This window comes from Schistocerca americana, chromosome 4 (assembly GCF_021461395.2).
Source record: "Schistocerca americana isolate TAMUIC-IGC-003095 chromosome 4, iqSchAmer2.1, whole genome shotgun sequence".
In the NCBI taxonomy this organism is placed as follows: Eukaryota; Metazoa; Arthropoda; class Insecta; order Orthoptera; family Acrididae; genus Schistocerca; species Schistocerca americana.
Genome location: NC_060122.1, coordinates 390,241,790 through 390,669,938, shown reverse-complemented (window position 1 = coordinate 390,669,938; position 428,149 = coordinate 390,241,790). Strand labels below are relative to the sequence as shown.

The 428,149-nt window shown below is 41.1% G+C and overlaps 1 protein-coding gene across 7 annotated transcripts; it reads right to left on the bottom strand.

Annotated features, from left to right (window-relative positions):
• Positions 1 to 11,348: 11,348 nt before the first annotated feature.
• On the bottom strand, positions 11,349 to 293,644 carry LOC124612690 (proton-coupled amino acid transporter-like protein CG1139). 7 transcript variants are annotated; one of them, XM_047141026.1, is made up of 10 exons: positions 293,529 to 293,644; positions 80,506 to 80,600; positions 71,367 to 71,591; positions 61,289 to 61,439; positions 45,981 to 46,102; positions 44,088 to 44,172; positions 43,699 to 43,971; positions 30,869 to 31,047; positions 17,925 to 18,106; positions 11,349 to 12,338 (listed from the first exon to the last, which is right to left on the bottom strand). In XM_047141026.1, exons 2-10 carry the CDS (start codon positions 80,592 to 80,594, stop codon positions 12,097 to 12,099), a joined length of 1,548 nt encoding a protein of 515 aa, XP_046996982.1. In that variant the 5' UTR covers positions 80,595 to 80,600; positions 293,529 to 293,644; the 3' UTR covers positions 11,349 to 12,096. The 7 variants fall into 7 exon arrangements, with proteins under 7 accessions (XP_046996982.1, XP_046996986.1, XP_046996983.1 ...); XM_047141030.1 differs by having other exon boundaries at positions 71,367 to 71,573; XM_047141027.1 differs by lacking the exon at positions 293,529 to 293,644 and adding an exon at positions 126,996 to 127,112.
• Positions 293,645 to 428,149: the final 134,505 nt, after the last annotated feature.

The following is a 428,149-nucleotide window of genomic DNA, read 5'->3' as shown; positions in this document are numbered from 1 at the left end:
AGTCTGCTATCAAGACATTGCTTTTGTTCAATTACTTCATTTATGACTGAACGTTTCTAAAATTGAAGACACTCGTCCGAGCTCTGCACTGCAGTCGAGATCTGGCAACGTCGTTCTCTGTTCATTGGCTGACTGTGATTTGTGACGTCAAATGCGCAGAACGAACCTAAACTCAGCCGCCAAGATATATGACGCGCACCTTAGCTGACGACAGTTAAAAATCTCGAACGTTCGTAAAAGTCGATAGGTGTGTTAATCGACTAAAGCGTATATACGACATACGTCATAATGACGTCACAGCATATCCAGGTTGGGTGAACTTCGCATCCTCCCAGAAAACATTCATACAACAGCTGATCAGAGGGTTGTTGACACATTAGTTGTTATTATGCAACAGTTGTCTCTATTAGCCAAAGGCCAAGCGGAGGTAAAACGAGACTTATCCAATATACAAAATGAACTCCAAAATCAATTAGCCGAAAATCAAACAGAATTACAAAATCAGTTAAGAGCAACCTTTACCAAATTAGATCAGAGATTAAATACCCAGACACAGGAAATAAAAGAACAGGCAGAAAGAACCGAACAGAATCTTATTGCTCAAATTGAGCAGGTCCGCCAACAATGCCAAGAAAACAATAGTAAATGAAAAGCGGAACTAACCGAATATGTATCCATCAAAATTGACACGATACAAAACAAGTAGAACTGTCTCCTCAAGTAATACAAGCTCAAGAGCACATACAGTGTTCCGTAGCTATGATACCAGAAATTATAGAATCCCAAGATAATCTAAAGAAGCAATTTGACAAAGTGAAGGAAAAACAGGAGACAGTGGAACATAGAACGAATGTACTTGCGGGAAAGTTTTCAGAAATGACATTAGAGCGGCAAAATTTTCCTTCGGAAACCATAGAAGAAACTGAAAGTAGCTTTACAGTCAATTTCAGAGAGTTCCGAGGAGAATTTTTTCAACAAAGGGTTAAAGGAAGTTCGAGAACAACTTGGCGAAGAATTCTCGCGTTGGAAAGAAAATATCGAAAGATCACTAAATCTCTTGCAGGAGGATTTAGAAACAGCGAGAAGTAGGAAACAACATTCTCAATCTGCGCGTGAAATTCCGTCCACGTCAAGATCAGATGTAGACAGAACTGGAACGTCACAAGTTAGATTCGATATAACGGATAGCCACAGGGAAGAGTACGAACAGGATGATTTTTGGAATCGTAGTACCGTTGAGGAAAAGATGATTAAACAGAGACAATTTCAAATCTTTAACCCTGACAAAAAGAATGTTCATCCTGTAGTCTTTATTCGAAGTTTCAGAGGTCTATTTCCACGATCTTGGACAGAATGGCAAAAGATTAGTTTTGTATCTGGATATATCCAAGGGTCAGGAGTATTGTGGGCATCCAAACAAACATCTTCTTGTAAATGTTACAAAGAATTTGAGCAGGCTTCCCTAGCAAAATATTGGTAGGCTGGAGTACAAGAAAGACTTAGGCAGGAAGTATTATATCCTGAGCCTTTCTCATTTTCTAGAGGATCTCTAAAGAGATATTTTGAGAAATGCATTAATAAATCTTTGTGTTGGGATGTACCGATTCCTTTGCCGGATATACTTAGAATACTCAAGTCCAGACTACCCACCAGTATAAAGAATCAGCTGTTGTATATAAATGATAAGGATATAGATCGTATTGATATAATTGAGGAGGACAATAAAAGGGCAAGAGAAATGTCATATCAAAGAAGAGCAATAGAAGCGAATCCGAGCTGCAACTCGAGTGGGAATGGCAGTAATGGTAGCAGTAACAATAATCATAACCAACTACACTCTCTGAGGAGACTTAGCAATGGACAAAATGCAAACAATAATTGTTACCATAATGGAAACTTTAGTAATGGTGCAACGAGGGGCTATTTTAGGAACAGTAGGAATTTTAATCGCAGATGACCTAGAAATTGAAGAAATGTATGATGAAATAAAAGAAATTATTCAGATTGTGAAGGAAGACGAAAATTTAGTGGTCATGGGTGACTGGAATTCGAGTGTAGGAAAAGGGAGAGAAGGAAACATAGTAGGTGAATATGGATTGGGGCTAAGAAATGAAAGAGGAAGCCGCCTGGTAGAATTTTGCACAGAGCACAACATAATCATAACTAACACTTGGTTTAAGAATCATGAAAGAAGGTTGTATACATGGAGGAACCCTGGAGATACTAAAAGGTATCAGATAGATTATATAATGGTAAGACAGAGATTTAGGAACCAGGTTTTAAATTGTAAGACATTTCCAGGGGCAGATGTGGACTCTGACCACAATCTATTGGTTATGACCTGTAGATTAAAACTGAAGAAACTGCAAAAAGGTGGGAATTTAAGGAGATGGGACCTGGATAAACTGAAAGAACCAGAGGTTGTACAGAGTTTCAGGGAGAGCATAAGGGAACAATTGACAGGAATGGGGGAAAGAAATACAGTAGAAGAAGAATGGGTAGCTTTGAGGGACGAAGTAGCGAAGGCAGCAGAGGATCAAGTAGGTAAAAAGACGAGGGCTAGTAGAAATCCTTGGGTAACAGAAGAAATATTGAATTTAATTGATGAAAGGAGAAAATATAAAAATGCAGTAATTGAAGCAGGCAAAAAGGAATACAAACGTCTCAAAAATGAGATCGACAGGAAGTGCAAAATGGCTAAGCAGGGATGGCTAGAGGACAAATGTAAGGATGTAGAGGTCTATCTCACTAGGGGTAAGATAGATACTGCCTACAGGAAAATTAAAGAGACCTTTGGAGATAAGAGAACGACTTGTACCAATATCAAGAGCTCAGATGGAAACCCAGTTCTAAGCAAAGAAGGGAAAGCAGAAAGGTGGAAGGAGTATATAGAGGGTCTATACAAGGGCGATGTACTTGAGGACAATATTATGGAAATGGAAGAGGATGTAGATGAAGATGAAATGGGAGATATGATACTGCGTGAAGAGTTTGACAGAGCGCTGAAAGACCCGAGTCGAAACAAGGCCCCCAGAGTAGACAACATTCCATTGGAACTACTGACGGCCTTGGGAGAGCCAGTCCTGACAAAACTCTACCATCTGGTGAGCAAGATGTATGAAACAGGCGAAATACCCTCAGACTTCAAGAAGAATATAATAATTCCAATCCCAAAGAAAGCAGGTGTTGACAGATGTGAAAATTACCAAACTATCAGTTTAATAGGTCACAGCTGCAAAATACTAACACGAATTCTTTACAGACGAATGGAAAAACTAGTAGAAGCCAACCTCGGGGAAGAACAGTTTGGATTCCGTAGAAACACTGGAACACGTGAGGCAATACTGACCTTACGACTTATCTTAGAAGAAAGATTAAGGAAAGGCAAACCTACGTTTCTAGCATTTGTAGACTTAAGAGAAAGCTTTTGACAATGTTGACTGGAATACTCTCTTTCAAATTCTAAAGGTGGCAGGGGTAAAATACAGGGAGCAAAAGGCTATTTACAATTTTTACAGAAAGCAGATGGCAGTTATAAGAGTCGAGGGACATGAAAGGGAAGCAGTGGTTGGGAAGGGAGTAAGACAGGGTTGTAGCCTCTCCCCGATGTTATTCAATCTGTATATTGAGCAAGCAGTGAAGGAAACAAAAGAAAAATTCGGAGTAGGTATTAAAATTCATGGAGAAGAAATAAAAACTTTGAGGTTCGCCGATGACATTGTAATTCTGTCAGAGACTCAGAGAGAGCAAAGGACTTGGAAGAGCAGTTGAATGGAATGGACAGTGTCTTGAAAGGAGGATATAAGATGAACATCAACAAAAGCAAAACAAGGATAATGGAATGTAGTCTAATTAAGTCGGGTGATGCTGAGGGAATTAGATTAGGAAATGAGGCACTTAAAGTAGTAAAGGAGTTTTGCTATTTGGGGAGCAAAATACCTGATGATGGTCGAAGTAGAGAGGATATAAAATGTAGGCTGGCAATGGCAAGGAAAGCGTTTCTGAAGAAGAGAAATTTGTTAACATCCAGTATTGATTTGAGTGTCAGGAAGTCATTTCTGAAAGTATTCGTATGGAGTGTAGCCATGTATGGAAGTCAAACATGGACGATAAATAGTTTGGACAAGAAGAGAATAGAAGCTTTTGAAATGTGGTGCTACAGAAGAATGCTGAAGATTAGATGGGTAGATCACATAACTAATGAGGAAGTATTGAATAGGATTGGGGAGAAGAGAAGTTTGTGGCACAACTTGACCAGAAGAAGGGATCGGTTGGTAGGACATGTTCTGAGGCATCAAGGGATCACCAGTTTAGTATTGGAGGGCAGCGTGGAGGGTAAAAATTGTAGAGGGAGACCAAGAGATGAATACACTAAGCAGATTCAGAAGGATGTAAGTTGCAGTAGGTACTGGGAGATGAAAAAGCTTGCACAGGATAGAGTAGCATGGAGAGCTGCATCAAATGAGTCTCAGGACTGAAGACCACAACAACAACAACAATCCAATGTATGGCAACACAGGACAGTTCTACCAACACCAGCAGAACAACAACAATAATTACACAAATCAAGCAAGACAACATAGACAGAATTCACCACAACAACCGATAATCACTGAAGTAGCTGAAGAGTCAAATACCAACAATCAGTCAAACTAAACATGACCGCATCGTGCCCCGGAGGAGCGGTCAGGGGATCTGTTAGGGGCGAAACAGTAAAATTACAATTGTTAAGATATAATGATGGTGAGCTGTTGACTGAAGAGTTAACAAAGGATTTAATAACGTGTTATAATGACAGATCGAGTGTTCTGGTATCGGAAGTATTTGTTGAAATAGAGGAAGTTCCAACGAATGTGATATTAGACACCGCCGCTTCTGCCAATGTCATCTCAGGCGCTCTTTTTCGGAGAATTATTAGGAAGAAGAAGGTACCAATTTTGCCAGTACAGAACTGCAAAATCATCGGAGCTGTTGGAGCACGCTCTCCCAATGTCAAAATACAAACACAATTAGAGATGAAAATGGGAAATGTAGCAATAAAAAGCATGTTCCTTGTAGTGGAGAAGTTATTAGTGGACTGTATTATTGGTATTGGAAGTATGCAGGAGTACGATTGTCGGATTGATTTTTTGGAAGGAATAGTTAAATTTAGATTAAATGGAGAAGAGATAGCACTGGATTTAAATAGAAAGGAAACGGTGCATGAGAAATATTGTCGCGGTGCCATAATTCAATTAATTGACACTACAAACGGTCGTTGGAAGGAGCTTTCAAACAGGATACAACAGGAGGACTTTAACCAAACAACAATGAGAAAAGCTAGTGAATCAAATCAGCTTACCAGAGAACAAAGGCAGCAGCTTCATTATTTGTTAGAGGCATATGAAGAAATTTTTGATGAGAAACCAGGAATTATTAAAGGGTATATTTGTCACCTACAAGTGAAGCCACATCAGACTTACTGTTACACGCAGTATCCGATCCCCTGGCGTTTAAAACAATCCGTTCAAAGGGAGATAAATAGAATGTTAGAATGGAACTTGATTGAGCCATCAACTAGTCCATATTGTTCTCCGCTCTTAGTCGTCCCAAAACCTGGAGGTAACGTTAGATTAGTTCTGGATGCGAGAGAGATTAATAAAATAATAGTACCTGTAAGAACTCATCCGGAAAATATAGATGAATTAATTCAAAATTTCCAGGATGTTTCGTACTTAACTAGTGTCGATTTGAGAAGTTCGTACTGGCAGGTCCAAATGGATGAAGAATCTAGGAAATATACCGCATTTATCTATGCTGGGAGAAGTTACCAATTTAGAGTTGTCCCGTCCAGACTTAATATTAGTGCCGGAATATTTATTTCAGCGTTGGATTATGTTCTTGGTCCAGAATTGCGTAGTCATATAACTGTGTTTGTTGATGACTTATTAATAGCCACGAAAACATGGGAAGAGCATTTGCATATTTTGGAAAGGATTTTTGCTGTTTTCAAGAAAACCGGAATTACAGTAAACTTACAAAAGTCTCATTTTGCTTTACCACAAATTATGTTCTTAGGACATATGATAGATGCGAAAGGTATCCTGCCTACCGAGAAGAAGATAAGTGCAATTCGAAATTTTCCATCACCACGGAATAAAAGACAGCTGAAGGGATTTATAGGTATGGCATCATTCTTCCGTCATTTCATAAAGACTCAAGCCATGAATTCTGAGGCATTAAACGGCTTCTACGGAAGGATGTGCCATGGCAATGGACTGAAGAATGTGAACTAGCTTTTCGAGACATTAAAGACCAACTCGTTAACGCATCCTTATTATATCACCTTGATATGAACTGTGAGTTCTGTCTGTCCACGGATTCATCGGATGTTGGATTAGGTGCTTGTCTCTTCCAAATAAGGAAAATAAAAGGGGTACCAACATTCTGTCCGATAGCATTTGCTAGTCGAGTGTTATTGCCCTGTGAAAGAGCCTATACGACCACAGAACTTGAAGCACTTGCGGTTATCTGGGCATTCAAGAAGTTTAACTATTATTTATATGGTTTGAAAACAATTGTGTATTGTGACCATCAATCACTAACCTTTTTGCAAATATGTAAATTATTACATCCTAGACTGTCACGTTGGACAATGACACTACAACAGTACCAATTTAAAATTATTCATGTGTCTGGCAAAGAAAATATTATTGCGGATGCACTGTCAAGATCCCCAGAAGGTTTAACGCCGGAAATAGAATCAGTAAATACTTCGGATTTTCCAGTATTATTGTTGCAGGACAATATCTACAAGACTTATTATGTACATCTTTGTAGAGATATGGGAAATTTACAACGAAAAGACCCTCGATGGAAGAAGATAATTCAGCTAAAGGAACAACAAAATTCAAGGGCTAGTTTAGATCATTATAAAATAGTAAATGTAGTATTATTCTTCAGATGTGGGAAGGACAACAATCCACGGTGGTGTGTATGTATCCCGAAGGAATATGAGAAAAAATTAATTTGGTTTACCCATTTATCATGGGGACATTTTGGTGTAATTAAATGTGCTAATAAAATAGGAGCATACTATTATTTTCCGAATATTCGGAGAAAAGTGAACCAAACAATACAAAACTATTTCCTCTGTCAAAAGGCAAAACCGGATAATAGAGGTAGTAAGCATGTTCTGCATTCAATTATTCCACGAGAGCCAAGGGCGTTAATTTCGTGTGATATCTGCGGCCCTCTCCCACGATCAAGAGGAGGAGTCAAATTCATTGTTGGATTCTTTGACGTGTTTACAAAATATGTAAAACTATATCCATTAAAGTGTGCTACTGCCAGAGCTGTTGTAGTGAGATTGGTGCGTGACTATCTTCCGCATGTAGGTTTGCCGAGATCCATAATTACAGATAATGCCAGAATTTTTACTGGATTTAAATGGAAGCAAACATTAACACAACTTGGTATTCGACAAATTTTGACATCATGTTACCATCCACAAGGTAGTCCAATAGAACGAGTTTTCCGAGAATTAAACCGATTTATGCATACATACTGTCACAGTAAACAAACATCATGGGCTGATTATTTGTCAGAATTTGAACAAATATTTAATAATCTGACACATACCTCAACTAACTTTACTCCAACAGAGCTTGTGTTTAGTCAGATTGAAAAGAACTTCTGGATAAACCATCTGCCAAAGTATGAAGACCATCAATTTAAAATGGGAGGAAAAGATTCGACTCGCACTTGTCAATTTAACTAAAAAGGCAATACAACGGAAATTGACATATGATAAATGGATGCACCGGATTCAGACGTTTCATCTTGGAGAAAAGGTTTTATTGAGGTGACACATCCATTCCTCGAAACTGATGAAGAACATAAAGAAATGGAATCTTATTTATACCAGACCATATGTTATTGTAAATATACCAAATCCTGGATCATACTTGTTGGCATATCCCGATCGAAAAGAATAAAGGGATTATTCCCGCATAATGATATTAAGAAATTTTTTGAAGGATCGTAGATCTGTGATACCAAATATGGAGAAGAATTTAGAGTGGAATTTGACTATGAGCCGAATGTGTATATAAATATCAAGAAGTTTATGTTGTCTAGAGGTTAAGAGACAGTGAGATTACTCCTGTGATAGGTTAGGAGACAGTGAGATTACTCTTGTGATAGGTGAAAAGACAGTGAGATTACTCCTGTGATAGGTTAAGAGACAGTGAGATTACTCCTGTGATAGTTTAGCACAAAAATTTTAAGATGGGTAGAAGAATTTGTTAATTACTAGTGTTTGTAAGTGTGGACCAAGGGCAGAAGCCACAGTGATATACAATGAAAGTGCATCTACATTTCCTCAAGACACGGCACTTATGTGAGAATTGCGTGTGAAACTTGAACAGTGTGGGATATGTAGGCAAATACGCTGTGTGTATGATGTGCGCTGTTCACGCAAGAAAACATATGAACTGTGAAATGAAGCAACAGTCGATAATGTCACTGTTGCAAACAATTGAAGAAACACTCTGGTTGCGCGAGAGAAAATTATTATAATTTTTAGATTTTTCATTATGCCTTCTTTACCAGGAGAATTAATTTAAGAATTTTAATTAACATTTTAAGAATAGCAGTTTGTGTGTTTCATATTATGGACATAATTGTTGAAATATATTTCCATAAATGTTCATGAGAGGATGAAGAAGATTCTGCGAGTGGATGATTTGTTAAATGAACATACGTCATCATTAATGATATTTATTTGCAAGTGGATCTATAAATCAATTAATTATAAGAATAATGAAAATTTTTCAAACTATCCCTTTTGTGGAGTCAGTGTCATATGCCTATGTTTAAAATTTTTCATCAGGTGTAAACTTAAATTTTATCCATAATTTCGTAATTGAAAGCAAACCTCGGACAGATTCAATGCTCTACTTCCACCTGCACTATAACAAAACGAAGATTAGATTAAAAATTTTTTTGAGAGGAATACATTCGATATGAGCAACAACAAAATTTAAATGCCCACAGTCTATTTGGCAATGTTTTGGACAGTCAGCAGTTGTAATGCAAAACAACTTTGGTATTGAGGACTACAAAAAAATTCGCGATTGTCAGGACTGATGGATGTTCCAGTCTAGTACAGATGGAAGAATATAAGAATCCACTCCGATTTTGACTTCAACGATGGAATATGGACTTCGTTGCCTTAATCCACTCTCTTCCAGGGATTTATTCAGTCAAAACCTTTTCTTACTCCACTTTAAACCTGTTTCATGTTCACGTCCCTGACCATCTGATCCTGAGATCATCTTCCTGTTTCTACGGCACATTACCAGCTTCTATCCTGTACCATAAGCCATCGCCTGTCCTCCGTGCCGCCTCCACCAAACACTGTATGCCACCTACCCGGTGTCCGTACCCAGTGTTCCTGTTCCATCGACTTCACAACGAGATCGCCGGCTACATCGTCTAAAGAAGAATTTTGAAAATTTATTTTTGAGCAATATTGTAAAATTTTTTTTGGCTATGAGGCACTTTTCCTTCGATCTAATCTATGGAGCTTCTATATATTTCAAAATTACTGGATTTAGGCTTTCCTATCTTCTTTAATACCTGAGCTGGGGTCTATTCTTTCGGGGTTTCCAGGGTTTCCCTGTGAAGGCCAGTTCCCAAATGGGTAGACCTTTTTCGTAATTACACCAATCTACATCTTCCCTGGTTATGTACTCGGGATGCGGGTATACCCTGGTGCATGTAAAAGCTACAGCTTAGGTATTCTCATAACTTATTGTCTTAACATGTTACCCATACTCTCTATAGTAAAATTCTACTAATTCAAAATATTCCTCTTTTGAATAAACAACCCAACAAATTTTCTCTGTTAGCTCGCAAAGTGTATTATCATTAACTTTGCTTGCTGCGAGGGGCAATTGTAATATCTCTTTATATTCGATGAATTATTCAGATACAATTCTACCCTTGAGTGACGTTTACTAATTTTCTATCTTCATACTCGCAGAATCTATGCGAAAAGTAGTTCATACAATAGCTATGCCATGAGCGCATTAGTATTCTTTGTAGTACTCTCTCTGGGGGTTGTTAGAAAAAAAAATAAAGGGAGCTTCCGAGATTGTCTTCGTACCGATTAGCCTGAGCTTGGTTTGGAAGAACTGTAATCTGATTATTGAGATTTATCACAGAAGATAACTGATACGAACTGTACGATTAAAAAGGAAATATATAGATTGCTCCTTCATACAAAAGGTGTGTATTTGACATTTGAGAATTAATGGTATTTATCGATATATTGCTTAGTTGTTAATCAGAAGGGAACTTCCGAAAGACTGGATACGAACCTGCATTTAATAATCCAAGAGCTCCATTACTTCTTCGGAAGGTTAAACTTCATCAAAGCCAAATATCCGCTTGATCTGAGGTTTCCCGACTGATTATACAACACTCCCAAAATTATGAGGCATTTTATTTGTACAGATTAGCAGACTGCCGCAAAGCACGAGCCTGCAGAGACGAAGAATCATCGCCTGATTTCATTCTAACAAGTAAAATTTCAGAATCATTTTGAGTGACTGAGCTATGACTGTGTTTCCTATCATGAATGATTGATTGCTCGAACGAATTGAGAGCTACAGAATTACGTAGATAGGAGGAAAAATTACAAACCATCATGACATCTGCCCAATGTGGTTAGGGAAACCATCGTGTTTGAAAATCGAGATGACTTGAGTTACATTTGAATTAAATTTTTTGTAAATATGACTAGCATTATGCTTCTGCATCACCTTACACTTCCACATTCATTCAATCTGTTTTCAGTTACATGCTCATTATAGAATGGTAATAAAAAATATCTTAAGAAGTTACTGACATGTGAGTATTAGATTTCAACAGTTTTTGACTGTAAATTAATTATGTATTATACCACTTTTGCATTTATGTTGGTTAAAAAGGACCTTACTGATAACTCACAAAAGTATATTTACTAAAAAAACTGAGATCTCCCACAATCTTCATATTTAAAAATTTGGAAATTCATTTGTCTTCGTGTATTGAAAAGGAACGAAAACTGAGTTTTAAAAGTTCCTGCATCAATGGAAAACAGTGTTACGATTGTAGCTGGCCGTAATTTGTCAAATTTAGCTGTAAGCAAATGAAATTGAGATACATATTAACCCTGTAACTTAATCCTATAACTTAATACTTACATATCAACAGTGACTTTATTGCCATTCGAAACCAGAAACAAATTGAGACAAATGTGCACTACAGCACAGCATCAACATTTTAATTGATGAAATGGAAATAGAAGTGAAAAACAATTATTTACCATAGTTGTTCATTTTAATTTTAGCATATATTCTCTATTATTTTTTACAAGAAAATTGCCTAATAAAATAACTTTAGTTTCACAGGTGCGGGAATGTTTTAACAGCTGTTAGCTTCACTTAGGAAAAAAAACTGTGTTTTCCACTGGTCAAAATCACAGTTTCTCATCTTTTGTACTATATTATGCATAGCTTTATTAAAGCACATAATTCATTTAATGCCATGGTAGGCATAGTATATACATAGATCACTTGCCTTACTCATAATACGATCTGTACAGATCAATAACGTTTCACATGATTACAACGTAATCCCTAGTAGTAACAAAAGAATAGCAGTGCACACTGTGTTCAGGCAGTAATCAATGTGCTCTTTCCTGACATGAAACACCAGTTATCGTTGTTAAACTGGTAAATAGTCTCTATGCTGTTTAACTATGTGAACTGTAAAATAAGTAAGGTGGTATGTACAATACAAGTAAAAATTCTCGCATGAGTGTTTATAACAGCAATTTCCTCCACCTTGTAAAAGTATTATCCCATGACGAAACTTCAGCAGTGATGTTCTTTTGTGATAGTACGATCTATTTGCATGTCAGGAGAACATATTCCCAATAACACAGCTGTTCTTCAGTAACTTTCAGAAGGTACACATGCTTAGACATGCTCTGCTCTCTGTAAAGCAGTATCACTGAAAAAATCTCACAAGCGTACCACACTGTCTGTATACATCAATAGCAACACGTCACAGCATGGAAACGATAATGTCATTGAGACTTGTGTAGGTACCAATGACAAGTCCCAAAGTGCCAAAGATCATAAGGAGTATGTTTTTAATGAGGATCCATCTGCAGAAACCATAACCGATGGGCCACAAATAGCAGATCTCAACCAATGGTGGGAAAACAATGCCAACTGCTGCTAGACACAAGGCTCCAAATAGTGAAATAAATAATTCCAGTCGAGGTATTGCCACTGCGAGGAGAACTGTAAAGAAGACAACATTATTACATTGAGTAATAATTTCAAGAGAAATTACTATGAAAAATACTAAAATATTGTTCACAATAATAAAACAGAAATGACATACATGTGGCAATATTATCATTGTGAATCTAATAAAAAAATGTAAGTGATCATGACATAAAAATTTTGGTTTTAATCATGGTTATACACAATTATTAACAATTTCTGAAAATCATATGGACTTGTGAAACTAATTGTTACTAAACCTTTATGTATGTAGTTCCCTACGTATAGGTGTGGAGTGTATTAGCCATCTCCACCAAACATGCACATTTAATGATATAATCTCTGATGCTTATATATTATGGCTTGCTGTCATCTTTTTCCTTATAGAAGCCTATCTGTTATGACTCTTTACCTCTTCTTTTATCATGTCCTAACCAAATTCCATATCTGTCAGACTCTGGGTCCATGTTTGGTTTCTCTTTAATGAATTGTTTCTAACTTTTCCCTGGCTCTTGTATGCAAACGGAAATCTCAGTGTCCTCATCGCTGTTCAATCATTTTCTCATGAGAGTTTGTGTCCATTTTTTTCCAAACTGACGATTCTCATTATATCCAGATTTTTTTTCCCTTGATTGTTACCAGCTTGATGATAAACAAAGCATTCAAATAGTCTTGTCATGTACAGTCATCTTAATGACTGCACTGCACATCCGTGAACTCTGTTTTTGCCGTACTTATGTTCATTCCTCCATTTTCTACACACAATAAGTAACATGCAGGCTGCAACACTGTGCCCACACTAAAGTGTACACTTCAGATCAAATGTCTGTTCCAGATGGGCTTTAAATCCAGATCCTTATCTCAGAGACCACAAAATAACAGTCTTTAATGGATGCTTCATTTGCTCATAGATTGGTGCTGCTATCAAAATGTAAAGATTCAAGTCTGTTCCTCAGCCTGGCATAGTTTTCCACCTTCAGTCTTCTAATTATTTATGTGTGTCCTCGGGTTTCCACGTATTATTACATTAGTAGTAAACATCACTGACCACAGAAAATTCTTTGACAGATTAAACTGTGTGCGCGGCTTCTGCTTCTGCAAGCAGTGCCTAGACATCTCAGTTGGTAAAAATGTGGTGTCACCGCCAGACACCACACTTGCTAGGTGGTAGCCTTTAAATTGGCCGCGGTCCGGTAGTATACGTCGGACCCGCGTGTCGCCACTATCAGTGATTGCAGACCGAGTGCCACCACACGGTAGGTCTAGAGAGACTTCCTAGCACTCGCCCATGTTGTACAGCCGACTTTACTAGCGATGGTTCACTGCCTACTTATGTTCTCATTTGCCGAGACAATAGTTTAGCATAGCCTTCAGCTACGTCATTTGCTATGACCTAGCAAGGCACCATTATCAGTTACCATTGATATTGTGAATCACGTACGGTCAAAACTGACGTTCATCATTAATGGATTAAAGTTAAGTATTCCACCAGCTACGTCCATTTTTCTAAATTCTAATTTCCTTGTCATGTTCCAGACCTCTCGCCAGCCTGCGTGAGCTAAAACGCGTGCATTTCGGCCTCCTCTAGTAACACGGTGTTGGCCCTCCTGCCAACCACAACAAAAAACATCACATATAAAAAGTAAGTTTAATCTGTCCGGAAATTTCTTACCTGTGTGCACTCTGATCAGTGAAATATTTTTCCTATGTTTTGATTTATGAGTTAAATCATGGATTTACAAGTTTTTTTTTTTTTTTTTTTTTTTTGCTCTCACCTGATAATTTATATTATTGTGGAGTATACAGGGTGTCCCAGGAGGAAAGCTCAGTATTCAGGGACATGAAGGGGAACAATCATTCGAAGCAAAAATGTCTAGTAAACACAGGTACTGAAATTCATAGCTTAAGAACTATGAGCACTGCTTCATCTTCTCTTCTACCGCAAAGTTTTTGCTTTCCATATTTTGGGAGTAGGTAGTATGGGCCAAAATGAGAAAAAATGTCCAGTAAATGTGTGCTCTAAAACGAACACCAAAAGAGCTATGGGCATTTGTTCCGAAGTAGTGCTCATAGCTCTTAAGATACGAATTTTAGAGTCCATGGTTACTAGACTTCTTTGCTTTGAATGATTGTTCCTATCATATCCCTGAATACTGACCATTCCTCTAGGGATACTCTGGCAGAATGCCATTCTGGCCTGAGCTGCTACAGTTAGCAGTCATGTGTGACTGAAGTGTGCTTGTTTGTGTTAACTAATGGTGTGTGTTTCACTTTATTGTTCTGATGAAGGCTGTGGCTGAAAGCGTACATGTCAGTGTCTTTTAATTGTGCCTATCTGCAACTTTAAGGTGTCATCTTTACAGTAAGTAGCAATATATCTTTTCCTACCGTGTTATTATTAGGGCTCTTCTTTATGTTCAAATTCTGGATTTTTATTCTTCCTTTTTTCCAGTGTCATATCTTTCACAGTCTTGATTTCATGACAGTTTAAAAATAACAAACCTGTCTTTTTTAAAATTCCTACTGATTATGTTACTGAAATAACAAATATTTTCTTTATTTCTCTTCTTATCCTTCCTCTAATAAAGTAGCCAAATATTAATATTTTTCACTATTCATCTCTACACATAGATATGATTTCATTCTTTAGCATAATAGGCACCAACTAGCAAAAGCCAATGTTTCAAATGTCGATTATTCCGTACTACAACTGAAACATAAATTTTGGTTTCTACAGGATTAAGGAAACAAATATTGCCAATATTTTTTAAAAAAGCTGTTAATCACAAACTACATTGGAATTTCTTCTGTCGCTTAAAATTAGTTGCTGATTTAAATATGTTATTAAGTGCTTTCTTTTTTAATGTAAGCATTTATTTGTTACCAGAAATATTAGGTGAGATGCTGGTCATTTTATACACAGAAACTTAACTGTAACATTGGCATTGCATGTAAATAAAACATGCATGCAGTTGATTTATTTTTGAAAAGAAATAAAATATCATCACCTAAATAAGATACTTACACCTAAGGATTCATGAAACAAATAATAATTAAAAAAAGGGAAACATTAGTACTTTTTGCAACTATTTGAAATTGCTCTTGTTTACTGTTGTTGATAATTCTGATTATATGGCCGTGGTCCATGGAATTCTTCTATTCCTAACGTTTCGTCCAATACTACGTTGGGCATTCTCAGAGGTATGGCTGGTCCTGCTGAGTCGTGCCGACTGACGAGTTGGGTGTCGGAGAGTGGCCTAAATACCGAGGAAAGTGGGCGTGGTCTAGCTTGCACATAGTAGCAGAGAGAAAACTAGTCAAAGATAAAATGTAACTATTGATAATAGTCTGTCATTTGTGAGAACCGCAAAGGAGGCAATTACACTATTACTGCTACGCATGTACCAGTGGAAGAGATTATTGCGAATGTGGAAGCAGGGATTCGAACCCTCCCTAAGGCAACTGCTAATGCAATTCGTATTGAAATTACAAGGGTCTTATGGCATAATAGGCCATTGTAGAGTAACTTAACTAAGGGGGAGAGAAAGGCCCTCAGGGATTTAAATCCGGACGAAGGAATAGTTGTTCTTCCATCTGACAAAGGCAATGCCACTGTGGTGATGAACAAAGAGGACTATAGAAGTAAGATTTTGGATATATTAGTGGCAGGACATTACAATAAACTTAGAAGTGACCCAACAGCTGTTATTTTGAGGAAAACTAATACGTTGATAAAGTCTTCTACTTCTATTCCACTGAAGGATAAAAAAAGTTTTGCTAAGGAGTGAAGCTAAGTGTCCCAGACTTTATGGTTTACCTAAAGTTCACAAAATAAATCTCCCTCTAAGACCCATTGTTAGTGCGATTGATTCCCCTACTTATCAAATATCTAGGTATCTAGCTACTCTTCTACAACCATACATTGCTAAGACTGATTCTTATGTGAGGGATTCACATCATTTTATTGAGAAAATTTATGGTCTCACCTTGGCTCCTGAAGACATTCTGGTCAGTTTTGATATTGTATCTCTGTTTACTATGATTCCAGTCATTGAAGTTATGGTTTACATAACGTAAGTCTTCCCTGAAGATTTGACCACTTTGTTTAGACTCTGTCTCACATCTAGCCAGTTTCAGTGGGATGAGGAGTTTTATGAGCAAGTGGATGGTGTTGCCATGGGTAACCCGTTGAGCCCTGTGATTGCCATTTTTTACATGGAGAAATTTGAACAATTAGCATTGAATAAAGCAAATAAGAAAACATGTTGTTGGTATCGTTATGTAGACGACACATTCGTGGTCTGGACACACGGTAAATAAGCCTTAGACAAATTTTTGGTTATCTTAATAGCATAAACCCTAAAATTCAGTTTACCATTGAAGTGGAAAAAGACCAGGCTATTTCGTTTCTCGATGTGTTAGTCATGAGACAGACCTATGGCAGTCTAAAACATAAAGTGTTTCGGAAAAGCACACATACTGATAGATACTTACATAAGAACTCCAATCATCACCCACAACAAAAAAGAGGTGTAATCAAAAGTTTAGTGGACAGGGCAAAATGGAACATCTGGATACAGAACTGAATCATCTGAAACAGGCCTTCGAAATGAATGGGTACTCAAACAAAGAAATTAATAGAGTTTTAAGACCTAATTATAGCAGGCCAAAGGACAAGGATGGTACATAGCAATGGAAGAATACGGTGTCTTTACCTTTCATTAGTAAGGTTACAGATCGAATCGGCAAAATTTTGCTGAAACATAAAGTGAGACCGCTATTTAAACCTACCAGAAAAATAGGACAAGTACTACGTTCTGTTAAAGATAGAAGGCCACCATTATCATCTAGCGGTGCGTATAAAATTCCTTGTACTTGTGGCAAGGTCTATATTGGTACTACGAAAAGAAGTGTGAATATGAGGGTAAAGGAGCATAAAAGTCTTTGCCGACAGGGAAAAATAGATAAATTGGCTGTTGCGGAACATGCGCTTCAGTCAAGTGACCATGTAGTTAAGTTTTCTGAAACTACAGTTTTAAGTGCTGCCACGAATTATTATCCACGACTGTATAGGAAGGCTATTGAAATTTATAAACATGAAGATAATTTTAATAGAAAAGAAGACGCCTTGAAATTAAGCGAGATATGGACAGTGGCATTACAGAATCGATAGGTGATTTTCATCTATGATGGACTATTATCGATAGTTACATTTTATCTTTGACTAGTTTTCTCTCTGCTGCTATGTGCAAGCTAGACCATGCCCACTTTCCTCGGTATTTAGGCTGCTCTCCGACGCCCGACTCGTCAGTCGGCAGGACCCAGAAGGACCAGCCATACCTCAGAGGATGTCCAATGTAGTATTGGACGAAACGTTATGAATAGAAGAATTCCATGGACCACGGCCATATAATCTGGAAGAATTATCAACAACAGTACCATTCGGTCATGAAAGCCTTCATTGTATGCTCTTGTTTAGTCTAAATTTCTGTTAATGTCTGTATGATGACAGACTCTCTACTACTGATAATCAAAATGTGTTCAAGTCACTGATATTTGTAAACCGTTCTTTTCTTAAACATTTCAGAAATAATAACTTACATGTTGCAATTACAATCGCTGTTCGAACAACATATTCATAAAATAGTTGCTTTTTCTTTGAACACTTCTCAAAGCGTCGTTTTAGCCCTTTAAACCACAGAATCTCTAATGGCACATAACACTGCAGAGCATAAGTGATGAATATGGCAAATGCAAACATGATTTTTACACTTTGTGCAAGCCTGAAAGAGAAAGAAATTTCAATTAACATCAAATTAGTGATCTTTTAGAGGGTCAGTATGAGGCTTAAGCTTCATTTACAGTTATTATTCTATTTTCAGAGATATTTTGCACACTGTGTAACAACATACCGGAGACAGGTCATCATACTTGAGACAGGTGCTAATGAAATTGTTAGAAGTAAAATGTTAAAGGTGAAGTCTTAGAATTACAAGTACATGATAGCTATTTATACATCCATTAACCCAGATAACCCTGACGTCCTTCTGGAAGGACGGCGTCACTCACTGTTAAAATTATTTATTTTTGCGAATAACGCATTGTTGCAACGGACTGTGACGCATTCTTATATGAGGTAGGCCGAGTCAGTTGCGCACTGCAACAGTCAGTTTGACGCTGTCGTTCATAGTGAGTGAGAAACTGTGTCTTGAAAATAGGGCCTATTTTACCATGGACGAACTGACCGACCTTGTCATCGATGTGTATGTATATTTTTTTTCATATTGCATCAATAATTCTGAAACTTGTCATATAATATCTTCAAGAATTAACCTATATTATTTATGGCTTCATATTACGATTGAAAGTTTTCGTTAGTTGTAATTCAATACTGTTTTCAACCGTCCTTCCAGAAGGACATCAGGGTAATATGTTGTCATTTTGTATTCACAGAAAATGATGTACACTGATGGAACTTTTGGACATGTTAGAATCAAAAGATGAGGAAATAGCTAACGCTGGCACGTGTAGTAAGGATTATGAAACGAAAGGTATGGGGTATGGTGTGGTAATGACTTATGTTGACCAGTTATTTCCATATGTTCCATATCGAATATATTTTGATAACCTCTTTAGCAGCATTGAGCTACTACATGACCTAAAAGAGGGGGGCATGGAAGCAACAGGAACAATAAGAGGAAACAGCTAAGAATTGTACTCTAACATCTTTAGATAAAATGATAAAAGAAAATAGAGGATCATATGAAGTTTGTTCTGACTCAGCATCTGGGATTCCCATTGTACGTTGGAATGACAATAATGTTGTTACTGTAGCCACCAACTTTGACAGAGTGCAACCACTACGCTCTGTAGCAAGATTTTCCAGGGAACAAAAGAAAAGTATTAGCATGCCTCAACCTAACTTATTACACCCTTACAATATGCATATGGGAGGCATAGATCGAGCTGACCAAAATGCTCTATAAGAGGGAAAAAGTGGTATTTCCCGATCACTGCACATTTTATAGTTATTGCAGAGCAAAATGCCTAGGATCTTTACACGCACAACGAAGAACCCATAGATCATCTGACAATTCGTTGTCGAATTGTCACTGCAATTCTTGAAGTAACAGAAGAGTCACTACCAGCAGAGGACGTCCTAGTAAGAGGGCAAAACTAGTTTCTAGATTTGATGGAAGAGAACATTAGGTTGCTGAATTACCAACGGAAGAGATAACCAAAAAGAAGAAGCAGCTGAAATGTCGAAGTTGCCACAAAGAAACTACTACTATGTGCGTAAAATGTGACGAACCACTTCATGTTTGTTACTTTTTGTCTTTTTGTCTTTTTGTCTTATCATACTAGTGCATAAAATATGTGTATAGGTTATTTTCTTTGTTTTTTGTATTTATTAACTGTTTTAGCCCATAATTCAAATTTATTTGAAAGTATAAAAACCAAAACAAGTTAATTGTGCAATGTTATATACTTTAAAACATGTTCCCTTATTGTCCTGACGTCCTTCTGGAAGGACGTCCATTTTTGGAAATACTAAATAAAAATAAATACTCAAAATTGTTTTTACTTTCTTCCTTACAACCTTGTGAATCATTGTAGATGAGATATAAATCAATTTTGAAAAACAAATAATTCAGGACTATCTGGGTTAAGTAAACATTCACTGATTCATTCATACACTGTGTTCTGTAAATCCTATCATGAATGGGAGCCTTCAGGGATGTGGAATGAGTCAGCTTCCACAGGTTACTTTGTGACACATCTGTTGGATTCTTCCCATGTGTTATGTTTTGACTTCTGCTAATAACTAGGTCCTTTTTCCTTTCTTTGATTTTCTGCTATTCAATATTGTTATGTAAGTAATGTGCACCATGTTTAATGATACTTCTAATGTGTAATTAAGCTCTCCCCCCACTTAAATTTATTTTAGGTTATTCCTTCAGATTAGATTCCAGAAATGACATTAGTTTGACTATAGACCATGTTAATTAAAAGTTACAATTAATTAAAGTTAGCATTATAGTGTCATACTTGCAAAACTTTGTGAGATAATCAGCATAATTCTGTAGAATGACCGACATTAACAGAAAGGTAAGCATTCTGAGTTTCCAGGTATATTAAATTACCTAAAATTAATTGTCTTTTGAAATAATGAAACCTGAAAGTCTACAGTTTGTCCAGCAATATAGACATATCAACACAATCAAATGCTTTTTGTAAGTCTAGAAAGATGCCACATACATGTTCTTTACTGTCTATTGCTTGAGGGACACATTCGATTAAGTTGGATGCTGCCGTAATGGTGGATGACCCCTTGACAGACCTATACTGCCCCTTAGAAATCACTTTCTGGTTACCAGAAAATTCGAGATTCTTATGTATATTACTTTCTCAAAGACTTTGGACGTTATTGGAAGAACTGATATAGATCGAAAGTTTTCTACCAGATTTCTGTTTCCTTTTTAAAAAATAGGTGCAGCTCGAACAATTTTCAACTCATCTGGAAATAGACCATTTTCCATTTGAAAGTTAATAATTGCTGATAAAGGTGATGCAATTTTATGAATACATTTCTTGAGAGTGTTCAGACTAAGACCATCATATCCTGCTGTAAGAGAATTCTTCAAGCTATTCACTACTTTAATTATTTCTTCTTCACTGGTTGGTGTCAAAAATATACGTCCTGACACTGGTGTTCCTCTGAATTTGTATTTGTGATTTTTAAGCTGATTGTTTATGCTGGAGCCAACAGAGGAAAAGTATTTGTTAGATAGATCTGCTGCCTTATTCTGATCAGTTTCTATTGTGCCATTTATCAGCAAGTGATTTTCAGTTGTATGTTTCCGAGATTTACCTGTTTCTCTATTTAAACTTCCTGGCAGATTAATACTGTGTGCCCGACCGAGACTCGAACTCGGGACCTTTGCCTTTCGCGGGCAAGTGCTCTACCAACTGAGCTACCGAAGCACGACTCACGCCCGGTACTCACAGCTTTACTTCTGCCAGTACCTCGTCTCCTACCTTCCAAACTTAACAGAAGCAGGAGAGCTTCTGTTGTTTGGAAGGTAGGAGACGAGGTACTGGCAGAAGTAAAGCTGTGAGTACCGGGCGTGAGTCGTGCTTCGGTAGCTCAGCTGGTAGAGCACTTGCCCGCGAAAGGCAAAGGTCCCAAGTTTGAGTCTCGGTCGGGCACACAGTTTTAATCTGCCAGGAAGTTTCATATCAGCGCACACTCAGCTGCAGAGTGAAAATCTCATTCTGTTTCTCTATTTCCTTGTAACCATGATGTTTTGGAAATATTACTTGAGTTTTGAATGACACTTTCAAAACATTTCCATTTTTCAGAATTTAGGAGGTCTATATAGTATTTCTGATACTTTTTGAATTCTTCTTTTAATTTTTTATTGCTCAACTCATTTAACATAGCAAACTCATACCATCTTAGTTTTTCTCTAGCCTCAGTGACTGAACTTGGTATCCAGCTTTGGGTTACGGTGTGTGACAGATTTTTTTTTTTTTATTGATGGGCAGGCTTGGTTGAGAATGTAATATAGTTCACTTGAGTATTTACCATAACTGTAATGTGTTGCTAGAATACTGTTCCAATCCACATTGCTTAGTATGTTATTCAAATGAGTTATAGTTTGGCCTGTATTCATCCTAATATATCCATAGAAACTGTGTGCAGGAGCCTTTTCTATGTTCACACCTAATTCTACTGCATGGTGATCTGACAAAGCACTGATAACAGAAGATGGACAAAGCACTTATAACAGAAGATGTAAGATCATAAAGATGAATACCAGTGATTATGTAAGCTATTGCAGACTGGTATGTTTCAGTGTTCCTGGTTGCAGTGTTTATAAGGTATCTTAGATTATATTCCAGTAGAGTATACCTGAATATTCTAGTGTGTAACTTATCTGCTAATACATTTACGCTGAAATCTCCTATAATTACTAACTTATTCAGGTGTGACATCATGTCACAGAACTTTGTCAAGAAAACTTCAAAGTTTCCACTTAGGGTCTATATAAACACATAACATAAATTTCATCACTTTGTATCTTTATACATGCTGCACATAACTCAAATGTCCCTTCTAATGAATATTTACTTACATTTACAGAGTTAAAATCAAATGTACTTTTTACATACACTGACACACCCCCACTTCTGATGGAAGACCTGCAATACTTATTAGCTAGTACCATGTTTAGAGGTTTAAAATGTTCTAATTTGGCATCAGATTAGCAATGTTCACTAATAGCAAGCACATCAGGCATAGTCTCCACTTACAAACACATCTAATTGTTCACATTTATTGCTCAGGCCCTGCACATTCTGGTTGACTATTTTAAAGTTGTAAGTACTTTTTGTAGATTTCTCTGCTTTTCCAACTTAAATTTAAAATTGATCGCAGGCAGTTGGGTGTTTATTTTTCTATAAAGAAGTAGCAATGTAATTGTTGTGGAGATGAAGTATATTGTTGTTTACAAGATTATTTTCAAGGCAAAATACACATCTCAACAAAAGTTTGGAATATCATAGAGTTTGCTGTAATGACTTCTTATAGTGCACCCACTGATATTTGTACAATACAAAATAAACATAATTCCTTCTGGAAACAAGAACAGTTTTGGTTAGTTACAAAGCATCATTACAAATGAAGCAGGCTCTATCTTAAGTGTACATCATGAAAACAAAAACAGTGGAAATCTTTATCTCACGGTGATGATTATCAGTCTTTAGTTGCAAGTTCGTCCTCTCCACATATGGATGAGTCCTTCCACTGTACGCGGCATGCTCTGGATCATGATTACCTTGAGGTATGAAGTTCCACTCCTCAATGGCAGTTTCGGTGAGGTCTTGGAGATTGCCAGGTGGATTCAGACAGTGTGCAATGGCCACCTACAACATGTCCCATGCATGCTCAATTGCTTTCACATCTGGAGACTGTGCTGGCCAATGTATTCAGTTGATGTTGCATCTTTGAAGGTACCGAATCACTGCTAGAGTATGGTGTGGTCTTGCATTGTCACTGACTAGGATGAAATTGTCACCAACTTCACATCTGTAGTGTCTTACAATTGTTTGTAGGACCTTTTGGAGGTATCAGGGACCCATAAATTGCTATAGATGGGAATTACAGGGGTCTGCTGTCCCATCATTATTGCCACCCAGAACATTACGCTTCCACGTACAAACAGATGGACTTCCTGCTATCATCCACCACTTCTCCAAACTCTGTCTAGTGTCTGGTCACAAACCAATCCAGGTTTTGTCACCAAACGTGACATTACTCCATTCTGCAATGGTCCAATGTTGATATGCAAGAGCCCACATCCTTTTACTGCATCAGTTCAATTGGTTCAGTGCAAAACTTCTCATTGATCTTCTGGAATGAACACCACCATGATGCAGTCTTCCGTGCATTGTTTGGTCTGAGATACAAATCCCTGTTACCCAGGAGAAATCATTTCCAATATTTCTGGCAGCTGTTGTCGGGTGCCTGTGAGCTGACAGTTGGAGGAAATGATCCTGCATTGATGTTGTCATACAAGGACAACCACTGCAAGGTCTGTTGTTCATATTTCCCATTTCTCTGTACTTTCTCCACACCTGAGACATACCATTTTGAATTACATGTAACCAGTATGACCTACTGAAAAATAAACCTACTATCCTGACTCTATCAAAGTGTTGTGTGCCTCTGTGTGGCATGTTACTGCAGTGCTGAACACTGACTGAACCTGCTGTTTATACTGGACTGCTCATGGTGTGCCACTGCAGCAGAAGTATTTGTACACAAATGGAAAATGGCCAGAAAGCATGCCAGTAACACCATCCAGTATATGGTCTCTGACTGGGTAATGCATGAAGTGCCATGGTAAATGAGACATTTAATATCATAGACTACATTTTATGATAGTATCCCAAACTTTTGTTGAGCAGTGTATATACCGTAGAACTCCAAAGAAAATTGTTTTAAGATGGTTTAATAGCAGATGCCACCTGCATGATCCACACTGATTTGTAAAGATAATTACAGTTCTTCACAATTCAGTGTCTGAGCCAACACCCTCAACCCTGTAGAAGACGATGAAGCCATTATGTAATAATGTAAGAATTAGATTAGGAAATTATTAAATTGAACATATTCTCTTTAAATCTGCATTCAAATGACACAAATCTGAATGTTGAAAATTCATCACTGAAATATAAACTTTGGCTACTTGTTACATTATTTTAAGAGAAGTGTTAGATTATATTATATTAGATTAGATTAATACTTGTTCCATAGATCATAAATATGACACTTCGTAATGATGTGGAACGTGTCAGGTTAATAAAAGATGTCTGTACAAGATATTACATTACACAAAATATTGCATGACATTAATGTTTAAGTTGTTGTTTTTTTCCCTTAATTTATATCTAAAAATTCAGCCAGTGAGTAGAAGGAAGTGTCATCTAGAAATTCTTTTAATTTATTTTTAAATGTTAGTTGGCTATCTGTCAGGCTTTTGATGCTGTTTGGTAGGTGACCAAAGACTTTTGTGGCAGCATAATTTACCCCTTTCTGTGCCAAAGTCAGATTTAACCCTGCATAGTGAAGATCATCCTTTCTCCTGGTGTTATAGCTATGTACACTGCTATTACTTTTGAACTGGGTTGGATTATTAACAACAAATTTCATAAGTGAATATATATACTGTGAGGTTACTGTGAGGATCCCTAGATCCTTAAATAGATGTCTGCAGGATGACCGTGGATGGGCTCCAGCAATTATTCTGATTACACGTTTTTGAGCAATGAATACTTTTCTACTCAACAATGAATTACCCCAGAATATGATGCCATACGAAAGCAGTGAATGAAAGTAGGCATAGTAAGCTAATTTACTGAAATTCTTATCACCAAAATTTGCAAAACCCTTATAGCATACGTAGCTGAACTCAGACGATTCAGCAGACCATCAATGTGTTGCTTCCAGTTTAACCTCTCGTCAATGGACACACCTAAAAATTTTGAAAATTCTACCTTAGCTACAGACTTCTGTTCAAAGTCTATATTTATTACTGGAGTTGTGCCATTTACTGTACGGAACTGTATATACTGTTTTTTATCAAAATTTAAAGAGAGTCCATTTGCTGAGAACCACTTAATAATTTTGTGAAAAACATCATTTACTATTACATCACTTAGTTCTTGGTGTTTGGATGTTATTACTATACTTGTATCATCAGCAAAAAGAACTAACTTTTCATCTTCATCAGTGTGGAATGGTAAGTCATTAATGTATATCAAGAACAGTAAAGGACCTAAGACCGAACCCTGTGGGACCCTGTACTTGATAGCCCCCCAGTTTGAGGAATCAGCTGTTGTTTTAACATTACATGAACCACTTATTTCAACTTTCTGCATTCTTCCAGTTAAGTATGAATTAAACCATTTGTGCACTGCCCCACTCAAACCATAATGATTTAGCTTATCTAAAAGAATTCCATTATTTATAAGAATCACTGACAAATGTAGAAATAACACTGAGGAAAGTGTGTTGTGACTGTGTTCAAGTTTATATCAATGTCCTTGCAGTCAATATTACCAGTAATCTCAGTCTTTTCAGAAATGATAGTTATCTATAATAAAATACTTTGAAAATGAACAGCATAAATACTATCAGATCTTGATATAATTTCAAAGTGATATGGTGACTGAACATTTGCTTCAATTGTCTAGAAATGTAAAACTTCGTACTTCACAAAATGAAAAGCCAGAGTAACCTATGACTACAATATCAATGAATCACAGTCGAAATTGTACACTCACACATATAATGAGTGTAAATTTGTAAGGACGTGAAATGGAATGATCACATAGGCTCAGTTATATGTGAAGAAAGTAGCAGACTTTGGTTCATGGGTAGTATACTAGGGAAATACAGTTTGATCTACTAAGGAGATTGCTTACAAATTGCTCTTGCTTACAAAATCCTCAAGCAGCCCATTCAATAATATTGTTCAGAAGTGTGAGATCTGTACCAAATAGGACTAGCAGGGGATACTGAATGTATAAAAATGAGGGCAGCACAAATTGTCACAGGTTTGTTTCAGCCATGGACACTGTGTGCTAGCTTTTATGCAAAATCCTACTTACACAGTTTCAAGAACCGACTTTAGTTGAGCAAATCTAGACTGGGACATGTATGGATTCATTACAGATGATATGAGCAGACAGTTGAGATGTAGTTCTGAACATATTCTCCTAAAACTGCCTTGAGCAGCTAGTTCAACATTCCACATGCAATGGAAATATTTTACACCTGGTAGCTACAAAGAGGACCTTGCGACAGTGCCACTATAAAGATAGAGATTAGTGACTGTCATGTCATCATAGCAACAAAGATCACTTAAGTTAATAAATCCATCAAAGAGGCTAGGGGAGTTTTTTATGCTGGAAAGACCAGATAAGTAGTTGTTAGCATCCTACTTATACAATGAATGGACATTACTTAGTTCTGGTACAATGAAATTATAGAGGAGTTATGGGTGAAACTTAAACTGATTTTTAATCTCACTCTGAAAAAGTATGTGTTAAGTAAGCAGATTAAGGACAGAAAAGATTCACCAATTTTCAAGAAGAAAAAATTAATAGAAGTTTTTATTTCTATAAAAAGGTTGATGTGTGAAGATTATGACAACATCTGTCATATATTGGAGAAAGATCTTACCGAGAACCCAAGAAAATGCTGGCCCTACTAAGGAACTAGCAGGCTTCATTTTAGTGACTTGTCCATCAGTCTACTGTGGCAATAGAAAGGAGAAATATGAAAGCTGAAGTTTTAAATTCTGCAGTTAAAAAAAATCATTCATGTAAGAGGAACATACATACAATTCATTATTTGACCACCTCCCAAACTGCCATCCAGAGGGTATTGAAACAAGCATTCAGGGTCTTGAGAAGCAACTAAAAGGAACTGGAAACAGTGAGAAGCAACTAAAAGGAACTGAAAACAAATAAGTTGTCAGATCCATATGGAATTCCTATTCTGTTTCAAAGTAAATACTCTTTGCCATTGATCTCTTATCTAGCTTGCATTTACTGCAAAACTCCCAACCAGTGCAAAGTTCCATGCAACTGAAAAAAAAGTGCAGGTGACTCCCATACATAAGAAGGGTAAAAGAACAGACCTACAAAGCTAAAGGCATTATCCTTAATATTGATTTGCTGCAGAACTCTTGAGCATATTCAAAGTTCAAATATTATAAATTTCCTTGAGAGAGAAAAGCTTCTGTCAACAAATCAGCATTGATTTAGAAAGCATTGATGATGCATAACTGAGCTTGCCCCTTTTTCATATGATATCCTACAAACCAAGGGAACAGGAAAAGTCCATGGTCCCAGATTTCCAGAAAGTGTTTGACATAGTGCCCCCAGGCAGGTTCTTAACAAATATCCATGCATATGGAATAAGCCCTCAAGTTTGTGAGTAACATGAAGACTTTTCAAGTAGTAGAACTCTATATGCTGTCATAGATGGCAAGTGTTCATCAGAGACATAGTATCATAAGGAGTGCGTAAGTGAAGTGTTATAAGACCACTCTTGATCTCTATATACATATACAGTCTGATAGATGGAGTGAGCAGCAATGTCCATCTTTTTGCTGAGGATGGAAAATTGTTGTCTTTAAATGACTACGGGAGGATATTGGGTGACTCAGAATTCTTATTGGTGCAATGAATGACAGCTAAGTCCAAATGTAGGTCAATGTACATTGACACAGATGATTAAGAAAGAGAGTCTTGTAATGTTTGATTACTGTATTAGTCATGTGCTGCTTGGCAGTCATATAGATTAAATGTCTAGGCAGAGTCATATGGATTAAATGTCTAGACATAACACTGCAAAGCTATATGAAATTAAATGAATACATAATGCCATGAGCTGTGGCGCATGTAGTGTAGTGTTCTGGTTAGTGTCACTGCCCGGTGAGCTGTAGGTCATCAGTTCAGACTTAACCAACAGCAATTATTTGTTATTTGGCTGATATTTGTAATGAACATGCTTTCAATGATATGTGTTGTATTTCAAGTGATGAATCCTGCTTTCAGATTTGGACTTGATTCTGCTTATGCCGTGGCAGTAAGATCAGCAGTAGAGAAGGCAAATTGTTGACTTCACTGTAGCTCATCTACAAAGGAGACTGTGTATAGAACACTCGTGCAACCGACTCCTGAGTACTGGGTGTTTGAAATCCTCATCACTTTAACTTAAAGCAAGACACTGAAGCAATTCAGAGGTGTGCTGCTAAATTTGTTACTGGTAAGCTTGAATGAACTGAGATGAATGACCTGAGAGTATTATGGAAATGCTCTGTCAACTCAAATGGGAAACTCTGGAGGGAAGATTAGTCTTTCACAAAATGCTATTGAGAAAGTTTAGACAACTGGCATTTGCAACAGACTGTGGAACAAAAAATTCTACTGCCACCAATGTACATTTCATGTAAGGACTGCAGAGATGAGGTAAGAGAAATTAAGTGTCCCTATGGAGGCATACAGACAATGGTTCTTTCTTTGCTCCATTTGCAAGTAAAACAGGAAAGGGACTGCTAGTAATGGTATAAGGTACACTGTGCCACACAGTATATAGTACCTCACAGGGTATCTCTGTAGGTGTAGATGAATCTAGAAATATAGTATAACTTCCTACATGCTGTTCTGATAGCCATCACGATGGCAAGATAAGACTAGTCACTCTGCATAGAGGTGTTTAAGCAATCATTCTTCTCAATCTCTACATGTGAATGGAACAAGAGTAATGCCTTGGTAACTGGTACAATGGGATATGCCCTCTGCCATAAACATCACATTGTTTTCCCGAGTGTGGATGTAGATGTAGCTCTATTAGTGTCTGAAACATATTATTTTTGCTGAAGATTCTGAATTTAGTTACTTCTGAAATACATCAAACAATTCAGACCTGGTTTCAGAAACCATCCATGGGCATCAGAGTTTCAGCATGTAGCCTTAAAATGTAAGTTTGTCCCAAACTTGAAGGTTGCTTTTGATGCTATCATGCTTTCTTAGACACATTTCTGTTTGAGGTGGTGTGATCTTGCCTTTATCTGTTCTACTGACTTGCCCAGACAATTACAGCAGTACATATATGTTAACATTGTCTCTGAACCATGGTGCATCTTGGCATTTTTCACAGATATTAATAATTGTAAATGGTGAAGAAAAAGATAAGGGGTTGGGGTGGAGTGGAGGTGGGGGGAGAAGAGGACTGACTTTGCATCCTGGCCCATATGGCCTGATCAGGAATGACTAAACGTCATGTCAGCCTCCGTCAATGGCATCATTTTGATAGGATATGAAGGGGCAAAGAGTCATCACTCCGTTCTCCCAGTCACTGTCAACTTTCTTGAACTTGGAGCTGCTACTTCTCTTTTAAGTAGCTCCTCCACTGGCATCATGACACTGAGTGCACCGTCCTCTGCCTAGTAGCCAGCCTAGCTGACAACTGAGTTACAGAAGTGGACAAGCTGTATTGTGTCCCTACATCATGATGATGTGTTGAGTATCCAAGTAGTGAGAGGGTATACACAGTTACATGTAAGAAGTGGGCTTTGAGAAAACAGGAAGGTAAGTTTTAAGGAAGATAAGAACTTATGTTAGATTCTCAATATGTTCTGTGTTACCCTCACTTACAAGGTATCCCTTGTAAGACTCATCAGGCACACTTCTCTCCTTTGTTTCAGCAGATATCTGAAATTTTATTTTTCGTAGTCAGTCTGAACTAATACTGCTCATCACATATTTCAAGCAGTGCCTACTTCTGACACAAAGTATCTGTTTGCTTCCTATTGCAAACAATACTGTTTTTAAAGTAGAATTTCACATGACCATTCAATAGAGCAGTCCCACATTAGTCTAATGTGATATTCATTTTATTGATATGTGCTAACAGGGACAGTAAAACATGAAGAAAACCAGTACTCCATCAGCACAGCATCACCCTGACCCACACTCTGCTACAGCAGGACTGCTGCTCAGTCTCTGCTGGAGTACTGGCTATTCTTTGTATTTTACTGTTCCTGTTAATGCATGTCAATGAAACAAATATCACGCTGGACTAACTTGGGGCAACTCTATTGCATAAACACATAAAATTCTGCTTTAAAAATCAATTTGTTTTAGCGGAAAACAGATCAATACTTTCGACACCGATTGTCACATGAAAGAGGTAAAGAGCAGTATTTGGTTGGCCTGACTCCAGCAACACAGTGAAGAAACTGAATTGCAAATATTTGCCGAAACATAAAGAGAAAATGTGCCTGATGACTTAGGAGGGACACCAGGTATATGATGGGTAATACTTTGTTTGAAATTTTTATCATGCAAGTTTTATCATAGGAAGAAACAATCTAAGATAAACAGAAATGCTTCATTAAATATTTAAGAAGAAAATTATCTCCAAAGGAGACTCACAGTCAATCTGTGTATGTAAGTTTACTTACTTGCTGTGGGTATCTAGATTAAGCGTTACGCTGCCCAAAATGTTTTCACCATATTTAACATATCCTACAAAACCAACAATGACGTATAAGGCAACAACAACAGCCATGCCTCTGTTCAGGACACCGGTGTATCCACCAAATGCAACAGGGTTCTTCATGTTGCCTTCAACAGCAATTATCTGTGTACATAAAAAAACAGAGTGAATATAAGTCTGTTTCTTCAGTTAATGTTGAACCAAAATTTCTTCAGTTGATTTTATGTATAATTCAAAAAAATGAATTCCCACTTTTTTGTAGTCTTTTACATTAAGACAAATTTACAAGTATAATAACTCTACAAAATATGGAGTAACATTCAAAAAACTATTATGAATACTCCAAAGAATATGTGATACTTTACTTATTTACTGTCTGAAAATATGACCAAAATGAGAAATAAAAGTAAAGTACCTAAAATACTGTCACTTTTATGTTGCATCTTGCAGAAAGAAAAGCAAATTGGCAGTTCTGTAGTATTTAAGGAACAGTTTCTGAGTTCTTGTTAAGTGAATCAAAGTATTTGGTTTTAACATTAGATTTCACTGTGAAGTGTGAAACAGATATTTTGAGCAAGAGTAAAAATATCCCATCCCCCCCCCCCCCCCCACCAAAATACAATAAAAACTGACTACATTACAAAGTTTATACACAATGATGAGCTGTGGATTCCAATTTTGAGAAGATATTTTTTGTACCATCTAAGTTCTTGAACAGTCCATGGTGGCACTACATTGTGGTGTTGTCAGAATCCTCACTGGTCAGCTGAATGGTATTTTATGGTGCTTGACTGATGACGAGGATTCATATTTGCACTTATCTTTCTACTCATGCAGGGTCTGGGATTCTCACAAGCCAGTTTCTTAATGGTCCACTATGGAAACCTGCCTCTTGGAAAAACTGTTCCACTAGTGTCAGGTGCCATCATCAACATACAAATGATAACTGTCAGTTAGCAAGGCAAGGGTGATGTAGGAATTTTGTCTTGGCTATTTTGAAAGAAACATCCAAGCATTCACTTACAGTGAGAAACAAGTGATGTACAGACACTTTAATCTCACTCATCTTGAACAGGAGTCCAGAGTCATAATAACTTCAACATCTCACTTGGTGCCATCATTGCAAACACAAAATGTGACTGGTGAGGTGTGTTGTATATAGGTATGACTGAGTAGAAAGCAGGTTAGGTGGTGAACTACCTAGTAAGGCACATTTCACACTACTGGTGGTACACTTTTAAGAAAAATGTTTACACGAGATGAAATGGAACTTCTAGGACAATGTTCATTGTCCCTCAAGGCAATTAATACATGAATCCATAAGCAGGACATGTGCATTGTTATTTGCCCATAGCACCCTGCTGGAGACCTTAGCAAATATCATCCCCTCCCTCCCACGTTATGTAAGAGTAACATTCCATGGGTGTGAGGATACTTATTGTTTGCAGGCTTTCATGGCTATTGTCAGAGAAAGAAAAATCTTCCTTGTGATTAGGCCCTGACATCTTCTGCTTCTTCAACAATAACTCCCTGAAGGGATCTCTTGAGGAGTCTTCTGAAGTCTGTGTTAAAGGAACACCGGAAAGCCATGTCAGGTTCACATATAAAGTGTTATCTCACTTTTCTGGAAGGGAAAATTGTTTGGTAAAAGCTGCTCAGGCTCTCTCTGGTCAGCCATTGTTGTTGGTCAAATACTGATATGTTGTTAAATTCTATATACTTGCCATAGTATTCTCTGCACACCACTACCCTAGATTTCACACTTTACTTCAGAGTTGTTTGATGTTTATGCTATGTAACACATTCTTGTGTTGACCTAGTTTCATCTACGAACAGTTGGCACAGCCTCAGTCTCTTCATAAACTCCTGCAATGCTGTGTGTAAAAAATGTAGGTTCATGCAATTCCTCCAAAGAATTTTAATTATCCTGACCATTAGCCTGGAGACATCAAGTAGCCTTTCTGAGCAGGAAGAAGGCTCCTTTTTGTTATCTGATCTTTCTGCTCAGCCATTTTATCAAAATACCACGCATGCAGAAAACCTCCATGATTGATATTCTGATGATTTATGATGTGAAGGTATTATTTGTCAACACACTGGCACTGGATGCAATGGAGATCGCTGATTATAAAGTTGCTCCAGACTTTAGTGATGCAGTTGCATTCAGCCTTTGGTCAATTTATTTTATATGCCACGAGGAATTTTATGACAAAACTGACAGTGTTGCTATAGGATGACTTTCTTCATCAAATTCTGCTTATTATTTTATGGAGCCATTTCAAACAGCAGGTGTTAAGCAGCTGAAAGATAACTATCTTGTTGGCTCTATTATATAGATGACTTTTTTATTTTGTTGGTCACATATCATTAAAGAGGTACATAGATTTTACAAGTTCTTAGTCACTATCCACCCTAAAATCAACTTTTCCTAGGAGTTGAAGAGGGAGGTGGTCTCCCTTCTGGTTTACAGAAGTTCTGAGATTTCTCTGGCCCACTGAGCTTACTGGATGCCTAATAACATAATTAAATATTTAGACTCTGCTTCGCATTTCCATCTAGTTCAGAAGCAGGAAGTGTTGACTAAACTTGTCTCCACAGGCTTCCTGTGTTAGTGACAGCTTGAAACTGAAAATGGATCAATTAAGGGGGATAATAATGACAAATGAGTATGAGAGCATTTCTACAGATAATGCTTTAAAACCATCTTCTTTGAAAGTGCAAATAATGATGAAAAACCTTCTTCTCACTACGCAAGGCTGCTGTATATCTCCATGGTAATAAACTAGACAGGTAAAATTCTTTATAGAAATGGCTAAAAAACCATGTTTTTCAGTCAAAGACACTTCAGGAATTTGTGAAATGTTGCACTGTTGTGACAAGTTGTACATTGATGAAACTAGAAGAGCAATAAAAGAACATATGCAAGAGCATGAAAGTCACACACATTTGAAACAAAGAGTGAAGTTTGTGATAAGAGAACACAAAGAATACTGTTGCCAGCATATATATTGCAACAAAATGTAACGTCTATGGAAAATCTATCTCCTTAGTGATCTCTACTGAGAATGAATCTAACTTCAAAAGTGTTGAGGGACGCAGGCTTCCATGTTCATGACTGCCAGGCACCAAGAGTAGCTTGCAAACTATGACCTGTGGGCAGTATAAATAACTCTCAGAAGACACCTCAGTTGCGCGTTTTTGTTTTCTGATTTGTTTTGAAACATTACCCTATCAAGTACTGCCCATTACCAGTATTTAATCAATAAGGATGGACTTATTGAGAGCCTGCGGAAATCTTACCCAAAAATTCCTCTTCTGTCAACTGTGTAGAGAAACATCCTTTACATGTGAACACAAGAATGTTTCTTCACAGTGCTTCGTCACCTATGGACACCAGAAGGTTCCCAAAGACAATTCTCAGAAATTTATAGTTGCACAGAAAGCAGAGGATGGTGAGGCCTTATCACCCAAAAGATGAAGTTGAAATGAAGTGCATACCTTAGAAACTTATCAAAGCAATTTCTGAGATTTGGTGGCAAATGTGCAGCAATCATTAATCATTGAGGGACCCCAGTGCTTCTGATGTCTGGTATAATTGAAGCTGTATTGAGGCTACTAAGATGCTGGTTTTATTCAATTGTTCAACAGTGTAGCAAAAACATTATTACACATTTGATTTCCATGTGCATATTGCTCTGATGGAAAGATACCGAGAGACTGCATTGTTCTGAATATCATCAGAAGTTCCTTAATATGTTTAAATACTAAGTTAAACTTTATAAACATTTTAGCAATTATACTCTTGTCACATTTAGAGATGGTAGCCTCAGTCCTAGGAAACTTGTGAAATTGTGGTTGGTGCAAATTTATTTATTTTTAAGCATGAAATCTTCAGTTGATCCACTTAATCTGTAGCACATAATGTCAAAAGCAGCCTTTCTGAATGCAAAATGTAGAATGAGCAAGTTCAGGAGTCTCTCTCACCATTAGGATGAAACAGGAAGTGGGAAGCGGGAAACACACATAAGGAAAAGTGGATGTCTCTCTTCAGAGGAACTGAATGACATGGCACAATGGTTAGCCGTATTGGATTCACATTCAGGAGACGATAGTTCAAATCCATGTCTGACCATCTTGATTCACATTCATTTGAAAGGGCATGGCCAATTTCCTTCCCCACCCTTGAATCATTCTGAGCTAATGCTCAATGTCTAATGCTTTGATGTTGAAGGGAGGATAAACTCTGTATTTCCTTCCTTCTTTATTCGGAGTTTGTTGGACTAATGTACACTCGATCATGTCTGTAACTGCAGAAGTATGTGTATACATACAACAACAATGGAAATTCCTGGATGAACCAATATGAAAAATAAAGGAAAGGCAACCACTCAGTTGACTGTAACACTCAACAGAATACAGTATTCACATGTCCTTTTGAGCTCTTACTTTTTCTCTAGCAAAAGTACATTCACACTCAGACACACAGACACCAAAACACTCTCACCCACACCCACAGCCTTGGGTGTGAGCTTTTGGGTGTCTGTGTAGCTGAGTGTGAATGTGTGTACTTTTGCTAGAGAAAGAGCAAAAGTTTCAAAACTAATGTAAATACGGTATTCTGTGGACTGTTTTTATGTGGCACACATCACTCAGCTATAGGTGAGTGTTTACCTTTCCTTCATTTTGCACCAGATACACATACACACACGCACACACACACACACACACACACACACGCACACACACACACAGTGCTTGATTTGTAACAGAACGAATCAGTAACTCTGAGAAAAAAAAAATCAGGACTGAAGATTTTGAGATGTGGTATGGTAGAACTTTTGCTGCAGTTGAAGTGACCTAAAACTAAGAAGTTGAACTGCGAAGTTGAATGGACCATCACTGACTTATTTTGACCCTTCAAGATATGTGTAACCTCGGCTGCTACGTAGAAAGCACTCTGTTAAGGACACCAACTGCAGGGAAAGATGTAAAGGAGCAATATACAACAAAAATCTTTCAAAGCTTTGGACAGTTGTATGAACTGCAAGTTAAAAAATTTATTTATTTTTTCCTTTTTCAATATCTTATAGTTCAAATTTACTTGTATGTTTACCTTACTATAATTTATTTTTGTTGCAAATTGTAAATTGAGAAATAATAATTAACTTAATTAGGGTGTTTGGATTTTACCAAGTGCAAATGTTGTATTCACACTTTGAAACTTCTCAGAAGAGCATTAAAGTTAAATTTTAAGAAGTCTAAATTTCAAAAACACCTCAGAAGGTCACAGGACTGGAACTTTTTAAAATCAAGCACTGTATAAAATGAGTTCATCATCGAGACATGAAGGCACAATGGATGTCTACCAGCTGCCATGTTGTCCTCTGCATTGTGACATCATGTGGATGCAATATGGGGAGGCATATGATCACCTTACTGCTTTCCCAGCCTTTTTGCAGACTTCCCAGACCATGGAGCCACTACTATTTGGTCAAGCAGCTCCTCAGTTGAGCCTTGCTGCTATGGTCAACACCAGTTCCTGTAAGATCACCCATGTTAGGCACTGTCGGGCTGGGCTAGCACTTGGATGGGTGACCATCTGGTATGTCGAGCGCTGTTGACAAGCGGGGTGCACTCAGCCCTTGTGAGGCAAACTGAGGAGCTAGTTGATTAAGAAGTAGTGGCTCCAGTCTTGTAAACTGGCATATGACCAAGAGAGCAGGGTGCTGACCACATGCCCTTTCATGTCCACATACAGTGATGCCTGTGCATTGAGGATGAGAAGGCGGCCAGTCGGTACTGCTGGACCTTCATGGCCTGTTGGGGCAGAGTTCATTTTTTCAGTTCCCCAATTGGCATCATAAGGTTGAATGCACCCTTAATGGAGGATTATTTCAGAGGAATCCTTATGGAACAATAACAGTTGACAAACCCCCTTGCATTAATTCAAGGAGGGAAAGGAAGATAAATGGCGATGAGTACAACTTTATTTGGTGTAAAATTGGTTATGTCAACTGTATCATTACTTTGTCAGGTGGTGCAACATTGTATTACAGACAAGGTTCTCAGGAGATTAATTTTCTTTTTCTTTTTTTAAAAAAAGCACTTTGATCTTGCCAAAAGCAGAGAAGCTATTCTTCATGGTGTTGTAGCTCTCTGGGCTACCCTGAGGCAGTCTCTGGACTGTTGGAATTGCTGTGACAAGCAATCATCGTTGGCCTCTGAGCTGCATGAAACCGAAGTCACTAGTTTTATACGGCTGGCACATGCTACCTGCAGTTTCACTTCCTATGAAAAGTGCACTGCTTGAGCGACAGGGTATTTAAAGTGGTCAGAAGTTCCTCTCCATACCTATCTGGATCAGGGTAGCATGCTGTTATCGCTTATGGCAGGTGTTTGCTTTGGATCTGGCTTCCACTGCTCACGAGTTAGCAACACCAGGGTGATATTATAGAAGACGTACTTTCCTGTGAATGGGAGCTGAAAAGCTATTACAGTTGAGGCTGCTGATGCCCCAAGTAAAAAATAGATTATTGAAGGTTCCTATGTATTTAGAGGACGTCTTCCCAATTCCCCTGTTCTTGTAAGTGAAGTTTTCAGAGGTAGTTCTTGGATGACTGTAGCTATAGTGGCAGGTAGTCAGGCAGATTTTGATGGCCTTGAAGCATTTACAGATAAAGATAATATAGCACGGAAAACACTTGGGATATCAGAGACAAGAGGAGTATTTCAGAAGAATTCATATCGAAAAATCAGTGAGCAAACTGTTAACAACACATGTATGGAAACACTGTCTTATTCTCATATTCATGATAAGTACTGTTCAGTATTTGATAATGAACTTTATTGTGCAACCATAGAAAGGCAATGCACAGAAACTAAACAACAACTACAAATAACAACAGTAACTGTGGCAACAGGGGCAGAGACGCTTATCATCATCCATGATGATTTGTTCACTTATCGCAGCGAGTGTACTGTGGTGCTGCTCCTGTTGCATTTAACCTGTCTGGCTGTCCTCAAGAAAATGGTTGTTGCAGGTGAAGACTGCTCCTGATCTGAGGTAGACACTTAAGTGTCTTCTACCAGTCCTAACGTCTCTGATCCTCCTTGGGGTGTGACGATGTGATATGTGAAGGGGACATATCTTCATCAGTATATAGAGGCTTCAGTCACTTTTTGACACTGTCTCGTGTTTAGCATCTTTTTCAATCATGAAAGTATGGCCCCCATGCACGATTACTCTGTATGGTACTGAATATTATGAAACAGAGGTGGGCATAAAGCATTGTTCTTGAGTCACACATGGACCATTTTTGCTTTGCCTTTATGCAGAAACACCTGTCGGTCTCCATGTCTGATAGGAGTGGTATGATCAATGGATCTCATGCTGGAACTGAGCTGTTGTGCAAACTGGGTGCATAGCTCCAGAATGACTGGTTGAGCAGGTGATGGCAAGATCAGTTTTCCCAGAACCCTCAACTGTTCACGATAGACCATTTGTGCTGGTTACCACTGGATGTCCTTCACTGCCAATTTCAACCTGATTAGAACCAGTTGCAATGCTTCAGACCATTGTGATGAGCTGCACATTAAGTCCATTTTGAATGTACAGTGGAATCACTCTACCATTCCATTGCTCGCTGGATCCCTAGTTACATCTCTGGATCTGGAATTACATCTCGTGGTACACCAAACATAAAGAACCAACCATGCAGCAACACCTCTGTGTCTGACTCAGCAGATATATCTTTTATTGTGATGACCTCGGGCCACCTGGTGAAATAGATGATGATTGTTAGTAAATAACATTGTAATGGTAATGGCCCTGTGATGTCCAAATGTATCTGTGAAAATCTGATGGATGACATCGGGAAGTGTGCAACAGGTGTAAAGACATGCCTGTAAATCTTATAATGCTGGCAAGTCAGGAATGTACATGCCCATATGCGACAATTTTTCAGTGTTTCTGGCCATATGACTTTAACGGAGACCGTCACTCAGATTCCTAAGAGTGTTAAGTTTTGAAACCTGTTGAAAACTTCCTGGTGGTATTTCTATGGTATGTAGGGTCACTGCTTCCCTCTTGCTACATCACAGCAAATACTATCCGGCACATCCTGGGCTGACACATACTTGAGCTGCACTCCTGTTCACTGCTCCTGTATGAGACTGTGCAAAAGGAGATAGTCACATTGTTTTAACATTGTCTCAGCCCAATGAATTGATGCTGACATGATGAGTTGAGATCAATGTCATGCTAAAAAAATGGCTACCAGTGGCTGGTGATCAGTAAAAACTGCAAAATGTCTCCCTTAAATGGATGAGCTGAAATGTTTAATTGTTAAATAAATAGCAAGCAACTTTGTGGTCAGTTGCCCTCCATTTTGGCAGTTACCTAAGTGACTGCTTTTAGCCATTGACTCTTTGTTGCAGTGCTGCTCTCACTGCTGTTTGGCTTACATCTGCCATAAGTGCCAAGGGGGTGCTCAGTCTATGGTGACCCAGCATCATTACCTGTGCCAGATGTTTTTTGAGATCCTGGAAAGCTGTCTCGGTAACCACAGTCCATGGTACCTTACAATTCCCTGCAGCATTCTTGCCAATGAATAATGCTGCGACTGGCTCTTTGACAGCAGCTAAATGAGGTAGGTGCCACTGACACTAGTTCAGCATGCCTAAGAATCTGGAAACACTCTTGTAAGTTTTGGAAAGAGGCATCTGTCAACTACTTCCACCTGCTCTGGCAATGGTGGCTATGCTGCTGGGAGACAAAGTATTTCAGGAATTTCACCTTGAATTTTCCCAATACCCACCTTGATATGTTGATAATTATGCCATATTCTTGCATGTGGCTGAAAAGCTGTCACAGGTGTGCTGCATGCTATTCTACTGTATACATGCTATTCTATTGTATATGAAAATATTAGAATTTCATCCATGTAACAAAAAACAAACAGTAATTCTGTAATGATTTCGTGCTTGACTTGTTGCCAAGTATGTGTGGCATCCTGAAATGAAATGGCATAAGGTGATACTCATACAAGCCAAATGGTGAGTCTCTGACATTTTCTTAATGTCAGCTGGCGCCAGGGGAATTTGTGAATATGCCTTATTGTGTTTTCTTAATGTCAGCTGCCATGGGAATTTGTGAATATACCTTACTGCAGTCTACCACACCGAATATTTTTGTGTTACTAACAGTGTTGTTAAAATCAGCTACAACGGGTGCAGGGTAGTAGTATGGAATTATGGATCTGTTAAGTCCTTTATATTATCCTTTTTATGAACTGTGTAAATCAGGGAGGCCCACTGACTATCCAGTTTCGTCATGATACTTGCTTTCAGCAGCCAGTTGAATTCTGTGTGTGCTGCAAGTAGCCTCTCTGGATGCAGATGCCATGGGCAGACTTCAATGGGTTGAACGCTTTTTGTGTGGATGTGATGCTGAGCATTGTGTGAATGTTTTGTGGTGGTACAGAAGGGTTCGGCAATTGCTAGAAAGTCTAGGAGTAGATTATAAAATGGTGGCTTCTCAGATGACACCATGATTTTGCCTACCGTATGTGGGTCATGACTCCCAGTATTCTTCTTACATGATGCACATGTGTGCCACTCATGTTATTGCAGGTGCAAAAACAAATCAGTATACTCTGGTGCAGATGATGTGGTAAAAAAGCCAGACATATTCATGTGGAAAGCCATGAGCACATCACCCAATGTTTGATCTAGTGTGAAAGGCATGGAAGTGGTATCTGTTCTGTGGGTACTTGTACTGATCAAGCTGATAATGATATAAAAAGTCTGCCTCAATTATGTGATAAGGCACATCTGCAATCACAAAAATCCATGTTGTATAGCAGTTAGAATCCAGGTATAGCACCAAACATCAGTGTGTCATGAACACCTCTTGGACTAACACTGACTTTTGAACCTTTATCAATAAGAAACTTGTCACCAGATAATTGGTCCTGAATAAACAATTAATGTGACTATTTGACTGCTTCTAATGTGGTGTTTGTATATATTCTTCTTCCCACACTATGGTCTGGGCACTTGAGCTGTTGCAGATGGGCATTAGCACACTTTAGCACCTGTCTTTGAAATGGGTAAGTGCAAAGTTGAGTGAATTAAGGGTGAATTGCCAAAAAGCCTTTGATACATTTTCCAAACTGCTACCTCATAGTTGCTGTCAGTCTGTGGCTACATGCATATTTAGTTTTACCACTTGAGGGATCCATCTTAGGGCCATTGCTTTTTCTTGTGTACATTAATGATCTCTCATCAGTTACACTGCCAGAAGCAGAGTTCGTTTTGTTTGCAGATGACACAAGTATTGCAATAAATAGTACGTCAAGTGTAGTTCTAGAAAGATCTGCTAGTGGTATTTTCATGGATATTAATAAATGGTTTAAAGCCAACTCACTGACATTAAACTTCGAAAAGACTCACTATATGAAATTCAGAACCTGTAAGAGGTTTCCACCCAGCATATGCATAAAATACAAAGAAGAGCAGATAGAAGAGGTTGACAGTCTTAAATTCCTGGGATTACAACTTGATAATAAATTCAGTTGGGAAGAGCACACCACAGAACTGCAGAAACGCCTTAACAAATCTGTATTTGCAATTCGAGTGTTAGCAGACATAGGCGACATAAAAATGAAAAAGCTTGCATACTTTGCCTACTTTCATTCCATAATGTCATATGGTATAATATTTTGGGGTAACTCTTCAAGTCAAACAAAAGTTTTCAGAGTCCAAAAGCGTGTAATACGTATTATTTGTGGAGTAAATTCACGGGCGTCCTGTAGAAACCTCTTCAAAGAACTGGGTATACTAACTACTGCCTCTCAGTATATTTACTCATTAATGAAATTTGTTCTAAATAATATATCTCTTTTTCCAACAAACAGCTCAGTTCATACATACAATACCAGGAACAAAAATGATCTGCACAAGGATTTAAAAGCACTTACTTTAGTTCAAAAAGGGGTCCACTACTCAGGAACGCTCATCTTTAATAATTTGCCAGTAAACATAAAAAAATTAGTTACAAATAAAGATCAGTTTAAAAGGAGCCTGAAAGACTTACTATTGGCCAACGCCTTCTACTCCATTGACGAATTTTTTAATAGAAACAAATGATGTATTGTATATATTCATACTATTAGTATTGTTATTTCAGCTTAAAAAAAATTTACATGTTCCACATCCACGAGGATCTCCTCAGCACGGATCTATGGAACAAAAACTAATCTGATCTAATCTAATCTAAGTTGCTGGTTGCTCCATGGTGGGTTCATCTGATGTGTGCTGTTAGTGAGATGTATTTGTGCATGTTACAGGACCGGTGATGTGAGCTCCCACTTTCTCGCCCATTTCTGCATCCTTGTCTTCAGTGTTGCTGTTACTGTATAGTAACCTCACTGAAGTGGTTTGCAATGGTGTCTGTCTTCTCTGCTAAGTCTTGCAATAGCATGTGATGGTGTGGATGTTGCCTAGAAGTTTACAAGGCCATAATACGTGTCAAGACTGTTCATGTAGAAGTTCTGGGCCTTCTAATGTATGCAAAATTTTGAGCACTTGTGATAGAGTCTTATCGTCCGTGTAGTCACTGTTCTGGTGACAATGTTTAGTGCCATAAAATAGCTTCTTTTAGCGTAGTGTAACTTTGCTTTTGCAATATTTCTTCGCATTCTGCAATCACTTATAAATTCTGATGCAAAATCACAATATTATATACACCCATGTTATCAAACACCCCAAGCTGTTGAAATATGCCTTTATCTTGCATAACCCAAAGTGGAGGTCACATCGACCAGAATGCAGGAAGCTTACTATTTCCATTTTGCCCTTAATGGCTCCCTTATTGCATATTTACATGTGTTGTGTCATTTTGCGGTGAATTAAAAGTAATGTTTGGTGATCCATGGTTGGGCAGTTCCATTTCTGATTCCCTCTTCTGGTGCTTGTGTCAACAGATCTGTTGTTTCTGATGATACATTTCTCTGTTATCCTTTGCTTCTTTTCCTTTTTTGTGGTCACCATTATTGAAAACTATCTTATTCTCGTGTTCACAATAAATATCATTCAGTATTCAATAGTGAACTTTACTGTGCAAGCATAGAAAGGCAAAGATCAGAAACTAAACAAAAACTGTAAATAACAGCATAACTATGCTAACAGTGTCAAAAGTGCTTATTATCATCCCCATTGATTTCATTCACTTTTTGCGCCAAAGCATATTGTGGCGTTGCCACACATTCAAGGACAAAAAGAGAGATAAATGGTGAAGAGTATATTTTTATTTGGTGTTTGTGTGTGTGTGTGTGTGTGTGTGTGTGTGTGTGTGTGTGTGTGTGTGTAGTCCAAGACTGCTTCTCCCCTGAAAAGATGAGCCCTGTTTTCCTTATGCCTGTTTCTCACACTCCTGAACTTGCAACATTTTATATATTTTGCCTTCAATACACAGTCATCATTGCTATCAATATACAGTCATCATTGCTATTTATTCCTTTTATTCTTCTTTCCCATTATCCTATCCATTTCTTTCTTTATTTATTTTTATGTCTCTTCTCCACTTCATTAGTGAGCTATCTGTAGTAACTATAAGAAATAACATATAGACAATGAGCACTGCAGGTCACTATTACACAATAAAAAGTATTTATTTCCTCTCATGCAATTGTAAATTCTTAAAAGAAAACAGCCATGTTTCACTTGACAAGAAATCCTTGAAACCACAATGAACCACAAACTGATGTAACAGTTATTGGACTATGCATTACTTACCACACCAACAGCCTCAAGTGCAAACAATGTGGTGCCAATAAAAAGTGGAAAATTTCGAAGGTCTCCAACATAATTTCTTGTCGCTGGATTTGGAATGTCATCAAATAAGAAATATAAAACAATTCCAAGTCCCACGAATGTTACAACATTAGCAAGTGTGGAAAATGGGGCTAGCAGCTTGAGATTCCTGACCCAGTTCATCAGGATAAGAGGCAACAGAAGCATCAGCATGTATAACCTCACGCTTATCTCTTCAAAGTAGAGATCAACAACCTGAAAGAAAGTAAATGACTTTTTAACTCACAAGATCCAACAGACATTGTGTGTTTTACACTGGTACATTTTGTGTAATTACTTCTGCATAATTAACATTTTGTAATAGTACAAACCTGCTTGATATTGGATGCCACAAATACAATATAGACACAACATATGCCGAGCTGATATGTTGCCAAAAAGAAGTTTACAGCAAACCTGAAACAATAAATTTGATATCTTCATTGTGACTTTTAGTTTAAGTGAAAATTGAATTACTCCTGGATTTCAGTTTCTGTAGGTTATTTGAAGCATTAGGTCATTATTATTTCAGATATGTTTATGTAACAGTTAATGCTGGTCATTCTTCAGCATGATTAATTGTCTTCAAAAGAAATATTTTTCATCTAAGAGATTAGCCAGTCATGTCATTCTTCAGTTCTTCTGACACTAGTTTTATTGAAAATTACTATACTGCTGCATCTGCATTACAAAATTTAAAGTAAGGTAACACATTTTTCTGCATGATTTACTTGGCATAATTTAGTATGGTGTGGAAAGCAGTGTTTTCTCTTGCCAGTTACAAAGAATGCAAATCTCAATATCATTTTGAATGTTGCATGCAATGCAAACATAGTATGTAGTACTATTCTTCAAGCAGAAGTTCAGTTGGCAAAGTATTTGTGGTTTTGTTGTTATTACAATTATGATTTGTTAACTGATTTTCTCACTTGATCTGAGTCAAATTATTAAACACTGTGAATATTTCAGCTGTTTTATGTAATTGTAAAGCTGTGTAACAAAAATAAAAAAATCCCTCAAATTTTAATTCATGCAGTGTCAGTCCCTTTATTTTTATTTATTTATTTTTTTTTTTTTTTTGTCAAATATGAATACAGATTTAAGCTGGTGTAAATATGCTATCAAGTAAAAGATGTCTATCATTAGAGGAAAATGGTGAATTATATTGAATGAGCAGTGAAGAAATGAACTGCGTGATGACTATTTTCGTTAATACATTCTCATACCAATTAACTGATTTCACTGTAAGAGGGCTATTGGTAAACAGAGAGAAGTATTTTCAAATGTTTTTCTGTCCCTTTGATGTTGTACACAGCAAATAGCAGTATTTTACTGAACAGCCAAGAAATATCAAAAATTTTCCTACGCCAGGAAAACCTAAAATGACACAATATATTTACAGTTCTGGAAATATAGCCAGCTTCTATATCATACACATTGTACGCATTACTTCTAGAAAATACACATATTTTGCAGTTCTTGTTATGTATCCATCAACTGTGCAATACTTCTGCTGCACAATTATTAACATCATTTCATCATTTAATATAAAGTCAAATCATGTAATTCTGTTTCTTAAGTCGAATGTGTAGTGCACGTCCTTTTATCACACATCACACATTGTCTAGTAGCTATGTTACAATTCTCACTTGTCTCACTTGACAAAAAAAGTAGAAAAAGCACACACACACACGCACACACAAGTTCAGTACAATTACTTATAATTACTTACTGAAGAAACAAATTATATAACTGATGAAGTTGAAAGATTTTTGTGTAGAAAAGAAAATTCACTTGTGAAAGTTACAAAATTATAAGACAGTACTTACCTTCACCATCTGAAATTTCAGTACTGCTGGTACACACATATAAAAAGCACATACATATCCTAGCTTACAGAATAGATAGCTCCTTCCTTGGGGAAGAGAGAGAGTTAGGGTAGAACAGGTGAAAAGGAAAGGCAGTTCACTCAGACCCCAGGATGAAAGGGACTTATCATTATTGCATGCCCATTCTTTTTGACTTTCCCCAATGTATCCCTCTGTTCTCAGTGAGGCAGAAACTGTTAATTCCAAAAGCTAGGATAGTGTTTTCACTTTTATACATGTCTCTATGCAGTTTTGAAATTTCATGTACTGGAGGTATACTGGGTAGCAATTCTGTCTCATAATTTAGATGAAGCTGAGGGAGCTCGTAAAACCTTAGTGCTAGAGATGCAGACTGACCCTGCATAAGGAGCAGTCTTTCGGAGAAATGGCGGACCCTCTTCAAGAGCAAGCTTCATTGTCTTAGTGTAACTCAGTAGAGGCACCTTTCGTTGTCGGCACATCTGGTACTGTGTCCGGATCTGGGGAAGAAAAAAAATGAAATTGTGAATTCAGTTAATTTTTATTTGAATTCACTAAAACTCATAAGAATTTTTTTAACACTAAACATCCATCCTATTTCAACATGAATGTTTAATACACCTCTATAAAGTACAGTAATGGACATTAAATCTGTTTATGCAGATGGAATTTGTGTTCTCGACTTAAGATATTACTATAAAATATATGATCTACAATACCTAAATAATTCACCAAAATTGTGAAGTAATAATAACAAGTGCATTAACCTTGATAATGAAGATTTTGTAGCTGCTCTGAGTAATAATACATTTAGTTTTAGCTCCATGACTCATACTCCTTCACATAAGCATGTGTTCTGCAACAATACCTTTTTTATTATTTCAAAAGATCCATTGTTTGTGTTGCTGTAGTTATTATTCCATGTCTAAAAGGCTCAAGATGATTTTGTAAACAAATCTTTGTTGTTGCATACATGAACCATTTGGGTCGATTTTAAGAGAATATAGTGTCATACATTGTTTCTGGAGAAAGAAGGGATGATATCTTTAAGTATAAAGGCATTAGTGAAGGTTTTGATTTACCTGTAACATAGGGACTGCAAGCAACAGTATGGATGGAAGGGATTAGTGATTTGTCACAAAATGTGCTCTGTATACGATATTTCACATATTACAAGATTTTGAGAGTGTGTGGATTATGAATTCTTAGTTAACAAGACAGCCTTTGTCTGAAGGAAGAATCAGATCACTAATATTTGATCGATGTACACTCCACAAATTTTCATTTGTGATACCACAGACAGTAAGTACGTAACAACTGTAACATTTGGTGAAGGAAGTAAATATCCAAATATTCCCCAAATCCCTCAACATGCAAACTAACCTTATATCTGCAGAAAGAGCTGCAGTCCCCTACCTAAAAACTAATCCTGACCTTATAATCCTACCTGAGGACAAAGGCTCCACCACTATCATTTTGAATTGCGAGGATTACCTGGCAGAAGGACTCTATTAGCTGTCAGATACTTCCAAACCTTGCCACAGTGACCACATTCCAGAAATCCATCAGGATCTCCAGTCCCTCCTCAAATCCTTAGGCTCATCCCAGAACCTCTCCCCAGAGTCCATCTCTCTGCTCACCCCTACCACTCCCTGCACTCCTACCTTCTGGATGCTTCCTAAATCCATAAACCAAACCACCCCCAGGATGTCCTATTGTGGCTGGTTACTGTGCTCCCACTGAGAGAATCTCTGCTCTCATAGACCAACACCTTCAACCTATTACCTGGAACATATCCTCCAATATAAAAGGTACCAACCATTTTCTCCACTGACTCTCCATAGTTCCTATCCTTTTACCACCTGGTGCCCTGTGCATCACTATTGATGCCACCACCCTTTATACTAACATCCCTAATGCCAATGGCCTTACTGCTATTGAACACTACCTTTCCCAATGCCCAATGGATTCCAAACCAACAACCTCGTTCCTGGCTGCCACGACCCACTATATCCTCACCCACAATAACTTCTCCTTTGAAAGCATCACCTGCAAACAAATCTGGGTACGGCTATGGGCACCTGCATGGCACCATCCTATGCCAAGCTATTCATGGGCTATCTAGAGCAGTGGTTCCCAACAGGTGGTCCGCGGACCCCCAGGGGTCCGCGAGCTATGCCAGAGGGGTCCGCAAGATGCTATTAGAATAAAAAATATATTTCATATGATATCAGATTTTTTGTTTTGGCCGTTTCCTGCATGAGCAGAGCTTTAGCAAACACAAACTTCTACGTCTAGTGTCTTCCTAGAGCCAATAATACCGTTCAAAGACGAATTACTGATATGGCAGTGAACATCAAAGAAACATTGCTGGCTAGACTTTGCATGAGTGACATGTACACTCTACAATTGGATGAAAGCACAGACATATCAAAAAAAGCTATAATGTTGGTTTTCGCACGACTATTATGGGAGGACCAAGTGTTCAAAGATTTTCTTTTTCATGCGAACTACTGCATACAACAGCAGACAATATTTTCACTGCATTAAATAATTATCTCAATGAACACAATGTCACCTGGAAAAAATACGTACGCTTGTCGACGGATGGAGCAAAGTCAATGGCTGGCAAAAAACAAAAAAACAGGACTTCTAGCTTGCATCAAAGCAGTAGCCCCTGAGGTGAAATGGACTCACTGTTGTCTCCATTGTGAAGTCTTAGTAGCCAAAAGATTGGCTGAACCTTTGCAAAAGATACTTAATGAAGTAGTTCAAATCATACATAAAACTAAAATCTGCAATCCATATTATTTTCTTCGTTGTGTAAAGAGATCGGCAGTGAGCATGAGAAACTTCTTATTCATACTGAAGTAAGATGGCTTTCTCGAGATAGGATCTTGTCAAGATTTTTAAACTTAGAGACGAGGTTTGTGTCTTCCTTCTTGACACAAAGTAAGCGGATCTTCTCACTAACTTCTCTTGGCTTTGCACAGTTGCGTACTTAGCTAATGTGTTTGAACACTTGAATGTGTTAAACTTGAGTTTACAAGGAAAAAATGTAGACATGTTCAAAGTTGAGGATAAGATTAGTGCTATGGTCAAAAAGTGTCAGATCTGGGCGTCAAGGATAGAAAATGAGTCACAAACTAACTTTTCTACTTTAAAACAATTCTTGGAGTCATTAGAGGAGATTTTGCCTGACCAGAGCAAGATCAATGTAGCCGAGCATCTACGCAGCCTAGCCACCACTTTTAGAGAGTATTTCCCTGAACCTGACCCTGATGACAGATGGATTCGAAATCCCTTTAGCTGTGAAAAATAGACAAAATCCAAGGCCTCACTGAAGAAGAGTAAGATCAACTTGTGGATCTGTCCAGCTGTGGTATGATGAGAAACATTTTCATCACTGATAAAATTATAAACTTCTGGGCATCAGTACGCAAGGACTACAACAAACTTGGAGATAAGGCAATGAAAAATATCCTTCCATTTGCAACTACATATCGGTGTGAGCAAGCATTTTGTTCCATGTGTTTCATGAAAAACAAATATAGGAATCGGCTCGACATGCGGCCGGATTTCAGAGTGAAAGTTTCAAGTTTGGAACCTAATATTTCAGAAATAATGGACTCAAAGGTCAGATTGAACTGAAAATTAAAACTAACTGTATACTGATGGAGCACTTTCTTGTAACTGTACTTTTTCAAATAAATAATACCATGAATGAAATTAGTGTCTTCTTATTTTTCACATATGTCTTCTCAATGCCATCTCAAGTGTAGTACACTTGAAAGACCAATACACTCAGTTTTAACTGTTTCTTGTCATTTTCAGTTCATACTCAATTTTTATTTTTTTAAAGAGTTTGTTATACTAAACACCCAGATTTCAAGACAAAGAGTTTGAGCAATAATCAAAAATTTAACATTAACAATGATGGCTAAATTGAAAAAGTTTTAAGCGCAATATTTTTTCAATAATGGATTGTCAATGTTTTTTCTAAGTACTAAAAATAGAAAACGAATAAAAAGACCTTTAATTTGGCTTTTTAGGTACTTGATACTGTGATATGGCAAGGTACCAATCATGCTCGATGAGGGGGTCCTCGAGAAAATTTTGTTGGGAACACCTGATCTAGAGAAATCCTTCCTAAAAACTCAGAATCCTAAATCACTCATCTGGCTCAGGTTCATTGTTGACATGTTTGCAATCTGGATCAACAGTGTGGACACCCTATTCACTTTCCTCCAGAACCTCAACTACTTCTCCCCCATTTGCTTCCATGGCCCTACTCAACCCAACAAGCCACCTTCAAAGATGGCTATATCAGTACCTCCATCCATATCAAACCCACTAACCACCAGCAATATCTCCACTTTGACAGCAGCCACCCATTCCATACCAAGAAGTCCCTTCCGTTCAGCATAACTACCCATGGTCGTCACATCTACAGTGACAAATGGTCCCTCTCGAAATATACTGAGGCTGTCACTGAAGCCTTCACCGACTGTAATTATCCTCCCAACTTTGTACAAAAACAAATCTCCCATACTTTATCTTTCAAGTCTCCAGCCACCTCCCAACATCCCACCGTCTGGCTACAGAGGAGCATTTCCCTCATAACTCAGTAACACAGCATTTCCCTCGTAACTCAGTAACACCCAGCACTGGAGCAACTGAATTACATTCTCTACCAGGGTTTCAATAACCTCTCGTTGTGTCCTGAAATGAGAAATGTCCTGGCCACCATCTTTCCCACCCCTCCCACAGTGGTATTCCACCGTCTACCAAACTTACACAATATACTCATCCATCCCCACACAACCCCTGCTCCTAACCCATTACCTCATGGCTCATCCCCTGTAAAAGACCTAGATGCAAGATCTGTCCCATACATCCTTCCACCACCACTTACTCCAGGCCGGTCACAGACATTACATATCCCATCAAGGGCAGGGCTACCTGTAAAACCAGTGATGTGATCTGCAAGCTAAGCTGCAACCACTGTGCTGCATTCTATGTGAGTATGACAACCAACAAGCTGTCTGTCTGCGTGAATGACCATCAACAAACTGTGGCCAAGAAACAAGTGGACCACCCTGCTGCTCAGCATGCTACCAAACATGACATCCCTCATTCCAATGCCTGCATCACAGCCTGTGCCATGTGTATCCTTTCCACCAACACCAGATTTTCTGAATTGCGTAGGTGGGAACTTCCCTGCAATACGTCCTACATTCCTGTAAGCCTCCTGGCCTCAACCTTCATTAGTCACTGTCATCATCCATCCAGCCCCTTCCCTGTTCCTATCCCAGCATCACACATCCCTCATTCCACCATTGCACCCAATCTTTTTGCTGCTCTCCTTTTCCACTACTCCCCCCTGCCCTCAGTATAACCTGCAGCACTTCGATGTCTGCCACCCCCATCCTAGTACCCCTCCCTGCCCCAGGACCTTCCTTACACCCATCCAGTCACCACTGCCATCATGCACTTGTGCTGCTGCTCGAAGTGTACTGGCGCTGCTGCTCATAGTGTAGTTTCAGTCACCTGAGACTGCAGAGGTGTGTGTGAGTATATTGTCACATCCCATCCTGGATTTTCCATTGTTAAAAATTAAGAATTTGTAAAATTTTTGGCATCCTCCAATGCTTTATGATAGTGATAATTTTTGCTTATGTGCAGACTGCAGTGTGGTGATTCATCCAGATTAGTTTAAAGTCTAGCAACTTTTGTCTTCTTTCTTACGTATGTGTGGTACGTATGCTTTTAATTTCTCAAGTAGACTTGCTCCTCACATTCGTTAACCCCTAAAGTGTAAAGAATTGTTAAGAGATTTATAATTGGAAGTTAAATTTCAGGTATTAATGTCTCTTATATTATCATATTCTTCACAATTAGCAAACACAGTAGTGATACAAGGTCTAATGATTAGACAGTTTGATACTGATCAGGAAGCTTTTCAAGCACAAGTGACACTTCAAAGGTATCTGATCAATTCTGATAATGAAATACAAAGGCTAATAATGTTTGTAATTAATACTCAAGTCGGTCGAAAGCTTTGCCTTATTTTTGGACACACCTTCAGCTTTGATTTGGTGACTGTCAGTTATGGCTCTGAGAAGCACTGTTCCAATTTGGAATTTGCTTCTGGAAGACAAAAATCATGCATGTGATATCAGAGCTCTCACAGACCAGATTTTACAGTTTACATCTAAAAAACAGGGACACATCAAGGTAATAAAACATTAAATGGTGATAGTGTGAGTTATAAGCTTGTCTTGTTATGATACCAGGTGTTATCATGATGATGACAAACATTCACAGATGATACTGAAAGGAAAATGTATCAGTTCAAGATAGGAAATCCCAAAGCCATTCAAATTATATTGCCAGCAGTGAGGATTCTTTTCAGGAGGTCCTCTTCAGCTTCAGCAGGTGTCTCATACACATGACTGTTCCTATTACCCAACTAGAAAACATGAAATGAGGTCAGATGATGTGAATGAACTGGCCATAAAACATAACCTTTTTATTTTATTTTTGCCATCCACTTTTCAGAGAACATGTGATATAGGTGCTCATGAGTAATTTGTGGACAGTGAGCTGGGGTTTCATTATGTTTGAAAGGCAACCTCCTAACAACATGGGGAATATGTCTCTCAGAACAACAGTGTATGTTGGTGACTCCAAACCATAGTGCAACTTAGTATTATTCACGTAACTAACAACGCAAAACTTTGATCTTGAACACTCAGGAGTGCACGAAACCATGCTTAGACTAACACTTGATCATAATAACAACAGTGGTCTGTGTCATTTTCATGTAAAACTCCACACTTGTCTGCTAGTGTCATCAGACAATGGCATGTTGTAGCTGCACTAACAAGTGCTCAAGTTGTGTGAATCCTATAGCTGCAGTATGAATGTGCCCTTGGACTGATCACAAGTGGGTTACTGTGTAAACTGTGTACAGTGATATCATGAAGGCAATTAATCCTACAACGTGGTCCAAATATTGGGAACAAAGTTGCGACATGTTACATATAGGAATGAAATCTCCTCATTCCTTACCTTATCAGTCCACCTAATTTTCTTTAGCACCACATCTAAAATGCCGCGATTCTCTTCTTTTCTGGTTTTCCCACAGTCCATGTTCCACTACCATACAATCCTGTGATCAAAACGTACATTTTCAGAAATTGCTTCCTCAAATTAAGGCTTACGTTTAACCTCTGTTGATCAGGAATGCCTTTTTTGCCATTGCTAGTCTGCTTTTGCTGTCCTCCTTGCCCCATCTGCCATAGGTTATTTTGCTGCCTAGGTAGCAGAATTCCTTAACTTCATCTAATGCATGACCATCAATCCTAATGTTAACTTTTTTCCTGTTCTCATTTCTGCTTCTTCTTATTACTTTCATCTGTCTTCAATTTACTCTCAATCCGTATTCTGTACTCAGCAGTCTGTTCATTCCATTCATCAGATCTTGTAATTCTTCTTCACTTTCACTGAATGTAGCAATGTCATCAGAGAATCTTATCATTGGCATCCATTCATATTAAATTATAATTTCCATATAGCGGAGATCCTGAGTCACAAATGGACACAACAAAAATAGTTTCACAATGTTACATTCCATCCTGGATTTTCCATTGTTCGATCAAATTTTAATTCAACTGTTTAACCTTTGTTTTATTCCCATCATTGTTTCTTGGATGTATAAATTGAACAGTAGAGGCAAGAGACTACATCCTTGTCTTACACCCTTTTTAATCCAAGAACTTTCTGTTTGATGTACCACTCTTGTTATTCCCTGTTGGCTCTTGTACATGTTGTATATTGGCCCATCTTTCCCTATAGCTTACCCCTATTTTCCTCAGAATTTCGAACATCTCGCTCCATTTCACATTGTTGACTGCTTTTTCCAGTTTGTAGTATCCTATGAACATATCTTGATTTTTTTGTAGTCTTGCTTTCATTATCAGCTGTAATGTCAGAACTGCGCCTCTGGTACCTTTACCTTTCCTAATGCCAATGTGATCATCATCTAATATGTACTCAGTTCTCTTTTCCATTCTTCTGTATACTATTCTTGTCATCAACTTGGATGCATGAGCTGTTAAGCTGATTATGTGATAATTCTTGCACTTGTCAGCTCTTGCAGCCTTTGAAATTGTGTGGATGACATTTTTCCTAAAGTTAGATAGTATATTGCCCAACTCATACATTCTGCACACCAACATAAATAGTTGTTTTGTTGCCATTTCCCCCAGTGATTTTAGAAATTGTGATGGAATGTTATCTATCCCTTCTGCTCTTATTTCATCTTAAATCTTCCAATGTTCTTTTAAATTCTGATTCTAATACTGGATCCCCTATCTCTTCCCTATTGACTCCTGTTCTTCTTCAATCACACCACTCAACTTTTTTCCCCTAAAGAGGCCTTCAACATACTATTTCCATCTGTCTGCTCTTTCCTCTGTATTTAACAGTGGAATTCCCACTGCATTCTAAAATGTTACTACTCTAGCTTTTAATTTCATCTAAGGTTGTTTTGACATTTGTATATGCTGCATCTGTCATTCCAACAATTGTTTTTTGTTCGATTTCTATATGTTTTTAAACAGCTATTTCATCTTAGCTTCCCTGCACTTTCTATTTATTTCATCAAAGTGAGTTGTATTTTTTACTCCTGAATTTCCCTGAACAATTTTGTATTTCCTTCTTTTGTCAATCAACTGAAGGATTTCTTCTGTTAACCATGATTTCTTCGCACTTGTCTTCTTTGTAGCCATGTTTTTCTTTCCAACTTTTGTGATTTCCTGTTTTGGAGATGTCCATTCCTCTTCAGTTGAACTACCTATTGAGTTATTCCTTAGCACAGCATCTACAGCCATAGAGAACTTCAATTGTACTTCTTCATTCTTTACTACTTCCATATCCCACTTCTTTGCATATTGAGTCTTCCTGGATAGTCTCTTCAGCTTCAGCTAACACTTCATCACTACTATATTGTGATCTGAATCTATATCTGCTCCTGGGTATACCTTACAACCCAGTATCGGATTTCAGAATCTCTGCCTGACCATGTTATAACCTAACTTCCCATATCTCCCAGCCTCTTCCAAATATATCTCCCTCCCTTGTTATTCTTGAACAGAGTACTTGCTATTAACACACGCTTTCTGTTACACCTGCTATTCATAACAAATGCTACTCCCATTATACCATTCTCTTCTGTTGTTGATATTATCCAATACTCATCTGACCAGAAATCCTTGAGTTCTTTCCATTTCACTTCTCTGACCCCCATTATATCTAGACTGAGTCTTTGCATTTCAATCTTCAGATTTCCTAGCTTGCCTAGCACATTCAAACTTTGGACATTCCACACCTTGACTCCTTGAACTTCATTAATTCATTTGTTATTCAATCTTTTCCTCATGGTCACCTCCCCCTTGGCAGTGCCCTCAAGGAGATCTGAAGGGGGTCTATTCTGAAATATTTTGCCAATGGAGAGATCATCATGACACTTTTCAATTACAGGTCTTATGTCCTGTGGTTACAACATATGCCTTACTGCAGTGGTTTCCACTACCTTCTGCATCTTCATGCTGTTGATCATTGCTGATACTTCTGCCTTTAGGGGCTGTTTCCCACACCAAGGGCAAGAGAGTGCCCTGAACCTCTGTCCACTCCTCTGTCCTCTTTGACAAGGCCATTGGCAGAATGAGGGTGACTTATTTTACCAGAAGCTGATGATTTTTATTCAAAATTTAAGCAGTGGTGGTGTTAGAACCCAGAAACAAAGATGTTTTGATTACTAATCAAAGACACTACCCCTAGATCATGGCCTCAAGAGATAAGCCACTGCAAATGTGAAATGCTGGTACATTAATAACTGGTGTAACCACCAGAACACTGAATGCAAGCAAGAAAACGTGCGTGCACTGTGTTGTACAGCTGTTGGATGTCAGTTTCGGGGATGGAGTTCCATCTCAGTTGCATTTGATGGTCTATACAGGGGCAATTAAAGCTGGGTGTGGATGACACTGGAGTTGCCATCTGATGATGTCCCTTATGTGCTCAACTGAGGACAGATCTGGTGATCAAGCAAGCCTAGGCAACATGTCGACACCCTGTAGAGAATGTTGTGCTACAACAGTAGTATGTGAGCAAGCCTGTTGGAAAACATTCCCTGGAATACTATTCATGAATGGCAGCACAACAGGTCGAATCTTCAGATTAAGATACAAATTTGCAAACCGGGCGTGTCATGCAGGCACGTTGGTTGCATGCCCTCAACTGGCTTCCTTCTAACCAACACAAGGCCATCACTGGCACTGAGGCAGAACCACCTTTATTCAGAAAATTCAACAGACCCCCACCCTACCTTTCAATGAGCTCTTGCTTGACACCACTGAAATTGCAAACACTGGTTTGGGTTCAGTGGAAGAGCTGTCCTTGAAGTAACTGATTTGTAACAGTTCTTTGTGTCACTGTGCTGCCAACTGCTGTTCAAATTGCTGCCATAGCTGCAGTAAGATGCATCAGAGCCATACACAAAACAAATGGTCTTCCGTCTTGGTAGTGACACCTGGCCATGCGGCCATTCTCATGATCACCTCTGCCAGCAATCATGTTCACTGGCTACAATCCTGCCAAGTCTTTCTGCAGCATCATAGAAGGATCCTCCAGCTTCTCACAGCCCTATTACGGGACCTCATTCAAACTAAGTAGACCGAGCGAGGTGGCGCAGTGGTTAGACACTGGACTCGCATTCGGAAGGACGACGGTTCAATCCCGCGTCCGGCCATCCTGATTTAGGTTTTCCGTGATTTCCCTATATCACTCCAGGCAAATGCCGGGATGGTTCCTCTGAAAGGGCACGGCCGACTTCCTTCCCCATCCTTCCCTAATCCGATGAGACCGATGACCAAGCTGTCTGGTCTTCCCCAAACCAACCAACCAACCAACCAAAGTGAGGTGTTGATAATGGCATCTTTGTTGCCTTAAAGGCATTCTTGACTAATGTCAGCTCATTACTAGCACCACTCTGGAATTATGCAATGGATGTGAAATCTGAACAGACATCATCTTCCAGATGCCTACCTACTTTAATTCATTTTCGATAGCTCCTCCTTGATGTTATGATTTTTTTCTCTAAGTGTATCACAAAAACTGCTTTTCAGTGGTCTGTAGATGATTGTACAGAATTCATATTAATTTTGGAGATGAGTTGTGTGTAACTTTTGGGTGTAAGTTGTCTAACTTCAATATTAATGTAATCAGTTACATCTAAGGAATGAAACATTTACCTTGCCTGGAAATGCCATCATTTATGTGGGTGCTGCTCATGGTGAGAAGTACTGTATTTGTTAGTAGTACTTGTTTCCTATCTGACTGATTTTCTCTAACAAAGAAATTGTTCTTAAGTTCCAAAAACTCAGACTCCAATATTGGAGTTCTTACACTTCACTTCCTAGTATAGGTGCTCCTTAACTGTTTTTACCTCCTAGAGTAAGCTGTGAACTATGCTATCATAATACAAGACTCAGGAATAATTTTTATGGACTTTGCCTTTGTGTCTGCTGTTCAGAGTGTAGTTATGTATTATGGTACAAAAGTATTCAGTTCCTGTCAAACATAAAACAAGGAACTGAGAATCCCAGACCATTCAAAAAAAATTTAAAAGATATCTCATTACACACCCTTTTCATAAATTATCTGAATATCTAAATTCAAAGATTAAAAAGTGCTGGTAGCTACATGGCAACTATGGCAACTAGCAGTGTTCATTGTAAAGCTGCATGACAAATATTGGTAGTAATCTACTGTCAACTGAACTCTGTGTTTACAAAATCAGGTAATCATTTTCGTCTAAATAATTTGTATGTTATCAAGTAATTATTACGCTAAAAGAGCAGCTGTTAATGTAACAGAGAAAGGAACATCTTTTTTACTAGCAGTTTCTTTCTAATTATTTGGTTAAATTTTGCTGGCATCAGCAAGAATATCATTAAGCAAAATGGTGATACCTTATTGTTAAGAAAGAGAGTAGATTAAATATTTGTGATTTTCTTGTAGTTTTTAATGTCAGCTTTGACTCATTACAGAATCAGAATATTATTAACTCATTTTGTACATAAATAACTCAAATGTTCAAATGTGTGTGAAATCTTATGGGACTTAACTTCTAAGGTCATCAGTCCCTAAGCTTCCACACTACTTAACCTAAATTATCCTAATGACAAACACACACACCCATGCCTGAGGGAGGACTCAAACCTCTGCCAGGATCAGCGGCACAGTCCATGACTGCAGTGCCTTAGACCGCTCAGCTAATCCCGTGCGGCCATACATAACTAGTTGATTTAATGTACAGGAGACTTGTCAGTATAAGTAATATAACTGAGAGACATATAATGTGTCAAAGAAAATAGGAGGGCAGTTTGAACTGTTATCAGAACAAAACAGGAAAAGAAGTACTTACATCACTGAAACTTTTATTTTTTCAATGTAGTCTCCTTGTAGGTTAATGCGCTTGGTCCAGTGATGTTCCAGTGCCTTGATCCCATCTTGAAAATGAGTTTCCTCAAGGCCTGCAAAATAGTTGTCAACTTCGGCTATCAAGTCTTTGTTTGAAGTGAATATTTGTCCACCAAGAAAAATGTTCACTTTTGGGAAAAGATGGAAGTTTGACAGAGCCATATCAGGTGAATAAGGTGGGTGTGGCAGCAATTCATACCTTAGTTGGTGTAATTTTGCCATGGCGATGGCATGTGTGCATTGTCTTGATGGAAGATGACTTTCTTCATTGCTAAACCTGGCCTCTTTTTGCTTATCTTTTGTTACAATTTGTCCAGTTTTTGCCCAGTGGGGAGATAATCGACAAACAGAATCCCCTTCGCAACCCAGAACACTGATGCCATGACCATTCCCACCAAAGGAATTGTCTTTGCTTTCTCTGGTGGCAGAGAATCAGCATGTTTTCACCACTTTCGCTGTTGTTTTGTCTCTGGGTTATAGTAGTGCATCCAAGTTTCATTTGTGGTCACAAACCAGTGCAAAAAATCTTGTTCATTTCTCCTAAAATGGGTCAAACATTGTTCTGATATGACCATTCTCATGCGTTTCTGATCCAACATCAAGGAGTCGTGGCACCCATCTTTGCGGATAATTTTTTGTTTTCTAATTTTTCAGTTAAAATGTGATAAATCCTTCAAGATGACATCTGGCAAGCATGAGCAATTTCATGCATTTTCAATTGGCGATCCTCCATGACCATTTTGTGCACTTCTGCAATGATTTCTGGAGTAATGACACATCTTAGTCAACTATTGCACAGATAATAATCTAGGCTCTCCTGACCAAATTTTAATTCATTTGTCCACTTGGCAACAGTTGAATTTGAAGGTGCGGAGTCCCACAGTGTATTCTGGAAATTGAAATGAATATCCCTTGCTTTCATACTTTTCCTTATGAATCATTGCTTGAATCTCGATTTTTTAAAAATTTTTTTTTGTGCTAGTGCTGACCTCTCGTGGTGATTGTGAGAACTTTTCAAACCACCCTCATACTAAAATCAATCTTAATTTACAAGTATCTGTATAGGTTTATTACGTTATACTTCGCAAAGGAATCTTTATCCCACTTGAAAATTCAGTGACTGAATAATTACATTTTCTCACAGGAATAATGTAATTTTCTTTTCAGTAAACCTAGGTCCATACTGTGAAAGTTTTTCACTTTTAATATGTTATAAATTTCTATAGCCATGTACTGAGGAATCTGGAAAAACAGTTGTAATCTGTGGGATGGTAACACAAATTATCCTTGTATCTTGTTTTGAACATACCATGAAAATGGTTTTCTACAAATAATTCTGAATTTTCGTATAAAAATAAAGAGTTCATAAGTATAAATACATGGAACAGTCAAAAATGTAGATCCCTGAACAGTGTTTGCCATGTATCCCTAAGCTTAATATTACACATATTTCAAATAATACGTTTCTTGTAATAACATTAACCTATTTGCATTGCTTGTATTCTTCAAGAAGAATATTCCATATCTTAGAACAGATTCAAAGTAGCTGTGATAAACAACTTTTCTAGTGTCCATGTCTCTTTCTTAGGGCAATACCGTCATTACAAATGCAAGATTGTTTAACTAGTTTGCCGAGTAACTTACACAAGAATACCAGGGTATTTTTTTCCCTAAAAATGCCCCATGAATTTGACAAGTTCTTGATTTTTACAGGTTATTTGGAAGGTATTTGATTTTGAATTGTTAGTTTTATTCTGTGTTGATTGGGTGTTTGTCATGTTTAGTCCATTTAGATCAAACCCGTGTTTTGAGCTGTTTAGGGTGTCAATGGCTCTATCGGGAATTTGTCCTTCAATGAGTACAGATATGTCCTCTGCAAATAAAACTGAGTTGGATCTTATAATCAGAGGTAAATCATTTATATAAAATAAAAAGAGGATTGGGTGTAACATGGAACCTTTTGGGACTCCCTGTGAAATAATTTTTCAGTGTGAGAAACAATTTTCCCTGTACTTGAAATTACAACTACCCTTTGCTTTCTATCTGTTAAATATGATTCAATGTGCTTTGAACCATTTGTGTGTGTGTGTGTGTGTGTGTGTGTGTGTGTGTGTGTGTGTGTGTGTGTGTGTGTGTGTGTGTGTGTGTCTATTTTTGATGAAGGCCTTAACAGCCTAGATATGTAATTGTGAGAGTGTTTTTGTTGTGCCTATCTGTGACTCGGCATCTCCACTATATGGTGAGCAGCCACTTTCCTTCTCGTATCATTGTTACATTCCCTCCTGGATTTTCCATTGTTAGATTCTAATAAGGGATCTCTAAGTGCAAAATATACTTCAGTTGCTGGGAGTTAAGCACTACACTCTCTCGGCACAATAATCTTAAATTATAGATTGCATATTGTTGTAGTTGGGATCATGCAAACCTATGTCACGAATTATCCAACACTCAAAGAGTGTTCAATAGTACTCTGAGCAATCCGCTGTGAATCTTGTAAGCAGTGGAAGTATTAAATGTGATCATAGTGAATTTTTGTTCCATTTGTTGGGAGTTGTCATCACTGATAGCAGCGATAAAAAAAAAGTGACAAAGTTTACATAAGGGAATGAGACACACAATTTGCAGGATACACACTTCCTCCAAGAGCAAAGCACATATATGTACATACTGCAGCTGTCACCTGGAACTGGCAGCACTGCAATCCCCCCTATGCCTTGATCTACATGAACTGTCATCGCTCATGAATTCGACTATAGCATATACAGATGAAGCACTATTAATCAGTGTTGATGGAATGATCATCTGTTTAATCTTATCTTATGAACACTGAATTATGTGGCACAGTAGATGGTGATCTAACAGAGTGAAATTGTCATTGATGACCTGAAAACTGTTTTACTACAAATAAAAGCAATTAACAATGTTTATCATATTGTCTACTTCAATCTACATACAAATCAGTGAGCAGCAAACTGAAAGTTTCCAATTAGTTATTATTAACAGATTGCATGTGTGATTCAAATGAAATAAACAATGAAGGTCCAGAGATGAACCATGGTTTATCAGCGGTGCATAACTTAATGAAGCAGTACACTGGAATTGATAAGAGATTTGAAGCGATAAACATAGGTACTTACTAATACATGCAAACAGTATGTGCAGATTACGCCAACAATTACAGTTCCTACAGCCCCAACAATGAGTCCAGCATTGTGGAAGGCCATTGGCATGGCCAAGATGCCTGTACCGAGACTGCCTTTTAAGATGTGCACAAGGGTCTCCATATTCCTGCGAAAATATGTTGTCTGGTGGTCAGTAAAACAATTTATAGTAGAATTTTCAAATTCAGTTTTAGAATTATCATGTAAAAGATGTACAGAAATGTTTTGTTTCCTATTATAACAGCAATTACTGCAGAACAGTACTACATCTGTTTCAAAACCAACAATACATGGACTTGCTCCACTCATTTAACATTATAATGATGAATACATTTTGAAACAGTATCCACGTGAATATGGCTTTGTTACGTGTTTCTATGCTGCACACATCAATTTGTATAGGATGAGTGGTTGCCTTTCCCTATTTTTTGCATTTAAACATTCTTACATTCTTTTCATGCCATTAACAAAGGTGCAAATGAGTCCTTCAAACTGTTTGAAAGACTGTTAAATAAATAAAGGCGTGTGCCACAAAATAATAAAAATGTAATGGACTTCTGTGCTTGTAAACAATCTAAGCAAACAGCTGCTATCACCACCTTGGAAGGATTCAAATACATTTTATTTCTGGTACCAATATCAGCTACATAGCAGCCATCATTTGATGACCCAGTATGCTATATCAGGAGATGTATTTGTGATGATGCTGCCTGGTGTTGCAATTATGTCATTGCTAAAACTACTGTTTAGAAAGAAACTATAGAAAGAAAAATTGATAGTAATTTACAAAGCAGGTACTGCAGAACAAAAGACTGAATACTTCCTGGAGGGCTTCAAATCCTGTTTTTTCCCTGGAAGAAGATTAAGAAGAGATTAAACAGAGAGAGCTAAATGGATGGATAACAACTTGTATTAATGTATACTGAGTGAGGAAAAGAGGGCTCTACCTAATTCAGAGTGCAGGTTGTTACTAATAGCTGAAAACAAGCTACCACAGCTAGGGTAAAATTATTATTGTTATAAAAAATGCAAAACAGACACTATGCACAAAATGTAATACTCTCTTAAGAATAAAGCAAAAACAATCTGGGATCATTATTAAAAAAATAAAAACATTTACATGGAAGAAATTGAGTTCCTATGACAGAAATTAGGACACACTGAAGTCAGTGGTCACAAATTCAGCAATTAATTTCCAACAGTAGCAAAACAAATGGAACCCAATAATAATCAAGCAAATACAGATGCACTGGTTTACTCTGGCAGACTCTGTATATATTTGTACACTATGTGATTGAAAGTGTCCCGACTCCCCCAAAAACATACGTTTTTCATATTAGGTGCATTGTGCTACCACCTGCTGCCAGGTACTCCACATGAGCGTCCTCAGTAGTCATTAGGTATAATGAGAGAGCAGGGTCGGGCGCTCCACGGAAGTCACGGACTTTGAACGTGGTCAGGTGATTGGCTCTCACTTGTGTCATATGTCTGTACGCGAGATTATCACACTCCTAAACATCCCTAGGTCCTCTGTTTCCGATGTGATAGTGAAGTGGAAATACGAAGGAACATACACAGCACAAAAGCATAAAGGCTGACCTTGTCTGACTGACAGGTACTGCCAACAGCTGAAGAGGGTCGTAGTGTGTAATACGCAGACAACTATCCAGACAATCACACGGGAATTCCAAAGTGCACCAGGTTCCACTGTAAGTACTATGACAGTTAGGTGGAAGGTGAGAAAACTTGGATTTCATGTTCGAGCTGCTGCTCATAAGCCACACATCATGCCTGTAAATTACAAATGACGCCTCGCATGATGTAAGGTGCATAAACATTGGACAATTGAGCAGTGAAAAAACATTGTGTGGAGTGATGAATAATGGTACACGATGTGGTGATCCAATGGCAGGGTGTTGGTATGGTGAATGCCTGTTGAACATCATCTGCCAGCATGTGTAGAGCCAACAGTAAAATTTGGAGGCGGTGGTGTTACAGTGTGATTGTGTTTTTCATGTAGGGGGCTTGCACCCCTTGTTTTGCATAGCACTATCACAGCACAGGCCAACATTGATGTTTTAACCACTTTCTTGCTTCCCACTGTTTAAGAGTAATTCGGGGATGGCGACTGCATCTTTCAACACGATGGAGCACCTGTTCATAAAGCACGGCCTGTGGCGGAGTGGTTACATGACAATAACATCCCCGTAATGGACTGGCCTGCTTGGAGTCCTGACCTGAATCCTATAGAACACCTTTGGGATGTTTTGGAATGCTGACTTCATGCCAGGTCTCACTGAATGACATCGATACCTTTCCTCAGTGCAGCACTCCGTGAGGAATGGGCTGCCATTCCTCACGAAACCATCCAGCACCTGATTGAATGTATGCCTGGGAGAGTGGAAGTGAATAATCAAGGCTAAGGGTGGGGCAACACCATATTGAATTCCAGCTTTACCGATGGAGGGTGCCATGAACTTTTTAAGTCATTTTCAGCCAGGTGTCCAGATACTTTTGATCACATAGTGTACATTCATGTATTCATTCATTGTACATTCATTCATTCACATGTTATGTTCAGTAAAGCCTACCATGAATGAGAGCTTATAGTGATGAGAAATTAGTCAAGTTACATATTCACAGACAGAAGCAACCACTGTGGTGACTTCTGTAGTGTGCGTTGACAACACATTATGATTAATGACAAAGTTTTCACATTAATGATCATGCAAATCAAAGCCACTCCTCATCCACTGAGTTGCTATTTTATGTCTTTTACTTCATACTAAACATATGAATTTTCACTGATTTCTGTATACTGTAAAAGCCAACAACATGTGCACATAATCCAGTTAACATTCATTATACAAATCTTTATATTCTGATAACTGTTGAAGGAGTTGCATAAGGTTCTCTCTTACTTTGGTATTGAATGTCTGGGGATTTCCAATTTCCAGTATGATTTATTTATTTATTGGGCATATATTTGATCAAATCATTGATATAGGTTATGCTTATTTTGTACATTATTACAGTTTTAAATGCGTGTTATATTACAGTAAAGGTGACTACTGGCAGCTTGTTAAGGACTTTTGCACCAAATTACAAAAAACCATTCTAAACCCTAGACAAGGATGCACCAGTCTATGGCTATGAATAATATTCTTACTGCTTGCTTCTTACTTACAGTGAATAAATGCTTTTTTGAGCATAGATACATTGAGCCTGAAGACTACACCATGGAGAAGTAGTGAGCAAAAATATTCTAGCAGTCACATCAGCAGGTCAACAAAGTGAGAGAGACTTTTGAGTTTAACACACCAGAACTGAGGTTTTTGGTTAACTTATCCCATGTTGCTTTCACTTAATTTCATTATCCATCTCAGTACCTAGGAACACAAGCCATTTTATCTACTGTGTGCCCATTGATCTCAACATATAGGACACGTAGGTCATTTGTATGTATTTAAAATTGCTCAATATGAGGCTTTACAAGATTATGGGTTAAGATGTTTGCTATGAACCAGTCCTACCTGTAGCTGTGTTCTGCTAAGACACAAATGGTTGCTTGTGTGTATCACTATTGGGACTGTGTTTTAATGAAACCTATCAAAAGTAGATGATAGAGAACATTATAAATAGAGACAAGGGTTACCCTTTAAGCAAGATTTGGGACCCTGTTTTATCTCTGACATTAAAAAAACAACAGTCACTGATTCATCGGGCATAATATATTGACAGTAGTACTCAATGATGATTCTTCATTTTGTCTGTTTTTGCCACTAGGGCACTGTACCTTCACTTGCATCAGATGGCAGCAGCAATGATTTCTGGTGTAAGAGCTGTTGGTCTTTCATGCCCTTCACAGTAAGAATCAGTTCCAGCAAGATTAGCATACAGCATTCTCACCTGAAGAAAAGTGCCATACGGAAATCTCACCTGAAGACAGTTGTCATGTGGAAATATTGTATTCAGATGCTTGCATGATTCAGCTGTAGACCGGAGAATGATAACATCAGTTAATGTACCAGAAAAGCGCACAAAGTCACTTTTAACATTTTATTTTTGCTAGTATAAGTTTATGATCTACTCAAGTGAAGGCCTTGAAGCAATCATGGGAGATCAGTTTTTAACTTTTCGTGTTTATATCTATGTTTGGAATATCATATATTTCTTTCTCCTGTAGATAAGTCTTTCTGGAAGTCAACTTTATCTACTGTTAAAAGGTTACTGTCAGAAAAGTCATTCAGTATTCTGATAAAAGCTGCCTCTTCAAAATTTTTTAAGAACACAGGAAGGAGGCATGCTGGTCTACAGTTAGAGATTATTTGCATATTACACTTTTATAAGGGGTTTTACTACTGCATATTTAATTATTTCAAGCTTAATATGTCAACCCATTTACTTTGTGTGCATGTACAATTCTGTTTCTTCCCATTTGGAACCTTTTTTTTTTCTTTTCTGCATTCAATCAATTGGAAAGAAATACCATTGTATATTCACATAAAGTTTGTCATTTTGTATTTATGTAATGATTACTAGTGAAGAGTAATGAATATTTGGTTACATGTACATTGGTGAGACTTTATGATTACAGATACGTATAAGGCCATTGTTTGAAAATGGACCTGATGGTCCAATACTAGTCACCTCAAAAGAATGACTGTTATTGCAACTATGACAGATATTGGAAGAAAATTTAAAATAAAATTGGTATCTGAGTTGCTGGTCCTACCCTCCATCAGTATGTTGGAACTTCTCAAATTACTTTTTAAAATGTGAATGTTCCTCAGCTGACTTACATAGCTGCCAGTGACTAGTAACTGTTCCCTTATGGCTGAAAAGAATATGGACTGATAGATTAGTTGCTCTGAGAAAAACACAACACTGAATGAAAGTTGGGAATGTATTATATCAATATGGCAGCTATAGGACATTTTACTGAAGGTAAACACTCTTTTTTGAAAATGAAGATAAATGTCTATGTATCAAGTTTTAAAACAGTGATGGTGGAGTTGGGTTATGAAACACAAATGATAAAACAGATGTTGCTCCTCCAACTTTGTGTGCTGGTATCTCTTAAGCAATTTCTTTTCCTGAGGAATGTGACAGGAAAAGGTTAAAGACATTGGAGAGAAAAACTGCACATAATACATTGTAAGAGGAAAGATTTAACATCAGTACTCATCTGTGGACAGAACGGTTTTAGAAAGAATGGGTCAACTGAAACAATTGTACATCAGTTCTTGGAAAAGGTTCTAATAGTAGCTGATAAATATAAAATAAATTTTGGTTTATTTTTAGATCAAATGAAGATATCTGAGGAGTGGTCCATGGCTGGTTTAAGTCATTTTACACGATAGGTATCAAAGTGTCAAAATATCTCATGAAGCAGACAGTTATACTCGATTAATAAAAACTTCCGGGCTGAATTGCCGTGGTCCATATATAAAACTACTTCTCCTTCCTGACGTTTCGTTGCCGGCTGCGGGCAACATCTTCTGAGGTGAGTCAGCGACTGGCTGCTAGGCGCTGGTGGTCCCACTTATGTAGAGCGCTTAGATGGCGCCACCACTCGTCATGTGCTTTCGACTTCAAAACTATCTCTGGCTAGTGCCATCTCTCTCATTTATAGGTAATCGATTGTCATGTTATTGGTACAAAGTTGAACGCCATATCTTGTCTAGTTTTAATCCTTCTTCTTCTCTATTAAAATTATTTCCGTGCTTATAGATCTCTATAGCTTCTCTATACATGCGAGTGTAATAATGTGAGGTCCTAGCTATCACGTTTGTCTCACTAAATTTTATTTCATGATCACCGTCTTTGAAAACGTGTTCCGCTACAGCTGATTTTTCAATCTGTCCCAATCTACAGTTCCTTTTGTGTTCCGTTAGGCAGGTATTGTACCAATGACGTGACAATCAATTACCTGTAATCGAGAGAGATGGCACTAGGCAGAGACAGTTTTAAAGTCAAAAGCACATGACGAGTGGTGGCGCCATCTAAGCACTGTATATAAGTGGGACCACCAGCACCTAGCAGCCAGTCGCCGACTCACCTCAGAAGATGTTGCCCGCAGCCGGCAACGAAACGTCAGGAAGGAGAAGAAGTTTTATATATGGACCACGGCAATTCAGCCCGGAAGTTTTAATTAATGTAGACGGCGGCCGTGAAAGCTTACATGCTATGATTAGTTTTACTTGACATAGCATAATGTTAAGTAGAGTGTGCCCGAAGGTTCTATTTTGGAACTTCTGTTGTTCTTGGTCTTATTACATGATTTACCAAAAAATTTAGCAGGGGCAGAGACAACACTTTAGCAGATGACAAGTGTTTTTATCAAGGGATTTGGTGAAACAGATGTACAAAAACAAAGTTTAGGGTCAACTATTTAGTTGTAAATGAAAATAAAACCATATGGTTGAATGCCAAACACATAATAAATAAAGTAAAAAATAACATAAAAGTGAAGTAAGGGGACTGTATTATTGAATAAATATGTTCTACACAATTTTTTGGAGTATGGTTCTTGGCACTAAACACTGAAGTGACACCAGAAATAGGTACAATTCTCAAAGAGACAGTCAAGTGAAATGCTCGTACCAGAAAAGTGTACTGAATCTTCCACAAACTTTGTTCTGTGCTTTGCATTAAAAAAAAAAAAAAGGCTTGGTGTTACAGAAAGATTATGGAAGATGATGTTAACTCAAAGTTTCTATAGCATTGAGAAAGATTTTAATTACCAGCAGAGTTAAAGCTTGTGGAACAGGATTATTCCTGTAAGCTATTTATCCAGTATTCAAACTGAAACTCAACCTGCCCTGCCATAGGACACTTACAATTAGTGTAAAGATTCTAAATAATGGTACAAATGTATGAAGAGTATAGAACATTTATTTTGCTGCTTTCTGAATGTCACCGTGAAAAAAATTTATTAATTGCATCTGAAATTTAATATAAGTGGTATGTAAAGATTCAGTGAAATGATTATATTCTTAAAAATATCCGTAGCTACCAACAGTCAACAGTAAATTCTCCCTTTCTCTCTCCCTACAAATGGTAATTTCTGTATCATGTATGTGATGAAATCCAGTTCAATGAAATGAAATCATAGGACTCTCTCTGTATTAACAACAAATTATGTTAACATTTCTTGATAGAGCAAAGAAAAGACAAAGCTCAGGAGTAAGCTTAGTATTCAGATGGACACAAAGGACAACTGATAGAAGGAAAAAGTTATACAAGAAGGTCAAGAGTAGGAGGAGGTGCAAATGAATAAAGCAAAAACAATAAAACAAAAGTGTCAAAGCAATAAAAAGGTGAGATTACAGAGAAACTGATATCTGTTAAGCCTGTTTTAGTGAGTAAGGACACATACAAGTTGAAGATTGACTTCAAATCTGTACTGTCTGAAATGACTTGTGTTTTGGAAGTAATAGGGTCAGTACTCATGTTACAGATGTAAAATTCTCTTATAGGTTCAGCAACAGATACTGCATCAAACAATTCGGTGCCCATTTATTCTGACATGGAGCTTAGTATCAGTCAAGCAACTGCAAAGCAATAAAAAGGTGAGATTACAGAGAAACTGATATCTGTTAAGCCTGTTTTAGTGAGTAAGGACACATACAAGTTGAAGATTGACTTCAAATCTGTACTGTCTGAAATGACTTGTGTTTTGGAAGTAATAAGGTCAGTACTCATGTTACAGATGTAAAATTCTCTTATAGGTTCAGCAACAGATACTGCATCAAACAATTCGGTGCCCATTTATTCTGACTTGGAGCTTAGTATCAGTCAAGCAACTGCAGAAGGTACATGAAAAAAATCCAATTCAGCTGGTGCTTTCATAGGTCATCCCCCTTCCTGGATATTTCTGCTGTGGCAAAGTGAAAGGATATATGGTGCTGGTGAGTTGTGTATATCAGGTTTTAGACAGTTTGAAGAACAATAACCATATGAAAGAGATCTGCAGTTATTAGTGTCGGAGTTTGAAGTTTGTTACGATAGCTATGTGGTCAGCAGTGACGGTGATTGGGATTTTAGTGTTAAATTTACATCATTCTTATTTGTTATTGGTTTCTACTGTTAGCTACTGTCACCAGTTAAGTAGTTTCTTTATTTGACTGATAAGTGATGACCATACAGAACAATGATTCAAACGCAGCAACTAGAAAGCATATTTTGGGTAGTCTCCCCTTCCAAATAAAATACTGCTGATGTGGCATTTGTATAATAATCATGTGCTTCTTCTTAATCAAACATGAATTTAGCAGTGGGTAGCATAGGAGCAACAAAATGATTGAGCTGTTGCACCTGAAAAGAACACAATTAAGAGATGTCCTCTTTTAATTTAATCAATATGTGTAAAGAGAAGCTGTGTGTGGAGGGAGGGTGGCATGCTTGCATGTATGCAAGTGTTTTGGTGAGTTAACCACTCTGCACTAACACAAATACCAACAAAAGGAAATTTAGACATAACATGGTTCATTTATTCCACAGAGGAAAATAGGAGATACCAGTATTTACTATACAGCTGGCTCCAACATGTCATTATGGTATATTACCTGTTTGATTCCTGGACAAATAATTCTCAGCTATAAGTGCAAATCAGCATGTAAGACATTTTATTGATCACCATATTTGATCCGTGAACCTTCTTCTGCATATCTCATAACTGCTGTCGGGTGTCTGTCAAAAGGATGGTCCCATTTAGCTGTGACAAACTGATTCTCCTTCGGGAGAAATTCTCAGATCATTAAAATACTATCTAGTTGATATGTAACTGCTTCTCACAAACAATCATAATAATTTTACCACAACATCAATAACCTATGTGAAGTGAGTGCCTTCTTCAGAAAGAAACTTCATAATCTTGTCCTCAGTAAATATATCAGGAGCAACTGAATTAAAGACATTTGCTTAGAAGCAGGTATAGGTGGGCTACAGAACAGGAAATGGATGCATATAACTGGGCAGTAGGCTTCGGTATTGTTCGTGAATGAGAGATGATGGCAGATATACCACGGACCACATTTCACTCCCTCTGAACAGCTCAGATTTTTCTATGACAGAAAGGTGTGAAATGGGCCCTGCATGTCCAGTAGGCCATTTGAGAGGCTGCTTGATAAAATAAACAGTGATTGTCATGCACATTGCCGAAGTTGGATAATATAGAAATGCTTGCAGTCATATGACAGTTATTGCTTTATTTATTCCTCATACAAGTATGTTTTTACCAACTATCTGGACAGTACCATGTTGCAAGAGGGGTGCATTGGCCCATGTGGTTTTCAACTTGGCAGTTTAGATGCCTTTTATCAAGTTTTTGGGCATCTAATGGTGGTGTTCCTGTGGCCATGCTAATCTCTGTAGTTTGTGTTGAGCTACGGGCAGAGATACTGTAGTGGGACAGTGGTTCTGTAGACTAATGGAGAGGAGATTCAGGTTGGCATGTCTGCTCACCTTTTGTTGTTGTTCAGGAGTGAGCTGGCGAGTGATTCTGTGCACTGTGGTCTGACTAACCATATGGTCAATGGCAATTGTTAGTTAGGCATGAGACTCCATTCTGGCAGTGGCGGGTGACCACACGGTCACTGAAATGGAATATCCCACGCAGCGGGCATGGCAAGATCTGGCCATGATGAAATGCACTGAAACTGTGATTTTTGTTCATCCTGCACTCTAATGCCACACTAACAGCCAGTACAAGGACTGGTGAGTGCTAGTCATGTAATGCATTGAATTATTCTGTTTTTCATGCTTGCAGAAGGGCTCTTGCTCTCCAAAACAGCAGCTATCTCTAATTCAATTACCTACTCATGAATGTATGGCACAGAAGAGTAAATGACTTCCTGTTGTTATAAAATTAAAGTACTAGTTAAAGTATTATGTATCAATTTGTGAATTAAAAGGATATTAGTGTGCAACAAATGGATTATTTCAAATACCTATAAACTAACTAATTACATATTCTTCTGTTCTCCACACAAATGATCTACAGGAAAGAACAGGAGGAGTCTGTTAAAGTCACAGGTGTTCAAGTACTCACGTCGTAGGAGCATCAAGCTTTCGATGGTCATGAGGATCATACTCCTGGTGCTCAGCTACATCAGTCTTGACATGTGGTTGCTCTTTGGAGATGTTGTTCTGATGTCCACTTATTGTGAACACTCCATCTCGGCTGCTCGAGTCATCACTCGGTGAGCCCAATTCCACATCATGCATGGTGCTGTCGCCATTAGGTTGTCTAGGTGGCCTGGAAATGGACCATTCCCTGAAATTTAATATTTCACATAATCTTATGCGCAGTTCAACTACTATTAGTTCAACTACTATTGCAGAAACTAAGGATACGTAAAATGTTATGAAAAAAGAAAATATTGTTGCTATGTGAAGTATCCCTCGTATCATACCTGGATCGAATCTACATGACAGACTAACACCTGTTGGTCTGGCACATTGGCAAGATTGATTATGGCTTTCAGGCGACTTCTTGCGCTGGGTGGTTCCCAGTCTTCACATAAGAAATTATGATTCACAATCAGTTAACACACAGGACAAAATTTACAATTCACAGGCTGAAAGCACGCATGACTTTCCTTCCTTAGGTTAGTAAGCAACAGTGGTGGCAGGAAGGGCAACTGGCTACAAAACTAAATAAAATTAAATTTGGCAAATCTAAAAGCCATCAGACACTGTACATAGCAATAAATGTTAGAACAGAGGGATCGCAGTATCTCTTATGTATTTTGCTCCAGATATTGCTTTGATACATTTGACTCTTGTACCTATCTGTTATCAAAGAAACGAGACAGGGAACTGTAAAGACGAAGTGAGTTCACCAGATAGACTGTCTTCAGGCAGAAATGAAAAGTATCCTCTGTTTCACAGGGTACCCCCCAGCACCGGTTTGAGAACATTTTCCACACAAGTGATTTATCATTTGTGGAGCCTCCCTTCTGCCCACTTTTCCCTTATACACTTTCACTCATGCCAGTTTTCTCTACTAATTGTGATACACACTGTATACAAATCTTGCAATTAGGTGCCCTGTCACACCTCTCAGCTGTGTCTTAAACTGGCCCTTGAGTATGTCCCTATCTGAGGTTAAACAAATCTCAAATGAAAGTTAGAAGATGAATTCTCGAACACTGAAACTGGCGAAGATGCAATGGAAGAAGACAGGAAGCAAGTACACATAAGAATGTTGACACAGAGGAAATGAGGAAGCAAGAATACAGCAGATCGCTGAAGGAAGGTAGGCGTTAGGACCAGATGGATGCCAACGAGAAAGACAACTTACCTTTAGAGCAATGGTGATGTCAAATATTGGCACAGAAATAATATATGGACACACAAAGGGTATTCAGTTGACATTCGAAGCTCGTATGTACTCATCTAATGCATCTGACTACAGAAGATTTTGGTTGGTCACTTGCAATTTTTCGTATTTGTACGTGGGCTTATTCTTTTCCATTTGTAAGGGTGTCCGCCTCCAGTAGCTGAGTGGTCAGTGTGACGGAATGTCAATCCTAAGGGCCCAGGTTCGATTCCCGGCTGGGTCGGAGATTTTCTCCGCTCAGGGACTGGGTGTTGTGTTGTCCTAATCATCATCATTTCATCCCCATCGACGCGCAGGTTGCCGAAGTGGCGTCAACTTGAAAGACCCGCACCAGGCGAACGGTCTACCCGACGGGAGGCCCTAGCCACACTACATTTCATTTCATTTGTAAGGGTGCTAATATTGTTTACATACTTGTAGATGGGACATTTCTCTGAATTGATGCATTTACGCCACCCGGTACTTGTAGAATTACTGGTTTTTTTTTCCATTGAAAATGATGCTAACTGCTTTGGAACGAGCTTGCGAAACAAATTCATGTAGGAGCTGCAAAGTGATATTACTTTTCCTCATATAAAGTGAGAATCTTTACAAGAACTGTAGGTCGGACGAGACCATTGCTTTTTCTTGCCCTCAATTGCCTCCATTGTCCATTGGTGTTACATCCAGTTTATTTCGTTTACACCTTCGAAACACCCACTAAACTACGACAGTACTCGTAAAACAAACAAACCTTCTTATTGTCGTCAAAGTGTCTTTCGTGAGAAGCAGATACTACCAAGGAAACACGGTACAAGCAAAACACAACACCAGATTCACTTTCTTCAGATCAGTCGTCATCAAAAAGCGGGCCGCATGCGGCCTGAATGCAGTTTTCGTGCGGCCCGTGATTCTCACCCATATTTTATAATTATATGCGTGTAGCATCAAACAGCCGAATCCAAAAACGTCAACTAACGGTAAGAGCTTAGGAGTGTAATATTCCTCCTCAGGAACAAACAAAACCACAGAGTCAGTAATATTTCAAGAAGTGCTTAATTTTTGATGACTTTCTTGAATTCGACCTTGAGCTAAGTAAAGTTGGCCTCCTACCTCAGGGGCAGCGTGGTTGGAGGAAGTGAGAGGGGGGAATGTTTCATTGTTTGTACTTTGTCTTCAGTGCTGAGAACTCAACGTGTGTGCGCAACTTCTACCGCTTCGCTACTATGGTACTAAGTTTGATGCGGAAGCAACATGAATTCGTGAATGTGCATTATAGAAGCGGCCATTTGCAAGTGCGGCACTAAAAAAATCTTTGCAAACTAAGACGACGCTCGGCGCGGTGGCTGCTGGGAGCGACCGTAAAAAGAAATTTATATACAGCCGCTCCCATCAGCCATCACACCGAGTGTCACCTTAATTTGCACGGACTTGTTGGAGGGATTATGAAATTAAACTAAGGTGGTTGCAGAAAAATACAGTGAGCAGAAGAAAAATTACATTCAAAAGTACTGTGCCAGTCGGTGTGGCCGAACGGTTCTAGGCGCAACAGTCCTTAGGTTAGTTAGGTTTAAGTAGTTCTAAGTCCTATAGGATTGATGAGATGAAAAGTCCCCTAGTGCTCAGAGCCATTTGTTACATATACGGACACGATCCTAACTACACAGAAAATACAGAGTTTTCACTTTCCATAAGTGATCTTAGGATGGTTGCTTAGTCAACTAAACGAATCATCACATTCAAATATTTTACAATGTATACATTCTAGATAATTAAAAAATTTAAAAGATTTTTTTTAATTTTAAGAAATTTGTGAATGTGTCTCCTATTGCAAATGCATTAAAAATCAGTACAGTTACTGTTATTAATCATGCCATCATCCGCTCATAAAGATAACACAATATCACTTCGTCACCCAATAAGACTGCCACAACTTTGGGGTCGCTGAGGATGGCAGCAATAGGAAACAGAAGGGTCGACAAGATATATTGTGAATGGTGCAAACTTTAACGAGGCTGGCCACGGTGGGTTCAGGGAGTTTCACCTGCCTCAAGATGACTGGATATTTGTGTTTTCCTCATCATTTCATCATCATTCATGAAAGTGGCGATATTGGACTGAGCAAGGTTGGGAATTTGTACGGGCGCTGATAACCTCAGTTGAGCGCCCCACAAGCCAAACATCATCATCGAGGCCGGCAGCAAATTACTTACTGTAACTAGTCTATTGGGATCTCATAATATACTAATTTATGTAGGTTACCAATTACTAATAAAATCGGTGTATAGGGTGATTCACGAAGATATGCAAATTTTTTGTAATACGTTATTCTACAAGTAAAACTAAAGAAAAAGTTCATATAAACATAGGTCCGTAAATGTTGGATTACAGATTTACGGCTAATAAAAGATTTTGCCTTAAATTTAGGGACATCGGTAATACGAAGCCATCGCAAAACTGCACGAGATTAAAGTAAAGCACGATTTCCATTTATTTTCCTGTTATTGATCTGATGAATGTCCCAGACATGTATCTGCAGTAATTTTCCAGTTATGCTAAGTCGCTGCTGGGAATTGCGTAGCACTGTAGCATGTGGGTTTGCTTCAGACCACACGTGCTCGTTCAAATGGCTCTGAGCACTATGGGACTTAACTTCTAAGGTCATCAGTTTCTTGAACTTAGAACTACTAAACCTAACTGATCGAAGGGCATCACACACATCCATGCCCGCAGCAGGATTCGAACCTGCGGCCGTAGCGGTCGCGCGGTTCCAGACTGTCCTGGACGTAAATGATGCACTATTTGTTTATGGTAAGGATACATATTACTGTGTTTCAGTGTACACCACACCTTAGATTGTGAAATGCTTAATCGTGTACTAGTACCCGGGCTACGTTGAACAGCATCCACAATATCCTCATCATCGTCTTCATGTACAGAACGCTCGTACTGATTATGAACGCTAGGTGAAGAACCTGTCACCCGTAAAATTCGTAATACTCCTCTAACGGTTCGTGCATTCGGAAGCCTCCGAGTTCGATAAAGTACGCGGTTTTCCTTAACTGCAGCCGTAGCATTATCATCACATTTGCCATAAGTAAACACCACATCGGCGTATTCCTCTCCCGCAAATTTGAAAGGCATCTCTACTTCATAAATAATCTTGTAAACTACAATAGTTACTATGTAGTTTCACTTAAATACGCTGCTGTTATTACGATCTTTCACTGAACAATACAGAAAACTAACTCGTTTCATAAACGAGTGAAACAACTCACTAACGGTTGCCAACAATGACATAAACGTTTCAACATTCTTAATGGAAAGTAAACAAATGTATAATAACTTTGCTTCTGTGGGTGTTCTGGAAAACTACTGCAGATACATGTCTGGGACATGTTTTATTACATTCACCACACCAATAACAAAAAAATAAATGGAAATCGTGCTTTCCTTTAACCTGTAACTCCGTAACTAAGCATTTGCGGACCTATGTTTATATGGACTTTTTTCTTCAGTTTTACTTGTAGAATAACATATTAAAATATTTGCATATCTTCGTGTATCATCCTGTATGTGCGCCCCGATGAGTCGCTGCACTGTCAGTATTGGCTTTTGAGCAAAACAGTTTGACGACCACTGCTCTAGACCATTCAAAACTCACCCGAAATGTCCGCTGCAAGCGTCTTTATCCGCTCCCATATGCGAATTATCGCAGTACGTCATTTAATTCTGAAGAGTTCGTAATAGCAAATCCAGTGTCCACGTCCAGTGAATCTTTAGGATAGCATATGCATATTTACCGAGAAATTCCCTAAATCTACTGATACACTTGCACAATTTGTTACAGAAATACAGAAACTAGTACTACGCAAGCAGGTAAACTTCAGCATATGTCGTACAAGGCACTTTGAGACACGTAAACAGACAAACACACACATAGCCTTTTTTCTGGACGTTTTCCACGCACACACACACACACACATACTAGGCTAGCATATTATTTTCTGGAGGTTTCCCTTGGTTTTAACGCAAATGCAGGAACTGGTAGTTCGTTCGTTCGCCCCTTCATTCCTTCCTCTGTCTCGGATTAAATTTCACATTAATATGCTATCCGATTTATATTAGCAACTAACGGGAGTAAGCCGTCTCTCTATATGTCTCCCCCCCCCCCCCCCACACCCTGTCACTCACTCTCTCTCTCTCTCTCTCTCACACACACACACAAACACACACACACACACACAGCCGGCCGTTGTGGTCGAGCGGTTCTAGGCGCTACGGTCTGGAACCGCACGACTGCTACGTTCGCAGGTTCGAATCCTGCCTCGGGCATGGGCGTGTATGGTGTCCTATAGGTTAGTTACGTTTAAGTAGTTCTAAGTTCTAGGGGACTGATGATCTCAGAAGTTAAGTCCCATAGTGCTCAGAGCCATTTTTTGAACACACACACACACTAGGCAAGCATAATCTTATCTGGAGGTTTCCCTTGGTTTTAACGCAAATGAAGGAACAGGAAATTCCTTCCTAACATTCCAGATTGGAAACCCTTCAGCCTCAGCCCATGGTGTTCTGGATGCATCATAGATCTGAGGCTATCCTGCTATCTTCGACACGGAATGAGGACTGAAAAAAACTATGTTGTGCTGCTGGGTATCATCGTTTGTTTATAAAGTAATAGTAGCTTGATAACGTTGTATATTGAAATGGGACTACCTTCCCACTCCTATCTGAAATTCCTTCCTCATGTCAAAATCCTCTGAAGAGGCCATTTTAGCTCGAAATTTTAACTTTCTGAACTTTATACTGCTATGTCAATATCAAGTTCCAGGAGTAAACTGACCTTTAAAAAATTACTACTGATGAGTTTACTATCTCAGATTAAATTTCACATTAATGTGCTATCCGACTTATACACTCCTGGAAATGGAAAAAAGAACGCATTGACACCGGTGTATCAGACCCACCATACTTGCTCCGGACACTGCGAGAGGGCTGTACAAGCAATGATCACACGCACGGCACAGCGGACACACCAGGCCGTCGAATGGCGCTAGCTGCGCAGCATTTGTGCACCGCCGCCGTCAGTGTCAGCCAGTTTGCCGTGGCATACGGAGCTCCATCGCAGTCTTTAACACTGGTAGCATGCCGCGACAGCGTGGACGTGAACCGTATGTGCAGTTGACGGACTTTGAGCGAGGGCGTATAGTGGGCATGCGGGAGGCCGGGTGGACGTACCGCCGAATTGCTCAACACGTGGGGCGTGAGGTCTCCACAGTACATCGATGTTGTCGCCAGTGGTCGGCGGAAGGAGCACGTGCCCGTCGACCTGGGACCGGACCGCAGCGACGCACGGATGCACGCCAAGACCGTAGGATCCTACGCAGTGCCGTAGTGGACCGCACCGCCACTTCCCAGCAAATTAGGGACACTGTTGCTCCTGGGGTATTGGCGAGGACCATTCGCAACCGTCTCCATGAAGCTGGGCTACGGTCCCGCACACCGTTAGGCCGTCTTCCGCTCACGCCCCAACATCGTGCAGCCCGCCTCCAGTGGTGTCGCGACAGGCGTGAATGGAGGGACGAACGGAGACGTGTCGTCTTCAGCGATGAGAGTCGCTTCTGCCTTGGTGCCAATGATGGTCGTATGCGTGTTTGGCGCCGTGCAGGTGAGCGCCACAATCAGGACTGCATACGACCGAGGCACACAGGGCCAACACCGGCATCATGGTGTGGGGAGCGATCTCCTACACTGGCCGTATACCACTGGTGATCGTCGAGGGGACACTGAATAGTTTACGGTACATCCAAACCGTCATCGAACCCATCGTTCTACCATTCCTAGACCGGCAAGGGAACTTGCTGTTCCAACAGGACAATGCACGTCCGCATGTATCCCGTGCCACCCAACGTGCTCTAGAAGGTGTAAGTCAACTACCCTGGCCAGCAAGATCTCCGGATCAGTCCCCCATTGAGCATGTTTGGGACTGGATGAAGCGTCGTCTCACGCGGTCTGCACGTCCAGCACGAACGCTGGTCCAACTGAGGCGCCAGGTGGAAATGGCATGGCAAGCCGTTCCACAGGACTACATCCAGCATCTCTACGATCGTCTCCATGGGAGAATAGCAGCCTGCATTGCTGCGAAAGGTGGATATACACTGTACTAGTGCCGACATTGTGCATGCTCTGTTGCCTGTGTCTATGTGCCTGTGGTTCTGTCAGTGTGATCATGTGATGTATCTGACCCCAGGAATGTGTCAATAAAGTTTCCCCTTCCTGGGACAATGAATTCACGGTGTTCTTATTTCAATTTCCAGGAGTGTATTAGCAACTACGGGCTACGGGGAGTAACCTGTTTGTTAATAATCCAACTTTGAAATTTCGTTTTATAAATTATAGAGCACAGCGATCAGTCGTCCTTTTTTGCAGAGGGCGCCATACAGCCAATCGATATGTTCTCCACACAGCCTACCTTCATTATACAGTAGTATGCAAAGAACTATGACTGACATGCATTGAGGCTATAAAATAGTGGTATGTAATCTAATGTATAAGCCAAATGGGTTATGCCACGAGTTGTAACTTTTTATAGCATCGCCTGACCATGCACTTCTTGTATTTTTTAGCACTGATAATGGCTAGGCACTAGCCGAAATCTGGATTTGCCAAATAAAACCTGCGAAAAAGGACGGCTGAGTCGGTGGGTGCATCCATGTTCTTAGTGGAAGGTAAACAGTTCAACTATCTTGATATGAACTGTGGAGTCATGTTGCACAATATATTCTTGAAAATTTACCTCTCCCTTATTTCTGAAAAGCTACGATGTTCATTCATCATACCCATGTAAAATGATAGCTCTACTTGAGAGCAAACCGAAATACTATAAATAATATTTTATTCAAAGTGATTTGTTTATAATTAAATAAATGTAATTTAAATTGTTGTATTGTAAATTCATTGAAATTGTATATGAAATTAAGTAAACATTTCCAAATTGAATAGCAGAACACTAGACCAATATGTGGCCCATTTTTTGATGTATATAACCAAAATCATCTCATGACTTGCAATCGGTACTTTGTAAATCTTACATTCAACAATATATTCGATTGATTTGTTTTATATAAAAGGAAGTGGCGCATGAGTAACGAGGTGGATCTCTATTATTGTCTTTCGGGAGCTGTTTATGTGAGAGTCATTCCGAGGTTGTCAGACGGCCAATAATATTCCACATATGTAGTTGATAATCAGTCACAATGAATGACAAGAAAAGACGCGGTATTCAAGGACTTTCTGAGGATATCATAGGTGAGTATCTCATCGTATGGAGCAGCTAAGCTTTTATGTGAATATTCATTAACTGTGACTGAAATTTTCTAGTTTCACTCGCCTTCTTACTTGTGAAGAGTAGAGGCCCTGATTATTAAGTTGCTCCGATAGTATAATTGTGAATTCAATATTACCACTGTAAAACTATAGTTAGAACTTGAGAAACTGTATATTTTTTCTCACTCAGTATCAGTGGTAATTAAAATGCTTCCCTCCTCTCACATTTAAGGGTGGCATCTGAACGCGCGCGCGCACACACACACACACACACACACACACACACACACACACACACAAACACACAGGCTTTCTCTCACTATAGTGTGTATTCATCTACTTGTCTCTTAAAATATATTCTGTCTTATCTATACTGTGCGGCTGGTCCTGGCAGAGGTACGAGTCCTCCCTCGGGCATGGGTGTGTGTGTTTGTCCTTAGGATAATTTAAATTAAGTAGTGTGTGAGCTTAGGGACTGATGACCTTAGCAGTTAAGTCCCATAAGATTTCACACACATTTGAACTTTTTTTTTTGTCTTACCTATGATTATCAAAACCGAGATTAGTCAACCCCAGGCACTCGACATTGTTCTGCTCCTTCGTCAGGTTGGTTTTCTCTAGACGTGGCATCTTTATCTGAAACACAAAGAACAAACCGTGAGATAGGTTAACAACTTGTTCTGAGGATCGTGTTACATTGCCATTTGTAGATGTCACGGAAAATTGTGTTTTTTTTTAATGAAATGACATACTGAAATGCCAAGATCCGGGCTTATTATAACATCCGTAAGTCGTCTGAAACACGTTAAATGTAAGGATTTCTACAGAAAAGATGTCACACATGAAGAGTCCTCTAAATGATGAACTATACATTAAAATTATCTGAGGTGAAAATAATGATACTGCAGATTTCCTTTGAGAAGGTATTAGGGAATGATTACAGCACTTCTAGTCAGCGTAAAACGAACGCTTACTGACAAGGTGCAATACCTGTAACATTTAATAGTTTCGCAGTTCCATCACTACTATGTCGATAGCAAGTCATTTCTTTTTTTGTATGCACGTGTGTTGCGCAGTGAACATGACGCTGGAAGTTACTTGACGGAGGGTTCTTGTTGCCGTAGTTCCTAATCTTGTAGCCAGCTCTTTGACCTACTGGGACAGCGTTAAGGCACAAATCGCCTGCTTGCGACACGAGAACGCGAGCCGGGCGTAGTCGCATCTGCGCATCAAATTAACGAACACGGATTCAGTCGAAGCGTGATTGCCAGCTGATTTGCTATAAGCGTTCACGCGAATATTTTGCAGTTTTCCACTTTTGCCTTAAGTAACTTACACTTTATTAAACGGCAGGCAAAGGAACGAACACAGACATAATTAGAAACTCGTTACGAAAACACAGAGAGACCTGCAGGTAATCAGTGCCTGGTAGGACTTTGTTAGCTGGCCGTAAACGTGAATAAATTAGTAATTAATTACATTAGTAACGCGTGTAAATAGAGGAGAATCGTTTGACTATGCGATCGGCGATAAGTTACTGGAATTATTCACAATCTTGAGGTATGTGGGAGCCTCCTTGTGGATTGACTTGGGATGAAATGGCTACATTCGCTGCCTGACAAAAAAAAAAAAAAGCGAAACACCCAGAAGACATGGTCGGAAATCAACGTACGAGAGGCGTTTGAAAAGTCCGTGCAAAAATAAAAACTACTTACTTGTTTGGGGTAACCCTTTTTTATTTTTCGACAGTCTCCTTGTAGACTTATACACTTCGTCCAACGCTGTTCTAATTTGTTGATCCCTTCCGAATAATAGGAATTGTCCAAGTCTGCAAAATAGCTATTAGTTGCTGCAACCACCTCCTCGTTTGAATAAACTCTCTGTCCCACCAGCGATTTCTTCAAGTTGGGGAACAAATAGCAATCCGAGGGAGCCAAGTCTGGAGAATAGAGGGGATTTGAAACGAGTTGGAATCCTATTTCCAACAATTTTGCGACCACAACTGCTGAGGTGTGTGCTGTTGCATTATCGTGATGGAAAAGGACTTTTTCGCTGACCAATCGCCGGCGTTTTTCTTGCAGCTCAGTTTTCAGGCGGTCCAGTAACGATGAACAATATGCACGTGTAATAGTTTTACCCTTTTCCAGATAGTCGATGAGGATTATCCCTTGCGAATCCCAAAAGACAGTCGCCATAACCTTTCCAGCCGAAGGAATGTTAACACCACAAACGTAAACTGCCGAGTGTGGAATGGTGCCGTGACCAGGAAGCATGGACTGATGATGAATGGCGTCGAGTGGGGTTTAGCAATGACTTGCAGTTCTGCATTAACCAGGAAGGGCATCATCGGTGAGTATGTACTCGACCTTAGGAGGGACGTCCCATTCTTCCAATGTTACGAACAGATGTAGTGGTCTTACTCCTGTGATCAAGGTGTGGGAAGCCATCGCGTATTACTTCAGGTCACTGCATAGTGACAGAGGGAAATCTCATGGCACATGCCCTCTGCCCTCATGTGTTACCCCTGTGGTGACATTATTCAAGAAGGCAATGCTCTTCAACACATGGCACGTGTCTCCAAAAATGTCTGCGTGATGTTGAGGTACTTCCATGACCAGCAAGGTCTCCAGATCTGTCCCCAATAGAACATGTGTGGAACCAATTAGAATGTCAACCCTGTTCCAGAGTCAGTATCCAGGATATCTAGAGCCAGTTACAACAGTTGTGGACCAGATTGCCTCAGAAGAGGATGCAATAGCTTTATGATGCTCTTCCCATCCAAACCAGTGGATGCATGCAGACCAGACAGAATGCAACGTCATACTGATAAGTGGGGTTACAGTGGCAAGTTTTGACTCAATTTTGCATGCATTAAAATAACATCAGATACCCCGTCAACCTGTCAAGTTTCATTTCAGCAACGTACAAAAGCAGGTTACTGGTTATTGTTGTAGCTAAATGTTGACTATGACTTTCATTATCCAGTCAGTACCAGTACACGCTTTCGTGGTGACAATTATTGTGTGTCCACATTGATTGGAATACTTCTTTTTAATTGCTAAAAATAACAGTTGAAATTACGTACATACTGTACATTTTCTGTGCATGATACGTAAGGCTCTCTTTGATCCACATAAATATACAATGGCAAGCCAAAACGTTATGACCACTGCCTTCCACAAATCGCCTGGTGGCGTTGAGGGCACACCACGTGGTAAGGAAAATATGTAACCGGAGCAGAGAAGGATGGGGGACCGCCCTAGCCAAAACATGGGCTGCAAATGGGGAAATCCATTGAGATAAGCTACTGTGACAAAATGCGGATTATTATTATGCAGAGCCTGTGAACAAGTATCTCGAAAACGGTGAAGCTGGTCGAATGTTCACGTGCTGTCGTGAGAATCTACGGAAAGAGGTAGAAGGACGGTGCAACTACCGCTAGGTGTTAAATGGTTGGGATTTACATCAGGCGATACAGGTCGCCGAGACATCAAGTTGACTTCATTGTAACGCTCCTCAAACCACTGTAGCGTGGTTATGGCTTCGGGACACGGACAACTATGAAGTCAAGTTGATGTCTCGGCGACCAGATTCGCCTGATGTAAATCCCATGGAACCCATCTGGTTCTCTATCGGCCGCCATCACGGCATACGCAATTCAGCGGCCCGTTATTTACGTGAATTACATCACTTGTACGTTGACATCTAACGCCACATACCTCGACAAATCTATCAACAAGCTGTCGGATCCCTGATACGCAGAATCAGTGATGTATTTCGTTCCAGAGACGGACAAACAAGCTATTGAGCAGGTGATCATAATGATTTGGCTCGTCAGTGTAAACGAAACCAACACATCCAATATGTAAAGGATTTTTTTGTAATTACCGCTACCAGTGGTTTATGGTGTGGGTTCCTGTAGTCATGTCCTAGTTCATGAACCACGGGCAACGTATGAGTGGCCAAGTAAGTGGTCCCGACAGTTGGGATACCAGTTACTTTGGAATAAGGCTGGGCATCTCGGAAATATTCTGAGTCGTGGTCACCTTTGTGCTCATACGGCAAAGACTACCAAATCCACCGGTTAGTCCCTCAACCGTTAGGGGTAAAACCCAATGGGACTCGGGGCAAGTAAGGCTAGCAACCTGCTTCCCCGGTACTTTAAGTATGATGCTGGCAACAATCAGAGCAAAATGCCTCGGACCTTTGGAGGTGACGGAGTCCCACCTCTAACTGACAAACCAGGGACTCCTAAGATACGACTTGGCAAACAAATGGTAATGAGATGGGGAGCTATTAATATCAATGGGGGCTACTCTGGGAAGAAGGTAGAACTGGCAGAGGCTGCAAGTAAGATGGGGCTGGACGTTTTAGCTGTTAGTGACATTCGGGTAAGGGGTGAGAAAGAAGAGGAAGTGGGAGAATACAAGGTCTACCTGTCAGGAGTCAAAGCAGGAATAGCACAATGGGGTGTAGGGCTTTACATCAGGAAAGAAATGGAACCCAGCGTAGTTGCAATAAGGTATGTAAACGAACGACTGATGTGGATAGATTTGACAGTGTCTAGCAAGAAAATTAGGATTGTGTCAGTATATTCGCATTGTGAAGGGACTGATCAAGATAAGATGGATAGTTTTTATGAGTCACTCAGTGATGTAGTTGTTAGAGTAAAGGACAAGGACAGTGTTCTGCTCATGGGTGATTTTAACGCCAGGATTGGAAATCGAACAGAAGGGTATGAAAAGGTTATGGGTAAATTTGGAGAGGATATGGAGGCCAACAGGAACGGGAAAAAACTCTTGGATTTCTGTGCCAGTATGGGCTTAGTATTCACAAACTCATTTTTTAAACATAAGAACATTCACTGGTATACTTGGGAAGGCAGGGGAACCAGATCTGTCATTGACTATATAATAACAGATCAGGAATTCAGGAAGGCTGTGAGGGACACACGTGTATTCAGGGGATTCTTTGATGGGAGAAGCAAGGTTACCCAAGAGACTCATGGGTTCAGCAGTAGAGGGTAGGAGGAGTCGGGGCAGACCAAGGAGAAGGTACCTGGATTCGGTTAAGAATGATTTTGAAGTAATAGGTTTAACATCAGAAGAGGCACCAATGTTAGCACTGAATAGGGGATCGTGAAGGAAATTTATAAGGGGGCTATGCTCCAGACTGAACGCTAAAAGGCATAATCAGTCTTAAATGATGATGATGATGATGATGATTACCGCTGCTAGTCACAAACTTTGTCAACTATTGTATTATTTATTTATTTAGCGCCACGTTTTGAGGTAAACCTCATCTTCAGGCTAAATGGTATTACAAAAACAACTTTAAAATAAGGCCATACCCATGTTACATAGTCTTTTCGTAAAGTCTGTGGTCACCTTTTTACTTCTGGTGTGGCAGTCTCGTAGTGATGCGCTGGGGTGCCTCAATTTTCGTGCCTCTCCTGGTCACTGTTCACAAATTGTCGCTAACATAGCAGTAACTTGGAAACACGATCACAAACAGTTCTGTAGTGCAGTCGAAACATGTCGCTAAATAAATATGCAATACAATAGTTGACGAAGTTTGTAACTGGTAGCGGTAAATAAAAAAAAAAAAAAAAACCTTTACACAATTCTTGAGACAGTCACGCTCGAAGAATAGTCAAAATGGCTTCAACACATCCAAATTAAGGTTTTTCAGTTACACTCCTGGAAATTGAAATAAGAACACCGTGAATTCATTGTCCCAGGAAGGGGAAACTTTATTGACACATTCCTGGGGTCAGATACATCACATGATCACAATGACAGAACCACAGGCACATAGACACAGACAACAGAGCATGCACAATGTCGGTACTAGTACAGTGTATATCCACCTTTCGCAGCAATGCAGGCTGCTATTCTCCCATGGAGACGATCGTAGAGATGCTGGATGTAGTCCTGTGGAACGGCTTGCCATGCCATTTCCACCTGGCGCCTCAGTTGGACCAGCGTTCGTGCTGGACGTGCAGACCGCGTGAGACGACGCTTCATCCAGTCCCAAACATGCTCAATGGGGGACAGATCTGGAGATCTTGCTGGCCAGGGTAGTTGACTTACACCTTCTAGAGCACGTTGGGTGGCACGGGATACATGCGGACGTGCATTGTCCTGTTGGACGGACCGTGACTAGGCACCTAAGACCGCGCGGCCCCAAATGCAAGACCAGAGTGCTAACCACTGCGCCACCTGGCTGCGAGCATTAACGGAGAGAATAATGCGCAGTGCTGGAACGTCGTACTAGCTGATGAGTCATGTCACCTGTTGCTGATACTTTATTTCTCATGTTTTGACACTTACTTTGGACCGAAATACACTACAAAAATGTTGGATAATTCCATATTACTTTAAATGTGGAATGAGTAGTAGGATAACTGTTAGTAACTGTAACTAACAAAAGGAAATAAAAGAGGATTTCAGTCTGTAGACAAAAAGTTTTATGATATGTGCTGTTAATTATTGCTATATTTATTGATTAATAAAAAAGAGAGTAGATGTTTCTACATGTTGCCTTTTACGCCGTTCTAAATATTCATTTAAGATCGATATTGTACGATCTATTATTACTGTCTTTCGATATTTATAGGCCGATTATGAAATCTAAATCAGCATCGACGATTTGCCAACACTGCACATTCTTAGTGATAACTTTACAAGGAATACGTTGTGAATGACTGAGAGCTTTTGTAACTCTGAGAGTCCAAGATCAAAAACATGTGAGGAAAAACACTACTTTTGTGCAGTATGAGCTGACTCTCATCGCAGTGGTTGATGGGGGCGGCTGTAAATGGGTAATGTCTTTACGGTCGCTCTCGCATCATCCACCGGAACAAGCGCCAGCTTGGATTGTGCGAATATTGCTGCCTCAAATATATGTCTCCCATAATGGCCAAAACACAAAAATTAGAAAAATTTTGGCTCATACTGCAGGATACCAACAATTTATCTTCCTGTTTACCATCGGCGACTGGAATAGAATAGGGTGGAGAGATGTGGGGGGGCTGATAAGAAATTACACAGGTTGAATATGTACCCGCCGTGACATACAGTACGGTAGCTAGCGAAGTAGAGATGTAGATGTAGAATACACACTGTGTTTATTGTAAATGATGGCGTACACACAGCCTGCATAGGGAAGACCCAGTCAGCGTTCCCTTGAAACGCTATTTAAAACATACTTACTATAAGACTATGCCACAATGAGATGTTGCTAAACAAAAAAAGGAGCGATGGCACCGCGGGTACATGACGTCGCCGCTAATACTGTTCGCTGTAAAGCTTAGGTAAGATTGCGAACGATATTCGAAAAGAATTTTGCAGCAGATATAGAAATTTTACACATCTGTGCTTCAGATCATGAGACAGGCGGAGATTCAGACCCATATTTAATGCTTTAGAGTGTACAGCTGTCCTTTGCCTCAAATCTAGATCGACGGCGCACTATGGACACCAGATTCGTGTTCAAGAGACGCAGGTCCTCGTCGAGCCATCCAGATTTATGTCTTCAGCAATTTTTAGTAAGTCATTCTTGCGAATGCGAGTATGCTTCCTTCAGTGAAGTCGCAGCTGATTTCTTTCCCATTCTTTTTAAGTCCAGGAAGTGCTCCATATCTGACTGAAATGGAGGAGTGTTACACTACGAACACCTTTACCGAACACAACCAAACCAATACTCCAGTATTTCTATACCAATGCGGTACGTTCATTAAAATATCATCCTTATGTGAGCTTACTTTTAGCACAGGAAAAAACCATTCGTACAGATGAAGAAAGATGTGACGACACGAGAGCTATTGGGTACATGTAACGTTAGTGGAACTTTTCAGGTGGAGACCAGTAGCTATCACCATCTATTGGAGTTAGAGAAATGTTGAACCACCGGCGTGACCTAAAAAGACCTGATATTCGTCAGTTCAGAGCTAACAGATGGGCAAGGGAGTCTCAAGGTATAAACATTCACAATCCTAGCCTTTTCTGGAGAAAATACAGTCGAATCATGGGGCACACAATTGTGAAGAACTGGCCTTAATAGCAGACGATGGGAGCGTCGTAACGACAGTCCGCATACAGAGAGTTCGCTGCAGAACGAGGGACGACGAAATGGACTCAGCAGAAAAGCGTGGCATGAAGAATGGACATGGGTCGTTCCAGTAGGTTCACTCCATGACAAGATCGTAGGATTGTTCTACTGGCTCTGACGAACAGACGGATGACAACTGAAACTCGGATGGCCTTGTGTCGTTTACCGTTGACACCATACAACAGACATTAGACAATTATACGCTGTTAAGTCAGAGTTGACAGGAACGTTATGTGGCATTGTGAGGTCTTCAGCGAGTGTCCCTTATCTGTTTGTAGCTGTCAGGTCGACGTCAACGTCCGGAGGAGACCTGGGGATATGTTGCAGGAAACAACGATTATCGAAACCAGTTCCTCTCCAACTCCCAAAATCATGGTGAGGGAAGCTATCGGATATGACAACAGGACTTAATTTATGATTGTTGAAGAGAGATTGAGTGCTCGTCAGTATGTGGCAGAAATGATAAAACTCTGCTGTCATACCATTCATGGCCAGGGTACCAAATGGAATATTCCAGCAAAATAATTCAAGACCCCACACTGCATTTCACACCACAAACACCCGGATCCTTGACTATCCTCCCTTGTCTCCCGATATTTAACCAATAGAGCATTTCAGGGATGCGATGGGAAGAAGTATACTTCCATAGTAGCCTCTAGCTAGCAATTTTCATGAATTGACACTGCATGTGTTATGGGCATGGGAAGAAATTCCCCAAAATGAAATTCAGAGGCTGTTTATTCCCGTAAAACAACGAATACAAGAGCGTTTTCGTGCCCACTGGGGGCACAACCAGTGATGAAGAAGAAGAAGATGATGATGATGGACATCAGTGTTAATGGAACGAATGTTTAGTCAATTAATACGCATTATACGAAAACTATTTCCACAATTTAATTTGTCCATATTATGATGGCTTAGCCTCATGCTTGTGAATTGAAGTACTTGAAGAAATGCAGTAACCAGCCAATTTTGAAGTTTGACAAATATCGGACATTAAATCGCGTAATACCGCATAGAACTGGGAAGAAAAGAAATCTGTGGAACAATTTGACTGAAAGACGGGATCAACTGATAGGACACGTTCTGAGACATCAAAGGATCAGCAATTTAGTATTCCAGGGAAATGTGGGGGGGGTAAAAAAAGTAGAGGGAGTCCAAGAGATGAGTACCGTAAAAGGATTCAGAAGAATGTAGGTTGCAATAGTTACTCGGAGATGAGGAGGCTTGCACGGGATAGAGTAACATGGAGAATTGCATCAAATCAATCTATGAATTGAAGAGAACAAACGAGTGATTGTCGTTCAGAACTGGTTCAGAAATTGGAAATTTGTTGTAAGGTCTTATGGGACCAAACTGCTGAGGTCATCGGTCCCTAAGCCTACACACTACTTACGCTATGGACAACACACACACCCATGCCCTAGGGAGGACTCGAACCTTCGACGGGGCATAGCCTCATGGACCGTAACAATGTGCCCCAGACCGCGCGGCTATCTCGCGCGGCAACTGGATCGGGAGGTGCACTCTGGTGAATCTAAGTAAATGACTATATCTGTGGAAGTCAGCGATTTGTATTTTAATTCTGGACCATACAACATAAGGCAGTGGTTGGCCGACTGCTCTTTCGACCATTGTGATTAAGGTTTTCCAGGGTTCACCTAAAACACCTGAGACCCTTATTTAAATAAGGCCAGGGTTTGATTTCTTTCTTCACTGTCCCATCTGATCGTGTGTCATTTTACATCCATATACAGGTTGATACCTATCTGCACAGTTTCCCACCCAGAATTTAATATCTCACTGCCTTTTATGGCATCGTTTGTGATACAATGAATTCCAGCCCACTAATCGAGGTATGCTTTTTTTATATATTACACAATTATATGTATCTAATCATAGCATTGTTGGCTCTGCATATTTCTGATTTTCAATTTTTCGTAAGTTATATAAATAGCTCGAAACAATCATGACCATCTGTATTATCTAGCAGCTGTGACTGGATTAGTCAGTGAAATTTACAGCTTGTTGTATCCATCTAACACAATATGCCCCCAGTTGTTCACTGTCCAGTCTCATTAATGTGAGCCGGCCGCGGTGGCCGAGCGGTTCTAGGCGCTTCAGTCCGGAACCGCGCGACTGCTACGGTCACAGGTTCGAATCCTGCCTCGGGCATGGGTGTGTGTGATGTCCTTAGGTTACTTAGGTATAAGTAGTTCTAAGTTCTAGGGGACTGATGACCTCAGAAGTTAAGTCCCATAGTGCTCAGAGCCATTTGAACCATTCATTGCCGGCCGGGGTGGCCGTGCGGTTCTAGGCGCTACAGTCTGGAACCGCGGGACCGCTACGGTCGCAGGTTCGAATCCTGCCTCGGGCATGGATGTGTGTGATGTCCTTAGGTTAGTTAGGTTTAAGTAGTTCTAAGTTCTAGGGGACTGATGACCTCAGAAGTTAAGTCCCATAGTGCTCAGAGCCATTTTTTTAACCATTCATTAATGTGAGCACTTGTCAAAAGAGTGAATAACCACCTTTTGCGGCGCGGACCGTTGCGAAACGTGCAGGAAGAGGGTCAGTGAGGTTCTGAAAGGTACTGACAGGGATGTGGAGCCATGCCGACTCCCCTGCCGTGGCCACCTGCGCCAGGCTTCTCGATTGACGATCCACGGTGCGAACAGCCCAATCGACGTGATCCCACAGATTCTAGACTGGGTTCAAACTCCAGTTTGGTGTCCAGGGGAGTACGGTAGCCTCATCCCGCTGTTGTTCGAACCAAGCTCGTACACTGTGAGCTACGTGACACGTTGCATTGTCCAGCTGGTAGATGGCATTGTGTCGAGGAAAAAGAAACTGCACGTAGGTGTGGAGATGGTCCCCAAGGGTATATGCACACCTGTGTTGATCCACTGTTCTCCCAGAATAACGAGATCATTCAGTGAATACCACGAAAATATTCCTCGGACCATAACGCTCCCTCCCCTGTGCTGAACCTTCCGATAATCGTTGCCGGCTGTTACCTTTCTGTGTGATGGAGCATAAAACGTGATTCATCTGAAAAGACCGTCTGTCGTCACTCGTTGGAGGTCCTGTCCGCCCCGATAATGCCGGCACGGTAGCTCAGTGTGTTCGGTCAGAGGGTTAGCTGCCCTCTGTAATAAAAATAACTGGTGAACGGATCAACGATGAGCCTGAACGGATGTGAAGAGACGTCTGCCCAGAACAAATGCAACGAACAGGGAAAAAAAAGATAGCTGAATGGTCAGCGTGACGGACTGCCGTCCTAAGGGGCCCGGGTTCGATTCCCGGCTGGGTCGGGGATTTTCTCCGCTCAGGAACTGGATGTTGTGTTGTCTTCATCATCATATCATCCCCATCCGGCGCGCAGGTCGCCCAATGTGGTGTCGAATGTAGTAAGATCTGCACCAAGGAGGCCGGACCTGACCCGTAAGGGGCCTCCCGGCCAATGACGCCAAACGCTCATTTCCATTTCCCGTGGAGGTCCAGTCGCGGTACTAGCGTGCAAATCCCAGAATTCGTCGCCGGTGATTAACAGGCAGCATAGGTGCATGAACCAGGCGCATGCTGCGGAGGCCCACATGTGCAATCGTTGAGAGGACTCTGTTGGTAGCCCCTTGGTTCATCCGGGCAATCAGTTGCTCAACAATTGCACATCTATTCACCCGTAAACGTCTCCACAGTCTTCGTTTAGCCCCGTCGCCTATGGTCGGTGGTACACTACAGTTGTCTCGGCGCAGGTTTTGGATAGCGCCATTTTCTCATGCTCGGTATACCACAGCGGCACGCGAGGAATTAACAAACGTAGCCGTACCGGACACGTTTTCAGACTTGCCCTTTTGGGTGTCAGATAATTCGTTCCGTTTCTGCATTACGACAACGACTCCACTGAAACTTCCAGGCAGATTAAAGCTGTGTGCCGGACCGAGACTCGAACTCGGGACCTTTGCCTTTCGCCGGCTAGTGCTCTACAAACTGAGCTACCCAAGCACGACTCATGCCCCGTCCTCACAGCTTTACTTCTGCGAGTACGTCGCCTCCTACCTTCCATGGTTAAGCCATGTCTCCGCAATATCCTTTCTTTCAGGAGTGCTAGTTGTGCAAGGTTCGCAGGAGAGCTTCTGTAAAGTTTGGAAGGTAGGAGACGAGGCACTGGCAGAAGTAAAGCTGTTAGGACAGGGTGTGAGTCGTGCTTGGGTAACTCAGTTGGTAGAGCACTTGCCCGTGAAAAAAGGTCCCGAGTTCGAGTCTCGGTCCGGCACACAGTTTTAATCTCCCAGGAAGTTTCATATCAGAGCACACTCCACTGCAGAGTGAAAATCTCGTTCTGGAAACGACTGCACTGTTTTCTGCACCCCCCCCCCCCCCCAGCACGCTTTATATACCATTAACTGTTAATGGTGTCACTTGCCGTCTGTGAATGGTTACGGCACTTTGACGTCGAACATCGGCAGGTCCGTGTAATAAGTATGATTCTTCACAAAACTTTTCTCTAGTTATGTGAATGCAAGGGCGTATCCCAGGAAAAGATACAATCTTCGCAAACCGAACGTGCATTCTTCCACGGCAGACAAACGTACTACTCTGAATTAACCCAGGCTAGGTAATGGATACTGATTAGTAGCAAATGTACAGAGAGCCATTCGTCATGAAATCTCAAAATTATTTTACATCCCGCGGTTATTCTGTTTGTAATGTAATATGACAGTAGTTCTGGATTCTAAAATCTTCCAGTGGCATTGTACTTCCACATCAAGATGATTTTTCTCGTCTTATCATCCAATTTCTAAAATCATTAAATGGGGATATAGAAAGTATTCTCTTGTATCTGAACATGAAAATAATGTGTGTAAAACTTAAACAAGCTATTCTCTTTCAGTTACGTGCATTGTAAATAGTACCCATCATAAAGCGATAGCGTCGTATGTTGGCGATAGTTTAACATCGCTTTGAGATTTTGTAGTAATTTTGTTTTTCGTCTCTTCCGTCCATCTTCCATCCATAAACATCTCCCTCTCGCAGCCAGTTCTGATCACAGTAACACTCTTGTATGACAGACTGTAAATACTGTTACCAATTGAGCGTATTCTGTAGCTACAAACGAAATGGTTTACAACTGGTTCAAATTTCTCTGAGCACTATGGGATTTAACGTCTGTGGTCTTCAGTCCCCTAGAACTTAGAACTACTTAAACCTAACTAACCTAAGGACATCACACACATCCATGCCCGAGGCAGGATTCGAACCTGCGACCGTAGCAGTCGGTTTATTACTGTCCGTGTTTCATACAACATACCAAGTTTTGGTCTGCATTGAATAAATATATTTAAATTTTAACTAGTGCAGCCTGAATAAGGTGTGAATCGTGTAACGACCAGAAAGAAGTCGTACTGAAACGTTCTGGAACCAGTGAATGTTATTACAGATGCGACTACTCTTAATATCAAGCCACTTTGCTGCTTATTGCTAGAAGTAAATTTGCGATGCTCGTTTAATTATAAAGTAAATGTGGTAAAAGGTGGGCAAATGATGAAGGTAAAATGTCAAAACCGAATTATTTCCTTCACTTTCGATAGCGTAAAGATAATACTTGAAGTTTATACACTAAAAAGAGGTCCTCCAAATCTTTTAATACACATCGGTGAGCCGTTTGAAGCGTTATTGCGTAGAAATGAAAGAAAAAGATTATATGTCCTGTAAAATGACGCCAGACTGAACAACATTACAGATTACCCTCCTTTGAACGAGTTCATGATTGTCACTTAAGTTGCCTCCCCCCCCCCCCCCCCCCCCCCCCCGGCGAAGAAAAAGCGAAGAGAATGAAAACTGAATGTGGAGGCGGAACGGCTGATGCAACCGCCGGCTGGACGCAATAAAGGAAGCTGCCGCTAGCCCTTACTAAGAAGCGCCCTTGACAGCAACAATACTAACAAGTACTAAGTGCCGCACGCCGCTCAAAGAACATCCGCAACAGCTGCTTGTCTGTGCGGATAAAGAGTGTAAGCTGCCAGAGAGGAAACTGACTAAACTACACACTGCCAAAACAGGCTGTGAAGCATTTCCGGACGTATATCAAGTAGTTCGTAGGTACAACCGAGGATACGGTTTGCTGTCCTTTATCGATTTATGTCTCGATTTTACGCAAATGTTGGATCTTTCAGTTATGGATTCTTCTAAACTTTTTACCCATTCATAATTTGAGACGTAATTTACAGGTTTTACCGTCTAATCACCGTAACACACTTTACAGCGTGTGGTGGAAGGGTAATTCAGATACTTAAGCACGGATCACCTCTCTTCCTCCCCTCTCTGTCTTCCACCCCCCCCCCCCCCCCTTCCCCCGTCCAAAGAGATTCCTTACTGATTCAATCGCGAATAGTGCGTACGATGAGACCGTCGGTGCATCTCGATATGCACTCGAATTTCTCTTGTTCTACCACAATGGCCATTTCGCGAGATACACAGGCGGTGGACAGAAAAACGGGAACACAACACATTACCATGTTTAATGCGTTGCAGGCATCCAAAACAGCTTCCAGTCTTCTCGGAATGTATTAATACTGGCCCAGTATGAATTTCAAGGAAATCTTATACCATTCTTCCTGCAAAAAAGCGGCGATTTCAGGCAACGATGATGAAGGTGAATAGCGATTACGCACCATTCTCTCCAACGTGGCCACAAAGGCTCAATAATCGTGAGATCTGGTCACTGTAGTGGCCTGTGGAGGTGCGACAATGCACCTTCGATCTCACAAAACCAGTCGTGGATGATGCGAGCGAGCTGTGTGAACAAGGGGCTCGTCGTCTTAGAACACAGCATCACCATTGCGAAACTATTACTGTACGAGGGTAATTCCAAAAGTAAGGTCTCCTATTTTTTATACGTACATAGACCTGTTTATTTCTACAATGGTTTACATCAGTTTACAGCTTGAACATATCGCTATTTTTCGATATAATCACCATTTCTGTCGATGCATTTTTGTAGACGCTGTGGCAGTTTTTGTATGCCCATGTCATACGAGCTCGCTGCCATGCTATTCAGAAAGTTATGAACCTCTTCTTTCACCTCGTCGTCGGAGCTGAATCGCTTTCCTGCTAAATGTTCTTTTAACCTAAGGAACAGGTGATAGTCACAGGTCGCCAAGTCAGGACTATAGGGTAGGTGGGTGATTATGTTCCACTGAAGCTGTTGCAGGAGAGCAACGGTTTGCGGAGCGATGTGTGGGCGAGTGTTGTCGTGGAGAATGTGTACGCCCTTGCTCAAAATCCTCTTCTCCGGTTCTGAATTGCCTGTTTGAGTTTTTTCAGAATCTCACAGTACCTATCAGCTTTAATTGTGGTCCCAGTGGGCATAAAGTCGACCAACAATACCCCTTTCCGATCCCAAAAAACGGTTGTCATGACTTTACTGGTAGACTGTGTTTGTTTGAATTTCCGCGGCTATGGCGAAGAAGGATACCGCCACTGGCGTGATTGTTGCTTGGTCTCAGTTGTAAAGTGGTATGCCCAGGTTTCGTCACCCGTGACAATTGAGTCCAGAAAGTTGTCCTGTTCAGCTTCAAGGCGGTGAAGAAATGCGCGGGAAGCATCAACTCTTTACCGCATGTGATCCTCAGTCAGCATGCGTGGCACCCATCTTGCGCACAACACCTTCCGGTGGTTCAATATTTCCGTTAACATTCTGTGAGCGGTGCTTCGGGCAACCACGGGAACCAACGTGCAGAAATTCATCCAGGGTGATTCGCCGATATTCACGCATGCTTTGCTCAACCTTCAACACTGTCTCCTCAGAAATTGACGGTCTCCCGCTCCTTTGTTCGTCGTGAATTTCGGTCCGACCAGCTGCAAACTCTCTACACCACTTACGAACATTTTTGTCATCCACGCACTACTCACCGTACACTTCCGTCAATTGGCGATGGATTTCAATCAGCACAGCGCCCTTTGAGTTCAAAAGCCGAATAACTGCGCGCAATTCGCATTTGGCGGTAACATCCAACGGCAGCTCAATTCTCAACGGCTGCCAAGCCAAGATTGAGCGCCTCAGCGCGCGGCGTGCGCATATTTACACACAGCGTGTGAAGCACTCTTCATAACAGTATGACCAACTGCCACACATACAAAGTACTGTACTTATAAAAAAATAGGAGACCTTATTTTTGGGACTACCCTCGTACCATAGGACTGACCTGATTAGGCAGAAACCAGCACCATATGTCATCACTGGGACGTAGCCTCGTCTAGAAGCCGGAAACAGTGTGAAACAAGTCCCATCCGAGCAAATGACCTCCATCTATTGCTTCATAGTGCACGTTTTATGGTTTAGGTATCATGTTTCCCTGTTACGCGCATTTGTATCATTGACGGGCAGTTTTGGAATGACAGCTAGCACTGCAATTACCTGCTTATGGAACTGCCTTCGTGTTGTTTTGGTGCTGACAGGATTCGCGAATGCGATATTCAGTTCTGCTGTGACAGTTTCAGCTGTGGTCCTCTTATTTTTTGTCACAATCCCGTTCAATGACCGTCTGTCGTGATCACTCAGCACACACTTTCATCCGCTTTGTGACTTAGCGGAGATTTATTTTTTTCACTTTACCCGTAAATCTTCGACGCGATGCGCCTTGAAACACCAAACACTTCGGTTACCTCGCTTAGGGAAACACCCACCATACGAACGCCAATTTGCCCACGAGCAGCAAGCTGTATAAAATAAACAATCAAGTCAAATGCCAATCTGCACAGAAATGGTCAAACCGAAACGATTCCGTAGAATCAGTCAACTTTGATTTTAGCTCAGGTGTAAAAGTGTGAAAACATTTCTTGTTCTTGTCGTCTCTCGTAACACTTGGTTTGCAGCATGCACCTCGGTCGTCACAAAAGAGTGGCCTATATTAGTTATTACAAAAAAAGACAACAATGAAAATGTATACTAAATTATCACATTTAGGGAAAAGATTATTCTTTCTTGATGTGTAGTGTACCTGCGTATTACGCACATTTTTTCTAATCATTTAACCATTTTCACTCCTTTATTCGGCAACAACGTTAATTATCCAATAATCTGATGTGGTGCAGTAACGAACAGTCAATAACCAACTCAGTTTCAGGCGCAGGTTTATAGTTAATTAAGATGATATTTTTCGAACTTTACTTGCATAGTTTAAAATCTAATATTTTTCGTATTTATCTGCATACTTTCACAGACAAATGCCACCTTCTATAGTTAAGTACGAACATATAACTGGCATACAGAAAAGAAAGAAGATGCGAGAGTTAGAAAAAGAAACAAAGTGGTGAATGTAAGTATTTTTTTCTCTTCCTGGTGTGACAGTTTCAGCTGTGGTCCTCTTATTTTTTGTCACAATCCCGTTCAATGACCGTCTGTCGTGATCACTCAGCACACACTTTCATCCGCTTTGTGACTTAGCGGAGATTTATTTTTTTCACTTTACCCGTAAATCTTCGACGCGATGCGCCTTGAAACACCAAACACTTCGGTTACAGAAGTTAACAGTGTCACAAGTGAGAGCACTTCTGACGTGAAAAGCGATATCAGCAAATGCGAAAGCAAAAATGGAGGGTGTACAAAATTGCCATAAATTCAGTTAGGACTATTAATGTCGCATACAATTCAAATGGTCGTTCAGGTTATCAGTTAAATGTAGATGATGAAGCTAAAACGTTCTTTGTCAGTTAAAATTCTTATCAGCCAACGGGTCCATTGCTCAAAGGTGTTAAGCAGGAAATCAAGCCGTTCCCCACTAAATACTACAAAGGTTCGCATTGGCAGGAAAAAAGAACTTGGATAGAATGGTTGTGTCACTCATCTAAAAAATACTCTATTTACTCTAAACTGTGTTGGTTCATTGGAGGACAGGATTCGTCGTCAGCATAGAGGCACGGATGGTGGCAAAGGGGGGGGGGGGCTATTTGGGCTATAGGCTCCCCCCCCCCCCCCCCCTATGGAGTATCATATTACACTGGATACACTGGACTTCAGAAATCAGCGAATGTATTACTCCTACAGATTCAATCATTTATTTGAAAATTATGTAGCAAATATAGGTTGCAATGTATTTCAAACACATTTTAACAAAAGAATAAGAGCGGCAAATAGCTTACTATCTAAACCAATAAATATCATTAACTTAAAATGGGCGTCTTATTATTTGTTAATGCACATTTTTTGCCCTGAACTCCAAAACAGTTACCAGAAACTACTTTAAGCAACATCAAATTCTACCAATTTGTCGATGGAGAACCCCAACTCTCCCTTTGTTTAGCGATATTCCATTCTCCCAAACCCCCTCCCCCCTTACCCTCCCCCCCCCCCCCTGACCGACTTCTAGAATCACCCCTGTGTAGAGGGATGAGGTTCGAGAGGAAATGGCTAACCAAAAGAATAGTGCGGCACGAAACTAGCTATGCACGTTTGAACTCTCGTGTTGTTTGCAATTCGTGGCGTGAGAAAAACGTATATGAGGAGGAATCGATTCAAAACTAAAGAAAAGTGAGAACTTATGGAAACAGGTTCTTGATCGTTTTGTGAATGTGGCATTAGCGCGGCCATCCAATAATGTGGCTTTTCGGGGACATAAGGAGAAAACTCGAAAACTAAACAGCGGAATCCTTTTAGTAGTAACACAGGACATTACTAAAAGAGGTCATTTATCTCAGATATTTATATAGGTTACAATTTCAAATGATGTCATTGGGAAGCGTTGTGTCGTGAAGATAAATGAAAGATTTTTCGATTTTCGTGAAGCAAAAGATCGTAGTGCATTACGACAAGAAAAGGAAATACGAGGCATGTTTTTAAAGCAAATGTTGTTTTGAAACACCGCAGCTGCAGTGCCACAGTCGGCATCTGGCGCATGCGTTGTGTACCCCACTCTGTTAGCAAACCACAGACACCATTAGTAATTCGGCTTGTTTACTTTTGTTTGTTGTATTCGAAATTCTTCCTCCGATTGAGAATTCTGCAGACAATGAAACACGTTTTGTGATTCTTTTTCTTAGCGCTACAGGCGTAAAAGCTGCTGAAATTTATCGTAAGATCAGTGAAGTGTATGAATGATATCATGGTATAGTAATAGATGAGTGCTTTTAAGGATGGCCGAGAGAATGTACATGTTGAGGCACGAAATGGAATGAAAGGCGTGGACCACTTTCACTCATTACTGACGATTTGGTGCAGATCTGGCATAGTCAGGTTCTTCAAGTGTCAAAAACGTGCTTTATACAGTTACTACACAACGTTTAAATTACCGGAAGCTATGCTCACGCTGGTTACCGAAAATTCTAATAGAGGTGCACAGGAGCAAGCATTTAGCCAGGTGTTTGAATTTCCTAGTGCGGTACAGTGAAGAAGGTGAAGGGTTTTTAAGTCAAACTGTCACAGGCAGAAATTAATGCGTTTGTACACTAAGTGTTTGAAATAGTCATTCTACTAAATTTTGCTATAAAAAGGTATGTTTGCAGTAACTTAGTTTACACAAAACATGTCTATACTTTTTAGAACCATACTGTACATCTTACAGAATTGCAACTGTTAACTGTAAATGCATATATTCAATCATGTCAATAATGGTATGTGAAATAAACAGTGTTAGCTGTCATATATATATATATATATATATATATACAGGGTTAGTCACCTAACGTTACCGCTGTATATATTTCGTAAACCACATCAAATACTGACGAACCGATTCCACAGACCGAACTTGAGGAGGGGGGCTAGTGTAATTGTTTAATACAAACCATACAAAAATGCACAGAAGTATGTTTTTTAACACAAACCTACGTTTTTTTAAAATGGAACCACGTTGGTTTTGTTAGCACATCTGAACATATAAACAAATACGTAATCAGTGCCGTTTTTTGCAGTGTAAAATGTTAATTACATCCGGAGATATTGTAACCTAAAGTTAACGCTTGAAACCTCCGACGTTCAGTTGCGTGTTGTAACAAACACGGGCCACGGTCGGCGAGCAGCATCTGCAGGGACATGTTCACGATCACGACCGTGTTTACGAGTGTGGCTGTAGTGCACTGTTGTGGTTTGATCTAGCTGTCGCAGTGTCCGTATGTAGCGCTTGCTGCTATTGTTATTCTGCATTCGTCTCCGCACGCAGACCAACTGTAGTACACCGTGTTACCAGACGTCTGTGATAGTGTAGTGTTGTAGGAACTGTGACCATGGTGTATTCGAACTCTGAAAAGGCGGAGATGATACTCATCTATGGCGAGTGTCGACGAAATGCAGCTGAAGCCCTGCAGGTGTATGCAGAACGGTACCCGGACAGAGAGCATCCAACGTGCCGCACATTGCAAAACATCTACCGCCAACTGTATGCAACAGGTATGGTCGTAGCAAGCAAACGGGTCCGTAACAGGCCCGTCACAGGAGAAGCGGGTGCAGTTGGTGTGTTAGCTGCTGTTGCCATGAACCCACACATGAGTACACGGGACATTGCGAGAGCCGGTGGACTGAGTCAAAGTAGTGTCATGCGCATACTGCATCGTCACCGCTTTCACCCGTTTCATGTGTCGCTAAATCAGCAATTACATGGTGATGACTTCAATCATCGAGTGCAATTCTGTCAATGGGCATTATCAGAGAATGCGTTGCAGTTCTACCTGTTTACCGATGAAGCGGGTTTCACAAACCACGGGGCAGTGAATTTACGGAACATGTATTACTGGTCCGTGGACAATCCTCGCTGGCTCAGACAGGTAGAGCGACAGCGACCGTGGACTGTAAATGTATGGTGCGGAATCATTGGCGACCACCTCATTGGTCCTCACTCCATTGCAGGGGCCCAAACAGCTGCAACATACATCGCGTTTCTACAGAATGATCTGCCAACGTTGCTCGAAAATGTCCCACTGGGAACGCGTCGACGTATGTGGTATCAGCATGATGGAGCACCTGCACATTCCGCAATTAACACTAGGCTGACCCTTGACAGGATGTTCGACGGGTGTTTCATAGGACGTGGAGGACGCATAAATTGGCCAGCCCGTTCTCCTGATCTTACACCTCTGGACTTCTTTCTGTGGGGTACGTTACAGGAGAATGTGTACCGTGATGTGCCTACAACCCCAGAGGATATGAAACAACGTATTGTGGCAGCCTGCGGCGACATTACACCAGATGTACTGCCGCGTGTACGACATTCATTACGCCACAGATTGCAATTGTGAGCAGCAAATGATGGCCACCACATTGAACATCTATTGGCCTGACATGTCGGGACACACTCTATTCCACTCCGTAATTGAAAACGGAAACCACGTGTGTACGTGTACCTCACCCCTCATGGTAATGTACATGTGCGTCAGTGATAAAGACCAATAAAAAGGTGTTAGCATGTGGACGTAATGTGCTGTTCCAGTCTCTTCTGCACCTAAGGTCCATCACCGTTCCCTTTGGATCCCTACGTAATTCGGTGCTCTCCGATCCACACGATCGAACAGCGGAGGAGTGGTACTCAAGCGTCAATTTTAGGTTACAATATCTCCGGATGTAATTAACATTTTACAATGCAACAAACGGCACTGATTACGTATTTGTTTATATGTTCAGATGTGCTAACAAAACTAACGGGGTTCCATTTAAAAAAACGTAGGTTTGTGTTAAAAAACATACTTCCGTGCATTTTTTTATGGTTTGTATTAACCAATTACACTAGCCCCTCTCCTCACGTTCGGTCTGTGGAATCGGTTCGTCATTATTTGATGTGGTTTACGAAATTTATCCAGCGGTAACGTTAGGTGACTCATCCTATATATATATATATATATATATATGACAGCTAACATAAAATAAGTGATGTAGGTAAGTAATATGTAAAGATGGTACTTTTCGTATTCTTAGTCGCATTGACGATAGGAATTTATGAACCATATTACGACGGCTGGCGTAAGCTGCCTTCTGATGATTCGAACAGTGACGTTCAATCATATCGCCGCGTGGACTGCAACCGGATTGTCAGATGTTGTTGGTGTGGTGCCCTTATGTATAGTCTCATGGCGCCACTTACGCGATTTGATGCGCATTTGTTTGCCTATAGACGTGCTGTTTTTCCAGCTGTAACATTAGGCTACAAAACTGCCTCAAATATTCAAAATAAGATGTACCTTGAAGCTGGCTTCTAATAAGTTCACGAAGCATTTCTACAAAGTTCTGCGTAATCTTCAGCAGAATGTTACTTATCTTGTCCTTTATTGTGGTAGGGCTGATTATTAAAGTTATTACTTCACTACAGTTAATACAGATTTGGTTCATCACACGTATAGGAAATTGCACTCCAGTTAAATAACGAACGCATATTCTTTAGCTATCTTTATTGTATATTATTAATTCTCGTAAACGCATATATTTTGACAGACGGCTTACTGTGATGTACTGAAACAGAGACGAAAAAATTATTGCAAGTGGCCCACGAGGGTCTAGGCGCCCAGATATATATATATATATATATATATATATATATATATATATATATATATATGTTTATTTCACATACTATTATTCACATGATTGAATAAATGTATATACAGTTAACAGTTGCAATTCTGTAAGATGTACAGTATATATATATATATATATATATATATATATATATATATATATATATATATATATGGGCGCCTAGACCCTCGTGGGCCATTTGCAATAATTTTTTCGTCTCTGTTTCAGTACATCACAGTAAGCCAAGTCCGTCAAAATCCATGTGTTTTACGAGAATTAATGATATACAGCAAAGATAGATAAAGCATATGCGTTCGTTATTTAATTGGAGTGCAATTTCCAATTTCCTATACGTGCGGCGCCATGTCACGGATTGTGCGGCCCCTTACACCGGAGGTTCGAGTCCTCCCTCCTGCATGGGTGTGTGTGCTGTTCTTACAAGGGAACCTCCCCATCGCACCCCCCTCAGATTTAGTTACAAATTGGCACAGTGGATAGGCCTTGAAAAACTGAACTCAGATCATTCGAGAAAACAGGAAGAAGTTGTGTGGAACTACGAAAAAAATAAGCAAAATATACAAACTGAGTAGTCCATGCGCAAGATATACAACATCAAGGAGAGTGTGGGCTCAGGAGCCCCGTGTTCCCGTGGTTAGCGTGAGCAGCTGCGGAACGAGAGGTCCTTGGTTCAAGTCTTCCCTCTAGTGAAAAGTTTTCTTTCTTTATTTTCGCAAAGTTATGATCTGTCCGTTCGTTCATTGACGTCTCTCTTCACTGTAATAAGTTTAGTTTCTGTGTTTTGCGACAGCACCGCAAAACCGTGCGATTGGTAGACGAAAGGATGTGCCTCTCCAATTGGAACCGAAAACATTTGATCGCAAGGCCATAGGTCAACCGATTCCTCCACAGGAAAACACGTCTGATATATTCTATACGACACTGGTGACGGCATGTGCGTCGCATGACAGGTATATGTTGTCGACCCATCTAACTTGTACACTTGGCGAATGGGTAAAAAGATTCTTCTACCTTCCCGGATTTAGGTTTTCTTGTGGATGTGATAATCACTCCCAAAAAAGTGATGAAAACATAAGAGTTTGTCACATAAACTGCACCAAATCAATGCAACAGTTTCACAGTCGCACAGTTTTCCCTGTGCTCTGTCAAAACAGATGTTTTTAACGTTTTCAAATTTTTCCGTGCGTAGACCGTCAAATCCTGCATATGTCCAAGCAAATCTACATCTACATCTACATCTCAACATGTCCTGGAATTCTGGAGAGCGAAGTTGATTGTGTGTCCCCATACTACGGCGCAGTTAGCTCGCATCGGACGGACGGACAGATAATAATTGTCTGAAAATAAAAAATTAAACTTTTCACTCGAGGGAAGACTTGAACCAAGGACCTCTCGTTCCGCAGCTGCTCACGCTAACCACGGGACCACAACGGTCCTGAGATCACACGTTCCTTGATGTTGCCAATCTTGCAAATGTTTGTATATTTTGCTTATTTTTTTCATAGTTCCACACAACTTCTTCCTGTTTTCTCGATTGATCTGTGTTCAGTTTTTCAAGGCCTATCCACTGTGCCAACTTATAACTAAATCTGAGGGGGGTGCGATGGGGAGGTTACCTTGTTAGCATAAAGTTACTTTAAGTTATTTTAAGTAGTATGTAAGTCTAGACACCGATGATTTCAGCAGTTTGGTCCCTCAGGAATTCACACACACGTTTCCCGCCAGCGGTTTGTTTATAAAGGGCACTTAAGTGTTTAAAAAAGAAAGTGGTCTTAGGATCGCGTGATTTTGTTGGCAGATAGATTTTTTAAAAGATTAATAAGAAAATCTTATATTTCTCTGTTTTACGACCGATAGCTACGACATAAAGTGCAAAATGGCTAAGCAGGGATGGCTGGAGGAAAAATGTAGGGATGTAGAGGCTTGTCTCACTAGGGGTAAGATAGATACTGCCTACAGGAAAATTAAAGAGACCTTTGGAGAGAAGAGAACCACTTGTATGAGTATCAAGAGCTCAGATGGCAACCCAGTTCTAAGCAAAGAAGGGAAGGCAGAAAGGTGGAAGGAGTATATAGAGGGTTTATACAAGGGCGATGTACTTGAGGACAATATTATGGAAATGGAAGAGGATGTAGATGAAGACGAAATGGGAGATAAGATACTGCGTGAAGAGTTTAACAGAGCACTGAAAGACCTGAGTCGAAACAAGGCCCCGGAAGTAGACAACATTCCATTAGAACTACTGATGGCCTTGGGAGAGCCAGTCATGACATCTGCTGAGCAAGATGTATGAGACAGGCGAAATACCCTCAGACTTCAAGAAGAATATAATAATTCCAATCCCAAAGAAAGCAGGTGTTTACAGATGTGAAAATTACCGAACTATCAGTTTAATAAGTCACAGCTGCAAAATACTAACGCGAATTCGTTACAGACGAATGGAAAAACTGGTAGATGCGGACCTCGGGGAAGATCAGTTTGGATTCCGTAGAAATGTTGGAACACGTGAGGCAATACTAACCTTACGACTTATCTTAGAAGAAAGATTAAGAAAAGGCAAACCTACGTTTCTAGCATTTGTAGACTTAGAGAAAGCTTTTGACAATGTTAACTGGAATACTCTCTTTCAAATTCTGAAAGTGGCATGTATAAAATACAGGGAGCGAAAGGCTATTTACAATTTGTACAGAAATCAGATGGCAGTTATAAGCGTCGAGGGGCATGAAAGGGAAGCAGTGGTTGGGAAAGGAGTGAGACAGGGTTGTAGCCTCTCCCCGATGTTATTCAATCTGTATATTGAGCAAGCAGTAAAGGAAACAAAAGAAAAATTCGGAGTAGGTATTAAAATTCATGGAGAAGAAGTAAAAACTTTGAGGTTCGCCGATGACATTGTAATTCTGTCAGAGACAGCAAAGGACTTGGAAGAGCAGTTGAACGGAATGGACAGTGTCTTGAAAGGAGGATATAAGATGAACATCAACAAAAGCAAAACGAGGATAATGGAATGTAGTCAAATTAAATCGGGTAATGCTGAGGGAATTAGATTAGGAAATGAGACACTTAAAGTAGTAAAGGAGTTTTGCTATTTAGGAAGTAAAATAACTGATGATGGTCGAAGTAGAGAGGATATAAAATGTAGACTGGCAATGGCAAGGAAATCGTTTCTGATGAAGAGAAATTTGTTAACATCGAGTATAGATTTAAGTGTCAGGAAGTCGTTTCTGAAAGTATTTGTATGGAGTGTAGCCATGTATGGAAGTGAAACATGGACGATAACTAGTTTGGACAAGAAGAGAATAGAAGCTTTCGAAATGTGGTGCTACAGAAGAATGCTGAAAATTAGATGGGTAGATCACATAACTAATGAGGAGGTATTGAATAGGATTGGGGAGAAGAGAAGTTTGTGGCACAACTTGACTAGAAGAAGGGATCGGTTGGTAGGACATGTTTTGAGGCATCAGGGGATCACAAATTTAGCATTGGAGGGCACCGTGGAGGGTAAAAATCGTAGAGGGAGACCAAGAGATGAATACACTAAGCAGATTCAGAAGGACGTAGGTTGCAGTAGGTACTGGGAGATGAAGAATCTTGCACAGGATAGAGTAGCATGGGGAGCTGCATCAAACCAGTGTCAGGACTGAAGACCACAACAACAACAACAGCTACTTTAAACAAGTTGTTACGTGTTTCGCCACAGAGGTGTGTTAAATGTTGCGTAGCGACCAGCCAACTGCAACGACGCGACGTGTGACTCGGGCTCCCAAGTAAAGTTTAGCATGCAGAACAGGCTAATACGACGCATCATAGACAGTATTTTATTACAAAACAAGGAAAAAATTTCGTACATGTACAGGAAGACTACTTTTGCTGGTTTCGACGAGATCAGTCTCAAAACAATTACACATGCCGCTACGACATCTTTTGAAATTTGTACAGTTAAACACGTTTTGTGAACAAAGTGCTGGTGGGAAAAGTGCACAATTTGGAGGTGCCCTACGTTCGTGGTAGGGATGGCGGTTAACGCTGAAACAACCGGCTTTCTGTTATCCGTTATTTTCCACGCCTGTTAACGTCACTGTTGAAACCGCTCAAAATAACCGGTTTCTGCAATAACCGTTTTTTTGTTTTTTTATTCCTATTATTTCTTGCAATAATCGTAGAAGTCTAACAAATATCGAAAAATTTTGATTCCCTCAGTTTCAGTACGCATAGAACCAAAATATTAAATTAAATAGGTAAATAAAAGTAAACTTAGTCCGTCAACCGTTCGCTGCTTCCCTCAAAAAGTGATAAGTGGTAGAACACCACAAACAAAATCACCTCTGTTGTCCTACTGATTCTAATTTTTTTGGAACTCCAATGAAAAGTCGTGTTGTAATCGGGGCTTTACCATTATTTGGGCATTACGAATAGTCAGTGCTGAAGGGTGTAAACCGAAATTCAAGAACTGCTTTTCGCGTTAATTTGTTGGTTTTCAAAGGCTACAAGCAGGTGAAAAAATGGTTCAAATGGCTCTGAGCACTATGGGACTTAACAGCTGAGGTCATCAGTCCCATAGAACTTAGAACTACTTAAACCTAACTAACCTAAGGACACCACACACATCCATGCCCGAGGCAGGAATCAAACATGCGACCGTAGCGCTCGCGCGGTTCCAGACTGAAGCACCTAGAACCGCTCGACCACACAGGCCGGCACAAGCAGGTGAAGGCATATTTGTAGACACAGGGAGCAGATCAGCTACTTTCTAATTTTATTGTATACTATGAATGAATTGTTGTTAAGTTTTTACTTTATTACTGTTACCAAATTTCGTTCTTTTATTATTTCATGGGAATGGAGGACAAATTTTTAATCTTTTAAAACAAACGAAGCACAGTACTTCATTGCTATGTCACTTTGTAAAAATATTTCCAGACTAGGGTTGGTGCCTTTCTGGAATAGAACAGACGTCAGACAACGGGTCTAAAGGGTCTAAAGCACACCGCTGTCGATCCCACATTTAAGCGAATATCAGCAAACCAGAAATACAACTTTTCGTGAATTTTCGTATGTTCCATGAGGGCCTACAGCACAGATAAAACTGATTCACCATAAGATCAACAGATTTCAGAAGCATGAATAAATGCTACAATTTTACAGTCGACGGTGATTTGCTTTAGACCGTTATGATTCTCAGCACCTCAAATGGATTACTGCGTGATAAAATTCGTAACTTAAAGTACTACAACTCATTCAGAAACCCACAAAACATGTTTACTGTCAGTACAACTTTAACATGTACTAAAGCGCAATATAATTTTACTATAGTGTATAGTAAGTGAATTAGCATGTCTGAGGAGTGTGCTCTCATCTAGCGGGGTTCATGCCGAGCGAATAGAGACAAAAGTCTGCTGCAGTGTGCTACCACCTGGTGGCACTGACGTAAACTTATAGTTGATTGGCTAGGGCTAGTTGTGCACATCGTGAACCGTGTACATTGTTTATCAAATCCGTATGTATTTGGCTTGTACGGCAATAACTTCACGCGAGTTGCGCATGCGTAAAAGCTCCTTAAAACGTGCACAACTGGCGCGCGCTGGCTACCCCGATTCCACGTTTCACGGAGTCTAGAGGAGCAATAGCATGGTAGATTTAAGTGCCGTATCTTTCAGATTGCAGCATCTGTGTTACGTTTAACAGCATTAAAAAAAATCCGCAAGGTGTCGACAGTTAGGGTATTCACGTGCTCTTGTGATCTTACGCAGCAGCGGTCATTGCTTTTTACATGAAAATGTGATTAATTGTGCGTAACAAAGGCCAGTACACATTACTACATATTCTCCACTGCGAAAAGGAATATTCAGCTATGCTCAATAATAAAAAATTGCTTCACTCAAAACACATCGTCAGAAACTGATGAAATAATAGAAGGAAGGAACTGAAACTTTGATTGGCTGAGTTACATTTTATAATTCTACGCTGATGATGTTGTTGTTGTGGTCTTCAGTCCTGAGACTGGTTTGATGCAGCTCTCCATGCTACTCTATCCTGTGCAAGATTCTTCATCTCCCAGTACCTACTGCAACCTACATCCTTCTGAATCTGCTTAGTGTATTCATCTCTTGGTCTCCCTCTACGATTTTTACCCTCCACGGTGCCCTCCAATACTAAATTGGTGATCCCTTGATGCCTCAGAACATGTCCTACCAACCGATCCCTTCTTCTAGTCAAGTTGTGCCACAAACTTCTCTTCTCCCCAATCCTATTCAATACCTCCTCATTAGTTAGGTGATCTACCCACCTTATCTTCAGCATTCTTCTGCAGCACCACATTTCGAAAGCTTCTATTCTCTTCTTGTCCAAACTAGTTATCGTCCATGTTTCACTTCCATACATGGCTACGCTCCATACAAATACTTTCAGAAACGACTTCCTGACACTTAAATCTATACTCGATGTTAACAAATTTCTCTTCTTGAGAAACGCTTTCCTTGCCATTGCCAGTCTACATTTTATATCCTCTCTACTTCGACCATCATCAGTTATTTTACTCCCTAAATAGCAAAACTCCTTTACTACTTTAAGTGTCTCATTTCCTAATCTAATTCCCTCAGCATCACCCGACTTAATTTGACTACATGATGATACTGATGCTTAAAAACTTTGTTTCGTGTCGTAGTGAGCTCACGCTTTCATTGCTCCGTCAGATGGCGGGTCCCATCCTAAAAGACGAAGTAACTGCTAGTACAAGGTGCAGAGGAGGCAAACTGCACTAATCTAAGCAGACAGCAGATGTCTCTGCTTCTGGTGCTTTAGCTACGGACGTGCAGTCTGAATGAATTTTCTCGGTGTAGTGTCTTACAATACAATATAAAGACAATGAAGAGTCCGAGAAAATTAGTATACATTAGCTATGCGCGCTATTGTCTATGTCACAGAATAAAAGATGATCGCATCACACCCAATCTTAACAAAGACTCTCGAACACAGCCATGGAAACGAAGGGTTTTGCATTGCTGTACGCAATTAAAAGCCTTACAGAGCAAAACTTAAATGCTGAGCGGTGCAGTGTTCTGTATGATGGTGAATTCCTGGCAATGTCATCCGAACAGTGTATAGAGAAAAAAAAGGTGCTGCTTCTACGTTCTACCAACATCACTGTCGATAAGGCAGAGCCTGAACTCAGCTAGATAAGGATAGTAAGGAAATGCGCCACGTCTTTTTATGAAGGAACCATCCGGGTATTAGTCTGAACTGCTATTGAAAACCATGTAGCCTGTAAACCAGGAAGGCTGGGCGCTGGTTTGAATCTTGTTGCTCCTTAGATATGTACTATCATCGCTCGGTGCATAAATGAGGAGGTGACAACTGTGAGTATTGCAAAGCCAAAAAATAAGCATAGTAACAGTGTTTTGGATATACTTAACCAAACTGTAAGCGAGACCATGATCCTCAGTAGTGTACACTGGTGTTAGTTTGCAATAATCCTGAAAGTGCCCGGTCGAATTAAAGATATGTTGCAATTGAAAAAGATGTCACATGATATTATATTTATTTTCATTATCTTGTAGGGTCGGACTATTGTCTCCTTGCTCTTAAGAAAAGGAACTGTTTTAAATTTATCCACATTTAAGAAGTACTGTAGTGGCATTCCACTACGTCGATCAACATTTCCTTACAATCGGCTGTGATGTATCCTTCATGTTGACAATAGCATAATCAGTGTTCAATTGAAAAGTGGTGCTGATTGTCTGCAAAAGGGCTGTCTTTGTATTGAGTACATTAACGGTTCCACCACTCTTTGATTGGGTATACCGGATGCTACTTTTGACTCTGCTGAATATGTGCCATCCAGTACAATTCGCTGGGTTTTAGTAGTCTAAAATTATTTGAGACCATTATGTGTTTAAAAGGCTCCTCTATACAATCTGCAACTGTTATACAGTAAATTGTAGAAATGACATCATGCAACGCACTGAGCTGCTGCTCGAATTATTCTGTACTGGGTGACTGCTTTCGGTCGAAAACTATTATCCAGCACTGATTTCTGTTAACAACCAGAGTTACATACACATCAGAAACACAATGCAAAAGATGTAGTATTTATAAAGAAATGAAATGTGCGTGTGTCATATTTTGGATATGATTCCCCGTTATGTTAGGTCATGCAAACCTGCATGTATTTTGTGTGCGTGTATGTGTGTGTGTGTGTGTGTGTGTGTGTGTGTGTGTGTGTGTGTGTGTGTGTTTTTCCACAGTAGGTGTACTGGCGAATCGGCTATTCAGCAGCATAGCTGCATGTTTCTATTCTATGTATCCGATATCCGATACTCGCTCTCTCTCTCTCTCTCTCTCTCTCTCTCTCTCTCTCTCTGTGTGTGTGTGTGTGTGTGTGTGTGTGTGCGTGTGTGTGTGTGTGTGTGTGTGTGTGTGTGTGTGTTAGGTGCAAGTAAGATTTAATACAGTCGCTGAAGACAGCATAACACCCGTACTACATGTGAAACTGCGACTGAGGAAAAGAGATCTCAAAAACGAAAAACAACTTATATAATTATTGTTATTTTGTAGGGAATGTACAGCCCTTCATCGTAACTGAGGTTGCTAGCTTGCGACACATCTACCCACTTCGCGAAGGAAAGCTGTCATAGAGCTCTAAGGAAGCAGGAGCTTGCCAATTAGGCAGCTGAATCTACTTCTCGGACACTTGAGCCAATAATGCCATTCAACTTTAATAGAAATGTGCCCATGGTACTACTGAACGTCTTTTCTGTCACTGTTGGAATCACTGCGAAAGTTAAGTTGTACATCACAGTGTGTATCTACATTTTGTGAAAGCAGTCCATCAAATGTTGATCCCCTTTGAGAAATATTCACAGTAATAGTTTCAGGTCTGGGACGGCCAAGAATTCCACACGCGTGCAGTGCTCCCGCTCACGTGTGGCCTTGTGTCTACTGACTGCATACATCTCCAACTATCACATCACGCTGTCACGTCACGCTCTCTGAGTGGTAAGAGGGGGACATTGCGAGTGCGCTGCATTTGCGGCAGTGGAGTCGCACAAGGAACACTGAACGTCTTGTGTGTGGGTTGGTTCCGTATTTCTTAACAACATAGATCACAAACGAAAGCAGCCTCATTACGGAGACGTGGACACTCTTCCCGAAGAAATGTTCAAATGTGTGAGAATTTCTCAGAGACGAAACAGCTGAGGTCATCGGTCCCTAGACTTATACACTACTTAAACTAACTTATGCTAAGAACAACACACACACCCATACCCGAAGGAGGACTCGAACTTCCGGCGGGAGGGGCCGCACAATTCGTGACATAGTGCCCTAAACCACGCGGCCACTCCGCGCGGCCTGCCCGAAGAAAACAATGTAGAACTCCTGGACAGTTTTATGGAAATGAAGTCCCATGCTTCTTGACAGAGCGTAGGGAACGATGCGAGGCCTAATTGAGGTGGTTAGCCGTTGCCTTCCTCCGACCGTAATGGGATGAATGATGACGACACAACAACACCCAGTCACGTAGGGGCAGGTGAAAATCCCTGACCCCGCGGGGAATCGAACCCGGGTCCCCGTGCTCGGGAAACAAGAACGTTACCCTGAGACCACGAGCTGCGGATAATTTTATAGTAATCGTATTTGTGTTTTAAATGTGACTTGCGTAGCAGATCGATCGGTTACACCTGCACGTGTACACGGACACGTTCAACAGAAAAGGCAAAAAAAAATGGTTCAAATGGCTCTGAGCACTATGGGACTTAACTTCTGAGGTCATCAGTCCCCTAGAACTCAGAACTACTTAAACTTAACTAACCTAAGGACATCACACATCACACACATCCATGCCCGAGGCAGGATTCGAACCTGTGACCGTAGCAGTCGCGCGGTTCCGGACTGCGCGCCTAGAACCGCTAGACCACCGCGGCCGGCGAAAAGGCAAATGGGCTCAAAAACAGCTCAAAAACCGACGTAAGACGCCAGTGTCTTCAAAACTTTAAAAAACTATTCCCGTAATTCTTTCAACGCCACAATGAATTCTTCAAAATTCGTGATTTCTTTAATCCCAGCGAGTTCAGACAAACAGACGGTTCTCTTTGTCAGAGATCGCCCCTTCCATAGTGCGCTTTCATTTTTAAATGCATCCCCTCCAAATCAGATATAAGTTTTTTTTCTTACCTTGCGACGTCCTACTGTGGGTAGTGTGCAGTCAAGTCAACTTACGTGAGGGGTCTGCAAACAATTCTGGACGTTCTGATTTTCGTTCCTGCTTTCTTTTTGCTTTCAGAAACTCAACAGCATATCTTAAATCGAAAAATCGCCCAAGCATACCCCTTGAGCTAACCAAAGTTCTTCGCAGTAACATAACGTCTCCACGTTCTACGTCCAGCTCCATCAAACACGGTTGCAACTGACGATCTAACAATGCGTGCCGCTTCAGAAATTCACCAATCACCAATTTCATTACATGTTCCATGACTGATAAATTAGCACAAAGTACATCCTGATGTACTGAAAATGAATCCCATTTAAATCGTCTACCGATCGTTGTAATTTTATGCTTTTTCATCGTCAACTAAGTCTTTGAATTCTTTCTGTACTACGTTGTAATGCCGCTTCATAACAAACGTGCGGTGCCCTCGATTAAGCGACAGCACAGTAGATATTGAGAGTTCTCATCCTTCCCTTCTGTGATTCCCATTCGTCTTTAAAGATTGGGACCATGTATCGCTAGAGTTCCTCTTTTTGTGCAAACAATCACTGGACCTACGAGCTTCCTTTAGACCACTAACAAATAGAGAATGAGAAACAGCTTGACACCACGATTCTGCATAACTGAAGAAATTTGTGCCGATCGCAACACGCCGGATGAAACAGTGTCGCATCGCACTGCTAAATGAAACGTAACGCTGTACGAAGAAGGACCCAGCAAAGCTGAGATGTGACGAGAGAGGCCGAGCATCGGACCGCATGCCTGCAACACATCGTGTAGGCGCAAAGTTTTCACTCCGTCCCCGCCCCTGTTTTAGGTGATTCACACTGTATAACTACACACACACACACACACACACACACACACACACACACACACACACACAGTTCATATTATAGCGACCACGTGCTGAAGTCAGAGTAGCTATTTTTTTCCCGTACCATCTACGTAGCCGAAGTCGCTATCGCACCCCAGTGTGGTGGCATTCGGCTCGGACGTAAACCAGCTCTAAATCTGGTGATAGATGTAATTCCGCCGGCAAGGGGAGGAGAGGTGTTGGCGTGAAGCTCCTGATCTCCCAGCTTTATATCGATGTCCTGCATTAAAGTCAAAACCTCTTCGCAGTGTCTGATGAAGTTAGGGCATCCGTCCGTCGGATGGAGACGAGCTCGGCAGCGATATTCGAGAGGAGTGGACCAAGTGGTGGCATCCCTTCTCTCATCGACGTCATACAACACAAACATAACGCTGCACTATACACGCCTCCATTACACTCACCTACATTTTGGAAATACACAAACGATACAACTCTCACACATCCGCAAAGGAGAACACCTTTTCTTACAGTTGGATGAACCTACCGCGTGGGACATTCCAGTCAACAATATCATTCGAAATTTACATTTTACGATTTGCTGTACTCGTTTGACCCGATCAGATGTTGATAGATATTGACTGGTCGAAGGTCTGGCACTATGACGTGACAACTAGGCAGCGAAAAGGAAGTAAAGAGTGTTTTGTTTTCTGACAACAAACTCTTATTTTAGCACTATCATCGGTTTTCTAAATAATTTGAACTGTTGGCTCTACGCGTTTCAATAAATGTCTACACCAAACCTTAGTTTCGACATCACAGCGACGCGAACGACTTTGAGGAGTTCATACGTCCAAGCCTGCGATGAAACACCAATATTTCTCTCCAGAGGAGATTAATAGTTACCAACCAGCGATACTCCAGTTTCGATATTGTCGAGCAAATTCAAACTTTCGTGCGTCGATTCACATTATATGCATCACGATGCACATGAGTCTTACATTTAATATGAAATGCGACACTTAGAAATAATTATAACGTAACTATTTGAAACGGTAGTAGGTATAGCAGAAAAAAAATCTTGTTCGTTCGTGAAAAGTAGAACAACAAAGGCAAATTCCAGGCAGATAACTTTTGGGCGCAGGAAGCAATGAACGAGAGAGAGCGAGTAAGCGGAGGAGAGGGAGAGAAAGAGAAAAGTGACAGAAACACAATTAAAGAAGAAAGGGGGTGGTGGGGAGGGAGGACAAAAAGTGAAAAAGCAGTGTCGCCTGTGACTGACAGAGAAACGGTAAGAGAAAGAAGCGTAACTGGGTGAATATGGGGCTTTCGATTCGCCGTTCGACAGAGAGAAACTGGCCAAATACTTTAATTTTCCAGGGAAAAGTTAAGAGATTGGTGAAAGGAAGCGGTTCAGAATTTTTTAAAGGGAACGATGCTTTTAATAGTGAGGCAGCTTTCTCCAGAGGCAGAAATGGACAAGCAGATTACGAAAGCTTTAGTTTTATGAATCGGCACAAACAGCATTCAAGAGAATGGAGACCTTTGCGACTATTATGACGTGACGGGCACTTGATCTTCGATGTGAGACGCTAGGGTAGACTTTTGTTGCGACTGTTATGACGTGACGGGCACTTGGTCTTCGATGTGAGACGCTGGGGTGAGTGCACACAGAAATTGTTCAGCTAATGAAGAGGGTGGTAGTCACTAAACTTGTCTGACCACAACTTCGACTGCGCGAAACATTGACACGGTCAAGCAGTCTGATGTTCCAGATGTCTCGCACACAACGTTTCTTGGTTACTTCTAACCGTGTAAAATTTTCACTAATCACTGCCGTATTGGATTGGGATACCGTGTAGAAAATTATGAGACAACTGTTCGCAGAATTCAGTGGTCATTAAATTCTCAAGGGGCACTAAAATTACATTGTACTTTTTCACATTTTGTTTAAGTACTAAGTTTTGCTCACATGTCACCAATGAAGACAGAACATCATTCATCTGGATGATTGCAGTATTGACATCTTCATGTCTGGCACTCGGGTAAAGCATAGAAAGATTTTTACAGGAGGACAGAACCAACGAGATGCCATTGACATAAGAATAATAATAATGGGCCCAGGAATGACATTTGTCACACCCCACAGATACATCAACGTATACAGTGGCATTGCACGAACACCGAGAAAGCTTTACGTGTTGTGCTGCTATGAAAAACGCAGAGGCGTTACCCATATCTATAGCCCATCACTGACACCATAAACCATAATCGTAATTCCGTAGTGTATCAAGCTTAGCACCAATATGATTCTACGTCTCTGATGACTTTTAAGTCAACAATGAGCTATACTCCGAACTGGCTTCATTATTAAGAATGCATTCTTGTATCACGAACATTTTTCTCAATATTTAGCTCAAATGCCAACTTCATATTCCACACAACGTGTAGAACGTACCGAAGAGACAGGTATCTTGATGCAGCATAAGAAGAAGAATATTCCATGTTTGGAAGAGTTTGCCTGATGGGATTACGATACACAGACTGTGTGATACATACCGTTCAGATGATTGTAGATTTCCCAGTCAGACTTTGAACACAAGATGAATCTCCACGTTCTGGTCCAATTGACGGTTTTGAAGCCGGAGGCGGTGGTCGCAGGTGCTTCCGCCTTCAGGACAGCGAAGGGGCGTGACGACTGTGAAGTGGCGACTGTGTTCTTCGCTTGAGCTCTCTAATCGCATTACCTCGACTGAGCGGCACTCATTAAGACAGGGGCGTTAATCACTGCACGGCAGCTGTACCGGTCACTCACGTGGCACTGTTGTCCCAGACATCAGCTGCAAATGTACTTTCGCGACACCCGTCCCTCAGGGCACAAAAACAAGCAATGTGACACTCGCCGACTAGGTGCGAAATTACTACGTAATTAATTAGAGAGTTGTGCAGCGTGTTGTCTTTTGTGCGGCGCACAAGTTCCTATTTAAAAGCAGACCGTGCCAGGTAGCGCAGTGATTTAAGCCGTCGGCACACGGACCGTGCACCCGAACGTTGAGCGTTGAGCGTGCCGAGTTTCTGACGTCATAGCGTGGAATAGCACGTTCAGAAGTCTTTCCGAATGTGCAGAGCAGTATCTGGCATGTCAGATATTTTGAGCGTGCGTCTGAGCGTTGACCAATGACATGGCACAACGCCGTCTCCCTTCAGTGCAGAGTTGTGAGGCGCCATATTGGCATTCATTTCAAGCCTATATGTATATATGCCGTTTCTGAGAACGAGCAAATTGAGAATCACTGGAAAACCTGTTGTTAACTGTGTGATTCGTTCCAATAAAATAATGAGAAACATCATATTCGTGGCAAAAGAATTATTGTAACTTGCGTATTATGAGAGTAGGCTATTTGAAGGCAGCGACACACTGAATATACACCCAAAACGCATTGTTCTTGGTACAATTTGTTATAATTAAATTTCAATTAGTAACATATCTACGATTAAGGTTTTCAGCAAGGGGTAAAAATGGCTCTGAGCACTATGGGACTTAACATCTTAGGTCATCAGTCCCCTAGAACTTAGAACTAGTTAAACCTAACTAACCTAAGGACATCACACACATCCATGCCCGAGGCAGGATTCGAACCTGCGAGCGTAGCAGTCGCGCGGTTCCGGACTGCGCGCCTAGAACCGCGAGACCACCGCGGCCGGCTCAGCAAGGGGTAACATAATATGATTAGGAGTACAGCACGTGTTGTTGGTTTAGCGTAATGAGTAGCGTCAGTATTCTGAATTTAGTTGTTGGTTGGGGCGGTGGTTCGCGTCTTGTTTTTTTTCCTAACATTCGCGCTTTTATTAGATTCTGATACTTTATCATTATTTTATAATATTTGATGTTATGTAAATATAAGTTCACCTTTTTTTGAGAGGTGACTTTGTTCGATTGGCTTAATCTACAGGACAGCTTGTATAAAAAAAAATTTTGCTCCTTTTTTTTTACGATTCGTAATTCACATGTTGCAAAGATTCTGCTACTGGGTAGCAACAGTGATCAAGTAAGACTGACCTTCGGGTTTTACTAAAAAGTGGGAATGATGAAATAATGTTTATCTTATGCGCAGCAGTATTGCAAATTTGTACCGCACTGTTTGTAATGCAACTTTTATAAGCCTGTGTCCTTATTGATTGGACATGGTTCTTTCCTTTTGAGGGACGATAGAGGAAATGTACATTTTAATACAGCTAACGTGGGAATTTTACGCACGCCCGTTGAGTAAACAGTGTGATTTACGAACTAGAAACACTCCTGAACTGCCGCTGGAGTGCGTTGCGATAGCGTATACCATGTTGGGGCCCACGTACCGTGTGCACGAGTCGCATCGTTCCTGAGCGTTCAGCAGCACGTTGAACTTGGCACGCTCAACGTTAACGTTCGACAGCACTGTCCGTGTGCCGGCGGCTTTAGGCGCTGAAGTCGCCTTCGGGTAAGATAGGGTTCAAATCTCCGACCAGACGATCAGATATAGGTGTTTCCCTATATCTACTAAGGCAAATGCCGAGATAAATAATTGTCGTGTGACTAGGGCCCCCCTTCGGGTAGACCGTTCACCGGGTGCAAGTCTTTTCGATCTGACGCCACTTCGGCGACTTGCTCTTCAATGGGGATGAGATGATGATGCTTAGGAGAACACAACACCCAGTCCCTGAGCGGAGAAAATCTCCAACCCAGACGGGAATCGCACCCGGACCCTTAGGATTGACATTTTGTCGCGCTGACCACTCAGCTACCGGGGGCGGACAATGCTGAGATGCTTCCTCTGGAAAGGACTAGCTTCTTTGGTTCCCAAATTTACACGAGCTTGTACAGACATCATCGTCGACACCCTTGTATATATTTTTCGTTCTGGGTTTTTTGCCATTGCTTTCATTCCCTACTCATAAGAGGCTGTGAGTGGGACAAAAGGGAAATATTTAGGAGATTTTTAGTTCAAGCATTCGCCTGACAACTCGAAAACCTTAATTGGAATCCTGGACATTTTAAAGCGTTTCTGAGATAACGTTGGCCAGACATAGTAAAAAATATTTGTACGTGCGTGCACGAGCTCGCTCGCGCGCCCGAGTGTGTGTTTTAGTGTATCACCTTTTGTGACTGCTTACGCTTACAAGTTAGTTCCCTGCAGGGTACTTGTTACCCACGTACTCGTAGATTTGACGTTTCTCAATCTATTCAAGCAATGCCTTACATAATTCTGTACAGCCTATTCTTATAATTCCCTTCGGAATTATTTCTCATTCAAATAAACTGATAACCTTAAACGACTGTATCGAATCAATGAAACACAGAAACATACTGAAGCTGTCAGTTGAACTAAACTGAACAGTCCTTAGAAACTGGAGATTCTGTTAGGTAGCTACTACAAGTTCCTCTGATTTGCGTTATCTGTAAACACAGTTTAGAAATGGTTCAAATGACTCTGAGCGCTATGGGACTTAACTGCAGTGGTCATCAGTCCCCTAGAACTTAGAACTACTTATACCTAACTAACCTAAGGTTCAAATGGTTCAAATGGCTCTGAGCACTATGGGACTCAACATCTTAGGTCATAAGTCCCCTAGAACTTAGAACTACTTAAACCTAACTAACCTAAGGACCTCACACACATCCATGCCCGAAGCAGGATTCGAACCCGCGACCGTAGCGGTCGCGCAGCTCCAGACTGTAGCGCCTAGAACCGCTCGGCCACTCCGGCCGGCTCACAGTTTAGAAATCTAGATCATTTTCCAACAGCGCGAAAGGAGAACATTTCTTGCCTTGCAAATTTCAGATGTGTCATTAAGCAGAGTAATATTATTCATTTTTGTTTTATTCTTCTGGTTGAGAAGATTGAAGCACAGAATACTGATATCGGGCAGAAGCGTACAGAAATGGCTACAGACACAGTTAATCTAGAACAATGTATTGCAAGCATAGATCCTCGCTGACAGATCGGCCAACAGCTCCAAGAAAAAATAAATATAAGCATACCATAACACAAAAATGCTGTTTCGAGAGAGAATACCCATTAATGTTGTGGAAAGTAGATGCACAACTGAAGAACTGCAATGGGCTACAGGACGATAACTGATTAGGTAAGTACATCAGACTAGAGATAGGGCCACTCAGTAATGAAACTGATGTTTTTTTTCTATTTCACAAAATATTTTTACCCAGTTGTTCCCAGAAAAGCAAGGATCGCTCTAGCTAAAGGCATAGTATTGATAGCCGACACCCTAGGAGGGTAGAAATAATGGTTTGGGAAATATTTCGTATTGATTTCGGTTGTTGTTAGCAGTCCTTCAGTACCAAAAGTCAAAATAAACAAGAGTCTGGCAAATAGAGGGCTCGTTAGAAATGGTAGACTTCGTATTCCTGATTTTTGAAAATCTTTCAACTACACATCGTTCTGTCAGTCTATACCAAAGATAAAATTGTACAGAAGGCGAAGAGAAAACTTAATTTTGTTGGACTTTTTGGGAAAGTGCTACTTGTCTAGTAAGTAGATAAATTCAGTCGTTCAAAAAGTTGTAAGATCTTTGGCCGCAAAATGATGTTGATGATGCACTGTTTTAGATGGACTCACAGACAATCATATTATAAGAACCTCAAGGACGAAAAAGAAATTAATGTATGGGTGCACAGAAATAGATCTATCTCTCGTTAAACATGGAAATGAGCGATGAAAAGAAATGATTAATTGCAGCACAAAAGACACTCCACCACACGTGTGAATCGGCTTGGACAGTATTTGTATGGATCTGAATGCAAAGAAATAATGTAGTGACGTCTTTTACTTCAGATGCAAAAAAAATGTAACTCCTTACGAAATGACCGCATAAGGAACAAAAAAGTGGGGAAAGACCATCTGAAAGTTTGCTGGGCGCGGTTGTCACCATTTGATTGAAAAGGTACTTATTTGTACAACCCCCAAGTTTGTGGTAGTGAAAATTCAGTACGATAAATCTAAGGAAAACAGAGATGTATAAGGCTTATCGATGGAAACTGACAACACCACATTATTAGAATTGAATGTGTTTCAGATGTACTCACGTTGTAGCTAAATATACGAGTTCATACGGCAGGCAAATAGTCTACGAAAGAGATCATTCAGCTTAGCAAACGCGTCATTGATTTCAAGGCTTTCTAGCTGCCGATAGCTTGGCTACCTGCCCTAGGGCTATTTTAATTTTATTTGTCGACTGTGCTACCACGCAACAAGATCAACGAAGGTGAACACTTAGATACGAAAAAAGTACCTACCATGCTTTGACCACAAACAGTGTCTTTGAAGTTACAGATGCAATTAACAAAGCAGCTTCTGCCCTCCCACACATCCTAAAAGTATTCGTCGCTATACCCGTTGTATTTTTTGGAGATCCCTAGCGGGATTAGTGATTTGGTCTCTGATTCTTCACTAGCAGTGATCTGAGTAGAAAGTCATCAAGAGACACAGAACTATCTAAAAACGAAATTAAATCGTTATTGGAGAATTTACTGATGCTAATATACGAAACAGTTAAAAAATTTTTGTCGGGCGGAATTCGAACGCAGACGTTTGTCTCTTGCGACTGTCGCTCTCCCGAATTTCTAATCTGTTTTAGAGATTAAGATAAAATTATTTATCGCATATTTTTCAGCTCGCAGGAAATAGAGAAAAGCCGAATAACGTCAACTGGCTAACCTCTAGTACACTCGTATTGCGAAAATATATTCAAAATATTCAATAATAGATTGTTGCTTGACTACACAGGAATATCGTATAATTTCCTCACATTATTCATGTACAAATGTCAATGCAAGGTTTGCTCCGACAAATGTACGGCATGACTCCTTCCACGCTCCTTCTGAGATTAGAAAGGCAAAAATACTTAATATTACATGATAGAATGGAAAGTAGACTCTGAAATGTATCTCACAGAGATATGTAGGGTATTGGCTCATTTATAGGTAAATCGGTATGTTTAATACAGTTGGTAATCTCAGTTGCAGCCTCACTCTTTTATTAAGAAAATTCTCCTCATGACTTTTAGGGTTTATTTTCAACTGCGCTGGAAATATGCACTTTTTGAGCTCAAACTCTAGTATATTACAGCGTTTGTCATTACTGATCAGAACTTTAATTCCAATCTCTGTAACTTATCTTACAGCAGTTAAATTCAGAGAAGATATTCAATAGCATCATTTGCGACACCGTTTTCCTTTTTTATCCAAGATGCGATCTTTCTTGCTATTAAAATGATTTGTCTCTTATTTATTCCTGTATATGTTCAAACAGTACAAATCGCATACGCCATAAATTCTAGTTCAGAATCGTAACAAGTACAATAGAGCAAGAAGTGGAAAGAATATTTCTTATAATCTGTCGTGAGTATAATTGGTTATTGCTGGAAACGAGACCATAATGTAAAAAGTTTTAGATGGTGCTTGGCCACAGTCATACAATATTTTTTGACAGTGTCAGAAGCCTTTCCATAAAACTGAGGACTGCACCCTCAAACAAGTTACGAAACACATTCGCCAAGGTTGGCGGAAACGCCTCCCATCCATTCCCTTCCAGAGCTCCGCACATATCTTCCCTAAAAACGGGATCCAGGTAGTACAGAGAGTACTGATTCCACGTCGTCCGCCTTTCACCACTGCGTCTGCGTGTTATAAACATCTGCATGCTGATCTCTGGGGCATGACACTCATGAAGGCACTCACAAGACTGCACGTCTACTGGCCCAGCATTACACAAGAAGTCATGTTATCAACCCGCTCCTGAGAGATCTGCGCGTCAACCTAGTCAACACACTGCTTGGCCAACGCTGCTACGCTACGGTCGCAGGTTCGAATCCTGCCTCGGGCATGGATGTATATGATGTCCTTAGGTTAGTTAGGTTTAAGTAGTTCTAAGTCTAGGGGGCTGATGATGTCAGATGTTAAGTCCCATAGTACTTAGAGCCATTTGAACCAACCCTGCTGCGCTCGCGAGAGCACGTCCATGTGGGCTTCGCCAGCCCATTTTTCAGAGAGATGTGCCTCATCGTCTTACATTCATTTTCCATGTTTCCTTATGTCGTGCCGAAGTCAAATACCACGACAAGGGAGACAATATGTGCCTTGCAAAAAATATTTGCCATTAAAATGGCCCCAGAATCAATCGTTTCGGACATGGTCCTCAATTTTTATCCAGCATGCTTTAGGATTTCTGCTCCCAGAACGCCATAACGCATCTGACAACAGTGCCGTTCCATCCAGACTCCAGTGGTGAAGCCAAGCCTTTCATCCACACCTATCAGAAGCAGACATGGAAGATGTTGTCAGACACACCCAAGGCCGAGATCCAAAACAGTTCCTGGCATCTTATAGTACCATATCAATACAGGGGCGTACTCCAGGGGAACTGTTCCATGGCTACCAACATAGGACGCTCTGACATCTCCTAAGTCCCATAACACGACAACGGCACCCCAACCGTCACCTCCGCTACTTGCTGGGCACAGATGTTTGAGTGAGCACCTTCGGGATTTACCACGGTTGGCTATCAAATGTTATCAAAGCCGTTTGAGGTCTGAAAATGTTCATAATGGACTCCAATCGCATCATGCTGCTGGTACGACGCGCCAACAAGTGGAGCCGACACCTAGTAGTTTACACGTTGAGAGAACCAAACCTGCACCTGGGGCCAACTTGAAAAAACTTCAGACGTCTAATTGACTCACAACAGTCCGGATCTCGCACCAAGTGACTTCCATCTGTTTCCTCCTTTGAAGGAGACTCTCGGCGGAAGGCGCTTTGGGAGCAACGCTGACGTCAAACAAGCTTTTCAAAACTTCTTCCGTATGCAACGCCCTGATCTTTACCTGGAAGGCTTTTCGAAGCTTATAAAGCGGTATGAAAAATGTCTCAATGTACTTGGAAATTATGTACAAAAATAAAGATATGTCTTATCTTTAATGTCTCATTCTCTTTTTTTTTCCTTTCACACGCAACTCTGACCACAGTCGACAGGGGAAACTTATTTTTCACCTCCCCCATATATAAGGGGCTTGAACAGCGTCAGGTCTTGAGTGATCGTTGTGAACGAGACGGAGCTGTCGCGTACTCTTGTAAGACAGAGTTTGAATGTAGCCTCATTGTGCGGCTCCATTCGACGGGCTTGTCGAATTGTCCAATATCCAGATTTGTCGGGCAGTAGGATGTTGCAGTCGCCCAATGTGAAGGCAGACATGCTCGTTGTCAAGGTTGCGGACGACCATCTCTGACAACTACATGCGAGAATCGTCCTAGTGTGCACCAGGAGCACCGTCTCCCCTTCACATCTTCGCCCTGCCATCCGAGAGCTGGACTCCCTGCCACAATCCCTATCATTCCTAACCGTTGGTCAGAGACTGGCAGCAGCCGGCTAGGGAACTGTCGTCCAGACACAACACAAACGCCTGTGTGTGGAATGGTTCCGTGACCTGGAAGCGTGCACTGCTGACGAATGGCGTCGCATTCAGTTCAGCGATGAATGGCGGTTGTAAACTACCCCGGATGACAATTGTTGTCGAGTGTGGCGAGGACCTGGCAAGAAGTCTCATTCTTTCAGTGTTTTGGAAAGACGCATTGATGTTATTCCTGGTGTCGGGATGTGAGGAGCTATCGGATATCACTTCAGATCACGAGTGGTACTAATTGAGAGATAACTAAAGGCGTAACGGTACGTCATGGAGTTTCTGCATCGCTGTATGCTACTTCTCATGTGACAGTATCGTGGTGCCATCTTTCAACAGGACAACGCTTGTCCACACATGGCACGTGTCTCTATAAACTGTTTGTGTGATGATGAGGTACTTCCGTGGCCAGCAAGGTCCGTAGATCTGCCTCCGGTCGGACATATATGTAGGACGAACTAGGAGGCCAACTCCCAGTGCTAGTATGCGGGGTATTAAGAACTATTTACAACGGTTGTGAGTCAGCTTGCCTCAGGAGGGGATGCAACGGTTTTATGATGCCCTTCCCAACCGTATCAATGCACGCATCCAGGCCTAGTGGGTGTGACCTCATACTGCCAACTTTTTTATTAATTAGACTCGATTTTGTAATCACTACAATAATATCACCTACTGGCTCACTGGGTGAAATTGAGTTTATTTTTACGCCAACCCTTCTGTGTGTTTTACTATTTTTGTCTGGCAGTGGATTTGAGTTCAGCGTCTCGAAACGATAGGAAACGGAAACAATACACTTTGAAGTGCCAACGAAACTGGTATAGGCATGCGTATTCAAAAATGAGATACGTAAACAGGAAAAGCACGGCGCTACGGTCGCCAACGCCTATATAAGACAACAAGTGTCTGGCGCAGTTGTTAGATCGGTCACTGCTGCTACAATGGCAGATTATCAAGATTTAAGTGAGTTTGAACGTGGTGTTATAATCGGCGCACGAGCGATGGAACAAAGCATCTCCGATGTATCGTGAACATGAGGAATCTGGTAAAACATCAAATCTCCGACATCGCTGCGGCCGGAAAAAGATCCTGCAAGAAGGGGACCAACGGCGACTGAAGAGAATAGTTCGAGCCGGCCTCTGTAGCCGAGCGGTTCTAGGCGCTTCAGTCCGGAACCGCGCTGCTGCTACGGTCGCAGGTTCGGATCCTGCCTCGGGCATGGATGTGTGTGATGTCCTTAGGTTAGTTATGTTTAAGTAGTTCTAACTGTAGGGGACTGATGACCTCAGATGTTAAGTCCCATAGTGCTTAGAGCCATTTGAACCATTTGAAGAGAATTGTTCAACATGACTGAAGTGCAACCTTTCCGCAAACTGCGGCAGATTTCAATGCTGGGCCATCAGTAAGTGTCAGCGTGGTAACCATTCAACTAAACACCAACGATATGGGCTTTCGGAGCCGAAGGCCCACTCGTGTACCCTTGATGACTGTGCAACACAAAGGTTCACGCCTTGTCTGGGCCTGTCAACATCGACTTTGGACTGTTGATGATTGGAAACATGTTGCCTGCTTGGGCAAGTCTCGTTCCAGATTACATGGAGCGTATGGACGTGTACGGGTATGGAGACAACCTCATGAATCCACAGACCCTGCATGTCAGCATGGGACTGTTCAAGCTGGTGGAGCCTCTGTAATGGCGTGCAGCGTGTGCAGTTGGAGTGATATGGGACCCCTGGTACGTCTAGATACGACTTTGACAGGTGACGACACGTACGTAATCGTCCTGCCTGATCACCTGCATCCATTCATGTCCATTGTGCATTCCAACCGTCTTGGACTATTCCAGCAGGACAATGCGATACTGCACACGTCCACAATTGCTACAGAGTAGCATCAGGAACACTTCTGATTTTAAACACTTCCGCTGGCCACCAAACTCCCCAGACATGAACGTGCCACGTCATGTTGCGGCTCTTCTGCGTGATCGCGTGGGCCTTACACAATATGAGGCAGGTCTACCAGTTTCTTTGGCTCTTCCCTGAATGTGTTCTTAGTAACGACGGTGTTTAATTCGTTGCGAGAGTAATGGGAAGAAGCAGCCGCGGGAGACTGTATACAAGAACAGTGTGTGATCGTTTTTTGAGAACTGCTGGACATTTTGGAATCCAGGAGCAATGGAACTGGACGAATGAAATCACAGAAATGTTGGGACCGTAACGTGCAGTTACACGGAAGTTCTGCGGAAATGTAGTATGATACCATTAGATACCATTAGAAGTAAAAGCCTTTCTTCTCTTGGTATGTTTTAACGTACATTTAGAGGAACGATATACTAAATAGAAAGTGAAATATTTATATTTCCTCCAAGGATAGGATGAGAGAGATAGAGAGGCATTTGGAAGCATGCAGCTATCTTTCCCTCGCTTATTACGTGAACTGAATAGGACAAAGTGCCCTCCATAACCTGCTCCATGACGACATCCGACGGATGCTTTGTAAATTATAGATATGAGGGAAATAATATGACATTGGAAGTATACCAAGATTTTCAGAATACAAGAAGTAAAATTTTGAAATAAACATACGGTGTTCAAACAACTCGTACACGTGCAAGAAGCCGTCTGATTTGACGCCATTTTCATACGTCACTGATGCTCACCAATTGGTTTGACGAAGCTGAACGGCAGCACTCTACACGTCTATGTCACAATTGTGTAATGGGTGGCACCACATTGCCTTCATACTTTGACACAACAAGTGCTACGTTTAGAGGGAAAAAATGGGGAAGGAGATAATCAGATGGAGCCAACTGGTAAGGAAAACGCTCGGAGGACATTACTGCATAACGGCATACGGAGATGTGGCACGCTAGAAAAACAACAACTACACACTCTACACTCTCAAGTGCCACGGGGAAGCTACAAAAGAATATTACCTGCTCACCCATGAAGTTCTATTGAGGACACCATACGGTACAGCTGATTTTCCCGGTTGCCGTTCTTAGGCACAAGTTTCTCTTTCACATTGTCAGCCACCGACAGCTCAAAGAGAACTGGGCGGGAAGTGTTCCACGGGTGCGTTCCGACAATGACGGCCAAATACGAGTAATTTTAGCCGACGTGCACGTGACGCGCGCATGTATTTCGGAGCAGGTGGTGGCAGCGCGAATGCCTCCGGCCGCCTTGTGTAACCGCTGGCTGCCGGTCGGCCGACTATGTCGCAATTACCCGCAGTGTGCTCCCAATGTCAGGGACAATCTACAATAGCGCCAGCGCCGACAGCCAGCGGAAAAAACCCCACGGCACCATCGCCCAAGACGCGGGTCGCTGTCCGCTCTAGCGCACATCTTCGGGAACGCGAGGCGCGTGTCAGAAATGGGCTCCGGTTGGTTAGAAAATACGAATGTCTGCGCTTGCGCAGTAGCAGGCGCACTTCCTCTGTGAGCCAAAAGCCAAAGATCCTCATACAGTTATTGCATTCTCTTGGCGAACCGCAGTACAACGCACACAGTCGCGACACTCACTACTCTTGAAAAATGTTTCGTTTGACACCTGGAGTGACACTAGCGCTCCAAGTGGGGAGAAAGTAGGCCGTCCCTTAAAGTATTGCACGTACCGCACACGATAGGAATAATGTTTGTTTTCCATTCCTTTTCTACATGATTTCCGAAATATTTATTTGATTCTTATTTCACAAGCTTTAGTCTGAGATCAAGATATGTGGATAACCCCAAAATGCGCTACGCCTCAATAGAGAATCAAATGACGTAAGCTATAATGTAAGAAGTACCTGCGAAGTTGATTACATTTGAATCAGTCATTTTAGAAAGGACCTTACTCCAAAATCATCATTTTTCAGGAATCGAGAAAAATATTTAATCTTGTATGTGTAATAACTTGAACAGTTTTTAAAAGCACCAAAAATAAGTTGACAGTAGGCAACAATAAAGTTCTTTCTTGAGTGAAATAAGTTTCACCGTACAGTGACAGCTTTCTGCAGCATGCACGATCAATGCACAGTTATCCCTCACAGTACACTGTGCATAAGATCCACTCTCCTTACTACACGTTTTATCAGAGGAAAATCCTTGTCACAACCATTAAAAGAGTGGCCCATTATAGGAAAGAATTGTCACTTTCTGAAATTTCCCTGTATACACTAATCCAGCACACAACCTAAACATGCAATGATTCTTATTTTATCCAGTGCATCCATCTGAAAACAATCTCAACTAGTAATTAATACTGTTGGATGCATTTTCTTTTGTGTAGTTTAATAGGTTTTAACAAACCTCCTTTGCTGTTCCATCATGGTACGAGTACATTAGAGAAGTTTTCATATTTTTAACAAAAAAAACCATTAACCACAGTTGCCCGAGATAGAATACATTCTGGACATGAATGTGTGATAATGATTCGGCATAAAATCAAAACGCAGGTCTAACACGCTATTGTCTTTTTGGCACTATACTTGGGTTTCTTTCATTACAGAACAAAACATTTTGCTACGGCGTTGATGAGCCAGTAATTCAGCAACAGCCACTCGTTTTGCAACTTCACTAAGAGAAGAACTCATTATCTTCACTTTCAAAACTTCACATTTTACTCAAGTGTCCAACTGAGGATGGCCCAAGGCAAAACTGAAGTTTCCTCTGAAGTATTTAGCTTAATATGAGTACGTAATTCTCTAATCAGGATGTTTCTCCAGGAACATATCATGCTTAACTTTTATTGACAATCTAGCATCAAGACACTTGTATTCACATGGACTGTACTGAGAATGATGTACTGGAAAGGAGTCTGTGTGGTCACGTATTAGTTCCTGCCGTCCTGGAGACAAAGAGTGATTTTTATTTCCTATATCTCTGCTAAGACAAGCAGAAAATGGCAATACGTTTCTGAAGACAAAAAGATGCAGGAAGGTGCAGTCTTCTAAAAAGATGCAGACTGATGGACTTCAGTTAAAGTTAATGTCGGGGGCAGACCATACACTGATAGAAAGAGATGAAAGACAGTAGTAAACAAGTAAGATGTGATAATGGTAATAAAGAAATAAAACAGAAATAGAAAAATGCAAGTACGAACTTATTTGTTTGTGGTTGACAATCCCCGCAAGATGGTAGCAAGGCCAAAATCATATGATACTTATTATCACTTCTGAGTTTCCAGGGGTCACTCGAGGATGCGTCCCCTTTAACTTTTTGAATCGTCAGAGGGGAAGAAAAGCAAATTTTTAATTATATTCGAGGCCAGAAAAGTTATATATCAGTGGCATTAGTAACAAAAGCAGATAATGATACTAGATTTCTTTTACATCTGGGGCATTTGTAAATCTTGATATTCCTTTCAAGTGTCAGGGAAACCAGCCTGACAGACTTTTCGAAACGAGATTAGACTGTCCATCTGTACAATATTAATGAAATTGTTCTGCTTGTGAATGTTAAGAGCTTTCGTTCTTTTACTTCCGTATTTAGCGTTGAAGAGATTAAGGCAAACTGTTGAATTATATTAGAATTACAGAGTCGAAATGAATCGTAATATTACACAGCATTTCTCATCCCCAGCGAATAAAAAGAATGTGTTGGTTGAGGGCGATGATGAAAATGGCAGAGTTGATGAAAGTAAGGAAAAGAGTGGAAATAGGTTCGCTTGTGCTGAAAATACGCTATTTACGTGCGGGCCTACTTCTGTAAATAGACATCTAGCAACAGACAGGAAAATAAAGGAGCAAAAGCAGGAGAAATATGACAGTGATAATCTCATACCGATCTGGAACTTGCTTTAAACAACAAGATTCTGGAAGGTACCTCTTTTAACCTTAATTCTAGATATTGTTTACAAAGCTGATTTATTTGCTTACTGTAAGAGATACGTTGAAAGTACGTTATAATTTCTAACAGCAATAATTTCTAAACGTTAGACAGTGGCAACAGGTCACTCGGAGTATCACTTAATTTTTTTCCAGAAAATCGGGCTGCTTACATTAATAAAATAGTGCTGTTTAGAGGGAAAAAAGTACGATAAACGATGTCTTGTATTGTTATATTCCTAAAAGACTAGCGGAGCTACTGTTCTGGGAAACTAAGAGCAGATGTCATAAAATTTAAAGGAAAGCTTTGTGTTGACAACTGGACAGAAACATGCCAAACAGAATAATTTACAATATTAAATAGGAAACTTTTCCTGACTTTTGCAAAATTATGTTTATTTGGTCACGTACTATCTTTCGGCTCACTAGGCCGTCTATAAGTGACAACAGAATGTCTGAAACACAGATACAATGACGTGCGACGTACAAAGTTTTTATTTTTACAAAAATAATTAAATGTATAGTTTTTATATAGGAAAGTATTACAATTTTTGTAATTTGGAAGTAATTAAATGAACTAAAAAAAGGAAAGAAACCTTTTTGTGTAGGTTGTAAGAGGTATGCGCTGCCTGCGATATGCAAGGTATAAGAGAATCGCTGACCAGAGAGCAGTGTTGACTGAGTACGAACTGTGTAGCTGTAGCAGTTAGTTGTTGCTAGTCGCTAGTCTGCGGTTGTCTGCAGTGTGTGTCTGGTCTGGAGTCTGCTCTAGTCTGGTGTATCATGTTGGCTGGGCCTGGCGCGGTGCAGCGATGCCGGAGCCTGAGTATTATTGTATAAGGTAAAAAAAGAAGCAGCCTCTCGCATATCTAGTAATATTATGTAAACTCTCATGTATATCTTTTAAAAATGTCCTAATAATAACAAGCATTCATTTCAATTTAAAGAATTTAATTTTTTTTTTCTTCCAATGCGTGACCATTCCGATTGTTGCAAAAGAAAAATCATTTGCTTCCTTTCATAAATAACAAATGTATACGCCAGCATTGCACAGAGCTGTGCCGAAAAATTTTAGGTAAGAGCAGATATATTCGCCGTTTGTACTGAGGTAAGAATTTTTGCTTTTTTATTCAGAATGATCTTACAGGGCCATGACGCAGCACTGCTGTTGTCTTAAAATTTACCAGGTTACTGAAGTTATTTTTTTTATTTCGAGGTTTAGGAATTTTTCTGTTTCGGGCTTGCATTGAGTGAGAGGAGAGTTTTGTGGGTGCATTAAATGGAACGAGTTTTGTTCTGAGGTTACACTAAAATTAGAATTTCATTCACTATTCATATTTAATTTATTTCAGAATATCGTGTGGGGAGGTTACACTTGGCGACATCCGGCCAGGATCGTATTTCTTTGTGAATCTCTGAGAAGTAGTCATATATCTGCTCTTATTTACTTAAATGTAGTTTGAATCTGGCGCAACGCATTTACTAATTTGTCACTTTTTCAATCACAGATCATCGGCAATTTATTGCTCTTTGTCGTAATTGTGTTTGTTCTATTTTTCCTTCGTCTTTGTTTCATTTTGTGCTTAACTTTTATTTGTGAAAAATGCCGCGAAAAACCGTTAACAGTACATCGCGATGTGCAGTGAGTGAAATAGCCGACTCGAATAGCTTGACCGATAATATTTGCGACACTCAGTGTAATAGTGATATTCCCCTAATTACAGATAATCAGTGCTTACCGACCACTAATATTGATTTTGATCCTAATGATGAGCAAACAAATCCAATTATGTCCAGAGTAAATGTAACAATTGATGACGCGGCACGTTCCGTTTTAATGAACGCTGCTCGGTTTGACACACCCAGTTTGCAAAACTTGAATAGTGAACAGATAAATTTTTCTCACGAAGATGAACAATGTAGTCAAAATACGTCAGATTTATTTGATTTCGAGGTAGTGACCAACAGTGCACATCCAATTGGCGAACCTTTTCAAGAATCAGAAAATGACCAAATGGTTATAGAAAACGTGACAAATGCAGATACACCGACACACAGCATAGAAAAAAGAGTCGCTAATTTTGGTTTGGATCAAATTATGGCATTATTGCTACAAATTAATGAAAACAATGAAAAACAAGACAACAATTACAAACAACTTAATGAAAAAATAGACAACAATTCCAAACAGTCTAAGAAAGAACAAGACGACAATTTCAAACAACTTAATGAAAATTTCAAACAACAAATTAATGAAATTAATGAAAAACTAGGCAACAACTCCAAACAGTTGAATGAAAAACAAGACAGGTCGATCGAACAAATTAATGAGAACTTTAAACAGATTAATCAACAGATTACAGCCATTGCCACGCAATGTCATGATACTAAAGAACAATTACGTGAGGAAATCAAGGCTTGTGCTAGGAACAGTAGTGAAGAAATTAGATCTGTGGCACAAGAATTAAGTAATACACATGCAGCCACTACTAAATTAATTAGAGACGAAATTAGTGCAGTCGCTAAACAATGCTCTGAAAACGCAACACAGTTACGCGACGAGTTTAAATTAATGTCAGCAAAACTTTCACGCACACTGGATGCAAAAGTAGACGCGAAATTTGACCAACAGAACAGCCAAATTGACGAACGTTTTAATCACCACCTACAAAACAGTGAAACGCGTTACCGTAAATTTATACAGGAACAGAATAAAGTAAAGCGACAAGTCATGGAAACAATTACTGCACAGAGACAGGAAGATAAGCGTAAATTGTTTACGAAAGCAAAAACATACGTAGACAACAATATTGCTACAGTATCAGATAAAATTAATACTATCAAACAGTTAACACCTAATTACATGATGAAATCTCTGATCTTAAAACAAGAACAGATACACACACAGTAGACTTTCAGACAGTGACCGACAGACTGGAACAATTAGAACTAATACAGGATCCCGATGCCATCAAAGCAGACATTAAAAAATTGAACAGAACCACACGTAAAATACAAAAACAAATTAATGCTTGTGATAATAAAAACGATGATCAGGTAAAAATACTGACTGAAAAATCTGATGAATTGGCCAGTCGTATTGATGTTATCGAAAGTAATAATGACACCAAATCGGACGATACTTCACCAATTTCGTTTAATCAAACACCTGAATTCCACAGCAGACGATCAGTGAGATAGATTCGTCCAATAATACATTACGTAGAAAATTGTCAACTTTACAGCAAGAAGTGACAGAGATGAAAAATGTTTCAGCCTTTAACACATCACAGCATACGCCACTTTGCGAACATTTGTCAGACTTACACAGCCAGTATAATTTAGGTAATTTACAGAGAGTACGTGACTTAGATTCCGAACAGTCACAAACAAACACATTATCATATAATCGTGAACCTGTTCAGACGTACAGAGATGATAATGTTGATTACAAGCACTTTCTATCCGTGAGAAAATTTAAAGTATTTAAAAATGGCAGAACACAGATTCACCCCTTGGATTGGATACAACAATTTAGCGTTGCCTTTCCACCGACTTGGCCTGTAACACACAAACTTGAATTTATTTGCAGTTTTTTGGAAGGCAAACCGGCAACTCGTATGAGACCAATTGCGAGACAATGCTATTTGGTAGAAGAATTTCAGAATGCTTTTCTGTCAGCGTATTGGTCGAAGACGACACAGTGCGGAATCAAGGATCAATTAATTAGTTTACCAAATTATGAGAACTCAAATTTTTCCACTGTCACGCAATTTTTTGAACACATGGTCCAACAAAACCAGTACTTAAGTGAACCATACAGTGAATCTGCACTTATTCAATTATGTATTTCTAAATTACCACGATCATTAAGAGAGTCACTTTTAACAGGTCAGCAGAAAGAAAATATTTCGGCATTCAGAGATCTGTTACAGCTTTTGGAAGTTCAGCAATCAGATTATTCCTTCATAAACAAAAATTTTTCACATCATAACCAAGGCCAACCAACATACACTAATTACGATCAGCCACGCTATTTCAATAGCAAAGGTAATAGACGCTTCAGGAACGACAACCACCAGAACTTTAACAACAGACAGAATTTTAATTATCAGTATCGTCAAAATTATCAGCAACAGGAACCACATTTTGGTAACAATAGAGGTTTTTCTCAACAACAGCATCAAAACCAGCCAGTTAGCATACCTAACCAACAATGTAATATACAAGGTCAACCAAGCTTTAATGTTTCGCCGCCTGCACATATAGCATCGGCTCCGCCAAATAGTAACGCACAGCAACAAAGAAATAACTACGTACAGAAAACACACCATTTCAACTCATATCGCAATGCACCGTATAGAAATGACTATCATGACAGACGTAAAAGTAATGAGCACAACTTTCTGCGTACGTTTAATAACAGCCGGTCTTATCAGCAACAAAATCATCCACAACAACAGATTATCATGAATGAACCAGACGTTCAGGAAGAAATAACAGAACAGTTCAAATACTCGAAATGCCACAGCATCCTCCCGCGAATAACAGCATGTCAGAAAGAATTTGACTAGATACAGTACAGGTTGCATCTTCCAGCAACGTAAGCAATACTTCAGATACAGAGAATCTTGTTCACGAAAATGTTATTACTTTTTACGACATCCGAGACACTCTTTTGCAGGAAAGACCAGTTATTCAAAAAACCATTTCACACCCTGTCATTGAAGTAAAGATTGGATCATCCAAATTTTCAGCAGTAATCGATTCTGGATCACCTATGTCAGTTATAAATGAGGAAACTTTCAACGAATGTAACAAAGAGAATACCTATCCTACATTACAATTAGGCAAAACTAAAGTAAAAGGAGCAGTATCTGGTAAAGGAGTAGATGTAAAATTACAGACACACTTATCATTTTGTATTGCAGGTCATACATTTCACTCAAATTTTTGGATTGTTCCCTTATTGACAACAGACGTTATTTTAGGTACGAATTTTCTGGTACAACACGACGCAATTATTGACTGTCAGAATTCCTATTTAATGTTAAAGAATGAAAATGTTCAACTGGCTTCAGAATTTCAGCACTCTTTATCTGCAGAAGAACAAACAATTAATTGTACAGAGGTCATTTCCGCATCACGTAACATAGACTGTAATTCCACATTGTTCACAGATACGTACGTACATAACTATAATACTCCAGACGAAGCCGACTATGACGTTATACAGATGATTACTGATAAAATTAAACAGAGCAGTGCAAATACAGACGACGAACGTTCAGAGCTACGCAAAATTCTTTTACAGCAAGCTCCAGTTTTTGACAACGTCCCTGGTACTATGTCCGGTTTTATGTATGAATTTCAAGTTAAACAGCACGATACATTTAAAGCCAAACATTATCCCATTCCGTATATTCACAGAGAACAAGTTAGGAAAGAACTGCAAGCTATGCTTGACCAAGGTATTATTGAACTGGCAGTTAGTCCGTACATAAATCCACTCCATATTCTTAAGAAAAAGGATGGTTCACTTCGTCTCGTACTTGATTCGCGTCACATCAACGACATTATTATTAATGAAACAGATCGCCCACAGACACTAGAAGAACTTCTACAGAAATTTCATGGTACTGCTATTTATTCCACGTTAGATTTGAAATCGGGATTTTGGCAAATTCAGCTCCATCCGAACTGCAGAAAGTACACGACTTTTCTCTGTTTTGGTGACTGTTACCAGTTTTGTAAATTACCGTTCGGTTTAACTATTTCTTCAGCAGCATTTATTCGCGGTTTGAATACTATACTTCCAACAGACCGAATCACAACGTATGTAGACGACATTCTTATTGCAGAAGCTAACTGGTCTGAACACAATCTGATTCTTGAACAACTGTTACGAACTTTACGTGCACAAGGACTCACAGTTAATCTCAGTAATTCGCACTTTGGCAAAACTTCTATAAAATTTCTTGGACATGTAATTTCAGCAGAAGGCATTGCGCCTGACCCGAAAAAACTTCAAGCTTCACGTGACATTACTATTCCTACGACGAAGAAACAACTACGCAGCTTTCTGGGATTAATTAACTTTTTTCGTAAATTTATTCATTACTCTGCTTTAGACACCCCTAGATTATGTCAAATGACGGGTAAAAACACTATTTGGTCCTGGGATAGCCAAGCACATTCTGAATTTGTGAATCTGAAAGAAGCTTTGTTGAATGCACCACTTTTATCACATCCAGATCTTACTAGAAATTTTTCCATTGCTACCGACAGTTCTAACACCGCTTTAGGCGTACACATTTTTCAGGAAATTGAAGAAGATGGTACTACAGTAATTAAAAACATCGCCTTTGCGAGTCGCATTCTGTCACCTGCTGAACGCAATTATTCTGTCACAGAACTTGAAACATTATGTGTTGTATGGGCATTTACGAGATTTCGGCATTTTCTTTATGGAAGACATATGACCGTTTACGCAGATCATAGAGCGATACAGTTTTTACTTTCAGCAAAATTTACACACGACAGGTTAAGCAGATGGAAACTTTATTTGCAGGAATTTAATTTTACAATTGTTCACATTCCCGGTACACAAAATATTGTAGTAGACGCACTATCCCTTTCTCTCAGCAACAATCAGGAAGACATCGCAACCAACTTCTGCAAAGCAAATTTCAGCATCATGTATATTCAACAAGTTACATTTGAAAATTTCATTTCGTCGTCATTACGAGACTTAGCACAAGAGCAGAGTAAAGACAACGTATGGAAAGAAATTAAACACCTTTGGCAAGATAGGAATAATGTTAATTAGAAACCATTACACTGTACGCAATAATATTCTGTTTCGCCGCTCTCACCCTGACAACAACAATTGGTTACTATGCATTCCTGACGAGCTTGTTAACAAATTAATTTGGTATACTCATTTAAGTTACGCACATTATGGAGCCAGAAAATGTTTTCTAATACTGAGACAGAACTGTTATTTTGCCAACATGGAGAAGCGTATTTGACGAATTTTAGCGTCATGTAAAATCTGCCAGAAAGCTAAGTCAGACACGACTTCACATATTCCTTCATTACATCCCATTGTACCCGTTAAATTGAGACACATGGCCGCTGTAGACATTTTTGGTCCGATTCCTAGAACTGGTTGGTTGGTTTTTGGGGAAGAAGACCAGACAGCGTGGTCATCGGTCTCATCGGATTAGGGAAGAATGGGGAAGGAAGTCGGCCGTGCCCTTTCAGAGGAACCATCCCGGCATTTGCCTGGAGTGATTTAGGGAAATCACGGAAAACCTAAATCAGGATGGCCGGACGCGGGATTGAACCGTCGTCCTCCCGAATGCGATCCTAGAACTAATAGAGGTTTTTGCTACATCTTTGTCGCTGTTGAACTCACTTCGAAATTTGTTACCTTCACTCCGTTACGCAAAGCTACTGCTAAATCTGTTTCGAAAGCATTTGTAAAACATTTTTTATTTCATGTAGGGCACGTATTGGAAGTAATTTCCGACAATGGATCACAGTTTCGATCTGCTGTATGGACACGTATGTTACGAGCTTCTCCGATCTATATATCCAAGTATCACGCTTCTTCGAACCCTTGTGAACGATTAATGAAAGAAATTGGTAAACTATGTAGAATATACTGCCATAAAAAACATATTGATTGGGACACACACATACTCTCATTCCAGGATGTAATTAATTCCATAACAAATGAATCTACTATGCTATCTCCGACTGTTACATTGAAAAATGTTGAACCACCTAACAAAATTAAAGAATTAGTATCCTTTCCTGCATCTCGTCGACTACGACACTATGAAATAATTGACATTGCGCTGAACAACATCAAACGTGCCGCAGAGCGCCGGAGAAGACAGCAAAAACAGTTTTGTACACGCCGTGACTTTCACCTTGGACAGAAGATATTAGTATGTACACACTATCTATCTAACAGAGGAAAGAGTAGATGTAGTAAATTTGAGCTTCTATATGCAGGTCCATATCGAATTCGCAACATTCCTCACCCCAATGTAGTACACGTCGAAACATTGAGAACCAGAAAAAGTAAAGGCTATCACCATGTCTCCAATATTAAACCCTTTATTGAATGAACATACTTTATGATTTATCACACTGTAATGCCTTTTCCTGGTTTTTGTATGACCAATGATGCAATTCTTTATATGAACACTTACTGATGATTATCATATTTTTTCTTGGCAAGTGCCCGGCAAGGTAAGGTTAGCAGGTCGCTTTTCTTGTCGTTACACATCAGACCGTGCACATTTTTCCAGATAAACTTACACATTTTATGACCACTTATGCAATTACATCTATGTGATTACTTACTGATGATTATTATATTTTTTCTTGGCAAGTGCCCGACAAGGTAAGGTTAGCAGGTCGCTTTTCTTGTTTTTATATATCAGACTGCACATTTTCCATTTTTTCATGTATGTATGATTGTTTTCCTGTTTCTTTGTATGCACTATGAAATCTTTAAGACATAACAAACACCAGTTGACTTTGACATTTTGCCTTATGATATCTCAACATCGTGACTATTTTACATATTTTTGCTACTACATTATGATACTCTGTGTACATTTTTGCACCTGCACACTGTCTATGTTTTTGACATATTAAGTTTTCTGTCATGCTATGCTGTATGCTTAAGTATATCACTAGAAACCAGTTTTTATTTAATGGGTATATGATTTAAATGCAAGACATTAATCATTGTTCATCATTTTCAGAAAGCAATAACGTGTAAATGAAATAAAGGAAACAAACCACAGTGGATTACTATGAAATGGGAATTTCACCTACGGAATGAACGAAAGAAGATGCAATACCTCGTCACGAAGAGTAAATGGATCAGAATTAACAAACATTAACATTAATATACTAGATACATCGTATGATAGCAGTCTTAACTAATTATTTTTCTTTCAGAATACGAGGCGATTGATGCAGGCTGTCAGACAGAACTACACATCTTAGTTTTAGTGATGAAGTATGCTAGAAATAAGGAACTCTATACCATGAATAGTTGTATGAAGTAAATGGCAATATGAATAATGAATAATGAAGTGTCTTTTTGCAGATGATAATGAATGATGATGAAAGAATATTGTAATATGAATAATGAAGTTTTTCTTTGCAGGTGATGATAATAATAAAGTTATGGTGATATGAATAATGAAGTTTTTGTTTACAGGTGATGATAGTGATAAATTTTATATGGCCACTAAATGCACCACTTTTAAGTTTTTCTTTGCAGATGAGGATAATGATGAAGTTTATATATTTACTGTTAGTTAAGAAATGCTATGTAGTTATTTAAGTATTTGTTGCAGTTCATTTTGACAGTATGTCTTATGTCACATGGTATAATGACTGAAGGTTTTGGAAAGGACAGCTAGAGTACATATATATATATTGAGCACACATTTCATTACCTGTTAATTCGAAGTTCACTACTTTTCAGCATAATACGCGTTTCTTCTTTCAGCTTAATAATCCATTTTGTATTTTTTCCAGGAGAAGCTATTCATGAAATTAATATGCTATAAGCAGTTAATTATTAAACCTGTTCTAGTACTTGCATTTTTTTTTACCAATTTGTGTGTCATTCATGAATGTGATCACATATACTCTACTTGTTTCATAACCTTGCTACAGCTGACTCACGATGAATGACGTTACCTATCCTCATTTGCAGCAATAAGTCAAAAGCAAATATTTTTATGCCCAGCAATTAATTATCAATCCCAACGCAATGCATTGCTAGCACAAAAAAATAGACCTTGAATAATAGTTACAGCGTGTTACATTTTAAATATGTCTTATGTCACTGGAATGATCAGTTCTGAGTAATACTGAACGATGTTTTCTAACCACAGACCTTGAATAATAGTTACAGTGTGTTACATTTTAAATATGTCTTATGTCACTGGAATGATCAGTTCTAAGTAATACTGAATGATGTTTTGTAATAATGCATAAATACTATGCCAATAATTTCTGTAAATAATATTTTTGTTATACTCTATAAATGCTATGCTAATAATTAACTCTCTTTTTGAAGGATGACTTCTGATGATTTGTAACTGGCCAATGAGTGCCAATAATTATTTTAAATGTGTCGTATGTCACTTGAATGATGAAATATGTTTTGTAATATTCAATACTTGCTATATGTTTGGTAACTGGCCAATGAATGCCACTGTTTCTTATATTTTAAATTTGTATTATGTCACTTACATGCTATTATATATGCATACCAGTAGCTTGATGCTACACTCATTAGCTCCTGTTTGGAAGGATGACTTCTGATGGTTTGTAACTGGCCAAAGAGTGCCAATGATAACTATAACTAAATGAATTATGTAAATGGTATGCCATTAATTAACTCTTGTTTTGAATGATCACTTTTGAATAATGCATAAACATGGTTTGTAACTGGCCAATGAGTGCCAATGTTCACTATAATCAGATGACTTATGAACATTATTCTGTAATACTTCATACATAGTACAGAAGTGTTCAGTAACTAGGCAATGAGTGCCAACAATTAGTCCAATTGGTTGAAAGGCTAGTGTAATTCTCAATGATGACTAGCTGACCTAATTACCAGAAATTACTGCAATATCCGTTTGTCCTGTCTATCCTTATGATCATGGAGCACTATATTTGGTTTTTGCACTAATTCTACTTTGGTGAAAGAGTATGGATTCTGCAAGAGTGTGGTGTTGACACATCATGGTGTCCACCATCTTGAACAATGGAGATGTTATTATGGTTCCACTGTTGGGTGTACCTAATGTACTACCAAAATGATAACAATGAATATTCATACGACATTTCAGTGTCTTAGCTACACTGATTAATACTTCAGGGAAGAGAACTTCAGATTGTCTCATTTGGTGTTGTGCTTCTGTAGAAAGATATGGACTTTCAGTGCAGCTACATGCAACCTACTGTGCTACAACCATGATACAATCCTTCCCTTTCCTATCCTAGTTCTTGTAAAATGGTAAAAAAAATACTACAGTGCATATGCACTTTATGTAATTTGTTAATATGATTTGTACTCATTGCGTATACATTTTGTCACTGCCTGATATGTTCTGTACTACAGTGCGTATGCACTTTATGTCATTTGTTAATATGATTTGTATTCATTGCGTATACATTTTGTAATTGCTTGATATGTTCTGTACTCAGTGCATGTCCACTATATTTCATTTCATGTTCTGCACATATATATATATATATATATATATATATATATATATATATATATATATGTATATTTTCTGTGATTGTAAACTTAGTTAATTAAGAAAAATTTGTTGCTCATGGCAAGTCCAATTGACTCACCATCGCTGCGAAATTTTTGCCCCCCCCCCCTCCCCAGTGGAGGTTAATATAAGAGGTATGCGCTTCCTGCGATATGCAAGGTATAAGAGAATCGCTGACCAGAGAGCAGTGTTGACTGAGTACGATCTGTGTAGCTGTAGCAGTTAGTTGTTGCTAGTCGCTAGTCTGCGGTTGTCTGCAGTGTGTGTCTGGCCTGGAGTCTGCTCTAATCTGGTGTAACATCTGGCTGGGCCGGTCGCGGTGCAGCGATGCCGGAGCCTGAGTATTATTGTATAAGGTAAAAAAAAAAAAAGCCGCCTCTCGCATATCTAGTAATATTATGTAAACTCCCATGTATATCTTTTAAAAATGTCCTAATAATAACAAGCATTCATTTCAATTTAAAGAATTTAATTTTTTTTTCTTCCAATGCATGACCATTCCGATTGTTGCAAAAGAAAAATCATTTGCTTCCTTTCATAAATAACAAATGTATACGCCAGCATTGCACAGAGCTGTGCCGAAAAATTTTAGGTAAGAGCAGATATATTCGCCGTTTGTATTGAGGTAAGAATTTTTGCTTTTTTATTCAGAATGATCTTACAGGGCCATGACGCAGCACTGCTGTCGTCTTAAAATTTACCAGGTTACTGAAGTTTTTTTTATTTTTAGGTTTAGGAATTTTTCTGTTTCGGGCTTGCATTGAGTGAGAGGAGAGTTTTGTGGGTGCATTAAATGGAACGAGTTTTGTTCTGAGGTTACACTAAAATTAGAATTTCATTCACTATTCATATTTAATTTATTTCATAATATCGTGTGGGGAGGTTACAAGGAGCATTTAACAAATGATGAAAATTTTGGATTTACAATTTCAGTCTATTACTAGTAACTAAAACTTAATTAAACTGGGGACAACGGGAACTGTGTTGGGTCATTTAACACCAAGCTGACATTTTGTGTCATATGTTGGTTTATTCTCAGTATTTCTGGCAGGGTCATCTTTCTACTTTTCTCTTCAGAATGTAAATCCTTATTTTCTACAGCACATGTGCTGTTTTCTGTCAAAATATGATAACCAAAAGTTGAAATTGTCTGTCTTAATCTCCAGATTCTCTCATCATTCGATAATCTAATTGCCTCAGCTCTACCTGACTGACCAATATATACTTTCCCACAGTACTTCCATGTGATTTTACGTATACCTTTCGTTTTTAATATCGGTAAAATATTTTGATATGCGGTTAGTACTGTTAGTATTACGAAAGTTTTTGCTGTTATCTGCAATTTTGTCAATATAGTGGACGATGCACCAGTTTTTGTAGCTACTGACTTGTTCCTTTTGGCCTGTATATGGAAGTGGTATAGTTTTACTAGTATCAATCAGGGCAACGTTGTGGCCGTTACTTGAAGAAATATGTTCGATGGTCGGAGTTTTGTTTGAAAGGAAGATTCAGGTAATGAGACAGATATGAGGCGATGCACCATTGAAAGGAAAGGTGTATGTCTGTATGGCTGTGCGAGTTCTGGGAGCTTGCAGGGATTTTGTATGTGTAGCTACGGCTTTTATGTAAATGCAAATTAGTGTCTCTTTGTGATCATATCTGTACAAAAGGTTCACGAAACCTATCGATGAGCCTTCCAGCATTATTATGAATTATCTTACATTGTAAGTTTGAAGGTTATAGTAATGTACCTAATTGTCTAGTGGTACCAGTCCATAAATATGGAACAATCCATATGTCTGAACCAGTACTTAATTATGCAGTTCGATGGCTTTTTCTGTAGAAAATTTTGTTCGAAATCGTCCATTAAAATTTCAGATAGTATAGGTCTAAGAGGAGAAATCGTAACTAGGTCATCAGACTCAGTCCAGTAGGAACATTTTTAAATAAGCTAATGATATAAAATGATACTAGTTTAGAACTGGATGGGATTTGCATGTCTTTTATTTTTTCAACAAGGGCTGTGGCATTTGTGATACCATATTTTGGTTTAAAATTAGTTTTCTTTTAACGAGGTAATCTGGCTTTCTCGCTAGTAGTAACAAGAGGCAAAATAGGATGACATTACTGAGCGTACTGGAATGTCATCCTTAGGTATTTTAGGTGTCATATAAGCTAGGAGCCACTGGATGCATATTAACAAAGATGCGGCTGTTGGTTTCCGATATAAAACTTTTATATCGTTTGATTGCAGTTTTTACTTGTTCATTGAAAGCTGCAGTCGGATCTTTCTAGATGCTGAAGATCAAAACTATCGAGAAACTAATTCACTTTTGTAAAGTAATCACTTTTGTTCAAAAGAACTAAACTGTTTGATTTGTCAACTTTGGCAGTGATGAAACTGTCGGAGGCTATTTTCTTCTTAAACTTGTATAATGAACTGTCGAAAAGTGTGTCACTACCAACAGCAGTGTTTAAAACGTGGGCTACCTATTTTCTAGCTGCCTGTCAGTCATTGTCCATGACGGAGCATATTACCTTTATTTAACACTTGGAGCTCATTCATAGTAATTGTTATAGTAGATAAATTCGTGACTCGATCAGAAAATATTTGAATGTGAACGAGAGTTGTCGAGTCTTTTGTTAACTGCGACAGTTTTTCTTTTTGGGACAGATACATTTGGTGGATAATTGCATTTGTGTCTTCGCGTACAATGCGGTCATAACTATGGAACTCGCACGGATGTGTCACGGTCATAATAAGCGTGTGACAAACTTTCCAACGTGAACTTACGTTATCCCGGATTCTGCATCAATTTCGCAGTTCCTCTCTTATCCATATTTTCTCGCTAACCTCGATAACCCTTACTGCAGCAGATGAAGTACACTTCGATTTATTGATGTAGTTTTCTGATATTTGTTCCACTGTATGAATCTGGGTTTCAGACAGAACAACAATCAAACATATCTTTTCAAGTAATGGCTTCAGTTCTGCCCTGATTTATAATACAGTAAAGAAAAAGAAAATGCTTAAAATTATACCACTTCTGTGCGCAGGTCAACAGGAACCAGTCAGTAGTAACAAAACCTTGTCCATCATACCATGTACTTACAAAATTTCAGATAACCTCAGTAAAAAGTAGGCGTCTCACAGCTGCAGACCTGGATTTTGTAGTACCAACAGCATATCAAAAATTTTACTCAGTAGTAAAGACATGTGGTATATGTTGGTCAGTCAGGGTAGAACTGTGGCAGCTATATTATCTGAAAGTGAGAGAAGCTGGAGATTAAGAAGGACAGAAAATTACTCATACGATGTAGAATGTAAAGTTTTGTATTCTGTAAAGAAAAGTAGAAAGTTGAGGCTGCCAGAAATACAGGGAACGAATTAATATATGACACAGAATGTAAGGTTGGTATTAAATGAGGAAATTTAGTTTCCTTTTTTCCCCTCTTTTAAATTAAGCTTCAAGTACAAATAATGGATAGAAATCGCAAATTCAAATTGTTTTTAATCATTTGTTAAATATACCTCCACAAAATGCTTTGCTTCCTTTTTTCATGTAATTTTTCATGTAATTACTTTCGTGTCTAAAAAAAAAGTAATACTTTCCTATACAAACATTCTATATGTCATCATTTTTGTAGCTTTTGCGTAAATAAGATCTGTGTACGTCGCAAATCATTGTATCTGTGTTTGCGACATCCTGTTGGCATCTGAAGATGACCTAGGAAACCGAAAACCGGTTCGTGATCAAATAAATGTACGTTTGCGGAATATCAGGATGTGTTTCCTATGGAATATTGTAATCATGTTCTGCAAAGCAGAGACGGAATATTGGATTAATTAGTAATTTGTTTTTAAGACAGAGAATGAATTAAATGTTGCCCTAATGGAACAGATGGATATTTGCTTCCTTTCTTATTAAGTCGTTTTATGTTGAGTGGTTAATCAACTTCTGTAAGTAATTATTGGTTACTTTAGCGTCTCAGACCTAGTGACCTCTAAAAGTACTTACGAAACCTAAAAGTGAGAATTTAGGGTTTTATTCTTGTTGTTTCTGCAAGTTATTGCGCTATAAAGGATCTTGATTACAAAAAGAACCTTATAAACCAAAATCGTTAACAATACTACCTCTAATCACCACCTGTAGTCAACAGTTAATCTTGCTAGCGGCTTGGAGTAATGCGTTTCCAGTGGGTAACAAACACAAGCATATGTGTCGCAGTTGTTTATGTTTGACATAGTAAAATTTGTTAAGGAAATGGATTGACATTTAGGAAGAATGGGGTTAAATCTTTATCTGGCCATCAAACCTTAGTTTTTCTATGGCGTCGTTATCGTATTAAGAGAATGAAGGATCTGTCCTTTCAAAATACCTAGACGGATTCTCTCTTAGTCTTGTTGTGTCTGAACAATACTCTTTCTCCTTAATGTCTTGGCGTCCATGCAAGTTAAAATGGCAGCCACAACAAGAAGTTCCAACGTTCGTGAATTACGATCATTAGTTTCTCAATGCGAAAAGGTGTAGTGCTGTGAAAAGAGCGAAATTTATGCACGGTCTGTAATGATGAAGGAAACATAAAGCAGTGGTGTGGCGTACTGAAGAAAGACCATATGGATGTTCACGACGGGCAGCGAGAGGGCCGGGGGGATATCACCACACTTACCATTCAAACAGCAGACCTTCTTGGACAAGAGAAAAAAAAACGACAAAAACTGGGATTCATAACAACTCAGCTTGGCTTGGAGCTTCCCCCAGACGTCCATGGCATCACTGCAGCGAACTGACACTGGCTTACTATGTGCAAAGTTAGTATCGACAACAATGACAGGCTCTCGCAAAGTCCAAAGATTGTCATGAACCTCCCAGCCCGGAGGTAACTTCTCCTCTCGATTGTATGGGTTTAGTCTGCCCTGTAGTGGGTTAATGGGAAGACATCTGCTTTACCTGCGATTAGCTTTATGTAGTCGTTCACTTTAAATCGCTCCGTCTGCATATTCCTAGGTTTTTGTGGAAATAACTGTTTCCAGTGATTGTTCTGCAATCGCCTAATGATACAATTATGGGAAGTTCTGCCTGTATATTCTTCGAGTGTCTGCCAGTTAAGATTTGTATTACACTCTCCCTCCACGTTACACTAGTGTATGTTGACGACTAGCTTTTCAATCCCTGGACCAATCATCTATCCCTCTGCAGTTCTTCCCGAATTTCGATACAATTTCCAAGCGTATTCACTTCTCTGTGTACAGACGTAAAGTCCCCGACTGTCTGACTGTACTTCCGACGTTTTCTATTAGGTTATTTAAGTACAGTGTGAAAACTAATGCCCCTATAACACTCCGTTGGCGTAGTCGCGAAGTTAAACTTGCGTCTGAAGGTTTATCTGCGTTGAGAGTGCCAAGAAATCCTCAGCTCAGTCTCACAGCTGGTCTGATATTCCGTACGATTTTATTTTGTTCACTAGGCACCAGAGCCGAGTCATATAGAACGCCTCCCAGAAGTCAAGGAACACGGTTTCAACACAGAGGGTAGAAGGATATCGGAGGTTCATTGCCAGAAAGTCGGTTTATGAAGTTTTCTAACCTGCCAGTTGTACGACTTCTTTCCTCGAATGTGAGCCAATTAAGGTTTTTAAACATTTGTGTTACACTCTCCCGCCATTGAAACAAGCATGTGACCTTTCGCGCAGTCTTTAGCTGCATATGCTCGGTGTCCTTTTCTAGTCTGATCTGACATGGGTCACGTACACATGAGCAGTATCTACACCTATATCTACATCTACAGCAGCACTCTGCAAACCACCGTGAAATGCATGACAGATACTACTTGCCATTGTACCAGGTATGAGGGCTTTTTCCAGTTCCATTCACGTACGGAGCGCGGGAAGAATGATTTTTTATAATGCCTCAGTGCGTGCTGTAATTAATCTAACCTTGTCCTCGCGATCCCTAATGCAGCGATACGTAGGCAGTTGTAGTATACTGCCTAGAGCCATCATCTGAAGACGGTTCTGGAAACTTTGCAAATAGACTACCTTGAGATAATGCGTCTACTTTCAAGTGGCAGTCAGTTCAGTTTCTTCAGCGTTTCTATGACTCTCTCCCACGGCTCAAACAAATCTCTGACCGTTCGTACTGCACTTCTATGTGTACGTTCAATATCCCTGTTAGTCCTACTTAGTACGGATCCTACACACGTAAGCAGTATTTTAGGAGGAGTCCCAAGAGTGATTTGTGAGCAGTATCCTCCGTAGAAGTCTACCACTAACCTTTCCTACGACTGAGCCTTTATAATAATTCTATTCCTTATGTCTACGAAGTATTACACCCCGATATTTGTGTGATTTGCCGGATTCTCGTTGTGATTCGTTAATACTTTAGTCATAGAATACTACATTTCTTCGTTTTATAAAGTGCACAACTTTATATTGCTGAGCATTTAACGCAATTTGCAAATCTTAGCACCACTTTGAAATTTTGTGGAGATCCGACTGAATATCTGTGCAGATTTTTCCAGACAGTACTTCGTTACAGACAACGGCATCATCTGCAGAAAGACTGATGTTATTATTAACAATGTCTACAAGGACATTAATATACATCAGGAACAGCAACGGTCCCAACACATTACCCTGGGTCACACCCAAAGTGCAAATGGCTCTGAGTATTACAGTACTTAACATCTGAGGTCATCAGTCCCCTAGAACTTAGAACTACTTAAACCTAACTAACCTAAGGACATCACACACATCCATGCCCGAGACAGGATTCGAACCTGCGGCCGTAGCAGTCTCGGGGTTCCGGACTGAAGAGCCTAGAACCGCCCGGCCACCGCGGCCGGCTACACCCAGTTACTTCTGCATCTACAGAAGACTCCTCACCCTAGATAACACGCTGCAGTCTCATGACAACAAATCCTCAGTCTAGTTACCAGTTTCGCTTGATGCCCCAAAAGATCGTACTTTTCATAATAACCATAGGTATCACACTGAGTCATACAGTTTTCGAAATCAAGAAGTATTGCATCTGCCTTGATCTGTTTCTTTCATGACTTCATGTGAGAAAAGTCCAAGCCGAGTTTCAGATGATCCATGTTTTCAGAATCCGTGCTGGTTCGCATGGAATAGGTCATTTTGTCGATATCTTCTGAGATTATACGACATAAGGATGTCGAGAATATTCAACAGTAATATTGTGGATCAGTTCGACTACCCTCCTTGTTGATGGGTGACATCGGTGTTTTCTTCTAACAGCAGAGCTCGAGGGAGCTACCGTAGATTATGAGTAAAAGAGGGACTAACGCAGCCACAAATTCGTTATAGACTCAGATAGGGATTCCATCAGGCCCTGGAGCTTTGTCCGATTTCAGCTGTTCCTCAACACCACGGCCACTGATAGGGGAGTGAGTCAAATGAAAATCTTAAATTTGTAATAACAAATCAAAATTTCGCGCCGTTATCCTGTAAGTTGGAAAGCGTGCTACAAACAGCGTGCAAAATGGCCTTTAGGTGGCAGCATGGTGCAGATTCACACATACCGTCGCAGTATCAGTATAAAGGTGGTCGCCCCACCTGCGATTTGCACCAAGGAGGAACAGAGTTCTGTTATTCGGTTTTTGCGTAGTGAAGGTGCGAAACCTACTGAAATTCATCGATGAATGAAGGTTGAGTACGGTGATGCATGTTTGTCACAGCAGCAAGTCTAAGAATGTAGTAGGAAGTTCGCAAATGATGTGACTTCAGTGGAAGATGCTCCTCGTCCAGATCAGGCACAACGAGTTGCGACTCCTCAGAACATTGCAGCAGTTCAAGCCATAGCGAAGGAAAACCGCCGAGTGACACTGAATGACATCGCAGCATATTTACACATTAGTCATGGGTCAGCGCACTACATTGTGCATGATGTGCTCCAGTTTCACAAAGTGTCTGCAAGATGGGTGCCACGGCAGCTGACTCCTGAAATGAGAGAACGACGTGTTGATGCTTGTGAAGAACTTCTTCGGCGCTTTGAACGAGAAGGTGATGGTTTCCTTGCAAGAATCGTTACTGGTGACGAAATCTGGGTTCACTTCCACCAACCGCAACGAAGAGAGCGAGCAAGGAATGGCGCCATTCCTCATCACCATAACCAAAGAAGTTTCGAACAGAACCATCAGCAGGGAAGGTTATGCTGACTCTCTTTTGGGACGAAAAAGTCGTCATTTTGGAGCATTGCCGGCCGCGGTGGTCTCGCGGTTAAGGCGCTCAGTCCGGAACCGCACGACTGCTACGGTCGCAGGTTCGAATCCTGCCTTGGGCATGGATGTCTGTGATGTCCTTAGGTTAGTTAGGTTTAAGTAGTTCGAAGTTCTAGGGGACTGATGACCACAGATGTCAAGTCCCATAGTGCTCAGAGCCATTTGAACCATTTAGCCATTTTGGAGCATTACATGCCTAGAGGGACCACTGTCACCAGTGCATCATACACAGATCTCCTAAAAAATCATCTGCGGCCTTCAATCAAATCAGAGCGACGTGGATTGCTGTCAGCAGGTGTCCTTTTGCAACATGACAATGCAAGGCCCCACATTGCCCGTACAACAGTTGCAACAATCACAGACCTGCATTTTGAGTGCCTCCCTCATCCACCGTACTCACCAGATCTTGCCCCAAGTGATTTTCATATGTTTGGACCACTCAAAGACGCAATGGGAGGAAAGAAGTTCCGTTCTGATGAAGAAGTACGCCACGCGGTGCATGAGTGGCTGCGCCGACTACCAGAAGAATTTTTTTCTGAAGGAATTTATGCACTTTGTAAGCGCTAGAGAACTTGCATTGAGCGTGGGGGAGGTTATGTTGAAAAGTGATACAGCTTTGTACTACATCTGCACAATAAATAATATTTAAAAAAATATTTAATGTTTTCATTTGACTCACCCTCGTATGTGTATAACACATATTCTTATATTTGTTAAGTACGAGAATTAAAATGGGCAGTCTGGCGGGAGGGGTGGGGGGGTGCGGGGGGGGGGGGGGGGGGCGTGCTATTGGGGGGGTATATCTCCGAATTTTCATTTCCAAAGGAAATTGAAAACGGTGTTCAGCGCTTCCACTTTTCATAGAGGTTGAAAACACCGCTACAGTTGTAAAGTTCTATTATTGTCACACGACCGGTTTCGGGCTCTGATAGCCAATCTTCAGGTGTCGTAACTTGGAGCTGTGACCTTCGAGCGCCGCAGTGGACGTGTACTAGGCGTGGTGTGCTACCTACGAGAGCAGAGCTCTCTTGCTTTGCTACCCTCGATTTCGTTTCCTGTCTCGCCCTTGAGTATCTGGACACTAGCTTTCATACCACTATCAGACTTTACATATGACCAGAATTATTTTGGTTTTTGTGAGAGATCCGACAATATTCTGCTATGGTACTCGTCTTGCGGCCTTCATGTGTTACCCTCTTGACTGTCAAACGATATCCTTCAGTGTTTCTGAAATAAACCGCTTTCAGCTGCATATGAACTTTTACAGGAACACGACTGGTTTAAATCACATCTTCAGGTGTACATCTATAAGACAGCAAACGCACAATCGTAATTATGATGGAAAAAATGATACCTATCCATATAATCTATGCTCGTGACAACTTACATGAAATACTCACATGTCAGTAAAACATTTATGGCCTGAGATTGGAAGGAGGGAGACTCAATCTTCTCATTATGAAATACTCTTACCCGCAACAAGAAGGTCGTTATAGTTCATGATGACGAGTTTAGAAACTCTCACGTTAAAACCGCATTTACCTTCAATGAAAAGAGCAAAATAAGAAAACAAGAAAAGTTGAAAGTCCAGCTATCATCACTGAAAGCCATAGGTTTAGAAAACTCACTTCACACCAGACAGCGGCGGACGGTAACACCCCAACCGCCTCGCCGTGCAGCGTCACACTGGTAGTGTGCTCAGGTTGTAACACCCCCGTTTAAATTACTTTATTGGGTTTTGTGTAATTTGCCGAAGCCGCCAAACAGTTAATTATTATGATTATATGCCCGTGTGCTTAATGGATGAAAGGCTATCAGTTTTTCTGCTGTGGTTTCGGGGGTATTTCAACCGAGTGCGGCTGTTTTGCAACTGAATAGTGGAATGATTGAAAGTTTGTCTATTATTTAGGACCACAAAGGTTGCGATGTATAAACTGTATTGTATTTTCTACGAACACACAAATTCTGAGGCAGTTGCTACCTTCGCCTTACACGTCTAATTACGGTTACATCTTTTTATTGATTGCTGATTTTAATTACTTCGTCACGCGTAATGATGATGGTTAACATTCACAACAATCCTCACTGCAATCCATGATTGTTGCTGGCCGACGCGGTTGACGCAAAACACGTAATTCGGCACTTGTCACTTTCGGTTTCATATCACTCGCGAATCGGTATTAGTGAGGGTCAACCCCACGACGATCAGGCGGACGTGCTCACTCGTCATACTCCGGTGAATTTTACCGTTTGCAACTCACTTGGCCACCATTCTTGCTCGTTTCTCCTGCACTACTGCTCACTCGACACTCGTCTCATTCGACACTAATCTCATTGCCTACTGCAGCACTCGACAGTCGAGTCCTATCTACTATCGACCTGGGCGTCGGATCCTAGCATCTATGATCGTGGGATCACGGATCCCTTACAAGGTGTATCACGGAGGGCGCTAGCGCCACAATACACATGGGGGAGAAAGTTGCGAACATTTTCTCGCGTATCCGTATTCGTGGGTATGACAGACGCCGCGTTGCACAGCATAACCATATAAACTGTAAAATACTTCAGGGTAAAAATCGTTACAATCAAATAGAACAGACGCAAGAGCCTATAACAGCTAGTCCAGGATCAATAACGAAGCAGGCGAACAACTATGACATTATGACCTTGAAACGTAATCAGAGTCCGACTGTGTATTGTACTGTATTAACTCCGCCTGATTGTTGAGAGTGTAACGCCCAGTCTGCAAGGGTGAAAATCTATGGCCCGGTCACGAATCCAACACTGGACTCTTCGGTTAGCTATCCGCTACGTTAACCTCGCAGCTCCCTAATCGGACAAGTTTGGAGTTTGTTGGAGTGGCTAACTGTTTGCGGGGCAACATTGTGGTGACTGTGTGCTGGAAAAGCACACTTGCAGCAAGATTTTGTTAAGCATTCACAGCGCACGTTTAGTTCACGCCTAACTGTTTTCCTGACTAGGACCACGAGGTTTAAGATGGTGGATTGCGGCTCCCATGTGGAGCACTGGTCTTCGTACTCTTTATGAGGCGAGTAAGTTTGGACACTCCGTACAGAAACCGTTTGCTTTCATTTCATCCAAATGGTAGAGCATTTAATTTCATCACAGTCCATGTCAGTGGACCTTTGGTAATGTTTTGTGAGTTATATAGATTTTGATTTTTTTGATTATCTCATTGCTGGTACTCTGTGTGCCAAGTGTGTCCTGCGTATTAATTTTACACATGCTGCCGTGGTTTAGCTACACTACTGGCCATTAACATTGCTACACCAAGAAGAAATGCAGACGATAAACGGGTATTCATTGGTCAAATATATTATACTAGAACTGACATGTGATTACATTTTCACGCAATTTTGGTGCATAGATCCTGAGAAATCAGTACCCAGAACAACCACCTCTGGCCGTAATAACGGCCTTGATTCGCCTGGGCATTGAGTTAAACAGAGCTTGGATGGCGTGTACAGGTACAGCTGCCCGTGCAGCTTCAACACGATACCACAGTTCATGAAGAGTAGTGACTGGCGTATTGTGACGAGCCAGTTGCTCGGCCGCCATTGACCAGACGTTTTCAGTTGGTGAGAGATCTGGAGAATGTGCTGGCCAGGGCAGCAGTCGAACACTTTCTGTATCCAGAAAGGCCCGCACAGGACCTACAACATGCGGTCGTGTATTATCCTGCTGAAATGTAGGGTTTCGCAGGGATCGAATAAAGGGTAGAGCCACGGGTCGTAGCACATCTGAAATGTAACGTCCACTGTTCAAAGCGCCGTCAATGCGAACAAGAGGTGACCGAGACGTTAACCAATGGCACCCCATACCATCACGCCAGGTGATACGCCAGTATGACGATGACGAATACGCGCTTCCAATGTGCGTTCACCGCCGTGTCGCCAAACACGGATGCGACCATCATGATGCTGTAAACAGAACCTTGATTCAGCCGAAAAAAATGACGTTTTGCCATTCGTGCACCAGGATCGTCGTTGAGTACACCATCGCAGGCGCTCCTGTCTGTGATGCAGCACCAAGGGTAACCGCAGCCATGGTCTCCGAGCTGATAGTCCATGCTGCTGCAAACGTCGTCGAACTGTTCGTGCAGCTGGTTGTTGTCTTACAAACGTCCCCATCTGTTGACTCAGGGATCGAGACGTGGCTGCACGATCCGTGGCAGCCATGCGGATAGGGTGCCTGTCATCTCGACTGCTAGTGATACGAGGCCGTTGGGATCAAGCAAGGCGTTCCGTATTACCCTCCTGAACCCACCGATTCCATATTCTGCTAACAGTAATTGGATGTCGACCAACGCGAGCAGCAATGTCACGATACGATAAACCGCAATCGCAATAGGCTACAATCCGACCTTTATCAAAGTCGGAAACGCGATGGTACGCATTTCTCCACCTTACACGAGGCATCGCAACAACGTTTCACCATGCAGCGCCGGTCAATTGCTGTTTGTGTATGAGAAATCGGTTGGAAACTTTCCTCATGCCAGCACGTTGTAGGTGTCGCCACTGGCGCCAACCTTGTTTGAAAAGCTAATCATTTGCATATCACAGCATCTTCTTCCTGTCGGGTAAATTTCGCTTCTTTAGCACGTCATCTTCGTGGCGTAGCAATTTGAATGGCCAGTAATATACCTTTGGACACAATTGGTACAATTGACAGATCTTTCATGGATTTCTCACTGTCTTTAATGTTAAAGCCAGAGTCAATCACCGTGGATATTGTACTTCGCGTTTCTGTGAATGACCGTTCAGCAGAAAAGTTAGTTCTTTGAGATGAGGAAACGCAGCCAGCGAAGTGGCGACCTTTATTCTAAATAACGTCGATTATTTGATATCTTGTAATTGTGAGGTATTATAACAGACTGGATCCACATGGCCATCATACTGCACGCATCTATCGGATACATTATCTTGCATATTTTTCATGCATGGTGAGATCAAATGAAATGTCGTGTGGCTAGGGCCTCCTGTCAGTTAGACCGTTCGCCTAGTGGAAGTCTTTTGAGTTGGCGCCACTTCGGCGACTTGCGTGTCGATGGGGATGAGATGATGATGATGATGAGGAGAACACAACACCCAGTCCCTGAGAGGAGAAAATCTCCGACCCAGCCGGGAATCGAACCTGGACCCCTTGGCATGACGTTCCGTTGCGCTGACCACTCAGTTACCGGGGAGGGCATAGTGAGGTGTTTGTTACGATTTCTCACGTTTATGTACTTCCTGTTTCCTGTCGCAATGCCCATGTAAATCGTTGCACAAAGTAAGTGTTCCCTGTCAAGGTAATATTCTACAAATTCTTTGCATTCAGATCCCGATACTAGTGTGATATTGAGTGTAACATTATATATGAGAGGGCATACGTTCTAATTCAGAGCACACTTGGACTTAATTTCAAAGATAATCCGCTCTAAAAACCTCGCTGGAACCTTACATGTATATACTTTCATACGTGCCTCCAGTCAGCATATATCATGAATTGACACAGCATGTGTCTCAGGCATGTCCAGAAATTCCTCGAGACGACATTTGGAGCCCGTTTCCTTCTATGCCAAAACGAATACAAGGGAATTCTTGTGCCAGTGGGGGTCAAGCCTCATACTGGTGTTGACGATCACATTAGTCCTGTAATCAATGGAAGTCTAATCGTTTAATACTGATTATGTAATGAACATCTCCATATAGTTCGATAAACGTCGGGCTGATGGTTCATGGTATTACACTTTTCGTTTTCGTGGCTGTAGTAACCACCTTAACCTTTACGTTTTCCAGAAAAGTCGTAGGACAGATTCACGTAATAATTATAGGCCTATATCGTTCATGTGAATCTGTTGTAGAAATGGAACATGTTTTATGCTCGTGAATTATGACGTTTTGCCGGCCGCGGTGGTCTAGCGGTTCTAGGCGCTCAGTCCGGAACCGCACGACTGCTACGGTCGCAGGTTCGAATCCTGCCTCGGGCATGGATGTGTGTGATGTTTTTAGGTTAGTTAGGTTTAAGTAGTTCGAAGTCCTAGGGGACTGATGACCACAGATGTTAAGTCCCATAGTGCTCAGAGCCATTTGAACCATTTTAATTATGACGTTTTCGGAGAACAAAAATCTTCTCCATAAAAATCAACATTGATTCCGTAAACGACATCTTGCGAAACTCAGCTCGCTCTGTTCCTCCATCAGATCCATAGCGCGGTACACAACTGGGCTCAGGTTGATGCCGACTTCCTCGACTTCAGGAAGGCACATAACACTGTTCCGCACTGCTTTTTAATGAAAAATACGAGCTTTCAACAGATTTGCGAATGGATTCAGGCAGATAGACAATACGTCGCACTTAACGGAATAGAATCGTCAGTTTTAAAGGTAGTTTCAGGGCACCGCAAGGAAGTGTGATTGGACATTTACTGTTTACATTGTACATAAATGATCCAGAAGAATGCATCGGAAGCTCTTTAAGACTGTTCACAGATGATGCAGTTGTCTGCAAGAAGGTATCAACGCCACAAGACCAGCTATTTGCAAAAGAACCTACAGAGGATTGATGAATGGTGCTGGTTCTGGCGGTTGACCCTGAATGTTAATAAATGTAACACATTGTGCATACATAGGAAAATAACTCCGCTTGTTTACAGCTTCACTACTGGTGACAAAGTGCGGGCACAGTAACTGCCATAAAAATCTAGGAATATCTATCCGGAGCTACTTTAAGAGAAATGACCACATAAAACAAGTAGTAGGAAAAGCACATGCCAGACTGAGATTCATAAGGAGATTCGATCCACTGAAGAAGTGACTTAACAAGGCGCGTGTTCGACGGATTCTTCAGCGCTGTTCATCAAACTGGGGTTCTTCCCAAGTAGGACCCACAGAAGAGGTAGAGAGAATCCAACGAAGAGCAGCGTTGTGAAACTTCCTGGCAGATTAAAACTGTGTGCCGGACCGAGACTCGAACTCGGGACCTTTGCCTTTCGTGGGCATGTGCTCAACCAACTGAGCTACCGAAGCACGACTCACGCGCCGTTCTCACAGCTTTACTTCTGCCAGTACCTCTGTAAAGTTTGGAAGAGAGGATACGAGGTACTGGCAGAAGTAAAGCTGTGAGGAGTGGGCGTGAGTTGTGCTTGGGTAGCTCAGTTGGTTGAGCACTTGCCCGCGAAAGGTTAACGTCGCGAGTTCGAGTCTCGGTCCGGCACACAGTTTTACTCTACCAGGAAGTTTCACATGAGCCACACTCCGTTGCTGAGTGAAATCTCATTCTGGAAGAGCAGCGTGTTTCGCCACGGGATCGTTTATTTTGCGTGAGAGTGTTAGAAAGATGCTCAACAAACTCTAGTGACAAACGCTACAAGAGAAGCTTTGTGCGTCAAGAAGAGGTTTGCTCTTGAAATGTCGAGAGAGTACTTTCCAGGAAGAGTCGGATAACATGTTGCTTCCTCCAAAAGAGGTCTCACGAAATGACACCGAGGAAAAACAACCGTTCTTCCCACGTGCAATTCACGGATGATACAGGTAAGAGGGTATCTGTTAGTGGTACTAGAAGTACCCTTCACTATACACCGTCAGACTGCTTGCAGTTTATTGATGTAGGTGTAGAAATGAAGTTGCTTTTGAAATTAGGGTTCTCAGACAGTCTGCTTCCGGACATAAAAGTTACAACCTTAATAGCTGGCCGGCTGACCTCAGTACAATAGTGGTAGACTTGAGGTTGCCGGTTTCTGGAGGTCTCATCAGTTAGCAAGTATTTGGCCAGATTGGATAAAGCTGGAAATGAATCGATATCGAATTTAAACAGCAAATCTAGCTGTCAGTACATCAATGACAAAGACATTCGTTTACTATGTCCTCACACTGACCACTGTACCGATGAACCTGCTGTTGTTCTGCCGGCGAATGACTATGTACTACAGGTCGTTAGAAAGCGCGATTGCGTAAACGAGAGGCAGCCAGCAGGAGTCGGTACGGGTCGCGCCTGCCCTTGGTGGGGTATCTGTGCCCTGCGCGCAGGATGCGCCCATTACTCGCCACAGACCCCAACGTCCCTGCGCTCTTCCGCGGCCATGCCTCTCGCGGGTCGCGTGCGGGTCCGCCGCTGACTGACACTGTGCTGGATGGCAGAGGTAGAGGCAGAGGCAGCGGCGGCGGCGGCCACGGCCCTCGTGGTCGCGAGTTCTGCGGTCGCACGCTGTGCCTTCCGCGGTTCTCAGGAGCACTTACGAGGAGAACACGGCAAGTGCCATAACTCGATTTCCCGGAAGCTTCGCACCGAGGAAGAGGGGTCAAAATAAGCGAACACGTGGCTCGGCTTATCCGTAGATACACGACCGTTTCTGATAAAACTTTTTAGCGAGTAAAGGGTCCAATCGAAGCGGTGGCGCAGTGGCTATCGTCTCGGCTTCATAGCTTTGCGTCCCGCGTTCGAAACCCGATTGACATTTTTATTTTTGTTTTCCATTTATCTATCCATGTCCGTAGAAGATTACTATATGGATGTTTTCCAATCTGTATTGAAACAACGCTGTCCTTATTCGTCTACTAACTGTATGCCTGGTGGGCATTGGTGTGTGTGTTGTCCTTAGCGTAAGTTAGTTGAAGTAGGCTGGTCCCGGCGGAGGTTCGAGTACTCCCTCGGGCATGGGTGTGCGTGTTTGTCCTTAGGATAATTTAGGTTAAGTAGTGTGTGAGCTTAGAGACTGATGACCTTAGCAGTTAAGTCCCATAAGATTTCATACACATTTGAACATTTTTTGAGTTTAAGTAGTTCGTAAGCTTAGGGACCGATGACCTCAGCAGTTTGGTCCCATAAGACCTCACCACAAATTTCCAATTTGCATGCCTGGTGAATGAATTAATAAACAATAAATAAATGAGAAAATTATTTGAAATTTCTTTCGCTGATATTCCTGTAAAGTAAATTGATTCATGATCAATTGCAAGCGCCAATTTTAGAAAAAGTGATCCGTTATTCGTGGTTTGCCGCGGAATTACTGCCAACGTTTCAAGTCTTCAGCAATATTTACGAAGTTTATTTCCCGAATGTGGGAAACCTGCCTTCGCGCGATGTTCGTCGTGTTCGGAATATCTATGTTACGAATGTTTTTGCGATCGGTATCATTGACATTGTAATTCTGTCAGAGACAGCAAAGGACTTCGAAGAGCAGTTGAACGGAATGGACAGTGTCGGAGGATGTAAGATGAACATCAACAAAAGCAAAACGAGGATAGTGGAATGCAGTCGAATTAAGTCAGGTGATGCTGAGGGCATTAGATTAGGAAATTAGACGCTTAATGCAGTAAATGAGTTTTGCTATTTGGGGAGCAAAATAACTGATCATGGTCGAAGTAGACAGGATATAAAATGTAGACTGGCAATGGCAAGGAAATCGTTTCTGAAGAAGAGAAATTTGTTAACATCGAGTATAGATTTAAGTGTCAGGAAGTCGTTTCTGAAAGTATTTGTATGGAGTGTAGCCATGTATGGAAGTGAAACGTGGACAATAAATAGTTTGGACAAGGAGAGAATAGAAGCTTTCGAAATGTGGTGCTACAGAAGAATGCTGAAGATTAGATGGGTAGATCACATAACTAATGAGGAGGTATTGAATAGAATTGGGGAGAAGAGGAGTTTGTGGCACAACTTGACAAGAAGAAGGGACCGGTTGGTAGGACATGTTCTGAGGCATCAAGGGATCACAAATTTAGCATTGGAGGGCAGCGTGGAGAGTAAAAATCGTAGAGGGAGACCAAGAGATGAATACACTAAGTAGATTCAGAAGGATGCAGGTTGCAGAAGGTACTGAAGCTTTCACAGGATAGGGTAGCATGGAGAGCGGCATCAAACCGGTCTCAGGACTGAAGACCACAACAACAACAACATCATTCAAGGTAATGCATCAAATCTTCTTGAAGAATAAGCACAAGAATGAAATATAAGAATTAATATAAGAATAGGGAATTTAAAAGAAAGATTGTAGCCCCTGAAAATACCATACACCCATGTGTTATATGATGAATGTGTGACACTGTGAAACCCAGTCATAATTTTACACGTCTTACAATGCCTTTCTATCCCCGAACTCGATAAGAAACATTTGTTTAGTGACGTTCTACGGAAATGTGTAGATAAATGAAGAAAATGATAAAGAAAACATAAAAACAATAGTCGGGTTTCGAACACGAGAAACAAAAACGATAGCCCAACAGTTTATCTGAAATTATCATACGTTAAAAGTCATCTACATCACGTCGAAAATTTTGACAGTCATTTTCTCAGAAGCGGTTGAGCATCTACGGATAAGCCGAAACATGTGTTCGCTTGTTTTGACTCTTCCTCCATTCAGTGATCTTTCTGGGAATCAGGCTATGGCACTTGCCGTGTTCTCCTGCTTAGTTGTGGTCAGCAGATCTACATGTGAGCGTCATTCCAAAGCTAATGCCTACTGTATGTTACAAAAACGGATAGCAACCACTAATTTAAAGACGTTTCTGTTCAACACATTTTATTTTCCATGCCATTATCGGTTTCAAACTTTTGTTCATCGTCTGATGGCTGCATTACAGGATGAACTGCTGATCAGACGTTGGTTGTTTTGCTTGCCATGGTGGTCTATCGTGAAAATATATTACCGGTAAACATTGGTAAAGGAAAATAAGGTAACTAAAATTTGGAAACTGTGTAATGGCTGTTTAGCACCAGACTTACAGTGAACGTGTTTTTACAGCTTTGAATGCTTAAGTTTTTGTTATTCTCTACGTACCACGCAGCTCTATCATGGTAAACGTGGCATGTTATAGACATATCCACGAGATTACAGGGTAAAAGTTGGGTCGCCATTACCACTTTTACAACGAACAATCTGATTTCACATATACTTATTTATTTATTTATTTATTGTTCCGTGGGACCGAATTAAGGAGAAGTCTCCATGGTCATGGAACGAGTCAATAACACGATATTAGAGACAGATAAAATGAAACATAAAAAAAAACATATTCAGGTGACAAGTCGTAAGTTTAAATAAAGAAAATCAACAATGTAACACTGAAATTTGCAAAATTTTTTAGCTCTTCCAGGAGCTCCTCGACAGAATAGAAGGAGTGAGCCATGAGGAAACTCTTCAGTTTAGACTTAAAAGAGTTTGGGCTACTGCTAAGATTTTTGAGTTCTTGTGGTAGCTTATTGAAAATGGATGCAGCAGAATACTGCACTCCTTTTTGCACAAGAGTCAAGGAAGTGCATTCCACATGCAGATTGGATTTCTGCCTAGTATTAACTGAGTGAAAGCTGCTAACTCTTGGGAATAGGCTAATATTGCTAACAACAAACGACATTAAAGAAAATATATACTGTGAGGGCAATGTCAGAATTCCCAGACTATTGAATAGGGGTCGACAAGAGGTTCTCGAACTTACACCACATATAGCTCGAACAGCCCGTTTTTGAGCCAAAAATACCCTTTTTGAATCAGAAGAATTACCCCAAAAATAATACCATACGACATAAGCGTATGAAAATGTGCGAACTAGACTACTTTTCGTGTTGAAGTGTCACTTATTTCAGATACTGTTCTAATGGTAAATAAAGCAGCATTTAGTTTCTGAACAAGATCCTGGACATGGGCTTTCCACAACAGCTTACTATCTATCCGAACGCCTAGGAACTTGAACTATTCCGTCTCGCTTATAATATGCCCATTCTGTCTGATCAAAATATCGGTTCTTGTTGAATTGTGAGTTAGAAACTGTAAAAACCGAGTCTTACTGTGATTTAGCATCAAATTATTTTCCACAAGCCACGAACCTATTTCATGAACTACATTATTTGATACTGTTTCAATATTACACACAAGACCCCTCACTAACAAGCTGGTGTCATCAGCAAACAGAAATATTTTAGAATCACCTGTAATACTAGTCCACTCTACGTGTTTTACACGTTCTGATAGCTTACAAGAATGCTATGAACCAAAGTTTTACATTGTTTATATTTATGTTGGAGATAAGGTGAAAGATAAGACTTTAACATCTATACATTGTACAAAATAATAAATAAATAGTCAATGTGCACCAGAAAATGATTAAACAAAGTTATCCTTTAAAAATAATATGGAATAATGCTTTTTGATAAAAATACTTCTTGTATTTGACATATGTTGCATAGGCCTTCCATAATTCATTATCTACATGTGAGCCATATATTTGTGTTAGCAACTAGCGAAATTTATTTTTGTGTCCTATGAGAGAGTAGCTTTCCAGAAAGCAGTGCTACCTAGTTGTGTTTGTTCATTGATATGCTTTTATTTGTACAAATTTCTATTTATTCAAGGACGCTCATAATACTGCACAGTGAAAGACTTGTAGGTTGATTTCGATGCCTTATACAGAACATTTTGTAAGTAGTCTGTTTATGTTTTCTTATTGGTAACGCCACGTAGCGCTCTATATGAAAAATCACTGGCTGTGCTGTGTGCAGTCTGTGGGTAGTTTGCATTGTTGTTTGCCATTGTAGTGTTGGGCAGCGGCAGCTGGATGTTAACAGCGCGTAGCGTTGCGCAGTTGGAGGTGAGCCGCCAGCAGTGGTGGATGTGGGGAGAGAGATGGCGGAGTTTTGAAATTTGTAAAACTCGATGTCATGAACTGATATATATATTATGACTACTAATGTAAATACATTGTTTCTTCTCTATTAAAATCTTTCATTTGCTAACTATGCCTATCGGTAGTTAGTGCCTTCCGTAGTTTGAATCTTTTATTTAGCTGGCAGTAGTGGCGCTAGCTTTATTGCAGTAGCTCGAGTAACCAAGATTTTTGTGAGGTAAGTGATTTGTGAAACGTATAGGTTAATGTTAGTCAGGGCCATTCTTTTGTAGGGATTTTTGAAAGTCAGATTGCGTTGCGCTAAAAATATTGTGTGTCAGTTTAAGCACAGTCATTTGTAATTTTCCTAAGGGGACGTTTCATATGTCGACCCTTAGCCGAGGATACCTCACTGGAATCTTCTGATTTTTTTCTTGTAGTTTGTGTAATTAGTGTAGCTATTGTTTATTGCTAGCGCGTAATTGTAGAGAGAATCTCCTTTGTAGTTGCAGTCTTTCATTGTTGTACAGTAAAACAGTTGTGGCATGCATGTATATTTGCACCAAGTATTTCGCAGCTGCGCTTGCAATTAACTAGATATTATTTTTAGTGCTATGTTAATGTGTTCTGTTATTTTTGCTCTTAAAATTGTGCTTTTCTGTGTTATCGTGTGAAATATTGTGACAATAATGGCGTGTGAAAAACGTAATACTAGGCTCCAAAGTAAACTGAGAAATAATAGTGACGACGAGCGTAGCTTGCCAGCACCACTGTGTAATGAATTAACAGACGTTCAAAGTAGTAATTTGGCAACTGTGCATAGGGAAATTGAGCGGGCTGCAAACAATGGCGTAGACAGTGAAACAGGTAGTGAACAGGGAAGCATTATCGATCGATCGCTCGGCAACAGCTCGCCTCAGGAATCCGAAATGACAGGACACAATTTTGCAAATACTGTAGATTCAGGTTTTGCGTCCTCACCGTTTTCTCAAATGAGTCAAGACACATTTTCCGCTTGTCAAAATTTGAATGTTGCCGGTGCAAATTCACTGCCGAAAAGCACTGAGGAACATGTTTAAGACACCAGTGCATTGTTATTACAATTAATGCAACAAATGGGACAAAAGCTTGAAAAGTTAGACACAATGGAACAAAATCAGAGACAAACACAGCAACAGTTAGACACAATGGAACAAAATCAGAGACAAACACAGCAAAAGCTTCAAAAGTTAGACACAGTGGAACAAAATCTTAAAAAGTTAGATACAGTGGAACAAAATCTTAAAAAGTTAGACACAATGGAACAAAATCTTCAAAAGTTAGACACGACGCTTGAACAAACACGTGAAGATTTAACTACTGAGCTACATAACATCGAATCGAAATGTCAAAATGTCTGTAATGACGTAAAAACACAAATTTGTGAGCATTTCCAACCTATTTTTTCGCTTCATGAAAATACATTACAGAATCACGAAGCAGCCATAAAAGAACTGCAAACTATTGTTCATGAAAATCACGACACCTTGCAAGCTAAAATTGACTCAGTTGCATCTACCGATTCGGTTACGCAACTTGCAAAAACTCAAGAAAACTTAAAGGACACAGTAGATACGATTTCAACACAAATGGACACCCTGAAACTTGGTTCAGAAAAACACACTGAGGAAATAAGTACACTATCGGAGAAAGTAGCCGAACTTTCGGATCAGTTCACTAACTTATCTGCAAAGGTAGATGATGATCTGAATGACACAAGACCTGTAGCCATCACTGACACAGAAGAGTATGAACAAATTAAGAAATTCAAACAAAATCAGAATCAAATTAATACGCAATACAAAAGAGAAATCCGGGAAGTACAAGATCAGTTGGCACAAGTAATACAAAAATTTCATATTTCAGAGGACACTTGCGCTCCAACACGGGAAGAGGGACTTAGAAATATGGAACACCCAGAAGATAATAACACAGGACACTTCGGAAATTATGAAAGAAATTGGCAAGGTGCACCGAATTTTGAGATGGGACCGCCGACGCGACGTAACAATTGCAGATATGCTACTCACCGACACGATGATTTTGACTATAAGCTGTTCATTACTACACGTAAATTCAAAACATTTAAGAATTCTGCCAACGACATTCATCCACAAGCGTGGCTCCATCAATTCTCTCATTGTTTTCCTCCCAACTGGTCGTTAGAGCACAGATTAGAATTTATGTGTGGCTACTTAGAGAATGAACCAGCTGAAAGAATGCGATCGGTCATTCACGATTGTCACATTGAAGGAGAATTTTACCATGCCTTCCTCTCAGCATATTGGTCTCAAGCCACACAAGACCGAGTAAAACATAGCATCATGATGATGAAACATTTCGAACAATCTGAATTTTCCAGTCTTGTGAAATATTTTGAAGACATGTTGCACAAGAATCAGTACCTGTCAAACCCATGCAGCCCCTCAGAACTCATCCGCATTTGCTTAATCAAACTGCCTGAACATTTACGACATATTATTTTAGCAGGACGTTGCAAAGACGACATTGAAGCTTTTCAGGGACTCTTACAAGACCTGGAAATTGACACTGACAATCGCGGAACGCGAAAACAGGAGCACAACAATTACAGATCACATCCGTCACAATTCCGCGATGACAGAAATAATACACGACAAGGCTATTCTTTCAACGTAAATCGTGACCAAAACAGACACCACCCGTCTGACAACCGTTGGCAGAGTAGTAATAGTTACAGAGAAAGATCGCACTTCCGTAGTAATGAATATGACAGAGATAACCACAGAAACAGACAATATGGGAACCAAAACAATTATTACCAGGGGAGACAGAATAACTTCAGACGCAACAGGTCAGCGCGGAGTTACGATTCAGGGAGAAATTCTCCACCACGTGACCGACAAGGAAGAAACTACGGAATCTACCGACATGACGACAGACGATATAATCATAACGACAGACGTCAATTTCATCAGAACTGGCGGGATTCTAACACGGCTGGGCCCTCTCGGCAAGGCGAATTTGTAGAAGTTAGGTCTCCTAATCCCAATAACGACGCGCGCCAACAAAGAGACAGACAATGACTCGCACAGCAGGCAGCCGCGTGCGCCAGGTGACTCAGAGAAAAATAACATAGACGCTAACCTTGAGAAAAATTCCAGTATTCTTTACTGACGTATACCGCCTGACAATTGCATTCAAGTTCAAACTCTGAGTACTATGAAGAGTAAAGGATTGCACCACACTTCACATGTAAAACCGCTTAACCGCTTATTGAGAGATAATCTGCTTTTTAACTTTGTCTTTGCCATAAAATTTTTCACTTCACATTTCTAGTATGCTTTGTCAGACTTAGAATCTGTTAACATGCAACAATGTTTGAAGTTAAAGATCCAGTCAAGAACCATGAGAACTTACTTAAACAGAAATTACGAATGCATTGTTATAGTTAACAGATGACACAGTGTTGTTATTTGTACATTCTTGCTTGTTAGTTGCACGATTACGTAACGACTATCAGACTGACATACATAGAACATGTACTGGTACTGCTAATGAGATTTTAGTGCAACATTTTGGTTTACTTGAAAATACATTATGGATTCAAGGTGCTTTCTGAGAGATACCAGATGACACAGTGGTTGGTTTATTTGACAGCTACACGACTATATCACGACGCTACTAATGTGTGACACAATTTACCTTGTTGCTTTTGCGGTGTATCTGTTTTACATCTGCACAGTTTTTCTGAATTCTTCTGGAAAGTAAAACATGTTTTAGTAGTAACTTTTGTGGTATAGCTACAAGGAGACAGCCTTTTCTGTAGCACAACAATACATTACAGCACAGTACTTTCTTCATCACGGCAATAAGCGTAATAACTAAGATATCTATACTCAAAGCATTTCACTTTTGTTTATCATGAGGTAAGTACATTGACTTCTGCAGAACTTAGCTTTCGGAGAACGATAATTACGACACTTCCACAGAATTATCTTACAGCAAGACGGACATTTAGCGCTACAGGACACGCATTTGAGTGATTAATTTTGTACTTAAAACATTTATTTTTAAAGATATTTGAAGTACAATGATACGAAGTTTTTCTGTGATACATTTCATTCCATTGCAATAATCTGTAACACCTGAGGGTATAATTACATTAATCCTCAGGGGGGGTACACGCTTACTTTGTGTATCATGTGTTTCGCAAGCACAAGGAGCCCTAGCTAATATGGTATTTGCTTACACAACTTTACACATCAGTACCATATTTCTCCAACACATAATTACACAGCTATCTGATCATTTAACTGAGAGAGACAAACGTTTTTACTACGGCAGTGACAGATGTTTACGTAATTACACCGTTGGATAACTTCACACTTACAAAATTGTATTTTCTCTGTACTTTGTGAACTGTTCATATTTTTTCAGACCCATTGTGATATTATGAGAACTTTGAGTGATATATTTGGTATGGGATCACGATTTTTAAAGTACGTTTGAGGCAGATGACACTTTTGACATGAGCAGAGAATTTTTTTTTAAGTTTTGAAATTATTGCAGAAAGCTACGACGTTTTTGAGATTTGACTGGGGTGTTATGCCATTATTACGACGACGATGTGTATTATGCTGTTGATGTATGTTTATGATCAATAAGCTGATGCTATATGAAGAATTTGATTATGCTACGTATCAGTTATGATGAAATATTGTAGAAGTGTCGACGATATGTATGTGTATAATAAGGTAAGGAATAATGAGTAGTGGTTTCGGACTCTGATTTGTGGAAAAGGTTGTTGGAAACCAAGAATCGTACTTTAAGAGTTATGAAATGTGTCTAAATGCATGAATGTATCACAATGCCGACGAATATTTTTTGGACACTGTTATATTTATAGGATTTTGTTTCTACACTTTTGTAACGCAAATTCTCAACCTGTGAATTTTTTTTATATGAGACTGCCACTGTAGCGGAAACTGCTGACATAAATATTTCAGTAAGAAAGGTAAGTGACCTTGACGTAATGCGTTTTGGGCGCCCAGCTCAGCTGAGAGGTAGTCGTCTGACAAAAAAAAGCCATTAGGTGCAAAAAAAAAAAAAAAAAAAAAAAAAAGGCCATTATGCTCGCTATTGACATTTCTTTGTCGAAAGCATCGCAAATACGACACGCTCAAACTTGAAAACATATCATAACACTGTGTCGCTCTTAATTTATGATATTTACTAAAATACCTAATGAAATGATGAGCTACATTTTACATCTATTGTCTTTCTGGTTGAGAGATTGCTCATTTTGTTTAATATCTGGTCTCCAGCTGTGTTGCAGCATTGGTTTTATAAAATAAACTTAAATGCATCTGCAAATGTGAACACTTCCTGTCAACAGATCTATTAAATAATAATTTTATGATCCACATTCTTCGAAAAAGGAGCACTTGGAAAGTAAAGAACAATAAGAAGGAACTAATAACCATAACAGCATATATAATTTTCTTTTCAAGTACTTGGTAATTTTTTTGTAGAATTAGTTTTTGTGGTGCACCACTTTAATTATATAGACATTAAGATGTGAATATACATTTCCCTTATCTGCATTGTTGTCTTTAGTGTACTATTTTTTTTTGCTTGAGCTATGTCATGTTTAGATATAAGTTATTGCATTTGCTGCTGCTGTTTGCCAGGCATAGTGCTACTAAATTTCACTTTTTATTACTCCATTATGCCAGTTTTACTACTGATTTATTTTTCTTGTTGCTGCACATTGGCTCATATTAGTTGTAATGTTGCATTGCTTGGTAATTTAGATTTACTTCAACTTGCTTTGACAATTTCCATTTTTTTGTCATTGCTCTTTGTGTTAATTGTTTTGTGCTGCTGCATTGCCTCGTCCCTTAGTTTAGCATCTGAGCTCAGTAGATTTAAGTTAGCTTAAGATGGGCTAGGCTATATGTGAGAACGAGTTGTGATGAATTGGAAGAAATGCATTGAGAAGCTATAAGAAAATGGTTTGGCCAAAAAAGAATTTTGAAAGAGGATGTGAACAGAATGCAGAAAGCATGCTTGGATAGGATTTTTTTTTGGTGGAAACAAATGTTGAAATAAGGGGAAAAATCTACAGAACGAAGTTTTGGGTTGGACTGCAGTACCAAATGTTACACTGAAAACAAACCCTGTCCTTTCCTTTTGTGTTATCCCACTATGTGTTTGTGTACTCTTGTATATTTGTGTTTTTCCTGTCTTTATGTGTTTAGCTGATGTTGTTATGTTGTAGAATTTTTCTAATACTATGTTATTTACTTTGTAAAGATGTTTAGACATTATTTATTCTGTTTTGTTTTAATGCTCATGTGTGATGTTGATGTTTCAAAAGTTATTCTGATCTTTTGTGTATGAACTTATGTCATAATTCCTATAACACTGATGTATATGTTTATTTCTATTGTTTTGTAAAGCCCCTATTACTACAAATGTTATCTGTATTGTTATGTTCTTTAATGATGTATTTTGTACCTTTGTTATTATATTCATTGTGGCAGCAGTAACAGATCTAACAACTTCGTCAGACATTTCTTGTCGTATATTGGCGTTGCCGACGGCAGCTCCGGATTGAATCTGTTTACAAAGCTCTGTATTTGAATACTCATGCCTATATGAGTTTCTTTGGCGCTTCAGTGTAGTTCGCCTGGAATTTTGTGATCTTCCATTTCTCTCTATGTTTTCCCACTGTCTTTATTTCCACACATCGTCTACGCTCAACGTACACAATAAACTGTGACATAAATTGGATTGTCTGGAAGCAATTTAGAAGATTCTGGAAGATGACACTATTTATCTCGATGAACAAAGTAGTCCTCAGCATGCTGTCTGTATAAATTCCTGAAAGCACACTCTGCGAAATCAGAGAGTGATTCTCTTTTCTGTAAAGTAATAAATTTTATTTGTTTGTTTGTTATTTAGAGTCCACTTACCGCGCGGGATTAGTCGAGCGGTCTCAGGCGCTACAGTCATGGACTATGGGGCTCATCCCGGCGGAGTTTCGAGTCCTCCCTCAGACATGGGTGTGTGTGTTGGTCCTTAGGATAATTTAGGTTAAGTAGTGTGTAAGCTTAGGGACTGATCACCTTAGCAGGTAAGTCCCATAAGATTTCACACACATTTGCTTTTTTGCATTTGCTAGAGTCCACTTGTTGAGGTGTGAGATACTGCGGCCAGGTTGTTCCTCTTATTTTGTAATAAAGGAATAAGAATTAAAAATCTAACAACCGTGATTTGATGGTTGACGAGTTGATGACGATGTTGTATGTAGGTTTGCGCCCTATGTGCAGCAATGTTGTGATGGCTCCTGCTAACAAATTTTTAAATTGAGGTTTGGATGCGGATATGAACTTGGAAAAAGTTTTACACGAAAAATCACTTTGGATGTGTCGATGGATGGGTTATACCGGAAGCTTTTGGGAAGCAGATAGGTTTGGTGGTAGAAAAAGGTGGATTAGAAGCTTAAACTAACATGGATAGTGTAGGATAGGCTACAGTTAAAGTAAGAAGGATTAGTGTTGAACGTCCCATCGACCACAAGATGATTGGCGACGGAGCACAAGCTCAGACGGGTCGAAGATGGGACAGGAAATTGGCTCTGATCTGTTGAAAGAAACCGTTCCCAAATATGCCGTAGTCTGTGATGTTTAAAGCTTTCCCGGCGTACTGATTGTTCCATAAAAATACGGGAGAACTGCCGGATATCAGTAACTTCCTGCCACGATATTTCGGCGCAGAGTCTTCTGGTCATCTTCTGGTGAATGCAACTGTAGTAGTACTGGCGACTACGCGCTGAGCTTCGCTATTTAAAGCCTTCTGAGGTGACATTGCGCACGCGCTGCTCAGCGTGCGCGTTCATAACGGCTCCGTGCGCTGCGCTTCGCGCCCTCCACTGTGAAAGCCTGGCGTATCGGTATCAGGTCGATTTCCATCTTTATGCAGGTAACTACGTCGACTACGAAGTTTCTCTATAACAGGATTCGAAGCAGAGTTCAGCTGATAACCGCTATCTCGATTGATGAGAGTCTCGTTGTCAGACAATCTTATATATTTTATATTTAACGACGAATTGTACGAACAATCTGATGGTGTCGCCATGGGGAGTCCTTTGTCTCCCCTGGTGGCCAATCTTTTTATGGAGGATTTTGAGGAGAGAGCACTCGACTCTGCCACTTTTAAACCGACAGTATTTTGGCGGTACGTTGACGACACTTTTATAGTGTGGCCTCATGGTCTGGACCGTCTCCGAGAATTTTTACGTCACATGAACTCCATACATGAAAACATAAAATTTACCATGGAGATAGAGAGAGATGGTTGTCTGCCATTTTTAGACGTCTTGGTGATACGGGAGAGTGACGGCACACTTGGTCACTCGGTGTACAGAAAGCCCACTCATACAGACCTGTATCTACAAAGTACTAGTTGCCACCATCCAGCACAAACAATGGGCGTTCTCAAAACCTTGGTCCACCGTGCCCATACTATCTCTGACGCCGACAGTCTTCAAGTGGAACTGGAACACCTGCAAAAAGTATTTTTGAAGAATGGCTTTTCACCTAGGCAAGTGAACAAAGTGATGAAGACCTACAAACGACGGAACAAGGAAGAGGAAGAGGCCTTCAGGTCGACTGTTTATCAACCATTTATTGGGAATATTTCTTCACCGATAGGCAGGATATTGAGAAAGTATCAAGTGAGAGTCATCTTTCGCCCTCCTTCAAAAATTTCATCACTGGTGGGATCCGTTAAAGACGACCTGGGCCTGCGTAAACCAGGTGCTTACAAAATTCCGTGTGAATGCGGCAAATCGTATATAGGGCAAACAACACGAACTGTGCAGGAACGCATTGTGGAACACCAACGGCATACTCGCCTTCTCCAACCCACCAAGACCACAATCGCCGAACATTGTATTACCACAGACCACTCCATGAATTACAACGACACAAAAATTTTGGCCCATACATCAAACTTTTGGAGCTCGATTATCAATGAATCTGTGGAAATAAGATTGTCTGACAACGAGACTCTCATCAATCGAGATAGCGGTTATCAGCTGAACTCTGCTTCGAATCCTGTTATAGAGAAACTTCGTAGTCGACGTAGTTATCTGCATAAAGATGGAAATCGACCTGATACCGATACGCCAGGCTTTCACAGCGGAGGGCGCGAGGCGCGGCGCACGGAGCCGTTATGAACGCGCACGCTGAGCAGCGCATGCGCAATGTCACCTCAGAAGGCTTTAAATAGCGGAGCTCAGCGCGTACTCGCCAGTAATACTACAGTTGCATTCACATAAAGATGGCCAGAAGACTCTGCGCCGAAATATCGTGGCAGGAAGTTACTGATATCCGGCAGTTCTCCCGTGTTTTTATGGAACAATGCCGTAGTCTATTTAGGGAACCCACGGAAAAACTACATACGGCTGGATGAAACGGTAGCTCGTCATCTTCAGACGACGGTGTTGATTGTTACTAGAAGATCGCACTGGTTCGCTAATCATCGTGGCTTAACATTGCGCTCGCAGGAGTCAAACAACTGCTCCAAAATATTATGATGGTTAACTCACGCAGCGTTAACGGTGAGGGTCATCATATCCACACAACTGGTAATTTAATTGGTAGAGATAATAGATTCTGGGCACGACGTTGAGTTCCGGCGATTCTAATGATAAAATCACATCGTCTACAGAGGACGGTGCGAGACAAGAGGAAGCTCCCTAATTTACGCCTTTAGATTCGGCAGGTCACCGGCCGGCCAGTTTCCATCGTCTTTCATCAGAGCATCACGTAGGCCGTTGCTAGGCGCAGCGCCCTACGTGATTCACCACAGCAATTAGTGGCCTACAGTGGTTTTCCACGAACTGTCACCATTATCGCTTGAGGATGACGAGCTGGTGCCGCGGTGAAGTATTGCGAAGTTGCAGAGACATCATCCCGCGCAAAGCCCCAGTGCCACCACACTTTTCAGCCTGTTGGAGCCGATAATTTGGTGCTGGTAAATATAAGAAACAGGTAAACAAGTATTTCGTGAAGTGTAATATTTTCCTTCTGGGCACATCCCCCCACCTCCCTCTCCTTTCATAGTACTTCAGGAAAAATAGCGAAGCAAGTGGTTGTATGAGGGTTCTCATGATGGAGGAACCGGGCAGTGACTGTAAACCCACCATAAACGAAATAAGTAATCTACTGGAACGATTGTTATTTATATAGTTTCAGTAATGAGGACGAAAATGAGACATAACCAAAAAGAAAATTTTTAATGGTTTAGTAATTGCAGTTATCACTGACAGTCATTCGACCCATGCTGAAAGTGATGGGGCGGGATGTTGTAACGAACACCGTTCACTGATAGAGAAAGGAATCTTTAAATACGTATCTAGTTTACAGTATAGGTTTTGGACCTCAGTGGAATGTTAGGTGTGTTACATACTCTACTGTAGATGCCAGTCGCTGAAAACCCCCACTGGAATGGATTGATGATGGCAAATCATTAGACGGTTGACATCTACATCTACATCTACATAGATACTCTGCAAATCACATTTAAGTGCCTGGCAGAGGGTTCGTCGAACCACCCACAATTCTCTATTATTCCAATCTCGTATAGCGCGCAGGAATAATGAACACCTATATCTTTCCGTACGAGCTCTGATTTCCCTTATTTTATCGTGGTTATCGTTCCTCCCTATGTAGGTCGGTGTCACAAAATATTTTCGTATTCGGAGGAGAAAGTTGGTGTTTGGAATTTCGTGACAAGAATCCGTAGCAACGAAAATCGCCTTTCCTTTAACGATTTCCAGCCCAAATCCTGTATAATTTCTGTGACAATCTCTCCCATATTTCGCGATAATACAAAACGTGCTGCCTTTTTTTTAACTTTTTCGATATACTCCGTCAGTCCTATCTGGTAAGGATCCCAGACTGCGCAGCAGTATTCTAAAAGAGGACGGACAAGCGTAGTGTAGGCAGTCTCCTTAGTAGGTCTGTTACATTTTCTTAGTGTCCTGCCCATAAAACTCAGTCTTTGGTTAGCCTTCCCCACAACATCTTCTATGTGTTCCTTCCAATTTAAGTTGTTCTTAATTGTAATACCTAGGTATTTAGTTGAATTTACGGCTTTTAGATTAGACTGATTTATCGTGTAACCGAAGTTCAACGAATTCCTTTTAGCACTCATGTGGATGACCTCACACTTTTCGTTATTCAGGGTCAACTGCCACTTTTCGCACCATTCTGATATTTTTTCTAAATCGTTTTGTAGTTTGTTTTGATCTTCTGATGACTTTATTAGTCGATAACAACCGAAGACGGCTACTCAGATTGTCTCTCAAATCGTTTATATAGATAAGGAACAGCAAAGGGCCTATAACACTACCTTGGGGAACGCCAGAAATCACTTCTGTTTTACTCGATGACTTTCCGTCAATTATTACGAACTGTGACCTCCCTGACAGGAAATCACATATCCAGTCACATAGCTGAGACGATAATCCATAAGCACATAGTCCCTAATTAACGTTTTTTACGTAGTTAAGATGAAATGGGCACAGTCTTTCATCTCATATTCTTAGCTATATACGTGTTAAAACAGTAGAGAGCCATCTAGCAATTCTTGGCTTGCTAATCCTGCACATGTCCAATGATGTCTGCTTCTTACACAGTGAATCGAATTCCTCTCTCAGATGCAGTGCAACAGTTTTATTCATCGTTCGACAAACCCCAGTAAACTCTTCCCTTCCAAGAATGCTGTGCCTGGGATAATGTTGGCTTCTGATTGTTCGGCAGCTGTGGTACCACCGACAGAGAACTGTAAATGATGCCTACATACTCCACACTTTTATTTCCTGTTGATCATAATTTCATTAAAAACAACGGCCTTGGTCACACATTCAGCAGAATGAAGCATTAATTTGTGAGAGGTTTTTGGGGGAAATTTGTTTGTACCGTATTTGCTGTGTGTAAATATGCGGAAATCTTGATAGTTCTTAACATTAAAGTTGGTGTGAATGTTTTTGCTATAGTATAGCTGCTGTTACTGACGTTAGTACTGGTATTTTGAGCTTTACGTAATTGTTGTTGTTGTGGTCTTCAGTCCTGAGACTGGTTTGATGCAGCTCTCCATGCTACTCTATCCTGCGCAAGCTTCTTCATCTCCCAGTACCTACCGCAACCTACATCCTTCTGAATCTGTTTAGTGTATTCATCTCTTGGTCTCCCTCTACGATTTTTACCCTCCACGCTGCCCTCCAATGCTAAATTTGTGATCCCTTGATGCCTCAAAACATGTCCTACCAACCGATCCCTTCTTCTAGTCAAGTAGTGCCACAAGCTTCTCTTCTCCCCAATCCTATTCAATACCTCCTCATTAGTTACGTGATCTACCCACCTTATCTTCAGCATTCTTCTGTAGCACCACATTTCGAAAGCTTCTATTCTCTTCTTGTCCAAACTGGTTATCATCCATGTTTCACTTCCATACATGGCTACACTCCATACAAATACTTTCAGAAACGACTTCCTGACACTTAAATCTATACTCGATGTTAACAAATTTCTCTTTTTCAGAAACGATTTCCTTGCCATTGCCAGTTTACATTTTATATCCTCTCTACTTCGACCATCATCAGTTATTTTACTCCCTAAATAGCAAAACTCCTTTACTACTTTAAGTGTCTCATTTCCTAATCTAATCCCCTCAGCATCACCCGATTTAATTTGACTACATTCCATTATCCTCGTTTTGCTTTTGTTGATGTTCATCTTATATCCTCCTTTCAAGACACTGTCCATTCCGTTCAACTGCTCTTTCAAGTCATTTGCTGTCTCTGACAGAATTACAATGTCATCTGCGAACCTCAAAGTTTTTACTTCTTCTCCATGAATTTTAATACCTACTCCGAATTTTTCTTTTGTTTCCTTTACTGCTTGCTCAATATACAGATTGAATAACATCGGGGAGAGGCTACAACCCTGTCTCACTCCTTTCCCAACCACTGCTTCCCTTTGATGTCCCTCGACTCTTATAACTGCCATCTGGTTTCTGTACAAATTGTAAATAGCCTTTCGCTCCTTGTATTTTACCCCTGCCACCTTCAGAATTTGAAAGAGAGTATTCCAGTTAACGTTGTCAAAAGCTTTCTCTAAGTCTACAAATGCTAGAAACGTAGGTTTGCCTTTTCTTAATCTTTCTTCTAAGATAAGTCGTAAGGTTAGTATTGCCTCACGTGTTCCAACATTTCTACGGAATCCAAACTGATCTTCCCCGAGGTCCGCTTCTACCAGTTTTTCCATTCGTCTGTAAAGAATTCGCGTTAGTATTTTGCAGCTGTGACTTATTAAACTGATAGTTCGGTAATTTTCACATCTGTCAACACCTGCTTTCTTTGGGATTGGAATTATTATATTCTTCTTGAAGTCTGTGGGTATTTCGCCTGTCTCATACATCTTGCTCACCAGATGGTAGAGTTTTGTCATGACTGGCTCTCCCAAGGCCATCAGTAGTTCTAATGGAATGTTGTCTACTCCCGGGGCCTTGTTTCGACTCAGGTCTTTCAGTGCTCTGTCAAACTCTTCACGCAGTATCTTATCTCCCATTTCATCTTCATCTACATCCTCTTCCATTTCCATAATATTGTCCTCGAGTACATCGCCCTTGTATAAACCCTCTATATACTCCTTCCACCTTTCTGCCTTCCCTTCTTTGCTTAGAACTGGGTTGAGATCTGAGCTCTTGATATTCATACAAGTGGTTCTCTTCTCTCCAAAGGTCTCTTTAATTTTCCTGTAGGCAGTATCTATCTTACCCCTAGTGAGACAAGCCTCTACATCCTTACATTTGTCCTCTAGCCATCCCTGCTTAGCCATTTTGCACTTCCTGTCGATCTCATTTTTGAGACGTTTGTATTCCTTTTTGCCTGCTTCATTTACTGCATTTTTATATTTTCTCCTTTCATCAATTAAATTCAATATTTCTTCTGTTACCCAAGGGTTTCTATTAGCCCTCGTCTTTTTACCTACTTGATCCTCTGCTGCCTTCACTACTTCATCCCTCAGAGCTACCCATTCTTCTTCTACTGTATTTCTTTCCCCCATTCCTGTCAATTGTTCCCTTATGCTCTCCCTGAAACTCTGTACAACCTCTGGTTCTTTCAGTTTATCCAGGTCCCATCTCCTTAAATTCCCACCTTTTTGCAGTTTCTTCAGTTTCAATCTGCAGTTCATAACCAATAGATTGTGGTCAGAATCCACATCTGCCCCTGGAAATGCCTTACAATTTAAAACCTGGTTCCTAAATCTCTGTCTTACCATTATATAATCTATCTGATACCTTTTAGTATCTCCAGGATTCTTCCAGGTATACAACCTTCTTTTATGATTCTTGAACCAAGTGTTAGCTATGATTAAGTTATGCTCTGTGCAAAATTCTACAAGGCGGCTTCCTCTTTCATTTCTTCCCCCCAATCCATATTCACCTACTATGTTTCCTTCTCTCCCTTTTCCTACTGACGAATTCCAGTCACCCATGACTATTAAATTTTCGTCTCCCTTCACTACCTGAATAATTTCTTTTATCTCGTCATACATTTCATCAATTTCTTCATCATCTGCAGAGCTAGTTGGCATATAAACTTGTACTACTGTAGTAGGCATGGGCTTTGTGTCTATCTTGGCCACAATAATGCGTTCACTATGCTGTTTGTAGTAGCTTACCCGCATTCCTGTTTTCCTATTCATTATTAAACCTACTCCTGCGTTACCCCTATTTGATTTTGTATTTATAACCCTGTAATCACCTGACCAAAAGTCTTGTTCCTCCTGCCACCGAACTTCACTAATTCCCACTATATCTAACTTTAACCTATCCATTTCCCTTTTTAAATTTTCTAACCTACCTGCCCGATTAAGGGATCTGACATTCCACGCTCCGATCCGTAGAATGCCAGTTTTCTTTCTCCTGATAACGACGTCCTCTTGAGTAGTCCCCGCCCGGAGATCCGAATGGGGGACTATTTTACCTCCGGAATATTTTACCCAAGAGGACGCCATCATCATTTAATCATACAGTAAAGCTGCATGTCCTCGGGAAAAATTACGGCTGTAGTTTCCCCTTGCTTTCAGCCGTTCGCAGTACCAGCACAGCAAGGCCGTTTTGGTTAATGTTACAAGGCCAGATCAGTCAATCATCCAGACTGTTGCCCCTGCAACTACTGAAAAGGCTGCTGCCCCTCTTCAGGAACCACATGTTTGTCTGGCCTCTCAACAGATACCCCTCCGTTGTGGTTGCACCTACGGTACGGCCATCTGTATCGCTGAGGCACGCAAGCCTCCCCCACCAACGGCAAGGTCCATGGTTCATGGGGGAAGTTTACGTAATAATACGTAATTATTCCCTCGTAACAATGTTAGTTCCCGACGTTCCCGCTAGGTGGCATGCGCTAATGAGTTATTTCAACAGTCATCATAAATTCACGTAACACTGCAGAGCGCACGCTCTGTTGTTTATGTTTTCGTGAATCTATATCGGCTACAACAATTGAGATACAATTCAGAACTAAATATCGCAAGCCAATACCTCAAAGACAAACCGTTGCTAACTGGTACAATTGTTTAACTGAAACTGGCTGTGTATCACCTACGTCGTCGCGGCAGGCCGAATAGCAGTCCGTTACGCAGCAATTGAACAAATTCTAGAGTCTTACATTCGTAGTCCGGATAAATCAACGAGACGTACGGGCTTAGTATTGAATATGCCTGGTGTTACAGCCTGTCATTCAAACATTAAAAGTGGAACTGTTGCAAGCTTCGAGAGAAAGTGATGAAGAACGAGCTGAGTTTTGTGTACAAATGCTTAACAAAATGCGGACTGATTTAACGCCAATGGATTTCTGTGTGTAGACTGTGACGTCGTAACTGCCATCTGCTTCACATCTGCTGCGCAGCGAGCTACGTTAATTTAAGTATTAACTGTATTTTTCTTACTTGTCACTTCTTCTTCCGTGTGTTTTTGCTTTTAGGAAGCTTTAATTTTCGAGTACTAGTAATAGTGTTCCACAGATTTCATGTTTGTTTTGAATAGTCAGAGAGAGTCCCTTTAGCCAGCTGTAGTGCCAGCAGTGCTAGTGTTTGTTTTGAATACAGTCCAGTGACAGGTAGTGCTTGTTTCATTTTTTTCAACAAGAAGTGTCTAGGAACCACAGTTTAGTCAGCTATCAGCCGCCTTTAGTGAATTAACAGTCTAGTTAAAAGTTGATTAACTCTCTGCAGTAAATTGTTGATTTCTTAGGATGGATAGGATGTGTGACTGCTGCGTACGGACGCAGGAGGAGCTGGCGACTGTTCGCGAACAGCTGAACGTGTTCATGTCCGCGGTCAGCCGTCTTCAGGCTGCTGCCTCGGAGTGCAGCGGCAGTGGGGAGTCTGGTGCGTCGCATGGTACACCCCGGGTGTTACATGCTTCACCCACGGTCCCCGCTGTCGAGACATCTTAGCGGGTACCGGGCGCCGTTAGGCCACCCTCTCCCCAAGGGGAGTGGCGGGTGCAGCGGGGTTCGCGGCGCACGAGGCGGAGGGTCAATGTGGAAGCTGGCCGTGTGGCATCGCCCGCTCTGCCTGTGAGTGGACATGTGACCGCTCCATCAGCAAGGTCCGAGCAGGCACATGGTGCGAGGGATTTATTAGTGACTGGGAGCTCCAACGTTAGGCGGGTGATGGAGCCCCTTAGGAAAATAGCGGAAAGGTCGGGGAAGAAGGCCAGTGTTCACTCTGTCTGCTTGCCGGGGGATCTCATCCGAGATGTGGAGGAGGCCCTGCCGGTGGCGATAGAGAGCACTGGGTGCACCAGACTGCAAATTGTTGCTCATGTCGGCACCAATGACTCCTGCCGTCTGGGTTCAGAGGTCATCCTTAGTTCATACAGGCGGTTGGCGGAGTTGGTGAAGGCGGAAAGCCTCGCTCGCGGGTTGGAATCAGAGATAACTATTTGTAGTATCGTTCCCAGAACCGATCGCGGTCCTCTGGTTTGGAGCCGAGTGGAAGGCTTATACCAGAGGCTCAGACGATTCTGCGGAGACCTGGGGTGCAAAATTCTCGACCTCCGCTATCGGGTGGAGAAATTTAGGGCCCCCCTGAATAGGTCAGGAGTGCACTACACGCAGGAAGCGGCTACAAGGGTATCGGAGTACGTGTGGAGTGCACATATGGGTTTTTTAGGTTAGAGAATTCCCTCCCTAGACCCGACAAGACGCCTCCTGAGACGCGACAAGGTAGTAGTAGGCAAAACGCAACAGGGAATAACAATATTAATGTGGTAATAGCAAACTGCAGGAGCGTCTATAGAAAGGCTCCGGAACTGCTCTCATTAATTAACAGTCAGAATGCCCACGTAGTACTAGGGACAGAAAGTTGGCTGGAGCCAGATGTAAACAGTAATGAGATTCTAAACTCAGATAGGAATGTATACCGCAGAGACAGGCTGGACAGTGAAGGGGGAGGCGTGTTTATAGGGATAAGAAGTGCAATAGTATCGAAGGAAATTGACGGAAATCCGAAATGTGAAATAACTTGGGTGAAGGTCACGGTTAAAACAGGCTCAAACATGGTAATTGGATGTCTCTATAGGCCCCCTGGCTCAGCAGCTGTTGTGGAAGAGCACCTGAAGGAAAATTTGGAAAATATTTCGAGTAGATTTTCCGACCATGTTATAGTTCTGGGTGGGGATTTTAATTTGCCGGATATAGACTGGGAGACTCAAACGCTTATAACGGGTAGCAGGGACAAAGAACCCAGTGAATTTTTTTTAAGTGCATTATCTGAAAACTACCTTGAGCAGTTAAACAGAGAACCGACTCGTGGCGATAACATATTAGACCTTCTGGTGACAAACAGACCCTAACTATTTGAAACAGTTAACGCAGAACAGGGAATCAGCGATCATAAAGCGATTACTGCATCGATGATTTCAGTGGTAAATAGAAATATTAAAAAAAGGTAGGAAGATTTTTCTGTTTATCAAAAGTGACAAAAAGCAGATTGCAGAGTACTTGACGGTTCAACACAAAAATTTTCTCTCAAGTACAGATAGTGTTGAGGATCAGTGGACGAAGTTCAAAACCATCGTACAATTTGCATTAGATGAGTATGTGCCAAGCAAGATCGTAAGAGATGGAAAAGAGCCACCGTGGTACAACAACCGAGTTAGAAAACTGCTGCGGAAGCAAAGGGAACTGCACGCCAAAGCCTTGCAGACAAACAAAAATTACGCGAAGCGAAATGTAGTGTGGGGAGGGCTATGCGAGAGGCCTTCAATGAATTCGAAAGTAAAGTTCTATGTACTGACTCGGCAGAAAATCCTAAGAAATTATGGTCTTATGTCAAAGCGATAGGTGGATCAAAACAAAATGTCCAATCACTCTGTGACCAAAATGGTACTGAAACGGATGATGACAGACTAAAGGCCGAAATACTAAATGTCTTTTTTCCAAAGCTGTTTCACAGAGGAAGACTGCACTGTAGTTCCTTCTCCAGATTGTCGCACAGATGACAAAATGGCAAATACCGAAATAGATGACAGAGGGATAGTTAAACAATTAAAATCGCTCAAAAGAGGAAAGGTCGCTGGACCTGATGGGATACCAGTTCCATTTAACACAGAGTACGCGAAGGAACTACCCCCCCCCCCCCCACCCCCCTTCTTGCAGCGGTGTACCGTAGATCTCTAGAAGAGCGTAGCATTCCAAACGATTGGAAAAGGGACGTCGAGCAGCTGTGCAGAACTACAGACCTGTATCTCTAACGTCAATCAGTTGTCGAATTTTGGAACACGTATTATGTTCAAGTATAATGACTTTTCTGGAGACTAGAAATCTACTCTGTAGGAATCTGCATGGGTTTCGAAAAAGACGATCGTGTGAAACCCAGCTCGCGCTATTCGCCCACGAGACTCAGGAGGGCCATAGACACGTGTTCGCAGATAGATGCCGTGTTTCTTGACTTCCGCAAGGCGTTCGATACAGTTCCCCACAGTCTTTTAATGAACAAAGTAAGAGCATATGGACTATCAGACCGATTGTGTGATTGGATTGAAGAGTTCCTAGATAACTGAACGCAGCATGTCATTCTCAATGGAGAGAAGTCTTCCGAAGTGAGAGTGATTTCAGGTGTGCCGCAGGGGAGTGTCGTAGGACCGTTGCTATTCACAATATACATAAATGACCTTGTGGATAACATCGGAAGTTCACTGAGGCTTTTTTGCGGATGATGCTCTAGTATATCGAGAGGCTGTAACAATGGAAAATTGTATTGAAATGCGGGAGGATCTGCAACGAATTGACGCATGGTGCACGGAATGGCAATTGAATCTCAATGTAGACAAGTGTAATGTGCTGCGAATACATAGAAAGAAAGATCCTTTATCATTTAGCTACAATATAGCAGGGCAGCAACTGGAAGCAGTTAATTCCATAAATTATCTGGGAGTACGCGTTAGGAGTGATTTAAAATGGAATGATCATATAAAGTTGATCGTCGGTAAAGCAGATGCCAAACTGAGATTCATTGGAAGAATCCTAAAGAAATGCAATACAAAAACAAAGGAAGTAGGTTACAGTACACTTGTTCGCCCACTGCTTGAATATTGCTCACCAGTGAGGGATCCCTACCAGATGGGGTTGATGGACGAGACAGAGAAGATCCAACGGAGAGCAGCTCGCTTCGTTACAAGATAATTTAGTAATCGCGACAGCGTGACGGAGATGATAGATAAACTCCAGTGGAATACTCTGCAGGAGAGACGCTCAGTAGCAAGGTATGGGCTTTTGTTGAAGTTTCGAGAACATACCTTCACCGAGGAGTCAAGCAGTATATTGCTCCCTCCTACGTATATCTCGCGAAGAGACCATGAGGATAAAATCAGAGAGATTAGAGCCCACACAGAGGCATACCGACAATCTTTCTTTTCACAAACAATACGAGACTGGAATAGAAGGGAGAACCGATAGAGGTACTCAAAGTACCCTCCGCCACACACCGTCAGGTGGCTTGCGGAGTATGGATGTAGATGTAGATGTTACATTAAAGACAGAGTGTTCGCTCCTCCGCTTCCGAGAAACATCGACGAGCTGCGACGACGATAAAACAAGCAGTTGCCACAATACGTCAATACTTGCTTCATGGGATTTGGCAGGAAACTGATTTCAGATGGAACATTTGCCGTCTTACAGAAGGTAACTGCACCGAAAATTTGTAAACAAAATTTGAATATCACATTTCTGTAACATATTTACATTTTTCGCTACTAAAGGTAACTTCTGTGTCACTAATTTCTAAACATCACGTACATGTGACTTTCTGTTTTGTATAAGCTGAGCCCAGCGTGCCTTGATGGAAATTACCAGGCGCCAGCAGCGATGCCCTTGTGTTCACACTCGCTAACAATTGCTAACAATTTGTCACTTTCTGGCACTGGTCGCTAACTGTGAACTTGTAATTAGCGATGAATTCTGATGGAGTCAAATTATCGCTTCAATCAAAGGGTATAAAAATACGAGCAACGTATTTTCCAGCCGACGTACACGGTAGCTACCACCACAATGTCAGAATTTCGCACGGCCGAAACAACAATAGTTTCGTGTAAGACTGATAACTGTACTGACATACAGTTTAGGTCCTGCTGTTGCAACTTTTCTGAACAGTACTGCCTTTAGCCGTTAGAAAATCTGCCAATGAAGCGGGTCATGGAAGTCGTTTCTCTAAAAAGCATCCCTATACTACTCAGGCGACTCTGATACAAAACGCTGTCGTTCTTAGCCCAAGATAACTGCCAATGATAACATTATCTTGGAACTCTTCCATTCGGTTCGTTTTTACATAGAAAAACAGTAATATCAGAAATTGAGTCCGCCTTGATGCAAAACACCTTCTTATTCGTTTATTTCCTTATTCTCCCAAACTAGTTTCGGCGACAAATATCGTCATCATGAGTGGGGTTTTTTAATCTAAAACATGCAGAAAATAGCATGGTTATACAAACACAGTAGCACATTATTACATTTTTACTATTCGTTTTTTGAAATATAGTTTTCTATGGATAATTTCATACTCCCTTATTTATTGTATGCTACAGCATGTTTTAACCCTTTATTTGGCAAATCGTGAAAATAAATACAAAAAAAATTTTTCATTGATTGTATTTATTTATTATGCTTAAAGAAATACAATTCAGTCAGTTTTAGAGATTTTTGACAAAAATTATGAAAATTATGAAATGTTGCTCAGAAGCAACATTGCCAGCAGTAGACCACATTTATATATGTTATAGAAAAAAGTGTTTGCCAATAACCTCAAGCAAAAGGTCTCCTGTACGTGAATAATTTAATTTATAAACACAGTTATGCATTCCTGCTGTGTAACAGAACTGTTTCATTTTCCCTTCTAGTTATTCTTGCAATGGAATTTTCGGAAACAGTTCCTCTTTGGAACGATATACAACACTAGATTGCATTTTGAACACATGACTGTAGAAAATCCAGATGGACAATAACGACAACGACCTTTGGGACCGTATACAGGCCAATGCTCCATATTATCAAATCGGACATCCTGTGTAATAGTCGGAGCTGTTGGGTTCCTCCTCTTCTTTTGTGGTGGTGTTATGTCTATTGAGGGCCTTCCTACTTTCCTTTTCCCTGAAAACATCAAACCATGGCAATATCTGCCCTGAATGACTTCAGTGAGGTCTTCTTGTCCAGAGATTCTCTTCGAAATACCAGCCACGCATTTACAACACTCAGATCTAGCATAAATCCAAACAATCTCATGTACCAACACCTAGTTTTCATTGGTACTCTGTAGAGCTCTATCAGCATACCAGCAAGATCAACTCCTCCCATATGCTTGTTGTACTGACGTACAATACTGGGACAGGGCACATCAATTCTTCTTTTTTCATTGCTGTCCCATCATTTTACTGTTGAGAGTGGTGGGACACCACAAAATGAGCTTGCAAGTGTCACGATTTTATTGTTTTGAACATCTGCCGTAAGCATATGTAATATACTAATGGCAGATGTCCCAACTATGGGCAATGTTGTTCACAGGCAACATAAAAGTTTTATACTATTTACGTAATTCAAAACAATATTAGATTGAAATACTTCTGCTGTAAACTCACCTCTGCGTATTTCTTGAAGAAAATCTGCTAATATTACTGCCAATTTATTGAAATCTACTCTTTCAGAACCAAAATAAGACACCCCTGTTGCTCACACGAGGAGATCTCTGTAACACCACTGCACAAACTGCCATCTCGTGTTTAAAACCTTGAACTATTACAACAACTGGCATTTGCAGTGTCTAAAGGAACGTTGCCTGGAGGCATCTATGCCAGTAAAAATCACTGGGAAGTGTTTGTTGTCCCATAAGGCCAACGTAAATTTGATGTTGCTTGAGAGCAACACTGCCAAATAAAGGGTTAAGCAATTATTGTCGCTGTTTGTGACATATTTTCTGTGCGCTTTTTTTCCTGTTGCCGTTTTTTACTTAGCGAACATCATGTCATCTGCAACAATGTGAGCGACTGTTAGTAAACAAAATGCTAAAAGGTGAACTTCGTATGTCAGCAATATATACTTGGGGTTGTGGTAATGTTGTGGAAACCAGTTATTTGGTGTGTACTGAGCTGTTACTTAGCTATTCGTGTACTCACGTTCGTTGGATAGTATGTAGGTGCTTTTATACTCAGAAAAACAGAACTTTCGCACTTTGTTTCTCATCCAGAATATTACGCCCTCTTGCTGTTCGCGTGTGTCGCAAGAGGTGTATCGCATGTGGCGAGAAGTGCAATGAAAAACTGTAGCGCGAATTACGACGACTTCTGTTCATTATTTATGTCTCTGTTTCTCGTGATGGCTTGGTGTTGTGTGATGTCCTTAGGTTAGTTAGGTTTAAATAGTTCTAAGTTCTGGGGGACTGATGACCATAGATGTTAAGTCCCATAGTGCTCAGAGCCATTTGAACCATTTTATGTCTCTGTTTGTGATGGGGAAGTGGTTCTTTTCCGTGTCTGTGCTTTCTGTTCTGTGTCCTTGGTCAATTCTCTCTGAGCGGTAAAGAGTGTGTTGTTGCAAAGTGGTGTGTTTTCGTTTTTACACTTTTCCCTTCGACTATAGCCTTTGGTATGTAGCAATTTTTTTCTATTGTTAGTTGTCGGTATAGACTGTTGCTGTTTCTCAGAATGTGTAGATCGTTTTCGATATTGGTGGGGTTATGGTTTTTTTTCATTAGATGTTCTGCAAAAGTTGAATGTGTGCTGTCACTCTTTAGAGCTCTCATGTGCTCTGTGTACCTCGTTCGTAAGTTTCTGCTTGTTTGTCCTATGTATTGGGCCTGACAGGAGTTGCAAGTAAGCTGATATATTAAAGCGTTGCTGAATTTGTCTGAGGTTTTTCTGACTGGTCTTAGTCTTTTCTGAACTGTATTGTTTATTCTGAATGTTATTGGGATCCGTTGCTTTTTCAAGGTGTTTCCTGTTCTATGTGGTATTTTGTTATTGTATGTTAGTGTATGCCATCTCTCTCTTTTTTCTGAAGTGGTGTGGTCTGCTGTGTTGTCTGTGTGTACTTGTGTTTCAGTTTTACCTTGTTGTTGAGTTTGTTTATGATGTCTGTTTTGTAGTCGTTTTCAACAGCAATTTGTTTGACAAGAAACTAAATTTCTTGGATCTTACAATCAAAATGACCTATGTTGTGGCGGGTTTGGCATAAATTTTGAATTTATGTTTGTTGTTGTGACGAGTTAGTTTAGGTGAAGGAAAGAAACGGAAACCAAGCAGACAGCAACAACCCAGTCCTCAATAGCAGAAGAAATTAAATGTATCTCTATGCCTTTCCAAGGTAACATCTCATATCAGCTTGCAAAACTGTTTAAAGCACACGAAGTCGAAATAAGTTCCCGCACAAATAACACAATACAAAACAAAATACTTCATAGCACTAAAACAGCCAATCCACTTTTTAACAAATGTTAGATATAAAATTAATCTGTGAGTGCTGCTCCTGCTACTACGTAGCGCAAACTGCAATAAACTTCAGGATTCGATACAAATGTGCACTGACGCACTCCGTTTTAAAAAAAATAAATAAATCGACTTTAGCAGCCCACCTAGCACAAAATAGTCATTCACTTGCAGACTTCAAAACAAACCTCCGTATTCTAGCCACTGCAGACAAAGGAATAAAGATAGATCTCCTGGAACAATTACAAATTTTCACCCATAACAATAAACCGCCCGAGGCCATCCTAGACAAACAAATGGACTTAGTAAATAAGCCATTTTTACAAAACTTCAAAGAATATTTAAATTTGAAGAACTAAACAACACAGGATAAAAATCTCTGACACACACACACACACACACACACACACACACACACACACACACACACACACACAATATATATATATCCCCCTCCCCTCCCTAGACCACCCTCCCAAATGCTCACATAACTTAATATTTCATTAAAAGAATCTTCTTGCCGAGGTCTCATGTATAATTCATAAGCAAAGCTCAGTGTTTGTTAAGCAAAAAGATAACTATCAAACGTAACTTCAGTACTATAATTGCATATTCAGCGAGTGCTGAACAAAGAAAGTTTCTGCCTCAACACAATTTCTTTGAACATAAATCTAGTTTTTTTTAAATTTATACACGTTCTATAAAGCATGTGGGATTGTTACCTGTGGCAAAGTTTGTGAAGTGCTATAAAAGTAATGTTACTGGAAACACACATGACGTTTTCCAGAATAATGTATGCACAAAGAACAAGCTAACAGATACTAATAACTAACTGTAAATAGTGCTTTTAAGTCGATCTCATAGACGTCAGTAATTGTCCCCACATTCAGTGCTTATATGTTTGGTTTTACGTCTAGGTACACGACTCTTACAGTGCTGCAAACATTCAATAAATATGTACCATCTGATGATGAATTGCCACGCGGTTTGAAACAGGTCATGGAAAATAAAAACTGGAGAATAAAACAAAATGCGACTGGTTGAATTAATTTCCGTAAACCACCATTGCTGGCAAATTCGCTTTTAGATCTGTGTTAGCTCTGCGTTCAACAAAGCTGGCCCAATCCTTTGATACAATTGAGTCTTCGCACAAGGCGCAACACAGTTTATGTATTGATGTGCCTATGGCATCAGATATTTCATAATATTTTGATTGCCGATCGTCTAACGATATATTGGTGTGCTTCCTCTAATTTTGCGTCTGTGGTTACAGCTTTACGAGATCGTTCACGTGTATCGCCTTGAGGAAAAGTCCTCCGCGTTCTGACATACCGGTCCGTTTCTTAAATGCTGATCGTGAAGTTGTATGTTCTATACCTGTCAAACTCAGAGGAAATCACGTTGCCAATAAACTACTAAAACAAAGAATTTTGTATCTCCGTGGTATCCCAGTCTTTCCGCTTCATAGAATCTCACTCAACAGAATTACTTTGAAGAGCAGCTGAAATTTAACTGTTCAGCACGTCTGTTTGGCATTAGATTTACATTATCGCGCAGTACTGACCAACATAACAAAAATAAAGTTTCGTTAATATCAACGTCATCTTTGTTTTAAGCTGAGCAATTTTCTTCTTGGTTTTGTATAGGGTATACCGAAAAGTGATCGTACAGTACACTGATGAAAAATGAGAAAGAGTTTGCAATGACAGTGCCCTTTTTTCTGCCAGATACGCAATGTTGAAGGAAGGTAATATGTAAAAAAAAAAGTATTTTGATTCTAACGAGGAATCGACTACGAGTCAATTATTAATTATTCAAAGAAGGGATCAAAGACGCTGCACTTATCAATTTCTGTATTTAATACAATGCCATAACCGCATTTACATTAGTACTATGAAGGTCTGTTTGGGTTATAAAGCCCGAAAGTCGCGGAACACTTTCATTCAAGACCGATTTCCTCTAAGTTTATTGTCATTAACGCTGGAGGAAACGATATGGTTTTGACACTTGTTGAAGCGTCGAGTCTTATAATGTCGTGATGATAAGAATAATCCTTTCCCACTGGAATTTATTGAATATTCTGCTTCACTCATGCGCGAACTGAAGGCCGTAAAAGGTCGCACAACTTTTCGTGAGTATCTTCATCTCTTGCGTTACTGCAGCTTGGTAATGGTCATACGCCCACGACACATATTGAAGAATTAGTCTCTCAAACAAGATGTCAACTCGCTAGCAACAAATTATTCCCAGTCTCTAAGAAAACGTGTAAGACATTTGTAACAAGACGTAGTTACATTACAGTGCCACATGATCTAATTCTTGCACAGCTTTAGAACCACTTCTGCACTCCAACAAGTGAGAATTTACGAACTATGTCCGTTTCAAAAAAGCTATCTGGAGGATATCGAAACAAACACAGTCGGTTTTTAACTTTGAAAGTCAGAAGTTACCTCGTACAATATTTTCCCGATATCCCTTGCTGGCCAAAGACTGTCAGTGCCACGACGGAATGACACCAAACCCATGAAAGTGATGCCACATGTGACTAATCATATAGAGACAATCACAAAATCAATGTTCGTGAAGTTGAGACAAGATCTCTTGAACCTTATGTCACTCTGAAATCAGTCTTAAGAGATGAATGGGATTCAGTTCCGGCGGGCTTCACAGATATCATGACTTACGTCTCCGGTCACGGCGTTCGTCGGATTGCTTCTCGGACTAACCCATTCACTATGAATGTTGAGTGCATCGTCTTCGTTATTCAATTCAAAACTGGCTGAAACTAATAGATCAATTGATTGTTTGGAACTGCACTTTCGTGTTTTACTTATGTCGTATCATCTATTATACCCAACGGGAATGCTGCTCACACTTCATACATTTTAAACTGTTAGAAAGGAAATGGCTAATTTCAGGATTTTTCCGTGATTTATTATAGATTTATGGTAGCCGGTACTCAATCGTCCCAACCTTTTTGTAGTAGTTTTCTCGAATTAGTTAGGAACTTACGTTATTTACTATATCGACAGTACTGTTTGTCAAAGCAGTTCTGTACTTTTATTTATTTTCACAGTCAGTTTTCGTAATGGTTCCCTGATCTTGTTGCTATACTAGATGTGTATTTCCATTGTTGATTTCCCTAATACGAGACCGAACGTGATGTCAGCACACAGTTCTCCCAATTCTACCACTGTTAAATCCTTGACACATGAAAGGAAGCATTCCGAACTAGTTCACATTCCCCTACAGACGATGATTAGTCAACTGATACAGAAGAATGTGTAGTTGGAGCACCAAGAAGGAGAAACACCCATACTGAATACTGATCAATAGAGTATAAAACTCTTGTGACCTTGCAGCACACCAGGATGTTATCGAATGACAAAGAAAATATTCTGCACGACATTTTAAGACTTCTCACAAGCCGCAGAAAATATATTTATTTGAGACTACAATGGAGCATTGTGTACTCCTTTTGTCACCCTTATATCTTCATTAGTGACGAGAGGAAACCACTTCTGTTTCTTACCACTGGTCGTGAAAGGTAATCTGATGTCGTTACTGTAAATAACATAGCATGTACTCTTTTCGATTTCTTAAGGACGACGGTTCAATCCCGCGTCCGGCCATCCTGATTTAGGTTTCCCGTGATTTCCCTAAATCTCTCCAGGCCAATGCTGGGATGGTTCCTCTGAAAGGGCACGGCCGACTTCCTTCCCCATCCTTCCCTAATCCGATGAGACCGATGACCACGATGTCTGGTCTCCTTCCCCAAAACCAACCAACCAACCAATCTTTTCGATTTTGATACACATCCCATGATCTGCGACGCATTTCTCTCTAAGGAAAATGAAATGATTGGTTAGGAGACGGAAAACTTTCGTCATAGTGCGTAGACCAAATGCATTCCTGCTACGTTCAATTGATACACAAGACGGAAAGTCCGCCGGCCGCGGTGGTCTCGCGGTTCTAGGCGCGCAGTCCGGAACCGCGCGACTGCTACGGTCGCAGGTTCGAATCCTGCCTCCGGCATGGATGTGTGTGATGTCCTTAGGTTAGTTAGGTTTAAGTAGTTCTAAGTTCTAGGGGACTGATGACCACAGCAGTTGAGTCCCATAGTGCTCAGAGCTATTTGAACCATTTGACGGAAAGTCCTTTCCGTTTCGCGTCAGTGTTCGTCCTTCCTGAGCCATAAATAACGCACGGTGTCCACTGAGGCCTGACAAAGAGGGCTCAATTGGACGCCAATGGCACACGAGCAACTAGCTGCGTTGCTCGCGTGACCCCCCCTGTACGCAGCTGATTGGTCGTGGCGGCCGCGCGCGACCTATGGAATCAGCGAGTACGTTGGGCGTGCCACGGCGGCCAACATTGCGAAACAAACTACATAGCACTCCACGGGGCGCCAGTTGCCCGTGTTTTCAACACGCGATCTCTAGAATCGTTCCCTACTCCCCTCTACCTTTGCCTGTCGCATTCACGGCAGTGCCCTAAATAGAATATTACTGCTCCTGCTGTCGCGATTGGAGCAATCTCTGTTGACGTATTTTTCCATAGAACATTCCCGTCAATGTAGATATATCTCTCCTTGCACATCTCTGTGACAATTTTTCTTTTCGAAGCATATTTCCGGAGTTTTCTAAGTACAAATAATGAATGCGATTATGTGACTGGCGGTGCATCTTGACAGACAACATTCCGCAGGCAATGGAAATTCTAAATAAATCAAATTTTCCCTCTTGCAGTAGAACAGTTCCAGAACCGCCAGCTCAAACTAATAGTTTATTAAAACTCACAAATTAATTACGCCAGCGTATTAATGGAATGTGTTACACAAATTACCAAATACTTCAGCTTTAATGCAAAACCTTCATTCCAGATATGTTAGTCGAGGCATCCTATCGAGTTTGAAGAGAAAATTCGAAGTCCTACCCGTCAAAGATACACTTCTGAGACTAATTCATGCCTCCTTTTAGTAGAAACAAAAGTCGTTTCGAAGTTGTCATTACAGTATCTTGTAGTACGGCTGCATGAATTGGGTGGCAGGTTGCTATTAGGGCTATTAATATTTCGACAAACAAGTTTAATTTTATAAGAAATAATAATTTCAGAAGGCACGTAGGTCAGCAGAGAAAGGTTTTCTTGTATTACTAGTCACAACTTTGAGGAAAAAAACACGCACACAAGGGTCCAGTTCATATGTGGGAACTATGTAATTTAATACTGTTTATACGTTTTCGCGGTAAGCTAAAATTTCATCCCCGTCTAGCATGTCATATTTTGCATGCTGTCTCTTTAGTTCAAAAAATGGCTCTGAGCACTATGGAACTTAACTGCTGAGGTCATTAGTCCTCTAGAACATAGAACTACATAAATCTAAGTAACCTAAGAACATCACACACATCCATGCCCGAGGCAGGATTCGAACCTGCGACCTTAGCGGTCGCGTGGTTCCAGACTGTAGCGCCTAGAACCGCTCGGCCAATCCGGCCGGCTGTCTCTTTAGTGATCTGGACTTCTCTAACTCCACCTGGAGGACGCATAGCCCTTGGGATTTTGGATGTGGGGGAATATTAGAGTGCATTCTATGGAAAAGGATGTATTACGTCTGTGTGGGGAGCAGCTGGATGTGGTATGTAGATGTCAGGAGGTGAATGGCATGCCAGCTGCATTAGAAAAGTAAATGTAACTGCCACCATCTTGGTTTCAGGAGCGTAGGACAGCGGCAGTCGACGAAATGTAATAATACTGTACCAACAGCCATTATTTTGATATTGTTTTATTAGGCAACGAGTTTCGACGTTCCAGTCACGTCGTCTTTCCTTTTTTTTGTGAATGACGCTAAGTAACATTCGTGCATCTGTAAGATAAGGCACCGGTATTCGTTTCTGGTTCTGTAGATATCCGAACTTCTTGAGTATGTGTGCTCTTCACACATGTGGCAGCAGTACAGTTTCGTAACTCTTGAAAAAGAGCAAAGTTATTTTTTATTCAATTGACTGGTTTACACGTCATTTTTTATATTTCTAATGCTTTGCCGCGTCGTTTTCAGTATATTTTTGACTTTTTTATTTGCCCTTATTTTTCTTCCTATCATTCTTTTTTCATTTGGAACCTGCCAGTATCGTGTATAATATACAACCAAGTGCCAACTAGTAGTGCTCATCAATTCGTAGTGGCAGTTCGTGTAGCCAGGTGGAGGATAGTTCCAGGTAAACAATGAATAATAGCGAGAAATTACAATTTGGTTTTTAGCGCTGAAACTGTAATTTTTCTGTCTTCAGAGTGCCCGTAGAGATTAGCTTTTATCGCCACGAACGAACTGATTGTGATTTTAGTTCTGCCACTGATTTCTGACTGCAGTTTTCTCGGCTACATTGCACATAATGAGGTTGTAGTTAGGTTAGGATATGAGTTTAAAGTAAAGGCTACAAAACGCTTCGTCTGCCGCAATTCAGTCATTGGTTACGTAAAATCAACTATCGACAAAGCATCTCGCATTTCCGTCATACCTCGCTGCGGCCACTTTTAACATAGCTCCGCGTTACACATTAACAGCATTTGTGAATTGAGCTGCGTAGTTTGTGTGTCACCAATAACTGATCGGTAGCCGCCAGGCGATATGGCAACACTGTAGCGGACACTGACAGACGTCAGCTATCAAGTAATTTTAACTGGACTATAGTTCTGTTTAGAGCGTCACAATGGACACATCTGTATGAGGAAGCTCCAAGCAGTACCAACATTGACGACAGTAGTCATCATTCTGTAGGCCAAGCACCTAGAATTATAGGGTCCCATCAGGCAAACAACATGATCACCTCTGGTGCCTGTAACTGGTAATTTTGAGCAGGCGTTACATTTCTGACATTTGAAGACAGCTAGCTTTTCCCTACCTTAGCGGCCTCCGTGAAGTTATCTTTCAACAAGATACCACATGTTAATAGATCTCTCATGTCTTACCTTCATATAGAACATGTTTGGTTATTCTCGTACCCAGGAAGGTTTCCATACATCTCACCCACTCAACACTTCTGGTCATGGTTTGTCGAGAGACTGAGACATCACCACTTGCCAGTTGATGAACTCTGGCGTGTAGTTGAAACAGAGTGTCATCCAAGCTCAGTTCGACTCGATGCGCAGGCGGGTTAGAACCACTGTTGGTGACAGTGATGGTAGGTCTGTGTAGTAAATTTCGCACCCTGTAGAAACCCAAATTGCCTATAAATTTTATCCGTGGATGCATGTCTGGTGGACACACAAACATGCGTGAGAGGGATATATAAGAACTGTACCTCAGAACAAAGAGAAATTAACACACTCATGTTCAGAATAAACAGAACACCTTGAATGACTAGAGACAGGACGTTCATATTGGCAGCACATGTACATTAGTAAGTTCTGCAGAAATGATTAGCATTTGAACTATGTTGGCCCATGGGTTCAAGGTCATCATCGATAGTATGGCTCAACACCGCCTACCGATAAAATGTGCCTGCAGCTCTCGTTGTTGCTGTAAACCGAAGGTCATGGATCAGTGTGACTTGACTTGAGCAGACTTGCAGAATGCCTCAAAGATGTATGCGTGAGCCGTACCAGCAAATCAGTGCGTTTAAAAGTGGGCGCTTTATTGGCGTGAGAGAAACTGGGCATGTGAGAATCTAGTAAATTGATGCTCGTGTGGGTTGAAGTGTTTGGGCAGTGCAACTGGAGTGTGCAGAATGCACCAGCCAGATCCCCTCCTCCTACACCCCCAGAGAAGACAGACACCTCATCCAAATGGCACTGCAGGACAGATCTGTGTCCTCCTCGGCTTTGGCGGAACAGTGTAACACATAGTACACCACCAACAGGGGTGACAGCCCATCGCTGTTTATTACGGCATGGATTATGTGTGCGTCGTCCACTTCTCTAACTATCTTTAACGAATGTCCACAAACATGCTAGATGGCAATGGTGTATGGAAAGGCATCACTGTGAACAGGTAGTATTTTCGGACGAATCGACGTTCTGTTTGTTTGAAAATAATGGCTGGATTTTAATTCACCGCATACAGGGAGAGCAGCATCACAGTGTCTGCATTCGCACAAGACATACAGCGCCAGCTCAAGGCCTTATGGAGTGAGGTGGTATTGGGAACAACCACAAATCACAACTGGTGCATTCCAGGGCACTGTGACTAGTGTAATCTATGTGAATGACATCCTGCGACCCATACCCATATCCTCTCTGCACAACACCCCAGATACCATTTTTCAGCAAGCCAATGCGCCACCACATGTTAGTGCATGAACACATGCCTTCTTGGGTGATAGTCTTTTTCCCTGGCCCGCCAGATGACTAGACTTGTCTCCAATCGAAAATGTGTGGGATATGGTGAAATGACAGGCGTACCGCTATGACCCAGTGCCAACTACCACAGATGAACACTGGAGCCAGGTGAATGCAACATGGACGGCTATTCCACAGGAAGCCATTCGCGGCTTATAAGTGTCGATGCCATCATGCATGGAACAAGTTATCTGGGCCCATGGCGAATCCTGTGCCTACTAGGCAACAGGACGTATGCAGAACCGAGGTGACTGAAATGCTAATCATTTCTGCAGAAAATACTAATTTACATGTCCTGTAAATATGAACGTCCTATCTTATTATGATAATGTGACCTCATTTTAACACATGAAATACAATATCACGAATTACATTATATTTTTTCTGAGATTAAAAAGTAAACTTCGAATTTTACTGGGCTTGCACCAGAAGACCTCTTCATGAAAAAAATATCCACTTCAAAAATAGTTACACTACGTTTTTGCAAATATTACTTGGGCGTTTGTTTTATTTTTGGTCATTTCTTTTGTTTAGTCCCTGTGAGCACACAGGGCACCTTGTTTTTGGATATCTTCCAGTTCGCACAATCTTTGGCTATTTGCTAGTAATTCCGCATGTGACAGTCTTGGGCTGTTGCCTCTCTTCTCTATATGGGAACGTACCATTTCTTGCCTAATTCTGTGAGAAGAATTTTCTTTTTATCAGATCTGCCTTCCTGATGGTTGGAGTGTTGCAGTGAAAATAAACACAAAGTATTTATGGTTGCTACATCTATCACAGTTGTATATAACTAAACTATCTTCTTGACTGTCTCTCGCAATTGTGTGTTCAAGCCTTTTGGTCAAGAGAATCAACTCTCGCTTCAATTTTGTTATTGGACAAAACTATGTAAACTATTTGGGGCTACATTTTACGTTATTCATCTGCTGTGGCACTGGGATGCAGAGAGCTGTGAAGTATGACACTTCTGCTATTTTTCAGCAAATAATGTGTTGTTGTAAAATGGTCTTGAGAACGGTATGATGAGAATAAAACTTCTCCAAATTTGAAACCCTTCATTTCTGGTGAAATTTACTTGTTGTTTGCTCCCAAAGTTCCTACTGCTGTAATCTTTTCTTGCAATAATATCTTCAAAGAAAAAATTATCGACTACAGTATTTGTCGAGGTTCCTCTCAGCAGCTTTGTTGCTGCTTTTACAATAGTAGAAACGAGAATGGTTTGGGTTTTGTCTGATCAGGTTCCAAAAATTGCATTCATTTCCTCGAACGTAGCGTTCTGCAGTTTATTTTTCTTGATAGGAGCCACCTTCTAAATTAATACAATTCACTATCTCTTCTAACATTCTTTGCGAGATAAAATAACCCCGCACTTTGTTAGAATGACAGTTACACTACTTGGTATTGGTTCAGGTGCAATTACCTTGATATTCTGCTGCATTGTGGCTGTGTTTTACTCACCTGAGTTCCATGATGACCAATAAAGAAATCAGTACTACAGTAGACTGTCTTCACTTGGAATGCTAGAAAATGGAAATCATTATCACATCAGTGTTTGAATCTTTGTCGTCTTTCAGGCCGGAAAGCGTTTCATTTTCCAGCCATTCAGGAATTGTATGTATGTATCCGTATCCCGCTCCAGCTACTGCCGGGTCTGGGTGGTCACGAGTCCTCTCCACTTGGGTCGGTCCTCCCAACACTTTTCTTCCTCCACTTGCTGCCAGGACACGCCCCTCCTTTTCACAGATATTCTCACTCCCGTTTTCCACCGTGTTGTTGTGCGCCCTCTAAGTCTTTTTCCATCCATCTTTAGTTCTTCCATAATTTTGGGAAGTCGCTACCCACACATCCTCTTAACATGCCCATACTATCTTAATCTCCTTTTTTCGATTTCTTCTCCTATACTTTCTTGGTTAAGGTCCTTTCTAATATCTAAATTCCTCACTCTGTTCATTCTTGTTTTTCCCATAACTGCTCTGAGAAACTTCATTTCCCCTGGTTGCAGTCTGCTCCAGTCCCTTTCTGTCATTGTCGATGTTCCTCCTCCATAGGTTACTATAGGGATGTAATAACTCTTATACATAAGGAGTTTTGCATTTTCTGAAACTTCCTTATTCCAAATCAGGTGTAAAAATTGCCCCCCTTCTGTAACCTCCTATTAATTTCGTTGGTTATTCTTCCATCACTAAATATTTCACTCCCTAAATAAGTGAAACTATCTAGCACTTTGAGGGGTTCTCCATTCAAAGTAATATTTCCATTGATCCCTTTGTCTCTTCCAAATACCATTACTTCACTCTTATCTTTGTTTATTTTTAATCGATACCTTTTCATTATTTCCTTCCACGCATCAAGTTGTAACTGTACATCTACCTCTTTATCGACTCATATTACCATATTATCTGCAAAAATCATCTTTTTGTCTTTTTATTTTACTATATCTTTAACTACCCTATTCATTCCCTCCATCACAACATTAAAAAGTGCAGGAGATAGAATACTTCCTTGTTTAAGTCCCTGCCTTATTTTGAAGTGTTCAGAGCTCCCCAGTGGTGTTCTAATTCTACAATTGTGTCCTCTGTACATTGTCTTTATTACATTAAAGTATCCATCGTCTATACCTGTCTTCTTCAGTTCATCTCAGAGTCTTTCCCTATTAACTGAGTCATATGCCTTTTCTATGTCTACAAAACCATTATCAACCTTTTGTTATTCTCATAACTTTTTTCTGTCAGTTGACGGATAGAAAACATCAGGTCGATCGTGCTTTTTCCTTTCCTACACCCATGCTGTTCTTCACTCAGCTCATTTTCTGTCTTTTCACTTATTCGAGTTAGCAAAATTCTTTCGAAAACCTTGGCTGTATGACTCATAAGGGTTATTCCTCTGTAGTTTTTACAAAGTCTTTTATTGCCTTTTTTGAAGATGGGAACAATGTCTCCTCTTCTCCAATCGTCAGGTATTGTACTATTTCTCCACGCACTTGACAGTACTCTATACAGCCGCTGCATTCTTACTGGACCTGCTGCTCTTATCATGTCCCCCCATTCATCTTATTCACAGTTATTTCCATTTATTACCGTGTAATTTGTCCTAATTCTGCTTCCCAACTTCTCTCAATTTCTCCATAATTTGTTATTTCCTTGTGTACCTGCTCCTCAGCGTTTAACAGTTTCTTAAAATGTTCTCTCCAGAAATCTTTTATATTCCCTGGATCATCAATCACAGTACCATCCTCTGTTTCCATCTTTACTGAGACTTCAGAAACCTTCCTTTTATTTTTCATCATTTTATAGGACATTTTCTTATTGCTCTTCACATCTTCTTCAAATTTTTTTTGTAAACTCTTCCCATGCCTTTTTCTTTGCTCTTTCCACTATTTCTTTGCACTCCTTCTTTTCCTCTATATATCTTTTATGGTCATCGACATTCTTAGTTTTTCACTACTTTCTCCAAGCTCCATTTTTTCTTCTAACTGCTTGGATTGTGGTGTCATCCCACCAACTTGTCTTATTTTTTCCTTTCATGATGTTCTACCACATACTTTTTGTGCTGCTTCGAGTAATGTGTCTTTGAATAAACTCCATTCTTGTTCTACATTGCAGAAAACTTCTTTTGGAATTTTTGTGTGATTAATTCTCTATACTTCTCAGAACTTTCACTCTCCTTCAGTTTCCAATCCCGTATCCTCATCACTTTTTTATATTTTCTATTTTTCACACACTGATTCATTTCCATTGTCCCACCAGTAATCAATGGTCTCCATCTGTACTCACATTGGGAATTACCTTCACAGTTGTTACTTTCTCTCCCCATTCCCTATCCACTAGAATATAATCAATTACACTCTTGGTTCTTCCAACCCAACTGCATCTGGTGATAACATGAATTTCTCTCTTCACAACCCAGCTGTTTGCTAGTTTCATTTCATTCCTCTGGCACAAATCCAGGAGTGTTTCCCCTTCTTCATTTCTGAATCCGTATCCTAAATATCCCAATACTTGCTCAAATCCCTTTCTGACTTTGCCTGCCTGCGCATTAAAATCACCCATCACTATATCAGCACACTATATATGGTTTTCTAACACATTTTCAAAGTCCATCTTCTCTTCTTCACTACATCCCACTTGAGGTGCAGAAATCTGGATAACTTTCAGTGTTCCTTTTTGGAATCTTCGGTTTAAGATTATGACCCTGTCTGATATATATCGATTCAGGAATTGTTGATTCATAATTCTGACAACTTGTGGTGACTTCTGAGATGTTCTTTTGCTTCTAACAGATAATATGCAAGCCATGCTATAAGTGAAGGATATAAGTATCCTCCACAATTAGCCTGTTCATGAAACATGGGACAATACGCACTAGCGTAAAGAAATACACTTACAATCCAAAGAATACTCAATTGAAGCTTTTCCAATACCTTTGACTTTTCAACAATGACTGTTGGTGTCTCGAAGTGTTGATTTTTGTCAGTAGTCTCGCCGTTCAGATCAAAGATGATTAAACCACCCGACAAATGGCTTTTCTCTAAGCGTTCTAGAAGACCCCTGCCCTGCATTAGAGCTGTGAATTACAGTATTAATTAAGAAAAACAATTAACATAACTTCTATCAAATAATGTTTTACTAAAGAGTGTCAATTGCATTTCGAAGGATTACAAAGATCGTAAATTAAGATAAACAACTGCCAAGTATTTTTCCGAGTTGTATGGCCGACTGCAAGACTCAGCACAACCAGGAGCACCTCCGAAAATATTCAACGTAGCTTTGGACGAAACATCAGGGATAGAAGAGTTCAATGGACCACGGCCATACAACTCGGGAGAATTCTCGGCAGCTGAAACATCCAGTCATGAAAGACTTCGTTGTATGATAAAATAAACAACTTTTAAAACACGTTATTGATAAAATCATAGGTAGATGGGTTCAAAAGACCCCTGTTATGCATCCGAGCTTTAATCTTGAATTCTTCCTACTATACTGTGCACGCATAACCAATAACATCTTATTATTTGCTGTGCTTCCTTATGCTGCAATTTTATTGGCCAGAAGTGTATATTGCAGAATCAACCACTAGATGTCACGATAGAGAGACCCGCCAGCAGCGAAGGTGGCGTCGAGCGTCGTGTTGTCAACAGAGAAGCAGCAATAGAACAGCGTGTCGGTGAGGAGAGCTCACTGACTTCGAACTAATCTTTGGACGTCACCTGAGTAATAAACTCTTCAGGGACATTTTAGCTCTTCAGTCCTTCTAAATCTGTGCAAGCCGACTGTTGGTGATGTGACAGAGAAGTGGAAAAGCGAATGGAGAACTACAGGTAAGTCAAGACTAAGCAGTTCTAACATAATGAGGGACAGGGACTGTCGGGCATAGCGGAGGGTCGTTTCCAAACATCGCATGGAATCAGCAGAAGGAACCACTCGCTGAGCTTCAAAGTGCTACCAGCGGTCAGGCTAGCACAACGGCTGTGCGTAGGGAGGTAACAAAGAATGGGGTAAGTGCTCGAGCAGCTGCTCATAAGCCACACATTTAGGAAGTCAGTGTTAAGTGACGCTTGAGGTGGTGTAAAGAGCGGCATCACTAGAGACGAGATGACTGGAAACGAGTGATTTGGTGTATACTGATAGATGAGCTCGGCTTTGGCGAATGCCTGGATAACATTACCTGCTGTTATGTGTAGTGCGAGCTATGAAGTACGAGGGTTGCCCTGAAAGTACTGCACCGCATTCTTTCTCTCAGCCGAAAATACAGGGTGATTCAAAAAGAATACCACAACTTTAAAAATGTGTGTTTAATGAAAGAAACATAATATAACCTTCTGTTATACATCATTACAAAGAGTATTTAAAAAGGTTTTTTTTCACTCAAAAACAAGTTCAGAGATGTTCAATATGGCCCCCTCCAGACATTCGAGCAATATCAACCCGATACTCCAACTCGTTCCAAACTCTCTGTAGCATATCAGGCGTAACAGTTTGGATAGCTGCTGTTATTTCTCGTTTCAAATCATCAATTGTGGCTGGGAGAGGTGGCCGAAACACCATATCCTTAACATACCCCCATAAGAAAAAATCGCAGGGGGTAAGATCAGGGCTTCTTGGAGGCCAGTGATGAAGTGCTCTGTCACGGGCTGCCTGGCGGCCAATCCATCGCCTCGGATAGTTGACGTTCAGGTAGTTACGGACAGATAAGTGCCAATGTGGTGGCGCTCCATCCTGCTGAAATATGAATTGTTGTGCTTCTTGTTCGAGCTGAGGGAACAGCCAATTCTCTAACATCTCACAACATGCGTGCTACATTTTCATCACTCGTTCTCGGCCATACAGAACTTTTCCCTTTGCACAAACACCCATTCTCTGTAAACTGTTTATACCAACGTTTAATACACCACCTATCAGGAGGTTTAACACCATACTTCGTTCGAAATGCACGCTGAACAACTGTCGTCGATTCGCTTCTGCCGTACTCAATAACACAAAAAGCTTTCTGTTGAGCGGTCGCCATCTTAGCATCAACTGACGCTGACGCCTAGTCAATAGCGCCTCAAGCGAACAAATGTACAACTAAATGAAACTTTATAGCTCCCTTAATTCGCCGACAGATAGTGCTTAGCTCTGCCTTTTGTCGTTGCAGAGTTTTAAATTCCTAAAGTTGTGGTATTCTTTTCGAATCACCCTGTAATGCCACGAATGCCAAACGTTACGTATCTATTACGAGAGTGAGTCAAATGAAAACCTTAGATATTTTTTAAAATATTATTTATTGTGCAGAAGTGGTACAAAGCTGTATCACTTTTCAACATTATCTCCCCCATGCTCAATGCAAGTCCTCCAACGCTTACAAAGTGCATAAATTCCTTTAGAAAATAATTCTTTTGGTAGTCCGCGCAACCACTCATGCACCGCGTGGCGTGCCTCTTCATCAGAACGGATCTTCTTTCCTCCTATTGCGTCTTTGAGTAGTCCAAACATACAGCAATCGCTTGAGGCAAGGTCTGGTGGGTATGGTTTCCGGTTGGTGGAAGTGAACCCAGGTTTCGTCCCCAGTAACGATTCTTGCAAGGAAGTCATCACCTTCTCGTTCAAAGCGCCGAAGAAGTTTTTCACAAGCATCAACACGTCTTGCAGACACTTTGTGAAACCGGAGCACGTCATGCACAATGTGGTGTGCTGACCCATGACTAGTCTGTAAACATGCTGCAGTGTCATTCAGTGTCACTCGGCGGTTTTCCTTCACTATGGCTTCAACTGCTGCAATGTTCTGTGGAGTCACAACTCGTTGTGCCTGACCTGGATGAGGAGCATCTTCCACTGAAGTCACACCATTTGCGAAATTCCTACTCCATTCGTAGACTTGCTGCTGTGACAAACATGCATCACCGTACTGAACCTTCATTCGTCGATAAATTTCAATAGGTTATCACACCTTCACTACGCAAAAACCGAATAACAGAACACTGTTCTTCCCTGGTGCAACTCGCAAGTGGGGCGGCCATCTTTATACTGATACTGCGACGGTATGTGTGAATCTGCACTATGCTGCCACCTACAGGCCATTGTGCACGCTGTTTGTAGCGCGCTTACCGCCTTACAGGGTAACGGCGCGAAATTTCGATTTGTTATTACAAATTTAAGGTTTTCATTTGACTCACCCTCGTATTTGAAGTCGCCTGAGTGAGCGCGGCAAGTTTCCATCACTTCTGACAGATAACGTAGCTGCATGACAGTTTCAAAATGGCGTCTGTAGCTGATGTACGTTACAAGCAATGTGCCGTCATCGAATTTTTCACTGAAGAGAAACAAACTATGGAGAATATTCACAAACGCTTATGCAAAGTCTATGGAGCATCTGCTGTCGACAGAAGTACAGTTAGTCGCTGGGCACGGAGGGTGAGGTTATCAGAAGGCGGTTCGGTAGAGCTCCACGATTTGCAGCAGTCGGAGAGACCATCCACTGTTGTCACACCTGACATGTTGCAGCGAGCTGATGTTGTCATTCGCCGTTAAAGGATGCTATTCGTGGAAGGCATTTTGAGGACGATGAGGAGGTGTTTCACATAGTGAAGCACTGGCTCCGCGACCAGGGCAAGAATTCGTACCGACAGGGCATGCACGCCCTTGTTTTGAGCTGGAAAAAGGCCATAGAATGGGATAGATATTACGTGGAAAAATAGGATGTGTAGATAAAACACCATTCGTTCGGGTGTTTAATTCTCATTATGTTCAACAAAGAATTGTTGAAGAAAAAATGCAGTGCATTACTTTCTGGGCAACGCTCGTACGACGGAGAATATAGCAGTGTTTTTCGTGGTTAGAGTGTGATCGTCTTATTTCGCTTAAGAAAACGCTAATTGCGGAACACATTTTACAGTATTGTGTATTGTGTACATTATAGGAGCAGTTAGGAGTGATGATTGTTTGTATTTCTATAACAATGTTCACTGTCATAAAGCAGCTCTATGAGCCAATGGTTGTGGACAACAAGTTTTCTGAAATGGACTGGCCTGTCTAAGAATCTCGACCTGAACCGTATGGAACACTTCTGGGATGAGTTAGAACGTTCAATTCGATCCATCCTCCGCCTCCAACATCCCTACCGTCACTGATTTCAGCAGTGTAGTGCTTCGAGAATTGCGGGGTAAATTCTAGAAACATTTGGCTCTCCACCGTCTCGAACACCCGATATTTTTATGGCAAGGATGAGAGAGCCTTTTTTACTGCGCCACACATGCCTGTGTGTGCAGGAAGGACAGCTGTCACAAGGAGCCTGGAACTGTGTCGGACGAATGGCCCCGACAAGTGGTTATAAGCAGCGCCATAGAAGTTATTTAAAAAAGTCAAAGAGTATTTGGATAATGTTCCATGGTGTGTGGTGTCATGAGAATTGTTACAGAGACTGATGAAGTGTGTGTTATATAGAGACTTTTGCTTTATGTCTTGGCTCTGCATGAGGCAGAACATATGTAACTGTATGAATGTTTAGTAGATTCTGACATTTATCTTGGAAGCTGTTGGCTTGCTGGAGTTTGTGCCGAATAATTGTTACTTTGGGACGAGAGTCGAAAATATATTGTTGCTGAACTGACAAGAGCCTACGAGTGCATAATTTATTTAAAGAACATAGAACTTGTTAATAATATTCCCCTGATAGAGTCTCCGGAGATGAATTAAACGGTGGGAGCAACATAGCTGATAACCCAATGAAGAGGATCGGCTGCACGCACAATGTGTAAGTCAACTGGAAGAGACGTGTGAGTCGTGTAATCCAACGCCACACTGTATCTTGTCGTCCAAGAAAGCTTTAGAGCAGTTGAGGAAGAACGGGCAGCCATTCCTCACAGGGTTATTTGGTAAGCGTGATAGCGTTACGGAGGTGTTTAGTAAACTCAAGTGGCAGACTCTGCAAGAGAGGCGCTCTGCATCGCGGTGTAACTTGCTGTCCAGATTTCGATAGGGTGCGTTTCTGGATGAGGTATCGAATACATTGCTTCACCCTACTTATACCTCCCGAGAAGATCACGAATGTAAAATTAGAGAGATTCGGGCGCGCACGGAGGCTTTCCGGCAGTCGTTCTTCCCGCGAACCATACGCGACTGGAACAGGAAAGGGAGGTAATGACAGTGGCACGTTAAGTGCCCTCTGCCACACATCGTTGAGTGGCTTGCGGAGTATAAATGTATATAGATGTAGATGAACCATTCAGACAACTCATTGAAAGTGTTCCCTACAGAGTTCAATCCTTCACAAAGGCGAAGATTGGATAAACCGTATATTCTTGTCCAACAGTATGTGTCCGGATGCTTTTGATCAACTAGTATATTTCACTCTGGATGTTGTCTGCTGACGGTGGATACTTTAAGTGCCTCAGAAACGAGTCTTTTGACGGACAAGCAGGAAGCTGGACTGCATCCTCGGCCTCCCTTCCAATAGCAGCGCTTCCCTCACGAGCCGCGGATCGCTGTCCTGTCCGTCTGTTGCGTCACATGACGTGACGACGCTAAACATCGTGACACACCATTCTGCGCCTGCCCCCCTGTAATTGATTGACCCTTGAGTTCCAGTTGTAGAACGTATGGCGGATAACATCGCTGTCCTAGTGACTACCGTACGCGTTTTGGTAAAATTCCGATTGCGAAAGGCCTTCGACACCGAACCTTCCAGTCTACAGACGCCAAATTGTGAACATATAAAGTGTCTTCACAGCGACGTCACTTAGTCGAAACATGTTTTGGGTAATACAGTTTGGCGCACATAAAATTAGCCTGTGTAAATATAAAGGAAGTGCAGTGAAATTACAGAAATGGAGAGCCGAAATAGACTTACCACTTATTTACAATGAAAAATACTGTGAAAATACGAGGCATGTTTTTTTAAGTAAGTACCGTTTTGAAATTAAAAACAGTCGTGCTAAGATATCGCAATAATTTTATTTTTACATGAAAGCCTGTACCTTAATCTACGCACTGACGCTATTGCAGTCTGATTATTCCTTGTTTACGTTGTGTACTGAGAGTTTAAGATGCCTCCGATAATCGTGAGTCCCGCTGGCTGTGAAGTACGGGCTGTTATAAGATTTCTTAGAGCTAAAAGCCTAAAAACGATCGATATTCATCGTGAGATCTGTGCAGTTTACGGAGAAAACATTATGAGTGATGGAATGGTAAGAAAATGGGTGAGAGTATTTAAAGATGGCCGCACAAATGTGCATCATGAACAACGGAGTGGGCGTTAATGAAAGTTTGGTGCAGGAAGTGGACAATAAGGTGATAGAAAACAGACGCTTTACGATTACCTCCTTGCGGGATGACTTTCCTAATGTTTCTCGTTGTGTTTTGTATGGCATTGTGACCGAGCACTTGAATTACCGAAGATTGTGTGCACGTTGGGTACCGAAAATGTTGACGGATGTGCACAAAACCAAACGTTTAGACAGTGCACTGACTTTCCTTGAGAGGTACCACAACGACGGTGATGATTTCTTAAGCCAAACTATTACGGGCGATGAAACATGGGTTGCCTACGTCGCACCAGAATCAAAGCAACAGTCTATGGAAGTTGAGCAATAGCATCGTTTTGCTGCAAGACAATGCCCGTCCGCATGTGGCGAATCAGATCAAAGATCTCATCACATCTTTTCGATGGGAAACTCTAGATCATCCTCCGTACAGCCCCCATCTTGCGCTCAGTGACTACCATCTGTTCCTGCACTTGAAGAAACACCTGGGCGGTCAGCGTCTTCAAGACGATGACGAAGTCGAAACAGTGGTGGTGCAGTGTTAGTCAGGCGGCAGACTTCTATGAGGAGGGTATTCAAAAACTGGTACAACGTTATGATAAGTGCCTAAATATTGACGGAAATTATGTAGAAAAGTAGATTAAGGTACAAGCTTTCATATAAAAATAAAATTATTGAGATATCTTAGCACGTCATTTTTTAATTTCAAAACGGTACTTACGAGGGTTGTTTTTTAAGTAAGGGCCGTTTTTATTTAAAAAAAGATACAAATACTTTTGTAAAAAAACTTTTGTTTTCTGATTCTACACACTTTTACCTATTTTTCTACATAGTTGCCTTGTTTATTTAAGCACTTGTCATACCGTACAACTAAGTTTTTAATTCCCTCTTCAAAGAATTCGGCCGCCTGCTCCGACAGCCAAGAGTTCACGGCCGCTTTCACTTCATCGTCGTCATTGAAGCGCTGCCCGCCAAGATGGTGTTTCAGGTACCGGAAAAGGTGAAAATCGCTAGGAGCAAGGTCGGGGCTGTATGGTGCATGATCCAAAACTTCCCAGCCAAAAGAATCAATCAAATCCCGAGTCTTTTGAGAGGTGTGAGGCCTAGCGTTATCGTGCAGGAGCAAAACTCCTTTTGTCAGCATGCCGCGCCTTTTGTTTTGAATTGCTCTGCGGAGCTTGTTTAGAGTTGCACAGTAGGCATCTGAGTTGATTGTCGTTCCTCGTGGCATAAAGTCCACTAGCAAAACACCGCGCCGGTCCCAGAACACAGTTGCCATAATCTTGCGCTTTGACAGCGTCTGTTTGGCTTTGACCTTGACGGGTGAGATTGTGTGTCGCCATTCCATCGATTGTCGCTTGCTTTCGGGAGTGATATGGGATACCGATCTTTCATCTCCAGTGACAATTTGACTCACCATGTCATCCCCTTCTTCCTTGTAACGAATCAAAAAGTCCAATGAAGTGGCAAATCTCTTCCCTTTGTGGTCCTCTGTGAGGAGTCTGGGTACCCACCGGGAACACAGTTTCTTAAAGTTTAGGTTTTCAGACACAATTTTGTACAAAACCGATCTTGAAGCTTGTGGAAATTCCAAAGAAAGAGTGGAAATTTTGAATCTTCTGTCCTCAGGAATCTTTGTTCCGACTGCAACCACCAAATCATCAGTGATCACAGAGAGCCGGCCTGAGCGTTCTTCGTCATGGACGTTTTGACGGCAATTTTTAAACTCTATAACCCATTGATGCACTTTACCTTCACTCATTGCATTAAAGCCATAAATTTCTGTTAAATGACGATGGATTTCTGCAGCTGATAGGCTTCTCGCGGTCAAAAAACATGTCACTGACCGTATCTCACACGCGGCGGGCGATTCAATAATCGTAAACATTACAAAGTTGTACAGCGATGCGTACACGTCAGCTACAGAGCTGCAGCTTGCATCAGTGTGAACGGGAAGGATGCCGGCAAGTGTTGCGGCGTCCGCGCGAACTACGGGACTATACGCGCGAACGGCCCTTACTTAAAAAACAACCCTCGTACTTAAAAAACACGCCTCGTACATTTATAGAAGATGATGGAAGTGACTCCCTGCAACATCAGTACAGAGCTGTACACGTCAGATCATATCCAGATACTCCCAGGTGTCAAGTTTGGATATCGAGGGCAACAACTTCAAGGCTGTTGATGTCTTCCAGTTCTTATACTGTGTGTGGATTTGTTTAGGGAACCTTACTCTTCAAATTTTTCCACAGGAAAAAACAACATACTGTTGGATCCGCCGAACGTCGTGACCTTAAATGGTTGCTGGTAGTTCGTTCCTTAGTGAAGACATCATGGACTCGTTCCAGAAATACATTAGACGAGTGGCATGTTGCCCCATCTTGTGGGGAGAAGCGGTATTGTCTTTCATATTCAGTGAGTTCAGCACAAAATATATTCAAAATTTCCGTATATGCAACCGTGTTGAGGATAGTGACAAAAAATACCGGTCCAATGATGCGCGTTCCTGTTAGACTGCAGAAAATGCAGATTTTTTTCTTTATTGTGGAGTGGTTGCTGACATACAATGTTAGCGTTCTCCGTTGCCCAGTACCTCGTGTTCTGTGAATAAAACCATATTTTATCACTCATGATGTAATGGAAAGGATACAACAAACCATCGTCGATGGTATTCAAAAGCCACGTGCAGTAATCTACACGTTTCTGACTGTCATCCTCCCTTAACTGCTGCACAGCCGTCACACGATATTCCTTCAGATTATGACTTTTCACTATCCGCTGGCAACTCCTCCTACTTGCATACGCCTGTTGGATCAGTTTACGTGTAGACTTTTCTAGGCTCCGAATATTTCTTCGGCGAATGTCTGCAACGACTTCTGGTGTGCGAACTGAAGGAATTCTTTGTCATTTTGCATTTCGCACTGATCCGTAGATGCGACAATCTTTATACAGACTCTGTATTGATCTCTGCAGGTAATCGTCTATCCAGATACTTTACTCCAAAAATTTCCCGAGTTTCCTTAATCGAACCTGTTTTTACATATGCTTCCACAATTCCAATTCTTCCTTCTATCGAGAAAGTGATTTTGCAGACCTAGGGTGCCATCCATCCCGATATAATCGGGACCGTCACCGTTATGGACCTTCTTGTGACGACACCCCGACAAGACCCAATGTTGTCCCGATTTTGCATGACACTGTTACGAACTTGGTTCAGGTTCTTAAGAAACTCCAACTTTTAGCGAAACATGTAAATGCAGCCTCAGTTACTTTTATTTATATCAACAAGTTTGAAGTGTTCACTGCGGGTATGTATGGCGTGAAGTGTGCAGTGACGTGTATTTCGATGACTAAAATGTTATTGTCGACTGTTTACCGTCTAATAAACTTATCATACCTTACGAAAATGGTTAAGGATGCATAGAGAAAGTGTCATTTTTTCGGACAATTACACAAAAGAGTGGTCTTCTGTCAAGAAAAGACGTACGGACCAGGAAGCGTTGGATGAGATTTGTAGCTGCTTCATCTCAGTAAGTCACGGAAGATAGGCAGATGTGACACATCATATTTCTACGAAGAATCATACAAACAGATAAGCGGTAGCATCAACATCTAAGCTTATTTCTACTCTCATGATCAAGGAGGATACCGACGAAGAAATCTTTCAGTTTCATTTTACAGCATAAGCACCGACGCATAGAACCACAAGGCTGAAAACATGTTTCCTTTAGTTGTTCAATACTTGACAAACTAACGGAATCCAACTGAAGCTGTGAAGTTTGATTCGCTGAATAACAAAACATTGGAGACAACTGCAAAGTTCGGTCTAGACACTTTAAGACAACTGTAAATTCCATTAGGTATATCAATCGCTCTTTGTGGAGAGAATACCAATATCAACTTCGGAGGGTTTCATCAACGCGGCCAGCAGAATGTGTTTCACCAAATTAAAGAAGAACTAGGAAAAAATGTAGAAATACTAGGACCACTTGCCCATATTTTCCACAATACTAGATCAAGCGCTGCTGGAGTCTTAACTGTCGACATTGAAATAATACCCACGAAAATAGTTAATTATTTTTCAATATACACGATAAGCATAGGGAAGCTGAAAGAGTTCTGCTTATACGTTGATGTCAATCGTCAGATTCTTCGGTCTCACTAAAAAACAAGATGACTATCGTTAATGTCCGCAGTTGGGAGAATTCTTAAGCTTTGGACTCCATTAAAACAATTTTTTGACACCGAAGACAGGTCAGCTAAAACAATTTCAGATTTTTTTCGGTAGTCCGACCAGTGAAATTTACTTCGTGTTTCCGTAGTCAAACTTAACTCTATTCGAAAAAAATATAAAAAGCGTGGAGAAGAATAAGGTTTCGACAACTGAAATAAGAAATATATTAATCAACACTCAAAAATGTCTGAATGAAAGACAGACTGCCAATGTTATTGGCAAGCAAACCTAGATGAGTTCGAATGAATTAAATGGTTGGCTCTGAGCACTATGGGACTCAACTGCTGAGGTCATCAGTCCCCTAGAACTTAGAACTAGTTAAACCTAACTAACCTAAGGACATCACAAACATCCATGCCCGAGGCAGGATTCGAACCTGCGACCGTAGCGGTCTTGCGGTTCCAGACTGCAGCGCCTTTAACCGCACGGTCACTTCGGCCGGCCATGAATTAAATAATGAGAACCATAACCAAGAAGTAATTAATTTGATTTCGGTATCTGAGGAAGAGACAATGGCTTTCTATATCATAGCATTCGATTACTTAGAGAAATGGGCTATTTATTTTAATAAATATCAAGTCTTTGATTGGATGACGCTACCTAATACCCCAGATTGGGTAATGATTGAAAACACTATTATGTACCTGACTAAAACTGATTTCAGTTGACAATTGTTTTCAGGAATACACGTATCTGAAGAGCTTTTTACTAAGCGTGACTCGAAAGAATGGAAGTCTAAACACTCCGTGGAAGAAAGATGGGTTTACTTTCTTCAGGAAACCGGAAGTTCTGAACGCAAATGTCAACTACTAAAATTATGCGAGTATTTGTTTAGTAATCTTGCACACAACACCACTGTGGAAAGAATATTTTCACTGATGTAGGCCCAGAGGACTGATGAAAGAAATGGACTGCTGCCAAGGACTGTGGAATCAATTTACCGTGCTAGTTTAACTACAAGCTGACTTTCATGGAGTTTTAGAAATATGTAAAAGGGAAAAAGATATACTGAAGAAGGTGAAATCTTCCGAAAAATATGGTGTGCCAACTACTTCTGGCGCATCAAGTTTCATGTAATTGTGTTCTAAATAAAAAATACATTTTTACTTCATTTCTGCATCCCCATCTTAGTGTGTCTCGACGAAGTGCCAGCAGCTGGATATGGCAACCCTATGCAGATCCGAAAGAGAAACGCCTGATCACTGATGAAATAAACTGAAATACTGACAGAAGAATTCCAACAATCGATTATAGCACAAAAGTGTCGACTGTTGTAACTGTTTACTCTGTTTCAGAAATAAAAATATCACATTCGCATTCGTAGGGGAGGCAGAGTACTTTTAACTGCGCCATCTTTTAGAACCCAACGCTTAATATTATACGTTTGGTGCGTACCAAAAACCAAGATACCGTCGAGGGTGCCCCAACCAAAAGTCGTAGCACCACTGTTATTGTCAGTACATGTAAGCAACCAGTCGTACAGTAGGAGTAGTATGCTCACAGTTTTCCGTCTTCTGAGTATTCATGCTTCAGTAACTCAGGGGAAATTCAGAATGATTTAGATAAAGTATATATGTGTGATGTAAGGGATGGGATAAATGCAAGATGACATACATGAATATGTAAATACCTAGGTAGTTTTTGAGTGCACTAACTGTAATGTATACAGGATGTCTCAAACATTTTTCGTCAAATTGAAACAGGTAATAGCGGGTCCACAATCGATTATATTGAGATAGGTTACCAGTCGGCGGAAATGCATATTTCTTGTGTTATTGACATATACAGCGTACACGGTACAACAACAACGTAGCTCACAGTAACCGTTCAAAGAGACGGCCGTCAGTCTCAACGCAAGCATGGCAACGGCGCATTAAGATCTGCCGCACTCTGTCAAAGATCCCTGGTGACAGGCAGTTTGGACCCCAGTAAGTAGTTCTTCATCCTTTTCTACGGGGATTTCATACACCAACGTCTTGATGTAGATGTGATCCCAGAGGTAAAGGTTCAGAGGTGTGAGATTCGGTGATCGCGCTGGCCATGGGACAGGAACTCCCCTTCCAATCCAAGATGAGAGAACGTGTTGTTCAGGTGCTCGTGGACATTAACGTTGAAGTGGGCTGGAGCACTGTCGTGTTGAAACCACATCCTTTCGCGGGTAAGAAGGGGTACAGTTTCCAAGAACTGGGGCAGCACATCTCGCAGGAGCACCAGGTGACTTGGACTGGTCAAACGGGGAGGCGGCAAATAAGGTCCTATTAGGTGATATTGGACAATGGCCGCACATACGTTGGCAGAGAATCTTTGCTGATAGCTACCGATGTGGATGGAGTAGGGATCGTCCTCACTCCAGACACGGCTGTTGAAAACATCATCATGGGTGAATGAGGCCTCATTTGTGAACAGTACAAACTAGTCAGGGGAGTACGCTTTCCGTTATCAGCTGCCTGTTCCAGTGTACAAGAGACACTCAGGATCTTTGAGAGAGTCCAGCAGAACTGCTTGCGTCGTTGCAGTACATGCCCACTTAATGGCCGTCGATTTGAACAATTACTGTGAGCTACGTTGTTGTTATGCGATGCACGCTGTGCATGTCCATAACACAATATATATGCACATCCGACCATTGGTTCGAAATATTACTGTAATCGGCTGTGGACCCACTAGCACCTGTTTCAATTTGACCCAAAAGATTTGAAACACCGTGTACATTACCTAGCTTTACAGGTGGCTGTTCCCTATCTTAGAGGCCTCTGTGACATTATCTTTCATAAAGGTACCGCATGCTGACCGAGCTGTCCTCGCTTACCTCCATAAAGTTGGTGTTCGACTGTCACCCTGGCCAGCAAGTTCTCCAGATCTCATTCGCTGAAAACGTTTGGTCATCGATTGCCGAGAGCTTCGCACGCCACTGCGACTGGTGAACGTAGTGGTGAAGCAGAGCGCCTTCCAAGCTCAGTTCGACCCGATGGGCAGCTGGGATATCCATCCCGGAAGTGGTCAGTCACGTTTTCACTAATGTTTCGGAAGATGTTTGCAATTTCGTTTTTGCAATATGTAGCTCAAGTCTGTCTAAACAAATTCTGCTCATCACATTTTTCATGCGACACCAAGTGTCGAATGAATTCGCCGGTTTTTTCCCCGTTACGGACAAAATGATTTTTAAGGGGATATTTTACGTCTCGCTTCGATAGAGCAGTCTAAAATTAGTCAAGTGTGATATTCGTTTTATAATATGTATTAACAGGGACATCAGAACATGAAGAATACCCAGTACTCCAGCAGCGACACCACCGCGCTGCCCCACAGTGACTGCTACCACCATGCGGCAGCGCTGTTCAGTACCTGCTGGAGTACCGTGTCTTCTTAATTTAGAGCCTAAGTTCAGCGTATTTTTTTCGAAATTAGCTCAGTGGACCACGTCCCGTTTGAAGCAAATGGCTTCCAAGACACTTCGAATTGATGCTGGATTGATATTTCTTTCTATTCATGTTTCCTCTGTTCAGAAATTTCAATAAAGTATAAAGATTATGCGAAAAATAGAAACTGTAGAGTATATACTCAGCCTGAACAGATCCGGAAACTAATTCAGGTTGAAATAAAGGAAGACGATATGTGAAATTGTGATATGAAACGATTTATTTAGACTTGTTACGGCATATTTTAAATTTTAATTTTACTATTCTTTGCCATTCTTTTTACTTCTCTTAAATATTTCTGTCTTATCAGTTTATCCCTTTCTCCAGACAGTTTAATTTCTCACCTCTCCGAAGTAAATTAGCTTCCACTACTCATTTTACTTCTAATTCTTTGTATAACGTAATATTAAATATTGTACAAATTAAAACCAGAACTCTTATAGAGAGTCTGACGCTATTAAAGCTTTAGGATTGGGAATCATAAGAAAATATTTGACCATGGATGGACACTACGACTCGTTAATTATTTGTGGCATGACGAAATTGTGTTTTGACTCTGTATCAAATTAAAGTTTTGGGCCTGTAAGCCAGTTGTTTCATCTCACATACAAAGAGCCCTCGCAGTGATCAAGAAAATAATAAATAACCAATCACTAATCTTGTTAGTCACTAAAACAATAACAACGAGAGATGTAAGACACAACAAGGCTCAATATTAACTTAATCTTCCACCAAAAACACTGAATTCAGTATTTGCGATCGCTCCACTCAAAATTCTGCCTTTTCCAGGGAAAACTTCTTCGCACACGTTAACATAAGCACAAACAAGACAAACATACGGATGTCAAACTACATACTCCACACACAATCAAGAGGACAAAGAAAACCACACAGCCACAGTTGCAATACTCTATATGGTAAACCCACACAACGAACACACAGTGAAAGTTAAGTGTTCCACTGAAATGTGCTCGAACACGCCAAAAATCGGACATCCGTGCGTACACAGATTAACTGATCTCCAGGACGACACACACATTGAATAAAAAAATGCAAACTCGCAAGCAGAATCAAATAGTAATTCAACCTTACGAAACTTGCGCCCAAAAAATTGTTTCTTAACTAACAGTAAGACAATAACGAAAACTGTAATGTAGAAACATATCAGAAATCATTATATAACGCAGTTATTATTTACGTAAAAAATACTTATTACGGGTCAATAAATATGCTTCAGAAATAAAAAGAAGCGAACCGCCTATCATACAAAACAAACAGCCTTTCATTTAGTTCCATAGACGGACCACATATGCAGGAATACAGAAGCAACTAAGTAACGGTGGAAAATATGAAAAAGTCACAATCTATTTTACTTTCTCAATCTAAAGTTAACATCGTTAAATAAACAAGAACACCTCTGCATTGCTTGCTCAGTTGTACGAAATACCGCCTGTTCATCTACTATCGCTAATTTAGTATCCTCATGAGCCCACTGGCATTCGTCATAGAAATGTGGCTTTTTTAAAATTACAACGCAGTTTTTGTTAGTATATATATATAATACGTAGACACAAACTATTATATATAAACAAATTATTTACAGTTTTGAATGTACTGGAATACTCCCCTCTTCTATGAGGACTCCTGGGAGACTTCGATATATCGTATGAATTGAAGTCTGCTTGCAATGAACATTGCTTCTTGTCATGAAGCTAACAGGAGTCTTTAACGGTCTAAATTAATCAGATAGTTTGGTGAAGTGGTTGAAAAAGTAAGTTTTAATGTTCTTTTGAATTCAATGGGATTCCCAGTTTCTTGCTTTATTACGTAACGTAACTTACTGAAGACATTCTTACCACAATACAAAGCTCATTCTGAATCTTCCTTTAGACATGGAAGAAAAATCTACATAGAAATTAATATGCTGCATGGTACGTTAGTTGTGAAATATGAGAATTCACCTTAAACTGATTCCTGTTGGTGGCAATAAACATCATTTTGGAGTGAAAGTACTGGCAAATGAGTGAACAAATCTTATAATCTTTGAATAACTCTCATGAAATCTTGCGGGCATCTGTTTTACAAAGCCAGTGAATAACGCAGGGGAATTTTGTGTGCTAGCCAAACTTAAATAACGTCCACAAAAACATAAAGCTACCAGGAAAGACTTCTAAAGTCTTTACATTATGCAATGAGTCCTCGATATGTTCAGAAATAATCTACTCGGTTCACACGCGACTTGTGTGTACTACTTCGGTGTGCAGTATGTGGGAAAGAAATGCAGTCGCTTTACGCTGAGGAATAAATCGACGAATCATTTCACTGAAAAGTACCCATGGGAAACGTAATCCTAGTGACCACGAAGGAAGGAAGAAAGATTAGGGTTTAACCTCCCGTAGACAACGAAGTCATTAGAGAAGGTAGTGATGACGAGGCGGAAAAGAAAGCCTAAGCACTGTAATTTCTTAATTGACTGAAACTGTCCATTTTCAGTTTATTTTTTATTTATTAGTAGGATTCATGGACAAGAACTTCGCAAAGTTTCAATGATGAAATCGCATCTGAAGCCCCAGAAAAATAATAAATGTGTCACGCGACCTTTCTATCACGCCCACTTTTGAAGTATCATTTCATTACTAGCTCGGTGAACAAAGATTTCGTGAATTACTTTCAAGCAACTTACACGAGACACATCTAGAAGGCTGTGATATTTATTCTTTATTTTTATACATCATCTGTGACTTTGTTCTGTATCTTAAAAACAATAACAAACCAGCTGCTTTGTTTATGAAGAAGCTGTTCTTGCTTTGCATAGTGCTACTGACGGAAATTTACGCAGGTGTTCGATTCTTTCATCATTTAGTAGATGGCAGAGCCCATCCAGTGTGAGTGACATGAAAAGTGCAATATAGTCTACGGATTTCCACATGGTATCAACAGATGTAAATCCCATTCATCACCTGGGGCACGATAACTGGTGAAAACAACATCCCCTACATTCACAAGCAGAGGCTTCCGAATTGTATGCTGGATGTTGTCAACCTCTCTTACAGGTTTCTAGCCGATAATGCACTTCTAAAAACGTGTGTTCACGGCAAAACTAGAATCATAATGAATCTCTACATTCACTCATGTGGAGACGATGTCCTAAAACCACATTTTCATCTGCTGCAGTGTCATAATTGCAACATGCGATGCAGTTCTTGTACGTAATGATGGTAACGTAGGGAGGATGAAGATATTAGAGAGAATGGGCTTGAAGATAGTAAATTTCACTCAAGAAATCCTGAGAAAAACAGATTTACAGCGCTTCTCTGCAGCTGAAAAGTCAGTCGAGGACCTGCAAACGAAAGAAGGCAGAAAACAAGAAATCAGAAGAGAAGGATGAAGGGAAAGAAGACCCTGAGTACAAACTTGGAGCCTTCTCAAGAGATGACATGATAAAAAACGTTAGGTTGAACTTTAAATTGCGTTTCCTGAAAATCAAGTTTCTTAAAGTTCATGTACCTTTTTCTCAGAATCTATGAAGGCTAGACTCATGAAATTTTGTACTCTTATTTCTTCAAACCCAATAAATGTTGTATCAAGAAAAAGTTTTGAAATTCCGAGTGTAAGCTGAGATATGGGGCAAAGTGCTTCGAATTTTGCACAAATTTTATATTATACTTACAGAATTATAATTTCGCCACTCGATATATTCAAAAAAGACCATGAGAGAAGCTTACTATATTCAAACAGATTAAACAGAAAGTTTTGTAAATCTCTTGAAAAGTTCTGAGAGAAAGGTACATACATTTTTCTTGAAAATAAATTTTTAAATTCCATGAAGAAATAAACGTATGTAATCCAAGGAACTAAACTTAATTTCACGTAAAGCATGGTACAAAATTTCACTGCCGTGTCTTCAGAATTGTGGATTTAGTGCATCTCTTTAATAGTGTGTGTTTTTTGTGAACGCCACCAGAAATTAAGTGTCACAACTGGCAACACTAACATGAATATTCTCAGTATGCTACGTCTTAGTCCCTGTCAAAGCATTTTCATGACTCTAGCATTACTACATGCTGAGCACGGTTTTTGCCATAACGAGTTTGCAACAAGTTTCCAGTAGACAAGTGATGAAATCGTTTTCTCTCGCTCGATGCTTACGAAATTGGCGCTTGTCAGTCTAGTTATACTGCTTGCTGCAATCCTTGTCATCATTCCAGTAGACGTCCTTGCCCTGTGTTATGCTCGTCACTGCGTCACAACGCAGTATGAAAGAACTTTCCTCTTGCTCTGCAAGTACTGTTTCCGCTCATTAGTTGTATGTGTTGACTTACTACTGTATGATGCATGAACTCAAAACTTTTTCAGAAAATGACACAAGCGAAATTTCTTGTACGCTCACGGAATTAAACATTGTTTAGTCTCCAACTCCATATTTCTTTCTAGAAAATTTCCATCGTTACTTTTACTATTGGGAATGTTCGGATTTGGCAAATTTCATCGACTTTTTATTTGAACACTATAATATCTACTTAAGAAAACAGAAACCTGCAAATGTTCTAATGTATTTTATTATTCTCGTTTACCGGTTTTCAGCTTACGAAGCTATCATCAGGCAACTGAATATGGTCGTAAAAAGCAACAGTAGCTAGGGGATCAACCCTGGAAAGCAGATCCTGCGTTTCAGTCATCTTTCCGAAAACTCTTAGAATAATGGTTACCTTTGACCAAGTAACAAATAAATACAAATGCATAACCACTAAGTACCAGTCACTCAAAAGTGTACTGATTAATATGTAAGACTACAGATTAAAAAGTAGGCTACATCTGAAATAAAATTTAAGTCTGAAGAGGAATCTGTTGTTCCGTTTAACGAATACGATAACAATACTGAATATGGAGTATAACACATTACTGCATAGAGACATACAGAAAAACCTAGAAATTTGTTGTCGAAAGAAACAAAACTAAAAGGCATTATTAATATGTAGGATAGACGGTATTGGGAAGGCGACCGACTGTCTGAAGTCGGACTCATTTGATACAGGAAATGCGGGTTAGTAATCGTTTGAACCCTTGTGAGAATTCACTATAGCCGAAATAATCGTCTTGAGAGGTTCTGCAACTGTATTTATATTTAGGGTAATTCTTATTTATTGTTCGGCCTCAGTTGTACATTTTAGTTAGATTACATGCTTCGATCACTCTCGTTCGTCTTCAGATCCAAAGCAAAGTAAAACTAAATATGCATTATCTAATATTTTAGAACAAGTAGAAAAGAAAAGAATTATACATAAATCTAATATTTGCCTATGTAGTTTCGTCAGCAACCCGTCTTGTCTATTCAGAACCACATATTACAGTACTGTCTTCTGCAACTGCGGTCGGTGTTTTAAATAGGGGTCGGCCGATGTGGTCGAGCGGTTCTAGGCGCTTCAGTCAAGAACTGCGCTGCTGCTGCGGTCGCAGGTTCGAATCCTGCCTCGGGCATGGATGTGTGTGATGTCCTTTGGTTAGTCAGGTTTAAGTAGTTCTAAGTCTAGGGGACTGAAGACCTCAGATGTTAAGTCCCATAGTGCTCAGAGCCATTTGAACAATTTTTTTACATAGGTATGTGTTGTATGTTGATGGTAGGGGAGCGAGGGGGGGAGGGGAAATGGAGTGGGGCTGATTGCTGGAGAGGAAAAGAAAAAGGGAGGGGATGGTGGGAATGTCATCAGCTTAACACGAGGGGTCGTGCCAAAGTTATAGGATATATAATCACATAAAAATTATCGTTGAACCATTAACAGAGGAGAACAATAGGTCCGCCGTTTACATTTAACGTACCTAGCTGGCACACCGGCCCCATCGTCAATCCTCCAGGAGAATTCTTTCCAGGGCTGGCAAGCTCCCCGAATCCAGAAAGCAGCATACTAACGCGCGTTGAATATCTGGGCGTGTCAGGCACATATTCAGTCACTACTTATTTATTAATTCGGTTGCTCGTCTTGGCCAGATTAGGAAGTTCGGGGCCAGTGATGCAATGGGCCAACACTTGTTATTTTGCAGGGGATACATCTGTATAGACATCCACAGTTCGCACGCCACCTCACGTTGTGTCACGGAGGGTACTTTTCGTTCCCAAGCGCCCCCCCCCCCCCCCCCACCCACTTTCGTGTTCCAGTGTTCCATTCGCAAATGGTGTGCGAGGAGAACGATTGCCGGTTAACCTCTGTACGAGCTGGAATTTCCCTGACTTTGCGTATTTTCTGCTGTTATTGTGGCCGTATGAATGGTGGGCTGCCCGGAAGTTAAATTCACTGTCCGTTGAGTGTTCTGTAAACATTACGTAATGCATGCCTCGTAGACGATTGCTCCCGTGAAGAATGAAGTAAACCTTAAGGCGACGCGCCGACTAACGCCCGCAACAACTACACTAATATCTCTATACTGATTGTATTAATTGTGTTCCATAATTTCTTGTTAATTTTTCAAAAGAGTTTGAATTTGCCTCATACAGAACTGCTGTTCTGTCGCAAAATAGAGCTTAGTCCCATTCTTTTTATATAAAAGCAGCTGATAGTTGTAGTGTTTGGAATATGTATTCAAGGAGTTTTCGACAGTGTAAACAGATGGAGATTTTGACACTCCCGGGATGCGTGTCACCTGCAATGAATTATCTGTGTTGTCTTTGACCGTTGTTCACAGCATTCTCGCCAGTAACCTGTGAACATGCACCGAAAGAGTCAGTGACGTAGGCATCATCAGTGGTCTCGCAAAGCCCAAGTCTCCGGTTTGAGTTTTGTTTCGAGAGTGGGTGTGAGTTGCAAATGTTCCATTGTCGTGTACGCTGATGATGCAAAACATTATGATCACCTGCTTAATAGCTTGTTTGTCCGTCTTTGGAATGAAATGCATCTCTTTGCTGCGTATCAGGGATCCGAAAGTTTGTTAGTAGGTTTGTGGGAGTGTGCGGCATTAGAAGTCGGCACACAGACCATGTAATTCGGTTAAATAACGGGCCGCTGATTTGACTACGAGGTGATGGCGGCCGATAGCGACCCAATCACTGTAGCACGGTTCTGGTTCCGAGACACGGGCAATTTTACTGCTGAAAGATGACATCGCCGTTGGGGGATATATCAAGCATGAAGGGATGCAGGTGGTTCGCAGTTGTCAGCGTGTCTCCGATTACTACCACAGGCCCCATGCAAGAGCAGGAGAATGTCTCCCATAGCTTAATACTGCACTGTTCCCATTAGCCTGCGTCGGTGGCGCGCTGCACGTTTCGGGCCACCGTTCACCTCGGTGACGGCCTTTGTGGAGACGACCATCGACTCAGGTGTATCAAAACTGTGATTTACTAGGAGAGCCGACACGTTTCCATTGACCGACGGTCGAACCCCGATGGTCCCGTCCCACTGCAATCGTAAGGTGCAAGTAGGTGTGGTCTGCTGCGGAGCTCCATGTTCAACAATGTACGATGAATGGTGTGCTTCGAAATACTTGTACGTGCACCTTCGTAGTGTCGCACGCCACGAGTTCTGTAAACAGTCATGAACGTCCAACCATTAAGCGCCTAGTGGTAGTTTGTGCTTCTACCTCTTTCCGTAGAAGCTCACAACAGTAGCACGTGACATTCGATCAGCTTCGCTGTTTTCGTGATACTCATTCATAGACTCTGCGTAATAATAATCTGCCCTTTGTCAAACGCAGCCCACATAATCACTAGGGCGATCCGTGTCTGTGCCGTATACATACTTCCGTTACCGCGTCACGTGTCCGCAACGCCAACAGGGGTACAGGAAACCAAGTCCATGATGAACACTATACAGTTGTGCTACGTGCTTGATGCTAGTGGAGTAAGCAAATTAGTCGTATGTCAACGGAACCAATAAAGTGAGTCACATGTCAACATTACGTTGTTCCACCGCAACAACAAACATTGAGTGTCAGAATCAGTATGTTCTCGAAACAATGCATTCCCCCTGAGACGCTTGTGGACGATCGATACTTTGCTGGACAGGCACTAACAAATAAATGCATACCCTGAGAGCATGGTGTGACTTGGTTACGTCGCACGTCGGTGAAGATTCCATTTATATGAAGAACGATTATTCTTGTCGTCTTCTTCGCGAGCCTTCAAACAGGTATACAAATAATAATAAATGTCGTGTGACTAGGGCCTCCCGTCGAGTAGACCGTTCGCCGGGTGCAAGTCTTTCGATTTGACGCCACATCGGCGACTTGCCCGTCGATAGGGACGAAATGATGATGATGATTAGGACAACACAACACCCAGTCCGTGAGCGGAGAAAATCTCCGATCCGGGCCCTTAGGATTGACATTCTGTCGCACTGACCACTCAGCTACCGGGAGCGGCCGATATACGGATGGTGGAACATATGCATTACGAACATTTCTCATAAAGATATACTAGCCTTCCACTCCTCAGCAAAAATAAAAGTTCGTAGCCTTTATATCAAGCCATGTCGTCATGGTGTTCGGGAATTCTTCATTTGAGATAGCCATAGAACTTCATGTGGCATGAAGTTCACTGCAGTCAACACGTGGCTACGTGGAACCATTAAAACAAAAGGTGGTTGTTGTTGTGAAGTGTTAAGTCTGCACCACGACTACACTTGACCACATGATGCCGCATCAACACAGCAACTTCTTTAAGAAAAAGGGAGATAAAGGATCATGTAGTTCCTACATTCCTCACTTGGCAACAAATGACTTGCAACTTTATCCGGGAATGAATAAGTAGCTCGGCCGGTGAAATGTGACATCAAATGAGAAACTGAAGGGTACCGCGACAAGATAGATCGACAGAAAGATGGTAGATCTTTTTATTACAGAGAGAATTGGAAAGATCCTGAATGTTTGAAAATTAGATAATAGATGTGTTGTTTTAGTGTTCAGTCCACAGACTAGATTCATCGAGCTGTCCACGCTACTCTATTCTTTGCAAGCCTCTTCATCTCCATATAACTACTGCAACCTACATCCATTTGAACTTGCTTACTACACTTGTCTCTTGATCTTCTTCTACAATTTTATCCGCCTCACTTCCTTCAAACACTGAATTGTAGAATCCTTAATGTCTATGTAGTGTTCTATCAACCAGTCTCTTCTTTTAGCCAAGATGTGCCACAAATTTGTAACCCCCCCCCCCCCCCCAATTCTGTCCAGTAGTCCCTCATCATTTACGCATGTACCCATCTAATTTTCAGCGTTCTTTTGTAACACCTCATTTTAAAAGCTTCTTTTATCTTCTTGTCTGAACAGGTTACCGTCAACGCTTCACTTCGCTACAATGTTATTTCTTCCCCCTGAACTTTAATTTTCTTTTCAAATTTCTCACTTTTTCCTTTACTGCTAGCTCAGTGTACAAAGTGGATAGCATTGGAAATAGGCTACAACCCCGTCGCACTCCCTTCTCAATGCCTGCTTCCCTTTCATGCCCCTAAACTTTTATTACTGCTGTTGGGTTTCTGTATAAGTTGTAAATAGCTTTTTGCTCCCCGTATATTACCCTTGCTATCTTCAGAATTTCGAAGAGAGTATTCCAGTCAACATTGCCAAAAGCTTTCTTTAAGTCTACAAATAGCATAAACTGTACAATTGGTATAGTCTTTTCGCTCCCTATGATATACTCCTACTATCTTCGGAATTCCAAAGAGCGGATTCCATTCAACACTGTCAAAAGCTTTCTCTAAATCTACAAAGGCTATAAACGTAGGTTTGGCTTTCCTTAAACTTCAGAAAATACATTCTCACATTTCAATTTGTATTCGATGGTAACAAATTTCTCTTCTTCAGAAACGCGTTTTTTGCCATAAGCAGTCTGCATTTTAGAGTTCTTCGGCTATCATCAGTAATTTTACCGCAAAACTCACATACTGCTTTTAGGGTCTCGTTTCCTAATCTAAATTCCTCAGCATCGCCTGATTTCATTCGACTGCATTCCATTACCTTCTATTATTTTTGTTGATATTCACCTTATATCCTCCTTTCGAGACACTGTTGATTCCGTTCGACTGCTTTTCCAATTCCTTTACTGCCTCTGACGGCATTACCACATCATCGACGAACCTCAAAGTTTTTGTTTCTTCTCTCTGAGCTTTAACTCTTTGTCCAAGTTTTTCTTTGCTTTCCTTTACTTCTTGCTCGATGTACAGATTAAATAACATTGGGCTTCAGCCCTGTCTCATTCCCTTCTCAATCACTGCTTTCCTCTCATGCCTTTCGATTCTTATAATTGCCGTCTGCTTCCTGTAAAGTTGTAAGTAACCTTTCCCTGTATTTTTTCCCTGATAGTTTCAAAATTTCAAAGTGTCTATTCCAGTGAGCATTGTGAAAAGCTTTCTCTGAGTCTACATGTGCTATACAGGGTGTTACAAAAAGGTACGGCCAAACTTTCAGGAAACATTCCTCACACACAAAAAAAGAAAATATGTTATGTGGGCATGTGTCCGGAAACGCTTACTTTCCATGTTAGAGCTCATTTTATTACTTCTCTTCAAATCACATTAATCATGCAATGGAAACAAACAGCAACAGAACGTACCAGCGTGACTTCAAACACTTTGTTACAGGAAATGTTCAAAATGTCCTCCGTTAGCATGGATACATGCATCCACCCTCCGTCGCATGGAGTCGCTGATGCGCTGATGCAGCCCTGGAGAATGGCGTATTGTATCACAGCCGTCCACAACACGAGCACGAAGAGTCTCTACATTTGGTACCGGGGTTGCGTAGACAAGAGCTTTCAAATGCCCCATAAATGAAAGTCAAGAGGGTTGAGGCCAGGAGAGCATGGAGGCCATGGAATTGGTCCGCCTCTACCAATCCATCGGTCACCGAATCTGTTGTTGAAAAGCGTACGAACACTTCGACTGAAATGTGCAGGAGCTCCATCGTGCATGAACTACATGTTGTGTCGTACTTGTAAAGGCACATGTTCTAGCAGCACAGGTAGAGTATCCCGTATGAAATCATGATAACGTGCTCCATTGAGCGCAGGTGGCAGAACATGGGGCCCAATCAAGACATCACCAACAATGCCTGCCCAAACATTCGCAGAAAATCTGTGATGATGTCGTGATTGCACAATTGCGCTCGGATTCTCGTCAGCCCACACATATTGATTTTGAAAATTTACAATTTGATCACGTTGGAATGAAGCCTCATCCGTAAAGAGAACATTTGCACTGAAATGAGGATTGACACATTGTTGGATGAACCATTCGCAGAAGTGTACCCGTGGAGGCCAATCAGCTGCTGATAGTGCCTGCACACGCTGTACGTGGTACGGAAACAACTGGTTCTCCCGTAGCACTCTCCATACAGTGACGTGGTCAACGTTACCTTGTACAGCAGCAACTTCTCTGACGCTGACATTAGGGTTATCGTCAACTGCACGAAGAATTGCCTCGTCCATTGCAGGTGCCCTCGTCGTTCTAGGTCTTCCCCAGTGGCTAGTCATACGCTGGAATGTTCCGTGCTCCCTAAGACACCGATCAATTGCTTCGAACATCTTCCTGTCGGTACACCTTCGTTCTGGAAATCTGTCTCGATACAAACGTACCGCGCCACGGTTATTGCCCCGTGCTAATCCATATATCAAATGGGCATCTGCCGACTCCGCATTTGTAAACATTGCACTGACTGCAAAACCACGTTCGTGATGAACACTAACCTGTTGATGCTACGTACTGATGTGCTTAATACTAGTACTGTAGAGCAATGAGTCGCACGTCAACACAAGCACCGAAGTCAACATTACCTTCCTTCAATTGGGCCAACTGGCGGTGAATCGAGGAAGTACAGTACATACTGACGAAACTAAAATGAGCTCTAACATGGAAATTAAGCGTTTCCGGACACATGTCCACATAACATCTTTTCTTTATTTGTGTGTGAGGAATGTTTCCTGAAAGTTTGGCCTTACCTTTTTATAACACCCTGTGTACGTAGGTTTGCCTTTCTTTAACCTATCTTCTAAAATAAATCATAAGGTCGGTATAGTTTCCCGTGTTTCTACATTTCTCAGGAACCCAAACAGATCTTCCAACACTTGTATGTAGTGTAATATTCATAGTCCTTGTTGATACTCTCATTTATTTTATTAACTGGGTCTATTAGATATGGAAAAAGTTGTCCTTATAGTTGCTGGATAGAACACAGTACACGGAGATTGGGACTGTAACGATCATTTGTTGTCTGACTCAGGTATGGTGGATGTAGACACACCCGAGAAGTTATTGTATTTGAAACGGTATAGGTTGTTGGGCTCTCGTATCTCAACGCTACAGTTATCCCACAAAAAATTTCGGCTCTGAATTGTCGATTCAGTCGTTTCCGAACCTGGATTCCGTATCTCAAATTGATTGTCCGTTCACCGTCACCCCTGATATTTTGTCTCATCGTGGACAGAAGTACCGTCTCTCTCTCTGTCTCTCTCTCTCTCTCTCTCTCTCTCTCTCTCTCTCTCTCTCTCTCTCTCTCTCTCTCGCTCTAATTACGTGTTATGTGATAGGTGGCCACTAGAAAACATATGGACACACAAACTTCACAAGCTTTCAGGCAACGACCTGTAAGACATGTAATAGGTACCTTTTGTGGATATACACGTGCAACCATACTTATATCAGCTAAATTGTGTCAATAGGCACGCTGCCATTAAGGATACTTCTAAAATATTTTCATAATGTCATTTGCCGTGATAGCTTGCTTATGTGTCAGGTACACAAATATTTGCACTCATTTTCTCTATTGTCCTCTTCTGCTTAAACCTCCTTCTCTCCCAGGCAAAGAGACAAACTGCACCGAAAATCGAAATAACAGTACTTCCAAGACACAAGTGTTGATCGGGCCACTGCCGTTCCGAATATCTACGATGCAACTGCTCCTCAAGTAAGCATACACACCACGGGGCTAAATCAGTGATTCCCCGATTCCTCGGACGAGATGCGACATAACATGTAGAAAAATTTAGTGTGTTCTCCGACTGTTGCTGATGTTCGGCAAAGTTGCAGGTTCCAAGGCCTGGTTTCCCCTCACAGAAAATATTGAAACGTGGTTCACAAAGTGCCAAGTTTCAAGATACTACAGTGCTGTTACATGACTGTTTAAATCTGTGGTAATGTAACACGTCGGAAGCAGCTCCTCGTGGGACGTTTTCTTCGCCACCCAGTGGTGAATAGTAAGGGACGTGGCCGGTTGGAGCACAGAGTATGTATACCTATGGACTGAATATAGCCTAATTCGCGTATTCTCAACATTAAACCGGGATAGTCATGTGATTGTGGGACGACACTGCTTGTCTACAATTTGCAGTGATAGCGAAACTTGGGCCGGCCGGTGTGGCCGTGCGGTTAAAGGCGCTTCAGTCTGGAACCGCGTGACCGCTACGGTCGCAGGTTCGAATCCTGCCTCGGGCATGGATGTGTGTGATGTCCTTATGTTAGTTAGGTTTAATTAGTTCTAAGTTCTAGGCGACTGATGACCTCAGAAGTTAAGTCGCATAGTGCTCAGAGCCATTTGACCCATAGCGAAACTTGAATATTATACGGTTTGCATTGTTTTATGTAAGTTTCTACACGTTTGAGTTTTAATAACAGCTATGGTGCAGTATTGTTGTTGCTACGGATGTAAAGAGAAGAACATGAAAGAAGGGCCAGTTACTTTTCATAGGTATGCACAACAAACGTGTAATTGTAATTATCATAGTGATATGAGGTACTTTATATGTTCAAAAATATCGAGACACGGTATTATAAAGTCTTGTAGTGTAGAGATAATTTCTGCAACTTTATGGTCTTGTGTTTACGAGACAAGTTCTAGATAAAATTGCAAGTGTGTCTGAGTAAACCGCAAGTCAGTGTATACGTATTCATGCTATGTTCATATGCAGATAAATTTATACATGACTATCTGATTATTTTCCTCCAATTTATGCAGATTCTCAAAGACTAAAATATTAAGAAAAATGTTGGCTGCCACTTCTTTCATTACTCCAAAATTCGGACACTGATCTCGTATTTTTTATTTTACTTTTCTGTAAAAACCAGAAAGGTAAATAAAACAATTGAAAATAATAATGGACATGCAGGTGATGCAAATCGCTTACCGTACTTACTGTGATAGTTTCATAGTTCTAAATGCGTTGTTTTTTCGTGATACTTCGCAGCCGTCTGCAGTGTCATTGCAATGTGTTTAATTAGAATGGGGATTCGACGTATTGAGTAAGTGCATTGAAAACGTAAAAAAAAGATCGTTACCTGAAATTCCTTATCTGTTACCGAAAAAACGTAAATAAAGTGGAATGTCAGCTATGATACTGTGGGAAAAAGCACGACACCATTGCTCTTCACATATTTAAGCCAATTTCATTTCCTGGAATCAAATTGTTGTGATGTCTGTAAAGCGCGTACACCAAGTGTCACGGTACTTCTGAAGCTCATTTATCAGTAGCAGCGGAGTAATAACACTCAAAATACGCAAAGCACTATACGCCCTAAATGCGCCGATCCGAACTCACGTGACTTAAACTGCGGACAGAATTCTCGTTCTTCGCATCCGAATGCTCACTTCGTAGATATGTATAGTCTCTATGGGTTGTAACTGCATTCTGATGCTGCTACTCCAACCGCAGTCAACATGCACCTTAATGGGTCCCCACGTGACGCTGCTACAGAAAAGGTCACCGGAAAGCTTTGCGGTGTTAATACGGGGAAACTGGATGTCGTCGTTTGCGCAACAAACCACCTCTGGTCTACGCTGGAGCGCGAGTAATGAACGAGCGGACAGTCAGGCGCTTCCGTTATTTATCAAGCAGCACGCCTACTCATCACGAGAAGTCAGTGACGGCTAACTGCTTTGCTCATTGTCTGATGACGACTTCTTTTGTTTTTTTCACAGATCCTGCTCACCAGCAGAAACGGAGGACAGTGGACGCCAATTGTTTATGTCGAGCTACAGATGAAACTGGTGATTCCTTTGTTGTTTGTACGGACTTTTATCTGTTCTTCTTTTGAATGAAAACGCAAATTATTCTACAATATTTACATTTTTTGCTAATTGATTTTCTGTTACCAGCCATTACTGAACAAATAGTATACTGTGAATTTGTCAAAGGACTCTGATCGGAATTTGCCTACGGTGATTCAGGCTGTTCATGTGAATCATAATCCTTCTGGCTACATGAAATCTGAAACCCGCACACTCTGGCGATCTCAAAATGTTAGTCATGCGATTCATTAAGTTATTGAGCGAGTCATTAATGATGAAAAATAGGCAAAGGACAACACGCAACTGTGCACAACTGTTCAAGAACCGTTTTACTTTTTATTCCCCTGGGCTTACTGTTTACAAACTAAAGAAGAACGCTGACAATTTAACAAGACTCTGGAGAACTGTAAGAGCTGCACTTCGACTATTATTCTCCCACAGATGCATCACGAGATACACTGAAGTGCTGCTTTGAATCAGTCGTATCTAGGAAGATACTCGGAAGAACTCGCCGCAGCTTACGAGTAAAACCACACACTTCCGAGAATGGCAGAGTATATAGAATGGTTCAAATAGCTCTAAGCACTATGGGACTTAATATCTGAGGTCATCAGTCCCCTAACTAACCTAAGGACATCACACACATCCATCCCCGACGCAGGATTCGAACCTGCGACCGTAGCAGCAGCGTGGCTCCGGACTGAAGCGCCTAGAACCGCTCGGCCACAGCGGCCGGCACAGAGTATACAGTCTCGTTGAGTTCGTTGGTCGCTCTCTCCGCTTGCAGATCAGTGTAATAAAACGCCAACAACTTGGGCGCTCTTTTCTCCTGATCTATGTATGCGCGCAGTGATAATCAAGAGCTCTCTTTCACATTTCTCGATTTTGTGAAATTCCGTTACATTGCCATTTCTTGATGTAGAACCCAAGGAAAAATTAACTTTTTGTTTACGGATTAATGTATGAAACCATGAATAAAACATTTTTTCCTCATTTACGATTCGCTCTGTATACTGCCCGTTTGGATCTTATTTCTCGACGATAAGGTATCTTGTGAGAGACTCATTATCTAGTCTCTCATATGTTTTTTAATCTATTGTACGTCTTTGGCTCTAGCTGCCTGGCTATTTAGCCAGTCATATTTGAAAGAACCGCGACTATAACAATCAGGTGAGTGTATACATACAAATTATATCTTCACTCACAAAAATAAGTTTAATTCACTCATGATGCCAGTTCAGTCTCTACGTACCCGTATTCAGCTGCCTTAGTTTTGCTCTTTTTATATTATTTTGCGTGTCCAATGTTAACACGGAACATATTATACAGTGTTAAAAATTACAAGAGAAGTCGCTATTGTTGACAATAGAAGCAATTCTTAGGAGTGTGTCAACGTGAAATAGCTCCAGAAACGAATGTAATTCCGTAACTGGCGTAACAGGAAACAATTCTCTTTGATTCCGTAACTGTTTTACGTTTTATTGAGAGCGCAGTAATAATTTATTTTTGTAGCAGTTTTTATACAGGGTGGTCGGAAATACCCGTTACAAACTTCTAGGACATGTAGAGGGTAGTGAGTACAGAACATTTTGAATAGGAACCCATGTCCGGAAACGTATCGTTTCCGTTCTACGACAGTTTCAATGCAGATGATTATCTCATCCACACCCACGTGAGGAATGTACTTAGGCGTGATCCAGTAAAATTGTTGCAATCCATTTGAAAAGCATACTGACTCGTTCCGTTATTACTTACGCATTTGCATTGCAACTTACACCTTATGGTTTACATTAGTCGACAACAACAAGAACCCAGCATCTACGGCACCAGCCGCAACGTACCGATGCATTACAACAGCGGCTCGACGTGACGACCACCAACGTTGTCACACACATTGTACCTCCGAAGCATGTTCTGGTACACTCTCTCCATACCACCTGGTGTCTCTTCGGTGTCTTGTGCAGCGGCCAGAATTCGTGCCAGCAGATCTTCCTCTGTTTCTACAGGTGTCTCATTAATTAGGCTCTTCATACGACCGCACAAGAAGTAGTCTACAGGGTTTAATCCGGCGATCGTGGCGGCCACGCGGTTGGACCACCATGGCCCATCTATCTTTCACCATACCGTCTGTTGAGATGTCTCTCGACAGCCAGTGAAAAGTGAGGTGTTTCTCCATCATGCTGAAGCCACATTTCCTGACGGACTTTCAGTGGTACAACTTCCAAGAACGGCTCCATTCCGTGTCCTAGGAAGACGAAGTATGCGGGACCCGTGAGCTTGGATGGAAGGAGGTATTGTCCAATCACATGACCGTCCCGAATACCTGCCCAAACGTCAATCTAAACCTGTCTTGAAATCCCTGAACATACGTGGCATGAGGGTTTTCGTCCGCCCAGACATGTCTATTTCAAGCATTCATAACACAATCCCTTGTGAACCTACATTCATCTGTGAAGTGAACTCGACGTGGAAACAGGGGCGTGCCGATGCACCGGTGCAGGAACCATGTGCTGAAGGCGACGCGTTGTGGAAAGTCTGCTAGACGCATAGCGTGTACCCTTTTTAAGTGGTACGGATGTAATTGTTGCTCATGCAGGGCGTCCAAGACGGTACTGTGACTAACAGCCAATGCACGCGCAGTTGTTCGGGAACTCGCTGACGGGCTATCTTCAATGCGACGCAGTACACCTTCTTCAAATTCGGGAGTGCGGCGTCGCCGTGGAGCACCACAGTCGTGCCTCCTCACGTTGAATGTACCCATTTCTTGTAGCCGTTGTGTAACTTGGGCAAACAGTTTGTGCGGTGGAGTGTGACGGTGTGGAAAACGTTCGTGATACAGCCGACTAGCAGCTCTTCCGTTAACTCCAGCTTTGCCATACACAAGGAGCATGTCTGTGTATTCCGCAGACGTGTACTGCACCATGTCCTCTCTCGGTGATGCATAGGTATTGACTCGGTCTCACAGCAAAGCGGACAAGTGACATCTGGGAATCGTTTGACGCAGTTCACGTCATCGTGTCTACCCTGTTGCATACCAGGACAGGGAACTCTGAGACATTTCTCTTGCCCTAAGTAGACGTTAACGAGGTACACATCTGAATTGAACCTGTCGTAGAACGGAAACGATACGATTCCGGACATGGATTCCTATTCAATATGTTCTGCACAACATGTCCTAGAAGTTTGTAACGGGAATTTCCGACCACCCTGTAGATATTCTACATAACATCACATAATTATCATATGACTAACAAAAAAATTGAGGTACCTAGAAGGGAAGGAGGAAACGAAATGAAACTCATTGGGTTGAAAGGTTATGTGGTGTTACTTCAGTGCTTACAAAATTGAGCCAGTATGGCGCTGCACATCCTCTGGCCTGGATGGTATGTACCGATTCGGTTGGAAACGATGTCATAAAGTCATTGTATCCTCTCCTGAGGCAAGCCAGCCCACAGCTATTGTAACTGGTCCTACTATCCTGAATACTTGCAATGGTATGGAGCTGGCGTATGAACTGGTCCAATACATGTTCTATCTAGCACGGGTTTGGGTACCTCAACATCACGCAGACAGTGCATAGGGACATGTGCAATGTTGGGACGAGCACTGCCCTGTTGAAAAATGGCAACACAGTGCTGTTGTATGAGAGGAAACACATGAGGTTGCCGCTTTGCTGTCATAGTTTCCTCATTCACTACCAGGCATGACCTGAAGTCATACCCAATGGCTCTCCACACCATGACTCCACGAGTAACACCGCTTTGTCTCTCCAAAGCATTGAAAGAATAGGACCTTTCCCCAACTCGACAACATATTCACCGACGAAGGTCATCCGCGGAAGTGCAGAACCGCATTTCATCACTGAAAACAACGCGACGCCATTCATCGGCAATCTCTGCTCCCGGGTCACGGCAACACTTAAACGCTGCCCATGTGTGGGGTGGTGGTTCTCTACTCCGGCAGCTGTTAGACTCCGACCAAAGGGCGGGACTGAAATGGAATATTACAGGGAGTCCATTAATTATTCTCAGACGGCAGACGCATATTTGAAGGGATTAAAATGTACTTGGTGAACACTTCGCCGTTTCTGTTGGCGATAGGACTGGTCGACTGGAAACCTTATGATTAGTATCCCTGCTATCACGTTCCCAAGCAGTCCAACATCGGGCTACTGTCTCATCCGAATTCCTCACAAATCTGGATAATGCATGATTGTGGCAGCCAGCCAAATTAAGACCCTGAATGAGGCCCTTTCGAACTCTTTCAGGTGCAGTTAACGCTGTCTCACATGAGTACACGGCATCTCCGTGTCCTTCGCTGTGGTCAGTCAACTTCTGATGCTGTTCACGACCTTTGTATACCCTATGAAGCGTGGTAACAACAAGAAACACGAACAGAACTAATCCAAGGTGGCGGCCGTAATAAATGTCATGGAAAATTGCAACTCAAATCATTTTCATACTCACAGATGGTGTGTACATGAACGAAGTTACATGAACATTCGAACGTGTGTTCTGGGGACTTCGCTTTTTTTTTTAATCAGGCAGTGTATACAAACTAAGGAGTTTCGAGAGGATGTCCACTTTCATCCATACATTTTAATACGTATGATGAGAAAAATATGAACAGTTAGCTATAAACATTCACTAATAACAATGTAATTTTAAGTTTCCACTACTGACAGCTAACTGGATCGTTAAGGGCAAGGGAGAGTTCCAGACAGGTAAGTGAATTTTGACAAACGTACCTAGTGTTATGTAATCTATAGCGCTAGAGACAGTAATGAGAAAACTCCACAAAACTGTCCTACATCAAAAGAAAGTATAAGCTAACTGGGTACATATCAATTCAACAATGCAGCAAAAGTCGTTGTCGAAAGATCACACTTGGATGGAAACCGTGTTTACGTCTTGTGAAATCATCGCTGTGACGTTAGTGTTGCACGGGAATATATGCTGGGTACCAACTTCCAACGTACTATGACAAATGGAATTACTTCAAATGATTTTTTTCCCTTTAAGTCGCGGAGTAATCTTTTGTAACCCAGAAGTTAGATACTGGTATCAGATAGGAGGTGAAAACATAATCACTTTTAAACATTGTAAAAGATTCAGCATGTAATGGAGCAACATATTGAATGTGTAGCAGATACTGGATTTACCAAACCTAATTTGGAGAATGGCATCGAGTACAAAAAAGATAAGTCAGCCGTTGGGGACAGGGTGCAAAAAATTTGGTGGCAGAAGAGGTCATTAGAATGTTAATTATGGTAAAGGGGGGGAGGTCACAGGAATAGCAGACAGAAAAAATGGCCCGAGAGATTCTCCCTGTCACTGAGTGATGGGATTATCTAGAAGAGGATTGCTGTTCATAACAGAGTATTGTGTAGCTGTCGAACCAACAGGTATGGATGTTCACTCAACTTTGATCACTGTTGAAACTTGCACGGGCATGTTCACAGTATCTCCATTGAGGATACCTCTCTGCTGATGCCTTTTAAATAGGACATACTGTGAAAGTCTCATTAAACTGTACGACCTGTGATAGATACCATCTTCCCGTCATACTTTATGGATAGTATCTGTGCCAGTCATACTGTCGTGGAAAGCAAAGAGTGAGGAGCAGTGAAAGCATTGCGGTATTTCTCACGATTTACACTGTTCTTCGTAGGAACATAATTTCATTCTTAAATATTTCTCGGATACTCAGCCGGGTGGAGTCGTCCAAAAAGCACGATATTTCGTCAAACCGACTTCTTGCCATCCTCAGGCTTTTATGATGACTGTCATCAGGAACACCTGAAGATGGCAAGAGGTCGGCTTGCAGAAATATAGCGCCTTTTGGACGACGCCACCCCGCTGAATACCTGAGAAATAATCAAGATTTTCCTACGGTGGGAAAATCTAAAATCACACAACATACTATGATGCCTTTCAAAATTGCACAGCATCACGGTACGGTATGCGTAAAACCAGAGGGAAAAAAGCGCATTGAAATTAGTATGTACAGACGAGTGATGCAATGGGGGCTTTATTCTTGCTCAACTACATTTCACATTACTGTGACTTGAGTATTCTAAAAATTTTTCAATTGTGTGGTAAGTTCCTATGGGACCAAACTGCTGAGGACATCGGTCCCTAGACTTACACACTACTTAATCTAACTTAAACTAACTTACGCTAAGGACAATACACAAACCATGCCCGAGGGAGAACTCGAACCTCCTACGGGGGTGGGGAGTGGAGCTGCACAAACCGTGACAAGGCGCCCCAGACCGCACGGCTACCCTGCGCCTTTAAGTATTCTAACCGTTAATGATATCCCCCCTCCCAAAATAATTTAAGACACAGCAATTATGAACTATCCTATCAGTCTCATAACTGTGTTCCGTATTCTCTGCAGTCACATGAACTTGTTCCCCCTTATTTTCAGTTTCTTTTTAGTCATTATGAGACTCTTAAAATGCAATCTTTATTGAGGGGACAATGATACATTTTCAATGACTACGTCACTGAGGCTACTACTTTGCACACTAAAAAGAAAGAATGGCTTTCATTACGCCATTGCACTGGCGGGTAAAGCGTGTCGCTGTACCTACTGAATATGTAGGAAGCACGTAACCTTTCCGCCATACGACAAGCTTCCTCAATTTGTGGAACTAGGTGAACCCTATTAGTAATTTGTAGTTTGTGACTAGACACTGAGGTCGTCTTTCCGTAGAACGATATGTGAACAACATCCAGCCACTTTTCCGATTCTGCTGTTGCTGCGCTAATGGAATACGAAACACGGATACCTCGGAATAAATACGATGAACATCTCGCTCTGCATCGGAGCATGCAATGTTTTAGAACTTTCTGGCAGTTTTAAACTGTGTTTTGGGGCGGAATTCGGCCCTGGCACCTTGGATTTTCGCGGGTAATGCCCTTACCGACAAAGCTACTCTTGCCGACCGACCGAATTTACAAGAACTGATTTGCACCGGGGGCGGAGTGAAAGATTATATCCGGAAACATCGTCAAGGTTGTGGCTAAGCCATTTCCCATCGGCATCCTTTCTTCCACGGCGGCTAGTCAGGTAAGATGTTTCTATGAAATTGGAAAGTAGACGCGAGACACCAGCAGTGTTGAAGTTTTCAGGCAGGATCACGATTCGTGTCTGGATAGCTTGCTTGCGAAGGCAAGGTTCTGGTTTCGAATCTCGTTCCAGCACACATTTAATGTGCCAGGAACTTCGTGTGACAGTTCTGCTCCTATAGCTTATCACGTAGAGCGCTAACTTCCACGTCAGGGAAGTTGGCCATTCTCGCTTCGAATACACGCGGCGGATTAACGCTCATTGGTTTGATACACCGACCAGCCCCAGTGGGGTTTGTAGGCGGTTTTCCATTATTTTTAGGCAAATTCTTGGCTTGTTGCCAATCACCGCCTCAGAAAATACGCTACGTAAACAGTTAAAATACTGTAGCGTATAGAACAACATTTACAAGGTTCACAGACAGAAGTGTACACAGTTTTTGTCGTTTAGTTAATTGACGACTGTGGTGACAAGAAGGGCTTGTGGACAATAAGTTAAAAAAATTAATGCGCCAAATCGTGAAAATATAGGACCTTGTATGGCAGGAAGAATGCTAGAAGAGAGAGACAGAGAGAACTTACATATCTATTATCTGTTCTTCGATTTTCAACGTGCATATGACAGCATCCACAGGAATAGCCTACACAATGCATGCATAGCTTCGGAATGCCTGTGAAGGTAGTGAGAATGGTGTAAACTCATATGGATGGGTCAAGGGCAGCAGTGCGTTTTCGAAGGGCTACATCAGAAACGTTCGAGACTGAGACAGGTCTCTGGTAAGTGGATGCTCTCTCATGTGTTCTGTTCAGTGTCTCTAGGGAAAGCAACAAGGGAATGTAGTCTGGCGTGCAGATGGATGGTCATTTCAGTTGTATCACATATGCGGGTGACACAGTACTGCTAAGTGAATCAGTACAGAGAAATGTACCAAAACATGGACAGCTACGCGCAGAAGGTTGGGCTAAAGCTGAATGGAGACAAAATGGAGTTCATGCAATTAGGAAGAAGACAAGAGCACCAAGAATTTTTTTGAGATAGATGGCATGAGGTTTAAGATAGTTCACCACTTCTGATACTGGGATCTTGGCTTACCAGCAACAACACTACTGCAATGGACATCAAGGAAAGAACAGCAGTGGGAATGAAATGCATATATTCCCTCAGGAAAACGCTCAGTTCAAAATCAATATCAGCGAATTCTAAGTCGAGAATTCATGACACTGTGATGTGCTCAGCAGTCATGTAGGGTTCAGAAAGCTGGAGCATGACTAAACAGCAGAAGAAAAAACTATTAATACTTGAAATAAAACGTGGAAGTTCTGGGGACCAATGCCATATAAATGAGAATGAAGGGAGAGGAAGAATGCGGAAATGTACGTCCCTATACAACAACCAACAATCCTACGGAAGCTGCAGAGCAAAAGAGTCCAGTGGGCGGGCCATGTAGCCCATGTGCCGGAAGAAAGACAGGTGAAGAAAGCACTTGATGGGAAACCAAACATCACATAGGACTCCATAGGACAACCAAAGCACGCTTGATGGACGACTTGGCGAAGGACCTGGAAGCCTTGGGAATTCAAGACACTGGGAGGAACCGGGCACAAAACAGAATGGAATGGAGGCATTTTGTGGAAGCAGCGCGTGATTTGCAGCGCCTGTGACCGCTGGATATGTATGTTTTATGGATAATGTTGAGCAATGTTGTATAATAAATTACTCGTATTTTCAAATTTGTCTGAAAGATCACAATCATGGATGAAATTTACTCGGTGAAAAATATTGAACAAGTATATGTACCAAAAGGGGAACTTCGGCGAAAAATAAGTGAATTTTGGACATAAATCGACACCTTTTCTTTGCAGAATGAGATTTTCACTCTGCAGCGGAGTGTGCGCTGATATGAAACTTCGTGGCAGATTAAAACTGTGTGCCCGACCGAGACTCGAACTCGGGTCCTTTGCCTTTCGTGGGCAAGTGCTCTACCAACTGAGCTACCGAAGCACGACTCACCCGCACGACTCACGCCCGGTACCCACAGCTTTACTTCTGCCAGTACCTCGTCTCCTACCTTCCAAACTTTACAGAAGCTCTCCTGCGAACCTTTTCTTTGCTTCACCAAGGGCTATCTACCTTGTCTTCATCTTCACCTGCGTACGGCGTAGTGACACTGAAGGTGGTATGACGGTATGGATTTGAGAAACGTCAGAGCTATTCTCCTGGGGTACCTCCAGTTAGGTTGGTAACGAAAAGTAGACTCTTTTCCCCATATGCTGCTGTTTTCCTATAGAACCGAAGACACGAAAGGGACTCGCGAGATCCCGCCCTCATTATGGCTCTTTGTCTGATGCAGTTAGCATAGACGTAGGGCCACTTTGAACACAAAGTTTGGACCTAGGTAACAGCTGCGTTGACCCCTGAAGGTCCTCGCGATTCAGAGGTGCTGGCATATCAGAAAAAGAAGCTCAACTTACTTGCTGAGGCTTCTACCAGACACTAATCAGGCGTCTGTAAACATCACAGCACATCTGCCTTAATAAAGTTAACGGTGGACCTGAGGCTAGCAGGGATGCACAAGAAGCAACTATCATGTGCCTCTTAGACTTCAACAAAGCCTTTGACACCATCGACTATAACATTAACTTGCCAAACTTAACAACCTACATTTCTCGACAAGTGCAGTGCAATGGTTTCCCTCATACCTGAAGTCTCGTCAGCAATGCTTCATGTCCGGCACCATAAAGTTACGATGGAGGCGCGTAGAATCAGGCGTCCCCTACGGTTCAGTATTAGGTCCTACATTCTTTTCATTGTATGTAAATGATATGTCATCAGCTTCGTCCTGCTGCAAATACCACATGTAAGCTGATGAGCTCCAGTTGTATCTAAGAGCAAAAACTATACATCTTAAGACAGCTGTCGAGAATCTCTGTACCGACCTGTGTGCACTATCAAAATGGGCGCAGGACATAGTGTTAAAGCTCAAACCATCCAAATCCCAAGCGGTACCGATTGGTCATTCTAGGCTCATTAGCCCGAAATATCGGGACTCCCTACCGTCTTTAACCATAAATGGGACAAACATCAACTTCTCTCCTTCAGAAAATAGTCTAGGCGTAATTATAGATGAAAATCTAAACTGCATTGAGTACGTAAGTGTAATGTGCAAGAAGGCATCGGCATCTCTCCATGGCCTACAAAAATGTAAAAAGCTCTTCCCTCTTGGGCTGAAAAAGAAATTTGTTCAAACACTTGAACTCTCAATTCTTGATTATTTTATGCTGCAAGGCCTTTCTTAACAAAGTTCACGGGACCGGTTATGAATAGCTGTGTTCTTTATATCTGTGATGTTCAACCCTTTGTTCACATTTCACAATCATACGCACACCTGCCCTGGCTGTGTGCAGATAAGGGCAGTCATTTCCATCATTTCCATACCGTCTGTCTTCCCTACTGTCTTATCAACGAACACTGTCCCCCATACCTCTCCTCGACCTTAATGCTCTTGTCTGAACAGCACGGCAGAAACACCCGTTCCCATCAGAGCAAAAACGTTTTCTGTCCCGTTCAATCGTTCACCCATCTCCTTGAAGTCCTAAGTAGCAGGAACTCGACTATGGAACAACCTCCCGCATTATATTAAAGAACTAAATAATATCTCCAGCATTATTAGACAGGGACTGACATACCTGCTAAAGCAACACTAGGATCCCTGCATACACCTGTTACCCCTGTGCATCCCTCTTACTAAATTGATTTTTCCCATTTTCCGGTATTCTTAGCCGATGGAGTGACCTTAAATTTCCTGCTCCCAAAACTGGGTATATCAGAAAACGTCTATTTTGTACACCTACAAATTCTTGTATCTCCCGGTATAGTCATTGTTATTGATCTCACAATTATTATTATTATTATTATTATCACTGTCAATGCAGGAGCTGCGGTAGTACATGTAATACGGTATTAATTTTGTCACTTCATAGTCAGCATAATTTACTCTCACCGCCACTTCAGACACCCGCGTCTATTATCTGACGTGGCTCGTCTAATGTGCTTGTGGTGAAATCTTCACAGGAAGCAGGCCCCCAGGGTATTCCCATCATCAAGCAGGTAGCGAAGCGCATGGAAGTTTTGAATGTCATTTGCCTATCTTCTTTTCGAACTCACGCCTGCCATGATGAATGCCACTCTTTTGAAACCACTTTATGGTTAAGGCGTTGCACAGAGCTAATGAAATGAAATCTCGTTCACAACCAGCTAGATTTTCTTCTTCACCAGCTTCCCGGTCTAGTTCAACACACCTCTCAGATCAACTTTAACCTTATTGTAATTTCAGATACAATCTACATCTACAGATCCGCATACGTACCAGAAAAGCCACCTTAAAGCGCCCACTGGTAGGTACTTGTACCGTTATTATTCAATCCTTGTCCGGCACACATGTACAGCGAAGGGGGGAAATAATTGCCTGTATGCATCTGTACGATCCCTAAACTCTATCGCCTTGTCGTTACCGACCTTAATGGAGATGTACGTCGGAAGTAGTAGGATCGCTATGTATTGTCTCGTAAATGCTGTTTCCCTATATTTTCTCAATATCGTTTTTCTAAAACAATACCTTCTACTGTGCCGTTTAAGGCGACGGATCATTTCCGTAACGCTCTCGAAGTGATCACCCCGAATAGCAATGAATCTAGTACCATGCTTCTAAATCGTTGGACATCTTCTTTTAATCCGACCTGATGATGATCGCAAACCTTCAAGAAGTCATGAGGAATGGATCACACAAGCGATCTGTACCCGGTCTCCTACATAAGTGTACTACACTTCCCGAGAATTCGCCCAATCGTCAGAAGTCGGCCATTCCCCTTAAAACGGACTAGATGGGCGTGTTCTACACTCCTGGAAATTGAAATAAGAACACCGTGAATTCATTGTCCCAGGAAGGGGAAACTTTATTGACACATTCCTGGGGTCAGATACATCACATGATCACACTGACAGAACCACAGGCACATAGACACAGGCAACAGAGCATGCACAATGTCGGCACTAGTACAGTGTATATCCACCTTTCGCAGCAATGCAGGCTGCTATTCTCCCATGGAGACGATCGTAGAGATGCTGGATGTAGTCCTGTGGAACGGCTTGCCATGCCATTTCCACATGGCGCCTCAGTTGGACCAGCGTTCGTGCTGGACGTGCAGACCGCGTGAGACGACGCTTCATCCAGTCCCAAACATGCTCAATGGGGGACAGATCCGGAGATCTTGCTGGCCAGGGTAGTTGACTTACACCTTCTAGAGCACGTTGGGTGGCACGGGATACATGCGGACGTGCATTGTCCTGTTGGAACAGCAAGTTCCCTTGCCGGTCTAGGAATGGTAGAACGATGGGTTCGATGACGGTTTGGATGTACCGTAAACTATTCAGTGTCCCCTCGACGATCACCAGTGGTGTACGGCCAGTGTAGGAGATCGCTCCCCACACCATGATGCCGGGTGTTGGCCCTGTGTGCCTCGGTCGTATGCAGTCCTGATTGTGGCGCTCACCTGCACGGCGCCAAACACGCATACGACCATCATTGGCACCAAGGCAGAAGCGACTCTCATCGCTGAAGACGACACGTCTCCATTCGTCCCTCCATTCACGCCTGTCGCGACACCACTGGAGGCGGGCTGCACGATGTTGGGGCGTGAGCGGAAGACGGCCTAACGGTGTGCGGGACCGTAGCCCAGCTTCATGGAGACGGTTGCGAATGGTCCTCGCCGATACCCCAGGAGCAACAGTGTCCCTAATTTGCTGGGAAGTGGCGGTGCGGTCCCCTACGGCACTGCGTAGGATCCTACGGTCTTGGCGTGCATCCGTGCGTCGCTGCGGTCCGGTCCCAGGTCGACGGGCACGTGCACCTTCCGCCGACCACTGGCGACGACATCGATGTACTGTGGAGACCTCACGCCCCACGTGTTGAGCAATTCGGCGGTACGTCCACCCGGCCTCCCGCATGCCCACTATACGCCCTCCCTCAAAGTCCGTCAACTGCACATACGGTTCACGTCCACGCTGTCGCGACATGCTACCAGTGTTAAAGACTGCGATGGAGCTCCGTATGCCACGGCAAACTGGCTGACACTGACGGCGGCGGTGCACAAATGCTGCGCAGCTAGCGCCATTCGACGGCCAACACCGCGGTTCCTGGTGTGTCCGCTGTGCCGTGCGTGTGATCATTGCTTGTACAGCCCTCTCGCAGTGTCCGGAGCAAGTATGGTGGGTCTGACACACCGGTGTCAATGTGTTCTTTTTTCCATTTCCAGAAGTGTATTTCATGTTGTTCCACTACGTTGTGTCTTGATATTTAATTTACATTAATACTGTATACGAATATTACTGCAATGTTTGTTCTACTCATTCGCATCAACTTATATTTACCCACATTTAAAGTAATCAAATATTTATCACAGACAAAAAAAATTTTCTCCATTATTGTGAATACTCTACTGACAACCAATTCACTTCGAAACTTTCGCATATATGACAACTTCATCAGCGAATATTCTCTGATTTTTGTTAGGCCAATGATTTAGGACTGTAACGTGTGCTTATAAAATTTGGTGGCTGTCAGTGATTATTTAACACTTTAATCTCCTGATGCATGTCCCCCAGACCCATTTTGCACTCGCATGCAGAACTGTCAAAATTTTGGCTCGAAGGTACTGCCCTGTGTGTATACTGTAAAGTGAACGCAAATTATTGTGAAGATTTTCTTCTGTTGTGATAGTGCTTTGTAAATATTCGTATAACTGTTGATGACCGTCTCCTTCAATGAATAGAAGAAAAATTTTAAGAAATGTATATGGGTAACAGGAACGGTTAGATCACAATCTCAACGTATAAAATACTGATCATGCTCTTAGAGGTGCGCACTGGTAGCCTAGGAGCGCTGTGAATGATGTATAACTTGTATAAAGCGATCATGGGTCCCTGCACCGTTTAAGTCAATGACGACAATGAAGTGGTGTGTATGTCCGAGTCGCCTTGCATGGAATCAACACAGTTATTATTACTTTCGAAGCAGCAGAGTTATTTACAACTTCTAAACATATCTGCAATATATACAGAAGATTTCGTACATGTCAAATTGATTTTGAGGCACAAATTCCGTCAGTATTGATTGCCCAAACATTTACTGACACCAGATCTTCCAGCAGCTTCGGGCAGACAGAGGGGTTTCAGCGTCTTGAAGTTCTCAACATTCGCAGGTTGCCTCTCCAGGGTAACGTAGCCCCATAGCTACAAATTTAGTTTGCAGCGCGCCACGCCAGTTGGCAGTCTGTTCAAAGTCCTCCTTGTAAGTCTGCAGGCTTTCGTGGCCGTTGTCGCTCAAGTTAAAATCTTCTGGGTTATTAGGCCGCGTCACGTTTCATCTAAAATGTTCCACGTTTCGATCCCTCTGCTTGCATCTTCCTCAGGATCTTTTGGTGTCCACTACTGCAGTTATAATGCGGCCTCTGAATGTGCCTGGTTTGTGCGGAGTTGTGCTAGACTGCCGCAGCATATTCAAATGATGTTCAGATGTGTGTGAAATCTTATGGGACTTAACTGCTAAGGTCATCAGTCCCTAATCTTACACACTACTTAACCTAAATTATCCTAAGGACAAACACACACACCATGCCCGAGGGAGGACTCGAACCTCCGCCGGGACCAACCGCACAGCAGCATAGTCAGCTGTAGTGTTCTAGCAGTAGTGGACACCAAAAGATCCTGAGGAAGATCCCAGCAGAGGGGTCGAAACGTCGAACATTTTAGAAGAAACATGACGCGACCTAATAACCCAGAAGATTATAACTTCAAAGTCCTCCATGTCTGATAGGGTAGTTGGAAACCAGCAGCGGGTTCTTCCTTTAGGCTTTGGTTGATATTCCCAGTTGCACTGTTCCGTCACAGTTCTATTCGGCGAGCGGGAAGTGATGATGTAGTGGCTTCAGTTGTTCGAAGGCAGCGCTATCTCGATTTCGGCCCAGGACATCATGCTTCGCTTCCAAAATTGGAATGCCTGGATTCACTTTCCTGTTGTTTCCTTCTCAGCCTCTGCCGCTGGTCTTAATTTAATATTCGATTGTGTTACACCTATAAGATGGTAGATTTTGTCAACTGAAGTTGGTCGAAGGCAACCAGTCATAATCCGCCCTCTCAATGTGCCTGGTGTGTGCGGAGTTGTGCTAGACTGCCGCAGCATATTCAGCCGTAGGGAAACATAGAACTTGAGCAGACGTCCGTAGAACATTTGGTTGAGCCCTCCTCAGGTTTTTAGTAAGCTTGGATATAACATTATTTCTGATATAGTCCTTGAGCTTCATTTCTCGCAATGGTGTTTCCAAGTAAGTGTGCACTCGAGCTTTACATCGAGATATGTACAAGTGTCCCAATGGTGTAGTTGCTTTCCTCTCCAAGTTACTTCCAGCTTTGTCTTAGCTTGCCTATTTCTTAATTGAAACGCACAGACCTGTGTTTTGTATGGGTTAGTCTATAGGTGGTTATTGTTATAGTTTTCTGCCACATCTTTTGAGACTGCAGTCAGTTTCCTTTCTACCTCCTCAAATGTTCCTCCTTGAGCTGCAACTAGTGTGTCGTTGGCATAGATGAAAGATCTTGAGTCTGTTACGAGAGGTTGATCATTGATGTAGATATGTATAGCAGTGGTGCCAACTCACTGCCTTGAGGAAGACCGTTCTTCTGATTCTTCATCGGCTTTTCTTGTTGTCCAGGGTGACAAAGAACCACCCAATTTGCAGTATGGTTCCGATGAGCTGCATTAATCGATAGTCCTCGGTGATTGTATAAATCTTTCTTTCGAGTTTGTGATGATTTCCTGTTTCATACGCTGCTGTTATGTCCACGAATGGCACACCTATTATCTGCCCTTTCTCGCATCCTTTCTTTATATGCTGAGTTAGGTTGAGGATCTCGTAACAGCATACTTTTTCCTGGCGGAATCCTGCCATTTATTTAATAAGGATCTGGTCAACATATTCAGGTATGCGGTTCAGTATCATTGTTTCCAACAGTTTGTATAGATGACAGAGAAGCGAGACAGGTCGAAAATTCTTTGAGTCTGTCGGGTCTTTCTCCGGTTTCGGCCGCGCGGGATTAGCCGAGCGGTCTAGGGCGCTCGAGTCATGGACTGTCAAGCTGAACCCGGCGGAGGTTCGAGTCCTCCCTCGGGCATGGATGTGTGTGTTTGTCCTTAGGATAATTTAGGTTAAGTAGTGTGTAAGCTTAGGGACTGATGACCTTAGCAGTTAAGTCCCATAAGATTTCACACACACTTGAACATTTTTGAACGAATAGACGCCTGGACAGCAATGGAATACCAGCCTGAGTGCCGCCCGCCCTGCGGCCAGACAATCAGGCACGATGGTCTGATTTGCAAAGCACTTAACTTCTTTGGCCGCAGCCATCTTAATTGGGCGTATGCATCACAGGCATGATCAAGTAAACGGATATTGCAAGGTTCAAGATTTAGTAATGAAGGAAATTGAGGGCGGGGGGGGGGGGGGGGGGGAGGGAGCGGGAAATTTTAGATGGAGAGCAAACCTCGATTACAGTAAGCCGTTTCACGTGGATCTGGGGTGCAATAATTGTGCAGAGGTGAAGAGACATACACAGGTTAGGCTACCTTGCAGAGCTGTATCAAACCTTTCTTCAGACTGAAGACAGCAACAGGAACTTGCTTGCTTTCTGGGGCACATTGACGGTGTTCTGTTGCAAATTTCGCGAGCCACTCATAATTCAGAACTGACCTTGGACAGCCACGTGCCACTTTCGGGATTCGGGTAGGCCACTGTCGCAGATCGAATCCGCTTTGGGGATTAACGTCCAGGGCTGGTTAGGCGACCAGCTTGGATAGAGTTTTCAGGCGATTTTCCACATCCAGTTAGGTGAATACTGGGGTGGTGGTCGCTTTCCGCCTCAGATACGCGTTACACAACATTTGGGAAACGTTCTCAATCTTTACAATGAGTTTTCTCTATACAAAGGCACATGGGGTACACAAATGCCGTGTCTGGGGTGGAGGGGTGGGTGGTTGGCGGCGTCAGGAAGGACATCCGGCCACCAGCTGTCAGTAACATTGCCAAAACCCATTTAACCATGCCAACCCCGAAGAGAATCAAAAGAAGGCAAGAAAGAATAAGAGTCATATAGAAGGTGATTGCAATAAAATCTTCACTACCTCAGGCAGTGTAGACGGAAAACTACACCAAAGCGCCAAAGAAATTGGTGTAGGCGTGCGTATTCAAATGCAGAGATTTGTAAACAAGCAGAATACCGCACTGCGCTCGGCGACGCCTATGTAAGACAAGTGTCTAGTACAGTTGTCAGATCGGTTACTGCTGCTACAATGGCAGGTTAACAATATTTAAGTGGGTTTCAACTTGGGGTTGTAGTCGGCGCACAAACGATGGGACACAGCATCTCCGAGGTAGCGATGAGGTGGGGATTTTCCAGTACGACCATTTCACGAGCGTACTGTGAATATCAGGAATCCGATAAAACATCAAATCTCCGACATCGCTGCGGCGATAAAAAAAAGTCCTGCAAGAACGGAATCAACGACGACTGAAGAGAATCGCTCAACGTGACAGAAGTGCAATCCTTTCGCAAACTGCTGTACATGTCAATGCTGGGACATCAACAAGTGTCAGCGTGCGAACCATTCGACGAAACATCATCGATATGGGCTTTTGCTGCCGAAGGCCCACTCGGGTGCCCTTGATGACTGCACGACGCAAAGCTTTACGCCTCGCCTGGGCCTGTCAACACCGACATTCGACTGTTGATGACTGGAAACATGTTGCCTGGTCGGACGAATCTCATTTCAAATTTTATCGACCGGATGGACATGTACGGAGACAGCTTTATCCATGGGCCCTGCATGTCAGCAGGAGACTGTTCAAGCTGGTGGATGTTCTATAATGGTGTTGGAGTGATATGGGACCCCTGATACGTCTAGATACGACGCTGATTGTGACACGTACGTAAGCATCCTGTCCGATCACCTGCATTCATTCATGTCCATTGTGCATTCCGATGGACATGGGCAATTCCAACAGGACAATGCGACACCCACATATCCATAATTGCTACAGAGTGGCTCCAGGAACACTCTTCTGAGTTTAAACACTTCCGCTGTATATCAAACTTCCCAGACATGAAGATTATTGAGCATACCTGGGATGCCTTGCAACGTTCTTTTCAAAAGAGATCTCCACCGCCTCGTACCCTTGCGGATTTATGGACAGCCCTGCAGCATTCGTGGTGTCAGTTCCCTCCAGCACTACTTCAGTCATGTTTGCAGTGCATTCGCACCATTCCTATCCCTGTCCCCGTCCCTACTTGTCCCGACTTAGTCGAGTCCATGCCACGTCGTGCTGCGGCACTTCTGCGTGCTCGCGGCACCTCTACACGATATTAGCACGTGTATCAGTTTCTTTGGTTCTTCAGTGTATTTACCGAATGGGTACCCAAATTCATAGAAATTACGTTCAGATGGTGCGCTGCAGGATTTACGCTGTTACTAGTGTTGGTGTCGTGACCTGCCGTGAGCACAGGTACTGGAACGGCGATGAATGGTCGAAACACATGCATCAATGTGCATTACAGCTACAGACAGACAACATGGGTGTCGAGAAGGTGGTGGGGCTTCTCTCGTTGGGCTATTTTGTCAATAGCAGTATTGCTGTTGCCCACCGCGAGTATCGACCCATCAAGGGAATACGGAGAGGTCTTCTCTCCTCTCCGAGATTGAAGAACGTCACTCGGAAGTTCGATGAGTGCTGATAACCTTGCCGCTGAGTGCCCGTATACTGCAATAACACACACACGGAAGTTCAAATTGAGTGGCGATTTGGGAATTGCTCTTGAGAGAGGCCGAAGACCAATTGTGCCACAAATTGTTGAATAAGTTATTGTTGCCATAGCTGGGAATGCTGGATGCAGTGTGCGATCTCCAAGCAGTGCACGACCTGTGTCAGGACACACAGTATCTCGCCTGAGATGTATCGGGTAGCTCTATTTAGTGCGATTCCAGACTGTCGTGGATGCAGGTGGTCGTCACAATTCAGCAATGTTTGTAACGTGGAACGTAAATATAATACTCATTTAAAAAATGTTATCCTCTCATGCCGAAATGAAAACGTGTTTCTTTCAATGGTTTATTCGTTATTTCTCTTTCGCATGTTCTTACATATGTTTTCACAAAGTATCATTGTCTTACTCTCATTCGTTTTTCATGGGGGCCTTCTCAGGTAGCGAAGTCTAATTATAGCCAAGCTGTATTTCAGAATTTTTCTGTATAAATGGACTCTGCAATTTGGCAAGCCTTCACGTTTCGTAGGAAACGCTGGGGTAGAGGGAGACATGTGTTTCGCCCGAGAGAGCTTGCTAAATGTTTTCTGGTTTCTCGATAGCAGGTTTTTTTGGTCTCTATGAATCTTATTTTATTCGAGTTTGAAGTATGTTGAAGGATCGTGCAGCGAATCGACAGTGACAATATTTGTCGATAATTTTGCGCAATCCTTCTTTTGTCATTCTGAAATAAGAGACTTTTCTTCGCTTTTCTACAGTCGGTTGGAACCGATCACTGTGCGAAATATTTCCGATGAATGCAAGCTAAGAAAGAAGTCAACGACACACTGGTATTTTTTCTCTTATTTTACACTACTGGCCATTAAAATTGATACACCAAGAAGAAATGCAGATGATAAACGGGTATAACTGATGATGGTCGAAGTAGAGAGGATATAAAATGTAGACTGGCAATGGCAAGGAAAGCGTTTCTGAAGAACAGAAATTTGTTAACATCGAATATATATTTAAATGTCAGGAAGTCGTTTCTGAAAGTATTTGTGTGGTGTGTAGCCATGTATGGAAGTGGAACGTGGACGATAAATAGTTTAGACAAGAAGAGAATAGAAGCTTTCGAAATGTGGTGCTACAGAAGAATGCTGAAGACTAGATGGGTAGATCATATAACTAATGAGGAGGTATTGAATAGAATTGGGGAGAAGAGGAGTTTGTGGCACAACTTGACTAGAAGAAGGGATCGGTTGGTAGGACATGTTCTGAGACATCGAGCGATCACCAATTTAGTATTGGAGGGCAGCGTGGGGGGTAAAAATCGAAGAGGGAGACCAAGAGATGAATACACTAAGCAGATTCAGAAGGATGTGGGCTGCAGTAGGTACTGGGAGATGAAGAAGCTTGCACAGGATAGAGTAGCATGGAAAGCTGCATCAAACCAGTCTCAGGACTGAAGACCACAACAACAACAACAAACGGGTATTCATTGGACAAATATATTATACTAGAACTGACATGTGATTACATTTTCACGCAATTTGGGTGCATAGATCCTGAGAAATCAGTACCCACAACAACCACCTCTGGCCGTAATTTCGGCCTTGATACGCCTGAGCATTGAGTTAAACAGAGCTTGGATGGCGTGTACAGGTACAGCCTCCCATGCAGCTTCAACACGATACCACAGTTCATCAAGAGTAGTGACTGGCGTATTGTGACGAGCCAGTTGCTCGGCCACCATTGACCAGACGTTTTGAATTGGTGAGAGATCTGGAGAATGTGCTGGACAGGGCAGCAGTCGAACATTTTCTGTACCCAAAAAGACCCGTACAGGACCTGCAACATGCGGTCGTGAATTAACATGCTGAAATGTAGGGTTTCACAGAGATCGAATGAAGGGTAGAGCCACGGGTCGTAAGACATCTGAAATGTAACGTACACTGTTCAAAGTGCCGTCAGTGAGAACAAGAGGTGACCGAAACGTGTAACCAATGGCACCCCATACCATCACGCCGGGTGATACGCCAGTATGGCGATGACGAATACACGCTTCCAATGTGCGTTCACCGTGATGTCGCCAAACGCGGATGCAACCATTTTTATGCTGTAAACAGAACCTAGATTCATCCGAAAAAATGACGTTTTGCCATTCGTGCACCCAGGTTCGTCGTTGAGTACACCATCGCAGGCGCTCCTGTTTGTGATGCAGCATCGAGGGTAGCCGCAGCCATGGTCACCGAGCTGATAGTCCATGCTGCTGCAAACGTCATAGAACTGTTCGTGCAGATGGTTGTTGTCTTGTAAACGTCCCCATCTGTTGACTCAGGGATCGAGACGTGGCTGAACGATCCGTTACAGCCATGCGAATAAGATGCCTGTCATCTCGACCGCTAGTGATACGAGGCCGTTGGGATCCAGCACGGCGTTCCGCATTACCCTCCTGATCCCACCGATTCCATATTCTGTTAACAGTCAATGGTTCTCGACCAACGCGAGCAGCAATGTAGCGATACGATAAACCGCAATCGCGATAGGCTACAATCCGACCTCTATCAAAGTCGGAAACGTGATGGTACGTATTTCTCCTCCTTACACGCGGCATCACAACAACGTTTCACCAGGCAACGCCGGTCAACTGTCATTTGTGTATGAGAAATAGGTTGGAATCTTTCCTCATGTGAGCACGTTGTAGGTGTCGCCACCGGTGCCAACCTTGTGAGAATGCTCTGAAACACATGGGTTGACGGGAGCTGTCGCCTGTGAGACTTCCTACTGCCGTGACCCAGCACATCTCAGACCTGTTGCGCTCGCCAAGTTGGCTCCCGTTGGCCTCCCACTTGCCCGCTTCTTACGTAAAATCAGCCACCGTGACGACTCTCTGAAGAACCAGGCGAGTGGCATTCTTTCACATGATAGCACTGGAATCGTTTGGATCACATCGAGATAAGAAAAAAGAGAAACGTTTGGTATACTGGAGGAAATCAAACTTACATATCGTCTAGGTTTTGTCAGAGAATCACAGAATCTCTCTTTTCATCATATAGAGAGTTATTATTCCGGGCAAGTCCAACGTATAATTAGTATACGATCACATTAGTATGAAGTGGAAAAAAGTGTTCCTTTGCTGGTTATTATATATATACAGGGCGATTCAGCTGCCCCTACCAATACGTTTTGTGGAAACCGCACTACGTCGGTATCAGGAAAGGTATTCAGACAAGCGACAGACACGTAATCGATGTCACATCCCTCTCAGAGCTTTGAGAGACTGTCAAGAAACAGAATCATTCAGTGAAAAATACAAGTGAGGACTGATCATGAGTTACACGACATTTTTGGACCAAGATATATGTTACTTCTACGATACTTATCGAAATGTCTCCAATCTTTCTTTGTGTAATTAACAGTGTAGTCATGCAGGTTTATGATGTCTCTGTAAATTAATTCCGTTTATAGTACTTAATCTTTCGTAAATTGTTTTGAGACGTTCCCTTATAAAGTGTGTTTCACCATCGGAAATGACGAAATTAACAGGATACATCAAAAGCGTGCAAGTAACAAATTTCCGGTATATAACACTACGAAGAGATTAATATGCAGTGTGATTCAGCTGTCCCGTCGTTTTATGCAATCACGCATGACAGTACAATGTTGCTGGCCACTTCGTTCTGGAGATGTGAAGGATAATGTCAAAATACCGCAGAATAAGTTCAAATGTGCGTGAAATCTTATGGGACTTAACTGCTAAGGTCATCAGTCCCTAAGCTTACACACTACTGAACCTAAATCATCCTAAGGACAAACACACACACCCATGCCCGATGGAGGACTCGAACCTCCGCCGGGGATAGCCGCACAGTCCATGACTGCAGCACCGAGACCGCTCGGCTAATCCCGCGCGGCGCAGAATAAGTAGTAAAGTATATGCAGACATGCTAGATCTATTGCACAAATTTTGTTTATTAAACTACTTTAGCACATTATTGCAGGGAGTCGTACATTAATCTTTTCATTGAGTTATTTACCGGAATGTTGGTACTTCCATGCTTTCCATTTTGATACTCCTATTAATTCAGCTGTTTCCGATGGTGACAGACACTTCATAAGGCAACGTTCCTGAACCGTTTACAAGGGAGTAAGTACTATAAACGGAATAAACGTACAGAGACATCCAAAACCTTTATCACTACACCACTAATTACACAAAGAAAGGTTGGAGACACTTGGACACTAGCAGAAGTAAGGTATATCCTGGCCCGAAAGTACCGTGTAACTCACGACTAGTCCTCACTTGTATTTTTATAGTATTACTCCGTTCACTAACAGCCACCCATAGCACTGAAATGGAACTTACATCGATTACCTGGCCTGTCTGGATAACGTTTTTCATACCGATGTAGTACGGTTTGCATAAAATGTATCGGCAGGGGCAGCCGAATCAGCATGCACACTACTGGCCATTAAAATTGCTACACCACGAAGATGACGTGCTGCAGACACAAAATATAACCGACAGGAAGAAGATGCTGTGATATGCAAATGGTTAGCTTTTCAGAGCATTCACACAAGATTGGCGCCGGTGGCGACACCTACAACTTGCTGACACGAGGAAAGTTTCCAACCGATTTCTCACACACAAACAGCAGTTGACCGGCGTTACCTGGTGAAACGTTGTTGTGATTGCTCGTGTAAGGAGGAAAAATGCGTACCATCACGTTTCCGACTTTGATAAAGGTCGGATTGTAGCCTATAGCGATTGCGGTTTATCGTACCGCTACATTGCTGCTCGCGTTGGTCGAGACCCAACGACTGTTAACATAATATGGAATCGGTGGGCTCAGGAGGGTAATACGGAACGCCGTGCTAGATCCCAACGGCCTCCCATCACTAGCAGTCGAGATGACAGACATCTTATCCGCATGGCTGTAACGATTCGTGCAACCACGTCTCGATCCCTGTCAACAGAGGGGACGTTTGCAAGACAACAACCATCTGCACGAACAGTTCTATGACGTTTGCAGCAGCATGGACTATCAGCTCGGAGACCATGGCTGCGGTTAACCTCGATGCTGCATCACAAACAGGAGCGTCTGATATGGTGTACTCAACGACGAACCTAGGTGCACGAATGGCAAAACGTCATTTTTTCGGATGAATCCAGGTTCTGTTTACAGCATCATGATGGTCGCATCCGTGTTTGGCGACATCGCGGTGAACGAACATTGGAAGCGTGTATTCGTCATCGCCATACTAGCGTATCACCCAGCGTGATGGTATGGGGTGCCATTGTTACACGTCTCGGTCACCTCTCTTTCGCATTGACGGCACTTTGAACAGTGTACGTTACATTTCAGATGTGTTACGACCCGTGGCTCTTCCCTTTATTCGATCCCTGCGAAACCCTACGGCATGTTGCAGATCCTGTACGGGCCTTTCTGGATACAGAAAATGTTCGACTGCTGCCCTGGCCAGCACATTCTCCAGATCTCTCACCAATTCAAAACGTCTGGTCAATGGTGGCCGAGCAACTGGCTCGTCACAATACGCCAGTCACTACTCTTGATGAACTGTGGTATCGTGTTGAAGCTGCATGGGAGGCTGTACCTGTACACGCCATCTGAGCTCTGTTTGACTCAATGCCCAGGCGTATCAAGGCCGTTATTACGGCCAGAGGTGGTTGTTGTGGGTACTGGTTTCTCAGGATCTATGCACCCAAATTGCGTGAAAATGTAATCACATGTCAGTTCTAGTATAATATATTTGTCCAATGAATACCCGTTTATCATCTTCATTTCTTCTTGGTGTAGCAATTTTAACGGCCAGTAGTGTATAATCAAAAGTGTCAGCACACCCGTACGTAATGCGGAATTGACCACTAGAAGTCACGAGAGGAGGACACACCACTACAAAAGGAGGAGGGTAGTACTGTGTGATGAGTAGAGAAGTCGTAACAGCAGAATGGGTCTGCCAAGAGGACTCACTAGATTCGAATGTCATTGGATGTCACCTAGTGACAAATACAGGGGGGACATTTCAACCCTACTAATACCTTCCAAGTTCGCTGTTGTCGCTGTGACTGTGAAGTGGGAACACGAAGGAACGACCAGAGCTATACCAAGACTAGGCAGAACTCGTAATAACCATAGACAGGGCCCTTCGAACATTGCCGAGGGCCGTTTGTAAACAAACACGTGAAGTCAGCGGAAGATAACACTCCTGAGTTTCAGCGTGCTACCAGCAGTCAGGGCAGCACAGCGACTGTGCATAGGGAGGTAAAAAGAATGGGGTTCAAAGATCGAGCAGCTCCCCATAAGCCACACATTTCTGTAGTCACTGGTAAGTGAGAGATGATGTAAAGGGCAAAACCACTGGACAGTGGACGACTGGAAACGAGTGCTTTGGAGTGATGAATCAGACTGTAACCTGTGGCACTGTACGGAAAGGGTTTGGGTTTGGCAAATGCTTGGAATACTGAACCTGACAGAATGTATAGTGTTAACAGTGAAGCATAGAGTAGGTGGTATTACAGTGTTTACGGTGTGGTCTCCTTACTGCTCTTAAGAATACAGTAAATGTGGAAGGACATGAATATATTTTACAGCATTGTGTCTTAGGTGCAGTAGAGTTATCACAAAGCACAGTCTTCGAGGCAGTGATTTGTGGACAATAACATTTCTGTAATGGACTGGCCTGCCTCGAGTCCGACCTGGATCCCGTGGAATACTTTTGGGATGGGTTCGAACATAGACTTCGCCAAATCCCAGCATACAACATCACTACATCTACGTGATTACTCTGCTATTCACAATAAAGTGCTTGGCAGAGGGTTCAATGAATCACCTTCAGGCTGTCTGTTTACCGTTCCACTCTCGAACGGCACACGGTGAAAACGAGCGCTTAAATCTTTCTGTGCGAGCCCTGATTTCTCTTATTTTATCGTGATGATCATTTCTCCCTATGTAGGTGGGTGCCAACAAAATGTTTTCGCAATCGGAGGAGAAAACTGCTGATTCAAATTTCATGAGGAGATCCCGTCGCAACGAAACACTCCTTTGTTTTAATGATTGCCGCTTCAATTCACGTATAATGTCTGTGACACTATCTTCCCTATTTCTCGATAATACTAAACGAGTTGCCCTTCTTTGTACTTTTTCGATGTCATCCGTCAGTCCCACCTGATGCGGATCCCGCACCGCACAGCAATACTCCAGAATAGGGCGGACAAGCGTGGTGTAAGCAGTCTCTTTAGTAGACCTGTTGCACCTTCTATGTGTTCTGCCAATGAATCGCAGCCTTTGGTTTGCTCTACCCACAATATTATCTATGTGATCGTTCGAATTTAGGTTATTTGTAATTGTAATTCCTAAGTATTTAGCTGAATTTACAGCCTTCCGATTTGTGTGACTTATAGAGTAATCGAAATATAGCTGATTTCTTTTAGTACTCATGTGAATAACTCCACACTTTTCTTTATTCAGGGTCAACTGCCACTTTTCGCACCATACAGATATCTTATCTAAATCATTTTTCAAGTCGTTTTGATCATCTGATGACTTTATAAGACGGTAAATGACAGCATCATCTTCAAACAATCTAAGACGACTTCTCAGATTGTCTCCTATGTCGTTAATATAGATCAGGAACAATAAGGGGCCTATAACACTACCTTCTCTGGTTTCGGCTCTTGAGCAAAAATGAGCTGCCATTCCTCCACAGATATTCAGATACCTCATTGAAAGCGTCCTGAACAGAGGTCAAATTACCATTAAGGCCAAGGGTGGATATTAATATTCACTAACAGGTTCGTAGATACTTTTGATAATAACCGTGTGTATGGTGCACATCTCTGAAATACGACAGGCCGAATGTACGGGCAATCCAAGAATGAGAAATTATCTGTTATACTGAAAAGCAACACTTTATCCTTACGTGTTAAATATTTTCGGGAGATTTGCTTTTGGAGTATTGTAGTTGTACTGAAAGAATTATATAATTTCGGTCCACGTAATGAAGAAGAAGACGGAAGGTCTAAGAATAGAAATTTTAATTTATCTCAGCTGACACCTCAGAGCTATATGTTTCGTCTGGATAACTGAATTTTTAGTAAAGTAACAGTACTGCACTACCATTTTGTTGCGATTCGAGAATAATAGCAGATAATACCCTTTTTTGGTAATTTTTAGGCTGAAGATTTACTTCGAAATGTAACGTTTCTGTCACGCTCACCTTCTAGTGGTCTATGTTAAATCAGTTACAATCCACCTTCGTAGCTGAGGTTGCTAATGCAATCCTGGTGTTCGAATTTTAGGTCGCAGATCGAATTCTGGTGGTGTAAAGTATTTTCATCGCTAATGTTAGGCAGACAAGAAAAAGACAGGTGGGCATTCAGTTCCTGATCACCAGACTGTGCACCAACTTTGTGGGTTTAGTTATAAATCACTCCGCAGTATCTCATGCAGGTATTTTACACTGTTAAACCGAACTTCGTAAGGGGACGTTAAAAGCAATTACAGTGAGAGGAATATACTGAGAGCTGGCTTCTGGTTTCACCTTCTCACTGACATTGACTGCACAAACATGAGCAAAAATGATATAAATATGTAGGTTTCCGTGCCCAGTGTCAGTCTAATGAAATTTTTTTTTGGTATACTGCCGCATCATCTTGTGAAATACTTTTGGAAACTAAGCTCTGAGGAAGGCCGCAGCAACACGACCGAAATGTCGGATATTTTAATACTTAAGAATTTTTAGTACTCTGTAAGATGCCTCGCCAATATCGCCAGAAGTTTTTCCGTAAGATGACACTAAACTGTACACATAGTGATCACTGTTACCTTCACTTGACAAATACACTTCCCAGGCTACATCCATCCTTCGTGAAACATCGAAAAACTTTACAATTATTTTGTCCCCGCAGGGAAGGACTTAGCGTTCGCGGCCACTTCACAAGCCCATCTTCTTCCTTGTCCTATCTCATCTGGAGCTCCATCTCTAACGTCCTTGTCTCCCGTGGAATGTCAAACCCTTATGTTACCTCCTGTTTTAACCAAGTTAGAAAGGAAGAGTTCCTTAACGAATTTCATTGGTACATTTGTTGTTATAATAACATCTACATGCACATGTTCACAGTGTAATTCTTAACTCTGTAACATTTATTGGAGTGCACAGTTATTACCCTTTAGATTTCAATAACCCTCAAAGGGGAATGGGGATACACTTTATGCCCATCTTTTGAAATTATTGTGATCTAGACAGTTACTTTATATTATATTTTAAAATTTTGAAAAAATATTTATTGGTTTTTAAAGAATTATTCTACCGGATTCAGTATATGTTTTTAATTTTTCAGTTAAATTGAACAATAAAATTTAAGTCTCGGTAGCAGAAGTCACTTTCCCTAGTAAACATCGTATTCAATATTTCCAGATCCAGGACTTTACTGACACATCAGTAGGTCTTTAAAAATTATTTTGAGAGTAGAAGTCAGCCGCAATGAATGAAATTTGCGTTTATTATTTTTTTTGTAGTGGTCATAAAGTCGGTAGTACACTAAATATGTTCCTCCACTCCATTTCCAGCCTGGTTCAGCAGTAGTAATCTAATTTTAAAATAAACTGCCTTTTTATTTGAAAATCGGTAATACACGTTAACGAGAGAGCATTTCTATTGCCAAAAAAGTGCTAAAAGGTATTTTCAAGATCTGGACCCTACTTACCCATCAGTACCTCCTTAAAAAGTATGTCGTTAATATAATCCAACAACAATTAACGAATTTATTTAAAAAAAATTGTGGATGGGCTTAAAGTAACCCCTTCTCCCCCTGCGACAACAAGCGTTATGGAAAATTACTTGTTACTGCAAGGGTTAGCTGTACACCTCTTACCCAATACCATTTATTCAGGCTCCATGATATTATATCTATACGTTCATGAATGTAAATAATACAATTCTTGTATACAAAAATAGTTCTTCAAATGAAATTCCTTATATTGAGTCACTATCACACTATTTTCTTAGGTTAAGTATCCCCACTTATACTTTTTATGCGAAATGGGGTAGCTTTATATTTGTATTTTTCATAACAGTGGTACTGTACTTAATACATGACATATGATCAGTATTGGCTGTTCGTACTGAGCTCTTGTTATAAGTCTCAACTCACGCAAGGTTTGATTGTCGTGTGTTAAACTTTAAGTTTGTTGTCTTTCAAGATCCATTGTCATCGTACAGGAATTCCTCCTCAGTCATATTTAAATCTTACAGTATGAGTAAGTTGCCAACCCCAGATCACAACGCTATCGTACACATATAGGTGCCAACACTTCACTCACAACAGCGTGTGGTAGGGACTTTATAACTCATATTTTCGTATCCTGCAATTTTTTCCTTGAGTTTTATTGACTCATTCGCGTTGTTTATCTTGTATTTTAGTTATGCAATTTAAAAGACAATTATACAGGTTTTAATCACATTTTGATTTCTTGGAGTTTTCTTACAGAAATACTGACGTCACTGTACTGTCTTGTGTCCTTGATGCTTGATCGTGACGAAGGATGTGACATACGTACATATTCTTGTTACTGGTTTTAGGTCTTGTACTTGTTTGGTATTGAGTTAATTGTGAATTTCATTTCACCTGTCTATAACGCGGCATTGTAATTTTACTTGTGAGTGTAATTGGTTTATCCATGGCATTGTCATTATTGCTGATGATTCATTCGATACCTACTCAGTAGTTTTCACGTCCTTCGATCATTATAACTTCAGTCTGCTCTCTGTAAAAGTTGTGTTTTTTCGTAAATTCATAATTTCGAAGACTGTATTCTAGTCAACATATTCAGATTTTCTTCTAAATCTATATATGATGTAAACGTAGGCCAAGTCGTAGTATCAGTACTGCACTGCTTGTTCCTACATTCTCAGGAGTCCAAACTGATTTTCCATGAGGTTGGCTTCTACCAGACGCTGCATACTTTAGTACATAATTTTATCTTATATCTTCATCCACATGTACATGTCTACTCTGCAATTCATACTTAAGTGCTTGGCACAGGGGTCAACAAACACTCTTGAATAGCACATGGTAAAAATGCTCTTATGTTGTTAGGATAGTAATTTACCCCTATATAGAGGGGAGCCATCAAACTATTTTCGCATTCGGAGGAGAAAGTAAGGTGACTGAAATTTCGTGAAAAGATCTCGCCACAAGGAGAAATGCCTTCATTTACTGATTGCCATCACTACTCCCATATAAACTCCGTGACGTTTTTCCAGTGTTTCGTGATAATACAAAACGGGCCGTCTTTCACCGAAATTTTTTGATGTGCTCCAGACAGAATGGCTTCGGTGACCTCAGCACATAGTTCAAGTGGCCGTCACTCAGTCGGCTCTGCAATCACCAAAGTCCAAGAGGTCAATGCCAGGAATTCCAAAAATATCCATGATGGGGATGGTTGAAAATTTAAAAATATCCAGAATGATGGCGGCAAGAAATTTAAAAAAAAAAATAAAAATATATTAAAATATCCAAATTGGCAAAGTTAGTCCAGTTATGTTTTGCAACCCCACTGATAGTACAAACCAAGATAGCATCTTTTTCAGAAGTATCTGAACAATCTGAATTATAGTGACAGGTTCGAAAGTATCTGAATGACCTGAATTACTAATTAAAAATATGTAAAGATAATGGCGGAACTGCAGTATTTCCACGTTAAAAATGTAAGTATCACATGAATTCCTTAAAATGGCACCTTGTCCAAAAGTATCCCAATGATCTGAATTTGGTTAAACAGCACTCATCAACGTGTATAATTCGATATCGTACCACGCTTGGTGTAAGTCACAATGGAGTCCCCAAATTATATATTTCCACATTCAAATTGCATGTATTAAATATGAAGAATACATAAGCACACAAGTGTCACACGATTAATTCCATATCGAAAACGTATCTCAAAATAATATTTCATCAAAACACAGACACACACACACACACACACACACACACACACACTCTCTCTCTCTCTCTCTCTCTCTCTCTCTCTCTCTCTCTCTCTCACACAACGTTTGTTACAACGTCATTTGCATGTATAAAACACATAAAGAGTGTAACTTGTAGAGTAACTCTATGTCTGAAGTATTTGTCAAAAATACGTAAGCAACACAATTTTATTGTCAAGTGTGGCAATTTTTTCACGTTTAGAATGTCAGCAAAATATATAAAGGCTGTAACTTGCTGTATTTCTACACTTGACCGTTTTACAACTGTATAAAATGCATCTGTTCTGCAGGCAGGTGTCATTTTATCCTAGGCCTGAATGGGACTGCACAAAAATGAGCTTGACCAAACACCATTTAGGGCTGAAGAAGGCATTATATCACTTAAACTACGTATTTTAGCAGTACACAATGTTAACTTCCTACGTCAAGAATCGTTGGCAAGATGGCGATGCTAATGCAGGTAGTTAAAAATTGCTCCATAATGTATGATTATTTTGTCTCGATCAAGTGCGTGATTTGTGACGAAATTTTGACAGATGGTACTAGACTATACCCTTAGTCCATAAATGTTGTCATTCATATTGTTTGTCATGGATAGCGGAGCAAAAGCATTGTGACTGTGGTATGGAATGCGATGGTTATGTTGGAGCAATGATCATGTGCAACGCAAGTATAGAAGCTAATATAGTGGAGGAACTTTCTAAAGAACTAGATGTCTCAAAAAGTACGGCAAAACACTTGAAGAGGTGGTGCGAAATACGAGAAAATCGTCTCAAAATTTATGTCAAAAACAAGAATTCACAAGTGCGAGGCAGAAAAGTAGTGCTCAATGTAGCTATATTCCTTTAACACTAAGCAACAAGTTAGGAGCATTTAATAATCTCATCGAAAATGATAAATGTACTAAACCTGTAACGTCAAATGGCTCTACTAAAAATCCTTACATCTCAAAGAACTGTGGCAAACCGTGTATACAAGGAATAGTGAATAGGTATGCTAAGTGCAAACAGGACACGCGGAGGAAGAAAACTGGAACTAATATCTTTGCAGACAATCATGGGAGAGAAAATGCGAAGTTTATGAATAATATTCAGTCAAAGTTTAAGGTAACGAGTGTAATTAAGCCAGGTGCGCCGCTGCGTGAAGTATTTAAGGAGTGTAATAAAACAATGAAAAACAGTAGAGAAAATGACGTGTACCACAATGAAATTCAGGATGCGACGACAGCTTTAACACAAATCAGTTGTTAGAAACTTCAAGTGGAATTCTATGTCGTCAGAATTCCTAGAAGATACGAGCTAATAGAAAATTCTTCTGTGATCACTGAGATTAAAGACTATTTGAAAATACATGCAGAGGTAGTTCCAGTGCAATATATATAGAAGTGAAAGTCGATAAAATACAGGACTTCACAAGACACGGTCTTCATAGGAATGTAAAAGGGAAAAACGTCATATGCTCTGAGATAATTGCTGCTATCAAAGAGTTAAGGGGAGCAGTGCAACCTCCAATCCCTCTGCCAGCAAACCATGTTTATAAATCATCATCTGATGCCATAGTGGATATACCATCAACATCACTAACTGCTAAATCAGTAATAACAGCTGCACCAATAACAACAGCAGAACCACCAGCAGCTGTACCAACAACGAGAGAAGAATCGTCAGCAGCTGTACCAACAAGAGTGAGAAGGTAACAAATGAGGGTTGCTATGTTCCAACTAACAACTTGCAACTACTTTTCGCAGTCACCCAAACTTCACAGAGTGTCATTGGTAGGGTACTGCCTTTATGTGGAGTACAAAAAATTTTGCTGATTAAGCTAACTTACGCTGTTGTATCACTGCACCACTCAATAGTTTTGAGAGTTGTGGGTGGGGGTGGAGGGGGGTAATTATAGTCAGTATGATCTAGGGGTAATGGCAATTAGTCTGTCAACTGATCATCATTGCTTCACCCAATAGTATTTGGGGTAATGACTGCCACCATACCAGCTGACCATCATTGCCCTAATAGTATATGGGGTGATGATAGTTATCTTGTAAATTGAAGATAATTGCCCCCCAAAATAGGATCTACGTTATTGGCAGTAACCGAGTAAAAGTAGACTGCCTCCAAGTGGTACACCCCGGGCAATGCCGAAAGGTAGCTAAAAGTCTACTACTATCGTGGCGCTGCACTATGAGTGTGAACTCATCTCGCAGCTTAAAAGTGCAAATGGAAGCAAACAATAAAATGAATGGGTCTTCTCAAAACCCAATGACAAGAGACCTCGGCCCATCAGTCCGAGTACTGCAAATTAACATAGAAGGTATAAGTAAGACTAAATGCGATATCCTCTCAAGACTAGCACGGGATAGCAATATACATGTCATACTGGTCCAAGAAACACATGTAAACCACGAGGCAGATCCATGAAAAGAGGTCTCATAAGTGGATACACCATTGCTGGAGCTATGGATCTGCTACAACTTGCGTAGTGACATTGATAACTGGGCTCCAATAAAAATATGTTCTTCGGATAACATATTTCTAATAGAAACACTAGTAAGTAACCTCACAATAGTCAATGTATATAAGCATCATAACATCCAATGGCCAAAAGAAGCACTCCCTGAAACAAAATACCGTACCGTCTTAATGGGCGATTTCAATAGCCACCACAGTTTATTGGGCTATAGTGAAAACGATGATAATGGTCAAGCCCTACTTGAGTGGGCAGATATTGAAGACCTGCAACTAATATATGATGCTAAAGAGAGACACACCTTCTGGTCAGCTAGATGGCAACGCGGTTTCAACCCAGATCTGTGCTTTGTTAGTAGAGACCACAAGGGTAAAGGTTACCCATGAAGCAGGAAAGTATTAACTAACTTCCCACACAGCCAGCATAGACCCGTCATTGTCCACATTGGAATACAAGTCCCTCTTATAAAATTAGCTCCAAAACCAAGATGGAATTTTGAAAAGGCTGATTGGGAGTCATACGCAAAACGTGCCCATGCCACTGTACGGTGGATAAAGCCAATCATTAACAACTATGAACGATTTAGTAAAGCTCTTATTGCATCAGCTAAGAAAACTATACCACGCGGTTTCAGGAAAGAATATACACCTGCCTGGAATGAAACAACTGAACGCCTCTATAACGAGTTCAAAGAATCGGGAGACAGGGAAGTGGCAGAGGAACTTATCGAGTCACTTAACAGCGCCCGAAGAGAAAAGTGGAAAAAAACCGAGGAAGGTATAGACTTTAGAAAGCCCAGTCGAAAAGCGTGGGCCCTACTCAGGAAACTAGGATCTGGTGTATACAATCCCTGTGAAAGAGCAAAAACCACTCCCAATCCAATTGCAGGCCGTATAGCCAATATGTCCAGGGCACCTCTTGACAAAGAAACCGCCAGAAACATTAAGAAACTAATTAAAACACGGTGGAGACAAGCTACTGAAAGATCACATCCTGCACCACCTTTCACAGTGGAAGAACTGAAAACGGCTATCTCGAACATCAAAACTAGGAAGGCAGCTGGGCGAGATGAGTTATACCCAGAATTCATTAAGTATAGTGGGAAAAATGTTATCAACTGGCTCGTAAACTTCTATAATAATATCCTTGATGAAGGCCTAGTGCCTAAGATATTCAAAAGATCTAAAATATTGCCAATATTAAAACCTGGGAAAACACCAGACAAGCCTGAACATTTTAGACCAATCTCTCTCCTGAGCACCTGCTTCAAACTCTTGGAGAGACTCTTGTATAATCGTATTGGGACGACTTTGAATGGTAGAATTCCCATCGAGCAGGCTGGTTTTCGACCACAACGTCACTGTTGCGACCAAGTACTGGCTTTAACAACACATATCAAGAACGGTTATGAACGGAAACTTAAAACAGCTGTTGCATTTGTAGATTTAACCGCTACATACGATACTGTGTGGAGGCATGGTCTTCTTAGCGAGATACTTGAGATTATCCCTTGCCAGACCTTGTACAAATTACTAAGTGATATGCTCAGCAACAGAACCCTTGAAGTTCATCTAGAAGGAAAGATGAGTCGAACCATTGTTCCAAACAATGGCTTCCCACAAGGTTCTGTATTGGCACCATTACTTTTCAATGTGTACATAAGCGACATACCAACGAGAAATGCGCGGAAGTTCTGTTATGCAGATGACATGGCCCTGGCTGTGTAACATGAAAGTTTTGAGCAGTGTGAAAACTCCCTTAACCAAGACCTCGGAGTAATGGGTAAATATTTCAGATCTTGGAGATTAATGCCTAACCCAATAATGTCAGAAGTTACATTGTTTCATTTAAACAACCAACAGGCAACCTGATCCCTTGACGTTACCTTTGCTGGTAGAAAGTTAAAGCATAACCCAAACCCAAAATATCTTGGTATTAAATTGGATAGATCGCTTACATTCAAACCACACCTAATAGATACTGCTGCCAAGATACGTACAAGAAATAATATTATTCAAAAGCTCGCCAATACTAGCTGGGGAGCTGTTGTACATAATCTGAAGATTTTTTCTGTGGCGCTGGTATACTCTGTTGCGGAATATTGCAGCTCTGTTTGGCTTAACAGCAGCCACACGTCTAAAGTGGATACTCAACTAAACAATACCATCAGAACCATAAGTGGGACCATTAAATCCACCCCACTACCTTGGCTTCCTGTTCTCTGCAGTATAGCTCCACCACATCTTAGGCGGCAAACCGCCTTAGTTAATGAATGGCGTAAAATCTCCTCCAATACCAAACTTCCAATCCATCAGGACATTGCCCCAAATCTTTCCCGACTAAGATCTAGAAGACCACCATGGAGAACAGCTCAAAACCTTATGGTTACGTCTTATGATGCTATGAATTCATGGAAAAATGAATGGTCTCAGACCGGACTATCCAAGAAATGCAATGAAATATCACCTGGTGGAAACCTACCTGGTACAGACCTGCCAAGAAGAACTTGGGTTATACTCAAGAGACTCAGAACTGGTCATGGCAGAAGTGGCGAGATGCTCTGTAGATGGGGCATACGAGATTCACCACAGTGCGATTGTGGACATCCAGAGCAAACGATCCAGCACGTCATTCAGGAATGCCCTAAACGTGCGTTTAAAGGACCCATTCGAGAACTTTATGCAGCCTCCCCTGCAGCCGTCGAGTGGATGGAAAACCTAGACGTAGAACTTTAAAGAGACTCCATATATTCCATATATGTGATTGCTGAATGACCTTATAGCAACAATTTCTATATGATAATTTTATCTTATCTACGACAAGATACCTTATTGTAACAACCTGTGTATGCCTACTTTATCCTTAATTGAATGTCCATAAGACGAGACATGATTTATGTGTTATAATGTATGTTGATTTTATCTTTATCTGTCTGTATGTACTTAAACATGAAACCATTTGTACTTGAAAACCACATACGCTAAATAATAATAAAACCCATTCAACAGACAGTCTTTGCTCCAGTTGCGTTTGGGGTAATGGTGGTCACCCATTCAACTGACCATCATTACCCTGTACTAGTATCCAGGATAGTGGCAGTCACAATACTAACTGACAAATATTGCCTCAATAGTGTCTGGGGTAATGGCAATCAAACGGTCAGCTAGCCATCATTTCTCCACCCAGTAACATCTTGAGATAATGATAATACTGACCATATCAAGTGAACATTATTGCCCCAATAATATCCTGGATAATGGCAGTCACCAAACCAATGGACGATTATTCCCCACCCCCGTCCCACAATATGAAATAGGGCAAAGGCAGCCAAACTATAAACTGACCATCACTGCCCCACCCAATAGTGTCTGTTTAATGGCATTCAGGGTATCGAATGACCGTCATTTCCCCCAGGACTATCCAGCATAACGGTAGTCACCCAGGAAACTGAAAATCATTGTCCTACCCAATAATGTCTGGTGTAATGGCGGTCACCATATATCAACTGACCATCATTGCCCCAATTGTTTTGCTGAAATGGCAGTCATCCTGTCAACTGACCATAATTGCCTCACCCAATGGTATCTATGGGAAGTGTGTTCTCCACATCAACTGACCATTATTGCCTGAATAGTATCTGCAGTAACCACAGTTAATTTATCAACAGAAGACCATTGACCAAGTAGTATCTGGGATAACAGTAGTTGCCATGAAGAGGGGTAATAGCAGTCAATGAGTTTCTGTAATGTGGTGACCTGGGGCAGTTTGTTACAATTTTGCTATAACAGAGGTAATTTCCCACAGTTGTGCTGCGACGTAACAATGTATGAAGGTCAAAATGTCATGTAGTTTCCACTGTGCATTATCAGTAGAAGATGGAAATGTTTTTTCCACAATATAGCGTTAATACCCAAGGAAAGAGTCACGATAATGTTTGAGTGTCTGTAAAAAGTAGTTGCAAATGTGTAGTTGAAAGTGTAGCAACTCTCCTTTCTTATCTGTATAGAAGGGTTTTGCTAATGTTCAGTCTGCTGTTTCGTTAGAATGTCATGTAGTCTCTGCTGTGTGGTTACAATAAGAGAGCATCATTGCAAGACAATTTTTTACTGCAAGACAAAGCTAATAAACTAACAAGGGGAACATTACAATATTTGGCTGAATTTGATACATTTTTTAGCCGAACTGAGATGGCTTTTGACAAATAATACGGACAGTTTAGACATGGAAATAACGTTGTTCACCTTGATACGAGCCTAAGTTATCAGTATTGCCAATGTGTAAGTCATGTAACTTTTGACAATTTAGATTTGGAAATACTTCATGTGAGAGTTAATTGTGCCTTGCAAAGAGTGGGACAATAATGGAATTATGCTTGTTGACCAACTTGTAAGTTACATTAGTGATGCTAATAAGCTGCAGTAGTGCCACTTGTTTTCGTACAAATAACGACAATAGTGCCACGAGTATTTTGTACTCGAAATCTTTATATATTTGGATAAATGATACGAACAGTTTTATTTTGGTGCAACGATCGAATATTCGTTCACAGTCAGAGATGAGTAATTAAACTTTCATGTTATGATAAGTAACATGCATGCAGATTGTAATCGAATCATGTGTTTTGGTAAATAATTTCCCACCATCACCAACCGGGATGCCTTTAAATTTCCCACCAGGGCCATCTTGGATATTTTTGAATTTCACATCATCGTCAAGTTGGATTTCAACGCCTGCAGCGCCGAACGCATGAACTGTGCACTGGAGTCACCATAGCCGTTCTAATGCTCTGTCAGTATTGTCTAGGAAGGATTCCATACTGCTTAGGAATAAGAGGACAGGTGAGCGTTGTATAAGTAGTCTCTTTAATAGATTTGTTGCACCTGTTAAGTGTTCTGCCAGTAAAACACAGTCTTTGGTTCGGTTTCCCAACGTTTTCTACGTGTTGGCTCCAGTTTGAGGGACCGATGATCTAGCAGTTTGGTCCCTCTCCCCCCCCCCCCCCCTCCCCTCTTTTAAACTAACCTCAATCCCCTTCCAGTTTGAGCTATTGTTAATTACCTTCAGGAAAATACCGAAGACTTCCGTAATGCATGCAGTGATGTATGCCACGTACTTAACGTGGAGGAAAACAGTACTACTGATGTGGCCATTGCGTTCTGCATACATGGAACTAAGCTCTTAGGAAATAAAGAACCTTGAGCAGTTCATACTAGCCACCACCTGTATAAGCGATATCCGTAAGGAGTAGGTGGGTTTGCTAATAAGTAGTTTGAAGGTAAAAGGAGATAAGTTATCACAACATGTTGTTGTTATAATGTGATAAAGTGTGCATACTTAGAAACTGACTTGAACTGGTGGCCTTTCATGTCGAAGATACTGTTAATAGGCGGAAGACTTACGGATTATTCCACCACAAAAGGAAACTGACCTCTGTTAAAAGTCGTTCTCTAGTCGTTACCTCTTCTACTATCTCTTCCTTAAGGGAACTGAGTGAAACTTATTTTATCAGCTCGAGGCTGTTGTGGAGGTTTTACACGTCCCGGCGTTACTAGACTAACACTGGAGAGGGGAAAAGAACTGTCGAGCTTAATCTAACTATTCGAATCGTCCATTTCGTTCTACACACGAAATTTTGTACAGGGCATCATGCCTTATAATGCAATAATCGTATGACTAATCTCCTTGAAATCTTGTTTATTTTTCTATATTAGCTCCGGTTTCCATCGACTTGTTCAAGACCTACCGATATATGCCATCACCTTTCGTCAACTTTATGGGCGCGATGAAAATTATTTTTCCCACACCTCAATTCGATAATTCGAGTAATACTGCACTACAGAGCCCGAAACGTATCCGTAAGTTTGACGGTGAAGATAATTTATGACACTATCCCAAAGAACCGTATTACACCTTTTTATTAATTATGTGAGTGGTTCTTCCAATTTCGACCCGCTCGAATTGCAACTGTGAGGCATCAGGAATATGTATACATAAATGGCAATGCCACGGACTAGGGGTATGACAACTGCTACCTATAACAAAAAACGACTGAACTCCGTTAGCAGACTCAGAGGACCGTGCTGCGACGACCGGTCGCCGTGCTATACCCCGTCAGTGACGTCATTTGAACGCTGAATGGAAGTGTGTGGGGTCAACAAACCGCTCCTCCGACCGTTGTCGGCTTTCCAAGCTTCGTAGCAGCACAAAGAATTGAACGTACCGGGAACTGAACCCAAGTTCTTTGCATGGTAGTCAGATGCACCGACCACTCAACTACGGAGGCGGACAAAATAAGACAAACCATCGGAAAAAAATCGGCTGTATTAATATCAAGAGCTCAGGTGTTAGTCCAATAGAAGAGAAGACTGAAAGACTGAAGTAATATAGAGAAGGACACAGAGCTGCACCGAGGTGACGAGGTGATCCTGCGCCCTTGCCAGAACTCCCAAAGCTGCTCTTCCTCCTCCCCCCCCCCCCCCCCCCCCCATCCCTCGCCCTCCAATGAGACTGCCTTCCTGATATTGATTCCTCATAGTGTAGGGAAATTTCATAATCCAATAAACAGATGTCATAAAAATGAAGTGTTATTTAAATATATTACTTAACTGAACTATATTGTTATAAAATATCGCACACAGCAAATTAAATTTCCGTTGTAGCAAACAGAGTACAACCGTACAAACATTATAAAAGAACTGAAAATAAAACAAAATCTGTATTTTGTTGTCTGTGGCACTTACGATATTGGTTTCAGTGTGATGTATAATAAAGAACTGGCTTTATTTGCTCCACATAAATTATTAATAATACACACATTAATAATTAGAAACAAAAGAAAAATGGCTATAATTAAGATATGATAACATATCCCTTTCATGAAACTACGTGTATGTTATAAGCTGTGTAAATTAAGCTCACTGCTACCACATAAAAAATATTCGTGACAGACATCTGTCCGACAGTTTGTGATGCTACATCGCAAAATGACCCAGCAGAAATGACACTGTGACAACAGCGTCATTTACAGGTGCGGCTCAAGGAAAATTTTTTTTCTCGTGGGCAGAAGATACGTACAGGAGGGGCAGGAGAACTCACGTAAATCTTCCAGTTAATTCTTTTTTTTGTTTTTTGTCAGTTTTGGGCTACGTCTGTGCCTGTGTCCTTGGCGGAGGCATATCTCGTCACACGCCCGGTAAGACCCTGGAAAGACTGTACAAAAGAAATAAACATGAGCACAATGGAAAGGGAAGAGGAAGTAGACGAACACGGAATGGGAGATGTGATATTGCGAGAGGAATTTTACAGAGCGCTGAACGACCTAAGTCGGAACAGGGCACCTGGAGCAGAATAAGTTCCATCAAAATTACGAGGGGTAGTCAAAGTTTCAGTTATCATCTCGAAAAAAGAAAAAAAGTGATGTAATTACTTTTTTGCTTGTTTGCAGGTATACATGCCTGCCCCCCTCCCCCCCTCCCCCCATAACTGAGTGGTCAGCGCGGCGGTCTGTCACGCCAAGGGGCCCGGTTTCGATTCCCGGCTGGGTCGGAGATTTTCTCCGCTCAGGGACTGGGTGTTGTGTTGTCCTCATTATCAGTTCATCATCACCAGTGGAAGACAACGGGAAACCACCACTGGAATCACTTCCCTAACCGCTCATGCGGTGTACCTCTCTGACGAGGCTTACCCCATGACAAGGCCTGCCGTAAGCAGAACACGAAGTTTTTATACACGCTTACTGTCCTGGTACACATTGAGGTACAGTATCTGGGTCAAAGTACCGTAAGAAACCGATAGAGGATCTAAAACAAAATGGTACAATCCATTGATAAAGTGGAGTATCCTGCAGTAATTCGTGTCCTGCGTTTGAAGCGTAATAACACCGCTACAATGCATGCTGAGTTGGTGAAAGTGTGCGATAACGATTTACCATCACAGTATTAGATGGTGCAGTAACTTCCGATGGGGTTACATGCATCTGAATGATGAAGAACAAAGTGGCGATAAAACTCTCTGTTCACGAACGGGAGTTGCAAGATATCTGGAGGCTCCGAAGCCTGTATAAAGGCCTTTCACAATCGATGTGATCGTGGAAATAATGAAAAGCAGCCTGGATCAATTTTCAACATGGACCTATGCAGTACTCATCCACAGCGTGTAGGTGGTGGAGGAAGTCGTTTGTAATGGCCTGACACAGTTGCTCCATTTGCACTCCTGCCTCGGTTCAGCGGGATTTTTGAATGGGTCTGAACAGCTGCGCAACGCAGCCTCCCTTACGTCGGACATATGCGTTCCCCCTCCGTCCTCTTCGTCACACATGTGTCATGTTAGGGGGGTTTGTACTGAGATGTGTACACATACTTAGTCACCAAGCATTCAGACAAGTAGAGACTTGTTCTACATTTAGGAGGAATAACCACGAGTGACGCTTGATTAGACTTGCAGATGTCTGTGCATCCACACTGATGAAATATCAAAGCATGTCATATCTTGCCGAGTCAACATAAAATACATGTGCGTATCTCAGACAGTCTGGTACTTGTTGACGATGGACATGGACATTCAAGGAGTTACATTTGGCGGGAAGATTTTCATAAATAATGCACACAGTTTTTCGTTTCTTTAAATCAGGCTATGACACACACATTGTCAGCTTTTGTTTTTACAATGCAGTCGTAAGATCCAGTAGCTGACACCTCCTGTCGGGTTATAGCCGCATACATTGTCAGCTTCTTGTGTTAGAATACTATTTGAGATTCAATAGCTGACACCCACTGTCAGCACACTATATTTTTAGTTGTTTAATAGAACCAAGCATTCAAGGTAATGGTAGTCACCATGATCAGGGTAATGAAAGTATGTCAAAAATGGTTCACATGGCTTTGAGCACTATGGGACTTAATATCTGAGGTCATCAGTCCCCTAGAACTTAGAACTACTTATACCTAACTAACCTAAGGACATCACACACATCCATACTAGAGGCAGGATTCGAACCTGCGATCGTAGCGGTCGCGCGGGTCCAGACTGAAGCGCCTAGAACCGATCGGCCAAAGCGACCGGCGAAAGTCTGTCACTTCACCATCAATTCCTCAATAGTACCCACTGCACATTCACTACGTATGGCACAATTTATTATAGTTCGCTGTAAAATGGCGTTTATGGGATGAAGGGTCGTCTCGTATCCACTGTTTGACAGAATAAGTTGGCATTGTTAGCAGAATATAACAAACATTTTTACTCAAGATAAAATTTTCATTCTGGTATTGAGTGACTTCGAACGGTAGTTGAAATTGGGTGGTTGAAAACATTCTTACCTATATGAAAGTGTACTACTAATATTCAGTATGCTATTTCATCAAAGTATCAAGTACTGTATGACACCATCAATCACTCTTCAACAAGTGCACTTTAACCTGTGAGTTAGATCAATAGTATCTACAAGTGATCTACGCGTGTTTTGAAAAATAAGACACTTTTTGATATTATTAAAGTGTAATACGAAGATCGAACTACTCTCTTTGTCAAATGCAAATTAAACTGTTAAGTTATATTAGTAGTGCCAATATGAAAGCTATGTGTATAACACAATATTTTATAGAACCTTTAAATTACTACAGTAGTGCCGTGTGTGCTTTGTTCTCAGAATCTTTACGTATTTTGATAAAAAATACAGACAATTTCAAGTTCATAGTGTTTGCATATAGTATTTGGTGAACTTCGAAATTATACTTGCGTTGCGTTACAAATGACCTGCGTCTGTTTTTAATCGAAATTTGGTAATTAATTTTGTCATGGTACAAAGAAAGAATTTTCCAGAGATAAAATTTTCCTCTGTGTGCAAGTTTGTCCATTATTGTCTTTGACCTTGTTTCGCTTACATATCATATTTGATACATTTCGAAGTTGTACTTTCATGTTACTAAAATAAGCAGTTTAAGTGAAACAACACCTTAAAGAACTTATCAAAATGTACCATTTTTAATATCTTTGTTAAGCGTCGAAAAGTGTGATGTTGGTGGATAAACAAGATACCACACTATGTCCAAGATCAAAAGTATTAGAAAAAGTTACGTCTGTCAGTCAACAAAGCTGATTATATTATTCTTGTTGCATTATTTCCTTCCTCACTAAAGTTGGTTTTTTGTAACACAACCTCAGTTAGGCCTAAGATGAGGTGTTAACGATTGCTGCAGCATGTTATTTCAGCCACACATGAGCTCCGTAAAGTTATAGAACAATAATATAATACCTTTCACCTGATGGCGAGTATTCCACAGTAACGGAAATGGCGTGACAAACCCTTTAATGTGTTCAATGTACGATGCCTGAAAAAAATAAATAAATAAAAAAAAAATAAAAAATAAAAAAAAACTGAAGCACCCAGAATGGGAGGAGAAAAAGAATGAAATTTCACAGATGTAGAGAGTACTTGATGTCGTTTCATTGATAACAAAATGCAGTCACAATCTACAAAGAACTTGGTAGTATGAACCTACATATTGGGTTAATGTTGCACGCCCTCTGCACTGGATGCATACACTGAGTCAGCTGAAAAGGAGTTGTATGCTTTCCTGAGGCAACCTGGCCCACAATTTTTATGACTGGTCCTTGATATCCTGAATACTACTATTGGGATGGAGTTGACGTCCAAGCTGCGTCCCCCTCCACACACACACACACACACACACACACACACACACACACAACACAACACAACACACACACACATGTTCTCTCTGGTACAAATCTGGGGACCGTCTGCCCGTGAGAGTACCTCAGTATCACTCAGACAGTACACAGACAAGTGAAATATGTAGATGTGCATTGTCCTATTGGCAAATGGCATCACGATACTGTCACACGAGAGTATTGTACCGCTGTGCCATCAAAGTTCTCTCTGTCACTACCAGAAGTGACCTGAAGTCACACCTGATAGCTTCCCACACCATGACGCCATGAGTAACACTGCTGTGCCTCTCCAAAACAATGGAAGAACAGGACACCTCCCTATGTAGCTGCCAGACTTGGAGACGATGGTGATCCAGAAAAGTGCAGAACCGCGATTCATCGTTGAACATACCGAGCGAGGTGGCGCTGTGGTTAGCACACTGGGCTCACATTCTGGAGGACGACGATTCAAATCTGCATCCGGTCATCCCGAATTAGGTTTTCCGTGATTTCCCTAAATCGCTTTAGGCAAATGCCGGGATGGTTCCTTTGAAAGGCCATGGCCGACTCCCTTCCCGGTACTTTCCTAATCCGATGTGACCGATGACCTCTCTGTTTGGTCCCCTCTCTCAAAATCATTCAACCAGCCATCGCTGATCACAACGCGATGCCATTTATCAGCTGCCCATTTTTCCCTGTCATAGTACCGCTCCAAACGCATCAATTTGCGTCGTCGTGTTAACAGCAGCCATGCATGCGAGGGTAATTAGCTAATAGGGTTGCTAATAGTCTCTGAACAACAGTGCCGGGTGACACAGATTGTTGCAGGTAGTCCATTACTTGTTCTCGGATATCAGCGCAGATGTGAAAGGGGTTAAGATGTGCCTGGTATACAATATGGCGATTCTCTCTTGTCGACTGGAACCTTAACGAACAGTGTGTTTGCCTTAACGTTCTCGCACTCCAACTTCGGGCCATTGTCAGATTGGAATACCCCACAAATCTCGGATACTGCATGATTGGACCAACCACCCGCGTGGAGACCCACAGAGAAGCCCGTTTGAAACTCCACCAGGTGGTGATAACGCTGTCTCACACGACATCTGTGCGTGCTTCACAGTGATCGCTGAGCATCTGACGATGTTGACGTCCCTTCCCTACCAAGACTGGTAACAACACTGAACACGAAATACACTAATGAACAGTGGTGGCCGCTCTGGCCGACACAGAGAATTGCAACTATAATCATTTGCATACCCGACGATGGTGTATACGTGTACGAGGTTACATGGTCATCGGTCCATGTTTTCTGGGTGTTTCACTTTCTTTGTCAGACGGTATACATAAACGATTTATGATTTTTCCCTGACGATGCTGCTGTTGTCTACAAGAATGAATCGTCGTTGTATAATTATAAGGAGTTGCAGACAGATTTGGACAAAAGTTTCACTTGATATAACGGATCGCAGCTCTTTAAATATGGGAAAAATGTCAGGTAATGTCTATAGCAAATAGAAGAAAACCAAATGTAGCTGACTACAAGATTAGCGGTGAACGTCCAAAGCACATCACATCATATATATGTTTAGGGTTATACTAAGTAGCGATATGAAGTAGGACGAACACGTGAAATCACTATTTGGCAAGATAAGTGAAAGACTTAGATTTATTGGAAGGCTTGTGGGAAAATACATTAGTGAAGGAGATCAGATTGTAAGGCGTGTGTCACAACTCTCCATTACATTGATTAAATATTTCACTGAGTATCGAAAACAATAAAGGCAACTTAATGCTATTCTTTGAATTGCTAAGATTGGAAATAAATAAGCACTCAGATATCGATAGTAACAATCTGAGGGCGCAACATACGAGCGCGATTCTAAGCATTGTTGTGAGACGATTCAGTACTGTTTATCGAGAGTTCGGAGACAGAAAACGTATCACGCTGCCCTCATGTCGGTGATGGCAGATCTTACCACACTCAAGGCCTGATTTTATTTATATGGCCAGGAGAGATTTAGATAGCTTAACTACGCTTGAAGATAAGATTCAAGGTAAAATTCGCAAGCATAGCGTAAATCGTAGTTGCAGGGTTATATTCGCGATTGTTAGTCCGACTTTGCAATAATCCCATGTTTTTCTTGTCAGTTAAATAATAAATATGCTGTGGTTATTAATTTTAATGTATTTTTGAAATTGAAATAATTTGTGAATCCGGCCCTCAGCCACTATTGATCATTATAAAGTCATTGTCAGGCATTTAGCCATTATTAATACGTGTCAAACTATTATAGGTCATGACGATTTCTGAAGTTTTTAAATAGACTTAATTTATGAAATGTCTTCTCACAAGTTATTTAGTAGTCAACGGGACCCAAGCAAACTAATTTTTATTGAAGTCATTCTTAGTAACAATAAGCTTTAGCCGCTGCTGCGAATTGCTGTAAACCACTTGGAAAAAGGCAGTCATCTAAAGAGGCGAGTGCAAAACTTAGGGCCAAAACAGAGACACTGACACACCACAACATGTCTTGTGCTCTAATTCAGTATATTCCGTTGCACAAGCCAGATTCTGTATCAGTTGTAAATTCTTATTAAAAAACGCAGTCAGATAGCTTAGGTATTCATTGTTACAGGTTCATTTGTTCCTGTAATTTTTCGTATTCAGATACGCAGTCAGATAGCTTATCCAAATGTTAGTTTTAAGTTTTTCATGTAACGATCTGTTGAGGGCTTAACCGACAGTGAAACTGACACTTATACAACTCGCACACACTGTTACGCAGGTTAGATTGCGATTACTGATAGCTCAGGTTGCTTAACGAGTCCATTTCCACAGACTAAAATAGGCTTTATTTATTGCACGGACGTTACGATATACAGGATGCTAGTGCGACCAGTTCTAGAGCACTGTTCCAGTGTTTGAGTCTTTACTAAGTAGGCAAAACGATAGACACTGAATGATTCCAGAGACGCGCTGCAAGGATCGTAACTGGTCGGTATAGCCTATGCAAAAGTCCAACAGAAATGCTCTCCGCCCCCATCAGAGGTTCGAGTCGTCCCTCGGGTATGGGTCTGTGTGTTGTCCTTAGCGTAAGTTAGTTTAAGTTAGATTAAGTAGTGTGTGCCTAGGGAGCGATGACCTCAGCAGTTTGGTCCCATAGGAACTTACCACAAATTTCCAAAACGCTCGCGGAAAGTCACAGATATAAGCGATTTTAAGGGCACATTGTTGTGGCGCTGCGGCTGGAATACCTGAAACAGCGAAGGTGATCGGTGAAATAACTAGTAGGCCGTATGGTACTGGACGACCATGTCTCATCACAAAACTTAGAGGTCAGAGGGTCACCCACTGTGTAATTCAGGATAGGGAGCTATCTGTGACAGATTTGACCACAGAGTACAATGCTGATGCAGTCACAAGTGTTTCGGAGTACATCGTTCAAAGGCCATTGGTGAGCATGGAGCTCCACATCACACGACCCCTACGTGTTCCCTTGCTGACCCAACGATATTGTCAATTGTGATTGTAGCGGTCACAGCATCACTGAGTTTTTACCATGGATCAGTAGAAACGTGTCGCCTGTCGAATAAATTGCATTTCTTGTTGAACCAGGTCGAAGGTTGGGTTAGGTTGGGTTCTTACACGCCATCATCCAGGCGAATGGCTGCACGAAACGTGCACCACGCCACAGATACACGCCAGTGAGGGCAGAATTATGTTATGGTGTACACTGTGAAACGTAACAGTCTAATTAAAACCCATTTAAACACGTAAATTTTAACCATAAACAGTAATTTCTGACATAGAGGTGTATGCAAATATGTACTTGTGGAAAAGTTACGAAGAAAATAACTATGGAATCTTAATTACACTAATGTGTAGAAGTCCGCTAATTGGTAGGAACATTTTATATGGTATGATTCTTCTGTAATTAGTAACTATAACAAGTGTATTGTTAACATTTGATACCTAAGCGTTTATATACGCTTCAATTAATGTATACACTAGAATTCGCTCATATGTTTAATATATAAGAGTCAAGGTAATTATTGGAATGTGTCATTGGTTTTGTAATTTTATTAGAAAAACCTTTTCTAACAATGCCAAGGATTGTTCGGGATTGTTCAGATTATGTATATATAGGGGTAGCCACATTGGCATAAGGAAATCAGTCTGGTTTTGGTTTTTGAGCAGTGAGCATGTAGCTGCTCCTTTTGTATTGTAAGTATTGTTTGCCTTTGTAATAATACTTTAATTTTGTTTTGAAAGTATAATATATATATTGAAACATAATACAAAATTGAATTTTTATTTTAACTTTTCCGAAGTTAAAATTTTACAGTTACTGAAAACTTAGAACTTCAGCTGCGACGGATCTTCTGAAAGGATGAGTAGCCAAACCCCAATACAAATGTTTAACCTCAGAACAGTTACGTTTTAACTGACTTGGGCGTCCGTGGAATTAGTGGTGGTAATCGAAGGCATAATGACAGTAGTGAACCACCTGAATATAATTGCGGACCACCTGAATTGCTTGATGCTTGAAGTCTCCCCCTATAGCGATGACATTTTCCAGCATGATAACTGTCCGTACTGCAAGGTCAGAATCGTGATACAGTGCTTTGACGGGCATTATAGTGAAATCGTATTGATGTCTTGGCCAGTAAATGTACCTGATTTGTACCCACTGTAACACATATTAGGCGCCAGCTGCTGGCCCATAAACCATACCATCCCATAATTTGCGGGAACTGTTCGATCCGTGCAAAGTCATCCGGCCGTTGTGGCCCAGCGGTTCTAGGCGCTTCAGTCAGGGACCTGCTGCAGGCAGGATGAGGCATTTAAGACAGGCCATCCTAAACATAGCCATGTATGGAACTTGAACAAACAGTAAAAAGATAACAATGGTGCGAATCACCGTCCTGCTGCCAGGAGAAGAGGTCCCACAGACGTCCCCTATTACACCGAATATAAGCAAACACGGTACTCAGCTATGGTTCAAGTGTTTAGCTGTGTGCCCGAAACCCACCAGCCTGTGCTCTGCTGTTGCAGCGATCAGAAAACTCAGCCGTGAAGCTGCTTACACTTTCATAACGCTCGTGGCAGGGAGAAAAGTGGATGTGGTATTCAGTTATGGTGAACGTTGCGAAACGCTTAGAGCAGCGGAATGGTTGCATGCTGAGAAGTATCCCGATCGTGGCTAGGTCCCATGATCTGTCTTTGAAAAAATTATAAAAAGAAATTCAAGAAAAAGTGAATGTGATGAGAAAATACTCCAACAAAACAGAGCAGTAAATTGTAAGAGGAATGCAGCTAACGTTTGAGCAGCGGTAACACAGTACATATGTCACTACGTGGCAGGTTGAATGTCCGAGTGCGATCAGCCAAAGGATGCTCTGTGAATATTATATTTCAATACATTTTACCTTATCTATATGACTTCCAGAATCCCAGAATGGTCCAAAACTATAAAATGATGCAGTGTTACTTCTCAACATTTTGTTTTACACACGTAGCATCATTTGGAAACTCTGGTAATTCAATCTTCGCAGTATTCACTATTGGAAGAAGTGGATAGAGAACCATCCAAGTCTGGTGTGTCTACACTATATCTAGATCTATACTATGCAGGCGACACGGCGGTGTGTACTTTCTGTATTACTGTTGCTAATCCTCCTTTCCTGTGCCAGTCGCGAATAGTTCGCGGGAAGAATGGTTGCCGGTAATCCTCCGTTTGGGTTCGAATCTCTTTGCTTTTATCTTCAGCATCATTTCGCGCCGCACACTCTCGCAACTGGAACACTAAACTACACCGTGATGCAGAACGGCTCTGTTGCAACGTCTGCCAGTGGAATTGGTTGATCATGTCTGCGCCGCTTTCGTGCTTACTAACTGAATCTGTAACGGAAAGCGGTGCTCTTCTTTGCGTCTTTTTTATTTCCTCTGTCAGTCGTATCCGGTACAAATCCTACACTGACGAGCAATAATCAGGTATAGGTCGAACGAGGGTTTTGTAAGCTACCCCCTTTGGCGATGGACTACTTTTCCTGAGGATTGTTCCAGTGAATCTCAATCTGGCTTCTGCCTTTCCTGGATGTAGTCCACTTTAAACTGCTCTGTATGCATACTCCTAGATATTTTAAGGAAGTAACTGCTTCCAGTCATTGTTCTCTAACCTTGTAATCATACAATATTGGGCCCTCCTTTCTATGTACGCGCAGTACCTTACATTTTGTTACGCTGAGCGTCCATTGCCACTCCCCGCACCAAACATCCATCCTCTGTAGATCTTCCTGCATTTTCTAGCATCGCGACTTCTCTGTATATAACAGCATCATCCGCGAAAGCTCTCATGGAATTTCTGATGTCGTCTAAGTGTGATGTACGTTTTTCAAGAACCGGGACATTGGTCCTGTTTTGTTGAGGAGACTCCATATAGCCATAGGTATGTATAATCCGCATCACATATACTGCAGCAGTTGTTGGAAGACGTCAGACTGGATCTAAGGCAGTCCATGTTGTACCAGTATGAGGGAATGTTACACCGCAGCAAAGATAATTTACAGACCTACTTAACAGAACATTTGGTGATCGGTGCTTCCGTCTTTCGGGGAACACAAACTCGCCAGCACGCTCACCACTCTTAAAAGCTCTCGACTTTTAGCTGCGAGGAAAATTAAAACAAGAGGTCTACATTGAAACACAGGCGGTTCCCGAAGACATCAGTTGCTGTACGAAACGGGCTCATGCTGCGCTCATTTCAAATGAAATTCAGCGTCCAGTACCGTCTGCCAAGAATCGCTTTATAGGATGTACCAGTTCTCATGGTCAACATTTTGTGTACTTGATATGGTAGCCGCGGTAATAAACATACGAACAGTATCTGAGCTATGCAGGGCTGACGACTGTCGGAGCACATATCCCGACGCGGTACGCTGTTTTGCGGCCCTGTTATCTCGTTACTCGTTGATCATGCCCCTTATATGTTATTTCTTCAAAGTTATTTTCAAGGCTCTTTCGAGTGCCACAGAAAAAAGTACATGACTCCATTAAAATAGTATCACTATTCGGCAGCTAAAGATATTAAAAATTATTTGCGTGCGTCAAGAAATTCGTCACATTATCCACTATAGTTTAGCGACTTTTTTTACTTTATTGTCATTTTATTCTCCTGCCCCATTGGGCAGAGGTGGGCTGGCAGCGGCACAATTCGCCTCTCTTCAGCCAAGAGATTACATAAAATACCACAGCAGAACATTACACACACACACACACAATACTGAGATAAAAAATGAAATGTACACATGAGAAGGGGGAAGCAACTGGACTTACAATATACAAAAGAGGAGTTGTTGGACGAGGCACGCTTACATAGAATCCACACACAGTTAAAATGGCGTTTACTGAAGATGTAGTATGTAAACACTGGCGGTTCAAACAATACAATAAAAACGGCGTTCACAGTATGGGACAACGACACTGAACACACACTGCACTGATGTTACATACACAGCAAGCACCAAAACACGACAAAGTGACTGCATTAAAATTTGAAAGGCCTGCCAAGGGAGGGGAAGTCGGCGAGCAGGGAGAGAGGAAAGAGAGGTGGGGGGTTTACAGAGGAGGGGAGCAGCAAAGCCCGCATCTCGTGGTCGTGCGGTAGCGTTCTCGCTTCCCACGCCCGGGTTCCCGGGTTCGATTCCCGGCGGGGTCAGGGATTTTCTCTGACACGTGATGGCTGGGTGTTGTGTGATGTCCTTAGGTTAGCTAGCTTTAAGTAGTTCTAAGTTCTAGGGGACTGGTGACCATAGATGTTAAGTCCCATAGTGCTCAGAACCATTTGAATCATTTTTTGGAGCAGCAAGGAGAGGAAGAGGTGGAGTCGGTAGCACACCAAGGGGCAGGAGACGGGGAGGGAGCACAAAGACTCGGAAAGGAGAAGTGAGAAGGACATGGAGGAGGAGGGAGGAAACAGCAGAGGGGGAGGGGAGGGAGATGGAGCACAAGAGAGGAGGAGAGAGGAAGAGAAGGGTCAGAGTTGGAAACTTGGGTAAATATCAGAGTGAAGCACATCATCTCGGACAGGGAGACGTTGGAAGTTCCTTTGAGAAAGGAGGTGGAGGGTGTGGAGATCAGTAAAGGGGGGGGGGGGGAGACACACATTGGTAGAGGTGTGGCAGTGGGTGGGGAGTGGAGAGGAATGGTGACACCAGGAGGTGAGAGGGATCGAGGCAGTGGTTGCTGACGAAGACACGGACATGATGAAGGAAAAGAAGGAGTCATGGGAAGGGGATGAGGTCATTGAGGATCCTCGTGGGAGATGGGAGACGGATACGGGAAGTGAGGCGGAGCACATGGCGTTCAAGTTTTTGGAGGGCTTTATAGAATTTATGAGGGGTGAAATTCATGTAACACTGGTGTAACAAAGGACAGGACAGATCAAGGATTTGTAGGTATGAAAGATGGTGGAAGAGTGCAATCCTCATGTCCGGCCAGACAGGAGTTTCAGGAGGTGGAGTCTTCTGTGGGCTTTGCTTTGGATGGTAAGGAGATGGGGAGAGCAGATGTGGTGATGGTCAAGGGTGAGGCCAAGGTATTTCAAGTTTGGGTAGAAACTAAGGAGTTGGAACAAGGGGGTGGTACATCCTATAACGACTGCCTGGGTTTTGGAAGGATTGATTTGAAGGAGCCACTGGTTGCACCAAGTGGTAAACTTGTAAAAGTGGGTTTGGAATGAGTGCTGGGACTGTTGAAGGGTAGGATAGAAGGCAAGGAAAGCGCTGTAATCAGCATATTGAAGGAGATGGATGGGTGGGAATGACTTGGGCATATCAATGGTGTACAGGAGATATAGGTGAGGGAAAAGGACAGAGCCCTGAGGCGCATGTGTGGTACACTAGAAGGTACAGGAATTTGTATTATGAATGGTGACATAGGAAGGACTGTGGGAGAGGAAGGAGATAGTGAGGCAGATAAAGTTGATAGAAAGGGCTTAGGTCTACATCTTGAAAACGAGTACAGAATGCCATACATGATCATAGGCATTCTGGAGGTCAAGGGAAACAAAATAGCAGAGTGATGGGAGTTAAGTCGGAGGGAGAGGAGATGGGTGAGGTTAAGGAGCTGGATATCAGTGGAGAAGAAGGGCTAGAAACCACACTGGGTAAGAGGGAGGAAGTGGTGTTGAGTTAGGTGGTGATAGATACAGTGGGAGGGGATGAACCTTACTGAACACAGAGGTGAGGCAGATGGGGTGTTAGGAGGAAGTGTCAGAAGGGGGTTTGTTAGGTTTAGGGAACAACAGGATGTGGGAAGTCTTCCACAGGTCAGGGTAGAAGCCACTGGAGAGGATGGTGTCGTGCAGGGTGGAGCAGGATGGCAAGGTTGGTGAGAAAGGAGAGAGGGCATTCCTTGAGGTGGTGATAGGTAATGCAATCATGACCAGGAGCGGTGTTGCGTTTGGAGCAGAGGACGAGTTTAATGTCATGTTCTGTTATAGGAGTGTTCAATTCTGAGGGCAGTAACTGGTCCAGGCATTGGAAGCTGGCAGCAAGTGACAGGACAGTGGTATCGGTGTGGTCAATGACATCGGGGAACAGGGAGTAATCAAAGTTAGGGTCATCAGGTATGGAGAAGACTTCGGAGAGGTGGGAAGCAAAATGGTTAGCTTTACTGAGGTTGTCAGGGAAGGGGCGGTTGTCATGGAGGAGTGGGTAATATGGGATGGGATGGCTATCAGTAAGGCGGAGGAGTTGACAGAGAGAGTGGCATTGAGTCGTGTGCACGTATGGCGCCAGTCCTGGCGTTAATTTGCTTTCAGGAGGTTTCGAACGTGTCTTTGTAATTGCTTGTGGTGGAGGAGTGTGTCCTGGTCACGAGTGCAGAGCAAGGGATGGTAGAGCCGGTGGTATCTGCAGAGACAGAGTACATCCTGTGGTGGAAGGGGAGGACAGTGGGGGTGGACAAGTTTGATGGGAAGTGAGCCACCACAGCATCAGAGACGGTCTTCTGGACGAAGGACTAGGCGTGAGCATTGTCATCAGGATGGTAGAAGGGGAGGAAGTGGCTTCCAACCTGGTTATTGATGGATTCGCAATTCCAGTCTGCACAGCAGTAGTCATGACCGACTTTGGTAGGGGCGACAGGGCAGGGAGTTGGGGGAGGACGAGGGGCAAAGGAGATGTTCAGAAGGGCTAGGAGGTGGTCACTGCCAATGGTGTCGAGGACTACTGCAGTGATGCTCCCAAGCAGGCTGGGGTAAGCGAGGGCGACATCAGGGGTTGTGTTGCTTTCAGGATGGATATCTTGAGGGAGGTTGACAACGTCGCCTTGGAGGGTGGAAAGGAACTGACGCCACCACTAGAGGATGACAAAATCGCGACTACGAATGTTAAGGTCGGCGGCAGTCACATAGGTGGAGAAGTTGTGGTCAACATGGAAAAGGAAGTCTTAGAGGGTGGGAAAAGCAGTATGGACATAGACTGTGGCACAGGTGATGGTGAGGGTGGGGGGGGAAAATACGCTTAGGACCAGGTGTTCGATAGGATCATTGAGCAAGAGTTATGGCCAGATGGGGAGATGCTTAAGGTCGCCAATAGCGACCCCACCTCTCGCTAAGGGTCAGGGAATATCAGTATGGTGAACGACATAGGGAGAGGAACGGACAATATGAGAAGGTTGGTTGGAGGAAGGTTTCATTTAAGATGAAGGTGTCAAGCTGGTGCTGGGACAAGGTATCCATGAAGAGGGGCTTGTTAACAGGGCAGGAGCGGATGTTTTGATAAAGGAGGTGATACTGTCGTCGCGCCAGGACAGAGAGAGAGAAAGGGGAAGGAGGGGTGGGTGCGAGAAAGGCTTAGACGAGGATGTCGAGAAGGGTAATGACGAAGTGAGCTTGGTTACGGGAGTAAGTGGCTTAGGTATATAGTTTAGCGAAAACCGCACTTCTATTTATTTACTCGATCTGGATATATTTGGGATGAGTTTTCTTAGCTGTGTAGCGCTGTATATCTCGCGAAAAGACCGAGAGGGTAAAATTAGAAAGACTCGAGGTCACTCGGCAGTTTATCACGGCCTTTCATTCTGTGCACTATTCGCGAATGGAAGAGGAAATGGGGGACGTGATAATGGTACAAGAAGTACCCACCGATGCGCACCTTAAGGTGGCCTGCAAAGCAGAAATATAGGGGAGCGTCGTCAGTGTCGACCGTCTTATAATACCGGGCACTACTGTGATTTTCTTTTCCTCCTCTAGATGGCAGAAGTGTACAGTAAGCAAAAGCAAGTTTGTTTTTTGTGAAATCGGATAGCTTCTTCCTCTCTGTAGTGCTTTGTCTACTCTGAGTGATTGATAGTGTTGCTATAGCTCTTAGCACACAGAAGCTATTTTGAGATTTATGATACCCGTTTTTAGTAAGTGATTAATTTCGTCGCTATATTTAGACTATCTATGCTACGTAAGGAATGTTATGAAAGGAATAATAATCTCTTGGAAAGAATGTATAATATAACTAGATCATACTGCGTGTTTGTCGTGCAGTACCGGCCACCAGCTTGTCTTTCAGAAGTAGTTTCAATTTTTAAATTATATTTTCGTCTTCTCACTTCTTCTCAGATGTAAATGGCGAAAAATGGGAATAAAGTTACAGGATAATGGATTGAAGAGTGCATGTAAATGTCTGTGAGCAAGGTTATGGTTATGCCTAACAAAATGACTGCAAGGAAGGCTGCTGAAACGTTTACAACAATCAGAAAAGAAAAATATCACCACCGATGAGAAGAAATTAAAAACAGACAAAATAAAATCTGAAACAGAGTTGAAGAAAGCTCAGTGTTCGAAAATAAAAACGCAAAGGGTGGCCATGAAAAACCAATTACAAAGCGTCAATGAAAACTGGATTTTATTCGAAATAATGAGTCAATAGAAGAGACTGAAGAGGACATTACGTTTTTGGCGTCATTTTAAGAAGACTGGGTGTTTTGTACCAACTGTAGAGGCTGAACACATGTTGGATGTGTGGATCAGGAGAATGTTTTGTATTTTATTTGCGATCTCCGTAAAGCAGTGAGCTAAACATTGGCGAACAGAGCTGAAATAGTAAAAATACGTTCCGATATTTGTGTGTGCTATTATTATTCAATAAGTATCACAGCAGTGAATCATTAATAACCGACATTATCACAGAGAAGACAGAGGCCGATACTGCAAAATACTTTTTACAAGCCTTGTAACTGTAGCTCTTTTATTTTCGATGTAATTAAGTACTACGAATAACAAAAAAGAAATCATCAGAGGTGTGTTACTCATAGAACATGTCCTTGAGGTAAGAGAATAGTATATAATAGTATATTAATACTCAGATTAACCACCACAGTTACATAGTAAAGTCAAAAAAGTTAAGACTGCCGATACTTCACGAGTCTCCCTGCAAATACGCACTGCGTGAAAAAAAAAATTAGAAGCGGAGGAAGAATGAGATGAAACTTCACATGTTGATATGTCGGTGAGCAAGGTTTGAAGGAGCGGGTTTTGAACGGGTTACACTGTTCTTGGTGCACAATAAGGCGATTCTCCCATGCGATTGTAGGAGTTGGTCGACTGGAACGTTGGCGACGAGCATGATTGCCCTCACTTTCACGTATAGCCCAACTTGAACAAAATCTGGATATTACACGACTCGACCAGCCGGCCAAATGGGGCCCACAACGAGGTCACTTTTCAAACTCTGTCAGGTGCTGATAACGCTGTCTCTCACTGGTGTGGGGCATCTTCTGTCCTTCACCGTGGTCATTCACCTTATGACACTATTCACGCCTATTATATGCCCTACAAGACCTGGTAACAACACTAACCACGAACAACACTAACGCACTGTGTTGGCCTTTCTATCTGACACAGAAAATTGCAACTCTGTAACCATTTACATACCTGCCGAGGGTGTGTACATGCATAAAGCTACTTTAAAATCAGCCCACGTATTCTGGATGCTCTACTTTTCCTGTCAGGCAGTGTATATAGCCGACGGAATCAGACGTTGCTCCACAATGTCCTGTAAATGGGACAGATGCGATGATTAAGATCATAGGGAGGTCGACGAACGTAGTGGACAATAAAGTAGGAAATTTGTTTCCTGGAGGAATCTCTGACGTAAGAATAGTAACGAATTAGTTTAGGTGATCTTATGTTGATTTGCTACACGGTTCCGAGTTCTCTCAACAAGAACCAGATGTGCAGACTCTTTGTAGGCTATATCTCCCCACGCCATGACTCCCTAAATTGGCCCATTGGGTCACAGCCTGATACAGCCTTGTACCAGCCTCTGTTCTGGTCAACGCCACTGACGTCAAAGCAGAGTCTACTTTCATGACAAAACACGATGCTGCACGTCTGATTCTTCCAGTTTCCCCTTGCGCTATACCATCAGAGGAAGGTTTCGCGTTAGTGACGTGTGAGAGTAAGCCTGCAGAGCGGTTCCCTTACTCGTTGTTCAGCTTCAGAAAACGTTTCCTGATGGTCGTCTTGAAATTGTGGGTGCAACGTTGGTCCTGCTTGTGATGGAGCCGCCGTGTGATCAAGAATGGTTTCCGATCCATGCGTGTATCAGTAGTCCACTACTTTAGCAATCAAGACCACAAACGTCGATACTTGTTAACGGCGACACTTCACATTGGGCAGTTATTTCGAAAAATCACCGTCTCCAGCGCCACAGAACATAAATTCTTTGATATACATGTAATGGCAGTGTAACACCGCCCACGTCGTCCATGCATTCATGCAGTGTTTATTAACTCAGTTACTTTCAGTATTTATAATACAGTTGTCAAGTGTTCAACATTTTCATTAATAATACGCGGTTTTTACTCTTTCGACTGTACGACACTTTGAATCATTGGCTACACTGTCACCTCTGAACGCTCCATGAACGTAAGAGTCTTCTAAGACATGTCCAAGGCCGTAACCAGTAATGGAAGTACAGGAGAGACAGCATTTACCCATCCCACTCTGCCCCCTCTCCTCCTCCTAGCAAACTGAACTAGCATCGTGCACCGCTACAGAGACAATCGGATCGAATCAGTATCACTTTGAAGAAGACCGCCGGCAGCTGCGACCGAGCGGTTTTAGGCACTTCAGTCCGGAACCGCGGTGCTGCTACGGTCGCAGGTTCGAATCCTGCCTCGGGCATGGATGTGTGTGATGTCCTTAGGTTAGTTAGGTTTAAGTAGTTCTAAGTCTAGGGGACTGATGACCTCAGATGTTAAGTCCCGTAGTGCTCAGAGCCATTTGAAGAAGACCAAAACATGTCATACAGGCTGGCTAGCCATCTAGAAAGAAAAATAAAAAATAACTATCATAAATTGAATCCACATCAGCACCGCTAATGAGACAGGTGTTTCAATTCAGTATCATTTTGAAAAAGTAATTTACGGATATATATGTGGTGTCTGTTCTTTCGGAATTTGTTGAGCGAACAGACAACAGACTTGAACTCTTACGGAAGTTGGCGAAATGCCGCAAGTAAAGAGGATAACGCGCAAGGGGCACTACATTCTTAGTGTGTAGAGAGGTTCAGAATTTTGGTCTGACGGGAGGCGTACCAGGGTAGCCCGTGCCGTTTCGATGACCACTATGCCCTGATAGCTCAGTGGTCAGCGCATCTGGCTAGTAAGCAGACCGGGGTTCGAGTTCCGGTCTGGCACAAGTTTCCAACTTTTCCATTGATTTAAATCAATGCCCACTCGCATCCAATGTCTCTAATTCTTTTGTGTCATAATTTATGGCTGTTAACTAACAGCAAATGTACCTAGAGCTGTTAGTCGTGAAATCTTAAAACTACAGTGCCTGATAAAAGAAGATAAGCATCCAAAAGACGTGATTGGAGGTTAATGTAACTTTGTACACGTACATACCATCGGCAATATGTAGTTAATTAGAGCTGTAATTCTCTGTGGCAGATAGAACGTGACCAGAGGACATTAGTGTTGTTTGTATTTAGTATTGTTCGTTTTTGTTGTTGTTGATATGTCTTTTAGGGTTTATGAGGGGTGTGAACAGCGTCAGATGTTGACTGATCGCTGTGAAGGAGACGGAGAGGCCACGTACTAGAGTGAAACGGCGTTGTAATCACGTAACAGTTTCAGAGGGGTCTCACTGCGGGTCTCGATGTCACTAGCTGGTGGTTTCATGCCATACCAAGATTTCTAGAGCATTTGGATGTGACGGTGGCCCGAACTTGGTCCCCATGGGAACTGAGGGCAAACACACTCGGCCTCAGTGTTCTGGTTGACCATGTCTGACTACCACATGGGATGATCACCATTTTGTTCAAATGGCTCTGAGCACTATGTGACTTAACATCGGAGGTCATCAGTCCCCTAGAACTTAGAACTACTTAAACCTAACTAACCTAAGGACATCACACGCATCCATGCCCGAGGCAGGATTCGAACCTGCGCGGTTCCGGACTGAAGCGCCTAGAACCGATCGGCAACAGTGGCCGGCACCGTTTTGTGCACCAAGCGTATTGTAACCACTTCACATCAGCGTTTGCCATTCGAGAATAGATAACGGACTCCACGCAACATTCTGTGTAATCTCGCACCATTGGTCGGAGACACTCGTGGCATGATGGTGTGAAGGGCATCGGGTGTAACTTGAGGTCACGTTTGGTAGTGGCTGAGACAACTCAAGGGACAAATGTACGTGACGGACATCTGGCGACAGTATCGTGGTGCCATTTTTCAAAAAGGACTACACTCGTCCACATATGTCACTTGTCTCTGTGAACTATGTACGTGGCGGTGATGTAATCATTTGGTCAGCTAGGTCCGCAGGTCTGTCTCTGGTAGAACACGTATGGGACTAGTTCAGACGTCAACTGTGTCTCAAAGATAGTATGCAGGAGATCAAAGACCGGTGACGACGCCGGCCGGTGTGGCCGTGCGGTTCTAGGCGCTTCAGTCTGGAACCGCGTGACCGCTACGGTCGCAGGTTCGAATCCTGCCTCGGGCATGGATGTGTGTGATGTCCGTAGGTTAGTTAGGTTTAAGTAGTTCTAAGTTCTAGGGGACTGATGACCTCAGAAGTTAAGTCCCATAGTGCTCAGAGCCATTTAGGAGACCGATGACCATATTTTTATAGGCAATGAAACGCCTTGGCTGGTGTAAAGAAGTTAATATTACAAACTTGCAAGTCTTCTCCGTTGCAAATTCCCTTTACATCTATTTCCTTTTAAGGAAATGTAAATGTTGTGTGACTAGGGCATCCCGTCGAGTAGACCGTTCGGCTGGTGCAAGTCTTTCGACATAACGCCACTTCGGCGACTTGCGCGTCGATGGGGATGAAATGATGATTAGGACAACACAACACCCAGTCCCTGAGCGGAGAAAATCTCCGACCCATCTGGGAATCGAAGCCGGGCCCTTAGGATCGACATTCGGTGGCGCTGACCACTCAGTTACCGGGTGCGGACTCCTTTTAAGTCATCGACAAGTGCCATGCTGTACATTCGTTCCCCAACAAATCAACCGAAATTTTAAACAATAACCTTTATTAAAATAAGACATACTATCTCTCTCTCTCTCTCTCTCTCTGCAGAAGTTAATGTAAACAAAAGATTCGTTTAACACCTCACCCTGTCAGTTTCATAATATTGATATTAAGATTCCGCTACGATTTACAGAGGTCACTAACAGTTGTGGAGCTTTTCGCCAGGTGAAACGTTTGTTTCGAAAAATTAGGTCGCACGATTAATAAAGATAATGTACAATCTGTTTATAAAAGTGCATGTCTGAGCTTGTATGCGTGCGTGTGTGTATGTGTATACGTTTTCCAGTTCAGCCGCCAACTGATTGTTCCCAAGTGCAAGGTGCAAGGTGAAAACACATACATAAAACATTTAAATGTGTACATCCAGGAACCTTCGCCTGACGCCATTATTACCGTGTCCTACCAGAAGCCCCGTTCGTGGCCGTTCCTTAATATCCTTATCGTTGTCCGAGTTGCCGCTTACGCTTCAGTGATAATATATGAAGAGCGAAGGTTGCCTGCGTACGTTTTGAGGTGAGCAAGGTCTCCCAGTGGGCGACTTCTGGACGTAGCGAGTGCTAGGGCAGTTTCTCAAGGACTGTCGAAAAGTTATTTATGTGGCATTGCTAGTTCTCAATGGACACAGACTATCCAGGTACGAATATTGTGACAGCTGGGCATTCGTTCGTTCGACACTCTTGCACACAAAGAAAAAAATAGCAAATTTCTATTTTCTGCTCTACGTAGCACGAGGAGCAACTAGGAAACAAGTTCACGCAGATGAGGCTTCATGATTCGCGACGCTGCTAAATTGGCTGAATAGCAGTCGAGCTGCTCCATCAAAGTACTCAGCTGACAAAGCACTGGCAATAAGCTCGAGAAGGATTTCACGACAGCCATTGTAATCTGCGAGTATTACACGACCTGCGTGTCGTCTTCGTGTGACCACATTCGTCGTGTTGTCTTCATGTGACCACATTCGTTCAAGCAAGCGCTTCACTGATTTACAATTTCCGACAGCAGAACTGTTCCAGTAACAGTAGCTTTGAGAAGCGTTTCAGTTTTGCAGAAATTATCTCGCACAAAACGAACTGTAAACATTCCATACCAACGGGACCTCAGGTCCAACGATTAAGTTGAGGAAATAGTGTTGTAACGAAGCTGGCAGTGGTACTGCAGATCATAATACCTATTGGCGTAAGGTAATTTCCTCTAAATGACGATTTGTTGTTGCACTGTTATTTTGTGAATCTTCTTATCAAATAGAAACCAATAATAATTTAATTCACTTGGCCAGAAACAGCGTTATGATAACATGTGTTCCCTAGAGACTGAAATTCATCTTCCATTGTGTACTCTTGTTACCTATTGATAGGATATTTAAAATGTGTGAATGCTTGACATCATTCAGATATGGGGACTATCTAGAATTATATGAAATACAGAAATAAAAACTGCAACGGCCAAGATCGCGAATTATGGTTTTATTTCCCATGAACGCTTTCGACAAATTTAAGTTGCCATCATCGGATCTGAGAAGCGTGTAGATCGAAAATCAGAAGCACAATCAGGTCAGATATAATAATCTGGGGCTATATGTTTTCACAAAATGGATATGTACAACATACTGTGCCTTATGGGGAATACACCTCAACACATCTCCAAAATACGCACATTATATCATGTCAAGTCGTAAACGTCATTCCAGTACATGAAAAAAGTGATACTTCGGCATGTCATCAATTACATAAGATTTACATAAAATATCATGCATATTGCACGACTATGCAAGCTCATATCACACAGAGGTTGAAAGGAGCCTGAGGATTAAAGTCACCTGCATACATTACGGCATGTGCTTCGTGCATCATTTCTGTATTCTTATCACCTAGGCCTCGAGTGATCTTCTACAGCCCTATTCAGTCGCGATATGTCCACATTGTACTTGCCTTATAACTATTTTGAATATATAGGTAGTAAGTAGTAAGACTGATGTACAATAGTTTCTTTTATAATTTTGTAATAATTGCAATTTTAAAAGTAAAAAAATAAGGAGTTTTGTTCTTCCAATATATTCTGGTTTGGATTACTCGTGTTGTATAATTACATACTAAAATGTATATATTGTATTGTCATGTCGACTCCTTGGATGTAACTTCATCCTAGTGCTGTATACGTTACGATCATGTTCCTGTATGTTTACTACTACAGTGCCACCTGCTGGTAGTTCGTAACATCTTTGCTTTGACTTGTCATACTCAGTCTCCTTCCATCTGCTGTGCGTATGTGAGCTTGCGCAGTCGGTGCAATATGTATGATATTTTATGTAAATCTTGTTTTACTATTGATATGCCAATATATCACTTTCTTCATGTTCCTGGAATGAGGTTTTACGACTTGACACGATATGTTCTACCTATGAGGAAGATGTACGGAGGAGTACTTGCATAAGGTGTGTTGTATATATCCTTTTTGTGAAAATGTGAGACCCACCTTATTATATCTGGCCTTATTATGCTTGTAATTCATGCTTTACAGATCCTATGATTGCAGCTTGGATTTTCCGAAACGGTAATCGGAAATGAAATTATAATTAGCGATCTTGGCTATTCAGGTTTTTGCTTATATATTTCAATTAAAATTTCGTCTGATACACACTCCTTACCAGAAGAAGGACGTAAACATTCATGGTTTTTATACTCCTCGGCAACACAGCAATGTTAAGACCACTGCACAAAGTTTTCGGCAGTTGAAATCACGTTAAAGAGTGAGAACTCCCTAACCGATCTGTAGTTGTTAATATGCACCTTTTCCCCGCGAAGCAGACAAATTGTCATGTCCATAACATTCTTCTGCTTTCGTAGTCAAAAGACGTCACGTTCTATTACCTATTGTCCATTAGGCCAACTATAAGTTATGAGTGCATGGCATCTCTATTCCTTATCATTACTCATCTCCGCGAAAGATGAAGAATAACGACTGTGAAAACTTACATTAAAGACCAAGTCTTCTTTTGGCTTGAGTACACGCTCTCTTCTCTTTACCTCTTGCAACGTCTTGCAACAATGTCAGTTGAAAGGGAGACCTAAAAGAATTCTTCTCGTTTTATTGCATTTTTAGTGTCATTGTCTGACAAGGTCTCTTACAGCCAGACCTATTGAAATTACGACAAATTTCAATCAAATCTATAGTTTATAGCTTGTTAGCATTTTCGCACAACATTGTATAAGCTTAGCTAATAGTTTCATATAAAACATGAGTTGCGTGGTTGTCTAAAACTTGTATAAATGTACCCTGTAGACTTTCTCCCACAACAACGGCGTTTTTGAAACCGGCAGACGATAGTCCTCTTCTAACAGGTCTCGCAATAGAGCGGTTGTGGAATTACGCCGATGAATGAAAGCGAAGGAATAGGGGTTGGACACCTACACCTTCACCACGTGCGCGAGTTCATGAGATCTTCCCCATCATCGTTGCTAAAGGTTTCGCGACAGTGATTTAGCGATTATTTCTATCTTTTTACTGTTACAGTAGTTTTAGTTGGATAGGAGTTCAGCTAATAGGGACAGACACAATCAGGCTTGATGCCGATTGCTCTTCGTAGAAGAGAATTACATTACTTCAACTGTTGAAGACTAAGCATTCTGGGTACAGGATGATGAACGGGCTGCGCAGATCCCACTCATGACCATTCCACTTGAGTCTCGCATCAGATTCCTGTGGCTTATTTTTTTTTATGTACGTTTCTCAAGCGCATAGAACTCAGATTTTCCATGATTCCCCTAAATCGTTCCGGGTAAAAGCCGTGATTGTCTCTCCGAGGTCACTATCAGTTCCTTACAACCATCCTGCAGTTCAGCTTGGTACTCGGTCTCTAATAATCTCGAAATCGACGGTACGTTAAATGCCACCTTCCCTTCCTCACACTTTTTAGTTCCGAAGTGGTGTAAACGAAGGGACTGATGATTCGCTATTCAGTCTCTCGACCCCCCCCCCTCCAACCAACCAACCAACCAACCAACCAACCAACCAGACAACTGAAGCTTCTTAAAGTGTTGCGGCAATGTAGACGGGCGTGTATCGCCGGCACTGTTGATGCTTAATATCCTCTGGATTTGTCGCCAATTTCTCGAGTCTATTTTTAACAATCTAATACGTTGTCATTATCAAGTTGTCCTCGATGTGCACTAAGTAAAACCATGTCGAAGTATTTTCAGAAGAAGATACGAGAAATCAGATCCATTAATAAAAATATGCGAAAGCCAAGTAAGTTTATAAACATGGTCATTACTTTTCAGGTGCTGTACAAGATCCTTTTGAATGTACAGTTGGCTAAATGTTGGTTTTTCGCTATAAGACACAGAAATATTATTCCGAAGAATATTATTCTACAGCCATTAAAATTTTCGTTTCCTCTTAGACCTGTTTCTTGTGATACCAGACAATCATTCACTCCGTAAAAATACGTGTAGCGAGCGAGTTGGCGCGGTGGTTAGCATACTAGACTTGGAGTACAACGGTTCAAAACTCCTACTGACCATCCATCTGTGATTTCCGTAATTCGTATCAGACAAATGCCAGGACGATTTATTTGAAAGGACACGGTCGATTTCTTTTCCCATTGTTCCATAATCCGAGCTTGTGCTCCGTCCCTAATGACCTGGTGGTCGACGGGACGTTAATCTTCCTCCCTTTCTTTTTGTAAAAAATATGGATGCGTAGTTGACAGTACAAGATGATTAATACACTTGTACAGTGCAATCGGCCTGTTGCGAATAACGTTCCTGCAACTTGTTTATTTGTTGCCTAAGCTGCTGCGTAACTTGATTTCAAATGATATATGATTCCGCTACATTGGTATCAGCATAGATTCCTCCCTTACCTTCGACAAGGATGATCGAATCTGTTATTTATGTGTCTTGATAGTGATTGAATGATACTAATTCTTTCTTTTAGGTTTACTATGAACTGAAGTGATGCTTGAATAAGTTAGGAGAGAAATCTATAGGCAAGCCGACGAAGTGGTGACAAGCCGAATGTCACTCGCAAGGCTGCGAGTGGTGTGGCCCTTTTGGTTTCAGGTGACGTGGCAAGTTATCTACTCACCCCTGAGGAACTGAGCAGTTCTGCTACGACCGTGCGGTGGCGACTGTTGTGAGGAACTGGAGACTCGGCGGAGGTAACGGGTTGTGGCGGGCTGCAGCCAACGCCGGCGCCGGAGACTGGGGGCTGACTGACCGTCGCGCTGCGCTTTGCGGCGGCTGCCAGACCCTCTGACGTCACGACGCACATGGACAGCTCCCACGGGAGGGGGGTGGGGGTGGGGTGGGGGTGGGGGCAGGCCGAGGGCACGCCTCCTACGAGCCGGCTCTCCGGCCACTGTCGCAAAGTGGACGCTGCCTGCCACCTTCGCCGACGGGCGACGGAATGGTACCCTATTAAGCAAATGAGAACGCGTCGGAATATTTCGAAAGTGTGGAAGAGGCAGCAGCGGTGACAATGCTCAAGGCCTATGACTGATTAAAAACACGGCGCCAGACTGTGATAGGTGTCTGATGCACTACCCATCGTCTGCACGTAAGTTCTTTTACGGAACTGGCGAAGCATGTGCGATGGTAATACAGATAGTGGCGAGTTACAAATGCTTGAACATGTTACATCATAAATAACAAAAGCTGACACGCGTGAAAGTATACGATAAAAGAAACTTTCGAGGAAATATAGCAAAAAATGGTTCAAATGGCTCTGAGCACTACGGGACCCAACTTCTGAAGTCATCAGTCCCCTAGAACTTAGAATTACTTAAACCTAATTAACCTAAGGACATCACACACATCCATGCCCGAGGCAGGATTCGAACCAGCGACCGCAGCGGTCGCATGTTTCCAGACTGTAGCGCCTAGAACCGCTCGGCCACTCGGGCCGGCGAAATATAGCATCCCTCCACAAAGTTTCGCGACTGATTCAATTTTGGAGAATAAGCAAAGTCAGCGCAGTAAGTACGGTGGCAGCTTGAACTAACAACTGAGGCTTGAGAATCATCAGGGTCTAAATCACGAGTGTCCAACATTGTAGCTTTCTGGGCCGCACGTAATACAGGGTGGTCCATTGATAGTGACCGGGCCAAATATCTCACGAAATAAGCGTCAAACGAAAAAACTACAAAGATCGGAACTCGTCTAGCTTGAAGGGGGAAACCAGATGACGCTATGGTTGGCCCGCTAGATGGCGCTACCATAGGTCAAACGGATGTCAACTGCGTTTTTTTAAATAGGAACCCCCCTTGTTTATTACATATTCGTGTAGTACGTAAAGAAATATGAATGTTTTAGTTGGACCACTTTTTTCGCTTTGTAATAGATGGTGCTGTAATAGTCACAAACGTATAAGTACGTGGTATCACGTAACATTCCACCAGTGCGGACGGTATTTGCTTCGTGATACATTACCGGGGTTAAAATGGACCGTTTACCAATTGCGGGAAAGGTCGATATCGTGTTGATGTATGGCTATTGTGATCAAAATGCCCAACGGGCGTGTGCTATGTATGATGCTCGGTATCCTGGACGACATCATCCAAGCGTCCGGATCGTTCGCCGGATAGTTACGTTATTTAAGAAAACAGGAAGTGTTCAGCCACATGTGAAACGTCAACCACGACCTGCAACAAATGATGATGCCCAAGTAGGTGTTTTAGCTGCTGTCGCCGCTAATCCGCACATCAGTAGCAGACAAATTGCGCGAGAATCGGGAATCTGAAAAACGTCGGTGTTGAAAATGCTGCATCAACATCGATTGCACCCGCACCATATTTCTATACACCAGGAATTCCATGGCGACGACTTTGAACGTCGTGTACAGTTCTGCCACTGGGCAAAGAAAATATTACGGGGAGATGACAGATTTTTTGCGCGCGTTCTATTTAGCGACGAAGCGTCATCCACCAACAGCGGTAACGTAAACCGGCATAATATGCACTATTAGGCAACGGAAAATGCACGATGGCTGCGACAAGTGGATCATCAGCGACCTTGCCGGGTTAATGTATGGTTCGACATTATGGGAGGAAGGATAATTGGCCCCCATTTTGTCGATGGCAATCTAAATGGTGCAATGTATGCTGATTTCCTGCGTAATGTTCTACCGATGTTACTACAAGATGTTTCACTGCATGACAGAATGGCGATGTACTTTCAACATGATGGATGTCCGGCACATAGCTCGCGTGTGGATGAAGCGGTATTGAATAGCATATTTCATGACAGGTGGATTGGTCGACGAAGCGCCATACCATGGCCCGCACGTTCACCGGATCTGACGTCCCCGGATTTCTTTCTGTGGGGATCGTTGAAGGATATTTGCTATCGTGATCCACCGACAACGCCTGACAACATGCGTCAGCGCACTGTCAACACATTTGCGAACATTACGGAAGGCGAACTACTCGCTGTTGAGAGGACTGTCGTTACACGTATTACCAAATGCACTGTGGTTGACGGACATCATTTTGAGCATTTATTGCATTAATGTGGTATTTACAGGTAATGATAAATTCACAAAGGTGCATGTATCACATTGGAACAACCGAAATAAAATGTTCAAACGTACCTACGTTCTGTATTTTAATTTAAAAAACCTACCTATTACCAACTATTCGTCTAAAATTGTGAGCCATATGTCTGTGACTATTACAGCGCCATCTATCACAAAGCGAAAAAAGTGGTCCAACTAAAACATTCATATTTCTTTACGTACTACACGAATATGTAATAAAAATGGGGGTTCCTACTTTAAAAAATGCAGTTGATATTCGTTTGACGTATGGCAGCGCAATCTAGCGGGCCAACCATAGCGCCATCTGGTTTCCCCCTTCAAGCCGGACAAGTCTCGTTGTTTGTAGTTTTTTCGTTTGACGCTTATTTCGTGAGATATTTGGCCCGGTCACGATCACTGTATACTTACCATTAACAATAACAATAACAATAAATAAAAAGGACAGACGGCCGGACTATATAGTTAACACATTTAGCCAACATAGAATTTATTAGTTAAATTGTTCATTAATTTAAGAAAGCAAAATGGAATTAATTTGACACTTTATATAAGGAATGTCATTAATAATTTTATACGTAATTAATTATAAATTATAGAATAAATGTGACATTGGATTTTGAATCTCGGAAACTAATTTATCAGCGTAAGTTTCGATCGAGATGATTGCGATTCTCTGGATGTTCTCAAAGTGTTCATCTGAGATTTCGGTTCCATTTTTACTCTTTGTGTCCTCTACTCTTGAAAATAACTGTCCATTAGCGTACGAGCTTCGAAATAAAGATGACATACATAACACATGACTGTATAGCATAGGCTGGTATGATTGCAAAAGTCCAACACAGATGCATAACCAAATTTTTCTTATAGGCCCTAGTTGGTAATCAAACTGCAACTCAATGAATTCTATCTGAAAATATTCTGGCAACGTATCTATATTGTTTGTAAAAGGTATCGAATAAATACAAAAAATTTAATTATCTTATCGAAAATCCTGAAATCCGTTTTCAGATTCTTGCATCAAATCGAAAAGTATGACTGAATATTTCATCCCGTCTTTAGGATTATGTTTGGCCAACGTGTTGAAATGAAAAATAAGTAAAATAAAATAAAATTAAAAATTAAAAAGCTGATTGCATTTATTTGTGCTTGTCATAATTTCAGTTTCATTTGGAACCCATTTATTGTCTGAAACATTGCACTGATAGATGGGTTTCTGCCTTGAAGACGCCTGTTTAAGTCACCTAAATAAACAGTCATGTGTACGAAAAATGCTAAATCTGCCACGCAATTGCCATTGTCAAGTTCAGGCACAGATTTTGCTTTTGATATCATAAACGATTTGATCTGATTAATTATGCTGTACAATCTTTTTGACATCTGGCCTCGACTGAGACACCTTACTTCTGCAAAATATACGATATCATCACACACAGCGTCCAAACTTCTGAGGAATTCCTGGAACTAACGGTAACTCAGTGCCACTACTAAACAGAAATGAAAAGGAATTTCCTTGTATTCTCATAAATTATTTTTATTATACGTCTCCAAATTCCTAGTTTCACATTTGCAACTAAAGCAACCGTAAGATAACAGACTAGCACGTCTGATCGATTGGCCGGTTATAAGAACGAGACCCTGGGGGTTCAACTATAGTACGGCCCACGATGTTAAGAACAGGATGGAGCAATGAGAGAATAGCTTCGTGTGCCGGTAGTTTCAAACTGAAAATATTCGATTTATCATAATTTTACATGAAAGGATGTCTATGGTTTTTTTCCCTTTTTTACTGTTCGTGTTATAGGTGCTAACTTCTTGCGCCGCGTTGACACTTGATTTCGGCCACATGCGGACCGCGGGCAATGTGTTGGACACCCATGGACTGAAGAAAACAGTCGTCGATTTTGAGACTGGAGCATATATGCATGCTCCCGACATCTGTCGATCTTACGGTGAACCAGCTTTATCAGTGCTGTGCCCCGACGGCCGGCCACTGTGGCCGAGCGGTTCTAGGCGCTTCAGTCCGGAACAGCGCTGGTGGTACGGTCGCAGGTTCGAATCCTGCCTCGGGCATGGATGTGTGTGTGATGTCCTTAGGTTAGTTAGGTGTAAGTAGTTCTAAGTCTATGGCACTGATGACCTCAGATGTTAAGTCCCGTAGTGCTTAGAGCCATTTGAACCATTTGTACCCCGACACTGTATTCATGAACATTTGCGAAAAGCTGTCTGGCCGATTTCTCTGATATACACTTCCATAAGGGCCCAAACCAGAAATTTTCATTGCTTTAGAGACGCTCAGTAGCTACACTGACGCCCATTTCTCCGTGAAACCTGGAATCTCTTGCAGGAATGCCCTGGCATGACCTCAAGGTCCATGGGTTCAGTATTCTAGTCGGTGAAATGCACGCCGAGGAGTTCAAAACATTTACGAGTGTTATCAACCTCACTGGCAAGCCAAAAGTTGAAATTCCTCATAACAATGTACATTTCCGAAATTTTTACAGTGATTAAGTTTCAAAAACAGGTTGCCATGATATGTTGTTTATAGTAACAGATTCTTCATTGGAGTCGTGGGTGGCCATCTTTTTCTTCAAGTAACATCGAAGGAGACCCCATCTCGTTATTTCTACACGGTTTGTTGATGTCGTCCAAAATCCAGTGCACCAATATGTAGGTGCAAGACAAATAACAACCTTGAAACACAGAGTTAACAAAATTACAAAATCAAAATTGAAACACATAGACCTAACAACACTACTTGATTTCATGCCTAAAGTGAACAAATAGCTTTATGTGAACCTCAAGCCAGAGAATTTGCGCCGTGAAGATGATAATAACGAGGACTACGAAGTGTTAGGTCATAACTGTGAGTGTGCATTTAGTATGTGTTCTTCATGTTCTAATTCTCGTTTCACATTAATCACATACTACACAACAATCAAAAAGCACTATTGCCACTAGCCTATATATGAAAATTTTGTGGATTTACATTAATAACAACAATCCTAAATATGTATTATGATTTTATAGCACGATATGGGTATGTGATTTTATCTTAGGAAAAATAGGATGGTGAAACTTCGGGAAACTTCGAAAATTGGCAAGCTGGGTGTAGGACTCGCGTACTGAGGCGTTCTGTACAAATTTAACTGTGTCTATAGCCAGTTCGTCCATTCCAGGAATCGACAATCTCGGGGATATTGCCTCTTATGAATACTGACACTGGCAAGATATCGGTTCCGGGAATTCCCAGACTTTCAAAACGTTTTGATTTTAAATTTGAACTGGATAATCAAATCACAAGGGAATTTTTTTCATGCGAGATAATGACAAATTAATTTTCTAAATTTCTTCCTTTATTTGTACTATAAAGCTTCGCTTCTTGCCAAATTTCATCACTTTAGGTCAATGGGGTGTGCGCTTTAGTATCAGAATACGTTATATAAATGGTCGTATCTTTTGATTGCATTGACTGAGAAACTTGACTTTTTTGCACCACCAGTAGGCCATAGATCTACTTCTACATCTACGTGATTACTCTGCTATTCACAATAGAGTGCCTGGCAGAGGGTTCAATGAACCACCTTCAAGCTGTCTCTTTACCGTTCCAGACGGTAAATGACAGCATCATCTGCAAAAAATGTAAGACGGCTACTCAGATTGTCTCCTATGTCGTTAATTTAGATCAGGAACAACAGAGGGCCTATAACACTTCCATATTAGTATTCGACATAAATTTCAACTTGATACATCTACCCGTTGCTGAGAAAATGGATTTTTAACAATCGCAGACAGACAGACAATAAAGTGACCATATAAGAGTTCCGTTTTACCGATTGTGGTACGGGAGCCGAAAAACAAGTCAAACCTATGAGAGAGGTGGTTTGCCTACAAATTTTATCTTCACAAATATCTATTTTCCCCAGAACTTGATGTCTGTCCTTTGGGTCCTTGCGGTTCTCAGTGCCTCAATTATAAACACCAGATTTGCATTCAGCCACTCAGTTTTTAACTGGCACTGTTAAGTAGTGGACATACGACCGTAATGTGTCAAGTTGTTGTGTCAAATTTCAATGGAGCAACTTCAATGAATCAGTGTTCAAGACATTCTCCACAATGTTCTGAAGAAGAAAGAAAGAATGTAAAAATGTTGCGCACACCTTGACTCCCAAACAAAAACAACGATGTGTGGATGCCTGCCGCGACTTGATTGAAATGGAAAATGTGTAAAATTCTTTTCTGGAAAAAAATCATCAAGGATGACGAAACTCGTTATCAAACGAAGCTTCCATTAAACGACAGAAGTGTAGAAATCCACAGAAAGGGTCAACGCTTTGACGATATCACGGACGCTCCAGCCACTGCGATGCCCAAGTTGAACAATATACCAAAGAAGAAAGACTTTTCTCACAGTTCCACGTCGTTGTATGGAAGTTCTGTGCGCTGTACTCAAGTGGTGCGAGACGATGCATAACACATGAGCGTTTAAACCACCATCTTAAATTTTCTCTATTTCTGTTAACCCATTCTCAAAACTTTTTTGACTAATGGGATATGGGTATGCAAGTAATTAATTTGCGAAAAAATTGCCACTGTGTGGTTGTGAGCCACTTGTGAGTTCAATACGAAAAAATTGTCCTAGTTAGTACCGTTGTATCTGAAATCCACAAGTAACTGGGCTCCGATTTCGCGTAAGGTTGGGGTAGGTGGAACAAGCGTGATGGGACACCAGCACATTCTGTTGTTTAAGTAAGACGGGATTAATGATCCAGTATGGAACAAAATAGGGGGATCGATAGCGTATCGTACCTTGGCCTCCAAGATCACCTGATCTCAATCCTTTGGATTTTTATGTCTGCGATCATCTTAATACAGCACTCCTATTGATACAACTGCAGGATTGGTTCTAAATGGTTCAAATGGCTCTGAGCGCTATGGGACTTAATTTCTGAGGTCATCAGTCCCCTAGAACTTAGAACTACTTAAACCTAACTAACCTAAGGACATCACACACATTCATGCCCGAGGCAGGATTCGAACCTGCGACCGTAGCGGTCGCGCGGTTCCAGAGTGTAGCGCCTAGAGCCGCTCGACCACTCCGGCCGGCTGCAGAATTGGAACAGCGATTTTTACAGCCTCGTGAAAAGCTGTGGTACGATCTGGGGCTGTTCAAACAAATTCGTAACTCGTTGCATACACAACTGCAGTAATGCAACAAAAGACTTCCTTTAAAACGCACGAGTATAAAGCAAATGGTAATTTGTAGCGTGCCGAATTATTGTGGTATTTAAAAATGAACATGAACAGTCACAACCGCAAGAAACTTCTTCTTTGTGAGATTACCGGTTTCGGTAACGACCCTCAGATCTCACACCCTGATTGTAGGCGTTGTTGGTGAACGAAGCAGGCGCTAACCGCTGCTGGAGTCGTAGCGTACCTGCTCCGTTCACCAGTACAGCCTACCATCAGGGTGTGAGACCTGAAGGTCGTTACCTTATAAAAAAGAAGTTTGTTGCGGCTATGACTGTTCATGTTCATTTTTAAATAATGAAAAAACCGCTGTTCTCCAAGCAAAATTTTCTCAAAAACTACACTGGTATTTCTTGTTAAGGTCATGGGTGAAATTTGGACCCAATCAGATGGGAACTTAATTAAAAATTTTACTTTTCAAATATACTTATATGCGAAATACGTCTCTTCTACTGCAAGCTCTTTGGTTTCCATATTTTTGGAGGAGGTAGTATGCACCAAAACAAGAATAAATGTCCAGTAAATATGGGCTCTAAAACGGATACGTTAAGAGCTATGAGCACGTTTGTTCTAGCTACTGTGAAACACATCTCTTCAACTGGACAAGCATCCACAGCTCTTAAGATATTCGTTTTAGAGCCCATATTTACTGAACATTTTTTCTTGTTTTGGTTCATACTAACACTTCTGAAAGTTACCTGCCTTACTGTCTTAGCAACAACAGTACTGGTACATGTATCCCACTATCGCAGGTATCATGACGATTTTCGCTTACGACTTTCGTCTAGGCCATTTCCAGACCACTGTCCCTTACCTGAGATTGATACATTTACCCTTCTCCGTCATCCCTAAAAGTTTGTAACATCATCACTGAATAACACAGTATGATTATAGATAGCAACATGTGCGTGACTTAGAGAAACCTTGCGCTTTACTGTGGTGTTAGAGTTTAATGCGCTGTCGACGACGAGGTCGTTAAAGTTGGATCACAGTCTCGGAGGGGGGACGCGTGGGTACGTAAAACGGCCACGTACTTTTCAAAAGACCAATCGCGATATTTACATTAGGCAGTTTAAGGAAAGATACGGAAAGCCTTATAGCCGGTGGGGACTCGCTCCTTCTAAATACGAGCACACGTTGACCTCTGCGTTCCCTCGCACAGCTGGTATTCAGATCTACACAGTTAATTAAACTACTGTTAAAACATAGAACGTGGTCGCGTTCGTCTCCAGCAAAAACAGTGCTTTGAAAACATACAGGTTGTTACGAATGTGGAAAGCAGGAGATTTAAATGGTTGTGTACTCAAAGAACAAGTGTGACATCTTGAAGTTGCAGTCAGTTTTGCAGCTTTTTAGAACTGGTCGAGGCCGGCCGCGGTGGTCTAGCGGTTCTAGGCGCTCAGTCCGGAACCGCGCGACTGCTACGGTCGCAGGTTCGAATCCTGCCTCGGGCATGGATGTTTGTGATGTCCTTAGGTTAGTTAGGTTTAAGTAGTTCTAAGTTCTAGAGGACTGATGACCACAGATGTTAAGTCCCATAGTGCTCAGAGCCATTTGAACCAGAACTGGTCGAGTAATCTGATTTTCCCAAAATTATCATCATCATCTGCTCGACATCTACCGCTAGATAATTCCATATACCGTTTGTAAAACGGACATCAGCCACACCCACACATACTACTCCTATGCGATTTCTTTCTTGACCCTCATCTGATTCGGACCATTAGGACCTCTCTTACATTGGACCAGGGTTTTACACATACAGTACCTTTTATACATCATAGTTACCTAAGAAGTAACAATTTTAATACAGCAAATACAATTAAAATGATTTGAGTGGTTATAGTAACAATGTGAGTAAGTAATACTGACTATGAACTGCTAAAATTAATTCTGGTAGTACTCGTTCTGCTGCTGCTGCTGCCGCTACTAATAGTGGTAACAGTAATAATAATACTGCTGTTTACCGACCTCCATTGGGTTGACGTCAAGTTCCTTTTTTTATCTCTTGGAAACTTACAAACACCTTCTTTCTCGACGTATCTGCAATACATTCGCTTGGCTACATGCCGCGCCCACACATCATTTTCACTACTGTGGTAATTCCTTGTGAAGGAGAATCACATGAGCTAATGAATGGAATGAACAATCTACTGAGTACAGAATATGGACTGAGAGTAAATCGAAGAAAGACGAAAGTATGAGAAGTATCAGAAATGAGAACAGCGAGAAACTTAACCGCAAGATTGACGGTCACGAAGTAGATGAAGTTAAGGAATTCTGCTATCTAGGCAGCAAAATAACCAATGAACGGAGGAGCTAGGAAGACATCAAAAGAAGACTAGCACTGGCAAAAAGGGAATTCCTGGCTAAGAGAATTCTACTAGTATCAAATACAGGCCTTAATTTGAGGAAGAAATTTCTGAGAATGTATGTTTGGAGCACAGCTTTGTATGCTTGTAAAACATGGACTGTGGGGAAACTGGTACAGAAGAGAATCGAAGCATTTGAGATGTGGTGCTACAGACGAATGTTGAAAATTAGGTGAACTGATAAGGTAAGGTACGAGGAGGTTCTGCGAAGAATCGGAGAAGAAGGGAACATGTGGAAGACACTGACAAGGAGCAGGGACAGGATGGTAGGACATCTGTTAAGATATCAAGGAGTAACTTCCATGCTACTAGAAGGAGCTGTAGAGAACAAAAACTGTAGAAGAAGACAGAGATTCGAATACATCGAGCAAATAATTGAGGACGTAGGTTGCGAGTGGTACTCTGAGATGAAGAGGTTGGCACAGGAGAGGAATTCGTGGCGGTCCGCATTAGACCAGTCAGAAGACCGATATCAATTATTCAAAATGACAGTCGAAATCGCATTATTTATTTTGCCGCCAACCGGTTTCAACCCGCGATGGGGTCATCTTCAGGTCAATTTACACCATTTGTTCGCTCGCTCGGTTGGTAAGGTGACGACTCCAGCGAGCGACCAAATGGTGTAAAATGCCCCGAAGATGACCCCATCTCGGGTTGAAACCGGTTGGTGGCCAAATAAATAATGCGATTGTGACTGTCATTTTGAATAATTGATTATAAGTAAATTAATCGCTGTTTTTCTCCATACAACTATGTTGTCTTAAAATAGAAGACCGATAATTAAAAAAAAAAAAAAATCTTCCACTGCTCACTGACGAACTTGTCTGTTCTCCTGTCTTTCCTAGTAAGTATCAACATTCATCGTTAGATTGTTCGCTAAGGAACCTTAACTTTTTGAATTAATTTCTAATTGAAAGTCCCAGGCTCACTGCTCGAAATCAGTACTAGGAACACAATTTGATTTTAAGTTTTCCCTTTGAGACATGTTGGAAACTATGATTTTACGGCACCATTTAGTTCACCAAAAACATTAATGGCCAAATTTTAATGTTCTATTTATTTATTTCTGTTGCCATGCAGTCAGTCCTATGACACAGAATCTCCTCAACTTGATCTATGACTTCTTCGTTAAAGTGTACTGTTTCGTTTTCGAAGTGTCAACTCTGTATTATCATAAACTTATTATAATTGAGTCACAGAAGTTACAGTGTCGTCAGCAAAACTAACGTGGTTCACATAGGTGCCATTAACACGTATTCTGCATCTAAATCACTAAACTACAACTGACACGTAAGTACTTGGAACAAGGTTAATCGAATCACTTTCAAATTATTTCTCTATCGTCCCGTTCTGGAATAGGACGTGGAAAAAAAAACACCTAAATCTTTCAGTGCGAGCTTTGATTTCCCATATTTTATTACGATGTTCATTCCTCCCTACATAGAATGGACTCAAAAAAATATTTTCGCATTCGGAGGAGAAAGTTTGTGGCTGAAATTTCGTGAAAAGATATCGTCGCAACGAAAAACGCCTTTCTTTTAATAATTGTTACCCCAGCTCGCTTGTCATATCTGTGACTCTCCCTCTCTCTCCTATTTCGCGATAACACAAAATGAGCTGCCCTTCTCTAAATTTCCTCGATGTCCTCCGTCAATCTCATCTGGTAAGGATACCATACTTTGCCGCTTCGATTTCCCATTTAAGTGATCTGAAAACTTCCTCTAGGATTATCGTGAATAGTTTTGGTGCTCGAAATTTTCTTATCTGACTATCCTTTCGGTTGCGAAATTTCCATTATTCTTAAGTTTGATGGAAGCTGTAACACTGATGCTGTCTATATATCCTCCAGAATATATTTTTCATTAAACTAAGACAATCAAAGTGCATATTTTTTTACTGTCGATTGTTCATTTATTGCTTAGAATGTTTTGCGTCTACAGCTTCGTGTTGAAACTGAATGGTTTGTTTGAAAAGGCTCCGAACAGTTTTCTCGCTCGTCACTGTCCCACTGTACCATGGGAGCTTTTTCGCCAACTATCCTATCACCGTCATCAACGAGTGGTCAAACTTTAACCTTTCTTTCTTACTGAGCAGAAGATGAGTATGTTTTAGCACATTAATGTGTAGAATATTGCCACACGCATTTCGTTTACGTCATCTCTACATAGTAGGTATGTGCATGTTTGAGAGCTGATTCAAAAAGGGTATTTTTGGCTCAAAAACGGGCTGTTCGAGCTATGTATGGTGTAAGTTCGAAAACCTCTTGTCGACCCCTATTCAATAGTCTGGGAATTTTGACATTGCCCTCACAGTATGTATTTTCTTTAATGTCGTTTGTTGTTAGCAATATTAGCTTATTCCCAAGAGTTAGCAGCTTTCACTCAGTTAATACTAGGCAGAAATCAAATCTGCATGTGGAATGCACTTCCTTGACTCTTGTGCAGAAAGGAGTGCAGTATTCTGCTGCATCCATTTTCAATAAGCTACCACAAGAACTCAAAAATCTTAGCAGTAGCCCAAACACTTTTAAGTCTAAACTGAAGAGTTTCCTCATGGCTCACTCCTTCTATTCTGTCGAGGAGCTCCTGGAAGAGCTAAAAAATTAAGTAAATTCCAGTGTTACATTCTTGATTTTCTTTATTTAAACTAACGACTTGTCGCCTGAATATGTTTCTTATATTTCATTTTATCTGTTTCTACAATCGTGTTATAATTTCATGTATTGACTCGTTCCATGACCATGGAGACTTCTCCTAAATGTGGTCCCACGGAACAATAAATAAATAAATAAATAACTAAATAAATAAATAAATAAATAAATAAATAAATAAACATCAGAGATCTCATTCGCTTGAGTAATGTCTAGACATCGTTTGCTGCACTAACTGGGCTGCAGGGCCATTGGCAGATTGGAAGCAGATGAAACGGAGACTAAAATGGCCTCGGCGTTTAATGCCCGCACTCCTGTTGCGCATCGACTGTGTGTAAACAGTTTTGTAATCGGAGACTCGACACGCGGAGGATTCAGACAAGGACGGTCATTGGCCACTACGCACGCCAGAGACTGATGTCTGCTGTTATGCAGTCTGAAGATTGACCGCGACCCCATCTCAACTATGGCCAGCTCTTGCTGTAACCACTGATTGGAGACGTCATCGAAACCAGGGCGCAATACGATTAGTGAGTTTAGTGAGACTGCAGAGCGACCTGCCAGAAAATACACACCCAACACGGCTTGTCACAGGAGAGAGAGCGTCCAGCAAGCACTCCAAAATGTGAAATGGAATACACGTCAGGCAAAAGTCATTCCTCTTACCAGATTAGTATCGGCTTGGCTTCGAAAATTATTACAGGCGTGAGCCTTCGGCTCCGAAAGCCTAAATCGATGATGTTTCGTTGAATGGTTCACACGCTGACACTTCCTGATGGTCAAGCACTGAAATCTGCAGTAGTTTGCGGAATGGTTACACTTCTGTCACTTTGAACGATTCTCTTCAGTCGTCTTTGGTCCCGTTCTTGTAGGATCTTTTTGCGATCGCAGCGAAGTCGGGGACTTGATGTTTTACGGGATCCCTGATATTCACGGTACACTCGTGAAATGGTCGTACGGGAAAATCCCCACTTCATCGCTACCTCGGAGACGCTGTGTCTCATCGCTCGTGCGTCGATCATAACACGGCGTACAAACTCACGTAAATCTTGGTAACCTGCCACTGTAGCAGCAGTAACAGATCTAACAACTGCACCAGACACTTGTTGTCTTATACAGGCGTTGTCGACCGCAGCGCCATATTCTGCCTGTTTACAAATCTCTGTATTTGAAATCACATGCCTATACCAGTTTCTTTGGCGCTTCAGTGTATTTAGTCTTACTTTATTCCCTGTTGTGGCGCAACTGACGATTGGAGTTTGTAACACTACATTTTTAACACAATCTGATGATGTCCCACAACACTGAAAAGCAAAACTGGTGTTAATAAAAACGAATTTATTAAAACGTAGGTAAAACGAATTTATTAAAAAAATATCATGACTGGTTGCTGTGTCAGACAGACAATGATGGAATGGAAACAGTGTTACCGTTGCAGTTGCTTGGCTACTGTGGCGTATTTGAATACAATTTTATATTTTTCAACAAATTAATTATTGTTCATTTCAATTTCCTATATATTAATTCCGTCGTAGATGTTATCAAGTGAATGTAAATTATTCAGAATCAATTTTTTAACAACTAAATCCGTAGTACAGGTTCGTCTTATACGTATTTTTTGATCGTGGAGGCGAACAGTAATTAAGTAAAATTTTTGATCTTCCACTGGAAAAAGTACTCGCGTATGTCGACCTTTCCAAACCAGATAAATTTTTGTCAAACGCTCAGAAGGTTTGGGTTAATAATAAAATGGAATTAGGTTGCTAAGTACAAATAAGAATTCCAAGAAAAAATAAGTTTTTACGTTTTACATATGTTTTTTCTTTTCTGTTTGCATGATAAGTGTAATACAACTGTGCCGGTGCTTCAGACCTAGCAGTGTGTATATGGAGAGACAGAGCCTGCATAGTGTGGCGGAAATGGTTATCTACGCTCCGATGCCTTAAAACAGACCCATTTCAGATGATAGAAGACAGATAGATAGCGAAAATCGCTCAGAAACATGTGATGAGCGAAATTCTGTCGGAGATAATTCAGTTCAACTTTCTGATGCTGTGACCATGGAAAATACGTCTTTGTGGAAACTTTAGCTTAAATTACTATAAAGTTTGTAAGGTTTAGTGTTGATATATTACTAAAATCAGTACACCCATGGAGGAGGCTAGGGGCGAAACTGCGAGGCTGAAAAAGCATAAACACCCTTTCCTACTTTGGATCACGTTCAGATTCCGTCCACTGGTTGTGAACGATTCCTAGTGGTTCCAGTCTGCATACTAGAGTAAAAATTGTGGTTGCGTTACACTCCAAAGGGGTGCGGTCTCGTTCAGTGTGGTTACAGGCCCACAGTCTCCTTCGAGAAGGGTTGAGACGTCCAAGGGTGTCAGCAGTGTCATAGGCTGTCGAGGACGTCTTCCAGTTGCTCATCACAGTGCGATCTGTTGTTTCCAACAGCGAATGTTTGGGAATTAATTTCCCACGAGAAGGGGTGGTTTCACTGATGCCCTATATGCTACATCCGGAGGCCTCTTCGTGTCGGTTCTGAGTCGCAGCGTGTCTGAAATGTTTTCCTCAGCCACCGTCAAGAAAACTGCGAGTTGTCAACGCTGGGCTTCACGGCCTTGACCTCCATTGTAGAGGCTTTAAAAGAGGAGTTGAAATGCGGATAAGGCGGCCTGTGACGACCTTCGCATGGTGTGATACTTGGTGGCGTCGGGCAGAATTGTGGTGAAATTTGGTGCCAAAATGACATTATTAGCCTGCCTTAAACCTCAGATGAACTTCTGCGCTCTAGTCTTTTTTTCGTATGTATCGACACCTTACTGTTTGAAGCCCCCGAGCCCGAAAGTGACGCCGCAGGGCGCCACACAGTTGCATCATTACAGAAGAAGATTAGAGGTATCCTTGAGAGAAATTTCAAACTTCTACGTCGTAATGGGAGACAGTTACGGGGTTTCAAAACAACTGACCTTTTAATTGTGTTGTGCCTTGTGGTTAGCTGTTACGACCAGCTTACTGCATCCTAACGGATATGGAGAGTTCCGGAAAAACTACTGGGAAGCAGACATAGCTTTTTGTAGGAACAGATGTTTAGGGTGGTAATAGAAAATGGCGCCTACCCTGAAAGTCTGCTGTTTTCTTATTCGGACCGAGTTTTTAACAGGAACTAGCAGGATCACTCAGCCTCATGTTTGTCGGTGTTCTGGAGAGTCCGTGTACATCATTGGAGAACTAGTGGACAGCTGCCAGTTTCTGCGAAATACGTCATGGTCAGTAAATGTTTAGGTTCTAAGTAAATATTTGGGGGTTGTCAAATAATACCTCATTCACAGTGGTTATGAATCAGATAGTCATAAATGTTCGGTACACTGCATTATTTCTTCAGCGTCTTGTGCCTGTGTAGTCTTTAGACCGGCCAACCTTCACACATCAGTTGTACACAGATGCAGATGTTTACATGTAGATCACCTGGAACTGTGGTAGAAGAAACATATACCCGTATTTTAAAATAATTTTTATTAGGTTTTAATTGATCACTTCTTTTTGTAAGTGAAACGCCAAGCGGGTCGAAAGCTTATATTCAGTCACTCTTTGACCAGTCTGATGTGGAAATAGAAGACAGCAAAATAACAGCCAGCCTTAAATTTCACATTTAAAAGATACGTGTCAAGCGGAATATGAAGAGCGTTGAGACTTGACTTATTCACATATTCAGATTACTGCGTAAGATACATAACTTGTCAACTAGCACATTACTTCCTAGAACAAACCAGATCTCCAACGACAGACATTTGGCTTTGTAGTGTAACACTTACCTGCGACATGAAGCAGACTAGTAGAAACTGACGTCGAGGAAGATCAGTTTGGGTTCCAGAGAAATGTAGGAACACATTTCAAAAATACACGTAACTTGTGCTATGAAGCACGTTGAAACTTATTTATTCACATACTCAAAGGATTTCCGGAGATGCACAACACGCTGACTGACATATTACGTCCTAGAATAAACCAGAGTGCGAACTACAGACTTTTCGCTTCGAGGTGTGACAACAGACAACAGACCATGAAAACTCGCTGCCGGAAAGCGACGAGTGTTGTCACTTGTCAACTGAAGGACGTGCCTGTAGCGGCCGGTGAAAACAACTGCAGGTCTAGTGCGGCATTCTGAAGAAGCTATTAGCCGGAAAGTGAAAAGGCCGCCAGTGGCTACGTCACACGGCGATAACTGCCTCTGCGCGTAGTAAGTAGGGTCGGGCCTCATGGGTTCTCGGTGTCCTTGCTCTGTTCACTACTGGATGCCAATATTGGGCGCGGACTCAACAAAACGTGTTAGAATAAAAGGTAATGCACGCCTTACTTAGAACCCCCACCCTGCAAGCAAAAGAAACGTGTTACAATAACCCTAACGAAAATTTGACAGTTGCACTTCATTGTTCTACACATACACCTATACTCTGAAAGCTTCTGTGCATCGCAGAGAGCATGTCCCATTGTATCACAAGAGGTGTGTGAGGAAAATAATGAGACCGATTTTCAAAGCAGTTTCCGTCGGCAGCTATACACTGGCGGAGCCCATGTTTTCAGTCTTGATAGCAGTGCTGAAAGACTTCACCTGGTAGAACTTTAACATGTCGGTCACATTGTCTTTGATGAACTTTGGAGTCCCAAAATGACGTCGTTTTAAGACATTTCTTTACTTTCAGAAAGAAAAAAAGTCATAAGGACTCAGATCAGGTGAAGAGGGGGGGCTCTGGAGTAAAGGGAAAGTCTTTTGAGATTAAAAATTAAGTGGTGGAAATGGCCATATGACATGGGGCGTGGTCACGATGCAGCAGCAACTTGTCTGCAATGTCCTGTCTGACTCAGTTCACCGTTTTCCTGGGGCTTTCGAGGACATCTTTGTGAAACACTTGGTTGACAATTTGTCCTGTAGGAACACTCTCAAAAGAGCACGCACATGTTCGACGTTTTCGTCGGTTTTGGAAGCTGAAGGTCTCCCTGAGCGAAGGTCATCTTCAAAGCGTTCTCGGTCTTCCGAGAACGATCTATGCCAGGGAAAAACTTGTGCTCTTGATATAGAACGTTCCCCATAGGCTGGTTTCAACGTTTCAAGGATCAAACTCGCGTACTGCCCATGTTTAACGTAAAACTTGATGGCATAACGTTGCTCTAAATTCCACTGTTTCATTTTCATGACACACAACAAAAAAAACGACTTCTCTGATGACGCTCTCGATAACTCTCTATTTTCTTCCCCATAGCACCTCATTGTATCCTGGCAGTTATTCGTTAGTGTGGGTACACTTTCTTTTATTTGTTGAACAAAATTTATTAATAACTCTGCAAATGACTGTGCATAATGACATTACAACAAAAAATTAACATTTAGGAGTATAATACAAAATTTTGCTTTGTGGTTTATCTTGGTTTCCTCCAGCTCGTGAATAAAAGCTCGGCGCTTTGGAACATTTAAGTCCTAATCGACGGCTAATGCAGCGTCTTTCCTTCTTCTTCTTCTTCTTCTTCTTCTTCTTACTGTTTTCCTTTCCATCTTATTTTTTGGTTATAGTGGTGTGATCATTATGTTCAACCAACTGCCAAATAATTCTGCATAGCTCTTATGGAATCTTACTGTTTGGCGTTCTAAGCATATCAGCAAAAGTCGTTGAGAACGACTCAACGATTGTGAATTATGTAACTAGCCCTGTGTCTCATCATCCAAGTGTGCTGAGCTGGATGTTGTTTCACTGTGGATGACACAACGTTGACGTGTAAATTTCTCCAGATAGTGTTCCAGTTCATCTGAGAGTATATTTCTTCCAGATAATTCTTTGCTGTTCTTCGTTAAAAAGTCACAGATCTACTTGTTCATTAAGATACGAGTATACTGCGAGCTGGTATTATTGTACTGAAAGAATGTGACTCTTTGTTATAAGGCTCTAGGGATCGGTGTTATGTCGACTGACGATACCATAACTACTCGTGAAATCTTCTCGGGTGATCAGCCGAGTAAAGGCGTCGTCTTCTCGCAACGTTTCGAAGGGTTTCGTACCCATCATCTTCAAGCGAAGATGATGGGTACGAAACCCTTCGAAACGTTGCGAGAAGACGACGCCTTTACTCGGCTGATCACCCGAGAAGATTTCACGAATGGAATACGCCGAGAAAGTCTCAAATCACATTTACCATAACTACTGGCTCCGATCTGTTGATTAAGGTCCTCATAATGCACTCTTAAGACAAAAACCAAGAAAAGAAAACGGCGTTTACGGCCTGGAATGGCACTGACTGCAGTAAAATTGTCTTCAGTGATGAGTCCTGCCTGTAACTGAGCCCCAGTGATAAGCAAAGACGTTTCTGGAGACGCCCCGGACAGTGAGGGGATACCATCCCGATTGTCGCCCGCTATATGGCTTGATAACAGAGAGAGATGGTCTGTGGTGCCATATCTTTACGCAGCAGGACCCCTTAGGTTCTCATCAGCGGCACACTTGCAGCACAGGGGTACATCGATGATATTTTATGGCAAGACATCCTCGGCTTACATTTCAGCAATACAATGTCCACCCGCATATGGAAAGAGTTTTTACTCCTTGTCTTCGAGCTTTCCAAACGCCAACTTGCCCAACAAGGTGGCCGGATCTCTACCCGACTCACAATGTTTGGAGCATTCTGAGCTGGGCCCCCCAACCAGCTCGGGATTTTAACGATCTGACGCTCCATTTGGACTGAATTTGTCTCGACTAACGTAGTAAATTACTTCCGTTGTACACTACTGGCCATTAAAATTGCTACACCAAGAAGAAATGCAGAAGATATACGGGTATTCATTGGACAAATATATTATACTAGAACTGACATGTGATTACATTTTCACGCAATTTGGGTGCATAGATCCTGAGAAATCAGTACCCAGAACAACCACCTCTGGCCGTAATAACGGCATTGATACGCCTGGGCATTGAGTTAAACAGAGCTTGGATGGCGTGTACAGGTACAGCTTCCCATGCAACTTCAACACGATATCACAGTTCATCAAGAGTAGTTGCTCGGCCACCATTGACCAGACGTTTTCAGTTGGTGAGAGATCTGGAGAATGTGACTACGTAGGCTTTCCCGGCGTAATAAGTCTTGAAAGTCTTTCCGGGTTTGCTGCCGGATCCTAAAATCAACTTGACTCGGTATTTCGGCGATCCAACTGTTCGCCATCATCAGGAAATGCTGCTTCTGCTGATGAGTCCCGCTGAGAACTGACGCAAGATTGCAATTCGACGTCCTATATAGGCCACCGTTCAGTACACGGCGCATGCGCCGCCCATCACGGTTTCGGACTTCCAAAACAGGGAGGTGGCGCCGCCTTTAGTGAAACCCTGCTGGCAACGATATATCGCAATCAAGGCCGCATCGAAGAACGTTCAGTTTTGATGTGAGATAATACAGGATTCCACGTTTTGCTAAGAGGAAACCCATTGTCCCTGTTGATTAAATTATCAGCCAACCTAATTTCGATCGCCTCTTTATACACACTATTCCAAAAACCGGAAATGTTGGCAATTACAACAGTTTCCTCAAATTTCATTTTGTGTCTCTCATTCAGGCAGTGTTCTGCTACGGCCGATTTTTCCGGCTGTTGTAGCCTCGTGTGACGGCGATGTTCCACACACCTGTCATTCACTGTGCGAATAGAACGGCCAACGTAAGCTTTCCCACATTGACACGGGATTTTGTACACCCCGGGTTTCTTAAGTCCCAAATCATCCTTCACAGAGCCGAGCAGAGTCCTAATCTTAGAGGGTGGACGAAACACACTCTTAATGTTAAAACTCCTTAAAATTCGTCCAATCTTAAACGATAAGCCTCCAGCATAAGGAAGAAAGGCCACAGATCTATGTTCCTCTTCGGACACCTCCGGAGACGGTCCAAATTCCATAGCCCGACGAATCTGTTTCTCGGTGTATCCATTTTCCTTAAAAACAGTCATCAAATGCTCAAGTTCTTGGGTTAAGCTGTCTGCGTCGGAAGTGGCATATGCTCTCCGTACCAAAGTCCTAAGGACGCCACTACGTTGGTGTGGTGGATGACAACTCTTAGGGTGCAGATACAAATCTGTGTGTGTCGGCTTTCGGTGAACGCTGTGTCCCAAAGTTCAATCTGGTTTTTTATAAACCATAACGTCTAAAAATGGAAGCATCCCATCTTTTTCAACCTCCATAGTAAATTTGATACGGGGATGAAGACAGTTGAAGTGGTCCAAAAACCTGGTAAGAGCATCACGTCCATGCGGCCATACGAAGAAGGTATCGTCCACGTATCTCCAGAAGCACGTTGGTTGCAAAGATGAAGTCCTCAGTGCCATAGCCTCGAAGTCCTCCATAAATAAATTAACGGTAACATTTTTGAACAGAATGACGGAGTGGCTATGGGTAGTCCTTTGTCACCCATAGTCGCCAATTTATTTATGGAGGACTTCGAGGCTATGGCACTGAGGACTTCAGCTTTGCAACCAACGTGCTTCTGGAGATACGTGGACGATACCTTCTTCGTATGGCCGCATGGACGTGATGCTCTTACCAGGTTTTTGGACCACTTCAACTGTCTTCATCCCCGTATCAAATTTACTATGGAGGTTGAAAATGATGGGATGCTTCCATTTTTAGACGTTATGGTTTATAAAAAAACAGATGGAACTTTGGGACACAGCGTTCACCGAAAGCCGACACACACAGATTTGTATCTGCACCCTAAGAGTTGTCATCCACCACACCAACGTAGTGGCGTCCTTAGGACTTTGGTACGGAGAGCATATGCCACTTCCGACGCAGACAGCTTAACCCAAGAACTTGAGCATTTGATGACTGTTTTTAAGGAAAATGGATACACCGAGAAACAGATTCGTCGGGCTATGGAATTTGGACCGTCTCCGGAGGTGTCCGAAGAGGAACATAGATCTGTGGCCTTTCTTCCTTATGCTGGAGGCTTATCGTTTAAGATTGGACGAATTTTAAGGAGTTTTAACATTAAGAGTGTGTTTCGTCCACCCTCTAAGATTAGGGCTCTGCTCGGCTCTGTGAAGGATGATTTGGGACTTAAGAAACCCGGGGTGTACAAAATCCCGTGTCAATGTGGAAAAGCTTACGTTGGCCGTTCTATTCGCACAGTGAATGACAGGTGTGTGGAACATCGCCGTCACACGAGGCTACAACAGCCGGAAAAATCGGCCGTAGCAGAACACTGCCTGAATGAGAGACACAAAATGAAATTTGAGGAAACTGTTGTAATTGCCAACATTTCCGGTTTTTGGAATAGTATGTATAAAGAGGCGATCGAAATTAGGTTGGCTGATAATTTAATCAACAGGGACAATGGGTTTCCTCTTAGCAAAACGTGGAATCCTGTATTATCTCGCATCAAAACTGAAAGTTCTTCGATGCGGCCTTGATTGCGATATATCGTTGCCAGCAGGGTTTCACTAAGGGCGGCGCCACCTCCCTGTTTTGGAAGTCCGAAACCGTGATGGGCGGCGCATGCGCCGTGTACTGAACGGTGGCCTATATAGGACGTCGAATTGCAATCTTGCGTCAGTTCTCAGCGGGACTCATCAGCAGAAGCAGCATTTCCTGATGATGGCGAACAGTTGGATCGCCGAAATATCGAGTCAAGTTGATTTTAGGATCCGGCAGCAAACCCGAAAAGACTTTCAAGATCTGGAGAATGTGCTGGCCAGGGTAGCAGTCGAACATTTTCTGTATCCAGAAAGGCCCGTACAGGACCTACAACTTGCGGTCGTGTATTATCCTGCTGAAATGTAGGGTTTCGCAGGGATCGAATGAAGGGTAGAGCCACGGGTCGTAACACATCTGAAATGAAACGTCCACTGTTCAGAGTGCCATCAGTGCGAACAAGAGGTGACCGATACGTGTAACCAATGGCACCCCATACCATCACGCCAGGTGATACGTCAGTATGACGATAACGAATACACGCTTCCAAAGTGCGTTCACCGCCGTGTCGCCAAACACGGATGCGACCATCATGATGCTGTAAACAGAACCTGGATTCAGCCGAAAAAAATGACGTTTTGCCATTCGTGCACCAGGATCGTCGTTGAGTACACCATCGCAGGCGCTCCTGTCTGTGACGCAGCACCAAGGGTAACCGCAGCCATAGTCTCCGAGCTGATAGTCCATGCTGCTGCAAACGTCATCGAACTGTTCGTGCAGATGGTTGTTGTCTTGCAAACGTCCCCATCTGTTGACTCAGGGATCGAGACGTGGCTGCACGATCCGTTACAGCCATGCGGATAAGATGCCTGTCATCTCGACTGCTAGTGATACGAGGCCGTTGGGATCCAGCACGGCGTTCCGTATTACCCTCCTGAACCCACCGATTCCATATTATGCAAACAGTCATTGGATCTGGATCAACGCGAGCAGCAATGTCGCGATACGATAAACCGCAATCGCGATAGGCTACAATCCGACCTTTATCAAAGTCGGAAACGTGATGGTACGCATTTCTCCTCCTTACACGAGGCATCACAACAACGTTTCACGAGGCAACGCCGGTCAACTGCTGTTTGTGTATGAGAAATCGGTTGGAAACTTTCCTCATGTCAGCAAGTTGTAGGTGTCGCCGCCGGCGCCAACCTTGTATGAATGCTCGGAAAAGTTAATCATTTGCATATCACAGCATCTTCTTCCTGTCAGTTAAATTTCGCGTCTGTAGCACGTCATCTTTGTGGTGTAGCAATTGTAATGGCCAGTAGTGCAATATAGTCTTTAGTAACTGTTGGAGGCTCAAGTTTCTATTTAGTTCTTTGCTTGTAATTTAAGTAGTAATGCCTTTTTACTGAGGAAGTAAGCCATTTCAGAATATTGCTGGCAAGTGCATTTCATTTTCTCTCGGAAAATACACTCCTGGAAATTGAAATAAGAACACCGTGAATTCATTGTCCCAGGAAGGGGAAACTTTATTGACACATTCCTGGGGTCAGATACATCACATGATCACACTGACAGAACCACAGGCACATAGACACAGGCAACAGAGCATGCACAATGTCGGCACTAGTACAGTGTATATCCACCTTTCGCAGCAATGCAGGCTGCTATTCTCCCATGGAGACGATCGTAGAGATGCTGGATGTAGTTCTGTGGAACGGCTTGCCATGCCATTTCCACCTGGCGCATCAGTTGGACCAGCGTTCGTGCTGGACGTGCAGACCGCGTGAGACGACGCTTCATCCAGTCCCAAACATGCTCAATGGGGGACAGATCCGGAGATCTTGCTGGCCAGGGTAGTTGGGTGGCACGGGATACATGCGGACGTGCATTGTCCTGTTGGAACAGCAAGTTCCCTTGCCGGTCTAGGAATGGTAGAACGATGGGTTCGATGACGGTTTGGATGTACCGTGCACTATTCAGTGTCCCCTCGACGATCACCAGTGGTGTACGGCCAGTGTAGGAGATCGCTCCCCACACCATGATGCCGGGTGTTGGCCCTGTGTGCCTCGGTCGTATGCAGTCCTGATTGTGGCGCTCACCTGCACGGCGCCAAACACGCATACGACCATCATTGGCACCAAGGCAGAAGCGACTCTCATCGCTGAAGACGACACGTCTCCATTCGTCCCTCCATTCACGCCTGTCGCGACACCACTGGAGGCGGGCTGCACGATGTTGGGGCGTGAGCGGAAGACGGCCTAACGGTGTACGGGACCGTAGCCCAGCTTCATGGAGACGGTTGCGAATGGTCCTCGCCGATACCCCAGGAGCAACAGTGTCCCTAATTTGCTGGGAAGTGGCGGTGCGGTCCCCTACGGCACTGCGTAGGATCCTACGGTCTTGGCGTGCATCCGTGCGTCGCTGCGGTCCGGTCCCAGGTCGACGGGCACGTGCACCTTCCGCCGACCACTGGCGACAACATTGATGTACTGTGGAGACCTCACGCCCCACGTGTTGAGCAATTCGGCGGTACGTCCACCCGGCCTCCCGCATGCCCACTATACGCCCTCGCTCAAAGTCCGTCAACTGCACATACGGTTCACGTCCACGCTGTCGCGGCATGCTACCAGTGTTAAAGACTGCGATGGAGCTCCGTATGCCACGGCAAACTGGCTGACACTGACGGCGGCGGTGCACAAATGCTGCGCAGCTAGCGCCATTCGACGGCCAACACCGCGGTTCCTGATGTGTCCGCTGTGCCGTGCGTGTGATCATTGCTTGTACAGCCCTCTCGGAGTGTCCGGAGCAAGTATGGTGGGTCTGACACACCGGTGTCAATGTGTTCTTTTTTCTATTTCCAGGAGTGTATTTATTGTAGGAGTACATTATTGCATCATATTTTGACAATAATATCATGTTAGTGTAATCTAGGGCTACCGTTGTCTATTATTGGTGGGTGACATCTGAAGATAATGGAGTCCTTTCAGCAACGTCGATGATGATAATTACTCTGAAGATGACGGTAAAACTGCAGAAAGTGAAATTTTATCCCATAGTCATGACCCTCGGCTTGCATTCTGTGATGGCACAGATTAGTAAGAGGCTGAAAATTATATTCGAACATTTTATTAAAAATCATTCACCTTGCTACCAGCAAAGTGCGGTCACGCCAGAGACAGAGACAGAACTGGAAAAAAGCGGTATGTCGCAATGGGTCAGGCCTCAGCACGTTACAACATCACTCTGACAGAGAGAGGATGAATTCAACAGAAAACAGCACAGGATACAAAGCTAACGCAAACTTGACACACATATTCGTTAGCTCGTAAGTGTTGTCGAAAGAAACTGTACCTATTTCATAACAATAAGTATCAGAGAACCTACGCAACAGATAAGAGCCTGTAAAGCGAATAGCATAATAAAGACACATGCGGTCATAGCCTCACGTTAGCCCCCTTGAAATACTCTAGCTTTCCAGCACTTGATGAGTTGATCGTTGGGATCGATGGCGTTCACAGTAATAGCACTCGACTCCATGATTACCGATACTGCAGTGAATCTACGTTCTCGATACTCCAGAACAGTCTACGAACCAGCGGAAGATGTACCTGAGATGACGGTCTTTGCCTGATGAACTTCATGCTGCTCACCACCTACCATTGCTGTTGGAGAAGCTAAATGTCGTCAACCAACAACACGTCGTGGAGTGCTGACATCACCAAACCTCAGTGCAGAAACCTGTAGCAGGCCGTTGTGGGGTCCTCGTTCCTGTTCAACATTTGGACGCCTCTGGGTCCTGAAACCTACCTGGTCGGTAGGAAGGACATCGAGCAACCACACAACGTACGACAACACGACATTGCGGATGGGTCGTCAAGGATCAACATAGAATTCGGAGTGAGAGCGAGCTACTACGAGACCATTCATGCTGGACCACAGCCGCACCGGCAGCACACCGAGATGCGAGGTCACTCAATCTTCGCCTGTTTTACCAGCGACTGAGACGTTTCACAGGTTCCCAACTGCTATCCTGACTTCACCCAGAGGAGCCTCCGCTTGGCCCCTCTGTAAACTGTTGTCAGAAGTGTGTACTCCGTGGCTGTCATCAGAGGATTTTGCATCAAAGGTGTTGAACTCCAGCGCCTAGAATTCAGAGGTAGTGTTCTGCATCTACAGTTCCATCTTCACAGCAGTAACCGCAACACAGCGAGGCCAAAGAACACTTTTCTTCCTTTGTGATAGGGTAGGATTTAGGCGTGTTGGTGGATGTGCTAAGTGAAAAATAGCTTTTGTAAAGCCAACAGGACCTGTTGATTTATCAGACTTCAGTACAGTCGTGAAGAAACGTATTTGGTACCAGTGAGATGTGCCATTTGTGATTTAATGGGGAATAGTGAACCATGCACTAAATTTGCATTGGCGATTTGTTCTGCTTGTAGACGTTATGATGATGCAGGATAGGAGTGTCCTGAGTGACGCTGGGTGATGATCAAACAAAAGAAGTAAATGAGCCTCGTTTTGTACAGCATATGTTGGAGCAGATATTTTTGGTATACATATAAGATACCGGTAAACTCACAAATATGTTGGGCACAAGGTCACTTACTGCTAATGATAGCATAGCCACTTTAAAGGATGAAGTTCTACAATTGTTAGAGGAAAATGCTCAGCAGAAGTTATCCCATGAGGAATTGGTGGCACAGTTAGAAGCTTTGTGGGTCGTGCGAGATTCACAGCCGGGTTTGAGTGAATTTGAGTTGGTAGCAATGTCCCAGTTTTCAGTAGATTCGTTACTAGTTAACCTCATCACACTCTTCTCTGCCAGAGCAACAGTGGACGTCATGGTATTCATTAATGATGTATTGGCTACAGTCAGAATGTGTAACTACCCAGATCAAATTACTCTGTAGACGGCCAAGCCAAGACATATTTGATGTATTATGAAACACTGATTAAGGCAAGTATATTTGAGCAGTTAATGCAAGGTTTATGTCAGAGATACCATAAGAAAGCAGTGCCAGACTGTTTAGGGAGAAGTTGAATGGGTTGACACAAAGGCAAATGAGACAGAAGAGACCTTTTTTTAGACAGAATCCATAAAATAAATGTGCAAACATATGAATTGATGGGAAATCCTTCCACAGAGCTCCTCATACTTAGGGAGTCAGGAAATAGATCACTTGGTGTGTTTTTGCAAGGAATTCCTCTGGAATTTTCACAAAGAGTGTGAAGCAGGAGATAGTTGTTGCTACATGACACACTGAGAAGTGACTTTATTTCATTATAATAATTTTTATTTCCAGTCAGTTCTTCTACATGAATTGATGCTAATATGTCAAATGATTGGTGGACATAATTAACCCAAATATATTCGATTGGTTTTCCATAATTTTTTTGATAAAACCTTAACCATTTTTTTCATTCTAACTTGAATCTGATTCTAAACCTGTTGCTCATTTGTTTGAAAAGTAAACATCAAAGCTTTGTTTTGTCAAATATTAAAATTTATTGCCTTTAATTGATTTTATTTCATTTAGACTATTATCACAATACATTGCACCTGAATGATATAATATATCCACATAATTCGATAAATCAACAGAACCAAATTTTTTAGGCATATTGTCCATTGGAAACTCATTTTTAATTAAAAGATTCATTAATCAATTTGTACCTTCATATGTTCTATCACTAACTGTTAATGTTCAGATATTAAATTTTACTCTAATTTACTGATAATTTTAAATGTACTGCCACTTCTTAGTCCAAAAACTGTTTTTCACTATGATTGATGTATTATAGCATTCTTTCACCTGTATTTAGTTTTTTAATAATTGATTATCTTTAACCAATAATGATAATTTAAAAAACTTTTGGCAAATAAAATAGATAAATTACTGTATGGGTATCGTTTGATTATATAATTATACAATTTTTAATTTATCATATTTTTATTTTTTATAAAATTTACATCTAATATTTTTATGTTTTCCATTAAAAAATAATTCACTTACATGTGCTTTGATTCCAAAGCAGTACTCCCAACCAACATAATCTTCTTTTAAACACCTAACACCAATAAAATTTGGAAAACTTTTTTATCATAATTATCTGTATAAAATGTGTAATGATATTTCACATTTTCATACATTTGTCAAATAACACTTCTGATGTTTTTTTAAAATACATTTTATGTTATATTATTCTACCTCTTGTAAGACATTAAAAATACCTATTTATATAGAATCAGATTTTTATTTTTGTAACATTTTGAAACACATTTTTATATTTATTTGTATAATTGTCTTTTGTTGTTGGATTCTCATAAAAACAATTAAAATTTTAATCTCTTGACAATGTGTATATTTTTTAAATTTATATTAGCTAAAGAACTTTCATCATTTTTCATGTTTTGCAATGAAGATAATATTTATGAATTCTTCACTTGGAATTCGTTTAAATGTTCATTATAACATTATTTAGAAACAAGTTTTCCACATTCACAAAAAAATTTATTTTTGATATGTATTTTTTATGTTATTCATTTAAACAATGACTCAATGTTGTTCTATAATTATCTTTTCGATATTTTTATTAAGCAACATTATCAATTCTTTTTTCACCCTTACAATCTACAACTCTTAGATTTGGTAGTTTCAGTTCATACAGGAAAAAATTTATTAGAAAAGAAAAAGGAAAAAAGGTCTGCATGTTTAAAATTTAATCTCAAAAAAGTAATATTTCATGTGTATGGTTATTAATTCACTTAAAATTTTGTTGATTAGCAAATTTTCATTCAGTTGCATATTGAGTAAAAATTTATGATTTCTTTGATTTTTAATTTCTTTATATTCTAAAAATTTTTCTGAAAAATTGATCTATAGAAATTGATTTTGAATTCTATTGGAAGTAGACAGAAAATGGGGCTACAGAAAATTAAGAAAATAAAATGGAAAAACAAAAAAGCGAAAGTAAGAATGAAAAAATAAAAAATGTGTGAATTTTTTAAAAATTTTATCCCAAGAATTAAAAATTTTTCACATGCATGTTTTTCTTTGAATTAAAAATTTATGATTAACGGATTTTCATTCATTTACACATTCAGTTAAAATTTACGATTTTTTTAATATTTCTTTGTTTTGTATTCGGTTAAAGTATATATTTTTTCGATGTTTTATTTACTTTTGCTTATGAAATACCGTTTTTATTTTATTTTTTCAACTGAAAATGTGTTTAAAACTGTGTTGGAATTCAGGTGACTGAAGATAGAAAATGGGTCCGCACTCAAAATGTATGCTAGTGACCCCATTTCTATCTACTAAAAATAGTCAGTAAAAAGCAGCAGAACTTGGAAACCAAAGACACTCGGCACAAAATGTTTTGATTTGTGCTGATATGGCACAAGAAGAACAAGGGGTACAAGGCAATTTCTTGTTGTGGAGGTACTGTATGCAGACAATGCTTTAGCTTGCTATGATACTGAGCCGCTGAAACTCTGAGGGTACATTATCAATCTTATTATACATAGACTCCTGAGCAATGTCTGTTACTCCAGCTGGTACAAATTAAAAATTCTGAATACAACTTTACATGTTACCAAAAGAAACTGCTGATGTTGGAATTTTATTATAGGTTAGAATGAAAACTACGAAGTATGAAATAAAAAAATTTCAAGATAAGCATTTTACAAATACAGAATGTCTATTCTACATATATCAAATAAAATAGAAAACACTTTTTGAAAATAGTACTTCAAATTCAAAATAACTATAGGTATTACACATTTCGTATTTTCATTTCAAATACATCTATTTCAAATATTAGAATCACTGCATAGTACCAACAAAATTCATTATATCGTGGGGCAGATCGAAAAGATGCACAGAACCCAAGATTTCTCAACACGACGAAAGAGTCTTTCTTGTTGCCTGTGGTTTCTCCAGTTGTGTTATAAACGCCCATGCACTTTGAGTCGTGCTCAAGCACAGCACTACTTGTCACTGTGAGGTGGTAGGTACCCCTGAATATACCCTGTTCGAAAGTGACAAGGCACTGGACTCAGCAAGTTTTAAACCAACAGTCTTCTGGAGGTACATGACGACACATTTGTGGTATGGCCGCACGGATGGATGAATTACATCGATTTCTTGAGCATTTGAATTCCATCCATGCTAATATCAAAATTACTATGGAAATAAAAACAGATGGCTGCCTCCCCTTTTTGGATGTTGTATTTCGCCATAAAGTTGATGGCACATTAGGAAATGTCATACATCGTAAACCGACACACACGAATCTACATCTTCATGTCAGTAGCTGCCATCACCCTTCACACACCATAGGTGTCCTTAAGACCTCAGTGCATAGGGCGCACTGTATATCCCATAAAGAATATGTGCAAGAAGAGCTCCATACCTCAAGAGCATTTTTAAATCGAATGGATTTTCTCTGCAACAAATTCGTAGAGCATTCAATGCAAAACCTAGAAAGCATGTATATGATGGGGAAGAAGATATTAATTCCTTCAGATCTAGTGCACTTTTGCCCTATGTGAGTGCTCTTTCCTCGAAGACAGGACGTATTCTTGAGAAACGCTGTGTTGGGGTGATCTTCCGGCCCCCAAGAAGATTGTAGCTTTACTCGGCTCTGTGAAGGACGATTTACAGCTTCGTAAAGTGGATGTGTATCAGATTCCTTGCGAAAACTGTGAGAAGTCGTACGTAGGTCAAACAACACGCACCGTTCATGAGAGATATGTGGAGCATCGAAGATACACACGCTTATTACAGCCAGACAAATCAGCTGTGGCCGAACATTGTATTGGTAGAGGGCATTCCATGAATTAAAGTGATGTGAAGATTTTAAAGTCCACCCCTTCCCTTTGGGACTCTGTCTTCAAGGAAGCTATAGAGATTAGATTAGCTAATAATTTAATAAATAGAGATAATGGTTTTTAATTTCGACAAAGCATGGAATCTTACTCTTGGGGTAATTAAACTACTGAGAAGTCGTCGTGGTGTCACCGCCGCCGATCATACATCGATAAATGAATCGAATATCTGTACGCCTTCGCCACAGGTGGCGCATGTCTAAGCTTATTTCTTTGCCGCCGACCAGCATCTGTGACCCGCATGCGCGCTACTGCCGCGGTGGAGCATATAAGGCCGCGCTTGGCATTTTGTCGTCCATCTTCTGACGCACTCTAAGGATGGCCAGACGATACGCGGCCGAAATATCAGCGGAGGAAATTTCATCTGCGTGGCTGCATTCCCCGAAATTTAATGGACTGTACTGGAATTAAACAGAGGGTAAGCCACAGACTGTAATGAGGAAAAGTCGCATCAGATTAATGCTCTAGCACACAACACATCGCAAACTCAATTGGGAGAGGGCCAACGGTCTTTCCACAGTGCTTACACCAGTTCACATCGGATCACCGAAGTTAAGCGCTGTCGGTCTTAGCGAATGGGTGCCTGTCCAAGCTGTCGAGCACTGTTGGCAAGCACTCAGCCCTTGTGAGGCATATTGAGGAGCTACTTGACTGAAAAGTAGCGGCTCCCGTCACGAAAACTGACAGTGGGCCGGAGGGCAGTGTGCTGACCACCGGTCCTCCATATTCACTTCCGGTGACGCCTGTGGACTGAGCATGGCAGGCGGTCAGTCGGTACCGTCGAGCCTTCAAGACTTGTTCAAATGGAGTGTAGTAGTAAATTGGAAGGTTATCAAAGTACAAGAAGACGCTAGCAACAAAATGTAGTCAATATCTATTAAAGAAGACTAGCAGGTCAACATAGTCCACACGAAAATGTAACAGACATGTTAAAGTTACTTAAAAAGAAATCATTAGAAAAAGGGTGATGTTATTCTCTTGAAACCCTGTTGTATTGAATTTAGAGAAGCAACATTCGAGAAGGGCTGTGCTACAATTATGCTGCCTTCGCCGGATATCTCGCGTAGAGACTATGATGATAAGGTAAAAGAAATGAGGGTCCATACTGTTGAATAAGCGAGGGGAACAGGACGTAAGAAGATGATATTGGTGTGAAGTATCCTCTGGCATGCTCTATACAGTGGCTCTCAGAGTATATATGTAGATGTAGACATATGATAATTGGAGAAAAGCAAGACTCCGTAATAATTCATGAAACATTCGCGAAAGGGATGCTTCCAAACACATGGCGTTTGCATGTCGAGTAATATACACTTTCCCGTTCAAGCTCAGACTTGCCTGTCTTCTCTTATGCACCTGAATGCGCAGGTCTATAGGTAGGGCACCCATGATAGGCGAGTCAGTGTTTATCCCGATGCAATAGTTGGTGCTTTCACTGTCTAAAACAACAACGTTCTGTTACTCGTCTCGAGGATAGTTTTCTTGGGACAGTCAGTGTAATTCGTACTGAAATCGGCTACCAAGCATGGTGTCACACTCACAAAACAGTGGCCTGACAGTCGGAACGACAGAGTTTCAAATCTCTTATATGGCCATCTCGGTATAAATGTAGTGTGGTATTCCCAAATCACAAAGCAAATGCCAGAATGGTTTTAACACTATCCAGTAACGTTAACATGACCACCTGTCAGAAACATGAATACCCCACGTTTTACAGTGTGGACTGCTACGAGAAGTGCGGGAGAGAGAGTTGGTGAGGTTCCAGAGGTTATGGAGAGGGATGTGGACCCATACCGACTCAAGTGCTGTGGCCAGCTCCACTAGGTTTCTCAGTTGAGGATCCATGGCGCGTACAGTTGGATCGAGGTAGTACCACAGATTCTCGAGTAGATTTAAACCTTAGGAGTTTGGTAGCAAGGAGAGTACGGTAAACTCATTCTGGTGCTCTTCCAGCCGCGCTCATACACTGCAAGCTTTGTGACACTTTGCATTGTCCTACTGGTATATAACGTGTTCAAAATGTTCAACTGTGTGTGAAATCATATTGGACTTAACTGCTAAGGTCATCAGTCCATAAGCTTACACACTACTTAATCTAAATTATCCTAAGGACAAACACACACACCCATGCCGGAGGGAGGGCTCGAACCTCCGCCGGGACCAGCCGCACAGTCCATGACTACAGCGCCTGAGACCGCTCGGTTAATCTCGCGCGGCTTATATAACGTGATGCTGCGGAAAAAGAAACGGCATGTATTCATTGTACCTTCCACAATGACGAGATCACCATAAAATGGAACTAGAACTTCCACCAGATCATAATGCTCCATCCTACAGCAAGGACTCCTCCTACGATTGTTGGAGGGTATTTGCATTCAGACGGTTAACGCCATATACACCAACGGCTATCTGTCCGATGGACAATAAAACATGATTCATCTGAAAAGGCCATCTTTCGCCATTTACTGGAGGTTTAGTTGCGTTCGGTGTCGATGAACAGCAGTCAGAATGGGCACATGAACGAGACATCAGCTCTGTAGGCCCTTATACAGCAATACTCGCTGAACGGTAGTTCAGGACACACTTTTGGTAGCCACTTGTTTCACCTGGGTAGTCAGGTGCTCCACAGTTGCACCTGTGTTTGCACATACACATCTTCACAGCCGTCGTCTATGGCACATCGGGCACCGCAGCTGCCTTGGCGCCAACTTTGTCTAATCACCATTTTGCCACCTCCGGGTTTACTTTGACGATGGTGCCATCGAACAGTTTACAAACTTCACCGTTCCGAAAATGCTTCCACCTTTGACTTGAAAGCCAGAGATCCTGTTCCTTTGGACGTAAGAAAAATTGATCCATTTCCGCATTACGACAACGACTGCACTGTTCTCCGCATCCCCCTCACACCCCTCCCCATTGCCTTGACAAGCTTTATATACTCTCCAGTGCTCGTGCTGACACCTGGCGTCTGTGAGTGATTATTGCACGTTGACTTCCGGTCTGACACAGGCGGTGGTCACATTGATGTGACTGGACAGTGTATTGCATCCATGTTCCTTTGTAGGGATCCATGTCTTCGCATGACTGTTATTCCGAAACAGTTATTGTTAGTTTTCATTTATTTATTTATTTATTTATTTATTGTTCCGTGGGACCAATTTAAGGAGAAGTCTCCATGGTCATGGAACGAGTCAATACATGAAATTATAACACGATATCAGAAACAGATAAAATGAAATATAAAAAAACATATTCAGGTGACAAGTCGTAAGTTTAAATGAAGAAAATCAACAATGTAACACTGGAATTTGCTTAATTTTTTAGCTCTTCCAGGAGCTCCTCGACAGAATAGAAGGAGTGAGCCATGAGGAAACTCTTCAGTTTAGACTTAAAAGAGTTTGGGCTACTGCTAAGATTTTTGAGTTCTTGTGGTAGCTTATTGAAAATGGATGCAGCAGAATACTGCACTCCTTTCTGCACAAGAGTCAAGAAAGTGCATTCTACATGCAGATTTGATTTCTGCCTAGTATTAACTGAGTGAAAGCTGCTAACTCTTGGGAATAGGCTAATATTACTAACAACAAACGACATTAAAGAAAATATATACTGTGAGGGCTATGTCAGAATTCCAAGATTTTTGAATAGGGGTCGACAAGACGTTCTCGAACTTACACCACATATAGTTCGAACAGCCCGTTTTTGAGCCAAAAATACCCTTTTTGAATCAGAAGAATTACCCCAAAAAATAATACCATACGAAATAAGCATATGAAAATATGCGAAGTAGACTACTTTTCGTGTTGAAGTGTCACTTATTTCAGATACTGTTCTAATGGTCAATAAAGCAGCATTTAGCTTCTGAACAAGATCCTGGACATGGGCTTTCCACAACAGCTTACTATCTATCCGAACGCCTAGGAACTTGAACTGTTCCGTCTCGCTTATAATACGCCTATTCTGTCTGATCAAAATATCGGTTCTTGTTGAATTGTGAGTTAGAAACTAAAAAATGAGTCTTACTGTGATTTAGCATCAAATTATTTTCCACAAGCCACGAACTTATTTCATGAACTACATTATTTGTTACTGTTTCAATATTACACACAAGATCCTTCACTATCAAGCTCGTGTCATCAGCAAACAGAAATATTTTTGAATTACCTGTAATACTAGAAGGCATATCATTTATATAAATAAGAAACAGCAGTGGCCCCAGCACCGACCCTTGGGGAATGCCCCACTTAACAGTGCCCCATTGGGACTGAACATCACTACCACTCTCAATATTGCGGAGAATTACCCACTGCTTTCCGTTCTTAAAGTAAGAGGCGAACCAATTGTAAGCTACTCCCCTTATTCCATAATGGTCCAACTTCTGCAGCAATATTTTGTGGTCAACACAGTCAAAAGCCTTCGTTAAATCAAAGAAAACACCTAGCGTTCGCAAACTTTTATTTAATCCGTCCAAAACCTGACAGAAAAAAGAGAATATAGCATTTTCAGTTGTTAAGCCATTTCTAAAACCTAACTGAACATTTGACAGCAAATTATGTGAATTTAAATGCTCCAGTAACCTTGTATATACAACCTTCTCGATAACTTTAGCAAACACCGATGGCATAGAAATAGGTCTAAAATTGTCAACATTATCAATGTCTCCCTTTTTATAAAGTGGCTTCACTACCGAGTACTTTAATCTATCAGGAAACCGACCACTCCTAAAGGAAAAGATACAGATATGGCTGAGAACTGGGCTAACATACGTAGAACAATACTTCAGTATTCTGCTAGATACCCCGTCATATCCATGAGAGTTCTTGGTCTTTAGTGATTTAATTATTAACTCAATCTCCCTCTTGTCAGTATCATGGAGGAGCATTTCAGGTAACAGTCTCGGAACACTTTTTTCTAAGAGCGCTATATGATTGCCTGTTGGGACTAGGTTTCTATTTAGTTCACCTGCTATAATCAGAAAGTGATTATTAAATACTGTACATATATGCGACTTATCAGTAACACGGACATTCCCACTACGCGCTGATTCTATATCCTCGACCTGTCTCTGCAGACCAGCAACTTCCTTTACGACTGACCATATGGTTTTAATTTTATCCTGAGACTTAGCTATTCTATCTGCATACCACATACTTTTTGCCTTCCTAATAACATTTTTAAGCACCTTACAATACTGTTTGTAATGGGCTGCTGCATTTACATTTTGACTGTTTCTAACGTTTTGATATAATTGCCACTTTGTTCTACAAGATATTCTCATCCCTCTAGTCAGCCACCGAGGCTGCCTGTTTGTGCTAGTACCCTGTTTTAAACGTTCTAACGGAAAGGAACTTTCAAAGAGCATGAGAAAAGTCTTGAGAAAAGCATTATATTTATCGTCTCCTGTATCAGCGCTATAAACATCTTGCCACTCTTGTTCCTTTATAAGGTTTACAAAGGTCTCTACAGCAACTGGATCAGCTTTCCTGCACAGCTGATGACTATATTTAACACGTGTTGCAGCACAAAAATCTTTTAAGTTAAAATTTGTGCATCATGTTCTGAAAAGCCATTCACCTTTTTGCTAACAGAATGCCCTTCTAGTAATGAGGAATGAACAAAAGTTTGTCTATGGTTGTTCTACTGTTCCCTTGCACTCTCGTTGGAAAGAATACGGTTTGCATAAGGTTATATGAATTAAAGAGGTCTACCAGCATCCTCTTCCTTGCACAATCACTTATACAATTAATATTGAAGTCACCACATATAACTAACTTTTTGTATTTCCTATAAAGTGAACCAAGAACCTCCTCTAGCTTTAACAAAAATGTTGTGAAATCGGAGTCTGGGGATCTATAAATAACAACAGTTAGAAGTTTAGCTCTGTTATATTTAACCACACCTGCACAACATTCAAACACCTTTTCAGTGCAGTACTTTGAAACATCAATTGACTCAAATGGGATGCCGTTTTTCACATACATGGCTACTCCCCCACACCGCAAAGAGTTCCTCGAAAAGCTGCCATCCAACTTGTATCCTGGTAAAGGAAGCCTCTGAATTATCTCCTTAGTTAAGAAGTGTTCAGATATACCAATAATTTCAGAGTCAACATCTATAAGCAGTTCACTAACTTTATCTCTGATACCTTGTATATTTTGATGAAATATACTAATTCCCTCATTACTCGGATACCTAAGGTTTGTCAAAAGTGATTCCCTTGTTAGAGAGACTTCCCTTAAGCAGGAATACCTATCAGCTGACTTCAGTCTAAAAAAGGTGCAGCTCTAACACCCACTACTGCAGGAATTTTCCCATGACTGATCCCACCAACCCCACCTATGCTGTCACCTATAAGCTTTGCCAACCTCCCCTTCCCATACCTGTTGAGGTGCAGGCCATGTCTAGTGAAACCCGTCCTGCTGATAGACTCCACCGACACCACTGAAATGTGACCCATGCTTTCTGTCATCAGCGCACCCCCAAGTCTCATGTTATTGCGCCTGACGGCTGTATTAAGATGAGGCAGATCGTGACGCTGAAACAGTTCAACGAAATGCACATTCGTGTTGTCAGTCTGAGTGGCTATCTTTTCCAGGTCACCATCTATGTTATACTCCCCATCCCTACCAATACTATTACCAGCCCCACCCACAATCACTACCTGATCCTCTTTAGTAAAATCCCTACATAACCCCCCTATGTTAAGAGTCACCTGAGCCAACCCTGCATTAGGCTTCACAATGCTGGTGACCTGGTACTCACTCCCCAGCACTTTCTGCAACTGCTGGCCTACACCTCTGCCATGAGAACTACCTAACAGCAGAACCTTCTTCTTCCTCTTCGACTTTGCAACTGTTCTAGGCACAGTAACTACTGAGGTCTGCTGCGTACTTCCTACATCTACAGCTACTAGAGATTCCTCTCCACTAGACTCTCACAGTTGGTCATATCTATTGTAAACACCAATAGTAAAACTATGTGAAAATCTTCTTCTCCTAGCAGATCTCTTGCCAACAGCCAGCTCCCATTCCCCAACCCCCTTCTCCCTCCTCATCCTATCTAGCTCCTCCTGTGCGTTTTTCAACTGCACCTGAAGGGCACAGATCTTACGCTCCTGCTCCTCTATCAACTTACTCTTGCTACATAACCTGCAGTTCCAGGAGAGGATCTCACCAGAATGGCCACTGGCTTCCCCACTGCATTCCCCCCAGTGAAAATACTTCGAACAAGTCTCACACCGCAATCCACTACTCACGAACCTACGGCAAAGCCCACACTTCTCACTCATGGTAAAATTTTACTTTTTCTAAGTTCCGCTACTACAATAAGAAGATGTTAAAAACCTGACTACAATAATCGCAAACTTACTCTTCAATGGAAGTAACGACTATTATTAACAGTATTAATAAACAACAAATGTGAATATAACGAAAGACTAATACAGAAAGAGAATCAAACGACACAGTAACGAAGCTGAAAACAGTTCCCAAAAGGTTCTTCTGAAATTATTTCATCAGAAAACACCAAGAACACCGGTTGAAGACTACTAAAGTTCCTAAATAAACCACTATACACAAACAATTAATTAGTACTTAGCTTTCGATGCGCCGCTACAGCTGCAACTTGTCAGCGCGGAATGTAAACACAGGCAAGAGGTTAAGTTGCTCGATACGAAACACTCACAAATATCAGGTCACAACACAAGTAGGCAGAGGTGAATGAAGAAACCACTAATACGTCACTTATATAGTAACCTCAACTACGTCATTCCTCATCGTTCATTCATCACGTCAGTAGTCGAAAAGGAGCTAAGAAGATCATCACCTGAGAACCTACAATTATTACTGGATAATTAGTCAAGATTTAGTTTTTAACTTTAAATTTTTTTTATAAATATTTATTTCACTTATTTTGTATTTGTAAAGTACTCATAAATCCGCAACGTCCTCTTCGGGATAAGATTTAACGGAATGCTTTCAGAGATAAATTAGACTATATACTATGAATTTTGCTATAGACAAACGCAAAAACAAACAGTAGATACTGATTGGATTTATTCATGTTATGTGTAATCACAAGAAGGTTGAATTTTTTTCGTTCTGATAAATGCAAACATTTAGTCTGAGGAAAAAAGTAGGAGAAATTTGTCAGATACAATTTACGTACATAAATGCAGCCAGGAATTGCACTACAGACTACAGCAACGTGAGCTGTGATTTAAGGACGACGAGAGAGGCTATCAGCTCTTGCAGTTACAGCAAAACAGAACTTGGTAACCCTCTCGATGTGAAAAATTGAGCATTCAGTATCGTTGTTAATGAACAGGAGCATCAGCGACGATAGAGATGTAAAGCTGGTAGTACTTGGTAAATGTGTAGATTATCGTCCTTTCTTAACGTTGCGAGGACTTGCTCACTAACACATCAAAAGCCTAAGGCAGCGACCGACAAAAAGCAAAACTTAACAGAGTATTAGTGGCAGACATGAATAAAAATAACATGCGTTTTTTTCGGACAAGGCGCGAAGCATTAGCACCTCTATGTTACAAGTGAATTTGAAAGACATGTAGTAAATAGTGTGGTCACGAATGACGTCGAAGTGAAAGAATCATTTGCGTTCCTCGTAAGCCATGGCAGTGCAAGTGTGATGGATAACGCAGAGCTCGTGACGGCCGACAACAGACGCTGGGAAACGGACAATCGGATAGGCCGCCGTGCTGGTTAAGGGGAACTTGCCATTTTCTGTTGATGGAATCACCACTGAACTCACTAACCAGTTCATCGACGACTGGCCACATAGCCGCAGAAATTGTACGGCAGATTTGTCGATGTCGGTGACCTCTAGGAGGAAAATAGTTAGAAGAACTGCTCTTCTTTTGTTCATTTACACTTTCGTCTTCTTTCTTACCAGAGATATTATTAACAGGCTGACTGAAACGTAAATATCTTGTTACAGATTTTGTACAAATGTTACTGACGATGTTAGCACAATTCTCCGTTATTTTCTGATCCCCATATAAAAACCGCATCGTCATCACAAGGGTTACATACTGGCTCTCTGTCCACAACTGCTCCACAATTACAGCTCAGCGTCTACTGAGATAAAGACTGTCACTATTTGTTTTACGTTTCACAAAAAAAAAATGGTTCAAATGGCTCTGAGCACTATGGCACTTAACATCTGAGGTCATCAGTCCCCTAGAACTTAGAACTACTTAAACCTAACTAACCTAAGGACATCACCCACATCCATTCCCGAGGCAGGATCCGAAACCTGCGACCGTAGCGGTCGCGCGGTTCCAGACTGAAGCGCCTAGAACCGCTCGGTCACAAATGGCCGGCTTTACGTTCACAACTTCTATTGATGGTTTACTTTTACTATTCATCTGGGAAAAAATAAATAAGTAAAATGAATCGGACAGATGCAAATAGGACAAGCGCTCCGAGATCTCCGCACAAATTTAATTTTGTGTGTAGACAATAATAATGATAAAAATAATAATAAAAATAATAATAATAAGGCCTGGGAAAAGAATAGACCTCCGGTATGTTCTGCCAGTCGTAAAAGGCGACGAAAAGAACAAACCACTAATAGGGCTAACCCCCCCCCCCTTTTAGTGTGATTAGTTGGTTCAGGACAGAACTAATGAAGCCTCGGACAAGCGCTGTCGTGGTCGGGGACGTCGCTTGAGCCCTATGCACGTCCACAATGGTAACGACGCTGCTAGCCACACGGAAAATGATTTAAATCCAAATAGAGGTGTTTTGCAGGATATGCTTCCTGCAACCACCCTAGAACGAAAACAAAGACAGAGGATGAGATGGTCAGATGAAGTTAACCGACACCTCATGTTCCGTTATTACCTAGCAACAAACTTAGGAACCAACACAACTGGATACAGATCACAAGTATACACAACATTTATTACCAGATACCCAGAATTTAAATTTTTAACAGAACAACGACTAGCTGATCAGATCCGTGTAATAATCAAGAATAACAGAATACCCCAGTTAGAATTAGAAAACATCAAACAACAAGTACAACAAAATAATGTGCAATGAGAAGAAGAAGAAAATACAGTAATGGACTCAAAGATTCCAGAGCAAACAAACAAAGAACAACACACATCAATTAAACAATCCGAGGACAACAAAATGTTAAGACAGCCACCAGAACAAGCACAAATAGAACACAAAGTGACACACGTGTTAGATATAGAAGAAAAATTTCAGCTGAGATATATAGAATACAAAGACACAAACACAGACATTAGACCATTCTTGCATAGACCACCAAATAACCCACAAGTCGAAACAACAATAACAACTATCAGCACAATCATACACAACAAAATAAATGAATATACAACTATGGAAGAGTTACAACTACTGGTTTATATAGGAGCACTCACTGCACTAAATATACACACTAGGCAGAGATCAGAACCTACCAACACACAGAAGAAACCCACAAAACCAGCATGGCAACACAGGCTACAGATCAGAATAGAAAAACTGAGAAAACACATTGGACTGCTAACACAATTTATAAGAAATGTAATATCAGACAAAAAATGAAAAAGGTTAGGTAAAATCTCACAACAAGAAGCAATTAGATGAAAAGAAGCAGAAATTACAAGCTTTGGCCGAACGACTTAGAAGATACAAGAAAGTGAAAATAGAAGGAAACAAAACCAAACATTCTACACAAACCAAAAGAAATTTTACTGGGCAATAGATAACACACAAATTAAAATAGACAATCCACCAAACATAACAGACATGGAACACTTCTGGAACAACATATGGTCAAACTCGGTACAACATAACAGACATGCACGGTTGATGCAAGCAGAAACAGAGACATACAAGATGATATCACAAATGCCTGAAGTGATAATTTTGCAACATGAAGTCACTAAATTATTTAACAGTTACACTGCAGACCCATACACAATCCCTGATACACTTACACAAGGAATAACTTATCTGAAACCTAAATATCAAGCAGACACAGCAAACCCAGCAAAATATCGCCCCATAACATGCCTACCAACAATATACAAAATATTATCTTCAGTCATTACACAGAAATTAATGACACATACAACACAGAACAAAATTATAAATGAAGAACAAAAAGGCTGCTGCAAAGGAGCACAAAGATGTAAAGAGCAACTGATAATAGATGCAGGGGAGATATATCAAGCTAAAACTAAACAAAGGTCGCTACACTACGCATACATTGATTACCAAAAAGCTTTTGATAGTGTACCCCACTCATGGTTACTACAAATATTGGAAATATACAAAGTAGATCCTAAATTGATACAGTTCCTAAGCATAGTATTGAAAAATTGGAAAACCACACTCAATATCCAAACAAATTCAAATAATATCACATCACAGCCAATACAGATTAAGCGTGGAATGTACCAAGGAGACTCATTAAGTCCTTTCTGGTTCTGCCTTGCTCTGAACCCACTATCCAACATGCTGAATAATACAAATTATGGATATAATATTACTGGAACATATCAACACAAAATCACACATTTGCTATACATGAATGATCTAAAACTACTGGTAGCAACAAATCAACAACTCAACCAGTTACTAAAGATAGCAGAAGTATTCAGCAATGATATAAATATGGCTTTTGGAACAGACAAATGTAAGAGAAATAGCATAGTCAAGGGAAAACACACTAAAAAAGAAGATTACATATTGGATGACCACAGCAACTGCATAGAAGCGATGTAAAAAACAGATGCCTATAAATATCTAGGATAGAGACAAAAATAGGAATAGATAATACAAATATTAAAGAAGAACTAAAAGAAAAAATATAGACAAAGACTAACAAAAATACTGAAAACAGAATTGACAGCAAGATACAAGACAATAGCTATAAATACTTATGCTATATTAATATTGACCTATTCATTTGGAGTAGTGAAACGGAGTAACACAGAACTAGAAGCACTCAATACACTTACACAATCACAATGCCACAAATATAGAACACATCACATACGTTCAGCAACAGAAAGATTCACATTAAGCAGAAAGGAAGGAGGAAGGGGATTTATCGACATAAAAAAAAACCTACATTATGGACAGGTAGACAATTTAAGAAAATTCTTTATAGAATGAGCAGAAACTAGCAAAATACACAAAGCAAATCACTCATATAAATACATCGGCTACACCATTGCAATGTCATAACCACTTCTACAACCCTTTATATCACATAACATCAACAGATACAAAGAAAGTAAATTGGAAAAAGAAAACACTACATGGCAAGCACCCGTATCATCTAACGCAGCCACACATCGATCAAGACGCATCCAACACATGGCTAAGAAAAGGCAATATATACAGTGAGACAGAAGGATCATGATTGCAATACAGGATCAAACAATAAACACCAGATATTACAGCAAGCATATTATTAAAGATTCCAATACCACAACAGATAAATGCAGACTTTGCAAACAACAAATAGAGACAGTAGATTGCATCACAAGCAGATGTACAATACTAGCAAATACAGGACACACCAGAAGACATGACAATGTAGCAAAAATAATACATCAACAACTTGCCATACAATATAAACTAATAAAACAACACGTTCCCACATACAAGAATGCACCACAAAATGTACTGGAGAATGATGAATACAAATTATACTGGAACAGAACCATTTTAACAGATAAAACAACACCACATAACAAACCTGGCATCATACTCATCAACAAAAAGAAGAAATTAACACAACTAATCGAAATATCCATACCCAATACAACAAATATACAGAAGAAAACAGGAGAAAAAATTGTAAAATACATCTAACTGGCTGAGAAAGTCAAGGACATGTGGCATCAGGATAAAGTTGACATTTCACCAATTATACTATCAACTACAGGAGTCATACCACACAATATCCACCAGTACATCAACGCAATACAGCTACATCCTAACGTATATAAACAACTACAGAAATCTGTAATTATTGATACATGTTCAATTACCCGAAAGTTCCTAAATGCAATGTAACATATACCATACAGTTAAAAGGAAGTGATGCCTGATCAAGGTCCGCATCACTTTCCATTTTTAGCCAGACATAACGTCTGAGAAAGGAAAGAAATAATAATAATTTTGTGTGGTTCAGTGGTCTGAAGCAAGTCTTTCTATTGGACGCCACTTTTCACGACTTGCGTGGCCCTACAGTTTAACATGGAATCCGAACCGTGTGTTGTATCTGGCGACTCCTCACATCGTTGAGAGGTGCTTCCTTGGCCAGACCAAAATTCGATCCTGGTACATCTCCATTTCCAGACATTCGCCATACCGCTGGACCACCAGGTCCCAGAGGTGTTTACATACTTTGCATGAAGAATTTGATGAATGACAAATATATTATGTTTATAGCTGTATCTTTAAATTTCTTTGACTTGGAAGCTTAAATTTTTCACAGCGACAAGGGACGGTGGACCCTAATATTTGACAGAAATTTCAACCTGATACCTTTACCTGTTCCTGAGAAAAAGAGGTCTTAACGAAGTACAATCAGACACACCAACAACAAATGGCAAAAAAATATTTTATTTGTGATATAATTACAGAATTAACAATTTTCGTTTATGGATAGGTATAACCGCCATTTGACTTATTACACGTTCCGTATTTCAGTCTTAGGCCGTTATCAAGTGTTGCAACTGGAATGGGTGAATACACAATAAAAACACAAATAGCAGAAATGTCAGGCAAAAATATAATCTACAGATTACATGATTTGTATTCTTAATTACATGTCAAAAACCATTTGAGTTGTGAGGAACACAAGTCGTTAAGGATTTTTTTTTCTTTATTGTCGTTTCATTCCCCCATGTGGAGGTGGGCTGACGATGTAGCCACTCTTCAGCCAACAGTTTTGAACGTAATAATGTAGCGTTTTGAAACACAGAAAGGTGAACAAAATATGAGTATCGAAAATTTCGGGATGAGACGGATGTGGTGGAGTTGGCGTTTTATAGTGAGCTGCTCAGAGACGTCTACTTGCTGGAGATGATACTGATGTGGTGTCTGTTTGAGGACCATCTCCAGGGGCCCTACTCTGTATCGTTCATACCGATCGGTGCAGTAGGTTAGTCTCTATAGTGACGTCATTTTCGGTTATTTATCCGAATTTCCAATTCAGTAAGCTTCTGAGACCTGTTACCGAACGGTCCTCCCGCCGATTTTTCGACAACTATACCGAGAAGTTCTGGCTTTAGGTTAGGTTAGGTTGTTATGGTGAATCATTACAAAATACAAAACAAAAGTTTTCGGTAAATATTCTCTCAAAATACCTGTTATTTCATGCAATTAAAAGTTTAAAGATAATTAAATATCAAGACCTCGGCTCTGCTTACATGAGTGTTAGCTGAAATTACTAGTGACTTCGGGTACTCTTTTCCGGAAATGGTTTACTTATTAATTATCGATATGTGTTTAAAACTTTTAAGTAAGAATGCAAAGGAATTTTATGATGCCTGATAGAGGAAACCTTCCAAAATTTCATGCATTTACGGCTTACGCCCGCATCATTCGGCAACGAAGTCAGCCTGCGTCCCTCTCGACTGGAATTACTAAAATAAAGCATAGGTCGCTCAAGCTGTTGTAGCGAAGTTAATTGGCGACGAACTGCAGTGGCGACGTAAGTTCGTATACTGCTGGATGCGAAAATATTTCTTTTTTCCTCTTCATGTTTGCAACGCATTCTGACACTTCGTTAATCGCCAAAGTTAAGCATTTTTCTGAAATATTCGTTGCAATTTACATTTAAGAGCGCGATTTCTCAGTAACGAGTACCTTATATTACGGACTTCCATATGTTCAAAAAATAAAAGATGAAATTACTGTGCGTGAAACAACTGACAGCGACATTTATACATCTTCTTGTCACAAATAATTCACCATTTTTTTCGGAATACGTATCGATTTCCGAGTGTGTGGTCGGACAGGAATCTAAGAGCACAGCTTAAAATGCTGCGAATGAAACTAGTATCAATCGGCTTTATACTCTTGCTTGTCACAAGCAATTATCTGCCATCGAATCCTTATCAACAGTAAACAGAGATGAAAGATTCCCGCCATAATATTTTCAGGCTATAGAACCATATATAAAACATTTTGATTCATCACATGAATGTTACAAACTACTACGAACTTCTATATCTTTACTCGCCAAACGCTTTTGAAAAGGCGATTTTTTTTAAATATTGTTTTCATGGACCAAATATTTGATGTATCAATAGGGAAGTAGGCTAATTTATCATTTGGATCTCTAGGAGCGAGCTACAACCACATTCTATGCATATTCTTGCTCTTTGACACTCTCTTAAACAATTTTTCGGGTTCGTGGAGATGTGTCGGTCTATGTAACTAACTGAAGGCAGTTCATTCCCATACGTGTTTCGTTTCTTTTATTTGTGAAGCATCATCACGAATAAATGGAGCGAAACACGTATGTCAGTAAACAAATTGCCTTCCATTAGTTGCATTAGACGGAACGTACCTCCATGAATTTTGGAGAAACTAAGGAACGACGGAGGACAGAAAAAAATGACGAATTTTTCAGGTGTTTCTATAGATACAGTTGTACAATTGGTACCAGACTCAATTCTTAACACATATTCCGAAACGTAAAATCCAAAACAAGACGTCAATGTGAATGAGAATAAAATGACATAATGTGACATTTACAACAGTTTCCAGAACACAATCAATAATCGTGCATTCATGAGTGTCCGTGGTCAGTGAAATTTGAACAGTATTACATTCTCTAACCAAATTTGTCGGTACTGTGAAGAATGGAATGCCTGTGTCGGCTGCTTGCCGCTTCTAGATCGTGCCACCGTGGTGCTGTAGTGCGCATTCGCAGATCTGAGGCAGACTGCTTTTCATTGGTTGGCGCAAGGAGAACTGACAACAGCGTTTTCGGTTCGCTAGAACCGTTCAGCATCGCTTTCGGAATGCTTACTGAATAATGTTGGGGCTCTGTTTCGAAAACATGACCGTTCGGTGCGCTAGCGTACCGAACCGATCGGGAAAATGGCAGAAAGATACAGAGATACAGAATAGGGCCCCAGATAAGGGGTAGACAGAAGAGACTGTGGTACCACAGTGGAGGGTGAAACAAAGATAAGAATAGAGAGGTGGCATTGAAGTTGTGGAGAAGTAAAAGGTTGTTGGTGTGGTTGTGAAAGGGGTAGTAATGGAAGGGATATAGGCTGCTGTGGGGTTGGAGGTACTGCTCAAGAGTGAGATGGAATGCACTAAACGAAAGTGTCTGCTTGGGAAAAGAGGAAGTGGGAGTGGTTTCGGGAATATGTAGCAATGGAATTTAAATGAAGTATAGAGCCGGCCGCTGTGGCCTAGCGGTTCTAGGCGCTTCAGTCCGGAACGACGCAGCTGCTGTGGTCGCACCTTCGAAATCTGCCTCGGGCATGGATGTGTGTGATGTCCTTAGTTTAGTTAGGTTTAAGTAGTTGTAAGTCTTGGGAGCTGATGACCTCAGATGTTAAGCACCCAAGTGCTTAGAGCCATTTGAACCATTTTAAAATACAGAACAGGCTGCCTGGGTGACCTGATAGAGGACGTGTGAATGCTTGAATGGGTGGATGCTTTGAAGGACAGTGGTGATGAAGTGGATGATGTATTCAGCAGTAGAAATAAGATGTAGGGAGTTGTTTGGTGGAGTGGTGTGTCAATAGGGCAGACTGGGAAGGTCATTTCAGGTTTAATGGGAGGGGGTTTGGTTGTACACTTAGTGGGTTGGGACTAGTTGCAAGTGGGTAGGGCTGGATATTGGGAAGGGTTAGTACAGGCGGTTAACTTTGCAGCAGGGGCATGACATCTGCCTTATCATTTACAACTTTCCTGTCCAGTTATCTAACACACTAAAATATCTTGGACTAACCTTCTACCAGCAGATAATGTGGAATTATCAACTACCAACCATCCCACAGAAAACCCACTACTAACATGCCAAACTTTGGGATTACACTCCTCCACTGTTCTCCACACCTACATAACTCTGGTCTGACTCAAGTTCTGCTATGCTAATACTGCATGGATCTCCATCCCACCAATGCTCTATACCAATAAGTTCCTCCGAATCTTCGAATGCCATACACGCCTTTTCGCCTTTCGCATCCGTTAACCTTCCTCCACATGGATCCTCTACTATCTCATCCACGTCCCATCCCATCCCTCCTCACGCGCACTGAATACCTCCACACCTACTATAGTATCTGTAGACTAGATTCCAATACCCTTATTGTCTCCCCTCTGATCACAAACTCTGGTATACCACCACAACTTCACAAACACATCCCTCTGTCTCTACACTTACACACACTCCAAATGCCACAGTTTCCCATCGCAATTTCAACCAAGTCCCTCTCTAGACAATAAGATCCACCCTAATAGTCTTCCCTTCCACCGACTTCATCTCTTCCCCCACCTGTCTGGCTTCACATCAGGGCTGCTCTCTCCTTTTCCCTCTCCTTCCATCTCTATCCATTTTCTCTTGTAACTACTACCATGCCCACATACTACACTACTCCTCATTCTGTTCCCTACAAACTGTATTTACCACTGTCCATCTCAACTCCTACGTATAATCTCCGCGATTTTCCTACCTAACAGACCCTTGTCTTTTTATCCACACTTGTCAACCCTATGGAACATACTCTCGCTTCTGATTATACTTCTAACTCTGTGTGGATCCTCCAATTTTTAAGTGAAAATGTAGTGCTTAAGTGTTTTTTACCAGAAGAATTTCACCTTTCTGCGATGTCTTTTTAAAATGTGTATATTCTTCTTTTTAGCAGCCTCTCTCTGATTTTTAATTTGAAGTAGAAAAACAGACCCATAATTTGTTTCTGATTGTTATTATAATTTCTTTAATAGTTTGGCTAAAGAGTGGAATACTATATGGTTGACAGTGCACGCCTGTTCACATGGGACAAGAGAGTTGAAATAACAATAAAAGAAAGAAGACTTGAGACAGTTGTTACAATGGATAGACGTGACGCGCCCTTAAAGCTAGTACAGAGAACATACACACATCGAAAACAGTTTTGCATCACCTCCGTTCCAGAGTTCCGGAACGTGTACAGAAAATTGGAATAGAGATCAACATAAACATCATTTCAGCCCTTTCTATTGCTCATGGAAACCACATATTGCATGTTGTACCGCCAAACAGATGGTGGTCCATATTGCTGTACACACCGGTACCTCTAATAACCAGTAGCATGTCCTCTTGCATTGATGCATGCCTGTATTCGTCGTGGTATACTATCTACAAATTCATCAAGGCACTGTTCGTCCAGATTGTCTCACTCCTCAAAGGCGATTCGGCGTAGATCCCTCAGACTGGTTGGTGGGTCACGTTGTCCACAAACAGCCCTTTTCAATCTATCCCAGGCATGTTCCATAGGGTTCATGTCTGGAGAACATGCTCGCCACTAGTCGAGCGATGTCGTTACCCTGAAGAAAGTCATTCGCAAGATGTGCACGATGGCGACGGGAGTTGTCGTCCATGAAGACGAATGCTTCGTCATTATGCTGCCGATATGGTTGCACTATAGGTCGGAGGATGACGTTCATGTATTGTACAGCCATTATGGATTCTTGCATGACCACCAGCGGCATACGACCTCCCCACATAATGCCACGCCGAAACAATAGGGAACCTCCACCTCGCTGCACTCGCTGGACAGAGTGTCTAAGGCGTTCAGCCAGATCGGGTTGCCTCCAGACACGTCTCCGACGATTGTCTGGTTGAAGGCATATGCGACACTCATCGGTGAAGACAACGTGATGCCAATCCTGAGCGGTCCATTCGGAATGTTGTTGGGCCCATCTGGATCACGCTGCATGGTGTCGTGGTTGCAAAGATGGACCTCGGCATGGACGTTGGGAGTGAAGTTGAGCATCATGAAGCCTACTGCGCACAGTTTGACTCGTAACACGACTTCCTGTGGCTGCACGAAATAACTATTCAACATGGTGGGGATGTTGTCAGGGTTCCTTCGAGTTATAATCCGTAGGTAGCGGTCATCCACTGCAGTAGTAGCCCTTGGGCGGCCTAAGAGAGGAATGTCATCAACAGTTCCTGTCTCTCTGGCTCTCCTCCATGCCCGAGACGCCTGGACACTTCCCTTGTTGGGAGCCCTTCCTGGCACAAAGTAACAATGCGGAAGCGATAGAAGCGCGGTATTGCCCGTCTAGGCATGGTTGAACTACAGACAACACGAGCCATGTACCTCCTTCCTGGTGGAATGACTGGAACTGATCGGCTGTCGAACCCCCTCCGTCTAATACCCCCTTCTCATGCGTGGTTGTTTACATCTGTGGGCCGATCTAGTGACATCTCTGAACAGTCGAAGGGACTATGTCTGTCATACAATATTCACAGTCAGCTTCTATCTCCAGGAGTTCTGGGAACCGCGCTGATGCAAAACTTTTTTTGATGTATGTATTAGGAGAACAGAAAGCAACATGTCGACATTTAGCAAGCAGTTCAGAGACAGTAATCACCAAACAGAAGAAATAATTCAGGCTTTAAAGGTTCTACATATGCTACCAAAAAGTAAGAAAAGGAATATACTTGCTGAAATTGAAACATACAATGAAGTAATAAAACCCCTCACAAGTTACTGAGTAACCTCCTAGAACTAAAGGACAAAAATCATTTTTGTGCGACAATCCTTTTTTGTGAACAGAAAGGTGGAAGTGAATTGTGTCACAGCCAGTGGTCAGGGCCAAGCCATTCCGGCCAGCACAGAGCAACAGCAGCAGGTGTGTCTGCACAGGTACCAACTGCAATGATAAGGGTGGTACTCTGTAGATAGCTGTTCACGGCGTCCGGTGGTGGCTCGCAGGGGTCGACCTTCTACCATTAATGGGCAGCGCCAGAAAGTATCAGAAGAATATCCGTCATCACCGGATGTGCTGCAACCTATGTATGACCTCGGATACAATACAACGCACACCTGCTTAAAACATTAAAACACCAGCCTGATAGTGCTGCCTCAAAGCAGTGGAAGAAAATACTTTTCTTCTGATCATAGTATGAGACTGAATTCCACCACTACTCATCAGCATGATAGCGGGTAGGCTCTGGCTTACGCGCGCCTTTGATACCGGAACCAACCTGTCTACATTGTGAAAAGCTTCCTCTTCCTATTGGTGGAAATAAGCAATTCAGTGCAGATGGTCATGCCAGTGCGATCGTTGACCTGAGACATCTTCTTTCCCTCAGCTGGCCAGAGCCACACTTCGATGCTTCTCAGCAGCTATCTCAGTATTCCCTTCATTACCACAGTGAGCATTGGATAGAGTCCTGTCTAGTGCTTCTCAGTAGGAACAGTAGGAACTGCTGTTCCCCCTTGTTCTTTTTCTTCTTTCCTAGACCTTGTCAGTATTCTGTGAGTCATGAAACTATGTATTCACGGTGGTAATAGTACCCCCAACAACTGTCCCAGATTGGACTCTGATGATTCTACTGGTATGTGGTAATGATATTTATTCGCGTTGTTGTTTTTTGTGTGTAAATTCCTTTCTTAGCTGCAATGTGACGACTAATTTCTTCTTCTCCTTCTTCTCCTTTTCCAGATGGAAGCGTACTGTCACCCCTGATGAGCAATAATGCTCTGGAGGATATGGCGAGGCTTCTTGACTTTCCAGAGGGTGGCACGTGGATATCTGCCGAATCTTGCGAACGTAACTAACCGTTTGTCTCTTTCTCTCTTTCTTCCTTCCCCTCCATGTGTTTGTGAATAATGCAGTTATATAACGTTATGCTTTTTCTCTATTTGTTGTAGAATTCTTCAAGGAAATCACAGCTATGGGAATGTTTGAGGTACCACCAAGTCCGATAAAAATTCATTCAGAGAAAAAATTGGTCACTGGAATTGATTCGGATGTTGACGATGTTGAGATAATGAATCTGAGATCTTTGTATTTGAGCCAACATTTTTCTCCCCATGAGCTCATGGGATCGACGTCAATCATCGAGGGGAGGATACGTAACAATAGTGTCTATTCTTCTCCTACAGTAATAATATTCCGGTTACCCATCGCAATTACATGCACTAATAGCGTGAGGTGTTCTTGTCCGTTTGTAGGTGCACTTTATGATTTGAAGCTCGGGAAATCTAATTTATCCTCCCAACGCCACAGTCTGTGTCTGAGATCCCATCTCCATTCTCTGGCACTAGTTGGTGGGGGATGACGGCAGTCATCAAGGAACAAATACGTGAGTAGTAGTACTATTCTTCTTCTTCCTCCTACTACACTTGTTACCCGACGCAATTACATGCCTGTTCTATTAACGTTATATTGTCTTTGTTTCTAGATGTATTCAATAACAATGTTGCCGTGAGCGAAGGGAATGTTAATCCACAGACGGAGCTGAATAGGATATTGCTAGAGATAGCGGCCAATAATAGTATGATGAAAGTCCTGTGGCCTGATTCAGACGCAGATAAGTTTGAACATGCGTAGAACTACTGTAGATATCTGCAACATCTTTTTTTAAGTTATGCATTACACTTAATATCTTCGTCTTTCTTTGCAGGTTATATGGATGAGATTTGGAAGCAGGCTTCCGCCTGCAACAACAGCTAACCTGTCGTCTGTGAAGATGGTTCACCTGTGGCCAGACATTCACAATCTGGCTTATCATCGATGACTTTCTATCCAAGGCCAGATACGTTGCAGTACAGCACGTCGTCAATAATGTACCCGTGGCCAGATGTGTCGCAACACGATCAATCTATGATGCCCCAGGCTGTTCTGTCAACGTTGTATTCGCCTGAGGCCAGTCTGTTATCAACACCAGGCATGACATTACAACTGCACCTCGTTTTCCGTGGCCTGGGCCACACTCTCTGGGCCCTAGCGCGCCTTGTGAACGTCGCCATCATATATCATCAGATATAAGTACAACATCATGCTGGGTCTAGCAGCAGCAGCACCCCTGCCTACGGGACAGGATCTCACTGGCCGGCATTGACAACACAAATGCAGGCTAACAAAATATTGCCACTTTCGTTAATGTTTGTGGTGGTGTCCTGGAAAGGGAAGCCCTCAGATATGTCAACAACCCGTGGTATCTCAGCATTAAGGGCAAAGCAGTACTGTACTGCGAACTCATGTGCTCCCCTGAAAGAGGGTAGCGATGCTAATGAGGAGAAGAACATTGCCCAAATTTGGGGGAAAATTGGTGTGATAACACAGAGAAAGTCAGTCATGGAGTGGTCATGGAATGGGTCATTTTTCCGACATGCGGGAAATAGGGTCCAATAGTGGGTCCAGCCATGTTCTCCACTCTGACATATACTCGTATGTTTTTGATGCACTTATTGGACGGGTCCAGTTTCATCCCTCTTCCGAAATATAGTGCAGCTAAAAAACCATGCATTAATATCCAGAATCTTGATGAGAGGCCTGTATGTTGCCCTGCATGATCACTTCTCGCTAGTGATAGGAATTACCCTGAAAATGCACACTGTAGAGACAAAACCCGCAAATCTGATGACTGCAATCATTAAAATTTCTGAAGCATCCCACACAACGTAAAACTCAAGAATCTAGCAAAATTTGAGAGGCAGAATCCTGATTATTCAGTTCACGTTTACACCTTGGATGAAGATGATTACCAGGTGCACACTGCACAGACCAAAGAATTCTAGTGTATAATAGTTTGACCCATCTAGTTTTCAAAATTAGCCAGTCAGCACCCAGAACATGTACATTTGTTGCTATTCTTAAAGGGTGAGAAGCGTCTCTACATATGAATCAAAATCTTGTCCCATCTACTTCCACCCAACAGACAAACCATTGTGGTACAAGACATATTTGCTGTAGATGCCTCAGTGAATATCTTGAAAGGCACCTCATTAACTGCTCGAGCCAGGAACTGATATGCCGGCCGGAGTGGCCGAGCGGTTCTAGGCGCTTCAGTCTGGAACCGCGCGACCGCTACGGTCGCGGGTTCGAATCCTGTCTCGGGCATGGATGTGTGATGTCCTTAGGTTAGTTAGGTTCAAGTAGTCGCAAGTCTAGGGAACTGATGACCTCAGATGTTAAGTCCCATAGTGCTCAGAGCCAACCAACCAGGAACTGATATGTATGAAAATGCCTACTGAGGATAAAAAGTTCTTAAAGTTTAAGAATGCCCAAAAACAGTAGTGATGTCCATGCATCGTATACACCGACTTGGTGTGCCTCCTGGCTCCTGTGGCATGACTCCCATATTACCTTCACAGAACGACATGTACCACATGTGTCAGTGTACCAAGCTGTATGCTCTTACAACTCCAGCTGCAACAAATTCAAATTATACATCGTGGGTAATCTTGCGAGACATTTGGTCGCTGAGCTCTAAACACTTACATGGGCAGCTGATGGGATTTATCACGTCAACGTTCTAATGACTGAATCGCAGAGGAATGATGCATTGTACGAGCAGAAGGTTGACTGACACGTCTGTGAGCTGCTGTTCGATAGAGAAGTGGAAACTCCGTTTAGATAACAATGTCTTCTAATGGGGAAGCTCTGCAGCACAGCTCACAGAGCACGAAACTTGAAATACCAACTGCCATAGCACATACCATCTTCTTTCACAATTTCAATGGATATGTCCGCATTCTCGTTCAGTATTTGGGTGATATTGGTTTGAAGGATGACAAGTTCGGTCTCATTCCTGATACTGTTGAAAAATGTATTTCTTTTTCAAAGAGAATCACGTCAATGACAACGCTCTGCTTGCTGGATTTGCTTTGATTCATGCATGCATCTCTTCAGAAACTTGTTGAGATAGTGCATCAGAAGGATTTTGTATCATCTGAGGCACATATCCTGATGACGTAAAGTTTCATCTTGTGACAAAGAAGGGGTTCTTTCCACTGAATACCTGGATTTGACAGAGAGGCTCCATGAAGCCACAGTCCCTGATGTAACTGAAACAGACTGACAGCCAATGGCAGATGGATGCATGGTATGAGCATGCAGTAAATGTTTTGCTGGAGTTCAGCATCCGTTATTAAGGAGAATATGTTAGGTTATACATGAACACTCTTGTGCACCTGCTTGTGAACATTTTCGAGAAATTCTGGAGTGTATTCTTGGGCACATACTATTTGGATCCTGCCTTTTATTTCATCCCACCAGTTCATTTGTGAGATACAATATTAAGTAGAACACATATCTACATCGAGCTGTTGACCAAAGTTGACATGCTGTACCTTTCTTCAAACAAGGGGTTCGCAGAGAACTTTCCAACTGCATGCATAGGTACACCAAGGCAAACAACCCATGAATGAATAAGGAGGAGTATGGGCCACCTGACAATTTAAGCTACACCCATTACTGGGAAATTAACAATGTCTATGGGTACACCATGCAACACACTCTACCTCTCGGAGGGTTTTGATAGCTGCCTGAGGAGGAAATTGTCAGATTGAAGGAAAATCATTGGATGTGGCTGTTGATTCTGGTGAGAAATATGTTCTGTATTTAGAACTAGCATATCCTAGCCATTTACATAACGCACACAGCCACAGTGTCTTGAACACCTAGCCCTGTGAAATGGTTCAATTCCAAAGGTGTCGATAACGCTGGGAACAAGCAGTGATATATTCCACGCGACAGAAATCTCTATCATTGTATTATGGCGTCAAGAGATTACATCATCAGATTAAAGTTCAAACACATCACCATCTGATGAGAAAGAAAATGAATAACAGATAAAAACAGTATAAAAGAGTAACAAGGGTATATGCACAAACAGAAATGGGAAATTTAGTACAGGGTGTTTCAAAAAGGACTTTACAACTCAGAAAATTCATATAAATTAACTCATAGTGCCTACAGAGGTGACTGTAGTGTCAGTTTGTAGGGAAATACAAGTTTTGTCTCGCGTACTTGGCTTGTCCCGAATGGCACAGTAAGGAGCGCTAGCGGCAGTTGCGTTAAAAATGGCTACCTTCACTGGACCTGAGCGTGCTAGCTGTGTGTTTTGGTTTGAAGAACTGAAGTTGGCGACAACAGTTTCGCGTAATTTCAGTAGCAGGTACGCTAAAAATCCTCCTAGTAGGCCTACAATTTATGAGTGGCATAAATGTTCAGTAGAAACAGGATGCTCAGTAAGACATGGGGAATCATCAGGTCGTCCAAGCACGTCTGACGACGTCATTGAGCGAGGAGACAACGCTTTGTCAACAGCCCTACGAGATCGACCCGACGTGCATCTCGTGAACCGCAAATCCCACATACGAGTGTTTAGCGTGTGTTTGGAAACCGTTTGCATTTGAAACCGGACAGGTTGACGATCGTATAAGCGATCAAAGACGCTGATAAAATTGCTCACAAGAACTTCTGTGAGTATATGTTAAATCGATTACATGAGGAAGAACATGTCTTGGACAAAATCATCTTTTTTGACTATTTACTTAAGTGGCAAGGTAACACACACAACTATAGATTTGAGACAGGAAAATCCACATCAAACACTGCAATACGTTCGTGATAGCCCTAAACTGAACTTTTTTTTTGCATTGACCAAGAACAAAGTGTACAGCTTCTTTTTTTCCGTGAGAGAAGCATCAATGGGATGTGTACCTTGATATGTTACAAAAATTTTGATACCACAGATCGATAAGGATGACCAAGAATGAAATATTTACTTCATGCAAGATGGGGCAACACCCCACTACCTGGCTGCCGTCCAGGATTTTCCCAGTGACCGCCTTTCATGTCAATGGATTGGCCTTAGTGCGCCAAATGCATTGTCCCCACGTTCACAGGCCTGACAATACTCGATCTTTTTTATGGGCATTCATCAAGGATATTGTGTTTGTAACTCCTGTGCAGGCTTCTCTACCGAACTTAGAGCAAGAATTTACGCCACCACTGAGCAAGTTACACCTGCAATGCTACAGAAAGTTTGGAAAGAAACTGACTTCCGGTGGGCTGTGTGCAGGATAACCAACGCAAGCCACATACAACATCTTTAGTTTAAGTTAAAAAAAAAAGCTTGATGTGTTTCCCTGCAAAATAGCACTAAACACAGCTCTATATCTTCTTTCAATAAATTCATATGAATTTCTAAAAGTTGTAAAGCCCTTTTTGAAACACTCTGTACCTAATTTATTCTTCTCTCTCCTAATTTTAATGTAAATAATAACGCATCTGTTAGTTGTAAGTCATCAGAAAATAATAGCGTTCCAATTTATTGTAAATAAACCAATGTATACAAGTTATTTAAAAATTTATTATACATTGTACTTGTAAAAAAAACCATAAAAATATTAATAAGCTACAAAATATCATTGTAAAAATTGTTTTGCAGAAAAGAAATTGTTAACACTAAACGGGTAGTTAATTTTTTATATGATTGAAACTTCCTGGCAGATTAAAACTGTGTGCCTGACCGAGACTCGAACTCGGGACCTTTGCCTTTGCGGGCAAGTGCTCTACCAACTGAGCTACCCAATCACGACTCACGCCCCGTCCTCACAGCTTTAATTCCCCAGGCGCCGCGTCTCCTACCTTCCAAACTTTTATATGACTGTTATTATTTACAAATCCTACCATTACAGAATTATTGTTAATAGTAATGTCTTCATAAGATACCTGCTGTCTCCCCATGATACATAGACCTCGAATGAAGATGCCTGTGCAACTGCATTAGTTATGAAGTACGATAAGGGGAAGGGGAGCTAGAATCTTATTGGTTCTTATGCATAAGGGGGAGGGGCTCCCCACCATTTCAATACGCTCCCTTGGCTCCAGGAGTTTCCCACCAATTTTATGTCATGTGACTGGTATCAAGTTACTTCATGACCTAGTATACTTGTGTAAAATCATACATCATCAGTAGTGTGGGAGTTCCCCTGAGTGATATTGATCAATTGCCAGGGATTCTCCAGGGAGGGGGGAGTGGGGATGACCTTGATTGTAACTAACGCTGGAAGTCCTTATCCGTCACCTTGAGAGAAGATTGTTATCTGTTCAGAAACAGCACTGATAACCTACTACTGTGCACCTTTGCATTCGACACAAATTTCAAATTGATACCTCTACCCATTCCTGAGACAAAGGTGTCTTTAGAGGCGAACAGACACGTGGACAACAAAAGACAAAAAAAAATTTTGTGATATAATTAAAAATTAATAATTTTTCGAATTTTTACTTCACTTGTACAGTGGAATCTTAGCAAATTTTATGATTTTAGGTCAACGGGAGGTAGATTATAGATTTTGATGAACGAGCTTGTGAGTGTCAAACTGCGTGCCACAAACGCCCGTCTCTTTTGAATGCATTGACGCAGAAGCTTAAATTTTTGACATGGACAAGAGGCCCTAGACTCTTGTATGTGACATGAATTTCAAATTTATACCTCCACCATTTCCTGAGAAAAAGGGGTTACAAGTCCTATAGACAGACAGATAGGCAGACGGATAGCAAAGAGTTGTTTTGACTAACTGATGTACGGAACCCTACAAGAACAGTCAGAGAGGAACGCTACTCTTATGTTAGCTTAGTTAGTATCCGAAAATGTAGCTTTTAAGAAACCTAAGGTACGAAGGACATCTCTCTGGAAACAGCAGACACTGCAAAATGTGATGATACTATAGCTATTCTTGTCTCTGTAATTAATACCACAAACATAACTTACTCCTTGATTGCAGCACACCCCTCTTACCATCCATCTGAAACAGGTTACTAATGTCCATTCAGCTGTAGCTCGCCCTTATCCTGTACGTCGTTGCAGACATAACGTGCTTTGTAAGCATAGTAATTCAAAACACTCACATATTCGACTCTGAACCCAGCTTGTCACCGTGTCTTCAGCCGCAAGTGGTGGCTTCATAAGTCGGAGTGGAATTTGCCGAATCCAAAGGTAGACTCAGGACTGTCGAAGATCGCTACGCCAGCCCTGAGCGCAGGTCAGTGACTTGGGGTGTGGCGGGTTGCCTGCCCATTGGCGCTTCCCGCTGGCTAGTCAGCTACAGATGAGTAAGCGGCCATAGAGTGTGTGTATCCGGCTTATATCACTGCCTTCGTTGTCCCATTAGGTGGACCACCATGGTGGAACCATGATGTCACGATAGATGCTGATCCTGGCCAGCCAGTTCGATAGGCTGTTTGAACTGAATGATGCTGAAGTTTCAGAGCCGCTGGTGCCCCGAACTAAAACAGTGTTCGTAGACACGTGTACTATCCATCAGTGGCGGCTTCAGTAATGGATGCTTGCTGTAGTCACCTGAGGTTACGACCAGTGGTCATCCCATCAAGCATTAAGAGTATTAAAACAAATAACGGAACAGTTTCACACAATATGTTACAGTACAATAATCAGAGAATCGAGTGTGAATGACGTGAATACCGTCGATCCTACTGACTGCCTGCCTCTTGACTTACTGTGTGCTAGATAAATGCTGGGCTGCAGGGACTTGAATAAATTTTCCCTCTCCCTTCTACAGCTGCTTTCATTGCTCGCAGAGCTGTCTCAGGCAGGTCTCAACCTTGTAGCGACTTTCAGATGTCGTAATACACCGTTTTGAAATATTTTACATACTGATGCGCTTCTTAAATTATGTAAGCTGTTAATCAATGCTAGTGCATATTGTTATTATAATTTCAATGATGATTTCATGTTCTATTAAGAAAAAAGTACATCTTTTGTACACAACGTATTTCAGCTCTAAAGTCAAATTCTAACTCTTATGATTGCCGTGTGGCCTCTCCTCTTCATCCTCAACTCCATCTTCATCATCCCGTGCAACAATTCAATGTCTGATTATGCCTGCAAGTGCTACGCTTTCGACGTTACACAGAATCGAATTTGTTTGCGTGGGAGCCGGTGGACAGGTAAAGTATACTGTCATATATTCTCTCTTTGTGATCAAATTTCTACCTCACGCTCATTGCTGTAAAGACGGGGCAAAAGCTAGCAATGCTCAACTCCAAGAACGTTATTATAGTATGCTCGCAACTTCATACGCAACATGTCATGCGCTGATCAGAAATAGCTCGTTTAGAACACTGTCAGACACAGGTAACGCAAAAATGAAACAGAATGTGCATATTTGGCCTACTTTCATTCCATAATGCCGTGAGGTATAATGTTTTGTGGTAACTGGCCAAGCCAAGCTTGTGGATCATACACTTGCCTAGGGCAATTAACGCTCACCTTAGTGAGGCCAAGGCGACCATTACATCCGGTCCGTCAAAGAAACAACATTTTATAAACACAGACAACTAAATACAGATGACAAACTCTGATACCTGATCAAATTACAAATCGAATGACTGCAATCAAGAAATGACGCCATATTGTATGCCACAAAACAGCAGCCGACTACTGTTTACGATTGCTTCTTGTTTTTAACTTCTGTCATGTGTGTGCGCAACAGTCGTTTCAAATGTTAAATGTTACAGTACTTTCGTGAATAATACAGTATCAGGAAGGCATTTTCAGACGTTCTCCTGGACTTAACTGCATATTTGACCCAGTAATCGACGGACTCAGCCTCGTCAACGTAACTTTCTTTTTGTTATACTTTTCAAATAAACAAGAAGAAAAATACATAATGTGACAAGGCCTCGTAAAAGAGCATTTTCTTTAGTAAGGAGTCACGAAAGTGGTGGTCGGACCTTGTCCTCTCCCCGAAAATTCTGAGAACACATTTGGTTATGTATAGTTGGTTTGAAATCTTTCCTTCTCACAGCGTTCAGACAGATAGCTTTTCGAGTTGTACTGATAGGAAATCTGCAGTCGAACGAAATAAATAAAACCAATTAAGTGAAAGCAACCAACGGAATCAAAATTCATTAATATAAAAGGAAACTGCGCTTGAACGAGTTCAATAACGAATGAAATGTATCTTTAGACTGTAAGGAGAACGACTAGTACACCCGTAAATATAGGAAGCTCACATATTTCATCAAAACACTTCCAATAGAAGCTAATGTTTAGGGTAACTGACATGGCGGACGTCGGCTTCAAGATCGTGAACTCAGGAAAACTCCTTTGTTATGCCTCCACGAGAAGTACAGTGTCCCGCTTATAAAATTACTGGAGACCCCGCGCTCTGTCCCATTTACTCGGGTCAATCTCTCAGTTCGTAACGTGACGAGGCCTCGTAATACAGCATTTTCCTTAGTGAGGTGCCACGAAACTCGTGGTCGGTCCTTCTCCTCTTCCCGAAAATACTGAGAACCCATTTAGCTATGTATGGTTGATTTTAAATCTTTTCTTTTCACAGGGGTTCTCTAGTCTCTCAGGGGTTCCTAGATTTTTTTATCACTGCGTACCACTTCACAATTTTAGAACGTTGGGTGTACTACTATTGCTTGTTCACTTTCTACGTAGCCCTGTGGGGAGCGGGAATAATTTTCACCAGACTGCTCAGTGCTGACAAAACACATACCGTTTTTGCGTCGTGCCGATCAACAACTATGGTAGAAATGTGAGACACACATGTAATAAGTTTTCGTGGAAGCATTTTTTTTACAGAGTTGTGCACATGTAGTACTTACTTGTAGCAATTAACATGATGTTAATTGCGCCACTTCTGAGGCAGATATTCACTAATGAAGGAATGAGACTCAAAATATTTATTAAACTTTTATAGCCGCGCGGGGAAGCCGTGCGGTCCAAGGCGCCTTGCCACGTCTCGCGAGGCTACCCCCGACGGAGATTCGAGTCCTCCCTCGGGTATGGTTGTTTGTGGTGTCGTTAGCGTAAGTTAGTTTGAGTTAGGTTAAGTAGTGTGTAAGCCTAGGGACCGATGACTTTAGCAGTTTGGTCCCATAGGAACTTACCACAAATTTCCAATTCCCAAACTTTTATATCACAAATAATATGAACTAGCTGTGCAAGAAAATGATAAACTGAACTTGGAACAGGGTAAGATAAAAACATTCAGAATCAGGTCTAACTTTGACAGTAAATTAGTACTTTATTAGTTTTAGAATTTATATTCTGATAAAACAATATCTACGTGTTTTAGTTGATAGCATGATGCTGTTTATCTTCAATGAGATCCTCGATGTATAGCTCGAGTGAGTTCAACTTCTCGCATGTCTTCTTCAAGCCTAAGTCTCTTTCTGTGTTTATTTTTCGTGTACAACCACTCAGAAAAACCACTTTCACAAATGTAAGTTGGGGCTTATGGGCGCTCAACGTCGAGGTCATCAGCGAAATAAACTGTACCAAAAATAGGAATGCTTGTTTAAATAAAAAAGGATATTCTGTTTTTATTCCCATCCAAAATGGAAGCAACTTTTTTTTCTTTTTGAGAGCATATTCCATTGAAGTGTCGCTACTCATGTCGACAAAAATTCCTTTCTTAATTATATCTTCCGATACCTTAGCTGAACGTGGATTTCCTATCCAGTCGTATATCGTGTACTCTCTCGGAAAGTACTTTTCAGTACTTTTTTGAAGAACCTCTAAATGTGTTGTAATGTTTCGAAGTAAATTTTTCACAGGCGCTAGTTCATTGTCTTCCAAAAATGCTGTATGAGTAGGGAATGTGAAAATGTCATTGTTCAGTATTTGTGAACTAGGAAGAGTCAACCTTCTTTTGAAAGTCAATATTTTGTTATCTGCTAAGAAAGCTGTTATGTCTCGCCCTTGTAGGGTTACATTCAGAAAGTGAAGCCTCTCAAAGATATCAGCTAAATAGGCCAATTTTGATAACCACTGCTCATCAAATGGTTCAAATGGCTCCAAGCACTGTGGGACTTAACATCTGAGGTCATCAGAGCCCTAGACTTCGAACTACTTAAACCAACTAACCTAAGGACATCACACACATCCATGCCCGAGGCAGGATTCGAACCTGCGACCGTAACAGCAGCGCGGTTCCGGACCGAAGCGCCTAGACGGCCACTGATCATCAGTAAAAAAGATCATAATGCCGTTTTTTGTCACTGAGAAACATAAAACCTCATGTACAGTCCTAAAGCATCGACTGCACACCGGACAGCGCAGCGCCGCGAAATGGCATCAAGAAGACGCTGACCCACACGCCAATGGAAAGAGAGGGCAGCGCCACGCCTCCAGAAAGACAGAGTTTAGCCTCCCCTGTCGGCGCTGATTTAACCAGCCGCCCATCGCTGGTGGGTCCAGTTCGGTCGCAGACTTCGAGAGCATCAGTACTGAGCAATATGAGGACGATACTTAGCCTATTTTGGCGAGTAGTAATAGATTGCCAATGTACTTGCGCGCAGGAGGCACAAGTTAAGTAGTAGTTCTCTTCTTTGTAGAAATAAAGTGTTATATTAAACTTAAAGTTTAATTTACAGATAATTTTGGATTCCTGCTGCCGGACATCAAAATTTCTCTCGTTCCTTGATTGTGTCGCGCGGGATGGCCGAGTGGTCTAAGAAACCTTGCCACGATTTCTGCGGCTCTCCCCCCGTCAGAGGTTCGAGTCCTACCTCGTACACTGGTATGTGTGTTGTCTTTAGCGTTAAGTTAGTTTAAGTTAGATTAAGTAGTGTGTAAGCCTCGGGACCGATGACTTCAGGTGTTTGGTCCCGTAGGAACGTACCACAAATTTCCAATTTTTTTCCTTGTTTGTGTCCTTGCTGGCTCCCATGATAGCTGACACAACACCTCGAACCTCAAATCAAATACTGTATTCGGTTTAAAATCTTGCAGTGAGCGAACCATTTTACTTCAGTAGAAGAAGCAAACTTTTAAGCTTATCTCCCATATCTTCACGTAACAGCTTGAATAGCTGTCAGTTTAAAGCCTTTACCTAGATGTAGTTCATAATATTTACAGCGCCTGTCAAAACAACATGGAGATTTTCTCTGTGTGTTATACGGAGTGTGCTTCGACAATCAGGTACAACTTTATTGACTTATGCCACCAGCCCTGTCAACTGACCAAATATTTCCTTGGCCCCGTCTGTACAATTACCAACACAGTTCTGGCAATGAATACCTACTTTTAACAACCATAGATAATTGCAAATGTTTTCAGCTCTAGTATTTGATTCAAGCGATTAAAAAAAAATAGTTCAAATGGCTCTAAGCACTATGGGACTTAACATCGGAGGTCATCAGTCCCCTAGACTTAGAACTACTTAAACCTAACCAACCAAAGGACATCACACACATCCATGCCCGAGACAGGATTCGAACCTGCGACCGTAGCAACAGCGCAGTTCCGAACTGAAGCGCCTAGAACCGCTCGGTCACAGCGGCCGACAGCGATTTTAAAAATAAAAATTCTTCTTCTATACTCGTGACAGTCAAAACACGCAAAAACGAGGATTTGCGCCATATTTGTGACTCTTCACTCTCGTCTGTTTGAAAAGCTAAACAAGTGCTATCTTGCAGTTGTAATAACGTTTCTTCAACAATGGAAGACATGTCTCAGGTCTCCTTTCTATTATATTGTTGGATAACGGAATCATTTATATTTCTTTGGCTGTTGTTCGCCCCAAAACTGTTTGGACCATGTCTCTAGCCCCAGGCAGTAAGAGAGACTCACTAGATGTGTCAGGTTTTCCTTCCTTTACAATTCAAAAACAAACAAGGTATGAGGTTTTTATCGAGTTAGTATCAGTGTTAACAAATTTTCCACTCGTTTAAATTAAAAAAAAAACAAACGCAGATCGCCCTTCAAACAAGTCAATAGCTTTATCGACTAACTCAGAGTGTTTAGAACTTTAATGACGTTTTAATAAGGAAGGATTCATGCTTTGATTCGAATGCGTTTTTAGCATGCGATGCACTGGGAATCGGGTTATCATCGGTTCTATACCAGCCTTTACTGTAAAGCCAAATTGTAAGTAACTTTCATTATACTTGCGGCTAGATGATCGTTTGGATTTTTAACTCCATCCTTGAAGGTAGAAGGAACTTCCTAGCTTAATAAACACTTCATGTTTAACTATCACGTGTAAGCCACGCAATCAAGTTAAACATCACAATTAGAGTAGCCAAGTATCAGCTCTTTACAATACGGACACTCTGGTACCAGACACAAGCTTTCTTGGTATCACGATACTATTTAACCTAACTCCCAACAAAGTTTCAAAAATAACAACTCGTTCACGGCGTAATGACTACTGGAGCACCAGACATTGGTACACAACATACGTTGGCAGCAGTTGCGAGGAGACGCAAAAATTTTCGAGTAACCTCCGACAAGACCCGATCAAAATATCGCCAACGTCCAAACAAGATGAATCATTGCCGGCCAAGGCAGCGACAACTAACGAAAGAAGGAGCGGTGAGGATACAGCACGACCATCCTGTTGTGTCCTGTGTACAGTTCGAAACAAGCATTCTGCGGAAGATTGATTTTCTTTAACATTAGACAGATGCTACTTTTATCAATGAGTTTTGTCATTACCATTTTACTTAAAAAATAAATTAACGTAAGAGAATAATTTTGCCTAGGCCCCCAATCAGTAAATGTTTCGTTTACTTGTACGAGTACTACCTGAAATGTCCTTGTGTGCCACCAGTGGGTACGTGGATCACCTTATGGGAATCTCCGGTCTTCGTGTGTATAGCCGCTGCATTCGGCCGCATTGTTAAATACAGAGTGTTCTGAACTCCATCGTGGAGTCAGACATGTAGCGAACAGGCATACTGTTAATTCCATCGCGTCACGAGAATATGGTATCGACAGACGTCGGAGTACAAATGACGCACGCCTTTGATCTACACTGCAACTTGCCGTTCTCCAACCGGGTGTTGTGTTGGTAAGCGCTACGGTTATACATATCTATATCGTTCTTAATGACCTTTTGTTATTGTTATTATTATTATTATTATTATTATTCCTATGCATGTTAATATCTTTGGTATCTGTTGTTCCTGGCCAGACATAAGAGAGGGCCCTGAAACCCTAATCTTGTCAGGCTAAATAAGCAGTGAATGAATAAATAAATATTTCTTTCAGTTACCTTCTGTACTGTACCGTACCTCCCCTTATTATTATTATTATTATTATTATTCCTATGAATGTTAATATCTTTGGTATCTGTTGTTCCTTGCCAGACATAAGAGAGGGCCCTGAAACCCTAATCTGGTCAGGCTAATTAAGCAGTGAACGAATAAATAAACATTTCTTTCAGTTACCTTCTGTACTGTAGCGTACCTCCACTTATTATTATTATCTTCACTTTCTCAGACGTTAAGTCCGGTTAAAAATGGAGTGACTCGGACCTTGATCAAGCGTCACTTCCTTTTAACTGTACGGTATGTGTTATATTGCATTTAGGAACTTTCGGGTAATTGAACATGTATCAATAATTACGGATTTCTGTAGTTGTATATATATGTTTGGATGTAGCTGTATTGCATTGATGTACTGGTGGATATTGTGTGGTATGACTCCTGTAGTTGATAGTGTAATTGGTATGATGTCAACTTTATCCTGATGCCACATGTCCTTGACTTCCTCAGCCAGTTGGATGTATTTCTCAATTTTTTCTCCTGTTTTGTTTTGTATATTTGTTGTTTTGGGTATGGATATTTCGATTAGTTGTGTTAATTTCTTCTTTTTATTGGCGAGTATGATGTCAGGTTTGTTATGTGGCTTTGTTTTATCTGTTATAATCGTTCTGTTCCAGTATAATTTGTATTCATCATTCACCAGTACATCTTGTGATGTATACTTGTATGTAGGAACCTGTTGTTTCAAAAGTTTATGTTGTAAGGCAAGCTGTTGATGTATTACTTTTGCGACATTGTCATGTCTTCTGGGATATTCTGTATTTGCTAATATTGTAAATCCGCTTGTGATGTGATCTACTGTTTCTATTTGTTGTTTACAAAGTTTGCATTTATCCGTTGTGGTATTGGGATCTTTAACAATATGCTTGCTGTAATATCTGGTGTTTATTGTTTGATCCTGTATTGCAATCATGAATCCTTCTGTCTCACTGTATATATTGCCTTTTCTTAGCCATTTGTTGGATGCGTCTTGATCGATGTGTGGCTGTGTTAGATGATACGGGTGCTTGCCATGAAGTGTTTTCTTTTTCCAATTTACTTTCTTCGTATCTGTTGATGTTATGTGATCTAAAGGGTTGTAGAAGTGGTTATGAAATTGCAGTGGTGTAGCCGATGTATTTATATGAGTGATTGCCTTGTGTATTTTGCTAGTTTCTGCTCGTTCTAGAAAGAATTTTCTTAAATTGTCTACCTGTCCATAATGTAGGTTTTTTATGTCGATAAATCCCCTTCCTCCTTCCTTTCTGCTTAATGTGAATCTTTTTGTTGCTGAATGTATGTGATGTATTCTATATTTGTGGCATTGTAATCGTGTAAGTGTATTGAGTGCTTCTAGGTCTGTGTTACTCCATTTCACTACTCCAAATGAGTAGGTCAATATTGGTATAGCATAAGTATTTATAGCTTTTGTCTTGTTTCTTGCTGTCAGTTCTGTTTTCAGTATTTTTGTTAGTCTTTGTCTATATTTTTCTTTTAGTTCTTCTTTAATATTTGTATTATCTATTCCTATTTTTGTCTGTATCCTAGATATTTATAGGCATCTGTTTTTCAATCACTTCTATGCAGTCGCTGTGGTTATCCAATATGTAATCTTTTTGTTTAGTGTGTTTTCCCTTGATTATGCTATTTTTATTACATTTGTCTGTTCCAAAAGCCATACTTATATCATTGCTGAATACTTCTGCTATCTTTAGTAACTGGTTGAGTTGTTGATTTGTTGCTGCCAGTAGTTTTAGATCATCCATGTATAGCAAATGTGTGATTTTGTGTTGGTATGTTCCAGTAATATTGTATCCATAATTTGTATTATTTAGCATGTTGGATAGTGGGTTCAGAGCGAGGCAGAACCAGAAAGGACTTAATGAGTCTCCTTCGTATATTCCACGCTTAATCTGTATTGGCTGTGATGTGATATTATTTGAATTTGTTTGGATATTAAGTGTGGTTTTCCAATTTTTCGTTACTATGTTTAGGAACTGTATCAATTTAGGATCTACTTTGTATATTTCCAATATTTGTAGTAACCATGAGTGGGGTACACTATCAAAAGCTTTTCGGTAATCAATGTATGCGTAGTGTAGCGACCTTTGTTTAGTTTTAGCTTGATATGTCACCTCTGCATCTATTATCAGTTGCTCTTTACATCCTCGTGCTCCTTTGCAACAGGCTTTTTGTTCTTCATTTATAATTTTGTTCTGTGTTGTATGTGTCATTAATTTCTGTTTAATGACTGAAGTTAATATATTGCATATTGTTGGTAGGCATGTTATGGGGCGATATTTAGCTGGGTTCGCTGTGTCTGTTTGATCTTTAGGTTTCAGATATGTTATTCCATGTGTAAGTGTATCAGGGAATGTGTATGGGTCTGCAATGTAACTGTTAAATAATTTAGTTAGATGTGAATGTGTTGAGGTGAACTTCTTTAACCAGAAATTTGCTATTTTATCATTTCCAGGGGCTTTCCAATTGTGAGTAGAATTAATTGCTTGGGTGACTTCATGTTGCAAAATTATCACTTCAGGCATTTGTGGTATCATCTTGTATGTGTCTGTTTCTGCTTGTATCCATCGTGCATGCCTGTTATGTTGTACCGGGTTTGACCATATGTTGCTCCAGAAGTGTTCCATGTCTGTTATGTTTGGTGGATTGTCTATTTTAATGTGTGTGTTATCTATTGTCTGGTAAAATTTCTTTTGGTTTGTGTTGAATGTTTGGTTTTGTTTCCTTCTATTTTCACTTTTTTTGTATATTCTGAGCCGTTTGGCTAATGCTTGTAATTTCTGTTTCTTTTCGTCTAATTGCTCTGTCGCTTCTTGTTGTGAGATTTTACCTAACCTTTTTCGTTTTTTTTCCGAGATTTCATTTCTTATAAATTGTGTTAGCTGTCCGATGTCTTTTCTCAGTTTTTCTATTTTGATCTGTAGCCTGTGTTGCCATGCTGGTTTTGTGGGTTTCTTCTGTGTGTTGGTTTGTTCTGATCTCTGCCTAGTGTGTATATTTAGTGTAGTGAGTGCTCCTATATAAACCAGTAGTTGTAACTCTTCCATAGTTGTGTTTTCATTTATTTTGTTGTGTATGATTGTGTTGATAGTTTTTATTGTTGTTTCGACTTGTGGGTTATTTGGTGGTCTATGCAAGAATGGTCTAATGTCTGTATTTGTGTCTTTGTATTCTATATATGTTAGCTGAAATTTTTCTTCTATATCTAACATCTGTGTCACTTCGACTTCAATTTGTGCTTGTTCTGGTGGCTGTCTTAAGATTTCGTTTTCCTCTGATTGTTTAATTGGTGTGTGTTGTTCTTTGTTTGTTTGCTCTGGGATGTTTGAGTCCATTACTGTATTTTCTTCTTCTTCTGATTGCACATTATTTTGTTCCAGTATTTGTTGTACTTGTTGTTTGATGTTTTCTAATTCTGACAGGGGTATCCTGTTATTTTTTATTATTACACGGATCTGATCAGCTAGTGGTTGTTCTGTTAAAAATTTTAATTCTGGGTATCTGGTAATAAATGTTGTGTATACTTGTGATCTGTATCCAGTTGTGTTGGTTCCTAGGTTTGTTGCTTGGTAATAACAGAACATGAGGTGTCGATTAACTTCATCTGACCATCTCATCCTCTGTCTTTGTTTTCCTTCTAGGGTGGTTGCAGGAAGCATATCCTGCAAAATACCTCTATTTGGATTCAAATCATTTTCCAGTTGGCTAGGAGTGTCGTTACCATCGTGGGCGGGCATAGGGTTCAAGCGTCGTCCCCGACCATGACGGCGCTTGTCCGAGGCTTCTTTAGTTCTGTCCTGAACCAACTAATCACACTAAAAGGGGGGTTAGCCCTATTAGTGGTTTGTTCTTTTCGTCGCCTTTTACGACTAGCAGAACATACCGGAGGCCTATTCTTTTCCCGAGCCTCCACGGGGATTATTATTATTATTATTATTATTATTATTCCTATGAATGTTAATATCTTTGGTATCTGTTGTTCCTGGCCAGACATAAGAGAGGGCCCTGAAACCCTAATCTGGTCAGGCTAAATAAGCAGTGAATGAATAAATAAATATTTCTTTCAGTTACCTTCTGTACTGTACCGTAGCAGTTCTTTCTAAGCATAGTTCATGTTTCATCGAGATACTTCACATGGATGTGACACATCATGCGAAATTTACTTTTGTCATTGAGTTTCGCACACCGGTGTGCATTCACTGCCGCAATAAATATCCACAACATCACCAGGTGGCATTTTTTTTCTAGTCTTGGCCAGTGAACATAAGGTTTTGTCCCATCAATGTACATTAAATACGAGTACGTTTGCTATCTGAAATATTTCGCGTTAGCGAAAACCTTATACGATCTAGTCATAGATTTGCAAATGGCACAGTTTTTTGTTCATAATGATCAATGACACTAACGACTAGCTTCAAAGAACAATAGTAACCAATCAGTTTCATTTGAGTACTGTCTTCTGGCATCATTTTGTGCATTAAAAACTAATTTAAAATTTTCTTTCATAAATCTTTTCTAGTATCTTCTGAAAAGACATATATATTTGTCACTGGTCAGCGCGACAGAATGTCAATCCTAAGGGCCTGGATTCGATTCCCGGCTGGGTCGGAGATTTTCTCCGCTCGGGGACTGGGTGTTGTGTTGTCCTAATCATCATCATTTCATCCCCATCGACGCTCAAGTCGCCGAAGTGGCGTCAAATCGAAAGACTTGCACGCGGCGAACGGTCTACCCGACGGGAGGCCCTAGTCACACGACATTTCATTTTACTATTTGTCACCATTTAGTGAAAATGAGCTAGTTTTATGTGACAATTATATCGTACTGCACTTAGTGGATGTTTGTTTTGTCTATTCAATGGTCTTTGCAAATATATGATGATGACGTTAAATCAAATGGTTTTGACTCACTTTAGGAAAATTTTTAAAGCCATTTAAAATATGGAGTGTTCAAGAAGTCTCTCCGCGGTATCGTAAGATTGTTAGCCGGGCGTGCCTTATGACTGTTCGCCTACCTGGGTTCTTCCCTTCAAGTGGACTCTCCCAACATTACACTGTTTCGTTTATCTCAGCCAGCGTCAGTAGTATCAAAAAAATGGTTCAAATGGCTCTGAGCACTATGGGACTCAACTGCTGAGGTCATTAGTCCCCTAGAATTTAGAACTAGTTAAACCTAACTAACCTAAGGACATCACAAACATCCATGCCCGAGGCAGGATTCGAACCTGCGACCGTAGCGGTCTTGCGGTTCCAGACTGCAGCGCCTTTAACCGCACGGTCACTTCGGCCGGCTTCAGTAGTATCGTTGGTGTGTGTCGTTACATGTTGTTACGTGTTGACGTGAACGTTTAAGTTTAGTTCCTTTGTTCGTTTGTTTCGTTTTTGTCACTGTTAAAATGCTAACCATTGAAGAACGTGTGGTTTTAGTCGAACAGGTGTTCAAAGCTGGCGGTAAATACACGGTTTCAGTTCGTCAAACATATAATCCAGTTTTCCCGGAGACAACACTCCCACATCGCGATACTATGCGAGATTTATCAACAAATTTCGAAGTACGGGTTCAGTGACAGACGCACCGATAGGTGGTCGTCTTAGCGTTTTGTCTGAGGATAAACTACTCGATATTTCCGATAAAATGTCCATGAGTTCGAACATGTCAGTAAGAAAACTCGCTCAGGAAATAGATGTTAGTGTCGGAACGTCCCACACAGCTGTAAGGAAAAAATTAGAACTTTCCCATACAAAATGACAGTCGTGCAAGAACTGAAAAGTACTGATCATGGCAAGAGACTGCATTATTGTCAATGGTTCAAAAATTTCGTTCAACAAAATGGAAGGGATATTCTTCATGAAACGTTTTTCACTGACGAGGCGTGATTCCATTTATCCGGGTACATGAACTCGCAAAATTCTGGTATGACGAATACTGCAAATCCATTGTGTATTCATGAGCAACTACTTCATTCTGTGAAAATGGGAGTTTGGATTGCAATTTCTAGACGTCAGATTGTGGGTCCCATATTTTTCAATCAAACAATAAACGCACAACGATACTGCAGTGGTATTCTGTACCCATTCATAGGAGAAGTTGTGTTAAGTGAGATACTGACCGGTTATTTTCGACAAGATGGTGCAACCGTGCTCACGTTTCAATGTCACTACTTGCTGATGTTTTTGATGATCGCGTAACTTCACAGGGACTTTGGCCCCCACGATCGCCTGACCCAACACCACCTGACTTTTTCTTCTGGGGTGCTGCGAAAGCAACTGTCTATAAAAACCCTCCAAAATCCATCGATGAATTGAAAACTGCAGTATCCTCTTTCACTGCTTCTGTTACAGAAACAATGTTACAGCTTGTGTTTGGAAACATGATTAGACGAACTGAATTGTGTATTCAACACAGCGGGGACACTTAACAACATTTAATCTGAAAATCTGTAAGTAAAAATGAATATTCAATAAATCAATAACTTGTATTTCACTGAGTTTCATTTCGGTATACTCACTGCGGCATGCGGCACGCGCAGATAACAGTCATACGGCACTGCGGAGAGACTTTTGGAACACCCCGTAAATGACGTACTTTATTTCTATTTTCATAGTTGACATAGCGATCAGTACCGTTGAGCGTTGGTGTTACAGTGGACCTATGTAAATATGAAAACTGATTATGGATGACAAAACAGAGCATACAAAATGTTGTCTTTTCGTTTGCTTGGATGAGACGTAACTTACGAGGTAACTCTTAAAAAGGGAATCAAAACTAACTATACTCCACCTTCGATTCATAACATTTCACTAACACTGGTTTAACCACAGTGACGCAAATTAACGACCTCAAAGCAGATTACCGTGACACTGCTTCTAACACTGAATTTGAAACTCGTTGTGTAGTAAATTGGGTGACATATTGGCAAGTTGAACAAAAGGATGTTGGTAGGTACCATCAGAAGCCTGTTACCTGGCATTTCTTACTTTAAAGAGAAGCAGACTAGCAGCACTTTTCTAATTTTCATCGCTCCAATCAAAAGTCATATGCTGAGGCGTGCTACTTCAAATTCATTGGCTTAGATGTTGTTGTTGTAGTCTTCAGTCCAGAGACTGGATTGATGCAGCTCTCCATGCTAGTTTATCCTGTGCAAGATTTTTCATCTCCAAGTACCTACTGCAACCTACATCCTTCTGAATCTGCTTAGTGTATTCATCTCTTGGTCTCCCTCTAAGATTTTTGCCCTCCACGCTTCCTTCCAATACCTACTAAATTGGTGATCCCTTGATGCCTCATAACATGTCCTACCAACCGATCCACTCTTCTAGTCAAGTTGTGCCACCAACTCCTCCCCAATTCTATTGAGTACCTCCTCATTAGTTATGTGATCTACTCATCTAATCTTCAACATTCTTCTGTAGCACCACATTTCGAAAGCCTCTATTCTCTTCTTGTCTAAGCTATTTGTCGTTCTTGTTTCACTTCCATACATGGCTACACTCCATACAAATACTTTCAGAAAAGATTTCCTGACACTTAAATCTATACTCGATGTTAAGAAATTTCTCTTCTTCACAAACGCTTTCCTTGCCATTGCCAGTCTACATTTTATATCCTCTCTACTTCGACCATCATCAGTTATTTTGCTCCCCAACTAGCAAAACACATCTACTACTTCAACCGTCTCATTTCCCAATATAATTCCCTAAGCATCACCCGATTTAATTCGGCTACATTAAATTATCCTCGTTTTGCTTTTGTTGGTGTTCATCTTATATCCTCCTTTCAAGACACTGTCCATTCCGTTCAGCTGCTCTTCCATATTGTTGCCCCTGATAGAATTACAGTGCTATCGACAAATTTCAAAGATTTTATTTCTTCTCCATGGATTTAAATTCCTACTCCAAAATTTTCTTTTGGTTCCTTTACTATTTGCTCAATATACAGATTGAATAACATCGGGGATAAGCTACAACCCTGTCTCACTCCTTTCTCAACCACTGCTTCCCTTTCATGCCCCTCGACTCTTATAACTGCCATCTGGTTTCTGCACAAATTCTAAACATCTTTTCGTTTCCTGAATTTGACCCCTGCCACCTTCAGAATTTGAAAGAGAGTATTCCAGTCAACACTGACAAAACCTTTCTCTAAGTCTACGAATGCTAGAAACATAGGTTTGCCTTTTCTTAATCTGTCTCCTGAGATAACTCGCAGGGTCAGTATTGCCTCACGTGTACCAACATTTCTACGGAATCCAAACCGATCTTCCCCAAGGTCGGCTTCTACCAGTTTTTCCATTCGTCTGTAAAGAATTCGTGCTGGTATCTAGCAGTCGTGACTTATTAAACTGGTAGTTCGGTAATTTTCACAGTATATCTCTGACACACAATAATTGAAATTTACTTAGAAACAGCAGAACCCGATCAAAAACATACGACTTGAATCATTGCAAGTGGCTCCCCCCTCTCCCCCCCCCCCCCCCCCTCCCGCCCGCAACGTTCGTTGCATATAATAACCATCCTGTGTTTTTGTAAAATGGTATCTTTGTCGGTAGTCGATGAGTTTAGAGATAGAGATGCCTTTTGCTTCCCGCGCTTTCGGCACTTAGGCATTGTTGTAGTATTAGTGAGGCGATTCTAAGAGAAAAAATGGAGCTCACATGTGTGGACTGCAAGGGTAACTGGAAACTAACTCTTTTTCAGAATTGGTGTGTTATTTGTATGGGGTGTAACTCCGTGTTAAAGAATAGTGATCAATAAATATCTTGAGTATAAATTAAAATTCTGAGCTTGATAATTTAATGTCGTGATCGAGTGCGGATTGAATATGGAACGGTGATATTATATCTCAAGGGGAGTAAGCTAGCTTCAATACTAACCGCCTAGTTTACACACTGAAATAAAATTAACATTATTACAAAATCAGTTCAGCATCAGTAATAAGTGAACATCAATAACAAACACAGTAATGTTTCTTCTTTTTTCAAAAGGCTAAGGCTTATCTCTACTGCCATGGTTCCCTCTCTTCAGCAGTCCTCTTCATCTCCATGTACGAAGAACTTGCCATCTCACCTACCATGTTTTTTAAATGGGATGTTTTTTAAATAAAATTTTCCTCCCCACGATCTTGTCTTCTAAAATGCTTTGCAGAAGACTATCATGCCTAATTAAATGAACAAAAAGCTTTGATTTGCATTGGCCTATAGCTTTCACTAGTTCTTTATTCTCTTCTATTTTCTGTAAACCATCTCATTCGTTTTTCACTCAGCACATGTAGTTCTTGGAATTCTTCTCCAGTACATCATTCCTTAGCTTCGAGGTGAGCTTTCTCCTGCTTTGCTGACGCCCCAGGTTTCACATTTGTATCTCAGAACACTCCACACAGTGGTCATTACAAATCTTGTTTTTATATGTAGTGTGAAAACTGATGTGGTTGTTCAATAGAGAGCTCTTCTTATTTTGGAAGGCACTCTTGGCCACTGTATAAACAGTTGGATTACCAGAACCGCAATTACACTAATTGCCCTTTTAAAAGACAAAATGCAAAAGAAAAAAGTATTAAATGCACAGATGACAAAGCGTTTTAAAATGTGGCTTGTAATAAAGAAGGGTGACAGCAGACGAGACAACCAAATATTCCGCTAAGGCATATGTCAGTAACTGTTAGTGAAACTGATATCCCATTGTCCATTTTTATACGTTACACACTGATTCCAGTGACTGTGGGATGGAAATTGGTACCAGTCCGGCATCATTTACACGGGAACATTGTCACGGAAAAGATGCCCTGTCAGTGATTGTGCTGTGAAGATACGCAGCAGTCCTTGGTGATGTTTACTTTACAAGTGTTTCACGTTGAAGTTAGTTCCGCCACGTCAACAGCTGGTGTTTCACGGGCTAACGCTGCTGGAAGGTCAGAGTCACAAACTTCCGCCACGTGCTCTGTCCTTTTTAAAGGGACCAGGATGTGAACAGGGCGCATTTGCATTCGTACTTTGAGAGTACGGTAAACTAGGACTACTTGAATCCTGAGGGACATCTTGAGCCCAAAACGGAAAAATGTTTCGGTATGTTGTAAGATGCAACAGTTTGTCTTAAGATGGTTAGTACTTTCATTTTCCACTAGATAGCAGCAGTGTCTATTACGTGAGCAGTATTGTTAGTTCATTTACTATCAGCCAGAGGATCTGTTCTCGCTCATTTGTTAGAGTAAGAAAGTATTGTTTCGCTTACGTGTCAAACATACAGATAGTTGAACAGTGATTTTTCATACTTTCTGCAACTTTATCCACAGTCAGTTTGATGTTTCTTATAAAGTAAGCGATACACAAAGGCTCATTTAAAAATTTGTCAATGTAACCCCCTGAAGTGGATAAATTGAGAAAATTGTTTTCCTCATGTGATATGGGCTGCAGTAATCTTGAGCCACATTAATTTCGGCCTTAAATGCGGTATTAGTTTGGATTCAAATAGCCAATAAAAACATTCATTGCAAAATTACATTGCTGTCTGCGGCCCACCAACAAAACCTGGATGTGGCCAACGTCAAAGGATGTTTTGTTCCACGAATGATCAGACATTGTTGGAAAAATAAAACCTACAAAACTTGTGAAGAGAGTTTCTCTTACATTTAGTTTGAAACACAACATATGTATGCTTCAAATTGGTCTCAATTCTTGAAAATTTGTCCAGTGTTTCTAATACAATATTTGTTAGCTATGGCATCCTAACGTTTCGACATAAACACGTGTGGTAACAACATTAGTAAAATATTTTGTCAGTCATTTCCCCGAAATATATGTGTTATTGACTTGCTGTTTTTTGCCTCGATTAGTAAATTTTTTGAAACACATTGTCTTTGAATTTTTAAATATTTTAATTGTAAGACATTTCTCTAACACGAAATTTCACCTATTTGTTCAGAGCAGTTCCAAGGGTAACTGAATCACTGAGAAAAAGGACTGGACTCAAGTTACCCAATTGTTAGGTTTGACATGGACCCAAAGCTAAGTAACATCACAGCAAATTAATATGTGAATTTTGATCTCGAGTAGGCCTTGTTTACGGTACCTTACACTTTATTTATAACTCTTAGGAAATTGCAATTTTATGCCAGCGCTGGATGGCATTTTGTTGAGCAGCATTATAAGAGGAATTTATTTATTTATGTTATTTTAGTTATTATAAATTATCTACAAGATTAATTTTGAAAGTATGCAGAATTTTCGGTACCATTTTCTGGGGCATTACACGTTAATGTAACTCAAATTATGGTAAGTTTAGGCCAACAACCACAGAGATATGTTTTGCGTTACATCTTGTACTTTAGAATATAACAATTTTTTCCACCTAATCACTTTTTTAAGAACTAAACAAAACACTTCTACGCATTTTTTTGCAAAACTTAACTTTTTTATGCCCTAAGTTTCCAGATAGTAAGGCATTTTCCAGTATACAACTCATTCCAAAGATGGCGCCCAAATCAATTCTTTTGACAATGGAAGATTACGTCCTTAAAATGGATTCGCTAATCAACGACCGAGCTCAGAGAACGAAAAGATTAAACGTAAACTCTCGGAAGACTTATTCCGTTAACTGCATCCTGGCGCTACCGTTTCACCACGGTTGTATGGTCAGCAAAGATACATACGGAAGCGGTACCCTTACGCCCAATAGTCAGTAACTTGAGTGTGCCCATTTATAACCTGGCGAATTAATTAACATCTATTCTTCGCCCATTTTTGGGCTAGTGCAAACGCACTATCTCCAGTTTGGTTGATTATATTCGACAGTTGAAATTTCTGACACTGGATCCTTTCAATAAACTTGTGTGATTTAGTGTGGTACCTCCATTTGCATTGGTCCCACTGGCAGAGTCCTGGAGTTCTGTTAGTGAAAACTGAGTGAATAATGGCTAAAGCTTTGCCGTCATGTACTGACACTCGCATACTTTTCATTTAATGACAACATTTTTGAACGGAATGAGGATTGGCTACGGGTAGCTCCTTATCGCCATTAGTTGCCATTATAGTCATGGGGGACTTCAATGATGGGGCGCTGATGACTTCTACTTTGCAGCCACTGTGCTTCTGGAGATATGTTTACGAAATTTTCTTGGTCTGGCTTCCTTGACGTGATGCTCTTAATGGAATTTTCAGCTATCATCATCCCAGTACTAAATTTTCCATGGAGGTTGAAAGTGATGAGAATCTTCCAGGTTTAGATGTCATGGTTTACAAAACATGAATACTCTGGAACATAATTTTCATCAAAAACCGACCCATACCGATCGATGTTTGCAAGCAAAAAATTGCCACCCGCTGTACCATTGCAGTGACGTCCTTAGGACTGTGGTGCAGCGTAGGATTTTCTGGGGCTGATAAACTGACACAGAATCTTGCACACTTGGCGTCTGTGTGTAAGGAAAATTGATATTCCGAGCAGCAGATTAATCGGGCTACGGAATTTGGTCCATCCCTGGAGATGCATGAAGAAGAACAATGGTCTGTGGCCCTGTTTCTTACGCTGTGGACATATCCTTTAAAATTAATAGATAATTCACACAATTCAAGACAGGTGCTTGGGTTATAGCTGCCACACGAGACTACAACATGGCGATAACAGAAAACTGTTTAACCACGCACAGGATGAAATTTTATGTCGTCCTGATAGTTTCCGGTAGTTAGGTTTTTGCTACAGTGTTTACATGGAGTCAATTGAAATTAGGTTGGTAGCCAGCTTCATTAATGGAGACAAGTGTTTTCCTCTTAGCAGGACGTAGCCGGCCTGTGTGGCCGTGCGGTTCTAGGCGCTTCAGTCTGGAACCGCGTGGCCGCTACGGTCGCAGGTTCGAATCTTGCCTCGGGCATGGATGTGTGTGATGTCCTTAGGTTAGCTAGGTTTAAGTAGTTCTAAGTTCTAGGGGACTGATGACCAGAGATGTTAAGTCCCATAGTACTCAGAGCCATTTGAACCATTTAGCAGGACGTTGAATCCTATAGTATTATCTCGCATGTAAATTATTGTTCTTTGTTGCGGCCGGCCCGATTGTTTGATGACAACCTTTGGTTGTGACAAATCTTTAGCGCCTTTTTTCTACTGTGGGTGGCGCCACAGGCCGTGTTGGTGGCGGGGGGAGGGGGGGAGGTCAGCTTTTATGGTGGTCGGAACTTGCGCCATTTACGGCACGGGGCCTTATAAAGAACGACGGTTTCCAGTCTTGGCATCGATTTTTAGCGGGACTCAGTAGTAGCTGGTGGACAAACCCGAGGATATTACGGTACAATGAAAAGCCTACGCAGCCATAACAAAGATATGTAGCTACTCACATCAGGAAATATCTGGCGAGTATGAGACAGAATACCAAAATACCGTTACAATCTTCGTTTGTGAAAAATGTGGCAAATTCCGCAGAAACCAGTGTGAAAATTGATGACCTTGTACCTTAAGACTGGAAACGTACTCTACTGGCCATTAAAATTGCTATACCACGAAGCTGACGTGCTACAGACGTGAAATGTAATCGACAGGAAGAAGATGCTGCGATATGCAAATGATTAGCTTTTCAGAGCATTCACACAAGGTTGGCGCCGGTGGCGACACCTACAACGTGCTGACATGAGGAGAGTTTCCAACAGACTTCTCATACACAAACAGCAGTTGACCGGCGTTGCCTCGTGAAAAATTCTTGTGATGCCTCGTGTAAGGAGGAGAAATGCGTACCATCACGCTTCCGACTTTGATAAAGGTCGGATTGTAGCCTATCGCGATTGCGGTTTATCGTATCGCGACATTGCTGCTCGCGTTGGTCGAGATCCAATGACTGTTAGCATAATATGGGGGCTAATACGGATCGCCGTGCTGGATCCCAGCGGCCTCCTATCACTAGCAGTCGAGATGACAGGCATCTTATCCGCATGGCTGTAACGGATCGTGCAGCCACGTCTCGATCCCTGACTCAACAGATGGGGACGTTTGCAAGACAACAACCATCTGCACGAACAGTTCTATGACGTTTGCAGCAGCATAGACTACCAGCTCGGAGACCATGGCTGCGTTTACCCTTGACGCTGCATCACAGACAGGAGCACCTGCGATGGTGTACTCAACGACAAACCTGGGTGCGCGAATGGCAAAACGTCATTTTTTTTCGGATCAATCCAGGTTCTGTTTACAGCATCATGATGGTGGCATCCGTGTTTGGCGACATCGCAGTGAACGCACATTGGAAGCGTGTATTTGCAGCGCGATCCTGGTGTATCACCCGGCGTGATGGTATGGGGTGCCACTGGTTACACGTCTCGGTCACCTCTTGTTCTGCCGGCCAGAGTGGCCGTGCGGTTCTAGGCGCTGCAGTCTGCAACCGAGCGACCGCTACGGTCGCAGGTTCGAATCGTGCCTCGGGAATGGATGTGTGTGATGTCCTTAGGTTAGTTAGGTTTAATTAGCTCTAAGTTCTAGGCGACTGATGACCTCAGAAGTTAAGTCGCATAGTGCTCAGATCCATTTGAACCTCTTGTTCGCATTTACGGCACTTTGAACGGTGGACGTTACATTTCAGATGTGTTACGACCCGTGGCTCTATCCTTCATTCGATCCCTACGAAATCCTAGATTTCAGCACAACAATGCACGACGGCATGTTGCAGCTCCTGTACGGGCCTTTCTGGATACAGAAAATATTCGACTGCTGCCCTGGCCAGCACATTCTCCAGACCTCTCACCAATTGAAAATGTCTAGTCAATGGTGGCCGAGCAACTGGCTTGTCACAATACGCTAGTCACTACTCTTGATGAACTGTGGTATTGTATTGAAGCTGCATGGGCAGCTGTACCTGTACACGCCATCCAAGCTCTGTTTGACTCAATGCCCAGGCGTATCAGGGCAGTTATAACGGCCTTAGGTGGCTGTTCTGGGTACTGATTTCTCAGGATCTATGCACCCAAATTGCGTGAAAATGTAATCACATGTCAGTTCTAGTATAATATATTTGTCCAGTGAATACCCGTTTATCATCTGCATGTCTTCTTGGTGTAGCAATTTTAATGGCCTGTAGTGTAGTTTCTAGAAAGTGGAAAAACAAGATTCACTGTAACCTCCAATGGATCTTTCATTAGGTTCCAACTGCATATTCTAGTTGACAAGCTGGTTCTCTGCCCTCTTCACTCCTTTTCACTAATCTCTTCCGTATTCTGAACTCCTTCATAGTGGCTTGAGTAGATCATTGAACTATTTGTCCATTCCCAGCTGTCATTCGGCGCGGCGACTGCTGGCAGCAACCGTAAAGGATTTGGATATTTATGGTAGTTCCCATCAGCAAGAGCACTAGCCCACAGCGCCGATAGTACTTCGGCAGTTGGTTGACAGTCCATGACGCTCAAGGCTGAAGCCTCCTCGACTGGATGCCTAAAGTAACCATTACTTTAATCCTGCTGTTCACATCATCATTGCATACATACATTATTACTGCATCCTCCATACCTATTTTCAAAACCTTTCAACTAGTTGAGACAATTTTTGGTTCTATTGAATCTCTCATTATATGAGGACGTGCTGAACAGTAATGCCTCTGAAGTTTTTTATGTGCAACATTTTTAGATAAGACGAACGTTTTTTTACATTCTTAACCTTTATTCTTCATGTGTATATACACTGACGGAAAATAATCGATCCAAAAAAATAATTAATGTAGTGTAATGAAATTTAGGGAATACATTTTCCTGGATAACGTATTTAAGTGATTAACATTGCAGAATCATAGGTTAATGTAAGCGCGAGATAATTCATCGCAAATGTGAAATGCTCGTACATTAGTAACCGGTGTAACCACCAGAATACTGAACGCAAGCATGCAAACGTGCATGCATTGTATCGTACAGGTTCCGGTTTGTCAGTTTGTGGGACAGAGTTCTATGGCTGTTGCACTTACCGGTCAATACAGGGACGGTTAATGCTTGTTGTGGATGGCGCTGGAGTTGTCGTCCGATGATATCCCATATGTGCTCGACTGGGGAGAGATCTGGTGACTGAGAAGGCCTAATCAACATACTGACACTCTGTAGGATTACAACAGACGTGCTGTTGGACAACATCCCCTGGAGTGCTGTTCATGAATGGCAGCACAACCGGTCTAATCAACAGATTAACGTACAAATTTGCAGTCGGGGTGTGTGGGATAACCAAGTGTGTCCTCCTTCTGTCATACAAAAATTCATCCCAGAAAATACTCCACGTACAGGTCCAGCGTGATTAGCACGCAAACAGGTTGTTTGTAGGTCCTCAACTGGCCTCTTCTAACCAAAGCACGACCATAACTGGCAGCGAGATAGAACCAGCTTTCATGAGAAAACACAGCAGACCTCTACCCGGAACTCCAATGAGCCCGCGCTTGACGCCACTGAAGTTTGCAAATGGCGGTGGTTTGCGGACTGTGGAATGCACGCTACAGTTCGTCTGCCTCGGAGCTGTCCTTGCAGTAACCGATTTGTGCCAGTTCCTTGAGTCACTGCGGTGCCAACTGCTGCTCAAGTTGCTGCTGCAGATGCAGTATGATGAGACAGAGCCATACGCCAAACACGATGTCTTGCCTCTCAGTAGTGCCATGTGCCGTTCAGAGCCCGGTCTTCTTGTGACCATACTTTCCAGTGACCGCCGCTGCCAGCAATCATGTACAGTGGCTACAGTCCTGCCAACACTTTCTGCATTATCACAGAAGGAACATCTAGCTTCTCGTAGCCCTGTTACACGGCCTCGTTCAAACTCAGAGAGGTGTTGATAATTGCGTCTTTGTCGCCTTGAATGGCATTCTTGAGTAAGATCATCTCACCATGTCCAGTCTCAAAGGTAAATAACGCTGACGATCGTTAGGGCGTGTATTTAGAGCAAACGTGATTTGCTACTAGCACCACTCTGATATGACTGTGGCCAAACGGTTCTACGCTTTAGTTCGGAACCGTCCTGCTGCTACGGTCGCAGGTTCGAATCCTGTCTCGGGCATGGATATGTGTTAGTTAGGTTTAAGTAGTTTTAAGTCTAGGGGACTGATGACCTCAGATGCGAAGTCCCATAGTGCTCAGAGCCATTTGAATCATTTAATATGACTGGCGCGAAATCTGAATAGACATCATCTTTCAGATGTAGAAAGACACCAACTTTCATTTATGTCGAACAACTCCTTCTTGGTGCCGTGACTTTTTCCCCTCCAGAGTATTTGCACTCCTCTGGCGCTAGAGGTCTCCGAATTGTAGCGTGTAACACGGCGGTGTGTAGCATTAACTATGTCGGTGCGTGAGAAACTGCGCGGTGTAATCAACTTTCGAGTTCGAAGAGTCCGACCACGTATGTCTCCTTCAGCGTGACATGGCAGACCTCATACGAGCTCTGCGACATTTTCAGCAATCCGACGCCACGAGTTCACTGTCATTGATCGTCCTCCGTACTATCCCGACTTGGCCTCATCCGATTTTCAACTCCTTCCAAAATTTAAAGAACACGTTCGATGACTTCACATTGTTAGTGATGAAGCTGTGCAAGCAGAGGTGAGATTGTAACTGCGTCAACGACATCAAACATTCTATAGTGACGGTATCACCAAACCGCTTTCTCGTCGGGAGACATGTGTTCGTCTTCAGGTGACTATCTTGAGAAATAAGTATGTAGACATGAAGACTAAACACGTAGAATGTTACTAACGTTTGTTTTATTTAAAAAGCTTTCATAGTTTTCACACGAAAAATTCCGAGGCATTGCCTTTCAACACGCCCTTGAAGTTTTGCATTCGGCCAAGTAGACATTAACCAAGCAATTTCGAATCTGCACGAGCTATATATATAGGCTTTACTGCTTCCATAGCAGTGGCAGGCAAGAAGTGTATGGCTACATTCCTCGCCTGTAACATAAGTTATCCATTTGATCCGTGAAGCCGCTCTCTTGGGCACACTCCTTGCAACATACTCTGACCTGTAGAAAATTTAGGGCACTGAAAATTCCTACTCTGGTAGTGATATTGTGTATTAACGCCAGTGCACACCAAGCTATACTTAAAAGACAATTGCACTCAACTCTCCCCAGTTAATAAAACCAAAACGTAGTAATACAAGACGAGCGAGAGTAATGATGGTTGCTGCCACAATAAGTAAATTATCCTTGACTTGGCCACTGAAGAACAAGGACAACGCCGAAACAGTGAAGATAACAAACTGGACATACAACAGGTTTTATCTGTTTCTAAAGCGTCGCCTAACTAGTGGAAGGTGTAGTACAAGTTAAAGGATCTTAAAATGCAAGACATAGCCGCATATGACAGAAGTTTATTTGCTTTGTACGTTTCATAAAATTAACGTCAAATTGACAGCGAGCGAAGTTATCTGAATATTCAATTAAATTTTAAGAAGAATTATGCTAACGCAGTGGGAGGTACAAAGATTTACCTAGAAGACTACTTGGAGAATAAAGCACCAACGATCCTTAACTGTGAAGGTCGTAGATTCAAAGTTAAAGGTTCCAAAATTACAGTTTAGACACCGGCAACACAAGCTGCGTGTTAGTAACACACAAGTAAGCGAGTTTCTCGGAATATGGATTGCTCTGCTGCTGTTTCTGAACTTAAATTTCCTCAAAAACAGCAAAAAGTGCGTAACAAGTAACAGACGGCCGCTGGGACGCGATCCCACAAAGCTCTCTCTCCAGATGGTAGCTGGCTGCGGGTTGCTTCTACCACCCTTCCTCCTTCCCAGCTTCTCATTATATATACTCTACATAGAAGACCAATGTTACTGGCTACAATTGTCGCTAACTTTATGAAAAGTTAGGGGAAAGCACACATAACTTCCCTCCTTTTGCGTACAAGAGCAACATTTTGAAACATAGAGTTGGCACTGAGCCGAAACAGTGTCTTCGCGATTGGTCAGTCTTACGCGCCAAGAACACTGTCCAGAGTGAAGCAGTTCTATTGGTTGACTCAAATTTCAGAGGAAAAGCAACTGATTCTCGCACACTGGTCAGATGGTGCTACGGTGGTCTTACTCTCTGATGTTCGCGCAGTTATTCTTTGGAGACCCTAGGACGGCCTTGGCATTCACTGACCACAGGAGTACAAGCACTATAAAGCCTTAGAATGTGCTTAGAAGAATACATGGCCGGTAGATGCGCAACTGGCAGCTTAAGCTGTAGTGGTAGGGGTTGCGGGCAGGCCGTGAGCGCACTGCGGGGGAAATGCCGAGTGCTGGAGAGGATGTGCTGTTCTAAACTGAAGTCTACGACCATATTTTCTGTAAATATTAAGCGTCTCCACGCCAGCACTTGCATGCTGACCATCCAAAAAGAACTACTGCCCCGTCTGCTTTGGTTAGTGTCTAAAAAGGATTCCACTGAAAATACAACAAAAGCAGCGATTTATTTTCGCTTGACTCGTTAAACATTTGTAACTTTGAGAAGCGTCATGAGCATCGAATTGTGAGTAAAACCTTGTTACCATGTTAAAATTTGCTTCTTTTCTCAAAACACAGCCTAGTTTACACAATGTCATCTCAATAACATACTATGCAGACGCAGCTGCGAGAGAATTCTGAAGCCGTGGTTTATTAAGTTTATTAAGTGAGGAGCTGACGACTAGAAAGGTCAATAGTTTATGAAAAGCACATTCTCGGTACAAAAATGAATTTGTAATGCGTTCATTTATGTTCTTCTGTAAGGATGCGTGATTTTACAAACCGCGTTTCATCCGATACGACACAAGTAAGCCCCTTCAATGATGGAGAAGACAGATTTGGGATCGTTCAGTAAAGACATGTATGTGACTGACATCGTCCAGTACACTTAATTTATTGTATAATGTCTGCATGTTGGGTGACTGTGGAACAAGCAGAGCTGTGAAACTTGTGGTAGAACGGAAGGACACAGGGAGCTCACACATTCCTTCGGACAATAGGACGGCGCAGCCGCTTCCGGTGCTAATCGTGGCATGGGATACCCGGGAGCTGGACCACCTGCAGAACGGGAACACGTGTCCGGTGGGCAGGCGTGAAAAGGCAGCGGGTCCACCAAAAACACGTGGCAGCAAGTATTCGATGACTTTCCTACGGACGTAGAAACAACTTCCAGAAACTTCGGTCAAGATTCTAAACTGAGATGGTCGGCATTCGGAAACGAGCGACTCCCGGAAAGATGATTCGCCACCCAAATTTAAGAGGGGAGAAAAGTCTTTGAGCAGGCAAAAAGTGGAGGAAAGGGAGAAGCTGTCGTTCCTGAGGCGTGGGACAGTGAGGTGGTTCGGGCCGGCCGCGGTGGCCGTGCGGTTCTAGGCGCTTCAATCTGGAACCGCGTGACCGCTACGGTCGCAGGTTCGAATACTGCCTCGGGCATGGATGTGTGTGATGTCCTTAGGTAAGTTAGGTTTAAGTAGTTCTAGATAGTTGAGTCCCATAGTGCTCAGAACCATTTGAACCTTTTTTTTTTTTTTTTTTTTTTTTTAAAGGTGGTTCCTTGGACGTGGAGCTAGAGAGTCGTTGCCAGGTCGTGGATCGGGACAGTCTTGGTGAAGTACAATTTTGTTACTATCTCGCTGAGGCGAGGCGGCTATAGCGTCTGATCACTACGGTGATCTTGCTTATGCACCGGCGTGTAGGAAAGTAAATTTGCATTGCTGAATCACGTGTTCCACTCCGTTCTGCACTGAGCTTTCACACTGCTCATCGAGACAGCAGTTCCTCCTTGCTATTTAGTACAACGGGGGGCGTCAGTTACTCCGCGCCTAATCACAGATCGCGAGTGCATTATAGGGCAGAGCCAGACAGTTTAAGAACCAATATTAATTCAGGGAGAACCCGAAAGTTGTAACTATTGTCTAGTGTCTTTGATTTGCGTTTATGATGAATAAATATGTTAAAATCACGGCATTTATCCTTTAGTAGATAATAATTTCCTGTGCTAATTAATATTGCCATTAATGTACATTTTATACGTGTTTCAACTCATTCGTTAAAAGAGACTTGGATTTTGTCGGCTTATCCTGACATTCGATCGCATCCACAGGATACTATTAGGAAACAGTTAGGCTATCACACAACAATTGACTTAACTAATGAGAATAGCGTACTCCTGCTGGGGAAGGTATAAGTGTCAGGGCGACTCCAGTCGCGTAAAAATATCCGTTGCGCAAATTATCACTTGTCCGTTCTCGTGGCAAGTCTCCGCCATCAACAGCCAGCAGTAGAAGAGGTGAAGGTACGTTAGACTTCCAAAACCCATAACAATTCTCTTTTCATCAGCTGTCGATGCCCTTAAAAATACATTCTTTCACCGAAAAAGTCTGTAGTTAGTAGAATAACATGATAGATAACAATATGGCACAAAATACTCTTCTCTTTGCATGTTATCATTTGCCAAATACTTGTTTCGAATCTCAAACCATTTCTAAGATGCGTAGAATGCTGAAGATATTTCACTGTGGCTTTATCACTGGCGCCCATGATCACAATTGAACATGCTACATAAGACCAGTTTTATCAAGATTGGTGACAGATGGAGACCTCCATCGAAGTCTAAAGAAAAGATCAATATATCAGCTACATTTCATTCGCAGAAACATGTTATGTAACATGCACCAAACACAAGTCATGGTGACTCCTATTTTTAATTCCAAACGTTTCCAATTTCACGCTATGTGTTATTTAAATGCAAATATATCACAATAACCATGGCCATTAAGGAAATGAGGGGGGGGGGGGGGGTTCCCGGCGGAGGTTCGAGTCCTCCCTCGGGCATGGGTGTGTGTTTTTGTCCTTAGGATAATTTAGGTGAAGTAGTGTGTACGCTTAGGGACTGATGACCTTAGCAGTTGAGTCCCACAAGATTTCACACACATTTGAACATCTGAAATGAGGGGCACATCATCTGAAGAACATACACTCCTGGAAATGGAAAAAAGAACACATTGACACCGGTGTGTCAGACCCACCATACTTGCTCCGGACACTGCGAGAGGGCTGTACAAGCAATGATCACACTCACGGCACAGCGGACACACCAGGAACCGCGGTGTTGGCCGTCGAATGGCGCTAGCTGCGCAGCATTTGTGCACCGCCGCCGTCAGTGTCAGCCAGTTTGCCGTGGCATACGGAGCTCCATCGCAGTCTTTAACACTGGTAGCATGCCGCGACAGCGTGGACGTGAACCGTATGTGCAGTTGACGGACTTCGAGCGAGGGCGTATAGTGGGCATGCGGGAGGCCGGGTGGACGTACCGCCGAATTGCTCAACACGTGGGGCGTGAGGTGCCAATGATGGTCGTATGCGTGTTTGGCGCCGTGCAGATGAGCGCCACAATCAGGACTGCATACGACCGAGGCACACAGGGCCAACACCCGGCATCATGGTGTGGGGAGTGATCTCCTACACTGGCCGTACACCACTGGTGGTCGTCGAGGGGACACTGAATAGTGCACGGTACATCCAAACCGTCATCGAACCCATCGTTCTACCATTCCTAGACCGGCAAGGGAACTTGCTGTTCCAACAGGACAATGCACGTCCGCATGTATCCCGTGCCACCCAACGTGCTCTAGAAGGTGTAAGTCAACTACCCTGGCCAGCAAGATCTCCGGATCTGTCCCCCATTGAGCATGTTTGGGACTGGATGAAGCGTCGTCTCACGCGGTCTGCACGTCCAGCACGAACGCTGGTCCAACTGAGGCGCCAGGTGGAAATGGCATGGCAAGCCGTTCCACAGGACTACATCCAGCATCTCTACGATCGTCTCCATGGGAGAATAGCAGCCTGCATTGCTGCGAAAGGTGGATATACATTGTACTAGTGCCGACATTGTGTATGCTCTGTTGCCTGTGTCTATGTGCCTGTGGTTCTGTCAGTGTGATCATGTGAAGTATCTGACCCCAGGAATGTGTCAATAAAGTTTCCCCTTCCTGGGACAATGAATTCACGGTGTTCTTATTTCAATTTCCAGAAGTGTATAACAGTAACCCAAAAATGATTTTTTTTACCGAATAGTTTCTGTAACATCATTTTAGAAGGATTCCAGAGCGTGTGTCTCGATTCTGTTAGTGCAGTGCATGGCTAACCGACAAAGCAGGCAAACAATTTCGATCTCCCTTCTGAACAAATGAATGAACTCGCCTAGCGCTATAAACGAAAATTAGTCCTTGCGCACCAGCCACCGTATTCTAGTTTCAAAAGTCGCAAAGCAGATCACTACCCGACTTCCGTAAAAACTGCCCACAACTCCAAAAGCGAGGCTCTCCACCTGATGAGATTCAAAGACTGCCGTCTGCCCACAAAAGAGGCCATAAATACATTTCCAGTGACACAACACTGCAGGCAGAACACAGTTCCAATATTCTCACAAAAGTCACCATGAAAAAGTGGCAGAAAATGAATTAATATCATATGGTGATATCTGCCAGTAACGTCAAAGTACTAAGTTGCTCAGACAGCTTTTCTCAAGCTGTATGAATGCCATGAATTTCCTTTCATTGTTAGCCCATCAAAATTAGTATTTTTATTGCACTCTATGTAAAATTACCAGGGCAGCCTACAAATTTTTCATCTGTTACTATCTACCGACCTAAGTCTTGACAGCCTCCTCGGCTTGTCTCGCACTCGCTTCCGTAAGTTTCCTAAATGCTCCACCTCCTGCGTTTTGACATTGTCACGTGGCCTGTTATTAACTGTACCTGCATGGGCTTTTCAGTCTCCCTGTATAAGACATTTTGCGTTTTGAGCATATATAGGCGATCTGACTTGCTGTACAGATAAATCTTCCTTAATAACCGCTGGAATTTTAAAGTGATTACTTTAAAACTCAGGTTCGCATTAAATTTCTTCTGTCTTGCCATTTTGAAAACTATAAACAGAAAAATAAAGCATCATCTGCCGCCCCCACCCTCCCCTCTCCTCCCTACACACACTTACACCGTGTTCTGTAAACCCCAACATAAAAGAAAGTCTGCTGGGTAGTCGAACGAATCAAGTTATAAATTAACAGACAGTAGAAACCACTGCAGGCTACTTAAGTATATAACAACAAATTATTACTATTAGTGATCTACTCATTCTGATACTTTCAGTTTAAGTTCCGTATGTGGATTGGGAGAATATCTATTTTGGATAAAGGCACTGCTCGTCGTCCTCCCATGCTATTCAGCTAATATTCCCATCTAATACTTTAAACAAACCATTTCTACAGCTTTACACAAACCTCTGTCAGCTGTCTGTCTGCTGACAGTCACGATCTGCACTATCTCATCAAAAATATATGGGCACCTGTTAGTGGGTATTAATATGGGATGTATCCACTCTTCGCCTTTGTGACGCCTTGAACGCTGCAGGGGACACTTCAAACGAGGTGTCTGAATGTCTGTGGAGGGATGACAGCCCGCCCGTTATTCCTCAAGATCCGAAACCATACAAGGTAGTGCTCAGTGGCGGCGATAGGCGAAAGCTGAACGTCGGTGACGAATCAGCTTTGTGAGGCCCCTTTCGCTTTCCATTAAACGAGCTGAATTATACACTAATAATAATTATACACAAATTTTATTGTTGTAATATACAAGGATTATTACAATGCCAAAAATTACATTACACAAACACACATTAAAATAAACGAAAGTTCCGGCTTTTCGCCTCACTGAATTTTTTTAAGGTTATGTCTTAGTTAATACCAGCCGCTGTTTCCGCTTCGATTGATAGTACTGACAACGCAGGTGGTCTTTCTTGGCACATCGTGCTTCTTAAATATGTCTTAATCAACCTTAAATTTGAGAAACTTCTTTTGTCAGAAGCTGTACTGAACTGTGAGCATTATCCTCATTGTTATGTAAAGATTTGGATATACTTCTTCCAAATTATTTTCTATTACGTACTGAGTGAGTTGCTTTGCGCCTTTGATTGAGTCATGTAGGTTGGATTTTAAAAGCTGGAGTTCCCCATAAAGTTCGAAAGGCTGTTGTGTCGCCACTTTCGCCTTCTCATAGTATTGTACCTAAATCATTACAATGTTTGCGAAGATCGTTCTTGAATAACGATTTCCCATAATTCATACAGCAAATAAAACGAAATCGTTCAAAATATTTGTTGAGCTCTTTGAATCGACATTCACTATCGACTATTACAGCGTCTATCACTGTATTAAAAAAACTAACTCTGTACTGCATTTCAGCAGATTGTACAGGTTCATCAGTTTGTTCACAACTGAACATTCGTCTTTTTCTGTGCTATTCTTTTTTTTTTAACTGAGACTCAATTTCGTAACTACCTTTTCTACAAAAAATTAAGCTTCTGCAACGCTTGTGTCAAATCTTGTGTTATGAAATACTTGAATCCAGTCACGAAATGAACGTAAAGTATCAATAGCGACTTTCAAGTTCACTTGAACCGATTGCGATAATTTACTTATATTGTTGACACGTAGTAAAGTCTCATACCACACGTGTTTGCAACAATTAATTCAAAAGTTAACGTTTCCTTCAAGACTACTTCACTATCACTAAGATTTTCAGAACCATCAGTTCTATTTTTCAGGTCACTCACACTTTCGTTGACATCATCAAATTGCTAAAATATCGCTTACTTTCCCATTGTGTTTCAGACAGAAGTTTCAATGTCAATTTCAATTAAGTTACTATAAGATCCCAACGCTTGCTTGATTTTGTAAAAAACACATAAACTTTATTGATGAAGTCGAAAAACGTTTTATCTGTTGAAGTGTTAGAGCATTTAGCAAAAACAGATTCCAACCAGTGATGAATGCAGCCACTTTCCCCTGGGGGGGGGGGGGGGGGGGGGTATATAGCTTGACAGAGGGGGGGAGGACAAAGTTATAGGCTTAAAATTTAAGTGATAGCGTTCTAAAGCAGCTCTATTAATTTTTAAAAATTTTTCGTGAATAGCTAATATATAATTAAATAATATGTACGCTCAGTACTAAGCTGTTAGGCTAAGCCTAAGTTAATTATATTAAATAATACAATAATTATATTGCACGCAAAAAAACACATTTACATCAAACCAATACGTCGAGGCTTTCTTACAGCGTATCTCTTGATGACGTCATCAATAAAACTTTCTGTTGGCTCGTTGTCCCCTTCAGTAGAAATCTTCACACAAGCTTGGAGCGTTTCCTGACCCATCCTATTCCTTAATTTTGTCATCGCCCTGTTCATTGTACTAAATGACCTTTCCACACTGCAAGTCAAAACGGGAATGTACAGTACACATTCTGCGAGTGTCCGTGGTGCTTCGTAACCGATGTCGGCTCTCAGAATGAAAGAAGCAACATCAGAAGACGTATCGTCTAATTTATTACTAACAACGTACCTAAAAGAATGCAAGTCTGCAATAACAGCGTCGACACTTTGTAAGTCCCAAAATCAAGCACAGTTCTTTACAATCATTATCACTAAACTCTAGAAATTTTTTAAAACTTTCAAAATATGCACTTAGTTCTATCACTTTTATTGCCTTCTCATCAAACCGTTGCTCAATTTCATCAATCATACTTTTAACAAATTTCCTTGCCCTTTTCATAGCTTGAATCTGCTCCTCTCCGTTCGTGAATAGCACACCTTTAAATTCTGTTGCGTCCTCTTGCAGTTTTTTAATTTTGTTAAGAGTTTCATTTTCTGCACTATGTCCATCGCAGTCACGAACACAGTCGATGTGTCTTAAATGTTCCAGAGTTCCAGAAACAAGTAGAGGGATTTGCGAAATTTTAAGTGATTGTCTCTGCAAAATTTTACATGCGTTTCAGACGGCATTTAGCGTATCGTCTAAAATCATTAAACCCACAATGAAATTGGAATTCATCATTTCTAACAAGATTCCTCCAGCTAAACTTGTTAAATCCCCGCCGTCCTTGTGTATATGTTCACATGGCATTATCGTGGAATTGTAGGTTAGGAAAATAGCATGAACTGTGCAATAGGTACTTAACCATCGGATGTCACTGGCTTCGGGTATTTTTAAAACAGGTTGCTCTAAAGCACACTGAATTTCATGCAAAACTTTTCTCGTTTGGAAGAACCATGAAAAAGTTTGTAAATGTCTTTAACAACATGTAATGTGCGTTTTATAATGGGGTGTTTATTCCTAGAGTTGGTGGCAGCAACTGACAAACCATGTGCTCTATAGTGAATGTATGGCAGCTTATGGCCCTTCCTCTCTGACAACCGAGCGCAGACTCCTGAGATAGAACAACTTAAATTAGCAGCACTGTCGAAAGAACAAGATAATAATCTGTCGTAAGAAAGTTTTCTTCTCTTTAGTTCAGTGTCAATTGCTGTAAATATGGATTCAGCTAAAGTGCTTTTCAACTCAACGAGACATAAAAACCTTTCCTTCACTTCAAACGATGGAGACGGTACAACATATCGAACTACTAAAGACAGTTCACTTTGGCTGGAAACATTTGCAGATTCGTCTGCCATTAATAAAAAATATTTGTCATGGAGAAGTGTCTCATCTTGAAAGTCTAAAGACCCTCCCGAACATGTCAACAATTCTGACGCACTATACTTACTAAGATATGTGGACCTTTCGCTCTGAAATTTTAGCCACTTTTCAAGATTAATGTCGTTTTTCAGTACTACCTTACGAATTAGAGGTTTGTATTTTGTAGTGTGGGGTATTTCTTCCTTACTAAGTAAATACAGACTTCAAATTAACGATGACAATGCTTGGCGGTTTAAAACTTTTTCATTTTCATTTTGTTTAAATATCTGTGTATGAATTGGAGCGTTTAATCCCTGTAATCTACAATTTTCAAGTGCAACGGGTCTTGCATGTTTTTCCGAGTTTTCCGTGCTTCCGGTAGCTTTTCTAAATTTAGTGAAAGGTACAGAAATGAACACTCCTCCTGTTTTCTGTAGAGGTTCGATATCGTTTTTTAAATGCATTTCACACAATTTGCAGAAAGCCCCACCCCGCTCGTAATCAAAGTACAACCAATTGTACTTACATTTCCATTTTTGCTGATACTTAATCTCGCGTTCAATACTTTGTTTTGAATTGCAATTTACGGATGGGAGAAATAGTACATTTATCGTTTGAAAACTGTGGAAGGGAAACTGAGGACTTGGTAGACCCACACAATTCATCGTCACAATTACTAGCATTTCTTTCAGTAGACTCACACTCGTCTTTGTCTTTTGTAATACACTTTTATTAGAAAAGAAAGAAATTAAAGTTTGCTGTTTCGGCATTGTATTTCGGCACTGAGACTTCTTTTTATGTTATAAATTGACGAAGACCGCACGTAGTACAGTACATAATCACATCACACTTCCATAGTAACCTGTCGACTGACTATTACAACCTTACAGCAGTTTTAACAATTCATTGAGTTTTTATACAACAATGAAAGCTTAGATTATACTCGTAGAGCAGCGTTGCCAAAAGTCCCACTCATGGTGGAATGTACCGCTTCTTTAGGCAATAATTGTGTATCCACATTGACACTGCGAAAATTATTGTCAAGTGTACACAAATATTTGGTTTGAGCTTTGGACTCATCGATTAGTAAAATCTACATGGCTATTAAATCTTGGAAATATCCCATTAATGCAATAAAAAATTAAAACAATATTTTATTTCAGATGCAACTTCCAATTCCGTAGCAATACCCGGGGACGTGTTTTGCGACATCAGGTTTATTCTAAGGGCAAATAAAGTATAGATACGAGTGGCGGATAAGAATGAAGTTCGCAGCGAGGGTAGACTGCGTAGCTAAGGGATTAGCTTACACGTTAGGCAGACTGGAGGTGAGGTGAGGGAAGACATGAGAGAGGAAAGGGTGACTTATTCCATAATCGGCGTTGCCAACACACCTTGCAACGCTTAGCTTTACCGCACACTTATTTATTATACAGCAACTGCTAATTTGTTGGTGTTGGCAATAATAATAATAACAATAATAATAATAAAAGAACAATCGACGTTAAGTGTTCCAAACCGAAGCGATAAGTAACGAAACCAAACTATAGGGACCCAGCCGCCACCTATTGTGTTACACATTCATTTTGCTTGTAAAAATTGCATGTCATCACGACTTCTCCATAGTTGACTCCAAGCTTCGTTAGCAACAGCAGCTGGCATAGTTTAAATTTTGTCACAACGGTACAAGTTAACAGACCAGGTGATAATTTTTATGTTTCACCACAACTATATAAATGAATTTCCCAGGGGGGAATTTCCAATTCCCGAGGGGGACTTTCCCCCTCCCCCCCCCCCCCCCCCCGGGCTACCCCCTGAATTCATCACTGATTCCAACAATGGCACCCACACGGCGTGAACAAGGGTCGTGGATTAATATTAAGTATTCTTGTTTTAATATCTTTGTTAATGCCAACCATATTGGCACTGTTATCATATCCCTGTCCTCGACAGTTTTGGATGTCTAGGCCATTATTTTCTAGTTCCTTTAAAAGGGCGTTTGTTAAATACTCTCCCATTGTTTCTGCAACGGCGATAAACCGAACGAAATGTTCCTCTATCCCTCCAGTTGAGGAATTACAAAACCTTAATGTCATTGACATTTGTTCCACACGGCCCAAATCCCTGGTACAATCGAGTATAAAGTCATAATGTTTTGCATGTTTGACCCTGTTTGTAATTTCGTTCATAAAATATTTGGATATTAATTCAATTAATTCATTTTGAATTTAGTGGGTCACATAATGCTGATTAAGTTGCTTTTCCTTAATACGTTGCAAGTGTACTTTTATTGTTAGATCATATTCGGGTAACAATTTAAATAGGTCTATAAAATTTCCACTGTTACCGCTATCGTTCAAGTTAAGGGATTCTCGATGGCCTCTAAACTCCAGATTGTGTGAAGCTAAGTATTTTATAATGACGATCAATCTTTCAAACAAGTTATACCAATACTTTTGTGATTCCCTAATCAGCCTCTCGTTTTCCGTATCTGTTGTTTTCCGTATTTGATTCCCTTACAGAATTCCATCAATCTAGTCATGTACTCCATATATCCTTGACTTTGTTCCTTCCTTTGCAATATCTTTCCAGTCACAACATCCTTCGTTTAGCAACTGTGTCTGCAAATGTAAAAAAAGTCGACATGGAAAGCAATAAACATTATTTTGAAATATGGAGTAAGCTAACCATCTGCGTGTTGCCTTTTACCGTTAGTCAATTTTCTAGTAAAATGAAATTTGTAAAATGCGTTTTATTTGGATCTTTGGGGTAGCTTCCATCAGGTTTCTCTAGGTTTTGTTGGTGGCCATTTTAAATTAAATCATGACGCTGAAAATTTGTTATTGGAAATACCCACTTTCCCGGATATAATTCTATAAATGACTCTCTTATACGCACAGTTTGATCCTGATTATCACTTCTGCAGTCTTTATTCGGCTCCCAATCTCGGATCACAGCAGTTTCACTCAACTCAGATGCTGTATCAGAGAGGGTAACAAGTTCATTCGATCTTGAAGATTCTTCTGTTTCAGAAACTAAAGACACTTAGAGAAGAGCTTCATGCGAAGCCTCTGGAGCAGTTACACTTGAAGTTTTCTTAAGAAATTTCATCATACACGAACTCATAGCTTGATTGGATATAATCGTCTCAGCCTTTCATTTTCTTTTTGATGCGCCGGGTTCCCATTTACCCCCTATGTCTCTCTCTCTTGAAGGTCCCCCAGACATGATGATCTAAAAAACATTTTGTGCTAAGTTCGTTGATAAGTACAGTAGGGTACTTAAAGTACTTAATGTCATAGTATAGAGCGAATAGGCTGTACGATTACCACTCATTGCAGAATACTTTTTTTATTCTGTCATGTATGATAGCAGCCAAACAAATACGCCAAGAAATGTGTTTGTATACTGACTTACTATAGGAGGGGTTCCTTTAGTATACATGACTGAAATTGGTACAACCACACCTTAAGAGATAAAAGACTTGTTCACTTGTACCATTTCAATAACCTGCAAAAAGAGTGAAGTGTCACTTGGTAGAATTGGTTTCCGAGAGCTGGCATTACTGGCCAAGATAACGTTTCTGCCTGTATGGTCTCTTCCGCAGAACATTATTGCATTTGCTTGTTGTTGGATCGAAGAGTCAGTTCGGAAACGCTGTGCATACCAAGCGGGCTGTGAATACGGCATAAAGAAAAGTAAGTGCATTTTCTGTTTGACATGCATCTTTCTGTAATATGGCGATCAGCTTCCTCTCTAAGCACATAATTTAACAATTTGTTTTACAAAACTTTTTTAGTCTGTATGAACGACTTTACAACAAAACAGTCCTCCTTCGAGTTCCATGCGTTAGTACCGTCTAGAGCGCATGCGCTGATTCGCGTCAGGTATATCCCGCGCGAATCGTATAACGTAATAGGCCTACCAGCATCAGTCTGCAGCCCAGAAGAAAAAGTGGTTTGATGAAAGTAAAAAATCTGAAACAGCAACTGAAGCTTTAAAGAACTGTGACAAGCAGTTTTTCCCAAATGTATGCTTAACTTCAAATATCTGGGACAATTCCTTCACCGCAAGCACTTCTGAACGAAGCTTCCCTACTTTGAGACGAATAAAGACTACTTTGCGTAACACAATAGGGTGGCTGAGACTAAATGGACTGGCTCTTGCAAATATCCGTAACGAAAGAGGTATGGATATTGAAAATATCATTGACGTATTCAGCAAAAAGAAACAGAGACGAATGAGCATGACAAATTGGGCAAAAGACGGAAATAACCAATGAATTTCGTTACAGAATTTTTTTAATATTCATGTCAAGTTCAATTTTTTACATTCATGTCATCTTCTGTATCCAGAAAATTAATGAAAACTTATTTGTTGTAAGTTTGCCTTTTTTATAGTTTATGTAATTTATAAAATCTCCCATGTTAAAATAATTTTTTTTAACCCTGAACTCCAAAACAGTTACCAAAAACTACTTTAAGTAACACCAAAAATTTTACCAATTTGTCGGTAGAGGGCTCTACTTTTGTTAAGCGATATTCCATTCCCCCAAACCATCTCCCCCACCCCATTGGCCACCACCTCCCCTTCATTGACCGACTTCTAGTATTGCCTCTGGGTGCACACCTTAGATGCATCTTGAAATGTGGCTTAACTGTCGTAATCTCGCCAGACGACTCGAGATTTATACTACCGGATTCGTATGGAAATAGATGCGGACAAGTAAGTGGCTAAAATTTTAACAGCTTCAAAAGCATTTTTTGCGGGGCCCCCACAGGCGCCAGGCCGTCAGGTGCCGCAGACGTCTAACGCAGTCACTGGCAGTGCTGTCGGACGCTGAGATCTGGAGTGAAATAGACGTTGTGACTCTTCGCAAAAGGTGATCCATTGGGTTAATGTCAGAACTTTTGGCAGGCCATTCAGGACTGCTACTGTCCACTTGACCCACGCTACCACTTGTGTACAATAACGCCACGTTAACAAAGATAGGTTGGATTTAAAAAATAACTATAAACTGAATGACTACATTCGAAAAGTGCAAATATAGCGAGATGAAAAATGGCATAAGGAACTTTTTTCCCGTTGTGGGGGAAAAGTTGTTCTTGACTTGCAACGATGGACAGTTAAAATATCCAAAAGCAGTATGGCGCCGGCCGGCGTGGCCGAGCGGTTCTAGGCGCTTCAGTCCGGAACCGCGCGACCGCTACAGTCGCAGCTTCGAATCGTGCATCGGGCATGGATGTGTGTGATGTCCTTAGATTAGTTAGGTTTAAGTAGTTCTAAGTTCTAGGGGACTGATGACCTCCGATGTTAAGTCCCATAGTGCTCAGAGCCAATTGAACCATTTTTGAGCAACATGGCGCCAACAAATAAACATTTTGTTACTTACGGGGATCTAGCAGTAAGGAAAGGACTCTCAACTTCTTCGAGAACCTTGCTACTTTTCTCTGGGTGCGATGGAGCCCGGTGCACACCATGAAAGAAAGCACACGGCAACCCACGTACAGTTGTAAAGTACGCCGCACTGCTCAACTGTGGTGGATAAGAGGACCAGTTGCCGCGCTGTGATGCTGCACTGATTGTTGCGTATGCGCTCATGTACCGATGCCCACGAGAATACAGGTAGTGGCGGATGCGCTACAGCACGTTATACTGCATGTCTTACGAGTGTCAACAACCGTCTCCGGTGCGAAGCGAGTAACTACGGGATGTTCAAAAAGTCTCTCCGCAGTGCCGTATGATCGTTAGCCGCGCGTGCCGTATGCCGCAGTGAATATACCGAAATGAAACTCAGTGAAATACAAGTTATTAATTTATTGAATATTCATTTTTACTTACAAATTTTCACATTTAATGTTGAAAGTGTCCTCCCTCTTGTTGAATACACAATTCAATTCGTCTAATCATGTTCCTAAACACAAGCTGTAACATTTCTTCTGTAACAGAAGCAGTGAAAGTGGATATTACAGTTTTCAATTCATCGATGGATTTTGGACGGTTTTTATAGACAGTTGCTTTCGCAGCACCCCAGAAAAAAGTCTCGTGGTGTTAGGTCAGGCGATCGTGGAGGCCAAAGTCCCTGTGAAATTATGCTATCACCAAAACCATCAGCAAGCAGTGACATTGAAACGCGAGCTGTATGCGCGGTTGCACCATCTTGTTGAAAATAACCTTTCAGTACTTCACGTAACACAAGTTCTCCCATGAATGGGCACAGAATATCACTGCAGTATCGTTGTGCGTTTATTGCTTCGTTGAAAACCCCAGGCAGGCGAACAATCATACGACACGCGCGGCTAACTATCATACGGCACTGCGGAGAGACTTTTTGACAACCCCGTATTTCAGACGAGTTCGATAATTCCTGGCTGTGCGTTTAAATGCATGCAAGTTCTTGATAGCACACGACAAAATTAAGACCTTTAGTCGGTACCTTTTTAATTAAATACTGATTTTCTGTGGGTCCTGCACGGAGCCGAGCATTTCCTGAATGTGACCAACAAGCCTACTAGTGTGACGTCGCAAGTTCGTTGCAGGGCCTGCATAACTCGTTGGCCCTGTCATTTTTGCCATCCAACGATCGTAGGAACAGTGTGCGTTTAAAAATAGGAAGCGAACTTCACAAACACACTTATGCAAGTGCATAATGAGGGAATTTATAGAGAAAGAAATAAAAGTATCCTCGCTAAAAGCTCATGTGTTAACATAAAAGGAGAAATCTCGAGACACCCCAAACTTAAGGTTATCGAGAATGAAGCAATGCGGTAATAAAAGAGAACGTAGTATTTTATGTACATATTTATGTACGTAGTGTAAGATGTTATCTAATTTCAGACAGCGCGGTGAGAGGCGCCATGTCACAGACTGCGCGGCCCCTCCCTCGGGCATGGGTGTGTGTATTGGTTAAAAATTGTCTTGGTTGCAATTTTAATTCTTTATTTTTCAACTACGCGTTTCGCCTTATTTAGGCATCTTCAGGTTATCTTAATTTGGTACTTCTGTGAACGGAAACACGTTGTCCATCTAGAAAAGTTTTTACTGAATTTAACGAAGTCGATATTGGCCTGTTATATTCGACGATGCCCTTTGGCTACACTCACTAAAGGATCCTTCTAAGAAATACCAAATTAAGATAGCCTGAGGATGCCTAAATAAGGTGAAACCGGCAGCCGAAAAATAAAAAATTAAAATTGCAACCAAGATTGTTTTTAAGCAATACTGTTAAGCACTGGTTTGCTGTATGGCACATATGGATTGGAAGAATGGGTGTGTGTGTTGTTCTTAGCATAAGTTAGTATAAGTTAATTTAAGTAGCATGTAAGTGTAGAGACCGATGACCTCAGCAGTTTGGTCCCATAGAAATTCACACACATTTGAACATCTAATTTATGTTAACATATTTGTTATATGTGAAATATCGTTTGAGAAAGAGGTAGACATTCTCCAAAAGCATGCGGTGCCACGGGGAGTCCCTGGTAAATATATATATATATATATATATATATATATATATACTCCTGGAAATGGAAAAAAGAACACATTGACACCGGTGTGTCAGACCCACCATACTTGCTCCAGACACCGCGAGAGGGCTGTACAAGCAATGATCACACGCACGGCACAGCGGACACACCAGGAACCGCGGTGTTGGCCGTCGAATGGCGCTAGCTGCGCAGCATTTGTGCACCGCCGCCGTCAGTGTCAGCCAGTTTGCCGTGGCATACGGAGCTCCATCGCAGTCTTTAACACTGGTAGCACGCCGCGACAGCGTGGACGTGAACCGTATGTGCAGTTGACGGACTTTGAGCGAGGGCGTATAGTGGGCATGCGGGAGGCCGGGTGGACGTACCGCCGAATTGCTCAACACGTGGGGCGTGAGGTCTCCACAGTACATCGATGTTGTCGCCAGTGGTCGGCGGAAGGTGCACGTGCCCGTCGACCTGGGACCGGACCGCAGCGACGCACGGATGCACGCCAAGACCGTAGGATCCTACGCAGTGCCGTAGGGGACCGCACCGCCACTTCCCAGCAAATTAGGGACAGTGTTGCTCCTGGGGTATCGGCGAGGACCATTCGCAACCGTCTGCATGAAGCTGGGCTACGGTCCCGCACACCGTTAGGCCGTCTTCCGCTCACGCCCCAACATCGTGCAGCCCGCCTCCAGTGGTGTCGCGACAGGCGTGAATGGAGGGACGAATGGAGACGTGTCGTCTTCAGCGATGAGAGTCGCTTCTGCCTTGGTGCCAATGATGGTCGTATGCGTGTTTGGCGCCGTGCAGGTGAGCGCCACAATCAGGACTGCATACGACCGAGGCACACAGGGCCAACACCCGGCATCATGGTGTGGGGAGCGATCTCCTACACTGGCCGTACACCACTGGTGATCGTCGAGGGGACACTGAATAGTGCACGGTACATCCACGTCCGCATGTATCCCGTGCCACCCAACGTGCTCTAGAAGGTGTAAGTCAACTACCCTGGCCAGCAAGATCTCCGGATCTGTCCCCCATTGAGCATGTTTGGGACTGGATGAAGCGTCGTCTCACGCGGTCTGCACGTCCAGCACGAACGCTGGTCCAACTGAGGCGCCAGGTGGAAATGGCATGGCAAGCCGTTCCACAGGACTACATCCAGCATCTCTACGATCGTCTCCATGGGAGAATAGCAGCCTGCATTGCTGCGAAAGGTGGATATACACTGTACTAGTGCCGACATTGTGCATGCTCTGTTGCCTGTGTCTATGTGCCTGTGGTTCTGTCAGTGTGATCATGTGATGTATCTGACCCCAGGAATGTGTCAATAAAGTTTCGCCTTCCTGGGACAATGAATTCACGGTGTTCTTATTTCAATTTCCAGGAGTGTATATATATATAAATATATATATATATATATATATCGGTGCTTTGACGGCCTTTCCACGGACGGTTGAAAAGGTAGTCAAATTATCCAACATATTCCTGATTCACCCTGTGACTTTAACATCCAATAAATCACCCAAAGAGAACACAGACGTATGTAGCAATCTTGTACTTTTTCTTGTTTCCATTTCAGGTTAGAGAAACTGTAACATTTTATTGGAGAACAGTTGTTTTATTGTATTTTTGAAATATGAACGTATAAAACATGTACAAAGAGAGAAATCACTTTGTTTATGAAGCTAACGTGGTGAGAGAAAAGTTATTCGATGTAATTAGGTAAGTTAGAATGACTTTTTGTGTGCAAAGACAATATTGTTTGGGTTGCCATAATTGAAAGAGCAGAACGAAAAGACCATTTCATACTACTGTAAAAACTGATAAGTGAAAGAACCACAGACGTCATCGAACGTCAAAGCAGCGTGGACAATACCGTTATGAACACTAGGGTTTTAAAATACCCGAGGACACTCTGTCGCAAGTGAAAGACCGTGTATAACAAACATTTTGTAAAGTGAATCATTGGGCTCAGCCGCGTGACTGTAAACTGCACAGACTTAGGAGGCGGTAAACCGTTACAATAAATAATTTTGGTGCCAGATGGAAAATTATGATCTCCGTAGAAAAACAGTTAATATATTAAGGTTGATCTTATTTTGTCACATTCTGGTCTTTATAATTTTTTAGTGTTAAAAAGAGCTTGACCGTATGGGAGTTCATTAATTAATAATAACCATTCAAGTGAAAAAAAATGGTTCACATGGCTCTGAGCACTATGGGACTTAACTTCTGAGGTCATCAGTCCCCTAGAACTTAGAACTAATTAAACCTAGCTAACCTAAGGACATCACACACATCCATGCCCGAGGTAGGATTCGAACCTGCGACCGTAGCGGTCGCGCGGTTCCAGACTGAAGCGCCTAGAACCGCTTGGCCACACAGGCCGGCCATTCAAGTGAAAAAATCGGTGTACAAAATTGTTATTGGCCTATGGTAGCTTTTACTGTAGAGGCGCAGGAGTTTCTTTGAAACTGTAAAAGGAGGTAAGTGAAGACGGATTAGTTCCTGGCTGGCTTGGACTTCATCAAAATGGCCGCTTGCGAGATACGTAAAAGTTAAGAGTGTAATTCTCACCATGTTCAAGAGCTTGCAGTCTTTAGGCCTAACTTTCCGACAGTCAAAACATAAAAGGAATAAGCGAGACAGATATTTTTTTCTAGATCGTAAAACTAACAATCATGAAATATGGCAAGAGGAAATAATCCGTTCGTACCTTTATCACTAATGCAAATCCCTTTTGTGTGCTGAGACTAACGATTCCATCAAAATTCATCCTCAAACTGCGGATATTTCTGATTTTCAAAATTATTAAATTATTTTTCTCTCCCTAAGCAGTCAACATTTTTTCTACCCCGTCAGTAAACGCAAGTCGCACAATAAGTTGTGAAATGGCCTAGGCCATCCGAAATAAGCGTCAAGACTTGGTTTGTTTCTTACTTTTCTGTATATAGTTTGTTATACAATTTTTTTATAGAAAGACCTGTGCATGTAGAGAAGGTTTTTAGGTCTTGTGAACTCACTTTAGAGCTACGTGATTGTGTTATCTGTCTGTGAATATCTTCACATGTATCAGGAGTCTGAATGGTATACGGGTCTGAAAGTCCTTTTCTTTTTAAAGAGTATTGCTTAAAATGATTACTACTTTATGACTGGTTTTTTGGAAATTCACCTTTCATCACTCATGTGTGGAGAATGTGACAATTCGTAAGCCACCTTCCATGTTTGAGCACCCCGCAGTGCTCTGCTAACTGCCGAACACTTGTTCGTCGATGGATTAACATATCTTCTGAGTGTAGAATGCTAGTAGCTCTAACTTGTGATCGTTACTGTTTCGTAATAAGGTAGGTGCGAGAAATAAGACCACCTTAAGGTTTCATGATTTTTCTTCTCCAAACTGCTCAGCAGATTAATCTGAAACTTCGTACGTCTTTAGAATATCTCTTAAGCTATGAAGAAAAAAAATACTTGGTCGTTCAAAACAACTGAAGTATATTCTTAATTCAGATCTCAAAAACTTAGTAAATGGGCTTGTTGGGGTACACGGTGTTCCCAATAACGCAACCGAAAGTACCCCAATGTCTGGGTAAGCATGGGTAGCAGACAGTGAAATGTTGAATGAACAGTCAAAAAACTTGTATTACATATTAAGAGTAAAGCAGTATGAAAAATCTAAATTTTCGGACTTGGACTTGAACCATACTGTTTCACAGCAGGGGCACAAATAGCTCTCAACAATGTCACTCTTGTCAATCCTGGCACAAAGCTCATGAACATATAGTCCGCAGAGTGACAGCGAATCATATCTTCTAACAAGTTCTCAGTGCAGATTAAACAATACTAACATATAGATGCACCGAGTTTTGAGATGCTGGGGCCTGCTTGAGAGATTTTCCTCGAAGTGGCCTTATTGGTCTACAAACAAAGTTTCGTCCTTTCTGCACAGTTCCTGTCATTTCAGCGATCCCACATTATAATAACTCAGTGGTTTCAAATCCCCTATTAATAAGCTTCAAAAGAGTCACGAGTTCATAACGCATGCCAAAAATTAGTAACTCCAGAACTCAGGAGAAACTTGCCTTTGAAGTTTAGTAAAATCGTCCAAAATCTAAGATTCGCATCTCCAGTTGAATAACGTGAAACATAATGCCTCTTCTTCTCTTTTGTCACTAGGACGCCATTTCCGAACACGGAGGTGCTGCCGTCTGATAGTTTGACAGGATGTTTATAAAAGAAGGGGATGGTCTTATTGGAGACTGTGGCATATTTACTGATGCGTGCATTACACGCAGGAAGCGGCTACTAGGGTAGCAGAGAACATATGGAGTGCACATGGCGCTTTTTTATGTCAGAGAAACCCTCCCTTGGGATCAAAGACGATTTGCTTGATACATTAGCCACAGTGTCCTCAGAGAATGTCCGTCCTCAAATATCAGAGGTAGAAAAGGTTAACATGATTTTAGTAAATTGCAGGATCATCCAAGGTAAAGTCCCAGAATTAGTATCGCTTAATGAAGGTTAAAAAAACAGCTGGTTGAAACTGGACGTTAATGATAACGAAATCCTGAGGTCAGACTGGAATATTTATCGTAAGGATAGGTTAGTCGCCAATGGTGGCGGCATGTTTATTGCAGTAAAGAATTCGATAAAATCTAGCGAGGTTATCATGGATTCCGATTGTGAATTAAGTACCAAAGATCGGTCGAAAATGGTAACCGGATGCTTTTATAGACCGCCAGGGCTAGAAGCTCTAGTGGTAGAGCGCTTCAAACCGAACTTGCAGAATATAGTTAATAATTTTCCTGATCATGCTGTTTTAATAGGGGGTGACTTCAACTTGCTAGCTGTAGATTGGGGGTGTCACGTTATCAAAACTTGTGCTAGGGACAGGGATTCGAGTGACATTGTTGTAAATGTCTTGTTCGAAAATTACTTTCAGCAGCTAGTTAGAGAACCAACTCGTGAGAGTAACGTCTTAGACCTTCTGGCAACGAACAGACGGGACATACCGAATTCGTTAACGTAGAGGAAGGTATCAGTGATCATAAGGCCGTGACAGCATCTTTGACAAGGGGTCTCACAAAGAATGTTAAGAAAGGCAGGAAGTTATTGTTGCTTAACAAGAGTGTCAGGATACAAATTTCAAAGTATCTGATCAGTCAGCATCAAATATTCAGTGATGAGGACGAAGATATGGAGAAAAAATAGAAAAAAATGAAAAGCATCGTGTAATATGCCATAGACAAGTATGTTCCGAGTAGTTTCTTAAGGTAAGAGAAACAACCCACCACGGTTTAACAGCCATGTTAGAAAACTGCTGCGTAAACAAAGAGAATATCTCAGATTCAAGAGAAATAAAAACCTAGCTGACAAACAAAAGCTGAGCGAAGCGAAAATGAGCGTAAAGACAGCTATGAGAGATATGGAAAGGCGTCAGGACGAGTTGAGATACGTATAAGATTCTTCAAAGATTATGCAAAATAATTGCTCCCCTGCTAGCAGTAATTTATCGTAAATCGCTTGAGCAACGAAGGGTACCTAGTGACTGAAAGAAAGCGCAGGTCATTCCCGTTTTTAAGACTTCAGGAAGGCATTTCATACCGTCCCGCACTGACGTTTCGTGAAAAAAATTCGAGCTTATCGAGTATCGAAGCAGATTTGCCACTGGATTCAAGACTTCCTTGAAGATAGATCTTAATGGAACAAAATCGACGGGTGTAAAGGTAATTTCCGGAGTACCCCAAGGAAGTGCGATAGGACCGTTACTGTTTACAGTGTATATAAATGATATAGTAGAAAGAGTCGGATGCTCTTTAAAGCTGTCTGCAGATTACGTGGTTGTCTATAAAAAAGGAGCAACGCCAGAAGTTAGTAACGATTTGCAAAATGACCTCCAGATAACTGATGAATGGTGCAGACTCTGGCAGTTGACCCTGAAAGTAAATACATGTAACATATTGCGCGTACATAGGAAAAGAAATCCACTTATGTACAGCTACACTATTGATGACAAACCACTGGGAACAGTATGTGCCGCAAAATATCTAGGAGGAACTATCTAGAGGGAGCTTAAGTGAAATGTCCACAGAAAACAAATAGTGGGAAAAGCAGATGCCTGACTGAAATTCATAGGAAGAATGTGAAGGAAATGTGAGTTATACACGAAGAAAGTGGTTTATAAAGCGCTTGTTCAACGATTCTTGAGTAATGTTCATCTATCTGGAATCCCTACCAGATAAGACTGATAGAAGAGAGAGATTAGACCAACGAAGAGCGGCACGTATCGTCGCGGGATCGTTTAGCCGGCACGAGAGCGTTACAGAGATGCTCAACGAACTCCATTGGCATACGTTACAAGAGAGGCGTTGTGCATCACAAAGAGATTTGCTATTGAAATTTCGGGACAGCACTCTCCACAAACAGTCGCATAACAAGTTTCTTCCAACCCATATACACTAGGTGGTCAAAAGTATCCGGACACCCCGTAAAACATACGTTTTTCATATTAGGTGTATTGTGCTGCCACCTACTTCCAGGTACTCCATATCAGCGACCTCAGTAGTAATTAGATATCGTGAGAGAGCGGAATAGGGCGCTCCGCGGAACTCAAGGACTTCCAATGTGGTCAGGTGACTGGGTATCACTTGTGTCATATGTCTGGACAGGAGATTTCCACACTCCTAAACTTCCCTAGGCCCACCGTTTCCGATGTGATAGTGAAGTAGAAACATGAAGGGGCACGTACAGCACAGAAGCGGAAGGCCGACCTCATCTGTTGAATGACACAGACCGCCGACAGTTGAAGAGGATCGAAATGTGTAAGAGGCAGACATCTATCCAGAGCATCCAACAGGAATTCCAAACTGCACCAGGATCCATTGCAAATACTACGACAGTTAGGCGGGAGGTGAGAAAACAGTTATTTCATGTTTGAGCGGCTGCTCTTAAGCCACACATCACGCCGGTAAATGCCAAACGACGCCTCGCTTGGTGTAAGGAGCGTAAGCATTGGACGATTGAACAGTAGGAAAAAGTTGCGTGGAGTAACGAATCACGGTACACAATGTGGCGATCCAATGGCAGGGTATGGATATGGCGAATGCCCAGTGAACATCTGCCAGCGTGTGTAGTGGCAACAGTAAAATTCGGAGGTGGTGGTGTTGAAGATGTGGTCGTGGTTTTCAAGGAGGAGGCTTGCACCCTTTGTTGATTTGCGTGGCACTATCACAGCAAAGGCCTACATTGATGTTTTAAGCACCTTCTTGCTTCCAACTGTTAAAGAGCAATTCGAGGATGGCGATTGCATCTTTCAACATGATCGAGTACTTGTTCATAATGCACAGTCTGTGGCGGAGTGGTTACGCGACAATAACATACCTGTAATGGACTGGCCTGCACAGAGTCCTGACCTGAATCCTATAGAACACCTTTGGAATGTTCTGGAAAGCCGACTGCGTGCCAGGCCTCACCGACCGACAGCGATACCTCTCCTCAGTGCAGCGCTCCTTGAGGAATGGGCTCCCATCCCCCAAGAACCCTTCCAGCACCTGACTGAACGTACGCCTACGAGAGTGGAAGCTGTCATCAAGGCTAAGGATGGGCCAACACCATACTGAATACCAGCATTACCGATGGAGGGCGTCACGAACTTTTTCAGCTAGGTGTCGGGATACTTTTGATCACATAGCGTACTCCAGCATAATGACCACGAGGTAAAAAAATAAACAAGAAATTAGAGCCAGGACAGAGTCTTACCGACAATCATTCTTCCCACGCGCTGTTTTCGAGTGGATCACGATTGGAGGGCTTGCAGAATATGATTAGATGTTGGCGCCCCTACCTAATTACAAACTTTGACTTTTAGTATGAAACATTTCTTTTCGACAGTTGGCATGTTGTTTGTGGCGTTTCATTGTAAGAGTATCCTACGATGGAGTTTTGTTTTTAGGCCTAACGTCAATGATTGGAGAGAAAAGAAGTACTGCAGTGTTAGAGAGGGTGCGATCAGGATTTAAGACAGTGTGCTGCATCGCCATCAGATATTGTACGGATGTTGTGATGGAAATACCGTTAGTATCGACGTGAATGTTTAAGATTCTGTGAGAGTGAGTGGAACATTCCAGATCGGTGTTTACGAATTCTTAAAAAAAAGACCCAAGAGACATTCGTTGCGAATTATTTAGTGAACAAACCGTCCTTGATGCGACAGAATACTACGAATAAATGAAGGAGACACGTTTGGGAAAAACAGTTTAAAAATACAGGGAGCGTCAAAAAAACGTATACACACTTTGAAGCGTCATAGAAAATTTATTTCCCGTTCTACAATGTTAAATTTCTGGAAATGGAAAGCTTAAAGTCCAATTGGAAAAATAAATGTACTTTGCAAACGTGATTAATGTTCAAACTGGTGGCCTTCTGCATCAATACATTTCTGAGTACCACTGATTCCGTACATCGTACCAAAGTGTCCAATGAGATTTCTGTGCACACCGTCTGAATCTCATTCCAAAGTGTGTCCAGGTTACGTGGTTTACGTTTGTACTTCTCATCTTTTACTGTGCCCCATAAGAAGAAATCCAGTGGCGTGAGGTCTGGAGAGGGTGCAGGAAACTCGATTGGTCCCCTGCGTCCTATCCACTGGCCTGGTACATTGTGATCCAGGTATGCTCGTACGTCCCTATGATAGTGCGGCGGGGCGCCATATTGTTGGAAATAAAACTCATCATTACCATATAATGCACGAATGGCAGGGAATACGGAGTCAGCAAGCATTGTTAGGTACGTTTCTCCAGTAACAGTACCTTCAAAGCGGAAAGGCCCAATGAGTCCCCTTGCAGACAAACCTCACCACACATTTACACCAGGCAAATTCACAGCCTTTTCAACTGTAATGTGAGGATTATCTTCAGCCCAGTACACACAATTGTGTCTATTGCCAGTTCCATTGAGTTTGAATTGGGCTTCATCCGACCAAATTATGCTACTCATAAATCCTGGGTCACGTCTCACCATCTCCTGAACCCACTCACAAAATTCTAACCTTCGATCTGGATCGTCGTCACTTAGCTGTTGTACCAGCCTTGGAATGTACACACGAAACTTGCCTTTCTTCAGAATGTGTAGCACACTACTAGCACTTACGTTGCTCTCATGTGCCTCTTGCCTTGAAGGTTTTTGGGGCGAACGCTGAAACGGTTCCAAGATCGCAGTTGTGGAATCATCACTTGTAGCTGTACGAGGTCGCCCTGATCGACTTTTATGCGCATCACACACTGTTCCATGACTTTCGAATTTGTCCCGTAGACGTGTAATTGTTAACCTTGAAGGTGGTTCTATACCATACTCACTTCTCCACTGTCTTCGAACTGCGGCTACATTCTCAAACTTCAAAGCTCAAACGCACGGCCGCCATTTTGCAGTTACTTCCTTGCCACTGCTACCACCTGTTGAAGAAACATAACGTTACTTTCTCACAGATATTTAACCTTGTAGAACGGGAAATAAATTGTCTATGACAGTTCAATGTGTGTATACATTTTTTTGACGCACCCTGTATAGTGACCCGCTGCAAAAATCTGCTCCCAGTTCACTGAGTGACAAGGCAAATACCACATAGCTCTGAGTGCCTGGCTATTTCCGATTAAATATGCAATTGCAATAGTTTCGCATCTGCCCCACTCTTAGGACAGGACGTCCTGTGACTTTGCTTTTCCCTATAATGATAAGGGCCGTGTACAGAGGGATTTTGAGGCAACGGGACATGATGGGAAGTGAATGACTGTTCAGTTACGTTTTGTAAGGGTCTGACCGATTCAAAACACAGAAGTGGTGAAATGAAAATCCCCGGACATCTGCTGGCCGGAGTGTCCATGCGGTTCTAGACGCTACAGTCTGGAACCGAGCGACCGCTATGGTCGCAGGTTCGAATCCTGCCTCGGCATGGATGTGTGTGATGTCCTTAGGTTAGTTAGGTTTAATTAGTTCTAAGTTCTAGGTGACTGATGACCTCAGAAGTTAAGTCTCATAGTGCTCAGAGCCATTTGAGCCTGGACATGTGAAGCGATGTTGATGAAAATGTGCACGCCACCATAACTGATGCTTCCTCACATATGACAGTTGGTTGACTATAATACAATGCAAAATGGTGTGTAGTAGATGCACATAGCTAATGAACGAGTTATAAGTGCTCCTGAGCCTGCTAAAAATTTCTGTTGAGGCACTGCTCGTATACTGGGAAAAAGTTCATTCCAAACAATTAGGATAGTGGTTCTGAATATGGGGGTGTTTACCCACTGAGGGCTAAATTATAATTTTATGGAGGGAGGCGGGGGGATTCAATTGTATTTCCGTCATGAAGCTGATTTATGTTTAAAAAATCATTAGGGTAAATGTACCAAAGAGCGCACAGTCCCAAAGAGAGCACAGCTTGTGTTTCTGACAGTTGGCTGATCCGATCAGCTCGACACTGACGTAGCTGTATTCAGAGTGGATTCAGAAAGACGTCGTAAAAGTGGTATGAAGAAATCCTGCACTTCCGAAGTGAAACAGGTAAGGATCACTTCTCAGTTTCCTTAATGTAATTCTTGTACTCTCTTGCATAAATTATTCACAGAATATACGAGTGATAGCATTTCTAACTGCATTTTGAAAGGCTGGCTTTCAGTCTACCATACTGCCTCCACGTTTTGCAAATGTGACATGTGCTGCCATCTGATGACTTTGCTTGGAATCATTGTTCCTGTTGGAGAGTCTAAAGGATAGGCTTCGTTTCAGAATGATTTCACATTACATACGAAAATAGTACAGGAAGCTAACCACTGAGGAGCTGCACGGGGTAGCTGCACACTCTAGGTCACCTTCCCATGGTTCATGCAGAAGTTCCAGTCTCCAGTCCTCCCTCGGGCATGGATGTGTGTTGTCCTTAGCGTACGTTAGGGTAAGTTAGGTTAAGCAGTGTGTAAGCCTAGGGAACAACGACCTCAGCAGTTTGGTCTCATTGAGGCCAGACAACAAATAGAAAATGGAGAAAACGAACGAAAGGTTGCCATTGCTCTTGGTACAGAGGAGTCTACTTTAAGGAAAAGACAAAGCTGTGAATACATAACATAATTTTTGGCATTTCCTTGTTAAACATCCAATAAACAAACAGACAGTGTTCAAAATATTACGAATATAGATTACGTGTAAAGGATTTTCTCAGATGAGCTGGAAAAAGAATTAGCAAACCATGTCAGGGATCTGGATGCTAGGTTCTACAGCATCAACAGGAAGCACATCATACAATTGGCTTATGAGTGCACAGAGATTAACAAGTTGGATCATCGCTGCCAACACAAAGGCGGCTGGCAGCACTGGGTTCCACATTTCTGCAAAGGCCACCATCTTACGCTTCTGACTCCAGAGAAATGCAGTGTAGGCTGGAGTGTTGGTTTCAATAAACTCCAAACTGAGAGATTTGTTTTTTAAAACACTTTGAAGCAGGGTGGTAGGACGGAAGTTTTCTTGCTTATCGCATCTATAACAGAGATCACAACATTTAGTTGGGAACATTGTGTCAGCAGAGATGCCAAACTGTCACAGCTGTCTGTGCAATGAATCCTGTCAATTTCTTTCTACCACCAGCCACAATTTTTTCACGGAAGGGGATGAAGCATGAGCACTTCAGAGATGCACCTGAAGGTAATCTTCCATTTTTCTTGGTTTCATAAACTCTGATCTCTTTGTCGACGGGCAAAAGCACTACAGTTACTATGCCAAACCAACTAAAGATGATCCAGTTCTCTTGATACACTACAATCGCACACCACAGTACAGTCTTCAAGCTGTTCTATACTGCCAAGATCATCACAAAACTTACTTGTCCCTACCAACATATGTTACTCACAAATTTCACCCTCCAGACTGTGCATTATTTGGATCACCAAAAACTGGTTATGCAGTTGAACCTGAAAAACAGATGCATAACTACCTACTGATAGCATTTATACTGAGGTCAGTCTGTGTGGTATTTTGTAATGCCTATGAATGAGTTACCACTATGCAGAAGACAAAGCATTCCTTCTGTAGAACAGAGATACACACATTTAATCCCAATGTGTTTTTGGAGGAGGAGTTTCTTCCATCTAACAAAAGTGATCAACCTCAGGAAGATCTCATCCAGAATTCTGGAGAAACAGAAGAACTTTCACCCCAAGAGGTAGATTTTAACAGCATCTCTGAATATACCCAGGTAGAAACTCTCCATTGGGGGAAGTGACAACACAGCAGAAGCAGAAGTGTCTCCAGGAGAAATCTTGTGTTTTCCAAAAGCTAAACAAACAATAAAGAGGAGGCAACAAGCCAGACAATCAGAGGTCATGAAATCCCTTCCATATAAAAATCATATTTAGGAGAGGAATATCAACAGGAAGCATGCACTGTCTTACAGGCCCAATACTGAGGAGGCATTCTGTTCCATAAAGAACATTACTTCTGAGGAGGGATCCCATTCCAGCCAGAATAGACCTATTGCACCTGAAGAAACAGTGGACAGTTGGGCTATTTTCTGTCCAGGATGTGACATTTAGTATGAGGAGTCAGTTCTTGAGGACTGGATCCAGTGCATTGAGTGTGGGAGATGGTGGTATGAACAATAGTCTTCATTTGAGTGTGATATTGCATTCATTGTGACATTTGCTAAATGCATACTATTTGGCCATTTTTGCGCACTCTTCAGCACAGGTGACCAAAAGAGGGTGCATTTCACTTTTTTCTTTTTTAAAGTTCAATAAAAGTATTATCTCTATACTGCTGTTGTTTATATTTATTAACAAATTATCAACATGTTCAAAAAACATCAAATTATATGGTTTTTCTATTGATAATAATGCAGATGTTTAAGGTTATTCCTTAACTGTGCACTATTAGGTATGGTTCCCCTGCTGTTATCACTGTCTCAAAAACTGTAATACTAATAACAACATTTTTAATTTTATTCTATTTTGACTCTAAATACCTAATGAAAAGCCTTCCCCTGTTGTACGCAGTTCCCATAATAGATGAGATATTGGTTCATCGTTTATCTTACAACAAAAAATAAAATAATTGACAGCACTGAACAGCACAGCAGTAACTAGTTGCTATGTTGTCATAGGACATACACAGTACTGTTGTTGTTGTTATTAATTATTATTAGTTATTATTATTATTATTATTATTATTATTATTGTTATCATTATCATTGACAATGGTCGCAGCATGTAATCTTCCAATTTATGACAGTGCAGAATAAGGAGTCCAGCAGTGAAGAGATTATTCTGGATATAAAAAAGGCTAAATATTTTTTCCACAACACTTCCGATGAAAACAGAACTGACTAAATGAGTCAAATAATCAGATACATTCATATCCAAGAAAAAATTGATGAAGTTAGAGAACCCTTCCCTTTTTTTTTTTTTTTTTTTTTTTTTTATGTCAGGGAAGACTGCAGAGAATATGTCAAAAGTCAGACAATATTTAACTGCATCTGGAAAAAGATGGGCTATATATTGTGTTGTGAAAGGCTCAAATTTATGACAATGACATGTCAATGTCAGATGTACATGGTGGAGTACAATGAGAAATTCGAGAAGTCAGTCCAAAAACTATTCAGTATGTATTTACATTGATTCTCCTCATATTCTACACGTACAGGTTGTGTAGTGTCATTGGTTTATTAGTGATTACTTTCAACTTGTTCACCATCAATATCATGACACAGTTCCCATTTTTCAGCAGTGGTGCGAAACACGTTCTGGAAGCATTACTGGCGTTATGGCAGCAGCAGCTTGTGTGATGCGAGCTCCTGCAATGTGGTAATCCATCGGGTGAACACACGTCCTTTAAAAAAGTCTATTGGTGTGAAATCAGGGGAATGTGCTGCCCATAGCAGGGGGCCTACACATCCAGCCCATCTTCCAGGGAACTGTGAATTCAGCAACATACGAACAACTAGGGTGTAATGACATAGTGCTCCATCTTGCTGAAAGTAAACAGTATCCCAATGCCCATCCTGGTGAGCTGGGGCAACAGAAAATTTGTGAGCATGTCTGGGTACAGAGCCCCACTTACGGTTTTTTTCACCAAAGAAAAACAGTCCATAAGCCAAGTCACATGTGATGCCCATCCAAACATTAACCTAGGGAGAGTGACTTCAACATCTTCCACTGGTGGTTTGTTAGCCCAGATAATGCAGTTATGTTTACTAATCTGTCCACAAATGTGGAAGGTCAGTTCAACACCGAATAAGATGTGATTCCGGATGTTGTGCTCTTCATGTGCAGTGAGATGGTCAATGCACATGGTTACATGCTCTGCAAAATCTTCTTCTTGCAGATGGTGGAGAACCTGCAGATAGTATGGTTTCTTCTTTAGGGTAAACGGCAACACCTTGTGTACTGTCAAACATGGAATTTTCAGTTCTGGTCACAGACCCCCTGCCGATTTTGGACTCCTTTCAATGGATGTGCTGATAGTTCCAATCCTTCCGCTGGAGGTTGACGGAATCCTTGTCCAGGCTCCCTTGCTAGTGATCCAGTGCACCTCAACTTGTTTACCAATGTGCAGAACGTTTTATCAGTGAGACCATCATGATGGAGTTTACAGTAAAATCCCATCCAAATGTCATTGTATGACGACCTCCGTAGCCTCCGTGTCACAATAGCCAACTTCTCTTCTACAGTAAACACCATGCACATTCACCGTGTAAGCAATGAAACACATGTTGAGTTGTTAGCATGAGATTACTGCATGACATCAGGCAACAAAGTACACACAAAATATGTAAAATGTACCAGCAATGATCCACTATACACAACCTGCTCATAAAATATGTATTTCTACAAAATAAATACTTAACTTATGCAAATCCTGTAAATGGGAATTACTTGTACTTGCCTGATACTCGATGGGGTGCACATTACAATTCATTTCAAGTCATAAATGAAAACCTGTAAATGATTTTGAGAACTTTGAAAAATATGCAAGATCCATCCAAGGCAAACCTTGATACTTGATCTTGAAGAAGTAAATTTAGTCCAACAACATCTATAGTCTCCAAAAATGACTTTAGATAAAGGACTAGCCATACTGAAAATCCTTTATGAGTTTTTAGTGATGGAGCAAACTACAGTCATAGCCAATGCAGTCACTTTTGGCCCTTAATATTGACCAACATGATAGAAGGAGGGTGAATAAAACAATGCCAGGTGAAATAGGTCATGTAACTTGATTATCAGTTCAAGAAGAAGTTCATCAGTCAATGTATGAAATAATTTTATACAAAAATTGTCAGGAAGCTACAGGTCATGAATGAAATCACCATAATTTCCAATGTATTGCAACAAAATTTTTTGCTTGAAGCTTCTGATAACACTCCAGCTATAGCACTGAAGAATCTGGTAGAAATTTACAGTGAGTTTGAGAAGGAGTAGGTGCTGCAAGAAATGAAAAGATATTGCAGGAATCTACAACAACCAATATGAGTGTGGAAGTTGCTGTTGAACATCCCAAAAATCTTCAATTTAATTTTAAGTGGGACTTCAGTGAATCATTATCCTGTACATCACTTATTATCAAATACTTCTTGCCCGTTTAAGTCACAGTTGTGTCATGCAAGAGAAGTTTTCCTAAAATGAAACTAATAAAAAAATTATATTCACTCTATGATGAATCAAGAACAACTAATCGATTTCTCTACTTTCTCAACAGAAAGAATAGTTCCAAATGAACATTTCAACAACCTTATTGAGAACTTCAGTCAAATAAAGGCATGAAACCATATACTATAATTATATCAATAGTAACTATTATGCTAGTGTTACAAAACTGATATTATAGTTGTACAAGGTTTGCTTCCAAACCTATAAATGCTAATTTTCATATTCTACTGTTTATTTCTTCTTTGTACTCTACCTGATGGTATCTGTGCTAAATACTGATTCTTATTCTAAGTTTCTCAGCTATATCTTTAAGTACAGCAGAATGTCAATTATCTGAATGCCAGTGAACCAAATGATCATTTAACTGAACAGCTACTGACATGCATGTCTACCAAGTCATGTAGGACAACAAAATTGTGAACCTCATCACTGATAAAGCTGATGCTGACAGCCTCTTGTCCAGTAGAAAGTAATTATGAAAATATATCACCTGTTTCTGAAGCAGTTGCATGTTTAGATACTGCCTTGCAATGATTTGAAGTTCAAGATGTGTTAGACATCTGTCCTGAAAAAAGGATGTGACTTATTTTCTTGTAAGCAGCTAGGCTTACTTAGACAGACCAAATTAAGGAATTTTTAAGCATTAATTGTACACATATGCAATGTACATGCAAAATCCATGTATTACATATTTTTTGTCTGCTAGGCTGCACTACATACATTCCTACTGCACTTCCCTTTGTAATAATAAAATAGATTCATGTTATTGTAAATATATGTAGTTTTTATTGGGAAATTGGAAAATTAAAGTATGCAGATCAGTTATCCAAATAAAACAGTTTTCCAAACACTGCTGTCCCTCGCAAGCAGTTCCATAATTGACATTCTACTGTCTGTGCATTACATTTACTGGAGAATAGCAATCATTATAAATAATTGGCTCTTTTTTGTCAACCATTACATCTGCATTATTAATTTTTTACAAAATGTACTTTTCAAATACATCAATTTCCAAGCAGACTGGGAATCTCATTTAGTTTCGTTGCCCTGGGCCCCTGACGGGCTTAGTCCATCACTGCTCTTGTTACTGTTGTAGGACTTGCATTTAGTTTCCTTACTACTACTGATACAATAGTGGAAGGAAATGTCATTGATAGAATATACATAGTAGGAATATACAGTGGTAGAAAATGAGAGACCACACAGAAATCAAAACAATAAGAAATATAATACACAGGTGGGACCTAGCAGGTGTCAGTCTGCACAGTTCATGAGTCACCAGAAACGACATATGGTTCAGATCCCACATTAAGCTGTATGTCCCCTTTCCTAAATTGGCAAAATGGGATAGCTTTTGAGACATGCAAGTCTTTGAAGTGGCATCCAATTGAAAGACTTGCACCAGACCAGTGATCCACATGAAATCAATTATTATTATTTCTTTTCTCTTTCAGACGTTATGTCTGGTTAAAAATGGAAAGTGACACGGATCTTGGTCAAGCGTGACTTCCTTTTAACTGTACGGTATATGTTACATTGCATTTAGGAACTTTCGGGTAATTGAACAAGTATCAATAATTACAGATTTCTGTAGTTGTATATATAAGTTTGGATGTAGCTGTATTGCATTGATGTACTGGTGGATATTGTGTGGTATGACTCCTGTAGTTGATAGTATAATCGGTATAATATCAACTTTATCCTGATGCCACATGTCCTTGACTTCCTCAGCCAGTGGGATGCATTTTTCAATTTTTTTCTCCTGTTTTCTTCTGTATATTTGTTGTATTGGGTATGGATATTTCGATTAGTTGTGTTAATTTCTTCTTTTTATTGGTGAGTATGATGTCAGGTTTGTTATGTGCTGTTGTTTTATCTATTATAATGGTTCTGTTCCAGTATAATTTGTATTCATCATTCTCCAGTACATTTTGTGGTGCATACTTGTATGTGGGAACGTATAGCAAATGTGTGATTTTGTGTTGGTATGTTCCAGTAATATTGTATCCATCATTTGTATTATTTAGCATGTTGGATAGTGGGTTCAGAGCAAGGCAGAACCAGAAGGGGCTTAATGAGTCTCCTTGGTATATTCCACGCTTAATCTGTCTTGGCTGTGATGTGATATTATTTGAATTTGTTTGGATATTAAGTGTGGTTTTCCAATTTTTCATTACTATGTTTAGGAACTATTAATTTAGGATCTACTTTGTATATTTCCAATATTTGTAGTAACCATGAGTGGGGTACACTATCAAAAGCTTTTCGGAAATCAATGTATACATAGTGTAGCGACCTTTGTTTAGTTTTAGCTTGATATGTCACCTCTGCATCTATTATCAGTTGCTCTTTACATCCTCGTGCTCCTTTGCAACAGGCTTTTTGTTCTTCATTTATAATTTTGTTCTGTGTTGTATGTGTCATTAATTTCTGTGTGAATGTCTGAAGTTAATATTTTGTATATTGTTGGTAGGCATGTTATGGGGCGATATTTAGCTGGGTTTGCTGTGTCTGCTTGATCTTTAGGTTTCAGATAAGTTATTCCATGTGTAAGTGTATCAGGGATTGTATATGGGTCTGCAATGTAACTGTTTAATAATTTAGTGACTTCATGTTGCAAAATTATCACTTCAGGCATTTGTGATATCATCTTGTATGTCTCTGTTTCTGCTTGTATCAAACGTGCATGTCTGTTATGTTGTACCGAGTTTGACCATATGTTGTTCCAGAAGTGTTCCATGTCAGTTATGTATGGTGGATTGTCTATTTTAATGTGTGTGTTATCTATTGCCCGGTAAAATTTCTTTTGGTTTGTGTTGAATGTTTGGTTTTGTTTCCTTCTATTTTCACTTTTTTTGTATCTTCTAAGTTGTTTGGCCAATGCTTGTAATTTCTGCTTCTTTTCATCTAACTGCTCTATCGCTTCTTGTTGTGAGATTTCACCTAACCTTTTTCATTTTTTGTCTGATATTTCATTTCTTATAAATTGTGTTAGCTGTCCAATGTCTTTTCTCAGCTTTTCTATTCTGATCTGTAGCCTGTGTTGCCATGCTGGTTTTGTGGGTTTCTTCTGTGTCTTGGTTGGTTCTGATCTCTGCCTAGTGTGTATATTTAGTGTAGTGAGTGCTCCTACATAAACCAGTAGTTCTAACACTTCCATAGTTGTATTTTCATTTATTTTGTTGTGTATGATTGTGTTGATAGTTGTTATTGTTGTTTTGACTTGTGGGTTATTTGGTGGTCTATGCAAGAATGGTCTAATGTCTGTATTTGTGTCTTTATATTCTATATATGTCAGCTGAAATTTTTCTTCTATATCTAACATGTGTGTCACTTCATGTTCTATTTGTGCTTGTTCTGGTGGCTGTCTTAAGATTTTGTTTTCCTCTGATTGTTTAATTGATGCGTGTTGTTCTTTGTTTGTTTGCTCTGAGATGTTTGAGTCCATTACTATATTTTCTTCTTCTTCTCATTGCACATTATTTTGTTGTACTTGGTGTTTGATGTTTTCTAATTCTGACTGTGGTATCCTGTTTTTTTTTTTATTATTACATGGATCTGATCAGCTAGTCATTGTTCTGTTAAAAATTTTAATTCTGGGTATCTGGTAATAAATGTTGCGTGTACTTGTGACCTGTATCCAGTTGTGTTTGTTCCTAAGTTTGTTGCTTAGTAATAACAGAACATGAGGTGTCAGTTAACTTCATCTGACCACCTCATCCTCTGTCTTTGTTTTCCTTCTAGAGTGGTTGCAGGAAGCATATCCTGCAAAACACCGCTATTTGGATTTAAATCATTTTCCGTGTGGCTATCAGTGTCGTTACCATTGTAGATGGGCGTAGGGTTCAATTGTCATCGCCGACCATGACAGAGCTTGTCCGAGGCTTCATTATTTCTGCCCTGAACCAAGTAATCGCACTAAAAGGGGGGTTAGCCCTATTAGTGGTTTGTTCATTTTGTCGCCTTTTACGACTGGCAGAACATACCAGAGGCCTATTCTTTTCCCGGGCCTCCACAGGTTTTATTATTATTATTATTATTATGTAGATCATGAGCCTCCCTGAAGTCATTTGTTTATTTCTTCACATAGTAAGTATTTTGGTCATATTAGTGTTCTGTAATCCATTTTCCTTGCCGTTTGAAGGATCTACAGTAAGCACTGATTTATGGTGTGGAATACTAGACTCCTTGTATGGACCTTCACACCTGTGAAAAAAACTTGCTAGCTTGCTTATTTAAATCAGAAATGGGATGAAACATCTTGATCAGCACTATCTACCTTGAAATCTGGTGTTGCACTTCAATTATCCTTCTTTACCTTGACTTGAGATTTTTTTAAATTCCTTTCCTGCACACCAATTTTCATGTCCTAATGATGGGTTGTATCCCCTAGCCACTTAAATGATTTTAACAATGGTTCTCTGACAAATTTTCTATTTAATACCTGTACTAGTGAAATATCAATAGAGAAATGAGGTAACTCTTTTTAAAAAACTTGGAACTCTGGAATCATTTGAGCCCAGGTAGTAAATCTATTGGAACAATTAATCTGCCAAAGTCTTCCTAATTCCTGCATCCCTCTTACCAATGGGTTAGACTGATGATGGTATTTTGAAATGACCATGTGCCATACTCATTCCCATGTTAAAAGTTGTTTAAAATTAATACTTATAACTTACATAAACTTATCCATTAGTAACCATCTTAGTTTTCCCACTTCTGACACTCTCGTCAACAGTTAACCAAGTGTTTGTATTTGGTGTTTTAATAGGGTATAATTTGAGGTACTTCGACCAACATTCAACCACTGTGAAAATTTAAGCTACACCACCTCTACCTTTCAGTAAAGGTTTCAATATATCTGTGACTGTTAAACTGTGTAATGACTTTGATACTATCATATACATTTTGTCTTTAATCCTCTGACAAAAGTGACTTCCTTTACTTTTCTACTTAAGCTTCTAAAACGGTAGAACCTAACTATATGATTAAGGTGCTTATGTACTTCAAAGACTCCATAGCCTCGATGTAAATACCATGTAAGAGCATTAACCACTATAGTAGATATGATTTTTTCCATTGATTCAAAGATGGGCTGTTTCTCCCAAATAAACTAACATCAAGCAAACAACAACTGAAATTTTTCACCTTCATTTACTTCCACTTGGTTACAGGACTTACAATAGGACCAAAATGTTCATCAGACAGTAAGCCATCTCTTTTTCCTAATGCTAACGACCTCACACCATTGCTACAAAAACTTACTGAAATAAAATTTAATCTATATCTCGTTCCAGGTTCTGTAGTTCTACTTTCATTAACCATGTCTGAAATTATTCTGTAAACTGCGTTGGGCACTACATTAAGTGCACCCTTGATATGATTCATCTCTATTTTAAATATTTGCAAAAATGAAATCCATTTAAACTTCGCCACAGTCAGTACCAAGCGCAGGGCCTCATCTCGCAAGTGATGAGGAAGGAGGAGGGGGAAGAGTAACACCTCATAAAGAAACCTTGGTCTCCAGATGGTAGCACCCTGTGAGGGCCTCTGCCTATGGTTACAGGTGAAGCCTGGTCAATGGTCTCAAAGGTGGAAGAAGAAACCTAACTCAACCAGGTTGAGAGAGTGGAAGAACCTATTGGAGAAAACCATGAAAAATAATCATTTCAGACTAACAATCAGATCTTACCTTGGAATTTATTTCCTGCCAAGTACAATGTACAATTTCAATTGCAGAATAGAAAGTCCGCTATAAGAAGCACTAATCCAGATGGTAATTCGAAAGTGGAATCCATGCAATGCATTGTGGCCTAGGGTTCTGGGGAGTCCAAACATCTGCATTAAGAATGAATCAGAGGCATCCTTGGTATCCTTCCAAACTCAAGTTAAAAAGGAAGTTCTTTGTAGGCACCTTGAATGTAAACTCATTCTAAAAATTGGCAACAAAAAGAAATTTAAATTCTCTTAGATAAGCATAAAATACTAATTTTAGCAGTTCAAGGAAGAAGATTTTTGGATGAAAATGTTACAGAAACCAAAAACTAGAACTTATGAGGGTAAATCAGCAATAAAAATCATGAAAGGCATGCCAATACTTGGTACCATTTTCTATGCTTATAAAAATTTAGTAGATAACACTACAGAATTCAAATCCAGCTCAGGAAGACTATCTCTTCTCACAGTTAAATGCAAAAATAAACAGTATACCTTCGTTAATTGTTACCCTCGAATCAATGATGACAATAAGAAAAAATCCAATAAAGTAGAAGCATTCTGGTAACTTTTGGAAGAAGAAACATCAAAAACTCCAAAATCAAATGTTATACTAATGGGGAATTTTAATGCACAAACAGGGAAGGAAAAATTGTTTCAGAAATTAGTAGGATATTATTGGGCCCATAAAAGAACAAACAAAAATGGCACAAGACCGATCAGTCTTCGTAGAACATTTCAGTTGAAGGTAGTATCAACCTTCTTCAAAAAATTACCAAGAAAGGCCAAACATGGATCTCCTTGGAACAATTCACAACCCAACCCATATTGTAACACATCAGTGGGCAGCTTTTACACTTGATTCAATTTAGGATGATCTAAAATTTTAGCATAGAGAGCTTCCTTAATATTACTAAATTCTTCAGCTGTACCACCATCCCAGATGCAGGTAGATCTCTGTCTTAATAAATTCAGTAAATGAGGGTTATTCATTGTCAGCCTGCTTATAAATCTATTAAGGAAGATGGCCAGACCTAAAAAGAACCACATCTGCTTGACTTTTTAGGCTCTGGACAGTGTTCTATGACTTGCATTCTTTTTGGGCGAGGTTGTGTTTCCCCAATTCCAACAGCATGACCTAAAAATTTTATCTCTTTTAATCCACAATATGATTTAGAAAGATTTGTAGTTATCTCTTTTCGTCTGACTGGCTCAAATTTCAAGTCAATGGATTTTAATTATCTTACCGAGTCTTAAAAATTTAGTAGTAAATCATTTACATTCATTAATAGTTCTTGCACTAATTCCAATCCTAATGATTTATCTAGTGCATGAATAAAAATTTTACTGAAATATTTACACCAAATGATAATCCTTTAAATTGGCAGGATTTACCTTCAATTAAGAAAGCTATGTATGGCCTTGACTCTTTATGTAATGGGACTTGCCAACATCCTATGATTAAATCCTGTGAACCAAAGAATTTAATTTTTTTTTCAAATTTTGACAACCCTTTGATACCTACAGGTCCAGCTCATTTAGTTACTATGTATTCATGCACCTGAAACTAAATGAACACCTCCTGTAGGTTTTGTAACTACTAACAAAGGATTATAATAGACACTAAGACTATAATGAATCACATCATTGTCAGTCATCTTTTGTACATCCTCTCTTGCTGCAGTTTGAAGATTCATCGGTACCAAATAGTATTTTCAAAAGGAAGGCTTATTGTCCTAAATTATTTCTGGTCTATCTGGAACCACATTTTTGTATCTTACTAATTTGTATTTAAACTTTCAGTCCCTTGGACAATGTATGTGATTATCTTGCTTTTGATTTAATGGCCCCAACTAACTCCTCTGTTGCTTGTTGCTTTTCATCTACCATGATAATATCACTTAAAGAAACCCAATGAATATGCTTCACCCAAGATTGAGCTTAACATTTTTATAAATAATTTCAGAAGTATATCCTTGATATCTTATCTTTTCTTGTTGAAGTCTAGTAATATTTTATCATTAATTAATCAATAAAAGATTATTTGTACATCTAATTTTAAATTAGGTATCACTAACAGTGTTTGATTTATGGGAAGTGCACTAGCTGTAATAGGTACACATATTTCTTCTTTAACTTGCTTTCACTTCTGATCAGTTATTCCCACAACAAATACCCCAATTACTCTTAGCATTGAACAAGGCTTTTATGTCAATACTGATGGTAGTTCCTGTAAGATAAATCATATTTTACTCCCAGAGTCTAAGTGAATATCGATTTTCTTCTCAAAAATGTCGCCCACTACATTTGGTTCTTCATGTTCCTTGTTAGATTTCATTTCCTCTTCTTTAAATAAGCTCACATGGGTAGATACTGGTCAAATGAAGGGTGCTATATTTTCTATGTAAGGGCCTATTGTTCCATTGTTACATCCTGAAACCTAGCACCTTCCCCAGAATGTGTGTTGTTTTCCAGTGACTGGTGCACAAATGACTGGTCATTTGGCATACTTGTGCACACATTGAGTTATTAGAATTTAATATCTTAGTCTTATAATGCCTTTGATTACTTTTCTGTTGTTGTTCTCTCCTGTACAATATTTATAATATTTACTTTCACTTTTTTTCTGGCACTGTGGTGGATAACAGTTCCTCTCATCACTACCTGATTGACTTCTACATCTACATCTACATCTACATCCATACTCCACGAACCACATGACGGTGTGTGGCGGAGGTTACCTTTAGTACTTCTATCAGTTCTCCCTTCTATTCCAGTCTCGTATTGTTTGTGGAAAGAAAGATTGTCGGTATGCCTCTGTGTGGGCTCTAATCTCTCTGATTTTATCCTCATGGTCTCTTCGCGAGATATACATAGGAGGGAGCGATATACTGCTTGACTCCTCAGTGAAGGTATGTTCTTGAAACTTCAACAAAAGCCCATACAGAGCTACTGAGCGTCTCTCTTGCAGAGTCTACCACTGGAGTTTATCTATCATCTCCGTAACGCTTTCACAATTACTAAATGATCCTTGGTCATCATCTCCTTGTTTTTTGATTAATATATCAATACTTCTGATAAATGTTAACAAATCATTTACAGTTGTCCACCCATGATACCATATTTCTTTCCAATGGCACAGTAACCTATGAACCAACACTGACCTAAGGACTCCTCTCTACAGGATAGTTCAAATATTCGGGCTATATCAGTTGTCTCTCAGTATATTTTTTGTAACCACCCCAACTATTATTGTGGTAATTTGGACATAGTAATGCAAACATTAACTTTTCTTGAGTGGTGGTGATGATGATGATGATGATGATGATGATGATGATTGGTTTGTGGGGCGCTCAACAGCATGGTCATCAGTGCCCGTACAAAGCCAAATTTTGACACAGTCCTGTTTTTACACAATCCAATCTAGCCACTGTCATGAATGATGGTGATGAAATGATGAGGACAACACAAACAGCCAGTCCCTGGGCAGGGAAAATCCGCAACTTAGCTGGGAATTGAACCCGGGACTATGTGATCCAGAGGCAGCAAGGCTAGCCACTAGACCACAAGCTGCGAACAACTTTTTTTGAATACTTGACAACTAATACTACTATTACATTCCAAGAAAAGAATTCCTCTGGATGAGATGTTCCCCATTTGGCATTCCCTTCCAAATAACTAATGGCACAATCTATTTTATATGGATCATCCCAAGGCCTAGGTAAAAATTTTGAAAATACTCTTCAAGGTATGTAGGATGAACACTCCCTACTGATTTAAATTTAGTTAACTGTCTAGATAGGTTTGTTACAGCCTCTGAACGCCCTTCCTCTACTAGCTCACGTGGAATCCTACAGCTATAAGTTCCTCTCTTTTTATTAATCTCTTCCTTAGTTTTAGCTGATTCATCACAGATCTTTTGTAACTCCACTTCTGTTCTATCAGTATCTCCTGTAGAATTGGGTGTACCAATAGACAATTCAACTTTTTTCTGAACCTGTTGTTCAACTACTTTAGTAACCTACTCCACCAAAGTTGTGACTGTGGAGCCTGAGATTCCGGTTTTTTTTTTTTGTGCACCACTATAGAGCCTGGTTCAGTGAAATCTTTAATCTGTTTTAAATCCTTGTTTAGGGATCATCAATTTCAGTTCTCACCAAGTTACACTGCTTAATAACCTCAGATAGTAACTCCTCTGTTAGAGATACTGTAGCCTGAAGTTTAGATATCTTATTCCTTGCTTCTGACATGTTTTTTCAAGGTTTATATTAGTTACACCTAACTTTGTAATAGTTTCAGCAACAGCTCGCTCGAAAACCCCCTGAGCATCTATATTGAATTTAATTCTGCTTTTAAATCAGTGTTAGTGCTACTTAATTTATCCACAAATTCCATTTTTGCCTCTTCATCCTGAGCTTTTATACTCATGTTAGGAATATCGAACCTAACACCTTGACCTTCAGTAACTGTCTTAGTAGTATCTAGCCTAGCATTTAACTGTCGCAGGTTAGCATCTGCCTCAGATATCGCTTCAAACATCTGCTCCATTTTCTAGATTCTTACTTGCTTTTAATCACAGTTTATAACCTAAGTCTGCTAACAATTGTTGACAACTCCTTCGAACAAAACTAAAAAACTTTTGATTGTTGAATCCACTCCTAATTAACCCAGAACACACTACCACCAGCACCACCACCACCACCACCACCACCACCACTACCACCACCACCGTCACCACCACTTGTCTTAAATAAAGATCTCTGAAGTTGCCTATAATACAGTGCATAGCGATGCCAATGACAACTGGATCGCTGCACTTGGTGACTGGGTTGCAGTTGGTAGGTGCACCTGTGCTATGACATAACATGCATTTTGTGTGACATTAATGTCAGCTCTGATTGATTTTACAGCTAATGAATCATCATGTGTCCTCGATGACATCAGTACTATTTGTTGGCATGCCTCAATTCTCCAAGTCAGAACATTCATAGCACAGAGTAATGGCCAAGCTAAACTAATTAGCTAATAAAATAAATTTCACTTTGTTGGTAATTTTCGTTGACTAGGTAGATATTAGGTAACACGGTGCTTTACATTGGGTGCTATTTTAGATGCATGATGCTTCTGTCACTTTATTGGAGGAAGTAGTTTAAATTAGTATGAGAGTGGCATTAATCCTTTCAGTTGTCATTCTTATACAGGATGGGGAAAGAATCAGCATCCATTATCAAAGCAATGCCACCGAAGCCAGGAGCATGAGCCCTGTCAGTGGTAGAATGATATCCTCTGAGTTCAGATTAAAAGTGGCTATGGAATCATCTAGATTCTAGAATCTACACTAGGTGATTGTGGTTAATACAAAATGAAGTTTTTTCCACACACTTAGTAAAGAAAAAGCTATGATAGTTACTAGGACAGGTATGATCTTTACCTCATTTAATGAGGTGGATTAAAATATCTCCTTTCTACGAAATTTAAGGTTGTTTATTCCTGTATTAAATTTAAAAAAAGTCAATGACGCAATTCTCAGTATTCTTGGAGAGTTACTACAATATGCTGTAATTTATTTTGTCATGACACGGCTATATGTCACATGCCAAAGACATTGCTAAATTCAGCTTCCTGATGTTGAAGAATTGTTTATAAATTATGTTATGAATGAAACAGAAGTCTTAGATACCACTATGAGCAGTTACCCAGTAATAACTGGCTCTGATTGCTTGTGGCTGTAATTTGAGAGAAGTACTCCACTGTAGTTTGGACAGTGTCTGCTAGGGTGGCCAATAGATTCACCTTGATCATTCCATCAATAACAGGCCACCTTCCAGCTGTCCCTGAAGTATTCCTGATGACCTCTATTAAATGTATTGGTTTGGCAAAACAATTGACTGAGTTCTGGATTTGTTGCTACCATCTCAGCCTGTTTAGTCTGTCTGTCATCTCAGGGTCTATAATTATTTTAAGGGAAATGTCACATCTGACTAACAAGAAAATGGTAATTGTGTAACAGTCACATTTTTAGATCAGTCCAAAGCTTTTGACACAGCTGCCTATAAAATTCTATGTGCGAAGCTAGAATCACTGGAAATGAAATGAATACATCTACTCCAAAGTTGTATGGGTGAAGCACAGATTGTGATGTTACAAACGGCTAGTTTGACTGCTGAAGGACAGACTGAATCTGACAGTTGGCTGCAGGCCAGAGTGAATGTTTGTTGGAGCAGCCAGCTGTCAGACAGACTAACAGTTGAGCTAAGCTGAATTAAAGGTGGCAAGCAAGCCACGAAGTACAGCAGTCATTGAGCTTTGTCCAGGCAGAAAGGGATTAATATCAAACTTAAAATCAATTTCTTTTGAGAATTGTTATTACCTGTCCAGATTTCAACCAACAGATCCAACCCCAATACATCATGTTTTATGAAATTATTTGCTAATTATCACTGCTAATATAAGGCTTTGGTATTAATATTATTGTGTTGGGCTAAGGAGCGATGGTATATGGCCACCCCTATGGATTTTAGCAAGCCCCACTCAAAGTTAATGGCCATACATGGCCCACACCCTGGGGAATGGGTTCAAACATCATAATTGCATTGACTCATCCTGGATTGTATTGCATTTTGATTCTATTGTTGTTTCAGAATTGGTTGTTCTAATATTCAGGCTATAGTAGTGAGCAGTTAGCATGGGGGGTTGTGAGCTTCTGTATAGTGTGGCAGTGTTAAAAAAAGGGCAGCAGTAATAGCGTACGTAGTGCAGACGACAAGCATAGCAGTGTGTGTTAGTAACAGCAGCAGACAATGACTTCATGGTACATTGTCGGTACAGCAGTTCATGTGGCCAAAGTCGCTAAGCAGCAGAGGCAGCATCCACATGGCATCACACATGAGCAGCATCGCATCAGCACCTAGCTGCAGTGACAGCATCTTCACACAGCATCACACATGAGCAAAATTGCGTCGGCCCCAAGCAGCACAAGTGACGGCATCACAAAGTGTCACATGAGGCAAACGGCTGTCAATGTTGCTGACAATATTGGATTGATGTTGGATGAAACACAGAGCAGCAGAGGATGCATATGTCAGCAGGGAAACACAAGTTAAGTACAGTCAGTGGCTGCATTGTAAAATTTTCTCATACCTAGCCATGGCCTATGAAATTAATAATTCTCAAAGTGATTGTGGATCAGAGGCTGTTGGGAATGATATTAGTAATGATAGCACGCCAGGGTGAAGGGAATTGGTTGGGTGCCAGAAAGTGATTTGAAAGTATTTTTTGAAACACTGAGTTAGAAATTTGAAAAGATAGTTCTACAAATGAGGAGTGTAACATCTAACAGAGTTGGAGATATAAATTAAGAAATGGAGAGTAAAACTGGGGGGTATAAAAACTGAAATAATTGGGAATATAAATTCTAAATTGGAAAAAATGGAATCAAAGCTTGGTGTTATGTACAGTGATTGGAAAATTTGATCAGCTAGATAGTATATTAGTAATAACGTTAAACAGGGAAGAAACTGAAGCAGATCTGTTGGAAGAGACTGAATTAAAGAGGGTAATTATTGAAAAATTCAGCAAATTATTAATGTCAAAATGGGGAAAATAGAAAGTATTGCACTACTAGATTCTGCGTCTAGAGTGTCAGCTGTATATGAATCTATGAATTGATTAGTAGAAAAGGGATTGGTAGCCAAAGTGGAAATGGTGGAAGATCACCTTGTGAAACAAATTGAAGCAAATAAAATAAATGTATAATTTATGAAATACAAACAAATCTAGAGTTTAAATCAGCAGATGTAGGAATTGTTAATTGTTATGAAAGTATAGGTGAAAAGCTGGAAGGGGAAGTGAGCAAGAAAGGGAAGCAAATGTACTGAAGGAATCAGTAAGTAATGTAATAGCTGGGCAAGGGAATTTAATGATGAGGGCTTCCTATAGGGCAAGGATTGTGTACAAAACCATTCAGTGAAGAGGATAAATACCATGCAGTGGACTTCTTGGCTGCTTGTAAAGATAATTTTGTTGCTGGTAGGAGTGAGATGGCTAAAATTAAATTTATAAAGAGTCAATTAGAAGGGGAAGCGCAGATAGGGGATAATAGACATGCAGAGCAATTTTGATTTCAGAACTTTTGAAAATGATGTTCTTAAATAAATACTTGGGGGGAGGGAAAAATGAATTTTTGAATGGCCCAGTATATAACAGAGGTAAAGAGAGCATGAGAGGATTTTGTACAAGAGAATTAAATACATTAATACAGTTGGACAAGCCACTGGGGGTGCTTACATAAATCTCTACGTGAAAGAGGAGACTTCCAGAATCACTGCAATATAACCTCATCCACAGCCCTGATAATTCTATAGAAGAGCTTCTGGCTCTCAGAGGAAACATGGATAGGGCTCTGTGTTGCAGTCCAAAATACATTGAGCAGAGGGATAGTAATAGAAATCATGACAGAGTTCATTACAATAATAATTTCAATGGAGATCATAAGAATGGACTGGAGGGACAGACAGCAGGGAGATAATGGGAATTATAATGAAAGAAGGGAGGGAGGGTGCAAGTTTTAAAGGCAGACAGTCGGAAAACTAACGGGTCCCTCACTCAAAGCCCACAGGGGGGCTAATGGATATGCAAAGAACAGCACCAGACAAGGTTACCAAAAAGGGAAAGAATTGCAGTGAGAAACAAACAACATGGATGCAATAACAGGTAATGAAAATCTGTGGGAACACTTTAATAACTACATCAATTGGAACAAGAGGAACAATATTAATAATACATGGAATTTGAATAAATGTAAAAATGATGATTCTAATTATTATGTTGGGGAACTGTTTGCTAGAAATAAAATGGATGAACTGTAAGATGATGAAGAAAATAGAGTTGGACTATCTTCAATGAAGATTACAGAGAATTTTGAAACAAAGGTAGTGACTCTGCCAGAAGTAGAAACTGGTGTTGATGTGGAAATGAGGCGCAAAGCAAATAATAATGTAATTATTTGTAATCAGGTTGTATATGTGGACACAAAAATGAATAATGATAAAAGTTCTTCGGATTTAACATTTGTGAGCCTGCTCAAAGTGGAGCACATGCTGTTACTGACAGTATTGATAGTGTGTCCACACCAGTGAGTGGAAATGGTGAAGCAGTAGCTAATGGTGCATATGAAAATTTTGTGACTGTACCAGTGGGAGTACACGATAATTTTGTGTGTAGCAATTATGAATTAGTGAGTGATGTTGAGGTTGATTGTAGTAATGAAAATGTCATTGAGTTTTGTCCCGAGGAAGAAATTGAGACATTTGTTCTTATGGAAGGTAGTCAGATGGTTCTGAATAAGAACATTAATAGTGACTGTGTAGGGAAGTGGGAAGCTAAGTATGATATTAATAGCTAAGGATCTTATGGCAAGATCCATAAAATGTTAATTGCTGAGGAATGGGATAATTTAAAATTTAAAGCAGAAAGGGAAACTGAAGAATTAAGGGGTGAAGTGAATATAAGGGAATAGGTTAAGAACTTGTTTAAGAAAGTTGCAGATATAGAGTAATAGGATATATATAAGAATGTTCATAAAATGGCTAGAGACAGCCGGGAAGAAAATGAAGCAGATCTGTTGGAAGAGACTGAATTAATGAGGGTAATTATTGAAAAAGTTCAACAAATTATTAATATGAAATTGGGGAAAGTAGAAAGTATTGCACTACATTCTGGGTCTAGTATCTGAATCAATCTGGCAAACATATAATAAGCTGAGATTTAGTGGAGTTGACTGTAACTGCGGTTAAGATAAAAACTGCAACTGGGGTATGTAGCAAACCAGTGAAGATGGAAATTCTATCAGAATTCAAGATGGAAGATCAGTATTTCAATATAGACTGCTTTTTGGTGCCAGCCTTTCTGTGAACATTATTCCTGGGATGAATTTTGTTAGTAATTATGGTTGAGTGTTAGTGTAACAGACAAGAGTTCTGGAATATAGTGTTGGAGGTAACAGAAAAAAAGAGTTAAATATGAAAAGGAATTGACAGGAAGGAAAGTGATGGCTCACATAAAAAGGAAGTATAAGTAAAGCGGGGAGGCATGTTCTCAAGTGCAAAGAAATGAGAAAAGAGATCAAACATTTGTCAAAAAATTGAGCTTACAACTCAAAGAACTATTGAGAAAATTGAAGATATGTTTTCAGGTAGGTATAGGGAAGTAGTTGATTTTCAATATCATTTAAAGGTAGCACATCATGAAGTAATTATGGTTAAACCTTTTACTATCACCATGGCAGACAAGGAATCAGCAAGGGGCAGAAAAAAGAAAATACTAGATTAGAAGATTATTGAGATGGGCAGGAGTGAATATAGTAAGCCAGCTGTTGCAGTCCAAAAAGTAAGACGGTTCTATGAGGATTGTGTTAGATGTGAGTAGATTGAACAAAGTAATTGTAAAAAAGAATGACCAACTAGAAAACATGAATGAACTTTTGCAAAATTTTAACAATGTCTAGTGTAGATCTAACTTGGGGTTTCTGGCAAGTTAAATTAGCCAAAGACTGTAGGAAGTATAGTGCTTTCTTATTTGAAGGGAGAGTATTTATGTTTAGAGTGGTTCCACTTGGATTATGTGTATCAGTGGCTTTGTTCATCAGGGTATTGAATCCTGTTCTTGGATATGAGGTGTTTAGAAAACTTACTGTGTATGTTGATATATTGATAACAAGCAACTCATGGCAGGAACATTGCCCGTGTTGGAGGAGGTGTTCAAAGCTGAATAAATGTGAATTTGTGCAGATTGAATTGTCATTCTTAGGTCATCTGCTAACTTCTGAGGGTATACTACTTAACAAGGAGAAGATAAAGTTTACTGCTGAGAGCAAGAGACAAACACATAGGAAGTAACTGAAGCGATTTATTGGGCTATGTACATTTTATCAGAAATTCATCAGTGATTACAGTATGAAGTTGCCAAATTGTATGTATCTTGTTAAAAAAGAATATCATGTGGAGTTGGTCTGCTGAGTGTGGTAAGGAATTTGAAGCTATCAAGAGCAGCTTAGCTAATAGCAAAGTGTTATACAATCCAGACATATCATTGCCTTTCTCCATTACATATCATAGTTCAGACTATGGTATAGGATCATTCCTATACCAGAAGAAAATGATAGATGGAAAGCTAGAGAAGAGAACTATAGCATAGGCAAGCTAGATGCTACCTAACCATGAATTAAAGTATGTGATACCAGAAAAGGAGTTATCGGCATGGTATTTGGTTTCCAAAAATTTAGGATTTATCTGGAAGACAGGGAGGTTGCTGTCTTGACTGACCATAAAGATCTGAACAACCTCCAAGGTTGTGAACTGTCAAATAAAAGATTAATGAGATGGACTATCTTTCTGCAGAAATTTAAATATCACGTTGAGTATATAAAACAGATGAACAGCAATGTGACAGATGCCTTGCCCTGGCTACCAGTCATTTAGGGAAAGTGTTAAGAAGAAACTGAGTCTAAGAAAGAGTTCCAAATAATGTATATAAAGGGTGTAGAGGATGAGGAGGAGATGAAAGTAATACGCAAAGATATGCACTGGTTCCAAAATGAGGATCCAACAATGAAATTCATTAGAATTAATTTTGGTTGTAAAGGACTTAGACAAATTAAACAGTATTTTAATTTTATAGGAGTGTACTAGTTAAGTGAAAAAGTTTAGACAGGGAAGAAAGGAAGCTGTGATTCCCAGATGAACAGGTAGAAACATTAGTTACTCACATTCATCACAGCCATGGGCACTATGGAGCACAAAAGTGTTAAGAAGTAATGCAGGAATATGTCATTTTTAATAACATGGCTATAAGAGTAAGGAAACAGCTGGCAGCTTGTGACCAATCTGAAAGAGTGAAGTTTTGGACAGTAGCTATGCAGGGAGAAATGCAGATAGTCATCCCTAATAAAGCAAGTTTTTACTGCCAATTGATTTTTTTTCATCCCTGCCAGCAGGTCGAGGTGGATTGAAATATATATTATTAGCAATAGATGTGTTCTCTAAACATGTCAAACTGTACCCTAGCAAAAAAGTCACACATAAGAGTGTAGAGAATGAACTAGCAAAGGACTACATAGTGATTATCAAATTGTCTGAAAATATCTAATCAGACAATTGTGCACAATTTACACTCCTGGAAATGGAAAAAAGAACACATTGACACCGGTGTG

What these genes read in the sequence shown, in the direction of transcription:
- LOC124612690 (XM_047141025.1), bottom strand. An exon ending in AAGCTTGATGCTCCTACGAC is followed by an intron (nt 61,440 to 71,366) that starts GTGAGTACTTGA and finishes ATATTTTCGCAG; the next exon opens with GAATATGGAGACCCTTGTGC. An exon ending in AGCGATTGTAATTGCAACAT is followed by an intron (nt 12,339 to 17,924) that starts GTAAGTTATTAT and finishes TCTTCTTTACAG; the next exon opens with TTCTCCTCGCAGTGGCAATA.